The following is a 576716-nucleotide window of genomic DNA, read 5'->3' as shown; positions in this document are numbered from 1 at the left end:
ATTGTCACACTTTTCCTCAATTTTCCTACCACTGGATCATTTTTCCTTCTGAACAGTAAGTGTAGGTAATTTGCTGTCACTTTCAAAATCAATTAAAACAAGAAGTTTAGCTTTGGCCAGCCTGCAAACACTGTTTTCCATGAGGGAAGTCATGGAAGAGCCTCATGTGAGGGAGCTCAGCTGCTGCAATGAGCAGTGCTGCCAGCATCAGATGTGGCAAATGTCTGCCAGCCAGCTGGAAACCCCCAGAATGGTGTAAGGATTACAAGATGTAAAAATAACAGCTCTGAGGGTTTGGCCTTCTCTTTTTGGAGCTTTGGGCTGCTCAGTCAAATCATGAAAGCAGCAGCAGTGGGCATGGGGCTGGGAGGGGAGGGAGGAGCTTTTCCATGCGCACTTTCAAACTTTCTTTGTGGATGGAACTTCAGCCAAAGCTGAATGAAAGCAGAAGGTAGGGAGTACCTGATTAAAGACAGGGCGCATAATTTTTGGTTGGTGAGGTTTTACATTTAAACACATCTGCTTTGAGCAAGCAGCACAGCTTGGCATGTGCTCTGGCTGTCCCTTGAGGCAGTGTGGGCACCATCTGAGAGCTGAAGTGGATGGTAAAACGGCAAAATTCCCAATTTCAACAGACTAATTCAGCTGTTGCAGTGTGTGGTGAGGTAAGATGTTTGCCAGCTCAGTTTTGGCACGTACACTTGGGATTCAGAGAGGCCAAGGCTGGCCCAGGCCAGTGGTCACGGCCGCATTGTGCCTCTCTGCAGGCCCGGCTCCAGGCCCTGCCACGCTGGCTCCTTTCATCCCTGGCCAGGCAGCTGCCTGAGCAGCCTGTGGGAGACAGGAGGGGTTAAAAAGTCTTCACACAGACTGAGGGACACAAAGAGAGGAAATAAATGCTGGGTGAGAAGGAGAAAGCCCAAAGGACTGAGGCAGGTGTGCCATTCAGAGCTCAGGAGGGAGTCTGCTCCTTGAATTATCTTTGGTATTTCAGGCTTGGGATGCTGTGTGTGGGTGTCATCCAGCTTTCAGCTTGATTATCCACCAAAGCAAAAACTGAAAAGGGCTGGAAGAAAGGGTCTCTAAAAACCACCTCATTCACTATTGCTTTCCTTTTCCAGTTTCTGTTTATAACCCATTTTCAAACAAAGGCACAATGTTTTCTGTGCCCCATAAGGGAATAGGGAGTTGAAAATAGAGAAGGATAGTTTTGAGGTTTTGCAAATAAAAACCACTGTGTGTTTTTTGGTGAGAGTCAGTGGGTTGAATTCTTTGTTGTTCATTCATATCTGGCCGACCAGAGGGCATTCTCTGAACATGCCTTCAAATATAGGATTTGTATCTAGGTACCTATTTATCTTCACTGCATGCCAGACTGCCCGCTGTCTGTGCCACAGGTTGTTTTGTCTGTGAACAATAAGGTCTAAGTGAGCCAGTAAGCTAATAAATAAGTTATCAGCATGTAGATGGTAGTTTCTGATTTTTTTGTGACTTGTTCTGCACCATAGATTTTTTTACAGCGGCCACTTTTATAAATTTGTAAAAGTTGTTTCAGTCTCCTTCCAGGATGCCCCAGAGCTGGAGGGTCTGAGGTTCTGGGGAGGTCAGGAGTTCTGCTCTAGACTGTGGAATACCTGCTGCAGGCTTGAATGGGACACATGAAAGGCACTTTTGCCTCAGCCTTCAGTTCAGCTTAGTGCTGGGATTGCTGCTCAGTGACTTCCTTCCTTCTGTGCATCCTGACTCTTTCCAGGGCCACCAACCTTCCTTCTCTGCCATTCCCTCCCCTGAGTTCACAGACAATGGGGTCTTTTAGAGTCAGGGGACCATCAATTCAAACTTCCAGATTAAGGGACAGATTTTAATAACGGCCTGGAGGCACTAAGAAGCTCTAATGAATTAAATGTTGGAAGATAGCAGCAGCAGGAAAATGCTTGATTCAGAGATAAAGTGACCTAATGCTAATTACATCTGTTAAGCAATCCAAAATCATGTCACAAATTGGAAAGGACCTTTCCCAATTAGGAAAGAGTTCATTAAAAAAAGACTAAAAGCTAGCAGGAGATAGAAAGAGCTTGAACCACGTATATATTTTAACTGGACTTGAAAGGAGAAATGTTCTTATATCTTAAGGTGTTTGCTGATTCTAAAATCTTCTGTGTCTAATTCTGAACAACTGAGGTAAGTATTGGAAGCACAGAATATCCCGAGTTGGAAGGGACCCACAAGGATCAGAGCTCTGCACAAGGCACCCCAACAATCCCAAATGTGCCTGAGAGTCCAAATTCAGACAGGCTCAAGTCTGTGATCACTTCCCTGGGAGCCTCTTACAGTGCCCAACCTTCCTCTGTGTGAAGAACTTATGCCTGATCCATTGACAGCTGCAAGAATGATGAACCTGTCTGCTGTTCTTTATTCATTTTCTATTCCTGCTTAGGGGTACCTTTCTTTCTTGAGGAAGGGCTACTTCCTTTGCATGATAATGAAAAAAAAAAGTTGTTTAAGGCTTACAAGCATACCAAGTCTCAAGAAAAAGTGAATGGACATGCCAATTATTGTTTCTAATAGAAAAAGTTCTTTTTCAAAATTCTGTCCAACCCATGACTAAAACGACAGAATGGGCCTGGGGAGTTTAGATGTCTGTTTCAGAGGAAATATTTATCAGCACAGGGTGTAGACTACAAGGATTCTGTGAATCCCCTTGCGAGAAGAAGCTCTCCCTTTGGAAATGTCATCCTGTCTCGCTGCTGAGAGAGCTCACACAAGGAGGGCTCAAGGGTTTGCAGGAATGTTTAGCTCATGAATCTTTATATAACTCTCCCATCCCATGTCTCTGACAAGTGTCTTTTTTGTACTGTCCACTGGGTAACTTTAGTTGCCTTTAGCACCAAGGAACTGCTCCAACAGTGAGCCAGACCATGCTGCCAGTGACTAGACACAGCTGGGTTTTAATAATGCCAAAACCTCCATGTTTTCATGGCTTCCCAAAGAGTTTGTGGTCTCTGCTGTTCCCTGCAGTATTTGCACATGCAAGGTGGGCTCACAATGCCAACAAGTAAGACAGACACAAAATTTCATACATTTATTGTGCACATGAGCAACCACAAGATGTGCAGGCGTGACAGGAGTCAATGTGTGTGTCTGCAGCAGGCTTCAGAGCTGGGATCCTGAGAGCTGCCAGAGCACAGATCAGTGGAAATGATTGTGCTTAACTAAGGGGTGACGAAATAGAAGAAATCCAGCTCTTTGTGTTTCACTCTTTGATTAAAAAAGACATGCTGCAGCTGCATGGTAATATAAGGTGTAATTCTGCAGTCTTATGGTGTAAGACTCAGACATGAATTCCAAGTCCCTAAGCGCCCCTAGTTTTCTAGGGCAAGCAGTGGAAGCAGCAAGTTCTCAGCCCTTCTGCAAACTGGGGTCCATGAGCTTGGCTATAAATGTAGCCTGAATGGTGGCTTTAAAATCACACCTTTTCACTGTTATCTCCCAGAGTTCAGCAACCTCACCTGATATAAAAACATTAACTGGCACATCTGTGGGCCTGTAGATAAATTCACTTCAGCTTCTGGAATGCACTTGCTATGTTTAACTCCTACTGCTCTTTTCTATAATGGGACACCTTAAAAAAAATACCCAGATAATCTTGTGATGTTTTCTGATGTGCAGGGTCAGCTTACAGATAGTCTCTATATTATTAATGTGTTTTATATTTTGAAACCTTTCAAATTGCAGTGTTTGATCTCAGTAATATTTGTCTTTACACATTTTAAATGAATAATGTATCTGAAAGTGTGGCTGTCAGCTGGGCTGGTAAGTATATTTCTTGCTGTTATGTCAAAATCAAATATGGAAAGGTTATGTATCTCACCCAGTATCCAAAGGGAAAATGGAGCTCTGGGATTTCCATGTCTTCCTTTCATATTGGAGCTTCTGTCTAAATGTCTTTGTACTAATATTCTGCTCCTGGTGCTGGTGGTATAAAAAATTAGCAGCTTCATGTCTAGACACAGTCATCCTCCAAATACAGGTATTTCATTTGTTGATTGCACTTGAACAGAAATCAGAGATCAAAATAATACATTTTGATCAAGCAACATTTTGCCTTCAAACATGAGTGTTCCCAAATTAAATTAATTCAATTTTGGGCAAATCAATTCATGCTTAGCCTGTGGAGTTCTGTTGAGTTTAGATTCTCAAAAATCAGCTGGAAAGGATGAAGGCTGAGTAATTATTTTTACGACTGGCTGCCCATTCAATTTCTGTTTCTCTAATGGGATTGTTCAGTGAGTATTCCACCAAAAGCGCGGAAATTGGCTCAGCTAATTCCCCTCCACAAAAAAAAAAAAAAAGAGATGAAAACCATAACATTGTATTTAGCTCCTTGCTTCTTCTACAGGTTCTGCCCAAGCTCTCTGACTGTATTTTAATCTGTGTCACTTGGTTGAGATATCTCTGACAGAGGAGCTCAGCTCTGGCTCTCCACTGAGCCGCGTTTGCTGCAGCACAACTCCCACACACCATCCTCATTGCCTGCCATGGATGAGCTTCAAGCTAAAGATAAACTGTTGCTCAAAGCTCTCCTTGCTTTTGGCATTAAAGGGGGCAGTTATTAACTTGTTTCACGCTGTTATTGCTTCATTGACCTGCAGCGAGTAGCAGGGATTTATAGCAAGTAGGGATCTGGATGAATAGTTACCATGGGGAAAGGGAGGAGGTATTTAGCTGGAATCACAAACCTGCCAAGGAACTCTGGCAATCTAAAATATAAATATCAATCTATAATATAGAAAATAAAAACTAAAAGAAAAAACAAAAAAATCCCCCCCCCAAAAAAAAAACCAAAAAGAAAAACCCAAAAAAACCTTGAAAACAAACCAAAACAAAGAAAATCAAAATCAAAAACAAAACACAAAGCCCCCAAAACCATCAAAACCCAAAAATCAGGTTAAAAAACCCCAAAAACCTAAGCAGGCAAGTTCAGAGCAGACTTACTGTAGGTTTACTGTAGGGCAATAAAAAAGGGTTGCCAGAATAAAAACCTTATCTCAAATATTAGAGGGGAAAATTGTTGATATTAACTGCTTGAAGTAAAGGGGAGGCTAATGAAATGGCTCTGGGTTGAGGAGGGATGTACAGGGATGAAGGTGGACACAACTTCCCTCATAGGAACAAATCATCTCCATTGCTGCCTGACTCCCCACCTGGCACATGCTGATCATGGCAACAGCACTGCTCCCCATTTCCAGCACAGATTAATGTTATTTTAGTTCCTTTATTAGTAGGAAGAAAGCTGTAGAGCAGATTTATAAAGCTACAGAAGTGCTTAAATCCTGTTGTTAACAAAATGCCTCTGAAAGCCAGCTATTGTGTTCTAACCATTTAATTTCTCTGATTATAACTTGAAATAAGTTACTCCCTACTTAAAATAACCAGTCAAGTCATAAATAGGACAAGTATTTCCTTACTGAATTTTAAGTCTTCTTTAATTATAGGCTCTCACTGGCTTTTGAATGTAGGATCTGTGGAGAGTTCAGCACATTTTGAGATAAACCTCCTGAACAAAAGGAGGAACGAAGCATGTCCTGTCAGAACAACAATAAATAAGTCTTAATCTTAAAACACAAGTCCTGGCTCAATCTTTATGTCACTCCTACTTCACAGGCCAAATTCTGCTGTGATTGGAGTAGATGGATCTCTTGCCCACCAGGGAAGAGGTGAAATAGAGAGAATGCTCATAATCCATGAAGAAGAACAAATCACAACCTGCAAACTCCAGGATGTGTCACATTCTACATAAATTATGAGAATCCTCGGGAATGAAGAGTTATCTCCATGAAAAAGTTAGGCCTGTGAGGATTCTGATATTCCCTGTGGTTTATCATTCCTTTGGGGCTGTAGGGACAGGGTTTTGCCAGCCACAGATATTTTTTCATATTGGGAAGGTTTGCAGTGCCTGGGCTGTAGGAGGTTGTGTGTTCTTTGTCTGCAATAAAATACAAGAGCAAGTGCTAGAACTGCTATTTCCTTAATTACCAGCTACATCCAGTTAGACTAAATCCCCTAAAAATAGAATTAATTTTATTTAAGTTAACATAATAGCTTAATTTAATCTAGAGCCCATATGAGCAGAGCTTATTTAAAAGCTGACCAATCTTTTTAATTAGCCATTGTTCTTCAGTTACTTTGTCATGTGGGTGGAAAAACACATGAAGGTTTTTTTCTTAAAGTGGATAAATCCATATTCATCTTTATCTTGGTTTTCCCATTGCTTGCGAGGGCAGTAGTGAGTTTAAACTGTGTCAGCATTTGGCTATGAGTGAATTGTAGAAAATTATTTTAATTGATTTTTATGTTTGGAATAATATGTTAACAGGCAATCATTGAATTTTGCGTATGCACATAAACAAACAAAACTCATGGGAACATGTAATGTCAAATCAGATGTTTTACATTTAGGCTCAAGTCTATCTAATAACTTCTAAATCCACTTTTGTGCAGATGCTCATGCAAATTTCCACTCAAAGGCAGTGCCAGGGACTGCAGGGATGGCCTATGAGAATATTTTAGGACACTTCTCTATCAAGTCTGATTTCTTAGACCCAAATTTCATTTTAAAGCAGAAATAAGTCCCTGGAAGTCAGTGGAATTACAGAGGTCCAAAATTCCTCTCACCCCAAGAGACGGGCAGAAGGAAAGCCTGGACTCAGGCTCCCTTTACCTGCTGGGTCTCTGGTTTGGACAGTTTAATTCTTTGTCCCAGGGTCCTTGTGGCTCCCAGGAGATGGAGCAAACCCAGAGCAGGGTGGGGTTTGGCACAGCCCACATCACTGCAGGCTGTCCAGTGCTCTGCACCCACAGCAGGAGCCCCTGGGCTGATAATTCATGACATTTTTATCCCCTTTCCATGGCCCAGGTCCTGTTAAGTGTCATTGATGTGAGGAGGGCTCAGCACTCTGAGCTGCAGGCTTCACACGTGATCTGTACTAGAATCACACACAATGTAAATACTACAGGAAAATTCAAGGAAAGATAAATTCCCTGCTGGAAAGGAACGTTTAAAAGCTATTAATTTAAAGAATCACCAGGGAGGAAAAGATCAGCTTCACTGGAAATGGAAGATATAAAAGATAAACTCTTTCTGTCACTGCAGTTCAGCAGCATGCAGGACTTTGAGGCAGATGCTGTGTGATTTATTATTTTTCTGTCTAGATAGTTCATATATGGTCTTTGTAACACGCCGTAAGTTTGGAAAACACATTTGTGCCTTTCATTTTTTTTTCTATTTTGCCCCTTATATAAATTAATTTTCTCTGCATTCAATGATTAGGACATTAAATTTTTTTCCAGAAAGAGACAGATATTATGCAATACCCCTTGACTCTATTGTGAATCTCTGTTGGGAAAACAGCTGTTAGATGTCTGCTAAGTAGGGAATATCAATCATGTAATAAGAAAATATTAAATTTATTATTGAAGCATGATGTAGCTGCTCAGAAGCACTGGCTCTGTTTCCTGCGTTGCCACTCTTGCTTTAAAACTCTTGGTAAATTGCTCCAAGATTCTGGGTATCTATATTTGATTTCTATCCCATTTAGGGCTTCTCTACTTAAACTATTCATCAGAGTAAAGACTTTTTCTGTGGCTTCCTGTGCTTTTTTTTTTTTATTTTTTGGGGGCTTTAAAACCCTGATCTAAATTTGGGATCCAGGCACTGCTGCAGTGACAGATAACAGTAGCAATGTCAGGATTGAAAAAGGCAGTTCCTCTGGCATTTGGCATGTAATGGAATGTCAATATGCTGAAAGATTTTAAGAAAGCATTCTGAATCATGCTGCTGTCATTCCTCAAATTTCTGTGCCAACACAAATTGAGAGCGGCATGCATGGCTAGTACTTGGATAAAGAACATCAAGCAAAATTGAGTAAGTTTCACTAGAGCCTGCATTAGACTTACAACCTTCATAGGCATAATATCAGCTCTTGGCAGAAATTGTTCAATCAATGGGAAGGACAGAGTCTGGGGGATTTACAAGGACAACATTTGACACGACTGACATATTTCATCAGTGGCCTCTGAAGAGTGTCTTTAAGCACCACTGTCATAAAGCTGATTGCAATGTGAAAAGAGTGAGACAGCAGGATGCAAAAATGCTCAATTCATCACCACATTACAGCTCTTACAGACCAGCAATCCTGGGCTCAGAGGGAATTGTAACTCTGGAGCTCAGTAAGAAAGATACAGACTGAGTCAATGCAGGAAGAATTGTTCTTTTCCAGACAAGACCTGGAGAGTTAATCATCAGCAAAGACACCAAGAAAGTTCCTGTGAGGTTACAGATGAAGGATTCTGACACCTCAGGAAGCTGAGCATGCCCACCATACACCAAAGCACTGTTTGACTCAAACACAGTGCAAAGGCAGGCAGGGCATCACCAGCACCTTCTGGGAAGATGGGACTTTGCAAGAAACCACCCAGAAAAATTTTGGGAAGCACAGCAGCTTCCAGTAGGTCTCAATTGATCACTCCTTTGATGAACTGGTATTTTTCAACAGAAAGATAATTAGAACAATTTTATCATCTCTAATACTGAGCTGGTCCTGATTTTTCACTGCAGAAGACTGCAGTAAGTTAGGGCTATTCACATGTTGAGAAAAAACACTAAAATCTCTTATTTACATCCTGTATTATTCAGCCATTTGCTCTTGAGAAAAATCTCCAAAATCAACATCATAAAGTTTAATTTTCAAATTTTGAAAATCATGGGTTTGCTCCCTTCTGCACTGCAAGTTTGAAATCTTTCTACAAGGCTGCATTTACTCTAAATGGAATCACAGCTGTTGGAGATGGTAACATCCTACTGAGCCCCCCAGTTCAATCCCTCTGATGGGGTTTAATTTAAAAGTAAATAATGCAGGGCTTTTACTTGAGGATGCTCCTGATTCAAATGCTAACAAGGTTGGGTGGCCCAGGATTTTGAATTCCCTTAAATAGTTTCACCCTAGAGGGAGCAGTATCACTTCTGCTAATGATAGAAAATGGGGTTGGCCATGTAGCCTGGCATGATTTATGGCGGAGTGCAGCAGGCTATGAAGTTCTTTAGCCTTTAATTCCACCAAGACTTACAATCTCTACAACCAGAATTCCCTAAAATTAATGAATGTAGCAGATGAATAAGGGTGAAAAGGATGCACAAATTATTTCCTAATGACTTAGTTAGAATATTTGTTTTAACCTCCACAAGGGATCTTGCTTTTCAAAATTAAGGTTCCTTATGGAGAAACCAGCTGTGGAATGGGATTGGTTAAAATAAGAAATTAGTTTTTACATTCTTACAGAATGATGAAGACTTAGAGGAACAGGTTTAACCTTCTCTTACTTTGCAGAAGGAATACAATTTGAACTTTATCTAAATGTGCTTTTCCCCAGCCAATTGTGGGTACACTGCAGCATTTAGGGGTTGCCAGTGAACCTGGCTCAGATTTCTTCATCATTTTGTAGGTAACAGCAATGCTGCAGGCCAGACAGTGTCACTTCTGATACCTTTGGAATTATTTATTGCCAATGAAAAACAAATGGCCTAAATCCAGGAAGAAAATCTGGTGGAAAAGCAGAAATTGGAACAGCATTCAACTCCTCATCCTTCAGCTGTGGCTCTTCGGTAAAACTTTGGTTGTTTGAGTAGCACAAACAAGGTGTGGTCTGGAAATGTAGCAGTAAGAAATCTTTGGTGCACAAAGTTAATATTCTTGAATATCTAATTGTAAAATAGAAAGGCATTAATTTATGTGGGTGACTTCTAAGTATGAGAGTGCTTAGTGATATATCCAACAAGCTTGTGAAAAGGCTGGGGCTGCATTGGTGTGTCTGGAAATACACAAGGGAGGGTTGAACAGGCAGAGCCACACTCTTCTGAAAATGTTGCCAAATTCTTGGCTTTTAGAGGAGTTCTCCCCTAAATTACTGTCTCCAAGTACCCTTAAATCCTTATCCTCCACATAAAAGAAGTGCAGGAAGCAGGACATGTGCAGCCCTGTTGGCTGGACACTGCAATCTGCTGTCACAAGAAGCCAGGGCTGAGAGGGACAGTTATGAAATGATCAGGTAGAATGGATCCTCTTTGCTTTTTCTGTCAAGGATTGAAAGGGCCAGAGACGAATAGGAATGTAGTCCATTTTTATGGCCTGAATATTCCTCATTATGAGAGAGTACTACCTCTTTCTTGTTAAAATGGTGCTGAGTCAGGCAAGTCTATGCACTGTGACACAAAAATATATGAATGTTGTTTAAGAAGGAGAAATATCCCATTTCCAGTCCAAGTCATGCTTCATGGAAGGATCCCGAAGGAGCCAGTCCCTACAGGAGTGAGCAGCGGGTTACCACAGTTCTGCTGCTGCAGAATTCCATCCTTTACAAAGAGCAGTCAGGGAAAAATCCAGAATCTCTTTTTTACCTTCCCCAGCCCAGGTTTGCTGCCCTGGATGCAGGAGAGGAATAAGCCCTGCCTCTGTCCTGTCCCAGTGGGGCAGCCAGGCTTTGTGCTAATCCTGTCCATTATCCACTTATCTCTACCTCTGCAGGTTCCTATTCTCAGGGCAGAGCTGTGTTTTTCCTACACCAGTGCCCAGTTCCATGCCAGTTTTGTCAGTCTTGCTTTCAAGCTGTGTGGGAATCCTAATGGAAGCACTAAATCATTTTTCTGTGGGAAGTGAGTCTGCTTTGTCTATTAGCTGTGATTAGCATTCACTTTCCTGCTTCAAATGAGCACTGTGCTCTGGGATCCCCCTCTACACACAACATTTTGCTCATTTTAGGTCTTGCTTCCCTTTCTAGTAAATGGGTACCTTGAGAACTCCTCAGCTACCATTGATGTAGCTCATCATTTCTTAAGACTGGGAGTTTATGATGAATTTGCACAATATCTATATAAACAATGGCTAACACAGTTGTGCAAATTATTTCCCTTTGTACTAAAGAGTGGATCATTAGCATGAACTGAAAATCTGTTAGTTTATGGTTTACACATTGAATTATAATTTATGTATATGAGATATGACTGTAAAAGCCTTCCAGTGATATTCCCTTTGCCTTGTGCAGTTCCAGAGATCAGTTTATGAAACATGTGAAAATAAAACCCATTGAGACAGATAATGACCCATTCCAGGGTCATTCATTAGTCCCATTCTAGGGACTAAATTTACCAAAATCCTGGGAATGTCTTGTTGGCAAATGGGCCCTCAAGGTGGGAGAGTGACAAAGTGGCAGCACATTACTGGCTGCCTTCTGCCTGCTGTCCTTGGAGCACGGTCTGGGAAATGCCCTCAGCCCCAGCACATCCTTTTGTGCAAGAATATCCCTCTGGGGCTGTGCCAGCCCATGATGCACCAGAGCAGCCTCTATTAGATGGCTCTGTGCCATGAAACCAAGCCAATCTCCAGCTGAAGACAAGAGAGAGAGCAGAAGATTTAAGGTCACTTTTCCTTACCCAAAGCTGTGCCTGCTCAGGGCAGTTTGGAGCAGGGAGCTGCCACAGGAACAGCAGCCATGAATTGGTTTTGTTATGGGACTGAAAATGCCATTTGGACACAGTCATGTACACGAGAAACGGTAACTGAGCTGATGGGATGTTGCAATTAATCCCTTCTGGGAGAATCCACTGAAATGGATTCAGAAAAGGAAGGGTCAAAAGGAAGAATAAAAGTTTGAGGAGGAAAGGAACACTTTCTCTTTTAGTTTTTTTTTAATATATGTTTTCTCTTCAGTGATTGAAGGCAAAATAATTGGAGAATTGTAAAGTGAAGAAGAGGTTTGGACAGGAAAAGAAAGGCAGTGTAGGATATCCAGGCCAGGAGCAGTGGGCAGCTGTGCAGGGGTGCCCTGTGACAGCCCAGGGAACACGAGATGGCAGAGCAGCAAGGCTTGGGCTGGGGTTTGTAGAGTAACTCCTCTGTTTTGCACTGGAGCAGACAAGCAGTGCTCATCTGACCCATTTTGTTATTGCACTGCAGTGGAGTCCATCTGAAGGTGACTTCCTTACAGCCTGGAGCAGTAGTGAAGCACAGAGGGAGCTTCTCTGTGCTGGGAGAAGCTCAGAGCCCCGAGTGATCACTGCTTCAGGAACACTGTCCAGGACACATCTCTGTCCCATCTCTGCCACATCTCTGTCACCTGCCCTTCATGGTACCCATGCCCATCTCACTGAGCTGTGACCTCTGCAGTAAAAGCTGCAGCTGGGACCCAGGGAAGGCAGCAGTTTGGTCAGCACCAAACAGGCCCGATTTGGGTTAAATATTTACCAAAGTGTTTGCAGACAAAGGGACTGAAGAGCTGTCTGCTCCATCCCCTGCTGTTTGCACAGTAAATAACCCAGGCATGCAGCTGTCCCCTACACACACAGGTGCTTTCAGTGCAGGAAAGTATAAAGCCTGGGTTTCTGAGACACAGAGAAGTGAACTGATTGAGGAAATATTTAGATGTCTAAGGAAAATTCCATCCTTCATTGCTCACGTCACGTTCAGAGGGACATTTCTTCCACAGAACTCTTGGTTTTGGAGGAGGAAAGTAATTTCTGAATGCCCAAATGCTTTGGTAGGCTAAACATCAAGGTAGACTTACATTGAAACAGTTATCATGTAGGAAAAATGATGTAATTGCCAGGTTGTATGGAAAGAAATACAGGGCTTGTGAGTCTCACTGCTTTTCCTTTTTAAACTGAAAGCACACGAGGATGAACAGCCAAAACTCTCTGGTTTTGCCCATGGCCCCAGTCCCACAAGCTCAAACAGTGCAGCCTTTTCCCACAGTGGCTCTCTGCCAGGGTGATGGGCTACTGCCATGGCAAGCAGTGAAGCAGAAACAGCAGAACCCCTCAGATAACTCACTCAGCACTTGAACTGCTGTTTAAAAACATGCCCTCAATCCTTAAGTATATAGCAAGCTCAGACAAATCTATCCACAGCCAAAATTTTGTTCTGAAATCACTGTTTGGACTCAGCTGAGGGTGGCAGGAGAAGGTACCAAATATTTATTTGGGGATTCTGATGATGCTGAGCATTATTTTTTTCCTTGTGGAAGCTCCTATCCCAGTGACCATAAATGAAGAACAGGACTTGGATGGCACAGATGGTTCAGCAGATGGTGACTTGCTCCTTTTTTAACCAGGCTTTTGTGTAAAGGGAGTGTGGCATGGATCTCTGTATGCTTTTTGACTTTGAGAGTGTGTATGTGTGCTTTTGGTCTTTAATAAGTGTTTAGTTATGAAACCATGTATCATGAGGATGATATGGGTTTTACTGGATTTTTAAAGACTCAGGAAGTTCTTGAAAATGTGGGTTGTTTCACTGATTTATGAAACCAACACTGTCTTTGCCAAAGAGGTGGTTTGCTTCTGATTTTTAATTAAATGAGAGTAGCTACAATCCTTGACTGGAATTGTGGGACTGGGCAAAGCAAGATTTTATAACAGCCTTGAATTTTTTTTTATCTTTTCTCTGTTTGGTTCTTCACCATTTGGCTTAATTTTCCTTATTGCCCAGAGCATTAAGGTTGCAATGAACCTGAAAGAGGTAACTGAGGAAGGCTGAGGTGTGAGGTTCACTCTGCAAACAGCTCTCTCAAGCTGTCAAAAGTTCTACAGTCCCCAGCACCTACTTACCATTCCTGTGCTGGAGGTAGCAGCCCCCTCAAACATGCCAGCAGCACTGTCTCCCTAACCCATTTTATTCAAAATTTAGATGGGTTAGTGAAAACATGTACTGTTGAACCATTTCAACTAATGTGTCTTTTTTTAGACTGATAAAGGTTAAGCAAAAGTCACCTAAGCAGCCTGAGCATCAGCAGATCTGAGGCAGTATAATTTCTACCACAGGGAATCTGAGGATTTGTCGTGAGGATTAGGCTGAGAGTGGCAGGATATTGCAGTGGCACAGCTGGGACAGAAGAGCATGTCCTTTTCCTGCCTAGGAGTGGTTAAACCCATACAGAGTCTTCTCTGTTCTTAAAACTCATTTTCCTATAACACACCTGTACATTTACTCCTAATTTAACATTATTTCTTAAGGCCACAGAGTGGTCTTCCAGCATGCAGCTTTTTAAGTTAATGTAATTGAAGATGGTCGTGCTGCCTCTCTTTCATGTAAATTTTTCTTTCTTTTAACATGAGGTGTTTGTTCTTTTGCTCTTTGCTGTCCCAGGTAGGAGGTTGTGGAGGCAGAGTGGTGTTTCTGCTGCCAGAGCTCACAGGGTTTCAGTCTGTTTGAAACTTCACTGAAATATATTTTGGGTTCCAAGACAAAAGACAAGCTACTTGCAGAATTGTCCAGCTTTACTTTGTCTCCTGCTTGAAGGGCTTCTAAGCTGAATATAATGAAGATCTATTCTAAGAATTCCTAAGGGATCTCTTTACACTGGATCTGGAACTGCTCCATGGGTTTCAACACTTTAACCAATGCACCGTCTAATATTGATTTCCTCCAGAACTCAAAGCAATTTGTTTTTCTTCCCTGGAGACTTTGGGTTTCTACCTTTGGCTGCAGTCCTTGAATTAATATGGAAATGGAGAACATCACTTAGGACTAGTCTCACATGCAGGCACAACGTGCAGTCCCACGGAGCCAGGTGCTCATTTGGGCACTCAGGGTTCCTCAGGCTCCTCTGGCAGCTGCACAACTCACACAGCTCTTTCCTCACCCCACTCTGAGCTCCTGTCACAGCAGCAGAACACTAAGTGACTTGTTTCTGATCTCTTTTTACTTCCCCCCTTTCTTTTGATCACTGGAGAAAAGGCCAGCACAGTTCTCTGGAAATTTTCTTGGGCTGGTGAGGTAATAAGGAGCTGATTACAAGCCAGAAGACAGCTCCATGGAAAGCAGCCATCTCTCCCATCATTAATCCATAGTCACCCACAGGTAACTGTCTAGCAAGCCAAAAGTTTCAGATTTACAGCTGATACCCAATACCTCTCTGCTAATCAGAATTTCCAGGCTGCCAGTGAGTGTGATCATTGCCTGTGGGAGGCTTCCTTCCACCCTTGGCAGGCCCAGGGCAGAGTGGCTCTCACCTGCTTTGCACCACAGAGACCTGGAGGTGAAATCCTGGGGAATCTGATGCCCCATGAGGGTGCTCCATGCTGGAACTCCTGCTGTAAGCCTCAGTATGACAGAGGCCTGAGTGTCACAGACACATTTTATGGAAAATCCTTTCCTTAGGATTTTTTCTCCTGAGAAGCCGGGAGGCCTCAGGAACAAAATGTAAACAATGGTTATCTGCTGCTGTGGAATGCAACAGGTGCATCTGGGATTGGTGTCATGTGGTTGTTTCTAATTAATGGCCAATCACAGTCAGCCACAAGCCTTTGTAATCATTCATTCTTTTTCTATTCTTAGCTAGCCTTCTGATGCAATCCTTTCTTCTATTCTTTTCGTATAGTTTTCATGTAATATATATCATAAAATAATAAATCAGCCTTCTGAAACATGGAGTCAGGTCCTCATCTCTTCCCTCATCCTGGGACCCCTGTGAACCTCATCACAGCTGAGGAGCTGGTGCTGTGCACGTGTGGATTGAAAGGAGCACAAAGGGACACAGGGCACCACGAGAGCAGGGGCATTGCAGCAGTACAGGTCAGCAAAGCCCTCCTTTTAAATGACATGTGATATTGTGAATTTGCCACAGTGCCAGGGGAGCTGAAACAATTCCTCTGGGACACAAAGAGACGAGTGCAGGCAGGATGTAACCTGTTAGGATCATATCCAGCCTCATTGGAAAGGAAAGGCTCTTGTTGGTGTTAAATGACAATCTGCTCTGAATTTATCCTGCCCATATGTCATCAGTAACAACCTACAAAACACACCTCTCCTTTTAGATCCAAGTTTGCATCTGTTCCAAGCAAAACATGTGCCATCTCCCTGATATTCCTAGCAAGTCTATATTAGACAACACAGGAGTAAGCTGAAACAGGAAAAATTCCTTTTGGTGTTATGGGAAAATTAATCACAAGTCACTGTCATTTTGACCTGGCTTGGCATGAATATAAAATCTCAGAGGAGAAAACATCAAAAATATTTGCCCATGGTTTCATGACATGTGCAGGGCTATTGTAGCTCTGGTACTGTCCCTTAGCAGAAACACTCTGATGCTTCAGCTGTGATTTGTCCATCTGTGTTTGGTTGCTGCATCACACAGGTAAAGAGCATCTTTAAAATAAGAATCCCAGTTGTGAGCAATCTATCCTTGGATACTGAGGTGCCAATAGCTGATAAGGTTTATGAGAGGTTACAGCTTCAAAGGAATTGATTTATAATTGTTTTCTATTTTTAAATACGTGGCTGGATGTCCAGTATGATCTACAGAAGCATCTGACAGGCTTGCAGGCTTAATTTACATTGAGTGAAACCAATGTTTAGGTGCTTCTATGAATATCCCTGGCCATTTGTCTTCATCTCTAGGCAAGCAAGTGCTTTGGAAAGCTGAAAAAAACATTTAAGGCCTGATTTTCAAAATCTCACATCTCATGTGACATCAATGGCCAGAAATTTAAAATGTCCTTTTCTCAGCATCTTGAACTCTTGCAAATTCTACCCATTTGCTGTCATAATTTGACAACTACTTTTTCACAAATTTTGAACTTGTAATCTGAAAGAAGTCAAGCCATATTGCATAGAAATCTGCAATCTCAGAATATAAACATTCTAACACCAGTATTTACAATTAAATGAGGATTTTTTTACTGCTACAGTGATGCAGGAAAAAACCCTTTAAAGTGAAATTCTGCTCTAAATAGATCTTGTTGGTGCTTTGTTTGCTTAGCCTACTAATTTTCTATATGAAATACACTCTCTTTACATTTTAAAATATCTTTTATGAAGACAGAATTGTCAGGGAAAAAAAAATCAAACACCTTTTCATGTGTTATTGTCAAGAACAAAACTTTTGAAGGTTGGACTCTTCAGACTTCAAGACCTATGCCACCCCTGTGCCTTCAGGGAGACCCTCAAAGGGAGGCAATGAAAATGTAGTTATTCTTCTGTTGTACAAAGCAGCAATATAAACAAATTTTCATCCTTCTAGATGCATCAGTTCCAGGAGGAATGGGAGAGCAAAAGTTTACTCGCAGCATCTTAGTGAGCAGCAATGTCAGACAGCAGCCTTGTTGAATGAACAAGGAGGTGCCATGAGAGCTCATCAGAACAAGCCTGTTTTAAAGAGTGGAAAAAACTGTGTTTTATTCAATATTCAGAAGAGATTTGAATTTCCAAATATTTTTCTAAGAGATCTTTCTGCTGAGCTGGCACTGAAATTCCAAGTTGCAGAACCGAGGAAGTGTTTTAAGATCCAATTACAATGAAAAAAGAAAGCTAATTATGTCCTACAGAAATGCTGACACCAGCACAAACCCAGCCATGTTCCCAAGTGCTGCCTTTCTTAATAATGTTCCTTTTTACACTTTTTGAGGTCATGCATGACGAATTTTTTGCTGCCATGAATATTAATGTCTTTTAGAGTTCCTTCTCTTTTCCCATCATCCCCTCTTCCTGTTAGCATGTCAATATGAATCAAAATTAGGCCAAAATGATTTTGATGCTAAAACCTGAGCTGTGTCACAATTAAAATGATATTGCTGAACTGTGCCGCGCTTTGATACATTCTGCCAGCCTACTGAGAGTGGCTGAAATGTGCTGCACCATTTCACCCATCTGCTTCCCAAAGCACAAGGCTCCCTGGTAGGAGAGATGGAGAGACACTACCAGCTCCTCGTTGTTTCACAGGGCTATAGTTAGGGCTGCAAGCTCCTATTTTTGGACATTTCAGCGACTACTGTGAGAGTTTGTGTGATAAGGAAGGGAAAATTCTCATCTTCCCAAATTAGCAGCCTCCATGCACCCATTTTCCTGCTCTTTGTCCCATTTTGCACCAGACCAGCTGCCCCTGCCAGGGTACAAAGAGGGTGGCAGCTGAGTGCAGCCAGTGTGACACGGGTGTGACATGTTGTAAATGGCTCCTCACAAGAGCTTCAAGGTGTCTTAAGAGCACATTTAAGGTTATAGTCTGGCCTGCAATTTATTTTGTCTATTTTGCCAAAATTTCATTGGTTCTCTGATGTTTCTCTAAAACTAAGATCAATACTTTTAAACCAGACAGTACAGTCAGAAATATTTTTGGAACAACTTCATAATTCAATAGAAAGTAAGGAAACACTCAGGAAGTTTAAAAATCCCTATTTTCATATATTCAAACTCCAAGTTTAGATTTTAATTTCACAGCAATTTGGTTTCATTTTCATGGAATTCCAGGATATTTTAAAAATCAGCAAGGACCTAGAAATGGCTTCTTATTAGATGATAAGCACATATTAATGTGACTTGATAGAGTATAAGATTTCCTAATTCAAAATAACCCAAACGCAATTTAAGCTCAATTATACATGAAAATGACTCAAGGAATGTAGATTTTAAATTTTTTCAATAAATTATGTATAACATGGAGCCATTCCACCACGTTGTTGTCACAAACTCAACATGTCAAGGACACCACATTAAGAAAAATTGTGCATGAATATAGAAAACACAAAGTATAATTAATTCCAACTGCTTTTAGACTCACTTTTTTTTTTTTGCCTGATTAAAATTTAACTGAAATAAATTAAAAATACTGGGAAAAAAATTGTCCAGCAATCTGAAACCTCTTCCTAAGCTTTGTGGACTGGCTGAAGTTTTCTTCCTGTAGTTGTGTTGACTTCAAATAGATCAGAGCTGTAAGTTTTCCAGCAGATAAATGTTAGATATGGAATTTTATAATGGCAGAAAAATGGAATTTTTGTAAAGCTACGAGTAGGAAAAGGTGGAGAATATAGACAGAGATTTTGTGCTCCTGGTAAAGCACCAAACACTCGGGGGGATGCCCAGGCAGGAATGATGATGGGCTGGAAGGAGCAGTGTCAGTCCAGCTCCTCCTGCAGCAGCCCAGGTTGTCCCCAGCCCTGCTCACACTCTCCAGGACACCTTCCCCCCCAGCCCAGCCTCTTGCAGTGAGATTTAGCTCTTGGTAATCCAAAATCAACACTGGTGAGACCCCTTTCAATAGATGGGCCCTTCCTTCCTTCCTTCCTTCCTTCCTTCCTTCCTTCCTTCCTTCCTTCCTTCCTTCCTTCCTTCCTTCCTTCCTTCCTTCCTTCCTTCCTTCCTTCCTTCCTTCCTTCCTTCCTTCCTTCCTTCCTTCCATCCATCCATCCATCCATCCATCCATCCAGCAGGAGCATTCCAGGGGTTTGTGGTGCTCACTCCACCTGAGAGGAGGAAAGAGCTTTGTGGCAGAAACAAAACCACCTGCAGTGAGGATGAGCGGCAGCCTAATTAAACTTAACTGTCCCCAGGTGCTTTCTTGAGAATAGTTGCTCAAAATTACCTAAACTAATCCACATTCTTAAAACCCCCTGAGGTTTTGTTTTTCCTCTCGTTTATTAGGATTCTTCTACCTTTCTCCCTCCCATGATTGTGATAATGTTGCCTTTGATTTATGCCGAGGAGCCAGCAAGCAAAATGTGGCCACTCAGCATTAAGGCTGAAATGCTCATCTTCAGACAGCTCTCAGCCTGAGGAATTTTCATCTCTTGCCCACTAAGACAATCACAGAGGTCTCCATCTGATAGCACAAGGAAATTGCAAGCTGAACTCCCTATTAGGAGTTTCTGAGAATAACCAGAGTTAGGCAGTGAAAACAAAACTTCCCACTGACTGTTACAGTAGATTCAAAGACCCAGAAAGAAAATGAAAAAACTTTCTTGTTAATGAGAAAATATAATTGTCTATTTATATAACTCTTTTTTTATTCTAGAGAAACTCATCAGTTTGGGCTTGACCTTCTCTTTCTCCCTATTTGTTCATCACTTAGACATTTTCTGTGCCATGTCTCACAATTAAGGGGACTGCAAAAGCAGAATTAGACAATTTCTAAGTGAGTAGCAATCTAACTATAAATGAGTAATAATCTAGCACTTAGAAAAAGCCTTTAAGAGGGCAAAAGATCACCGTAGTGTTGTATAATGACTGTCACAGCTGAGCTCAGGACAAGAGGAGGAGATCCCAAATGGAAAAGGGAGAATTTAGGGGAACAGATAAAGTGAAATAAGAAAAATGTTGGCTGTGCTGACATTTAAATATCAGCACGTCATAAGAGCTCATTGAAAATTCTCAGGAAGAATTTGTTTCCTTTGGAAAATGCTGATAATGTCAACATCAAAAACTTTGGCTGGACTGTGTTCTGTGGCACTGCCCTCCCCAGAAATGAGACAAGCAGGGAGCTCTGCCACATCCTGCATTGCCCAGCCCAGAGCTCACCCCTTGCCTAGCTGTGCCTTTTTCCCTGAATTTCAGGCATAGAAAAAAGATCCATTCTGTATGCCAGAACACAGAATTATTCACACCTCCCTTTATTAGGCCACTGTTAAAAAGCCAGCTTGGATACTCCCATTCCCCATCTCACCCCATCACCACGTTATCCTGTGCCATGTGGGAGCACCCACATGATTCCCCACCCTGCCCCATGTGCTCCAAGGAGTTCTGTGTTCTTGGGAACAAACAGAGTTGGCCTGACCTTGAAGAGCTGCTGGCCTAGAGAGTTTCATAGAGATGGGCCAAAAAGCTGCTTCTCAGTTAGTGAGAAGTTGAAGAGAATTTTCTCCCAATTTAGTACTAATAATATTAATATTTACCTTCACAGGAAATGTTGAAATGTATATTTCCACTAAGAATTAGTCGTCTGCTTGTTTGTTTGTTTGTTTAAAAAAAATAAATTATTATTTTCTTCAAGATTTATTTCTTTGGTCTAATACCACAAAATTGAGCCTCTGTTTCTCTAACAATCAAGTCTTCAGAATTTTAGTCTTTCCAGAAATTCAGGGGCCTTGACCACGTGTGTGTTTTATTCAGCTTCAGGAGCAGATTATGGGTTTTATGAAGCCTGATTGATGCAGATACTTGGCCCTTGCCCTCATGTTTAATTTCATTAGTATTCCATTCATTTTCCCATGGCTTTAATGAACATATCATTTATGGCCCTATTTTTATCGCAGAATTGCACTGGTCTAATTTAATAATGAGTTTCTTCTAAGATGGTTGAACCATTGCAGAAAAACTCAGGTTTTCTTTTAGTACAATTTGAGTGGTTTATTTTGTTTCATTTTATTTGAAATTGTTAGAAGTATTTTAATCTAGTTGACAACAAGCTACTCTTCTCAGTAAATAATAGGGTATTAAATCTTTTGCTTTGCTGTAATTACACTGGTTGGGAATCTGTTTATCTTATATGAATGCTGCTTTCTCATATAATCATCCTTTGTACTCCAAAATTGTAAAGAAACTTATAGATTCTCTTGCTTCGAATGATCCATTTGAGAACACTTGGCAATGGAAAATAAAACAGCTGTAAAAAATCTATTTCATCTGCTTGGCTGCCAATTTTCTGTTAAGGTGAACCTGAGCAGTCATGTAAAGGATGGTTTGTTCAATTTCAAATATATACAGCAGTGGCCTTCTGGACCTTTTCCTAAATAATACAAGATGTGTTCTGAGGCATTGTATTCTGCCCTTGAAATGTGTGTTTATACAGAGAGGGAACACTTCTGCTCACAAAAGCAAAGCCTGGCACCACCTGTATTAGCAGCCACTCTCCAGCCTTTGCTGTGGACCTCTAATGCAGCTCCTCCTTGTGCTCCTGCAGCCTCAATTTGGCAATTGAGAACATGCAGGAGAAGTAAAGTGGGAGCAGTTGTGGTTTATGGACACCCCTGAACCCGTCCAGTTTGCTCAGACAGAATGAACACTTTGTAGGAAAAATGGAGATGAGAGACAGAAAGACGATAAACACAGCCTTATACATACGATGAGCTAGAGGAGATTATTTTCCTATTTCTCAGCTGAATAGAGCTGAATCCCACTAAATTCAGTTTCTGCTTAGTGGGAATCTCTGTGTGCTTTGATCAAAACCACAGGAAACCTCCAAAAAGAATACAACTCTTTCCCAGCACCCCCTGATATTTTGATTGTTTTGATCTCTGAGGCAGCTGTTACATGAAAACTTTAAGAAATAGATATGTAGTTTATAGCAAGGGAGCCAAAACTGTGAAACTCTGAAGATGTAAGAAAGAATTTTTGATAACAAAAAGGACTATAACTTCATCTCCTCAAGACAAACACTAATATTTACCAGTTTTATATAACATACCTGGCACATTAGGTTCTACCTAGTTCAGGAGGATAAACTTCTGTGGCAATGCCAGATGCTCATTTTGGGAACCTGAACTCCATTTTTAGGCTATGAATTGATCTGAAGATCAGTAATTTTTTTTTTTAATTCTTCAATACGTCAAGATGATGCAAAGTTTTGAAATCTGCTCTTTTCACTGATATTTCTGATCTACTGCAGGGTTTTAGGCAAGTGATTTCACCTCTGTGTACCTTAATTTCCTTATCTAGATATTAAGGATCATCATACTTCTGTATATTACTTTGAGACCTAAAGATTGCAGGTGCTGTACAAAGACAGTACTATTTTTATAAGTAATATTTTTATTTTTCTACAACACCTCCACCTTGTTAATTAAAACAGCTTGGTTTTATTTCAAAGTGATAAGAGACTTAAACAGAACAGGGCAGTTTGTGGGTTCGCATTTTTGTGATGTAATTATTTTTTTGTATGGATTTATACATCTCTTTGTGGATTTACTGTATAGAAAATCTTACTGAAAAGTTCAGGGCTCTAACCTCCCTTAGGCTGTAATATTTTTTTATTTCTCTGTGCGGCGGGTTGGACCTTGGGCATCTAATAGCATTCTTAGAAGCCTGTTTTAATATTTTCAGTGTTGATGATGTTTCTAATATTTTAAAGATGCAAACTATCAAAAAGTCAGATATTAAAGTACCTAAAGAAAAAATAAATTCTATTTCTCCAGCAGACAATTCGAGCTCTGAGTCAGGTAAAATTTCCTCTGTTTCTCTTCAGTCAATAGAGAGGAAGATTTTGCCTGCAATTAGATCCGAGGAGCTGGACTCCTGTAAAGAGTTTGCTCATCATCAAGAGATGTGAGCTCTTGTTGTTGGCATCTTTGCTCTTCCCAGCTGGGGCCCAGTACTAACAAGATGTTGTGGAGGTGAGCAGTGCCCTGGTGACATGAGAGGAGCGGGAGCAGCCACAGGGGTGTCCCAGGTACCCCTGATCAATCAGCCAGCACCTGGGAGCCCGCAGCCAGGAGAGTTTGCCTCTTCATCCCTCTCTGATGATCTCCTCTCTGCCTCAGGGCTGGCAAGTTTTAGTTTTGGCCTCATTAGATACGTGACTCAAAGCACTGAAGCGTTGGAGCCCAGGCATACAAGAAATTAATATCAGATTTACAAATGTCACCGGCTGGTGGCCTCATTGTTGTGGCACACAAAAGGCTATTCTGAACTCTGGATTCCTTAAGGCATAAAATCAATGAGTAAAATGGCTTAAAAAATATGAGCCCATAGAGCTTTATGTCCCTGTGGTTCTTGTCAGAGTGAAATGCATTAGTTCCCTGGGGAACTGTGGGAATCACACTAATTTTCTCAAGAAAAGAAAATTTGAAAGCCCTCAGTGAGAACTCAGGAAATAGCACTTTGCATTTGATGCTTGGCCAAAATAAAAATATTTATTCAATGGAAGAACTGGAAGAGAACATTTTAAGAGCTTTTCTTTTTCATTTTTTCACCCAAACTTATGTCAAACAGAGGCCTGTCAACCACCTGAAATACACATTACAAAAGCATGTCCAGAAAGCACAAGGAAACAATACTTTGAGACACAGGAATCTTCTGGGTTGGATTTTTTTTTTCTGTTTCCATTGTGAGATTTGGAAGTTCAGGTATGCCATTAATGGTTTGTGAGGGTGAACTGGTCAGTGACTGACAAGTGGCTCCTGAATTTGCTGCTCCAGGAAACAGCAGGCAAAGGGAAGCAGCAGAGTCTGTCAAGAGCTCAGCTGTTTGATCTGCTGCCTGGTAAAATCTCCAGGCTCTATGCCCTGCTCTAACCCGTTTCTTATTACATGTAGTTGAAGCTATTCTTGAGTCAGTCAGCAATCAAATATTGGGCTGCTTTCTACAGATCTAATTAAAATAATACTGGTACAGGATCAAGTTATGTTTTTTCTTTGGAAAAGTATTTGCCTGAGATGGAACAGGGGTATGTGGAGGCCACAGTGTGGTACATTTCACCCTAGTTTGTCACCCAATACCAGACTCCTGAGATTAGCTTTTCTCAAATGATTATTTTGCTCTAAGCCACAGGCCTCAAATTCAGCAATGAGCTGAAATGGGTGCTGGCTGAATAATTTATAACTGATACAGATATCCACTGAAACTGGATTTTAGAGAGCACATTCAATTTATACAGAAAGGAACACCAAATTACACCTTGTTAGTCATGGGAGCAGTTTCATGTCAATGTTTTGAAATAAATATGATTGTGAGCTAACGCATTTGGGCTGAAATCACTGCTGTCCCAAGTGCTGTGAATTCAGCAGTGTTTGCTATCATCAGATTCTGACCTTCCTATATCAGTACTATCAGAAAAGTTGTGGAAATTCATGTAATTTTTGGAATCCGTGGGGATTTCAGCATATTTTGAGGAGGTCACAGAACACTGCAAAACACGTTCAGAGAAAGATCACAGGAGAATGCAGAGGCCATTCCTTAACAAAACATCCTGTTCAACATCACTTCAACATATCCTTCATCCAGAGGCTTACAGATTACATTACCATATGTCCTGATCTCTCCTGATTTCTTTTGTTGTGTGTGTGATGGATTCTGTGAGTTCTGTTGTTACATCTGATACAGAAGAGAGTCCCAGCCAGGAATGACCTTCCCATGCCCAGGTGTCATGATGGGCACATCTACACCCCAGGAAGAAATGGAGGGCAGTGAAACTTCTCTAACACAATATTCCTGAACTAATGAGCCTGCCTGGGAAGCTGGGGCTCTTCATTAGCTCAGAAGAACCACCAAAGAGGTTTGGTGCTGTCAATGTCTCAGTGCTGTGTGCACTGAGTGTCCAGTGCTGGTCACGGGGATGGGTGCTGCTCACACAGCTTCAGCTGCCACTGAGAGCTGCCTGCAGGATTAGTGGGTAAAAACCATACCAAAATTGAAAGAAATATTCTAGATAAGACTGTGTATTGAAGGGAGGACCCTGAATTGTGTCACAGCCCACACAGAGCCATGGGGCAGGTGTTCCAGGGGTTGGGTGACAGGAACCAGCCACAGGTGTCACCCAGCGTGGTCGCAGTGCAGCTCTGTGCCCCAGCTCTGTGTGAGCTGTGAGCTGGGATTGCTGTGCTGCATCACCTGGAGGCACAGCACAGGAGATCACCACTCATTTTTCTTCCCCAGTGTTTGGCAAAAGCAAATAATAGCTGGAAATAAAATGGTTAGCACAGGTTTATTACCTTTGAGGGAAACAAATCACAAAAGGGTAAATTGAAATTAACTGGGTTGAACACAAGGTAAATCAATAGGATTATACTAGCTTCACAAAAAAGGGAGGACTTTCTTCTATTCTGTGACCTTTTGTGAGGACAAGTTGGAGGAAAAACACAGGAATGAAGAGAAGAGATTCTGAGCTCTAGATAAATAGCACTAACCAGATGATTTCAGCAGGTGCTGTAAGCCCTAAACAGTGGGATTTTGCTACATGGGGCCTGATTTGTCTAAATCCAAGAAAGGACTTAGACCAAGGCCAGATGGGTGCAGGTGGCCATGGGCACTGCTTCCAAAGCTCAGTGGCATCTCAGTTGCTCTGCTGGGAATATGGAAGGAAAATTTCTTCTCAGCAGACAGCTCATCTAAAAATAACTCCCTTCAACAGATTTTCAGGCTTATTTTGTATGTCGATATTAAGCGGAAGTGGTTTGTGACTACTGAGGCAGATTTTTTTAATGGGAATTTGCATTTAAGGTTGAATTAAACTGGGAAAAAACCCCTCTGAATTATTTTTAATTCTCATTTTGAATTTTAACTTCTTGATTTCAGGTCACCATCCAGGGCAGTTTATGTTATGGCTTCACAGTGCATTGTAGTATTGACTACAGCTCCCAGACCTATTGCTGCAAGCAGCAGTTGCTGCAGTATCCACTCTATAACTAAAACCTGATTGAAATATGAACTATGAAATGATGACTATGAAACATAAACTTGTCATCTGTGCAGTGAATCATACTAATTTTCATAAATACATCTGTTCATACGTACACCAAAATTGCAGATGTTTCCATTCCTGAAATAAGACTCAAACTCCTATGATACCTTTTAATGTTGCCAAACAGTTGTTTGTTTCCTGAAGCTAATGGTGAGTCAAGATCAAGATGCAGTTTGGTAAATGGTGAATGCTGGGTTAGAATAAGGTGATTACTTGCACAGCAGAGATCACTTGTAGCTCCTGGGAAAATACAGTCACTAAGAGCAAAGAAAAAGAAGTAAATCCCATGTTAATAAAATCTCCCACATGTGCTTTGGATGCACTCTGGATGAGTTAGGGGAAAAGTATAGAAAGAAACTAGGAAGCAAAGAGTGTCTTTCTTGGAGGTCTTAGAATCTTGATGAACTACAAAAAAAAAATTGAACTCAACCTGGAAAAATGCCAATTCATCTCAAGGAAAAACTTTCCTATTGTACATACTGTGATGGGCACGTCTGGGAAGGGGTAACATGAAGCACTGAGAAATTGGATGGAATTTGGCCTCTGCCCATGCAGCATGAAAAAGGAGGCATTGTTCATCTCCATTTAACACTGGCAGAAGAGTACATGTGTTTATAGGTAGCTCATTACAACAAACAAATTGAAGGTTATTTAGTATAGGGCAGAAATAAGTACAGAGGGACTTTTGTATAGACAAAAAGGCAGGATTGGAATGGATCAATATTTATAGGCTGGTGAAAAGAAGGTTAAGTGGCTGAGAACAAAGAACTTGCCAACAGTCTACAAATGGGATAAGCAGCAAGAAATAAGAGGAATTCTTTAGACTACTGTAAGGCAGAAAGGATGAAGAATTAAAATTTAAGCTGAACACCAAGATAAGAACTCTGATACAGAAATGAACTTGTAAAAATCTCATAGGGAAGTATTTGAACCTCATTGCTTGAAGACTTGGACACAGTCTAGACTAAATATATTTCTGGGAATAATTCATTTCCGTTAGTATCAGGACATGACCTTCTCACCAACTCCTATTAATCTACATTGTGTAAGTGCCTCATGAGGCAGCAGCAGGGACTGGGCTGGCTGTTAATGCTTGGCTGGGGACAATAAACTCCAAACAAATGCAGCTCAGACCCATGGCAGGGCCTGGGACCAGTCCCACCTCCCAGATGAGTCCATATAGATCTACACTAAGTGAGTATCCCCCAAAGACTTTGAAACTCATAAGTCAGTTGTATTAGAATAGGATCTACAGTAATTAACTTCTTTATCTATGATAACTCCAAAGTGAAATGAGATTTAAAAAATAATGTCTGTCTTTCTTGTTCAGGAGTTTGCAGATCTTGGCTTTCCTTCTGGATTGACTTTTTGATAACTCAGTGACTTTCTGTTCTGGTCCTTAGGGATTTTCCTCATGGGAGCACCAAGTGCCTCACTGTCTTTTCCTGGGCTTCAGACAAAGCTCCTGACTGTCATTTTCTCACTCCTCTTTTGCCATGTGTGCCAGTGGAACCATCTTCACCAAACAGGCTCAGTTGCTTCCTTGGGAAGGAGCAGTCTCCCTGTGGGCTAGATGGGTCTGTTGAACTTGGACACTCTTTTAAGGAATATTCTCAGACTGAAAAGGCCCAAATCAAACATTTACTGTTCGTTGCAACCTCCCATAGTACTCATATCCCACCTGTAGCTCAGGCAGGTTCAGATAAAATTAAAAGCCTCCAGACTGGTATCGTATATGAAAGTAGCTGTGACCTCAAATCACAGATAATGCAGACAAAAAATACTAAAAGCTGCACCTGGCGCGGACAACTCTGTTGGAAGTCACAGTTAGGTGTGTCACCTAAAGATGAATCAAATACAGATTTTCCACAGGAACCTCTGCAACATAGGAAAAAACATAATGCATGTGGGGGGAGGTTTTTGATGTTTGTGTTCATATGCCAAGACTACATTGCATGTTCACATCCACATTATTATTAAATTCAGTAAATAAAAGTCTATGCAATTATATTCAAAATCATTTGGGATGAGTAGCACAGAGCTGCACAAAAAGAGCACCACCTTTTTGGTGGTTTTGTGTTCTAGGACAGTGGAAGAAACCATTTTCATACACAGCATCTTTTTAGTTTTCCAGTATGTTTTGCCCTGCAGAAATACCCTCTGGTGTGTTTTGTTGGGGATTTTTTTAATGTCAGTGTGGGGGTACAGTGTGTGCCTGGGAGAAAATAATGACTCCTAAGATGATTAACATGTTATTAAACTCTGGGATAATCGCTGTCCTGTCAAGTGTCAGCTCGTGCATTTCATCAGCCCCATGTGACAGTGCTGGACTGCTCATTGCTTTCTTTGATCTAATGAGAGTATTTTCGTGATCAGCTGCTGAATGTGACCCCTGTGGAACTGCAAACAGCACAAAGAAAACAAAAGTGGGTAAACAATGCTAAGTCACCCCAAAAAATAATACTGTTTTTGTACCAGTCCAAGTAAGCCTAAGCTGACTCCTCAGCACATATCGGTGGGACTGGTACCAGTGAACAGCTGGGGCATAACAAAGTGTAAACTTAGCAAGAAATACAGATAATTCTGCTTTTCAGACTGGCTGATGAGTCACATACAAGTACTTGCATGATGAAAAGGACCTGTGCCATCTGCTCCAAGTACTTTTGCATTGGCCAGAGAGGTAAGCCTGAGTTTATGCCAGGGCCTAATTCATGTTCTAATGGAGTTGAGTTGGATGAGTTAATGGGCTGAGCTCGAGATCAGCTTCTTCTCTGCCAAGAACTACTATGAAGAAAACTAGAAGTGAGGGCCTGCCCCTGCTCTCCCTAGGTACTTGCTGTTACGTTGAGGGTTTAATATAATTTTCCCCATGTTACTCTGCAGCCCTGTTGCAGTTGTGTCTGCAGTGAGCTCTGACCTCCAGAATTGAGCCTAGACCCAAACCCACGGGCTGCTTGTCCAGCTGGAGCTGTCTCATCGCTGAGGCAACCTCTGGGCTGTGCCTGACCCTGATCCCTGCTCCCAGCCCTGATCCTGACACTCCTGTCCTGCTCACCTTCCTCTCACAGGTGGCCTTTACTGCTCCTGCTTTGTCACTGCTCTGGTTTTATGCATCTGAGTCACTGGGTTGACTCTGCTTGGTTTGGAGCCTCCAAATAAAACAAGTGAAGGGATGTAATAATTGCTTTCCAAGGTCCATCATGTAGCATGGTCAACATCTGAAATCAAACTTGTAAGTGATGGTGCATTTTACCCCAACAGAGGAGTGAGACCAAAAGCAGATAAAGATACCCTGTGAAGAGGTACATTCAAACTACAGCTCACCTGCTGAGTGACTTTGATTTCTACCACCCTGCTGCTGCCTCTTTTCGGCTGTGAGAGCCACTGTACTAAAGAACAGTAGCTTTCTCCACTGAAAAATTCATTTGTTTTGTTTTTTGGGTTTTGCCAGGGAGCCAGCATTTAATCACTAAGATGTGTCATGCTGCTAAGCTGTGTGACAGCTTGATGCACCGAGGGATGCTCCCCACTGAAAATGTAAACAATTTGTGCTGTGTATTTTTCCACCTAAAGAATCTACAGATTTTTGCCAATAATGGTTTTCCCTTTTTTTCAGTTACAAAGCAGTGTCTGCATTATTTGCAATTACAGAAAAAGTTTCTGTATTTCCATTCTGGTATCAGTGAAGCTAAACAACTCTTGTACTCTTATCTTGCTTTACAATATAATTTATTTTTCCAGTGATCATTATTTTAAATTACAAAGCAATAATATGTTTACTTTGAGGGGGAAAAAAAGGATTGGTATATCAGAATAGCCAGGCTGCTGCTTTCTCCTGCTCTTTCTGGCTTCTAACACAGCTATTAGAGACCAAAATGACTGTTTCATCTCTCAGCTGTGTGAGTGCAATTTCTGAAGCTGAATGCAGAGGCTTATGGTCCATTTTAGGTACCAGCAGGAACTATTGCTCAGAGCCTGCCATTACATCTCAAAGTTCCACAGCAGCTCTTGTTATGTTTGGATACATTAATTTGGTCTTACTGAAAATATTGTGTATCCCACTCTTCTTTCCCTATCCTTTCCCTGTCATGTATCCTCCCTTGACATGCTGCTGGTGGAGTGGGGTTTTTTTTGACAGCACTTTGCCATGACTGGTCTGTCAAAGACTCTCTGTAGTTTCTGACCACCTGAGCCAGTAAAATATCCTTACAAGAAGGCACTTGTAGCTCTAGGTAGGGAAGGCTTTTCCTTTTATCTTGGCACTCAATGCCAAAATAACCCTCACAGTCTGGGGAAAATCCCCTCCCCCTTTTGAAATTTCCAAACCTCTTCTGGATTGCAGGAGCCACAACTCTCTTTGGATGCTGAAATTCATTTAAATTCAGCAGTTTTGAAGAAAAACTGTTCTTCATATTTTTCAGATGTACTTTGTGATCGCTCCTAACACAAGGCAGGTTTTTCCATCTTTAAAGAAGTGAAGACCTAAATTTACATTATGAGATTACAAACCAGGTTAGAGAGGTGAAAAAAAAATAGCAGGCTGCATTGAGGACCTGACAATTATCAGTTTTCCTGGCTGCCACTAGAATTTCTCAGAGGCACATTCTGGTGTGGGCAACCAGGCACTTCAGCCACCTCAGCCTGAAGCGTTACTTTTCAGGACCAACCTTTTCCTGGGCTATTAACCTTCTGTTTAAACTTTAAATTGCACGCATGCTATCTGGCACTACCCAAGCTTTACAGCATTTTTGAAAGCTCTACATCATTTCCTCGCAGCTTCTCAACTGAAGAAACATTGTATTGGAGCTTTCATTAACCCTCACTGCCAGTGAAGATAACAGATTATAACTCGAGTAGCCTGAATTGTGCTTACAAGGGTTTTGTTGATGCCTTTTCATAGAGAGTATGTTGACATTTTGTACAGATGGAAAAATCTGGATTTCTTTCTCCTACTTACTGCTCTCCTACGCACGTACACACAGTCTCCCATGTATATATTTACCAGCTGTAGGAGGATCAGATCATCACAATTACAAGAGGGGAGTTTTAGACACCAGTGGTTTAGATTTGCATGTTTATTTCTCACTCCCAATCAAATCAGCACAGAGCTACTTCTGTAATTAGTTGCGACAGAAAACAATTCCATTTGCATATGTAAAAACTTAATTTGTGCTATACTAATTATCATTCATTCTTAGGCCAGAAGCACAAAGGTATTTAGATGCCCAGCTTATGGTTTTTTTGACTTCTTCTTAGGTACATTCCTTGCTTTTAGTTGCCAATATCTTTAAAAACACAATTTGGTATCAGTGTTGTAAAATGTGCTACAAAAGGGAGATGCATGGAATGCATAATTGTATTTCATTTGTCTCTGCATTTGATCTGGGGCGCAGTATTGAAGGTTGGGTTTTTGGTTTGGTTTGGGGTTTTTTGTAAGAGCGCAGTTCTGGCCTTTGCTGTACTTTTGGCAGAGGTCCCTTTCTCCTGCTCTAAGTCACGGTCATTACCTGCACACATACACATCTTTATTTCACTGTATTTCTTTTTTTCGTATTTCAAGCTACCTCCTCCCGTTTCTGCTTTAGATTTTCATCTGATTCAGAGCCTCTATTCCCTGTGATTATGTATTTTGTTCAACTGCCTTCATAAGACAAGAATCAAGAGGAAATTAACACCTGTATATTTCCTATATGCCAGAAGCTCCAGCCAAACCATGTCTGGACTTTGACACTTGATTGCTCTGATTAAATCATAATTATAGACAGCAGGGAAAGCAAAGAAAGTTTAGTTACCAATTTCTGTCTTTCATGCTTAACCTGAAACCTGCTGAAGTCAGTGGGAGTCCACAAAGTCTCCTTCCAAAATCCCTCAGAGGCACAAAACTGCCCATTAAACCAGGGGCAGTTGTTTTTGCCTCAGCCTTTGTAGTTTCTTCACTGGGCCAAAAGGCAGACTGGAATACCAGGCAACAGGTTTTACTTACAATTTTAAAAAGTTTTATGATAGAAACAGGAGGCTTCTAATAATAAATTACAAACCTAAAGATAATTATTAAATTCAGAGAAGATATTTTTTTTCCATGTCTTGTTAATTTACTTGCAAATAAGTTCAGCTTTCTGGATTTAACACTGTGAGGAATTCACCAAATGTTTAAACAAACAAATATCATATCCATGCATCAGTTTGGCATTCCACTGTTCCATCTGGCCTCTGCTTTTGGTTGATAGGAAAAACAAACCTGATTTGTTGAGAGACTAATGAATATCTACTTATGGCTGTTACTTACTGGAATTATATCAAACAGATAATTCTGTAATTAACTTCTCTTTCTGTTTCTAAAAGTATTCCTTAATCACTGTATCTCCAAAAAATTCTTATTGAGATAAAAATTAATTGGAAATCATATCACACCAATTCAGCTTATCTTTTTTAATGAGAGATACACCTGCTAAAGACAAAAATAATTTTGGTACATTTTATTTGTTTTCAAGGTATGCTCATGCATTAAATTGGAGCAAACATTAAGATAATTAATCTGTATTGTGAATTTATATTGCCAACTGTTTAGCTCTTCATAAGTCAATTAAAGCAGTTTCAACTTTCTAGTTTTAGTGTAGTTTAAATAGTGACAAATTTAAAAGAAGTTAGGAGGCTGCTAATTAGTTTGTGACCATGGTTACATGCCTGGTTCATTGCAAGTCATTGAGAAAATAACGTCTGATTTTTGTAGATTGCTATTTAGGCAGTATTTATTGCACATGTTGCATAAATTGAATGTTAGAGCAACTGACCATGAGATACATAAATAAGTAGCTTGTTTTACCAGAAATAGAAGAACTCCAACTGGTTTAGATCTTCAAAATATTTTTAGAGACTCCTTTGAACAACTTTTGAGAGTGCATGCATGTTATATGACAGTTATAAAAATGCAAATTTCTGGAAAAAGAATTTTATACTGAGAACGTGAATATTGCTCTACTACAAATGAGAGGCTCAATAACTGAGAGAAGCTGCATGCTTAAAGATCTCCTTGCAGTGCTTGCAGCCTTGAGGTCAAACATCCACACTGTATTTTGCTACACCCTGGATATGTAATGTTGAGCTCTAAGTAGTGATCTACTCTGCTGACAGGAAAGTTTTGATGCTGCTTTAAGGTGCAATCACTCTAAAACTGGAAAACCAGGATGATTCCCCCTTGCTATAAAGCTGGAGATACTGCCAGTCTGTGGAGTTAGAAGCTGGAAAATCCATGAAAACCTCACAAAACCTGTCTGCTCAGCATACCTGCTGCTGAGCCCCCATGTACCACAGGGATTTGCTCTGCAGGCAGGATTTCTAGTTGTATTGCAAGCTGTACAGGTGGGTGTGTACATATTGTCTGTGTCATGATTGCTGCTAAGTTGCCTGACTGGGGTTCCTGCCAAATAAGCAAACTTTCATTCAGCACAGTCTGGTTTTCAATTTAGGGTAAAAAAATGTCAAAGGCAATGTTTCCTGCAGTAACCTTTTCAGTTTCACCTGGAACCTCTAAGCTCTTGTCACTGCTGTGCAGGCACAGAACGCTGCACTGGTGCACAAGCCGAACTCCCAATGCACAAAGGTTCAGCAGTGGCACTGCCTGCAGCCTGACAGAAACCCACAGCACTCCCAGGGGGGTCTCCACTGACATTTCTGAACCATTATTCCCGTTGGACTCCAGCAGGAATAATGTTGAATAATCCAGACTGTCGATTCAGAGCCCAGGCAGTTCCCACAGTCTGTCTTTGTATATTTATAACACGCAACTGACTATTCTTTGTCTACATCTTTCTAGAAATCTGAGAAGTGCAAAGGTCCTTGACACCAAAAACAGGTGCTGAGCACACTCCAGGTAAGTCTACACCACTGAAAGTGTACTCTCTTACAGACCATGCCAAAGCTGGACTGAACAATGAACTCATTACAAAGGGAAATGCTTGAATGGCCATGGCTTGGGTTGCTCCATCACTCAGAGTTTGGGGTTGTCTCCACATTTCCTCCATCATATTTATGATTATATCTGCAGATATAATCTTGTTTTCCTCACAGTAGGGCTATTAACTGGCTAGCAGTTAATCTGTGCTGAAAGTCCCTTCATTGGTCTTGAGCTAAAATAATATCTTGGATATTGGACAGTCTCTTTGCTGCTTCATAAATTAGCAAGTCTAGGGAGCAGGGCTGCTTTTGGCAGAATTTTCCATAAGTATAACACAGCTGGAAGTACAACTCTTCATGTTCCTTCTCATTACTGCTATTAGCTTGCTCTTTCTTAGCCCAAAGGACATATTTAGTTGAATATTTCACTCCTCTTTGCAACAGGCTAAAATTTATCTTCAAAGATGCCCAAAATTTACAGAGAATAATACTTTGACATGTATGATCTTGGAGAATCTAATCTTTTAGTCAGTGATAAAATGTGGCTTTGAGCTCTGGGCGCAAAATTCATTCCTGCAATGAGATTTTCTTGTAAGCTTCACCAGTGATATTGGATACTTGGAAACATTTGAGAAGCAGCTTGACTTTGTTGCATTCAAGCTGTGCTCACTGGATTTGGATGAAAATCTGCTCAGTATTTCATATACCCCCTTTGAAGTTCTATCAGGGCTGTTTGGGGTTGTTCAGGGGCAATATCACTGCGAGTTTGACCCTGGGTCCAAAGCCATTGAGGTGTAAATTCATCATCTTTTTACTGTGGGAGCTAAGGGCTGCAGGATGGATTTTGTGAGCTGCCTTTCAGCATGCACCGACCTGAGCTGTCAGAAATCTACACCAAGCGTGCTCAGACACGTCTGGTTTCAAAGTATCCGGAGTGTTCCTCCTCCAGCAGGGTGAGACGTTGACTTGCATTGCTTTCTCCTGCAGGATCAGGACACTCCTGCCCACCCCGTGTTTACTCAGCAGATGGGATCAGGCACTACTCATGCAGGCAGTTCCTAAATCAATGGAACAGAGGATTAACAGCATATGGAGCATGCCCCATCCTCAGGCCTGGCATCTCCTGAGCAGTGTGTATAGCCCTGGCTTTATTCCAAACTCTCCCATTTATCATTATTCCTGTCTGAACTGTGGTGGCTGCTATTCTCTTTTATCAAAAGCATTTCCTATTGGGCAGCTGAAGCAAAGCAAGCAAAGAATGAAAAGAAAAGCAGAAAACTTCCACCACTGAAAAGCTGGAGAGAGGTTTTTAAAATCAGAGTGAAGCTCCAGGAAGTATCCTATGAGAGAAAAGGATGCAAAAGCTTCTGTGTGCTCTGGATGAGATGGAACAACATACAGTCTTACATTACTTCTCAGTTCATTCCTATAACCTGAAAAATAGGAACAAAAATTACAAGTTCAAGCATATACTCTGCTCTGGCAAAGCTGTTTCTGAAGCTGGAATTATTTGGGGTAATTTAGTTTGCTTGATTAAGACAATTTTGGGATATGTTTGGCCCAGATAAAGAATGGATTACTTTGAAAATGAAGTTAGCCGTCGTGTTTAGGGGCAACTAATCTACCTTCTGTGTATTAATGTGCTATAAATTACTGAATTTCCTGAAATGCAATTGATTTTATACAACAAAGAAAATGTCTGTAAGAAGAATCTGCTGTTGTAGGTGGGTGTGCTTTCACAGTGATTTTTGGCTCCTGTTTTAAGTCCAGAAGTTGTAACACACTGGAAGTCTACTCATAATGCCTAATTTCTTGTACACTGTGTGTGTGTGTGTGTGTGTATCTGCATATGAGGCTGGGGAAACGCTTACACAAGCAGAGTTCATGCTTCAAACAACTTTTTTTTAGCTCTTGTATTTGCTAAGCAACACCAATTAACTCTTACTCAAAATACCATTGCCTCAAATAAAACTGCCACTATTTGCAGTTGTGCCACCCTGCTCAGGACACTGCTCTTGCCATGAAACTCATCCAGGAAAGGCTCCTGTTTGCACTGCATCCATGCAGGTGCATATTCCATGTCAACCTGTGTCTAATCACTCTTAATATCTAGAAATTTCCATCTGGTGTTAATGGTGTTTCCCCACCATGGTAACCAGCAATCTAAGAGCACACCTGGTCTCACACAGATCAGGAAGACTCTAAATCAAAATCTTGGCAGCTGTTTGGTACATAGTAAGTGTTGTGCCTCCTTTATCTTCCTTTATATTAAAACAGGGGGACGTGAAATGAAACTAAAATATAAATTTGCCCTTCCAGTGTCTTCCCCAAGTCTGCTACACCAGTGATATCCCTACTGGCTTTGAAGTGAGCTTCTGAGACCAGAGTCTTTGATATGATCCTTGCCCTCTCAGTCATGCTGCTTCCTAGAGGAGTCCGTGTCCCTGGTCTGCTGACAGCCAGATTGCTATTTTTTCTCCAGCCCTGTACTGAGGGAAAAAGTGACATTATGCTGTTTGCAGTGGGTTTTCTCCCACACCCACCTCCCCTTTTAAAATTAATTATTAAACGCGATGCCAGGGACAAATTATTCTTGGGAGCTGAAAAACTGCGATCCTTCTAATAGGCTTGGATTATTTCCAGCTGGTTTTAAGCACCTTTCTCCATTAGCTGGAGAGGTGATTACCATGAAGAGCCTCCTGAGTGAAATGTCTTTTTAGCATCCAAAGTTAGCTCTGGGGAGCAGGGCGGCTGCCCTGGCGCCAGGCCCGCAGCAGCAGCTTGGCTGTGCCCTCAGCCCATCACCTTCTGCCGAAGAAATTGCTCGTATTCCCTGTCTCAGGAGAGCCAGGATGAGGGAATTGCTCGTATTCCCTGTCTCAGGAGAGCCAGGATGAGGGAATCACTCGTATTCCCTGTTTCAGTAAAGCCAGGACAAGGGAATCGCCCGTATTTCCCTTTTTCAGTAAAGCCAGGATGTGTCACCTGTAGGCTGTGCCAGGGGACCCTGGCCAGGGACAGCGCAAGGAACGGGGATTAGGAACACTGTGGAGCTGAGCCTCAGCCCTGCACTGCTGTGCTGGCTCACGCTCTCTCCTTTAGTCACAGAATCATGGAACCAACTGGGCTGGAAAGGATTTCTGAGATTATCGAGTCCAACCTGTGGCCCAACACCAGCCTGTCAATTAGACCATGGATCCAAATGCCACGTCCAATCAGGAATGGCGCCTCCAGCACCTCCCTGGACAGCTCGTTCCGACGTCTCATCACCCTTTGAATTAATAAATTCTGCCAAGTGTCCAACCTACACCTCCCCTGGAGTAGTTTGAGGCCGTTCCCCCTTGTCCCGTGGCTGGTTCCCGGGGAGCAGAGCCTGACCGCGCCTGGCTGCACCCTCCTGTCAGGGAGCTGCAGAGTGACAATGTCCCCCCCGAACCTCCTTTCCTCCAGCGGAGCTCTCCCAGATCCCTCAGCAGCTCCCTCAGCAGCTCCTCACTGTGCCCCAGCCCCTTCCCCAGCTCCGCTGGCTTTCCCTGCGCTCCACAGCCGTAACTCGGGGCCGACACGGCAGCGCCGGCCGAGCCCCGACCGAGACCCGCCCGTGCTGCTCCAGAGCCGCTCCCGAGGAAGCGAACGCGCTCCCGGCAGCGCCCAGAGAACGCGGCGGTGCCGCGACACCCCCGGTTCGGGCCGTGACACCTCCGGTTCGGATACATGACACCGCCGGTTCGGATATGTGACACCGCCGGTTCGGATATGTGACACCGCCGGTGTCACCCGCTCTGGGCGCTCCGGGCCGGGGCCGGCGGGGGCGCAGCGCCCCCTCCCGGCAGCACCGCGTCTGTCGCTGCCTGCACCGTCCGCCGCTGCCGAACCGGGCAGGATTCCCGTGGGGAAAATCTGTGTAATTTGCGCCGTGTGTTTTTTACTGTTCTCTCTTTCATTCTTGTCTGTTTATAAACTAGAGACGGGCCCGCCAGCAGGGCGGGCAGCGCCGCCGCTGCTCAGCGCGGTCCTCCCGCCCGCCGGGGGCGCTGCGGCCGCCCGGTCCCGCCCCGTCGCCGTTGCCCGTGCGGCGGTTCCCGTTCCGGGCGAGGCGGCGGCGGCGGCGTTGGCGCCGGGATGGATCGGGAGCTGCTCCGGCAGGCGCTGAACTACCACGGCCCGGCACTGCTGTCGCTGCTCCGCGCCGAGCAGCACGACAACCCCGACTTCCGCGGGCTGCTGCCGCCGCCCGGGGCCGCCCCGGAGCCGCCTCGCGGGGCCCCGCCGGCCGCCTGGTGAGGGGCGCCGGGGCAGCGGCCGGGCGGGCCGTGAGGGGCCGCGGGGCGCGACTCACCGCGTTCTCCTTCCCCCAGGAAAGAGAGGGCGAGCATCGACACCGAGATAAAGCGCTTCATCGCCAAGAAGGCGGATCTGCTGTTCGCGCACTCGTGGAAACCCAACGGGCCGATCGAGGACAGCATCGAGGAGAATGAGGGTGTGTGAGTTGGGGGCGGTCACACTGTAAGGACAGCACTTCAATTTGCCCTATCTTTAAAAAGAGGCTTAAAATTTCCCCTGTTGATTTTTATAGGCTATGCGTGAGCTTCCTGTTAGCCCAGGAAATCGTATTTTCACGTGTTTTGCTGTCGTTAAATGTTTTGTGATGTCGGGGTGCAGCTTGGCCAATTGTAACTGGCTGTGCCCTGTTGCAGAGTGTTACGCTGTCATGCCGCCCCTGGAGAGGTTCCTGGAGGTGCCCAGGGAGGAGAGGAGAGAGCTGTTCTTCCGTGACATCGAGCGGGGCGATATCGTCATTGGGAGGATTACATCTATCCGTGAATTTGGCTTTTTCATGGTGTTGATTTGTCTGGGAAGTGGTGTCATACGGGAAATTGCAGATTTGGAAATCACTGTAAGATACAGCTTTGGTCAATAGTTCATGTTTGACATTTATTTGTTGCCTCTTGTATCTCTTAGTGGAGTGGAATGTGTAAAGGTGAAACAGCTTTGGGATGATGGGTAGTGCCTGATTTTGTGGGCAGTTTGTGATACTTTGCTCAGCCAGTGAACATGTCTTTCACAGCAGTGACCCACATATTGGGTTGAAAAGTTCATCATTTGTGGATGCATGAGTTTTTACTTGAGCCAAGCTGTATTTTAAGAATTGCAGTTCTGATGTGCATTAAGCTTAAAGTAATCTTTTTTGGTATGCTCTTGGGGAGAAAAAGAACCCCAACCCTATGTCTTCATTTATGACATTCCTTCTCTGTTCTGTTGCAGGCCCTGTGTCCTGTGAGGGATGTGCCTCCTCAAAGCAACCATGGAGATCCTCTGTCGTATTATCAAACTGGAGACCTTATCCGAGGTGAGTGGCTGCAGAAGCTGTCAGGAATGGGTTTGCCTGGGGTTTGAGCCATTTCTGTGAATTCATCCCTCCCTGAATTATCTCTGCAGCTGCGCTCAAGGACGTTGACCGCTACCACAAGAAGCTGGCAGTGTCACTTTACAGCTCAGCCCTTCCACCCAAGCTTTCCAGCACAAAGCTGGGTGTGATCACCTCTGATGACTTCCCACTGCATTATAAGTAAGGATGTGCTGTTTGGCTGCACTTGCTGGGTGCAGTCAGGGTGTCTGAAGAGCATCTCTGACAGGCTGGCTGTCCCTTAAACTCCTCATAGGGCTTTCTGATTTAATGGGCTGGTCACATCCTCCTTGTTGTCCCTCTCTTTAGCATACTTGTGTCTGGATATGTAGGTGTGGTTGCCTTTTTAGCTTCTTTCCAAAAATATAAGGAAACTAAAAGACAGGGTGGGATAGTTGTTGCTTTTGGACTGTGTTAACAAATGAATACAAAAACCCCAAAGCCTTGGGAGACTGGAATGTTAATTCTTAGCATTTTAAAATTCCCCCTAGAAGATGGGGACACAGCTGTCTGTGATATTTTTTTATGTCCTGGCAATAGGGGATGGGTGCCCAAATAGTTTTCTGAGGCTCGTTTGGGGTAAAGGACACAAGGGTCAGTAAATAGCAGGAAGATATGTGCCTGTAGAAGAGAGCAGTTTGTGAGCAGTAATACAGGTACCATGTGGGCATTTTTATTCTAAACATAAGTGATGAAATAGGGCACAGAGCCTGAGGTCTCATTTGTGTGCATTGGTGCTTTTTTGAAGGCGAAGCCTGGAAGTTGCCAACACAGGAGAGACATTTGAAGAGGTTTTGCATCGTTCCCCAGGATTTGCTAATCCATCATTAGTTGAATATTTAGCAGAAAAACTGGGACTAAGTGAGTCAAATCCACCGTCTTTGCTGAGAAGTCTTCAAATGTAAGTGATTTTTGCATTGTTCCTCTCCTGTAGCTCTGTGGAGATTATTCTAATCCATTGAATTAGACTTGTGAGTGGGAGTCCTAGACCACTTAAACCTTTTACAGTTTGACTTGCATGACTGCAGCGTACACATCCTTAAATATTTAAGAGCAAACTCCTCTAGAGTAAGAAATTTGCATTTGAAATCCTGTTGCTCTGAATAAGCAAGACACCTTACCACACACAATGTTTGATATCAGATACTTACAGAATGTATTGTGTAGCTGCTGTCAGCATCTGTGGATTGAAGTGTGGGCTGTTTAGGTTCTAATGTCTTCTTGTTTATTTTACTAATAGATTTGACCCCTTTTGTAAAATAAGAGTCAAATATATGCAATGATGGATGCTGTGACCCCTATGTATATTAGGCTCAAACCAGGTGTGGACTTTGTTTTTATTAAATGTACTGCAGTTGTACTGGTTCAGTTCAGCACTTCTAGAATGGTTTGGGAAAAACTGGTTTCAAAAATATGAAAGAACAGACCTGACTGAGGGAGAACAGCAAGGCATGGACAAATAATATTTTAGCTTATTTCAACTCTACTGCATACTGTAAGCTTAACTTTGAAGACTCAGACAGCCAGTTTGATGTTTTTATTTGTTTGTTCCTTGAAGTAAAAATTTCAGTGAAGAAGATTTTGCCCCTGCATTGAGGAAAAAGCAGTCTGCATCTTGGGCTTTGAAATGGTACGTGATATTTCTTTTCAAAGCTTGTTTTAGTTTGGGTTGCAGATTATATTTCTGCAAAGAAAACACACATTGAAACAGTTTTTCCACTGAAGTATGGCAATGTAACCAGGATCTTATTGAAAATAAATCTGTCTGCCAAGTGGGAGTATGACAGATAAAAGTCCTGAGATTCAATTCCAAAATGTGTGTCAGGTTTAAGGGAGTTGTTCTTAGAATATTTTTAATATCCTGACCCATTCTGGAGCTGAGAGCAAGATTTGTGATAACAGCAAGCACACAATCTTCTGGTTTATAATTGAGTGTTGAATGACCTCATACTTGTCAAGTCATTTAAGTCTCAGACTGTAGATGTAACAAGTGCACTTGCTGTCTTTGGAAAGTTTAATGGAGCAGCAGCCCTGGATATTTACTTTTGCTTTTACACTGTGCTGTGCACTTGCAATGTTAATTGCAGAAAAGATTGCATATAATGTTAAATTAAATTTTATTTTAATTTTTAAGAAAAATCTGTAATGAATTGTTTTAAATCAATTTATATAAATTCTCTTCTAATAAGTTAATCTCTTGGAAAATGTGCAAGAAATGTTCAGGGAATATGAAATGTAAAGCCTGAGGATATTTGTGTGAGGTGAGCTGGTTTGAGCATGTACCATCTGCCCATGCCACCTTGTGCCATTGCTCTAATGGGGATTTTTAGCTTTGGATATAATTAAGCCTGTTCAAGGTTAATGATGGTAGGTCACACATAGTTTTGTGCAGAAAATTGCTTAAACAATAATTCCATAAATAAAAAACAGTGTAATATAGTAGCACTGTCTGCAGAAATGCTCTTGAATGCCTTAAGATATTGGATTAAAGACAATACATTTTTGTGGAATTAGGTCAGTATCAGCTAACTGAAATTCCAGTGTAAAGTACACAATAACAAGGTCAGGTTTTAACCTGTCTCTTGTTTGGAATCATAATTTGCAAGTAACAGAACAATCTGCATAGACTAATTGTACCTACTGTTTTCTGTTTTTTCTCCAGTGTAAAGGCTGGGGTGGATTATTTTAAGGTCGGGCGCCACGTGGAAGCCATGAATGAGTACAACAAGGCTCTGGAAATTGATCCCCAAAATGTTGAAGCTTTGGTAGCACGTGGAGCTCTGTAAGTCTGCTTGTTTCACTTTTTACCCCTTTTGTGAAAGAGAAGCATCACTGTTTCATATGCAACTTTGTTGTTCTAGGTATGCAACCAAAGGAAGTCTGAACAAAGCCATTGGGGATTTTGAAGTTGCTTTAGAAAATTGTCCTACCCATAGAAATGCAAGGAAGTATCTGTGTCAGACCCTTGTGGAAAGAGGCGGGCAGTAAGTGTTGGGGTTATGAGTTTGGTTGGTTGTTAACAAGTTTTCTCATAATATTTTTTTTAATACCATTCTAGTGAGGACACAAAATGACATCTTTCCTTCCTGGCTATGTGTTTAAAGAAAAATAAAAGTCCTTGGAAATATCTGTCCTTGTGTAATTGGTTTACACTCTGTCCTCTGTCCCAGTTAAAATCCTGGCAAAATATTTGAGTTTAATCCTCGATATCCTTTTAAATCCTTGATACCCTTTCACTGGTAGGATACCAGGCTAGCATAAAGTCCTCTGAATTGGTTGAATATATTCCAGAAGGTTGAGGATTGTTTGGTTATTTTTAAAAAAAAAAGTTTTGTAACAAAATTACATTCTGTTACTCTGATGAAATATTGGTGACCCACTCGAATGCAAAATTTTAGTTTTGAATATTCAGGGAATAGGTTTCTTTTAAGCCCTGTTATAAGAAGAGTATTTTTAAAACTGGAATTTGTACTTTAAAGAATAGTGTTACAGGTCAGAATTAGGAGATGATAAGGTCAGAAATACTGTATTGTGTTGTTAGTAAGGTGAGCTGAGATGGTAGAGGGGGTCTGAGAGGGATGCAGTGATAGTGTCAGAGTGATAATAAGAAATACTTGTAAATAAGAAAGCCCTAAAATAAGAAATAGCTGTCAAAATCTGTGTCCTAACTGTATATGAATCATCACTTGAATTTTAGGTTGGAAGAGGAAGAGAAACTGCTAAATGCTGAGACTTATTATAAAAAAGCCTTGAGCTTGGATGAGACTTTTCAGGAAGCAGAAGAGGCCTTAACAAAGCTCCGTAAGCACATGCAGGTGATTCTTTACTTTCTTTTCATACGGTGCTCTCAGTGGCAATAAATGAACATCAAAAATCCTATTAAATCCTTTGAACAAGGAGGGGTTAAATTGATGGTTTGTCTTATTCCCTGCTTCCCTACTCCAGAGTAAATGTTTTCTAGTGAGCATTATGGCTGTACCTACCAGAAGAAAGGTACCTCTTGGTGACCCCACTGTTTTGGGATGGTAAAGAAAGGCCAGACAGTCGAGACAGGGAAAGAGCAAAGCAGGGATAAGAATATCCCATCACACAGGGTGATTAATGAGGTTAATTTAAAATGTTCTCTGAATACAAATATTGAAATTGTAAAACATTTCCACAAACCAAATAAACATTGTTACTAAAGTCTGGCCAGACACTTGGTCCGTGGGTAGGTAGAGTAACACCTGGCAAAGCTGAGGCACAGGGAGCTCACATGAGGGGAAATTAAAAGGTAATTTAAAGGAAAACAGCAGGAGGTGGAGGGTGGGTGGGCAGACAGTTTGAATATCTCAGCTTTCTCCTCTGTTGTCTGGTGGGTTTTTTCTCTCTTCCCTTGCACGCAGCATGTTTCCCAGGTGAGCCTGCTGGGTCTCTGTGCTAATCTGAGTTGTCATCTTTTCCCTTTTATTTCCTCCTTTGCTTGTGTCGTCTTCCAGAGTGGGTCAAAGAGTAAAATAGAGCACTGAGGAACAGGCTTGTGTTGTTCTGTGCTTCTGCATGTGAGGATGTACACAGGCTGGGGTAGATGGCCTTAGTCAGCAGTTCTTCAGTTGGTGGAGCCATAATGCTGACAGGATGTGTGGAAACAAGGGGGAAGAGGAGATAGGACAATCTGATAAAACTGAGCTACACCAGAGATAAAGAGGTGTAATTTGAACAGTACCTGCATTTGGCTGCTTTAGAAAGAGGTGTCAGTTAAATGATGAAGAATATTCTCAGCAAGTAGAAGATAAATGTTACTCCTTAGACATTCTCCTGGGGTCACTGATGCGGCAGATAAAGAATATGACAGCTGTTATTTGTTGCTATGCATGGCCTTGGCTGCAGTGAAGGGTTTCCTTTATTATAGCTGTTAAGACAGTTGCTGAGCTTTGAAAACTATAAATCAGACTTCCTGCTCAACCTGAACAGAGTGACTCTGTAGGGCTGTAAGTGACAGAAGTCTGATCTCTTATGGACTTAAGTAGTTTAAGAATTATTTATCTACTTAGATGCCCTCCTGCATTTACCTGTAACTTAGTACATAAGTCTGATACTGTCCCGTGTAGAATGGCTGAAATAACTGCAGTGTGTTTTCCTGTAATTCTGATTATGTGTTTTTCTCCAATGCATTTCCCTCTGAACGGAACTGCTGTTGCTGTGCCTGCGTCTGGTGCTGCTCATCACCACCCAACCCCTGGAACTTGATTTCTTACGTAAACTCTGCATCAAACTGCTCTGTGAAATTGTTACCTCACGGTTTGTATTCAAACATGGCCAACTTGAATTCATCTCCAACTGGGTTCTGCCGTATTCCTCTTGTAAACTACAATAATGATGACACTTTCCCTCAAACTCTTCTCTCTCTTTTGGTTGTTGGGGGGTTTTGTCCATATTTTTCTACATGTTGGTAAAAAATATTTTTGCATATTCTATCTATAACTTTTGGGCTCTATGCTTCCTGGTGTGCTGGATCATGGGTACCACTGCAATGACTGGTCAAATATATTTTTAATGGAATAAAAACTGCAATATGGTCCTTAAATATAAACCTGTCACAATGGCCAATACCAAATTCCTGAACAATATTCATTTTTGGTCTGGGAATCCTGGTAAAACATTCCTGGTGTATACATTTGGATGGGGTTGAATGGGGGTTAATACCTGTGTTAACACTACTAATGTAATCTTTTTTATGATGCTTGGGTTCAAAAAAGAAATCTTTGGAAATGAGGGAGAAACAAGCTGCCAAAGAAGAGAAACAGAAAGCAAAGAAAATAGAAACAAGTGCAGAAAAATTGCGTAAGCTCTTAAAAGAAGAAAAGAGGTAACTGTTCCATTCAGTGTGCTGGTTATGTGGCAGTGAGTGCAGATGAGACTGTGAGCAATCCATCTCAGCAAACAGCAGGCTGGGGAGAACTTCTCCCTGGGTAAGCTGCTTTTCCCTCAGAATGTTTCTGTGGATAGTGTCCTTTAGTGCACAGAACCTTTAATGGAGATGTGTGTGGAGAATTTGTTTAAGGAATACTTTGCAATGTAACATATTTGCAAAGCATAATGCCACGTGAAATTGGGAAGAGGTCTTTTATAACAAAATGTTCAGTGGATTTAATTTGTTGATGAAGAAATTATTTAAAATTGTCATATCAGGCTCAGTTTCTGTTCCCACCTCACAGTTCAAGCTGGGGTATGCAGATTTGCTTTCTATGTGTAGTTTTTGCCTGACACTGAAGGTTATCTCACAGATTAATTATTTTTTTTAGGTTGAAGAAGAAAAGGAAAGTATCAACCTCCTCCTCCTCCTCTTCTTCTTCATCCTCCTCCTCCTCATCATCAACCGATTCATCATCAGATGTATCAGCTTCTTCCTCCTCCTCTTCCTCTGTTCACAAGAAATGTAGGAAAAAGCGTCGGCATAGATCTGAGTCTGCTCGCAGCTCCAAAAAAAGCTCATCTAGAGCTTCTTCCCATTACAAAGATCAGAATAGGAAAGAGGAGTGGTATTCCCCTCCAGCTGATACCTCTGCTTCCTTTCTTAACCAAAGTTTTGAAGTGGAAAAGCTGCTGGAAAGGCAGGACAGCGTAGCGTGCCCAAAAATGGAGGGAAAAGAGAAAGACAGACACTGTTCTTTTTCGAGGACTTCAGGTGATGATGAAGACACTTTTGGAGGTAGGTCTGAAGATTCAAGAGATTCTTACAGTAGCTCCAGAAGTCAGCCAAGTCATAGCAAAACTGAAAAATACAGTAAACCAGAGAGATTTTTCTCCAGTTGGAGGGGTCCTTCAGGTTCGTATCATAAATCAGATTATAAACCCAGGATGCATTATCACAGGAGATTTGAAAGGGATGGAGAGTGGAGAAGGGAGCAGTTTAAGAGACATGGCTCAGGTCAAGACAGGTATTACATGTCCCCAGGGTCTGACTATTATGGCAGGTCAGGGGGGAAGTACAGGTCATATTCTAGCAGCTGCTCACATGAAGGTGACAAAGGTTATGATAGTGACAGGCAGCATAAAAATGAAAGTGAGTCTAAGAATAGAAAAATAAGTTATGAAGAGACTGATAAAACAAAGGAACCAGATGAAGAAGTGTCATTAAATGGTACAGAAGAAGCAGAAAGTGGTGTTAAAAGAAACCTGCCCCAGAACTTAGTTAACATTTTTAATCAGATAGCTGAGTTTGAGAGGGAAAAAGGAAGTAAGCAGAAGAAACAGTGAAGTACCTGAGAATACACTACTTGGATGAGTGTAGTTGTGTCAACTTTTAACTTAGTATCTTGTGAGGAAACACACACAAAGTGAGAGAAAGGCAGAATTTTTTCTGCATTTCAGAGTGTCAAAGAATTCTAAAAGATCATATGGTGGAAAGAGATGGAAGAATATCTTACATAAAATATCAGTTATTTAAAATACAAGTTTCCTGTGCTCTTAATTTGAGGTGTTCCTGTACAACATTCTGTCTGATGGGCTGAAATCCCTTGATACCCCTGGGTGTAGTTAGCTGTGCTCACATCACATATGCACTTTAACAACAGCTGGGCTTGGTTTTCCTTGTCCCTGGGGTACTATTGACTGTTGATATTCTTCTATCAAACTTCAGTTCCAGCTATAGAAAAGGGATAACAGAATGAAGTCATGTGCCATCAATGTATATAGCCCATTTGATCATTAAATTTTCTTAATTTTTTAAAATTTTTTGTGTCTGGGTGTTTGTGAATGTTGCTGGGATGTTTTATCCCAGCGAACCTTTACATTAGCTGTCTACTCCATGGAATGGTGCTGTGTCTGTGAAGGCAAGTGTATTGCATGTTCTCTGAGAGTAATGTAAAAAAACCCAAAACCCAACTTGAAGCAGAAGAGCAAGTTTTGCAACACCATTTATTGTCTAGGTAAGCTCAAGCATGAACCCTTGGTTTGGGCTGTGAGGGGGATTTGTTTACAAGCGCTTGGAGGCAGCAGCTGTGTTGCTGAAGAAAAGGTTTTACATGGTTTCCAGGGAGATCTGCAGAGGTGAGTGGCAGAACCACACAATGACAATTGTACTTCAGCTGCAAGTCTTCCAGGTAACTCCATGGATAAAAGCTTGTTGCAGAAAGTAAGAAATCTCAACTACAGTGGCCTGTAAAAAATGACTTAACTCTTCTTGCGTTCAGACATCCCAGAGATGCTGCCCCTGCTGGCTGGCTGTGAGTCAAGAGCTGCTGCTTCCTCAGGGGTGGGGATGGGCAGGGTCAGCTCCACCACGTTGGGTGGTGAAACCTCAGTAGAGGCTGAAGTTCTTCTAGTAGGAGCTCTGAAAGACAAAAATTTACTAATTAGGATACAGAAATCCCTGCATCTAAAGCAGTGCTGCCAAGGGTGGCTCACAATGAAGCCACCCAGTAGCCATGTTCATTCCAGAAATTCCCTAAAAGATTTCTGTAGCACTAAATGGCTTCAGTAACCCCTGAGAATGTTGGATAATAACTGGGTCAGCATGACACAGGTTCTATTTGAGCATACACTGAACAGGGGAAAAAGTACCAGTAAAAGCATCAGTATCTTCTCTATTTAATTAGGAAGGGGTGTTCACACTACCAAGTGTAAAATGTGGCTCAAGATTGTCCTTTTATAATATCAAACCACTTTTTTTTTAGTTAGAGCACAGTAAACAAAAGTAAATGCAATTCTGTATTTAGATAACCCAGTTATCTAAACTGATGGATGTTGAAGTAAACTTCCTCATGTGCTAGAAGATTATAGTAAACTTTAAGGACAGAGTAAGGAAACAGTTTTTACAGAGTCTTCAGCAAAAAGAAAACTGAGATGACCTTCAAGAGTAAAGAGTTCTTTCAGTTATGGACTAATTTTGCTGGTTTAAACTTGATCTTAGAAAAACCCAAAAGAAACCCAAGAGTGTTAGAACTTACCTGGTAGAAGGTAGTGAGGTCTGTAGGGACATAGAAGTCTGACTACCACTGGGAGAAAGAGCCACAGGAAGCTCTAAATTGTACTAGAAAATTTGGAAAGAAAAAACAAGTTGACCTGTTGGTTGTATAACAGGATTGGGACATCAGGAGCTTTTATAGTGCTTGGCATTTGCAGAGATGTTGGAAGCAGGTGAACTCTTCCCTGCTTTCCCATATTGTGAGTTGTCCTTGAAAGACACTCAGTACTAGGCTGGAGCGCTCACTCAAGATTTTGGTGGCAGTTAAGTGGAAAGCTCACCTTGTCAAAGTACATTTGAAAGGCTGCAATTAAATCAGGATTTGCTTCTAGAACATCAGCTATCACTTGGTTGACAGTTTTGCTGAAGGCTTTCAGCTCCCGAAGATGAATGTCTCTCTCTTCCAGTGTTTCTGTTCCATCTTCCCTCTGAGACTCAATTTCTCTAGATAGTTTGGAACACTTAACACAAATATTTTAAAGCATTATTCTTATGAAAATACAACACTTTTTCAGAAACCTGCTAAGTTAAAATCACAGAGTTTAACCCACACTAGTGTATAAAGTTAAAAGCTCTCATCAATAAACACACAAACCTGTTTTAGAACCCTGTTTAGTTTTGGCTTCTGTTCTTCAATGTCTTTCTTCAGCTGGAAAATAAGAGCTTCTTTTTCCTTCTTTTGCTCTTTGAGGAGAGCCTGCTGCATCTGTATTACATCAAAGTGTTGTTGCATGCTCTGCAAATTCATTTGAACAGTAATATTAGTTTATAAAGCAGGTTTGGTATTCTTTCACTTTTTGTATTTGTGAAAGGGTCTGCTGTCATTACTACTTGTTTCTAAATGTAGCTCAAGCAATTAGTGCTAATGTTAACTCAAAACTTTCTGCCAGTCCACCTGTTTGGTGGATACAGACCTGGACAAAGAAACTCCCAGGTAATTTACATCTCTCTTAAAGGCACTGGTAATGAAGTTACAGGTATGTCTTTTCAGATATATCTCATAGTGGCCAAAAACTAATTACTTGGCACCCTACCAATTTACCAGTGCAAGCTATCCTGAAAAAAACCCCAACATTGTTTCCTGTAGGAGAAGAGGGATACCTTTGACTGGAATGAATAAAATCAGTTCCAGAAGGGCAACTGGGTTTTTTAATAAATAAATAAAAGGAACATAAAAAAATTAAAAGGCAGGAATGGGTTTGCTGTAACACCTCATTATATACCAGGACTGATACTCCCTGATGAAGATCTGTGTCCCTTTTCTTTACCTTAAGAAATAACATCTCTGAAATAAGAGCTGTGTCCTGTGGTGGTAGAATAAGCAATGGGAATGATTATTGACTGCAGGCAGTGACTCAGGGCTTAGAACTATCTTGTGGAGTATGACCATGTGCCTTTGCTTTTTCTGCCTAATAAAAGTATAACTGAAATGTCACACACTAGAATTAAGTGTTGCTCTTTCCTAAGGTCCAAGTGGCTTTTTGATAACCAGGGGAACCACGAGTGATTCCTTGCTATGGAGCCTGAGACCACATGCTCTTGTTTGCCCGCATTCAGTGCTCAGCCTACTAAATTGCATGTCAGCTAATTTAATCCTGTTTAACTGAGGCACCCTCAGTGCTGATAAAACTGAACCTGTTCCAGAAAAATCCTGGGGTGTAGATGCCAGAGTCCCAGGCTGTGTGGAATTTTCTCTGTGGTGCTGGGCAGGATGGTACCATGGTGCTGTGTGCTGCACATGTGGCTGCTTTAGTGGCTGCCAGAACAGCAGCTGTCAGTGTGGGATTCTGAAACTTCTAGCTGGATGTGACTAAACCCCTGAAGTTTTGGTGTGATTCAAGAAAATTCAAATAATCACTTTTTGAAAGGGGATATAGAACCTTTTAAAAATCATATCTTAATAAAAGAGCAGAAAAAAAATTGTTCCACAATGTCTTATTCTTCCTCTAGGATGACTTGCATGGATTTAGCTACATGCTGCAGTCTTGTCTGACTGAACTTTACTTGTATTTACCTGGATATTTTCTTGAAGTTCCTTGATCTTTCTTTTTTTGTATTTGTATTTTTCCTCAGCATCCTTTTTGTCCTTTTCTAGTTTCAATTTTTCCTCAATATCCTCACCTGTGATCCCAAACAATGGAGCAGCATTATTGCTGTGTATACAACTCAATTTTCATTTGAAAATAACTGCATCTCAGAATATTACTATATTGGTGTTGGCTGTATTTCAGTGCCTCTAGGTTGAGGGGTTTTTAAGTACTCTCCCACTAATTCCAAATCACTGTGAAAAAGTAACTGACTTCATGAGGGAGAATGATTTTAGAGCTACTGGTTCCAGAGCCAGCAGAGGGCACAAAAGTTAAATAATAAGTATTATTTAGAATTAAGTTATCTTTTCTATCTAATTTCTATTTCACATACTTGTCTCAGGGACTGCCTTTAGAGAGTTTTTGTAGTGTCTGTTCCAGTTTTTAAGTACACACAAACTGTTTTCCATAGCCATGATTTCTTTTTCAGCTTTGCAGATCTTTGCATCCAAATCATCACCTTCTTGCTGAAGTGCTTCCTTTTCCTGTGCAGCCTGAAAGCAAACCCACTATTTTAGGTGACTGCAGACATACCAAAAATATTAAGATAATTATACAGAAAATATTTATTATACAGCAATATTTAGGGGTTAAAACCACTTGAACTGAGATTGGGTACCTAGGGAACTGGAAGGAGGAGTTATTTAGGGGTTATATTTAGAGGTTAAAACCACTTGAACTGAGATTTGGGTGCCTAGGGAACTGGAAGGAGGAGTTATTTACAGTATTGAAGTTCTTTGAGGTGTTTCATTATGGATACCAGCCTCTCTGCCTGAGCTCACTTAGTCCTGCCAGCAGCATCTGTATTTTGTGGGGATCAAAATAAATAGATTCTTATTCAAGAACCAGGGTACTACATTTTGGATAAAGACAGATTTTCTCTTTTTTCCAGTGAAAAGCTGAAGTATACATAGGTGGTTGGTAAGTGAAAGGGGAAAGTGGACATTCTTCAAGGTATAAACCCCATATAGTAAAATGAAAGGTAGAAAGAACTTAAGGTCCCGTGAGATTTCAATAAAGTTCTTTCCAGTTCAAAGTGGATTATAACTTGACCACTAATTCTTCTGTATTTGTAAATTAATGAGCACTGAAGTTTTCAAAGTGCTCAGAATTAAAGCTCCACATAAATTCTTGTGAAATTACTGTAGCATTTAAATAACCAGTGGTGTCAGATAAAACAATTAGACTCCAAGTAGGCAGTAGGCATGGAGGTTGTCTAAGAACCTGGGGAAATCTATAGCTTAAATAATTGAATTATAATGAATGATGTTGATAAAATACCTTAATTGCATAGTAGGCCTGACTTTTCATCTCCTCTCCTTCAGGTGGCATCATGGAAAGAGTAAAAATTTCGTATTTGCGTTTCAGTTTATCAATTTTCCATAGGCGATCTTGAAATTCAGCACTGATTTGTTTGGGGAGAAAGTAAAAGGGTTGAGAAAATGTTTGTCTGGTAGTGTTTTGTGGGCAATTCTTGCTGCAGCAGTTTAAAGTCCAGGTGTCATTCCAGCAGCCTGTACCAGGAATTGTGCTGCTACAGGTCTTGGTGGTTTTCTGTGCTCTCCCAGCCACAAACATCCCTTGTTCTGGTTACCTATGTGCCTTTTGAAGACCTAAACTGAGTCAAATCTGCTTCCACATCCCAGATCACTGCATCCCAGGAGGCTGTGCCAAATTTACAGGTTTGGCAATGCACTCCCAGAGCTGCCCCAGCTGATGGTACCTTAACATTCCCATGGCAGGATGAGTGTGAGAACAGCCAGGAACAAGCCCAGATCTGACTCTGGGAGTATTCAACAGCTGGGTGACACCAAAGGGTCACAGTCTGTGCTCTCAGTCACACTAAATCACTCTCATCCCCATTGGGAGGGGTGTGGGCAGCAGGGCAGCTCAGCTGCTGAGTGTTTATTTTTGGCTGAATCTAGATACTGGGATTTCAGGGCTAAAGCCATCCCAGATACTTTGGGCTGATTATTACAGGAGGGAAATGTTATTTCTATGTCATTGCTTTATAAGAGGGTTTATATGTAATTAATAAGATTTAATTTGTTATATAGCACACACAATGGAAACTATTAGTTAAAAAGAAGAAAAAGTTCAACCAAATGAAATACACCACAAAGCAAACCAGTCTTACTGTTTGAATCAAAGAAATTGCAGTTTTATCAAGCAGGTAGGAGTAAACCATCTCTAAAAGCAACTTTTCTGTCTCATATATTTTGGCATACCTCCACATACATGGTTTCACACGTCCAGATTATTTTGAAAAAGGCAGAGTCACACACACAGTGTTTACTGTAAAAAGATATCTGTGACTGAGGTTTCCTCTCACTTCTGCTGAGGCTCCTCACTCACACACAGCAAGGCCACTGATCTCCTGTTCACCAAGGGGTCAAAGCTGCAGCCTGGGGGGTCACACATGGGGTCTCTTGATGGCCTCAGCTGTCTTGAAATCTTTGAGCAAGATTTATTTAATTTGAAGATGAATTTAATCTTCAATTTCCCTAATGGTGAAGCTGGGTAAAATGCTTCTCTTTTTAGTAAGCCCCCATAAAAAATGCACTTGGTCAAAGCTACAAATTGAATTTTTGTAAGAACAGTTACCTCAGCTGGTGCCGTTCCTGATCCAGCAGCCTTATCTGGGAATCCAGCATTGACTTCTGGATCCTGATTTCCTCAGTTCTTTCTGCTATGACTTTCTTTAACTCCAATTGTTGTTTTTCCAGTGTTAGAACTTTCTCTGCTTTATTACACAGAGTATTTCGAAGGCGCTTCAGTTCTAGTTTTAAGAGATTGTCTTCCACCATCATCTCCTAATCAGTGCCAAATGGTATCAAAATAAGAAATATTGTTTTAATTGAGATTATTTGTAATTTAGTAAGTTAATATTTATTCATAATTTTACCTTTAATATATACACAACTGTAAAACTCAAAAAAGTTCCATGTTTAGGGGAAGAGCTTTCATTGATGAGGGAGTGCACCAGTGAAGTCAAAGGCAAAACTCTTTCCCCTGCTACTTTGCTTTTTGCTACTATGTCAGTGCTTCCTTTAGGAAGCCTACTGCAGAAAAAAAATTGTGCAGTAAGAGGAGGAGTGAGAATTGTATTCTTCTGCTTGTCAAAACGTGAGGAAAGGATTTACACAGTGTTTCTAATTCCTTAAACTGGAATACAAACTGATTCAAATAATCTGTTAGAAAAAACCTGCTTACAATTTAATAGCAATACTGTGCCAAACTTATTAGTAGGCATCACATCACAGCAACACTCCCTAACCTGGTGGATGTTGTAGTATAACTAATGTGGGATTAAATTGATATTTCATCAAACTTCCTGCTGTGGAGGGAGGAGAAGCAACACTTTGCCTAGTAAGATGATAGTGATGAAGATGACTCCAAATCTGGTAAAGAAGTGTAAATTAGAAAACTACAGAAGGTGTACTAATGTTTGTAAGGATGTAACACTGTGGAAGGCAGATGACACCCCAAACAATCAGCAGTGTCCTGTATTAGTAAAGTTTCAAAGTAATACTGTACCTGCTTAATGTGTTTTGCTTTTTTTAACTCCTGAAGTGATCTCTCATTGAAAAGTGTAAGTTCTTCTATCTTCTCTATCAAACCACTTGTTTCCTCTCTTGTCTTATCAATTGTTCTCTTGGTGATTTGGATATCACTCTGTTTCAAAATAGGTTAAATTGAGCTTATTTCAGTGAATGTAAATTGCAACAAAAGCTACCAGGTAATTTTAAATTACATGAGATGTTTTTAAGTCCTGGAATCAGAACCATCACCATGATGTGTCCAATATGCTGCTCTGCAAACTGCATGGCATGACCTCATGCAGAGTGCTACACGGGGAATTTGGACAACTTTAAATGCAACTGTACTTAAGAATTTATGAAAACTATAAAAGTAATAGCGTTACAAAACAGCATTCTCCTATTTCTGCATGGGCCTAATGATAAACTCAGACATTTGCAAGGCGTCAGTCACACATTGATGAAAGCTCAGCTTGTCTTTCCAACATTCAATGCTTGTCTTCATGCTAAGGTGTCTCACTTGGGCAGTAATAATCTCTTTTTTTGGAAGTTATTGGGAATTTATAAAATTTTCCACATGGGTTACACAAAGTTCTGATACCCTTTAGCCTACTACCAACTTCTTCATTACTAAGATGCAATCTACTTAATTTGCTGAGGGTTCTAAATAAAACACAGTCAAATATGTTCTAAGGCAGTTACCTGAAGTTTCCTGTACAGTGACTGTAGAGCATCATATGCCTTTTTCTTTTCTTCTAAAGTTTTCTTAAGTTCAGCAACTTTTCCTTCCAAAGCTTCTTTTTCATCTGAATTAATCTCCCCTTCTAACCGTGACAGCCGTCTCTGTATTTGCTGAATATAAAAATCCTGTTAAAATAAATTTGAAGAGAATTAATAGTCTGAGATAAGCAATAAACTTGGATCTAAATGTTGGCTTTAAGACAGTCACCCAATTAAGCTATTGTTTTCTGGCTTTTAGACCTCATTAGCAAAATATCTCAGATAACTGATGAGCAGTGATGGTTTGGGGTAATCTTCTAGAAGAGTAACAAAGCACACTCAGCACAGCTGCTGTAGGGAAGCTTACAGTGGAGTTGCCATCTTGTTGCTACCAGTGGATGCTGATATAAAAGCAAATTTTCAAAGTGGTGCATAGGAAATATGCACATAATCCAATTAGTAAATAACAGGATTTTGGCATGTACCTCTTGTGTTACTTTAAAAATATACCCTGAGGTGTCTGTGGTTCAGGGGGATCAAAGTAAAGAACAGATTTTAGGAATTAGTTGTAAAAGCAGCAGATCCAAAAAATAATGAAACACACAAGTGCAAAATGTAGGTGATATACTTTGTCAAGTTTCGGTAATTTCAATTTTATCTGTACATCTAGAAACAGAAATAAATGCAGCCTTCAAATGATACTGCATAACATTTCTAAAATGGAAAACTGCTCAAGATTACAGAATTCAAGCAATGTGCTGTTAGTAGACTCAAGAAACAATCATAGTATGAAAATACATTATTATTTTACCTGGTTGTATATTAATTCTTGTTGTTTTAACAGATCTGAGTCAAGTTTGCACAGTCGACTCTTGAGACTTTTAAGTGTTTTTTGACCTCCCTCAATTTCTGCCAGAATAATCTTCTCCTTTTCAGTCTGCGCTTTTAACTCCCGAGTCTTCTTGAAAAGTAGATCCTTTAACTGCCTCATTTCATTTTCTTTTTCCTGGTGACAAATTGATCATTAAGTAGAAGAAATAAGTAATTCATCACATAAATTCATTTCTGAGAAATTGTTTTTATTAATCATAGAGAGAAATATATTATTACAATATCCATTAACATGAACGTGGAATTTTGTAAGTCTTCAAAATGGTTGGCAAAAAAATCTATTTGACTTAAAGAGGAAGTAATATTTTTTAGTCATTTTTAAAAATCTAATCCTACCCTACAATTACATGACTTTTTTTCCCAGTTATAGGAGTGTTCTTCTTTTCAGCCTTTCAAATATCTAAATTCCTGTCACTCTTTTCAAAAAAAATCTCCTTACTGCCTCCAGCATCTGTGAATATTTCAGGAATATAATACAAAGCTTTTCAATGGTTTATTAAATTTTGTAACACTGTGTGTGCACAAATATGTACATGTGTGTTAATCTAAGATGGAATAATTTTGAAAAATAACACTTTCTAAAATCATTCAGAGGTAACTTGGCATTAACACAGAGCAGGAAATGAAGTTTTAGCAGGATAAAAAATAGTGCTGAACATTTCAGATAACCTGAAATGGACTGAAAACAATGAAAATTGAGATTATTTTCTTTTTATAACCCTAATAGGGAAAACAATTTTATTCTTTCCCTCCCTCCTTCCACCTCTCCCACATAAGTAGCCAAAGCCCTTCCAAAGCTCAGGCCATTGAGCATACCAGTTTCACATCCTACAACAAGTGATGTGTTTTCACCTTCCTGTTCCAAAGGACTCATTTACATTCAACTCAAGTCTGGTACAGAATTTGAAGATGTACATTTAAATTAATATGCAAAACACCTGAGAAATCACTTCTCTACATTGAGTAACAATGTGTTTATTCTGGATTTAATATGTATGTAACCATCTTGCTGGCTTAAATAATGGTAAAAGATAATTTAATACCTTCTCTAAGGGTTTGTAATCACATTGCCCATTCTACCCAACAGATTTTTTTTGTAGTTGAACTTGCTGTAAGTGCAATTCCAAATTCAAAACTCCAGATGTAAAAGGCAAGTGTAAGTTTAATATGAAATTATTATGGACTGTAGGACATGTCAGTAGGCTTTGCATCATGCTTGAACAAAGGAATTTTCTTCTGGAAGCAAACTGATTTTTAAGCAAGTGCCAAATGCTGAGCTGCATTTCTGATGCTAATAACAATTATAAATTCATCCACTGACACTAGATCATAATTTGACCTTCACTTCGTGGTCCTTATTGCATATCTGAATTAGTTTTTTGAACAGAAATTGTTGCTCTCCCTTTAAGTGAAGTTGTTAAAAGAGATAAGACATTCAATGAGCCTCACCGTTCAACAGTTTTTTGCCACAAATTGAGCAGGGAGAAGTACCACAGAACTAGAGAGCAAAACAGTGACATTTCATCCACATTGTTCCTGTAAATATCTCTTCACAGCAAATTAACAGATGCAGCAAATAGCCATGTGTGTCTAATGGTGATGGAAGGGAGGCTTCTGACTAATACATTACAGACATTGTTCAAGAACAGTTCATCCTAGCTAAAATATTCCCCTGCAGCTGTGGAGCTGCCAGGCTCAATGTCATCTTAGGTTATCTGCCACAGACATGGGTAAAGAAACCCTGCTAAGGCTTTTGCCACCCTGGAAACTGTCTGAAGGGGAAGAAAAGAAGGTTTTCATTTTAATGAAATGCTACATCATTACTTGTTTTCAAATTATCTGAAAAGCCAAAACAGCAAGGCCTGTAATTTAAGAAACTCTCTATAAAGGAAAGACATCCCATCTCTAGTTTCTGAAAGTGTATTTAAAATGTGTGATTAATGCCTGTGGAGTTAAAAAGTTTGAAAAATGACATTCACTCTACTGCAAGGCATCATTTCACATGCATGCTCTAGGAAATACAAAATGGAGAAGAAAAAAGAGAGCATACAGTGGTATGAGAGAGCATGCAGAGGTACAGCTTTGTTGTCAGTCATGTGGGACACCTGCTGCCACATTAATTTAACCTGGTCATTCTGGAGCAATGAAAGCTTCAGAATATCCAATGCTCAGTTTTCCAGCAAAATGTAAAAGAATATTTCTGTCATGTTCAGTCAGAAGCTAAGTACTGAAAATACTTTAAGAGAATTAGTAGCAAAATGACAAAACAGTATAAGGATTTCCTGAAACGCAGGAAAGTTCAGAAGATTGCATTACAACACTGCATTTATTCAAAAGCACTTTACAGCTAAGCAGATGATACAGAATTTTTTTCCCTATACTTAATTTGCAGCCTAAGAAGTGAGCTTTCAGTTTTAGAAAGGTATTATTAGGCATGTTAAAAAAAAGTCACCTTATTATAGCTTGTATATGTCACTTCCCAGACCAAAATCTTTATTCACAAAAATGAATCTAAAGTGAGCCAGTAATTATTTAACAGTCCACAAGTTGGATGTGTCAGAGTATCATGTAGTAGAATTAAAATAATGAAGAGCAGACCAGGCCAGCCAAATCTGATAAAAAGATTTCTAAATATTTTTTAAACTGTTTGCCTGCAGCTCTTTGCAGGTTTATAAATGTTGGTGGTGTTTTACTAGAGCCAAGAAGTTTTTGGTGGCAGTGATACTGAAAAGTCATCCTGACAAGATTCTCACTCTTTAAAAAATCTATTGATGGGTATCAGTATCCTGAACTAATATAGTTGGAATTATTAGGATCATTTATTTTCTTTCAGAGCTTTCTCAGCACAGACGTATTTACATGCACACTTCAATATTTGATGAAATAGCTACATGTCCTATCAATACTTTAATTTCATTTTAATAGAATTTTTTTTAATTAAAGAGATAATTTTAAAATATAAAGCTTGCAAATACGAACAACTCCTCATTTCTAGAAACCACCAAAAACATTTTACCTCAACACTTTTTTCTTCTTCTTTCAATATTTCTTCCAACTTCAAAGCTTTCTCTTCTGCTGTGAGTGTCTCCTCAATTGCAAGCTTCAGTTTATCAGAAAGATTTGCATTTTTTTCATTAAGAAGTTTTAAGCTAAACAAAATAACAGAGGTTAAATGTAGGTTATGTAGGTTCCCTAGACAATGCTGCCAAAAGGAAGCAGCAAATCTGACTGAGCCTCAGTCTAAACTTCAATCTGTGATAAGCAAGGCCCTGATTGTTTTTCCCCCACCCTTTAAAAACAAGGATTACCAAGAGCATTTTGCCTAAATTGCCCAGTGCCAAATCTATGCATGAATAACCAGAAAGTTGGAGGTTTCGGTCATCCACATTATTTAAGGTTCTTTTCTATCTCAAGTATTTGGTTGTATTATTAATCCTTACAAATGTTATCTTTAAATGTCTGTTTCTTACCTGGCTTGTTTTCCCTGAATTTCTTTCTTCAGATTGGTAATTTGTGTTCTCAAAGACTCTAGATCAGAAGCAGTTCTGTTCACAACAGATTTCAAATTCTGCAGCTAATAAATGACAAAATTGAGCAAGAAAGCTCTTATTTACTTTGGTACATGTTAAGACACTTAAAATTATATTTCCTATTTATTGGAAAGTATTCCATTGCTTTTAAACAGTGCTCTCCAAATGAGGAGTGCTGCAAATTCTGAGGTACTGTAAATTGGCCCAGCTAGTAAATTCAATAGACTAATTACACAGTATGAGTACTGGTGAAAATAATAATAATTAAGAATTATGAATTATGGAGGTGCTATGGACTGCAATTCTTGTCCAACAGCATCTGTGTAAGTGGAACCATGGTTTTATATTGCACAGTTGACTTGGCTGAGGTTCTTTGTGAACATGGATAGCCTTATATATCTAATAAACATTTCTGTGTCAAACTTTGCTGGATACATAAAATTATTTTGATTAAGAAATCACTGTGACAAAAATACACAGATATTTAATTTGGTAAAAAATACATGACAGCATACACTTATTAAATAGGATAGGAATACAATCAGTAGCTCTTTAATCTTCACAGTATCACTTAGCAGCATAAGTTTAATTGTTTTCACTTTCACAGATGAAGAAAACTGATCAGGAGCTTGTATAGCAGGTTTCTTAGAGGTCACAAGTTGTTGGCTGAACTGTCTCCTTCCCTCCTTGTTTCTCACATGCATCCCACAGATATTCTAATAAGGGGAGACTGTTCTACTATCTCATCATGGAGTATTAATTGTGAAAAACTTCAAGCAAGAATCTCACAGCTTGAGATGAAAACCGACCAATTCTACAAACCCTCAAGCTTGCATAAATTACAGGGTAATCTAATAGCCTACATCTTGTTTGAGCTACCTACAGTTTAATTAGGAGATCAGTCTATAAACCACCTGCTACAGAAAAGCTATCCCAAAGTTAAGGCAACAGCAGATGCAGGGTTTTTCAAAAATCACCAAGCTTGCTGAGTACCCCAGTGTTACCATTTTCTTGTTAAGAAAAAACTTACTCAGGTAATACAAGTGTATCCCTTCTCAGCAGAGCCATGAAACTTGAATTACTTCTTAGAAATACTTCTACAGGCATTTAAGTAATTAAGCAGTGCAGCTCATTCCCAAGTTTAAGTTCAAATTCAGTACGGACAGCATCAAGCATGGCTTGTTCACAGGGCAGCCCTGTCCTTTTTGATTAGAAATCCATGTGAAAGCAGTGGGTGTTCTCCCCAGGAATTGTAACCACACTACCAGGCCATCAGCTCACACCCCTGAGAGCACAGGACAGGAATTGTTTGGAATCTGGAAGAGATTTCTCTCATCTTTATCCAATACTGCAGTCTATGTCTGCTAAAGGAAAGAAGCCTCCTGAGGCATCTAACAGTGTTAGACCATTTAAGAGAGAATTTATCCATTTTACACCCATACAACAGAGAATACATTCCAATCTTTTCACCACTCTCAATGACTGGATTAAGTTGAGGGCTCAGATCCCAATAAACAGGACTTGGCTGAGAAAAGCAACATTTTGCTGAATTATTAAGAGCCTAGTATAAAACCAGAGAAAAGGAGATGCTATTCCTGTATTTCCTCCATCTGGTGCTCAGTTCTAGTTTCAGTCTGTTTTCCTGAACTGTTTGATCCCCTTACCTCATCCTGCAGCTGAGTCCTTCGAGCATCCTGAGCCTGGAACTCCTTTCGGAGGTTGTTTGCTTCCCGCTCAGCAGTGAGGATTTTCTTTTCATACTCCATGTTATTAACAGTTTCATTTACCAAAAAGGCAGTTTTCTCTCTCAGCAAAATTTCCTTGTTTCGGATCTCCTGTTTTATCTCTGCAATTAGCTGTCAGGATAAAAACTTTTTAGATTTGCTTGCATGAGTTGTGTTAGATTAATAAAGGGTACAACCAGAAGATCAATTCCTATTATGATTACTATTTTCCTGAGACAGCCCAGTTATCATTCTTAAAATTACTTTATTCCATGGATATATCACACCAAACACTACAGTGGTTTTGGACAGGAAACTTCCAAAATATTCCAATAATTTAAAAACAAAAAGACAGTGTAAACTCTTATGAAAATAAAATAATTCTTTATTGATTGAATTGGGAAAAAAAGAAGCTAAGCAGAACTTCAGGTAGACTTGAAACAGATGAAATTAAACAGGAATATTACCAGCATTAATGATGCTTACTACCTGACAGATTTATAGCTATGGAGTGAAAACTGTGCATTTTGAAAGGTTAAGTAAAACATTAGCTACCCAGAAAATTATACTGGAGTTTTGATTTTAAATAAAAAACAAAAAAAAAATCCCAAATCAAACCCAAACCCCAGAAATGGATCAGTTACAGCAGTTTTACCAAAGCACATTGATCTATCTCCTGATCTCTTTTCTGCATCTGATGAATTGCATTCTCCCACTGCCTGATGACTTCTTGCCTTTCTTGATGAACCCTGCGAAAATCCTCAGCTGCTCTGTCAAGCTCCATCTGTTTAAAAGAAAGCACCTCCATGATTTCTGAAGTTTAAAATGCCACATATAAACAAGGGATCTTTGAGAACCTTAAGCACAAACCTGGGCTGTGATGGTTTCTGTAAGCTCATTGTCCAGAGCTCTGCGCTTCTGGTTTGCTTCCATGGTCAACTTTTCTATCTGAAGGTTTAATGCCTAAAATGAAAGGATATGGAAATATTTGAAAATTAAGTATTTGAAAATAGATCACATTTTATAAATTCTTAAAGCCCTGCTAAAATCAGGGCTTAAATTATTGAGGCATCAATTTTATTGTGTTTTAGAAAACAAAACATTGACAGTGTAGCCTCCCAAATTTTCAGTCAATACTGGCCATGAGAACCAAACTTCAGCAAGACCAAAGTAACCCTCAACTGTGTTTAAATGTGTGTGTGGTGTCCTTGGCATACAGCAGTGAGAGTGATTGTGTAAACCAAAGTTTTTGGGTTAAGTATTTAATGAGTAAAAATCAAATTTCTCCTTACTCTATTTAATGAAAAATTTAAAATAATAATATTAATAAAGAAAGAAAAAAGAATATTTAAAAAGAGTAATAACCAGGGTTACTTACCTCTTTATTAATAATATACTTCGGAACTCACCCTTATAAACTCTGAACTTTTGATTGGAATTCCTCTTTATACAGACATATATGTTTATGTCTTCCATTATCCCAGATAGCTTTACTGAAGCATCTGTAATTTGTTCTCAGCAATATTAATAAATGCAACAGCAATAGTAATAAATTCAGTTCTAAAGGGAAATCCTACACTATTCACTCATACTTGGGTGAATTTTTGAACTAACTTATTTTAATTCAGTGGCCCTGTTTTCTAGACTTCATTATCTATTTGTGCATCCTCTCAAAAAAATTTAAACTTAAATCTTATGCAGATGAATAAGCAAATTAATGTCTTCAATTGTGTCTCTCATTATTGTAAAACCTGCTCTCTCAACTTCAAAATGAGTCTCATATGGAATTGCACTGTTGTGCCAAATGGAAACCAGGTTCAAAGCAGTGTTGTACAAAATCTTGTCTTCATTTTATCTGACTTGATAAAACGATTCTTCCTTTGGTTTCTGAAAATTGCTGTCATTTCTACTTACTCCTAGTTTCCCTTCATCTTGCAGTGCATACTTCTGGATTGCACTGGCGTCATTATCTGTGCGGTTTAATTCCTTTAGCCAGCTCTCCAGAAGTTCCTCATCCCAGTCCATCTGTTGTTTTAAGTTTTCCAGCTTCTTAGTGTGCTTTATTATAGTATTCTAATAAAAGAAGAGAAAATGAAAGGTTCAATATCAAGTATCTAATATCCATTGAATAGTAATTGAAGCAACCAGTTCAAGCTACTGCTAACAAGTCTGCCCACATCTTGTCCACAAAACTGATAGTTTTCTTTTTTATTAATTATACTTGAGGAATGCTATTGGACATCCTGGTCTTAAAGAAGAAACAAGCCAGTAGGTTGCCACAAATTTAAAATGCAAATAATTTTAAACATAAAAGTCAACCTCTGGCAAGATATACCCATCTGCAGCGTATTTGTTCCATACAATAAACTGATCTGAGGCATCCAAAGGGAAAGTTTCTCCCTCACTCACTGAGGCCCAGTTGTTAGACCTTATGTAGGACCCTTATCCTACATATCAATTTTCAAATGTGACCTCTTCACATGACTGTGAAGAGACATCCTGACACAAAAATGAGAGAATCCAGATCCAGACGAACAGTGTGAATATCTTCATCCTGCTACCCATTCTGAGAGACCGGAGTTACAAACAGACTTCAGAAGAAAAAGAGCAAATCTAAAAAAATAGTTAAATAATGTATAGAAAGAAAAAGAGACAGTTTCAAACCCAGAAGACCACCTGTAACTGAGTAGCATTAGATTACTTTGTAACTTAAACCAAATCTTTCATCTTGAAATCATGACCCAAGTTTATTTTATGCAGAGATGATTTGCCACCAACCATTTGATTTTTAAACCATTGAGAAAATACCTGTGAGAATTAGAAACACAGTGAGATGGATGCATGGCTGTGTATCTGGCATTAAGAACAGAATTCTTTCAATATCTAATTAATATTTGCTAAGTCTTGACCAGTCTATGCAATAACATCCTCAGTGTCATTTTACTTGCCTGCACAGGGAAAAGCCCATCCAGATCACCTACTACAGTTTATAAGCTTTGTTATAATTAACTATTAATGGCATACTACCATGTGCAAGTGAGGACAAGCCATAAAATTTTGCAATAAAGGTGCTCCCTTCCAAACATTTCAAACCTTACTTCTTGAGTGTTTCTCTTTTCTCTCAAGGAAGCTATCTCATCTTTCAGTCGTTTAATGTCGTTTTTGAGACGTCCATATTCTCTCTCAGCAAGGGCTTTAAAGTGATGTTCAGTTTCAATTTCACTCTCTTTGGCTTTGTAAAGAGACTGCAGAATAATAAAGTTCAGTATTTTACAATAAACAAAAGGCACACATCAGCAATCTTTTCTTTCATATATAATTGAATCCCAAGTCAGAGATGGTTTCACCATGTAAATGAAGGAATTTTCAGAGAAAATTTATTGATTTTAGTATCTTAAATACACATATTGTTATTTATACATATGTACACATTGTATCAAGTATCCACAGATTGTAGCCCTTTTGTAGCCCTAAAAACTCAATTCTAAGATTTTTCACCCAAGATTTAGAATCTTAACATTTCAGCACCAAAATCTTGATGCTCTTGATCACCAGTGGCATTACTGGTGATCAGATCCAGGAGGCACAGCATAAAAATTATTCTATCATTCTGTGCTGAGAGAGATCTCCCCTGCTATAACAGTACCTGGATATTGCTTAACCTTTCTTTCCATTAATTCAAATTAATGCTTGAACCTGGCCAAAAAAACCCAAGAAGTTGCTCAGCTGCAGAGAAATTCCTTAAGACTTTTTCACCAGGATATTTTATCTGAAAGGTGTAAATCTTGGTCTCAAGACTCTTTAGAAGTCTAAACCAGCCCTTTTGGTCAGTTAATTCAGAATGTAGGTAAAGACTTAGATCTTGACCATCTCAATTCATTTTTCAGGTCTGTGAATTAAGTCTTCACCAGCATTTCACAACTAATTCTTCACCATTATAAAGATTATAATTTTTTTCCCTTACACTGGTGTTTCCTTGACCATTTTTTTTTCTATTAATATCTACAGAAGTCCCCATTCAGGAAGAAATCTAAAATGCACCCGTCCTGCCTTTTTCCTAGGTACAGTACTTTGAATTTGGGTGGTCTTAATGACGATCAAATAATATCTCTGAGGTACGTAGCTTAACTTTTGTTTCCTGTGGAAATTCTGGAATAAAGGCCTAACAGATCTCTAACAAAGCTGGCAAAATAGATAGGGACACCAGGCACAGAGAGATACTCAGGTTACAGGTCTGTCTGTCTAAACGGACCTGCTGCAGGGGGTGGGTGTTTTACCTGAGAGAAGTTTATCTCTTGTCTCACGTTTTTCAAATGAGACGTCATTGCCTCTATGCGCTCCTCACAGTTGGTCAGCTCATTCTGCAGGTCCTCTTTTTCCTTTTGCAACTTGTGCAGCTGTTTAAGAGTCAGAATCGACAAGTTACTGTTTGTGGTCAAGTGTTTATTACCTGCAATTACCTAAATACAGTCACTGCACGTATTAATGAGAAAATAACGTAAGAAAACTGTGCATGTTTCTGCTACATCCCTCCAAAGCAGTGAAATGAGGCATTTCAGGAGAAAACCCGGAGTTTGCCGAGGGAAAGGACAACTCGCACCGCTGCTCCTGCAGGGCTCGGGGGATGCGGGCATCGCCCTCCCGATCCCCAGGCAGCTCCGCGGAACCCGAGAGGTTTCCATCCATCCATCCATGCATCCATGCATCCATGCATCCATCGATGCATCCATCCATCCATCCATCCATCCATCCATCCATCCATCCATCCATCCATCCATCCATCCATCCATCCATCCATCCATCCCTCCCTCCCTCCCTCCCCGGCCCGGGGGAAGGCCGGGCTCCTCTCTCCGCACTCACTTCTTCCTCCAGCGCCTTGTTCTCGGCGTTGGCCACAGGCAGAGCATAGCCGGGATCCCACTGCAGGTCGGCCAGCACCGAGGCGGCCGTGGGGTTCTCCATGGTCGCGGAGGGGCCCGCAAGGGCCGGGGCTGCGGCAGGGCCGGGGCTGAGGCGGCTCCGGGCGCTTGGCAACGGCGACAACGGCGGCTCCGGCCGGGAGGGGCCTCGGGCGGCGCCGCCCCCGCTGCGCCCGCGGGCCGGGCCGAGCCGAGCCGAGCCGGGCCGAGCCGAGCCGAGCCGAGCCGAGCCGAGCCGAGCCGGGCCCGTTGAGGATGGACGCGGCTCGTTGGGGCACAGCGGGCCGGGCACGGGCTCTGCCGTTCGTGGCTGTGCTGCAGGGGAGGGTGTCAGCCCCAGAGCCGCCGGCAGCCCCTCAGAGCCCCCCGCTCCTCTGCCTGAGCCAGATGCACCGAGCCTGGGCCGGCAGAGGGGCGGCTCATCTGCCGCTGGGGACACCAAAGAGGTCTGGGGCTGGCAGCACCTGCCCTGGGGACACTACAGAGGTCTGGGGCTGGCAGCACCTGCACTGGGGACACCAAAGAGGTCTGGGGCTGACAGCACCTGCCCTGGGGACACCGCCTGACAGGGGTCTGCGAGGGTACACTGTGCGTGTCCTGTTTGTGAGCAGGCCTTTGGCATTGTCTCCACAATCAGCAGGTGGGTTTCCCGAGCCACGCTGCGCTCAGGTGACCATAAACACTAATGTCAGTCCTTGTGAACTTGCCTGTCACCTTGTGAAGCCATCTGTGCTTCAGGGTGTAAATTACCCTGTGCCCCTGAGTTCCACCATTCGCAGACCAAGGCAGACACAGCACTCTTGGCAGGAATCACTGAGCCGTAGAATGGTTTGGGTTGAAAGGGACATTAAAGCTCATCTGATTCCAGCCCTGCCGTGGGCAGGGACACCTTCCACTCCCCCAGGTTGCTCCAAGCCCCATCAAACCTGGCCTTGAACAATTCCAGGGATGGGGCAGCCACAGCAGCTCTGAACAACATGGGCCAGGGCCTCACCACCCTCACAGAAAAGAACTTTCTCCTAATAACTGATCTAAACCTACGCTCTCTTAGTTTGGGTCCATTCCTCCTTGTCCTGTCACTACATGATCTTGTAAAAAGTCTCTAAAAAAAGGAAGGGTAGCCTTGATGCAGAAGCCCTCCATCGGTGATAATTGTCTGGCTAAAGCATCTGAAAAGACATTAAAGGAAGTATTCAAAGCATGATTCAAAGGTGAGCCAAACAGCAATAAGTGCTGACAAATTTTTGGGAGGTGGTTTGGAGGAGCAAGGAGTTTTCAGTGAGATTTCTAACAAATATGGGCCCATGGCAGCCTACCAACACAGACCACAGAAGACAATGGTCTTGCTACATATCTAAAAATGTATTATGGGATATTTTTAGAGAAGAAAAGTTTGCTGCAGGACAGTGAAAGTCAGGCGTGATGAGGATGCACCAAAAACGTGACTTGAAGTATTGTGCAGATTATTGCACTGATCATCCCCTGAGAACAGTCCTGCATTATTCTTAAAGTATTGAAGAAAAAAGGAACAACAATGTATGGGGGCAACAGTTTCTTAAAAATAAACAAATAGTACAGGGTTCAGTGCCTCAAGCTACCTGCGAAAAAAATACAGATGTCATGAGGAAGATCTTTTTTGCCTCTTGTCCTACCTGGCATGGTTGGCTGTGGATGCTTGTAACAAGCACTGAATTTTATTTTTGAAGCATCAAGGATAACACAGTGTCTTGAGACAATAATTGGCAGCAAGGAGCCCCCTTCCTGCTTACCCTCTGGGATGTATGAAGTTGTGATGGCCAGTGACCTGTGTTTTGATTTTGCTGTATGTACACTTTCCCAGTCTGCAGCTCACTGATGATGTGACTGATTGTGAGAATGACGTGCTGAGTACAGTTAGTGTCTTCCTGAGGAACATGGGATGATGGGACCTTCATTACCAATGTGGGCAAGACAAAGATGCAGATAATGGAGAAAGATAGCTGGGATATATGGCCATTAACAAGAAGGGAAACTTCTATAGGCAGAAAATTCACACTTGACATATACATACATATATATATATATATATATATATATATATATATATATATATATATATATATATTCCTGATTCTAGCATACATGAAGGAGACTTCTAGAAGCTGATCATGTGTAGCCAGGTGTCTTTTCAAAACAAAATCATCTTAGGACCAGCAGCTCGCAGCACAGTGTCAGAAATGGGGATTAGCACAAAGGGATCCGTGCAGAGGTGATGCAGGGCTGTGATGACAAGGAGGGAGCCTCAGCTGAGCCTCAGCTGCTTGGACAGTGTTGGGTGAGTGCCTGCAGAGGACTGAGCCTTTTGACCCCCTCAAGGGCTGTGTGCCAAGAGCCACCAATTGCAGAGTGCAGGGAGGTGACCTGGCTCAATGGGAAGGTGCAATTCTAAAGACACTACAAGCTACTAGAGAGACAGCAGAGACTACAGTGGCACATCCCTGTGTGCATATAAGGGCCCCTTCCTTTCCTACCCTAAGTGAGAAGCTCCTTTTACTCACTATGTGAGAAGAAAAAATGCAACTTGCCTTGCAGGGGTTTTAAACTGACACCTGTAATTCATTGTGGCTTTGCAGTGATGAGCACCTCATAATCCTGTGTTCTCCAAGCTGAGCTTTTGTGTGAAAGAACATGAGACCATATAGTGCCTGAGAAGAAGAAAGCAAATTATTGGAAAACTGTTATTAGGTGAGCAATCAGTCCTGTTCACTAAGCAAGTGAAAAAATGGTAATTTATAAACACGTGCCTTAATGCATGTATGAAGGAAATCAAATTAAATAAATCTTGGAGCAGTTAGTTAAATTGCATATCAAATTTTTGAATTTTTGTCATCATAAGTGTACTGTTCACATATTTTTGAGTCCAGATTTATACATAGTGTCTGAAAAGTATAAAGTGTTATATGAGTAAAGAGTATTATTTCACAATTTTCATGGAAATTCCACCCTCCTCACTTTCTCTTGCCTGATGCTGACTAAACAAATCTCCATGAGATGCTTTTGTTTGCATGGTTTCTCTCTTCTCCTGCCTGTGGAAATGTGTTCAGTAAATGCAGGAAATGCAGAACTGTTTGCCAGACCTGCTAATCCACCAGATGGTGCTGCGTGTCTGTGGATTCAGGGGGGTTTTGTTGGTGTCTCTTTTTAAAATAGCACCAGTCAGTTATCGACTCTTCAGGTAAAGGGAATATAAAATTCCTGTTCTTATATATATATATATATACACACACACAGAAAGTTGTTTTGTTTCATTTTATTTTTTAAATTATATTTCTTAAAGGTATAGAGGAACAGGAGTACTTGTAACTGTTTTTCTGTTAGTATTCATTTTGGGCTGACTTTTCACTCATGTAGACCACTGTGCCCATTTGTTCAAAAAACTTAAATCTAAAAACCACTGTTTCTGGCCTTCAAAAGAATTAAAGATCCTCTGGTACCTGTTAAAAACAATCATTTTTGTTTATGCCCAATCTCTTTAAACAGTTATCTGTGTGAAAATAAAGATTTCAGTCATGGATTTCTTTCTAATACATAATATTTTACTATATAAAATATGGGAAAATATTTTTTCCTGACTGAACATCTAAGCCACCCTCTGAAAAAAGACTCATTTAAGGTTTTGCTGGATTATTTATAACTAACCCAGTGTAGCCAGTTGGTGTCAGTTAATCATTGTTGATAATCAATTTCCCACGTGAACCTGCAAGTGGCAGGGTGTTTGATGATGGGATGTAATGGCCCACACTGTATCTTCTCTTTCAGATGGGTGCACTAAGGCTGCTGCAAAATGGAAGAAGCAAAAACAGGAAGAGAGATTGAGGGGACCACACAAGTGAGTGTGAGATCAGCACATGCAGGAAGTCTGAAGGATGGAGGATCTGGCATGATAATGACTGAAGTATTGACCAAAAGCCCAATGTGTTTATTGAAACTTGGACCTCCTGACTTGTGGAGCAGAAGCACAACTACATGAAAAAGGAGAATTGCTCATAAGGCCCAATGTCTTTATTGAAACCTGGACCTCCTGACTTGGGTAGGAGAAGCACAACGGCACGAAAAGGGAGAATTGCTCATAATTCAGGTCTGATGTGTTACCAGTTATGTTTATCACTAACCAGTGATTTATATAAATTAACAGGAATTTAATATATTGATCTTGGGGGGAAAAAAGGACAAATATGAGCCAAAATCAAATTCTTTTGAAGTCTGAGGAAGCTTAAATTTATTCTCTTTATCCTGTTCTACACTTTTTGCACAGTTGTGCTGGCAAAGGCTGCAATATTGCTGGTACGGTGCGGCGGCTTTTGTGTGCCGGAGATGGGTGAGGAGGACAAAATCCCCATCCTTTTGCTGCAATATTCAATTGAAAAGTTACCACAGGACAGTGTGCCGTAGGGTAACTCGTGTTCCTAGCAGGTGCCGGGAGGGCAGCAGCGAGAGCAGCGCCCTCGGCGGGGCAGGAGCGGTTGCGGAGGGCAGAGCAGCCCCTGCGCCCCGCCCGGCAAAGGCGCTGCCCGGGTGTGCCTGCTCCCCGCGCTGCTCGGAAAGCGTTCGTGTAAAACCATTACCAGGTTTTATTTAATAACCTCCTAACCCTCTCTCTCTCTCCTCCTCCTCCCCTCTGTTCCTCTAATGCCTTTTACAGCTCTTGCTGCACAGCGTGAAGCCTCAGAGCTGTATTCATCAATGACTCACACCCTTGCTTAGGGGCCAATTTTCATGGAAGCTATACAGGAAAATTTTGAAATGCACCTATCTCATGCAGGGCACAAGATGATTTCTCTATTCATTACTATTCCAAAAGGACTTGTTGTCCTTTGGAAATGTTCACATATTACTTACATTTGTGTGTGGGTGCATACATGTGCAGAGCTAACTTGCCTTTAGATTTGAGTGGTCGAAAAATAAAAATGTATTGTTATTATCATTTACACCAGTCAGCTGAAGGGTAACTGAGGACCTGCTTGTACTCAGTGAAAGCAGACAAATGCAAAGGAAAATGCAGCATCGTGCATTAGGGGAGCAAATTCTACAGACTCAAGCTCAAAACTTGTTAAAAATCACCCTTTTGTTTGATGCTATAAGTAGCAGCTTTCTGAGGAATTTGGAAGTAAAGCTAAGGACTTACTCTGAGAAACAAAACTGCAGCTCTGAAAGATTTCTGTGTTGATCAAGGTTTTACCTTTCGAAAACTCTCCAAGAAAACACGTTCATTTCCCTTAAGACACCGCAAGTTAACTCAAGTTTTAACTTTGAAGGGAAAGAGAGATAAAATCATAGAAATTATTACCCAAAATGACCTTTCAATTTAAAACCCATTTGACAGAAGGAGAATCATTACTGCAGAATTGCCAGGCATAGACTAATTGCATTCTCAGGGGTTGCTAATTATATCCAAAATTACTTTAAACAATTTTGGGGAAGAGTCTGAGACTCAGTGCTTAGCATAAAGCAGTTTATTTACGCATGTACAAAGTAGCTTACATCCCTAAAGGATTAAAGCAATTTCAATATTTTACTGTAAGTTGTTGTAAAAATTGTGTCATGCAATGATGAATCAGAAGTGGTATGAAAAAAAGAGGGCAAAATATACTTTTGCTTTTCCTAATTTTTCCAACAGGCATTTCAAATTGTAATTCTAAAAATAGCTTTTTCCTTCACTTTGTTTCTTAAACAAAATGGAAAAATCTCTTTCTGCAAGTCAGGCCCATCCACTGACATTAATTTCTACCTTCTGTCTGTGCAGGTAAGTTCCTCAACAATGTGTTAAAGATCAGATTTGGGTTTTCCTTATTTGTTGTTGTTTTGCTGAATTTATTTTGCTAACAAAACTTTCTGCTTAACAGATGAGCTTTTTCTATGGCCTAACAAGAGAGAATTCTCTTACAGGAATGCACAGAATTTCCAAGCTCCACATGTATGTTACATAGATCAGAAAAATTCACGGCTCATTCAGACCCAAAAAATAGCAATGAGTCCTGTGAAGGCAGTAGTGTGATCCTTGTTTTAGAGATGACAAAACAGAGGCATGAAGAGGTTAAGTAAATTCCCCCATTTTGCCCAGAATACCAAGTAGGAAATTGGAATTGTTTTATTTGTAATTATTTTTTATTTATTTTTTATTTATTTTTTATTTATTTTATTTTACTTCCAGGCACAGCTTTAGCACCTCTGGGGAAGTAATGGCTGTTTTGTTTACAATGGGCAGCCTGAATCCAGTTCTTCCTTCCCAAAGTGCATTTGTGCTGCAGAGAATATGTAGGGATTGTGAATGTACTCCTAAGTAGCATTCCACAGTTGAACTAATTGCCAGGCCAAGCGAGGGACCACAGTAAATGGGTGAATAATTTGATGCAAGATGGATTTGTACTCTACCAACACAGCCTGAAATCTTCTAATGCTTTTGGATTTGACTGTGAGCTGTTCATTGTTGTTTGAGCCTGTTCTTTTCTATTACCATATTTTCTCTGGATATCATTTCTGTGTACCTTATCTTTGTATAAAAGGCCACATCTTTACCATATTTCCAGGGAGTAGTCAGTAGAGGCATACAAAATTTACTGCTGTAGACCAAAATATGACAGATAAAGGTAGTGCATTTCAAAGTTCTTGCCCTCAATCATGCAGAAGGCTCTCTATGCCTCTGTGAGCAGTGGCACAAGTGTGGCTGCACTGTAATGGGAGAAGGGTTAACAGCAAACCAAGACATTTTCTGCAGCAAAAAGAGATGGAATCTTCTCTAAGCAATTACCTTTTATATAATAAACAATGTCGGTGGTCAATAGAGGGAGTTTTCTTACTCTAATCCCCTTTCATTTAGCTTAAAATAGAAGTGCTATTAGTTTGACTAGCAGGTTGGTGTATCACGAAGCCTGGTCATACCTGCTTGCATGTTAAATTTAACTGCTAGCAGAAACGTTCCTCCAGTAGCTTTTGTCTATGCTTTCCTTGAATAAAATACAATAATACATGCTGGAGCTTCAGTGGTGTTAGATGCTTTTGTCAGATGTGTCTATTGATATGCTGCAGCCTTTTGGAATACAGAGTGCATTGCTTTTTTATTACAGATTTCATTGGCATCATAAAGTTGTGAGTAGCTTTTCCTGTACTTTTAGCTTGTATTGGCTCTGAAAATACAGCTCTAATTACTAATGGATACTTTCAAAAATCATTTATTTCTGGTAAAGGATGCACATAATCTGTTATCATTAGATATCTGCTGGCAGTAGATACAGCACAGCTTGTGCTTTGGCTAACCCTTGAAGGAGGGGAAGGTTTGATAAATGAGAAAAGCCGAAAGCTTTTGTGCTTATATGTGCTTAAGGTAATGAGGAATTTAAAGATTACAACAGCATATCTGTCCTTCAATGGATGTGATGTTCCTCAAGGATGCAGTGAGATGTGACAGAATGGTCACACAGCTGAGTAGCCCTCAGCTCAGTTACAGGACACACCAAACCAGAGCCTCAAGGCACCATGTTTCCTTTGTGTTACATACATCACCTCTGTCTGCTGTCCTTTCTAGTGGAGTGCAGCTACTGTGATCTCTTTCCTGACCATCAGTTTTCTTGTATCTTCTTTTTTGCTTCAAAAATATGTTTATTTGAAGGAGAGTTGAAGTAAAAAATAAAAATGCAGCTCAAAATTAGAAATAAAGGAAGTTAGTTCTACTTAATATTATGAAAGGTTATACACAAAAGCAGTGAAAACTGCAAAGCTTTTAAAATTTCTTTTAGTGTTGTTTTAATTTTGTATTCGTTCTTGTTTTTATTATCTTCTTTACAAAGAGTGTCATGGTACAGCAAGGGTGGTGCCTTGGAAGGCCAGAGGTCTTGCAGTTAGAGAAGGGTGATCAAAGAGAAGAGCCTGAGCCTGACCTCAGCCACAGCCATTCCCAGCTCTTTGCTGAAATCTCGAGCAACTGCAATTTCTTCTGTTCCCTACTTGTGTTTGTGAATTCTCAGTGCTTGAATCCCACTGCTTCTGGCTTGTAAAATTCTGTGTTTGTAGCAAGTTTCTTCATTTGCTTTCTGGTTTTGTCACTACTGAAGGAATCAGAACACTTTTAGTTGTTTATTCCTTAGCAGTTCTGTATTTTGTGGAGGGAAATTGGCCTTCCTCCTGCCAGCATCCATGGAACCAGAGAACACCCCAGAGTTGTCAAGGCAACAGATTCTGCTTGGGGAGCTGCAGAAGAGAAAGGGACAGGAACATCCTCAGGGCTTTTGTTGCAGGCCACAGAAACAGGTGTGGTCCTTCACTGCAAACACCATCTATGGGTGGCTCAGGGAACTCAGAAGTTAAAGTGACATAGTGAGGCGGAGCTTCTGAGAGCAGCATCCTGATGTGCACTCTGGTCTGGAATCACAGGCACACTCTGGGCTTCTCTTCAGTGTGTTTGTTCTGCTGGGCAAGGCCCTACTGAAATAGTGGCATAAATCAAGTGGGTTTAGGCTTTTGGATGGGAAAGGGAGCTTGGTTCTCTTTACTACCAAAAATTTTTAGCAAGCAAAGCTTTCTATTTAAAAATTTTATCACTATTCAGTGCTCTAGAAGGGTGCTTATTGGTCTAATTACTAACTGGATTCCTGTGGTGGTCTTGCTTGCCTCTGCTGAGAGATTTGCTTCTCATGCTGGCCAAACCTTACAGTGAACAAGATCCTTAGCTAGAATAAGGCACAGGGCTCACCTGAACCAACAGACCTGTGCTAAAATTTACCTGGTGCACACTGTGAGCTGCATGATTCCAACACAGAAAACACCATTGCAAAAGCCTAGAATGCACAGAACCTAGCAGAAGTTCCTTCATTCTGTCCCAAGGACAGGATCCAAGGATTCTGTCTGCATTGTGGTAGTCCTGGTGTTTCTTCTGCTCCAACAGCCAGCAGTTAGAAAATCTTACACCTGTATATTATATTGGAACACTCAATGCATATTTCTATGGAGGCATGAAAAATTATGCATTTCCCATTAAACATACAATGAAGCTATCAAGGGTTTCACAGAGTATTTTGTGTGGGGAGATCAGATGGCCCCAAGACTTGTTGCTGTGCTTGGTATTTGGCATGCAGTGTCACCCCCTTCATGCAGTAGCTGCTTGAAACCTCTGAAGTGCATATTTGCTGTCATGTAACTGCTATGTGCATAGTAAAATGCTATATAGGACAGAGCATAATCTTGTTTGATATTATGATCCTGTAATTTACTTTAAAAAGATTAATCTTGTAAATACTTTAAAGTTATATTAGTAGTTGCAGTAAGCTGTTTAAGATGTGTGAAGCAGCATTATTTATATTTATAGCCAGTGACCTTGATACCTTCTACTCAGAGTTGAGATATTTTTATGACTTTGTTTCTTTATTTTCTTGGTCTTCGTTAAAAAAGAAAAGCACTCCCAAAAATTAAACAAAAATACTGTTAGATTTTTGATTTTCAAAAGATCTCCCAAACTTTTATAAACTATGATCCATTGAGGTTTTGGAGGTTATTTGAACACTTATTGCCATTTCATGTAGTCATTTAAGTCATTAGGGTGTGAGTAATGTACACTTAGAGAGACAGGACATTATCTATGTATTAGCCTCTTTGAAGTGCATTTTATTTTTGTATCAGTAATTTCAGGAAAAGGTTCTGAGCCTAAGAGCACAGATGAAAATATATACAATCCTTTTAAAATGTGGAATATTTGAATTTAGCTTGCAACATAGTTGCATGAAATTATCACTCCTGTCATGTCAGCTGAAATATCAGAAATCCTATTTCTAATCCCTTCCATGCAATGTGGCACAGGGACACAGATACATATCAGCCACAAAGGGAGCCAGCACAGCCTTTCCAACAGACTCTGCAGGCTGCCTACAATTCAATTCCCCTTCTCCAGCCTCCCCACCCACTGGTTGAGCCTCTTGTTGCCCTTCCAACACCTAATGCACTCCTGACACAATGGAGGGAGGGCAGGAGCAGTGTGGTGAAAAATCAGACACTGCAGACAAAAACTTGACAGACTGTCTTCCTCCCAGTGCCACAATATGAACTGGCCAAGTGAAAAGTGATGGCCATTATCCTGTCTCACTGAATGGCTTAAGTGACTTACAGCCACATGCAGAGAAAGTTCTTTGGACTATTTCCATGGGGGTTTTTAATTTAATTTGCGTGATTAGATGTACAAGGTAGGTTTTACAGTTTGAGGCAGCTTCATTTCCCTCTGACTCCTATGTAAAGTAAGGATAATTTCACTGAAGCCATTGGAGTAACTTCATTATCAAATGGATGTTGGGAGAGCACTTTCACAGTCCTTAGGCAGCTTTCCAGTCATTGCTCCTCAATACTCACCACAAGCTCCTGTTTACATCTTCTCTGAGGCTGGGGGTTCTGGGCAGGCTGGGCTCTCACCCAGCACTGCACATCTCAGGTAAGATGGCTCCTGATGGATTGCTCCATCAGGACATAACCTGAGTCAACAGCCAGGAGTCTCATGCACCCAAACAACTTCTGCATTGACAACAATCCTGAAAATGAAGGTGTTCTGTAAGCACAGCGTTGGATTTACAACTGTACAAATGCTGCCTCAGGTTCACTTGAATGCTTTGTCTTTGACATTCCAGGCTGGTACCTCTATCCTGGGATGCTGGACATGCATCTCTTTCCTTTTTTTTTGTCACAAATACTGACTTGAGATACTTTCCTCTCTGAAAGTTTTGCTAAAATGAATAAACTCCAGGGAAAAGTTTCAATTCAGAGAACTGATTTCTTGAAGGATTCCCAGCAAGTTCTTAACAAAAGCTCTGATAAAAGCAACTTCTCCCTGCCTCCCTGTCCAGTGACTCCTGCTAACTCAAAAGCATATCCATGGCCTTGAGAGGAGCAGCTGTAAGAGCAGAAGCAGCCAGAGGCTAAATGTAAGCAGAGGGAAATGGACCAAGATCCGTGTACTTCTGTAATTGCTGTATCACATGAGAACTTGGGGCACCAAGCCTGGCTGTTCCCTGGTGTGTGCTACACCTTCTGGAGCCTGGCCTGACCAGTAAATCCTTTAATTATTTACAATTGGGCCATGCTTTTATTCATGTCCAAAAGCAGGAGAAGGCTGCTTGGACCCACTCACCAATGCTGTCAGTGTGTAGAGCTGTTAGAAAGCACACATGGAGCAGCCAGGAAGTGTGATTTGAGAGGCAACAAAAGATGCTGCTTGTCTTGTATTTATCCCTAAAGTACATAAGATACTGTAAATAATGGCAAGCCAAAAAAAAAAAGAAATCAGATTGTTGCAAGTGCAACATACTAGAAACGGCTTTTTTCCCTTTGCAGAGGAAATGCATTTAGCAATCTCTTCCCATTTATTATTTCTGATGGAAGCAAAATCTTACCACATAATAAGACAATATTTCATATACCTGAATCCATGTTCATCCTCCCACCAGCATCATCCTCCATCTTTTCTCCCTTCCTTTTCTTTTTTTTGGAATTTGTGGTTAGGCAGTACTTGTAGTAAAATAATAATATTTTATGATTACTTGCAGAAAATTAAATAATAATGGGTACTATTTTTAATTTTTTCACCTTTGTTCTGATGTGCTAAAATCATGATTTTGGCAGTTGAGCACTCTGTTGATAAAACCTGAAATACATGACAATATGAGTGAAATTCATTATCAAGCAAAGAGTGTAGTGAACTTTGCAGCAAATCATCACAAAGTAATCTTGCTTTTCTCTCTGGTCTAACTCTAAATGTGATTTGCACTCTTATGGAAAGGACTTTGTACTAGTTTTGATGTTACATACAAATAGTCTTGCTTTGTAAAATTCCCATTATGCCTGTTTACATTGAGCAGCAGTGCCATTGATTCAAGCTGTACTGATTGGAAAGCAGAAGTCGTTAACACTAAACCCCTTCAAAGTTTTTCATAAATTTGTGGCATTTTTCCAGCGTTGCTCACAAAACAGCATAGAGCTGCTGGAAAGAAATGCTCCAGCTGCAGGGATAAGAGGAGCCAAAAAGTAACATCCAAATAGAAATTATCCAGTTCGTGATTTCACTTTGATCACCAGATGTTTGCCATGTGACTGAGAACACAAGAGAGGAGAATGTGATGCTGTGGTACTTAGCTTAAATCTAACACAAAGGCTCATAGCTCAGCAATAGATATACACAAACAGTTATTGGCTTTTTCCATCTTTTGAGAAATTCCTTGCTTTTAATATTGATTACAGAAAACTATGTCCTCATGCCAAGTTCTGGTTTGGTTTTTCAATTCTTTAAGTTCTGAAAGACTGTGGAGACTCACTCCAGATTAATGGTACAGTTTACTCTGGTTTGGTTGGTAATTTGTCTCTATGAAGACTGGCTAGCGATGTCAGCAAATCATAAAGAGCATTATTCCCCACCTCTAAGGGTTTCACATTTGGATTTGAATCATTTTCCTGGTTTTAACACTAGCAATCATTTGATTTAGCTGCCACCAATACAATGTACTTCTGGTTTAGCTTGCTCTGGAGCTACAGCCTCAATTCTAGATTGAAAAAGTATAACAATTCTTTCTTTCCTAACATTTTGAATGATAATTCTTCCTTTTCCAACATTTTAACCAAATTCTCTTTTTAGATTTTAAGTTCTGCAGATCAAAGGCTGTCTTTTAGTGACTTGCACTGTGACAACCACAGTGGATCCCCACATTTAGATATCAAGACAGTGCAGGTACAAAACCACCACAGAGCCTTTTTGATTGTTAACCTTCTACCTCCCCTTTTTGTGTTGTGCTTCAAATGTATCCAGCTTCACTGAAAACAGATTAAATTCTCTGTCATTTGCTTCCAGCCCAATATTTATCATTATATACAATATAATGTGAATTTTTAATTAAGCCAGCTTTATTTCTCATTTGTGCAACAGCATAGATTTCATTAACTATATAAATTCTCACTTTTCATTACAGGAAAGTTTCTTAGTTGTGAACTTCCTTGACCTACTTGGCAGTCCTAACAGTGAATAGCATTGATTTTCTTTATCTATTAACCTCTGAAATGTGTGATATTGACTTACAACATAGGTTTTAATGTAAGATGAAATAATGCCACTTATTATTTTAGAATCTGGGGAAAAAATAATTTTATAATAGGTTCTTTTATGTGAAACAAAGTGTTCTTAGCATTTTTAGCAATTTCTGAATGTACTGTCTCCACCCTTCACTACAGTGTTTTGCATACGTCTGGGATTTCTGGGTCTGTTTCTCACAGCAGTGTTGAGAAAATTTCATGCTTTCACATTTTTTAGCTGTAATACTATTTACTTTGAAGAGAACTGAATATCCTCTAGTATTCTGCCAGGTCCCTCTCCACACTGACTTCCACACTGAGGTAGTTTTATTTGATCCTTTTATGTGAAAGATTAAATTTGCTTGTGTTGTATGGTGAGATACCATTGCTTATTTTCAGGGAATTATCTCATGGAATGTTCTGTGTTCTAAATTATTTGCACCCAAGTCCAAAATTCCAGAAGCCTTTGTTTCAGTAGCAGATTCGCTCTTGCAGTTCCAGGGAAGTTCCAGTTCCATTCCCCAATATTTACTCCATCTTCCATTAAGGAGTTAATGCCTTAATTCTTACTTAGAAAAAAACCCAAGTAATTATAGTTATTAGTATTCCAAAGATAGATGGATAAACTTTAAACTTACATTGAGTCAATTGCTGGGAGGGAATTGACTGAAAAATTTTGGGTGTTCATTGGTTTTCAGGTATATGAGCTTAAACTGAACTCAGGGGCATTTATTCCAAAACTTTATGCAATTTTGTAATTCTTGACTTTCTGAAATGTTCATTTAATTTACTGTATAAATGCCATAGGTATTTCAGAGCCTGAGCACACTTTCTATGTTCAGACAAATATCCACTGTCTCCAATGAGGAATTTTACATTGTGATAGGAGTTTTGACTGAGGAGAGGAAGCTGGATCAGTCCCACATGTTGTAGAGACTTAAAATCAGGAATTAATATGCAGCAGAGCTATGACAGTGGCTTTAATTCTACTCACATTAATTTTCACTGTTATTATTAATTAAACCCTGAAAATCAGGGATTTAATGGAAACTCTGACAGACCTTTAATTATAGCATTTCAACAGACTTATAGTATAGGATGTCCTCTACTAGCTCACAGGACATTCTGTACTTGAGAGGGTATAAAAAGAAGTCATAGTTTTTGGTGTACTTTATGTTCAAAACATTTTTTAATTCTTGATAGGCTTTTACTCATTGCTGTCTGCTGCATCTGGCTAAGTTACACAGAGTGAATACTTTAACTGTTGTGTTCAAGAACAGTTTGGAAACAGAATTTTTAAATGCTTTTAATGCAATTGCTCATTATTGTTCAACGCCATCTGTCATTGTGTTAGCAGAATGGGTTTCTCACCAGCTATTTGTGTAGCAGAGTGCATTATGCTCATGAATACGTCTGCAACTTAAATTATTTGGATTGCAAATTTCTGACAGGAAAAACAACCTTTTTTCTCCCCTGTTTGTGTGGCATCTACCATAGTGGGGTCCAGACCAGAATTCCTATGTGCACCCCTAATATAAGCCATAAATTCCAGTCATTCATCCCACATGATTTGTACCAGCATGTCTCAAATCTTTGCATTGTGTGTCCCACTGAGGCCTCATGATGAGCCTTGGCTGTGCAGGGTGAGTTCCAGCAAAGTCATTCACAGGTATGGAATTGCCAGGAGGGAGAGGAAACTGTCACATACTGTGGGCAGCAGTGTTCTGCAATGTTTCCTACATCACATTGCAATTTGTCCAAGCATACAGCCATATAATGAGCATTTTTGTGTGTGAAAAACAGTATTATACCCTACTAGCTAATTTTTACAATTTTACCATGAATTTTGCAACGTATACTTTCTGACAAAAGAATGTTCCTGGATTCACAGGGATCCGTGATAATTGAAAATGTCATTGAAGAGTGGAGAGAAATAGATGTAAAGCTCTAACACTGGAAGAGGTACAGTCTAAAAATGAAGGAGGTGCAGTCTAAAAATCTCAGTATCAGAGACAGATTTTAAGCATTTGTAGATATTTGCAATAATTATAGATAAAACAACGAATTATTTTGAAGAAGCTGAGTAATGAGTTTTCAAATATTTTTGATATTGATAAAAACTGGTGTTTAATCAATTAGCCACCTGTTCTCTTGATTAGATAGCCAAACTATAAGAAACAAGTAAAAAAAATGTGTATGTTCTAAAATTAATAGGGAAAGGAGTTTGAGGAAGTTCCATAATAGAAAGGATTTCAACTTTTTTTTTACTAATTCTGATTAGTGCACTTTTATAGATCTACATATGAAGGAATGTGAGTCACTGAATAAAACCAGTGCTTTACTCTGCATTGAAAACCACTGCTGAGAGGAAATGCTCCTAAGAACTAAAAACTTCTGGATTACCTCAGGGGTGATAAACACATGAGTGTCTGTGATCAGAGGTTGTTCTCTGACATCCCAGTCCCATGCACTCTGGTTGGCTTTTCTCACGATTGCCCTGAGTGAGGCAAATGTTACTGATGTGAATAAAGCCTAAATAGACACATGAAGGCACACATGCCTGTTCTCTTCTCCACAGGCATTGGAGAAGTGGCTTAAAACTCACCTGAAATTCTTGAGTGCTGGCCCAGGGGCTCCCATCAGCAGATTGGGATTGCCAGGTCCAGAAACCCAAGAGGGATCACAGCACTCTGTGCCACCTGCCTGAGGGAGAACCCAGTGCTGAGCACCTCCTGCTGTCCTGTGTTCACATCAAATTTAGAACCAGAATCCAAATTTACACAAACAAACTATTCATTTGATTCTTTTTTTCTCTCTTCAGCTTTGTAATGAACCCAGCAGAGTTTCAGAGCTCTGCAGTTTGTTTGCAATCTATGACTATTTTTACCCCCACTGATGGTTTTTCATTCTGCTGTCTATCCATAGCCTTTTTTTTAAATGAATGTACATTTAAAATACCTCATTGCAAAACAATTTGTTCTTGACTGAAAGCCACACGATCTCTCTGCTTTTATTATTTCACTCTGGCATTTATTCAGCCATCTTCTCAATCAGATAAGGAACCTCAGTTCTCAGAAAACTAACCTTACCAAAAGAGGATGGTTTTCTCTGGGTGAACTGAAATATGGAGGTAGAGGAAGAGCAGGAGGGCTCCCCATGGTGGCAGGGAGCTGTTGGGTTTTCAATGCTGTAGTGTGAAACAACAGCATGAGATCTGGCCAGCATTGTGTGTCTCTAGTCCCTTCTGAGAAGGCAGTGTGAAATAAAATAATGCCTATGGCAGAAAACAAATAAATATGCATTTTATGTAAATTTAGGGGAAGAAAGTCCTCCAAAATAATTGTTTTGAGTAATTAGGAAAGCTGCTTTCATGTAAGGACTACAGAGACTTCTTCTTAGCAGGACCACAACATTGCCTTCCTGGGTTTAGCCAAGCACTGGGGGTGTCAGCTCTGGCCTGAGCTGTTGTTAGCATTGGGAAATTGCCTGCTGTGTGGATGGGCTTAATGCACTATTATACGGTGTGGATGCAAATTTAATGGGCTTGAAAATAGAGAAATTGAGCCTGAAACCTGTGGGGCATGTCCTTGGCCCAAACTAACCCACACCACTTCTGAGCAGAGTCAGTCTAGCCAGAGAAGTGGAAGGTATTAAACCAGAGGCTGATTAGAATCAGGACCCGTTACTTAAACAGGAGTTTTGGCTGGGCAGGTGACCACAATGGCTTTTTGATTTTTTTTTTTTCATATTTGTATTTTTTTCAAAAGCAGAGCAGCCATCCATTTAAATTCACACGAAATACAAAGCCAAAGTGTTAAAATTACATTTAGAAATAGCATAAGAGTGCAGACAATGTTAAAAGAATGCAATTTGAGAAGGTGTCCTTCCTCACACAGTAATGGGATTTCCACTGTTGCTCAGCACATCACAAGAAAGTTTTATCTTAAAAGAGCAAAATAATATCATTAACAGAAAATTAAACTTAAAGTCACCATGAACTATGGACTTAAAAGACCCTCAAGAAATGAAAACCAATTGTCTGTTGGAAAACCAGGAGGTCAAGTAGTCATTGACCAACCAAAAGCTGCACCGATTGCTGAAACGTACAGTACTTTCAAATCCAATTAACTGTTTCAAGCAGACAGTCCTCATTTTCTCTTTCATCAGGAAGGGAAATTTGCAATCATATATTCCAATGAAAGTTAAGTTGTTTTGATCTGATAATTGTCGGATGTATTTATCTTAATTTGTAAGTTTTTAATGCTAAAGCTCCAAGCTGTTCAGATATAACAGAAGTACTGGGAAATGAGGTACAAAATGCTGGAATTCAAATTAACCAATAAATATATTTTAATATATATCAGCAGGACTCTAGAGGATTCCATTAATGTTGAAAAATAGAAAGGATTTAGGTTAATTTGGTAAGAAGGCAGGTCAGAACGTTTACAACAGTGGCATAGAATTGTATAGAGATGCAAAATTTTTCAAGAGAGCAGAATTTTTTCAAAAACGCTGACTCTAGCTGTCACAGCCCTGCCTTGGTTAAATCCAGTGGAGAGATATGAGGACTTTCTAATTTGCTTTCCCTCTATTTTAATAATAGCTGTGCATAAGTAATTTATGAAAGGCCAACCAGGCAGTGGGCAACAGAAAATTAAACTCATTTTATCTGAAAGCAGGTGGATTTCTATATATCATTAGCATGCATAGAATTCTCACAATGTTATTTCTCATACTGATGGAATGTAACCAAATAATATATGAGTTTTTTGCTTATGCACGAGTGAAATTTTTAGATAAAAGTGCCAGCCCCAATGGCAATTTTCTGCAAAACGAAAACTAATTCTGCGAAGCTTCTTATTACTGGGAAGACTCATTTGGCTTGCATTAGAGACTGACATAAGTGACTTTAGGATTTTACTAACAGATTAGATGAGATGCGCTATATGCAGTAATATCATTAGAGAATGTAGCAGCAGAAGCAGAAGAGTTTGTGGCACTTAAGGACACTGGCACAAGTAAATTGTTTTCATTTATGACAAGCTTTTAAATGATTTTTTTTCTCCTGATGAGAATATGTTTTAGTTTTAGGTTTCCCTCACCCTTCCCTAAGACTGAAAAAAAAGCTTCTGCCTGAATTACTGCTCATGTTATTTCAACCCCTGATACCAAATCTATTGTATGTGCCTGCCTTATCACCTGTATCACCTTGAGAGGGGCTAGATTTTTGTGAAGAAAACAATACTAAAACTAAATAAATGTATTGCAGTGTTATTATAGTCTAAATAAGGAGAGAGAAGCAAACCACGTATTTCTCTACTTGCTGTGTTTTCACTATTTGTTAAAAGAAATGTGTTTGGAATCTCTCCACATACCATTCCAAGTATTTTAAAACAGCAACAGATATACTGCAATCATTTGACTTAAACAAATGCAGCTTTCCTTTTCTTACCTTGTAAAAGTCTGTTAGGACTTTGGTTGCTTTTAATTATGGTACCCAAAGGTACATCCTGCATAAGAGTTTTTTCACTCTTATATCTTGTTTAACAGAAAAGGGCATCGGCCAAGCAGTATTTTTCTCTGGGGCAAGAAGCAGAAAAAGACCATGCTAATTCCTATCCCATATAATTTCATTTTTTATGATGCGGATGAAGGCAAAACTTTCAATTTTATTTTTTTTTTAAATTCAAGAAGCAATAGTAGCAGCTACTGGGTGTTAGCAGTAACTACTCTTCAATGGTTGTATTGGCTTGTACTGCCAACTTTGTAGTTTGCAATATATTTTGTTCACATTTGAATTTCAAAAAGGAGGGAAGATATGACTGTGTTGTTGGAGCCAATAGCACTGGCCCAAGTCGTGTGACACAGATAGTCCTTTGTAACCCTGGCCCATGTGAGGTGACTGTGTCCAGCTGTTCTTAAGCTGTTTATTCAATTTCTTCTATCAGCACTCATGTATGTCACACTTACATGACTTTTTTATATTACATGACTATTTTATTGGTTGACTTAGATAGCAAGGTTTATATTGTCCTCCACGGTCAGTATTTTTTACAGAGCTATCTTCACTACCAAAGGCCCTGAGGAACAGGAAAATAAAATCCTGAGGTAAACTGCATAGGTGAAAATGTAGAATGACTGTGTTTACCTCAGTGAAGCTAATCTGGGTATGTAGTGCTCTGCTAAAAAAACTGAGTTTGACCTAATGGAACCAATATTGACAACAGATTTGATACTAAAGAGAACCATAAGTTCTTTTCTCAGGGGAAATGCTGATGTTGGCCATGGTGAGGCAGCCACAAAATGTTTCTGCTGGAGTCCAGGGATTTCCTTGAGACATTGCTCAGCACAAACAGGGACAGAGCTTAGCTCTGCTGAGCCATGGACTCAGCCAGAGTATTCAGTCATGAGGATTAGAATTCCAGTGGTAACATCCAAATGGATCCATTGCAAGGCTCTTCACATATTCTGGTTCATAATGTCCCTCCCTGTTGCACTTGCCACAAATATGTAAAAGAGAGAGAGGAAATAAGTGAAGAAATAAAAACACATTGGAACTTCTGTAGGGAGGTGCATGGACACCTTGCCAGCATGTGCTGAGGTCTGGCTCCTGCTGGCATGGGAGAGCTGAAACACAGGGACAGGAGTATGTCCTTATTCCAGTTCAGTCCTTCCCCATTCAGTGCCACGCCTCCTAACAAATAAACTGACCAGTGGTATTTTTTATGTGTTTCTTGTAGGAAGTTCAAGATGTGCCACATAGTTCTGACCAGAAATGTATGAAATTCCATCTTAAAGCAAGTCAGGTTCCCTGCCCCCACATTCTTGACTAGAAAGCTGATCCAAAACATCCTTCCATGACAAATTTTGACCAACCAAATATAGCATCAAGTTTGTTCCAGTGCTGTCTCTTTCCTTTTTCAGCTTTGCTCTAAGTCAATTTTTATAGAAGACCAGCACAGTGGATCTTCAGCTCGGCCCTGCTGTTCCATAGACTGCCCAGACACTTCCTGAGTCTTCTGGCACTATCCAATTGTACATTCGAACAAGTCTCTTAGAAAGTCCTGTTCAGCTCCTTCAGTGCTAGGAAATGCTTTTCCCCTCATGATATTTCCATTTTCGAACAGCCTTCTGATAAATACAGAGAGCCTAAAGACAGTCAGAGAGGGAATTTTGACAAGAATATTATGAAGTTATAGGACAAGGGGGAATGACTGCAAATTGACAGAGGGCAGATTTGGATTGGATGTTAGGAAGAAATTGTTGACTGTGAGGGTGGTGAGACCCTGGCACAGACTGCCCAGAGCAGCTGTGGCTGCCCCATCCCTGGAATTGCTCAAGGCTGGGTTGGATGAAACCTGCTCTGATGAAAGGTGTCCCTGCCCATGGAAGGGGTTGGAATGAGCTGACCTTTAAAGCCCCTTCCACCCCAAAATGTGCTGTCATTCTGTGATTTACCTGTGGTGCTTTACAGCTTTGTGTAGTGAGGGCTTCAGCACTTATGGCCTTAACTGTGAAACTTCTGTAGAGTATCTAACTTTAACAGTTATCAGAGAATCAGATAACAGTTATCAGATAACAGTTATCAGAGAATCAACAAAAGACAGAAGTGAGAGCAGAGTAAGTATATAATATGGTGGAAGAGCATCAGAATCATTTTCCACTGCAAATAGACTAAAAGAAGGTGTACATTTTTCTCAGTTTGCATCTTCTTTTTTATCATCATATTTTATTCTCTACGTAGAACATCAAAGTCAAAACAAACATATGGATATGTCTTTATTTCTCCCATTTTCATTTAATATACAATATTTGAGGGCCTTCAACTTTCTGCTTTTTATTTGCAGCCAGCAATCAAAAAGTATTTTCACTGTATTATTAAAAATGGAAAAATAAATACTATATTTTTAATCTTAAGCGTTTTAAAAATGGAAGGAGATACCAGTGAGTGTCAGTAAGTCTAGCTCTAAGTTGCTTGTGTTGACATACTGCTGAAGGCTAAAAACAGCTTATACAGATTTTATTTGTTTATAGGGCAAATTATAAAATGTTCCACTGAAATAAGTAATGACAATTTTTGTCTACATAAATGTGCATGTAAATGTAATGATGTTTGTTGTCATTTCAACATGACTGCCATTATTGAAATAGAAGAGCCAGTACTAATTCTTGCTGTCATATTTCTTAAAAAATGAAAATAAGGCATTTAAAGAAGCGTCAAGGTTTTCACTGTAGATCATTCATCTCCTGCATGCTCTTAGAATAACACCCTCAGCAAAACAGACAGACAAAAGCTAACTAGAGTTCTGCTCTCTAATCTTTTTAAGAAACATTCATTTGAAGATATTTTCCAACTTCAGAGTGTTCTGGAACTCAGCAAGACCTTAATGAACAAGATGTGAAGTTCTGTCATTGTCTTAAAGGTTGTGTAACCTGGGCAACAGGGTAAAAACCTGCAAAAGTCTGCCTTTGATCTCATCAGCCAAAAGAAACCCTTGTCTTTTTTAGCTGAATGCTTGGATGTGCCATGCTGAGCTCTCATGGTGCCCACCCTCCAATGGGACTCTACAGAATAATAATTGACAGCAACATGCAGGCCAAACCCCCTAAACACTGAGCTTCTGTGGGATTTGAACATAACACTGTTTTTACAAACTCCTTGGAATTTGTTCCTTTTTTCCCCTTCCCTCATCAATCTTGCCCGTGGCCAGTTGGCTTCAGCATGATCAGGAACAGAACTGAAAAGTATCATTACTAGATGGTAATGACTATTTTGATTAGGTTATATGGCTGAGTAGATTTAAGAGTTGAGAAATCTTGAATTTTAATCTTGCCTCTCCCGCCAAAGTGGCACATGACCCCAGGCAGGTGTGGCAGGGAGGGTGGTGTCACCTGTTTTTTGAAGCAATATCTTAATTTTTTGAGCCTAAGTAGCCATGACTTTAAAGGGGCTGAGTATGCACACAGCTTGAAAACAATTTCAGCTTAAAACTGCAAGCATGCAAAGTCTTTGAAATGAGATGCCTCACGTGTTCCAGAAATGAAAAGCTGAGTTTGAAGCATTTCCTTTTCTCCGTGCCTCAGTTTCCCCCAGGTTCCATCAGAATGAGACAGAACCTATGACACGAGGCTGAGAGGGATACTAATTTGTTAATATCTGTGAGAGGCTGTGAATATGTGAATGATATTAACTATTACCTGTGCTTTTCCATTCCAAGGGCTCAAAGTGTTGTGCAGTGGGGAAGGCAGCAGTCCCTGCACCCCACTAGAACACATTCAATGACAATTTCTGCAAGGTAGGGTCTCCCTCTGTCCAGTGACTTTCTGGAGCAGCAGAGCACAGTCAAGGCTGTTTCCCTCCCAGAGTAGAAAGCTGGAAGATGAATCTGTAGGTTTATCTGAACCCAGGAATTCTGTGCTGTGTTCTGTCTAGGTTAATCCAACACAGCTTTTGCTAACTATAAAACACATCTCTAAGAGCCAAAAAAACACAAAACTAGCAGTCTACACAAAGTTATGAGTCTTATTTTGGGGAAACAGTTCTGATAGAGGTTCTAGGCATAGCTCTGATCATAAAACTCAAGAAAAATATTGGGAAAGTTTTCTTCTACCCTTTTAAATTGATTGAGTCCCCAGCCACTGCTTTAATTATTCATGCAGATGATGCGGTGCTTTGTGCAGCAGTTTCTGGGAATGCAGCACCAGGGAGTGCTCCCTGATTGTTACTGTCATCACAAACTGCCCACCAGCCTTCGTCTTATGGAAATTTAATTCCAAACACACCACTTCATGCTTTATTATCTCACAACAGCAATTGCATTTGGCCCTTTGATTCATCTGTGGAGAATGCATTATGAAGCAAAGCATAAATATCATAAAATGGTTAGTTCATGGGGCTTCTAATTTCAGGAACATCACAAAATGCTAATTCATAGACTTCATACTAGCACAAAAAGTATATTTCAGAGGATGTCGTGAGGGTAAATCCCTGCTTTCGTCCTTCACTTGGAAAATGCTGCAGCTTAAAGAAACTTAAAAGCTCCAATAAAACTTAGAGCAAACAAACTTACTGGAGTGTTCAGCTACACTTCAGTGTATTCTGAGTTTAAAAAAAAATGTAAAGAGGCTTCAGAATAGTCTAAAAGGGAACTAAAATAAAGAACAGGTTGCATTTTCTTCTCTTTTGCCTGTCATATATTATGAGGTGCAGTTGTTTCCCTGTTGGTGCAGTTCTTCTTAACAAGTGGTGAAACTGCTCCTGCCCAGTCATTTGCTAATTGCAATGGTACTGAACCACAAAAAATCAACTCAATTTTACCAAGTGTTGTTCAAGAAAGAGAAAAGGCAGAGCCTTTAGGCAGAAGCCAGTGGCAGCTGTGTGCATTTCCAAGTGGGGACTGTGTGGCCAAAGCAGAAAATCTGGGCTGGGAGAAGAGGGTCTATTGAAGAAAAAATATGAAGTACACTGCTTACAAACAGCACTCTTGTTCAGTGCTTTTTCACTTTACAATGTATGTGTGTATGTGTGCAAACTTCATCCACAGATGTTGCTCCATCAGTTTGTCCCTGTTTTCAAGAATAATCCATTTGGAAGATGCATGCAGATGATACATAGGCTTATTTTGGCCTGAATGTAACACCATAAGTAGCAGAAAAAGTTTAGGCAAAATTTCCCAGCTGTTAGAGGTGAGTGTGGGCAGTGCCTGTGTGAAGGAACAAGGGATTGGGGTGGGCTGGGCTGGCTCTGGGCCAGCACTTACACAGCCCATCAATAGGTGTTAGTGCCTTGTTAGGATTTATGAAGTGATCTTTGCAGAAGATCATTTCCTTTTCAGCAGTTACCAGGATGCTGAATGCTACTTTTTCATTTTCTGGCTCATTTAGACTTAATTCCTCTTTTTCTGCATTTTGACAAATATGTTGTGATATTTAGTGTGGTTTGTACCTTCCAACTACAACCAAAGGTCATTTCTGTGACGATGAAAAGCCCTGTCCATATTGAACAGCTCAGTGTGAGCTAAGTGAATTCAGTTCACTGGAGAAAGCCACTGTCCCTGGGATTCCTGCCTGCTGCTCTGAAGGAGCAACCTTTAGATCATCCCCAAGCACGTCCCACTCCTCATGTCCCCTTTGGTCCCTCACCTGCCCTGTGAGGTTCCATTTTAGTCCTGTGGGCCATCCATCTCTATCGATGGTGGGCAATCTGCAGCCTAAGATCCTTCACAAACAGCAAAGGACTTGTTAGCTTCTGCTTTTCTTGTCCATTAATTATAAATCTTTTCTAAAATCAGAATTAACTCATTTTGTTACACAACAAAAATTTGTCAAGTGTTTTTGTGTCACTTTCCATATCTGGTAACTAGCACAGCAAGTTCAGCCTGTGGATGTGTGTATAAACATGGTTCTTTCAGAAAAAAAATTGCAAATTTACCTAATTTGTTCATATTTCTGGAAGTGTAAATCTGAAGTAGTCTGCTCTTGATCATAACTTTAACATTAAACCCAACATTGTTTTCTAGCCCATGCTCAGAATTACTTGAAAATTAATTAAGTTAGATTATTGGCTGGTGCAGACTGCACCTCCTTTTGCTGGGGTGCAGAAAGATCTATTGATTTGTCCTAGTGAGGATATAGTTCATTGTCTCTCAAGACTGTTTATGAAGCAGGGCCATTGCATTCCTCAGTAGGAACTCTGATAAAAGCACCTCCACTCCTGCTCTCCTGCAGTCAGTTGTATTTATATATGTAAGTAGGAAACCACTAATTAATCCAATTATTTTTTTAAGTGGAGATGACAGTAACTGCAATAGGGAATAAATGGGATCCTGCACCTAGCACAGGCAGCACTATTTTTTTTAGATTTTGGATCCTGCTTGCTTAGGATCAGAACATTTCTTTGTGTAATGTGACAACCTTGACTTTTGTAATGGCTATCAAAACTGTTGAGTTTGTCATTTTAGTCTCTACAAATCGTCATCATTATTTGCTCTTAGATGAATAATTTAGATATGTTACTTTTACAAAGACTGGAAGGAAAATTGAGTCTGTATCTCCAACACCAGCAGAGAGTTTGTAAATTGTATTAGGATGGAGTTTCTGAAATCCGGTCAGTGCTGTAGATTATTTCATATATGAATGGGGAAAGGTGAAGTATATTTATTGCAAGGTGCATTTAAATTTTCAAACCTGTAGGTAAACTTTAACTTCTTAATATTAATAACATTGCATTGGTAGGAAAACACACTTGCTCACCTTGTGTTTTTATATTTTCTTTAATTTTAGATATTGCAAACAACATAGGCATGGAAAGCCATAATAGCCCATGATTTCTAATATTGGGTAAAGCACAAATATAAAATATACTTGAAGCTCAGCTCTAAGTAGATTATAAACATTTAATATAGAATGTTATCATAATATTCAGAGCACCAAATTGCAGACTTCTGTCACCCACTTTCAGGCATGCTTCTGAAGATCATAGTTAATTCTGCTGATTTATGGTAATGCTGTAGCACTATCATATGCAGCATCAGAAACCACTAACAAGCTTAGTATAAGCTTGGACTGAAATGGTTTGAGGTTTAAATTTCTGTAACGATTATAAACTAGAGGGAGTGAAATCCCACTTCAGCAAAAAAATAAAAGTGTCTTGTTACAATTCAATATTGCATCCTCTCTCTCTCCCCCTCTCATTCCAACCCCCCTTACTTTCTCTTCTCTCTTTAGCTTCTCTGAGGAGCCATATTTGAGAAAAGTAATTTTAAATTGTGACTGGCATTTTTAAATTTAAAAATAATCCTTTTTGTATGGTAATGCGCTTTATAATTAGGAGACACAATGCTAGCATTTATTAGAAGTAGAAAAAAAGCTCAGCTGAAAAGTATTAAAATCAACTAGATTTTTTTGCCCATTTCATTTGAAATGATAGCTATTTATAAAACAAATCTGATGAGTTTGCCAACCCTTTCCATAAACATTTTAATAACGTGTCATATTTGACTGTCTCAGGGATACTGTGGACTGCAATTACCATAAATCTGTTTCAAAACTCTCTTTCAGCATAGGGTTAATAGGAAGGTGTGAACAGAGAAAACATTATAAACCAAAGAACTTTAGAAACCATTATAGAACTTTAAAGAATGTAAATCACAGAGCTGTTGCTCCAAAATCCAGCCAAAGGAGCTGCATTAACTTGGAGCTGTTGGGAATCTCCCTTTGGTTGTTCTCTGCCCTCCCTGGGCCCCTCTCTCCTGTGCCTTTGTGCTCAGCAGCCATTTCTGCCAAAGGGCTGATGCTCTACAGCGAATACAGAACTTCAGGAACCTTGTCACTGGTTTAGACAATACACTGCCATTTTCAGATTCTAGATTCCCCACTCCCATCAGGCAAGATTGCTTTCTGTCTCTCTAGCTATATGAAAATGTAAAAATTGCCCAAGCTTTTGAAAGGATTTGAAATGTTTATGTTGTGGACATCGAATTTGATAGCAACAATCAAATCATGCTTTCTGAGTACCAAATCTTAAAGAAGGATGGGTTTAAGTTATCTTAGTTTGGGCAGGTAAAAAATATTACAAACCACCACTGCCAACCTTCCCATCCCCCAGTGCAGCCATTCATCAAAATTAAGGTCAAGTAAAACATTGCAAGGAAAATCAGCTACATTTCTCCTTTTTTTTTGTGATGTTTGTACTGAACTGATTGTTCTACCTTGGTGCAACCTATTTGATTTTGTAGAGTTCTCTTAATTGTTTCTTATCTCTTAGAAAAGAAATCATTAGGAAACAGCAGCAGTAAGTTCATTATATTGGGTCAAATTCAGGCATAGCTCTTGAGGTCAGTGGGAAATTTATGAAGGCAAGGAAAAAATCATTATCAGTTCTTTGTAATTTTTGGAAGCTGAGTCATATCTTGTTTCCAGTAATCCTAATTGTACCTCCATATTGCCTTTTTCATTCCAAATGCTAAAAAAAAAGATATCATGAGTTAAGAAAAACCTCCCAATCATTTGCACGATCACCTTTTTCCAAATAAATTGTAGAATTTTTATCTGAATCCAACAGTAGCTGGCTGTATGGCAATGAGTTTTGCCCTCATCATGGGGGAATTGGTGCAGGCACCAAAATTATCATATGTTCAGAGTCCACAAGAATCATGGGATCACACAGTTCAGCACACCTCCTGTTTAAAGAGGGACATGGAATCCACTGCCTGTCTGTTGAACAGCTGAGAAAGGGAATCAGCTCTTCTGGGATCTCAGCCTGTGTCTCCAAGGTGTTCAGTTGGCACCTCCTGCCAGGGCTTCTAATGCATCCAATGGTCAAAGATTTTACTATAAAAACAGATCTAATGGGTCTAACCTAACCAGTCTCATTAGTCAGATCTAATGTTTCATTTTCTCCATCAGCCCAGCAGAGATGTGAGAAGGAAGCCACCAGGTTCTGTAAGATTTGGGAGGGCTCATCATCCGGTGCTGAAATACTGACTCCACATGCTACAGCTTTCTTTTCAGGATGTCACTCTCCCGCCTCCACACTCACCACCAAACAAACATAGAAATCTACTACTGTTCTCCCCATGCACTCCATTTTCTTCCAATCTGAGAGCCATTTGTGTGTATAATTGAAAATTAGCAGTGCAGCTGTTTGAAGAGAGTAATTTATCACAGCACATTGTTCGCTCCTGACACTTTAGACCTGGCTCTAACAAGGCAGTGGTTGCTGGGGGTTGAGCTGCAGAAAGTGATTCGGCTGTAATGCCGCGTTTCCCCTGCTTTGTTGCTAATTGTAGCCTCTTTTTCCCCATTGAATTGGGAGTTGAGTAAAAGAGCTTGTTTGCTCTGTGCAACGAGGCTGCCAGGGCCGCTTGGGCTATTATCACAAGATACTCTTGATCTTTTGAAAAGCAGGAAATAGAATTTTTCTCCAACAGGGAAAGTAATTTGCGATGCGTCCATTAGTTCTTCATTAAAGCAAGATTAAATTGCACGGCAAATCACATCTGTGTTTGGATGATTAAAGGGTGGCATTTTAGAGGCCAAAACTAATTACTAGCCAAAATGAATGGGAGTGAAAAAACAGTCATGTTTTTACATTAGATAGTGTGGCTTGTAATTAGATTCAAGCTAATTCCACTATTTCTTCTCATTTAATGAGATGAGCCTGTCCTCATCTTTTTCTAGGCCATGCTAACAGCCCCAAATGTATAATTTTGATAATACTGAGAGTTTACTTTATTGAAATTTCTTAGCTACCTGCCACAAGTGACTGTTCTGTCTAGTGGTGCTTCATTATACATCAACACAAGCTACTGTGCATGATGGCCCAAGCAATATCTCAGGCAATCTCTGTACATTTATATACGTGCACATTTACACAGCTATAAGTTTGTGTGTCTGTATATGCACACACATATAAATAAAATGCCCATGATATGTGCATGTAGCCTTCTTAGATGATTACAGAATTGTTTGAGAGTATGGAAGAAAGGAAGGGAGCTCTTTCTGTATGCAGAAAGTACAAATCTCCACATAAAATTCCTTTAATCATGGAGGTTGTGGAGGTAGTTTTTCTTTAGGCATGAGAAGAAGGAGGTAAATAGGGGCATCAAGTGGTGAATGATTGAAATAACACAGTTATTTCCTATATTTAAAACAAAATGAGGTTTTGCTTGTTTTTACAATAATAACTCTCAGTAGATCATTGGAACTGATAGTTAATTCTAAGTGGCTAAGAAATTCATTGACATTAGGATATATTAGGTTTCTAAGGTCAACATTTCTTTTTTCTCATAAAGACATACTGCCAATGAAATGTGGTGCTATTTCTTCTCTTTTTGGATTCCTGTATTGAGAAGGAAGGAGGTGTAAAGGGCCACATATTGGATGACCATGACGCCCAGAGTACAGAAATTGTCCCTTGATTATTCTTCTTGGGGATTCTCTTGAAAACAATCAATTTTTAACAGGAGTTTTTAAAAATAGTTACCTATTCCACAAAATTTCACTGCAGTTACTTCCTGAGAGAGAGCCAGGCATGGCCAAGTGTCTGTTCATAGACCTCAGGTAAACTCACTGCTGGGGTGTGTTGAGAGGTAGCTGGAGCAGGGCAGAGAAGGAGGAAAAGTTCAAAGACTAATTGATCGTAGGCCTGTTCTACAAAATCTTCTGGCTGTTGGTTTATTTTTGTGAGCTAATTATGGGTATGTTACTACCTTTAGTGTAAGTGTGTAATCAGTCAATTGCAGGGAATTAAGTACCCTCTTTTGGGCATACATTTGATGAATAAGTGGAGTGTGTATTTCCTTTTTATTCCAGTTCCCAAACTGGTTTTTTTTTTTAGATATCACCAATGTAATTCTAAAGGGAATTTGCCTTTGTCTGTCCTTACTATTCCCTGAACCTTTGCTGTTGACCACAGCCAGGAGACAGAACTACAGAAGAGACCTTTCATTCAGTCCAGGCTGGCAATTCTTATGTTCTTGGTACTATCTGGTGGATTAGTCACTGCAGGATGCCCCAAATATGGGGCTGGTGTAAAGGCTACAAACTAATTTATAATGTAGAGGTGTACTTTGATAAAGTACTCACTTGAACAATATCAAAGAGTTCCCACTACCTTCAAAATTCTTTTCATCCTCACTAATATGTTAGGACATTTTTTCCTAATTTTTCTTTCCATGCCTTACTATCTCCTGTGAAACTTAGAAAAGGTCAGTTGTGGTCCATTTGTTGTCTGCATTATTTTCACTGGATCATTGATTTATATTCCCTATATCAGATTTCCATTAAAGTTGATACTTCAAAATAAGAGCCATGAAACTGCCTCCTGGCACAATACCACAGAGGTCATTAAGATCACTTCTAATTAATTTTTAGAGACTTGGGGTTTCTTCTAGAGAAACAATGATGTATTCCAGGATTGGCAGTTTCATCTGAATTTATTATGGACATTATGCAAAACAAATTGTGGAAGTAATGCAGAAGGTCCAGCAAAGGAGAAGGTGAAATTCAAATTGAAACTGCAAATTTAAAATACAGTTACAGAGAAGTCATCCCCCTTGACCATGGAGTCCTTTCCTTCTTCTCACTGAGGATAAGGAAAGTTCCAACAACGAAGCCAAAGGGATTGGCTTCATTGTGTTTCCCCCATGACAGTTCTTTTCAGAGATTACTTGTAGTTGCATCCCCAGTCTGCCTCCTGAAATTTCCATGAACATGAATTTGGGTTATTTTCTTAATTTTTTTCTTCTTTGTTTGTTTGATTGATTTTAGTCTGATTAGAATGAGATTTTAGTGACTCAGTTCTCCACTATGTATAGTTTCTGTTTCCCTGGAGATTGGTTTCATATTCTCAACTAATGAACATGAGACTCATGGCTTAATTTTAAAGATTATTTAATATCAATGTAATAATCAGGAGTTGCATTTGGCAGAATATTAACCAACATATTAAAGTTATAGTACTATTTTATTACATGCATAATATAATATGCACATTAGATCTTTCTACTGCAATCCCCATCGCTCAACAACACAGATGAAAAGCTTTGTATTTTGAGTGTTTCGTCTAAAATACTTTTCTCTATTCTTTATAAATTTTAGGGAACCATGCCATTGCACCTGCATTTGAATTCTCCTGATTATAGGGAACCTTGCTTGCTAAAACAATGAGAGAAATGTGTTCATTTATCATTGCTTGTACCCAGAAGAACTATGACTGACATTCCTGCAGGTATTCTGGCAAGCTAAAAGGTTTCTTACAGCTAATAGGAGGGAATAAAATTTATTTGAAGACAGAACGGTTCTATTTTGCTCTAAAGGCAACTTATATTTTCTAAATTGGGGATTGCAGATTTCAAAACTTTTCTAAGCCCTCTGCTGACCTTGAATACTTCCTGCAATAATGGAACCAAAGTCTGCAATGACAAGCCTTACATACTGCTTCAAAATCACTTACATATTCTGTACTTTTGGTTTCCTAACCTATTCCTTTAAACTGTGCATGCAGCTGTGGTGGTTTAACCCCAAACAGCAACTCAGCCCCACACAGGCACTCACTCACTCACTCACTCACTCACTCACTCACTCACTCACTCACTCACTCACTCACTCACTCACTCACTCACTCACTCACTCACTCCCCTGCAGTGTGATGGGGGACAGAATCAGAGGGTAAAGGTGACATAAACCCATGGGTTGAGATAAAGACAATTTAAAAGCTAAAGCAAAAGCTGCATTCTAAAGCAAAGCAAAACAAGAATTAATTCCCCACTTCCCATGGGCAGCTGTTCAGCCATCCCCAGGAGAGCAGGGCTCTATCAGCTGTGACCCAGGGAGACAAATGCCATCACACTGATCATCCCCTGTTCCTTCTCCTCCCCCAGCTTTATATGATGAGGGGAGGATATGATGATGCCACATGGCCTGGGGTATCCCTTGGCTCACTGGGGATCAGCTGTCCCAGCTTTGTCCCTTCCCAATCTCTTCTGCCCCCCCAGCCCCTGGCTGTTGGGATGGGGTGAGGAGCAGGAAGGAACTTGGCTCTGTGCAAAGGTAAAATATCCCTGCATTACCAGCACAAACCTCAAACACAGCCCCATGCAAACCCTACATTTTGCTTATCAATCACCCAAATGTATGAATGCAAATAATTGTCCTACCTCAGCCTACAGAGGCTGAAAAGCTAAAGAGAGTATGAAATACAAGAAATATTTTTTTTGTCCATAAACATAGGATCCATAAAAGGTTGCAATTAAAACAAATAATAGTAAAAGGCCAGATTATCTTGCTTCTCCATAAATAAAGCTCAATCATCCAAAGTCCCCAGTGTTTCTCATTGTTTTCCAGGGAAAGAATAACTGCTGAGATGTTAACACCACAACATATTACTGTGTGTGTACACATATAATTATAGAAATCATTGTATATGAAGACTTTACAGTCTAAGGGAAGATAAATATATGAAAGACTACTAGATCACTCGATTTATTCAAAAGATTATAAAATCACACAAAGTTACCACATTTCTGATGGGAGGAATAATATAATCATAGAATATACTAATTTGGAAGGGAGATAGCCAACAGAGGAATTGGTAACCATGACTTCTTAATCTTCTTCATTGTCATAAGTATTTGTGTGATTGTGTCTGTAGAATGGTGAGAAGTTTGGTCATAGCCCAAGAAATAAAATACTGTGAGTTGTAAGGGGAAGCTGTAAGAAAAGAGGTTTTATGGCCTGCAGCAGAAGGAAAGGATCTCTGGGCAAAGGCAACAGGAGTGGTAGGAGGAGGTAGAAGAGATGGTGAGGATGCAGCTTTAGCAAGACAGAGACAAGATTTAGCTGGAAGCAAGGAGGGGGAGCCAGCACCATGTGACTCTCCAGCCAGTGTTTGCTGCTGCCACTGGTATTGCAAAAGAAATCTCAGGAATAAAATTCTATTTGAGGCAGAATAATATATCTAAGCCATGATCTTGGCATTTGGTGGAGATACTATAATTATAAAAACTTGATCAGATCTTCCAGTAAGAAATCCTGCACGATGACAAGTAATATTCAGGTCACACTTCTCCTTTGAAGTTTTAATGGCCACTACAATTTTATGTTAGTCACTCACTCATGTTTGAAGTAGGCGTGCAAAGCCTTGGCTGGCTCCATTTGTCTATAACTACTTTAGAAGCTTCTGAAGGCACTGAACTCATAAAACTGCAGGCTTCAAAGAGCTTATTCAAAGATTCCATTCTGCTGCTGCCATTTATCAAAGAGACACTTTTAAAATATATAGCTCTTTATAATAAAATATTTTTTAAAATATAAACCTGACAATGGGGATGATTAAAACAAAATCTCTGTTGGCTTCAATGGCAGCAGAACTGAGTTCCATAGCTTTAAATGTAATATTTATATTTCTACAAATAATGTTATAGTCAAGCAAGTTCCTAATATAATGAAGCACAGTTCATTTTCCCCTCTTTTTATTTCCCCTCCCCCCAATAATTTTTTGGAACTTCACTGTGTGAATAACCTTGAACTTTAAATCAAATTTAAAATTTAACCCCCCACTAAAAGGATTGTCTCTCCTAAAGAAAATAGAAACTCACTGTTTCTAAGTAGAATTAATTCCATTTTTTGATGCAAACCTGAAGGGTCAGTAGAATGCTGTGGTTAGATTATCATTAATTTTTTAAAGAAATCCTAATATATTTTATTTTATCCTGTCATTTATCAATTCCATGATAGATCTTTCTGAGTTCTAGTACATGATTCTAGATAAATCACATGACAGTGAGTTATTTTTTATCCCATTTAGACCAGAATAACAATACTTACCTACAGGACATGGTCTCCTGTCCAATCCTGCTCCCCAAAACACAGCAGGAGACTTTCCATTGACTTTGTTAGATCAGTCCTTTAACTCCTCATCTCCTGTAAAGAATCATGGCCTGTGGGGAAGGTGGTAGTTGATGTCTATGGGATGGGTTTGGTATCAGCTAAAAATGATTTTAGAAGTGCATCTTTAGGGTTATAAAGTGCTGCTACTCCTTCCTTAGGCCTGCTCAGTTGCTTGTTTTGTTTGCTCCAGGAGAGGACATCATAACATCACATCTGTTGCCATGGGAATGGCTGTGAGTTTGCACATTCAGCTTCGTGTCTTCATGGAATCAGGCAGAACAAAAGAAATGGGCAATAGGGGGAAAGCTGCTGTTCAGGAACAAGGGCAATTTGATTCCAAATTCAGGCCTAAACCCTCTGTCTTTCCTGGGGTAACTCCCCATCAAGCATCTTTAGAAGTTACTCCTTTTCTGCTGTTTCCTACAAGGTTTCCCTGGTTGCTTTGGGAAAGGAATTCCACATCCAGTCTGCTTGAGCACAGCCTGTGGAGTGGCCTGATTTGAGTCTCTGGACTCAAGTAAACAAACATAAAATGCTGATAATGATATTGTAAACACAGGTAATAGCACTTCGCCTTTCCCACTCTGGAGTAATTCCCCATCTTTCCAATTACAAATTACTTTATTCTGAAATAATTTCTCTGGTTTGGATAACAATCATTTTTCTAAAATAAAATTATTACTATTTTAGACTAAAATTCCCTATGACAGAAAATAAACTGGAATATCTAAATGACAAATATCTGGTAGATGCTCTGTTTACACAAAATTCAGAATCTGGACTTCTTAAATAGGTGTATTTTTTTTCTTTTGCAGTAGCATCGTTGCTTTATCTAATTTAACAGAGGAAGAAATTTGAGGATTGCACTACATCTACTAGTCTTTGTTTCCAAAGTGTTGGTTTGAATTCCTGGCTATTCCTGGAATACACATGGAAAACCATGACTCTGTTAATGGCCTGCTTTAGAAGTAACACAATTGACAATCAATAAAAATTGGCATAGATGATATTTGGGAAATACAGACAATTCATGGTCTCCATAGTGCAGTTCTGAAATATCAGGGTAAATTATGGACTTTCTTGGAGTGTTGTACCAATTTCTGTTTCATCTTTGCAGAACCATTTAGGAAGGTCAAAATAATTATATCTTCCTGCACCTAATGTTTTTGACTGGACTTGTGCATCAGTTAAAGAGTTTATCTCTCTCTTGAGATGGATTTTTTTTTCCTGGATAGAGAAAACAAAATTCCCTGAGACTCTTGCTTTCAAAATCATTTTTACAAACTAATGGAACTCTAGGCCTTTTTCCTACACACTCTTCTTTCCTTTTATAGTAAACTTGAGGTATTTATTTGAAAATCCAAAGTTTTGAGTTCTGTAATAAGCCATGAAAGGCCCTCTCTGGGGGACTGACAGAATTGTGAATGCTGAGTGCCCTCCCCTACTTCCCCTTCTCCACATGTAAAACCAAAAATGTGCAAGTTTGGTAAACTCTGGGGTACAAGCTCTTGTTACTTTGATGAAAAATCTGAGATGGAATATATAATTTATTTCTTAGAGAAATTGATGAAAAGGGGGCTTTTTTTTAAAGTGTGGCTCTCCCAAATTTCCTCAGATGTCCTCAGGTGCTCCCTGCAGTTGCAGTGTGATGCTGGAGATGTGGATGTGCCATAGCTGTGCACAATTTCACATTTTCCAAGTTCCTGCCTGAAGATCAGCCTCTGCATTGTGCTGCCTTGGGGGAGCCCAGAGGGCACAGGGGCTGATTCCTTCTCTGCTGCAGTTTAGACCTTTATGGAGTCAGAGAAAGAACAAGACTGTAATTTTTATGTTCATTTCCAGCCTTTGCTGCCAACAATGTCTTCTTCAACTGTTGAATAAGAGCATTGATTCTTATGGTTTGAACCTAATGAATTTGTGTAACATGAGGTTGGTCAGACCAAATATTTATGAACAGAATAATGAGACCAGAGCAATTGTTGCAATAAATTGACCAAATATTTTGAGAGCTACTGAAGAATTCTTCTGTACAAAAGATGGTATTAGCAAACAGGTACAGACTTGAACTGCAATCTTGATAAATGTACACCTTGGCACAACTGCAGAAAACAAAAAAAGGTAAAAAGAAGGACAAATAGGTTTTCAAAACTATGGAGCAACTTGAAAATATTTCAAAACAGCTTCATGAAAGGAGGTGCAATAGTGTGTCTAGCTAAGCTGGCATAATTGTCTCAAAACTCAGCTTCAGTTTTTCTGTTTATTTCAAGCCCAAAACCACTATAAAGCTGGTTTTTCCCATTTACAACATTTTTTATTGTAAATTGTACCACCTTTCCTCACTTTATATTATTTACTTATATAATGCAAACGTGCCCCACACAGGAAAAATTGTTGAGGTATAAGAGCAAAGGCACCTCTGAACAAACAGCTTGAAGACAAAGCTGTGATGACATGGGAGCAGTGCTCACTGAGGCTCTGAATACATTTTCAAAGCAGGATTTTGTACCTGATTTAGTTACTGTTTTAAATTTCCAAATAAATATTGGTGTTCAGTGAAAGATAATTACTAAAGGCATTATGAGTCTGAACACAGTGTCCAAAGCAAAGGGTGTGATTGTTTAATAATGTGAACAGAATGGGAACCCTTACGTCTGAAACACTTTGAATCACATCATAAGGAGATGAAAATAGCACTTGAAATGATACAACAGGGATCCAGTGTGAATCTGGGTGGAATCTCTGATGCAGAATCAAACTATCAGCTCTGTGCATTGGGTAAACCTTCTCTGCTGATCAGGATTTGAATGCTTTTCTTAAATCTCATAAGCACTCTCTAAAGTTCTTTGTGTGTTTTTAGCAAAAGATAGCACATTGACATAAATTCCATTGTGCTGAACTGTTAACACCAAGAGAAAGCTAAGCTGTCAAAATCAAACGTACTGAATAAGTTCAGACTTCTCCTAAGGTAAAAATATCTCACTGTTGAAAAAAAAAAAAAAAAATGAAGACACAAAGACACAAAGATAGTGGCAGATACACTGAGAGCATTTTGAAAAGCAGAAATGTTATTTAACCAATAAAAAAAAAAAAAAGGCATTACTCTGAGTAGAACCAACTTAGAAGTGTTACATCCATTCTTAGTAGATATTTTTTTCCATTTTTCTCTTTGGCCTTAAACAAGCCCAACTGTCAAAAACCATCAAGATGCCCTGATCTGAATATTAGAAGAAATTACTATCTCTGGACTGCTTCTGTGAAGTAAAACTTGTCAGTCTCATAGTTTGAGAGACAGCCTGTACTACACATCTCAGGGACCAGGAAAGGATTAACAAACTACACAGAGGTTGTATTCACTGGAAAATATATCAGAGCACCAAAAGGCAGCTGCAGAGGGTGAGCCTTTAAAAAGAACCATTCCATGCTGAGGTACCTGGGCAGCTGCTGCTTTCACACTCCCATCAGGCTGAAGCTTAGGGACAGGACAACTGGCATGGGAAAAAACCTGTTGGAAGTTACAGAAACAAATTGTTGGGAATGCCCAAGGCTCCCCTTTCCTCCATTGTGTCAGACACTATGGATCTCCTCCCAATGCCCGGACATGCCCAGCTCTGATTTCTTCCTTGCAGCCCCGCAGGGACTCTTTCCATGCCCACATCACTCACTCTTCATACTTTATACATGTTGGACCTTTATGGCTTCTTCCCTCCACACTCCTTTCACACCATTATGAATTCTATTTCTACAATGGGAGCACAAGCAGAGATGAGATATTTTGTTGTCACACTGCATGCTGCTAATAGCTTTGATCTGTGGGCAATTACAGATCCTTTTGTAGCCTCTGGGTCGGCCAGCTCAATATCTGAGCTTCATATATTCCCTGTTTAGCTTTTTTTCTCACTTGATTCTGCTTAAATCTGTAAATACCTATGAATTTATGCCCAGGACATTCTTTGAGAAATGGTGGAGCTGATTGGATGTTTTATTCAAAAGTTTCCATGTTCCAGTCTAAAAGCCAAACGACACCAACGTGAGAATAAAACCCTGCTCCATTTGGCTCCCTGTTATCTGCAGCAGCTTTCCTGGGGTGAGCTATTTGGAGCATGTACAGAAGCATGTGGCACTTTCATGTTGCTATTAAGGTGAGGCCATTGTGCCAAGAGCTGTGAGGAGTTTTCATATAGTTTGAAAAGACAAAACCAGGACACTGGCTTTGCTTCACATGTGGGTGAAAGAAGGCAAGGGGCACAGCCAGAGGAACTAGGAACCAAGAACAGCCAGCCAGAGAAAGTTCTGTGATCAAAGTCCAAGAAAAGGTTTTTTTTTTTCATGAAATTTGCCATTAGAGATATTGAGGAGGCCTATGTATTAAATTCCTGAGTTTTGAGGCACTGTAATAGAGCTGTCAAACAAAGATATAGAAAGTGCCACTGTTTCCACGAGACATGACAAGCTAAGGATTCCCAACAAAGTCAGGCCACCTGAGGAGGGATAATGAAAGTGATTACATCAGCAAAGAGGAAGGAACAATCCAGGTAAAGAGTTGGTGGATGTTTGATCTTGGAGGGTTGCTGTTACCTCCAGTGCAGTCATCCAAAGCTGTCTAAAAATTAAATAGGCTAAAAGAACAAGAATGCCTAGGATTTCTTCCAGGAATTTCTGTAGTTACCTACTAGGCATCAAAGGAGGCTTCTTTTGAACCTTCAAATATACAAGGAGGTCACATGCATTAGTGACTGCAGATTTGGTAACCTATTATTCATTATTTTCTTTTTTTGATTGTTTTACAGTCCCCAAGGCTTGTCTGTTGCTTTCTGTGCCACAAAAAAAAAAAAAAAACAACAACAACAACAAAAAAACCCAGTAAAATCTTGAGCTTTTTTTTACTAAAAAACAAGCAGCTGTCTCTCCTTGGTAATGACAATAGCAGAATATTTTTTGCCTATTAATTCTAATTAGGAGGTCTCATATGAATGTTAAGTCAAATTTTTATAATGGATGACACCATGTAACTGGAAAAAAAACAGATAGATTGACCTAAGATAATTTCTTATATAAAGATGACCTTTTAAAATGTAAAATTACAATAAATTAATTACTTGGCTTAATCACTTTGTTAATTTTTTTTAAAGAAAATATGATGCCATGCCATACTCGGATTATGCTGGCATCCAGGACAAAGAGACAAGACAAAGCAATGATAAAATTGTGGAAAAGTAAGGTATCACCCAGAGATATAAATAGCCACTAATTACACAGATGCAGTTAGAAAAATAATCTACTTGTTTTATAACTCTAGGTGGCAGCAGTGGAACAAAATGGAGAAAAGTGTATGATTATGATTATACTTGCTCCCTGTTAATACAAAATCCATTAATTAAATACTGCTTATGCTATTGCATGGCACAGTGTTACTTTTACACTCTAGATGGCAGCAGCATCACAAAATATAGAAAAAAAAAGATTAATTGTATTCATCCTGTGTCTGAGAATGCAACCCCTTCAAGTTTTTGGAGGTTAAAGTTGGAGAGGTTGAAATGCAGATTTCCTATAGGCATTTCCCACCACAAAAGAAGAAAAAAAATCCCTAACAGTGATTGTTAAATATCATGTACAATTACAGTTAAATCCCTTCTGAAGCAAAGTGAGGTTTTGCCATTCTGGGTTTTCCCAGTGGAGAACAGATGTGAAGAAAACATAAATGACAGCACCTCTGCAGGTGTGTGGAGTACAGTGATCCTAAAAAATCTGTGCATGTGCATACCTGTCCTGCCTTTGTGAATTAGGGGAGTTACAGCTTTTGCCAGAGAAGGCACCAACAGCAACCATAGCATGCATTCAGTCTTTCCAGTGTAGGTTTGTGCACACATCAGTTGACAAGGGCTTCATGTGCATAAGGCTGGGTCAAAAGACTTTGAGGTGAAAAGAAGACATTTGCTTTAGAAGACACAGAGTTTTGGTAAAACCCATTTTGAGTATTGCTTGACTGACTATAAAGCATTGTAGGTGCCAGCTCAGCAGAAGGCAGCAGGAGGGCCTGGAGATGGAGCCACAAAACCTCATCTCTCCTGATGGAAAGAAGGTCCCAGCTGGATGAAAAGCTCCATCAGTCCCATAATACCTTCATATTCAAACCATTACCAGCCAGGGGAGGTTATACAGAATTCTACAGAGCATTATTTAAGTATCTGACTCTGTTTTTCAGGTTGCTGTGCGTACTTCCCCTGTGTCATTATGCTGAGCTATGGCCAAAAATGCAGGTACCCAGCAGAGACTGTGACCAGCAAGGTAAGGCACCACCAGCTCTGAACATGGGATATCAATGGAGATCCAGGGTATCAAGAGATTCTTTTGGGGAACTCACTTTGTCCAGCTGGCTGCTGCATTATCCTCAGAGGCCTGTGGAGGGTGGAGAAGGTTATCTCCTGCTCCAGTTGTCCTGCCAGGGTCACACCATGGGGGTGGTTCCCTTGCCATATTTGGGGAATGTGCCTTGTCCAAAGGCACAAATCTGTGCTGAGATATCTCACTGGGATCTGTTAGTGTGATCCAAGTGTAGGACTAACTGGGGACCCATTGAGTTTTTCCTTTGTTCTTTGATCACTTAACATTCACTCAATATGGAAAAGTTCTTGCTCTGTGATGCTTAATTTAATAATGGATTTTTAATTAACTGATTGTTTTGTTTTAAAAATTGTTATATCTGTCTAGGAAAAAAATATGAAAGTGGGAAACTAAAATTGGGCTGGTATCATCAGTATTAAGCTAAAGCAAAAGTTAAGACAGTCCACTTACTGAGAGAATACAAACCTGAAGAATTTTTTTATCTAAATATATTTATAAGCTATTGGTAAATCAGGTCTGAATTAAATTATCAGATCATCAGTTCCAAAGACTGACTACAAACTTTAAATAGTTTATTATGAACTCTTTGATTATAAATCCTAAAGAATTTCATCCTGTGAATCTGTAACTCAGAAGTTACATTAATATTTTGATAGGGAACTGAAAAAAACCTTTAGTACCTGAACAAAACTCTGAGAAAGAGATTGAGTTCTCTTTTCAGTTCCTCTGCAGTGGCTAACACCTTCCTTTTCTCAAAAGTAAGCCTAGCCAACTATTGTTTCAGGCTACTTAAAACTTATTGCAAAGCTTTCTGGCACTTTTCCCAGCTGAACTCCAGTAGCTTTTAATAAACAGGCCTGACTGCATTTTCAAATCCTAAAATTAAATTTAAAATATTTTGGATGTCTCTCACCAAGGAAAGCAAAGTACAGGAAAAATCAGATACTGAAGACTGCAAAAAATTTTCAACTCTCTCCTCTGGTCCTGTATTCTCTTGGAAGAAGAAGTGAAGCAACCAAGTGATGCTGCTGGTACTGTGCCCCTCACTCGGGGCCTTTTCCACAGCCCAGAAAGGAGCCCATGCACGGGAGTGCTCAGGCTGCTCTGGAGCTCTGCCAGTAGATGTGCTGAATTTCTATTTTCTGGTGAATTCCAGGTGCCACCTGCACTGTGAGGCGTGGGACAAGCTCCCTGTCCTTGGCAGCCCTGCATAACTCCATGGTCACAAGCCAGTGATGTGTTTGAGATCTCAGTTTTCTCAGGATTAGGCACAGCTTAGCCCCTGTGCTGTAGGGAGAAGTGCCTGCTGGGAGGCTGTTTCAGGAGAAATAGTTCCATGGAAATAGTAGTTTTTTCCTGTTAGAGTCCTGTTGAACTTAGCACAGTGGCATTAATTTGGCCAGATGTGTATCTGCTCTAGCCAGATTCCCAGACAAAGCTGTTCCACGGTGGGATGAGAAGGCACAGTGAAACAGAGGGGTGTATCTATCTGTCACCTGGGCTAAAGCTCTCTGTCCCTTCTCTGCTTTGAGTAGATTCTTTCAAGGCTTGGACAACTCTTGATAGCAGAGGTCCCATTAGATGGTGCCAGCTAATTTGTTGGTGGGATAAGGGCAAAGACAGCTGCTGCCTTCTCCTTAGTGTTAATAATACATGCAGTAATAGTAGTAGTGTTATTTTCTGCCCACCATTAATTTGTCAGGTGAATAGCAGCTACATACTGCAGGAGACCAATCTGCAGGGTTCTTTGTTTTATTTCCTCATTATTGCAATGACTTTGAATATTTCTTTAGAAGGAAGTTCCTGTGCTTGAGGCCATAATGCACATACCTGCTGTCTGACCCTCTGTGCAGTTGCACAGAGGAAGGACCAAAGACATGTTCTAGAAACAATGCCTTGGAGTGGAGCAATGCAGGAGGAGGAATGACACAAGGAGGCTATAGAATGTGTGTTTTCTCTGGAGAGGAAAATGCATTAGGACACAAACATTTGCTGCATGAGCACGAGTGCCTGTCTCAGTGACACAAAGCCACTTCACTGAAGTGCTCTCTCAGCCTGGGAGGCACCAGCGTCAGGCACAGACCTAAACTACCTCTTGCTTTGTGAGCTCCTGCAATGATCAGGCGTGGAGGTGTCGGAATTTACTGAAATGAGACAATGGCTGAATATGCTGGAAAGCACTGCTGAGATTGTCACAGAAGCCTTGCAGCAGAACCTGGTTTCTTTGAAATATTCTCCACCATTTAGGTTATTTTTTCCTATACTTTGTAGATCATTCCTGTGGTTTCTAGCACACAGTCCCTCCTCCAGTGCATACTCTCACCGTGTAGGCTACACCATAAATCCTAAAGAAAGTGATTCACCAGCTCCTTGGATTGCCTCTGACAGACTTTCTCTAAAATTAGTGCCTTGGAAATACCACTAAGAGCAGGGAAATTCTCCAGCTAATATTTGAATTAAAAAGAGACCTTTGCTTAATAGCATGTGAAGGTTATGTAGTGAGGAGCACCTTTCTGCAGGTAATATAAACTGATCCGCAGTGTAAATGATCATGGCGAGATCCTTCATTAGAAGTCCATAAAATAAAGATAACTCAGATAAAATTGTATCAGGAAGATAACGTTCCATTTGGGTGAAAGCACTGTGCTGAAACAAATAATCTGTCCTATTGATCAGCATAATGTTTCTGACAGAACTGTTCTGCTCATTTGAAATCACCTTCGCCTGCTTTTTGCTGTTGTGGGATAATGCAGAGCTGGGCTGCGAGGAGCTGTGAGCTGCATCTGCTTTACAAAGCCCTGTCACACATCCCCCTCCTCCTGTCCAGCTGCAGGCTGTCCCCTCTCCCAGCAAGCAGCTCCATCCTCTTTCACACAGCACTCAAACCTCACCTGGCACAGCTCTCCTGCCCTGCCTACCCTGCCTGAGCAGCCTCCAACCTTTTCCCTTCCACCTGCAGCAGCTCCTTGCTCATCTGCTGAGAGTTCCTCATCACCTCCTCGTGTGAGCAGCCAGACTGTCCCCATGGCTGAGCAGGCAGCTCCATTCCCCCAAAAGGCCCTGCTCTGCTACAGATCCCATTTTCTGTATCCATAGGGAGCTGCAAAGTGTGTGGGCAGGGTGGGCAGGGAAGGTGAATGGCAGGAGCTATGGTGGGAACACCTTATGGATTGATATCATAGGAGCTAGTGCTGGGCTGCAATGGACTGAGTGTTCTCACACGTGGAAAATGAAGTTGGCCTTCTCCAACTGCAGGTCAGATGTAACCTGACTGAGATGATAATCTTTAGCCCATGTAAACATCAAAAACTTCATGCTTTGAACTGAAGAGCTCAAACCTAGGAGAAGAAAAACGTCTCAGCATTTCATACTGAAATCAACTGTTATCTTTGCACCATGAACAAGCTGCACCAATAACACTCTCAGCTGAACACGCAGATTCTTAGCTGGGTTTTGCTGATAACTAAAAATTAACAATTCAACATAAGTCTAAATTCAGGCATGTGTCTGTCTGGCACGTGCAAGACTTTCCTCCAGTACTTCCTCTTTCTTAATGTTACAAAAATCAGTAACACCAATGACTGATTCAGCAGCAAATACCTTGAGCTTTGGAAGAGAGACTTGGCACCTGAGCCCTACACAGCTTCAAAAGGACAGTACTCCCTTGGAGCTTACCAAGTCTTCTCTCAAAGGTTACATGTCAAAATGTCGCCAGAGCCTTCAGAAAGAGTATGATCAATCACAGTACGATTAATGTTTTTGTTTATGATATTTCTACTCTGGTAAGGGGACAGGCAGATTAAGATTTTTCATTAAAAAGTTAACCCTTTATGTTCAGCCTTATCTGTGGCATTTAAATTGGATTTTACTTCAGCTATTTTTTCCAGACTCAAATAGGTGAGTGAGAGACCATTTTTTTCACCTTTTTTGTCTTGTCAAACTAGAACTACATACTACATTTAATGTAAACAATACATGTATACAAATTTATTTAATGAAACTGGGTAGATGATACAAGCTGAAATTTGAAACAGAGAAGTCTTGACTAACTGGAAGTAAATGCATAAAATATGTATGCACATGATGGAACACTGGAAACACAAGTTCTAACTACAGTTTCAGCTCCAAGGTTATGGTGTCAGGTCTTGGGTTGCAGGTTTTCCAAGCCCAGTGGCACAAAAAATATGTTCTTTGCTTTTTTTTTTGTGTGCAGAATCATTGACAGACAGCAGCAATACATCTACTCTATACAGAAGAATATGTAGAAAATCAAGTATGAAGTGTAATCTCATTATCAAAGAGAAGACAAAGCTTTGATGTCATCAGGAGTCCTTCTGTAGACTTTGATATAGAATTAATTTCAGTAATCTTAATGATTTTGCCCCAGTCTTAATATCTTTATTGCACCATGAAATTGTGTTTTTCTAAGAGAGAGCAAACAGTTTGGGGATTTTCTTTTCTTTCTTATTCAATTTTGTTTTGGTTTCAGAGGGAGTATTTGGTGTTGGTTGAGTTGCTGACAAAGAAGTCCTGAGGGACAGGAGAGGATGCGTGTGTCTTGGAATGTAGATGTAGGTGGCATCTTGGCCTTATGATGGATGCAGAGAATTGAGGAGTGATAATTCACCCAAAATCCCCACTTGTAATATTTTGATGTATTATGACAATATAATCTTGTGTATTAATAGCAGATTATAATATGTATATTTATGGGGTAGCCAGATGAGATTTGCTTATGTAAATTGTGCTACCTGTGTTTGAAACTGATAGTGGCTGCAATTTAATGGTGCTCCAGAAAGCACATTGTAGCTTCAGGCTTAGGTGGGACTGTGTGTTTGGAGAAGTCTCTCAATGTTTATTTGTTTCCTCCCTATTCTCTCTTCAGGATTTTTAGAAAAATGTATTTCCTCCAAGAACTCTGGTCTTCTAATTCATGGTATAAATTTCATTTAGTTGTGTGTCCTGTTATGCAGTCTTGATTTAATGTGTCATTTTCTTCTGCCTCACAGAACAGGGATGAGTGAGCAAGAACCAAAACTTTTCTGAAAACAGCAAGAAAGGCTTTATTATATAAAGCTTAAACAGAAAAGCAAGAGTGACAGGATTTTCATACAACTGAAAGATTATCTTCTTTAAATGTGTAACTCATGTTTGCCCTTTATGGGCAGATTGTTAGACTGTATGTTCAGCTCTCTTGTGAGGCATTTAGGACTTCAAATGCAATAATAAATTAGTTTGCAAGATAGAGACAATAACTAGAGATTCGATTTCAAACCAGAGACGTGAAATTTTGTGGAATTCCCAAACACTAAAAAGCATAAATTACAGCTTTATTTACTTGTGTAAATGAGCCCACCAAGGAGGTAAAACACAAGATCAGCAGTGTTAGGAAGAGCAGCTCCTTTTTCCATCTCCAGAGAGATGTGCCTTACATCAGTGTTATTCCAGCTTTCCTCCACATCACCTGGCTGCCCCAGTGCCCTGAGAGGCCAAGGCAGCAAAGCAGGGGCAGAGGAGAGCCCTGGTGTGTGCAGGCTGCCTCCTCCTGAGATAACCCAGGGCACTCCTGGACACGAGCAGGGGCAGCTGACACCCATCAGCTCAGAAAGGAAACCATTCGTTGACTCAGAGGCCAACACAAAGCCACCAGATGGGAACAGTTTTCTGTCACTGTCTCTCAAGGCTGGAGCACAGCTCTCCAGCCTTCTGTGACATCAATTTTATGCTGAGAGCACAGCAGTCTCAAAAAACACTGAAGAGCCATTTACTTGTGATGTATAAGAAACATCTGTCAGAGGCTAAAAGTGTTAAAGAAATGCTTAACTGTACATTGAGTTGGCAGAATCTTAGGCTCAGACTACAGGAAAAAACATTAGCAGTGAAAGTCCACAAGATTTATCCTAATTTATCAGATTACTTCCTCAGAAAGTCTCCTTTTGAACCGCTCTTCAACAGAAGAACAAATGTGTAGACTTCAATGCTTAATAAAGCTAAAAGCTTCTCCCTGGGGTAATTGAAATTTTTCTATCAAAGGGTAGATAGACCTGGTTGCAGCTGCAACAAAGAAGAAACATATAAAGCCAAGTGGAAAGCAGTTAGACAGCATTGGTGGTGTAGGACCATTGAACATGGTCTTGCTAATTGGAATCTATAGCACAGGACATTCAACTACATGCTGGGCAAATGACCCTGAAAGTTTCAAGTCTATCTAGTATAAAAAAAAAAAGTTCAGATGTAAAAATAATCATAGGAATGATGGATTCTGTATCCTTGAATGGGCATAACCAACCAGAGATCTGGGTAACTGGCAAATTTCTTTTTTAAATAAGGCCCTTTGAGTCCCATATATGCATCTACTTTCACAAGCATTTCAAAACCCGTCTTCTAATAATTTCACACAGAGCTTTCAGAGCAGCAATGTTCAAAAGAATGAAAGTAATGAAACACAGCAAAGTTTTACATTTTTATTTCTGTACTTTGGGAAAATTCCTATTGAAGACAGAAGGCAGTTCAAATTGGAATTGCTTTACTGCCAACAAAAATGTGTGACTCTTGATCTAATGAAAAATTAGAGAGATTGAAAAGCAGAAGTAGACTTAGGAAAGATTTCAGTTACAGCAGGATGCAGCCCTTATTGCATTTGTAGTTCAAACTGTGATCTCTAAGGAGATCTAAATTGCTCTGGAGTGTGGAATTTAGGGTATTTGAGACTTTATTTTCTCAGAGGAACAAGTATGGGTAGTTAAGACATCAGGTTTTATTGTCACACATTTAGATAACATATGTCACTTTAATTTAAAATAAAATGTCATTTAATGATGAAAATGTTACATTCTCAAAACCCTTGTCACGTGAATATAAAGTTGCTCAAAATGGTTTCAAGAAGTGGATATTTTTAAATTTTTTTGAAGCTTCCATTCCAGTAAACTGATTTGGATTAGCATACTTTTATTTTATACTGGAAGAAATGTTGTATTTGTGAGTTGTGATTATTAGTATGTAACAACTTCTAAATAGTTTTGTCACCTGCTCTGTACCTTTGTGAGCACTGAAGTATTTCTGGGAAGTGAAACAGGTTCAACAGCAAAAGCTGTTATTACACTTCACAGTAACACACAAGGATGCCAAACACTGTGTCTGTGCTTAGGTGCCCCTCAGGGGTGAAAGACCCAGATGCAAGGTGGAGAATCTTACCTAAATAAAAAAAGACAGACAATAAACTCAAAATACAGCCTTAAAAATGATATTATTGGGCTGGGCTTCTTCCCATGCAAGCACCACTTCATTCCAGTTTATTGCAGTGCCTTGATGGGATGTGGCATTGACTGGGAGCTCCAGACACGGGCACACAGTTCAGAGAGTGAAAGAACTGCAAGCCAATTCCTGCCCCAGGGCAGCAAAAAGTAGATTTTAACTTGGATGTTCAAAATACCAGTTACTATTATGCTGGATATGAAATCATCTTATGGGTCTCTATTGTTGATGTTTGCAACCATCTCTTCTACCATTATTTTTTAGGGAGAAAAGCATGTGAATATCACAAGTGACCATTGTGTATTTTCATGTGTTCCCCAGAATTGTTCCTTTTCTTTATTTCCCTCACCTATCACTCATTTTAACTAGCCTCCTCTCTTACCTCATGTTTTTTATTCATCAAACTCTTTTTCATGAAATCCTGAATTTGGAACTTTGCTTCCACTGCTGTTTTAACTTTTCTTTCTTCTGTTGTTCTTTTCCCTCTATTCTTGATTTTTTAAATCATTTTTCTCCTTGTTTCTTTTCATGCATACTTCATCCATTTGCACTAATCCTCCTCAGCCCCTCCCTTTGACAGATCTAATGTAGTTGCAATAAGCCACTTTTTTTCCATTGTCTAAAGCAGCATTTTAAATGTTGAACAGAGGAATTCCCTTCCAAAATCCAGCAGGAAAATCCAGGGCTGGACACGTCACTCCACTGAGACAGAACAGAACAAGCAGGCACATACAGCTGTGGTAAGAGCAGGTCAAAGCAACCTCAGCTCTCCAGGCTCAGCTGATGAGCCAGTGGCAACAAATCACTGGTGAAATCACGTGCTGCAGTGTCTAATACGCCAGACAGCCAACAGCATTTGGCATCAGGGGATCAAACAACTGAAAAAAGGATGTGGAAGCATGCCAAAGGCATGAAATCCTGAGCACCCATGCAATAATTTTACTGATTAGATCAAAAGAATGGTCAGTTTGGCTGTATTTATCAGAACTGTCTGTTTTATCACCAAAGAAGCTTAACGAGTTCCCTTTTTCATCTCAACAGACAGGCAGTCTGGGAAAACACTATGCTATTAATAGAATGGTATTTTTAGAAAGATGGAAAAAAGCAAAAGGCAAGAGTCCAGATTTTATCCCACCCTCTTCAATGGCATCTGTGATACAGCTGCAGCACACGTTCCAGAGGAAGGTCACCTCAGTTAAAAGAGCATTTACAGAAGCCACAGGAAACATTTGAACTTCTTGATAACTCCCTTCACTGAGCTGCTCTCTGTTCCCCACTGCCTCACCCTGTCTATCTGCCAGCACAGATGGGCTTGAGGGAACCTAGATTTGTATGATGTGAGTTACCAGCTACTTCTTGCAATCACAAAATGTGCATGTTTAATCCCTTACTCTGAGTGTTAGTATTTAATTTCTTAAATCAGTGCCTATGACTAAAGTGATAGAAAAAGTTCCTCTATTTTTTTGAGGGAGCTGAATGCAATCCATATTGGAGAAAAACTGATGCTGAGATCCCAACACATTCTAGTACTTTGTTTGTAAAATGCTTATCTTTGCTCCTGGAGGACCCAGGCTCGGTATTTACCAACAGTTTCTTAACATATGCCCATAATGACAAGCATACAACAAACACATACATATGTCATTTATATGTATATGTATAATATATACCTGTTGCTCTGCAGATGGGACTTTTCAGAGAAACCAGAAAATACATATACACAGAATGCTTGACATTATTGTTGGGCCAACACATTTGAAGAAAACTTTCTTCTCAACTCCTTCCTTTCCAGAAGAACACAGATTAAGGCAACTATTAAGTCATCCTTATATCCCTTCCATTTGGATGCTAAATAAACACCTGTCTAAGTACTTTGCTGTATCAAAGCCTTCAAAAAGTAGAGTGTGTCAAGTCAGAAACCTGCTTCCAGAACTCTCAACAGCAGAGTGCCTTGAGCTAACAACTGATCTCCTTTTGAAATGAATAATTTTATGCTTTAGATTATATCAGGTAATCCTCTAGGAAAATACATAGGTTTTTCAGTTTGTTTGCTGAGTTTCACACAGATACATTGCTAACTTCTTCCTACCTCTAAGTTCTCTCTCTTCCAAAACTGCATTTCTTCATTGGGATTGATTTGTGTCCCCTTGCTGCTTCAGGTACACCTTTGTTTAAGTGCTAATGTTTCATGTTTCCATGCCCTGCAGCACTAAATTTCTGTACCTCAGATCATGTATTTATGGTAGCAACATGCCCACTGTCCACCCTCTCTCACAAATTTTGCTCAGGGCTTCATTGCCTCTTTTTTAAAGCAGGCCCTGAATTTAAGAAATGAAATACAAATACTGAGAACCAGGGGTTAAATATGCACATTTTGGTGATTGCAACTCATAACACATAAACCTACATTACCTGAAACCCTGCTCTGGGTCCAGTCCCACACTAGAAATGCAAATATCTCTTTACATGACACTGACACTAAAACTTGGCCCAGGTGTCAAGTCAAAACAAAGGTAGTCTGGACTCGCCTGAGAACCAAACAATGACCAAAAGTGGATCAGTTATAAAGAAAAACATTGCTTTCCTCTCCTGGTTTCCACTGAAAGTATTCAGAAGACAGAAATTCTTTGGGTTTTTGTGGGTGGTAAGAGTGATAGGAAGGATACAACTCCTAACACTTGTAGACAAGAATTCTGTGCTTGGACACCTGAAGTTAATTCTATGGCAGGTTTTCCCACACCATTACATCACCATGACTGCAGAGGAGTACCAAGGTCCCTCTGGAGCTCTCTGCATTTACTTCCTGGCTTGGAACAAAATCAGGCACAAGGTTAGTTTGGACCACCTGCATCCACACCAGCATCCAGAAGAGGCAGATGCAAAGTGATAATGAAAATTAGCAAACCAAGCCAACCCTATGAAAAGTTGGATTATGAGTGGATGAGCTCCCACTCCTTGCACAAAGTCCATTAAAGAGCAGTGTTCTCACTGGAGTTCATTAAAATTTCAGTGAAATGATTCTGCAGTTTCTTTGCACAGTGCCAGGATGAATATTGAGTTTACAGCAAGCATTGTCTAGTGCTTCTTGTTGCTTTTAGAATGACATCAAACTTTAATTTTATTTTCCTTACTTTCCTGTGCTGCTACTGACAAAAAAGGGAGGACCAGTAAAGCAATGGTAAGGCAGAAGTTCACCAGTGTGAAAAAGCAAGGTTCATATGTTGTCATTCAGAGTGAAATGACTTTCACATAATAGTCTGTTGCCTGGATGTATATATTTTTCTTTTGCTGAAAATGCACATTATCTTGTGGACTTTGAACAAATGGGACCTGAATGATATTGCTCATCATTACTTCAGCATAAAAACAGACTGTAATCAAAACCATTTTAAATATTGGTTCCTGATCCCTTCTTTATATAACTTAATTAGCTCAGTGACTTTTTCTCTTTTAGACTGCAGTAACAGGAAGTAGAATACAATAGCAAATACCTATTGCATTCTGTGGATTCTTAACACCTTTTGTCCTTCTAAACACAGATTTTTAACCCTACATGTGCAAATCATTTTAAGTTCATTTGGTCCACACAGATAAATGTGAGTGCCATCAGCTATAATACACAAAAATAAATTGGCTTCAGAGGTTTTTTCCTTTAAAGGGAGGTGTAAATGACTTGCAAAAGTTCATTTACAATAATAGAAACACCTATGATTTATTCTTTCTCCAATTTCCATACCAGACAGAGGGCTTAAAACTGAACTGCACAAAAATGTTTTTACATACACTCACTTAGCAACACCTTTTGTGGGTCCTATTTTCAGAAGTGGTGTCTGCTTACAGCACTTGCAGATGTGGCTGGACATGGATGGGGGGTTCAGCAAACCCCCAGACAAAAATTCATTCACTGGAAAAGGTCAGGAATGCAGTTGTGAAAGGCTGATGAGAAATGGTAGCAACTCTTCTTCAGCTCAATATTATAATGGGGCAAAATTTACAGTGAAACATAAAACAAAACAAATCCAAACAAACCACAAGCTTTTCTAAAGGAGTCTTCTACAACTGCAGGCCTTTATTGAGCCCAACAGGATGATCTGTACCGAGGCCATATGTCTTTATACCAGTGTCCTAGCACAAGATATCAGATCCTCTCTTCTACTTGCACAGGTTTACTGGAAGTAATTTTACTTCTTTCTGCCACCCAAGTACATTTCATAGAACAAAGAAAAGATACACATAAATGAGCAAACTTGGAAGCAGGTAATTTTTCAAAAGAACTCCTCCACGATTTTGCTGAGTTGGAATGTGGTTTTGTCATTTGTTATTGTCATGAGGCCAATATGATCTTATATATTTCAAATATCTACCTATGTTTTTTGTCACCACTAAGAATTAATGATGCATAATTTACAGAGTGTGCTCCCTGTTTCCTAAGCTTCTGCTAAGGTTGGAAGTCTGTGGATGGATGCCTCTCACAGTCATCAGCCTTCTGCCAAAATTTCAGAATGAGCAATGGAACCAAAACGGTTTTTACCCACTTAAAGGCGAAGCTAGATTAATTTTTTATCATTATTTTGATTTTTATGGCATGAGTTGCTAAGTGTCAGCACTTCCCTTCACTGAATGGAATGTAAGACCCAGGTTGTTATATTGTAGGAGCATAAGTCTGAATTTAGTTGAGCTTGAGTTTTGCCTATTTATTTTAACAAAATATGCTAAGAAAGGATGGGTCTGGGTTTTTATTTTACTGAAAGGTAGAAAATGTGCTCAGAAAAACAGAGAAATTACCCTTGTTCGGTATCAGAAGAGGCACTCAAGCTATCTGGCAGCAAAATAACTGATAGCTTAAAACTACAACATTTTTTTCAAACTAATTTTCATGCTAGTATTGTCATAAGAGGAATATCAATGTGTCCATTTTTTTCACAACTAAAATTACTTTAAGAGATCACTATTCTAAACAGTTATATTGTTGATTTCAGTTGTCTCACTCTTGTCCAAGTCTTTGAAAATAGCTAAAATTTTTCTGCTTTTGGCTGAGGTAAACATTAACAGTCTTATGTCAGAAGGTCCCTGAATGACAGTGTGACCTTCAGTTACACAGATTATTCCATTAATTCATGAATGAACTAGAGCATAGTAAATATTGATTTTAAAATTGATAGTGACAGGGATCTAAAAAGGCCTGTATATCTTTCCTACCTGGAAACAGCAGATTTTGGACAAAAAGTCACTATTTCAAAGTATGAAAACTCTGCTATGATAGTTTCACTGTGAGTTACATTTTCAGTGGTTTCATGGCTTTTTCCTGGACCCTCTCTAATATTCCACATAATTCCTGAATTTTAAAAAATGGCATTTGGAAGGATAGGAGTGTGGGTTGGTTGTTTACTTGTTGAAATCAATGCTTGCAAAGTTTTCTCTCTTGAAAATTTGGTTTATATTGCTCATGCTATAGCACCATCACAAATGCTTTTTCCATCCTAAATAAAGTAGGCAGGAGTTACTAACTTTCATTAATTCATTCTGAAATGCTGTTCCTGGAAGTTTTTCAACCTCCCATTGTAAACTTCTTTCCAGACTAAGTCGATTAATGGTCAGTCTATACATTTTGGGGAGTCCTTTTGGTGTTTCTTTTACAGCCTCAGTCTCTCATGGATCATTATCCCCTCTGTGTGCCTTGACATATTTGAAGACAACATCCTAATCCTTTGGTGTTTAATCTTCACCCTTCATTTTGCTCACTCAAATTAGGGAACCCTTTCTCTGCTCTTTCCAACCAAGGTCCCCACGATACAGGATCCTGCAACTTCTGCCTGAGTGTCCTTCTGGTGCAGCCGGCTCTGCCTCCTGAGCTGTGGAGGTTTCAGAGAGGACAGAGAATGGTTCAACCTCATTTACCCAAAGTATGTCCTGGAGCACGTCAGCTCTAGGAAATGAAAGTGGCAGTTTCACTGCGGGTGTTGCAAAATGAAACCAAAAAGTGAAACGAAAATGAAACCTTACAAAGTCTCATGAAACAAAAATATTAAGTAGCTATTATCAGAGGAATTACTGAGTTCTTGAATCTGGATCCAACCTTTTCTTGTTTCAGTAAATGTTTAAAGCAATTTAATTTAGTAGTTACTCATAATTTACATTCAGTGAAAACTAAACTTAGAACAGATTCATCATCTGGCTGATGTGCTGCAAATTATTATGGCCCTCAACCAGCTAAAGCCTTTTTCTACCCGCATTTAACCCAGGCACAGCAGTCTGCCTCAAAATTAACACGTAAACAACCCTGTCCCTTTAACCCCTATCATCCTCACACTTCCAGAAAAACAAACTTTATCAGGCAAATTCAGTTGCAGATTGCATTTGCTCAAGCCAGTCCTCATTATCACTAAAGCCCAGAACTGCCCCCCAGTTCTGCAAATGTGGACACCCAGGCACCTCACACAGTTCTGGAGTAATTTTTTTTAATCTACGTCCTGGTTTTTTATTTCTAAGGTCAGCACCTCATGCACAGTTTATTTGTGGTTTGGTTTTTTTAACCCCAGACACCATTTCTTAGCAGCTGACATTGAGTCTCTGTGTCTTGGAAGCCAAATAAATGAACCTGTCTATGCAATCTTGGAGTGATGAAAACTTTAGAATTTTTGTAGCACAACTGTTTGCTTTATATTATCTGGTTCCCTTATCCTGGAAAATACTGAGTGGACTCTGCCAGCAGGAAAGGAGGTACCTTTCTTCAAGAAGTGCTCTCTTGCCCATGTGTGGTTTTGGCACCATGAGCAGAATAAATTGTGGGTAATTTATAAAGATTAAAACAAAATTTAGAATAAAAGGTACCCGCCAAAATTCATGTGGAATATTATTCAAGACTGGGAATATTCATGCACACAGCATGGGTAAAAACATTCATAAACTGTTGAACTCATATCTTTCCCTCAGTTATGGCACATCAGGACCACAGAACCATAGAAATGCTGAGCTTGAAAAAGACCTCCAAGATCATCAGGTCCAGCCGTCAACCCAGCACTGCCTTGTTCAGCACCAAACCATGTCCCCAAATGCCACTGCCATGCATTCTTTGACTATTTTGAGCATTTGCACCTCCGTACCCAGTAGCCAGATTTCTCAACAGTCTTTGGCCTTTATTGTCCAAAATCCTCATCCATCTGACAGACATGGCAGAAAAGCAAGATTAACATGAAGAAACTAAAAACGAAAATATCTGATTGGTAAAATATCACCATGGAGTCCTGGCCATTTGGGTCTGATGCCCAATGGGAAAGATCAGCTGAAAGAGCATTTGAAAGCATTGCTATTGAAATGGCCTTAGGCTGAGATGAGAGATTCAGATTAGATATCAAAAAAAAAAAAGTCACAGTTAGGATAGTCAGGCATTGGAGTACTGGCCCAAGGAGGTGATGCTCACTATCCCTGGGGGTGTTAAAGAGGTATTTGGATCTGGCACTGGGTGATGTGGTTTAGGGGTCACAATCCTAGTGCTGGGTTCATGGTTGAATTTCATTATTTTAAAGGCCTTTTCCAACCCGAATGATTCAATGGCTCTGTATTTAAAGCTATTGCAAAAACACACGGATTTGGCACAGGTACAGGCCGTTCATCAGGCTCTGCGTGACTAAGCTTATGTGAGCATCCACCTCGCAGCACAATTTGCTCCCCAGTGTGTTGTGAGCGCCAGCACATCCCAGGCAGTTTTTATTTTTTACTGTTTCTGTCGGCAGCAGCACACGGGGACGGGAGGCAGGGCAGGGCAGCCCCGGCGGGGTGTGAGCAGGGCGGGGCAGGGCGGCCGCCCCGGGGCCGGCGCTCCGTGAGGGACAAAGCCGATCCGGGCGCTGGGTGCCGGGCACCGGGTGCCGGGCACCATCTTTATCCCCCCGGGCGGCGGCTCGGGAGCCGAAGGTGCCCCCTCGGGCGCGGCCTTTGAGCGGCGTCCATCGCCCAGCGCGGCCCGCCCCGCACCGTGCCCGCACCGCATTGTCTCCGCACGCAGCGCCCGCCGCCCCCCTCACGCGGCCGCACCCGCGCCCCGCGCTCCCCCCTCAGCCCCGCGCCGGCGGGCGGGGAGGTAACGGCGGGGAGTCCTTCCCGGGAGCGTTTCCCGCAGGGCCCGCCCCGCCCCGCCCCGCTCCGCTCCGCTCCGCTCCTCTCCGCTCCGCTCGGCGGTGCCAGCCCGCCCGGAGGAGCAGGAGGGGCCGGAGGCGCGGCCCGGCGGGCGGGGGGCGGAGGAGGCGGGCGCGGCGCGCTCCCCCCGCGGTGACAGTTTCTAGAAGCTCGTCCCGGCGTCCTTTGCGGCCCCAACATGGAGGAGCTGACGGTGGAAGTGCGCGGCTCCAACGGGGCCTTCTACAAGGTACCGGCGGCGGGGGCGGCGCGGGCGGCTCCGCGCCCGGCGGGGCCGGGGCCGAAGGGCGGCGGGGGAGGGGACGGTGAGCGGGGAAGGTGCGGGGGGAGCGGGGCCGGGGCCGCGGGGATGGAGCGGAGCGGGGCGGCGGCGGCGGGGGGCGGCGGTGACGAGGCTGCTGAGGGCTGCGCGCAGGGGAGGTTCGTGTGGGGGGAAGGCAGAGCGCCCCGGGGCCGATGCGCGGAGCGGGGATTCCCTGAGCCTTCGCTTCGGGAAGGGTGGGTGGGCGTGTGGGGGGATTGGTGCTGGAAGATGCAGGGGCTTTTGGGTGGGATGGGGTGAGCCGGGGTGATGATAATGATTTTAAAAGATTTAAAATATTTTTTTTTAAGATTTCGAGTTTATTTATGCCTTCAGAAATTTTCCTTCACCATCACCCTCCCTGGAATGTCAGGATGATACAGGATCAATGCAGAATACTCTCAGCTGTTGCCTGTCAGTCATTTTCCCCTAAGCCTGGCTTCAGATGTTTAAGAATCCCAGCTCTTTTTATGGCAGTAGGCTCCTGTCTTCCTCTCCAGAGGGGCTGATTCCAGCCAGTATTGTGAGCACGCAGCCTGGCTGTGTTCTGGGAGGATTTAATCTCGGGACTCTGTTTAGCTATTGTGCCTAAGCACATGCACGGTGTGGCATTGCCCAGGCAGTGCTGCCCTCGGTGTGGGGCTGGCCCTTTCCATGCCCCCTCCCCCCTCCAGAATTGCCTGTGTGCAGCTGTGGATTTGGCTTGGCAATCATGTGGTGACTGTACAGTATGCAGAGGCACTTGGGTGTAAGGGATTGTAACCAGCTGACTTCAGGAGTTAGGTCTTTCAACTGGCCAAGACAGATGGGAGATACCCTTATGAGGAAAGAATGCTGGGGGATAAACTGCATCCCTAGTAGGGATCTCTCTGAAATTACTACCAAAAGGAGTAGATAATAAATTTTATGCAGTGGATAATTTTTTTGTTGAACCTGAAGTATCACACAGCAACCCACATCAGAGTCATTTGCGTCCAGAACAGGATGCTCCTAAATAGAATTGATTTTCTTTCCCCCTGAGCATTAAGAAACCCAGCATTTGGAAACACTTTTCTTAGCTTTCCATTTTATACCTTGTGATCTTGGACAACTTTCCAAATGATGAATCAGTTGCTCTTCTGCTTTAGGGGAATGTCAGACACATGGGAGTATGAGGTGTGATGAATTTTTGGACTGAAGGGATCTGTCTGCACAGAATTTGGTACAATGAGCCTGATTTAAAATCTGCAAGGATGACATCTCCTAAATCAGTGAGAATTATCAGCCTTGGATTAGCACCATCATGTGTTTTAGCCCTGTGAACAGTGACTTAAAAAGGCAAAAGTTTTAATTAACAATGGCATAATGGCTTTGAGATCATTGAAGTGGGGATTATGTCCAGTGATGAAGAGGTGGATGAAGGCAGGTTAGAATGATTGGATGCCCAATGATCAAAGCCCCAACTCAGAGTAATCCACTGTTAATGTGGAGGGGAAAAAAACCACACAACCCCCTTAAATAAGGACCCAAACCAAATCATTCAAACAAACACAACTTCAAAGATTTTTCTTGTGAGCTAAATGCAGTGAAGTGTGTGTGTCAGTGACTCCATTTTGTGAGTCTTACTCTTGAGGAAGGCAGAGGTTTTGCATTTATTTTGGAACTAGGTAACACTCCTAGGTCACTTGCTGTTTAAAGTGACCTAAAGCAAAGAGGTGTGTCAGTCTCTTTTAGGAAATTTCCTATTTTGGGCACCAGTAGCATTGATCATTGCAAGATAATGACAAGAGGCTCATCTTTTCTAACCTGTGTGACACTCCATTTAAGGTGGCAAAAGTTTTCAGAGGAGAAAAAGCAGAATTTCTAAGAGGGAATAAGATTTGAGGTTTGCCTTTAGAACAGTCTGAATTTGGATTAATTAGCAGAGCATAACCCCAGGTAAATGAGATCAGAAAGATCCTGCTATGTCAACAGAGAGAAAAACCAAAATAATTATGTAAACAGAAACTTGAGAGATTTTCTTTCAAGGAGTTGTTACTATGATCTGCAACTTAAGTGCAGTAGAACAAATGTAGTGGTTCAGTGTGTTGGAGCATTCTGGTGGGCTTTCTAGAGGTATGACCATGGTAAATGAAACTCTTTATTGTAAAGTTTCTTTAGTTCCTCTTCAGTTTTAACGAAGAATTCTTCCTAAGTGCAGGAAGACCATACATGATATATATATATACACTGTGGTTGCAATAAATTAGTATGGAAAATTAATATTCTCTATTACAACTCTTGCATCATGAAAAGCATTTTGAGTTTTCCTGTAGCAGTGAGCAGTTAAGGTAAATCCCAAGGTAATTTAAAAAAATTATAAGAGCATATTATAATCTAATTTTAAACTTGTGTACCTGAGTCACCAAACTAATTTGTGGTTTCTTTTTTTTCCCATTTGCTTTAAAGAAGTAATATAATCTGGAGAACAGGACAGCATTTACTGTATATTTTATGCAAGGTTCTCAACCATTACACAGCAGAGCCGGTGTTTAGCCACTTCCTGCAGCTGAGGAGACTTTGCATAGATCATAATTTTGAGCACCCATTGTCTTTGGAGAAGAGATGGCACTGATGGGACTTGAAATGGTTGTGGGCTTCTGAAAAATGGGGAGGGTTGTGCTGTGGAACAGGGGAGAACAGACAGGCTTGCTGAAGACCACTGGTTATGGGTTTGCATATATTAAATGTGCTGTGAGGGCTGCCTGAGAGTAGAAAAGTTAAGGCTTTCTAGGTGAGGACTAGGTGGCAGGAAGGTTTTTGTCTTTGGGACATTAGAATAGACTTTTTTTAATATATGGGATGGTCAAAAATACCTGGATTTCTTTGGTTTCTGAATGTGTTGAAGAGAGTGAAAGCTGTGTGCTCTCAGCCTTGTCTTGGCCTGCCTGCAGTGTTTTCAGGATGAGGGTTCACTGTCATTCAGGTGATGAAGTCATTGGCAGAATCACAGGTGCCTGAGGCTGGCAGAGACTCTGGGGGTTCACCTGCTCCACACCTGGCTCAGGTGGGGCTGCCTAGAGCCAGGTGCCCATGTCCAGATGGCTTTTGAGTATCTCTGAGGGTGGAAACTCCACAGCCTCACAAACAGCCTGTGCTTCTGCTTAGTCACTCTCACAGTAGAAAAAAAGATTTCTGACATTCATACAGGAATTTCCATATTTCCATTGTGCCATTTCCTCTGCACCTGGCAGTTGTGGAGGGTCCTGGAAGAACAAGACAAACCCTTCATTTTCACTCAGTATCTCCATCAGCTCACTTGTATGTGCTCACTTGTATGCAGATTGAGAGCCCTGCTGATGCACATTATTCATGATTCCCCATGGCAGCTTCCCTGAAATAGATTGGGCCTTACAGTAAGACCAAGGTGCATAAATTGAATACCAGATCAATTCCCCTGACTGAGCCTTTCAGTGGCATTTGAAGAACTCTGGAAGATCCATTGTGCTCTTCCTTGTAGGGCCTTAGCTGTGCTGGAAAATGGGCTCTGGTGTGCTGCAGGCCCTTGTGTTCTTTGCTGTTTATGCAATGGTGAAAAAACCCTGTATATTAAAATGGAGCTCAACCCTTAATTGGCAGGTTCTGGAGTGTTTCCTTGTTCTGTTCCTCTTTCAAGAGGTGCAGTTGTTCTGCTCACAGGGCTAAGCACAATGCTGGTAGCAGGAGTTGGCATTGGCCTCAAGGCAGGCACAAGCCAAAATATTACTGAGGGGAAAAAATGATGAATGACAAGTACACACCATTTCTTCACTTGTAGAGCCAAAGCTTGATGAGCAACTCTGTGGGAGTGAAGGTTTATGCACCAATGAAAATACAATTATTTTTTAAATTTTTCTTACAATTTTTAATTAGTGGCTTTGGAAACAACTTGAGTTGCTCTGAGTGGTTTTCAGCTTGATGGTTATTAAAGTAGGAAATTGTCATTAGGAGTGTAGCTTACACACTGTTCATACCCAATTACTACTCCAGGAAACTAACTGGAATGACCTTTGGTTTTTTTCTTTAAAGATCTTAACTGTGTTGTGATTGTCAGCATTTTTTTATTACATCTAGCCCTACATCTGTATGGGTGGGGAATTTTAGACATTCTAAAGTTGTTCCTGATGAGTTGAAGGTTGTGAAGTCCTGCAAGAAGTAGCTGTTGGTGAGCTGTTTGCTTGAGCCTTTTAGGCTGATGGAAGGGAGAAGCCAGAGGGAGTGGTTATTGATTTTTGAGGTACATGGTCAGTGGAGGGTGTCTTCCAGAAGTTTTGCCCTTTTGGAGGATGCATATGAAGAACCCAGTGTAAGAAATGAGTCATTGAGACTAACTCAGTGCTGAGGCTCTTGTACAACTGTCAGAACAACCCTTGAATTTACATGTAATTGTGATTGTGGATGGAAATAAGCAGTAATGTCATAAATTAAACTGTGCTTGCTAAAACTGATGTGATACTTCAGAATACTTCTCTTTCCTGATACCTGCTTATAGTGTTTGTGCTTTGCAGTGAGCCACAGCTGCTTGCTTCTATCAGTTCCTTGTATAAACAGGTGCAGCTGATCACTTATAATGAAAGTAATACCAAGTTCAGTCTTTCTTGTCAAGTGGTTTGTGTATTTACAAGTTTCTTTTGTTTGCTTTATCTCCTTTCTTTTTTTTTTTTGAGGAGGGGGGGTTCAGCATGAGAGACATCTTTAGCAATAATTATTTCATGTGTTTGTTACATGAAGCAGTTGTGTTTCAGTGTTTGTTAGAAATACCAAGGGTTCTAGCATCTGAAAAGGAGTGAAAGGCTTGGTAATTGGATATGGGCTGCTTGACCTTTCTGTCAGTGCTTCAGGAGCAGTTTGTGGTACCAGATGCCGAGGTGTTTGCTGTTAGGAGTTGGCTCAGCAGTGGGTAAGGTGATATTAATGCAGTTTTAGTGTGCAGGTATGTGTGACCCAAAGGCCAACACAGTGGCTGTCCCTGGAAACAAAGTTTGCAGCACCTCATTTTTACCTTGGATCACCCTACTTGGAGGTCAGATAAACTTACTGGAAGTAGGATATGGAGGGAACTTGGATTGCATCTACCTGCTTTCCAGATTTTGTGACTTTGCCTGGAATTGGATTTTAAAAAGTGTGTGTGCATATACACACAGACATACAGTTCACTGTAAGGGCACTTCAGTAAGTCTTGATCCGTTTATGTTATCAGCAGATCCTAATCCTAAATCCATGAGCAAAACCCAGGTAAAAGGGAGAGAGTGTGTGTGGGTGTCTGTTATGAAATGAGGAGGTCTCGGCTGCAGTGATTCTGGTGCAGGTGATGGGTTGGGAGTTTCCTGCCCCGTTGTTCACCCTGCAGCCCTGCCCCGCCCAGGCTGGATCCCCTGTGCAGGTGCTGGAGCCGAGGGAGAGGCAGAGCCCGGTCTGAGCCTGGGCAGTGCAGGACAGGAATAGCTGTAGTACAGTACAGGGCAGGGCTGCTCCACCAGGGCATACATGGCCTGCTGGGATCCTCAGGGAGTGACTGACACCCGGCTCTGCTCTGCCTGAATCAGGCTCGGGCAAGATGAAGTCATGGCAATTTTGCTTCCCCTCTTGCCCTCTGTGATTAGTGTGTGGTATAAAACACACATAAAGGTTATGTGTAAGCTCACTTGCTGATACTGCAATTCCTCACTCTTTTTGATGCCACTGTGTTTATTGATGACATGTTTGGTGGTCTCCTGTTAGCTCTGCCTTGTCACCCAAGGTACATGCAATGATATGTTAGGAACTTAAAACTCTTCAAACTTAGAAACTGGCATTATGTGTCTTAGGCAACACTTCTAAATTAAATTTCAGTAACAGGGTACATTGTTCATGAGAGCAAAAGTTAAGGTGATGGATCATTACTTAATTTAGTAGAGAATGTTTTTGACACAGTATCAGGCATGACTAGTGCAAATCTATTTATATAGGTTACCTCACAAAGAGCTCCTTCAAAACTCCCTAATTGAAAACCAGGCTATTTAGTTTTCTGGTTTATGTTCATCACGTCACCTCTGGAAAAATCCTTTTGAATTTATAGCATTTACTATAAAGTCCTTTTTGAATTGTGAAATACTGAACTACCCTAATGCCCCAAGTTTTGTTGTAAAACCTTTATTTTTAAATTTAATTATCATAGGCACTATGAAGACTTCTTTAAAAGCTACACTAAATCTCATCCTGACATGCATGAAATCTCTTTCTGTTTTATCTGGAAGTTGTAAGTGACAGCTGATGATATGTATAGGCAGGGTTGAATGCCATACCAGAGTCATGCTCAGGAAGTTTTGCTTTTAGAAAATGTTCTAATGGTACTTTTGACATCCTTCTTGATGGTAATGAAATAATTTCTTAAAAAACTATTTGAAAGCCATACCAAATTCTCATTATTTCTAGTTTTATTACAAATGGACCATACAGTCCATAATACCTCATAGACTGCTGTACTTCAGTTGCTGTAAATGTGATCTCATCCCACAACTGTAGAGAAATTGATAATAATCAGAAGTAAATGTATACAGTTAGACTCTAATTGGAATTTTTTCAGGCCTCACAACAATAAAATTATTTAATACTTATATAATTTCATTTGATATTTTACATATGTGCCTTTGTGACCCAAAGTGCATACTGGATAGGTATTGTGCTTGGTTATAGTAGGGAGTGCAAGTTTGGGAATGGCAGGAGGGAAAGCTGTGCAGGTGATTCCGAGGCAGTGGCTGCCTACGTGTCTGCCAGCAGCGAGTCTGCATCACATTCTGCTGTGGGAGGGAACTGCAGTGTGCACACTTTGAACTGAGAGACTTCCTTCCATGAAGGAGTTCCTGAAACCCACATGGTGTTGTAAAATGTACAGGCTCTTTGTTGGAATTTGTACTTTGGATTTTATTAAAAATTGTCTCTGTGCAGCTGATGTTTGTGCAGTGTCAGCTGTTGGTCTGCTGAGAGCTGTGGCTCTGCAGTACTGCTCCACTTCAGCTTTGGCATTCTTCAGTGGGCCTGAGCTTGACAATTGGTTGTGACTCTTAAACTAACTGTACCTTGCACAGAAACCCACACTTCACCTGGTCATGGGCTAATTGTCTTTAAATCCTCAAAAGGCAGTGCAGTTGGATTCCTTTTTTGTTCTTCTTTTGTCCCATTAATGAAATTCTAGGCAGTGGATTCATGACTTTCTTAACTCTACAGAGCATTGAGTTCTGAATGTTAATCAGATGTTTTAGGATACCTGAATTGGAATCTCTCTTGATTCTGAAGAACTTCAGTTCTTACTTTCAGCAAAGGAAAGAACTGAATTCAGTTCTGCAGAATAAATTTTTAGCTACCATAGGCTTAGCTTAAAAACACATTGAGTACTGTGAGAGCACAACAGGAATAGAAGACCAGGTTCATCTATGAAATAAAGTAGCATAAGGAGGCAGAGACTGGCATTGGATCACAGACTCTGGGAATGCAGATAAATGGCTGTCTCTAGTAGGGAGTTCATCTCTCCCTGGAAATACTCCTGTCTGTTGATAAGTTGTCATGTAGCAGAATGCTGGACTGCATGGAGCTGGTTCTAAGTGCTATGACTTCAGTGCTTTGTTCCTGTGTAGAATTTGGATAAATTGTAGTAGAGAAACTCCTATTTCCTGCACTGTGTGCCATGTTCATTTGTCCCTGTGCCGGGTGGAGTACATTTGAAGGGAACTGCTGGTAGCATAAATTTGGTAGAAGTTCTCCTTTATCTCTGTTGCTGGCTTACACATGCTTTAGACACTAAAATTTTATATGCTCTTTGCATCTTTAAACAGACATAACTTTATACTCCCATCCAGTTTCCTTGAAACTGCAAGTCCCTGATTCTGGATGTATTTTACTTTCAACTGTTTCACTTGCTTATCTTTCAAAGGAGGAGATTTGCCTGCCTTCCCTTGCAGTGGCAGGATGGCCTCTGAGAGGGTTTATTTTATTAGGAGCACACTAGGTGGTTCAACAAGGTGATTTCTGGTGACCTGCTTTGTTGAGGGCTACCAGGGTGCTTTCTGCTAGAACCAGTCTTTTGTGTTGCTGACAGATGGGTTTGAGGGGAGCTCAGGGAGCAGAAAAGCAGGTTTGGAGCAAATTCTTTCAGAGCATTGGCCTAGTATGAGCTCAGGTAAAAGGAGATTGGTTTTTGTAGGCCCTTTGCAGGCAGCTGTCAGAGTGGGCTCCTTTACTGTCTGTCATGACATGGAGGGATCGACTGTGTCAAAATTTATCTTTCCCTGAGCTGACACATAATACCTCAGTGGTGCTTGCACAGCTGCCGTGTTCTTCATCCTCCTCAGTTGTCAGTTTCTTAAATGGATATAATCCATTCAGCAGATTTCCTGGAACTTCTTTCTCTGGACATAGCTGTGCAGCTTTCTTACTCCTTTAGAGCTGCAGGGTCCTCCTTGACCACCTCTGCTTGGGAAAACACCAGGCTGGAGCAAAGGCAGGAATAGTGGGTTTATATTTTAATTTTTTTCTTCAGCATATCTGTCCTCCTTAATCAAGAAATGTAGCAGCTTAATTTCTGCATGGATACTTGAGTATAACTCTGTGAGATTGATCTTTGTCTTTAAGTTTTTGGTATAATGAATGCCCCCTAAATGTAAGCACAGAAAAATCCATGAAATGCTGTATTCTCTTTGTTTTCCTGGGAGGTCCAGCAGGCTTTTGGCCTCATCCAGTCCCCAATTTAGTACCTGAAAGATGATACCATAACTGGCTGTGTGGCAGCCTCTGCTGCCAAATGTGATCAAACTGACTGCTGGGGGGAGGGCAGTTGTTTGGGATTCAGTTTGTGTTGGGAGGAACACCAGTGAAGCACACAGTGCTGTGCACAGCTCTTGGAGTAACTGTCCTGGCCTGGATCTCTCTCATTCTGTTCCTGTAAATCACCTGTGCACACCTGTGGGTAGAGTAGAAGCTCTTGGTAGTGAGTTCAGTTGTAAATGAGCTGGTCAGATGTGAGCAGTCATGGGGAGCAGTCCCTGTGCTCTGCATGTCTTGGAATAGCCAGCTAAGAATATCAGCAACCTCCTGCAAAGAGTGGGAGTGTGTTTGGGAGCTTTCTGAAAATGGAACCTTGGTGTTAGTGATAGTCTTAGCTCAGGTTCAGGCTGTATTGAAATTGCTGCCTTTTTGATTTCACATGCATTCTTGTAACAAAAATATTTTTGTTCTAGGGATTTATCAAAGATGTTCATGAGGACTCCCTCACAGTTGCATTTGAAAACAAGTAAGTATTTTATTGTTAAAAATAATTATTTTAATATTAGGTTATTTCAGTTTAGAGCTTTTGCTGTTTTTTTTTCCTTTTGCCTTTAGGATGAAGCAGATTTCATTAGATACAGTTCTAGAAGTACAGGCTCACTATTGTGTTCAGCTTCCATGAACTGCCTTCTTGAATCTGCATCAGACTTCAGTTCTTCAGTTACATAGTCCTGTACATTCTTTGGTGATGCCCATAGGTGTGACAGCCAAATTTAATTAACATAGGAATCAGTGACACAGGCTTGATTCTCTTACAGAAAAACAGGAAATTATGGAGAATACCAAAGTACTCAAATGAGCAATTCTGTGTCTGCTGTCTGGAATGCTGACAGTATTCTCAACCAGAGAAAAGTAAAAATATCCTGATGGTTTTTTTCTTTTAACTATTAGGACGATAAATATATATCCAGTCAAAAGACCTGTTGTTTTTGAGAGGAAAAGAGTGCAAATCTGTTAGCAAATCTTGAAAAAGAATTATCCATGAGGTCCATTTCATTTAATATATAAACACAGCAGTGCTGCTGGGAACTTGTAGTGGCAAGCCAAGGATAATCCATGGGCTGGTAAAGTACAAATGAGTACCTGTTGTTCAGTGTCTGACTGATAACACTGTGGATTACCTGGGAGATTTCAGTGCTAATTCCAAATACTCTGTGAGCTGCATCCTCTTTCCTGTTTCTCTCCCAGTTACTAGGTGGAGATCCTATAAAATGTCACCTTTGATGTGAAAATTGTTATTACTTTTGCCAGCCCTAACCTGTAGATTAGTCTTTGAGCCTTTCTTGAAGAGAGATTGCTGGGTAATGAAGGTAATGCTAGGGAGTGTGGAAGTGTCTTCATAAACAGAATTTATAATCCTGTGACATAATCCCAGGTGTGTATGTGTGTGTACGTATATACATGTGTGTGTGAAAAGAAATCCTTAGAGGGGAGCATAAGTAATCCTGGGGTTTACCTGCAAAACCCAGTGTTTGTTTCTTTCTGACCTATGCTTTCTAGTCCTTCTTTTATGAAGACAGTTAGAAGATGAGGTGGCAACCATAATTTATAGTAACACTGAGGTGGTTATGGAACCTGTTACTGTCTCCTAGGTTTTCATATCCTCACCCCAAAACCCAACAAACACCAAAAAAAATTAAAATCCTTCATTCTGTCCATGGTCTAAGAACATGTGACAAATCATGAGTCTCATCTTCAGCATCTGTATTACTTTCTAAAGAAAAGTAATTGCTTCTCTTTGCATTTAAAAGACGTGCTTTGATGTCAGAAGCTAAGCAAGCTAAAGAAGTGCCAGGGGCTCACAGCAGGAGTTGGATTGTTGGCAAATCATTTCTAGTGTTTAGTATCCATATCATCCATGTGTTCTACAGAAAGTCTGGCAGCAGCAGCCATGTTTCAAAAAGGATGGGCTGCAGCATATGTAGAGTGTTCTGTTGACTAAAAATAGATCTGATCAGGAAGTGTGTACACAGTCAGATTGTTCTGTGACGTAAATCTGATCAATTGGGATGCTTTTTACAGAGTTAAATTCATGAGGGCTTTAGTGGAACCAAAATTGGCAAGAGTGTCCTGTGCTGAGAGCATCAGTGTTGTGATAGTGATAATCACTAACAAATACACACATCTACCCCACAATAGGCAGTCTAAGCTGTCACTTTGCATTTTCTGCTATTGTTAGCCAATCTTTATCTGCAGCTATTGTAAGGTTCCCAAAGTTAAGTGTACCAGCACAGACTGCTAGTGATGATTTTGTGGCCATAGCAACACTCAGTCTCTGGGCAGGTAGCCTGAACTCTTCTAAGAGACATTTTCTGAGGGTAAGGAGGCAAGGAATGAATGCAGAAGCTTCAGGACCTGGAAACTTTTATTACTGTTAGATGGAAAATGGGATCTTGAGGTGCAGTTTCATGGAGGCTCATTGCGGCTTGAAGCAGCTGTATTGCAGGAGAGGCTTCTGTGTTATAAGCAAGAACCTCCTTTTCTTGTGATTTGTGCTCTGTAGCTTAGGCATCAATTCTGTCTGATTGTCTTTGTAGGTACTTTGTATCCCAAGTAATTTCTTAAAACACCTTGGTTTGCATTTCACCAGTGAGGTGCTCCAATTCTGGACTTAGAAAGTTTTGCCACCAAAACTTGGACTCATATTCTGAGAGTGGAGCCTTCTGTGCACTTTCCACTGTGTGCTTCCTCCACTGGCAGGGAGGGGAAGGAAAAAACCAAACCATGAGATTAGTAACTGTTATATTTGCAACAAGGACATTTTAATTGCAACTGAATTTTTTTTCCAGCCCCCTTCACCATTTCTCAGAAATAGAATGTGATTTAATTAACATTTTGTGGCCGAAATACCTTCCAACCTAAACAAAAGCTATCCATGTTCTAGAATCCTCAAGGCTGGAAATGCTGACACTTGATCCTCTGAGATCAAGTCCAGCTGTTGGCCCTGCACCACGGTGTTCACCACTATGGAAATGCCACATCCATGTGCCCTTGGAACACCTCTGGGAATGGAGATTCCACCACCTCTCTGGGCAGCTCATGCTGATGTCTAACCACCCGTTTAGTGAAGAATTTTTTCTATTTTTTACTATCAGTCTAAACCTCCCTAGGACAGCTTGACACTGTTTCTTCTCAGCTCCCTCGGAGCGGAGCGTCCTTTTCTCCAGGCCAAGTTCCCCCCAGCTCCCTCAGCTGCTCCTCGTAAGGTCTATGCTCCAGACTCTTCACCTTGTCCTTCTCTGAATGTGTTCAGCACCTCAGCAATAATCTTCATGCATTTTTGTTGTTTTTCAAACTATAACTAAAAGAAAAAGTTTATTATAATGTCCAGATTAAAACTATATGATACATAACATCTTTATTAAGTGAGGTACTTGAGTGTAAGCTGTGGTTTCAGAGCAAACATGGAAATGTATGGAAATTGGAAATGTATCCATCTTCTCATCTGGGAAGTTGCAGAAGTGCCCTTTGCTCCTTATGCTCAGCCTTGTTCTGCTAACCCAGGCTGCTCTTTCTGCAGGATATTAAAAGTCAGCAAAGCAAATGGCTTGCAGTAATCCTGACTCTTACAAGGGTTTGTTCTGATTCTCTTGGTGTTTAATGTGAATCAGATGGGCAGAAGGGATGGATGTTGCAGTGTTTTGACAGATACCATTAAAAGTCCCTCAGATATTCTAAATTAATGTGGGTTTTTGGAAGGGTCTTTCCCCGGTTTTATTTCAACCTTGGTAGAGTCTTTGGTTGCATTTCTGATTAAGAGTGAGGAACAGCTGATGGCATTCTGTGACATATCCTTCACAGACTAGAAGGAGAAAGAATTTCAGGAGAACACAGTGGATTTGATTGCTCCAGTAATCTTCATAAAATGCACTGGAAACATACACTTCTACAAATAAAATACTTTTGTACAGCCAACTATAGTAAACAAATAGTCTTGGTGTATAAGGAAGTAAACCTTAATTTTGTATGCCTAGAAATAGTTGGTATTGAGAAGCAGATATAAAGATACATTTTGATCTGAATCTGTTACTGGGGAACATCAGGAAGTTTTCAGGTGGAAAGGTTTGTTAAATATGGGAGTCACACTTTCCTGAAATGCATAAAACTTGGGTAAGCAGTTGAAGTGTTAAATATGAGGTGGAGAAATGGATGAACCCCATGGTGGACTGCAAAGTTGAATTTAAATCTGTGTAACAGCTCTATGACTTGAGCAGTAGGAGTGTTAGCTACATCATAGAATATCTTTCAGTAATAAAATCCATTAGTTAATTTTTTCAGTTAATTTAAAAATTTTGTTTTTAAATATCTTCCCAGCTACTAATTTTGCTTTGCCATGATTATGTTGCTACTCTGCTTACAAGATTTGTTTTCCAGCAATAAGAAAACAGACCTCATTATATGGAAAGAAAGAATTTTAATGAAATAGAATACTAAATTAAAGAAAACAGTAGGAAAATTTGAGAATTAATGTGTAATGCTTCTTCAACTTGCAGTTGGCAACCAGAGCGCCAGGTGCCCTTCAATGAAGTCAGATTACCACCACCCCCTGATATCAAGAAAGAAATTGGTGAAGGAGATGAGGTGGAGGTGAGTGAATGCTCATGAGTTGTGCTGGTCTGGAGCTCATTGTCCATTGCAGGCAGTGGTGAGGGGTGTAAGGGCATTCCCAAGGTAGAGGTTTGAAATGGAGCATATCTCCATAGAAAAGTTGTGTGCTTCTTTCTTCATTATACATGCACATAAGTGAATTATGCTTGTATGTGCTTTCAGTGGTTCTTTCTACTTTCATTTCCAGGTTTACTCTAGGGCAAATGACCAAGAACCTTGTGGCTGGTGGCTGGCAAAAGTTCGAATGATGAAAGGAGAGGTAAATGATTTTAAAACTTACTGATTTCATGCTTACATGTTATATACAGTAAATAGAAGTTCTTTGTCATGAAAAAGCTCTGAATAAAGTACTACAAACATGACAAAAGTGGCTTATAAATTGTGACCATTTTGGATTGGCCTTTGCTGCATTGCACAGCAGAGGGTCATGCCCTCTGAGCTGAGCAAGTGACTTCCATTATCTGCAGTTTAATTGCTTGAAGGACTGAAAGCATGCACAAGGACAGGATTTCTGACAAACCTGTTTTGTGGATTGAACTCGGTGCTGAAAATGAAGTGAAGCACCTGTGGTTAAAAGCTGTTTGTCATCTGTAAATTAGGCCAAGCTATTACTGTGGGTTGGTTTTTGTGTGTATGTTTTTACTGAGTGTAGTGGAAGGACACTGCTTGTTTTGTTTTTACATGTGTCAAGTTTTTATTTTACCATAAATAAATGGTTGTTTGCAGCTGCCAATTAACTTGCAGATTCAGACACTTGAATGTGTAGAGGTGTGGCAGTGTTTGACCCAGTCTCATTAAAGCTTTATTTTGTGGAATGACAGCAAGAGAATTTAACTTCTAGGGGAAAGAGTCCTGTGTTTTGATGCTTTGCTCTATCAGATTCCTAAAATCAAAGGAAACAGTATTAAAAAAAATAGTTGTCCAGTTTCTAGTATTGTTTAAAAACTGTCAACAAATACCAATTTTGTTGAGCTCTGTAAGGGCAAGGTGGTAGTAAAGACCTACCAGAGGAACAATCTGTGTATTGACCCATGTGAATAAACAGCTCATTAAGAAATCAAGATAAAAGGAGGCAAACTGGTTTGAATGATAGTTTGTCATTTGTAGCTAATAGGCTTTTCTTAAATGCCATAGAAATTTGAAATTTTGGTATTAGTTAGCTTGCTGTGCTGCTTATTTTCATAAAAAGTCATGGAAGTAAAATTTTTTATTCCAATTTTTAATGTCCAATTTCTTCTTCTGATTTTTAATTTCCTAGTTTTTACAAGAAAAATAAGCTTTTCACCCTCTGTGTACAGTGTAGGATTGTCAAATCAGTTATTTTAGGGAATTGTTCCTGGAAAGCACCTCACAGTTCATGTTGGCTTCTTTGTACAGTCATTAATGCGGTTCTAGATTTAGATTTTTTCTGTAGAGTTAATATTGAATTCACAAACAACCCATGTGTCCAAGAATTTGTTGCTTTGTGATTGTTCTGATATCCAGAGTTACCTTTAACTATAGAAGTTACGTTTTTAGAGCATGTAGTGGTAGATCTCTTAAATTTAGTTGTAGTTTAGTGTTTATTGTTCTTTACTATTACTTGAGGTAACAATGACACATTGATACATTTCAAAGCAGCTTTGTATAATTTGGATGATACTTAAAACTTGTAATTAGAAAAAAGTGTGTCATTACAAGAGTGATTTTGCTTAATATCCTTTTTATGGAGATTAAGCAAATTGTGTTGAGATAAACAGTTTTGAAGGAGGAAGAGGTGAATGAACTGCTGCACCCCTAAATTGCAGCTAGGTGGAAGGGAGGAGAGGAGCAGGCTGCAGGGGTGCTGTGCACACAGGCTCCTTTAAACTTGCATCTGTTGGGTGGAAGCGTAGGAGTAGATTATTGGTAACTTAAATCTTCTTAGTTCTCTTGCCCTCCTAAATTTGGCAGTGTGTGTCAAAAAGCTGGAGTTTCTGTATTGATACTGATCTTGCATGATTCCCAGGTAGTTTGCCCATTGAATCAGTGGATTCACCTTGTTTGTTTTGGTGTTGCAGAGTAGATATTTCTGGGAAGAAGTGTTCTCTGTTTGATACATTTTAGAATTAAAGCCCCAGTAAACATTTTGGGTTTTGGAACTTGAACTGAACTAATGAAAATGTTTGAAAGAGATGGGCATGAGAAAAATCAATCCAAGATGCTGTTGTGGGGGACTGAGACTATGCTGATTACAATGCCCTGATTTCAGTGAGGGAGCACAGGGATGCTGAAATATATCCAGGCTCATTTGTTTAGAAATGTCTCATTGTTTTAGGTTTTTGTATATATTCATATTTTGTGGTTCCTTGCTGGTGCTGGTAATGTTACTATGTCTTTGTTGTTCCTTACTGAAGTTGTTATTTTAAAAAAACTCTCCCAGTTTTACGTCATTGAATACGCTGCTTGTGATGCCACTTACAATGAAATTGTCACTTACGAGCGGCTGCGACCTGTGAACCAGAACAAAACTGTCAAAAAGAACACCTTCTTCAAGTGCACCGTGGATGTTCCTGAGGACCTGAGAGATGCGTGAGTAGCTCTGACAACTCAAGAGGCTTTTGCTGTGTGGAAAGGGGAGAAGAGCCCACCTGGCTTCTGTTTTAGAGGCTGATTGACAGGGCCATGAGGAGTCTTAAGGGTGGTTAGGGCTGCACAAGCTCATTTAGAAACTGCTGACTGGGACCCCTGCTGAGCTGCCAGGGGTGGGACAGAAGGCCAGGTCTCAGCTGGGGACTTAGTGTCTGTACAGGTGATTCACTGCACAGTGGACCTGTTACTGAGGCTTTCCAGATAACCCTGGTGCCATAGAATCCACAGGGAAACTGGAACCATGTGGAGGAGAATGGAAACTTCCCTGTTTCTGAACAGTCCCTGCCATAAACTACTGAATGTTCTTGGGTCTGATCATCTTATTACGTGTTTGGTTTTGCTGCAGCTTGTTGAAATAACAATCATTTTGTCTCCTTAGGTGTGCTAATGAAAATGCACATAAAGATTTCAAGAAAGCTGTTGGAGCATGTCGAATTTTTTATCATGCTGAAACTGCTCAACTAATAATACTGGTAAGTAATTGCTTCTGTGTAAATGTTCTGTGAATTCCCAGTATATTATTTACAGGAAATACATAGCCAGCTGTGTGCATATATGGAAAATGGTTTAACTTGTCAAGCTATGTAAATTGTGAGAGATTTATTATAAGTAGATGCATTTAATCTTTGGGGGCAAGGCCTCCAATGCATAAATTTAGGAGGAGCTTTGAGTCTCATTGTTTGTCATTCTCAGCTGAGTTCTGTTTCACTGATTTTAGCCGGTGGCTCAGAGGTCAGTCATCTCCCTCCACTCTGGAGCAGTAGCTTTCCCCTCATGCCTGTATTACACTGTGCAGTTTGACCCACAGCTGCATTTCCCTGCAGAGAACTGCACCAGCTCAGTGTAGCCATTAAGGAATTGTTCATTTAGATGCCTCTGTGGTGGCTTTCGTACTGCATAGGGTTGTCCTAGCTTTAGTTTTTCTTCCTTACTCCATTTACTCAGTATTATTCACTTTAACCTCACTCTGCAGGATTGTGTTGTCCTTGATTATTTCCTTAGCTGTCTTATTCACACACACACAATGACAAGTATGTATATGGTAGAAAGATTTGTTTGGGCACCCTCAAGGGGAAAGGGTTACTGTTGCAGTGTGTTGCAATTTCCTGTTTTACTTCCCAGTCCCTTCCCAGGTGTGGCAGTACTCCTCTCCCTTCCCCCTCGCCCCCTTGCTGGGTGAGTTCTGTCAATCAGGCTTAGCATTCCAGCAAGGCCTCATGTGGTTGGTCAAGTTCAAAGGATGCTCTTCAGGCCTGGGGGTCATTGGCCTATCTGGGTGTCATTGTCCCCTGAGACCCTGCCCCTCCCACCTGGTTGGTGGCTCCCCTGTCCCTTCCCTCCCCCTCCCCCCGGAGCTTAAAAAGCCACTCGGGCCATGCGGCCGGGATTCTGTTGGAGCTGTTACTAAGATTCAGACCTCTGTGACCATGGAATAAACTCTGGATAGAAACCCTCCGGCAGAATCCATCTCCTTTTCCTCCTCACCCATCGCCTGAAGCCTTTCCACCAGAGGTAAACTGAGTTTCTAACCTTGCCTGGACTTGTTCCAGTGCCTGCTGCCACATCCAGCCAGCCAAAAGTGTCTCTGGGGTGAAATACCACAGTTGCCGCCTTTGGCCTCGCAGCAAGGGTCAGACGAGCCCAGGCACAATCTCTCTGGTAATATTGGGATCTTATTCCAATAGGTTACTGTGTAATTCAGCAGCAGTGTCTTTAATATAAAACATGCTGTGAGTGAGAACCAATAGTTGTTGGTGGTGATGAATTTCTCATGCTTTGTTTTGAGGAAAAACAATGTTCATGCAACTTCTGGAAATTGAGATCATGTTTATGACTTAGTTTCAATAGGTTCCTGATTTATCCTTAGAATGTATATTTGCTTACAAAGCCAAAACTTAGGTTCCCTCTCTCCTGTAGTCTGCCAGTGAAGCCACAGTGAAGAGAGTGAACATCCTCAGTGACATGCACCTGCGCAGCATTCGCACCAAGCTCATGCTGATGTCGAGAAATGAGGAAGCTACAAAACACTTGGAGGTAAAGCCACAGCTTGTGGCTCTTGTTGCTTGAAACTGAGCTCAGAGCAGTGCATTGCAGTGAGTGCACGTGGATGAGTCTGCCTTTGTTTTCCCTTCAGTGCACAAAGCAGCTTGCTGCAGCATTTCATGAGGAGTTTGTAGTCAGAGAAGATTTAATGGGACTTGCTATTGGAACGCATGGCAGCAACATCCAACAGGCCAGAAAGGTTCCAGGAGTTACAACCATTGAGCTTGAGGAGGACACCGGTACTTTCAGAATCTATGGAGAGGTAAGGGGGAACTTTGTGTGAATCCTTGGAGCATTTCACTCTGTATCTGCTTTTAGAGTGGTGAGGGCTGTACCCAGAATTAAGAACAGAAAACACCTCCTGAGGTTTTTAGTGCATGTTGTTGTGTGTGTTGACTCTGTGGCAGCTTCTGCTGCATTTATTTGAAGTACAAGCCTTTGTTGCAACCATAAGGTGTGTTCTGTCCTAATCACTCAGTTTTGCTGTATATCCTGGGTCAACCTGAGAGAGGTATCATTTCCTGCTATTTTACTTGATCCTGGGTTTAGTTGGGTTTCTCTTCTCCCTCAGAACCTTATTGGTTCTTCTCCTCCTCCTTTCCCACCCCCCCCCAACTTCATGTGTGTTTTATTGTGTGGTGTCTGCTTCTCTCACCTATCCAGGTGTGTTAAAGGCTCTATCTGTTGCTTCTAACTCTTACATTTTGGCAATTTAATGCTGGCTTTGGCAGAATAATGATTTGCTTCAGGTTGATTCCATTTGTGTTACTCTTCTGAATCTCACAACTGCCTTGAAATATAGTTGGTCCTTGGGCCAAAACAAGGATCCATTCAAGAAGCAGGAGGCTAGTGACAAAAATGCCACTGTCACCAGGGCTCTGTCAGAAAATATGTTGAGGGTTTTTATCTCTTGTCCCTAACTCTGCAGGTGTGACTGAGTTTTTTATGTTAACAGTTCTGAAAATCTGTGGTTGTCTCCTGTTTCAGGAATCTGAGGTCTTGAATTCTGCTCCATCTATGTCAGGAGTAGCACCCGGTTGTGATCAAAGGTTCAGATGAAGTTGATCCTGTGGAGAGGAGGTCAAACTTTTGTACTTTGCAGTATCTCTGAAATTGTCCTTTTTTTGGAAACCTTAAATGCTTCCAGGGTATCAGGTTGGCAGCAGATCCTTCTTTCATCTACTACTGCCAGTAAATTGCATCTCAATTCCTGAGGAAGAATGGGACAAGTTTAAATGCAGTGGAATGTCCAGTGTATTCCAGTTTTGATCTCCTGCATGTGAATGATGTGATGCTGGAACTTGTGCAAAGGTTATGACTGTCACCAGCCTCTTACAGAGGGTCACAGCAATGATTATAAATACCAGATGCCCCCTAAATAAAAATGCCTTTAAGCACATCCAGCCTTGTCCTTCATGGAAGTGATAAGTGCTTCTAAAAATGCCAGGCAGCTTAACTATTCCACTTGATAAGGTTTTCAGCATCTGGCTACACTTTCCTATTCTTTTTGCCTCTCTCAGCTGCAGTGGGCAACCAGCCAGGCCCTGATGGCTGAATGCACAGGCAGACAATTTCAGGCTGAGATGTGTGGGTGTAGTGAGCCAGTGTTGTTGACATAGCAGTCATGGTCTGAAGGTTTCCCGTGGCTGATGTTTTGCATACAAATAAAAGTTCAGTGCTCAGGCCCAGGCTATCTGAGGGAAGAAACGTGAAGATAAGTTTTAAAGACTATTGGAAACCTTTGTGGATAGAATGAATCTAAACTGTATGGCATGCTGTTTGTGCATTTGTCCCTGTCTGCTCAAGGCCATTTTGGTTTCAAGAGCCTTTCCTGGTTGCCTGAACTTCTGATTGTGATGCCTGTACAGATCACAGGCCTGTGAACTTGTTTGGACAGTGCAGCTTGGACTATTATGGAAGCTTGTGCTTCCCAGAGAGGGAGAGCTGTGTCAGAAATAGAAAAGTTCCTCGTAGACCTTTATTACTGTCAAAATGAAATTGCAGTCAATTCTTGCAATTCTTAACACTGGTAGGGATAATGCTGTATTTAGAATATCCTGCATTTAATTTTTCTGTTACACTCTTTGGTAGCACGGACATGTATTGGTTGTTTGGGCTGCTGTGTGAAGTACTGAGAGCATCAGTGGTTGTGTAGGCTGTAAATCAGAGTTAGCAAAGGTAGTTGCTAGTGACTGGAATCCTGTGAGGTCTTTAATCCATGTTCTCCTACAAGGAACTGAGAATACCTTGTCTGAGTCAGCTTTATGTGCTCACTCATGTTGGGGTGTGAGTTACACAGGTTGTACTCGTGTAAAAGTCCTGAGTGCCCATGACAAGTGTAGAGAGCCTTATGGGTGCACTGGAGAGCTGCAGCTCTGGCAGTTGTGTATTTTCTTGTCCTGACTCTGCTTCTGTAAATGCATTCATGATTCCTTTGTCTTTTTGGGGGAAAGAATTGATAAACATACCTGAGGCAGAAACTTTTTGCAGAATTCATTGAGGATGAAGAATTGGCCATTGTGTGTTAAGTTTGTACCATTTGAGCAGTTGCCCTGCAAATGCAGCATAACCTCTGCTCCTCACAGTGGCTTCCTGTTCATCTGTTTCTTGTGCTTTATCAATGCTTTCATTATCTTGAAATCCCATTTGGCCATGTTTCTTTTGCCATCATTTTGACCTCTGCCAGAAGTCGAGGTTTATACATCTTCTAGGATTTGCCTGATTTGATTAAAAGGTGCAGGAGCTGGTGGTACTCATTTCACATATTGCCTAAAAATGACAGATGAAAGGGCTGAGGCATTAGTGTAAAATGGAAATTGTGCTCTTAAGCTGTTGTTTCTGGCTAGATGCTGATATTTTTCCTTAATTCTACACTTCTGCTGTTGCTAATTTGAAGCCTTGTTTCTTGTTTCAGCATCTCAATTAACTCTCAATTAAATGATTTTCATCATTTAATAATAAAGCTGCCAGAGAGCATTTACAGGAGTTCTCCCCAGTAACCAGAGCCACTGTCCTGTCTTGGTAGCATTGTGGATGAACTGTGGCCAGAAACCAGCATGCTGGAAAGAGAGTGCCCTGGTTGTAAAATCACGTGCAGTGTTTGCTCCAAGACCCATCCAGCCTGGCCTTTGAACTCTTCCAAGGATGGGGGATCCATTTTGATATCTAAAAATGTCTTGAATAACATGAAAAAAAAAGTTTTATTCCTTACTGATGCTTTGCTTTTTTACTGAATTTTGTCTCAGGGCATTTCACTCAATTATTCCTTTATTATTTAGCTCAAAACTAGCTTAATTATGTCTTCATTCTTTTCTTTCTGCAAATAAGTTTGTTTGGAAGACTGGCAGCTGTTGCTACAAGGTTTTGTTCTTAACAGTCTGTATTCACAAATAAATTCCATTGTTTTAAATTTATTTCCAGACTGCTGATGCAGTAAAAAAGGCCAGAAGTTACTTGGAATTTGTGGAGGATTTTATTCAAGTTCCCAGAAATCTTGTGGGTATGTAATACTGCTGAAACTTGAAAAGTTGGGAAAAGGGAGCCTAATCATAACTTGGCAGAGAGGATTGAGGTGCCAGTACAATATTTGATTCTCCATTTAAGTAGAAAGTGATTAATCTTTTAAAACTGTATGTATATGAATTATTATGAAATTGGATATATTTATGCTTCATAATACTTTCTCAGGGTTTTAGTACTTAAACTGACTTGATTACAGACTTGTACCACCTTATTTAATGGTAATATTTGAAGTTCAGATTCTTGTGAAAAAACACACTACTAAATTGGCTTCTTAAAAGTGCTGAAGCTAAGTTACAAAGTTCAATCTGGGAATACTCAGCTGAGTTGCAAGAATGACACAAGACAGTTCTCTGTACTGCTCCCTCCTGGGTTGGGGTTTTTCTCAGGTGGTGGTTGGATGCTGGTGAGCTCCTGTATAAATCAGCAGTGCTGATAGGTCTCAGCGTCAGTCTCAAAATAGACATTTTTCCATGTTGCAGCTTTATGAGGGTGTAACAGAATCTGGTAGGTTCTGTACTGAAAACCACCTGAAGGTGTGAGGTTAATTGTGTTCCACTTGAAGTCACAAACATCTTCCCTTAGTCTGGTCTTCACAGGGAACTTTTTTCCTCTTCCCTCCTCCTTTTTACTCAAGTCTGGCAGCTCCCTGCTCTCCATGCCCAGCTTGTGGGCAGTGTGGGCATGGAGGCAGTGTTAAAGTTGGAGGTGTTGTACCTGATTGAACAGCTTGGATTATCCAGAGGAGAAGTTAAAACCCAGGCTTGAACCTGCTGTGGTTTGGGGCTTGGAGCCTGCAAATTATAAATAATGTCATTTAAATAATTCATGTGCAAACTCTCATAACTTAGACTTTCAAGGTTTTAGAACTTGACCAGAAACTCTTGTGCCATTTTACTCTTGGTTTGGTTCTATTGGAAGCCTGTGTGCAGTGGTGATCTTCATCACTGCTTGTCATTCTGCATATAGGGAGAGTTTAATTTTAAAAGTTTTCACCTGTTTTAATGACATAGCGTGGGATATTCTTTGGGGATTTTATGTATAAAATACCAATAAACATGTTGAAATACTTTGACTATGAGTGCAAAATTAACTATTCTTGCCCTCTGAAGGAAAAGTTATTGGAAAAAATGGAAAAGTGATTCAGGAGATCGTAGACAAGTCTGGAGTCGTCAGGGTGAGAATTGAAGGAGACAATGAAAATAAGCTGCCCCGTGAAGATGTAAGTGCTTCATTCTTTCCTGCTGTGACTAGGTTTATTTTCAAACCCAGTTTTATTCAAAACCTGTGGATATAGAGAGCATTAGTTCTAAACTGGCATCTTGTAGTAGATTGTATATAAAGTAATTCAAGGAAGGTTTTTGCTGCTGAAGTAAGAGGTTGTGGGTTTTTTTGCTCTCTCTCCTACATGTACTTGGGCTATATGACTAATTTGGGATTGCTAGTGTTAAAAGTGTCACATACTTTAAATAGACAAGAACAAAAGGGAAAAGGTTGTAAAGGTGCTTGGTCTTCTAAAGTCAGTTTAATGAACCATCTTCTTGGCAAACTGTGGATGTGTCTATACCCCTGTTGTGCCAAACACACCAGCATGTGTTGCATGAATATGAACATGGGATGTGAGGTTACCTCAGCTCCAGAACAGGTTCTTGGGAAAGTTTGACAGTCTGAAGCCATTGCTGTCACCCCAGCCTGAGCTATTTCTAGATGTCTTTGCAACCAAAGGCTCAGTTGTTGCCTTTGTTTAGCTCACTTTGGTAATTTAAAACAGATTTCTTTATATAATTTAAGCAGAAATTATTTCATTGATTTCATTGATAATGTTCTCCCTGATAAAAAGCTTTGATGCTTTGTTCCTGTAGGGAATGGTACCATTTGTATTTGTTGGTACTAAAGAAAGCATTGGGAATGTCCAAGTTCTGTTGGAATATCACATCGCATATCTAAAGGTGAGTGAGTGTGTTTTGGGAGAGACAATCTGTAGAGGAAACTTGGGTTTAAGTACTTATGAGCAACTTGGGTGGGATTTGCAGTTGTCAAACTGTTCCTCTGTATATCAGGATTTAAAACTTGGTGCCTTGAGCCCACCCTTGCCCATGGGTATCATGGGCCTGTTAATACCTTGTCATGGTTACTTAGTGCTGTTGGGGTTCAAAGAATCAGACTGTAAAGAGCTGGGCTTTAAGGGACATTGGGGAACACAAAAGTTTTTGTCTGTGTTCTGCTCTTCTCAGGTTAACGTTCCTTTGGGGAAGGATGGAATTTCTAATAGAACACAGTAATACAGTATGGTATTAGAACAATTACCTGTTTACATTGGGTTGCTTTGTGATGTTAACAGAGTTTGAATTTAAATTGTGTTTCCTCATCAGTTTGCTTATTTTTTTCCTAAATTTTACTGGAAAAATTTGCTGAACTGTAATTAAGAAAGGTAGTAATAGTCTTAAAGCCAAGTTTTTTGCATAGTGGTGAAAGTTTCCAAAACTCAAGAGATAACTCATCTTCAGTTTCATTATTTGTAGTCACCTCCCAGGTGGTATTGATTCTCCTGCAGGAATGATTATTTTCAGTATGACTGGCTGGGGATGATGTTTTGTGAGGGACATTTGTCAGCACTGGTTTCTGTTTTGTTGTACGTAGGAGGTAGAACAACTAAGACTGGAAAGGCTCCAGATCGATGAGCAGCTGCGGCAGATCGGGATGGGCTTCAGGCCCTCCTCTACCCGGGTTCCCGAGAAGGAGAAGGGCTACACCACTGACGAGAGCACCCTGTCCTCTGTGCAGGGCTCCAGGTCCTACAGCGGCCGGGGCCGGGGCCGCCGGGGCCCCAACTACACCTCTGGCTACGGTGAGTGCCCTTGGGCAGTGCCTCAGGATACCTCGGAACCCAGAGCTGTCTCTGGATTTCTTTGTGTTCAGTGTACTTGGGTGAAGATAGGGTTGGAAATGCAGAATTTTTTGTTCATAGCTCAAAACACATCCTTAGATTTGCAGTCTTGAAGTTAAGTTTAAAACTGAAGAAATTAACAAACTGAGCGCTGGAAACATCTTGTCCTTCTGTGCTAGTTACTTAGTAAGTGACATCACAAAAGCTGGGAAGAGAGCTAGAGATGTTTTTCAGGAGACACAAATTTTTAAAAATCTGAAATGAGCATTAATCTGTTTTGATTGAGAAGGAGAAAAATTGCATGGCCACCTTAGCAGCATATTGCATATGGTTCACTTACACAGAGCAAAGTGAACCAAAATGATGTAAAATGGAGACAGGACAAAATCCTGTAGTATGGTCAGGAACTAATTGGATTTCTTTTAAAGTGAGGTATTCTGATGCATTTCTCAATTAAAAAACACTGTTCAGTTCCTGATAGGTGTGCACATCCCCAGCTTGTCCAAGTGAGACACTGCATTTCTATATAGACATGTTTCACAAAGAACAATGTTGTTTTTTCAGTGCAATAAATTACTCTGGATATCTGCATGTAGCTCATTTCTGTTAAAAAATCAGACACCTTTTGGGTTTTACAGTCTTTCCCTGGCTATATCTTCCTGGACCATGCCAGGTATTAGTTGTGTTGATTCTGATGATGATGTTTGTAACTTCATTTTTTATTATTTCCCAGTGAGCTGACTGAACTATAAGGAAACTTGTTCACTTTGCTTATATATACACACATTGTGATTTAGAAAACTTAAAGTATTTTTTTTTTTTCTCCCGAAATGGCAAGAATCACATTTAAGCCACATGGGTCTAAAACTTTATATTCCAGACTGGGTAGTAGGGGGGGGTTTCTGGATACCTAAAATGAAGAGTAAGTGTTGGGTTTTCAGGTAGTAAAAATCTGGTTGGGTTTGGGTACTTGGAGATGGCCAGGTCTTACAGATGCTGTTTGATATAAACAGCAAAATTGTTCAAGCAGCATTACAGCATCCAGAAGGGGTTGCTTAGCAACAGCCATCGGCTATAAGGTGGTAAAGTTGTCCTTGGGAATTTCAGAGAAGTTGCCTAGAAACTGCACCAAATGCCTGCAGTGTGTAGACAAAGAGAGGAAACACTGCTAAATCCTTGGTTTATCTGTGTACAGAAATTACAGATTTGGTGATCTTTCAGCCATTATTTCACATGTTAGTACAAGCAAACTTAAATTGAGAATCTCACTTAAGTAACTTCTGATCTATATTTTATGTGTTCATATATTTTTATAAATGAGTGTATATATAAATACTAAAATATATCTATGATTGTATGCCTGTGTCTGTATTCATATTTTAATATATATATGTATTTATGCATTATATTCTTTGTTAAAATAACATACATATATAACCAGCCATGCTGGCTTGGAATAACTCTGTGAGGATATAAAACCAGAATATAATCCCCAAATTCATATTAATTTCCTGTTTTCTTTTCCTTCTCATACAAGGTACAAACTCTGAGCTCTCTAATCCCTCTGAAACAGAATCTGAGAGAAAAGATGAACTTAGTGACTGGTCCTTGGCAGGAGAGGATGACAGGGAGAGCAGGCACCAGCGTGACAACAGGCGACGTCCTGGGGGACGAGGCCGTAGCATGTCTGGAGGTCGTGGGCGTGGGGGACCTCGTGGTGGAAAGTCATCCATTAGCTCTGGTACTGTGTTCCAAATGGGTTTGGAGATTTTCTTCCTGGCAATCTTCTGTATAACCTCATACCCTTTTAAAATACTCCATTCTTACATTATGATCTTAATACCTTGGGATTTCAATGCACTTGTGTGGTAGCTGTATCATACAGAGTGTTTTAGATTTTTGTTTAGGTTCTGTTCACAGTGATCCTCATTTCCTTCCTTTACTGCTCACACATAATAATGTCATTAGCAAGCTTGGTAAATCTTTGGCATGTTGCCTATTGCTGCCTTCTGAGGTTTAGATACAGAATGAAAGAAGAAATCATTGATTGGAAGTTAGGTTTTATCAGAATCTGTGCTGATACAACACTGTAAGTGTCAGAAGTACCACACAACCACAAAGTGTAAGGTGTGTTTTATACACTTAGTAGTTTTGAGTGAAAGGTCTCTAAATGTCACCTTGGAAAACTTTGTAGTTAAATAGTGCAAGGGCAGATTGGGCTGTTGTGGTGCCCCAAACTGTTACTGCTGGGTTAGAGTCAGAGGATCCAGTTGGAGATCAAATACTTCAGCTCTGTGTGTTACACCTTGCCTTAAGATTGCTTTGCAGTTTGAAACTTTCAGCCACAGCTGTAATTCAGCCTGGAAATGGTTACAGATCTCTACAATATCTTAGGTGGACACTTTCTGTTTGTTTAGTGCTTAAGGACCCGGACAGCAACCCCTACAGCCTGCTGGATAACACGGAGTCAGACCAGACCGTGGACACGGACGCCAGCGAGTCCCACCACAGCAGCAACCGCCGCAGGAGGTCCCGCCGGCGAAGGACTGATGAAGATGCTGTTCTTATGGATGGGATGACAGAGTCTGATACAGCTTCTGTTAATGAGAATGGTTTAGGTATGTAAATGGTTGGATGGTAGTCCCAGAGCAAGCTAAGAAATAAATGTGTTGTCCCTGTAAGTGTAGTGAAGCCCTTGTTTGTTTCTGTAAGTGACAAGTCGATGTTATGTTCAAGGTTGCTGTCTGATTAAAGAAAGACTCCCTCCGTGGCAGTGCCATGGAATCTTCTGTTTACTGAACTCCTCTAGCCTTTTCATGTGCCTTTTTTTGTAAAAATTGTCTGATGGAGACGCCAAAGACTTGACTTGTTGTTTCCCATTGCACTGCTGCTTTGATAGAAACAGTACTGTCAGATCAACGTTCTGTTTTGTCCTTGGTAACCTCAGTCTTGGTGTGGGAAAGCTCCTTAAGTAGCTGTTAATTTGTTCCTACCCAGCTTCTACTTAAGAACTTTCCTTCAGTAAATTCTCTCGATACTCACTGGGATGAGAATACAATTGTTGCCTAATGTAGAAAAAAAAAAAATCTGGGTTATGTTGCTAAAATTTGACGTATGGTTACTTAATAAATGAAATCTGAGGTCATTAAGCACGTGCCTAAATGTTTTAATGAACCAAGAACAAAAAGTAAAATCTAGCTTTTGTGTTACTGTGTATGCTTTCAGTATAAAATTTTCTTTTAGCTTTTCTGTCTTACTTAGTCTCTGTCTTTAACAGAAGCCATTTTAATTGCCCCATGCTGAAACTGCTGAAGAATTTATTTATTTGATGATCAGAAATAGTTCATTATAAACTTTGCAATTGCAGATGATAGTGACAAAAAACCCCAGCGACGCAATCGTAGCCGCAGGCGTCGCTTCAGGGGTCAGGCAGAAGATAGACAGCCAGGTAATTCGAGTGGAGCTGTGGGTAATCTCAGGTCAAAAGCATGAGAGAATGTTGTGTCTGCTGTTTTACATAGAGCTGCATAATATCAAAAGGTTACTCAATAACTAATAAGACTACTAGATAAAGATGAAAGACATTTCTTCTACTAGGAAAACTTCTAAAATCTGTCTAATGACACTAATTGATGTCTAACTTTTTGCTTGGACATACAAGTTATGCTTCTGATCCAGTTCTCACTGAAGTCAATGGCCAAAGGGCTGTTGAGTTCTGTGGTCCAGGATCATGACAAACATGAAGGTTCATGGTCTGCACTCACTGCATCTGTGCGCTTGCACTGACTGGGACACAACCTTTTCAGCACTGGCTGAGCAGCAGTGATGGAGGGGCAGGATGTGGGTCCTGGCAGAGCTCAGTGAGGGAACTCAAGTGGGCTTTGCCAGCCCCACACCTGCATCACACTGCTGCTCTCAGTCCTTGGCTGTTGGGAATAGTTTAAGTTATCTGCAAATTGAGGGTGGGAAGGAGGAGGAATTTAAGTGAAATTGCATGTTTCCAATTTTTTGTTGTTGTGGCTTGTTGCATTTCTTTTGTGTGTACTAACACTTGAAATGTTAAAGGTGAACTGGCTAATTATCAATACAATGCCCTGTTTAGAAAATGCTTGTACATACACGGCACAGGGTAGTAACAGAAGGTCTTCTAGATTGACAGGTTCAAAATTTCACCCATATTTGTCTTCCTTGTATCTGTGGTGCTCATGCAACATTTGATTAAGAAGAAAAAAGTGGTTTATTGTGCTAAAATTTGGGGGAAGGAAAAAATCAAACACCCCACCCTCCTAAAAACCTCAAACCTACACATTTCTTTTCAACATTCCAGTTTTCATAGCAGTGATTTGTAAAGGGGCAGAAAAAGTGAAAAGGATTTCAGCTTTTACTTCCAGGAAACTTAGCCAGCAATGTAAAGGAATGTTAGTCATTTCTAGAAAACCATAGGAATTCTTTTAAATCTTAAGTATTCTAAGAACATAACAAAACTTACAATTATCTTTGGTAAAATACTGTAATGATTTAAAGTTTTCATAAATACCTAGTAAGTGTGAGTGAAATTAAGACAGAAGGAACTTTTCCCTTCCCCCCCTCACAATGCCAGCTACTGTATTTCAGTCACTTAGCTGTATCATTTAATTTACATTACAGTATGTTATGGTGCCTTATTCAGAGGAATATTAAGAATGCACTTTGTGCATGAAACATGCTTCCTGTTTACTAATATTAGAGGCATTGGGTTCTAAACCTCACTTTAAAGAAAAAATACTTGTGCAGAAACTCCTTTGGCCTTCACAGTTGAGGAAGGACCCAGTTGTAAGTCCAGTTACTGTAACAGAAAATTTATATATTGTAGTTCCCAGTCTGATTTGGATTTCATGCACAGTCATTCCTAAATCCAGGAAAATAGCTCACCTAAATACCTTATACATTAAATACAAATGACTGTGCAGTTCAATAGGTAATGCTTGCCAACCCTAAAGTGCTGTAGCTGTCAGAGATAAAACTGTTAATTTAAAGTTGCAGTACTCTGCATTCTTAGGGTAGAACTGAGTCTTGATGTAGTTGCAGGAGGGATCAGACAAAGCCAGGCTACAGAACACGTATTGAGGTGGTGAGGAGAGGTCAGAGAAGCCCTGGCTGTCCCCAGTGAGTGCAGCTGTACTGGCACAGACACAGCTGTGCTGCCCCTGGGCTGGGCTGGCTCTGGCAGCACTGCCTGTGTCCACCCTGAGCCAGGGCACAGTGCTGGTGGCACTGTCAGTACCTCAAGGAGGGCAAGTTCCCTCCTCAGTCTCTTTGTGATGTACCAAAGATTTGATGCCACACCGTCCTAAGTGATTCCAGGTTCTGACCCACCCCAGTTCTGGGCACTGTTTAAGTGTCTTCATTTCATTTCATTAGTGAAGTTTTTCACTACTCAGCTAATGAAACCCCAGTGACACACACACAGTCTGTAGTTCAAAGAGCTGCAGCCAAATCTCTTCAAACTTAGTACAGAAAGCCCTTCTCCAAAAAATTCTGCAATTGGACCAAAATTGGTTTTATTAAGAGTCCACCTTCAGATCATTGTTACCACCGATTTTAGTGAAAATTGTTTTTAACAACAGAAACAAATTGATCTTTGCTGTATGGTTGATAACCTGTAAGTGTGAAGGCCTTTTGTGAGATGTCTCCCAGTTAGAGCATAACTTGTGCAGAAAAGACATGAAGGTTCATGCTGAATTGACTGCTGATGTGAGCATCACTGTGATTTTTTTCCTTGAACAGTAACAGTAGCTGATTATATATCACGAGCTGAATCTCAAAGTAGACAGAGAAACCCTCCAAAGGAGACAGTAGCCAAAACCAAGAAAGAAACGGTAAGATTTTTTTAATGTGCATTTCCTCTTTTCTCCTGCCTTTCAGCAGAACAGTAAAGGCATGAAAGCTTCAGTTAGCTCACCCTCATTTGACTACAAGTGCATTTGATTTTAAGAACAAATCATTAAAAGCAGAAAGGGCCCAGAGGAAACGGAAATGACAATGGTTTGTTGTCTGTTTTTGCAGATTTTAGGGACCAAATTAAGTCTGTACACATTTTTAAAATATTGTATTTAGTAATGTTGCATTATGTAATAAAATGTGAAAATTGCCCATGGTAAGTCTTGAGAACTATTCCTTAAAACACTTTAGGGATAGAGGACACTATGTGGCATTTTAAGTGACTTGTATAAACTATTTTAGAAGGAATTAATTTCACAAAGATTGTATGGTTTTGATCCTTTTCCCTTAAAGGATCAGAGTGGCATTACATTATCCTGAAAAGTAATCAGAACTTAATAAAACAGAATTTCTTTACTTCTGAAGTGCCAATGCATTGCCACAAGTTATGTACGAAAGATCCATTAGCAAAATGTCATCTTGCTACAGTAGACTTCAAAAGGGGTGTAAAGCTCAGCTTTTCAGTAAACTCCTTCATGGGCTTAGACAAATAGAAATAAATAAGCATTCTGGGTGTGCAGTGCTGGGGTTACATTGACATGTTTCCCTCAAAGCGGCAGATACAGAAATGCACCATAAACTACGAGGTAAGTGATCAGATGCTTTAAGTGACAGGATACAGGCACAGACAGACAAGAGATGTTCCCTCTTGCAAAGCTGCTGTGTGAGCCAGAGGGAAACTGAGCTTTCACTCTGTTATGTTTTTAATACTCCCCTCTTGTTGTTTTTGCAAGGCAAAAGATGCGATTGACGAGAACAGCCCTTCTGAAAAGGCAGTGAATGGTCCTGCCACCACCTCTGGGGATGAGCCTTCTAAACTACAGCACAGCCCTGATGAAAAGAAAGTCACTGTTCAGGAGGATGGAAATAATCAGGAAGAAGCAGTGCTGAATGGTGTTTCATAAACTGAAGTTCCTAGTTTACAGTTCTTTTACATTACATTTAAAATAGTGCTTGTATAAGCTTGCCAAAGATAGAATATGGATCGCCAGTCTTGACACCGCACTTTCAGTTCCTCCATTTTGGAATACAGAAAGGGGAGGGATCCTGGAGAAATCATATGTTAAACATACTTTGACACCTACTGTGTTATAAATATATCATCAGATGTGCCTTGAGATAGTATATGTAACATTTAAATAAACAAAATTGCTGGCTATAGGAAATGTTATTTTGTTTTCAAAATACGGCAAAGATGTGAGGGGGATCCCTAACATAATACTCTTTATGAAAGCATTAGCTGCTTTTGTTACATTTTTAATAATATGCAACCACTTCTTCACCTGAGGAATACTAGAAAGAAATGCAGTCTAAAATATTTTGCACTGAAATGTAATTTCTCCATTAGTTTAGTCTGGAAACTGGTCTGTTTTAATACATGTTTTTTAAATGCTGTATGTAGAGGAAAAATCTGCAGACCACTGGAATGCATTTGTTAAATTCTCATAATCTGCAGGGATACTGGGTGACATTGGCAGTGACTGTTCTACATTGAGGCTTTGTTTGGTTTATTTATTAAACTGTACAGTATTTAAAAATCAAACATAGCTTTAGTTAACACTAAGCTGAATTAGTCATGTCCATTAAGACATAACCTGAACTACTGAAAAGATCAATTTCCAGAAAGTTTATTCTGTATAAACTACATATGTTAGTCCTTAGTAGAGTATTTTTATTTTTGTTTTTGGTTGTTTGATGTGCAATATGTTTTTTTTGTATGCTGGTAGTAAAAGAAAATAAACTTTGATCTTCCATCTGTTGACTGTTTTTATCAGAAATTTAAATTACTATTGACTTTAAGGTTTTCAAGCTGTTAACTAACAATAGAAACCTACCTGTGAGGCAGCTTGAACCTTGAACTCTTTTTCATAAGAGTTTCTAACATGCTGATCTTCCTTTTGTTAAGGCAGTGGTGTCAAACACCAATTAACAAGCCTAAAATCAGACTCCTTACCTTGGAGAATTGCATAACCTGACTAACATATATAGCTGTTAATGCAGATGTAGTTTGATCAGTTGAAGCACGCACACCCCCACATCTTTTAGGTACATGAGCCGGAGCGAGGAAGCACAAAACAGCAACAGCTGTGGAAAAGCATCTGGGTAGCAAGGAGGAGTAAGAAGTGAGAGCAAAGGGCAGTGTTTAAGTTGTACTGACTCAATGAAAAAATTGTCATGCCTGATTTTGTCAGAAGGACAAAACTAAGAGTTGTAAACCAGCTGCTCTACCTGACAGAGCTACAGCCAAGCTGTCCCAAGCAGTGACCTGTGTGTGCACTTTGTCATAGACTCCAGGGTTGGACACTCAGCAACAGCATTCCCTCTGGGCCAACAGACCCTGTTAAAAGCTGTAACTGAAGTGTGCACAAGTATCTCACTGATGGGGCAGGCACAGGAGTGGAGAAAAAGATAAAAACAGAGTTATATAATAAATCAGTAGCGTTTGGCTGGAAAATACTTAAGTACAGGAACATTCTGCATATGGCTTGGCCTGTGCTGGCTCCAGAGATCCAGCTGTCCTTCACCCTGCTTTAAATGCTGTAGCAGAGCAAAATCACTGCCTTTCTGGGGAGGTTGTAATGTTAAGGATTACTGTGGTAATCCTTCCTGAACAGCCCAGAACTCCTCCACAGCAATGCTGTGGCACAGCAGGCAGCACTCAGGATGAGATACTTCCAGCAGCACTCCCTAGTCCAGGTTCTGGCATGGAAACTTCCAGCCCACTGTATTTATGCCCAGCTGGGCATTAACTCCCAGAGCTGCTGTGCAGAGTTTTGCTGTAGTGGCAGAAGCACTGGGAAGATTCTTGGAGTATGACAGAGCTCCCTGGCCCCAGCTGAGATCCTCACGAGCTGCTGGGTGTGAAAAGCTCCAGAGCACAAATCCAGCTCAGGTATCAGCAACTGATGTAAAGAGTTCCTGTTTCCTAATCATCATAAATTACAAACCTCCATGTGAGCTCTATTGTAGTGTACAATAATGTATAAAACTACAGGACTCCTATTACAAATATGGAATTTATTAAATGCTATTAAAACCTGTCAAAACTAAAAGCTACTAAAAAAATCTGGGGTGTTCCAGATCCATCAGTAACACTTAACCAACCTTGTTTTTCACAAGGCAAGGACAAGGGAGTACATTGTTTCCTGCACTTTATTTCTCAGGCAGAGACAACCACAGATCTCTCCCAGTTCCTCCTGTCCAATAAATGCTCTTGGTTTTTCCACCCCCTTCCCAAACAGGTTCAGTGTGCTAATTTTAGCAGATGGAAGAGCAGCAGCGTGAACTTTAAGCAGGGCCAGTTCAACAGAAATTAGCTGACAGCACATGAGTCTACCTGTGCCTGGTAACACACACTGGCCACACCAAGTTACTGCTCTCAAGCACTGACAACATTTGAGTGGCAGATTTTTGCTGTTTAATAAAGAACAGCTATGAAAAAAACCTTTAAACTTCGCTCCCCTCACATATTTCCAACAAAAAGTGACCAAGTGGGGAGTACCTCCCTGGATTTGTATTTCCAGCTTCATGTATATTAAGTCAAAGATTGACATTAGAACCTTTCTTAAGCCATTTATCAAAAATAATAATTTGCAGGGACAAACCCTCTGAATGAGTGATTTTCTTTCTCATTCATTTTTTAGCTTGGTCTTCTAGTAGATCCTTAGCTTCATTGATTTTGGCTGCTACATATGGAGATCCACCTAGAAGAAAAAGAACCTCAGATTAAAAATCTCCAACATTTGTCTCCTATGTTGATAATAATGCCATAGGATACAGGAAGAAAGAGTGTGGTCTTTCTGCCAGTTGTAGAACAAGCTGGAGATGACTGAAGGCACCTGAGTTCAGTGTCACACCACTCACTCCTGTTAGGCTGCTTTTATTTTCCTGGAGTGTTTTTCCCCTCTGGTTTTATCAGTCATAAATGAATTGGTCACCACTGACTTGGCACAGCTGTGAGTACAGAGGCACAGAACAGATCTGCAGATAACCCTGCCCAGCCAAAGTGCTGCTGTACCAAGGGACCAGTTCAGTTTTCAAACAAGGCAAAAAATTACTCAGGGAGTCTGAGACAGAACCCACAGTGAAATCCAACACTGTAAAGCCATGAGGGACAATGACTGTGTTGGTAGCATATATACCATTAATTGCACTGTAATGTTTTACTTCAAGATTAATTTGACATGTTTAGGTACAATACAAAATGCTGTTGTTAGCTCCTGCATATGTTCAGTAAGGTTAATTTCTGAGGTAACTTTCACTTGATAATACCTATGAAAGGCATATCCCCATGGATTATTTTGGTCCACAGAAATAAGGAATTCATCAGTTACTTTAAAGGAAGCCATTTTACATTTTAAGCAATGATTAAGAAGTTAAATGTCAAACACCAACACATGATTCTGACTCACTGAACAGAATTTAGAATAGGTATAGATGCCCTGAGTTACTAACTTTAAGCATAGCTAGATTCTGAGCCTTCAGAGTACTAAGAGGAATATTTCATAATTTAATGTCTCTAGCAGCTGTGGAAGGCTCAGTATTTGCCATTTATGGAGAACTCCTGAGGCATTCCCATGAACTCAAACTTTCAAGTGGCATATAAAACACACAAGGGTACTCTTGAGTTTCATCTAAATTAAGGTGATTTTAAGTCACATTTTAACAAACAACATTCTACTGTGGTATTCACAGAAGATAGAGCAGCTGACAAACTGACCAGCTCAACCTGTCTGCTTGGCTTTAGAACATCCACACATATGCTCTAGACTCGTGTGGATTAATGCACCCTAAGATTTGTTTTCACTCAGTTTTCTGTGAGTTTTTTAGTAGCTGAGGTGGTTATGTATCACTGACTTCCTCCCTACACAGTTCTATTCATCTGTGTTAAAAACATGTATTAACTCAAAGTGGCTTAATTTCCTTACCTTTATCTGGATGATTCAGAAGCATGATCCGTCTATGAGCCTCTCTAATTTTATTTCTGTTAGCTGTAGGGCTTTGAAAGAGAGAGAAAAACTGACTTAAGGGATCCTCATGAAATTCCCCAGATCATCAAAAGGTGTCTGAGAACAAGTGAGCACTCTGTCTTACCCACAAATTCTCTAGCTAACATGTATGTTTATCTTTTCCTACTACTGATCTGTAGTGTCTAAATCCTGGAGAGGCTTTCTAGGGCTTCTCCAAAACACTGTTTGCTGACAAAGACATGCTACAGCAATCTAATGGGTGGGGGTCATCCACACAGATAAAAAGAAACAGAATTATGCTGTAACTTTTTTTTTTTTTTTGAAAACTTCTTAAAGGCTGTAAGACAAAAAAAAAGTTGCTAGATTTATTAAGGTAAAAAAAACCTTCAGAATCCCCCAAAAAATTACAGTTGTAAGTTCTTATTTGATTAATTTGTGTATTTGGCCTTAAGTGCTTTGGCAGGGATTGCCACCATGGTCAGATCTACAATGTTCCAGAAGTGATGAATTTATTCCAGACCCAAGAATTTGGGTTTGCAGCACCTTCACACTGCATTCACCTGGAACTCCTCAGCGCTGACAGGAACCACAAGGCAACATCAGAATTATGATCCTCACACCAAGTGAACCCCAAGGCTCCCTGAAATGGCTTATTTGGACCATGTGTGGCTTTGGAATGCTGTTCACCTTTCACTTCTCATCAATTTCCTTTACCTCACTCCTAGTATTAAAGCTGCTTCTCGTTTAGTCATTTTGGGTTCAAATCCACCTCTGTAATAACCACCACTGAAGGCCTGAAAGAGAAAACTTATTAGTTTAAAACACGCTAATTTCTAAGTATCAGTTAAAACAACTCATTATTGCTTTAGTAGCTGCTGAGCTTCTAGTCTGTAAAAATGGCAAAACTTCACTTGTCATAGGAAATTCAGTTGAAGTAGAGCATCACTATTTAAATTACTTAACCTTGCCCAAACAAGTTCTCTATTAGCCAGTCACCACATTAACTGCTGCACTTAATTGTTGTTACTGACAAAACACAGGAGAAAATACAGCAATGCTATCCAGAGACAACAGTCTAGTTATTTCATCAAGTAAAGTTTTAAACAAAAGAACTTACACCCTTGGGTAGGTTGTGAAGGGCTTGTTTTACTTGTGGCTCCATGTGCTTCAAAGCTTTTACTGCGTAGCGACCTTAAAGACACCAGCATTGACTGAGGTTAAATACAGCTCCTTGAACAAACATTCACCAATTCAGTGCAACTGGTAATTAGTGGAGTGGAGGGTGGAATAAACATTTTTGGGACATGCAATACGAAGAACTTTGATCTTTTGTTTCATTACAGCCACTAACACAGGCTCTCCCAAAGGAACAGCTATTAAACCACCTCGATAGCAGCCCTGGGGCCCGGCTGGGTACCCCGCGCTGGGTGCTCGGTGCCCGCCCGCGCCCCACACACCTGCGAATCCGGCTGCCGCTATGGCCAGGCCGACCGCCACCATCGTGCTGGCCTGCATGGGAACGAACACAAACACACACACACACACACAGAGCGTCTGTTTACCGGAGGGCAGGGCAGCAGCCCCGGCACAGCGGGGCGGACACGCCGCCGCCAGCCCGGCACGGCCCGGCGGGCGGGACACGCCCAGCTGCGGGCACGGCGCCCTCAGGGACACGGCGAGGGCAGCGGGGCGAGACCCCCGAGCTGTGCGGGATGAGGGGATCCCGGCCCGGCGGCGCCGCGGTCACCGCGGGGCCGACAGCGGAGCCAGCGGGCTCTGCGGGGCCCTCGCTCCGCGGCCGACCGAGCCGAGCCCGCGGGATCCCCGGGAGCCGCCGGGCCGGGCACGGACAGCCCTCACTCACCATGTCCACCCCGAGCGCGGCCCGGCCCGGCCCGCACCGACCGCCCGCCGCAAACCGCGGCCGCTGCCGTAAAGCGCGGGGCGGGAACGGCGCCGGGAACCGCCCCGGTAAGGGGAGGGGCCTGAGGGAACGGGGCGGGGACACGGGCTGAGGGGCGGTGACACGGGCTGAGGGGCGGGGACACGGGCTGAGGGGCGGGGATACGGGCTGAGGGGCGGGGACACGGGCTGAGGGGCGGGGACACGGGCTGAGGGGCGGGGACACGGGCTGAGGGGCGGGGACAGAGCCTGAGGGGCGGGGATACGGGCTGAGGGGCGGGGACAGGGACAGAGGATGGGGACCTGGACTTGATGATGTTATAGGTCTCTTCCTGCCTTGAACTTCTGTGATTCTGTGTGTGACAAGCACGCACGGGCAGGACAGGGACAACGACAGAGGATGGGGACAGGGTGGGGACAGGTCTGCACAGAGCTCAGAGTTACAGCGTTGTAAAAGTGATAGTACAGACCTTACTGTTAATGAAATCAAGCGATTTCGACCCTAATCCAGAGACTTCTTGCATGCCAGATTCGCTTTTTTGCTTTTTCTTGAACCAAAAGTAGTTTTTCAGTCCCTCCTGAGGTGAATATTGGTGTCCAGTTCTGGGCTCCTTGGTACAAGAAAGACAAGGAGTTATTGGAGAGGGTCCAGTGGAGGCACAAAGGTGGTTTGGGGTCTGGAGCATCTCTTGTGAGGAGAGACTGCGGGAGCTGGGTGTGGTCAGTTTGGAGAAGACTGACAGGGGATCTCATAAATTCATTAAATTTTTCCAAGAGGATGGTGCCAGGCTCTTTTTGGTGTTTCCCAGCAATGGCAATAAGCTCAAACACAAGGAGTTTCACCTCAACATGAGGTAAAGCTGGCACGGGCTGCCAGCTGGCACGGGCTGGCACACTGCGGGTGGCAGAGCGCTGGCACGGGCTGCCCTGGGAGGTCATGGCACCCTCTCACCTGGACATGTTCCCGTACCACCTGCTCCAGGTGACCCTGCCTTGTTGGAGGGGTTGGACTGGATTATCTCCAGAGGCAATTCTGTGATTCTCTCATTTTTCCACGTTTTTTACACCGGGGATGACCACCCCGTGTCCCCGTTCCTCCCCGCTGCGCTGCCCGCGGTGCCCGGCCCGGCCTGCTCGGCTCCTCAAGGGCGGGCACGGGGCTGGGATTGCTGAGGATTGCTGTGGAACGATTGACAATCGCAGGCATGGCACTGGTGTTTGAATGTTATTAATAACATAGCGCCGTCTGTTAATAGCACAGTGTCACACACGGCACAGCAGTCGAGTGTCCGTGTGTCTGTCCCTGGCTCTGGTTTGAAGGTTTTGGGAACTGAGTAACTCAGCAGAGAGACCATGCCAGCCTCTGGCCCCTGACCCCTAGTGAAAGCTTTTCTGCCATCCCCTGTGTTTGTAGAACTTGTCACTGACCTCGGGGACGGCCAGAGGACCCAGTGGCCAAAGCCAGCTGCCTTTTGGCTGCTTTACGTCCAGGATTCACAAGCCCTCACATAAGCAGTTTGGTGTCACAGCTGACCATTGGCTAAGAAACTTGTAATTTTGCTGGCTCTTGAACTGGAAGGCAGAATTTTCCTTCCTTGGTGTTTATTTTTCTGTGAGTAATGAGTTCGCTTTGAACGTGTCCTAATTTTACTTTGCACTTGAATTGTTTTTCTCACTAAAACTTCAAGTGCCTGATTTTATATCTCCTAAGGTAATGTTTGCAGGTGCCTCCTGCCTCTTTCCTTCCCAGTCATTCTAGTAACACTGCAAGGAAATAACCTGCTTTAAAACTGATGGAAGAAAGGTTTTGGTCAAGGTACTTGTCCTGTTGTACAAGTGTTTCCTGAGGTGGAAGTAAAAGGAAACTTTTATATTTGAAAACTTATTTGAATCCATTCATGGCAGAGCACTAGGGCCATGACAGCCTGTAAGACATGTTCAAATATGGAAAGGGGAGCCAAGAAGAAGAAAACAACTAGATGATTTACTGGGGGAAAAAAAAAGTTCCCTCCATTAAAGTAAAGGTGTATAGGGCTAATATATAGAAGAGGATTTGGTTTTAAGATGGTTTCTTCTTTGTGCCTTTTCTAACAAGAAAGGCCATTCAAAAAACCCCAAAACCACCAGAATGAAAAAAGAGAGTAATGAGTTTACTAAGGCATGGCTAGGATTTAATTTTTCATATCTTCTGAACAAATAAGGTTTTTGCATGAGGTTTAATTCTTTTATCTTGAAAGAACCTTCTAGATCCAAATCTTGATGACCTTCAGGAGCAAATTATCTGAAAGGGAATTTTATTTCCTTTCTCTTTTCCCAGTCCCTGCTGCTCTACTGGTAAAGGGGCTTTTGAAAATTTATACTTAGATGTTCTTTCTGTAGTGAAATTTCTCATTTTTAGAGGGAAAGGACAAATGTAATGAAATGTGCAAACCGGGCTGGGAATGGGGTTGATAATGTACCTTATTCTTCTCCTGTAAAAGCCCTTTAAAAAATCCAGAAAGGGAGATCTTGGGATATTCAGCAAGCCTGTGCTTGCTTAAGAGATTTCATCTTTATTAAGGAGAAAGGAAAATTAGTGGGAAGAGCTGGCAAGAGTGGAGGTGGGATGGAGGAATTTGCATTATTGGTACATGTAATATACCAGCAACTGGACAAGACTGAGCCTAGGGGTGGAATAATTTGAGATTTATTATTAGGTGAAACAATATAAGGTATCAAGATGAAATGCCATAATTCCTTTAAAGCATGCTGTATTTATTTTTACACTTAGACAACTGAAGCTTTGTTTCTTCCCTCAGTTGTGCCTCCCTCTCAGAGCTAAAGGAGAACTAGATGTGTCCCAGCTTGGACATCATGGAGAGTGAAATCAAAGTTCTGTTTGCTTTGCCTGGTGAGTTCATTTTACAGCACTTTATTCCTCTGCATCTTCTATTGCTCAGCCTTGTGGTGGGGTGGGTAAGGTCATTCCCAGGGGAAAATTAATAAGTTCTAATGGGCTCAAGTGAAGCAGGCGCACTACAGTTCTTATCCACTCTGAAGAATGTCTGTATTTGAAATCAGGAGGGAGGCAGAATTATTCAGTGTTTGAGAAATACACTCTCAGTTGGAGTATACAGCCTTTTATTTTGCCTGTGTTCCTAAACTGTTCCCTTTCTATTAGCCAGAGAAACCCTGAAGCTCTTGCAGTTTCTTCTGTTAAGTGTTTTACTGTACTGCTTTCTTCAGGTTTTCACTCTGGGGCTAAAATGCCTCATGGCAGAAGATTGTTATTGGAAGCTTTATCTTATAGGATGATCCAAAGCAGCTGGTACATGATATATAGAGAAACTTTACTGTTTAACAGACTCCTTCTGCAGAAATCTGGCTGAACTTCCTCTTAGCTGTGTCTTCCACAAACTGAACAGAAGGTGAAATAGATATCTGTGCTCTCAGAAGGTTTGTGGTGTAGCTGTCAAATGCCTTCAAGGCTGTTAAACATTTGTTTAAGTCAAAATCCGAGTTCTGTGTTGGCAAATGCACAACTGGCCAGAGCTTACACTGCTTGTTCCTCTATGTGCAGTGACTGGACTACCAAGCTGTTAAAGGCATGCAGAACTTCTACTTGGGGCACCAATTTTTAACACATTTTAAAATATATTTTAAGATACTTATAATAAAAATTTAATTTAGACAGAATATCTTGGGGATTTCTTTTTCCCTGTGAAATTTGTTCCTGGTTTTTTCCCCCTACTCCACCTTTGGCTATGCCAGTCTGCCATTTATAATTTTCTTATCTCTTTTCTTTTTCTTTTCATTCATCCCTTTTAAATTCTGCTCTCTATTTGTGTGCCCAGCATCTGTACCAGAGTACAATGCCACACTCTCTTACCTGTGGCTAAATGACCTTGGTATATACAGCATCACTCTGTCATTACACTGGTAATCATAACTATTAGAGCATAGTGTGGATGACACTAATTATAAAGTGAGATTCTCTCACTTGGTAAGAATGGTTGTGGATTTTCTAATCAAACAAAGCAAGCTCTCAGTGTACCTTGACAGCAGGTGTGAAGTATGTGTGACTGGCAGGTAGCATATCCATGTTCATGGTACTCAAACAAGAGCTGACACCAGAGAATGTGACTTACAGGGGGCATTATTTGACTCCCTGGCTGAGCGATAAAACAGGTAAGATTGCTGGAAAGTGGTGGAGGGGCGAGGTTTGTTATTGTGAGTAAATCAGCAACAAAACTCCCTGAAGCTGAGCTGAGGAATACAGAATCTAGGTGTGAATATGTTTTCTTGCAGGAACTTTTAAAGTCAAGTTTGATACTTACTTTTTTTACCTGTATTGTTCTGGGTTTTCTTCATATTGAGGGCCCAGTGAGGACCATGAGAGAGCTTGAGATTAACAGGGAATCTTTCTAATGACTACAACACTGAAATTGTGCATAACAAGTGGTCTGGAAAATTGCAGTTCCTGCTGGAGTGACACTGAGCTGGCACAGGGCACTGACATGCAGCCCCTCCAGTTTCAGTGGCTTTTACCAGGGACCTGTTTGTGAAACAAAAAAGCCACAAAAGTTTTGGATTTACCTAGACTTGGCTTCTGTTGCACCCTGAAGTGTTTCTTCAGATCATGACTGTGGCATCCCTTCTGAGAATCCCCCAGTTTCCATCTGAGGCAGGCATATGCACTTTAAACATTTGCAGCTACAGTAGGAGAACCTTTGTCCTCCTTTTTGCACCTCTAAACCAGTGTTTGCTGCCCTCACACTGTGAAAAACAAGGTGTAGTTTGGCATAAATTACAGGAATATTTTATTATAGAGCATGTTTGTAAGTTCTGGTCTCCCTTCTCTTTAGGAAAATGGGATGGAGGAAGGGGGCACAGGTATCACTGATGGTATTGCATGTCCTAAATTCAGGGTTCTCCAGCTTTCCAATTCTGTCCACTCTGCACACCTTTTTGATTTGTACACAACCCCTAGTTTGCTGTTGATGCATCTCTCTTTGATGCATTAACAGACTGTGAAATGTGCAGAATGTGCAGCGTTGTTGCCCCCACAGAAAAAAGAAACCTCAAAAACTTCCATGACTTGCTCCTTTGAATTCCTACAGCAATTTGATGGATTTTCCTGCTAATTATGCCATTCATCTGCTAGGAGATGTGTTCTTGTTCAGTCTATATTGTTAAACTCATCCAATACATGCCTGAAATCTCCATATGCATCAATGTACTTGTGTGGAAAGTGCACTGACAAGTGTGAACAACTTAAACACATTGTCAATTAAATTTGCAGTGTCATTTGCTTTAAGTCTAGCTTAAATGTACAACCCTGATTTTTCTGTAAGTCCTTGTTCTGCTTCTTAATTCAGAGATCTTTTCATTGTATATATAAATTGCTTATTTACAATAAATTTAATTTCACATGCACAAAACCTTTCCATTATACAGAACAGAAAAAAATAAAGTCTAATATTCCCCTGCATGAGGATGATTAGGGTCATTTGTCCTGCTTTGTAATACCAGGCCAACACTTCTCCAAAGACATAAAGTGTGAGAGGAAATACTGTCAAGCCAGGACGTTTTCCCCCAGTTCACATACTCCTAAATGTCCATTCTTGTGTCTGAGGCCCCATTCCATTCCCTGGTGCTAACTGAAATATTTTATGAGCTTCTCAAATAGTGTTCTGTGATGGTGTTCTTTCAAATAAGGAATACCACTGTGAAATTTGTATCAGTTGGGTTGTGGAAATGGGATCAGCTGTGTAGTAATGGTTCATGTCATCATGGCCTGATCCCTTCAGGAGATCACCATTGCTGCCAATGCTCTTCACATGAAAAGGGTGGTGGGATTCAGTCAGCAGCTTACCCAGAAGGGCTCTGCTACCAGAGGTACTGATTCCCATGAGCAGGAATCCCAGTTGCTTAAGTTCCACTGCACTTAGGAGTGCTTCATTTCAGGAAAACAAACCTGGGATGGGTAAACCAAAGCTCAGCCTCTAAATTATATTGTAGAGCCTTTTATTTTAAGCCAGCTGGTGCTGAAGTGTGCTTTCCCCAGAAAGGCTGAGTTCCTGCTCATTGGTGTGACCATTCAACCACTGAAGGGGCAGAATCTCTTCATTAAATTATGGCAAATAATGAGCCACAGGATAAGAGAGCACAGCAACTGTGTAGCTGCTTGTGAGTCTTTCAGAAATAATGATACTTCTTCACCTAAAATGTCCAATTAATACCAAGTCATGTCTGAAAATGTAACACTAACAAAATAATATTTTCTTGGTGGATGCATATGGTTTTCCTAACTACTGTTTATATGCTCCTATCAAACTTGCTGGCACTTGTTCACACCCTCAACTATTTGTGCAGTTATTAAATAGCTGACAAAAGTGTAAAACTATTAGCTATTAGCTAAATAAAACTACGTAAAAGTAATAGTTACATTAATACATTTTTAATGAACATTTTTTCCTAAAGCAGAATAACAAAACCCAAAATTGCTGTATGGCTCCTGCACCTAGGAAAAAGTCAAGTTTAATGATAAATCTGGCCTTAGAGAACCAGCCAGAATGGATAGAGTTTGAATAGGATTTAAAAACCCAACTGTGTGCAGAAATTAGAGTTTTGCCCCTGAATCATATGGAATTACAGTGCTGGATGCGTGTGCCATGCCTACACAATAAAGCCCAGAGGAAGCAGCTATTTCTGTTGGTTTTATTAAACCAACCAAGCAATTTAATTCTTTTGTTCAGGAGAGTTCTACTTCATTGATTAACAAAAGCAGGGATATAATTTTTTCAGCCTTTTTGAAAAGCCTGAAATGTCAAGCCTTTTAAAGCAGATTATTCTGCCTCTGTGCAGTGAATACAGCCAGAGTAACCTTTTGTCTACAATTAAATATTCTAGCATAAATATAAAAGAAAATCAGAGATGGGAAAGATTGACTCACGAGAGATTGGAGAGGTAGATTCGCACGGTGATAGTGCAAGCAGCTTGCTTCTAATTAAATATGCGACTGAGTCTCAAAGCATTCGCTCTCAGCCGCAGAGAGAAGAAGCTGCCCAAGAATGGAAAGGAAGAAATATATCACATCATCTGTCTGTCCACAGCCTTTCCTCTGGGCTTATGGAGGTATTTTAGAATTTTTTGTATGGGCGTTTTTCATGGGAGATAGAGGTGAACCCTCGAGGGCAGTAAGGCAACAATCTTGAAAGTTTGGGCTTCCTTGTTTGTAGACTAATCTGACTTTAATAGTTCTTTTTATTCCATAAGGGCTGTTAATACCAAATAGGGGGTTTTTAACATTTTGATGGCTGGGGTGGTGATATGGGGGTCTTGTGTCACGATTTTAGTGACCTTTATCTGTTATTGCCACGGTTTGTCATTGAGATATTTACTGATTTTTTTTTTCTGTCCTGCTTCATTTTGTGTAATTCTTTAATGCATATTTTTTATTTATACATTATAAACTGAGAACTCAGAAGGTAAAATTCGAGAATCTTTAGCCATTTCTAATAAAATGTATTTTAGAAAATGATAAGGTTTGCAGTTGGAGTCAGCTTTATTTATATTCATAAGCCTTTCATCTTTATACATACTCATGGTATTTTCAGTGAAGTACTTAAATGTGGCACTTATAAAATGCTGATGACATAAAATATGGTTGATCCTCTTATGGTTTGCTGCTTACACTGAAAATGTTAGAAAATAATAGGAAGAGAAATTTCTTTAGTTATAAACTCTACCTTGCTGTTTCAGATTCTAATGTTTATTGAAATCATTCAAAGTACTTTTCATAACTTTGTTTTGTGGTCTTCTGTCTCAGTCTAAACTTTTCTCATTTGCGGGGAGGATTAATGTACTGTGAATTAAAAATTAATATTTGGAAGAAATAAAAGCTTTGCTGGGCTTTAGTTGGTAATTAACAATGTTTGAACCTGCTTATGTTCTCTTATGCATATTTCTAGTGGAATATTTTGTTTGGAATCTTGCCACTACGACAGTAATCTGTATCTAGATTCATTTTTTTGTAAGTTAAATAGTAATATTTAGAAATAGCATTTTTGAATACTTAAAGAAAGAAAAGAAAAATGAAAAATGTATCTGTTGATGTCAGTGTGGAGCTTAAATTTACACTATAATAACTTTGGTTCTTTGTTTAAAAATGTAGCTTTTAGCATATCGCAGTTAGCTTTGCACTGATTAATAAAAAAGGAAAGTTTTTTAATGTGGGGAGAAAACACCTGCTTTTGTCCAGCTACACAGATGGATGAAAACAGATCACTGAGGTACAAGAATGCAACAAACATTTGTATTGTTTCAGAGTTGTATAGAATACTTCCATATTTTAATTCCACATTCTGATTTCACTTTAGAAATATTTTAAATGCATCTCTATTAACACTAATTAAACTAATAAAAGTGCTGATTTTTACATGAATTAGAAAGTTAGGGAAAATGAAGATGGAAGGTTTATGATCAGAAGCGGAACTTTAATAGACGTGTGCATCCACAGATGACATGTCACCGAGTCATCATTGTATTTTAATTGCTCTATTTCCTCACAGAGGAAAAATGCACATTGAAGTTCTGGTATCTTTAGACTGATAAAACCAGAACTTCTCCTTTTTTATTAGAATTACAGACATTAAAATAGAGTCATAGTTTTGGAGGATATTGAAATGATATTATTTTTTAATGCTCTACCTCTACCTCTTAGCATATCACAATTTATTCCAGGTACTCCACCAACATTGCTGTAAACCTCTCAAGCTTAGAGGTGATAAAACAGGTTTTTGTCAGTGCACACAGGAGTACACACACATAGGCATATTTGGGGGCCACAAATATTTTTGCAATCACACTAAAGCTAGAATAACTGTAGGATAATTTTGTTTGTTTTGTTTATTGATTGAGGAGGGCAGAAGTATACTCTTTATTAGGTTAAACAATAGGAACGACCTGTTTTCTCTTCTGGCTAGAATTATACTCTGATACTCTGTTGCTTCTTGCATTTTTTAAATTTCTGTTTGTTATAAACATGATGGGAATATGCAGGTGTACAGATGGCTTTTTTTATTTTTTCTCTTTTTTCTTCTTTCTTTTTTTCTTTTAAATTGTTGTGCAACCAAATTTTTTCTTCATTTAAAGTGCAAAATCCAAGGAAAGTAAGAGCTGATTCAGCTACAGGTAGGCTAACTGGGCAGGCATTTTAATAGAAGTTAGTGAAAGAAAGTACATGCAAATAATATGAGATAGAAAACATTAAATGTGCTGGCTGAGTTGGGTTTAGAGAGTCTGATCTCCAGGTCTGTATTTCCCATTGTCCTTTACAGAGCTGGACATACACTGATTGCATGTTGCTGTTTCAGGAATGAGTAACCCCCCTCTTACATATTAATTTCTGTAAATCATATACCAAAAAAATTAATTTAGCATATTTTTGCATTCAAACTTTCTGGCTCTGCATTTTCAGGAGAAGCACTGACGTTATGTGCATCACCAGCACTCGTGTTCAACAGAGGAGCCAGTTCATAGCATGCTAAAGGGATTGTTTGTCAGACAGATGATTCTGTATGAACTGTAACAGCCTATTAATGGTGTGCTGGGGTTTGGACTGGTCTGTTAAGGGTTTGCAGTCCAAAAATAAGCACGATTGACTGGAAACTCTGAGGCTCTGTATACTTCTCAATATTTGCTTTTAATCTATGCTGTGCCATCAATACCATCTTTATAGTCCAAACCAGTCTATGTTAGATACAGACATAGAGGTAGGATGTGGTGGGAATTTTTTTTGTTTGAAAATGAAGAAATATCACAAATGAAAGATTTTGAAGCTATCTTGAGTAATTAAATTCTTAGACCTACATAATCTAATCTCTGTAACACTTCATTTTTATGTTTTTGAGGAATTAAAACGTGTGCGTCCTTTGTAACATTGTTTTATGCAGTGTATTCAAAGAAACAGGTGCTTTAAACTTTTGGCCATTGTAACTGGGGAAATAATTTTCTGTGTTTCATATGTCAGTAAGTATGGAATACATTTTGTTGTCAGTATTTGATGCTAAATACACCCACACTTAATAAGTGCATCATAGTAAGTGCAGCATCAATGAACCGACAGGTTGATATCATCACTGCAGAGCTGGAGAAACACCAGCTGTAAATTTAGAGGACCCTCAGTGACATCAGTACAACTGAGAAAATAATTTGTTGCTCTGACACATTCTATCCCTGGCTGTAGCTGCTCAGCACCACACTGAATACAGAGGTCAGTTATTTATTTACCTTCAGCCCAGTGCATTTTCAGTAAATTTTGTTCTCCTAGCAATCACTTACCAAATTATTTTTCTTCTTTTCACTCCTTTTGCTTGAAGAAGATTGCAGTCTGTCCTGTCTGTTATCACTTTCCAACTCTGAACCTGAGATGGGAGAGGGAGAGAAGGAGCAGCACACTCATAATATTTGTTGTTGAGCTGATTTTGCATTACCTCCCACTGAGCAAAGCGTGAGCAGCATCAGTGGTGCCTTGTCTGCTCATCACTTTGGGGACAGGAAAATTCCTCAGCAGCAGACTGTGCTGTGGATGTCAGGAAGCTAAAAATATGCCATGCTTCTATTTCTGATGATATTTTACAGTAACCAACCAGGATCAGACTGTCCATCAAATGGCAGCTAGAAATTCCTCTCGCTGCAACTCTACTGAAAACCTTATCAAACATGCAAAAATGCACACTGGTGTGCAGCAGGGAGAGGTGCTTGCTTTTGCTTCTGCAGTTCATGAGGAAACCTGCTGGATTGTCTGCATTATGGCAATAGAGGCACTGCAGATAATTTTTACAGATGTCTCACAACAATCTGACTGAATACCAGAGTGAAAAATGGGAGATGTGCAAATGAAAAAAAAATGCTTTGCAAAATTTTGTTCAGGACTAGCAGGTGTTGAAATTTCTAGATTAGATCACTGAAGGAATTGTATTCATTGCCAAATTCTTACTATTTTCAGATGCAATCGATTTGGGAAATATAAATGCATTTTTATCTTCAGTGTGTTTCCTAATATTGTAATGACTTAGAATGCAACTCTCCAGTATATTTGAAGCTCAGAGAAGAGGCAGCATCATTAGATGCCATGGACTAAACAAACCTTGTAGGGATATAACTGGATGCAGTATAAAATAAAACAAGGGACTGTGCTTGAAATGAACTCATGGGAACATGACAATTCCTTCCTTCCTTCCTTCCTTCCTTCCTTCCTTCCTTCCTTCCTTCCTTCCTTCCTTCCTTCCTTCCTTCCTTCCTTCCTTCCTTCCTTCCTTCCTTCCTTCCTTCCTTCCTTCCTTCCTTCCTTCCTTCCTTCCTTCCTTCCTTCCTTCCTCTCTCTTCATTAAAGGAAAGAACCAGATGATGAAATGTGTACCCAATATGCATTTATGCTTTCATGCACATAAAATTAATTACAGAGCTAGTCAACTCTTGTGTATGCAAGTCTGCCAAATCCCTGAAACTTGGCACACTCCAGATGGAAACATAGGTGCAGTCAGGGTTAAGGTTTCCCATAGAGGCTTTGAAAAGAAAAAATTTCTGTTATGTGAAAGCATTGCATTGAAGTCTTAGCTGAAAATGAATAGAAGTTACTGAAATGTTTTAGAGTAACATGAACAGGGAAAAGCACAGTAAAATATACTTAAATTGTTTACTAGGAAACTCATGTAGATTTTTGATGATCTTGTGTATTCATAAGAGATAATATTATTGAATATAGTACTGTATATATCCTTGTACTTAGTGACTAATTGTTCACTGTGATTATAGAGAGTTACGCAATTCTGCTTTATGGTTTTTTTTTTAATCTAAAATACCACTCATGTCTACTTCATGTCTTCAAACTTCTTAGAGCAGTCTTAAAAGCAAAACAAAACAAAGCTACAAACCATAATTGTCTTTATGTAAAAGCAACACCACAACTATGTTATGAAAAGAAGATAAAAGGGAAAATAGGACAACAGTGTTACTATATGGTCAGAGAGAATTGTTTGGGTTTGTCTTTAATTAATTATGAACATCAGTATATTCAGAAGCCTCAGTTATTTCTGTTTATTTCTTAGTGTAACTTACCCACATTTCTGTTGTGAATATTTTCTTGTAATTCTATTTTACTCCAAGTTCTTGAACCTTAATGATGAATTTTGAGTAAGACTGTAGTATAGTGAAGTGCTATTTGTTTATTACTAGCTGTAGTATTTAAAATCAAACAGTTTTAGGAATACAAACCCTGTTGAGGTCTAGTGGAGACTTGTGGTCTTAAGTACCTTAATGCTTCCCTACAACTCCCAGTGATTCCCCTGTAATCTTGCTCTTTTGTCAGCAATCCCCATAATTTACACATCCCATTTGTGAATACACAGCACACATTGGTCTTCACAGCCTTTTTTAACATACTGGGTTTCCAAACATAGTATAAGTAAAACAGGAAAGAGAGCTGTGCAGAATGGTCAGCAAAATAATCTTCTCGCTAGAAAAGCTGAGAAAAATATTAGAAAGTATAAGAAATATTTTCAGATCAGATTTGTAATTATGGAGCCAGTGAAGCAGAGGTACAAGCAAGTAGCTTGAAAAGGAAGAAGGTGCAAAGAAGGCATCTGAGTCATAGAAGACTTCATAAAGATTCTGTAAAAGTGGGAGGGATAATTTGGGATCAGCTGATTATGTGAGTGGAAAAAAGTAAATGAAGAGCTTTGAAAATGAGATGTAATTCTCATCTATTGGTGCTGTCATTTTAATAATCATTCATTAACAAGAATATCAGCTGCATTTTGTGTTTCTGTGATCAGAATTGAAGATAGGATACATTTGGGGTTGGACTGTTAATGGTCACTTACAGAGTGACTGTCAGGAGCTCAGAGGAAGAGTGTGGAAAGTGCTGGTACCCTAATCTTTCACCTCAATCACTGCAAGAATCTCTGATATACAGATATAGAGCATGGTTACATCCTCAGATGTTTTCTGATGTAAGTGTTGATGTGGATGACCATAACATCTGAGTTTTCTGACTATTCAGAAGTCATATGATAAACCTTCAGCTGATGGAAATGACAAGTTAAGAGAGGATGGCTGTCTCTTTTCTCTTTGAAGTAATAGTTGAAGTTCCTATATATATGTGTGTGTATGTATATATATATATTTATAGGTTGTGTCTTTGTTTAAAATAATACATAAAATTGTTCCCATGTACATCTCAGGAGTCACCCATATTGCTCTTACAGTGTGTACCTCTGATACTGCTGCTCTGATTGCTGTTTCCCAACTGCCATCCTTGGAATGTCAGCACATACAATCAACTGCTTTCTTTTCCTCTAGACTTTCAGATTTAGTGGGCATTTTTCCCCCCTTCCCCCTCCTCTGCTTGGATTTCTTTCCAGTGGTTCCCCTCCCCCTCTTCTTTAGTTTACAGACTTCTTCAATGCTTTTTTCCTGTGCTGATTGCAGGAACACCCACCTTTCTGTGGTTTTAGTGGAGCCTTTCATGCTCTTTTCTCTGTACCAGCCCTCTAACCAGATATTTAGGCCAATTATTCTGTTCAGTTTCATTATTCTGCTTCCACAACTACAGTAATAGCCCACTTGAAAGATCACTTGGCTTCTTTCACTGTTGAGGCTGCTTGCTAGTTCCCAGAATGGCATCTTCACATCCTGTGATCTTCTGTTGCTTCTTTTTCCCCCAGAGTTTTATTTAAATTAAAAAAGGGTGGGGGTTAAAAGGAAAACCACACACATATAAATGAGCAAGGGGACAAAAAGAAGGCCAGATATCAAATACATGCTTCAAGGAAGGGAAATTCCAACACTATCAGTTTGCAGGAGACACTGAATATCAAATACCATTATTCAGTACATTTTCCACAACAGAACTGACTAAAATTCCCATTGAGATTTCCTAGAACCAGCTTTGCCTGCTCTTTGTTTTGCAGTCACAGAGTATGAATTTCACCTACAGCTAAGAAATGGCACCCAGAAAACCTTTACTTGGGTTTTGGCCTTGCCCATCTATATTAAAAAATGTCACTTCAAAAGTCTCTAAGTGCAGGTTTTTAAAGGGTGTGTAGGCACTTCACATGATAAATTTAGAATCACAGTGTTTGTGTCTCCCAGATTATACACATCATTTAAATTTAACTTAGGGTTTTAAAAAATCAAACTTTTCTGCCTCCTTTTCTCTTGCTTCTTGTTTCCTTTTCATCTCCTAATTTTATCACTTATGTGTGAAATTATTTGCCTTCTTCACCCTTATCTCTTGTGAATTAGAAGACTGAAGATATGCAGAAATATTTCATGCTTATTTCTTGTGTCATGGTTACCATCAGATGAGAATTTTAAGACTGGATCCCAATTGTTTTGTCTTGATAAACCTCCCTTATGGTAAATATAGATTCTGTTGTTCTTAATACTGAAATTGTTTTTCTAAGGTAAGAACTGTGCATTGTTGTTGAACAAGAGTAATCTTTTCATCAAATTTATATGTAATTTGTTTGTATCTGTTCCAGCCTGTTTTTCTCCTTCCATAATTAATACCTTTTTAATTGGGCAGCAAAACAAAGGTGACTTGGGGTAGAGATTTTTTCCTCCAAATATTGTATCAAACACCAGAATGGTACCTTATATTATTTCTGAAAGGGAAAACAAATCCAAATGTCCCATACCTTAAAAATAACAAGAAAAAAAATTTCATCTGTGAAGAACATATCTCATTGCCTCTTATGCAGACAGTGTGAAAGTACAGCACGCTTGAATGATCAGGAATTTCTTGCAGAAAGTTCTTTAATTACCTTAACTTTTAGAGGTTTTTGCTTTCTGTCCAATAAGAGAAAAGGTGAGCCTGCAGCTGTAGCAAATGTTGCCTTGCTGACAGTGCTGGGGGACAGGGAGGGTCAGCCCCACACAGGAACCCTTCCCACGCGAGCCCAGGGATGAAATGGGCGCTTCTCAGGGTCAGGGATAAATTACATTCCTGGCAAGGTGCAAACAAAAACTCCATTGCTATTCTCTCAGAAGAGCTGTCACTCCAGCACCTTTCACAGCCCATCAGCCCATCTAAAGAAAACACTGAGAATTCAGAATTTCCATAATTGTTCTTATACACACAGTAACGTGGTGAAAAGGTTTTCTGTAAGGAGGGGGCTGGTATAAATCACATACAACAAACTGTTTCCAAATTCAGAAGGCAGAACTTTTGGCCCTTTATTTTTAGTGACATGCCGAACTAGAAAATAAGATGCAGGTCATAATCATACCTCATAATGGTAACAAATGCTTATTTCTTTTTTAGGAATATATTTAGATAAAAGATAAATCCCTCTATCTCTCTATATTTCAGAAACTTGGGATTCTAATCTCATTTCAAATCCCAGATATGGTAACCAAAGAGTTGTGTACGTAAAATAATTTTGTGGATCTATATTATTCTTATCTGAGGCAAGAAGGGATTTATGGAGAGAAGTGTGGGTAGGGCTCAGGCCAAGGAATTCTGTGTATTCACTGGACCCTGCTGATTAAGTGTACTGGCATCTTCTTAAATTTTATAATTAAAAGCAGTTCAAATGATTTATTGAAGCTTCCCATGTGTTCAACAAATAACATTTGAATATTTTTTCCTATTAAATCCAATTTGTTCCTAGTATATCTCCAAACTACAGTGCCTAAACTTCTAGCTAGATAATGAAATACATATTCTTGAGGTTATGTTTTTGCATAGATAAAAAAACCCCATATTTGCTGTGATCATTTATTATGCAAGGTGTGTAATGCCATTTATAACATAGTTTTGTCCAAATACTAATTGCCCCAACTATATCTACACATTAAAGGGAGCCATGCTTGAGTGGGACATACATTTTTCTGATTTCTTCCCATTTGTCAGCAATGGTCCTGCTATTTTTCCTGACCTGTCCTCACTTGCTGTGCTGAACCATTCTGAGATCTGTTTTTTAAGGCAATGCTGTGTACTGAGGGTTCATCCATCAATTCCTGTACCTGGTGCATGTGAGACTGCCAGGTTCTGTTGCTGTGTTCCTTTTTAAAGAATCTCAAGTGACTCCCAACACAGTGAGCAAAAGGACCTTTCCCTTCCCTCTGTGATTTCAGAACAGGAGCACACTCTCTGCAGGCAGCATCCCAAGGCACTGGGATTGCCTATTGCTATTTTCAGCCTTTTGGGAGGCTATATATATATATATATACTTATTCTGTGTTTCTAGGCTTAAGTAGAAGAGATAAATGCCCTGGCAAGCTGTCTTTGTACTCTTCCACACTGTTCTTTTGTGGAATTTACTTCAGACCATAATCTACTAGCTCTCTATGTTGTAAAATCTTGTCTCAGAGTAGTGGAGAAGGATGGCAGAAAATAAAGGACCTTGATTTTTAGCAGCAGCTAAAGATAGATATTAAATTTTTCTTTTCAAGGCTTCTGAGGTACATCCAGGGAATATCCAGCAGTCTGGTGTTCTTAGTGGGCTGTGTGGCCCACGGAGGGTGTGTTCTGGACCTAATTTACCCTGGAGAGCTGCAGCCCCCATGAAGAGCTGTCCTGGGAGGGCTGCAGTGTGGGGAAGGACCCAGGCTGGGGCAGGGAGAGCTGTGGGGAGGGAAGGAGCAGCAGAGTGGAGCTGTCAGGAAGGGACCACAGCCCCCCTTCCCCACCAGGAATCCAATGGTGCCAAGTTTTCTTGGCAACCCTGATTTAATACGTTTGCCAAATGCAATTTTACCTGAGTAGTTTCCCATCCAAGACACCTTTTTGACAGCACAGTAAAATTACCAGAGGTCTCTGACAAGCACATTGTAATTCCCAGTGAATATCAACTCTTACAAATGATTGATCGGGAGCTGGCTAAATTATCTGTTGTGACATCAAGCTATCTGGTGGTTTTGTCACTGACAGAAAATGGCAAAAACCTTTGAATTTATTATCCCATTAAAACTGTCCAAAGGTACAGCCTGACCCTGCCTGGGAATGCTGTTTAGGTACTATGTGTGGGTGTCTGATCCCATGTCATCTGCAAGGGGACAACCCTGTGTCCCCAGGGTGGCAAAGGAGTCCCACAGCACTGCTTCCTCCTCAGTTATCACTGACATGTCCACTGGCAGGGCTGTTTCTCTACCTTTTCTCCCTCAGTGGTGGGAGGAAAACCTCTCCAGGCAGTGTTCTGCCTGTTCTTCAATGCATTTTTGGGACTGGTTGTCGCTGGTGGGAACCAGCAGTGCCCAGGCAGCCCCTGCTGTTCTCACCACCCAAACTCTGTACAGGTGGTGCTGCTCTCTCCTTCCCTAAACTGAAAAGGAATTGTTTCTCTAATGTAATGCTTATTTTGAAAGCTGGGATACAGAGGGATGAGGTATGGCCTTGGAATTATGATTATAGCTGATGATGGCAGGAGGTATCATCATGGTGATACTGAAAGGAGGCCAGGAAAAAAAAATTCCCAATGTCTTTGACAGAGCTGAAGCTGCATGAGGAGTGGCTGAGTGCACTTGGTCTGTTCAGCCTGGAGAGGAGACTGAGCTCAGATCTCATCAGGCTCTGAAGCTTCCTCACAAGGGGAGTGGAGGAGCAGGTACCAGTCTCCTCTCTGGTGTCAGGACTTGTGGAAATGGCATGGAGTTAAGTTAAGGGGAGGTTTAGGTTGGACACAAGGAAAAGGTTCTTAAAATGCTCTTCACCCAGAGAGTGGGCATTGGATTTGATTCCTGCCCACCTAGTGGTGGGCATTGGAACAGTATCCCCAGGAGAGTGGTCACAGCCCTGAGCCTGACAGGGCTCCAGGAGCACAGGTTCTGATTTTTAGGGTGTCTGTGCAGGGCCAGGAATTGGAGTCACTGATCCTTGTGTGTCCCTTCCCACTCAGCATATTCTATCATCTATGATTTTATTTTCTCTGTCTCTATGCTTGAGATAGTGACACCATGCCTATAATTATAAATAGGCATGCTACGTCCAAGTACCTTAAAAGTTTTAAATACTTGAAAAAATTTAAAACAAACTTGTGTGTAAGATCTTCAGATCAAACATTTCTTTGCCTGTTCTTAACCCTTGAATTCTTCATGCAAGGAAAACAGGCCTCTTTTATGGTGCACAAATCTACTGGAGATCAAAACCTTTCTCTTGAAAAGATAATAACAGAAATAGCTGAAGCTTTATAGATTATGGGATAAGAACAGACATTACCTCAGGTGCCCAGGGGATGTAAAATTTGGCATGGTAATCAGAAAGATGGTTAAATTCATTATTCTGATGTCAAACTGCTGTTCCAGTCACAACTTATAAAAAAGCAAAATCTTTTGAATTCATTAATGTTCATTAATGATGAAATTGTTCAAAGAAACGTCTTTGTGGAGGAATTAGAGCTGAATGATAATGACTGAAACTCTGCTATAAATACAACCATCCCAATATGTGTTATTTCTTTAATACATGCTGTGAAAATGTTTGGAAGATGCTGAAGATCCACAGGAATACTAAGGATAGAAGTTCTGTTCTGAATTTATTTTTTAAAATATTAATAATAAAAAACACTATAAAAAAAAAGGAAAGCAAACCTTGCAATTTCTTTTGCAGACCCTCTTGCCATTCTTTGGCTGGTGCCAGTAGGAAGGAAAAAAAGTGTTTTCATGTGTGATGTGGTTCAACACTGGAAGGAGTCTGCAAGCTTAATGGAATTATTTTCTGGGTTTTTCTCTGTTTTGGGTTTTGTTTTGTTTATTTGTTTGTTCTGTTTTCTTTTTTCTTCATAAGGATTATGTTTGCTTTGGTAATCTAAGAAATTTCCAAAGGATTTGTAAACTGTTAAACCTATAGTTACAGAAAGCTTTTAAATGTTATTTTCATCATACTTCCCAAGAAATACACCCTTTAGCTAAATTAACTTTGGGAATTTTAAAACTAAGAATTCCTGTTTACAATTACCCATGTTAGCCATTACATACAGGTGAAAAAACCTAAAGCTTTAAGTACGTTGTATTAAAACTGCTTGATAATTATCTTAGCCTTACCCATGGCAGAAACATGTAAGACTGAGACCTTGTTGTCTATTATTTCACCTCAACTTTATCAGAAGGTTTGAACAATATTACAGCTTTTGGAATGCTAATTTGTTTGTTTTGTTTAAAATATTTGATAATTATCTTGCTTCTTTGCTTGCAAATCTACTGGTTCTGTTTTGGCATTTGCAAACTTTTTTTAATGCTCCCTTTTTTCTTAGTCCTTTAACAACTTGATTTGTGATCTGAATATTTTGCCTGGTCAAATGGTGTTACCTACCAAATTTGGTGAATATGGCATCTTAATATTGAGATGTTTGGGTTTATACAGCCAAGTTAGAACAGAAATGCTTCTGTTCCTGCTTACCACATGAAGGAAAAATGCACTTTGTTCCCAAAGTCTGCACATCTTTCTTGTGCTCCAAGGCTACATGTTGAGAGACCCCCTGCCTTGGTGGTGAAGGGATTGGTTTCAGTTTTTAGGAGGCTTGGAGGGATCCCCTTGAAGATCTTCCACAGAATCTCCTATGGGTTGTGGGGAATTGTGTGGGCTTAGAGTGGGTTAAACAGTCTGTGGTGACATGCACGGTCCCAGAGGCACTCTCAGTGAATTCCCTGTCTCTCTGCTCTCTCTTGTATCATGAAAGACACTTGTTTAGTCTCAGCAAGACTAGATGAAGTCTATTTTAAGTCATTACTCTCAGAAATAACTTCCCTCTTTCTTACCCTAGCTCACTCTGTCTCTTTGGTTCTTATCTCTGATAAAATCTTGCTCCCATTAAAGGTCCAGGAGAGTATTGTCATTCATTTAAATGAACTCAGAATGTCCTGTCTTCTTTTCTCCCCCAGTGGAAGTGTGTGTTTAATGTTTTCATACCTGTGTGAGATTTTCTTTTCTGTATCATTTTCTGAAGGGCATTCAAACACCTTCATTCTATTCATCTGAATAAGTAAGGCATATGAATACTCTTATCCATTTAATAAAGTGCTGCTCTTTGAAATCAGTGAGGAGAGTGCTATTTCCTATTTCTGGTTCAGGTTTGTCACCTGCTCCAGCTCCTTTGGGACAACAGTTTGGGAAAGCAGGAATGCCAAAGCTGCTGCTACGCACTGGTGAGCTTTCAATGTCACCAAAAACATTCTGGTCTGATTTTGGGAGCAGTGGCCAAATTCCATGTGCTGACAATCCAGAGCTTGTAAAGGTGAAAGGCTCTGTGCCCTGGGAAAAGGTGTGTGCTTGTTCAATGGAAAACAGTCAGTGCCCAGTCCTATCCTCCTGAAGCCATAACTCCATTTTACTTTGACATTTTACAGCAAAAAGTATTTTTTTCCTGCATTGCAAAACACTGTGTCAGTGAGGAGCACTGCACTGATACAAGGTGATGAATTGGGCTGATTTCTCAGAAGTGCAGTAATAAACTCTGCTCCCTGCTCAAGAGCTGGAACTAATGCCCAGCTTAGCTGCCAACTTCAGTGTCCTGTTTAATTCGTTTGGTGACTTCAGCCCTCCAAAGGTATCTTTTATTACATCAGAAGTCACCACAGCTGATTATAGCTGATAACTGCAATATTTGTTGATAACACCACAGGGATAAAAAAAATAGCACTAAATGGGCACACAGATTGAAATTAGAATTATTCACAACTGTTTTGAAATATCTTACAGGGAACAGAGATGAATAAGCTATGATAATAAAGGAAAGAATGGGGATTTCTCTTAAAAAGAGTGTCCTAAAAATAAATCTTTAACTAGAAGACACAATTCTTTAAGCTTATTAAGCCTATACAGGAAAGCTATATTACAAAAACAGATTTTAAAGTACTTGTAATTGTCATTGCATAAGTTTTTTAATCAACTTATTTCTTTTGATATCAAATTCCTGGATGAAACCATTTACATAAATCATTCTTTAGCAACCTGGAAGTAGTTTTAATTATATGAAATCTCTATTCAAAATCTGAACTGCATAGAAAAGTTTTTTTGTTAACTTCTTGAGGTTTTTCTCATGGAATAGGATAAAATGAAGTTTGAGGCAACCTCGTTGTCAAACTTATGTTTTGTTGAATTCAAATAAATTTAATTCACTGTTTTGCTGACTGTAAAAATACATTTAAAAGACCTGCACTGCAGTCAGGGTGTGTGTTTGTCCAGCATGCAGGTAACACACACAAAGTTCTCTGGATGCTTTCTGCTCCTCCACATTGGCTTTCAAGGCATGTGTATAATTATGCGTTCGTGTTGTCATGGTAATTGAACCTGCAGTTGTCAGGATGTGGAAATCACTTGTGTTAGGCTGGAACAGAGAATTCCAATTAAAGATAACCATGAGATCATACTGTTGGTTTAAGTTTGACATGGACAGAGGTTATTCAGAGAGGGATCTTTATTTCATTTGCTTAAGTGGTATCTAATACTTGTCAAGAATTAGGATTGCTCCACATTGTATCTTCATGTGTTGGAATAACTCCTTCAGGCTATTGGTGCAGATTTTTATGATGTATGGGGATTTTTGACCTGATGCAGTAATCCTTTATGAGGAGGTTAATTCTCACTCCATGAGTTCAAAGGCACATGCAATGGAGTTTCATGTTTGGTTGATGGAGCTGAAAGTTCAGAAGGGAAAGAGGAAGGTTTAGGAAGAGAGCTAAACAAGTGCTGCTACCCCTTTGAGTAAAATTGGGACAGGGACATAACTGAGCCTGGCTTAGACAGTCTTCTGCTTTATAACATTGTGAGAAACAGTTAGTTTAAATCTTGACATATTTAATAGGCTTCACAGGATTTGATGAAATTATATTTTCAGCTAGTTTTGGGGTTTATGTTTACCATAAGATAAAATAATAAGTGGAGGAGAGTCTGGGAAAAAATTCAAGAAATTGTCTTAAATACAGAATCTATTATAACTAAACCATTCCTGGCAGACATTTTTCTAACTGGTTTTCAAAGCTATGCAGGATTTTTTTATTTTCCTTGCACATTTGTCTTTACCTCTGCAAAGTTTTTTTTTAATGTTTAACTCAAAGCTCTACTTTTAGAATAGAAGGGCATATTTGTGTTCTATAATGCTGTTTTGAAGTCTTTTTTAGAATAAGGTCTAATATTTCAGTCTTGCAGATTGTTTTCTAGACTGCTGCTCTTTCTAATTAACTGCATCTTTTAATCTGCAAGCATTGTGCACAACTAAACAGTAATCCATCAAAAGCAAGTAAAGCAAAAAGATCATTTCAGATGGCATTCAATGCCTGCTTTATTCTGGCTATGAGGCTTCCAGTATGATACCTGCTTTTATTGGCAATAGCTTTGTGGATACAGGTTTAGCGTCTGATCCAGACCCTTTAGTGCAGAACTGTTGTGCTGTTTCCAGCTTACATTTCTGCAGTTCATTATTTCTGAGAGTAAGAATAATGCAGCTACCCTTGAGTCAAACTTCATCTTTTGCAAACCACTTCTATTGAGAGTTTTTGGACTCTAATTGTGTCTCCCAGTGTGCCTGAAGGTGTTCCCAGCTTAGACTCATCTTCAAATGCTGCCAGGCACGTGGTGGGATTTCTGGGATTGTCCTGGGCAGTGCCAGGAATGGGACTCCATGATCCTTGTGGGTCCCTCCCAGCTCAGTCATTCTGTGATTCCATGGAGGGTTATGGAGCAGTCCCTCCTCTGCTATCAGGATTAAATATGAAAATACAGAATGGTGCTGGATTCAGTGCTGGCCAAGAATTCCATTAGCTGCCTTTTTCTTGTAGGCACTGGTAGCTATAGCACAGCTTTTTTCTATGCTACTTACCCTGTAGTATCACTGTTTACTTGATGTTTCTTGGTTTTCTTGGATAATGTCCTGTGCAAGGATGCTGAAAGTATTTTTAAAATCATGAAATGTGCCATCAATTATTTCTCAAGGCTTGTTACCTTGTTGTGCCTTGTTTTTGACAAATCCATACTCACCTACTCATTTCCTGGTTTCCTTTTAGGCTGAAATAGTAAAGAAAATTAAAATAACTAGGCTGTCTTCTTACCTCCCCCTTCTACAGCTGGCATCATTTTTGCTCTTGTGAGAGTTTTTGTACTCATCTCCATCCATCATGTCCTTTCTAAAATAATTCTGATAATAACTTTGAAGCAGTTACAGCTCTGATATTCGTCCACTCTTCCAAGACTTTGGGCAAATATAATATGGCACAGGTAACTTTGAATTGTTTGACTTACATATTTTCATAATACTTTCCCTATTCTGTGCTGGCACTGTAAAAGCTGCTTTAAGATACATCAATTCTGGTTATTTACAGGGGCTTGCTATTTGACAATTATCAAATATTAAGCCATCCTTTGTATCAACCATGCTTTGCAGTCTCAAAAAAAAAAAAAATCAAAAATATTACTGCTACTATCTCCTTATGCCACTTACTGGATCTTCTACCCAGAAGCAGGTGTACAGCAGTATCTGAACTTATATTATAGAATAGTCTTTTAACATAAAGAGTAAGTGTTCTGTGGCTCAAGTCTGCCTGTGTCTTAGTGGCAGTGCTTGCCTAATGATTCCCTTTGAAAATGACACATATCTATGTGATTTTTTTGGTATGTTGCCTTGCTCCTGCCTTTTAATCTGGAGTACTCATACTATGTTGATGCTATCACAAAATGTGTTTTCTGCCTGGTCTTTATTTTTTTTCAAATAGCTCTTAATATTCAGTTTGTCTTTCTCACTGTCACTGAGCACAGAGGCAATACTTTCAGGGTGTTATCTGCAATGATTACAAGAGCTCTTTCCTCTGTAACTACTCAGTACAGCCCCTCACAGAGGATAGAAAGTTGGGATTAATTGCTAATCATTTAGTAATCATCAGTAGATCTCTGGAATAATGGAAAGATATCATTGCCACTAGGGCTTCATCACTGATCTCATGTATCTGAGCTGCTTGGGGGTGTGTGTGCTCTGTCACTGATTCTGGTTTTTGTGCTGGCAGCCAAAACTTAACACACACTGCTGCTAGCTTGCTTGTCTTCATCTTGTCTCTGCTTCCAGAGAGTGTTTACAAGTAACTATTTTATATTTCTCTGTGCTAATGGAAGTTTGTTTTCAGTAGGACTCAGTAATTCTGTGGAGGGATAGAATGTAAGAAAATAGTGCAGGAGGTAGTTTCACACCTGAGGAGTTGCAGCTGTACTAATCACCCAAGATTAGGAACAGCCCCGCCCTTAATGGGCCACAGGTGTGTCCAATAAGACAAGTGCTACAACACGGTGGGTTAGGTGGGTAAGGACAGATTTGCGGTTTGTTGGTTGCTTTGTGAAGAAGAAGGAGTCAGTGCTGGGAGGAGCTGCACATGAGAAATCACTGAGAAGGTATGGAACTTTTGCAATAAGATGATAACATAATTCAACAATCCATTGGCTCTGCAGCAAAGTTGTGGGTCAGAAGTTCCTCCCCTGCACCCAGTTCACCAGCCTCCCATGTGTTCTGTCTGGCTCTTCCTGAATCTTAGCTCGCTGAAATGTGCTCCTTTTTAGCCTGAATTATTTAAGTGTCTTTGCATAAATACTGCTGTGCTGATAGGTGGGTCTGTGGCAAAGGGCCATGACTCAGTGACTAGCTTTATTTGTGAAACTGCAGTATCACTGCAGTGGTAGAGCTAAAAGGAGAAACTCCTAAATATCTCTGAAAACTTGGCACACACACACACCAGCTTCTTGGGGCTTATGTAGCTGAAGCTTGAAACCAAATTCTATACCCCTGTCCTCTCCCATGGAGTGCTGCAGGTAGAGTGTGGGTGCCATTTACACCTGAGCTGTTATTACGCTGAAAGGGGGATTCTCAGCTGCTTTAGCTCATGTTTTGACTTTCAAATACAAGTATTTGCATGCTTCTGCAGTTTTGCCCTATTTAGCAAATTTAATTTTAACAGCTTGTGGGAAATTCCTACAGAGTCATGATGTATCTACAGCCATAGTTTCATGCATAAAAGTTTTCTGGGTAGTTGAGTTTCTACCTGTACAACAAACTGGAGGGAATGTTGATCCTGGCAGAGATCAGAGAATATTTTGCTTCAGGGGGGTGAAGGTTTCACCCTTTGTATCTCTTGCTGAAGGGTCTCCATCTCCTAGAGAGTAGGGCAAAAAATTCAAATCATTGGCTCACTCATAAGGGTACCTAAATATATTATGAACATTTTAAAGGCAGTTTTGCACTCTCTATAAAATTGTATGACATCTTAGGGAAAGAGAAATATGTCAAGACTTTCAAACTCTGTGAGGTGTTGTTGCTACATAGCTCAGATGTCCAAGTTTCCCATAATTAGCAAGGTTTTGTATAAAAGGATAGCAACCCAAAGGTTCCTAGCTATTCCTGTACTTTGGCTCTAAGCGTAATGCCTGTGTAACACCTTCCTGCCTGTGATGTTGTGTGTAATCCTGTGTGCAGCTACAGCTCTGGGAAGTTCATATTAAACTCGGTGCTGTGGTTACTCGTGAATGAAATCGCTGGAAGAGTCTTGGGCGAAAAAGTACATGGAAGGATTTAAGGCAGAACATGGCAAAAGCAAAGGCTGCAATTATCTGCAGCTGAAAACAAGTAGCTTTTAATATGTCCATTCACCTAAGAAGGGAGGGAGAATTACAGACCCACGTGCTCTTTCTCTCCCTTTTTCTATCATTTCTCTTCTTCTTTTTCCTTTATACAGTTTATCACCCATAATTTCAGGATGTGTTTTGTTTCTTTAAGCTGTTTTATCTAGAGGCTTATGAGGTCAGTCATGTGTGAATTCTTTTGTTAGTCACCTCACCTTTTGCCTTGATGATAGAAAATTGATCAGGCCTAAAGTACAAGTTCAATAGACAACCCCCTTGGTCCTTTGTCTAGGAGAATAGCTACCATTGAAGGCCATGAGCAGGTTGCTATTAATATGACAGCCTGCTCTATCTCCCACTGTAATTTATAATGAAATACCTAATCTCCATTATTTTGATCCAAGCAGGCGATCCCATGAAAAAGTCTTTTCATCCAGTTCCCAATGGCAGTTACATGAGAAATGGCAAACCAATAATTTTTGTCAAGTTTTTTAAGCCAACAGAAATGCTTTTCCACTGCTACAGTTTCAAAAGGCACAGATAAAGCTCATTCACTGAGATGAATGAAAAAGCCATCTGGGGTTTTTCTTTTTGACTTCCTTTCCTTTTCTCCATCCTTGTAATCAAATTTGAGCAAAATCAAATGGGGCTTTCTATGAAAGTACCTTTTGTTGATCTGAACGAGCTGGTAATTTACAAAATACCCTTCCTTTGTGAGGAAGGCTAAAGAAAAAAAGAATCAGTAGCTTTTAAAGCTGGGCCTTGGTGGGACTCTAAATGCAGTGAAAGCAGTCTGTGTTGAGAGATTGAAATGCATTTCAAAGCCAGGCCTGAGTCAGGGTACAGGGAAGAAAAAACCTATGTGCATTTTATAAGAAGAAAAACCTGAATGGGAAGGGGAAAAGAGAGAGGGAGAGAGGAAAAAATCTGGATAATACATTAATCATTATTTTGGAAATTGTCTTCCTTACTGACACATACTGCGTAACTAGTGATTGAGAACTTGGATTTTTGTTCTATTATAGGCATCTCAACATTTGTCTGTGCTGCTTTAAAGTTTGAGAGGCAAGGATCCTTGAACACTGCTGGACGATGTTTTAAATGTGTATATATGTTTTTTCAACTTTGCTTTTTGTGGTTCTTTTTCCTTTTTTTTTTAACCTTGCCTGTGAAGTATTATGAGGAAAAATACTTGCAGGAAAGCTGAATTTATTCTTTTTGGCATTCTAATGTTTATTTTTATTGTATTTCTGCTTACCAGATTTCCTAGGGGTAATTATTTCCCACTGACTGAGACCACAGGACAGTGTGAGCACCCAACAAATAGTAAGTTTATGCCTTGTTTTTATTATTTGTATTTTATGATTAATATGAAAAAGCTGAGAATGATTAATTGCAAATTCAGTATTTTAAGAATGCTATACAGCTGTATAAATCTATGAATGTGAAATATTGATGTGATTTAATGCTTATCATCTCTGTTACTTACTATAACTGTTTAGTGAGATAGAGATAAGTGTATTGTCCTGTGCTGAAGATAAAATAGCTTGAGAAATAAAAATTAATTAGCATATTGTAGGCAATGATGTGAGCAAGCCTAGCCCATTTTTAATATTTTCTTATTTACAGGCTTGCTTAGAATGCAAAATGTTTCTCCCTTTTCAATTCTGTTTTGATTCAGGATATTAATGCATTTAAAAACAGCTTTCTGGCTGCACAATATAAAATATAACCGACAGTTTACAGAAATGTTGACACTCATAGTAGAAACTCTGGGGTTAATTTTTATTTTTAAGAAAGCTTCTCATGTTATTTTTACCTTGACTTGTGCTGTATTATAATAGGAAGAGAGAGGTATGAATGTTACTGATTTAAATCTGATTATTGTTGCTAATGAAGCACTGGTAAAACAACAGAGGATTTTTGGTTCTTCTTTGAAAGGCAAAGCTTGTAAATAATGTAGAACTCTGAAATTTCTGTTATAAGCTCTTTGTTTTAAATGAGATGAGACATGATTTATTTTGTGTTGCTTATGCATATGTGTGGACAATGTTGGGATATACACTTAAAAAGCAGAATATAGGAAAGCAGGCTGGGTGAAGTCTTTTGCTTTTTAACGTTACCAAACCCCCAAGTCAACCTTGTAAAGTTGGAGTGTGATTTCCATTAATTAGATGCCAAATTATTTAGCAAGTAGGTTACAAATTATTTTCTTCCACATACCCTGACATCTGATTGAAGTGGAAAATGTCAAAAAGCTACTTTTGTGGCTGAATTAATTTCCCATGTCTAGTTCTTACTGTCCTATTCACTTTCAATTTCCTTCAGGATTTGCTTTCTCACATGGTTTTGAGCCATTTGCTGCCTCCTAATGACTGACTTATAAAACAGCAAACATGGAAAATTTCCAAAAAACTTTCTGGAGCTGTCACTGCTGTATATTTTGTAATCATCTACCATTTTTCCTTGTATTTATTATTGATGAAGAAATTTGTGAATTTTTAATGATTCTGCTCTGGGATATTTTTAGCAGAACATCCAACTCTCCACCCTGAGAAATGCAGGATAAATAAATGCCTTAACAGGAAACTTTCCTAGGGCTGTGGGGAAACAAGACACAAGTGGTTGTTTTTGTTTTGTTTGGATCATGTAATTTAGATAATTTAAGAATCTCTGCTTTCCCAGGCTGGCATTCCATTATCATAGGGCACTTATCTTGGTTAAATAATTGTCTCCTTCCCCTCTCTGTTTAAAAATCATAATTTTTGTTTAGTTTTCTGTTCTTTCTCCTTTATACCCTCTTAAACTTTAAGACATAGTCTTCAGCAAAGTCTTTGTCAAACCTATTGGGGTTTAATTGATTATTTAACAAATGAAGCAATAACAAAGCAAGATAAGGTCTCTCATGGTCTTATCTGTGTATCAAGGCTTGTGTTCTTACCCCAGTGCAGCACCAGCCTGCTCAGGAGATTTTGTGACCTGTCAAAATTCGTGTTCAGAATTATATGGGACACAGGGAAGATAGATTTTTCTTGATGTAATCTTTTTCCTCTCATGAGCTCTGTAAGTCATAAAAATGGCTTGAATTGGGCTGAGAGGGCTGAATGGAGCTCTGACTTTGCCCCCTGTTATTTATGTTTATTTGTGGATACTCTCTAAACTTTTCCTTACATGGAGTTGCACTCGGTGACAGCACTGCATTTGTGGCTGAATGTTTGTAAACCTCTGCAAGGCTCTTAGACATGGGTTGGATTTTACAGGAGAATCTTCAGCTGTGCCTGATTTTGAGCTGCCAAATTTTATATTTGAACTTTTCAAGCTCAAGCACGTTTTGCATTAGAGAATGAGGAATTAGCATAATAGATTACTTGCAGGAATTTTTTGTTATTAAAATGAAGAAGACATTTATTAATCTGTTGGGGAGGCTTTGTTGCAGAAAAGACTCAGAACAACAAATAAATGCTGCTTTTTTTTTTTGAGAATGTATATAAATGTATACTCAGTTGGTATGTGTAATTTTTATAGTCTTTGATTTCAATACTTGAGGGGAGTTTACAGTAATGACACAATAAAATGGGGGACTGAAGTTATTTAATGAGTTAACAAGTACCTCCTCTGTTAAAGAGCATAATCCAGTGCAGCAGAAACTGAACAAGGAAATGTACACTGTGACAGGTTAGCAGCACCATGGGTGAACTGCTGTGTCTGTTGAAAACAATCAATAAATTCTACTGCCCATACCTAAGGTGATTAATCAGATGGTTTGGGTGTTTAGTCAGACTGAGTTGGATGGGGATTGGAAAAGATTTTCAATGAACTTTTCAGCGGCATTTTTTTTATCATCTTAAACAGTGAGAGGTGGGAACAAAGGACAATAGTTCCTGGGTCTCATGTGCCCACTAAGGTTCTGCATTGCCTGCAAGAAACACTTTTCTTTCCAGATAAATTTTTGTCACTGAACATTAAAAGTCAACTCATCCTTAGTGAATATACATAGCAGCTTATGAAAACTCTATTCTCATAAAGATTGTAAGAAAATGCAGATTTAGGCAGTGTCACATCTGAAGGGAGTCCCTTGAAGGAGAGATAAAGGGAAAAAAGGCTACAGAAATATGTGGGGATTGGAATGAGTATAGAGTGTTAAAGAAGAGATAAGAGAAATTCTAAGAGTGGTGGATGTAGTTGAGGTAAGGAAAGGTCATTAACCCTTCCATGTCCCTGTGCCCAGGTCTTCTCCTCAGGGTCCTGACCACCTTTAGATTGACTGTCCCAGGGCTGAGTGCTGCATTCAGTAGAAATTGATGTCTCTGTTCCCATTGTCCTAAAGAGGGCAATTTTTAAATTTTTCTCACCGTTGTTACCACACAGTGTGGTGAACCTAAAAGGAATCTAAGCTTCTCCTCTGAAGGGCTGCAGTGAGATTTCCCCTCAGGCCCTGCTGAGCAAACCAGGCTCTGCCTGCAGTGCTGCTGGACAATCCTGGTTCCATTTCTCTGCTGGCAATGCTCAGTGACCCAGCTGGGGAGCTGTGGCTGTGCTGAGCTCTGAAGAGTAAAGTGACATGCACAGTGTTCCCTTTTAGTCCATGGAGTCCACCCCTAAATATCTCAGGATGCTTCCCAGATTCTGATGGTCATTTAGGGCTGGGACAGCAGGATCAATGCATTTAAGTACAGGTATGGATGCTGTTGTGGTCACTTAGCACTGTTGTACTAATGGCATCTCCAATACATTGGGAGTTTGGTGTGGTCAGGTCTGTAACAAATACAAGATTTGCTGTTCAGCATGAGCTGTGTGATAAAGTGTGTTTAGGAGTGTTTTGTTTTTTTGTGGGGGTTTTTAAACAGCTTATTCCTTGTGGTTTTGTAGAACACCTGCAAAATACCTCAGAAAATTCTTGATGTTATTTTGAGCACTTAGAAGGACGTTCCCTTTAGTCAGATCTGAATGTGGGCAGCAAGCATTTCAAGTTATATGAAGGGTGATACAGAAAGAGGTGCTCTTGGAGAGCATTTCTCTCTACAAAATACTCCAATAAATTAATTCATGTAACCCATTGTAATCCAGCCAGGGATGAAGAATGTTCAAGACAAGAGATAAAAAGATAGTTTTCAAGACTAGTCTGATGAAAACTTTTTATTTACAATTTTCTTGTCGGATATGTTGCCATTTTGTAGAGTAGTGAGGTTTGGATAACTGCTTTAAAATACTCTCAGCCAGTTTTATCCTTTGGTTTTAGTGGAGTAAAATCAGTGAGGGCAGAGCACTGGAATTTGTTGTAGAGAGTAAGTGTAGTATCATGGCCATTGCCCCCAAGAGCAGTGCCTGGCTTAATATTTTGTCTTCTCTTCCTGCCAGGTGGGGGAAGAAAAGGTTCCAATGCTCTTCTTGTAGTTTTGTTGCATAGGGAACACATTTTTAAACCATTTGCCATTTAGCTGTTATTTTTTTATTCAAAGGTCATAAAATCTGTTGCACAGTGGGACTAAGGATTGTAGACTTTTTATTTCTCTGGTTAATAAAGCAGACCCGGGAGACACACAGATGAGTATTTGTGGCTTTAATTTCTTCAAGGACTCTGTTTTTAAGGGCATACCAGCAGCAACATGAGACTGTTCTCTACTTGCAATTTGTCCTCAGACTTAGAAAGCTGGAAGAGCAGAATAGGAGAAAGGTGTTTTGTAACCACCCTCTGAAAAAACTTGTTCTGAAATAGAGTTCAAATATAAAATTACTATTTGATTCAAGGCTTTCACTCTGCTGAACTGCTTTTCACCTCAGATCTCCACTGTGATCCCTTCTAACTGATTCAGGGAGTGAAGGATGTGCACTCATTGTAATGCTGAGGCATGGCCATTTCAGTATCAAGTGCTTGTAGCCCTGAAGATATTTCTGATTCTAACTGGAGAGCGTCCCTTCCACCTGACTTAGAGACATAACTCTGTGACTGTAACAAAACTATTTTGCATTCTGTAAAAGGTGGGATATTTAGAATACAGGGCACTGTGTTTTGTTGGATATCATTCATTCTTCCAGTGAGTATCCTGCTCACAGAGATACCTAAGACTCCAGACAGTCATTCCCTGTGCCATGATGTGCAGAAAAACCACAATGCCATCCCATCTTTTCAGTCCAATTCAACCTGAAGAATTATGAAAAAATATTTTCACATGCTTGCTCTACCTGTTTGGAAAGAAAGTGGTTTAAATCAATTATCCTGAGTTGAGCTGTGGTTAATTTTGGTTGGTAGTGAATTGCATGCAGAAAGATTCCAAATGCTGTTGCTTTCTCACATCCATGTCACTAGGACAGTCTGTAGCAGATTGCAATACCTGTTTCTGGTGAGAATGGCAGGAGTTTTTTGTGATGTAAATTACTTGTAGCTGTTGTTCCTTGGCACTGTGTGAACAACAGGAGCCAGGGGCTTTGGGAGGCAGCAGGGGGAGTCCTGCAGTGGCAGCATCTTCCTGGAGCTCCAGCAGCCTCCGAATCCACCTCCTTAGCTGTGCATAGACAGTGGAGCCCCTTGGTTTGAAACAGAGAGCACCTGGTGCTGAATTGCTGCCTTCATGCATGAGGTGGGACAGCTAGGGCTGAATTTCACTAATTCTGCAAGCAGTTTCAGCTAGTCAAAGAAAGGACATTTTTTTAAGCCTGGGACAAACATTATCTGTTAAAGTAAAGGGCAATCACAAACTGGTGGTGTGAAGTCCTTGCCCTGTTTCTGTGTCACAACCCCCATAACTAATTTTGAGATCATGGCATGTCATGCTCATTTTGCATTTTATGCACATTATATATTTGATATATATAACTGCATTTTCAATTCCCTTTTGCAATATTCTTTTTTTTATATATTAGGGGGTAGAATTTATTGAAAGCATCAAAGTTCTAGACCAGGAGTTTTTAGGGATGTTTCCTGTTCCTTTTATTTCAAACTGAAGAATGTTATGATCTACCAAGAATATCTCTTTTAGGTTTTTTTAACTTTTTCATTTTTTTACATCCCTTTTCTACACTGTCTTGTCTTTCTTTACTGCTGTGTAATTCTGGGAGCTTTCTAGGCCACTTACTGATGGCTTTGGTGTCTGTTTATATACTCAGTAACAGACCCAGTTTTTGACTGGCAATTCTAGGTGCTTCTGTGCCTTTTATCTGTGAAAGCAGAACAGTAATTTTTATACTGGCCTTGTATATGTGTATAGAAATAATTGTACCAGGATAATAATATCTGACTGGCAACCTTACAATCAGAGGTTCTATTTCACTTTAGGAGATTAGGGCAAGGTAGATTCATGGGCAATAACAAATTAAAGAATTTTTATCAGGCTAATGCAAGTCCTGAGTGTTGTGGAAATGTGCTAATTATTAACACAGCACAATTTTCCTCACTTAACCTTGCAGATCTGTGAACTTAATCCTGTACTGCCAGTAAAATACTTCTGAATCTAAGGGGAGGTGGGGCCGCTGTGTGAAGAACTTGGGAAATATTTGTCCCCTTCTAGGATTGTATTTGTCCATTTCTGGGGTGTTTGTTTGCTGTGTGAGGTGATTGTTGTTGCCCATTCTGTGGCTCACAAGATGTGTGATAAGAATTCTCATAATTCTTTGTTGCAAAAGTGAAAAGTCATGGACTGAGAATATGAGTTTAAGTTCCATCATAATTGCACTGTTGATAGACCTGACAGTGTGTGCTGGTGCCTCCTGAGTCAGAAACCTGGAGGTGGGTGAAATTCATCGATTTATGCCCTCAGAAAGCACAAACCCTGTCCTTGTGCAAAAAATGCCCAGTTACAGTTCAAGGAAGCGAATCCTTGTGAGAGCTCTGCCTGTTCCACCAGCTCTTGTGCTCCAATGCCTCCTGTTTCCTCTGCTTGAGCATCTCCGGGGCTTTTCTCATGGAAGCTTTGCAGTGCAGCCTCTCTGCTGTCCCTCAGGCCAGGTAGGTGTGAATTTTCTGGTGCTTGCTGCTTTCAGTGCAAGTCAGTTAGAAGCAGCAAAGGTGAGGGCAGCAAAGGGAAATTTAGAAGCTATTTTGTAGAACAGGTATGCAGATTACTGACTAAATAATGTCTGGGAAGTGTTGTGGTGTATGAAGCAGGGAAAAATTAAAATAAACGACAGAAACTGTCATCTGGATTTTTTTTCCCCCTGTTAAATGCACATGGCGAGGGGCTGAGGTGTCATTTTGGTTTTGTATAAGTTTTTTGAAGAATTTCAGCTTAAAAACGTTGCAACACAAAAGTTCTTTTTGAGTGTTTTTTTCCAGTCAAGTATATTTGTCTCTGTTTATGGAAAAAGCAGAGCCTCCATATGCAAGAGAATGTATGGGGGGATTGGTAGCACACAAAAGCAGATATAGGAAATTGTTGAGTCAGTGTAAACCCTGAATGGATTTGCAGCAGAGAGCCAAGTTAAAATGAATTTGATTTAAAACAGAATGCGCAACATCTTTTTTCGCTTGCTTTCAGGAATTTGCCGTGTAAATTCAGCCTATTACAGATAAATGAAAGAGGAGTTTTAAAATGAAAAGTAGCTGTAATGCACAGATTGAATGTTTGGGTGGGAGTGAAAGTAGGAGTTACTGGGTTGGAACAGCTTCCTTAAGACCTGTCACATCATACCATTAAAATAAAGAGCTAGACATAGTAATTTTAAAGGGATATTGTGTAAAAGTTGGGAGATATTAATGCAGTAAAATACATTGATGGATTCCAAACTTAGGGTCTGTTATGTGTATTACACTGACACAGTCACTGTAGATGGCAAATACTTGCTGTGGGTGCTGCATTGCTTGGGAAAGGGAGGATTACAGTGTGTTGGGAAAGTTTGATTCCATCAGCTCCCTCTGTGTGTGTGCTTGCAGTTTCATGAGGTTATTCCTGTAGCGTTTTTTATGAAGTTCTCTGATTATATTAAAAATTTGATTGAAGTCCTGTATTCTTTCAGTTTTTTCATTCTTAGCAGCTGCAGTCCTCATGTGAGAAGGCCAAAAGAGGCAGAAATTGTTTCAATTTATTTTGCTCTGCCTCAGAAATTTTAATGGCATTGGAAAAGTCACTTCTATCTGTTCTTCACTGATATCTTGTCTCATTCTGGTAGTATTTTGATGATAAATAAATTCACAAATATTTAAAACCTATGGATAATAGTGTTGTATAAATAATCAAGACTTTAGCTACAGAAGAATAGAAACACAACAGTACTTTTCCACGGCCAGGCACTTTATTTGTTCCTACCTGGTTCCTCACCCTGTCTCACCTGGGCACCTCACTGTCTGTGCTTGCTGTGCCCCATCTTCCCATCTTATTGTGGGGCCCTTGGATGTGGAAACCAGGGGATTTTCTTTAGTTAATCACAAAAAATCTGAGGAGAGGGGTGAATTCAACTCAGTCTCCCAGCACTAAATTCTGATCCAGTCTTCTCTCTTCCATGGAGAGCCCATCTCAGGCTCCCTGTGAGTTACTGGAAAGCTTTTGCATGTCACAAGAACACAAAGAACTAGGAAGAAACGTGAAGCCTGGATTTTCTGCAGTGCAGGATTGCACCTGGTGTATCATTAAGGTGGTGCAATATGCATCTAAAATGATATATAAAATATCTGAATTTTAAAGCAATATTTATTGCTTGTTCTTCCATTTCTTCAATGTTTTACAAATTGTATCAAGGAACAAAACCGCTTTTAAAATACCTTTTTTTAAGGAAAGAAGAGAGACATTTTTTAAATGACTGTGAAGGTTATGATACATATTTAACAAAGCCTGGGAACTTGGAAGTGTAGACAGCCATTGTCTTGTCTTAACCCAACCATGTGAGTAAAGGATACAGTGTCAGATGTAACTTTGAATTTTCCTGGCTTCTGTCACTTCACATCACAACCTTAGTATTAGTAATATACATTTTTTTGTTGAGGAACAAAAGCAAAAAATGTATTTTGACTAGTAAAATTAAGAAGATGTCATGTAAATCATAGAAGTTCACTGTGCAACAGTAATGTGTGTCATTTTTTAAAATGCAAGTGTAATTCTGAGTACATGGTAACTACTATCTATAGCTACAGAAATATCACCACCTCCTGCCTTTTGGCAAGAAACTGTATTTTAAGTTTTATATATAGATTACACAATGACAGAGGATAAAAACTTTTAGCTGAGCGTTATACTTTAGTACAGAGCAAGAACTAAATATAGTCTGTGTCATCACAGCAAGGTTGCTTTGTGGCACAAACACAAAAAACAAACCAGCAGAGATGTCCATTACTGCTGTTCCACGGTCATTAGGGGCCGATGGAATTGGCCATAGAAGCAGCTGATTACAGGAGATCCTATCATGAGTGACAACAATTGAACCTGAGCAATGGCATTTCAGCCACTGGCACCTGTTCTGTTAAATCCCAATTTCTTCTCATTGATCTGCTTTGGACAGAGCTTGCAGACGTCAGACTGGGGGAGAAATGCACCCTTTAATGAGCCAAAGGAGCACTTTTGGCTACTTATTCCTTGAGTGTAGCAGCCCTTCAGGCTGTGGGCAAGACTCCTGTGCTTCCCCTAAGGAAGCAGGAGTTGAACCCATTTGCAAAGCAAGTAGAGAACAGAAGAAACCTGGATAGCTCAGGATGGCTGCCCCTTTCTTCAGCTCTGAGCTGGTCCCTGTCCTTTCTGTCTTCTCTCTCCCCCTCTCTCCTCTTCAGCATCAAGAGGAGGAAAGGGTTCAAGGATTGAAACTGCAGTTTTCATCCTGATCCAACTGTGGGAAAAATTATATTGTTCCAAGGGCTGGGTGAAGGTGGGTAATTGGGAAAGGGAAAAGCTGGCCTGTTTGTGGCCAGGAAAATGAGCAGACATTAATGAATATAGGATTTACAGTGGGTTTCTGAACTCCAAGCCCAAAGTAGTCTGCAAGTCAAGGTCTGTTAGGAGCTTGTGCAAAGCTCTGTTGAATCAAGACAATTGGATAGTGCCAATGATGTGATTTTCTTTATATAAGCAGAGCTGCTTGGCAAAAACAAGAATAGACCATTCTAACCTGCATTTTTGTTTTAATTGAGTTTTTTTGAATTTGTGGGCTTGTTGAGCTATGATATAGAACAACTGAGTCAAGTGCTGGGAGTCAGTTCTGAGCTGTTCCTGTTGCATTCAGCCAGTGTGTAAACTCTAATTTGAGGTTTCAGGACCTGATCTGCCCCTCCCATACCAGGCCTTTCCCCCTTCCATGAGAACATTTTTCATTTGCTGAATCGTGATAAATTTGCAAAATAGAGCAATTTAAGTTTAAATGGGTGGTACTGCCAGCTAGGCAATTACCAGGTGATTCTAGACCCTTCATCTGGGATAGGAAAGTGTAAAACTCCTCAAATGACGACCACTTAGACAAAATCTGAATTTCTCATGGGGAAAATTCAGCATTAAAAGGAGCATTATCACCTCTAGCACCATCTTGTGTTTTCTCTTTAAGGGGAAGAGGGTGTCTCGAGCTCCATCGGAAAGTACAGAGACTGAGCTGTAGGTGTGTTAGTCACTCTGAACATGCCACTGACAAGCAGGGAGACTTGACCACAGAGTTATTTAGGCAGGAGCCTAATTAAGCCTGCTGAAGAATAAGCAAAGTTCTGCCCTGATTTGATTTGTAATAAATGAGGGATGATTTGCCAAGCTTGGGACAAACATGCTGGCAATTCTTTTGCAGGTTTTAGTTGTATGGCTTTTAAATTACATATAAACCCTCTCAGAGATTTGGTTCTTTTGTGCATCTGGACCATAGTACCTGCTTGTGGTGTGGTTTACTTTGGGGTTTTATTGATGTTGTTTGGTTTTCTTCACTGAGACTCAAATTCACAATGACGTATGCCTGCTTAATTGTCATTTTCCTAAAAATATAATTAACTTTGGAGATCTGGTCCTAAGAACCTGATCCTGTAGGAATCATGACACATGCTAGTCATGATGTTGGAGCCAGTGGAGTCTCACTTCGTGTGTGGAGCAGAATAAGGTCACACACAATGTAGGTTCTCTGTCCTGTGTGTGAGATCAGGAATCACCATGGTTACTTATCCGCTATTTTCTGTGCTCTCTCTCATGCTTGTTCTCTCTCTCTATTTATTTATTTAATTACATTTTTTTGTGCTGTGTGGAAGAGAGGTCCTAAACCTACAGTGTAAAACCATTTTCTTTATGAAACATTGGCCTTTTGAATGTTCATTGCTTTGCAGCAGTGATGTGTCCATAAGGGTCAGGAAGCAGCTGGGTGCTGGCGCTGCTGCTGGTCACCCTGAGCGTGGCTCTTGACCTCAACATCCCTGCCTGTAAAATGGCAATTGTTTGCTTTATTAATATAAAATAGTTATTGTTTGCATCACCATTTCCATCTTATTATGGGATTGTACATTTCCAAAGATAGTGGCAGCCTATTACCTGTTAGCTGGATGTTAAGTTTTGCATAACTTAAATGAGGAGTTTCTGTTTAGTACTGAGGGGAAAGACTTTCAGACTGGAGTGACTTGGTGGTCCCATTTATGATGTAGCTGTCACTTAGCAATTCAGTGTTTAGTGCCTGCTGAATGCTAAATATTACCAGTGCCATCGAACTCCAAATATATTTTTATAGATAATTTTAAGACAAAACATTGAAGAATCACACAAGATTTTTTTTCAAGTAAAATAAATATTGTTGTGCATCAAGTATACTCTTCTGCTTCTTGATCATGTGACAGTGGCAATAAGGGGAGGGCAAACAGCCACGTGAGCCTGTCATTGTGTAAAGTGGATTTCTCAGCAATCAAGTTATTGGTGGATAAAGTTCAGTAGGAATATTTTAGTTTCTAATTTCTCTTTAAGCACCACAGCACTCATGTGAATCTGTGGAAAGTTAAGCACCAAATTAAGTGTTGAACTGCCTTTGTGTGTATGGAAAATGGAGCTGTTTCAAGTATTTCTGAGGGTGTAGGTGATAAATGTTTCTTTTTTTGGTGGCATCTGAACTTAGTTTGGTGATATGTGGTTGTTTTTAACAACCTGTGGGAATGTAGGTGACCTTGATTTCCTTGCTATAGCCTTGAGGGACAGACTGATACTGTGGTGTGTTTGGAGAATTATTCCTCCCTGCTTGCAAACAAATATAGTAGTGCTGCTGTGCTGTTTTGGTCTTATCTTACTTGCTGCACTTAAGCCATTGGGTTTACACTACTGCATTTATAATGTAGGCTTACCAGTTAAAAAAAGAAAAAGAAAAAAAAAAAAACCCAAAGGAAGCCAAGATATTGTAACAAGCTAAAGGGAAAGTTAATGGGAGGAAAAATTGTTCAGCTGAAAAATAAAAACAGTTTGTTTCCCTGATGCTTTAGAGCAGATTTTGAGCAGTGTGTGTTTGGGAAAGAGGGCAGTCATGGAAAATAGAAGGTAGGATTTTGAAAAAGGAAAGTAATGATGGAAAACAACCAATAGGAATATGGACAGGTAAAGAATAATTAGAGATCATCTTTAAATAGCACAAGAGTGAGAATTTTTTGCTCTGTTCATATCATTCTGTGTTGTGCCTTTTGCTGGGATTTTACACATTAAGATTGCCACGTATTGCTTAGTATTGTTAATACTCAAAATCCTGGCAAAAGGTTGACATTGTAATGGCTCTAAAGGACCCATTTCAATGTAAATCCTAAGGGTCTATCAATGTGCAGGGGATTTATGTGGGTGAGTCCCATTAATGGTAATGGGACTTATGTGCGTAAATCTCTTCTGCATTGATGGGAAAATAGACTCCTTAGTATGCAAAGTCTCATTTGAAATCAAAGAGCATTTGCATAAGATCCATACGTAGCATGGAACTCTGTGTGTTAAAAACAGTATGAAAAGAAGATAATACACCTTAACTACTTTAGTGGATAAATACTAGTGTAAAAAGAGTGTTCGTGGTAGCATGTTTTTTATTTTAAAAATTGTGACAATATTTATGCAATTATCTTCATCTACTATAAACCTGAATAATTACATTTTTATTACTGTGGATGGCTGCTTTTTACACGAGTTCAGTTGAGGAAAATAATTATGTGCAGTTGCAGAAATTTTGCACTGAGCTCACGTCCCAACTTTCTGCACGGAACCTTTCATTTTGAACAACTTGGAGCGCAAGCAAGAACCAAGAGAGCTTCGCAGCCGCAGTCCTGCTGCATTCGCAGAGCCTTTATCTCATAAATACTCTCAGGTAACATCGTGTTCGCTCTGACCTGAGGCACCAAACACGGCAGAATTCCCGGTGCCGCCGTTTGCTCCCGGGATTTCCTTGGGAAGGAGGGAATGTCCGGCTGGCCCAGCGCGGCCACCAGGTGGCGCTGTTGGCAAGTGTAACATTGGCGGGCACCGGGGATTTGGGGAAAAGCTGAAACTTCGCTTTTTCATCGTTCTCCTCCTGGCTGCACCCGGTGTTTGCTTTGTTGAACTGCTCCGCGCCTGATGCTTGCCTCTGGGGACTCCAGGGGATGTGGAGATGTTGCAACAAAGTGATAGCGTGGCTTGGGAATGTCTGCAATATTAGTGAGCTGCTTTGCTCTTGGCTGTCTGGCATCCAGGCTGGCCGTGTTGTTTTAAAAGCTAAGCACGAGCAGAAACAGTTTGAGAATTCTGATGTTGCTGTGGTTTTGGAGTGGGTGAAGGAGAGAGTAACTTATTTAGCTGATGCAGATAAAAAGTGGAATGGTCATTCTTTTCAATGGGAAGAGGAACCTGGATGCAGGGGGCAGTTTAAGGAGGGAGTTTTGAATACGTGTGACTCTGCAAGGTTTCATCTGCCTGCAGGAGGAAAACCTAATTTATGTCTCGTGTAGTACCTCACCTCAGGAATTGGTATCAACTCTTCCAAGAGATTTCTCTCATACTCAGGGGCCCTCTAAGGAGTAATAGCAGAGTTGAATGTACTTTAATATTAAGGATATCTGGATTTTTGTGTTCAGGATAAGTTCATTATTTGATAAACTCATTTGATATTGATGTGAAATTGTTGAATTTGTTTTCCTTTATTGTTTATGCTAAAAGTATTGATCTTGCCAACCTTATGACACAAGCCAGTGCATACTGAAGCATTAAGAATTGCTCTAGGAATGCAGCTTTAAATAATCTTTAACAAGCATTACTGACTATAATAAACCTCTCCAAAACTCCCTTTTACTTATTGGACAAAACAAAAGTGGTTTATGGTTTATATCAGAACCATATTTTTAGATGCAGAACTTCTGTATATTTATAGAAGGTGGTGTGTGAATGGCACGGGTGAAAGCAATTTGTCCAGTTTTTCAATCAGTTGGTATTTCTGTGTGGATTGACTTCTGTCTGTCGTCTCTTGTGCAGCACAGAACATGAATTTATCCATCCTGATTGTGGAGTTCCTAGAGGAACTCTAGGTGGTGGACCAAGTACTTATTTAGAATGATGACAGCTATAATGACATAAAGCCAGATTACCTTTATTTACTTTTTATTTAAGTTTTATACTGAATAATGTCTCACTACTTTTCTTAAAACATTACTGGGAAGCCTGAATCCAATGACAACAAAGACCCTGGCTCATACCCCTGATATAAATACATCACGCTTGGTATAGTCTCATTAAAAATGAATTTCTATTCCTGGCTGTCCTCACAAGAAAACTTCCCTGTGCTTGTTTTTCTGACCAGGTGATGTAAATGGGAGATGTTAGGTGGAATGGGAAGCAGGATGTTTGATTGCAGCACCATGCAGCATTTCAACTTGATGATGAGGAGAGGAAGTGGCAGAAATGCTGGTGCTCTAACCCAGAATCAATTATTGCAAACAGTCTATGGAGATGGCCAAATACTTCTTTTAAAAACGAGCAAAAAAAAAAAACCAACTAAAACCAACTTTATATAAATGCAGCTTTTAATTAAATTCTATATCTTCCTAGCTTCTAGACTTTTGGAAAATCAAGTAATTTTTTTCTTCTTAAAATAGTGCAAACTGCTAGCAAATTTTAATATTCATTGTTCAAAGACTGTTAAAACCCACTTGAAATAATGTGCAAATCACATCTTTCCAGTAATAGTAGTTTGTTAATTAGCAGAGCTGCCCAAATACTGAGATTGTGGTTAAAATGGCTGAGTAGGAGGTGGTAATGATGCCTGCTTTACAGCACATTATAGGCAGCGCTCATTAATTCTGGCGATGAGAAGAATCTCAGATATGTGCTTTAAAAAAAGGCAGTGGTGAGAAGAATCACCTTGAATTTAACCAAGTCCTGAAATCCTTAAATTGTGAATATTGAGAAATGAAATGAAGCACAAAGTAGCTACCACATTTGGGTATTGGTTAGTGCAGACACTGAGAGTAACTTTGCTCATGGCAGTGAACACTGAGGTGCCCACCTTGGGTGGTTCCATGAACTGCAGAGTTTGGTGAAGAAAAAAACCACTTTTGCTGTAGAAAAAATTACCATTCCATTTCTGCCGTTGCAAAAAAAAAAAAAAATCATGCACAAATATTTTCTGTCCTGAAGAGCTGTGAGGGGTTTTGTTGTTTGGGTTTTTCCTTTCCTTGGGGAGTTTGAGATGTGTGTTTTAAGAGAGCTTATAGGAATAAGACAGAAATTAACAGAGACTTCTTTAAAACTGGATATACCCTTCCATTCATAAAAAGAGAGATCTTTTTATTCTTTCTGTTTCCTTTCAGAGCACAGGTACTTGATGAGATCCAGTGGACTTGATCTTGGGCCCAAGTCAAATCTGTAGAGAAACACAAAAATTTCTTAATCTCTTGTCCCGTGGCCTCAACACTATCATCTGTACTAAACTGGAGGACTTTTTTGGGGCTCAGTTTTTGGTGGTCTCCTGGTAGTTTAGGAGTTGTCTGAGGAGCTCTGGTAGTTCTGGGAACGTGAGTCTTGAGTTTCATGGCTGAGAATTGAATGGGATACTCCACTGTTTTAGAAGATGTCAAATTTGTCTTCACTGGATAACCAGTGAAGATATCATGGTCTAGAAAGAGATCAAATAATTTTGATCTGAATTTTAATGTGAATAACTGAAAGTAAGGCTTTATTTTTGTCGTGGTGAATAGTCCAATTTTAGGCTAATGGAAGGAGTGACTAGTGTTGTTCTATCCATCTTTTTTAAGGTCTAAGTAACACTAAAACAACAAAGGTTTTTGCATTTTATTTTCCAGACATTACCTTGGAAATTGTTAGAAAATACAACTTTGCCTCTATCCAGATTAAGATGAGTGAGAGAAAAAAATTGAAGTGCCATTGTAAGGAACACCTAAATAACTGTTATCTCATAAAAGCAAGTTTACTATGTGAAAAGTAAGCAGCAGATTGAACAACTACTGCTTCTTTTTAGGGAACGTGAGAACCCTGTGTGTTTTTCCAAGAATATTATCCAATCTCTCGTGTGCATTGGGGTGGGAATAGGAAATACCCATGGGAATTAGGGAATAAGATCTCATACAAATTAGAGGCACATGGTGAGCTGGTGCAGTACTTGCACCTTGAAGCAAATAACAAGCAAATAAATTGAGCAGACCCTTCTGGTATTTGAACCTCAGGTTTTATGGATATTTTTTCTTTTTTTTTCTTCTAAATGCCTAAGAGATTTTGAATTAATCTTCTCAAAGCTTCATGTGAGTAATTTTGAAGTGGTGTTCAGTTTCTTTGTTTTGTTTCTGTAAGTTAGTGAGTTTGATTTATTTTAAGAAAGTGTTTGCAGTCATAATTAAGGGAGATATTAAGCTTAGTGTTAATTACACAAATTGATGTGAATATCTGATTGAGTCCTGAGAGGGTTAGATTTTTCCCAGCTGTGAGAGATGACATTAAAAGATGGATAATTTGTAATTTAACTGCAGGAGTTAAAGGAATTTGCAATAAAAACATGAATGTCTTTGTTTCTAAACTTGAATAGCAAAATGTTTTATCATCTTGGGTGGCTTTAATACACTGGTAGTCTGATGGAGAAACCAAATTGTAAATCTATGGTGGACAGAGGGCTGGACCTTCCTCTTTTGTGAAAAATACTGATTTTTTTTGAAGTGTGAAGAAGGTTTGACTATTTAACTCTGTTATGTAAAATCCCAGAAAATCACCCTTCCTTTCAGAGCTTTTTTTGTCATTTTTTGCAGAAGATCAAGAAGGAAGGGGATACATGTAGTAACTCTGAGACATGAAAGGTTGATTCATTACTTATTTTCAACTGACACTCACTATGAATTTTCTAATTTTTTTTAATTTGCGGAATAATTTTCCCCATTTTCTGTTGGCATTTTCAGTGAGATTCAATTCAAGACCTAGTTTGAAGTTGACCTTGCTTTGGGGAGTGTAAGGGTTGGGTCTGCTAACTTCCCAAGGTTTACTGAAACAAATTTATTCTGTGATTACTGTTGGCTCTCTGTTTAGTTTTATTATTTTAAGAAAGTACAGGATTTGCACATGCTGATGTGATTTCAGAAAACAAAGAATAATGAGGGGTTTTCCTGATTTCCTTCTGACAGTTGAAATGTATGACTGTAGAAAACTTTGTGAATGGGAAACTGAAATATTTTTACAGGGTTTGGACTTACATAATTTTGTACCAATGGATTTCAGAGACTTCACTGAATTGTCATCTTCTCTCTCCTGAGTGCTAAACCTGGAATTGTGGTAACTGCCCCAAATTTGGCTTCTATTGCAAGATTTCTCTCCCACTGTGGCTGATGCTCTCTCTGGAGTGGATTGAGCACTAATGGTGCCTGTCCCAATGACATCTGGCCAGATGTTGAGTTCCCAGCATGTGGCTTGTAGGGAATGTGAAGGATCCCCATGCTGAAGAAAATAAACTCAGGGTGATCAGGAATCAATAATTTGTAAATGCAAAAATGCAAAAAGTGGTGGTGTGGTTTGGTTGGTCTCATTGTAAGGGTTTCATTTATTTATTTACTTGTTCATTTATTTATTCTTACCTGTTTTCTTTATCATAGACAGAGTTTTCTGCCTAGAAAGGCAGTTGTCTCCCAGGAGTTTTCTGTCAGGAAGGCTCTTGTGCCTGCACAGCAGCTGTACCCTGCAGCCTCTCAAGTTACCACCAGACATTACTGCTCTGAAAAACTCCCTGAGTCTGATATTGCAGTGCATCTTAGTTTTCAGCTCATTGAAAACTCAGGTTTTCTGATACCTCCGGTTTTAAATAATTTCTTTTCCTTTCCTTCTCCCTTGGATATTTATGAAGAAAAACTACTAAAGTAATACCAGTTATTCTGTTAGAGGAAGGTGGTTTTCAAGTGCCATTAAGTTGCTTGGAAATTTCTAGAACTCTAATTTTGAAAATCTAGAGATAAAGGAAAAAAATATCCTTCCTTCATATGACAGTGTCTTCATTTTTTTATTAATTGCTTTCTCTAGTAATTCCTCTGTTGCTCCATTAGCCAGTGTCCTATTAATTGTGAGTCAGACAGGTAAACAATAAAGAATGTTAAAAGACTTGAATATGTCAGAAAGGTCTTGGAGTATAATGAATTCTATGGCAAGAAATCTCCTGTATATTACCTACCATATATTGTCAATAAGGCCAGTGTTGATGCTGCTTATAAGTGCCTGAATCAAATATGTTATAATGTATATTCTTGGCTTTATAAAAATTGAAATTCAAATGGTACAACAGTAAATCTGTTTGGAGAAGAACCTAAGAAGAACCAAAGTACTACAATGAAAATATCCAGTATTTCAGTTAATTCAAAATAAATGGGGAAATTAAATTTAAATATTTTTAAAGAGTCCTTGAATGGTTTGTTGATTAGAAACTAATGTAACTCCTTGTCTAAGATAAAACACCAAACAGGCAGCAGCTGCTGGTAATTGGTGCAAGTAATTGTAGAGCCAATAAGTTGAAGAAGTGCTTATTAAAAGAAACTGCCTTCCTATCTGCTCGTAAGTTCAATTGAGTAATGCACTCTACATGTGGTCTGACGGTACGTAAATTATACACCTGATTTAAAACCACTCCATCCATAAGAGCTCCTGTTTTGCTCATCCATAAAAATTTTACTTTCTTTATTACTAACTACTTGCAGCAGCATATGGCATAATATCTATCAAATTAGGCTTTGAGGACATCTTAGACTGGCACCCTGCTGGCTTGGAACATGTGCTTAATGCATATTGCAGCGGGTTTAACCCCTTGAGTGCCCTGGGGAAGGCTCCTGCTCTCCTGCAGGAATGCCCCTGTGGCCTCCTGGGCACAGCCTGGCATCCTGCTGATCCCCTGGCATTCCTCAGCAGGGATGCAGGGGCTGCAAGTGGCTGCTGCACAGGGACAGTTTCAATGGATTGATTCTCATTCCAAAGAAACATCAAGGCTACAACTTCTTTGTTTGGACCTAATGAGAAAATAAATGATCTGAAAAGAAGAGTTGTAATTCAAAATCACAAATTAATTTAAGTTTTAATTTGACATTAAGCAATTTTTAAAAATTGCTTAAAGTTAAGCAATATTTTTTAAATTTTAAGTTTGCAAAATTAAGCAGTAATTAATTGAAATTAAGCTCTTTCAGCGTGTTTGTTTGCATACAGATTTTTCTGGAAAAAAAAATCCATTGACATGATGCAATTATCTTCTAGTAAAAATTGAGGTGTTGTTTTACATCCATTGCACGGGAGTTTCTGTTCACATGGATAATAACTCTTTTGGCCTGCTCCTAAAACAACAAGAAAACTATGTCCTCCCAAATCCAAATTTTGTCTTCAACTTAAAGGAAAATATTTACACTCATCTTTGTCTTTAAAGAATCTCTAAGAAATCCTGTTGTCCACAGGCCTGAAAACATTTTGGTGTACCTTTTACAAGTCATATACCTTGAGTAAAATCTGAGAAAAAATTGCTGTAGATGTCTACTAAACCAATAATTAAATATTGGGGGAGATGGGGAATAAAAGCATCTGGTTCAACAGTCACAGAAAAATAATTTCAGTGATGTTATTGTGGGTTTTGTGCAAGCTTTCAGGGCATTATTTGGAAACAGTTTCAAGTCTGAATCCTGCTTTCCCTTGCTCCTTGTCAGTAATTTTTAATGGAAGATTTTCATTGGCACTGATTTAGAAGTTTTAGTTTCAAACTGAAGTAAACTTCCACTGAGTTACTGCTTCAGCCCCAAGGCTAACCGGGCAATGCAATTTCCTCTAGTCTCTCTACCAGCAGTGGTTTTCTTGAGTCCATTTGAACAAGATTTGTGCTGCAAAGTTTTGCTGCGGAGTCTGGGCTGCAGTCTGAGACCATGGCTGCTGCTGGGCTTGCCTCAGGGAAAAGGTTCCTCTGCTGATGTTTTTCCAGGAAGCAGCTGAATCCAGGAGCTGCTCTGTTGTTGTTGTAGATTCACCTCTGCCACAGGGCTTCACTCACCAGCCTTGCTGCTCTGCCCAGGCTGCAGGTCCAGGGTAGCACCCGCTTAAAAGTGCACAGAAAACTGAGATGGCAAACAGTAAACTAAAGAAATCGGAGGATGTTAATAAGTAATATTGATATCTGTCAGTAATAGTAAAAGCATGGGTAATTCTTACCTGCAGGGGCAGGAATTTAGTTGAAATGTGGACTTAAAGGGAGACACAAGCATTTCTTGCTTTGAACCCAACTCCTTTTGGCATGGTTTGATGTCCTAAGTTGCAGACAAACACTAAGACTACATCCTCTCATATTCTGGTGCCTTGCATATCAACCCATAACCTGACATGGACTGAAAGCTGCTGAATATAGAGAAAGCTGAAGTATTTCCTTTTGTTCTTTAATTTCACGTGGGAGGAAACAGACTGCCTACCTGGCACTTGGCTTATGCCTGAATCTCAGCTTTCTTGGTTGCAGAGGAAAAAAGTGAATGTTAAAGGATCAAAACAAGCATTCTAATTATTATCCTTGAAAAAGAATCACTATGGTATTCGTTTCTGAGGAAGTGGCAAAGAAAGCCAACTTAGCTTATAAAACAATCTCACACTTTTGAGGTTTCACAACCTGTTGCTAGCATGTTGCAAAAGAGATGTTGAACCATGGACAAGGACAAGACAGCCTTTCCAACAGGTCTAATAACTATTGTATTTACAAATAATTTTAAGTAGTTAATGTTAAATATGGACTAATCCCTGCCCATTTGAATTGGAAAACCAATGGGTTGCCTGTGTTCTGTTCTGTGTTTTTCTTGTTGACTGTTTGGGGGTTTGTTTCACTGAGAGAAAGGAAGGATCATGTTTTCTATTAGACTTAGGTAAATGTATTCTCCTGTTGCCTATCCAGAATTCATCACAGCCCTTGCCTCCAAATTACTGTCTGGGAACTGGAGGTGGAAGCTAAGGCAGTGTACTGCAGAAAGTAGGAAAATTATGGGAAAAAATGCGGCTCAAGGAAGAATAAACTTTTCTGATGTCAGTTTGTGTCTAAGATACCTTTAGAAACTAAAGATTAATTAGAAAATGAAAATAATCATTGGGGACAAAATATAATAAGCCAATTAAACAAGTTTTTTTTTAAATTATTAACATCAGCTTATCTTTTTGTTGGTGTGCAGCCCTGTTGTGAGGCCTGAGGCCTGCTCTGGGGCTGTGGGGTCAGGCTGCCATCAGGTGGCTGCAATCGATTCACTCCAACAGGTTCTGCGCAGGCAGAGTGTGAGCTGCACCTATTTTGGCAGAATGTGCAATTGGGCAGTGAAGGAAACAGCTGCCAGTAGAATCTAAATTAATCTGTTCAAAGGTTAAGCACTGATCATTGAATTAAACAAGGAATTGCTGGAAGGGAAACCCATTATCTATTTTAATGGTCTGTTACCAGTAAAATTTTCAATCTTGAATTTCAGGTTTACTTGTGAAAATGTTTCTGGTGTAAGTCTGATGATGTGTAAAGAGTATCACAAAGGAATGCATATTTAAATGTGAATATGTGAATGCAGCACACTCAGTGATAGTGAAATTATACTGTAATCTCCCTCTGAATGATAAGCATTTATAACATTAAGAACTAAAGCAGTAAGGGACAGGGTGGAAGACCTTAGCTGGCTTTATTATATTCATATAAGTTGGACAGGAAATTAAAGTGTTGTTAATTATTCTGAAAACAAAAAAAAAATTACTTTCAGATAGCTTTTTTAATTTGCATGTTATTATTCTCCAGAACTAGCTTAATTGACTCTTACTTCAGCTACTTTAAATCCTTTTAAAGTGTTGTGTTCAAAACCAATGCTTTAAAGTGCTTCTTCTCCTTCAGTAAGGAGTTGCTTTAAGAGAAAAAATAAAAACCTGAACTACATATTGAATTTTCCAGACTGTGTTTCTGCACAGCAATCTTCTGAAAAAGTGCAATTATTTTTTTTTCCACTCAAGCATGCGTTTGAGAGGAATGAGTAGATCAGATAAAGAGCAGAGATTCAATTCAACTCAACCTTGAGTCACTCTCTGACTCTGTCTCTTTAAAAAGGAAAAAAAAAACCAAACCCAAGGTGGCAAAATCAATACAAACCAATAATAACTTCACATTTGTGGAAGCAACATGAATGGCTCTCCAAAATATTGAGACACATCCAAGTACATTTTAGCAGAGCTGATATTTATCAGAAGTCATTTGCCCTCAAGCAGATGCTCTCTTTCATTGTGCTCCTGTCACAAATGACTAAGATTTATGACAGACAATTACAGCATCTGCAGTTAGCAGCCTTATAATCAGCACCATTATTTAACGATTGGTGCAATAAACTGACTCCTGTTACTGTTTATCAGATATCAGTCAGTTCTGGCTATTTTCTTCAGCTCCCCAAATCACAGTATGGTGCAACCACTGCCTTTTAATGGCTAGTCAGAAGCAGGCACATTTTCACGTTTTGTACAGACTGCCGAGGAAAAAGAAAAGGCAACCAATTACATGTATGTATGGTGCCCCCTCATTTGAGATGCCTGTGTATGTAACTATCTCTATACAGCCTAAAACCTCTTGAAAAAAAAAATAACAGCTTTTACTATTGAAGATAAGAGCTTCTATTTAGGCTTCTGCATGGGGAAAAACGTCTTCTGTTTAAATATTCATGTTTTAAAGAGTGAAGAAAATGTTGATATACTGTAGTAGTCATACTCTCTTGCAGCAGGAATTCTGTGTGTATTTGAGAAAGGGATGACATTGATTCAGCTCTCAGTCTCCTGAATGTTAGTCAAATAAGGGAATTGCATTTTAAACTTAGTAATATTCTTATCAAAATTAAAAGCTTGAGAAATGTCTTAGTTGAGCCTATTAATGAATGCATGTGATGTATTTTAAGAGTTCTATTTGGTCTGCATTTTTCCCTGGAAGCCTTGTGAGAGGGAGCTAAAACATGTTTGAGCTGCAAGTTCAGCTGAAAAGTATATTAAGCCTTGCTTGTGTTCCAAAAGCAAAGATGTAATTTCAGTGCCACATTCTGGCATTACTTAGGCCAGTGATCATCATGAGTCTTGTTCCCTTAAATAAATGCTGTTGTAAGCAAATGCTTTGTGTAACTGAGAGCAGACTCTGACCACTGTAGCCTGAACACTGAATTTCCAAAGATTTTTTTATTGCAATGCTTGCATCTTGCCTGCCTGAGTTCATGTCAGAGTATAGAAGATTATGTATTTATTGACAAATTCTTTTGTTTTAGCTGCTAAGTGAGACTGACTTATCCCTAAAGTTTTCAAGGAAAAGATTGACTGCTTTAAGTGACTATGGAAATTAAGTCAGATCAGATATTGTTTCTGCCAGTAGAAAGTGAAGATAAATAGTGTTTTTCTACTCTTTGTAGAGGTGAGTCATCTGGTCAACAAGCAGAATTTAAACTGAAACTGCTTGGTACAGACACTTCCTGATGTGTGAAGTATATTCTAAGGTATTCTAAGACCATGTTTGTTGGCTTGTTTATTAATAAACTAAGAACTCACAGGGCAGATTGTGTTTCTTGGTTCAACAAGTACCTAACCTGTTGTTTTCTTTCTCTGGGATAAATGATCACATGTATTTCTGAGGTATTTCAGCAACAATTTAAAAGATAAAAGCTTTTCCATACTCTTTTGGTTAAAATGTCACCTCTTTTGATATTTTAATAGATTTTTCACTGTGCATATTCACTTGATATTTTAGAGTGTACATGTGAGCAGTTATAATCTTAACAGTTCTTCAAATTTAGTGGTTTGATTTCAAGGCTCTTTTCTCTGTAGAGCAGTCACCGTTAAAATTTATTATATTTTCAGTAGATAATAAATATAATAATTTTAGATGAATTCTGCACTGATAAAGACAGTTATTGAGTCTACTAAAACTGAGTGTATGAGATACCATTTCTTGTCCAGTTTTACCTGTATAATGCTGTAATACACTTGAGAGGGTTTGTCTTAAGAAAACAAATAAACAAACCCAGGGAAAAAAACAGTAGAAAATTTGACTTCTGAAAATTGATTTTGATTTCTGAGTCATTTGTGAACATAGAATATCATCAGTGTGCAGCCATGGAGCAGTTTTCTTGTGCTAATGAGTACCTGCCAGGGACTAGATTGAGGCATCTGAATTAATTTCATTTTCAGCTGATGTAGATGTTAGATGATATTTAATATGATTAATGGTAGAGGATACCAATGGTAGGAGCTACTTAGTGATGGAATTACACTAATATTTGAATCAATAGAATTTAGTCTTCTAACTCACAGAGCCTTTTTTTAACAATTTCTGAAGTACAAAACCACCTTAGCCACGCTTTGAATGTTGTTCAAATGCTATAAATAAGAGATTCCTTAGATAAATTAAAGCCAAGTACAAGACTTGGACACATATTAATACACTAAGTTCATACTGATGGGCTGACTCTGCCAAAGAAGAATATTTGGTAGCTGACCAGGAACTCTGGGGTGGGTGGTTAATGGCTGTAATAATGCTGCACTAAGCTCATGTAAGGAGTAAAACCTTTCAGCTCAATTATAACAGGCTTTGAGAGTTTGGCAAAGGAGGTTGTGGGACAGAATAATGCAAACTGTGCAAAGTAGATACAACAACATTTTGAAATGGAAATCCTGACTTTTGCTTTCAACTAAAATTAGAGGCCCTTGTATATCACTTGTGTCATACTTGGTGTCCCTGGAGATGTTTAGGACCTAGGTTGTGTGAAGAGCTCACTTGATAACTCCACCTGATACTGCACATGCTTTAGCTGGAGGAAAATATTTTCCTTTAATAGCTGTTGAACCCATCCAAGTGCTGGTTACTAATTAATTGTTATAGTTTTAGGAAAAGATAAAATGACTGGTTGTGTTGGAGCATCAGGATGCTGTAGTGTGATTTGATGTTAGGGACTTGAGAAACCTCCCGAGTAGTTTATTTCTGTATTTTTTTCTTCTAATGGAATATTTAAAGTTTCTCTTCTCTTGTCACCTTTTTCTTCAATTAGTAAAAATTGTCATAATCTTGATCTAATAAGTGAATTTGGAAACCTCTTTTGCTAGAGCAAACCATTGTCCTTGTTAAGGAGCTGTCCAGGGTGAGAGGAACAGGGAGAGCAGGAAGTGCCAAGTTCTTGTGCCACACCTCTGGCTTTCATTGGGGTTAATTCAAACGAACCTCTGCTCCTTTGTTCATCGAGCATTGTCCTTGAAGATGATGTACCTGTTCTGGCAGTAGTTTATGCACTTGTTCTTCCTCCTCTGGTAGGCAAAAGTAATTCATTGTTAACCCAGAAATACAGAGAACAATCTGCAGATTAAAGCATTTTCAGAAGTTTCTAAATTGGGACCAAAATTTTCTCCTTGTGCAGGGAATCATTGTGAGACAGTACACCACTGCTATCTCAAGACAGTGATTTCTCTGGGCCAGAAATTAAGTTGTGGGGCTGTATCCCTGGAAGCATTTCTTCCGAAAAGACTTGAAATTAATATTAAATAAGCAGCAAAACATGGTCTCCTAGTGTAATGCAGAGGCAAGCATATCAAGAATAACCTTTGGATATATCAGCAGGCAAACAGTGCTGGCATTAAAGAATGATTAATGCATTTATTTCATGATCTTAGACTTTTACTGTAGTGCTCTATACAGTTGTGTTTGTGGAGTTTTTGGGTGAGTTTTGTAAGCTTATTTTGTAAGGTTTTTGTTTTTTTCTTTTTTAAACTTGGCTCACAATATGAGGGTTTTTTTAAAGTCTCATCTGTCTCATCTTTTAATTTATCCTTCTCCTACCTCCAAAAGTCAAGCTGTTACTTAAGATGTAGTAGCTGCATGGGAGAAGGCTTCTGACAATCAAGAGTTACTGTTGATAAAGGATGATGATCAAACACAGGCTATTGTTGTAACTCAGCTGAAATTCAGGCTATAATCAAAATATGCTTTCAATTGTGATTTTTACACCCATAATTTCAAGCCTTACCTCAAAACAGCTTTTGTAAGAGCATGCTCCTTATCATTCTGGATCTGTAAGTTCCTAATTCTGGAACTGCAAATTGAAAACTTTACTTTGTTTCGTCCAAGAACTTGAACTGCTTGAGCTGCAAAACTCTTCTGAGTAGCTGGGCAGTAAAACACAGTCACAATAGACAGTAATCACCTCCCTGCAAGGTTTGCTCTTCCACAGAGGTAGAACATGCCTGAGCTATTTCCAGGTAGATAAGGTATACAATCATTAAAATCTTGCACCAGTAACACTCGTATGATTGGCTCATTCAGTAATTCACAGAATTATGAATGCCTGGGAAGAAACATGATTTCAGTGTAGGACCAGTTTGCACAGGTTCTGCATTTTGTCCTAATAAAGGATGAGAAGTGGTGGTCCCTACTGCCTGCTCTCTATGGCTCACTATACTCAATGACTACTGACTTTTGCTGGTAAACTAAGACATGAAAATTACTTTGGTCTTCTTTTAGTGAAAACAGATGACAGATTCAATCAGTCACTAGATGTCTTGTAATTAGAAACACCTCCTTTTGCACAAGAGTAAGAACAGGAAAAAATATTGTTCACTTCACTCAAATAACATTTGCCCCTTAACGCCCTTGCCATCAGCACATGATCTTCTGTCAAAATTTCTAGATTTTTAATTTAATAAGATGCAAATGTGCCTTCTGTGGAAGGTGAGAAGTTTCTTCTAGAGCAGAAGAGCGAGAACAGTGATGAGTGTAAAATGTGTCTGTGCTATTTGATATGACTGTGTGAAGGGTATTTGCAGCTTGGGAAGAGTACTGATAGTAGCATTATAGTATTCAAGAAGTTTTCAAAAGAATCCAAAGTACTTTCTAATGGAAATACACTATAGGGGCCATGGAAACATGTTATCCAGGGAAACCCTTAAGAGATCCAGTTTCCTTCTCTCATAGCTATTGATTCATATTTGTGGATGAAATACTGTATTATTTCTTGAATATTCCCAGCATCTCACTCTGTCATGTCAGATTTGTTTCTGGACAACACAGATTAGGTTAAAGCTAATTTTCATTAGATTTTAAGGGTCACATTTTGAGATACAAGTTATTATTCACATCGGAGTTGAAGATGGGTTTATACAGAAATCAACCTGGTAAAATGTTGCTTCCAAGCCAGAAGCAGCACCTGCTGCACAACCATTTGTACCCCTGTTCCCACTGATGTTTCTGTCATCACCATTCTGGGATGGCCAAGCCAGACCAGGCCCCATGGATCTCAGTCTGGGGCCTTCTCACCCTTTCCCTTTTATTGTTTTAATAACAATCTTTGAAAGCCACGTCCAGGAGGTTGGACTGGAGGTTTAACTGGAAGTACAAATTACAAATTATGTGCAGGGCAGCTCATCCCCTGGTGGGGGATGGAGTAAGGGAGAAAATAGATCATGAGTAAAGGAGGCAAAAGAAGAGCTAGTAGGATGAAATTGGTTTTTTTTAAGATAAATATTGGTGCTTACCTTAATCAGATTTTTTTAGTACTAGAATTCCTTGTTTTAAAAGAATGCACTTTTGTCAAATACCCAAGTCTGGAAAATTTATTCTCTAAAACCTGGTAGTATGGACATTTAATACTATAACATAAACATATAGCAAAAAACCCAAATATAATTGAGTATACTAATGGAAGAGGCCAAACAAATGAACAGAATTTTTGAGGACCCTAGGGTTCTTTCTGACTTGCTCTACTTGCAATTATATATTTAATTTCTAAATTTTTCCTTCATATAATTAATTTAACTGCAGTCACACAGAAGGTTTGCATGATATTTGACTTCTTGGAGTGAATAAACAGATCTCTGTTTGAACAAGAGACCTTTGGTGTTTATTGGAACCTGTTTTCAACAAAAGTCATTGTTTTCAGATATAGCAGATTCACATAGTATCAAATCACTGTGCTCATTCTTTTCCAGCATCTGTAATTCAGTGTCTGGCATCTGCCTTTGTGGGTCCTTTAGCAGTTCATAAGTAGTTTTGCCTTTTTGTAGGAAGCTCTTTGACACCTGTGGAGTTGGCATGGATGGGGCAGTTGGGTTTTGAAGTCCGTGCAGTTGCGCATCGTTTTGCAGCCATGTACATTTGTCTGTTCTTGGTTTTGAAAGCTGTGACTGAGTGGGCAATTTTCACCATAATGCTTGAAAGGAATCAATAATTAAAGTCATCATTTACCAGATCAAGATTTTTATTTTTTTTTTTTTTATTTTTAGGCATGAGATTTTCCTGCTATCAGAGTAAACTGATTAGAGTCTTTAAAATTGAAAGATTTGCAGTTTTATTTTTGAAGACTAAAACTTATAGGCACATAAAAAGTAAAACCAGAATATATTCCTTCTACTCTTAGCAAAAATTTCTGTATAATTGGTGAGTATCAGTACAAAAAAAATGTAATAGTTATGCATTCAGTGTAGTAGCATTCCTTATTTATGCTATTGTTAAATTAATAATATAATGGCCAACATTATAGAGGTGGATCTGCACCTCTATATGATGATGTGTGGTACTAGGAGGAAAAGCAGAGTTATTTTAGGTTGGTTTTCAGGTGATTGATTTGGGGTTTTGATGCTTGGGGTTTTTTTTCTCCTGCATACATTGAAGCAGACTATTTAATAATAACAAAGATATACTGAAAAGTAAGTAAGAGTAATTGTAATTTATTTCCATGGTTTTTATTATTTAATATTCCATGGTATATTGTGTGACTTCTGTGTTAGTGCTATCATATAGAAATGTTTTGTTTGTCAGCTGGAGATGTTTATAAGGCTGTTTTTGAAAGAATCTTTTTAGAAGGTTCAACTTAGAGATAATTGTGTGTACAATGTAGAGATCTGGCTCCCCCTAGCGTAGTGAAAAATCCCCCAAAGATTAAATCAAGTATTTAATGAATTAATAAAACTGGAAAATTAATTTTTGCAAGACACATAAAAAACAAACTTGCTCCATTGGAAAAAAATATCACCACAGTTCTTGGAAATGAACCAAAAAAAATTTTTTTTCTGAGTAATTTTTACAGCAGTTTTTTGAGTGAAATGAAGTATGTCATGTTTATAAAATAAATTTTTCAGAAATTTGTTGGTAGGAAATAAAGCTTCTGATACATTTCTCCAAGCACTAGAATGCGCTACTGAATTCTGGAAATGACTGCAAATTTGCCAACTTCCTGTCCTCTTGGGAGAAGATTTGTGTGAAACAGAAATGTTTAGAGCAGCTCTTTCTAAAATGAAAGTGTTTGGTGAAATCCTCGTTCTTTTTGTAGCTGTTACACTCTATGCATCTAATGAAATCATAAACGGAAAATTATAGCTTCATTCGAGGGAATGTGAAGCCTTACTCCAACAGATGGCATCAAAACACCGGGCTGAACTCTATGATTGCTGATTGTTAATTGCTTCTGTAAAACAATCCTTTTAAACAGAGTAATGCATTTTATCATACAGATTATAGTTCTACGCATTTTGGTTTTTCAATATGTGTTAACATTTTCTCCTCCAGTGTAAGATTTAGTGTTTGCATAATTATCGGATTAAACAACAGTGACTCATTTTTTTTTTAAGAAATGAGGACAAGATAGAGAATTATGAATCACAATTTCTGTTTATTCAGAAATGCTAAATTACTGTACAAGTATGAGCTTTTATTATGCACAAAACAAACGGAGCAGGATGCCCTGAACTGCAGAACCAGTTACCTAGTCCGGCATTCTTCACTCGAGAAACTCCCCGTGACGTTACTGGGAGCCTTGGCTGTGCAAGGAAAGCAGAGTGCAAAAAGATACTGTACAATATCCATTAATCATTATGAAATCAATACCCCTGATTATCCATTTGCATTGTTCTTGCACCATAAGGGCTGGATGTTTTACGCCAAGCTACACGAATGGGGGAATTCTCTGAGGTGGCTTGGTTAGTCCATCAGTAATGATGTGAGGAATTACACCAGAGTTTGTTTCGTGGAGTTTTTCTCTTGTTTCTAATGTAGTCAGCCCGAGAGTGTTGCAGAGATAGCAGGCTCAGGTTTGAGGAGTCTGGAGGCTTGCACCTCCCTGGTGCTGTCTGCCCTCGAGCCGGGGGAAGAGTTGTGTGGTTCTGCTGGAGGATTTTACCCCAGGTGTGATCCAGGCTGGGGTGCTCTGTTTGCTCACACGGGACTCTTGTGACCTCATCTGGGTGAGTGTTGCTTTTTCCCTCAGTGTAATGGAGGTAGCTAAAATGAGAAAAAAATCAGGCTTGGAAAATAAATTAAGAAATAGCTGTGCATACTTTCAGGACTTGTACTCCAGACTGTCTTTTGTTGCAATATTATGTTATTATATGTTCTACAATGCCTATTATATATAGAATGTGTAATTATATTAATGTCATAACTATATTGTAATCAGCATGCAGCTGGATGCTAAATGGAATATCAGGCCTGCAATAACGTGCCATTAATTGGCCTTCGTGACAACCTGTGACAAAAAGGGGCGTGTGATGATTGCAGGACACAATCTGCTTTAGCTCAGGGGATCAAGAGGGGCTGTGGCAGAAAGAAACACTCTTACGTCAAAGTGCTACTGGTTTGTTTCTGCTTTGGGTGCAAAAGAAGTGAAAAATTTTTCCTCTTCTGCAGTGAAGTTGTCTATGGGCAGCAAATTCGTGATCTAAATGGTTCTAGAAAGGTGGGAAAATGCAAATCTGTCCATTGGCCTTCATCCTTTGCTAGCACATCGTAATGATCTTTGCACAGACCAATAAATGGACAAAAGGCAATTCCTATCCGTAGCAGTCTACAGATAATTTGTCTGAACAGCTCAGGGACTGCCTGGCATGGAGTGCTGAGTGACATGGGTGTGCCAGGGACATGGCTCAGCCAACTCCTCCTTCCTTCCCGAGGTTACTCCTGAAATGGCACAGGAAATTGAAGCCACTTGAGGAGTGAATAAGCTGGAAGCAATAAGTTTGTCTAGACCAATTTAGGAAGTCCTTTATCTGTTCCTGGAGTATGTTTGAGTACTCTACAAAAGCTTTTTCCATAATACTAGAAGAGAACAATAAAAAAGAGGGAATTCTTCAATGCACTCTTGTGGTAAAATGCATCTATATTTGACTATAAGGCAGTGGGTAAACTGAGGCAAGGGTTAATGGCTTGGCTCTCAAGAGGATTTAATTCCTGCTTCTTTCCTTGAAATGGGATTGCTCAGTGACAAAAGTGCAATATGTAGCTGTGTGGATATGAGAATATAGCAGTACCTAGTCTGAGTCTTGTGCTTTTATATTAGTGCCATAATTCATTTCTCTAAGAATTTTACTTACAAACCTTTCATTCTACCATGTAATGCAGCATAAATCCTTGTAAAGGATTTGCAGCTTTCCAGGTAGTGTGGAATGGGCCACAATCAGCTTCATGCCAATGAAGGGAACTGGATTAGCCAGTGCAGCATTCCATTATGGAAGCTGTTGTTTTTGGAGTTGTCTGGTGCATCAATAAGAATGTGCATGGAGTCAAATGTCTGAATCTTTTATAAGAAATCTGGTGTTTGAAAGGTTGAAGAATGAGTAGATACTAAGCATTTTCTAAGTATATACTGTGGTGAAAGACCAAGGATTTTGCAGTCAAAGCTAAAAATGGTGGGAAATAAAAAAAAAAAAATCCAAATTAATCTGCATTCTGTTTTCACAATCTAAAGATGAGAAACAATTTACTTATTCCAGCATGGGACCTGTTGTAGACTGACACTGACTGTGTTTATATATTGCATATATATTCAATTGTAGGGCCATCTGCTGTCACATCCATGGTACCTGTGTGTACTGACCTGGTGGAGATTTAGTTAAGCTGATGTTGGCTGAATTGTCAAAATTTAGAAAAAACCATTTTAAAAACCTCAACAACCCTACAAAGAAATGAATGACTTGCCCCTGGTGTTGCTTATGCTGGTAAAAGAGATGATAGCACAAGTGAAGGCTCTTTTATATTTTTTACACTTTTTTAAGCAAATTAATTATTTCATATGTAAAATCACAAAACTGTCATATTAAACAAGGTGTTACTAAATAATTTTGGATGCTCATTCAAAGTGGAATAATCTATTAGCATTGCAGAAAGGATTCATAATTAACAAGGCTGTAGAGGTAGGCCTGCCTGCTGGGCTGTAAGGAATTGTGGAAATAGGCTGTTCCACTGATTGTCATGAAAAGTGATTTTCCCAAGAAATGCACTATAAAATCAGAACTGTGGAAAATATGTATTGAAACTAGATAATATTTATAAAAGGAGTGAGATTTATTTCTTTTCCTGACTTTGATTAATTCAGAGCAGGTCTTTTCTGTACATCATGTTCCTGTGTTATGTTCTATGCATTATGTACTGACAGTTTAAATCTGTCTTCAGTCTGGTGAGACTTCTCTAATTTAGGATCTTCAGTAAAATCTGTTTAATTTTTGCCTTTGAAGCTGAGATCACTGAGAAATTGGAAGAGGGCAGAACGGAGGCTGAGAACTGGTGTGTGGGGACCCAGGGAAGCTCCTTTTTCCTTCACTGAACAAGTCCTTGTGCACTTCATGATGTGGCCAAGATGAGTGGTCTTCTCTTAGGAAATTAAAGACCAATATTATTTTTATTAATAATTCTAACAATAATGACAGCAACTATATTCTACACTATTTTTATTCAGGAGGTCTCCAGTGTTAGGCTGTGTTTCATTATGAAATTATTTTTAAGTCACTTTTTTTTGTCTCTAATCTTTAGGGATTTGGGGGTATCTTTTGTTTATTTTTAAAAAGCTGCCTTAATGAGGTTGTTTTATAGCATAATTTTCAGCTTTTCTTAAATAGCGTTAGCTAGACTATTCTTTTCCAATTTCCTATCTGTTAATGCAGCTTTTTTTTTCTTTTACCAAATTTTAACAGGACTCCATAGCACTGTTATTAGGATGTCACACACACACACACAAAAAATAAATGCCAGTGATGTTTTGAGCGTGGGTTTTTCATTGTGTTTATTTTTAAATACATTTCATGAGGCTCCCTGGACAGAATCAAATAAATGCATCCTGCAAACATCTTCATTATGGTGTAGCCAGAAAAGAAAGGAAGCTGAATTAGGGCTGTATTCTTAGCATAGTTCATAATAAGCGTTATCTTTATGACAAGCTTAAAGAACATAAATTGCTGAATTCCTAACAAAAAGCATTTGAAACAATTGGCTAATTAGGAAGGGGGGGGGGAGAAAGAGCAATATTTGTTTTCCTTTGCAGTCTGGATAAATAACGCTTAACATGAATACATAACTTATTTTGAATGATCTGTTGTGTCAGTATCTGGCACGTCTTTTTCAGTGACAACAATTAAGGATACGTGTAAATGGAAATGCAGACTATCTGTCATTGTCCATTTCCTGGTAGTGAAGCATGCAGTCTGCCTCCCAGCAAGATCATTTTGCCAGGATGTGAGTGAGCTGGTCACAAAATGCATAGTTGATTATCTCATCGAAACACACTAATCCTGGCAAAGCTGCCCACTGTAGAAGACCCATTGTTTGTAATAGGTCAGTTGTTACATGGCTTTCAAACCTGACTTTGGATATACAGTTTATATATTTACTTACTGAAGCAAAATGATATGTCACAATGAAATCCAAACTTGAGAGAAGGAGATATATTAATCAGGATATTGCTGGAAAAGAAAGGAAAATACACTGTCTCCAGAAAGGGGAGCTGAGGCAGTAACAAACACATTATTTGGCTCAGTACAGGAACAACTGAAATTATATGGCCCAGACTATAGAAGAAATCAGACTGGCTGATCTTAACAATGTCTTAGAATATTTAATTGAAGACAGAGTTCAGCGCAGAATGCCTTTGAAGAACACTAATAAACATCTGTTACATAGTAATAATGGAATTAGATGGTAGACAAAATATCAGAATTCTATATTTCTTAAACCGAAAAAGCAGTGTTAGAAATTCAGCAGTTTCCTCAATGCTGCTCTACTGGCAACAAAGTAAAGGTTTCTGGTGGAATATTAAAAGCAATATGCATGTAATGACTGCTATAATTTTTCTATCATAGTTTCAAAAAACCTGCATAAACCAAATAGTTTCAAAATTAATTATAACTTAAAACTTTGTTTTCTATGTAGCTGTTAGATAAATGCAGAGGAAAAAAATCTTTGTCAATTACAGCATGAAAAAATATCAGCTATAAGTTAGAGAAGACTGGAAATAGCTGTTAAATTTTGGGTTCACTGTGAAGTTGTTTTGTATTATCCTTCCAGTACTTTCCAATTTGTAGTAGTTCTCTTCCAAGGATTCTTGAAAATTGTAACTATTTCCTAACTAAATATTTATTATGTGTTCTCATAATTTGGGTTTGTGGTGAGTAGATGATACTCACAAATACCTTTCTGAATAATAGAAAAATATAAAAATGTTAGATTATGTGAAAAATATGTAGAGGGATGAAGAGAAGAAACATGGCAAGAGAAAGTTTTGTGAAGTTCAAACAATAGTCTTTAAATGTACATATTTTCACATAGCAAAAATCAGAAATCTGTGGGTTTTTCCTGTTGTTCATGAAGCTCCAATAATCCTCACAGGGAGAAGCCAGTTTGTCCTCATGGTGTGCAACTTGTCTGAGGAGATAATAACAAACTCAAACCTGACCAGGGAGCTTCAGTCCCAAATGGCCTCACTCACACATCTCCTGAGCTTTCTCTGGAGGCTTTTCCTCTGGCCTGTCTTGTACCTTTGCCCAAGATCCTTTTCCCTCATGGTTTATTCCAGCTGCCTGTGCTGTGCCAGCAGCATCTGAAATCTTGCCTAAATTCCACGTGGCCACACCTTATGCAAACCAATGAAATTTTCTAAGGTCTAAAATTAAAGCAAAGCTTGTCCTTATTAACACATATGAAATCAAGACCCTTCAGAGAAATTGGTTCTAGACAATGGCTGCTTCTTAGGAGAACATGTGGTTTTTTACTGGCGCTTTTAAATCTTTTGAAACAGTAAGAAGCATGCAATACACTCCATGAATATCCTGCGTGTCCTCAGCCCCCAGCCTGCTGTCAGGCCTGAATGGCACCTGTCCTCTGATGGGGAAAAAGTCATTGTGCATGTCACCTCACCTGGGTGTAACTGCTGGGCACAGCTCTGCACAGGGGCTGGAAATCCCAGCTTCAGGCTCATAAAGGGTGCCTTCACTGCCTGGCTTGTTTATGTGTGCTCTGGTTTGAATAAGAACAGACTGATAAACATGCTTATTACTTCCACAGCACCTTCTTTCTCAGGGTCTCTCCACACTTTATAAATTCAAATGAATAACCTTCACATTATAAAGAACAAAGTAAGAAGCTGATTCCAGATGTCTTGATGTGAACCTCTTAGGAAACTGTAGCTTGGTTTCTGTTGTGTTGTGATGCTGCCTCCTCACATCTTCATGTCCTTTGACACTTGTTGGCTTAACTCAGTCAGATTTGAAAGCAGTGTAGCAGTATAAAATACATGTATTCCTGGAAGTTTTGTGAAAGTTGGTAGCAGAGCAAATAAGTTCAAAGTGATTTAAAATCTGGGCAGATTGCAATCTTTCACAGCCTTTTGGGCAGTAGGTGGACATGCTCTGCTTTCTAGCTGTAACCATGGCACATGCTCTTTTGTGCCTCCTGGGAATGCCCTTCAAGAGCCTGAGGGAGCTTGGATGGCCCTAATGGAATCCATCTATAACCAAAATAAAAAATGAAGTCTTAAGGAAAAAGAATAAGTTGCTCCATGTGCAAGGAAAGTACATAAATTACAGTGTACATGTTGATGAGGTGCTGAATACAACAAAATACCTGCCCTTTTCAGGAATGCTGGTGTTCTACTATGTACTTCCAGTGTAATTGACAATGCCACTTCTTTACATGCTTAAGTTTTAATCAATGTAAATTTAAAATTTCTAGTTAAAATCCATTTTGCAGTAGCCCAGTTTTCAACAGGGATTAAAAAGGAAGAGACTTATTATTGTAGTAAAATCTTTCTGCCTGAAGTGCCCTTAGAGAGTAAGATACTATCTTGTGAATAGGAAACAGTTTTCTTCAGAATGTTTTCAGAGTAACAATTTCTAAAGAAAAATGTTTTCATTTTTGCAGTTTCATGCTATGTCTTCATGTTGCTTTATATTTTTAAATCAGTTTTTTCATAAAATTACCAATAAAAAAAAAAAAAGAAACTCCATATCCCTGATCTTGCTGTCATGATGGAGACCATGAAGACTTTATTAGGTTGACCTGGGGAGTCAGCAGGGAATATATGGAAAGTAAAGAGAAGTATCTTGTTAATGCTGTTGCAGTAATGAGATGAGTTCAAGCTATAAAGTTTACATGTGGATTTTCAGAAGTGCACGGGTCTGACTTTACTTGAAACTGGATGTATCCAATGTGTTCTCAGGGTATGTGCATTTAGTATGATCACAACTGCCTGGTGTTCTAGTGGTTTGATGGGAGTGGAATTAAGCTAAAAATCCCTGGTTATGTATCTGATAAAATAGTTTCAAAAAGAAAATTCATCAGAAGGGAATTATGGCTGTTATTGAGAAATAACATTTAGAACTGGTGTCAATCCACATCTCCCAGTCCATCATGACTTTTAGGGAAGACCTTTCATTATCTTCTTGTGAGTTATTTATATAAATTTTGGGGACATGTGAGGCTGTCTTTTAGATGACCTTAACATTATTTAATTTGTCTGGAAAATTTAAATGAAAAATGAACCAACATATTGAGAAACGGACTTAAAACTAAAAATCTTAAGATTGCATGGAGTGCAAAGCATAGGACTAAAGGTGAAGAAAACTTGAGGCTGTTAAATCAAGCAACTTCAATTCAGGTAATTATTTGTGGTATCACATATGGAAAAGTCCTACTGAACTTGATAGAAAAGTAAAAAGTAATTTTGAAAAAAAGACTAATTATAGGCAAACATTAAAGGCTTATCATACTTTATAAATACAGGATAATTTTAAGTCAATCTGTAATCATGACAAGATTTTTATGTGACCTGTTCTTTTCAAATTGAAGTATAGGAAGTCAGTAATGCCATGATATAGCAAGACATTTGTTATGCAAAATGAGAAAAAGAAGCAGTAGACTCTTTTTAACAATCCATGTAGATTTGAATATAAAATTATATTTTATTTGGTCATGCCTAATTTTCTCATTCTTAATGGTAACTATGAGTACTTCAGAAGAGAGACCTCCTAGCAGCTGTAGGTACTTTATTTTCTGTGACCAGAGAAAAGATGGTTTCAGTGGAAGCTGGATTAGGCCAGCAGAATGTGCTGGCAGGTATTTTTTGCTCCAGGCTGGAAGTCTGTTACATAATACCCAATTCCTGTGTTTGAACAGTCTCAGCAGTAATTTCTGCGTTCCTCACCCAGTTGTTCTTCATATAGATTTACAGTAGTAACTTTAGATAATGTCACATGCTGTGTAAATGCAACAAAATATTACTGTACAAGCAAGGGCTCATAAGCATAAGAACTGTGACAGTAACAGCATTATACTCTTTGCTAATAGAAAAGATTGTGGGTTTGCAGATTTCCCCTAGAGCAGAAGCATTCTGAGTTCCCTGGGTTGTTATTATGCAGTATGATGCATTTTCCAGTCAACTTCGTGATTAAAGATGTCAAAAAGTATGTGTAGAGAAGCAGGCTATTTTTAAAAGGTGAGCTGATTCCTCTTTTCCTGATTATGGAATGTTTACTGGCTCTAAAACATATCTGGGCAGACCTGCAAAACCCAAATTAGTTAAAGGAGAATGGAAATAATGCTGATTTCTGGAGAAGACCCTTCTCACCCCCCAGTTTGTCATGTAGTTCTTTAAGATCTTAGAGTCATACAGTCATTTAGGTTGGAAAAGCCTCTGTTAAAATAACACCTTCATGGAGGTTATTCTTAGTATGAAATTATTTCCAGCAAAAAAACTTTCTGGCCAGCTGTCAGCACAAAACCTATTTCAGAATAAGTATTAGAGCTCTCCAAAATTTTCTGCATTTTTCTCTGTCATCTGTGTAATAGTCACTTACAGTTAGTTGGAGGGGTGTTGTAAAAGCAGTTCTTATCTCTTTAATTGAAATCAAGTTCAGTTCACAAATTAGTGAAAACAGAATTTATTTTGATAAATTGCTATTTGAAATAAACACAGCTAAACAGATTTATGTTTTATAGTCTTGTAGGAAAGGAAACAGAACCACATTCACATCCAAGATCCTAAAGCCTTTATGCTGATAGTTACAGTGATGTTCAGTCTTCATGACTTTGCAGCCAATGTATTAGTTGGATCCTAAAGATCAGGAGCAAATTTGTCACGGCAAAAGTTCTGCAGAATGTCCTCTCCTGGAGCAGAAGTTTCTGACTGGGCATTGATCCACAGTACCTATAGCCCTGGTACTAGGCTGCAATGCTCTGCAGCAGGAATTAATCTCTGGAAGGTCTGAATGCACGATCTTTATATGAAGAAATGTTCCTATTTTTTGGTTTTTTTGTGTTTTTTTTCTTCACTGTGTGAAGCATGTTGTTGATAGAATGACAATCCTGCATCTGTTTCTGGGAATTGCTAGGACTAAACCACAGTGTGTGTGTTTAGGGCCACGTTGTGGCACAGTAGCTTTTATGGGAGATCAATGAGGCTAAAAGCTGTTCCCATGAGAAACATTATCTCCTTTGCTGCTTATGCTGGATGTGAGACACCAGCTTGTTCTGGCTGCAGCAGCACCAGTAAATGCTTTCTGGCTGTCTGCTGCTTGAACATCTGGTCTAACCTGTGAATTACAGTGCTTGGCCAAGCTCTGTGTTAGCTAACCCCTGGGGCACTAATTCCCCGTGTCTCCCGAGGAAGATGATGTATTTCATGAGACCAGGGGCAGTGGCAGTAGATCACTGCAGTAATGAGAAAAGGCAGGTCACTGAGCAGTGCCTTTCCAGCTGCTCTGAAGCAACAGGAGCTATCTGTGTGATGCAGTCCATGCACATTGACTGGAGCCATGAAAGTTCAAATTGGAAGCTAAGAATTGACAGTTATGCCATTGAATTTGCAATATGTTTCTTGTTCTACTAAATACAGTTATTGCTGTTAACTGTACACTGAGTGCATGGTAGCTGTATGCTGCCTTTTGTAATTGGTGGGGGTTACTGATAGCCTGAAAAGAGAACAGATTTTTTTTTAAAAAATTCTAAACTGTTTTGTCAGAAAGCTGCTTTTGAAAGATTCATGAGGCTTGGTGGCTTCTTCAGAAGGGTTTGAGATAATGCAGGATATACCAATATCATAAGTAGAAGCTTCATATATGACATCAACTAACTAACAACAGCTCAGATCTGAATAGAAATTAATTGTGCTTAGAGCATGGGTAAATATGAGATAGAAATTCTACTTCACTCTGCTGATGAGGGAGAGGAAAATTGCAGATACGCTGAGGTAAAAAGAAAGGGGAGACTGAGACTTGCTTGGGGCTCCCTCCTGTAACCCAAAGGATCCTAAAAGCCTTTCACCAAGATGGGACCCACCATGCACAAAGGCACATGGGAAAGCTGGGGAAGAGACTTAATGTGCTCATGCCAGCTGTCTGCTGCCCTGAGTTTGTCTGACAGTAGCTGCACAGACAAAAAAGAGAATACTGGGACCTTTTTTGGCAGTAATGATCTTGCAATGGCATTGATAGTGAATGTTCCAGCAACATGCTGTAAATCCAGCATTTCTGGTGTTCAGACTCATGTCCCAGGTCAAAGTTCTCATGAGCCTGATTTCAATGTTATTTGGCATTAAGCTTCTTTCGCATCTATTTTTTCTACATAATTAAATAATTGGGTATGTATTCTGTAAATTAAAAAATTCTTCAAATCTTTAGGTGCCTGCATCTGTATCAGTGTGTGTATATCAGAGACTGTTTCATGGGTCTATAATTGAATCTGAGTAGTAAGAGACTTTTTAAAAATATTTCCTGGTGTTTCTATACTAATGGGATAAATGTCATATTTTAACTATTGCTCCGTATCAAATCTATTATGCACAGTATTCAATAATTCCCCAAATCTTGATTTACCCAATTGAAAGTGACCCTGGGCATAAATTCTAAGCAGAGGAAGGCTCTGATTCCTTGATCTTTGGCACTCTTTTGTTGAAACAGAACATGGTGTCTTAAATCAGCAGAATAATTTAGGAATGGTAGATACTGAAACAACTAATTTTTCTTTCCTGTAATCTGCATAGACTTCAAAATGCCTACAAAGCACAAAGTGCCAGTTCATATAATTTGTTGGCAAGGATAAAAAGAAGAAAGGAAATGATTTCCTAAGCGTGTGAATCAGCCCAGCTTTAACAGATATTTTTCTGTCATGTGCAGCCTGAGGGCTTATGCCTATCTGAGCTTTATTTGACAATTACCACTTGCCAGCATAATTAAATGATAATTTATAAATACTGAGAGAGCATTATGGGGAAGAGCAAATAGGTGCTTATCAGGACATTGAATAAACTTGATCTGCCTCACTGGCAATTTTCATCTCTTATCTAGGTTGTTAACTGGTCTCCTTTTTTTTTTTTCCTCCCTGTTTTGTTTTGTTTAGGCTTGATAGCTGCTAGATTGATTGTATCTACCTGCCTATATTTTTTTTTTAAATTCCTGGCATTATTTTTTCTCCTACTGCTTTTGCCATCAATATTTTGTAAAACAGCAAATAGTAAAGTGCACGTCATGAGTATGTGTGCTAGTGTGAGAATGAAAAGAAAATCTGCATAATACATATTTTTTGAGTTTTCATGATGTTCCTGATGTAAATCTCCTGCTGTTGTTTATTTATTTGTGCATGTGTAATGACTTTTGAGTAAGAGGAGGGCTCTAATATTGCAGTCAGTGGTGGATGATAGTCAATTGTGGGAAAAGCTTCTCCATGACCCTGCTTAGATAAAAATAAAACTAAATAGGCATCACCAAAATTCTGTCACTCTCATACTGGATATAAAAAAAGCCCATACCAAGCAAAGATTTCTAAAGGTTCAAGGTCTTTTGTGCCATCAATGTTTCATTTTTAGGTCCTTGAGCTGTTGTGAGGAGTGGTGCCATTTCACACAGAACTGTGCTGGAATATGGGTAGAAACACAGATTGGTGCTGGGCCATCTAGATAAGGAAGTGCAAGAAAAATCCTCTATTTGAATGGAAACAAATCAGTTGAATGGCAAAAAATTGAATTTCCATGCCTTTTGAAAAGCATGTACAAGCAAGAGAAGGGGGCGGGGAAAGCAAGACACATTAGTGGGTCACCAGGAGATTGAGTTTTTGAGCTATCATGAAATTATTTAATTTCAGGAACTTCTGATTGGAGTTACAGTCATTTGAGTGAACGGTTAAGCCACCCTTGTACCAGAGAATGAACAAGTAAAGGGCTTCTCTGTTTAAGGTTGTCAATTTCTTAAATTATTCAGCATTTACTGCTTATAAATAGTAATTATTTGCTTTTTCCCCTCCAGAGCTGAAAATTATCTTTCATATTCAAATATTTAAATATACTGTGCTGTAGTTGGGGCACAAAAATTCCTAATGTCAGAACAGATTTTTTGTACAAGGAATAATTTGAAAGTGGGGGATTAGTTTCCACCTTTTGAAACACAGTGCTTTCCGTAATCTTCAAACATTATTTAGGATAATGGAAGCCATCATCCTGGTTCTCAAATGTTAGCACTTCCATTAGAATTTGCTGCTACCTCTTATTTTTTTATATTAAAATACAAGGCTTAAAAGGTATTATCTTACTAAAGGAGGGCAATTGTAGAGATGATTTGATTGAATAAAGGAAGAAGCTGTACAGGCCTTTTAAGATCAAGGATGTATTGATGGAAAGCTATCATTAGAGACAATTAATGTTCTCCAAGGGAAGAAATTGATTATGGACAGAGATGGACCCTAAGGAGCAGATATGTCTTAATGCTCCAGGGCCTTAAGGATTATACATTCCATTCACAGCATCTGTATTTTAACCCTTTCTGAGGGCTGCACTAGGAGCTAACACTTAAGAAAACTCTCAGAGCTTAATGAGGTGAGTCTGTGTGTTTGGTGCCTGGCTGACACAGGCTATTCCTTTAAGCTTTTTTATTATTGATTTTTAAATTTTTTTTTTGTAGGTATCATTTTGCCTAATAGAGTGTCAGACTTCATATATGCAGTATGTAGGTTTGGATCATTTTAAGCTGGAGGAACAGAGTCCTGGCGTAGAAGGAAACCAGGCTTGAAGTAAAAATTTTCAGCATTACAGTGCTATGGAAAGTGTATTGTGTGAGCAAGAAGACTTTTTACTGTCTGGGAGTCACTCTTATCAAGATTCTTTTTAATTAATTCTTTAAGAAATTTTGTTTAAATTGTATTCCAGTATGGACTTGAGTTAGAGTTCTAAGTCTGGATTCAGATGCTAAGTATTGCCATTCTGAGTCTGAGGTTAAGTACTGATAAAGCAGCCCCAGAACTGTTGCTCTGAATTGCAGAGGCAATTCACAGATGGGCTGTTTTCTCATGTTGGTTTTCTTTGGCTTACTTCTCAATGAAGGCAAATATTTGGCATATTTGCTCACGTTTGTTGTTTAACTGGCTAAAACAGGAATGCCTGGAACTGAGCAGCACAATATTTTCCCAGCACCTCTGAAAGCTCAGCCCAAGTGCAGCATATTGCAGCAGTGCTGTGCCAAAATGATTCCTGCCACATCCTCTCCTTACCAGGGCTGGGGGCATTTGTGGTTCCCTTCCTGGGCAGGCAGGTTCCTGCCCGTGCTGTTCCACACTGCAGCAGAGCCATGGGGAGAGAAATTAACAGTGGTTTGGGTTGGCTTCAATGCTGCAAACTCATTGGCCTTCCCTTCAGTTTGGTGGGGGTTTTTTTGTTTGTTTGTTTTTGTTTGTTTGTTTGTTTGTTTTTTTGTTATCCCCAAATAAGGAAGTCTAATCTTATAAGTTTGAAATTTTGCAGAGGAAGCAAGGAAATGCGTGGCAGATACCTCCTGCATCATATTTGTAACACAGGCTAAGAAATAATTTTTTTGTATAGCACTGATTTTTTTATATTATATTTTTGTGTAGTACTTTGATCACTCATAAAATAGTATTACTTGCTTTCAATACACTCCATCACATCTTTTTTAATATGCAGTTAATCAGACTTAGTTTTTAGAGAGATTTCTAATTGATTTTATGATATAGCTTTATTTCAGCTGACCAAAGTAATTCTGGCATATTGTACTGGACATTTATATAAAAAAATGACTTGATTTTCTGTAATTCTGGCATATTGTACTGGACATTTAAATAAAAAAATGACTTGATAAATTTTACTGAAACACACCCTTTTTCCCCTGAAAATATATGTGTAGTTTGTTAGTGTGCTGTCCTGAGGAGCAGTGTATAGGTTTCAATGAGTAATGGTGTGATGCCTTAAACAGCCAATAATAATGATACTATAATTAATAGGGCAAGTCCTACTTTTATTCAGATAAATAGGTGAGTCCTATTGCATGACAGAATGTATAGGAACCACTCCTTTGGAGACCAAGTGTATCATGCTTGGCAGGACTAAGGAGATTAAAATAAGAGACAGAAATAAACAAAAAGAGAGCTCAGAGATACAAGTGAAGAGACCTGGGGGTAAAGGGTGATTCCAGAGAGAATCAAAACTTATTCTGCATGATGATATTTTAAAAAAATTGTTGATATCACATTTAAATAACTACTATTTGCAAGATAGAATCCTTTCTCTCCCCCTTCCACCCCCATGCTTTTCTTTCTATGCATCATTAGGGAAATACCCAAATCACGAGACAAAATGAGGATGTGAGTGAATGTTAAATACATTGGGCAGAATCAGCTTTCACCTGTTTTGTTTTATTTTTTCTTCCCCAAGCTGTGAGCCCTCTTTAATTACAAGGTTAAAAAAATCCCACACATTTAAGACTGGTAACATATGTTGTTGTCAGCATGCATTTAGCACCTGCAGAAATGAACATGGGAAATGTGACAGCCCATAGGTAGAACACCCGCTGCGCTGGCTGGGGGGACTGTCAACAAATTTTACTTTGTTAATTTTTTCTTATTTTCAAAAAAATCTAAGGAAAAAAGCTTAATAGCACAGGTGTTCTGAGCACCATAGGAGGATGTAATGGGGAAGAGGCAATAACCCTTGTTAATGAAAGCCTTTGCCCACACTAGTACGATTGAAAAACGTTGCCTTTTTTTATTACAAATTAAAATCGCAAGGCCAAATCCTACAATTATTTATTAGTAAATTTTTCAAGAGTGCTGCCACTGTGGCCCTGCTTATATTCCTCTTTCCTTCTGCATGTCTTTCCTCTTTCCAACCCCTTTTTCCTCTTTGTTTCTATTTCTCATTTTAATCTTCTTGCACAATCCAAGCACATTATCGAGATTACCCAGTGAGGAGGCAGGCACTGGGGGGAGGCTTTGTGGGATCGGGTCCCTGGTGATTATGATCCTATTGCTTCTCCAGAGAAGTGCAGCTCCTGCGAGGGACACGGATGTTTCTCCTGTGTGGATTTGCCAGCAGGTGTTGCTGTGTAACTTGTCACCCACCCTGCTCAGATGGTGAAAGCTCATTCTCCCAAGCTATGATACCAGCTGTCCTGTAACCTCCTGGACTAGTCTTCTAAAAAAGTCCCCAAATATAAACTGTAGATGCACCATGTGGTGGAGAAAAACTGTAGGCTTTTTTTTTGAACTTTAATTTTTGATTTATCCACAGAGCAGGGCTATCTCTATTCGGGCTAAAGTTGAACATGGTTTTGCTGGAGATGAAGCAATAAAAAGAATTGTTGAAATAATGTTGGACAGTTTTTCAGTTTTTATGCTATTTCTACTGATAATTGGTTTATATGTGTTACAGCAGCATTCAGAGATTGTGGTCTGTCCACTGATTTGATGCCCTTTCTATCAGGTTATCTATTTCTGGATTGGGAACGAGGTTCTCCAGTCTAAATGCTTGCAGTTAATGCAGTCTTGCACCAAGTCAAATGGACACACCTTTTCTTAGAAGTACTGGGCTGAACTGATGATATCAAAAAATTCTCTTTGAAAATACCTTCAATTGCGCAATTGCTGTGCAAACAGCTGTGTAACCTGTGGGATCTACCTAAGCTTTGTGTGAGTGGGACCATCTGTCCAAACAGCACAGCTTGTTCAGCCTTCCTGCCTGGTCTCTGCCTGGACGCCAAAAAGGAATTCACTTGTGTTCACTGGTCATTTTTGGTGGATATTTGTCCACTAGACTGGGACTGAGAACATCAATTTAGGTTGTTGAGCAATCACCACAATTTCTTGCATTTTAGTTTAAGTGTTTAGTCAGTATTTAGAAATAAACCAAACAAACCATACTGTTTCTGTGACTCTGCATAGGGGTTTTCTGCCAGTATCTGTTTTGGAAATGTTGGTTTTGACTTACTAAAATGTCTTGCACTCATGTTAGTGCAGACATGGGGAAAATAGATAGTTATTATCTATAGTTAGATAGAGGCAAAGAGAAACCTTTTCCTCCTTTGTGTAGGAGGTGGAGTCAGAGCCTGCAGGTGTTTCCTGGATCTGGTGCTTTTCCAGAGAGCCAAGGGTTTTTCCTGTCCCCTTCACAGTGTGGACTTTGCTTGTACACCTCAGTCATAGTGGATATCTGAGTCTTACTGACTCTTGAGACTCAGTCTGGTACTTGGTGTGTTTCTGAAAGATCTTGGGAGCAGCTGGAGTCTCCTCAGGGTCTCACATGAAGGAAGCTCTGAGCTGTGTCACGGGGCTGTGTGGTGCCTGGACTGAGCTTGTGCCTGGCCCAAGGAAGGTGATGAAGGTGATGCTGTGACCTCCAGGATGGAAGCTGAGATGCCAGCAGCTGATGGGAATGTGCTGTCTCTGATACAAACCCAGCTGGACAGGAGTGAGGAAACCTCTTGGTGTTTCATTTGATAAGTTGTCCAACTGTTCTGTGCAAGCTATAGGTGAGGGAGAGAACTGAAATTTGTCAGCTTTTCTCTTTTCTCTTTCTCAGACCAGTTCTTCATCTTTAATTTCAAGTGCATATCCTACTTAAAGAAGTTAATTGCTTTGGAGAAGGGCCTCCAGCTGGAGAGATAAATTGGACTTTTTTTTCTTCCTGTGTTAGCAGTGTAATGTACCAAATTCAGGACAAAAGAGAAGCTTTGGAAACTCTGATGGGTTCCTCTAGAAGAAAAGTAGAGACTTAAAAATTTGAATTAAACTTACAGTGCTGAAAATACACTGCAGTAGTGAATCCATAAAAGCTGTGTGTTGCCTATTGGTGTTGAGCCAAGTTAATATTTTGGGTAATACAAAGCCAATGTGTAAGGCATTACTTTAAAGAGAAACTCAAGCAAGTTGATAGAAGCTTTTTGCTGTGGTGTTAGCTGTGACTCCAGTCTGACTCATACCTATTCAGGAAGTGCAGAAAACGTTACTAATGAATATGGAATACATAAGGTCATATTTCATATATTCAAAATAGTCTGCGAGCGCACAGAGTGTTTTGCTGCCACGGGAGTAGACAGGATGGCTGAAGCTACCCCAGGGACGGCTGCGCTCCCCAAGCCAGAGGTGTGACAGCTTCAACTCCGTAATAAAGGAAAATACATTTAGCAGTCTACCACAAGCAGTGGAAAACGTAACGAACTGCAGCCTGTCCCTGCCCTGGGGAGCAGCTGCGGGTGTGGCGCTGCAGCCCAGAGGAGCCAGGGGCTGTGTTCGGGGGAGGCCGGCGCGCCCTCGCCCCGGGAACGCGCGGTTGGCACCTGGGAGCCGGGGTCAGGCTGAGCTTGCCGGGCTCCCACAGGGGCTATCAGGGTAACGAGGAGCTGTTTGCGGTAATCGGTGGCAGCGTTGACAGAATGTTCCCAACCATCTGCTCGAGGGGATGGCGTTAACTCTATCAAATCCTCGTGTTTTAAGAACGCTGATCTCCGGACCCAGGAGGATTGGTGACAGGGAGTTCTTGCCAGGCCTGCATTAGGCTGCCTTCATCTCATCACCAAATACACTAATGCCCTCTAGACAAGATGCTAAATATGTGTGAAATTAGAGAAGCAGAATTATGGAATGGAGGAATAAAACACAGAAATTTTCCTTCTTTCCTACTTTCTGTTGCTGTTTTTTAAGTTAAAATATGTACGTGTTCTTCATCGCACAAACGTTATTTTGAACAAATTGATCATCATTCACTACAGAAACAAAGAGAACACTGTGCTTTACCTCTCCTGATAAAGTGACTGAAATATATATACAGGCCTTTTAGTAACCCTGTTACATCTCTGAGCTTAAAAAGAAGTTGCTGGAATTGAGAAAACAATCTCATTTTTAGCAAATACTGAGCTGGTTAGCAGCTTTACACAGGATATGCTAATAGTTTTAACAGCACATTAAGGAAGAGATGATATTTTGCCCTGAGTGTTTAGGGCACAGAACATTACCTTGAAAATGAAAGAAATTAATCAGTGCAAGGTTTCAGGAGATATGCGAAGTATTTTAATCGTTATAGAGAAAGGATCTTGCGTACAGGGTTACTCCCAAGGATTAGGGTTAGAGTAGCGGTACTAGCATGCCTTGACTTCTTGTGTTGCCAGTGAGGAGGGGGTGAGAGGCTCCTCCAGGACATCTCTAGAAGAGCACATCTTCCTTTGCCCAGAGCAAGTGTGTGTAGGAGATCGGCCTTTGTGAATACTTTCCTCCTCTTCTGCATGTGAGTCATCCCCCTGACATCTCTTGAAGTATTCCTGTGATCTTTGTGGTATTGGGAGGCACAGGCTGTGTTTGGTTTACATGGCGAGGGGGTGCAGCCTCTGGGGGCACGGGTCAGGACCTTGCACTTCAGAATGGACTCATGGCAGGTCAGGATCTGTTTGGGGTACTGGGGTGCCTCAGTGCAAACACACCTAAGAACAGGTAACAAGCTGCCCAAGAGTAAAGAGGGGAGGAGCACAGACAGCTGAGGTTACCCAGGTATTAACATATTTCTGAACATGCTGGGTCAGAATATGGTCCTGCTCCACCCCATCAGCATCGTGTGCCCACTGGCACTTGGCAGCATTTGGGTGGAGAATGTATGAATAGGTGAGGTATATGTGGCCTTTTCCATGATCACCTTTGAGTAACAAGGGGTTCAGGCACCATATCCAGACTGTTGTATATAATAGCAAACACTTCTCAGGATTGCATCAAGTCACTTTTCTCTTTTGAAAATCAAATCTTATTTGAGGAGATCAGTTGTATTATTTGATTAGTTAGACAGGTAACACATTCTTTGTGTGTTCACAAGCTGCTGCTTGATATTTTCATAAAAAGTGCACTTGCATTTTTGTGTTGACAGAAACAGTGACTAATAGAGCCCTCCTCCCCAGGGTTTGTGACCATACTGATCTCAGTGAGGCCAAGATGCTCCAGACAGAAGGTGCTTTATATGTTGGCTCATCTGTTCTCCACCCTGTGAAGGGTGGTCAAGACGTGGTACATGTTAGCTTCACGTGGTAGCAGAATTATATTTTTTCATGTTCATTTGCTAGTGATTACTAATATTATTTGCCTTTTTACTGGTACGTGAGCTCTGAATTGAAACCCAGAGTACAATTCAGTAATTTCATGTTTCAGTTTCTTTGGAGCTCTTGGTTGAACTCTATCATTCTAGAAACTTGCTACATGTCACTTCAGCAGTTTGTTCAAAATTCCTTCTTCCAATACTGTTTCTGACTTTAAGCAGGAAAACAACTAATACTGGGGTTGGTATTGGCTTAACAGACATGTCTTCCAGAGGGAGTAGTTTCTCTTTTTTATAGGCTCTGATTACTGGAAAACAATGTTCTCATTTTTGTTTTCTGAGAATGTAACAGTTTCATTCATAGGTTTCTCCAGTAGTGATAAAATCAGAAATTTGAAATGGCTACTGTTGTAAGTTCTGAAAATATTTTGGAGAATTTAAAAATTATTTTAGCTTCATTTTCTTTAATTTTCTAAGATTCTGCCCTAAGTTATAGCTCTATGGCAGCTGCAGAATTTCAGGTTTGAAGGTGAAAAGCCCAAGTACCAGTAAATGTCCAAATTCATGTAGTGATGATGTGAGGGAGAAGCTTCACAATTTGTTTCAATTGCTCATTGGGTGCCACAATGCCTTTATAGGTATTTGGCATCTTGAAAGCTATTTTAGCAGCTCTGAGCACTGTGGGATATTTCAGAGTACCGTATGCAAAAAAAAAAAAAAAAAAAAAAAAAAAAAAAAAAAAAAAAAAAAAGACAGCAATATGCAAAATTAATAAATAACTAAAATTTTCTTCTTGGCCCCACTGTAGGTAAATTTGGGTTCCTTTGGGGTTTAAGTCTCTGAGACTTGTCAGTTTCATTTGTTATCATGGCCTGGTATAGATCTAAGAAAATACTGGTGTCCCTTTTTTCCCGTTCTTGTGAGAATGGTTCATCTAAAATGTTCTATCATTACTGGAGGATGTGGACTCTATGTAGCAGGTCCTTCATCTTCTTAGAGACAAGCATAGGGGAGGTGCTGACACACAGAAAAAAAATAGGTGAACTTGTGGGTTGTACTATCTGAATTCAGTGATACTGATGTGCTAAACATCTCTTGTGGCGTGCAAATTGTCATTCCAGCATGTTGCGATCAAGTATGTCAGAATAAGACTTGTTATTATCTTTGAACGTGTTTTTTTCTCCTGATCTGAAAAAAAAAAACCCAATAGTGACAAGTAGGAAATTCAATGTCATTTATTTTGTTGGGATTTTCTTATTTGGGAGAAGACATTAAAAGGGAGGGAGATTTTTGTGTTTTAGTGAGGGAAGTGCTTGAGGGCTTTTGCTTGTCTCTTTAGTGCATCTCATCTCCTGCCCTTGGAGATCATTTTTTCAGCTGCTTCAATGAGCACACACATTGTATTTCATCTCCTGTGACTGCTTCACTGAGTTACCTCTTGTGTTCATCCTCCATCCTGCTCTGCCCACCCCTCCAGCTCACCAATGTACAGAGGAAGGGATCCTCACAGCTATGAATGACACTTCTTCAGTGAAATATTTGATATTTGCACTTGTTAATTATTATTTCACTTTGCTTTTATATTAAAGGTAAATGTAGGTGTTTTTCTACTATCCAGTTGAGCACCCTACCCATTCAGCTAAAATTTCACTCTCTCCTCACCTCTGTGAGAAAATTGGGAAAACTTAAAGTTAGAAATACTTGGACTGGAGGCTATCTTTTTAGCTTTTGCTAATTTTTAAATTTTTTTTAATGGAAATACATACAATGGAAAAAGCAATTACATGCACAGCATGTCAAGTAACTACTATTACAGATGTGGATAGTTGAGACAGTACTTGAAAGAATTCTGGTAGTAAATGGTGTTCTGAAATTTAAGTAATCATCTTTTGCTGTTTTGTTTTTCAGTATTAAACACTGTCTGCTATAGTAAAATGCATACCAATTAACAGTTCTGATTGCATATTAGTGAATACTTGAACTAATTTCAACGAATATCTGCTTTGACTTAATTTCTGTGCTTCTCACGTTAACAAATTTTTCCCCAATTCCTTGAAAGAATATGGAATTTAAATTTTTTTGAATTAGATGTCTAGAGGAAAACTCACATGTTCACACTGAAAACTTCTTTGTGAAGGGGACAAGGACAAACTGACCATCAAAAGCACATATTTTTCAAATTTTAGATATAGAAAACAGAAGAAAAGTTTCTCTATGAAAATTGTGTTCTAGCAGGGTAAGAAGACATCAAAGCATTAAAGGAATTGATCACTTGGTTTTGTTTATTATGATACAAATGTAAGGATTTTAATCTGACTCAAATATGTTTGAAGAAGTTACTACTTGAAGTCGTGCATTAAAAATACTGCCTTAGTTACCTTATAAATTTACATGTACTTTGTATTTTAATTATGTGAAATGTTAAACTTGAGGCCCTTTTTGCTTTGTCATCTTAATTCCTGTAGTTTGTCAAACTTGTGAAAATATGCGAATAATTTTGCTGTATAAAAATCCTGCTTTCATATCCCATTCCATTTGAAATTTCTAAATTCTCTTTTTTTTTTTTTAATGCTGTTTGTGAAAAGAATTCCACAAATCTAAAATTCCCCCCCTAGATTTAAGGGCCTTAAGTTAAACTTTAAATACTCACCAGATTAACCAAGATAAATGTTGATGTCCCTTGTGAAATGTGTTGAATTTAGTTCTGATTCTGTTGATAATTGGATATTGGGCAAAACCGTGGTGGGAACAGAGAACCAAAATGATTAATAGCACAAGTCCCTCAGGGTTTGGATAAAATTGGTCACAGTAAAAATTGTCACTCTCTAAAAGTATGTTAAAGTTTTAAGTACTCTAGAACTATTGTGTAATGGCTTCCTATTTGTAAATTATTTTTTAAGACTTATTTATGTTTTCAGTGCAAGGAGACCTATATTTTCTTGGGAGGATTTTTAGATAGGTGTGATTTCTTTGAATTAGTTGCAATGATGATTTTGAGAAGCAGATTATTTATAGAGCCAACACATTGACACACTATCAACCATTTTAAAAAAAGACTAATAAGGTTAATTGTCATATGAACCCTCCTCTGTAGTCTGAAATCTGTAGGCTTTGATTGTTTCTCTGGGGGAAACTCTGCCCAGATGGCATTTTCCTCAAGGCCCTGACCCACAAGAGGCCTGTGGAGATGGAGAACAAGGTGCATCTCCACAGACTAATTAATTTACTATTATAGCACCTGTTCCAGAATAGATAGGGCTGGAAAGGAAAACAGTCCCTGGGCACAGTGGTAGGCTCACTGGTAAATGGATTTGAGCTGATTATATTAAGCTGATGCTTTGATCATCTAAAGGCGTTAAAATGGAAATATGTTTTTGCTGGCTGTTGGCCTCCATGTGAGTGCAGTTTGTATTATAAGTAAGCAGTAAGGAAAAAGCTGGTTTGAACTCAAATATCTTTTTTAAAGTGCACTTCCCTACCTTTCAATTCAGGAATATTAGCACACAAGTATTGTGAGCATTTCCTTAGATATTTCAGTATTTGTTTGTATTCCAAGCCATCAATATGAAACCCTAGAATCCCACCCATTTTCTGTCATTCATAGGGAGCCAGTGCATATTCTTACCCCTGATTAAAACATTTTTGGGGTCTTCAAGGAGTTAAATTATATTTGTGGGAAATAGAAGTAGCCTCTTCAGTAAAATCTTGGCAAACTGTGCAATTGAATTTTGATCAAATGGTAACAGGCAATGGCAAATCCTTGTGTAAACATTTCTGGGTAGTAAGTGGATTTACAATGTGTTAATCTGTACTCACTTTCACTTTATTGCCATTTGGATTCCCAGAAGGATTAGCTGTAATTTTATTGGCCCTATGAGGCTATATTGCCATTTCCCTTTTCAAATCAACTCGGTGATTTTTTCATTTTATTTGTGTAACAAGCATGGATCCTATAAGCTGTAGGGTAAAATTAATTGACCCTTGCCATTATAAGGTTAAAAGTGTGTTTAATTAAGGTTCTCTTAAATAATGCATTCCTTAAAGTAGCAGCAAATTTGTAACAAGCTGCATCAAAACTAACCATCATCTATAGTATGAATGCACAAGGCAAAAGCCCTTCCAAATTATAGAAATATTTCCAAATGCACACATTATTTTTAAAAATAAATTTACAAAATGATTGTGTAATCAGTAAATTTATCTATGTTAGTATAAAAATGATAACATTTTCAAGCAATTCAATGGCTAAGGAGCAGTACACAAACAGGACTCTAGATTCTTGTGGGATTTCTTTTAATAGCAATGTGGCATTCCAATCCCTCATGGAACAATAAAATTCAGTGCAAATTTTGGTGCGTGACTTCTTTAAGAAAAGTTTTCTCCTCAGACAGTTGACATTGTACCAAATAGCAGAAAGAAAGTGGAGAATCATAACACAATAGATTGATTTAGAATGATGGATAGTTTACAGTGACATTTTTCTCAAGCAAGATTAAAGCTATTTCCCATATGGTTTCATTTTGCAATACTTTTTTGCACCTTTGGGCATCAAGGTACAGAAAGAGAAAAATATAGTAGCTTCAAATAGGGATACAAAAATGCCTAATTGCGGGCAAAGAAAGCATCTGTTAAATTTGAAGATTGATTTCTGAGCTAAAATTGCTCCCAAAGATCAACAAAAGACGACAAAATTGCTTCCCTTACCTGTTGATGTGATTAGCTCTCTACAGATGGAACCCTAGCAAATGTATGGATTTCTAAATTCATTTTTTAACTACCTAAAACCTTGTTCCATTCCTTTGCTTTCCTCCTCCCTCAATTTTTAAATCTGCTTTTAAATACATTGCATTTCTTCAGAAAAATAGTGTCTCTTCTCCATCTGTTTCATCAGATACTCTAAAAAAGGGAGAGGTTGATCCATACTTACTTTCTCTTTGCTGCAGAAGGCTTCCAAGCCCCCTTCCACTTCAGTTTTTGGCATGTGGTTTCTGCTGTTGGCTGTTGCCTCATTTCTTCTTTTTGCTGATCAGCAGAGTCTTCTGAGCAGCTCCTCAATGGGCAGAGGAACAGGGATGTCCCTGTCAGTGTGAAACATTTGCACTACTCTTCTGGGCTCCTAAAAATAGCAGGCGATTAAGCTGCTTTTTTAAAACCCAGAAGTAGGCTCTTGAGATCATCAATCATCCAAAGAAACATGGAGGTTTTATCAGGTACATGAAGCTTGGAACAGGCCACTTGAGAGACTGCCAGAACATTAAACCACAGAAAACTAGAAATAGGCACAAACTCCAGACTAGAGGCTTTCCTCTGTTACGATGAAAACTATTTACAGAAAAATTGAAGGTTCTCTTTGCACAAAGAGAAGGAATTTTTTAATCTGAAGTCTGCATAGCTACAAGTATACCTAGAAAAAACAGTTTAGGAAAGGGGAAAAAAATGAAGAGAACGCCCAAGGCAGAAATTACTGTAAAAGACTTGGCAAATAAAGAAACATCTGGTGAGTGCCAGGCATCTGTTTGTAGGCTGGGTTTTTCCAAGCCAATTATTAACTGTTACAGTTGTGAAATCAGCAGGTATTAGGTTGTTAGTGCTCTTTTTTTCTTTTCTAATTTCTGCTTCTGCCATTTGATTAAAACAAGTGACAAGTGACTGAGAGCAGAGCACTTGTTATGAAGATTTCCAGTGGATTGTTCTAAAGGTGCTGAAGCTAAATGTCAGTTAAATTTACTCACAACTTTCTGTGATGTTCACAGCTTTTGGTGTCATTATGTATGAAGCAAGAAAGTACTTTCAAAACCATCCAATAATATTCATAAATAGCATTTTTCATTTCATATGGTGTGATGCAGCCTTAGTACAGATGAAGCAATTTTTCTGAAAATGGTGAGGAGCTAGGAAGCTGGGCAGATGGAATATAGTTAATCTATCAGGATTTTTTAAAGAAACCTGGCTGTTATTTGTTTTAGTTACATGTGCACTGTGCAAGAATAATGCAGAGGAACAGCATTTGTAGCCACTGCATCTCTCCACCAATAAACTTAGTGCTTGTTTGTTTATTAAAGTGGGTGACTCTCATTTCAGATTGATTTTTGGAAGGTTGTTTGCAGCTTCCTATTAAGATAAATGTACTGATTAGCAAACTCTGTTAAAAATGGGTTGTTATTCATCCATTCTATCACACACACCATTTAAAATGTGCAACAATTTCTGGCATTGTTGGTTTGTTTTTTTCCTGTACCAGATGAGTAGTAGTATGAGAAGGTACTGTAACTGGTGTTACTCTGGTTTGATGTTTCACATCATTACCATAATTTTGGCTGATTAAAAGCACTACTCAAACTTTTTTAAAAGCAGGAATTTATTGTTTTATTTTATTTTTTAAAATATGAACTTGATGGTGTAGAAGGGCCAGCTTATTTGAAGATTGGGATTTGTGGTCAGAAACAGACATGGTCACCAAGCAAAGGCAGCGTGGATTGCAAGCCCAGCAATTATATTTCCTTAATAGAAGGAAAAGATCCATCTATTGTCTGAAGTTCAGTTTGCTGACTTGGAATGTGGATTGCTACCAAGTGAATTAAAAGACTGAATTTGCCCATAACAGCTTTGGGTACCATTGTGAAAAGCTGAAAAATCATGGGAAAGCTACTTAGAAAAATATTTTTGTGAGTATTAGAATGGAAGAAAGGAGCTGGACAAGCAGGGGTGTAACACACATCTGTCTGCAGCAATGCAGGGATACCAACCAGACTGCCCTGAGGAGCCGGTGAACATGGGAGAAATTTCACACTCCCACTCACACTGATGGCACAGAAAGCAAGCTGCATTATCTGGGTGTTGTTGTACACAGATGTAGCACCTATGAAATGCTACCACTAATAAGTTCCGTTGTTAAGCCAGGAGTAAATTGTTGGAGTCTCTCCAGTTCTGCTTAATGAGAATTGCATAAAAGTTTATTTCATTCCCTGAAACGGAGAGAACCAAGGCAGTTGAGTTTTGTACAGTTCTATTAATCATATGTTGAAACATAAAATATCTTCCGAGGAGTATGAGCTAAGGGAATTACATTAATCTCCTGAACTGGAGCTGTGGAGGCTTAGGAAGCTTAAATCAAGGGCATCCAAATTTTGCCCAACTGAGGGCTGTGTTGGCATCTAGTCTGGAGCTTGAGGGTTGAATCTCATTGATTATTGCCGAGCTCCTCTTTAACACAGAGCTGCAGCTCATGCAGATAAGCTCAGAATTGGAGAGTAAAACATTCCTGGTACCTGCACCAGAGTTTGGGGAGGGGGCTGGGTTATATTATAATAATTATGAATACATTGGAAAGCACTGCTTCTCTTTGTTTCACCCCTCAGTAATTCTTGTTCACTGATTTCAGGACAAGCTAGCTTGAAATGTAAAATTCAAACTGGTTTCTTTCTGTTTAGTGTGTCAACAACAGTAATAGTCTCTGTATACAAAATGAGGTGATCTGACCTAACCCGTGTCTGTCACTTCACTTACAGAGCCCACTTCAAATTGTGAAGATCTGGTTCCTTCTGGTCAACTCTGACAATGCATAAAGGAGCAGATAAAAAGTAACCAATAACAAATTAACAAAAAAAAAATTGCTTTCATTTTAGACATTGCATACATTTCTTTCCTTTTTTCCCTTCTTGGTGGCCACCTGTAACAGTAATATACAATCTCATCTTGCAGTTGCAGGATACTAGTGCTGATATTGAACTTTGCTCCAGAACTTCTGTATTGAACCTGAAAGTTCACAAAGAAATGTTAATTTAAACAGAAGTGTAATTTTCTTCATGGCTCTTTTAATGAGGTTTTTCCTGCTGTTCCACATTCATCTACTGAGGGCTGTAAAGCCACGCTTTGAAGAGCATCCAAAAGTGTTCCATATTCAAATCAAAACAGCTAGAGTAGCAGATTCAGACTGTAGGACCACAGGAAGAGGATTTATGTTTCCCATCTCTCATATCATTATCTCTATCATAAATTAGAAAAAAAACTTGCCAAGGTTAGGGATGATTTTCTGTCTATAAAGCTTTTAGAGCTTCTGGTAATTTGTTTGTTTTGATGCACACGTTTCACTTGTGGTGCTTATACCAGTGCACACCTTGTCTCAGGTTACACCTGTTGAACACATTAGTAAATAATTTTCATTTGTTTAGAGCAGCAGTTCAGATTTTCAGGGTTCCAGGAAGAATTCTATTGCAGATAATTACAAAGCATAGTCTGGTCAAATATTAAAACATGGGTATATGGGTGTTTGATGAATTTATAACTATGTCTCTTGAATTTGTTACTGGTTATTTTCAGTAATAAACCTGAAGTGTTTTACCTTTTATGTGAAATGAAAAATATATTTACGATAAATATACTACTGAGGCTTAGAATCTAAATAGATGGGTATTCACTGAAGTGTTCCCATGGACAATAAGTTTTTATTTCTCCAAGATTTTCCTCTTTCATTTAGGTAGGTGTAAAGACAAGGAGGTGCATATCAAACAGCCATGTAAGATAAAGGATGATTTGAACAGAGAGGTTGGAAAACATGGATTTTATTTCAAATAGGAGAAAGTGTAGCTTTATGTGCAGGTGGATTGCAGAAGGGTTCCCTCTTCTGAAGCCCATCTGGGAAGTTAGTTTAGCTCTATTGATGTTTGAGACTCTTTCTTTCATCACAACCACATGCCAAGACAATAAGTAATTGAACTGCGTGTTTTGCCTCTTTAAAAAGGTGTAATCTCCTTCTGAAGTGTGGAGAGATGTTTTGCAGGATTTTTCTCATTTATCTCTCCCTGCACCATGCAGGCGGGGTTTTGAGCCTAGGCTGCAGAATCTCTTTACCATCTCTTTGATGAACACCTGCTTCTGATGTACAAATGTGGATCTGCCGAGATGCAAAATTGAAATAATTTTAACAGTATAAGAATAATTAGGAATATTTTTTAAAGGTCCACCTGTTCAAAATACTGGTTTGTTTATTTCTACATTGCATAACGTAAGCAGAAGTTTAGTAATTATGATTTTGAAGGCATTGTTTTTCTGTATTTTAACTTAAAAATGAAATTATTTGTAATTACAAAGAAATCACAAGTTAGATTCCAATTTGTATATTCTCTGAAAACTTTTAAAAGAATAAATACTGTATTTTGCAATGAGAGGTCTTTTCCATTTTTCAAAATTTAGAAAGTGGAAACAGGTACAAGTGTAACTTTTATTACTTTTTTTGAGCTATAGCCACTTAGTTCACAAAATCAGCAAGCATCTCTTTCATAAATATTACTCATAAAACAAGTGAATATTATAGAGTTTTGGAATTATTTGATGCAATGCATGGTCTACCTTAAAAACAGAAACAATAACTGGAAGCTTTAAACATTAGATTTTAAATATGGATCATTCATTAATTAACCTATTGCTTAGAATGTAAATAATTGCATTTTGATAATGACTGATCAGAAATTCTAATAATTTGTTTCTGATTTACTATATTGCTTATTAAAGAAAAATTAAAGAAGTCTTAAATTTAAATTTAAAAAATATTCATATGTAGATGTAAAAATACACCCCTTAGTTCTGAAGTTAAGTCACCTTATTATAGACTTGTATCTCTTCATCGGTGGGAGACATTTTGCAGTCTGGTTAAAGACTGTAATGAGTGATTTATTTGCCTTAAGATGGAGGGAATATTTACAATTACAGAGTAATTCTTAAAGTCAGTTACCTGTTGATATGCCCTAATTTAATTTCAAAGTGAGAACTGAAGTATGTCTAAAGTAGAAAAGCAACCATTTTTCACTAAATACAACCCCTTTTAAAATACACCAAGTAAACAAAATGTGATAAATGAAAGGAAGAGGGCAAATCTCAAATATTTAGGTTTATTCTCACTGGTACTGCTTCTAATTAATTGAACTTATTGGAGAGCAACATTCACAGACAAGTGGGGACTAGTTGTTGATTCTTAAATAAATTCTATATCTTTCATATTTTAGTGACATTATCTGACTTAGCTGAAGAAATTTACCACTAATTTCTACTGCTATTTCAAATCCTTTCACTGCTGTTGATTTCATATAACCCTTTACAGAAGGTTATTCCATTCTTTAGCAGAACAATGGAATAAAACTCACTCTTAACTCTAATGAACTCTGTAAATGATAGTTAAGAATTCAGGGTTTGCAAGTTGCTTTTGTGGCACCTTGCTTTCATCTCCTTCAAGCTTGCAAAACTTCAGCTATTTAAGAAATATCACTCAACTGGTTTCTGCTTGCAGATAAAATGTTTTATGGTTTATTTGAATGTTGAAATAAAAAAATCTTTCAGGACATTTTGTAGAGGAAGGAAATAAACACAAAATAGTTTTTGACTTTTTTCTGTATGAAGGGAAATAGAATATCAAGAATTGGATTTGTTTCAGTTATAAAGGAGGAGGCTGAAGCACAAGCACAATCACCTGTGAATGGACCCTTTGACTTGGGGAAATAAATATTTTCCTTATTTAATTCATAAAGATTAGTGGGTTTTATATTGTAAGGTTTTTGTAGAGCTTTATTAAGGACTTTGAAATTTAAAACAACATTCTCCTCATGTGCAGCACTAAACCCTTTCTTATTTTGACACGTATTTTTCACCCGTGTGTCCTTCAGTTTCATTACTAATTTTTTTCCTGAAAATGTCTGGTTATGAAAGTTATTTATGTCAAATTAATGAGCCGTACTTAAACTGACTGCACTCTGAGTCACACCTGACACATTTGTCACTCAGGGTGCCACAGCAAGCTGAGAGTTCCAGAACCAGAGTGAACGTGTGCCAATGGCAAAGAGACTTGGTGGACATGGAGGCTGTAACAGGACCTTTGCTGATGTAAAGAAAATTTATTGTCTCCACTGCCATGCCTTGAACCCCTTCTCGCTGTTTGCTGTGCCACAAGAGCATTAAAATAGGAAATATAGTGCAGGCATTGCCCTGAAAGGAGAAGTACCAAACTGAGAGAGATGAGTTAAAATTGAAAAAAGGGCAGCAGTTTCAGTGAAACTTAGATATTTTTTGATTAATTTGTTTATTATTAAATTGTTTACTTGTTTCTTGATTCTATTTCATTAAGGTATTTTAAAAATGCATACTAAAATATTTATTATTTTTTACTTGAGTTACTGCATTATCTCTTAACTTTGATTAAACCTAGTTTAGGAATCTCAGATTTGAAGCAAAATTTATGATATTCAGTCAAATATTAACATTTCATTTTTCATAATAATGTAAACATAGTGAAAAAAAGAAAGCTGGAAAATAAGTTATTCCTCCAGGTCTTGAAATGAGTATTGAAGAGAGGATGAAAATTACTGAACTGCTGGAAACAAATTTGGATATACTTATAATGTTCTACAGAAACCTGGGGAAAATCAAGATAATTTTTAAAAAATGTCTGTATTCCTTAGCTAATGCTATTCTACATGTTTTTAGCTTTGATTTTAGAGAGAATTTCGGTTTTTTTCCCCTGTGGCAGTGATACAGATGTCACAGTGCAGACAGACACCCTGTCATGTTGAATTTAGTCTTGCGGAAAGGTGTCCCCAGACAAACAATAACAGCAGCAGAAGTGGGACTGCCATGTTCCTACATCACCTCCTCCACAATGAGCACTTCACAGTCTACTTGCAGCCATTTACAGTCAAACCTAATTAAACACAAGCACGTTTTTCTTCCTGCTAAAAGCAAACAACCCATGTATAATGGTTATATTGTTAACTTCAATAAAAAGCTACAAACTGTGAAGGATGAGATTCCAACAGCAAGGTTAAGTCACTGATGTATGTACACAGAGTTTTGGATTCAGTATGTTGTTTAACAGTTCAGTTAGAAAATAGGAAAAATGTTTACTTTCTTGTCTTGTCTTTTTTTTTTTTTTGCACCTTTCTCCATCATCATTTTCCTATTTTTATACTCAAGTGATGCCATGAATGATATGTTCTTTCCTTAGAAAACCCAACTTACTGGTTAAAACTGAGTATATGTGTGCTCCATAACATGGAGCACATGGGTGAGTATAAAGAATTTAGTGGGAAGAATTTGAGAGAACATTGAAATGTATTGAAACATTGAATTATGTTTTTTCCTGAACATATGAAGAGAAATTTTAAAAAACTTGGAAGTGATGCATAACTTCAAACAGTTGAGGGGGATAGGAGGGGAGGGCTGAACACTTGGAGTTGAAAAATTTGTGTAGTAAGTATAAACACAAAGCAAACTTGATCATGAATAGTGAGGAGACTTTGATTTGGTGCTTATCAATCATTTGTTACTTGTGTGAGGCTGCATGAAATAAATACTGGATGAAGATGAGGTTTTAACTGAACACAAGTCTCACTCAGCAGGGTTAAAATGCCAAGAGAACGTTGCCTGGTTGTTTTTAGGGCCTTCCCTTCCATAATGTGTTCTGTACCTTCTCTCCACTTAGTTCTGCTCATTAAGCAGCATCATGTATTCTATTGGGTGTTCAGTCTAGGATGGATTTTGCTTCCTTCTGGTTTTTTTCCAGATTGCTGAAAAGCAACTCATAAATTGATGCATGGAGAAATGCCAATTCAGGGTTGTTTTAGGTGTAGGAGTCTCTCTCTTTGCTCTGGTTCTGTGTGAAGAATTTCCCACAATACTTTTCTCATGAAAGATTTATGAAAATCATTAAAATAAGGGATTATTTACATCTAACAAACATTTCCTTTCTTACTTCTAGACCACTTTCAGTTTGGAACAGGGATTGACTAGTGAAAGCAATTTTCCATTTAAGTGAGCTTTTATATGTATTTTGCTGTACACAATATCCTATTTATTTTTTACATGAAGGCCGTGGAAATTCACTTTTTTAACCTTTCTAAATCTCTGAACAGCATCACCATCCCATTTTGTTTCTAGTTCAAGCATATAGCAGAATGTGCCAGTCCTCAATGACGTGTTATTCCAGGTGTACAAGTTAGTGATTCCTCTAAACAGCAGAATGACTGCCTGTATTTCTGTCTTCCTTTTCTCTAACCCTGCCACCCTGTCTCATCATCACACACACCTATAAAATAGACACTAATTTACCAAACCAGGTAATCTTCACTTTCTAACCCATGAGAAAAATGCAAGTCCCAGCTTCACTAACACTTTCTGTTAGGCTGTAGTCTCTCTAAATAGATGTTTTTGGGACAGTGGTGAGAAGTGTCAGGGTGATCAGAAAGCTCACAATGGCTACTCAAAGCTAAAACTTTGTCATCAGGAACCTGAAAACTGCTACAAGAATTATTAGTATTTTTATTATATCAGTGTCTGAAGCTCTAGCTATTAGTCCAGACCCTTTTTATTATAATGGACAAATAGAGAATAAAAAGATAGACCCTGACCTGAAGAACTTATAGTCAAAGTAGAATCATGAACAGAGAGAGAATGAGGGTGTCAGAAGTCTTTCATTAGAGTGATTGAGAAAAATGATGCATTTGGGGAGGTGTCAAAGGGGAGGCATTAAGAGATATTAGAGATACCAGTTGGAGTTAGAAGAATGGTTTAAAGTAGGGAGAAAAAGGCAACCTTGAACTTATTTCTGAGAAAAGCTTTTATAGTAAACCTTTGAGTACTGTGAAATTCAGTGGACACCAAGTCTATGCAGTTGAACTAAGGACACTGTCTTTCAAAGGAGTCATCTGCTCATTATTCTTTGCAGAGTTGTTTTTGAGAAGAACAAGGTTTCAAAGTAGATAAAAATTCTGGATTTTTTCACTAACAACAAAATATGATTATGTATTTATATATGGAAGATCTCTATGCTTTCAGTTAGCTCAGATATTCTGTTTGGAATTTTATACATGCTATAGGTACCTCATGCAAATGCTAGGGAATCCTGAATTGCATTTTTGGTTTTTATATTGATTTGTGGCAAAGCCTTGTAGGGCATCATTTATAACCCTCTGGGCTTCATTGTTTCAGTGCTTTTAATGATACTGAAGAGATGTTCAGGTGAAAAGGGATAGATTCTGTCTGTGGGTGATTGAAAGGAGCCCAATTGCTTTTTTGTGTTATAAAATTCCCATCCATCAAGAAAACATGTGAATCTTAAAAGGAAATCTACTTGTTCATAAACCTTTAGGAAACTGTTACACTGTTAATTATCACATGTTATCAAAGATGGTCATATTGTCAGTTGTCTCTCAGTTTTGGTAATTGCCAGTGGCTTAATGACAGTACTTCTGACATCTGTGTCTGTCGTGTGGGAGATTGGAGGAGCCTCCAGGAGGCTCTCCTGAACTTTTGTCTGCTCTTCCTGATTCTCTGAATTTTCTCTTACTGGCTCCCAGCCCTTACTTCACCTGGACTTCTTATGCTATTTGTTTCTTACAGTGAATAAGGCTGGCAAGGGAAATAGTAGGGGAAAAAAATCCCTGAAAATAAAATAGAATATTTTATTTATTGTCTCCTGTTGGTGATCAGAACCTAAGTTAACAAAATATTTTGCCCAAATGCTTTTTATGGGTCTTGTTTTTATATATACCTTTGTAAAGCTGTGTTTAACTGAGGGTTTGCTTCTTTACCTGCTTCTAACAGAAAAGAAAGATAAGGAATATCAAAACCTAGTAATACATTTTCTTTAAGCATTTTGTTGCTCAGTGGACCTTTGGCTGTCTTCCACATAGTCTTTTCTCTGGGGACTGAAAGAAGAGGTTGCAATTGGTTTTCCCTATCTGGGTTCAAGCAACCTTGTTTTATGGGTCACAGATTTGTTAATCTCAGTGTGACAGGTCAAAAGGAACAAAGAGGTGTTCAGCCTGGGACTTCAGCAGGCTACCTGTTTTAAGCTTAAAAAAAAAACCCATTAGGTACTCTGGTAAACTTTATTTCTGCATCTATTTTAAAAAGAAAAGAGTGGAAAAAGAACAGATAATTATTATAGGTTATAAATTTTATGGGACAATACCTACTTGATTTCTCCCTAACCTGCCCAAACAGAAAATTGGACTCTGGCCAAAGTAAAATATACTGCAGAAAATATCAAATTTCTAGAAAAATTGTTTTAAAGCTGTCATTTATTTTCTTTTATCAGTTTTTCAGTTAAAATTTCCTTTTCTTTTTCCCCAGAAGCATGAGGAAAATAATTGTCTACTCTACACTTGCATGTTTTGTAATAGTGGGAAAAGATGGGCAGCAGAGAGAAGCAGAATAGGACAATAGTTCATGCTGTGAAGGACAATTAGGGAGGAACCTGTGCCAGATGCATAATCAGTGACTGAGTGAGGTGAAAGGCCAGGAGATCTCCAGCAGAGAGGCCACCAGTGGTATGAGGGAGTCCAAAAGAAGTCCTCCTTGCATAGAGATGGGTTGCATGTCTTGAGATAGTATGTCAGAAATCCATCACAGATGAAGATATGCCCAAGAAGTGACCTTAAAAGGAGAGAGGAGATGCAGAAAAGCACCTTAAATATTATCCCCTTTCTGCAGTGGAATGGAGAGGGGCATTCCCAGCACCTGGCAGCTCCAGGCTGCTTTGATTTTGTGAGTCAGGAGAAAGTGAGAGTAGGCTCAGCCAGAACAGTGCCTGCAAGTGCACAGGGAGTAGAAGATGGTGTGACAGACTGTTACTGACTTGATTCCTCTGAATACCATCTTGTTTGTGACCAAACCATCTGTTACTTGAGCAATGATAGTGAAAGATCTTGACTTAAGACTGAGTATTTACTGAATAAAATCTGGTGACTTGGCTCTGTACTAGCAGAAAAAATGGAGTAAAGCAGGGAATTAACCTGCTTAGGTTGATCTTATTTCTGATATAGTCACTGCAGTTTGTATTAAGTCTCAGCAGGATCAAAAAGCATTTTGTAACTGAGGCTGTAAAGAAAAAAATTCCAGCTATGAAAACTTGCTTGACTGAACAAGTTAAGATTATTCAGTATGTGAGTTTCTATCTGTAAGATACTGACAGGTATCTTTATTACTGGAACAGGCAAAATGTTTTCTATGAGTTGGAAGTATGAAAACTACCCAGATTTTTGGTAAATACTGTCAGAAAATAATTACACATCACATTGTGTGGTAAAGTAGTTAAACTCTTCTGTTTGCTGGGATCACATTCCCAATTATTTGAAAGATTAAATCTAATTTTTAAAACTTTCTAGAATAAAATGTGTTGAGGAAGCACTCCTGCTTTGGGATTGCAGATGATGAGTGAACTATTTATTCAGTTCCATTTTTTCCAAGTGCCCAGTAAAACTGTGAATTTTTCTTATACTGATTATTTGAACACAGATAAGCCAAAGCAGCCCATTGGTTGGGCTGCCTTGTCTTGTCTATGTCTAACTTTTTCTTTCAAACCTCTGTTGCCTGAAAATAGTAGGTCAAATTACAGAATCTATGTCTAAACATATCCAAAGCTGAAATGCAGATCTAGGACTACTTGAATTGTCATTGGATTCCTTCTGGCTTTTTACACATTACACACCTTGGGTAGAGCACATGGTCTATGCGTGAGTGAACTTTCTGGAATCCCAGAATAATCTGTGCTATTATACTGCTGTGCTTGGAACAGTGCATCTCTGGGGGCTGTTGAGACTTAAATATTAACAATACTGATATTTTGCAGCCTGAGTAGCTGGAGCTCATCTGGAGGTGTAAGCTGAAACAAGGTCAGAAGGATCCAAAGACGCAGTAGGATATGGCAGATTTTGGTGGCAGTGTTGTGGGAAACGATTCCAGTTTAAACAAAACAAAGCAAAACAAATCCTCTATAGCTAGAGAAATAATCATTAACTCCTTTGTGATAAAGGATTTCTTTGGTTCAGAAGATATCTTCTTCTATTTCCCTCGCCTTAGGTTTTCAAGAGGGCACAAATACACATGGTACTTGCTCTGCCACCTTAAACTTTGACTGAGGGAGGCAAGGGAAATGCTTAGAGCAGAGTCATGGGGAGGGCAAGGTTTTAAATAAAAATTGCATTGCAACACAATGCAACTCTTCAGGAGTATGTATCCTGTACAATACAATCCCTGTCCCTGAAATCTTCAAGGTGACCTCCCACTTGTGCTGAAAAAAAGTCTTTGGGAGGGACCACCCGGATAGGAACTGGAGCTCTAAGTTTTGCCTTGTAGGTCTAGTAGAGTTCAGGAATGTCCCTGTTTAAATTGCTTTGTATTTTTTGTTTTAATTGTTCTCTCAGCTCTGAATGAAAAAATGAACAATAATAGAGCTGTGTGAGATTGAAATATATGAATCCTTAATAATTTCCCTCGGCTTTCAAGAAAAGCTAAAGAGTAAATATCAAACCGCTCAGAATTAGTGATCTCTCAGTCTTCTGTCTCTTCTGACCCTTTTTAATTCTAGTCATACATCGTAGATGCCACATTGCTACAAAGCAGCATTTAAAGTGATCTGAGAGCTATTGTGGTGTTTTTGGGTCATCAACTCGAGAGAGCTACTTTTAGGCCAGCAATTGTTCATTCTCCCTTTCTGTCTCCTAATTTGCTTTCATTTTTTCACTTGTTTTGGTGTCTTTTGTACAGTAAGTTTGCTCAAGATTTATAACTAGTTATCTTCTTCTTTGTTCTCATTATTTCAAATAAATAAAAATTAAGAATGCAACACTAAAAGAAAATAAACCAATTCTGTTGTGAAAGTAACCCAGAAAAACTTCTTTTGCTTGTTCCGGTTATACTAGATATTATCATTTTAATCCCATTAATGATAAATCTACTATAGTGCCTTATGGTAATTTTTGTGCGGATGCAAAAACTAAAAACAGCAGTGAACAAATTACATTTCAACCTTTTCTGCAGTCACACTAAACACAGTCTTCCTGTTACAGTTCATGGCATTTTCTGAGCAAACAGACTAAAGGCAAATGTGCCTGTTGAAATCTAAGCTCTTCTGAAAATGTGTTAGCGTTGGCATCTCCTCAGTTTAAATATTGTGCATTCTGCTCTACTTTCTGCATTTCAAGAAAGTCAGATTCTCTTCCCCCCTGCCTTCAATGCAGTCTCTTTAATTTTTTTCCAATAATGTTGCAGTACTCAGTACTCATTTTAAAGATAGATTTTTTTTTCTCATAAAGAACAACATTGTGGGGTAAAAAAAACCTGCTGGATGTGATTTCAAAAAATGTCAAAATATGTCAAACGCAGAAACCACTCAAGGGTTTCATTAACTGAAGCTTTGGTGATAAGTGTCATCTTGTCAGAGACCCACCCATCTCTCCCAATACATTACCAAATGTACTAATTTCCTTGCTGAGCTTGATGTTTATTGTATAGCTGAAATTGAAAATGGTCGGTAATGGAGTGAGCTTCAATCCAAGACCAATTCTGAATCTAAATTACTTGCTTCATTCAATAGCATTGACAGAGGAGAGCTTTGTGCACCTTGTACCTAATCAACCCTTACTGTGACCCTAAATTCAGCAGTCTTCAGAGATTAATAATAAAATCCTCAGTTCAAACAAGTATTTGCCCTGAACAAGTTGCCCATTTCTTATGCTGAAAATGAAAGAATGTGACATTTTTTAAAGCTCTGCATATTGTGGACCATCACTAATTTTTGATCTTTGGCCTAAGGAGACAAATTTAAGAATAGAAATCCCATATAGACCTGGGATATGTGTTCTTAAAGAAAACATCTTTTTTGAAGGAATTTATTTTAATTTGTTTCTGTTGTAAAATAGAAGTGAAATAACATCTATTTACACATGTGAAACAAGTGCCAGAAGGTATTTTTGTCCAAACTCAAGTTTACTTCTGTAGATAAATAATTAATAAAACTAATACTTTATGAAAAGTACATGTACCTTCATTTTTACTGTTTTATTATTTACAAATAATTTTTAAGCTATTGTTTTTACCCAGAGTCAAAAGTTTTCACAAGTTGCAGAAGCATGAAGACTGTTGCATTTTGGACTTTGCTTTATCTATCTCACAGCTGGTGCAGTAGTGTAGAGAGTACTTGGTTGCTAATTTGGAATCTGAATTGAAGTATTTTGAGATAAAAGGGGAAAGTTGACTCCACTGGCATAACAGGAAAATGTCCTGACCGGAAAAGGAAAACGGTGATCCAAACTGATGGGGCAGAAATTTCCTTTTGTTTAGCAACATCCAATTTTGGTGCAGGAGACCATGACATGGTCTTTAGGAGCTGGAAAATGCAGGCTGCGGGCAGCGCAGGAAGCAGAGTTTTCTGCCTGCTGTAGGTGAAATTCCAGAGTTTGAGGAGAGGAAGAGCCCAGGTGATGCTGGAGTTACCACCCTGCTCTCCTTCAGCAGAGGGCAGGAGCGAGGTGTGTGACACAGCCATGGGTTTTGGCTGCTGACTCGGTAGAGGAAAGGTAAATGAAATTTGAGAGTTTCACTGCTCCAGATGTATCCATTTGCTTGCAGCAGCTGGTGGACCTGTCAGTGACGCTGTAGAGAAGGGCATGGTTCAGCTTGCCTTTTGCTGAATCCTTTCTGTTTCCAGCAGGTGTTTCCCAGCCATGGGTTTGTTGGTGGACCTTGGCCACAATGTCCATCCTGTGGCCACAGGCCCTGCCCATCTCCTTGGAGTGGTGGGCTGAGTTATGACCCACAGTCCCAACTGCTTTGGAAATCAGAAAGAGCTACTTGCAGTGAAACCATGTGTCCTGAGCCCAGTGAACAATATTTAATGGGTTAATAAAGATAATAAAAGCTATAATAATATATTGTAGCTGAGGCTAGTTAGCATGCTCGGGATGTGTTAAAATTCCTTCACACTACAGCTGATGAGAGGGAATTTTGTAAATGTTTTGGGTAAGCAAATGTATGTGAATACAGTTCCTCTAATAATCCGCGGTAATTTCTGAGAAAGCATCAACTCTTGCATCATTTCTGCTTAGGCTTATGTGCATAACAAATGTGGTTATTGATTTAGGATACTAAACAGCACTTTATCCTGGAAGTTTATTGGCTGAAAAAAGGGGATGTGTAATTTTATCCTCTCCTAGATTCTAATAGAAAATCACATTCTTTCTATACTTGTAGGGCTGTTGGTTGAGTATTTAGTGAATTTCTTTTTGAAGAAATTATAACTAATCTACCTTATCTTGTCATGTGCTGGAATCCCCTGGCCTTTCAGATTTTATATTTTTTTCTCCAGGATTATTGTTGCCTCTTTCATTTCCTTCATTCCTGTGCGCTTTTGAGTATAAGAACCTATAAGCTGATGACACAGCTGAACTCATCTTGTAATAAATCTCCCACATATTTTATCCATATTTTAATCAGATATTACTTCTTTATTAATATCTTCCTGTGTTGCTGGCCATAACTCAAGTACCATGTGATTATTACTTGCTTGCTTAGTAACAAATGACTTTATCTGACAAACACTTCAAGTGCTTTGCTGGCCTGTGTTTGGTGGAAAGGCAGTTGGCTGTGGGCTTTTCCTCTTATCTAAGCCAGATATGATTTGAAGCTTAATTCAGCATCTATCCAGCACTTTGAGAATTTGTAATTCCAGCTAATCTGTGTATGTGTATTTGGACATAGATGATGGGGTTTTGTTCATCTCAGCAGTAGCTGTAGGGTGAGTTCACAGCTTCAAAGTCACTTCCTGTGGGAACCACGAATGTGGGCATGGACATAAATGTGCATCCTCTTCTTCTGTGGTACCTGCCTGAACTGAGATTTGCTTTTTTGTGAGCCACTCCTTTGTGCTTATTCCTTACATTCCTTTCACTCTTGGGGCAAGTTCTTTGAAGGTGTTTCCCTAAGTAAACTTTTCCCTCTACTTCAGTTTGTTTTGGAAAAAGTCATTGCTGTTTTCATTAGCTTGGAATGAGAGCATCTTTTAAACTGGGCCCTAAATGTCATTTCCAATATTACTGCATCCATTTAGCTTTTGGATTTTCCCAGCTATTTGGTTTCATTCACTGATGATGGTTGTAGGTGAAGATGCATCTTATGAAAGCAGGATCTCTGATGGCTGTTGGACATGTCCCTGTGAAGTCTGAGGCATGCAGAATGCATTTCAGGCATTCTTCTCACAGGTGGAGGGCTTCACAGCTGGCTGTTCACAAAATGCTCTGCAATAAAGGAAAAATAGTTGTAAGATCTTCAGGACTGTTGATTCTTATACCAGTTTCACTGATGAGAATTGATTTTCCAACCATGATATGTTAGCAAATAGCCCAAGGACTGACAAAGACAGTGCTGAAGATTTTGAATTGTCTTTTTGATACCAGGATTAATTTCTTTTCTGTGGACACCAGCCTAAACTTCCAGTCTTTCTACTCTGACAGTGGTCTGGCTCTAGGATTTATGTTAGATGTATTCCTTGTCTCTGGAGCAGTTTGTAAAACTCTGACTTGGTTTGATTGATTCTCACCCCAGTGTAATTATTGATCCTGTTATGGCTCTGTGTATCCAAAGTGTTGGTGCTTATTGAGCCCTGGCTGGTATGGGGCCAAGGAAGGGTCAGGTCTTGCTCTACTCAGGAGTGCAGTTACTCTGCACTCTGATCATTGGTTTAGTTCTGCTTTTTCAGCAGTTGGCAGGCTCCTTACATGCATCTTAACATTTGCACTTCATGGCTCCAGTATTGGAAACTTTCCAGAAATAGTCCATGAGTATTTTATTCTGGTCAGACAAGTCTACTCCATCATAGGAGTCAAGGAATCCTATAGCTGGGCATGCTGAATGCTTTTCTCTCTTGAAGAATTTTCCCATTATTGAGACATTTTGCTAGAAGTGGAGAATGAAAAATTTTTCTTCTGAAACAGATTTTCACCTCTTTCAGTATTTTATTAAAAGATGCTTCTTTTTTCCATATGGTTTCCCTGAGGGTTTTATTGAACCCAAATGTGATCTTTGATCCCAGGTGGAGATCTGCTCTTCTGTGGGAACTTAGGCTTTTTGAGGATTAGAATTTTGCCAGGAGGATAGGTCAGACCCTTAAGGATAATTCTTTTATGCACATATTTTCCTAATGAACCCAGCCTTTACCCAGGTCTCTGAATTCTGTGTAAGACACTTGTAGGATAAATAAGCCACATATACACAACCCTAAACCTTCCATTGAAGTGTTCTATATATCATTTTACAGGCTGTAAGATGTGGCAGTAATAGAACTAATTTTCCTGCTGTCTAACCAGCAAACTAACAGATTTTGCTATCCAATAATTGATCATGCAATCAATTATTCATCTGAGCTGAAGATTTAGCTGGCTAATAGATGTCAAAGTCAATTTTCCAGCATTAAGCTGATAACAAAAATGGTTATCTGCTAACATACATTAGGAAACACAGGAGCTGAACTCGATACATCAAACTCCTAACAAATTTAAGGAGACTGAAAAATTTGCAAGATTTACTAATGTTTCTTTCCCATGAGTATTGTGGGATTATGGAAGTATATTTGGGCTAATAATGCCTAGATGTTTTAATGATTTACCCTTAACTTTTAGCTTCATGGACTGGAGGATTTATCATTTGGGCATTTTAGCTGTATATTTCAAGAGGTGGGCAATGCTACTGCTATGGTGGGCAGGTGTGATGAGTCTGTATAAAGGCTTTAAGAAAACCTGAAATTTGGAAAAAAATTCTGTATTTGGTGAACCTTGTTTTGACTTTTCTGGGGTTTTTTTTGTGTTTGTCTGGGTGTTTTTATTTGGGTTGTTTTGTTTTGGTTTTGTTTTTGAAGTGAACTGGTTTTAATTCTTAAAACTTTTACATATATTTCAGGTTTTAGTTGGTATTTTTTTATCCCATGCTATTATACCAAAAAGTGAAGTAGAAGGGAATGAACACACAACAAGTATTTATCTCTAAAGTTCTGAGTTTAGCTGGAAGTTCTGTGTACTCCTTATCCACTGCAACAAGCAGTGAGTCATCCTGGAGTTTCTGCCTGGTGGTAAAGCCCAGTGGTTATCAGTGGTTATCCCAGCTTATCAGTTTGGGTAAATGGTTCACTTCCAACCTTAAATCTCCCTGCCTATGGATTCCAGTTCAGTCTTGACAGCAGCAAAATAATTAAGCTGTTGGAAGATAAGAGGTGCAGGCAGAGGTAAAAAGCAACTAAATCAGAGCAGACCTTGAGGTACACTTGCAAACTACAGAGGGGTGATGGGAGGGTTAAAGGCCTAGAAAGCTGTTTTTATTACAGAAATGTTGATGTCTAAACTGTGGTTGGAGCCCAGTAAGGCTGTCCCTGGCATAAACAGAGATGTTCCCACGCTCAAAGAATTTGTACTGCCAACAGGCACTCACATAAAAGAAAGAGAGCAGAGGTGGGAATTCGCCAAAATCACTCTGGAGGTCAGTGACAGAGTTGGGATGACACTGGGAATCACAATACAAAGATTATTCTGTAATCAATATTCTTTTTCTTGACTGATCCGATGACTATAATAAAATTAATCAGCTGTACACCTTGACATGTCTGTGCTCCCTCTGAGCATTATCTGGAACACCAGATAGATAATGCTGGCAATGCCAAAGTGCTGTTGCCCTATAGCTAAAGGTGCTTCTTAAGGAGATGGCTACTCAGTTCCCTTAAACTTTGTCATTTTCAGATTAATTAAAAATAACTTCATTAGATTCTAGAGGTGGTTTTGGATCTTACCCTAAAGTAAATTGACACAAAGTTACAAGTCACTATGTTACTGGAGGTAATATTATTTATTCTTCCAGGCAGGAAGACACAAAGGGTAACCTGTGCCTGGGAGTTTTCTTGCCTTTTGTTTCCCCGCTCTGTTGGACCCCTAGTAGTGATTGAACACATTTATTTCTGAGGCTCAAAATGAAAATTTCTGGAATAAATAGAAACAGCAGCAGCTATGTTTTGTGGCATTTATGGATATTTACAGCTGTTTGGCTAATAGTAGTGTTTGCAGGTACTGTCAGACACTTTTCTTACTAGAAAGCCTGAATACTTAAACCAAATTCCACAAAATAGGAAGTAAATTGGAATATGCTCTTGGGGGAGCTTCTGTGTGGAATCTTGTGACAATTCAGTGGGGAATGATGCAGACAGAGTGATGCATTTAAGAATCTAGATTGTAATGTTTTGTTAATATGGTTGTTAATCTATCACAGAAAATAATTTGCAAAATTTGTGGGGTACTGGATGTTGGGTCTGCCCTTGGCACATTAAAGTGCGGTTTGCCCTAGATATTAATTGCCAAATGTCAGAGAGAAAGTGCTGCATAAGGGAGGTGAGTCAGATGCTTCACGTGCAGGGAATATCCTGGAGCTCTATTGACAAGAATTTATCTTTATTCCAGCAGACATTATTACCTAATATATATCTAATATCATCATCATAAGAGAGAAAATTGGCTTCTGATGTTTCATGACCTTATTTACTCTCACTGAGATTTGATAATTTAATGTGCTCATCTTATTAGGACCTCTCCTTCAGCCAGAGTGAAATCCAAACCTCCTGCACCCAGAGATGATGATGGGAAATAGGTTCATTCCCTGAATTTGGTTTTCAGTGTGCTCTGGAAAGGCCTGGTGAAAGAGAGATTGCTGATAGATGGGAGGATGAGTGAGACTTGGCTGACCAGGGATATGCTGATTAAATTCTCCCAGCCTCTAGCAGAAATGTCAGATCTTCATCCAGTCCCTTTATTAATTAATCTGATAAAATCAATCAGAAAAAATTTTCAATTCAGGAGAAATAGAACATGTCAGGATAAAGTCTGGCAATCTATGCTTGATGAATTCCCAAAAGCAAAATGCTAAATAATTGTAGGAGTCTATAATGGACTTTATATAAAATCAGTGTTCTGTCTGTGATTTCCAGACTCAATTCATAGTAAACAAAGTATATTTTCATGGCACAAGTATTGAAAAATCTTACAAAATTAAGTAAATAAGGTCAGAATTTTGAAAGTCAGTTTTCTTATATGTTTTGCAAATAATTAGATTACAGCAAAGTTGGTTAGACTCTGCAGAAAATTGTAAATTAATATTTCTCTTCTGTTTCAGCATCACAGCACATATCACAGGGCAGAAGTGATTTATATGGTGTGATCTAGACTCATTCTTACTGAATTCTCTCCAAGATTTGAACATTGCTCTCACATTGACAAAACACTAGCACGTAGTACTTCATTCAGCTGCTCAATTTGGCAAACCAGAACTCTGCTTGCTGATTCAATAGCGTGCCATTGTCAGTTTGCTTAGATGAGAAACTATCATGGAATGCTTTCACACTGTTTCATAAGTAGGACTGCTTAGAAGCCATTCAGAGAAGGAATCATATTACTTACCTATAACTAATTTTTTTCCCCAAAATGATTCTACATGTTCATACTCCCTATCAATCTTCCTTTCTTCAAATTCTGAATTTCATTCTTGTACCTGGGCAGGCAGCATGATTTAAATTGGTGAGTATCACCACCCCTATATGTTCTTCCATTCAAAACACCCAGGGAGGAAGAGAAGGGCAGAATTCCAAGGCATTGATGCTGCTGTGGGAAGAAGCCAATGTCAGAGAATCAACTGGCATGGATCCCACAAATGCTTTTGTGTGGAGTGATGAATCTTAATTTTATTCTGCAAAAATGGGGCTTGTTAATTTCCAGTGTGTTTTAAGTAAACTTTTACTGGTTTTAGGCTATCCTTTGATTTAGCAAGTTTTAGTCTGGTTCTGGACTATTAGGGACTCAGGTTCTGTGGTACTGTGTGGAATAGAGTGTGTTTGTTCAAACTTGATTAATATGTTCTGAGCAAGTTTATATTGGAGATTGATAGGTGGTTGCCTGGTTTTTAAAGTACTATTTCATAGCAGTGCAAAGTTGCACAGCAACTAAAGAGCTGTGTAAAGAATATATTAGAATGCACAATGCATTTAACATGAACATGATAACCTTATTGTAATTGGAGCTACTGATTAATTCTCCCATCAGGAAAATATTGATATACAGCTGCCTGTTCATTTTACTCAGCTATCGTTGTACCATTTATCAGTCTCCATGTCAAAAGCCACTCAAGGAATTTGGCAAGAGGGTGAAGAACCCCTAAAATCTGCATTTACACTGCAGCAAGTTAAAAACTGTGGGACCTGTGTCATTCTGTACTGTAATTTAGACAGCTCCATCTGCAGTACATCACTATGTCACATTGCCCTATAAAGGTGCAGAGTGGAAACAGAGAATCTGAGTAACAATATAAGTCCATAAAATGCAAGTGCCTTAAGGCACACTGTGGTGCTACTCCAGTCTTATAACCACTGCATGCCTGCCTGCTGTCTTAAAACAATTTTGACCTGCTTTTATTTAATGGTTCAGAAGGGCTCAAATTTATCCCAGGGATATCCATCCTTGGGGGAATGTTGTGGACGTGCTCCTTTTTATCAACTCACTTTACACAGCCAACTGGCAAGAGGGAGGATGTCTGGTATTACTTTGATTTAATTCCACAAGCCTTATGCTGCAGGAGATTATAGTTATACCAACCTTACACTCCTGGGAATAGATGTGTCTCAGCGCAAAGCTGCAGTGAGTCAGGTGTGCTTTGCAGAGTGCTCGTGATCAAGGACAAGCTGTGCAGGTGACAGAATATGTCCTAATGCTCACAGCCACCCTAAACGGTGCCTTGTGCTCCCAGTGAGTGTGCTGAACACACTTCTTGCTGGTTTTGAACTGTTTGGTTTTGGTTGTACAGCTGTAAAATCAAAACACTTATCAAGGACTTAAGTACTGAATCTTTTAAATTTTGGATATGGTAATGAAAGTTTTGGAGTAGCTGATTAAGCTTTAGTTTTGTAAAACTCTTACCACTAGACCTTGAACATGTGCAAACTACTACAGTTCTTTGACTTTAGTGAAACTAAGCTGATGTGCCTCAGCTATCAATGAGCTATTATTCCAGTGAGTAAATAATTTTTCCATGTTTAAAATCTATAGAATCTCTTAAAATATTCTGCTTAAATAATCCAAACTACAACAAATACCACTGTTTGAATGAGAAAGTTCCCTGTTTATTTCTATGTATTGTTTCAATAACATGATCTCAATTGGGAAGAAATGAAAAAAAATGAAAATAAAACCCCAACAGTCATGGTGAATATAGTATGCACATAGAATATGCATATTTTTAAGTACTGCTTTTGTAAACATTGCTGGTTGGGAATTAATTTTATGCTGCTTAGTGCTAGTCCTCACTGTTTCAGTTCTAACAACACATTGAATGAGATTTTTATGAAAAAAAAAGAAGGAAGCTTTGCCTAGTTAATATCTTGGAGGTTACAGTATATAAACAGATATATTTTCTTTTAGTCTAACCTTGTCTGGAAGATATAGGAAAACTAATTTGCCTTATTTACATATGGCACAATCTATCCAGTATTCAAGGGTTTGTCAGAAACAGGAACATTGTGCATTTCCATGGTAACAGATGGCATGCTGACAGTATCTGGCTCGTTGCAGCTTCGTCTAGGCAGGCCAGCAATTAATCAGCCATCTACATGCACAAAATTCTTTGTGAGTGAATGGCACTGCTCCTCTGTAGTGCTGCCTGTGCTTTTACAATTTCTGTATTCCTGCAGGGCGAAGTACTTTTTTGTCTCTTATGCTCATTTTCTGTAGCTTCCAAAAAAAAAACCCTGGTAAAGAATATGAAAATTGAAACAAGTCTGCACATAATTTAGAAAAGACATTATTTCTTTAGCATGTAAGATGAGTGGGGATCTTGATTTTATTCCATTGCTTTCCTTGTTTCCTCTCCCTCTCTACTTTTCATAAGCTTTCTGTGCCACGTGTTTCCTTCAACCTCTTTGACATAGGAGGCTTTTACAAACAGATAACTCTCCAAAGGTGTTCAGAAAGGGACTTGTCATCTGCATGGCTGGCCCAGGGCTTTTATGCCAACAGGAGTGCTGTGGTTCAAGCCAGCCTGTAGCAACATCCTAAAAGCCCCTCATTGCCTGTTTAAAGGACATTTTATATCTCACTGCTTTTACCCACTGGCAGCTGCATTGCCCCATCAAGGCTGGGGAATTCACTGTGTTCTTACATCAGGTGACCAATCTTACTGATAATTAATGCAAGGCTTAATTTGTCAGAGATCTTTTTCTGTGCTGCTGTTTGAATGTGCTGTGGGAGAAAATAAGCTCCTTAGGATGTTTTCTCATTCCTCATGTATCTGCCAAAGGCAAAGCCGGGTGAGGGCTTTGCTGCTGATGTTCAGAGTTGTAGTTACTATTGACAGCCCTTCAGATCCAGCAGCACAAGCAGATCCTTCACCCTTCATCTTCTGGAGAGATCATTCATGGATTTTGCCTCTTGGGGTGGTTATTTTCACCACTGCTGCTTTACCAAACTCAAAGCAGAGAATCAGCATTTGATTTCAAAGCATGGATGTGAGAGACTTCAAGAGGTTCTGTTGTCTTGATGAACCTGGGATCTGGTGGGCCATGGGAGGTCAAAATATTTGCAGTACAACTGGAGTTTCAATTTCCTTTATTTTTAAATAAAGTCTCTGATCCCTGCCAAAGACTAATTTCCAAATAGAACCTGTGTGTTGAGTAGGATTTAACTTTCTTTTTGAGTTTGCCTCAAATTTTGTCTTTGTTAGAGGATTCATTTATTGAGCTATGGCAGTGTTAAGAAGAAATTTGTTTCTCAAGTATTCAGTTCACAGGAAAGCTGGATCTCTTCTTGCCATTGAGACAAGCTACACAGAGCAAGAATCTTGGCCTAGGTTAAACAAAACCAGCTTATTCAACCTAAGATAACTCAGAAGAAGACCTAAGACTAATCTTCCCTGGTTTGCCTCAAATGCATCATTTTGGGGAAATTATAATCCAGCCTCTATCCTAAAGAAGTTGTGGAATGCACTTTTTCTTTGGCAAAGTTGTGTTTGAGAGTCAACTTTTTTTGTCTTTGTTTAGTCTTTTGTACCAGTTTGTATTGTCAAAGGTGTTTTATGCTTTTTATGGGTTTTGTACCTGCCCATTTCCCTCCATGCTCATTAGTCTCTGTAGACTCCTGAAGAATCCACAGGAAAACCTTGAGATGTAGTTCTCAAGGATTAGTGAACATTTGATCCTACAAGCTTTTCACTTGAAACTTGCAACTGTGATTTCTACCTTGGAGACTGCACCAGGACCTTGTGATGGTTTTGGCTGGGATAGATTTAATTTTCCTCATGGCAGATGGTATGGCATTGAGCTTTGGATCGTGCTGGAAGCAGTGTTGATGATACAGGAGTGTTTCAGTTATGGCTGGGCAGGGTGTGCTCAGAGCCAAGGCTTTTCCTGCTCCTCTCCCCATCCCACCAGTGAGCAGGCTTGGGGTGCCCAAGAGTTTGGGAGGTAACACAGCCAGGACAGCTGATCCCAACTGACCCAAGGGATGCCCCAGCCCGTGGGGCATCGTGCTCAGCAGTGAAGCTGGATGGGAGGTTGGCAGGGGGCTGCTGCTCGGTGACAAACTGGGCATCAATCACATGGTGGTGACCAATTGTTTCTCTTTTCATCACTTGGTGTTTTGGGGTTTTATTTTTCTTTCTCTTTGTTCCCCACCCTTTTCATTTTTTTTATTAATAAAACTATATTATGGTGGATGATGATCATGATTTTTTCCCTGTTTTTGTAGTTTATTAAACTGCTTTTATCTCAACTCATAAGTCTTCTCACTTCCAATTATCTCCTCCATCCCTCCAGGAAACAGGGAATGAGTGCTTGTGTGGTGCTCAGCTACTGTGTGGGGTTAAACTGCAACAGCAAGAGAGCACAAACTCATTATACCCAAATAATTAACTGGTGGTACAGCAAATCCAAAGTGTGGTGAGAAAGAAATACTTTAAGTGCAGTCCAGCAGATGAATTCCATATTGATTTATATTTTGACTGTGTGTGCTTTGCTCCCTATCCAACGTGGCCAGCCTGCAGCTGGAGACACTTTGTGGCTGACCACCACTTGTCCCAGAGCTGCAGCAAAACACTTCTGGGGAATTCTGCAGAAAGGATTCCTGAAGGACTGGAGATGACCTGCTGGATGATGCTATGATCCCACCAAACTTCCAGTGCGTGTCCAGTGCTTATGATACCAGACAAGGGAGGTCTGAAATGTTAATGAGCATATTAATTTATAATTAAAATGTATCTCTTTATTAGTGCAGCTATGTATTAGAAAATAAGCTGTCATGTAGTTTATACGCTTTTAGTGTATTTGTTTCATTCAGTTACACAAGTAGCTGGCTGGAGGTGTTGTACAATATAATTGTGCAGCAATGGACTCTGTTGGTTGACAGTAGTTCTCAGAAGGCTAATTACTGTATTAATTAAAGTTGTCTTTATATTAGGATGGGTATATACAGCTGTATATATGTATATGCAGGTAAATACCCCTATTAACATTCTGGTCCATTTTGCTTTAGCAAACGGTCTATTTGTCCAATCCATTTTTATATAATTCAGTTTAACACAGAAATCAATCAGCAAATGCCTCCTCCATAGGGGTTAAAGTGCTTTCCTTGCTTTCCTGTTTGCATTGAAAGTGTTCACCAGAATGTTGATATTGCAGTGGTGCTTTGAGCTCCCCCATGCTCTCAGTTCCTGTGCAATGGTGGAATTGTCAGCACAATGAAAATGTGCATCTTTGTGAAAATTTCTAGTTTATAAACCATGTCATAACTCTTCAATAATTTGCTTGATATTTTGATGGAGAGTGTGTGTGATTTCATCAGCAATAGATTCAGTGATTGCTTTGAGGATAATTTAAGCCAGAGTGGCATGATTTGCTGTTTGGCAGATAGTCCATATTGCCTTTTGGAAGCCCCAGTCATTGTACATCTGAGGGACAGTCACTTATTGCAGTTTGTAGAATTTAAGATGCTACTTTAGGAAAATTGTGTCATTTGGCTTGTAAACTTTTAGCTTCGCAAACAAAGTGTTTATAGCAGGTTTCTGTATTTTTGTCTGTGTGATGTTTGGGTATTTTTTGTGGTGGTTTTTTTAAGGTTACTGTAATATGAGTATATTTTTCATCTGAACAAGTTTTGAGCCACCTAATGGAATTGTTCAGAAAAATTTAAGTCACTTTAGTGTAATTCATTTTTCTTCTTTCTTATTTTTCAGATTTTACTTTCTCTCCTTCTTGATGCCTTAAATGTTTTTCTTTGTATTTCCTGGAATTTAGTTGAAATTTTAATTTTCCTGAAATCAGTCTGACAGGAAAGGCAATTTTACTATGTTTTTCTTTTTGCTACTCAGGTGTTTATATTTACTTTTGGTTTATATACACATAAACTATAAATGGTGCGGGGTTCAAAACATTTTTTTACTAAACTTTATAGCTAGTTACATTGGAAAGAATAATTAAGAACTTAAATAGTACAGAATTGTAAGGATCATGATGTTGGTTTTCTTGGAATTACAGGTGACAACATAATGTCCTTGCCACAAAAATTCTCATCATCAAAATAAAGCTGGTTTCTCCTGTGAGGACCCTGAGTAAGGATGGGATGACACAGAATCTTAAATTTAACAGTGATAAATTTAACTGAGGTCTGGATGGGATAAGTTTCTTCCATGTGGAAGTTAACCACAGCACCCTACTCAAGCTCCATGGAATCAACGCATGGAGCTGATGTCTAAGAGGATAAGGATTATTTAAACACCTTGGATCTCTATATTATTAAAAGGGAAAGTATGTATTTAAAGAAACAAATAAGTATTTACTGAAATGCATGGTGATATCATTAAATATTTTACTCACTAATGCGTTACAATTTTTAAACATCAATACTTAAAAATAACATCGAACATTTGGAATAATTAACACTTAAAAATTAACACCAAATGCCGTTAACTCATTGTAAAATATCTTTAAGGATAAATTTTAAGGTCATCTTTAGGGTTCCTTACAATTTACTTTTAAAATTTCCAAACCTCCAGCTCCTCCTGCTTCAGACATCATTTATCCCAGTAGGAAGACAGGGCTTCCTCAGCAGTCGCCTTGGCTAGGGGAAGACATGGGGGTTGATTTTGCTGTATGTGGCCAATTATGTTGACCTTTTTGATGGCAAGCCTGGAATCTTGAGTTTTTCTCCTATTTAGGACTCCTTCACAGCAGCATAATACGTTGCTGCCATGTCAGTTTGTGGTCTAATATTTTTACAGCCCAGCAATGCACATTTGGAGACTGTGATTAGCATCCTTAATTCCCAGGGGGAAAAAAAAATTAAAAAGCCTTGTTAGAACTAGAAAGCTGAAGTCTAAAATAGTCCACCTGCTGTTCTAAAGAGTATTATTTTAGTGCCCTGGGGACATGCAAAGTTGTAACCTACTGATGTCAGGGTTAGATTTTATAGGGCTTTTTCATGTAAGTGGTTTTGATAATTTGGCAAAGCATTTTCTGTTGTTCGTTTCTGTTCGATGCTTCTTAAAAACAGCAGTCCAAGATCCACAGAGACAGTAGATTGTAAAATGGATGGATTCCCATTTCTTTTTCATCATATTTACTTCATAAGACATTTAGATGATTGCCAGCTAATGTCAAGAGAAAATTTTTCCTAGAATTATTGTTTTAAGTTGAATTTTATTCATTTTATAATTCTGTGGTCACTGAATGTAACAGATTTAATTTTCTTATTGTATGACTAACTTTTCATGGTGACAGTAACAGTAATAACATCAACACACAAAAATAATATAAATATACAAAAATTTGTTTCCCATAATGGGGGTGTTTATTCTCCTTATTTTGGTGTGCCTGACTGACAGCAGGGAGGCAGAGATGTTTGTTTTGTCTTCATTAGCCCTTACATTCACAACTGCTGCAATAAAACCCCTCCATCATTCTGAGATGAATCAGTATTCAGGTAAGATCTTTTAAAATGTGTGCTTTCCCTGTGTAGGATTTTGGTTTTGGGAGCTGCAGGAGGTATCAGTGCCTCCTGTGGAGGGAGTAGGAGCCATCAGTCACAGCCCTACTGATGGTGGGCTCCCTGCATCCCCAGCTTCAGGGGGAATTTTAATCTGAACTTGGAATTTTCTGGAAAAGAAGTTTAGATTATGGTTTTTTTTCTGAAGGGGAGGATCAAAGTTGCTCAGGGCAGAAGGGTTCATGATTAGATACAGGTGATTGCTGCCAGGAAGATCTAAAATTTAAGACAATACCTCTCTGTACGGACTATTTTCATTTCCATATTAGAGAAGTCTGTTTTGTAATTGTAAACATACTTAGCTCCCCAGATTACAATCTGGAAAAGGTTTGAGAGCTATTTTAAACTTTTTCCATAAAGACTATAGTGTTTATAGTGGCTGGTTTACTCGTTATCACCCTTTTCATGTACCTTTAATTGCAAGGAGCCTATGAGTTTCTGAAATCTATTGGATCAATTCTGTGAATAATTTCTGCAATTAATTTTCAGCTTGCTGTGCTTGCACACTGTCCTGTACATTGTACTTCTTGAAGAATTTATCTGTTTTGCTATTTTGGTGGCTATTTTATGCTCTCTGCCTGTTTGTATATTCATATGCATTGATATGGAGAGCACTCCTTCCTGTTAGAGATGTCAAGTGGAGAATTGCTGGAAGGTTTTCGTGGAAACAGCACTGCAGGTGTTATCTAGGGCACCTAAGCTCCCTGGGTACCCTCAGAGAGAATACAAAGTTGGATAAGCTTTTACCTGAGTCACAGCAGAGAGTGTGGAGCAGATCCAATACTTGTCTTTTCCTCTCATAAAGCCACTGCATTTTAAAAGCCTTTCCTTCTTCCTTTTTGCCTCAAGGATATTGTCCTTTATCTGCTGGGCTCTTTGTCCTGTGGTTGATCTTGGTCAATTCACTTGTGCCTGACTGCAGTAAAATCCATCCTGTGCAGTTTGCTCACTGGGGGCGTGCAAAGGCAGGTTCTGGTGGAGGTTTGCATGTGGAGGAACTCCATGGCTTAGGAAGGGTTTTTGTGTGAAGTCCTTGCTGAGCCCCACCTGTGCAGACGGGGCAGAACCTGCTGCAGCACAAGGAGGGTGTGTGCTGTCCTCCTGTGGCCCACCTGCTGCCCCTCCATCCAGCTCTCCAAAAACCAGCTTGGAACAAAGGAGAAAACTTCCTGTGGGAGCTTTTAGGCAAAAGTGGGATGCTTAGAGGATGTGTTTAAACCTTTGAGCTTATGGCTTTGAATTGTTTTCTAATTGAAAACCACAGTGATGGTGGCATCTTCATGTGGTTGAAATTCTTACCTTTGTTATTCAGGTGAACATGTCCCTTTTTGTGCCTTCTAGAAGTAGTTGCAGAAAACAAATCCCAGGTGTTGAATCCTGTTGCTAAACCAAATTTGAGCAACAGTCGTAAACCTCAGCATATGTCTGGTTCAGCTTATTTTTCCCTCTTTCCTCATGCAAAACAGGTAGTAAAATAATATATGGTCCTAAAGAAGAGTCTCAGTGATTCCAATTTATCAGAGTGCTTAATTGAGTCTGTGAATTTGGCCTGTTGACTGATGATGATGAAGCTTCTCAGGGGGCCCCTATTAACACTAAAATTATTTAATATTTTATTAATCAATTACTACTCTTTTAGGCAGATAATACTGTCATGGATGGTCCATTAATAAAATGTGTACTAAATCCATGGAACAATTTTCTAAATGTTGAAAAATGACTGATTAATAGCAGACTCCTACTAAATGTTAAGAAAACAAAATGTACCATTTTTTGGCACTAAAAGAAAATTACAGGTAACTCCAGATGAAATGATAATTAGAACAGCAAGTGGCACAGTGATGGAGCAAATTAAATCCTTTAGGTATCTTGTGGTTATTTTGGATGAATCTCTACTTTCTCTAATCACTTGGATTATATTGTTCAGACAGTCAATTTGTGATTGGGGGATTAATGCACATATAATTTGACTCTGGATGCCAAGAGAATTGTAGCTCCCAATGGTAAATATTGTCAATTACTTATTCTGGTTGTATAATTTACGATGCAGCTTCCTGATATATTCTGATTCTAATCCTATCAATATATGGTAGTTTTTTGAGTCTATTTGTTCAGCTTGGTATGAAATATCATTGTATGTTGTATGAGAAAAAGAAAAAGGGGAGCAGGGGTCCCCAGTTACCTGCTGTTCAGCTCATCACTACTACGGACTGCCCTTGGAGCCTTTTAGGGCTCCTGCCTAATCTCTGTGGTGCTATATCCTTTCTCAACCCTCTTTACAACAGTGAAGAAAAATTAGATTTTTCCATCACAGGGATCACAACCACCTGCAAAGGCTTAAGAGCCTGCACCAATGGTGCCTAATACAGCCTCTTGTATCTGTCACTAGACAAGGAGGTGAGAAAACCAGTGGTCAGTGAAATACCTATCTTTGTTTTCCTCTAAGGCAGGATACTTAAGGATGAGTCTGGCTTTAGATATATGATTAATCCCATTTTAATCAGTGTGATTTAAGACAGATACGTTCTGAAGTACCTTGTTGAATATCACTGTGGAGAATGATACATGGATTTTGAGATACAGATATATAAAATAGATCTGTCTGTGGTTTGGGTGTAGGTGGTGTGTTGTTTTTTGGGGTTTTTTTTCCTTCTCTATTGCCTTAAGCAGAAAAGATACTTGAGATAACGAAAAGCTGAAACCTGATTATTACAAGTCAAATTTAGAGATATACTAAACACATTCAAATCTGTCAAATAAATTTGAGGACATTTTGGTGCCATTTTAAGTAGTTCAGTTAATTTTTTGCAATGATTATTTCATAGAAAAATATAAAGATTTAAAATGGGCTAAAAATAGTTGCACAATGGGCAAGGCCTTATTGAATACCTCTCTAAATTCTGGGACAGTGATAATGGATCAGGTAATGCTGACTAAATACAAACTAAATGATGACTCAGTAAGGGAAACACTGAAAACATGTTGGAATAAACACTGAAGCAAAACAAAAACTTGGGGTCCCCAGTCTGAAAGATGTTATGTGGCTTGCAGCTGTTAACAAGTAACAGCTCTAAGGACTACAAGGACTGACTTCAACAAGAAATTTCCTTTGCATCTTTGCCACAAATTTCTGTTAGTGATCAATAGTTCTAAGGCATTCAGATTATTCCAGATGTGGTGTTTGAAGGGCTTTACTTTTTTTTTTTTTCTCCTGTTAAAGAAAGTAGATGAATTCACTGAACATCTATACAGTTCTGTATTTTTCCTAAATTAATCCAAATTTGGGCTTGCAAGGATTGGGATTTGTGTTTGTTTATGCATATTATCAATTCTTAGATAAAATGACACTTATTCAGTCTACCACCAACACCATGGCTTAAGGGGGAAGGAAAAGAACCCCCAGGACATATAAGGAATATATGAAAATCTGAATCACATAGATTTTTTTTTTTTTATTTACAACTGTAATTTGTTTTCTATTTAAAGACAAATTAAATAGGAAGAGAAAGAGAACACAATACATCCCTTGTTGAGCCAGAAAATGGTAATTAAACCACTGAATATCTGCCTGATGGGGTATTTTTTAAAGGAACTATTCCTTGATTGTTACACATTTTGACTTTTAAAGAAGTGTGAGGAATCTAGGACCTCAGCAACCACTGAGTCTGTGTAAGTGCAGGATGCCAAACTGCCCCTTTTGCCTTTCAACAAATTATCTCTGTCTCTTCCTTGTGTCCTGTACTTTTGCTGTCTCTGTTCAAGGAATCCAAACTCCTTAGCAGGAAAGTGAAGGATGTACAAGTTTTTGACCATCATATCAAAGAGCTGTCAGGGTGTACTGACCTTAAAAAAATATTTTGCTGTGTGACCAAGTGCTTTGTGGCACACACAGGTTTTTGTTTCTGCACAAAATCTGGTTTTGTGTGATTAATGACTTCTGTCTGCACTGTATGCACAGTAGCACAACCGGGCAGTGCACTGTGAGAGGCCCATCATTCCCTGAAGGCATTTCATCACAATGAAATGCATTTTCAGTTATTATGCAGCTTTTTTATGTTCTGTTTGAGTAGGAACATGCAAATATTTATTGCTTTTGTGCAGGTATCCCTCACCATTCTAGCTCTCAAGCACGTGGGTAAATCTGTAGTCCCAGTGAAACTGAAGTTGAACACTGAATCAGTAAGAGTAATGCACTCTGATAACATGATGTATGCAAGCATTCTAAATTTTCTAAGAGGGAATTGTTATCTGTGGAAGCTAAAATATGCCAAATTCACTTTTTGTATCATTATTTTGAAATTTAGGATTTGTGTGTGTAGGGGAGGATAGTTTTGCAGAAGGCAACTATTATCAAGGTGCTGAAATTAATTGGCTGCTTTAATTGAGGTAGATTACTAGCTAATGCTTTCTTGAATACAGTAATTCTCCTATTAAATTATCTTTGAATAATTACCTGAAATTTCTCAGCTGCAGGGACTGATGGCTATTTAATTGCACAGTGATGTTGCTATATAATTACTTAACAAGGTGTCCTTTAATAGTTTAATTCCCCTTTCCAAGGGAAAAAAAAACCTGTAAGCGTGACTTCTAGTTTTTAAGTGCTGCAATTTTTTTTTTTTTTTTTTTACAGATAACTTTGTATCTGAAAGAGTAAAAAAAAAAAGCTGTTTGTTGACTTGCTTTAAAAAGTAAGTCTTTTGACTGTTCAAGAATAGATTTGGATTCAGAGGAGTTTTGGAAACAAAAATTAATTGGTTAGGCATTTGTTTAACTTTTTTACATATACTTTGTGGTTTGCTATTTATTTTACAGTGTACTTTGAATGAGACATTAGTCAGGTCTGATATGCAAAAACATAATTATGTGTGTGTTGATTTTTGCAGAGCTGTCTGGGTAATGGGACCTCTTGTGCTGAGGCAAGGCAGAGTGACCAGGGATTTAAAACCTGTATTTATTCCTCCTGGGAATGGGATGGGGGGGCAGGAGGAAGATTGTCTGCTTGCTGTGGGTTCTTATCAGCTGGAAAGAGTGAGCAGGGAAAACAGCTGCTTCATGAAGGTGGTGAAACAAAAGCACAGATCAAAAGAAAAAGTGCTCAGGATCATGCCACAGGGTATCAGTTTCCTTGCTAGTTCAAGGATAGACTGGGTTTTTCACTGACAAGAAATACTCTACATTGAACAATGCAAAACTTAACAGCTGTAAAGGAGGCTTCTGATAAGTCACAACCAGGCTGGAACTGTGAAGCTGGATAGAGCATTCTGGAAAATTGAAGAGAGGAATGGTAGGATCATTTTACCTCTTTAGTTACATAAACATTTTAATCTATATCTGCTGAACATACACCTTACCCAAAACATTCTATTCTGACCTTTGAATAGAATCGCAGAATAGTTAGGGTTGGAAGGGATGTGATCCTTCTAAAATGTGAGGGCTTTTAAATTTCCTTTTTAAAACAGAATTATAGGGCTTACTGATCAGTTTGAGTTTCACACTGCTTCCATGCTGATCCACTGAAGGTGTGATCTATGAGCACCTCCACCTGCGAGCCTGGCTCTGTTCTCCAGAGGCCTGGCCCTTTGATCTCTAACATGCCAAGCTCCAGCCTGAATAGCTTGAACATGCATGGCAGTCTCATACAATGGGCCTGGTGCAGAGCACGGACAAAATCAAAATGTGTGTCACTAACACACATTTCTGAACCTCTTTGAGGAAGAGTTCCAAACCCCCTATTTGTCTATGCCTCTTTAAAACCAGAAGGGAATGATCAATCCAGTATTACAGAAATCATCTCTGTCCACAGGGATATGTTTTAGACAAATCTCCAAAGGATAAAGCAGAAGAATGGCTGCACTGGATCAGAGCAAAGACACACATAGCTCAAGCTGTCAGGAATGAAGGCATCAGTACTACATGTTGTTATTTCATGAACATACAATCCTTGATTCATGCCATCTCCACTTTTATCAAAGTGGAATAAGAAAGGGTTTTTTTTTTAATGTGCATTGATCTTGCAAGCCTGATAAGAGACATTCATTGCCCGATATTCGGAGGCATTCAGCTTCACAAGAGGGCCAGAAAATCAGGCATTAAATTTAGGTTTTTAATTAGAATAAAATGTAGGGCTGTTGACTGCATGGGCTTTTTGTCAATTTGCATAAATAAGGCTGAAAACTAGGCCTGACACTCTTATAATACTTTCCTTAATGCTTCAGTCAAGGAGTGGCAAACCAATAATAGAAAAAAATGGCTTGGTCCTTATGTTTTCTCTGATCGCAAATCCACCCTTTTTCCTCCTCTAATTTCTTAGAAGGTTATATCAGCAAGACAGGTTTTTCCTTAGATATGGGGATGCTTGGGCCTTTGTTTCATTTGATCTAAGAAACAAACACAAATACTGTAATCTTTGCAGCTTGCCTCCAGTAATTTCCATCCAAGAAGAGTGGTCCCGGCTGCATCTGGGACTGGAAAACTTCAGAGAGGAGTTGAATGTGAGCAGAGCTGTTGGTCACTGCTCTCTTACAAATATCACTGGTCCTCCTTCACCCAGAGCACTCAGGCTGGACTGCTCATACTTCCATTAAATGTTTGCAATTATAGGGGAATTATAAATATTGTATATTTGTACTTTACTGTATGCAGAGACCTGAAATTATGAGTGGAGCTCAGCTGTGCTAGGTCCTGTCCAGGGATTTTTTGGTTTTTTTTATTACAATCCCAGAGGCAAAATACTCCCATCCTGAAGCTCCTTGAGCCTGCTGGGGGTAGGTGGTGTGAAGGGTACATGGTGTGATGTGTAACAGAAAGACTTAGGGACATTTGAGTCATTTCTCCAGGACATTTCCAAGTCTCCCAGAAGTTTGTAAGGCTAGTCTCTGTTCCTCTTGCTTTCGTTTTAGATTTTTTTTTTCTGTTTTCATTCTTCTATGCTTTGACCTCTGCTTGTTCTTCATCTCTTTCTCCCCCGATGCAAACCCTCCCTTTTCATTCCTGACTCTCTCCTTCACTCCTCCCCTCACTCATTCTCTTCAGCACTGCAGCAATGGTAGTCAAAAGAAGAAAGGCACAGAATTATCTGTTACTAAATGGGTGGTGCTGATGGAAAATTAGGGAGGAGGAAAAGAGGAATTAATTATCCATAATGTAAGGGTTAAGAAATAAGATTTTCCCAACTAACACTAATATCTGAAGAAATCCTAAATTTGTGAGAAACGTTCCTTCTTCCTTCATCAGAGGGCTCTGCAGCTGTACTCTTAGAAAAGGAGAGAGGGTCAAACCTTATGTTTTATCCCTGCTTCCTGTAAGTAACCTGCAAAGAGATTTTTTTTCTCAAGGTTGCAGAGCATCTGCTGCTCCAATTTCTCTGCTTCTTAGGAAGGATGAGGTGTAATTGTAATCTGTTGCTTTGAAATCCTTCTATGAAAGACATGAAAAACGTACAAGGTGTTATTGCTAGAAGGCAGTGTATGTAACCAGTCAGTAACTAGAAGATCCCCCATTAATTTTTGTTTTGATTGTTTTTAAAAAGATATGAGGCTGATATGGAGAATATGCCAAGTCAGCTGGGTGAGTCAGCACAGGCAGCACAATGTGAGTTTGGTTTTTTAAAAAGAAAAATAGTCACATTCCAACTCAGTTTATCACAATATTACCTGCGATTTAAAAGCCAGAATAGTGTTACTAACATTTTCTTAAGTCTCTATTAGAAATGTGTCCTCATGTGCACCTAGTGGAGGAGCAGACAGTTAAGCTACTCTATGAAAAACAACTTACCCTAAAAAAATAAAATAAAAAACCAGCCTCTACATGATATTTTTTTCAGTGCTGTCCTTGAGCAAAAACTAATAATGTGTATTTGCATTACAGAGTATTTGCCCGCTGATTTTTCTTATGAAAACTTCACAGCAGTGATAACCAAAAGCACTTCCCCTTGTAAATACATTTTTCAAATCTGTCTGCATTGGCCTGAAGTCTTGCTAACCACTCAACAGTACAAATAACATTTTTGAAAACCAATTCTTCTCTGGAGTGGAAGCACATCAGACATTGTGTCATATAAGCAGACATTTTTCTGGGCACTTTGGCTTTATATTTATGAAATAGGCAGAATACTGATTATGTCCAAATATCCTACTATAAAATACAAAAGGTAAATCCAGTTGCAGAGTCATTTTACTTGAAGGGACATGTAGATGATAAGTTAGACCTTCTCTAACCCTATGCAATGCTTGGGACTGGAGAGTGATTTTCTGAAATTTGAGAGGAGAATTAACATGCCATTAAGTTGGTGTCAGTGGGGTAATATTGAGCACCTTTGCATTGTTTCATATACAAAAGTAACCAGAGGAAAGGATCGTGGTTTTCCTTCTGGTGTTTTGCTGCTACGAATGTGAGATTTGTTCAAGTACAGAATTAAATAGCAAAGTTTGGGTTCTGTTGAGTGCGTTTTTTTTAGGACTGTGGATAATGAATCACCCTGAGGCTGCTCTGAACCATGGAGTATCAGGGAGGGAATGAATTTGACTGGTTTGGAATTGTGTCCCCAGTGGATGAATTGAAGAAAGAGTAATGTTTGTGTATTTTTGTTTGTTTTGGTTGTTTTTCACAATTTTCATCTTTCTCTATGCCTCAGAAGTGAGCAGAGGAAATAAGTTACTTTACATTTAGTGATGGTAACAAAAGTTGCATGTCAATGTGGATATCTAATATTTTTTCTATTGTTTCTATTCTGTGATGAAAATTTACATCAGGCAACTGAAGATAGACACTGAAGTTCTCAGATCTCAATTTTGCAGCAGAGATCTCCACATTTCTCTGTCTCATTACGTGAGAGGTGACATGGAATGGTGTGACAGGTCCCTTCTGCGTGTCTGTCTCTCTGGCAGGGGTGTCCCCAGTTGTGTGCTGCTCATGCAGTGCTGCCTGCTGGGTCTGGGCTCTCCTGGGTGGCTCCTTGGAAAAAAGGTCTCTGCTGACACCCTCAGAGCTTTCCCCTGCCCAGGCAGCCCCATGGCAGCCTGGTGGTTAATGGGGATAAACCCCACTGGTGGTCAATGGGGATAAACCAACTCCAGCACCTGGGATGCTGAAGGAGGGGATGATCCTCACCCCAGACTATGACAAAATGTAAAACTCCATTTGTGATGCTGTGTTAAGCAGAGACAAATCAATAAGTTCAGTCCATGCGATTCAGCAAGTCTGAAAGGGTTTCTGTCCAAAGGATGTGTTCATTTCTGTTTCTTGTCTAAATTAACACAAAAATAGGGAAAGATACCGAGACATGAGGTCACTAGGTGAAGAAGTTTTTCAGTTTACCATAAAGCATTAAAAGTACCATTATTAATAAAAATTAAAATATCTTACCCTGAAGTAAGGCAGCCTGTATCCTCTTCAGCCCCTTTTCTTGTCACTCCATGGATTTTGACCAGCTGAGTTGTATATCCAGTTCCTTTTTATGTCTGGTTCCTTGAATGATCAAGACCTAGGAGATAGTTTCTGTAATGTTATACTTGGTATATTGAAGAATTTTACACTTGGTATATAGACTATGCTTTTGCAATGGATGCATTAATCCAGCAACTTTAGTATTTATTGACAAGGATTTTTATTTGATACTTCGTTTATAAGATACAGTTTTGGATATGTGTTAGATAAGACAACCACTCTTTTTGTGTGGAAAGATTGTCTTTTTCTTTCCTGCTCTTAGTGGAGAGCTAATACTTGTTTCTCTGGTACTTCTTGGGATGATGGGAAGCCAAATTTTGGACATCAGAAAGGTTCAAAATTAAACATCTTCTAGTACTATTCTTGCAGACAGAGTGTGCAGACATTGTAGCAATTACATCTAATGTCAAATCTGAAGGTCTGCAAATATTCTTTATTGCTAAAAGCAATGTTAGCAAGATTGCCCTACCTTTAGATCAGGACTTTAGAACTAGGATAGATCTTGTAATAAATTAGAGTTACAAATTATATCATTTGGTTCAAGCATCCTGAGTTGAAATCAAGTGCTTTGGATAACATGTTGAACTAGCTCTTCTTTAATTGTAATAAAAATCAGTTTTACATATATGTGTCAAAATAGCTCCATTTAATTATATTAAAATCGGTTTTGCTAGATTTGTATACAAACTTATCTCATTAATATTGTGTGTCTGGAATAATGCAGAAGTTATGTTGCCATGAATGTGGCTTCTGGTTCACAGAAGGAATTCACATCATTCACAGAAGAATTGGCTCTGTAGGTCCTGAAAGTCTATAAGCTTACAGCAATAACTAGACATGACAATTTTTTAACTTTGAATAAGACTTTTAGCACATTGGGCAGTTGATTATTTGTGTACAGCAAGTATGGGCTCAGCTGTCTGTGTAATTTCCTTGAATAGCAGGTTGCACTCATAAGTGCACCATTAATTAGCTGCTTGTGCTATTAACTGCCATGGAGGTACAGCTACACCAGTTTGCTTTTTTTATGAACTTCTGTGAGAAATTTTTAGTGCTTGTCAAATACATGGGTAGAAAAAGAATAAACAAAAAATGTGGCACTTTATAGATGTGATCCATACAAAGCTGTCTTCATAAGCCAGTAGGTGCTATTTCAAAACTGCTACCTAATCGCAAATTGTCCAAGAGTCATTTTTATTCAGCTTCATGCTGACCTGTAAATCCAGACAATGCTGTCATTTGCAGCTTCAACTCAGGTGTTTGAACCCCAGTAGTGGATTTCTGTACAGCTCTGCATCACCAGCTTGGTCACACGGTTCTTGGGTTTTAAATGTGAAGGAGAGCAGAGCCCAAGAGCTGAAGTCAGTGTGAGTTTCTTCCCTGCCCTCTTTGGATCAGACTCATCAAACCCTGCAGAGGGGCAGGTTATTTGCACAACAGTTGTAGAGGCTCTTCCCTATGAATGAATAAACCATTTAGAATTGTATTTTGTAAAGTGCACAGTCGCCATAAATGGGATGAGAATTTTTTTTCCTCCTGAATTGGGCTCTTTGTAGTGAAATGTGTAGCTAGCACAAATATTCATCCTCCTCTGCTGTACAAGCTGAAAGGGCCCAGAGGAAGCTTGGAAGTGCAAGTCACACTGACATTTCACTCATCAGTCCTTTGCCCTGATATTGTAACATCGCTGCTCCTCGGCAAAGGCAAAGTGGGGAACACATCCAGCTATTAGGAGGAAAGTTTAACTCTTCATGAGTGGTAAAATTCAGGGCTGAAACCGTGATGTTATATTAATTAAATTCCGTGTTTCATTTTATAATTGTGAGGCTCAGGAGCAGGAACCTCACACAGTTCTGAAGCAGAAAAGATGTGTGTAGACTGCTTATTTGTTGAAAACCTACAGTGAGTGCTACAGTACTTAAAAGGGAACCATAATTGCTCTAAGCTTTTCCTCTTCTGGGGTGTATAGTACTCTGATCTTCATAATCCTGGGTATTGAGAAACTGAATAACAGTCGTCTTGTTTAAAGTGAAAAACATCAATTGCATCTCTCCTCCCTGACTCTTCCCTGGCAGTATTGCCTTGAAAAGCAATTTTCCTCCAGAAGCACCAAACATTTGTGTCCTTAAAAATTAAGATGTTACATTAGTTCTCCAGATTCTGAAAGCAAATCATCATCAATACTCTTTATTTGAATATCTTATATGAACATAACAAATAAAAGGATGCATAAAAGAATAAGGTTTGTATATTTTGTATAAATAGATGTACTTTTCATATGTGACATTTTTGGTGGAATGCTGCTCTGATCAGAACAGCTTCACCATTAAGATAGCTGTAATAATAATCATCTCCATGAAAATATGCATACTCCTTATAAGTAATACTTCTATTTTTCTAGCCAGGATCTCACTAAGTATTTTATTTTAATATATTGGTATTTTCCTTCAGAGTCACATTAGAAATAACTAACAGACAAATTACTCATACACATGCTTTAGAGCACCAGAAACAAACAAATAAAGCCCCCCAAGTAATTGTCAGCCCATGTCAGCAATTCAGTTATTAGGATCACATAAACCCATGTCTTATATATTCCACCCAGAATTGTTTTAAGGTCCTTGTATGCATAGAATTTTGAAATATATTATTTGAATATAAAAGTAGATTATGTATTTCCCCTGTGGCTGGCCAAATGTCTTTCCAACAAAGGGTAAAATAAGAAGGCTATTTTTTTGTGTAAAAGAGTGATCTTTTTAGTCATGCTTGATTGCTTTTTCAGGACTGTCTCCATTTATAATGAGATATTCTTGGACTCATTTGAACCAGAAAGTTTAGTAAAATTGTTACGTTTTTTACATAAAATACCTTGAATTATTTAAACTGTCTCAAACTCAGTATTTTTGAAATACGTGATATGTATTGGATTTTTTGCTTCGCAGGCTGAACACGACAAAAAATGGAAATATATTTAGCATATTTACAAGAAATATTTGTTTTAATCTTTCATACTTGTCAGCACTTCACACTAATTTAGTCTTATCTGCTGCTAAGGAGTTACACAGTAAGGGATGCACTTGTTATTCAAATCCCTATTAATGTTTCATATCATAGTTTGGCAAGAAAGCTGTGACTCTATTGGGCTATGATACAGGAAGTTTTAATTATCTGTACTTTTCAGAAAACTTGGCCTAGGATGTCTGTGCTGAGAACAATAATGTGAATTTATTTTTATCAGGAGTTTAAAATTACATTATAAAATGTGTTCTGTGATACTGTTCTTATAAGATCTGATGTGCAATGAAATGTGCAGAGCTTGAGGAAAAAATGCCTTTTTATTATAATCACAGTGCCCTGATAAAATTGTAAGTGTGCAATGCTTTAGGAATATTTATTTGCAGGTAAAGATAAATTTCACATTACCTAAGTTTGTTTTTTATATTGGAAACTACACAATCATCGTTCCATGATTAGCTTGAGTCTAGTACTTGCATTGCTCTATATTTAGTCTTTTCAGTGAATTTTGTAAAATATTTCATTGTAATGTTAACAGAGTTTACTTAGCAGTTCTGTATTTTGCAGGCAAAAAAAAAAAATATCAGTTGTAGATCAAGTAGAAAAACCCTGCAACAATTCCTTTTCAAAGGAGCAAGTTGTAGTTCAAAATTTTATTTTACAGTACTTTTATCTTTAGGCACTACGAGAAGCAGCTCTTTTACTTCTGAACCCACAGCAAAAGCCCGTGTCTCGTCTTTCCTGTAATTGTCCATTCTTTTTATAAGATTTATTTTTGCCTGTGGTGCTGAACTGAGAAAGTCACCCAGCTAAAATGTAGTTACTTCATTTCCAAGTAAAAACAATGGCGTTTTCATGTCCACACTTATTATTATTCTGAGAATGTACTAATTTGTTACATCCAAGATGACGGTTAGCCTGGCCCGCGAGAGGGGCACGGTGCCAGCTCCTGCAGCTCCTCAAAGGGCTCCTTTCATGGGAGCGCAGGCACGGAGAGTGGCCCGCAGTGCCCGTGGGCCCGGCAGGCAGCTTGCCAGCCGAGTCACCCTGGTCCTGGGCTTCGCTCTGAATGAAGCTCAGACTATGATTTCACTAAATGTCGGCGTGGGCAGCCAAATTTTCGAGCCACCAGTGCTCTAAGGAGCAACTGATAAATGTTTTATCCCTGCGGGCTGCGGTTGATGTTGCACAAGGATTTTGCATGTGCTCAATGCATTATCGTTCTTGGCGTTAAGCTTAGATAATTGTCTACTTATATTGAGCCTGTAATAGCAAAATACAAGTGAAGAGGCATGTTTTACAAAGTAAAACTATGAAATAGGTTTAGCTATATTACTATGGATTTTTTTTTGTTCTATCCTACTAAATTTGAATGAGAATGAAGTATGATTCTATACCTTAATGCTGCTCAAACCAGGGTGGTCTCATAATTTTGTTTTACATGCATGACATTGCTTAAGGTCATTAGTTGTAAATCTTAGTATAAAAAGACTGAAAATATATTCAGTACTTTGTAGTTACCGAATACATATTTAAAAGCCTCTATGAAAAGTCGGGACCTACATGGCAGATTTTCAGTAGCTGAATGGTCAATTTAATGATGTAGATTAGCTGTATCTAAACAGTAAATGGAGATAGGCTGTTGCAAGGCTTTGATGAATATCTCTGATGCATATCCCAGTTGATCAATTTTCTAATTTTAGGGATTAGTATTCTGCTTTTCAATCCTAATATACCCTCTGGTTACGTTCTATTTGAAATTTAACTTAGATCAGGTATAGCTTCATTTACTTTTTGCTGTAGTTTAACTGTCTAACAAGCACAAATTAAATTTTAATTTGCTTTTTATCTTTGCAGTGACTGTGATGTAATAGTCTCATTTTTCACTCATTTTTTTCTTAGCACTACCTGACTTCTAATTGGTTATTTAAATCACTGTTTTATACTAAAAGACGACCTTCAGTATTGCTTTAAATGTTTTAAAAAGTAGCTTGCATTCAAAAATTTTATTCAGCCCAGTTAAATTCAACCATTAAGTTTAGCAGCTAAAACTAATAGAGAAAAATTACTTGTTTATCAGATAGATAATTACTGCAATAACTATATATATTATTGTAATAGTTGTGCATAGTATGATCAACTTTTTAATGTACATAAATTGTTTATGCAGTATCTACTGAAAACAGGCAGCTTTTTGTGCAAATATGAAGAAATATTTAAATAATTTATTTCAAGAAAATCTGATTTTGTTTTTATTGCTCATGTTCCTGGAGCTAAAGTAGTTCATGTGAAAGTGTGAGTTGATTTTTTTTAATGTTTTCAACACAAAGGCTCCTAGTGTCAATCCATTTGATAGAATACTCTCTTAAAAACATGCAAATCCAAACAGATTATGACTACTAATTTTGTCTTTGCAAATTCTGGATCTTTAACATACAGACTAATTAAATATTTGTAATAAAACAGTTAACTCCAGTGGGTTATTGCTGTGGTTTGCAAAACTGCATTGAAGTGCTTTCTTTTCATTTCATTGATGGTGGAACAAACATTTCTTTAATAAGGATACAGCACATTCTAATTTTGTAGCAGAAGCTTAGATAAGGATCAGGCCCCTCTGAATCACTGCTTTGACCTATGACATGGCAAGTGCTGAAGCTCTTTGGCAAAAGAAGAGTTAGTCATTCATTATTATGCACAGGACTTCCCAGTTCTAAAGGGGCTCTGTGCTTTCTCTCAGATAGACTTTGTTTGTTGGAAATGAGAACTGTATTTTGGCAGTAAAGGACAAGAACTGAAGCAACTCTGCAGGCAGACTCATTATGACATAATCCTTCATTAATCCTTATTCTCTATTAATAGATCATGACAGAAGTTTTGCTTTGGGTGACCATCTTCACCAGAAAGCCATGAGAGAGCAGTAACAGACAAAACCCCAAATAATAGACCCAAGCTCTTCTTTTCGGGCTAACATTTTATTTACAGCCTTAAGGAAGTACGTAGGTGTTACCTTGGAGAAGTTAGTGTGCTAAGTGATCTATTTTCTTCAAGTGCAACCTGGCTTTGTATCTGAGAAATGTGATTCATCTGTTGGAAAATGGATTACTTACGTGACTTACCTGGCAGATAAACACACTGAAAAATTAGGTGTTGATTGCAGACCTGCTGCAGGAAAAATATAGGGATGCAAGACCCCATTAGAGTGGAAGTGGCAGTTAAAAGGGGAAGGACTGAAGGCTGGCATTTTAAGTGCCGTGTGAAATGAATGTGACAAAATTTGGCCAAGAGAAGGAAATTTTGAGAGCTTTTTGTTTCCAAGAAAGTTCAAGAGAAAAACCCACATAACTGTGGAGTGTTCGGAAATGTATTTTTGTAAAAGTTACAAAACCTATTGTTTTACTTGTCATAAGAAAATACACATTTGTCAAGAATAATGAGGTTAATATTTGCCTGATATAGCAACATACAGTCCTTGGCCACTCTCAAACTGCCAGAGACAGGCAGTGAAACAAAAAGTGCCGAGGAAAAACAGTACATTAAATATTTTTCAGGGATTGTTAACCATTGATCAAGGTGTCCCTGGTTCTTGTTAGAGATCCATTTGCTTGCATTGGGTCTTGACTGTGCCATGGTGCACAGAACTTCTAAGTGAGTTTGCTTATCTGCAGAAGTGCTCCTGTCGGAACTGATGCTGCTGATGATGACAGAGCAGGCTTGTGGGTTTTGTTATACAAATTAGGCTTTGTAACATCTATTAATTTTGTCAAATATAATTTGAATATAAGCCAAAATTTGATTTCTGAAGCAACTGTCTGTATCCTACAAAAGCATTTATTCATTTAAACTGCAGTCCATTTAAACTGTAATGTGATATTTAAGATGTTTAAGAGGGTAGACTGGACTACCTCCATTAGCTTCTGTGAAGCTATACTGATTTACATCCACTGTGAATAAGATCACTAATTTTATTACTTCTACTTTTATTGCTGCCTCTTTGTTATGATATGTGTTGTAATGTCAGTTTGAGAAAAAAGGTGCAGAAAATCCCACTGTTTGACAAACTGAGTGGAAAAGATTTGTATTTGTGCTGGGTCTTTGAGGCACTTCCAGGATCCAATGCCTAGAAACACAGGTGAGAGAAACATGTGCATCCAAAAATATAATAATTACTAAGATAAAATGTTGTTTGCTTCTAGCAGGACAGTATTTTATACCTGAAAATCTCAATATATTATTTCTTTTGTGTAGTTTCTTAGCATCCTCTCCATTCTATTCAGAAAGATATAAAATATGAATAGATTGTTAAATTTTTCCATAGGGAAGGTTTGCCATTCATATAGGAGAGATAATGCAATGGGGTTTACAATTTATAATTTTTATTTTCACTTAGTGTAATACTTTACACAAACAAAAGCCTTACAATTTCTACATACTGTGAGAAATTGTCAGCAAATGTGGTTTTCCCTCTGCAAGTAGCATTTGTCACTTCAACTTTTCTGCTGAGAAGTTTGAATCTCATTTAGACATAATGTGACCATTCCGATACAGGGTTAGAGAAGGAATGGGAAAACATAATTCAGAATTTCTAAACCATTTATGTGGCACTCTTGTTTTGCACTTCTTTGGGAGCATGCACAATAAAACTGACTTGTGGGTGTAGTTTCACTCCTCTTGCTGCTCAACACGTACACGGGTAAAGCACTGATAGCTTTGGCAGTAGGTGTGGCTACAAAAATGCATTTGAGTGTTCAGGTCCTGAGTAGAGCTCGGTGCTTCAGCACATCTGGATTTAATTGTTGCTTTCTGAAGAAGAGATTTCTGATAGTAAGCAGCCCTTTAATCTAGCAGACAAAAGGCATAACAGGATTCATTGGATGGATGCTGACATGCCAAATTCAGTCTGGAAATGAGATTCCAATTTTTAACATAAGGACTAATTAGCCATCAGGGTGACTTAATGAGAAATAGGCTGGACCTTGTCCCATACTGAACTTTGAAACTGAAATATCTTGTATTCAAATAAATTTTATGTCTTGAATGTAAGTAACATGTTAGAAGAAATATGTGACTTTCCCCTCTAGTCTGTTATATGTGGCTTTAATATAAATGATTGTATTTTTCTGAAGTTCAATTATCATTCATTATGTACTGTTATACTACTTGATATCACTGTGATTACTGAAGGTTCTGTGTTAAACCAAGAGCAAAAGAAATACATTGTGTTTTCAGCTGTTCAGAACCAGTGGCACTGTGCTGGCTTGTGGCACTTCTGTTCATATCCTCAACAGCTCTTAGTGACTATAATAGTAATTCTATACTGTCTTTTGCATTTGATATCCTTCTTTTGCACAAAAATCATGGTTTTGGGAAGTTTCTCATTTGTTCCCATCTCCCTATCAGTCTCAGAAAATAATTGGGGTCAACACATCCAATGAACCATTTTCCTCTTATGTCACATCTTAGTATTCAGCATTTCTGTGGTGACCATGGCTGGATCCAGGATGTTAAATAGGCATTGATGTAACAGGGCTTTAAATATTTTTTTTTTTAAGTTAGACAGAAGTTTTTCAGCAAATGAGGTCGTGGGTGTGATGGCTTGCAGACTGAATGATATCATGCTGTTGTGAGAAAAACAGCATGAAGGACTGTATTCAGAAAGTGGTGAAATAATTGTTCTGTGCTGCTTGTCACTGAAAAAAAACCAAAAATAAGAAATCATGAACTACAGCAAGAAAGTTTCTTAGCAGAAGAAGGTTGGAAAGAAAGAGCATCTTTCTAGCAGTTAGGATGAAAAGTCACTGAAATAGTTTACCTAGAGATTTATCAAGTCACCATTACAATCTGCCTCACATGTTGGGCCAACATCTGTCAGTAGGGACCTACTCCCACAGGATCCTGCTCTTGTCCTGGGCCCTGAGGTTAGCAGCAGGAGGGTGAAGAGTTTGTGAAGGCCAGACCAGTATTTAAGGTTTCTGGCAGCCATCCTCTCCTTGAACAAGACAATGACTTCTTCAGATAACCCACAATATCCAGAGATTCCAGATCTTCTGTGGGCTGTCTCTCTGGATAAGCCAAAGAATCAGCACAGGCCATGGGGGACCTTCTCTATTCTGCTTCCAGGGAAGGTGACAGAGAGAAATCAGTTATGGACACACTTTTAGGACTTGTAATTGGTCTGATGAAGATGGCCATCACCTAAATGGGATGATGAGAAGCACCAAAAGCACTGGCATCTGCCTGATCCTGGTCTTTCTAGCAGTAACTAGAAAAGATAAGCAAACCTGACAGGGTAAAAGAAGAAAAAAAAAACTGTAAAGCTTGTATTGTTCAAAAAGCTCATAGTTTGGGATGACCAGTTATCAATTCTGTGGGAAGGTCATCACCCTCACAGACAAGGTGTCACCTACAGAGATGGGGAATTCCCTTTCCCAGTCCCAGCCCAGTCTGCACTCTTGGAAGCAGCTGGTGCTGCTCTCCCTGACACATCAGCAGCCATGCAGTTCTTGTTTCACCTGCAACCACTCACATTTACCAGGAAATGGAAAATGGCCCTCTGGAGGGGCCTAGACTGCAGAGTGTTGGAGTGAGAGGATTGATGTTTCATCTCAGTCAAGAAAGAGGGGCTTTTTCCAAATTCTGGAGAGAATAGAGCATGGCCACAAAGCCTGGATTTCATGAAATACAGTTTGGTCACCTGGAAGGTATTCAAGATGGCAAAGATGATTACAAATATCACCTGGAATTTAAGTGTCTTTTTCTGCCTCTTAGAAGGCAGATGCTGTAGAAGTTCAACCTTATGTTGTAGAAGTTCAGAATTGCTGCTAGTTCCTATAGATAGTCACAGCAGAGCTATGTATTTTGGGAAAACCAGTGTAAAAACACATTTATAAATGACCTTTTGATTTTATTTTATTTCTGTACGTGTCAACAATCATGAAGGATCCCTTATTACTTGATAGGGAAGCTTAATGCTCATGTGTTCAGTGAAAGAAATAGAAATGCATGATAACAGACTGGAACCAATGGGTGATTTGCAGATCCCATAAATCTTCAATTAAGCAAATCTTAGGAGATCTGATACAAAATATTACATACCAGTTTCTATTCCAGAGTACCTGTGGCCTCATCCTTCAGAAGAGCTAGACAGTTATTTAAGGACACTGTAAGTGGGGAACCATCACAAAATGGCCTTTTAGATTACAGTGACTGGAAAATTTCTGCAACTCAAACTGAAAAAAAATTCTGAGGGGATTTTTTAAAATTATTTTTCCTTTTTCTATGTATATTTTATATGTCAGCTAACAGCTGGACTGAAAATGTCTGTTTAGTCACTTCTTGGCATGTCTGTACTTTCTGATTCCTTGAAAAGCCAGGGAAATACTTGTCACATCTTACTTTGGATTCTTTGTGCCTAAGGTAGTTTTGGTTCCCAGGGGTGCTGTGTGTTTCAGGCTGTCATTCTGAATTTTTGTTTTTTATTCTGAGGTATTAGACACTGTGTCTAAGCTCTGGCTTTAATAATATGCTCAATAAAAAAAACAATCAATTGGATTAACTGTTGCTTTGGGATCCTCATACATATGTGCATTCAATAGATCAGTAAACTGTGAAAAATAAGTTTTTTATTCTGCAATACCTGAAGTGTAGGGCACAAAGAATTCCATAGCCTGTCCTTTTAGTTTTGGTTTGGGGGTTTTAGTTTGGTTTGGTTTTCTTTTAATTTATCATGTCTGTAGCTTCATGACTGAAGGCAAACTCAGGCATGACAGACAGAATATATCTTTTCTATGCCATTGTAGAAAATGTGTGTACTGACAGTGTTTGCTGTGTTAATATTGCCAGGCAGAGTGACCTCTGGCACATGACAGAGTATGTATATGAACTCTGGAGCTCGGGGTAGTTACTGTAAATAGCTTCTCTCCAGCTTCACAGGACAGGGGATTCCCCAGCCTCTTCTTCTGATTGTGTTTCTGTGCACTCCTCTTTTGTCAGCTGTAGATGGCAGATCCTTGTTGTACGTATCAAAGCAGTTTCCTACACAATGCCAGCCAGGACCCTGCACTCTCATGTAGCAGGCTCCTTAAAAAAATGCACTGGGAGATGTGGCAGCCAGGCTGTTAATTACCATATAAAGCATCACTTTATCCAAGTGTGAGTCTTCCACAGTGTCTTCACTTTTTGGCTTGGCTTTTCTGCTTGTAGCAATGTGTAGAATTAAAGCTGTGATTGGACAGCTGATAAGTGAGCTAGTAGTTAATAGTCTGATGGCAGAAAGTGGAGGTGTTACGTGTAGGAAGAGGTCTTTTATTTGTTGCTAAAAGGAGTGATTCTGACTCATTTTAGGCTCTGGAGTAGTGTGGGTGAGCCAACACATGGAATATGGTGAATCTAGGTATTTGAAGGAAAATGAATGGAAATTGTCATTTTTTGTGACAGGAGAATGTGTTTGGTACGGTGCCAAGTGAAAACAAGTATGTGCAGATTTGTTCGAAACACAGAAACTTCTCATGTCCCTGGGATGAATTTCAGATTCTGAAAGGAAACAAACAGCCAGAAAAACAGAAAAGAACAAAATTAATGAAAACATGTGATCCCAGGTCTTGTGCACAGATGTAATTAAGACCTCTACCTTCCAGTGCCTTTGCCAAACAGTATTTGTAAACCTTAGGCAAAATATGTTGGCTACTTCACATTTGGAGACACAGGCATTGATTTCCATGGTACAGAGGCAATCCTTTTGTTCAGAACTATGTTACTTCAAACAAGCATTTCACGAGGGTGAATATTTATGTAAATTTTGGATATGCTCTGTGTACTGGAAAAACTCTTCCCGAAAATGTGTCGCATCAGTAATGAGTTGTTGTTGGTTTTTTTCCCACTGCCTTGTACCGTTCTCAGAGATGTAAAGCAACACATCTTACGTTTCCTCCCCTTTCTGCATGCAGAATAGAAATTACAGCGACAGCTTAGCTTGTTTTGCCTGTGGATCAATGCCAGAAAGCAGTTTTGAAGGTGTTTTAAAATGAAGACATCTGGCAGCTGGCGTACTTACAATTCATTTGCCAAAGACAAGTTGCATGCTGTTGGAATTTTCAATTGAAGGTCACGCACCAGGTAAAAATCAGTCAGGTGGAGCTCGTGTGTGGTCAACCCCAGACACTTGAAGAATTGTTGGCCCAGGGATGTGTGGGTGGGCTAAATTGTGAAGGATGTTTGTCTAATTTTCCCCCTTTAAATTGTGAAACCCAAAGCTAAAAAAAGGTCAGTAAATCTGAGGAGAAATCACAAGGCTATGATATTTCAGTGGAACCACCATCAATTAGTTTGAGCAGAGAGTGCCAAAAAAAAAAGAAAAAGGAAAGATGAATAAGAATCTGACATAATGTTGGACAAACACTCTACTGTCAACTGAGTGGTCACACACTTTTTGCTCTCATTTTTTTTCAGTAAGAAATAGCCTGGAGGATTATTTGTATACAGCTTTGTGCTGACAGTGAATTAGTAACACTGTGTCATTGTGCATTCAGTGGTTCAGTGACAGCTCTGAGACTAAGCTGTTTACATTAATTGATGTTTAATGGTGTTAATGCAGTATGTTTTACCATTATAAACTTTCTCTTCATCAGTATGGCTACTTAACAAGATACTAATATTTCTAAATCAGGGGGTCTGCACCCACAATGGCTTTACATGTGTCTACATGGAAAATAATGTCCTGTTTGTGTGATGTGGGGAAATGCTATTCAGTATAACTGCTGCAAGAATAAGAACATGAGACCTGAATTCTTCTCTCACTTTAGCATGGTTTATGTAAAAGAAGCTTCTTTTGTATTAATAGATATAGACATTTTCATTACTTGAATATACATAGAAAGAGGGAAATCAGGTCTGGGACCTGTGTATGTTGCAATATTTAAAAGTTCAATTTAGCAGATTTATCTGTGTTCTGCTAGATAAAAGATTTAATGTGACATTTTAGAATGTTTTTCATCCAGAACTTGGTTAGATATATATAAACCTAAAAGTGACCTAATTCCTTGTGAAAAAATTTTTGAACAATTTGAGTTTTCTGAAGTATAAGCATAAGACAAACAGTCTTCCCTACTGTTTCTGAGAAGGGAAGTTCAGAAATTAATTGAGCAGCATTATTCACTTGGTAAGGTCAGTACTTATCCTTGTCAATGGAGATTATGGGTTGATTCTTCTGCTCTGTAAGTACATAAAAACATACTTTTGTCATATTTTACCCAAAGCTCTTAGGCAGAGAATCCAGAGATACCAACTATCCCCATAGAGCTCTCTTCTGAAGCCTAGCTCCCCAGGCTGACTGGAAAGGTAACTTTGTTTAGACTATGAGCTTTCTGCCCAGGGAATGGGAGAAATAAGGGATGCCTGATACTGGTGTTCAGTGCAGGTCCTTGGGCTTCTCTGCCTTTAAGGGAATTGTTTGTAAATTATTGCACTGCAGTATGGACTCATGGCTAAAACACTGTGGAGCCAGAATCCCACAGATACCAATAGATTGCTATTTATTTTTTTTAAAAATGCACTTCTTGAAGCAATATTTTTTATCAACAGAAAGTAAACAATATGGGGGGGGGGGAAGGAATACTTATTTAAAACTGTTTTCTTACTAGGAAAAGTTCAAGGTGTACCCCTTTCACTTTCTCCCATTAAACTGTAAGCTGCCCCTCTGCTGCTCAGGTTTTGGACAGCTGGACTTCACAACAATTCCTGCCAGTTCTCCTGTCCTGTCATTGTGCAGCTTCAGGTCAAAGGTAGCATAATCTGCCTGAAGCCTTAAGCACTACTGTGAAATAAACCATTGATAACTGCTAGTATAAATTACTTTGAACCAAAGACTCTGGTGTCAGATTCAGGTGTACAAAAAGAGTTGAAACTTTTTCACTTCTTGAGGATAGATGTGATTTAAATTGTGTAGATGTAACATAGTGTAAAATACTGGATGATTTTTTTGCTTCCTGTAAGAGGGAATGCAGAGTCTAAAGATGAAATATGAAACTGCTTTGAGATGAGGATCTAGAGAAAATGCTGATGATTTGTCACAACTGTTCATCATTGTACTAAACCTGTTTTGTTTTCCTGCTCAAATTCCTGACAGATAATGGCAATCTGACATTCTTACTGTTTTCATTTTACTGCAAAAAAGATCCACAGAGAAGGGGCTGAAACCAAGTAGTGTTATTACATTGCAAGGCTCTTAGTCTCTTAAGATTGATTTCTTGAGTAACACAAGCTGTTTCTACTGCAGTCATGTGAATATTTTGAAGTTGCTCTTGCTTAATGTGAAATTCCATTGCTGGTTGAAAGGGGTCCATGGTTACCCTGCTTAACTGTCTCCAAGCACATGAAATTGTGCACTTTGCCCCCTGCAGATGAGCCCAGGGCAATTATAAATATTTTGAGGGACATCTTCAAAATAATGTGCCTAAGAAAGTGTTCTGATCTATAATCAAAGATTTTCTTACTTCACCTTGGGCTGTCAGTTGACTGTGGGAAAGAAAATTCTCTTAATTTTTGTGTCCAAAATTTATGATCCTTGCCAGCCTCATGCCCCAGTGTGGCAAGAGCCTTTTGCACCCTTTTGCTCTGCTACGGTGTTTTGTGTTTTCTCTTGGAACCTGAGCCCCTGGCAGCAGGGAATAACTGAGGTCTCAGGGAATTTTACAGACTTTACAACACTGCTCCAAAGGTTTCCAGGAGAAGCTGCTTGAGCCTGGCATTGATTTTGTTTAGCAGCAGACTTGGTTCACTCTGTGGCCATGTCCCAGCTCTGGTTTGGTTGTGTTTTTCCTCTTTGTCATGGAAGCAGATGGCCTCACATACTCTATGAGAGTTGTTTTGCTGACAAATTATCAGTATGAAAACTCTTGATTCTGAGGGTCACTTCATCTTGGGCGCCATTGGATCCAAAGTTAAACCTCCCAGAGGATCTTTAAAAGCTCAGTGTAGCAGAGATTCTGCTTCAAGTGGTATATCCATAAGGAAATGTTGTCATTAATGATTTCTGAAGCCCTGGGGGTGAGGATACTGCCCTCATGTCTGCGTTCTAATTATGCTGAAATGTTTAATATAAATTCAGTGTTTTTATTGAAGCCTTTCCTTGGCATAATGATGTATTTGGTTTAGTTATTGTTTCTGTTAATTCTAATGCCCCCTGCTGCTGAGGAAATGGCATGTGCTCTATAAATGGAATTGTAAATATGTTAAAGGATACAAATTGGAGTGCTTTAAGAGTATAAGTGGATATTTGGGAAGCAAGAAGTGATGCTATATTAGAGTGCAATAACATCTTCTGGGCAAAATAAATCCAAACACATACTGAAAATATAGTAAGGGATAACTACAACACAACTACTGTAGGAATGTTTATAAACATCTGAGTGTGTGTATATATGTGAACCACTTTTTGCACGTTTCTGGTAGAAGGGAAGGAGTAGGATAAGTAAATTTTAGAAAACGGTAAACAGCCATCGCTGGGAAAGATGGTGAAAGGTGAAAACTGCTGAACATTCTGAGACTTTTCATATTTTTCTTTTTTAATTGATTTGCTTTATCTGAATGCCCTTTTCTATTTTTGTGGGTTTGGGGTTTTTTTTTTTGTTTGGTTGGTTTTGTTTCTTTTTTTCTTGTGTGTGCATATTTTTTTCTCCCTTCTTTGAGACAAAGCCCATTCAGCTTTGGTAAAGATATGCTGCTTTAACAGGAATAAAATGTTGTAGTTACAGACTTGATGGGTGACACAAGTTTTTATGCATGGAATTTTTCCATTACAGCATTTGCTCTTCAGAATTTAATAATCCAGAAAATTTAATATGGTTTGAAAATTACTTGAAACAGATTATTAGTCAGCATTATCATAAGGAAACAGGGAGTAAAGACTGTTTGAACAAGATGGAATTTGCTTTACGACCCTGAAGAAGTACTTCAGTGTTATTTGAAGATGAGGTAAAAATTCAATAATATTGTGAAAGAAAATTAAGACTATCATGACAAGGTAGAATGAACCATTAGAATGCAGTAGATAAATATGCTGTAGATCTAAATAAATCTCAAGAAGAATAGAATTTTGCTGAAAAAGGTATTATTTTAAATATAGCAAGAAAGATGATTCATAAATGAATATTCATTGTGAGAGACAACCTTGGAAATGAAGCCAGGGAAAATCGAGTGAATAGCAAAGAAAAATAATGGTCTGCAATGAGTGTTTGATAGGATAGTGCAGTACTCATACAGTGGTCATCAGCAGAAATCTCCTTCACTTGGTGTTGGTAAGGCTGTACCATGTAAAACTCCCAAAAATACAAAGCAAAAAGTAACACATCTGAGCCTTTTAAACATTTTTAGCTCATCTATATTTTATGTCTATTTTAACATAAAATCCTTTTTATATCACTGGCATTTCTCCATGAACTGCATTACTTGAAGTGATTTTGTCTTGCTCCATTGCTCATCAGAGATATCCATCTGCAATATCTTCTCTCCTATGGGGTGCAGAGAGAGGAACCCATTACCCAAGGATCAACCCAGAACTGACACGAGAGCTCTAGTAGGGCCAGCATTGTTCCCATCATTCTTATGTGTGTAAAAAACACCAACTTTGTAACTCTTGGTCATTTAGTGAATGATTTTCAAGCATTCAAAATCTTCCTGTTTAAATTCTTCATATTTTGAATCTTTCTCATAGTCCTATTCATAAGAAAGTAATATATGTACTATATGCACAATGGATGGCTTGAAAGAGAAGTTGTCTTCACTGACAGGAGAGATCAAGTAAAGTTATTTATTTTTTAATTATAACATATATTACACTGAAAAGTCGTATTGTAAGGTGAGTAGGGGAATAGGTTGCTATAAAGTCTGAACTTGAGTGAAGGAAACAAAATTGTACTGTAGCTTTTAATAATTCATATGCTTTGCCATTAACTCATCCCTTTTTTATTTTTTGGCAATAAAATATTGCCAAAACATTTTATTTTGGCAATAAGATAAAGGGGGCACAGGAGAAAAAACAATCTCTTCTGTGATCAAAGTGCTCTCTTTCAAAGAGGCAGGGAGAGTGTTCTTTTCTAATCCAAATGGCCACTCCATGGCATGGAGTAAAGGACAGCCATGAGACATGGGCTGCCCCCTTGCCTGGAAACAGGCACAGGCTCACAGCCCACCTCAGACACAGAGAACTGTGAGGAATTCAGACCTGCACCTGTGGAGGCACCCAATTAAGAGCTAAGAGCCCTCTGAAAAACCAAAGTTTCCTAGTTAATGAAACAGTTATGTGTTTGACTTATTTTTTGGAAATGCACAGTATGCATTTCCTGAGTTACATAAATTCACAAATAAAAGAATTTTCCTTAATCTCCTCTAATCTCTTACAATCCTATGAAATATCAGTTCCCTTCCTTCTGTTGCCTGTTTGTAAATAAACTCCACTGAGCCTGATAACATCAGAGCATTCATAGTTTATCACATTTGGAAATGGTGGTTTGTTCTCTCACAGGCTGCTCCAAGGGATCACTCAGTCCATCTCCAGGGAATAATCAGCATTTTTAGCAGGAGCTGGGCCAGTCCAGCATTGGTACCTGTGCCCTCCTGGACCAAGCCTGTTGGCACCATCGGCTTCACAGGAATTCTTGGCAGTGTGGAACCAACTTCTACTTTCACACTCAGCACTTACTCATACATAGAAGACTTTCAAGGACACGCCTGAGGGCAGATCTGGCTCTGTGTGATTAACACACACACTCAATTCACAGTACATATTGGAAAATTTTCATAATCAGTAACAGAAAGTTTGGATAAGTGTATACTCTGCAGTATCTTTACCACAGAAATTTTCTGTTGCAAGCTGCCATGCTCAAGTATGCATTTCTTTTATGAATGAAGGTCTTTTGTGCATCAAGATTAAAATCCTCTGCCTCTCTGCTATGAAGGGGGAAAAAAAAATCTCTTTTAGAGTGCAGTTCATGTAAACCATTTCTTTAAAAACAGAGCCCTTAAATAGCTCCAAGTACATTTCTGTGTATGACACATAAATGTCCACTAATTGCATGTAAGGAGAACTGAGATTCCAATAGCAAATTCTGTAAAAAGTAGATATACAAAGAAAAGTGGAAGCATCTGTTTAATATATACGACATTAGAATTTAATTTTACCTCTGTGATGCTTTTGTGTAGCTGCAGTGTTACAGAGGAGCACATAAGCATAGTAGTGCAGTGTCAGCAGGTGCATGCCACCAAATTACTGCTTTTAATTTGCATATTCATCTGCTAAGAAGCATGTCATTATCATATCAAAGGGATACTAAGCAACATCTAGCTTCGAGAGATGTGGCATAGTTTCAATACGAGCAATTAATGCAAGATGAGGACTCTCTTTTTGTCATGTCTCCCAGGGCTAGCTGTAATCGGGCTTATTATTGGATACCAATAAGGCTGAGGTACCAGTTGGCAGAGAATGAGAGAAGTACAGAAAAACAGAGCTGTATGAGGTGTCTTAACTACACACTTGATAGAAAACCAATTCTCTGGTCACTTTTTGAAAACAAAAGCTGCTGCTATCTGCTGAATAAGTCTGATCAAAGATAAACATTATATGTAGCATATCTTTAAAGGGAGACGACAGAAAAAGTTAAACCAAAATAGGATATATTTTCCATGAAATGAATAAGTAAAGCTGACTAATGAAACACAGAATCGAGGCTCTTAGAATTCCATGCTCTTAGAGAAATGGATTTATAAGTAAGCTTTTATTTCAAAGATCCTTGTTGCAATAGGCCACTACTGCATGGGACAAAGGAGGTAGATGTAGATCATAATCCAAGAAGGATGGCAGGTCTCCTGCCCCTGTTCTGTGCAAGGCATTGTACTTTGTCAGTGGTCACAAATAGGAAAGTAGATGGAGTCTTAACATGTTGAACAAATCAGTATTCAAAAGTAGTTTCCTATGGTAAAGGTCACTCTGATGGACTGTTTTGAGAAGATATGCCAGGAAAAAAACAAATGCTCCTCATGCATGAAGAGATGTACCTAAGGATATGTTGGGTCAGCCTGAGACCTGCTGTGCTCAGCCTGCTGTGCTCAAGATATAGACAGAAATAGAGGAGGAAGGCAAGAGTGGAAGGACATTACTGACAGAGGACATCCTCTGAGATGTTAGGCAGGGTCCTCCTAAAACTGATTTAACATTTGTGTTCAACAGCTGTGGGTAAACTTTGGGCAACAGTTTGGACTTTGGCAAAGACAAGTGGAGCCGAAAATGTGATTGATGGCAGACTCCTCAGACCAGTATTCAAAGGGACAACCAGCCATGAACTGGTTAACTACATTTCAGATTTTGTTCATCATTTCTCTCCTGTGGTTTAGCTCTTTTGAAAAACCTAAGCTCTACAGCCATCAAACACGGCCAGTTTTGTCTCCACCTCCTGAGGATCTGATCCATAATGTAGTTTAGTACTGCTTGGGTAAAAAGAATCTTGAACTACACTGACCAACTTAATTTTTTCAAAGACAAGGAAACTTTTCCCTTTTTTGTCACTGGGCCATCATCTTTTGACACACAGTAGGTGTTTAGGAAGTCCTCCTTTGCATCTTTAGTACTTTTAACTATTTCTTGCCACTGAGACTAATTTCCCTGATTCATTTCTAATAATTTCAATAAGATTAGGACTTTACCCTCTTTGGGCACTGTTGAATTGGATTCATGGCTGTAGCTGCCCCAGCCTCATGATAATGATCAGTTGTTAGTGGCAGTTAGTCATTATACTGTGGGAATGAGAAAGCAGCTGTAATGTTTAAATATCATGATTATAAGGTTAGTAGTAGTTTATCAGGATTTCTGCAATTATGTATAGGTGCAATGACATGTGCTTCATGTCAGAAATATGAGTGCAGATAAACAAAATAGATGTGCTATTTACAGGACACAGTGGCTTTTTCAGCTTTTCTAAACAACTTTTTTTGTATTTCATTCAGGTGCTAATAGTCAGCATTCTACAACATGTCCTGGTACACTTAGTAGAAGATAATGTCATAGTCTTTTATTGTTTCACTGGATTAACTGGATAATCTTAACATTGGCATTTCCCTACATTTTGTACTCTTGGGAACCAGCTGTTAAAAAAGTTTTCTGCCTGTCATATCTATAGTAGTGATTGTCACATTATGATTCACATAATAGCTGACAATAGGAAATTAAATGAACTTAAAATTTGTATTAATAACCCCTGTGAGATCTTGTATACTCTTTCAGCGTTTCAATGATTTCAAAATATCAGTTAGAGTTGGGACAAAAAATTTCAAAGGTACTTGCAGTGATGAAATATTTTTAACACAATACCATTTACCATTATGGTGGGGTAAAATAAAAACTAAAGGCTTATAAATTTTAAACAATCATAATATTTGTACTTTATATAAAAAAAGGAGAAAGGGAAATTTCAAGGTCTCCACTAGAGTTCACCAAGAACATTTTGCTTTCTTTTCACAAACAAATCCCTACAGGTTCTCTAGTGGGGGAAAAAAAGAAACAACAACAAATTTGTCTTATTATAAATTCTTATAGTCTAATTTTTTCCATAAGTGATAAAAATCTTTTTTAAATGAAAAATTAATGTTGCCCCCATGAAGATTTATGAATTTTCACAAAGGGTTAAAGTTTGTTAAGATTTTAGAGATGTGAATTATTTGCTGTAGTCTTAATCCAGCTGTTTTCATTCCAGCAAAACTTTTAGTTTTGAGAGAAGGAAATTATATTGGTGGGGGAAAAAAGACAATTAGGTTTTCTCATTAAAATTTGCAGCCAAAATTGTAATTTAGAAGAAGGATATGTTAGTGATATACTAGATCATTACTTTTCAGACCAGTTAAGGATTTACAGATTAATACTGAACACTTTATGCTCCTTCAAGGTTCAGTTTCCTCATCAGTACATTTTTTATATTCACCACTTCTGTGAAGTGTTATGAAATATTATTTACTAAAATCATAAGTCACATATATTTGAGCAAGTTGCTACACTTTTATTGATATAACCTGTATGAAAATTAGGCAACACTAAGTGATATTTTGTCTTCAAGATGTGGCTCAAGAAAGGACTCTAGATTATGTGGAACTATTGGTTTTGGTAGCATTGAAAGAAGTGTATTGAAATAGTGAGGAAGACTTTTTGAGAAACTATTGCTTATTTAATTTTAGATGTTTAACACAATACATATCAAGATATAGTAAATTATTGCAAGATAAAAGAGATAGTGAAGCAAAATGAAAGTGATAGGGGTTTTACTTGATAAATTACAGTATATAATTTTTAATTCTGCTTATAATTTGGTATGCTATTTTTATCATGCCAAACCTCACAGGTAAATAACAACTCTTTATACTCACAAACTCTCAGAGTATTTCATAAAACTGATTGAAACTGTATTGCCTTAAACTTAGAAAATATATACTATTAAAATAAATATATTCAAATTATTATAGAGAAAACTGGATAACCTCCTGCAGGTTCCTACCCTAAGTTATATTTGCCTGCATTCGGTTCTGCCTCTCAAGTAATTTTTTAATTGGATGTAAAGAAACTGGTGTAGTTTACTTTAGATAAGCATTATTAATTAGGTGAGATAGTAGCACATTTTCAAGTTTCTCAGTTGGAGGTTTGTCATTTCTAATGTCAGTATTGTGAACAATAACACACATTAATTTCATTCCAAAAATTAATTGGAATAATGATATTGGTCATGCCTTCAGCAGCATTTTTTTTCTTCAAGACTGAAGACATGGTGCAGAACATATATTTAATTTTAGCATAGTGTGTTTTTACTGAAACTTTAGTATAAAATATCAAAGTAATCAAATATCAAGTAGTATCAAAGTCCAGTTAAAGGCTGTGGCGGAGGCAGTGTTGTGGTGTTGTTCTTCCTGTTCGCTGGGGAAGGGGAACAGATCATAAAATGCGTCTGTGAATTGTAAGAGATGATTTGTGCACGTTTTTCTGCTGCATTCTCTGATAGAAGGGCTAAGCTGAAGCAGCTAAACTCATTTTTCCAATGCCATTTTAGACTCTGGGGTTGAAGGAGAAGAGCCCTGAGTTATGAGGCTAGAACTGTATTGCCATGATGACAGTAAAATAAGCAGTGACAGAGACAGCTTGAATTTTCCTGTAACAAATGTTCCCCAGTCGTGGAGCATTTTCCACACAGTCCCAGACCCCTGGATCTCTCTGCTCCCACTGTTTGGTGATGGTTGGCTCAGGCCAGTCCTTGCCCACACGGGGCTCTGCTCTCTTGGGGTCCAGGCCTGCCTGGCCATGAGTACCCTCAGCTCCCTGTGATGGTTTCTGTGGGATTGGAGGACCTCACAGGAGGGTGCTTGATGCCTTACAGGATCAGACACTAATAATTGAATCTCACAAGACAGAGGTGCAAGAAAATTGTTTTCTTTCCAATTTCACTCTGCTGAAGTCAGGCTGACTTTCCACAGCATGTTTGTAAGTGCCCAGGGCCAGATCCTACAAGATTTTTGCAGTTGTCATTTCCTCCATTAAGAAGTGAGGACACTCAGATGATCACTGGATTGGACCTGTTTTATTGTACTTCATTATTTCTAAACCATGATCAAAGCTGTTATTTTTCTCCAAATCTATTAAAGCTATTGCAGATCATCTTCAGATTATGAGAAATGAACAGAAATGACACTGCAGACTATGTTGTATCAGTTATTATTATTCATAAATAAAGTTTACTGTGTATTTATAAAGTAGCAGGATTTAAGCAAATTATAACCCCAAATTTTTTTTCAGATTTATTTAAAATAGAAGGATGATAAATGCTTTGAAATAATAATTTGCTGGTTAAAATGAAAAGGTTGATGTAAGAGTGAATTAAAGCACATCATTTTAAACATGATCTTGCTAATACAAATGGAATTGCTATAAATATACTCTGGTTTTATTGTTGAGTAATGTGTTCAGTTATGGCAGACTAATAACTCCTCAGCCATGTACAAATCTACATTGTTTTAATGGCAGTAAATGTTCTAATCGGCTCAGCTGTAGCTCGTGGTCATAACACAGTGGCTGATGATGAAAAGTACATTTTGACTTACCACTTTTCATTTAATGTTCACATTTTTATCCTCTACATAACAGTGCTTCTAATAACTTTCTTTCCTGTAACAGATCTTTGCTAATTCTGCATGGTAGAAGCATCTGATTTTCCAGTGTCAAATGTTTTTTGCTTAGTCTTTGATGTATGAACTTGTCAGTTAACAGCTGAGAACTTGGTGATGATGAATAAGGTTGCATATCTTCAGTCTTCTCCCTCATTGTCTTTTCTCTCTAACCAAGACTCAGCAGGTGAGACTTCACTCCACCAATGCAGGGCTCTTTTTCCCAAAGAATTATCTTCATGCCAGCTGTGCCCTGCTTTCAAAAGAGATGTGAAGCCATTCTGGAACTTGAGACATGAGGGATTCCAAGGAGAAGAAACCAGAAACTACCTCTGCTTGTGATCATTACAAATCACTCATGAATGAATGCTCAGAGATACTTAACCCCTATATGACTTCATCTGTTGTTCAAGCATTAATTCTGCTCCTGCACTGATGACTTTATTCACAGTTTGCAGAGAGCATACTGAAGCTCTCAGCTGAAGTGATTTAGCCAAGCCAATCCCATGCCAGGGATACTGTCAGATCCCAGGACTTCCTGATTCTTACACATAGACCTATATAGTAGTAGAAAAAATGACTAATGACTGAACAGACACTTGGAAGACTTGCAGTCCTCTAGGAGAGTTAGCAGACTATAATGTAATGTGCACCATTTTGAGTTAATGTTGAGTAGAACAGTTATGCAACAAGATTTTTTTCCCTGTTGGCACTGTAAATGCCAAAGCTGTAGGCTTTAGTATTAATTCCTGGTATTAATTTATCTGCTGGCATCAGGTGCAGTAAATCTTGTAAAGAAAAGCCAATTCCAGCTCAAAAGCATTTTGCTTGGTTTTTTTCCTGAGAGGGCCAGGACTCTGCTTGCCTCATAAACTGGAGTTTGGAGGCTTCTGGAAGAGAGGGAGGAAGGAAGGAATTGTAAACAAAAATATTCAAATGCATGCCCTCATCTCTAGACGGAGATGGCATTTTCTTTACAACCCTTTTTTCACCTTTTCCATTTTTATTCTGTCCAAGATACAATTTTATTTATAGTATAATATATTTGGGCTTCTTTTTATTTGCAGAAAGGAGTGTATCATATTTTTAGGTATTGAAAATCAATGCCAGTACTAGTGCTATAGTGGTGTAAAATTTTCAGCGCTGCTCTGATGTGTGGCTGCTCTGTACACACCTGAAGGAAGGAAGCAGCTCTGGTGGAGAACCTTGGCAATTCTCTCCCTCTCCATGGAAGTGCTGTCTGTGTCTACACATGGTTTCTTTGTCACCACCTTCCTGAAATAACACAGAAACTATCATTATCAGGCTCAGTAAGGAAAAATACCTTTGGAAATGTTCTTTTGGCATTAACAGTTGCATTTACTCACCTGCCAATGCTCAGATGAGCTGCTTCCTACCATAACCTGTGCAGGGCAGGGAATTGGACTCCATGATCCTGCTGGGTCCCTTCCAATTCCACTTATTCTGTGATACTTATTTATCTACATCTAATCAACAGAGAATCATCATAAGCAATTCTCTTTCTGGGGTCTTTATAACTTCTCGAAAGACAAGCTGAACTATTCCAAGCACAGAATAATGTGCTATTGTTCACTGTATAATGTCTGTACTTGGCGTTCATCTGATTTTATGTTTTGCACTAACCAAGGGCTTTTCATAGTAGAAACATCTTTGAGTTATTTGCATCCTTGGCTTTGAGTCCAAGTAGAATCCAGCTGGCAGTATTTGTGTTTCCTGTTTATTTGACTTAGTTGAGATTACTGAAAGGAGAAACTTGAGTTTGTACCACTGCGAGATATGTGTTGTGGAATTGAAAGTGAAGTCATAAACATGGTAGATGGTAGTTTCAAATGCTGCTGCTCTTGGGATTGAATTAGTACTTTGAAATTGGGGGTTAGGGTCTGGAATTTTTTTTTTTTTTTTTTTTTTTTTTTTTTTTTTTGCATTTACAAGTGAAAGAGTAGTCTTCCTTTATGTACATATTCTTTCATCATGTAGTCATGGACAGGCAGAGAATGTGAGCTGCTTGGCCTTTTAGCAAAAGATGTCTCTTCTAGTTTGAAGGGCTTTGGGTTTTATTTAGTTCTTTTCCCTGATCACTTGGAGCAGGATCCCATGCAAATTTCTTACAATGTCGATGTGACGAAGATCTAGAGTGAACGTGGTTACATACGGAAAAGCCTCTGAATGTGTGGGTGTGGATGAGCAGACTCTGAAACCTCCAGCACCCATGGACTGGGGCTCATTTGTGCTCCCTGTGGACCAGAAGTAAAGATCTACAGTCCATCTGCCAGCAAACAAAAGCATTCCTTCTTTGGTGCTGACATGGTTTCTCTGATAATAGGTCTCTTAATAGCGGGAATTTGTAAATCAAAACTACAGTAAATATATCAACGGTACAATACTTTCCATGTCTAAATAAACAGGTTTTTTTTGCTTTCACTTTTATCTTCAGGATGTCAAGCAAGAGATTAGAAGGCAATTTTGAAACTGAAGGGGGGGGGAGGGGATCCATGATGTTATTCTGTAGAAGTTATTTGATTGCTCTTCATAGTCTTTTCATTACAATTGGCATTTAGAAACTCAACCACACATGCCGCTCCACACCTTTCTACATGATACTGTTTCTTCCTGTTCTCCTTATCTGTAACTGTGATGATGCACAGCTTTCTCCTATTTCTTTCTTGTGGGTTTGTGCAGTTTCTTGATGTTTGTGACAGGCCACGATAGGGGAAGCTTTTATCACTGTGGGGTTTGGAGGCCTCAGTAAATTGAAAATTGCAAATGAAATCCACTGGGCTTGAATTCATCAGCTATTATGTCAGATGACCTTTGGCAGCTGCTGATAAAAATGAGAGAATGTTAGCTCTGATCCAATTTTCAGCACTAACCATTCCTTTTCAAATCCATTCACAGTCAGGCAGCAGACACATGGGAAGTGAAAATGATAGGGTTTCAAGAGAGCTGCATTGTGTTGCAGATTAAGATTTTCTCCCCCTATTTCTAGAGGTCGGCCCCCAGGCCCCTGTCTGGTATCTACCTATTGTCCAATCAGTTTCAATATCTGCTTTAGAGGACATGTTAGCCATCCTTACAGATAAGTGCTTACAGGAGAAAATGTTGGACTTAATAGTTTTGCTTAGGAGGCGTCAAGGGTCACAGTGTACCAATATTGACTGGCACATGTTAGTTTAATCTGACATTCTTAGGAATGCGACACTAGATTCTTTTGGAGTTGTTGATCTCTGAGATTTTTGTTCCCAGGTCTAGGTTTCATAAATTTTATTTTTCTGTAACTGTTTATATTCATGAGCCACTGATATTCATAAAAAAGGCTGCCATGGCTGGACCCAGGCAGCCCTTACCTTCTACCCCTGTCTTAGGGGTTGAATAAATTATGTTGCATGATGGTACTGTGCTCTTTCTCCTTAGGGAAACTGGGAAGATGCAGGCATTTTGTCAGCACTTGTGAACTGTGCCCTATGGAAAATTAAATAATCAGCCTTTCAAACCAAAATTAATATAATAAATATAACTTTTAACTGGGTTAAGTGTAAATTTTGCCTTCAAAGGTCTTGAAGCCCCTCCCTCTGCCTTTGGCTTCCTGAAGCATGAGGAGTGCACTCAGCACCTCCAGGAGCTGCTCATGGGATCAAGGGCTGCACCTGAGTTCAGAATAACCTTTTAAACCAACATCATGTTCATGTATGTGCCCCACTCCCTATCAGCTTTTCTCTTGCTAGTTTAAGAAGGAAAATAATGAAACTGTGGACCCTGTTCCCTCAAAAAAATAATGTATATCATTAAAATTTAAAAGTTTTAGAATAGCACCTTGTACTGCTTAGTTCTTCAGTTTTTAGAGACATAGCTCCCATTGAATTCTCTTTTTAGAAGGCAATAATGATATGTAGATTGGACTTGTTTGGACAAGAATTCAAAAATCAGATTCTTTGACTGATCACACTGTCACTCTTCAAAACATCACTGTTAGGTCTTCATTGGAAAAGATATTCCTAACATTCTTACCAAAATGTTTCAGAAGTACAATGCCATCTTAAAATTGCATATGTTTTATATTTAACATTTTTACTGATTTCCTTAGCTAGACCATGAATAAATATTCTGTGGCTCAGCTTAAGAAATAAATAATTTTAATTTAATTTATATAATAGGGTAAAAAAATGAATATTAATAAAATCTAAGTACTAATTTTTAAAATAAGTAAAATTTTCTGTACTTGCAGCTATTGCTGGTCTAAGCTTTGGAGAATGAGAAACAAACCCACTGGTTAATCAGGAATATGCACATGCACTGATTGCATGTTTATCAAATTAAAGCTAAAACTAAAGCTTATAAAGTTACATTTTATTTATTTCTCTAAATCACATACAAAACTATTTCAGATATAAGGGTAGCTATATCCTATTATTGTGGGCAAGTTGTATAATTGACTCAAAGTAATCACCTATTTTGCATTATTATGATGTCATATTTTCCAAATCTTAATTTTAAGATATAAAATTTGCAGGGCAATCATTGTTATCCTTAGATCTGTTATATGTGAATCATTGAGGAGCCTAACTGCAGATCTAAACTGTTCCTCCCTTCTCTATCTCTCCAGATAAAAGAAAAAAAATTTCTTTCTCAGTTTTATTCCCTGATCATATGAATTTCTGATCTTTGCAATGGTATCTCTTAGCATTTTATAATTTTCCTATCACAAGTAAGGAATTCTCAGGAAATTTCAACAAATCTGAAGCATCTATCTATTAAATGTATTCTTATATAAAACTGTGAGATTGATGCAAAGTGAACTAGAATAAGATTTTTTAAATAAAATTCCCTTCCTGGAAGCAGAGATTTATGCAGCCAGCAAGCAGAACTGGATGGAGCTTGCCATGAAGGCCAAGGCCAGGCTGGGGATGTGTGGGGGACTGGAGAAGGATTTCCCTGGAGTTTGTCCCTGTTCCAGGCACTCCACGACTGTGGCTGTTCAGTGTCCCAGGAGATTGACTTTCCTTCTAGGAGGTCTGGAGTACAAGGAGCTGCTGCTGCTCATTTCTTTGCTTTTAAGCATCCTTATAAACTTCCTGTGACTGTGTTCTTTCATGGGGAAGACCTGGAATTTTTCTGGATAAAGTAAAATACTGGTACAAGTGATTTGGCTGACTTCTTATGTATCCCTCAGCTGAATGTTTTTACTCACATCTTAGGTCTTGAAAAAGTCAATGACTTGAAAATTGAAAACCATTACATGGAATTATCATCAGAAAAGACAACTTTAGGTCATGTTCACAAAGCATATATTGGTTAAACTTGATTAATATATCTATGTCTACTTTCAAATCCAATACTCAATTTTGAACTCTATTAAACAGTGGTCTAACAAAATATAGCATGATTCTTTCCAAGGTATTCCAGAAAATAGCGAATGCAAAAGTGAAGGCAGATTTTCTTTTTTTAATGGCGGTTTTAGTTCTCATTTTTGGATCTATATTTTCCATTAAGCATTCCAGGATTTCTTCAAGTATTTAATAAGTTGTTAAATTATGACACTGTAATTGCTGTATTCTGGTACTTGAAATGAGTGGTTTTTTCTACCAAAGTTTTGCAGATGATATTTTTCTAGGGAAAGTCTGCATAGACACGAACTTTCCTTTAAATCCTGTAAACCTGTTCTAGTCGTATGTTTAAAATGTGGTATTAATGGTTGTGGCAAGCTTAAAAAGAGTTCTCATGAAAATGAAAACCATTCACATTAAGCACCCAGTGAAATGCAGCCCAAAATATATTTTAATCTACTGTTTCTGAAACCCAAAGGGTACTTGGAGGATTTAAGTGCCTCGAGTGACAGAAGAAATGGATTTCTCTTTGATAAGCAATGATTTCTGTTCCGAAGTTTTCTAACATTTTCTTCTGTCTCCTGTTTGCCCAGAGCAGGGCAAGGGCTGGCCCAGGGACGACCTTCCCTGCTCTGTCCATTTCTTTGTGTGTCCTCTTGGCCTCCTTGTGTTCCTCTACAGGTGGACACAATTTGGCTCCAATGTTTACAAAGCTTTATAATTCCTAATCCTAAAACCTTGTATCCATCAAAGCATGCATCAGAATCTAACTTCCTAGTTTCTATATATTAGTCACTTTTAAACAAGTGTTCAGCTAAGTCTAATTATAATCCAAGTAAGATTGATTTGCTTGTTGGTTGACATGCATCCCTTTTATAGTGTGATTGCAAATGGGGTTAAAGTCTGATGCTGGACCTATATCAGGTAAACTGTGTAAATAATGCATCCATATTCTTACATTATTATACAACAAAGTTTTGAGGAATCCTTGCTCAAAATGAAGTCCAAGTACACTTATTCAAGAAATGTGTAATTAGAATAGAACATTTATCCTGCACAGCTCACAGTTTAATTAAGCAGAAAAAAAGAATTAGTGGCAGAGTGTTCATGGAGAGGGGAGAGCAGGCATGTAAATGTGTAGGCAAACACAGAAATTTTTTCATTATTTTTCTGTGTTTAAATGTTGTCATTTGAAGAAGGTGCTATGGTCAAGGAATAGGTGAGGAGCATGCTTGCAAAGAGCAAAAAGCTGTATTTTTGCCTGATGCATCTTACTGGTTTGTTAGGGGACCTTTTCTGAATTTTCAACTTGATTTAGTCTTGTTTTTATGTGTCATCTCCTAAATATAGACCCCAACTGTATGTCAGATAAGTAGTATTTTATTTTGGCTATCTCAGCTTCCATCAATTCGTATACTGCTTTTCATAAAAGAGGCAGCAGGATCAATATTTGTAATGGCTAAGTTAGTTTTTCAAAGCCGTTAATCATTCTCCCAGATGACTTTTTCCTTCAGTGTTCAACATGACTCACATCTGGAAAAAAACCCTTTTTATAAACAATGTTTTCCTCATCCTGGTATTGCAAAAAAAATGTGTGAAGAATTTTGAAGTAAAACTAAAGTATCATTTGGGGAGGGTTTTTCATATGGAGGTTGATATTTGTCTCTTGGGCTGTTTGCTGCTCAGGAGAACACCAAGTGTATGCATGAAAGTCCAGAATGACTTCATGGGGTCAGTGACTTTATTCCAGTGCATGCTGGGGTAACTGAGATTGGATTTTGGTCACTTACTGTGTCCTGTATTTTCCCCAGCGTGAGACATGCAGTTACCATTTCAGCAATCCTGCAAGGAGTCACCAGGAATTTTAGCAGTGCCATGTCAGGAAAGCCCCGTCTGCTGTGCTGTTCCTCTTGTGTTTCACTGCTGACTCCATCCGTGAGCATTTCATATCTGCAGGTGTTTTTTTGAATGATGCCTCAATGATGACACACTGAAGCTATAGAGCAATTAATGCTGCTGTTAAAGAAGATATACTTGCTTCTATTTAATAAGGACATCTGGGGTAAATGCTGTTAAAAATCTTTGAGTGTTCAACTTTGAAGGGTTATAGGGAACATATGTGCAAATGGAAAATCAAGGAAAAATACTAAAATATGCTAAAATCTGATTCCATCTTAGGAATGACCACTCATTCAAAATTAGATGATAGATTGGACTTAATCTCTTAACTCAGTTAAGAGTCCTTAAGTTGAACACTAATGTATGTGGAATCATACTTTCATATGGAAAAATCACAAATAGAAAAAAAAAAGCTATATAGCTGCCTAGATTTTTATTCATTGCAGAAAGAATATTACTCTCAAGATGAAAAATATTAAGTTGTTCAAGAAGTTTAAGATGCTCTAAGGTCCTGTGGAAGAAGTAGGCAGCCATTTCAAAATTCAGATTTTTGGCCAAGTTTCTGCCCCAGAGGTATTCCCACAACTATCTTTCCATGGTGGCATCAAGTATTCCTGAAATGTTTACTTGCTGTGTAGCGTGAGTGTATCTACTCATTCAGGTTTTCTGCAGAGAGAAAGGTGTGACCATAGACTTGAAAGGTTGCCACCAATAATGAAGGGGATCAGTGGGATCCCACCTGCAGAGGGTTCATCCCATAAAGAGCATCAGTAAAGTCTTGCAAACAGGGGATCCTGTACCAAAAATGCTGGATATTCTTCCCTGTGCAGCTCTACACTACAGACACCACTACAGAGCAGCTCTGTGTGATTTTCTAAACTAAAAGACATAGTTTTCAGCAAGCTGTCTTGCTGAAATTATCAAAATTGTTGGATGGTCTGTAATTACAATTTTCTATCTTCATCAGGTGAATTGCGTATTTTTTTCTTCCTTTAGAGGATGCAGATGCTTTGCAAATGACTTCTGAAAAGGAGTTGTACAAAGAAATCAAGTTAATATCTTGGAAGTCTTGTGTGGATGTGATGCTGAGATGCTGGTGAAATTACATAGTTAACAGTGTAGGATGAAGCACAAAAAGCCAAGATGTCCCAGAATACAGTTCAACAATCATTAATTTTTATTTCATTTTTGAAGTGGTAAAGGCATGAACAAAAGAGAATGAGAGCTATGCTGGTTCATACTGTTCTGATTTTATGCTGGTTGTCCTTGCTCTGTTGAGCTAGAAATAGCTACAGAAAACAAGTAATATTTCTGATTGATTTCTAAGATTTGTGACACCTGCATTCTCTGGCAAATGTTTTTCTTCACATTTGGGAATGAATGAAAGGAGAACTTTGCAAATACTGTAGATCTGGGTCAAAATCTCCTGTAACTTTGGGGGGTTGCTCTTTGTTGCTATTGTGTGATTATAAAATATAAAGGATTTGCTTTTGAATTCAGTATTTTTGCTTCAGATACACATTCCTGTGCACATGAAATTTGATACTATGTTCTGTGGGTCAGTGAATAATCTAAAACTCTCTTATGAAATTTGATACTCTAAAAATTTTGGTGAACTGTTGCTAAACAAAGGGATATCTGTCTTGAAGCCTATTTATGATTGATTCATAGCCTGAACAGTATGAGTGACAGTGATATTGAATTGTAATCCCAAATTAATTTTACTTAAATTGAGTCTGATAGTTCATAATGGCTGCTTTCCTGGTGAAACTTGCTTAGGTTTTTGGTTTTTTTTTTTTTGACTTGTTCTATTTTAAAGAATAGATGAGAATCACTTGCTAAATAAGATTTGCAACATATTAAGTGAAGAGAAATAACAAGGTTTGTAATTTTCAGGGGAATGAGTAATTTCTTTTCTCCTGAGGCCTGATTAATTTGCTATGCCATTGTCTTTTGATAGTTTCAATTTTTCTTTTTTTTTTTTTAATATATTTTTCAAATAGCAAGTTGTTCCAAAGCACAGCAAATTCGAGCAAATTGATCTCTTCACTTGGGTTTTATATCCACCCTTCATTTTAAAGACTAAACTTAGCATATACTCTGTATATGGAACAGGTAATGGATTCAGTGTCATAAAATATAGTATTGGCAGACACAACATCATGTTAAAAAGTTGTTAAATTTAGCATTAATTTTGGGACTCTCATTTGCTCTCTTTGGCTCCATAAAGTGATAATGGAATTTCCTGATAGTAATTGCTTGCAGAAAAATATTTAAGATATTTTTGTTTATTATTGCTAGATTTTTTTTTTAATACTCAGTGGAATTGTTGCTGGGTGTTATTATGATTTATCAGCAGAGAGCTTTGCTGGGTCTCGTGCAGTCAGATGCTGCAGCAAAGCCGGGTGAGGCTGGCAGCTGGGAGCATTGATGCCCACACAGTGTCTCTCTATCAGCGGCATCTGGATGTGGGCTTGGCCTCCTTCCGAGCCTGTTGGCTCACAGCACTGCTGCCTATTCAGATGTATCTGTACTAAAGCATAACAAATTTACATATGTTTTGCATAAAGCTTTCAAGCTATTGCCTCTATGTTTCAGGTTGCTATACTGGAGATTAATCAGAAAACAAAAGTATTATACCTAGCAAAATATTATCCGCAAAATGTATTTTCATCTCTCTGAATTTTTTTTTGTAAGTGGGTTGCTTCGGATTTTTATATTTCTGGTGCAGGAATAAATGGAAATGGGGAATTGAAGGACACACATTGGTAAATAATAGATATTATATTTTCTCTAAGAGCAGACTGGATGTTATTTCCACCTTCCATTATTTAAAGGACGTATATTAGATATATTTAGACTATTATTCAGTTCTTGGGGCTTGTGGAAATAGTACTCATGTTCTTTTCTCTTTAAGTTCCTCTGCTGTCCTCACTTCAACTGTAAAAGAATGATGGGGAAGTTCATGGGAAGTTTTTTCATGCAGGGAGGTTCTCAGGTGACATTAATGTCACCCTTTTATGAAACCCTTCCCCACAGTTGTCTGCATCTGAAAGAAGAGTTTGTGTGATAGTTCCTGCCTGAAAGCAGGTTGGTAATCAGTTAGACCAAGGAATGAAAGCTTTCCTTTCTGCTGTTGTTAGAACACATGGAAAAAAAGTCCAGTTGGTTGTTCTGGATGCACACCTGTGAGTCTGAGAGGAGAAGCAACAGCCCAGCTCCATGTGTTCAGGGTTTTCCATTAAAGATTCAAAGGACTGGAATGTTTTGTGCTCCAGGAAAGGATATATATTATTATTTCTCTTCAGGAAATCATATAAGCAGTAATTTTTTTGCCTTTTACTCCTTTCCATGTCTCCTAATATGCTATATGATACCGGTAAATCTTGGCAGGTAGGATAACTTTAATGACATTTATTTAATTACTTCTGGCTATGACAAAAAGTTGTTCTGAGGAAAGTGCTGAGCTTTATCTGAGCTTTATTTTTCTAACAGACCAAATATGTAACAGAGCTGAGCTGCCACATGGACAGAGTATGTATTAGATATATCTGACCAACAATTAGTTTCTTTCACTCACATGGGTGAAACTCTGAAATCATGACTTGTGATTTGTTCTTTTTTTTTCTGGCCCAGTAAAGACTTGGTAGAGGAAGACACTGTTGTTATATCACGTTTAGAGTTTGATAATGACATTGGATTGCTGGCAAAATCTGCAGTTACTGGTTTCTCTGTGTTCATGTCTTTTCAGTTTCTAATACATGCCTTTTTGCACAAGAATATATATTTTACCTAATCAGTATATCTGTAACCATGCACAAAGATGAAAAATGTGGTTTATGCTATCCGAAGAGTATCCTGATATAGCTCTAGTTGTATCTAGGAATTGATTAAATGCTGCTGAGCTGAGCGTGAATGGATAACTTTCATGCCCCACTGTAAAGGGAATTTTCTAAGTCTAAATTAATGAGAATGAAATTGACCTTCAGAAGAAATTCATCCATCTTTGATGGTAAAATAAAAGAAATACTGATTTTCTGCAGCAGTCATGTATGTCATAACCACTGACATAAGAAACAAAAGAGTTGACTCTTAGAATTACAGGCTTTGAAAATGTAGCTCCAAAAATTAATACAGTTATACAATATTTATTTTTTAAATGTCTGTAGGCTTATATATTGGTAAATTTAAGTTCCTTGAAAGAATATTTGGGAGTGTTGCCATGAGCTGGACATGGAACAAAGTATTTGTGACTATTCTCAATTTGTCCATGGCTGTGAACTGTGCAAGGTCATATTGTCAAAGCATCATTTTGAACTCTGAAATAAAGAGAAACAAACATACTGGATTAAAACACACTTCGAGTGTTGCCAGATAATTACCAAAAAGAAAGTGCCTATACTGGAAATATCAATAACTGTAATGTGTGAGATTTGTTAAAACACACAAACTCGCTCTCCACTGACTGTCACTAATATTTATTCGTCCGGTGACTGTTAATCACACCAAGTTTACAGTCCCGTGTAGCACCTGTCACAGGTGTTGATCATTAATCAGCTATTACAGCAGTTTATTCTGCTGCTGACAACTTGCAATTTTCTACTGATTCAGCTAGTTTGTCAGGTGGGAATTATGGCATAGCACATGTGACAAAACACATCACACATTTCTCTCTCTCTCTCTCTCCTCTCTCTCTCCCCCCTTCTTTTTTTTTCCCTTTTTTTTTTTTTTTTTAATTTTCAGGCTTCTCTCTCTTCCTCTCTCTCCCCCTTTTTAGACAAACAATATCTGGGAACTCAGAAGTAATAAGGCGGAATGTATAATTAATTACCCAGCTTGCTCTAATTAGGGATGAATAAGTTGTGTCCCTCTCATCATCACAAATGTGGTGATGGGTAATACCAGTTTATGCTGTATTAACTGCAAATATGCAATCCTTCTGAGAGCACTTTTGTTGATGAATTTGATGAATGTGACAATAATTAGCAGAGACAGATGAGAGCTAAATTACTACTGACAATGTAATGCTATCCCGCTCGAGGGTCTGAGAACGTGGCAGGCTAACATGGCAGGGACCAGGGCCTCGTTTCTAATTAATAGTCGTCTTTTTTTTTTTTCCTTTTTTTTTCCTTCTCTTTTTTTGCCAGTGGGGAAAAAAAAAAAAAAAAGGAGGAACGGTAATTGTTTTCGTCAAAGGCTGCAGGGAGTTATCAGGGTAATAAAGTTAATTAGCAGAACAAACATCCTTTCACTGCCTTACCAGATTGAGGAAAAGAGGGTAATTCAAACTGCAGAAAGATATGACTAGATGAGATGATAAGGAGAAAAATTTTACACAGGAGGCTAACAGAGAAGAATCAATTTTTTTCTTCATTTCTTTTGGCTTAGTCCAAGGAAAGGAATTATACATTCTCTTCTTTCAGCTCATGAAGTTGCTTATGTAGAAAACTTTATTGTTATGCTTTCTGCAATGGATGGGAAATGAAGTTAAGAAATATCATATTACATTGTTCCATTTCTTCAGGGGCTTCCAAATAGCAATTGTTTTGTTACATTATGTGCAATTTCCTTTTTATTAAAGTGACTTTTCCTAATATCCACAGCACTATATTGATCCCGTAATGTTCTTCAAAAAGAAAACTGTTTTTACTTCGTCTCCAGGTCTTCAATGGACCCATTGAGTGTGGCCATTGTACAAGGTTCTGAAGTAGCTAGCTTAGAGTTTGAATTAGTTGATGGATTTCTTTGAGCAGCATTTCTTTTACCATCCTCTAGTGTAAGTATGAAAAGAAAGTCCTTGTTCCTGCCAGCGTTAATGCATGTGACCAGCTTTATGCATGAGTAGTCCTATTACATTTGCCTCCATTCACTTACTTGTACACATAGGCAGGGCCAAGGTCCAAAAGGAGAGAGCCTTTCAAAAGTAGTAACATTGAGGGGTTTAGGTTACTTAGGATGGCAGTTCCTATTCTCATATATTTTCAGTGATGTTACCATCTCTCTTGCAAGATTTTTGGCCTACGTGCATGATAAGGCTGACACTCCACTGCACTCTGTTTTCACATCCTATCTGGACAGGGGCTTGCAGAAGTCCAGAAGGTTTTGTAAACCCGGAGGGATCTGTCAAGGTAAAAATGTTTTTACATGATGGAGTATTGGGAAAAATACTGGAGATACCAAGTCAGGGTGTGCCAGCTGTTTTGAGATGTCTGACCACATCACAGGCTTTACTATCCAGGATGAATATGAGGTCAGGAAAGGTGGTCTCCTGTCCAAGGAAACAAAAGCAATCTGCCTTGCTTTTACTGCAAAAGAAAAATGAAAGGGTTAGTAGTGACTAACCCTTAGTCAGTATGAAGCCCAGTCTCCAATATCCTGTCAGTTTACACCCAGGGTCACCCACAGTGTTCTGTGCCCTTGGTTAAAGCTCCTGCCTTGTCCTCTGGAGCCACTGGGAAATCTGCTTGGGCAGAGAGGGTTGGTCTCCTCCTGGCTCAGGTGGGTGGTCCATGGAGGGACTCTGGGCTGCAGGGAGCTGCACAGCTCTCTCTTCCAAAGAGGAGATTCTGCTGTCTGAGACCACACAGCACTGAAACAGGACCCCAGACTGAGGGGTGGTCCGGGGCCGCTATTTTAGTACATGTGATGGCCGCACTATATGCAATGCAATGAGAGCTCTGTGCTTCCACTGCTGAGCAGCCTCTTCCTTCAACAAAGCTGAGTGACCCAGAGATTAGGGAAACTCCTGGTGAAATTCAGTTCTTTGAGTATTTCTGTGTGGCTGCACCTAAATTCCTTAGGTTGAACTCTGAAGAAACTGTTCCATGAAATTCTCTTAAAACTGAAGACTCAACTTCTACAATCAGTTCCTGTCTCTCCTATGCCACTTCCTGTCTCTCAGGCTGACCTGAGCCAAACTCTCCTCAATCATTACAGTCCTTGCCCTTCTACTTCTCTGTGCTCATTTCTCTCCTATTTTAATTTCCTTTTTTTTATTCTGGCAGCTCCCAGGCAGTAACCTGTGCCATGTTGTTCGCAAATGCAGTTATTGTCATTAGAAGAGCAAATCAGTTCCATTTTCAATCATATTGGTAACACTTCCTATATTTGTTAAAAGAATGTCTAAAGAGGAGATAAAACACAGAAGAGATAGTTGATAGTATTTTTTCATGGTTTGTTAAGCATGTGTTGGGCACTGCAAAGGGCTGAATATTTAAGTAGCTGCAAGACTGGAATACTGGGACTCTTGTCAGAGTGGATGAGGCAGAAAGTATGGATCTGCCCAGGATCAGATGCTTTTTCACAGTCCTGTTCTTCTTTTACAGTCTGGGCAGAGAGAACTCCCCATCAGGAGGTAAATGTAACAAGCTGTGAGCAAAGTATAACCAAACTATTAACAAAGAACTCTGCATTAATCTCCTTAAATAATTCCTCACTGTAAACATAATTAATTTATTAATATAAAGCTCTAGACTTGTTTATTCCATATGTTTCCTTTCTGTCTTCAAACCACAAATGGCCAGTGGAGAAAAATCTAGAACCCTAGTATGGCCAGAGTATTTTATGGTGCCACAGCTCAAGGCTGACTTTGACACTATCTAAGCAATTTAAAATATTCTCTTTGCAGAAGACTTTCTCCTTCTGTCACTACAGGATCAATGCAAAATGCACTATTGAGAATAAATACTCAAATATTTATTGAACAAAATACTGTAGTGAGCAGTATGTTCATTTTTAGCTTCTTTCTCAGTGGAGCTTCCTAGGCACATCAGCACTTAACCTGAAGTCTTACCTGGCTGTACAAATCCATTTTTGAGGTCATCCAGCTGTTGTGCCTGTCTTAGAAACCCTCCACAGCTTTGTCCCATAGCACCCTGAAGCCTTCTGTCCATGTGCTGAGCCCTGTATGACTGAGCCCTGCCCTTTTTACCTGCTGTTGCCCAATCAAACCCAGCTTTCCCTCCACAGCCCCGTAATCAGCCTCTCCTGTGCAGAGCACAGTTCCTCCTCCCCAGTCTCTACCTGCTATGATATTTTCCTGACACCATGTGAAAAGTCCCTTCCTCCTCTGCTCTGGTGCTTCTTCCTTCGAAGATTAGAGAAAACAGAAGGAATATGGGTTTAATGTAACATGATTATCCAAATAGTCAGCCGCCACCTCAAGCACTCAGTGTATACCATCTCTTTCTTTTCAATATTCCCACATCTCTCCATTATAATGACCTGGAGAAAGGAACCGTGTGCTTTTCTTATTGAAAAGTGCCCAGAGAGCGCCGCTGTGTGAGCCAGCAGGTCAGCAATAACTGAGGGAATATTTTAGCTCAGTGGAATTTTTCATTTGAGAGTGGGAAAATGCCCTGTTATTTCATTCCTGTTTTTCTTTTCTGGCTCCTACACTTGACACTAACTGATTTTCTGCATGGAAAGGGATAAAAGGAACCATCCTGTCTAAATCAGCTTGGCATTATGGAGTTCAGTGGTTACCATATCTTTACCTTTTTCACCTGGCTCATGAAGGGAGCATCTTATCATATTTATTGATCAGGATGCTTTGTAGCCATGGATAAACTGAGTTTTCACTTTTATAATCAGGTACATATTTAAAATGTGAGGAAGCTGAAAGTGTCTCAAAATATAATAATCCATTATTTCTCAATAGAGTATTGAATTAGAAAAGAGGCCTTAGAAATTGGCTAAATGTACTTTAATTATGAACCTTACCTTTGTTAGTGGTTTTGGAGGTATATTTACCACCACTAAAATTCTGTTTGCTGGATTGTTGACTGCTTACTCCAGTGAATAGGGTTTGTCCACGGGGTGTAGAGGATTACTGTGAATCTTAACTCAGATGAACATAAGATTGTAGTCAAACAAACCTGAGGGACTCAAATATATTTTTAGTGATAACATTATTTAAATGTTCTTTTGTTCAACGGAGGTTTTGCAGTGCTGTCTAATGAAATTGTGGTGCTGCCTAAAATAATTTAAAATTGCATGCAAACAAATATTTGTACACAAGGTGGTGATGTTAGCAACCAGCTTCTTGTTATTGACAGCCCACAATAAATAACAACATATTGTTTAGGCTCTGAGTATCTTCAGCTAACTTTGGATACTTGTACAAGGACAGATCTGATATATCAGCAAAGGTACTGTGAATTGGTCTCGAGGTAACAATGAAAAAAGTAAGTATGGAGCTTAAAGTGTCTTCATATCTTACAGGGTTTCTCATTTTCTTATGACATAATTGCACCATGAGAATCATATAAAACTTCAAATATAATGATGGTAAAAGCAACATGTATCAGAAAAGGTAGCTAGTGCAACCTTTTATTAAAGGCATCTCTCATATTTTAAATATTTCTCATTCTACAACTAACTGGTTTAAAAATAGCAGCAGTTAAGGCTGGCTGGGAAGAAAGTAAAGTCTCTTTTTAAACAGACATAGGACAAGGATAGAGCTAAAACCAAGGAAAGCGGTAATAAATAATGACAACAGATGTTTGTAAACCTTTTGCTCCTGTGTTCACTGTTTCCCTGTGTTTTCTTGTCTTGATGTGCTGTCAGCCTCCTCTCACCTGGGACTGGTGATATCTTATCAAAGCCTAAGCAGTTCCTCTTCACAACAGGCAGATAATAGTGCCTTTCAATTTATCATACGAGAAGTCTAAAAGAACCATGGGAACGATTGGTCAGGTGACAGTTTGATGGACAGTTTGACAGCCCTTAAAGCATCATGGGAAATGGTTGTCACCTGATTTTTCAGAGCAACTGGGGAGATAACCTTCAGCATGACAGGAAAAACAAAATTCTGAATATTTGTGTACGGTTTGCTAACAGCCGTAATGCTCACTTAAGTGATAATGGGGATGAATTTAGATTACTTGAAATGGAGTTATCTGTGCTGGGATCTGTTTAGCCTGTAAATGTTTTTGACATCTTTAGCTGCCTTTCAACACTTTTACTGAATGTAATTCTTCAAAGAGAGGTAATGTAAGGATGGATTATTTGGTTTGTACTTGGTCAGACTCTCTACAGAACACATGTATTGTCTCCTAAATGAAATTGGAAGAACAGATCTAACATTTTTTTCTTCTTGCTTTGTACCTTATTGTCCTGACTACCCAAAAATTATTCCTTGCTCACTATGAAATACACTCTGTTAGTGTGAACCAGGCAGATGTTTGCACCAGGAATCACCCTCATAATGGCCACTTCTGTGGACTTCTGCTGAGATTCACAGACAGGTCAAATATTGACCTGATGAACACCACATCCTACTCTTAGGCCAAGACTGAGGCTTCTGAAAATGCTGTCATTGCTGCCACCCCCATTTTACTGCTGGGGGTAAATTCAAGATGCAGTTTTCTTGGTAGTGTAGTTCTGGTACTTGTCAGAAACACTGAAAATAAAAAACAAATCTTAAAAAACAAGATCACAACTGTATGTTTTGAAGGAGAAACTGGGTGGCAAAAATGGTCAAGCATTTTTTCTTTAGCACCAAAACCTGGATGCATGTTGTGTGGTACATTAAACCAATGCAGAGATCTCACCTCCCAGAGGAGCAGAGGAGGTTGGCATGAAGGGTGGAAGAAGCCCTGCAAATAAACGGATTGGTGCAGTCAGGAGGACATGCACTGGAAGCCATTCCTATCCTTAGTTTGAAACTTCTCAGCATATTTGAGCAAGCCATGAAGGTCTCTCAGATTTTTCTGTTTCTGGTTCTTCTTTTATCAATCTAACCAAGATGCCATCATATCCTCTCACTCCTTCTGTATCAGTGATGTCCATTCCACCTTCAACCAATCCTGTGTTTGCAATCTTGTGTTTCCCTGCTGTCAACATCTTTTGGTTTTGAGGTTCTGAGCTCTTCTTGCAGCTTTTTTTTTTCTCCTGATTTTTATCTCCATTTTCTCTGTTGCATGTTGTATAACAAACACAACCCCTGACTGCAGAGCCCTGTTCTATTAAATTTCTAACATCATATCCTGCCTTCTTTCCCCTTCAGAGTCCCTCTTTTGAAACATGCTTCAATGCTTTCTGTAATGAAGTTTGTAAACCATATATTTCTTCTACAAGAAGTTGTAGTGGCAATACTGTTGTTTTCTCTCCCCTGCTGAGGGACAAACTGTATAGACACATATTTATGATCACTGGCTGTACAGAATAACACAGAAATTAAGTAAATAAGAGAGCCCTTTTTTCAGTGTAAAATTGATATTCTCTCCTTGTCTTTCCAGAGACAAATTTTAATGTATCATTAAAAGTTTCAACAAGCTGCAGACACTGTCACAGTTCTGCTGTCAGAAACTTCAACATTGCACTGCTAGCATATTTAGTATTTATGATGTTATATAGAATATATTCTTATTTATTTTATCCTTTAGACAATGTTGACCAGATAATTTTGTATATTTTCTATCATCACTATCAGTAGCATTTATGTATTCCATGATCTGAAGCCTGTTGATTTTTCACACTGCAGTTTAAAAATAATAATAACTTGGAGAGTGACTGTGTGCAAGCATGCACAATATGTCTCCACACACGTCCCCCTCTACACTGAATATCAGCAGAGTGAGGTACAAGTTAATTGCAGGCTGGTTGTGCCTCTGGATGTCCACAGCACCAAGGACACAGTGTCTCTGGGCAGGCCATGGCAGATGGCGTGTTTGGATGTGGGTTTTTCCAGATGAAGGTAGAGAAATCTCTCTTTAGGCTTTCACAGCTTGCCATGTAAATACTATTGTTCTGGTCAGCTCTGATTTATATCCAAGGCTATGGTAAGATAAAAAAGGGCCCTTACCCTTCTGTCACAAACTCCTCTTTGTTGAAGTTTCTTTTGTCAAGTAGCTCATACTCTGAGTCATCTTTTTCAATACTGTGCTTAGTTTCAGAACTCAGTATTGTTTTACTCAAAATACACTTTAATTGCACACTTAGTATTTCCTGAGTAAAATTTGCAAGTTTACTATCTGCTTTAGATTTAGTATTGTAACAGATTTTATAACATTTTTGCACAGCGATACTGAAAGAATCATCTATGTTGAGGTTTTCTACATTGTTTTTTTTAATAATGGTAAAATCTCCTACTGCAAATGAGTTTAACAAAATATTTCTGAGTGTATCCACTGCTTCTACAGAATGCAAGTTGCAAGTGAAGGTTTTTCTGCCTGTATTTTTGCAAGCAAACAATGTGGTTGTCAGAGAACCTAATCAGTATTTGAGCTGACAAACAACCAAACAAAAAAGGTATTTAGCAGGGCCTCTGATTTCCCTAATGACAGAATATACCCATCAAGGAAACTCAGTAGCAGCTGCTCCATTGTGTTAAAGATTTGAAGATGTCTTCGTTTTGAAAAAGTTTGGAGGGTTTTCTTTACTTTCACCAGAGAATATGTAAAGAGGCATTTTTATTTCTTTTTGGTGTGGGAAGACAGAAATCAGCTGATTAACCAACTTAATACTGCTTTCTGTGGCTGTGTAGTGGGTTCTTCAGTTTCAAGACTAAATCTTGTGTGTCAGTTGTGATCAGATAATTGCTGATAACAAACACAAGTCACTCACTGGGCTCTCACATAGCATCCATCTGGAAAAACACCAACATGCACCACATGGAAAAGAGGAGGATCCTCATCTGCTCGTGGATGACTGTTTATTTCTTATACTGTTAACTCACATCCTCTTTGAATATTAATTATTTTGTTCTAACTGCTTGTTTAATTTAAGTTCATAGCATCCACTGCCATAGTGTGATGAGGCTTCCAGACAGTTCTAATGAAATAAGTACAGTATTTGCATGGTTGGGTGAATGTTTATATCTGTTTTTCCCTTGAGGTGGAAAATTGATCTTTTGCTAAACAAGATAGATATTGATAAGAACACTGATATTGAGTCCTTCTGAAATCAATGTTTTCTCATAACTGATTACTGAATTCTTGGAGTAACATCAAAAGGAATTCAGTAATTAAAGTGTGAAGGCTTGAATCATCTGGGAAAAGAGAAAGAGTGAATTGTAAAATCAGAGTGAATGACTTAAACAAGAGAGGTAATCCAGGATAAGGCAAAAGTAGTCAATAAAACTGCAATAGGGGAAGCAGGAGTGACAAGGAGAATGAAACAACAGATGAGAATGACTTCAGTGAAGAGCAGCTGGGTTGGAAGCAATAAGAATAAAAATCTGGTAGTTTGACAGGGGCAGAAGAGCATTCCTGGCTGTCACAGCCTTCATCCTAGAATTTCATACAGTATTCTAATTGCCTTTTACTGCATCCATGTATTATGGAGACATGGACAGAGCCTTGTGAGAGGTCCTTTTATGCCTATTTCAAATTGGTAGAAGTATCTCATATCCAGGAGAATCACAATCTCCAGAGAAATGTGGGGAGATGATGCCTGCAATGGCAGCAGCACTTTAACGAGACAGTGAAAGACAACAGGGTTTCTGTGTTACATCACTGCATCACAAGGCACAATTTTCAAATTGTGAAATCTGTAATTCATTGGCAGAATTAGATATCCTTATATTCAACTGCTGATGGCAGCTTGCTATATTCTGAATTTCTCTGGAATGCAAGGGTGGATTCTTAGTTATAATCCTTGCAGCAAGGATGCCTGCAGCATTGGGGGCACTTATGAATATTTGGAGGAGAAACGGGAGTGCTGTTCACCAAACAAGGTACTTGACCACTTAGTCAGAAGTGCTGACGGTTCCTTATGACACTTTTACCCGTCAAGAAGAATGTAAGTAGGATTCATGCATCTTGGATGTGTAGCATTTAGAATATTTCACACTTTGTGAGTGTTCTGAGCTTTAGAGAGAAGAAAAGAAGCAGCATTTGTTTGCTGGCATAGGATGCATCTTCACAAGAGGAGCTTTGTGAGTGTACGTGTCTACATGTTCTTTTTGAAGTACTTCACTGCTGCTTTTCAGCGTTTGGTGTTTCGCTGGTGACCTGCAGGCACTTAGCTCCTCCATGAAGCATTGTCTACCACAGACAGCTCAAAGGGCTCAAATTCATAGTTTCAGTAAGAGTTCAGCTATGAAACAATAAGGCTCAGGCACAGACATGTCAAAGCAGGTGGCTTCCTCACCATTTCACTCTTCCTGAATTCCTGTTGTTGCTCTCAGTGCCCCTGCTTCTCTCTCTTCATCTGGAATATATTCCAAGAAAGCAATCTATACAAGTGTATGTATGTATTACATAGGTATACAAGGCCCCTAGAGAGTTACTATAAAAAATATTTCGTATTTATAATAGAAATCCTCAGGACTGAACTGAGTTCACAAGTTTGCTGGAGTGATAGCAAATTCACAGTGATCATAATGAGGTCATTGTTTCCCTAAAACAACGTAAAACAGACAGACAACTCCGTTGTCAAGTCTTGTTTGTTTACACCTTGTTTGTTGACATCTTTGTCATAAAGTCAGGGTCAACATTTAAATGAATCTACAGGTCCACTCACATCTGCTTTTTCAAATCTGAGCAAAATGGTTGAAGTAATACATTTGGGAAGTTTTACAGCTTTTGATTTATCAACATCCCCATCAGTAAGAAAGTGTGAGCTCATTTATGAACTCATTATTGTACCCTGAAGTGGACACACAATCTATTTCAACTTACTTCTAGAATGCTGAATCTAAATTAATTTGTCTTAATTGAGACACTTTTTTGCATTTGATATTTGAAGATAGGATTAATTCACAGCCATCTGTTATCTTATCTTGCCTTGGTTAATGATAGGCCCAGCAGTTTGGGGAAATGAAATGAACAGGCACAGGGGTCACTGTCATTATCTGGATCATTTCATGTGATGCAAATTAAATCAGGTACATCACAGCAGCTAAAACTGCATGCAGTTCATTTAGTGAAGGCTCTCACATTGATCAGTTTTGATTTTAGCTCAAAAAGTTCATATTTCTGTCTTCGAGGCACTGTCTTTGGTACAAGTCATGTGCAAAGGGTAAACAGGAGGTGTGGTAGCCACTTCCTTTTGTCCCTTCTTGATTCTTTAGGCAGTTCTTGCATGCTGGGGTTTGGTAGGAAAAGAAGCATATGGATGGTGGGTGTTCTGAAGGGAAGCAACTTTCCCCAGCTACACAAATATTGTTATAAGCTGCTATTGTGCAATCTGTTCACGTCTATAACTGGAATTGATATCCAGGAAGGTGATTTAATTTTGAAGAGGGAGCAGGAGTGCTGGAAGCACAGCAACATAGGGATGACACTAAGGATGTTAAATATATTGAGTTCAGAAACTGACAATTACAATGCAAATTTCACTTGTGAACCTGCAAACGCTCCAGTTACCCTGAGATGTTTATTTTCCATTTGTTGTCATCTTTAGAGGCATTTCTCACTTGTTTAGCCTCTAATGTATAGATTTTCTTACCAAAAGAACTAAACATAAGATTTTGACTTTCAGCACCCTGGTGATGAAAACAAATCCCAGAGCTAGCACAAAGCACTGCCAGAGCTGATAAATACTCTTCAACAGTGATGAAAATTAGGCACTGACATGATTCTGGCACAGGCAGAAACTTTCAAACAATGTTGCTGTTATTATTTTGCTCGTGAGGAGAAGCTTTTACTCTAAGACTAAATCACTTATCTGACATTTAATTAAAACTTTAGTGCTTTTCATGTTAAAACCTTCTCAACAGAAATGGGGGCTGGGAAGTGAAGTGACTTGACCAGTGCCCTGTAGTGAGTGTTCAGCTGTTCTTGGACTTGCATGCAGGAATCCTGCTTTCCAGTCTCATCTGGTTCACATCTTCCAGCTCAGACACACTGCAGTTACAGCAGTTGCACCAGCATTATCCCTGGTTTGCACCTGTGTTTTCCAGGATCAGTTTCATTAGTGTATTCACATTTTATTGCCTTTCTCTGCAAAAGGCCTGTGCAAGAGTTTTAATGTTCGCTTTCCTTGACTTAATAGTTTAAGGCTACACCAAGTTTATTAATTTTGTTATTATTATTATTATTTTGCTAATGCACTGTCTTGTGTATTTGGTAGTAAGCAGTTTCCCATCTGTGGCTGAATGATAGAAGCTAAAGCTGATATGGATTTTCTATTTTCCATCACTCCATATCATTTGTAAACTCTTTAGTTCTGTAAAAGATCTGCTTTAAATAAATAAATGTATCCTGACTAATCCTCTTTGAATAAGTGGAAAGCATTTAATCCCATGATTCTGTAAATCCAGGGTAGCTGTCAAATTGTGTGTTCATTTTTCTGCATTATCTAAATCGGTTTGTATCAGATCTTTCATTGACAACAACAGTTTGTTATTTGGATTAAATACCTCTCGTGCTCTATAACCTTTCATTTAAGAGTCATTTGCATCCCTTTTTTGGCTGCTACTTCAATCATCTGTATTTTAACAGTTCTTTAGGAATATTTGCTGCTAAATATTCACACTGCTTTTAAAACTGCCTTTTTTTCCCAAATTCCTAACACTTCTTCAAGATCTGAAATTCAAACTATTTTTGTTTGTGTCACCAAGAGGCTGGATTCATTTATCAGTTTTCAATATAAGAAAATAAAAATAGATGACTAGTGAACTTCGTTTCAAAATTTTAAAAAGTGGTTCATTAATTGAACAGCAGCTGGGGGGAAAAACTAATCAGCTCATTTCAACTGCACTAGCTCATTATCATTTTGTCTGATGAAATCTTTGGTGGCTGGTTTCATGGGAAATGGGTCCTTCATACAGTCGCCCCTGAACTGTCTGGAAAAAGGTCACTTGTCCCCATACAGTAATTAAAACTCATGTCAGGAAATGCACTTCCATTTTTTAATTGCTAGGGATAGAAGCCCTCTTGTGGTTTTTTGACATGAAGGAAATGTTTGGGCTCTTCCTGTTCTTCAGAAGAATTTCAATGGCTTGTGCTGATGGATAGTGATTTCTGAAAACAGAGTAAATGTGACACAGAAATTCATGTCCAAGGAGCTGTAACGTTTCTTTCCACTGTAAATCTCTTATCAGTGCCCACAGGGATATGGAGGATTGCATCTCTATTCTAGTTTGCACTATCCTGAGTTGGGCATGACTTTAATTTGGGAACCATAGAAGTTTTGGAGATATTACATAGAATTTAGGGGTCTATGTTACTCCTGAACTTTTTAATGCTAACACCATTGCTGTAGGACAGACCTTCTTTTTAAATGTGTTTCCCAATAAATTAATGTAGATTCATAAAAGTAAAGAAAAGGAGAGCCAAGACTGCCAGATTCTCTTCCCTGTTCTTGATGGTTTTGGGGCAAACTTTTGTCTCATTTTGAGATGGTTAAAATTCAACTTTCCTCTAATGAGGAAACTCATTTTTTAAAAGTGCTTTGAAACAGCTACCTTAAATGTATGAGAGATGTGTATAAATTTAACAGCCATTATTTAAGTATTTGATTTCTAATGATTTTACCAGTGATGAACATTGCTGTAGAGTAATAGAACTATAACTTTTAGAAATAAAGTTTTTAATGATAAAATATCCAAGCATACTTTTAAATATTTCTACTCAATGAAGAAAAATCTTATTATTCAACTGTAGCTGTTGCCACTTAATAATAGCATATTTATAAATAGAAAAGTTAAGTCCTTTTTTTTATCTTGTATGCTAAATAAGTTTATAAAACAAGATATAAGTGATTGGTTCCATGGTTTCTCAAGTCTGTTATATATTTGTGCAGTTCTTGTTCAATCTGTGCACACCAGCATAGCATTATTTAGGTCATGGATAAGTGACAGAAATTCAAAACCCCCTACACACTACTTAGACATGCTACTTAGCTAAGTACTCATTTTTGTGAGTTAAATTCATTGTGCATCTGCTGCAAAATAATTGAGGAAAGACTTCATATAAATTTTGTAATTAAAAATTGCGAGCACTGACAGTACTGGGAAGTACTGAAAACCAAATGTTTTGTTTGCACTTCCACACTGGGACACATTTTCAATAAGAAAACTGACTGGCTGTAAAAATAAATTCTAGTTAAGTTTATGAACTCCAGTTAGGATTTGAAAATAACTTCCAAGTTTTTTTCACAACAAATACTGTATTTCTTGCAAAAGAAAATATGTATTTAGATTAAAAGCATTGCTTGCAAGTGAAAAACTTTCTTCAGGAAAATTTATGTAAAAGCAATTCCTTTCTAACTTTACTTTTACACCGGGCAGGGGATGTGGTGGAATATCTGCTTACATAACCATACTGCTTACGTCTTCTGTATATGAAAGTTCGTGGTAAAGCCGGCGCAAGGGGAAAAACTTGGAAAAGTTCCTTATGGTTCTCAAAAATTGTAATTTAAATTTAATAACAAAATTAAATTTTCACACTAACTTTTTGCCTTGTCCAATGGGTTGTATTTTCTAGTTTCTCTCTGCCACCATGAGGGCAAAAATTTACTTTCCCTGGACAAGTTGCTAACTTAACCTCACCAAAGAGCTGAAAAGTTGTCAGGATTGTTGCCCTTCATAAAGAGATGGTAAAACTCTGAGCTGCATGGTTAAATCAAAAACCTCTGGTGATGGTTTTCAGCCTGGTTTCCATCTGGATTCTCAGTGCTTGAGAGGAAAATAAAGACTCTTAAATCTTCTGTTGGAAGCATCTCATAGGAAGAATGAGATGGTTCATCCTGTGCAAACAGTCCCCATGAACTCAGCCCCAAAGAGGGCAGTGCACATTGTTCATATTGCAGATCCCATCTCCTCTGTGGTAGATACACACTATGGAGCACAGCATCTGGGAGCTATTTAAGTCTCTGTGTACACACAGATATGTGTGCCTGATATAATGTGGGGTTTGGCCTCTTGTGCTGCTTAGCCAGACTCGCCAGGTTAGAGAGGCATTTTTGCAGACATTTGGTAATGAATGACCTGCTATGGTTTTGAAGAGATGTGGTCTTCTCCTACAAATACCTATGAGTTGTGTGTGTTCACCACAGGAAGAAAATTGTAGACGAACTAGAACTCAGAGGTGCTGCACAATAAATCTTTACCCTTATAGTAAATGAATTGTCATGTGTACTATGAGTTTAGGTAATTTGTTGCCATTGATGCACAGTTTCACTGTTGCTCTTCTTGGTAGTGAAGAACCTTTCCCACCTTCCTCTTTAAAACTCTAATTTTAGAGTTAATAACTCTGCCCTTCTTTTGCAGCTCTGGAGCTGTGTCTGGTTTACTTTAACTGTGCTCTTCAAAAAGCAGCTTTGTGCTTTGAGCTTTTTCTAATAATTATATTTTGTACTAATACTGCTGATATGAAAAACAAGCTTGAAAAGAGCATATAATGGTATATGAGTAAACAAGAGTTTTTCAGTGACTTTCTTGGCATAGTCTGTCAGGGAGTTTAATGTAAATTTAGTTCTCTCCTAGTAATTACCTTAATGGTGGACAACTCCTGGCTGGGAAAGACACACTAGAATCAATTTCATACTTTGATACAAGCAAGTTTTATGGGTACAATTACTAAATAGAGAAAAGATCATATTTCAAAACCTTCAAGAAAGCCTTGTATCCCCTGCCACTGTTTCTGCAACTAAAAGCCACTGGAATTGATCTCTTTTGCACACCGTAATGTGGCTAACCTAGTCAATTTTTTTTATTGCAAATTCAGTGAAAATGAGAAGGTGTATTCAACTACTGTGCTTTTCCTGATATAGTTAAATATAACTTTTTCAAAATTTCAGAATGTATTTAGTACAGGCATTATATATTTTGTTCTATTGCCTTGGGAGCCCTAAGTAACAAATTGGTAATGGTCACAGGAAGAGTGAAGTGGCTTAAAGTGTTCTGCTTATTCTGTAAATATGTATGAATTCAGTAAAGATTTCTGAAAATACTGTAAACTTCTTTGAAGTTTTTATTTTTGCTACCCATGGTTTAAAACACTTATTCTTTCTTAAATGCATGCCAAATTTCCAGAGTAAGGTGTCTGTAATGGCTATTTATAAAGATTGCAGCTTCTTCTACATCAAATGCCATCATGAATCACTCCACCAGTGGGGGCCTCTTTATTTCAAGCAGGAGAGGTGTTCATCTAAATGCTGCTGAGGTCGCCTGAAGGGAAGCATCTGATGAAATTATGTCAGTGTGCCCAAAATCTGTCTCATGGAATTCCTGAGCAGGCCAAACACGAACTTTTGTGTGTTTAAATTAGTGTAACATTCTAGTTTTGCTTTCACATGGCTGTGTTCTTCAGTAAGATGCTTTCAGCATTGCATTCACCTAGCGCATGAGCGCAGTCAGTGTGGCTGGTGCTCCAGCCTCAACTCCTTGCTGTTGGCACCCATTCCTGGGGACTGGCCCTGAACGTGACCCTGCAGACCCCCGGGTGTGGCCTTTGCCAGTGCCACCACAGGCCCACTGTGCCCATGGCACACCTGCACTCTGCATCTGAGGGGCACAAATGACAGTGGCAAACGTGGAGCAGCGACTCGGTGCAGTCTGGCAGCTCCGCTGGGTAGAACCACCTGGAAGGGAAGGGCAGTTTTGTCCTGGGGAAGGTGCTTAGGAAAGATCTCTGGGCTTAAGTTGCATCCCTGTTTTCCACTAATCCATTTGCTTTGCTGGGGATTTGTGCTATGATACCTTCTTCCCCTGCCTCTGAGCTCATGGCCGTGGCAGCAGCAGTGTGAGAGTTGTGTCAGAGTTAAACCTGGCACAGGGACTCCCCTGTGTCACACACAACCCAGGGGTCTGGGCTGAATTCCCAAGGAAAACCTGTGATAGAAATGATTCCATGGATGCAAAACACACAATCCCCAACTACCACTCACGCCTGGTTAAGTAGATAACTGTGAGTTTTAAGGAAGTTTACGTGCCCAATGCACTCTGAATTTAAGTGTTGCTTTAATTTTTATCGGCAGCCTTTGGTGGCCAAATCCATCCCACACAGCCATCAAATGCATATTTTGGGCCAAATTGGCATTTTGTGAAATTCTTCTAGTGATGATAGACAGGAAAGATACACTACATAAGCCAGCTCCAAGTAGCTTCACCAAGCACTGTGTTGAATTAATGTCTCTCACTCTTCTCAGTTTGGTTTACCAAATAAAATTAGAAACTGTGCTTTTTAAATTGGAAATTCCTACATCCAGTCCTTAGATTGGATGTACCGTCCAGTACAGATGAAATTTTGCCAAATCAAAGGAAGACTATAAATTTCTATATTTTAAATAAAAAAATTCAGTGAATATTATTGTGATAACAGATGAATGCCCTACACTCTCTCCAAAAAGCTAAAACTTTAACAAGTTGGAAGTAAAAAAATATATATATAATTGATAATTGTTATTCTGGGGAGGGAGGGGAGGAAGAACAGCAAGATTTAGAATTAAAGAAAACATTCAATCTTTATCAGGTATCATAATAATGAAAAATTGATATTTTATGAAGAAAAATCCTCATGCTGTTAAGTTCAGTAGGGAATTAAATTTTGCTTGATATTTATGTGGGGTTTTTTTCTTGCCATATACTTTTTCATTGTTTTATTTTAAATTACATTAAAAGAATCTAGGCTTTTACATTGAAATAAAAGTCATAATTAATAATCTAAATAAATATTTTGTTTTCAATTCTGAGAATTACACTCTGATCATCCCCTTTAATGAATTAGAACCCTTTGAGGATGGAGCTTGTCATTAACACACATCATCAGCTGATGCATTTTAATAATACATAGAGTTGGAAAAGAGAGGAAGTGTGAGCTACTGAAGCTTGCAAAACCAATCCCCTAAAGCTTTCATGTTTTATTTGAGCATATGTTTTGGAAGTGGTCGTGTTGACACTGGTGGCACTAATCTCCTCTTTATCTTGTTTTGATTAAAAGGATATTTGAATATTATTTTTGGCAAACTTTTATCTAGCATCAAAGGGGTTCCCTTGTAGCAGCTAGAGAGAAATGGCTATAATAAACACATTCTATGATACACTTACATCACACATTATAGCCACTGCTGCTGTACTCCAAGAATGCAAAATACTCCTGAAAAAAACAAATGAGCTTCCTTTCAATGCCAAGCATGTGAAAATGTCAAATTATGCTCTTTTTTGTTTGTTTGTTTTACATACCAAGCTTGACTTGCTTCAGCTGTCTGAAGGAAACTGTGCATTAGATTATTCAATAATTTAGTGATATATGTGGTTCAGAGACAAAATGTTACAGCAGTTTTATGACAGATATTTTTATCTTTTATAAAAGCCCACATCCCCTTTTCTTTACATCTCCTTTACCACCTATCAGATGACTGGGTTACCATTGAATTGGGATGTTATTTATTTGCACCTTATGTGGTATTAGCTGTATAAAACTTAATTTTCAAAACACAGAAAAAAATAATTTTTATCATTTTGCTTTAGAGAATGTGCAGTTGTGTTGTCCCATGGATTGTAAGCACAGTGCAGTCCCTCACATCCTCAGTCACTGCAGGACAGCTTACAGGGAAATGGTTCATAGTTTTGATAAAATATCACAGACCCCTGTGTTCTGCTGTCATTTGCAATTTTGTGACTCCAAAGAAGAGATCAAGGAGTGCACAGGAGATCAACTTGTCTCTGTATTTGTGATTCCTGAGGTGCTGGATCAAACCTCAGATCTCCATTTCAACATTCGGCACTATTAGCATATTACTTCTCTTTCTCATTTCTGTGGATGTGTTTATAAATCACATTGAGTGGTTTAAGAGCTTGCTTTTCACAGACCCCATGCTGCTTATTTGGTTTTAAATATGGATTAAAGTGTCTAATTTTAGGTTTTAAATTGCATATGCACTTTTAATTGAGAGAAATGGAATTCATAGTTGGTCAGTAAAACTAGATCACTTTTCTGTGCAATTAATTTCAAATAAGCCATTTTAACTGTCCAGAGCAGAAACACATCCCCACCTAAAGCCTGCAGTACGGATTTGTTAATACTGGGCCTCATTGCTCAAGGAAAGAATAGAATCACACAGTGTAATATGGTGAAATTATTGGTTGCAAATTATTTTATTTTCCATCCTATCACCATTATACTTCTGTGATTTTTCAAATAATTTGTATATCATCAGAATTACTTACTATTTTTTATTTCTTCTTCAAAAGCTGCAAATGACTCTCCTGTTGGTCATCTGGTTTTTCACAGAGGGTATCTTCTTTCTGTTCTTTAACCATTCAGGAGTCACAGAGGGTGATTCTGTGATTCCACTGGCTGACACTCCTCTGCATTTGGCACTTCCATAAAGCACTTCTTTATTGAGAAATTCAAAGTTTGTGTGATCTTGTTCTGGTTGTTCTGGTTTTTGTTCTTTTTGGAAATTTCTGTCTTGGCAATGAGTGCTGGTTAGATTCAGATATTCAGGTCACCGTTGTGTACACAATGGTCAGGCAACTTCTCTTTGCAGAATGTTGCCTCCAACTCTCCAGCTTTTGACCTTACTGCTCTGTGTCCTGGATTAATCCCCCTGGCAGAATATTCAGTTGTTCTGGTTCCCTGCATTGTTCTGTCTTGTTTGTTATGTTGCTGTAGTTGTGCTCCTCCTCAACGTGAATGTCCCCAGAGTCAGAGCTCACATGAGTTTGCTCTGGACTTTCAGAGATTAGAGGAACGTGGTCAAGTTTCCTGCTTCTGTACATTTCTGTTCCTCTTCCTTTGGTACGTCAGAGAATTCCCGTTCCCCATCAAAAAGTACATTCTGAGACTCTGGACATGTTGTTCTGCTCCTGATTGTTCAGGGGTTTTTTTAACAGATTGTTCTGAAGAACAAACCCACCAAGTGTTCAGGTCAGCTTTGGTGTTTAGGTTGTTTCTGTTCAGCGCTGGTTTTTCATGGTCTGCTTTGTAAGGAGCAGTGTCAGTGCTCACTACCTTCTGCTGCTTCTAGTGGGATTTTTATAATAATGTCACTCAAAACCAAAGAATTTAGAATTGCTGGTCCCAAAAACTAGTGTTCTCTTATGGTGGGAGGGCAGTGGCACATTCCAAACTGATGTTCAGAAGGAATTCGGAATGCCTGGTAGTTGCAAATACTTTTTTCTGCTCCTCTAATCCAGGTCTCTACATCTTAACAAGTAATGTCTTGGAGCACACTGAGCTCCAGTCGCTAACTAAGTGGTCCCTGACTTCATCATCTGTATGGCAAAGACCATGTCAGTCTTTAAGAACCTGTATCAAGTCATGAGACCCAACATGGACTCTCATGTTAAATATCAACAGTGTTACCTGCCCTGAAAGCAGCAAACCCAGTGGCTGGTGAAATTTCCAGACTAGCTGCAGGCCTGAAGAAATTCCTTTATTGACTTTGTCACTGGTAACTCCTTGCTTCACATGCTGCCTTTGCTCAGACTCTCAAACACAGAGAAGGAGCAGAATAAACACACTTGGTTTGATGGAGATGGTGACACAGAGAAGAGAGTTTAAGGATATGTTAATTTTCAAGTACTTTACTATGATTAAAAATTAGTTCACATTAAAACAAGAGCTATGACTACTGTCTGAACTTCATAGGGCTTTATAGGAGATTATATTGAGAGCCTTTTCACTAGTCTCTGTCATATTGGTTGAGTTGATGCCTATAAAGCATTCAAAAATCATATTGATGAGTGTTAGAAAAAGGGTTTATTTAGATTGATAGAATCCCTTATAATAGCATTCATAACAAAATCCTTGGTATTTGCAGAGTGATGCCTTGATTTCTCAAAGCTTCTTTATAGAAAGCTCTGGTTTTGGGTAGTTATCCTTTTGACATGAAAGGGTTTGCTGGTGTCCCTCTAGGAGCAGTCATTTTACAACTTTATCTACTCCACAAAGATGCAGTTAAAATATTTGCTATTCCTGCAACACTTCTCTTCACAAGTAATGGTCATCTTGGAAATGACCAGATCCTTGAATTGTCTAAGTGAATCCCAACCCAAATTTTGGCCTAATAAAGCTTTTTCTTTATTTTTCCCCTTTTGGTTGATATACATGAGTTAGGTGTTTTGTAGAACATGTATTTGGTTTAGATCAGTGGTAAAACCCAGTGAAGCAACCTGGAAGAAAACAGAAGTGATAGATGGTTTTCTGGCTTCCATTCAAAACTCTTGCTATGTTGTGGAGTACTTACTATGAATGCTTGGCAACAAAAAGGCAGAGATCCTATGTTATACAAATACTTAAAAGCTTGTGCCCAGAGACAAGAGAATGAAAAAAGAGGGGGTTTTATACACGTAGTCCCTCTCCTTCACCTCTCCTGGGAAGTAGTTATGACATAATAGGATTTGAAGGTTACTCTTCAAATTTCCTTTCACCTTCGAGTGAGTAACCCATGTCAGGCATCACAGAAAAGCTGTGCTCTTGACACTTAGGGATGCAAAAATGGCTTGAAAGGAGTCTTTCTGTTAGAAAGAATTGGAAATCAGACTTGCAAAAGTAAAAACTTAATTCTATTCTTCTTTTTCTTGTTTAAATTGTCAAGCCATCATGCAGGTTAAGAAAAAGCTGAGTTTAAATACATGTGTATAACAGCACACAATGGCTTTCAAGGCCTCTAGTTTAAAGTTTGCTTGGGTGAAAACCAGTTGTGTCTTTCCTTCCTTGCATCATTAAGTTGTTTTCTTGCTGGGAAGCAAGAATATTTTATTGTTTCAAAAATATTAACATTTAATCTCATAGGTTAAATGGCTCAATTAATATCACAAGTAAATATTTGGGGGAAGGGGTTGTCTTATAATTGCTTATCAGAGCCTTTTTCAGAGTCTTTGAAAAGATAATTGGGCTGGGAAATATGACTGCTTGAAATATTTAAGAACAAATGTCTAGGTGGACAAAGGTGTTTCCTAGAAAGCATTATTAATTTCATAAAATGTATTTTAAAACAGTTGTAGCTGATTTTTGGTACAGTTCTTTCCAGCACAAATTTGTATTATAATTGCAGTTAACTGTTTAAAATGCAATTTTAAATTAACTAAAGATGAACCTGATTTATTTCCTTTTTATTCTCTATTGTCCCTTTTCAAATCATATTTATGTACATTAATAGCAGCCATCCTCCTTTCATCTAGTTAGCACAGCAGTACACTAACTCTGTTATTTACTGATTTTAATACCAGCTATTTCTCTCTGGATATTGGTACATGGGCATAGAATTCTTTGGAAAAGTAACAATAATGAAAGAAATGAACAATATGAATTTTACATAAAGAATTCCCTCGCTAGTCCTCTAATAGTAGTAAAACAACTGCAATGCATTATCTGCTGTAATTTCTCATACCTTTCTTCCCCTCACAATAAAGGGTCCTTTACACTCAGAATTCTTTTCAGTAACAGGTAATTGCAGACCATGGTTAGTCTCCTTTTGGTTGAGCTTTGGTCTTTTGTTGGAGCATGGGAATTTCAGATCAAATCTCTCCTGATTCTTGTTTGCCCCTCTCTTTTGGAAACCAGTAGAGGGTAGAGATATCCAGAACTAATATTGCTGATAGACTCAGAGGGGATAAAAGAGCTGAAAAGAATGTTTGAGAAGCATTTCATCCACTCTGTATGTCTTATTTAGATCTGGAGTGAATCCTCCATCATGGCCCCACCTCTCAGGAAGGATCCAAGGTAGCACAACACAAATTCCAGAACCCCTTTCCTGAATAAATTAGTGAAGGGGACTTCAAGACTACCCAGTCCTGATATTTGCTGATAACGCAAACACAGGAAAGCCTATAGTTAAAAGCTGGTGATAGTGCTGGCCTGAAGTGAGAAAAACTCATAGAGATTATCAGCCTGCAGAAAGTTGTAGAAACTTCTAAAGGCTGTAACTTGAACAGAACGGGATCTGTGAGCAGTTGTATCTTTTATTGCAAAGTAAACAGGGTTTTATATTTATTACAAAATCTTTTGGCCACCCCAAAACAGAGTTACATTTCTCCTTTAGTGTTTATTTAAATAATGAGCCATAATGAGGCTATTTTAGTTTCAATTTTAGAGTCCTTTCCAAGAAGGAACACAACCCAATAAATAATTATCAGTCCTTCCCAGTGTTATATTTAATGCTCTGAAAACCGCCCTTAATTGTACAGCAATCAAAAGTTTTCACTATATTTCCATGCAGGAGCTAAAAATTCTGACAAAATTAAGAGGGGTGTTTGGTTTTAGATAGAATTGCATCTCTCTTCCATCTCAACATCACTAAAACCAGTGATGGGAATGGAGCCAAATTCTTACCAATACATCTGAACTATTGCAAAAATCCAAGGACAAATTTATTTTATTTTGCAGTGGCATATACTTTCTCCTAATTTTGTGGGAGTGTTTTTTCTCCCTACAAGGAATAAATTTCACATTCTGGAAATAAGTTAGTCATTCAGAAATTCAGAATTCATGAAGCTGTTCCAGCAGAGAATGGATACGGAATTGCAGCAAAATCTCAAGGTCACTGGGAATATTCTTTGGGGTATTCTTATGTGGCTTATCTGTGCTCACATGCCTAATTTTTTTTTCAGTGCAAAGAATAGCCACTTGCAGAGAATGGAAGCCTTAGCCCGGCCCTGTGCCATCCCTTATTCAAGTTCTTTTATACTCCTCTTTTTAAAGAAGCTGTCAAGTTCTTTTCTGAAGCTGACAGGAAAGGCCAAATCTGCAGTACAGGAAGAGAGGCAAAAAAGAAACTTTTTGTGTTGATGTTTTACTAAGTGAGCTAAGGAGAATTTTAGAATCATGTAATTTACTCTGGAGGCATTTACTGTACATAGCTATAGTGATGGTAATTTCTTTCATTGTGGAAGTGAAAAGATAACCATCAATCAGTTGTCAATTGGTCAATTGCAGAAGTGATGAAAAGAAACTGGTAGGAACAATCACTTCTGTGGCTACCTAGACTATTTGGGGTTTTAAGGAAAATATGGGAACTGGAGTCTGAGGAAAAGGAGTGAGGTTGAAACATAAAAATAATCGGTGCAGGGGTAAATGGATCTCCTAGAACTATTTTCTTTTCTGCACTGTGTAAATGCTGCAAAAACAACGTGGAGTTTACACTGAACTGAGTGTGGTGAAAGCTGGAGATGTGATGTGGTGCAAGTACAGGGACTGGTTAAATGGAGGTTTGAAAATTGAAGAATTTTTTGTTAAAAATTAGCAGGCAGCTGAATTATTTCAAATATTCTTATATGCCCAGCAGGAACTGCATTTATAAGTTTATGTGTGAAGGAAAATGTGATTTGTGTTGTTACAGAGATAGAGAGGCATCATTATGTATAAGTTGCGAAGTGTAAGGAATACCATGAGGGCAGGTATAGGTCTGTTTTTATGTATATAACATGGAAGCTGTTTTTAAAACGAGCCTCATGGCACAGGCTGGCATGAACGCTGTGCATTTAACAGTTATTTAAGCAGTGTGAAAGGCAAGTGTTTCATTATGTATGCATATTGCAGGGGGGGGTGAGCTTAGGACAGAACTAGGAAAAAGATTAAATTCATTTATTTATGAAAAGAGTTCAAACATTATCAATACGGGGTGGTTTATGCTGTGGTGTTTTGTTTCAGATTTTCTTCCCCCCTTCTGTGGTAGGTAATAAAAAGGTTTACAGGCCCTCCAGAAGGATGAGATATCATCAGTTTGTAATCCAGCCCATGGTTTCCTAGATACCGTATTGTCTATTCTGTTCCGCTATGTGAAAAATGTTGAATATCAACAATGGGTTTCAGTGCTGTATTGTTGAGTTTTGTATGAACTAATCTAGCTTCACTAAAAAAAAAAAAAAAAAAAAAAAAAAAAAAAAAAAAAAAAAAACCTACAGCTTTGGACAAAAGTCTATAGCCAGTGCATTCGTAACTCCCCATGCACAAGAGCTGACTGTGGCTCTGGGAAGACATTTTACTCATTTGATTTCTTTTTTCTTGTAGTCTTCTTGTCCAGTTCTCAGGTGTTTGCCACCTATTAGAATTTCACCTGTATGGGTCCTGTGCTTGAGAAAGTCCCAGGACTTGTCAGCTGCATAGGCCTCATAAAAGACAGCTCTGTTCAGGGTTTGAAAGGTAAGATTTTGCTGAAGTCCTCTGCTGTCTGTGCTGAAAGGTGCTAACTTTATTGGCCTAGTTCTGAAACTTTGCAGCTTATCACTCATTTGGAGCTGGTGGAGAGGGGAGCAGGTTTCAGCTTAGCAGGAAAAATAACCATTTCTGGAGTGATAGGTGATGGGGCTGGAGGGGAGGTGGAATTGAATGGAATTTCCTCTTATAGAAACTGAATTGTAACTAACTGCTGAAAGTGAGGAGTGTGTACCTGCACAGTGAGGTGTGAGAGAGCAGGTACTCTGCAAATAACTATCCTTCAAAGACAGGGGAACAGTGCAGGGGAAAGTGTTTGACTTGTGGCTAGGATATTTCCAGGGCATGGGTAGCACAGGGAATCGTGTGGTTTGGAACTGCTTTGCCACGAGCACTAAATTGTTTTTTCCTTTTTTTCTTTCTTTCTTTCCTCTTTCATTCTTTTTCACTTTGGTCTCAGAACTGTCTTAATGTTTTTGGAAATGCTATTGGGGGTGCTGTTTGCTTAAAATAAAGTGGGTGGAGAACAATTGAGGGTAAATAAGATTCATGATCAGAAATATTCTGTCATTAGTCAAATTTCTGAAAGAATTTGGGGTTTTTCCTCTTCTAATAAGTTTTTCCTGGGTTTATTAAAGCAATTCAGCGGTAAGCAAAAGAGCCTACAACAATAAGAATTTACAGATGTATGAGCTGTGGTGAACTAGATTAGATGTACAGTAAATATTTATTTGTGAACTTAAAAGTGTCCTGTTAAATGTTAACTATATGCATTTTATGTTAAAATATTTCTACCTTTTTCAATGCAAATTATTTTCTATATATGTATTTATATTTGGAAAAGAATTTGTGAATTATTTTATTTTCTTGGAGAAACAACTTTATGGACAAATACTTTTACTGTAACGTGGGAAGAGTTTTTTTCAGTGGAGAAATGGAATTTTGGAACTGCTTTGTTTATTTTAATACGAGTAACGCGCTGCTATTGCGGTTAGTGACCAACTCTTAAAAATCGTCCAGGCATTTTCTTGTCTCTGTGGAGGATTCTTGAGGAAGCTATGCCAGCTTTTAAAATGTTCTCTTTGCCCTGCTGCAGTGAGGATGTTTTTCCCATCCCCCTTTTAACCTAGGCATTAGAAGAAAGTACAGATGATGCTTGCTTAACCCTGCATTTAGTGCCAAGCAGTGATGTGCTCCCTATGAAACCATTTCTGACCCTCTGCTTGCAGTGGTGAGCCTGAATTTTTCCCCTTCCTTGCCCATCATTGTCGGTCAATTATGGGATGGAACTGAACCAGAAAATCTGGTACAGTCTGGCAATTAGTACAAAGGGTTTCCAGTCTAGTGTGAAGGCAGAGATGCAAGAGCCCCAGCAGCTAGAGAAATAGTTTTGATTGGCCATGGACATTGCCTTTTAGTGCTGCTTGGTTACTTTCTAAAGATACTGGCTCTTCTACCCTACAGGTCTTCTCCTTAAAGTACTGCATTACGGGCCTACTTTTTATAAGTCTTTTGGGAAGTGGGGGGGGTCTTCTTTTTTTAGCTCTAGCTTCTCCCATTTGCAGACTGTCATTTTAACCCATCAAACAGACACATTTTGACTTGTACAACAAAGAACCAAGTTATCAACATTCACAGAAACTGACATTTTTAATTCAGGCTTCATTATGTCTTCGGTGTATGACAGTGAGCTACAAAGACATTTAAAGGGTTTTTTTTTCGTTTTTTCATTTTAAATTCAGCACTGGGATGTTTATCTTTCTTTTAATGCTCATATTTCCCTTTCTACCTTTATTCTTTAGTAATATATAATTAGCATTATCAAAACCATCAGCTATTATCCACTATGACTTTTGACCTTTGTTTTTATCTACCTAGCATTTTCCAAAATAAATTGCTACACAAATTCTGTTTATGTTACAGTAAAATTGAATTTGTGAAGCTCTGTAATACAGTCATCATAAAAATAATATCTTTTGAAATTACTAAGATTTAATGAATGATTACATATACATAAACTTTTAAAATATCTGGTATTGTAAGATAAGAATTAATAATAAAACAAAAATTTTAATTCAAAAATAACACACAGAAGTCAGGCCTTTCAAAGGCTACCAGTGAGTCTGCAGCGGATATTTTCTGCTATCCTAAGAGCAAGCAAAAATCTTGTATAAGTTGGGTTGAAGTTAGAAGAGCCAGTTATGCCAAATAAAAATTATAGACTATTATTTCCAGGAAATCTGGTATCTTTGCCAAGTATATGAAGACAGGATTCATTCAAACCTTGTTCAAAACCAAAATGCAGTATAATTAGATAGCACTGCAAGCAGTTGACAAAGTAATAGGAACATCGAGCATTCAACCATAACCACAGTGTTTTGTTTGTGAGAGTTGTTGTTTCCCTACGAGTCAGCAGTTTCTGCTTTATGCTTGGATAACTGTGTATTTAGGATGTTGTCTTTTGTGGCTGGAAAAAAGTAAATGTGTGACCTAATCTTTGTGTGCGCATGTGAAATATTACAAATACAGGTCCCAAGTTTCTGTTGTCATTTTTTCTTCATTCTGTCAGCCTCTGCACAGTGGTGCTCTGGGAATCCCTGAAGGTGGCTTTAGGCACATGGTGGCAGAATATTCCATTCAGCACTTAAATACTCCCTGGCTGTATTAATGGCAAGAAATACAGGATATTAATGGCAAGAAATACAGGAGCAGGGACTGTAAATATGATGACAAGATTAACACACTGCCCACTTCCATCGGGTGCCTCTTGTTTTTGTATTTATCACTCATCTTTCCCAGCTGACTGATGGCTGTCACTCAACAGCTTTCTTTGGCTGCAAAGAGAAGGAGCTTTCTTTAAAGATGTCAGCAGAGTGTTGAATTCCATAACAGGTCATTTGCACGGGAGGTCTACATAGAACAACAAATTAGTGGCTTCTCTTGTAGATCTTTTGATAGCATATATGGGAAATGATGTGATAGTGTTGTTTATTGCACCAGGAAGATGATAGCACAGTGTAGGTCACAATCTAATTTGATTACCCAGGGGCACCTTCCCAAAGGATGCACTGATGATGCTTTAGACAGGAACTGTGTAGAATAATTATCCAGATACCAATATCTGCCAATTTCGTTCATTTACCAGAGGAACAAACAAAATAGTAACTTAGATTCAAGTGCAGGCAAAAAGAAAACTATTATTGGTTTTGACTTGGTCTAAAGAATTGGTGCAAAAAGGCACCAGAGCAATTTAAAATTTTTAACACTTGTGGTTTAAGAGATTCCCAGAAATTACTCTGAATGGTACACACCCCAAATCCACTTAATTTTTTTTTTCATTTTTTTATTTCCTTTTGTCTTCAGTGACCAAGAAAATTTGACACTGAATGGCGACTACCCCATCTTAATCTGTAACTCTTGAGTTACACATTATGGCCTCCAGGTAGTACTTCAAGTACTCACACAAACATGGTTGAGCTGGGAGGTTTGACAGTGGATCAGTGTCAGAAAGTTTAATTGTGAAGTGATTTTCAAGGAGATAAAAATCTGTCCCTAGCTTTCAACACTTTTCTACCAAGGAAAATTTTAGTTCTATGCAAGGGTTCTCCTCTCTCCCTCCAAATGTGTTTTCCAAATGCTGCTTTGCCTATTAAGTATTTACCTATAATTAAAGTTTCAAAGTGCCATTTTTCATATGAAAAAAATGAGGAAGAGAAGGGCTGAGTTTAGGACAACATTACCTCTAGGTGTGGGTTGCTGCTTTGGCAGTGTGTTTGGAATTTATTGAAGATCTCCCCTGTCAATGCATAGCAACAGTTTTTTTAGTGGTGACTCTCATAACTGCATTCTGGATTTCATGGCCACTTTAGATTGCCCTTCACCTCATAATAACAGCTGTCTTCACAAAATTAATTTTGGATAAACTCTCCACTGCAGGGTCTGTTCTTACTGCCATTATTATTCCAGTTCTGTGATTTCAGTAGAATGGTGATTAGAACTCAATGCTTCACCCCTACAGGACTCCAGCCCTTGGGCTCTGTTGGTTGATGTTCTGTCACTCTAATGAAGAAGTTTGGCTCAGTTGTTGGTTTTACTGCTCTTCTAGAAAATCAAGCCACATGTTAGTGGCTCTCAGGTGGAAGGTAACTCTGCGCTGTAAATAAAGTCATGGGAATAACATGCAAGTACCATAGTTCATATAGAAGTATTAAATAATATCTACAGCATCAGGAACCATCTGTTCTTGACATCTGTTTTCTGAGGCAATCTGGTTTTCTGTTTTCTGTCTTGGGGGGAAAAAAACCATAAAACCAAATAAATAGTAAAAAAAAAAGGCAAACCCGCCATCATCATAAAGGTCAGGAGTGGGTGGCTGTGGTGCAGATTGACTCTGCCAGCTTTTGCACTGCACTCAGGAGCCAGTCTCTGCTCTGACATGCTGAGGATCTCCTGGTCTCCATTTTTTCAGCTGTACTCTTGGGCATATTGCTTTTGTTTTTGCTCAGTGGTTAAAGGTATCTGGGAACAGACTGGATCTGTTGAGCTGGGAAATGACTTGGACTAAGGGCACTAATAGAAATTTACAGAAATTTTGTAATACAGAAGAGAAATGAGGTCAAGCCCATTGCCTGAGCCATGATCTACCAGCTTGCCTGCTCCTGGAAATGTTTCCTTTGCATGACAGGTCCTCCTCAGCATTTCTACTCACCCTCTTCCTCAGGGTGGGAAAAGCAGCTGAAAAACCTCACTGTAAGAGATTTTTAGACATATTACAGGGTTTTATGCTCCCAGTTCCCATTGATTTTCAATTCAATTTTCACTCAGATGAAATTCAATAGGAATAAAATACCTAATTCCTTTATGCCATTGAGAGCCTTCTGTCCTGGGTCTTATGGTAGGCTGTGGAACGAGTGAGCATTGGCTGTTAGTGGGATGTGACAAGCATTAAGAAGTAAGAGATTGGATCAGTGTATTTCATGGGACTTTATACAAATCTGAGCAATTGGCATTTCATATAAAGGAGAAGGGGAAAAATTACTAGTAAAGACACGGTGATAGCAGTTTCTCAAAGAACAGATCCCAAAGGCACAAGCAGAAACTGTGCCATTGCAGGGGATGACAGGCTGTGTACTGAGACATCTTTTGTTAGCACATGAGCCTCAGCCAAAGACTCAAAAAGGAATCAGATTTTTAATGAGAAGCCTAAGGGACTATGATGAGCCTACAGAGACAGAATTGAAGTAATCAAGACACAAAAATGAGATATGACCAGAAAGTTGCATGAAACTGCACTAAATGAGCTTTCAAAGCAGTAGCAAAACCAAGCTACAGGCTTGCTGTCAGCAGAAGATGGTGAGGGCAGTGCAAATGAGGTTGAAGATGGAGAGGTACCTAATACCTGCAACATATAGTATTTTACTTTTAAAGAACTCAGCTGTAAGGAGATGGCTACCATAAATAATATAAATTACAACAAGATATAGAAGATTTGCAATTTTTTGTAAGTCATCTTCTGGTATCTCACATATTTCATGTACCCTCAGCTAATCCACTGATCACAGGCTGAGAAATAATAAACAGCATGACCACCCAGAGTCCCTGGCAGACCTTTTCTTTGTCTGTGATGAGTTATTTCATGGGGATGTGGATGGTAGAGGTGGCCTCTTCCTCACTCCCACTTCATCTCTTCCTGGAGTAATTATTAAAATTTTTCTTTACTGTGTTAGTTGCTCAGCTCATTGTTATTTCTTTTTGTTTCTTTCTGTAGTTATCTTCTCAGTTTAGTCCTATAGATTTTCTCTTTCCAAATTGTGTAGTTCTTCAGCTTCCTCAGTGTAATACTCCTGGCTGCTAGCCATCCCTTCTTCATTGGAAATTTCCTCCTGACAGTTTCTGAATCAGCGAGAGAGCTAAAAGGTGGTGCTGGTTTGTGTGATGTTGGCACTGACTAGAGGAAACACAAAGTAACCCCAGGCTTCTGCAAGGTTCTGTGTATCTGTAAAAGTAAATATACTGATGAGGACCAAAGAGAGAATTCATTCCTGATCTATTCTGCCAGTGACCTTAAAGGCAGACATGGGTATTTCAGCAAAACAGCACTTTTTATATTTTCAATTTGTCTTTCATACTTTTTAATGGAAAAAAAATCTCAAAGATGCTATTATTTCCATTATTAAAATTCCATTTTCAAGCACTTTTTTTTCTAAAAATGTTCAGTAAGTTGTTTTTAAAATTTCAGAAACATTGTGCTGGAAGTGAAACTTTTGAGTTCCAAACTTACCAAAGCATTTCAAAATTTCCTTTTTCTTTCTTTTAAAAAATATTTAATTTATCAACTATAAATGCCAGGAGAGGTGTTAACTTTTGTGTGTTAAAACCCTAATTAGATTAAGTTGGATTGTACTTTGCATGTTCTCTCAAGCTAATTCCCATGATCACCACGCTTTAAAACCTTTATTAGGGGGTTTTGTTAGAGATGCATCACTTTACTGTTGTTATTCATCTGACAAGAAGAGTGGATTCAAATGTACCCTTCTTTGAAAGCTGTGTTTGTCACTGACCTCAGATGTTGAACTGCACAGAGAATTGGTTTCTAAGCACTGTACTGTGTGTGCAGTGCCAAGAAAACTAGAGAGTTCTGACTGGCATCCTTCTAAGAGAGGTGATGTGAGAACCTTTTTGTCTAGTGTGTTACATCCATCAGAGCCCAAAATACTTGGGTGTTGTTAAAAGAAACAGAGATTCAAAACTGGCTATTGTCTCTCTGGTGAGGAGTTGTCAAGATGAAATGAAGGAGGCAGCACTGTGGAGAAAGAAATATTGGGATCTCATTTTGAAAGAGGAGGTTATGCCTAGAGATGAGGAAACTTCCTTCCTTGATTCATGAGGAAAGTGAAAAGAGGATGACTGGTTAGGTGGCAGTCTGTTGATGATGCCAGATTTTCAGGACAATAGAATTGAGGACACTTAGCAGGAGCAGCTGAAGGATCTTATGAAACTCAATGAGTACTCCTTAACTATCCCATGAAATTCAGCTGAGATAAGTGTTCAAGTGATGCATCTGGGAATAATCAAAACTTTGCAAATAAAATTATGGGCTTTCAGCCATCTTACCACCAAGGAATGAGGTCTTGGGATGATAAAAGAGAGGGCCATGAAAGAATCTGTTTGGTCGTTAGTGATGTTCATTGAATATTAGGAATAAATAGGAAGGGGATAGAAGATAAGTACAGAATATTTATGCCAGCATATAAATACATGACACACCCACATCTTGCATATTGTCTGCCCCTACCTTTTCAAAAGCTTCACAAAAGGGCAACAAGGATGATCACAGGAAGAGATTTCCATTAAAAAGACACTAAGCAAAGTAGACCCTTTGTATGCCTAGAAAAAGAGACTGATGGGAGAGATGATGAAGGTATCTGGACTAAAGCACCATACACAAAGAGGTTCCCTCACGCGGTTTGTGCACAGGCTTTGCCAGGACAAGAAATGAAGGCAGGATGACAGATGTGGCAGCTGGAAAAGAAGCAAAAGCAGATCTTTAAACATAACATAATTAAGTAGCCACAGGGTACTGTCAGAGTTTAACGTTTCTATGGGTTCAAGGGGAGCTTGAACAAGTTCCCAAAAGGGAAATCCAGAGAGGTTAACAATACACATGAACCTCATCTGGCTGGAGTAGTCTTTGAGACTCAGATTGGTGGAAGCTGGAAGAACTTTTGGGGGAAATGTTATTACTTTCCCCTTCTGTCCTCCTCCAGGCACTCACTTCTGGCTGCTGAATGAGACAGTGCCTGGCCAGAGGGATGCTTGGTCTCACCCAGCACAGCCATTTTCTGTTCTCACAGTAGCAGGCATTTATGTCCTGAGCTCACACTTTCTTTCCATATCTGAATGAAGGACAGGTCAGAAACTGAAGCAGAAGTAGCCTGGGCAAATAGTTTGAATGCGTAAATCTTCCTCTAGCTGAACTAGGAATGGCTTTGTCTACCAGAGTGTTCCTACCAGGCAATCAGAGGGAAATACTGACAATCAGAGGAATGTTTTTAAACCACCTGAGTTCAGATTAATACGATTTTTTAAAATGTAGGGAAATCCATGAAAAATTTATCAGTGTATAATAGCTGAACAATCTCTCCAGGAGACTTTAATTTCTGCTTCTAATCTTTTCATCTCAATCTGCTGGGTCAGCTTTGCACTTCTCCTTGTGTGCACAATGGGGAACAATGTTTAGCAGATGACAGAAATGCAGGATGGGGATTAAGTACCCCCCAAGCTTTCTGTATTTTAGTAACGGTGTTGAACATTCCCCAGTCCCTGGTTTTTCTCCCCTCCTACTCTTCCAATAAATTAACTTGTAAATCTGAAAATCAAGACATAGCTTCACTGGGCAGGGAAAATACACCCTGCAAATTTTCCTAAATACCCCTTTAGAAAAGGCTTAACTTTGATTATTGTAATTGATTATCTTAAGCCCCTGAGTGTCAGAATTCTGCATTACACTCAGCATGTAGTTTGATGAGGAGAGGGATTTGGCAACAGTCTTAGGTGTCCTCACCTCACCACTGCCACCCACCCACTCATTTCTGATCCATGGCCCAGGATTACTCCCTAGATAGAGCTTCAAAATCAAGTTAATCCAAATATTCTTTGGTGTTAAAATACCAGTTACACCACGAGTTCTATCTCTGTATTCCCTTCTCCCTGCAATAGCACAAGTGTGGTGGGACTGTGTGGTTGGAGAAAGGTGAGAAGTTGCCTACAATGGCCAGTTTTCAGCCTGATCAACTCACAGTATAGCTGAGCATTGGTGCCAGCATGTGACAACAGAAGGTGGCCTTCTGCTAGATGGTAACTCAGACCTGAGACAGTTCAAGCCTACCATGAAGTTGCACCTCCTGTGGTGTGTTGCTTTTAGGGCTGCATGGTAAGCCAGAGCCTCAAGTCAATCTAGATAACAAGTAATTCAACAAGCAATGCTCAAAAGAAGTTGAAAATCAACTTAAGGAATAAAAAGTAATAATATCCTTTATCTTCAAACACATCAGGAGCATGATTACTGACAGAAAATCTCTAAGATGCTCGAGGCATGAAAGGCACATTCAAAAAATATGAAGCCACAGCAGAAAAGCTGTGATTTTTTCGCACCTGTGCTTACCAATGGGGGAGGCTGGTGAGAATGCCATCCCAGAATCCTAATTTATTGAATACATTTTAGGATTTGCTTCAAATGGAAGCGTCCATAAATAGTTTACAGAGTAAATGAACAAAACAACCTAAAAAAACTCATCAGGAGTAGAGACTTTCACTTGGAAATTTTAAAGAAATTCAGGAGAGAAACAGGTGATTGTGGTGTGCAGCTTCTTAGCTCAAATAATTTTGAGCCAGAGGACTGAAATCTGACTAATAAAGCAACAGATTTTAGAACGATATTCAGGCAAATCCAGGAAGCTGCATCCCAGTAAGCCTGACATCTGTGCTGGGAAAATGAGTAGAAATTATAAAAAATAATGGAAATCGTGTAATCTGAATAATTGTGTCATATTGTGAAGTTTTGTGTGTAAGTTTTAAAAGAGTAGTCCTGGCCTAATTGTGTATTCAAATTCTCTGAAGGAATCTACAAGTAGGAGAGCCAGGAGACCCAGCTGAGATCACCTGCTTAGGTGTTCAAAAGGGGTTTAACAAGGTTCATTCCCAAAAGCCTTTAAGAAAATAAAATATTCTGGAACAAAAAGGAAGATGCTCACATCAATAAATAACTAGTTGGCATAGAGAGCAGAGTACAGAAATAAATGGTCAGTGCTCACAGTAGAGGTAGGTCATCACTTAAAACCCTGTGGAGATCTGTGCTATTCAACATATTTATAAGTGGTCTGAAAATATAAAAGTGAATAGTGAGGGAACAAAATCTGCTGATGGTACCAAGTTACTCAGAAAAGTTAAGAGAAAAGCCAGATATGGTATGTTGAGAAAGATCTTATAATGCTGGCAATAATGGGAAGAAAAAAAAGAGATTCAGTGCAGACAAATGCACACAGGAAAAAAAGTCTATCTTTACATATAAAGTGATGGGTTGAGAACTAACCATCACTTCTCAGAAATGAGATCTTGAAGTAAATGGATAGCTCTGCAAAACTGTCACGTCAAGAACAGCCAAACCAAAATTTTAAGCAGAGAACAAAATGAAAGCCATCATTACGAGAGTATATAAATCCATAGTACACCTACAGCTTGAATATTCTGTGCAGTGCCAGCCTTCTCAGCTGAGAAAGAAGAGAAAAGGTTGAAAGACAGATGGCAAGAATGGTCACCATGACAGAATAGGTTCAAGGGGTACAACCTGCGAAAACAGCTGAGAACGTTGGGGCTGGTCAGCCTGGAGAAAATTGTGTGGAGACATCACGGCACCTTCCAGTATCTGCAGGGGCTACAGGGAAGCCAGAGGGGGACTCTTCATCAGGACCTGTAGTGACAGGACAAGAAGTAATGGATGCAAATTGAAAGAGGGGAAATTTTGGCTGAATGTTAGGAAAAGAATTTTATTGTGAGAGTGGTGAGACATAGGAACAGGTTGCTCAGGGAGGTTGTGGATGCCCCAGGCCTGGCATGTGTTTAAAGATGGATTGGAAAAGGCCTTGAGCAACCTGATCTAGTGGGAGGTGTCCCTGTCCATGGCAGGGGGTGTGGGAGTAGATGATCTTTAAAGTCCATCCAAACCCCTTAATATTCTGTGTATGACCCAATGATGAGGACCAGCAGGGTGGAAAGGATATGACCAGTGCAGGCTGAGACAGCTCTAGATCCTGAGCAGTTCCAAAGCTTGTTTCACAATATCAAAACAGATACATTAGCACAGCTGAGAAGATGCTGAGCTTCCAGCATGCAAACAGAAATGGCAATGAAAAACACTGAATTTAGAGAAATTAGTCTGGTTTTACAATTGAGAAAGTAAATTAACCCGTATGTGATTTACTGAAGAATAAATAACTTGTTACCAGAGTTTTAGATCTTTTTTTCCTGACTGATATTGCACATCTTGATTGTAACTTGCTCGTTTTTTGTATCTGAAGGAGAGGAACATGCTCTAATGAAAAAAAAATCTTTCTTGGCAATGCATTAACATCTGTGATGGCTTATTTGAGTATCAAAGAATTCTGTTTATAGTTCTTCGAATTATAATCACATTGTTTCAGTACCTGTTTTAAAGTAGCTGAAAATTATTATGTAAAATTCACGCATGGTGTCTTTGTAATAAACAACAACAAAAATCATTCAAATAAATAAAGCAATTGGCTCAGAACACTTGAATTTTCTTTAAAAAAAGTTAAGGTAGTCTTAACTCACAGATTTTGAAGACACTATAATAAAGAATTATTGGAGGAAATATTGCTTTTACTGTTTTCAGTTAATGCTTAATGTTGTTGCAAATTATAAAATTTAATTAGCTATATAAATGCCAGAGGAACAAATAATGTGCTATTGTCTTGATATCTTTCCAGAAATTAGTCTTTTAAAACAAATTTGCCATATTAATCATCTAAAAATATTTTTGATCACTGAATTAATAGTTTGCAGCCTGTTTTCAGGTATTCATTGCCATAGGTGATTGCCTCTTAATTACTACATGGGCGCTTTCTATTCACTCTTATTAATTCATGTTTTCTGGCACAGTCCCAAAAGGCAGCCTTGCCCTATATCTTCTAATTACTTCTATAATTGAATTTGCCCACTTTTTCTAACCTATTTTTTAAACTGACTGTGTTTGTTCATGGTTTATTGTGTCTTTTTTGTGTCAGTTCTCTGCAAGCAGAATGTACATTGATTCTTTCCTCGTTTCTCATTAATTTTCAAGAGCTTTGCTGCATGTCTGTTTTTTCAGCCTGTCAGACCTATTGCTAGACCAAAAAAAGATTCTTATTATTAAAGGTTAGGTAAAATAGACTGAAGTTAATTAATTCATTAGTAACTCTGAGCCAATTACTGAAGCCTTCTCTTATTTATATACTTGTTAACAAGACAGAGATGAGAAAGGCCTATTATAGGCACATGTCCTTCAGAAGTTGGGCAAACCCTCTGGAGCATATGCATTTAGTTCCACCAAAGAAAAAGAATTGATTCCAAAGTGAGAAGATCTAACTGGCAAAGTCTTCATAAGCTGGTGGACCTTCTTGTGGCCATCCAAATGTCGGTTTGGATTCTACCTTTTGATCACAAGGAAAACATTTTAGGGATCTGCTTTACAAGGTGCACACATAACGTTTTAATATAAATACATTGACTTGCCAACTTCCCCAGAATTGTTTCTTGGGGTGTTTGAATAGTTGAACAAAAAGAAATTACCCATGCATATCTATGCAATTAAGAGGGGAGTTGCTGATTTTGACATCAGACAATATCCTTGTATTGATAAAGGTAATGAGATATGTAGTTGGGAAGGAACCCCATTAATTTTTGCTAAATGCTCTGCAGGTTATGAACTGTAGATGAGAGCTGAAGTCATGCACAAGCTACAGACCTATAAATAAAATAGGGATGGTACCCAATGGATCACTAATCAATGTTAAATGTTTACATTAATGACATCAATGCATATTTAAGCATAATACTCAAAACCTGACCTTATATTTCTTGAGGCTGAACCATGACAAAATACCATTCTCTCTCTCTGAATTCAACATTGACACAAGTGTTTTTTAAAAGGGTTACTCATACTTTATTGTGGGGGAGAAAACCTTTGGGGTTTTGTTTCCTCATAACTCAACAATTTGATCAGAGATCATTAGAATTAGAAATCAATTCTTTGTCAAGTGTCTTGCAAGCCTGGTGTGATATCTAGATTTGGAGGGAAATGATGCTAAGATTGTATGAGCTTTTTAAGCAAATAGACAAAGCATGGATTTAGAAGCATCTTTCACCTGGTTTATAAAAAATAAATTAAAACAGGAAGAAAAAGGTGTTGGAATCACTGGGGAGCAGAAAGCTTGGCCTAGCCCAGTCATTTATGCTTTTAAGGAAAATCAGTCTGTAGCTCTAGGTTTAAAATCCTAAAGAAGGGTAGTTACTAAATTCTCTGGAAGTTTTACTCCCATGCCAGCAGCAACCATAGATTAAAATCTTCAGTTACCACCTTAGGAATTATTCTCCAATCCATAGTAATTTCTAACTTGAGAGATAATAGGAAGAAGAAAAATGAAAGAATAGAGCACCAAAAAGCAAATGATCTCCAGGTGAGCCTGGTCACTGGGAGAAGGTCTGGGTACCATCATGGTGCTGTGCCAAAATATCTTCTTGCCTCTGCATCCTCCTGGAACACACACACACACACACACAGACACACACACACACACAGACACACACACACAGACACACACACAGAGCTTCCTCACTCCTCCTTGCATGCCATACTGCAGAATTGGAGTATTTATTATTCAATCTTGCTCATTCACTCCCTTCCCAAAATTAGTTAGGAAATAACTGGCTGATTGAAACTGCTGATATCTTGATCAGATCATTATTATTTCTGGTAGGAAATAAATAAGTAATTGATTATGCAAGTGCCTGCGCTGCTCTGTAGTTCAAATAGCTTTGAGATTTGCACTTAAAACAGGCATTTGCTGCTTGATTTTGTGTGAATTACATGATATGGGCTTGCCAAATTTATGTCATTCATTTTTTGAATGGAAAGTTACTGGTTTTGAGAACTTTTAAAGAATATATTTTATTATATTTTAGTTAGTGGCAGTTACCTTTAAGATTGTGTGTGAATGAGAGATTTCAGATACTTGGATCTGTCCAGTAGAAACAATGCAAACAGGTTTTTGATAATTTAATAAAAATAGAGTGGTACATTTAGACAGTTTAGAAGTGCAGTGAAATGAAAGAAAAGGGTTTCCCTTAGCACTTCATTTTATAACTAATGAACTCATCAGAATGAGTCCTGTTATATGTAATAATATTGAAATAACTTTTGTTAGTGTAAAGTGCATGCTATGATGAATCAGTCACTCAGCTGCCCCCCATGATAACAATATTTTCAGTTTTGGCAGATCTGAAAGCTTCTGTCACCTCCATTTGGACAGACCCTCTAATATTTAGAAAGGTTTTAAGGAAATGAGAGATGTGCTTCTGTGTCATCCCTTGTGTTATCAGAGCTGGGGTAACCTGGACATGCTGAATTTCAGGCTGTTCATCACAGTAAGTTACAGGCCCTGTGAGAGTGTGGATTGACAGTGACAATACCATCAAACCAAAATAGCAGAGATTGTGGTGGTTACTCCACAGGACAGTAACACCTTTTGCATTTCTCACAGGGCAAGGCAACATAAGTCTAAAATGATAAGAGCAGCAGTAAAAAAAAAAAAAAAAAAAAAAAGAAAAAAAGGTTTTCTGTCTGAAAATTTCCTCATTTATCACTTTTGCAGTTCTTGCATGTTTTATAAATTTATTTCCATCCTTTACTTCTGTACATGTTATGCTGCGTTTGACTCTACTCCTGTCATATACACTGAATTGAAAAAGTCACTGTTAGCTATTTCCTTTCATAGTTATTCTTGCTCTTCTTTCCTCTGAGTACCTTCTAGCATGTCTTGAAAATATTCCTGTGCCTGCCATCCTTATCTCCCTTCATGTGAATGCATTTCAGCTTCTGCACCAGCCACTGTAGTGCTTTTCAGTTAATTCTGTATCCTTTCAGTAACTTCAGGTAGTCATCAAGGAACTTGTAAAGAGTGTATTGACTTGTAGAAACATGCTTGTTTCTTCAGGCTCTTCCTTTAATTCATTATTGGTTCTACTTTGTAGGACAGGCTGTGACCACAGGGAATGAATGGGCTCTGCTGGAGCTGTAAATCAGAACCATCATTTACACACAGGGCAGCTGAGATTCCATGACTTTCCATCTGTGACAAGGGAGGAGTGTGGCAGAGAGAGCAGCACAGCACCTATGGACTGCTCTGTAATCCTGGGGTTTTGCTGTTGGTCCTTTCAGCCCTTTCTAGTGTACATTTAATGTGGAGATATTAAAACACATGCATATTGTTGTAGTGAGTAAAATCTTGTAGCTGTCAGTGGACTTTTAAAACCTTTCCTAGAGGAAACGCTTTAAAGTCTTTTCTGTTACTTTATTAAATTAGAACTTAAATAACATTGTTTAGTATCTCAGATATTAGAACTTTTCCTGTATATCAGAGGCTTACCTGAAAATGAGTCACGTGATTGAGTAAAAGACTGAATGTGAGCAACATTGATCAACCACATTCCAGCTGAAAATCATTAGATCTCCCCTCCTCCAGCACTTGAAGCACAGCTTTAGAGAAACTTATTTCCTAGTTGTTCCCACATCAGAAGCAAGTTCAAGCATTGAGGCTTGCAAAACAGGGAGCAGTTTCTCTATTAAGATGTATTCCATAAGCTGTTTCTTGGATACTTCATTATCTTCCTAAGTAAGCCTCAAATGTTTTAAGAAATATGTTTCCTCTTACTTTGATCCAGAAGAGGAGAAAGGCTGAGGAGCACTTTTCTTTTACTTCTAGTCTTAATGCTAGTTCCCAAAATGTAGTTTGAAACAAGACAAGATGCTACATAGAATTTACTGATCTCTTAAATCAGGTCTTCCTGGTTAGTTTGTAGGAAAAGATAAGATATAAATTAATAATAAAGATAGAAATATATATTTTATAATCTTATTCTGAACATGAAGTTTTAGTCAGAAGCATCAGCCCAGCACTGATCACATGCCCTTCAGGGGGACAGGATCACTCCTTGTGCTCGTGGCATCTGTTTCAGGACACCTGGAGAAGGAGTCGTGCTCCTTATGGGTATCCAGACTGCTCACACAAAACAAAAATGAGTGGTTATTGTCTGCATGTTGGCATTATGTATTTTACATCTCCAGTAAGTGCCACCACTCAAATGCCCAACCTGTGCTAAACACTGTGCCAAAAGGGCTCCTGGCTGATAAACCTTGACAGTACATTGTTCTCTTGTCAAGGGGCATTATCCTAGCAATTCAGCAAAAATTTTTCTTCATTTGGACAGTGCATCTTTCAGACATTCCCTTCTTCTATTGATTTGTTTTCTCCTGTCCCTTTCTCCTTCTTTTGTTTTCTTATCATAGCTTCAGGTTATTAAGTGCAAAGTATTGATGGGAATGGGTGGTTTTGGTCGATGGAGAGCTAATGCATCCCTAATCCCACCATTGTTATAGAGTTATGCTTTACTCTGGTTCCTGATGGGGGAAAAGGTGCAAAGCTCTTGATCCTAGTTTTATTTGTCACAAACCCATCCATCAATCAAGCACAAGCATGTCTGAATGCTGAATGACATGTGGGTCTCAGCTGAAAAAATTCGATAACACTGTATTGTCAGGTTGCTCACTCCTTTTTTTTTCGATAAGAAATACATTTGACTGAAATAGATAAGCATACAACTACTAAAGACTTGAAGAGAGAGAGTGACATACATGACACCAAAGGTTTTCGATCTTTGGTATTAATGATACTTATGAGTAAATAAAATGGAAAAAAAGCTCTAGACATGCAACATGCTTAAATCCTGTAGGGTTTTTTATTAAGTTGGGGTTTCAAGTTTTTAATCTGGACATATATTGTAGCCTGCCACCTAGCTCCAGGTGCTGATAGAATCTGTGACTGAATTTATGTTTTTAAAAAATTTTATTGGTTAATATAGCAAATGTTCATGAATAGAATATTATTTTAATATACACTGAAAACCTGTGGATTTATTATTTCTGAATAAGGATGAAGACACATATATATATGTATGTGTAAGTATTATCCTTTTATGATTTGACAACATTTTAAATTACATACTATAGTACATATACATAGATATTTTATACTATGCAAATAATTATGCACATCATTTTTTTAAATGTCCCTTTAAAATGTATTTGTATTCTCACATATGATTTTGGAATCTCTTTATACCAGCTATTGTGTGAAGTACACTAATACATTGCTGAAAGCTTATCCCCTTATTTATATACAATTTTCTTTTCATACTCAGTTAAATAATTGCATTTAGAAACAGTTAATATGTTGCAATTTTCCATTTGTACACTGTAACTCTGAGAAAAGTAATCAACAGATCAGAACAATTTAGAAAATGCATTTTATTTTCTTGCCATAGAAGTAGACTCTTTAGAAAGGAGAACACATTAAATGACCTAAAAATCCATCAACAAAGGTAACAAAAAGACAACCCAAATCAGAGGCTCTAAGACAAACATGATGTAGCCTCAAGTACTGGCACACTCTATGAGTAAGCCATTTTTTCTTTGCTCTGTGACTAGGGGCTACAAAACTGCAAAAATCAATGTGGGAGTGCTTTATGTTTGTTGGGTAAATTACATGTGCTTGGCTGCTCTATTGTATCTGGCCCATATTCTACACCAGATACTTTTAGATGGAACTGTCACATAATACATATACTCAATATTGATTTTTGTAGATTTAACAGAGCTTGAACTGAACTCCGTGGTAAGCAAAGAAAAACTTAAGAAGTGCAGCTCCTCAAAATTGGGATGAACATGTAAATATAGAAATTCTCTTGAATGTCTGTGTTTGGGAATCTCCTGGCCCAGTTTTAACTTGGTATGGGCAAAGTCAGTACTGAGTAGTTGAAAGCTGCTGGCATTAAATATTTGTTGGTTTATCTTCAAATTATTTCTTTCTGTGTATTTTTTGATGTTTGCACCAAGACCAAGTGAACATGGAAAGTTATAAAAATTTTTAAATTACATTCTATAGTTTGAATATCAGGTGGTGCCAGATGAAATCAGAACACATCTGCTAGTACCAAAGAGCACTTTAAGGTCTCTGTGCATCTCACAAAGAAATTATTTTAGATGAAATTCTGTGCATGCAGTGAAGTCCATGACTCTCGGATGCAGGACACCTAAGTCTCTATTTAGACATAGGAATAGGTGATCTCATTTCGATTTGCATATAACTTCAAATAAAAAAATTAAAAATGCACTAATTCAAATGTCTAAATATGAAACATGGGAAATTTGTCTGCCTTTGAAAATCTCCATATTAGTTATCAAATAGGAGGTAATCACGTGAGAATAGTTTGCCAGATTTAGGTCCCAAGCTGGTGTGACAGGACTGGTAACACTCCAGTTAAGTGGAGACCAAAGAATAATAAGACCAAAGAAAGCTAATATTTTCTCAGGAGAAAGAGGGGAAAGAAAAGACATTTGTAACTTTCAAAAGGAAATTAAAACTGCAAACATTAGTTTATTTCCATTATATTTGTGAACAGTGTACTACTGATATCTGTTTAAAGTAATCCCATTTTTAAATACCAGTCTCCAGAGTAATTAGTAATCCAACAATAGTTGCTGTAGCCCATAAAGAAACATAATTTAACTGCTTGAGAAATGGATCCTTCTGGTTTCACACCCACCCACCCAGCAGCAGCACCACTGAAGCCCAGCCTGTGTCTACCAGCACTGCTCACCCACAGCCTGTGGGTCCTGTGGTGAGGGACCCTTGGTCACAGTTCCGCGAGGGATGCTGGAATTGTACTCCAAGGAAGGAGAGAAAACAGGCCTTGGGTTTCCAGGGAATGCTTTACATTTTCAGCACTGCTCCTGGGGCGTGATCCTCATGGGGCAGCAGCTGCAGGGGCTGAGACACTGGAGCTGCTCTGCTTGGTTTGGGCTCAGGGTGGGCAGTGGGTGGCCCCTGGCTCACCTGCACCTGACAGGCAGCCAGTGGGAGCCATCTGCACCTCAGAACCCTGCCTTCAAACTTTATCAATCTCTTGGTGGTTTTTCTGTATTTAAAAAATTGTAGGACATGTTTTCAGCAGGTATTAATTGCCATAATTCCAGTAATGTTCTTGCTAGGACAGCAGTTTCCACTAATGAATATCCAGCATTGTATCTCTGCCAGCAGTCAGATGTGGTAATCAGAGCAGCCAGCCTGAGAGTAAAGCAGAGCCTTGTCAGGGGGCCTCCACTTTAAAACTTTGTCTCTTGGTCTGTCAGTGCTTGATTTTATTATTCTAAGGGCATTTTGATAACCCCTCTGTGTTTAGGTCTTCATGGTGTGAAGGTCTGACTAAATAATGAGGATACTTTCTCTTTTATCTTTAGAGGGAGGATTTAGTTATTACTGCCAATAATATGGGTCAGATTTTCAAAGGTGTTTTAACTTCACCTCCATGTTTTACTGCATAAACACTTGCAATTGCTTTTGTATCCAGTCATTTCTACAGATGAGCATTTACCATTATTTTGCTATGCAAGTGATGCTTGTGTGTGTGTTCTTAGGTCTCATTTCTATAGATAAACATACACAGGGTGTCGTGCTTTTATGTGACATTTTACTGTGCTGAGTATTAAGTGGACAGGACACTAACACCATTTTAATTCTCAGGATATATGATGGGCTTGTTTTGTACACTGAGGAGAAAAAAGAAAAGATTGTGAATTCAACCTGTTCCTTTTGCCATTCATTTTGTGCTCTGTCTATGTGACAAGAGGCCATGAAGGATCTATGACCACGTGTGATATTCCAAATAAATGAAAAGCCTCTCTATATTCTAACAGTATCTGCTATACTACCTCTCCATTTCATGAAACACAAATTACTCATATAAAAAGGGACTTTAACTTCATAAAACCCATGTGGCTCTGTTCCTTAGACAATAAAAAGAGGCTTACAGAAACAGTGGTTACTTACCTCCTTTTGAAAGAAAAATGAATCTGAGCAGGGTTTCATCAATGGGAAGGGCACTTTACGTTTCAGAGTTCAATCCTACTTATGTAGTTTTGGCCATTTAGCACCGTGGCTCCTGACTGCTGTCTGTCTGGGAACTGGATGCCAGGGAGGCAAAGGCTCAGGCATACCTTGGTAGCAGCTGTGCTGCATTTTCAGTTTACTCTTAGGTGCCATAATAGAGTCCCTGATGTTATGCTTAGATGCAAATCAGCTCCTGAAGTGAATGGCAGTAACACTGTTGACATCCAGTATATATTAGAAGTCAGCACAAGTATCATGTTGGTCTGTCTAGTGGACGTCCAGGACCACTCAAGAGGTTAAGGACATTGTTCATCAACTGGGAATGCAACTTGAGAAATGTAAAGCCAACAGAATTAGAAAGAAAGGGCAAAACACCATATGATTTGTCTGTTTAAGTGCCATATGGCATCTCTTTAAAATGTATAGTACTAAAGAAGAAAAGAGATTAGTGCAAAATGTAAGAGCTGCTTCATAAGGCCCTAAGGACCAGCAGTTCAAAATGCTGGAGTATCCAGACAGCCTCTCCTGCATCTTAAAGAATAAATGATGTCAAGTTGCAGAAAATGATGGATGCAGAGCTTCTTGTTAGCCTGCCACACGTCCCAGGGAGGAATGAACAGCACAGTGCTGTGGCAGGGTTGCTCTGTGTGTGTGTGGCTGTGCAGCCACAGCTGCTGCACAACTGCACAGCTCTGCTGGGTGAGCAGGTGTCAGCCCCCAGTGCAGCCCACAGCCCAGGTGACAAGCTGCAGCCTCCCTCCAGTGGCTGCTTACAAAGAAGGGTTACAGAGATCCATTACTGCTCTCTTAGGCTGCATAAAGCTGAGTTCCAGCTATCATAGGTATGTGTTGCTGCTTCACATCTTCATTCCAGCTCATTGGGAATTTATTTGTAATGAGAGTAATTGCTGCTCCGTTCCATCTAGTGCCATCTCTGCTCTCTGGACAGAGAAAATTCACCTGCAATTGGGTTCTACTCTCTTGATCTCACATGCAGGGGCACAGGACAGTCCTTGCTCTGGGTGTCTCAAGAGTAGCAGGATTTCTCTTGAATAATCCCTTGTCTGACACCTTCCTTGTGAGTTGGGATAGCATGGCTGAAACATTTCTGACTGTTCTGAGACAAGTTCTTCAAATTCCATTTCATCTTTATATCTTAATTTAGGAATATCTTAGTAGAGCAAGGAAACAGAGGTTTGGTATTTTGCAAAGTCATGCAGATTGGTTTTATTCTTGAGAACACAGTCAAGCCACTGCCAGTCAGCATTTCTTCAACTGAGTCTGGTTTGAGCAACATAAATAAATGCTATTATATATTCTTATGTATATGCTCAAATATATATTTTATAGGTTGGTTTCATCTGAACCAACTGAACTGATTCAACTGAATTTACATCCATATGAATATAACAAAACAAATAGCAGGTCCTGATAATAAAGTGTGTTTCCAAAGCAATAACTGTGAGAAAAGGATTCTCGGAGAAGACTCTTGCTTAATTTCCACACCTCAGTTAAATTACTTTTTGAAAACAGGAGGAGAATCATTGACTGGTCTAGAGTTTTTCAAACATATCCAAAGTATTACATTATGAATTTTCTTGTAGTAATCAAAGAGTTGTTTCTTCACTTATCATATACAAAATTGTAGAGCTCCATTTATTAAATATGAAAATATATTTATATATTTTAGAAAGCTACAAATAAAAAATAAAATGCCAATGAGAAATTGTTAGTTTTTCTTAGCTTGTTTTGGATTTGATTCTGTGCCATTTATTTTTGCTAATTTGAAAATGTTCCTGCAAAAGAAAACTCAGAAGGGGATCTTCAAATGAGTCCCTACAGCTGTAAAACTTCTGATATGAGATAAAAACTCATGGAGTGTTGTAAAGCATTAACAGAAGAGATGAAATTGTTCCATCAACCTGAAGCCTCTGAAAGCGATTCATTTTCCACTCTTTATTCTCATATAAGTCCTGGTAATGTCAATGAGAGCAACTTGCACTCTCAAAGCAAAAATCCACCCAAAGCCAACAACTCATAATGAAAGGGAGGAAAAAAAAAAAAGAACAGGAACAAAAATTTTCCATCTTGAATTACAAAACCCTCAACTTCCCCACATATGTTTGATTCAAACAATATTTTGTTGGCTGTAAATTGTTTGCAATTGGAATGTTATATTTTTGGAGGAAATAATCGAGAAAAGCACTCCACCAAACTCATGGTAATTTGATTGCACAGTCCATATTTGGAGCATATTAGCACATTCACTCCTGTGTACAAATATATAAGCTGCCATCTCCCAAGCAGTGAGAAGAAAAGCAACAGAGGAGGTTCAGAAGGGGAGAAGGGAAGGAGTTGCCAATAAGGCCCAAGGCTTGCCAAAATCCTGTAAGTGAAGGAAACGACACAGAATGCAGAGAATAGACAAGGAGAATAAGTGGCTAATTACTGTACATCCCACTCAACTAAAAATGAAACACAGGCACAAGACATCAGAGAGGCGCATATTGCATAGGCACATCCTGACAGCAATGACAAAACAGTGTAATCACAAACAGAAAACTAGGAACCTTTCCCTCTTTGTTGGCACTGCTGGTTGAATGTATTCTAGCAGAGAGGCTGTTATTCTCCTGTCACTGCCAGTACTTTTTCTTCCCCATGTGGAAAGAAATGGCTCAGGGAAAGCGTGACTCCACATCCTGCAGTTCCTTGTGCCTGCAGGGTCCAATTTATTTCCCGTGTGGGGCGGTGCTGCCCCTGGCTCTGCTCAGCTCAGGGGACAGGTGTGGTGTGTGCTCACTCTGGGATGGGTGTAGGTTAAGTCTTGATACAAATTACCTGATAGAAATTTGGGGCTGCTGAGAGATCCCTACCTCTTGTTGTGGTTTGCTGTCACTGTGAGCAGGTGGCATCCCTTGGTGCTGAAGTTTATTGTGATTTTAAGGTGTACAGCCACTGTGGGCTTTGTTGATTGTCTCAGAACCCTGTATAAAAGGCACAATACTTGGTCAAAGGCTTGTGATTTTTCCAAAATTTAGCTGATGGTTACCATACATTCCTGTAATTCACCAGACTGATTTATTGCTTCATGTTGCAGTGAATATTAACTGGTTAAGTGACTGGATACTTTATTATTTTAATCTAATTAAACTAGACATGGGCAAATGAGAGTATTCTGAAAGATATGACTGTAACTCAAAGCTAGGGAACCTGAAAGCTGCAGAAAATTACTGAAGCCCTTTTCTATGGGCTCATGTCCCTTCTCTGGGCACTTGGCTTGTGGCTAGGGAAGTGCACAAAATGGAACGTCCTCTCTGTATGGGGTTTTTTTCTCACCTTTGGCTTATCGTCACAAAAATTGGCAATAAAAAGCAAAAAATTCCAAGCAGAGTACATTTGATGAAGGAAGGAAAGGAACTGCATTTTATTTCTCAACAAATTCATAAGGGATGCATGTTGCCAACTGCAACAGAAAGCGGGCACAGCTGGAGGCAATTACCAGCTAGTTGGATATGTAGAGCTGGGAAGAGCTGCAAAACTCTCTGCAGATTGCTGCAGTCCCTGCCTGCTCCTGTCAGCTCCTTGGGTGGCTGCAGCAGCTCTGTGAGGACAGGGAGCAGCCTCACCCAGCCTGCCCTAGCAGCAGGTGGTTGGTGTGAGCACAGCAGCTGCATCAAGATAATGAAGGCACTTCCTGAGGAACCTCTGTCTTCTCTTTAAGTGCCTTGAGGGTGATGTGAGAGTGAAGCAAGAATCACTCGCCTTAGCAAGTGAATGTTTTAGCTGTCATCCTTTTTACAAAACACTGGTTAGAAACTGAATAAAGACAGACCTCTCCATACTTGACCTTTTTCCCTGGGTGAAACCAGGGAAAGTTCTCAGTTCTCTTTGCATTGGGTGAAAACCAGCCCTCCACTTCTGAGGCTCACTCACTTCCAAGGAGAGCCTTATGCTGTGCTCCAGGAACAGCCCTTGTCTCCCTCAGGGGTCTGTCTGCAAGGTTCATTGCATTGGAGTGTGGTTTGCAGGAGCAAGCACAGCTTGGTGGCCCTCCACTGTTGGAGAGCTTCCACAGCAGCGTTGTTGAGGTGCCCAGTGGTGGTTTTACATCAGTGGGCAATGGCAGTCCTAAAGCAAAGTAGGCTTGGGAAACTGGACAGGTACAGGTACTCACAACATCATCCTTTTAGTTGTGAGTCCCCCAAGCACAACCACCATTTCACCTGCAGTTTTTGTTGCTCACAGTTTATGTATATGGCTTATTTATCTCATTGCTGTGCCTGTGTCTGCGTGAGATGAGGTGTTCTTCAGAATATTTTGGGGTGTTCTATTGAAAAATTACGCCACATTATTTCTGCTTAAGGACACTAGGACTCACATTTAGGGAAACTATGCTCTGCAGCTAAAAGAAGTGACTGCAAAATGTAATTAATGTTATACAGGGCATTTTTTCAGCGCTGATTTGCACTCAGTATTCTGTAGTGCTTCTAGGCTGAGGGACCTGTTACAGAGCTAAACTGTGTCTGCATTTAGGATGGAGGTGCCATCCCTTGTGGAGAAGGGTGTGTGTGATTGCAGTAGCATTGCTGTCAGGCTGCACTGGGTGAATAATCTGCAATTTGAGGTTATTTACGGGGGAAATGCTTGTGAATAAAGCTTTCTATCATCTTTATCTGGGTACAGCTGAGTATGCCTTGATTCCCAGTTGTATTGCCTTGCTTCCCAGCTGTATTGCAATGCAGCATGTGCAGGCATGAGTGTGGAGAAAATTGCTTTAAATGTTCCCTCAGGAGTATTGGTTACTGACAGCCTTAGGTCTTGTTCACCAAATGCAGGCTGTCCCAGAGAATCAGGTGAAAATTCTTAGTCCCCATGTCCATGTTTCTCAATGATCTGAGAACAAAATAACTGAGAGGAAAATCTCTTGAAAATCTAAGAAAATGTTGAGTATTAATAACCTCACAACTCACAGAAACTACCATGGGAAGAGAAAAGCTAGGCCACACAGAATGGATTCTTCCCAAGGATTAGTCTATCATGTAAACATTTCCAAGGATCTCACTTAATAGTACCCACCTTTTCAATTTAAAGGATAATTTTTTTAACAGTGAGGATATAAATCAGTAAAAGTTGCAGAAGTTTAGAATATGTTCTATATAAAAAAGTTTCTTCAAAATTATTGGAAAATCACTTTATGAAGAAATATTACAAGTATATGTAGTTATGCTCGAAACATACATTGTGTTTGGATCAAAGATCAAAAATAACTATGGGACTTAGCTGCATTCTAATATCATTAAATTCCTAATTGTATCTCCAAACTGAGGAAAACAAATCTCTTTAATGAAACAATGTTTTAATTTAGGAGATTTATGAAAACCAAAAAATAATTTTCAAATTTCACATATTAAGTAGGAATGATTTTTCATTTTGATTTTGATACAATTTCAAACAACAGTGTTAGTCATAAAAATGAGATGTTAGCAAGACTGAAATCTATTTAAAAAACCTGAAACAGCAGCATTGAGTTTTTTGTTTTTACAAATTTGAATACAGAGCTCTGGGAAAAGGGAGCCTAGAAAAAGTAATGCAACACCAAACCTGATTCCTTGGCTGGATGGACTTTGGTTGGCTTCTGACGTGACATGGGGTTGGGAAAAAAGGCAGGGACTGTGAAGCTGCCCTTCAGTTCTGCCAGGCTGCAAGACTCCAAACTTCCCTGGCAATCAGCTGCCACTGGAGGAAAGTGTCTTGGCCAACTCTTCTCATTTTTAATTTCTGCTGCCTGGTGCTGGGAAAAGGACAAATGAGCTTTCACTCTGCTGCCAGCACAGCCCTGCTGTCCTTGTGCAGGAAGGGAATCTTCCCAGCTTCCTGCACTTTATACTGCTGCAGCAGCCACTGAATCACCCCTGTATGTGCACAATTTCCATCAAGTGAACAACAGTAGCTAATTAAAGCAATCAAATTATTGTTAAACATAGCAAAAAAAGCACCTTTATACTCCCTTTCTCTTGCAGGCTCCTTATATTTTGCCTGTGAAAAAGCCCAGGGTGTTTAGTCAGGTATTTAGGGAAGCTCTGGCGCAGGGGAGGTGCTGCTGCAGTGCTGGGGCCAGTGACACACCTGCTGCTCTGTGGGCTCACTGCCTGAACAAAAACAAGATTTATTAGAAAAGAAACTAACTGAATGGGACAGGGATACAGACAAAGAAAAGCCAGTTTATTCTGAATAAAATTTATTTTGCAGGAATTTATTTACTTGAACGAATGCAAACTAAATTTGAGTACGCCCTTTTCCTTAATATGGCTTATATTGTCCAAATGCCTCAAGGTACACACAGCTAACTTTTTATTCAAAATTTGTAAAAATAAATGTCCTAGTATTGTTTTCAACTGACAGATCATCTCAGTTCAGAATCATTTATGTTCCAGCAGATGCTGGCAGGAGGAACAGCAACTCACAAGATGAAACATGAGAGTAAGAAGAAAAAGACAAAGTACTTTCTGAGGAAAGACTTGAGAAAATGTTGCTAAATCAGTCAGTGCCTTTGCCATTCCAACAAGTAAAAGGGTTTTTGTGTTACTTGAGTATCAGATGTCTGTCCCAATCTTTATAAAATACTCACTTACTGACAAATTATAAATCCTGCAACATCTTCTCATCTGAAAACTCAAATGATTAAATGAATGCCAGCCACAAATAGAAGTGAAATGCAAGCCAGACACTGTTACCCAGAAATGAAAATAATTCTCCCACACTGTTCCCAAAAGTTTGAATAGATGATGAACCAAAGATGGATAATACAACATACCCAAAGGCTTGGCAAGCTTTGGATAATTTGGAACAAGGATCTGACAGTTTTCAGAGCAGCCCCTGCAATACTCTATGCCCTGGGCAAAGAACTTTCTGTGACGTCCTCAGAGTTAGGAATGTCAAGTCCACTGATGGGAACATTGAGTTCTCTGCTAAGTCCAGTGGAAACTACTCTGTCTAACAGCTGAAATAAATGCTGCTGTTCCTCTGTTTCAATTTTTGATAGAAAAACAGGAAGATGTCTGGATGGTGTTGTTACCTGAAGCATAATTGCAGACAGGCAGTTGGGATTCCATAGGGTATTTCTGTCACCTTGTTTATTGTAAGCAAACAAAGCCTTCCTTTCCAATGGCAAGTAAACTATTATTTATTAACATTTTAGGCCAGGAAGTAACTGCAGCCTGTGGAGATAATTCTGAAGTAAAATCCTCATATTGAAAAAGAGAAAAAAAAAATACCAAAAAAAAGATAGGTAACTCAAAATCATTTAAAAATAGCAAAAGCAGAGGCCAGGATAGGTAAGCAGTTTCCATTAACTTGTAAAAGGCTGTGGAGGAAGAGTCACATCACAACCCTCCTGCCAGGCTAGGACCAGGTTTGCCATGCTCTTTCCAATCAGCAAACTGCAGAGAACCACTCACAGACTCCTTTTTCCATCCCAGTGGGTTTCCATACAAATTTCCACTTGTTGGCATGGCAGACATAAAGCCATGACACCATGGTGACACTGTGACTCCTGAAGCCTGGGGAGCATTCATGTGAATTCATGCTAAGAATATGTTGTGATCTGGTTGAAAAGTTACCAACCACTCCTTGTCCCTGTTACTTGTCCCTTCTTGTCCTTCCCTATAATCATTTAAGGCAGCTGGACACTTGCTGGCAGAACTGTATGTGTTCTGTCAGCAAACAATGAATGTGATGAAACAAAAATGTAATTAAAGCAAACAATCAAAGGAAAAATTAATCAAAAATGAAACAAGCAATAAAAATTGCTTATGAACATTTCAAAGATGAACCAGATAATTTTAATGGAGCCTGTTCACAGATTGAGTATATGTGCAGGTTTGTTGGAATGGGAACTTCCATTGGGAAGTAGCTGAGAAACGATAGTGACAGTAATCTCCTAAGCAGAATCAGCAAAAGCCAGAGCAAGGAATGAGGGCAGCAAAGAAAATTATTAGAAACAGGATTAAAAACAAACTGAGAAGTGGTGTTTCCACATTGTCCATAATTCATCTGTGAAACTCACTGCCATGGAATTTTGGTAATGCTTACATGATTATGAATATTTTTTTAAAAGGAAACAAATAAAGGAATGAAAAAAAATTCAAAATCCTATTAAAACATATCTTAGAAAGTTCCTGATCTTCGTGTGGCTGGACATAGGGTGAATATGGCAATATTTCTGCTCACCCCGTCCTGCAGCTCTACTGGACACTTGCATTGACCTTTGCTGTGGAAGGAGGATGCAGGACTGGATGCAGCCATGGTGCCACCACTCTTCTGGTATCAGATTTCACGTAATCAGGTCTTGTGCTATTTTAATCTGCAATCACACAAAATAAAGCTATGAAAGTCCATGGAAGGTACTGGAAAAGTCTGGTTACCATCCCGAAAGTGCTGAACTGGCTTATACACACAGGAAATAAATTGTTATTCACTCTCCCAATAGAGCACCCCCATTTCTGTGCCATTTTAAAGCAGGAAGTGATAGTAAATTAGCTCATATGAGAGTTTCTGTGATTTGGCCATTTAAGTGGCTTTTTCCAATCTATGTGTGTGCATGTATCATTTTGTTTATAATTTGAGTCCTTAATTACATGGAATGCTTAGAATAAAAAAAAAAATGCTCTTTCTTACTTTCCTTAAATAAAAGTAATGTGTTACTTAATCTGCAAAAAAATGTCCTGATTAAAAGAAATGTGAAACTTCTGCTTTCTTAGTAGGACTAAATTTAGTCATTCTGAAATGTAGAATAGCTGCTGCATCTATTAAATATTATAATCTTGGTTATCATCCACTGAAGTACATCCTTTTCCAGAGTTCTAATGGAAATATAACAAGATACCAGAAAAAAGAGTGTGAGGAAAAGAAAATTATGCTTGGTACTCTGAAAATTGAACATTTTAATGGCAATAGGATGAGGAGATGATGTGTATTGCAAAGGACTTTTCACTTGGATTATTTTTTTTTCCATAATTGGAGCATCTTAAATGATATCATGATATTTAGTATGAGTAAAGCATGAGTAAATGTAGAAAAAGAACACAAAAAGACAAATTTCAAGCATTTGGCACTGGAGGAGCAGTACTAAGAAAATTAATTGACTCACCAAGGCTGCAGTCCAGCAGTTACCAATGGGCTGAAGTTCATCAGTGATTTTTTTTCTAGTGGAACTATTTATAAATATTAGGCTGGACAGGATCCTGGGATCTTATAATAACAGGACTAAATTAGTCTACAGGATTCTGGGTTTCTAGTTTAACTTTTATCACTACCTGGGTAGTGCTGCCTCAAGTATTTAAAGGAATCTCAATTAAAAATTAGAATTAGCAGCAGAGTTCCTTTTTGCTTCCATGGATGCTAAGCAGTGTCCTGGACATTGTCACTGTGCACCCAGCAGCAGTGAGGGACAACAACAGCTCCACATTGTCCATGGGCATTACAAAGGAAGGATAAAATCAAAGGTAGAGAAGTCGTGTCACTGTCATTTGATGATCAGCCAGCATTATTTCAATCTTATCCAGAGATCTTTGGTCATTTAACTCTGTTCTGTGTCCCTGTCCCCACAAGGTGGAACATTTAAAAGGATAAATCAGATACTTGAGAGATGTAGGCTCGTGTGGATGAATGTATTGAGGAGCCTAAGGCTCTTTGATTTCCCAGTGCCTTTGAGGGTCTGGATTGTAATGTTGACTGTCATCAGCTTATTGAAAATAGCAGAGAACATACCTCTTCACTAACTATTTTATTATCCCTAAATGCCTACTGTGGAGAAGAAAAGACAAGATAGATCCCCACAGGACTCGCCATGGAAACACTGATCCTGGGGGGAAAAAGCCACTCAAGATCAGTGCTGTCCACTCTGTGCAAGTACAGAAATATTCTGGTGCATTGTATGAAAAAATGTTTGTAGGCCTAAGAATTATGAGCACAAGTATCTGATCATCAGGCACTGACAGGGTGAGTGTAGCCATTAACTAATTAGCAACAGAATTTGCATAACCTGCAATCCTCAAATATTTTTTATGAATAAATTGATGGTCATCCAAATAGTTGCAAATGAATTAATTAGAAGAGATGATAGGATTATAGAGATAACCAAATTAAACTAAACATTTTTAGTAATTAAAATATTTTACCCTTATGATTACTCATCTGATTCTACTAGTGAAATTATTTTTGTCCAGTTCGGTAGAAAAAAACATGACCTGTTACTATATTTTTTTTCTGGTTTTTACCTTTTCTTTTATTGCTTGACTGTGCTGGAACAGCCAATGAATTTTTAAAAAGCAAATTAATACATTAGCTTGTTAGTGGTTATCTTCTTAGGCAGGACTTGTGAAAATTTAGAGCATTTAAAATGCTCCAGCTGGCTGCTACTGTCTATTTTGACTGCTACAAAATTCACTCATACACACAAAATATTTCTCTTGTCCTTTGGTAATTAATAAGTTAGAAGTGCCAAAAAGAAAAGAAAAAAAAAAAAAAAAAAAAAAAGGAAAAAAAAAATCCTGTTGCTTTGGCACTATTATAACAGGAACTATGAGCCTCTAAAAAGTATGAAATACCTTATTCTATGTTTAGAGCTGATTGTGGTATTTGTTAGTTGTGGCCTTGAAGTATTTTGATTTAATCTTAGAAAACAGGGCTGATCTGGATGAATTCCAGCTGAAGCTACAGGAATTGAAGAATTAAGCTACAGAACATAATGAAATGATTCAGTCCCATGCAAACTGATGAGCATCACTGTGTGTAATGGGATGTGTGTGTGGTTGTATCTGAAGCTGGTTGTATGCCATTGATTACAAAAGTACCTTTTACACATAGTGTAAGATAATTACTTTGTATGAAAAGCAGACTATTTTAAAGCATTTATTTTAATAAATACATTTAGCACTAGTTTTCTGTATGTGGGTATATTGTTAGTGAGTAGTATTCAAGGCTAAAGCCCTCACCTTTGTGCTGATGCTGAAAACTATCAATTATAAAGCACCTAACAATGTTCTACCAATGAGCACTCTCTTTTAGTGCACGTTCCTATTCCTCTCTTTAAAAGACAGATATTGCTGTGTGCAGGAGCACCAAGACTAGGGTACCATTGTTAAGGCTGATTAAGGGGAGGAGGAACTGTTCAAATTTTAGGGTTCTTTTCTTATCAGACATCTATTGAACTGAATAGCATTTTGTTTTATATCACACTTTTTATGGCCTAGGTATCTCAAAGCTCTTTACAAAACAGTCTGTTTCAATAATAAATATTACTAGAATAGTGAATGTGTAGGCATCTATTATGTGATCTGCAATAGCTCACATACTCTTTGACATTTCAACAGTGCATTTAGGGAGCAGGATGATGGGAATATGTAAGATAGCTTTATTTGCAAGTGTTAAAATAAATGTTTGAGAATCTTAACACTGAAACCAAAAGTAGAAGGAAAATGTTTATCCTGCACCTTATAATTTGGTAAAACCTGCCTGGCATCCACCTGGATGCAGTGATACAGTTGGGAAGAAAAGCCAGAGCAGTAATTTTTCAGTGGAGGGATGGAGCTCTTGAAAGAAATAGTCTCAGCCCACAAATATCTCATAAGTGGTTTAAGACCACAGTGGAAGCAATCCTCACCACTGAATTGTCCTTGTTAGAGTGGTGGACCTCAGACTACACAGAACAGATCCACAGTTTCAGATAATTTTGACTGTGCACAAGAAGAAAATAGGAGGAGGCATGTAATAAATGCTGAGGAGGCAGTAAGAGACAGAGAAGGGGGAAATAAGAATGATGGACAGTAAGGGATGTGTGCATCTCCTTCCAAAGCTGCTGGATCAGCCACAAACCATACTGGCGCAGAGTTGTCCTCTGTGTGCTCAGTACAATTCCTGCACTGCTAGCAGAGACTGTACAAAAATATGTTCATCTGCAGCTCAGCCACCACAGCTCACAGTCCAGCAGAGTGGAAATTAGGGGAAATGGTAGAACTGGTAAAATCCTGGATTGTCCCCAGCTGGATGGCTTGTGGTGAGCTGAGGTCTTTCCTTATAGGCTCAATGTACAGCTGTGTGCATGGCTTCCTCTGACTGACTGTGCACCCCACGTGCATTTTATCTTTCTTTTCTCCAGATTTCTGGCTATCTGTGCCCTGGCTGTCCTTTCCTCTAGTCAAGGTCTCTCTCTTTCTCAACTTCCATGTACTCTCATCTCCCTTTCAGCTCTTCTCTTCCCCCCACCCCTCCTTCAGCCTGGACAACACTGCACCTCTTTTCAAAGCCTTTATTTTTAGAAGAAAATAAAATATATGAAATCTGAATGACTTCAAAACCATATTCTGGTGCTTTCTCTTGCTTCTCACTCCACTATTGTTGTTCAGACAGTGTATAGAGCACTATATCAAGTAATTGGGTATTATATTTTGGACTGTAGTTCGGGCACTAAAAATAGCATATTGGTGATCACTTTGTTCCATATGCCTCCTTTATAAAAGGAGCTAACGGCACTTTTTCAGGTTTTCCATGTTGGAACATTAACCTTCTAGCAGAAGTGCTATTCTTTTTGTGGTGAAAGCAAAATGAGTGTGAGCTGGGGATGATCATTGCTTCCATGAAATTTTGTGAAACTCATTGCCACGTGATTATTTTCTATCACCAGGTTCATACTTGCAGGTTCAGGCTGACATGTTGCCACTGCTGTTGTTAGACAGTTGCTTTGTTGTTCTACCATTTTTTTTTTATCCTGTGCTCTAAAAGGCAGCAAAAGGCACTCACAAAATCACTTTCATTAAGACAACCACCAAGTCAGACACTGTTATCAAAGGCTGATGATCTTGGTCTTCAGCTAGAAACATCTCACAGGAGCCTGATTATCACAAATGATAAGAAACTGCCTTCTGCCAGTCATGCTCTTACAAAGTGTATCACCTGGACCTCCAAAACTCAAACCAAAAGGAACCCAAAGTACCTGGTCACTTTTTGCAACCTTCTCTGTGCTCCCACACTCACGTAGATCATCCTCAGGACCGGGCAGTGGTTTCTGTCTCTCCATGGGGTAACTGAACGTGGTCTTGAGAAGCTGGCTTGGAGATCTCTTTGTTTGGAGCATCTCTTCCTGTGCACCCCTTCCTGCTTGGTTTCAGGGCACCCCCGGCACGTGCCTCTGCTTCTGGAGGTGCTGTGGGTTCTTTCCCTGCTCACTTCAGCCTCCCCTGGTGAGGTGGAGCTCCTGTGCTCTGCTCCAAGGTGATCTCTCACTTTCTCACTGCTGAAAAAGGATGACCAGCTGACAGTAAAACTGCTTGGTGCTGATGAGCCCTTGGCTTTGTTGCTGTGGTAAAACATACATCATTTGACAGCTGCTTGTGCATGGAAAAAAACATAGATGATTAACGGTTTCCTATCTTTCCTTGCTACTGATCTTCTTTGCTTATGACAGATGAGACTTAGATGTCTTTTTTTAAGAGACAGAGAGAGAAAAGGAGAATATTTAAACTTGTTCTCACCTAAGTCTTTTATGTTATCCTAAGGACCTTATTTGTAGTAGAGATTTTTGTCTGAATTTCAGCTCTCCTAAAATGAGGAGATCTGTCATTCAGCTTTAAAAGGGAATGTGAATTCTTCCCTGGATGGATGATTTTTTTTTTTTTTTTTTTTTTTTTTTTTTTGCAAAAGGGTATAATGCTAATTTTACTTATTCAGAAATTAAAATAGCAAACAGTTTATATGAGGTGTTGATAATTACCTATATTACTGTAATGCTGTGACAGATGTTGGCAAAAAGAGGCAGAAAATGCCTACAGCTGTGCACTCCATGACATCCAGTTTATACTCAGACAGAAGGCTAACAGATGTTCTGAACTGTCACTTTGCCTAAATGTTTTTAAAGTCTAAGGACCTGCTTTATAATTCACTAGGGCCTCATTTGGTTTCACAGAGGTTCTCAGAATTCCCATCTGTGACAATTAATGTCGAAGACTTTTATAAATCAACCCCTGTCCTTATTAGCCCTCTGCAAATAAATATTGTGTATCTGTACACTCCCAAGGCTTCTAATTTTTGTGACCTAGTTATTAATTTCTATTAGTTGTATATAGCATAACAGATTTGGGTGACATGAATACAGCTTGAGCACCAGAGTCAAAAGATTGCTGCTATAATTTAGAGTGACTTCAAAATACCTATGTTAAAATATTTTTTATTTTCTTGATGAATGTTATGGTCATTTCTAAGGTGGTTGTAAAATGGTAGCGACTTCAAGCTACTTGTTTTCCCAAAGGAAAATATGAATCTTGGTGGTATCAAAATAGAGAACTCAAACAAGAATGTTCAGCTGCCAGAGATATTCCTATTCCTAGAGAATATTTTTGCTCAGAAATAGTTAAAACATTCAAGGGGCACTTTTAAAAAGAAAGAAAGGCTCATACATTAAATTATGCTCTTTAAATTAAAAAGAAAGATCTTATAAAAGTGATATATAGGTAATGTATGCATGTAGAAAAACATTTAAAATTGTCATCTCAAGCTCCACCCAAATTTGCCAGCATACCTTCAGACAGGTAAAAAATGTCTCTAGAGTAAAACAACACTTTATTGATAGTTGCCATTTCTTTTTAAAAGCTGAATTCCTGTTGTACAGTATTTTAATAGTTTAAATATTGTGCTAACATAATCAGTGTTTGTCTTCTGTTCCCCAATCCTGTATAGAAGCAGAACTCCAAATTGTACATCTTTCTGGGTTTGTTTCTAAATTACTCCCCACACTTAATTACGAGGATGAGAGGGATGCCTTATTCCTCTTTGTTATAGGCTAAGCTCTCAGTAATCCCAAACAAAAGAGCCAGTTCTGGAAGATATAGGATTTGCTAGCAGGATTATGGTCTCATAGATAATGATGTGCAGTCAGCAGAAGCGAAGCTTTATTTTAATTCAAATAAGCTAGTAAACAAACCACTGACAAGTCTGCTGGTGAGAGTAACTGGCTTCTGTTGCCACATTGGCAGCTAAATTATAGAAAATCTATTATACCCTGTTCACCATATGTTTAATTTAATACAGATACAAATTAAACTATCCACAGTGCCTATTAAAATGACAATACATATTTTTTAAATATATTAATGTTTTAAGATACATTCCCCTGACCTTAAGAAGGGCAGTGCTGATTTGGGAGACTACAGCAAAACACATGCTAGTCAACAGATTCTCTTCTACAACAACAACAGTGATTTGAAAAAACACAGAATATTAATAGTACAGTTTTGTAACAGATAATGAGGTTAATTGGGGTGTTTTACCTTCTAAGCATCTGTTCTTACACACTTCACTCCCCCTAGGTTCCTGGGCCTCGCATTCGATAGAAGTGGTTGATATCTAATCCTCTGTATACTTTTTAATTCAGTGCCAGCTGCAGTATGAGGGTTTTGCCCTTTTCCTGCTGCAAATAACTATATTCCCCATTTCTGCATATTCTCATTTATTAATGTTCTTTCAAATAACCTGGATTTCCTGACCTGTCAGGAACCTTGGAATTGCTACTGTAATACTGTAGAGGGTTTCAAATTCTGAGCAGGGATTCCTGCCTAGGGCCTGTGTTGTTCAGAGGAAGAAGGGTTGAGTACCATTTGTTGTGGCCCATTATGGGCCCTGATTGACCTGAGTTCTGTGGTGGTTGCAGTGAAAGCAGATCTTGGAGAAAAAAATAAAATAACAGCCGGCAAATATTGTGAGAGTCTAACTAAGTGTGGATGTTTCCAAATAAACTGAATTTACCTTATAAAGTCAGTAAGAAACTTCAAGTTATGGGGATCAGCAGATGTTACTGTCGAAAGAGTTTCAAGGGCTACTTAAAACTTTATTGAAAGCACAGAGAAAGAAATTAACTTCCCCAAATTCATTCCTTATATCTTAAATGAATGATGATGAAAAAAGTGCCAGTCAAAATATTCCAAGTGAAGAGCTCTCTGGACTTCCCTGAGGTCCTCCTGCCAAGATTGGAGCTCTCCTTTCCAGCTCCAGTATGCTCACAGCAGCAGTAGGGATGCAATGAAAATGTAACTTTTGTGAAATGAACTTCCTTGCAGGTAGTGAATTGTCACTTTACTCCACGGTAATATAGTCAAAATTCAGTATTCAAAATTGTTTCCCACAGTGTTTAAGATGTAAAGAGCACATGCAAATGTCATGTGAACATGTGGAAGTGTGTGTGAAGGGAGTTCCTGGCTCCTATAAATGTGCAGCATTACACACCAGGCCCAGATTGTATTTTATCATATGTACAATGTACAGCATGTGCATGGGCACGAGGTGTGCAGGGCAAAGTGTGTCTATACTGTGTGCACATGGATGCTCATTGTATGTTTATTTTCATTTCATTTGCCACAACACATTCAGAATCAATAAATATTTGTAATGTAGACATAATATACACAGGAACTTATTGCAAACAAGTGTCACTTCTTTGATAATTAATTTTTAGTATGTAAAAGAATGTCTAGTTCCAAAGAAAATTGACATCCAAGGAGTTGAATGTATTAAAGTATCAAGTCCAAGAGATATTTGAACAAAATACAGAATATTGCTGGTGCTGTACTTTCTGCTCTTCTTCCTAGGACAAATTTATCTTATACCAAGTGTTCATCTTTGACTAAAGGCATATTTAGCACCACAACTACCCATAGCAAAATTATTACAATAAGTGTTGAGGTAATAAATGAGCAGGCTCTTTCATGAAAAAAAAAAATGAAAAAAAGAAAAGCTACGCAGAAGAAAACTCTGTGATTTTAGGTGGTGCATACAAAGTTCCTCCATAGATTTCCGTGCAGCAAAAGGCCTGCCAGCCCCGCAAACCTTCTGCTCCTCGAGAGCCACTCTTGTGCACTACAGCCTCCTTGCTTTTGGGTAAATGGATTTTCTCCCTTCCCGTCCCTGCGGGCTGGGGGCAGCAGCCCAGCTGCGGCTCCCGGCGTGTCCCGAGCGCTCCGCTGGGGCCGCAGAGCGTGCCCAGCCTTGCCGGGCGCGCTTCCCTGGGGCCCGCTCGGGCACCACACCCCGGCTGCCGCCCGCAGCTCTTCGCTTAGTAAAGCTTGAAGGTTGCTAAAGTGAAACGAGAGGCTGAGAACTTCTGGGACCAGATTGGGAAGCCACTTTCCTTCAGGAAAGGCGTCCCGAGGACACGCTGGGTGGCGGCGCCGAGCGAGCGCTGCCGGGGGCGCGGGGGATCCGCGCTCCGCTCCCGTGGGCTCTGCCGCGGGGCTCGGTGTTAAACTTTAACCCTCTTGGCAGCGATCCGGGATGCGAAAGAAGGGCTCGTCCCGTGTGGTGTGACCCTCAGCTCCTCCGGGGAAGATTAACCCGGGAGCCCCGGCGCGGGGAGCCTTGCACGGGCTGGGGCTGAGCGGGGGCACTGCGGCCACGGCAGGGGCAGAAACATTGGCTGGGGTGAGAAATACCAGCAGCAGCCTCTCTTCCCACTCCGCTTTGAAACAGCTTCGGTGCTTTGTCCTGTGTTGGAACTCCAAAATTCTGAAACTATTTTTCTTTCTGGACACAGTGTTGGGTCAGGCACTCGGCCCCTCTACGGGAGACCGTGTCTGGCAAACACCTTACTGGTCTGTTGGAATATGCAGCCTAGAGATAAATCTATATATAGCCAATTTGGAGTAATTTAACTATGCACCTGGATGCAGGTGATCTGGGTTTGGGTGTTTTCTTTTGCTGGGGGTTATTTCCCCAAGCCTAAAATGAATTTTGAAAGTCAAAATCTAGGACGCTCATTTTCCCAGCCCGTGGGATCGGTCTCGGCATAGAGACTTAAGGGTACCAATGTTCGTGTGGGAGCCCAGCCCTTCTCAGACCAAGGGCGAAAATGCATGTGGATATGCGAATTTCTCTCAGAGCCCTTCCAATATGCGGATCACTTTTTTTACTGTTGTTTGTTTGTTTTTCTTTCCCTCCAGAAAGTCTTAGAAATTGCTGCAAAGCGTTATAAAGTTGTAGCTACCCGGTCCACACACGGGTGATTTCGTTTCTGGTTATCTGCAAAATGAGCTTTAAGCCAATTTCGTGCTTCAGGCTAAAGAGAGGGATTCGTATTTCCCTCCTAGATGCGTGGCATTCCTGGAATCTCTTTGTCAGCTTGCCGTAGGATGCTGCTGTAATTTGCTTGGAAACTCTACCAAAATTTGTATACAGCACTTAAGAGCAACATAAGATTTCTGAGCCATCGGGCTGTTCTCTCTGGAAAGAAAAAAAAAAATCATCTTTCATTGATAAATCAGTATTAAACTATTCAGAGCCTGGTTCCCATTTATCCCAAAGAACCACCGTAGGTTCAAAATATGCATTTCCTACCAATCTATTTCCTTCCCTGCTCTAAGAAATAAAGTAGTCTTTCAGGAGAAGCGGTACTTTCTTGGAGAATCCTAAAAAAGTTCTTGCACGATTTCCTGAACTTTGACACGCTTGGCTCTTTTATGCCACTTCCCCCCCCCCGCCTCCTGAGCATGTAAAGGCTCCTGCAAAACGACGGGAGGCTGCCTGAACTCAGCGGCCGGGGACGAGCTCTGGCACCCTCCGTACGAGCGCCCTGTCGGCGCTGGGGCCGGCGGGCAGCGCTCCCCGGCCGCGGCAGCGCCGCCCTGCGCGGAGCCGTGCGGAGCTGCTGGGGCCGCGGCCGCCCCGCGGAGGCTCCCGCACCCTCCCCGCCCCGGCGGAGCGAGCTGGGGAGAAGATGTTTATCCTGAGATGCAAAATGGGTTGTTGAAAAACAAGCCATGTGCAAATAGTTTAATTTTCCGTTTTGATGCTTATCTTTGTCTTCCGAATTTCATCGGAGAGGCTTTAATTGGCGTGTGGGTAATAGTTCCTAAATAATCCCTTATTAGATGACTTCAGACGAGTTGCGAACCAATAACGTCTTAGTCCCAAAAGTGAAAGTAGAATTTGAAGGCTCAGGTCAGTTTTTGTCAAAGGGCTCATTTGAACATCTTTTAGTTTGCTGAAAAAGCTAATTAAAGAACGTTTGAAGGTTAAAGTCATTATTCCGTGCTGTTGTCGTGCTACAAGTGAGCCGAGTTTTGTGAAAACACAAAGGGCAGAAGTCACAGAGGTGGATTACTGTCAGTCCAGGCTACAGAGGCACAGAGAACTGTGGCATTAATTCCTATAGAAAGGTAGACAAACACAGTCACTGACTAACAACTTTCCCGCAGAGCCCTATTGTCTAAGCACTTTCTACCGCTTTGGGGCTCTCTTCGAGTTGCTACAGTCGTAACCAGATCCCAAACTAGGTAACGGGGCGACTTTCGGGCGCAGAATTACTGTCCTGTGAAACAATTTCCACGACAAAAATCGCTGCGGGTCTTGGCGGCTCGCTCCAACATTTATTTCCCCCTTCAGCGGCGCTAATTTATTCATTACTTGGCAGAAAGTTAGCAGCGCGGCAGAACTCTGCCGGAGCCCGCAGCACCCTCGCACCCGCCGCTGCCCGGGACAGATCCGCGGCCCCTCTTGCGGGACAGATCCGCGGCCGCTCGGGAACTTTGCGGGCGGCGCCGGCGCGCAAGAGCCGCGCAAGAGCCGCGCAAGAGCCGCGCTGCGCGGGGGCTGCGCGGGAGCTGCGCGCCGCGGAGGCGGCCGGAGCGCAGGGACAGGCAGCGCGTCCGCGGGCAGGAAAATGCCGTGGGCTAATCCCGGGGCTGCCAGCTGCAGTTCGCGCCTTTGTGTGTGCGTGTGCGTGGACAGCAGATTGCAAAGCCGGGCACACAAAGATAGGCGCGCACAGGCACGGCCGGGGCTGCTCTGCTTCGCCTCCCCAGCGCCCGCTGCCTTCGCGCTGAGCCGCTGAGCCCCACTCGCTCTCAAAGTCTAGATTTTTTTAGGTCTGGGAACGACTGTAGATCTCCCCAAATTCAAAGAAACAGATGTTTGGGCTGATTATGGATGGGGGGAGGGGAGGAGGGATCCCTGCAGCTGCAACTCAAAGAAATATATTGATAAAATATTTCAGTGGTAATAAATACGCAGAGATCAGCTCGACCTTGCGAGGTCTTTATTTTAATTTTTTTTCCCCATATACAAAAATCTTTATCAAACCTCTATTCTATGGCTTCAATAAACAGAACCCATTACCTCACGGCAGCTTTTGTTGGCCTGTATACAAGCGAGAACAAAATGGTTATTCAGGAGAACGCTTTCGATTTTTATTGTGTGTAGTATGCACAAAGAGCAGTGTTATTGTATTAAAAAGAACCATCTGTAGCAGAAACAATGGCATCAAATTATCTTTGAATACCCACTGCAAAAATATAAAGCTTTTTTATTATTCTTCTGCTGTACGGTGGGGGACAGAGAAGTGACTTTTTTGTTGTTGTGGGTGCATTCTTATAACACACACACAAAATCAGCCACTGGGATTTTTTTTAAAGCCATAAACGATTTTTTCCCCTCTTGTTCCAGGGACTGCAGTTAAGAGCTAGGGCTAGGACTTGGAGGATGTGTAGGCAAACGGAAAGAGAGCCGGGGGAAGAAAAACCGAAATGGATTCATTCTCTGTCCTGGATGGAGGAGGAGAGGAGAAGAGAAGGGGACGTGCGAGCTTCCTTCAACTGCCTCTGTCCGGTGAAAAGTGCTCAGACCCCCGGGGCTGCGCCGGACTCCGGAGCCCGCGCGGACTCTCGCGTTGAGCTGCCAATCAAACGGCTCGCAGCCACCACCCTGCTCTGGCACCGACATGTAAGTAGCTGCAGCACAACTTTGACATTCACAGTTTTTCCCCCTCCTCCCCCGTGACCTTTAAAACGATCTGGAAATGTAGCTCCCACCTACGACCCGCCGCTCCGAGCTCCACCGCGTTAAGCTCGGGGACTCGGTACGCGTTTGGGCTCGGCGGAAATTGCGCGGCCGCGCATGACGAGCGAAGCGCTGGGCAGAGGCGCTGCCGGTCCGCGGCTGCCTGTGCGCTGTGTGCTCCTCTCCCGCGGAGCTCACGGCCCGCGGGGAGCGCTCGGGCTGCGGCAGAGCCGGGACTCTCCCCCGCGGCCCCGGGGCGTTCCAGCGCTATTTTGGCGCGGAGAGGCGCGCAGCCCCACCCGCGCACCGCACCGGCGGCAGGGCTCGCGGGGATGCTCCGCGGGTCCGCGGGCCGGGAGGAGCCCCGGGCCGGGCGCTCCACGGGCGCGGCCGGGGCGGTGCGCGGGGCGCGGAGCGGCCGCCGGGCGGGCGGGGGCTCCCGGGCGCGCCGCTCTCTGCCGCCCCCTGTGGGCGCTGCGCTGCGCTGCGCTCCTCCCGCGGCGCTGCGCGGCCGCCCCCGGCCCAATCCCGGCACGGGGGGCCGGCCCGCGCCGCTCCCGCACGCCCAAAGCGGGGCCACACCGCGGGCGGAGCCGGCGCATCCCGGCCCCGGCTCCGGCTGCGCGGGGTCCGCGGCCGGGCGAGCCGATAATAAATCATCAATACCTTTTTAACTGCCCGCCGCTGCCTTCCGATGCGCTTGGGGCTCGGAAAGGCCCGAATTTGACATGTTGGCTCATTATAATAGCGTTTAAAGGGAAACTCTTTTTAGTTACAGTTAGCAAAGTTGAGGTTGGATTTCCCCCTCTTCGCCCCCCCTCCCTTTTTTTTTTTATTCTTGGTAAGAATTTGGTAGATAAAGGTTAATCTTGGGCTGAATGATAGAGCTGTGATTGACAAGAGAAAAGGTGTTGAGGGCAGGTCGAGCTGTCTTATTTACAGCCCACTACTTGCTATAGAGCCTTTGTTAGGACTGGAAAGCTAATTTAGTGCTGATCAAAAGCACCACAGAGTTAAAGGACTGGTAATGACTGCTAATTTCATTTCAGCCTCATACATCCCCAACTGCTGTAATTAAAGACGTGCTATTTAAATACAGGTGAAGGGGTTTTGTATTAGGGGGAAAGTGGGTAGCCGGTTACAATTTTATTTATGGTTCATATGGTAAAAGTCCAACATTCGATTTATGAATTTAGCGATTTGCTTTTTTGCACTCTTGTGCCCCTGCAGCGCAGGGCTGGACGGCAGGGTCGGCCGTGCAGGGGCAGGGCGAGGACAGCGCGCCGCAAGCGATGGATGCGAGCCCCCAGCTAGCGTGGGGTTATCTTATTTTTAATTATTCCCATCAAACGGCAGTCAGGAAACATCGGGAGCTCAAGGGAGAGGGGAGATGGAGGGGCACGTGTCAGCTTTTAAGTGCCTCTGCGGAAGCTCGGGTCCTCATATTATTATTATTTTTAATTAAATTATTTTAGCACTCCACGGCTGGTTCGCTGGCTCTGAGACGATGTAATTTCACAACCGATATAACAGTTTCTTTCTGGGAAACATCAAAGGATGAAAGCTCTACATTTCCGTAGTTGGTTAAAATTGACCAAAAAAAAAAAAAAAAGAGAGAGAGAGAGAAAGAAAAAAAAAAAAAAAAAAGAAAGAAAGAAAAAGAATTTAGCCTTTAATCTCTTTTTATCCACGACGACTAAAGATCTGTACTCGACCCCGCTCGGCTCCGGGCTCCCCGGGCTCCCCGGGCTCCCCCCGCTGCCGCGGCCGCTCCGCGCGGGGGGCGGCGCCCCCTGTCGGCCGCGCCGGGGGTGCCCGTGGGGATCCCGCGGGACGGGCGCGCCCGCGGGGCAGCGCCGGCAGCGGCACCGGCAGCGGCACCGGCAGCAGCAGCACCGGCACCGGGCGGGCGAGGAGACGCAGCCTGGGACCGCCTGGCAGCCGCTGCAGGGGTTAAAGGGAGCGCGGTGAGGCAGGGACGGGCAAGGTGAGCACAGAGCCCGGCACACGAGCTACAGGCAGGGAAGCCACGTCCAGCTTGCGCCGTTTGCTCTCGGGAGATATGAACGTGGGCGGAAAATAAGTGAAGTGCCACCGACTTGTTTCTAAGCAGAGCTTTCCGTAAAGCTGATAAGTGATGCTCTCCCACAGCTAGGCAGAGCAGGGGAGCTGCGGCGGGACATCCCCGGCAGACCAACTTCTTTATTGGCAGCCTTAGGCACAAAAAGTCAGGATTAATTTTTCATCGTTCCCAACTTCGGTGTTCCAGTGCTGTCAGCAAATGCCAGCCTTTCAGATGCTCGTGCTTGTGTTTTCCTCCCAACGTGTCTTAAATAAGTCAGTGTTGACAGGTGTTGCTTGTAAGCAGCGTTGAACAGTTCCTTTTCATTAAGGAAACATTTTCTCAAATGGCATATGTTTAAACCCGAAGCAATAAAGTCACCTCAATCCCTCTCAAAAAAAAAAAAAAAAAAAAAGAAAAAAAAAAGAAAAAAAAAAAAAGAAAATAAAAAGACCAAAATAAACACCCCCTCCCCAACTCCTGGAAAAGGAAGAAGCGTTATCTTAAGTGAATGCCTGGAGTGCGATTTTATTTCCTCACTGTGCAGATGACAGATTTAAAAGAAACCTGGTGATATAAAACGATTAGCCAAAATATGTGACGTGCTGCATTGCCACCAACTTTTTAGATGAATTCTCCGTTTATTTTATAGCATGCACGTAGCTCAGTGCAGTGCTTCTAACGGTGGTATTTGCTAGATGCGGTAATACCCAGCACGGTTTATGCGTCTTGAGTGCAAAGAGAAAGACTAATGGAAACCAAATTATTTCTGTTAAATTGGGGTTATTTTGTATCTCCTGTTGACAGCCTGGATGAAAGTCATAACGCCGCAGTTCTTCTATTAAATGAACCCCATGGCTGTTGGTCTCACAATAAACTTTTCACTTTAGAAATCATATTCGGATAGGTTTTTATGAAATATTATTGTTTGTCGCGCTGAGCATACTTTCTCCATTCTTTCAGTTTGATCTCCGCTCGAGACTCCCTAATAAGGCAATTCTGTAGTAAGAGCGCCCAAAATAAAGACATGGCATTTTCTATAAATAATAGCAAGAGCCCTGCACAGATTTCCTGCACAACGGAATTCCCAGATTTCCTTTACTGTTTCTTTAGTTAGCACGCGTTCGGTATATATAACTCCGAAATTAAGCAAAAATATACATCTGTATAGATCTGTCAAGCCAGTTATAAACAGAGGCATTATATGTCAATTACCACAGGAAACGGAAAAAATACAGAGCGCTTGTACACACGGTTTAGCGTCAGGAGGCACTTTACAAAAATTTAGTGACTCCTGCCGAAAGGTGAATGATTAACCCGGTTCCAGGAGAGGAGTTGTTAGAAACAGCAGTTGTGAGGGGGCTGTAAAGGGGTCATAAACTGCCCCCTCCCTGGGGCAGGAGTTGGCACATAAAATCAAGGGTCCCGAGTGATCAGTTTAACCAAAATGCGCTTTTCCTGGGCTCGGTTCGTAACTCAGTTGCCGGGTTTTATTCGGCGGACGTTACTCAAGGGAGCAAATGCTGTAAATCTGGGATCGGGTCCCAGGCTTGGCAGACAGCTGGCAGCAAGGGGGGGTCAGCTCTGTGCTCAGCTGGCAGCAAGGGGGGGGTTAGCTCTGTGCTCGGTCCCGTTCATCTCCACTTGGAAGAAAAGTGCATTTTTAGTTTATTTATGTCTTATGGAAGGGGCTGTTTCTGGATGCCGGCTTTTCCTACATCTCTCTGTTGAGCGGTAGAAGGGGAGACTTGAGGAAACAAACAGAAAAACACCCTCAAAGGCCAATTTCGCACTTCACCTTTTCTTGCTTCCCCCTGAGCCCGTCCCTGGCACCTGCTGCCCTGAGCACCCGCAGCATCGCCCCTCCTGTCCCAGCCCGTGGGCACCCCCGGGGCCTTTCCCCTCACACCCACCCGCTCCCGCCGGGAGGGCTCCCACAGGGGCCGGCGGGGTGCTCGGAGAAGCCCCGTTGTGCGGTGATTTCCACGGGAAAAGGGCTGTGACACCCCGCCGACAGCACCCCGCGCCCAAACCCACGCAGATCGCTGTGTGCCCAAAGCGCTTCTCCTGCCCCGCCTGTCGCACACACCTGCGGGGCCAGGGCCGCTGGGGGTGGCGGGGAGGTTCTCGCCATCTCTCTTGAGGCTTCTATTTTATTTCCCTCTTTACTTCCCCACGGGCTCCCCTCTGCTCCTGGAGGAGCCCCAGGCCCCCTCGCCTCTCTGCGCTGCGCCCGGGCCTCCTCCGCAAAGGCTCGTTCGGATCTTCGGGTGGAGGACAGTGGATAGACACATGGCAAGTGTTGTTGTTATTATTTATAGCACCATCTTTCTGCTCCGATTAAGCGCCGTCTAAATATGAATTCACTGTATAGACAGCTAGTCTATAATTTGAATTAAAATCTTTCCAACGAGCCCGTCGCTGGAGAATTCTGAAATCACAAGCCTAAGTTGACACAATGAGCCCATGGTGTCAATAAACCATGGGCGAGATGGAGAGATTGTCACTCCAGACCATAACAGTTCTGAAAGTGTCATTACCGTCTGTCCTGTCAATGAGCTCCAAATTAAGGACTATGAGGAACAGCGAGATAAAAGTCACCGTCTTGGCTCCATTATGGGCGATCTTGTCAGTGATCTGAGAATCACTGGAAAGGGCTTTTTTTTTTTTTTTTTTGCCTTTTTTTTTTTTTTTTTGCTTTTTTTTTTTTGCTTTTTGCTTTTTTTGCCCTTTTTTTTTAATGTACTTTTCAAACCATGCCTCGGGATGCCAGGGTTTGAGGTGCGCTGAGAGAAGCAACCTTGAAGCACCCCAGGCTGTGCCTCAGGCGTTCCCATTGAAACTGCCACAGCTTCTTTGGGAAACGGTGTGAATTCAATGGAAGAGCCGGAATAATTCCATCAAAACTGTGCTGGGGCCAAAGAGGACTTCATTTGATTTGGGCGACACGTGTGATCCCATGAACAGACACTTTTTTTTGACCATTATTTTCTTAAGTCAACACAAAGATGGTGAAGGGGAAAGAGGGAAATAAAATAGAAGCCTCAACTTTAGGAGAAGACAATACATTTGAGATAGCCCCTTCCAGGCATTAAGACTTTCAGAGAATGTCCCCAGTCTCTCTCCTGCGAGCCTGAGAGAGTTAAGGGGACTTATTCAGGAACTGGAAACCTTCAATTCTGGATTTTTGTGCTTTTGTGGGTTTAAGCAAAGCAGTTAGCGTTCTTCAGGAGGGGTTTTGTGTTTAATATACATGAGTTCATTCAACTACAATGGGAAAAGAAAACTCATTTGTTCTTATAAAACTAGGAAGGAAAGATAACTTTAAATAGACTGCCAAAAAGGATCCCGCTCGAGGGGGTTGCTTTCCTGCTAAAGAGCCAACATTCAACTGTAATTTCACCCCGTTACGTTGTACAGTAATTCCTAAGATTATCTTCGCCACTGATCTTGATTTTCTGATTTATTTTAAAGATCACATAAGAAAAAGAGTACGAGCTTCACTTATATTTCCCTTTGGGTAAGAAATCCCGTGAGTGTGATTTTAGACGCAGAACAAAAATCGCGGACAGTTTGAAGAAGATGTTGGCTATTTATGAAGAGTCATGGAAGCCTGTTTGGACAATCGGCTTCTCCTTTTATTGAGAAGCCTTTTGAAAGCGACTTCGAGAGGTGGTGTGAGCGATTCGGCTTTTCTGCTGCTTATTGTGTGTACATTAAACTCCTTCCAGGATCCGAGTTTCAATTTTTCTTTAAATTTCCCTTCTTGCAGCACTGGGAAAAAAAAAAAAAAAAAAACAAAAAAAAAAAAAAAAAAAAAAAACGGAGCTGCTTCTTTTTTTTTTTTTTTTTTTTTTTTTTTGTTTTGTTTTGTTTTGTTTTGTTTTGTTTCTGCCCACCTTTTTTTTTTTTTTTTTTTTTTTAATTTTTTTTTTCTTAACCTTTTGGGCTATTTCTTTTTGCCGCCCCAGCCCCGCAGCACCGGTGCGGTGGCGGCCGGGAGGGGAGGCGGTCGTGGGGCCGCTCCGGGGGCACAGCGGGACCTGCGGCGCGGGCGGCCCGGGGGGAGCCCCGCAATCCCCGCAGCCCTTCCCGGTTCCCGCGGCCCTTCCCGCTTCCCGCAGCCCCGCTCGGGCCCGGGCCGTGCGCTGCCCGCCCGGCCGCACGTGTGCTCGCCCCGCACTTCCATTCGGGAGAAGAGGGATGAAAGGAGAGGCCGGGAGCAGCGCGGGGCTCCCTCCGTATTCCCCGGCTTTCAAGGGTCCTTAGAGCCCTTGAATGAAATTATTGGGCGAAATGGGGTCTGGCGGGACCGGCCGCGGCTCGCCCCCTCCTTGGTTTGTACGTGTAATGCCACTTCTGAGAGCGACAATCGGGCTGCTTGCTGGACAGGGAGGGACAAAAAGGAGATTAAACCGTTTTAAATAATAATAAAAAACATCCCAAACGCAAGCAGAGTGGATTACACTTGCCGCGGCGCCCCGGCTCCCCCCAGGTTCCCCGAAGAGCCGCCCTCGGGCCTCGCAGGCAGAGCGGCCCCGGCCCCAGCCCAGCTCGGCCCCGCCAAACTCGCCGAGCCCCCGGGAGCCCCTGGAGCGCCCGCAGGGTCCCCCCGGCTCCCCGTGCCAGACCCTTCCTCGGCCCAGCGCATCCTGCACCTGCAGCAGCTCGGGACCTGCCGGGGCCGGGGAAGGCTCCCCCGGCCCATTCCCACTCCGAATGTGGCCTTTATTTATTCCAGGGCATTTCAGACTCTATCGCCCCGAGTTTTCCTCGGGATACCCCTGCAAACCCACCATGTGATGACTGAAATTCCCCAGAGACTGGGTATAGTTAGTTCATTAAAACTTCCCGCACTAACTTGAGCGCTGGGCTGCTACAGCATAAGAGGGGCAAGGGGAAATTTATCTGTACTTTTTCGTCTTTGCCTATTTTTTTTTTTAACGTAATGAAATTAAAACTTTTGGAGCTCACAGTTGACATTTTGCAGAAAATTGAGTTATCAAGGCAGTAATTATTTCACGGGGAGATAAAACTCTCATAGCCCTAACTGTCAAATAGGGGCCTTTTCAGATTTTAATTACAAAATAAAATTAGTCTGCTCTTCCTCGGAAGGGTTTGTGAGTGGCTAAACAGAGCTTTCCCCAATACTGGTGGTCGTCAAACTCTGCTAATTAGCAATGCTGAGAAATTCCAGTTAACAAGGACATTCTCTAAGTCTCTGCAGGTTCCCTGCCGTTCGCCTTCATTTCCATAAGAAGATTAAGAGTGGAGGGGAACACACTCAAATGCAGATGCAGAAAAGAAGCGTTTTTAACAAGCATCATAATAGTAAGATGCTTGGCTAGTTCTCACCTAATTACTGCAAGTTAAACCTCTATTTGCAGCTAAGGACAAAAAATGGAGCTGCAATCTCCCATCTCCACAAGTCTGCTTAATAGTTTGCTTTAGATTGGTTACTAGTAGGTTCAGGAAAAAAATAATATGAAAATGTGTATATTCTTTCCGATACAGTTAACACGATAGGTTGTATCCGTAGGGCTTTTACAAAAATCGGCGAGCATTAGAACAATAAATACATAAAATCCAAGTAGTTAACATTCATTTTCTTTTTAAGAGACTCATAACCTGGAAATAAGAGTGCGTGTGCCGCAGAGCCCATCACTGAGAACATTTGCAGACTATTTGTTTAATGTAAGCACTTTTCATTTCCATAAATTATACCAAAGGCAACGATTTTTTAAATCCACTCAGATTAAACCGTCCCTCTGCAGGCCTCCCTTCCCTGGCTGTATTCTTAGAGAGCAGTGGCGTTATTGTCATTAATATAGAAAATCAGGGACCATTTCATCTTTTTTTTTTTTTTTTTTTTTTTTTTTTTTTTTTTTTATTTTGTAGCCAGCTTCCCGGTCTGCCTCTGCTTCCGCCCACCCGTGTGTGTATTCCCAACCAGGCAAACCTCCATACCCAGAGGAAAGGCACAAAATATCCCAAAAGAGCCATCGCCCTCACCTTATTTCCTGTATTGCACTATTATGTATATACGCCAGTTTATTGCATCGATAATTAAAAGTGTTAATTAAAATAGAGCCGTAAATACTCCCGATAGCACAATTGTTAGGCATTTCCCATCCTTTATTCGTATGATAAATGCAATTAGGAGAGGACCAGGCCCCGAAAGGCTCTCGGTGAGCACAGGGCAGCCCACGGAGCCTGGTCCTGCGTGGGGCTCTGGGCCGTGCACCCCACGCACCTCCCGCAGCTACAGCCAGAGCAAAAATAACCCCTTGCCTGCGCACCGCCAGCCCTCGCTTATCGGTTTAGCACAATGAGCAAGCACCTACACCGCCCACCCACCCCCTTTAAAAAAAAAATTAAAAATCATTATCCCGAAAATTATTTTTTAATAACTTTATCAACTGGATACCAAGGGGAGAACAATAAGACAGTTAACAGCCGCCATGCAGTCAGGAGTGTCTGGACAATCCCAATCCTGTTATACCCCACATCTCATAATTTGCACTTATGTTTCGACGGTTTAACCCATCACTTATCTAGGGGTTATATATACATTTACAAATTAAACGCATTGGACCCGATAGGATTTATTTGCATAATCTACGTGGAGGGGAAAAAAAAAGAGATGCGTCCCTGTTTGCCGGTCGGCTTTTATTATTATTATTATTATTAGTTGTTGTTATTATTGCTATTATTTTTATTATTGTTATTCCGCCGGCTGTCATTTCCCGCTCCCTTCCCCCCGGCCCTCGCGCGGCTCCCGGCGGCGCCTCCCGCCCGGGGCGCGGCCGGGCCGGCAGGGGGCGCCGCAGCGCCGCGGCTGAGGGGCTGAGGGGCTGAGGCCGTCGGGGCGCCCCGCGCTGCCCCGGCCCCCGCCCTGGCCGCGCTGCGGCCCCTGCGGCTCCCCCGCCGCCCCGCACCCCCTCCGGCTCCACGCCGTGAGCGCCATCGCACCGAAAGGCGGAGCAACCCCGCCGAGGCAGGGGAGGCGCGGAGCGGCGCGGGGGAGCGCGGCCAGGGCGGCGAGCGGCTCCCCCCGCTCCCGCTCCGCGTCCTCTCTCCCCTCCTTCCTTTGTCGTCAAGTGCGGTTTAGCAACAAAGATCCCAACAAGAGAGTGGAAGTAAACTTAGCCGGGGCTTTGTGCAGCCCGTGTAGTGACAACAAGGGAAACAAAACTACGTATTTGTAGCGCCCGGCCGTTTCCCCGGCCCCGCGCTGCGCCCACCCGGCGCCGCCCGCGGCCCGCAATGGGCGCGGGGTGACGGTGCCGCCGGGCCCAGCGGCGCACGGAGCGCGGCCCGGACCCCTCCCCAGCGCCTGCAGTGGGGTCCCGGCCCCGCTTTGTGTTCGCGGGGATGGCATGTGGGAAACCGGTGTTTGCACTGGACATGCCCCTCCTGCGAGGCCGGAGGGAAGGGCTTGGCGCGCTGTGGCGCGGAGCAGGGCCCGGGGGATGGCCGGGAGATGGGCACAGCCCTGCCCGGGCGGCGCGCCGCGGGCTCGGCAGCAGCGGCAGCAGGGCCCGGCCTGGGGCTCCGCCTCACGGGGACTGCACGGCCTGGACGGGGCGAGCGAGGCGCACGCAGGGCCGGGCGGCCCCTCTGTCCCGAGGGGCACCGGCACAGGGCTGGGGGAAGCCGTCCCCGCTCCGCTCCCCCCATGGCTTCTCCTAGCCCCAAGCCAACATCAACTTAAAGGGAAAAAAAAAAAAAAAAAAAAAAAAAAAAGAAAAGAAAAGAAAGAAAAAAAAAACCACCACGTAGCAACAATGCTGTTTACCCACTTCCTCCAAAAGGCGTGTGTGACCTGTTGCTGGAAGGGGAGATACAAAGGCTCCCAGTGGCCGCCCGGGCCGCCCCCGGGCCCGCCTCCCCGCCGAGCCGTCCCGGCGCGCCCAGCCCCCGCCCCGTTTCATGCAAAACCAGGGGAAGAGACTTGTCCTCAGTGGCGGAGCCGCCGAGCGCTGATTGGCCGGAGCGAACGCATTTATTGCCTGACAAGCCCCCATCACATGGATGGTTGTCTATTAACTTGTTCAAAAAAGTATCAGGAGTTGTCAAGGCAGAGAGAGAGAGTGTGTGTGTTTGCAAAAGGGGGTAAAGTAGTTTGCTGGCTCTTTAAGACCGAGGTGGAGAGAGAGAGAGAGAGGGGGAGAGAGAGAGAGAGAGAGCGGCAGGCAGAGAAAAGGGAAAAAGGAGGAAGAAGTTTTTTAAAATCAAGACTCCGGCGGTAATAATAGCAGTTTTTAGCATTATTAATCCATCAGCGAAGAAGAAGATCCTGATCTTGATCCAAGTGTGGTTTTGGGGAGTCCCCCTCCCCCCTTTCCTACCCCTCCCTAGGAAAAAAAAAAAAAAAAAGTCCGGCTTGGGACTCCGCTGCGGCTGCTCCTCGTTTCTCTGCTCAAGGCTGGTTCCAGCAAAAGTAGTTTGAATGTACAACATGATGGAAACCGAGCTGAAACCTCCCGCCCCCCAGCAAACTTCGGGGGGAGGCACAGGCAACTCCAACTCGGCCGCCAACAACCAGAAGAACAGCCCGGACCGGGTCAAGCGCCCGATGAACGCGTTCATGGTGTGGTCCCGCGGGCAGCGGCGGAAAATGGCCCAGGAGAACCCGAAGATGCACAACTCCGAGATCAGCAAGCGGCTCGGGGCGGAGTGGAAACTTTTATCCGAGGCGGAAAAGAGACCCTTCATTGATGAAGCCAAGCGGCTCAGAGCTCTGCACATGAAGGAGCACCCGGATTATAAATACCGACCCCGGAGGAAAACCAAGACCCTCATGAAGAAGGATAAGTACACGTTGCCGGGGGGCTTACTGGCACCGGGCACCAATACCATGACGACTGGGGTCGGGGTTGGGGCCACCTTGGGAGCTGGGGTGAACCAGAGGATGGACAGTTACGCGCACATGAACGGCTGGACCAACGGAGGCTATGGGATGATGCAAGAGCAGCTCGGCTACCCGCAGCACCCGGGCTTGAACGCGCACAACGCGGCGCAGATGCAGCCCATGCACCGCTACGACGTGAGCGCCCTGCAGTACAACTCCATGACCAGCTCGCAGACTTACATGAACGGATCGCCCACCTACAGCATGTCCTACTCCCAGCAAGGGACCCCGGGCATGGCCCTGGGCTCCATGGGCTCGGTGGTCAAGACGGAATCCAGCTCCAGTCCCCCCGTAGTCACTTCCTCGTCTCATTCAAGGGCTCCTTGCCAAGCTGGGGACCTTCGGGACATGATCAGCATGTATCTACCAGGTGCTGAAGTACCAGAACCAGCTGCCCCAAGCAGACTTCATATGTCCCAACACTACCAGAGTGCACCTGTTCCTGGCACAGCCATTAATGGCACACTCCCTCTATCACATATGTAAGACAAAGGGGCCGGGGGGGTGGGAGGGGAGGGAAAGGAAAACTAAACAAAACAAACAACAAAAAAACTTTTATTAGAAATTCTGGACTTTTTTTTTTTTTTGGACTATTTTTGTACAGAGAAAACTCCGGAAGGGGGGTGGGGGTGGGGTTTGGGGTGGGGGGGGTCAGAAATTAAACCGACAAGGAACTTGTATAGATCTCGGAGGGGAAGCAACTACACAAAACTTTTAAAAAGTTCTAGTTAAAACGGTAGGAACTTTGCAGAAAGTTTGCAAAAGTCTTTACCAATAATATTTAGAACTAGACTCAAAGAGCGAAGAGGAAGATGTTTTAATATTTGCAGGCAACTTTTGTACAGTATTTATCAAAAGACACATGGCAATCAGAATGTCCACTGGCAATAGAGAGAGAAGAAAAAAACACAAGCTCGAGAATTTGCCAATTATTTTTAAAAATTAGAGTCTTCTTGGACCATTGTGGTTGTGGCAGCTGAATTTATAGCAGCTGCGAGAGGAGAGGAAATTATTTTACGGCATTTGGACATTTAAATTGTTTTAGAAATTGTACAAAAGATAAAAAGAGGTAGGATGAGTACTTGCGAACCATGGGCTTGGTTTGCTGGATAAGAGCAAACGTTTAGATTGTACTAAATTTTTTCTTTTTCTTTTTTTTTTTTTTTACTTCTTGTTAAAAAGCAAAAATTGCCATGCAGGTTCACACGCCGTTTGTTAATTTATAATAACTTTTTGTTTCCAGACTTCATCCTGTTCAAAGGAAAAAAAAAAAAAAAAAAAAAAAGGAAAATTACCAACCTGAAATTACTGTGTTTGAAATATTTTCTTATGGTTTGTAATATTTCTGTAAATTTATTGTGATGATATTTTAAGTTCTTTTTTTTTCTCCTCATTTTCCGTAGTTGTATTTTAAAGATTCGGCTCTGTATTATTTGAAATCAGTCTGCCGACAGTCCATGTATATATTTGAACTAATACCATCCTTATAACAGGTACATATTCAAGTTAAGTTTTTACTCCATTATGCACAGTTTGAGATAAATAAATTTTTGACATATGGACACTGAAGTTCCGCTTGAGTCTTGGATTTATTTTTGTAACGCAAGATGTTTTTTGAATAATTTATGCAGTAGAAGGTATCATCGTAGCCAACCGAATACGATAAATAATGCATTAATATATAACTATATATATATATATAACGCATGAATATTTTTATAGGTATGTATGTAGAGAGAGAAAGTACGATAGCTTTAATGGAATAACTGCCTGTGCCTCCTTCGGGAGGACGGGAACGCGGGGTGAGAGGCTGTTTCCCAGTTCCCTGCCGAGGGCGCGGGGTGCTCCGGGCTCGGGGGTTCTGTCGCCGCTGCCTTTGGCCACTTGTTGCCCCGGAGGGGCCGAGCTGGGGCTGGCGGGGCCGGCGGCAGCGGCGGGCGGGCCCGGGCACTGCCGCGGCCTCCCGGCTCCGCAGGCGGGTAACGCTCTCCTCTCTCTGCCCTTTCCTCCGCTCTCTGCCCTTTCCCAGCCGAGCCTTCCTCCGCCGGGCCGGCAGCAGGGGAGCCGGCTCCCCACGGCCGGGAACCCGAGCGCGCCCGGCCGGGCCGGCTCAGCCCTCGCCGCTCCCTTTGTCCGCCGCTTCCCAAACTTTCCTCTCCCGGCTCCTGGGCCGCGCAGGAGGAGGTGAGAGGTGGGGGCGGGCGTAGGGTTGGCCGGGCAGAGGTAAGAAACAACAAAAAACCGAACAAACAAACAAAAACAGTCGAATGCCAGAGACTTTTCACGTTTTATCACAGCTCTTTCTTGAATCCTATTTCTTAAATTGCCAGCGCGGTGTAGCCCCGTTTCGGACACTCTCTGCAGCCGGTCACAGCCCCAAAGAGAAGCGGTGGCGCCCGCCATATAGAAGGAGAGATCCACCGTCCGTGCCAGGTAGAGTTTTACTTTGTACAGTCGTTCCCGCAGTTGCCGAGGACGGGGCTCCGCGCTGCCCCGCGCCGCTCCGCGCTGGCGGCCCCGGCCGGCGCCAGGCCCCGCGGCTGGGCAGGGCAGGGCAGGGCGATGGGCAGCGCAGCCGGGCAGTGCCTGGGCAGCCCCACAGGGTGTTTGGGCCTGCTGCCCTTAGGGGAAATGCGTGAGAGGGAGAGGTTAATAATAATAATAATAATAATAATAATAATAATAATAATAATAATAATAATAATAATAATAATAATAATAATAATAATAATAATAAAAAGGTACGAATTTTGGGATTTGAAGTGCTGTGATTGCAAACTGGTCGTGTGTTCTGCTAATGGCATGTGGTACGTGGCAAGGAAAGCATGTGATGTTTGGCTTAGGCAAGGCACAAAGTGGGCACTCTGGCACGGGGCAAGCGTTGCTGAGCTTTTCTCTCCAGTGTTTCTTGTCAGCCACTGGATTTGGCTTTAGATCGGGGGGAAAGAAGGCTGGGTGAAATGCACACACGCACACACACACACACATGCACACACAAAATTACCTGGCTGGTTGTGGCTTTTATTTGGTATTGCTATTTCCTAGGCTCAGTTCTGTCAGTTCTGGCCTCCATCCTTGAAGCCTGGTGTCCAGATGAAAACTAGCACTGCCAGACTAGGAGACGTGGAGATTTGCTCACTGCCTGGTTTTGTAGTTTAGCTCCCTTTGTCTCTTTTATTTCTGCACCGTCGCGGTACTTGGGCCGGACAAAAAATTTTTGCAGATTCTCAACCTTTTCTGTGTGTTTTACACTAATACAACGAGTAAAACATTCTTTTTCAGAGCTGTGAGCGCTTGCAATGCATTTGGGGATTATTCACGTGGTAACGAGCCCACATCCCCGCTCCCGCTTGCCTCGCTGAGAAAAGAGAACCAGGAATAAAAGCCCAATCGATATCACGATTCCATTTTTAAAAGCGAATCTTAGCCAATTAACAGCAATAAAACCTGGCCCCTTTTTGAAGTGCTAACTAAAATATTCGAGGGGGGTATTTGGAAATGTTGGTCCTTTTACAATTCGCATAGAGAAGGCGAGCTAATACCCCTAAACAAAAGGCACTAAGCCACATATTCAGGCTTAGTGAATTCAGCAACTTTTTATAAGGGCAATTTGTTTAAGCTTAGATTTCGGAGTACGATTTGGAATATATGTGGTTGAAACCTGATATCCCTTGGACAGATTCCTTCCATCCATCCATCCATCCATCCATCCATCCATCCATCCATCCATCCATCCATCCATCCATCCATCCATCCATTTATCCGTTTAGGGAGGATAACCCAAAGCATTTTACATGTACAGCTGAACAGTTTTATTTTTAAAGTGCTATTTGGAGGAACGCCATTGTCCACTGCTCATTTTAAATTCAACACATTCAATAACGCCATTTACACCTAAGCCATTATCCTGGGCTTTCGTTTATGGCAGCTGAAATGTGTAGCAGAGCTCGTGGGTATGTTTTTATTTTGGTTATTGAAGACCTTTGGGGCTCTCTGTGCTTTCCCTCTCGTGAATTGTTGTGTATTTTATAGCCAGAGTGATGCTCGGCCCAAGAGCGCCAGTGTAATGTTTCCCTAACCTTCCACACAGCCGAAGTGAACCCAAGGATAAGATTATAGTTTCCCCTGTGATTTTTTACGGCTTTTTAAGTACCGGGGTGTTAAAATATTTTGCGGAACTGGAGAGGTAGATTAGCAGGGTTTCTTGCCAAAGCTGGGAAGCTGGTATTACAGACTGTCCCAGGGGGAAATCGCTCACATTAACCACTAAATGAATATTTGACAAGGGCTCATTCGGGGGTATTATTACTACAAACGGGTCCCTACTGGACTTTCCAAGGGTCAAAGAGCAATGGTTCAATTAATTATTTAGACTGTTAGTAGATTTGGTTGTAATAGCTGTACTTATTTCTGCAACCGACAGCTTCTTGCGGTGGGGGATCTGGGGAGAGGCTCTGCCTCGCAGCCCCGGCTCCAGCCCGTGGCTCTCGCTCGCCGACAGGCATTTCTTGGCCGAAACCACGTTTTGATTCCTTGAGATGCCCACTGGTGCCGGGTGGGACATCAGGGGTGACGCTGATCCCCACAGCAGAGTGTTTTCTCTCGATATTAATTCCTCCTCGTCCCCAACGGGCAGCAGAGCTGGATATCTGCCTCCGAATAGGAGGTAGATAGCCCAGCAATTTAAGTAGTATATAATGTAAGTCCCGCTGAAGGAAAGAGGCCCATTACTGATAGGTGTGATTAGATACACTTCAGTCATTTAAATCCCGATCTAACTCAAATACTAAAATGTGAAACCTGCTTCGGTGGTTGTGAGATTTCCGAGGATATATGCAAAATGCTGACATTCTGATGGCAGAAGAGCTTCGTCTTTGCTTTTTTTAACGCCAGTCAGCCTCGCCTGACACTGTCGCTTCAACATTTCTCTTGGTGAGGAGGGGAGAGAGAAGGGAGGATTATTTTGTTTAATTTCTACAACAAACATGTCCGTAGTAGTAGATACCAAAAAAAAAAAAAAAAAAAAAAAAAAAAAAAGGGAAAAAACCCCAAAATAACGTTGGGAGTGTGCGATTAGGTGACAATAATGTATGTTGAATGAATAAGAGATAAGCTGCAAGGGGGGAGAGGGAAGCAGTAATTACAAACCCAATTCATTCAGCTTTTCAGGACTTTTGTTGTGGGAGCTCCATTGACGGGCTTCGAGCTGCCAGTTTTCTCACATTAAAAAGAACTGATCAGCGCCTCAGGGGGACAAGCAACACCGCTTAACTGCATAGTGATGGGGTCCTCATTTAGAGCCATTACAACAAGAAAATTAAACAGAGCCTTTGTGTGCACCAGGTTTACTTTTCAATTGCTGACAGTTTATAGCTAACTGCTCAGAGATTTAAGTTTGATTGCGGTTTGATCGCCTGCTAGTTAGCACCGCCGCTATTTCAGTTTTGGTAATTAAAACCAGTTTTTCTGACGATGGCACGGGGAATTGCGAGAGTTTGGTACTATTTTGCTTTTGAGGAATCAATTCACTTGGCGAGGACGCACAGCGCTACAGTGAGTGTGGGGGCTGCTTCGCTCGCGAATTGGAAAGGAAAGGAGCCCGGGGTGGAATGGAAATCCCCGGAGCTGCGCGTTCGGCTGTGCCGGAGCGGGAGGCGAGCTCGGTGCTGCGGGCCGGCCCTGCCCGGGCACCGCGGCCGGCAGGTGCGGGCGGAGCGGCGGGGGGAACAAAGCGAAAGCCCGAACCTCGCAGGATGCTTTTGGAGCCTTGTTTTGGAGTTCGCAGAGGGTTTGCTGTGGCTGAGCCGCGTGTGAGAGCGCGTGTGTGAGTGTGCCTGTGTGTGCCTGCGTGTGCGTGTGTTCGTATCCGTGTGCGCCTGTGCGTACAGGGGGAGGGGGCGCGCCGAAACAAGCTGCGATTTTTCATTGCGATTTAGCAATGCTGGGGAGAGCGCGGGCGGCCCTTCGCGAGCAGTGTGGTGCGGGTGCGGGCCCGGCTGTCCCCGGGAGAGGCCCGGGCCGCTGCAGCCCTGCCGGCAGGAGCGGGGGGAGCCCGGGGGCGGGGGGTCCTCGCTGAGAGCGCCCGCGGGGAGCGGAGCAGGGCCGGGCCGGAGAAGTTTCTGCAGGAGTTTGTCCCCGGCTCATCCCCTGGCGTAGCTTGCTGCCTCGCAGGACCTCTGCCATGTGGGCGACAGCTTGTGCAGAGTGGCTTTATGTTTTGAGGTTTTTTGTTTTTGTGTTTTGGGTTTTTTTATTTAATTTGTCCCTTTTAAATTTAATTCTTTTAGGATTTCTCTGTGTTTTGTCTGTGTCTTGCGCCCGTCCCTACCCGTTCCCCCGACCCCCTGATAAAAGCGCCTCTCCCTCCCTCCTTCCCTCCAAATGTGTTTCAGACTCGATTCACCGAGCGGTTTTTCCAAGGCATTGCCTTCTTCAGAGGAGCGAGGTGGCCGCAGCTCGGGAGGGTCCCCGAGGGGCACCCCAGGGGCGGGGAACTGTCGGGCCGCGTCCGCGGGGCCCGGCCGAGCTCGGTGGGGCCCAAGCGGCGGTGCCGCCGGTTCCTGCAAGCTCGGGGGCAGTGGGAGGCCGGGGGAGCGCCGTCAGCCCCGGGGCACGGAGCTGGGCTGTGTCTGCCGGCTCCCCCCAGCGCGTCTCCCTGTCCCGAGCCCAGCGGCGGGCACAGCGCTGCTCCGGTCCCCGGGATGTGCCCCCGCTCCCGGACAGTGGCCGCTGCCCCAGGGCACGGGAGGGGAGGCCCGGCCCCCGCGGGCTCCCCCGCCCGGGTCCTCGGTGACCCCATCATCCCCGCACCAGTTAGGGCTGATGACGTAATGTGGGCGCTTTTTTTTTTTCCTTTTTTTTTTTTTTTTTTTTTTCGCCAGAAAATCGTGATTAACGGCAGGGGATGGGGATGGGGAGGGGTAGAGGGGGGAATGCCACCGGGTGCTGGAAAGACACGGGCCTCTGCAGAGGCTTTCCCGCGGGAAGGCTCCGCAGCGGTGTCTTGGCACTCCAGCTCACACTCACTCCCGCACACTCACAACTCACACGCGTTCCAAGCCGAGGGCCTGATCCCTGATCCTGCAAGTCCCCCTCCCATCCCGCGGGGCGGCCGGGCCGGGCCAGCCGAGCTGACTCTGGCCAGCAGGGACGGCCAGGCCCGAGGCGGCTCCGCTGGAGCCAAGTCCCGCAGCGCTCCCCGGGCTCCGGCAGCGGGGCCGGGGCGCATCCCGCGCTGCCCCCCGAGCTCTCCAACGTGTCCTCCTGGCAGCGCCGCGAATGATGGCCCCTTTAAGCTCTTACAAATTGCAGAAGTAGAGGAAGACAGAGAAATAATTAATGTATTAAAACAAGCAGCGAATTCCTCAGGAGGCACCTTATCAACTCCAGCCACACTGGCTTCATCCCTCCTCGTATGCTAATACCCCGTGACGTCATTGGCGCCAGATTGAATGTGAATCAGTTATGAAATTATTAGTTTTAGCTTAAAAAGCAATCTGGCTCTCCCGTGAGTGGGCTTCGCGTTGCTGCGGATTCTCGCTCCGTGTCCTCCCCGTGTTATGCACACACAGTAGTTGCGACTTTCCTGTCGCGATGAATGAATCAATATTTCCAAAGCACACGTCCTAACAGGGGGTGATGTAAAGAAACCCATAGATTAATTGGGTCCCGTTTCTGAGTCGGCTGTGTCTTCCTTATCGATACACACTTTACACCCGAAAGCAGACAGTCGGATTTCCTCCTACTCTTCAGGTAGGCAAGAGCTCCTTGTGATTTATTTCTGTTAAGATCCCACAGAGGGGGTGTTATTCTTTGCCAGCGTCTGCGAAAAAAATACTCAGGAATTTGCTTTTGATTTTGCTTGTGATGGAGGAAAATGGGCCAGAAAAGGGGGAAATACAGAAATTGTGTGGTTGGTCGTTTCAAACAGAAGTATTTTTATTTACAATTTTGAAAAGGAGAGCATCCCAGCGGTGGAGGGCCAAGGGATCTGAGCGGGGAACAATGGGAATTAACACCATTTCAATCGCTGAGGCCACTCTAATTAGATGTCTGGGTCCGGCGAGATCAAATACCTGAATCTAAACCCCTCGGCTCGGGTTCTTTCGCTTGCAAATGCTTCTGAAAAACGGTTCCTCAAGAAACCAAGCTAGCCCCAAATTCCCCGGAGTCCCTTTCGAGAAGTTTGGCCGACAACAACTTTCTCCATGGGTTGGGGGGCCGGCGCGTCCCCTCCCCGGCCCGGCACCCCCGGTGACACCCCCGGTGACAGCCCCGGTGACAGCCCCGGTGACACCCCCGCACCCCGCTCCCCCCGCAGATCCTGCGGGGCACCTCGGGCTCCTCGGGCCCTTCTTCCCCCCCGTCTCCGGAGAGCTGCGCTGCTCCCATGAATTATGAATAAACTCTCTCCTTGGGAGCCCCGGATGGGCCCATCTCCGCTCCCGGGCAGGGCAGTGGCACCGGCCCCGCTCCCAAGCCCCCTAAGCAAGGAGGGGAAGGAGGAAAAGGAAAGAAAGAAGGACGGAAAGAGAAAGAAAGAGAGAGAAAAAGAAAAGAGAGAGAGAAAAAGGAGAAAGGAAAGAGAAAAAGAAAGAAAGAAAGAAAGAAAGAAAGAAAGAAAGAAAGAAAGAAAGAAAGAAAGAAAGAAAGAAAGAAAGAAAGAAAGAAAGAAAGAAAGAAAGAAAGAAAGAAAGAAAGAAAGAAAGAAAGAAAGAAAGAAAGAAAGAAAGAAAAGAAAGAGGGAGAAAGAAAGAAAAGTTGTAACTGGCTGAGAAGTGAGTTTTCTGACTAATGAAATCCAAAATGAGCGGCGAATATAAAGTATTGTAAGATTTCTTCCCTGCACCCCAGGCACTGATTGGCAATACTTTTTTTTTTTTTTTTTTTTTTTTTTTTTTTTTTTTTTTTTTTTTGTGCGTTGGTTTGAAAAGCAGGAAGAAATGTAATGAATTGAGTGCTGTCAGAGATGTCTTCTCTGTTGATGTGGTGAATGGCAGTAGCTCCCTGATCCAGTGCAGGTGCAGTAGAGCTGGGGAATAAAAGAGGGGGGCTCTCTGTTCAGTGGAAAAAGCACATTCCCTACAATAGACCACACACTGCCAGCCAGCACGGCATCAGCTCACACTCTCAGACTTTTTTTCGCCTCTTTCTACAGTCCTGAGCTCACAAAATGGCTATACATTAGCACTAGTTAGGGTTTGCTTTTAATGAACAGTTGTGACTCCTTTTGACCAACATTTAAATCTGCTGTGCTCTCTCTGAAGACAGGTCTGTTTTGATCACAGGTTTTAAAAAATGGCCCGTTTCCTAACAAGGCGGCTTATTCAGGGCCATCAGTTGCATTTGATTGCAAGAAAAAAAAAAAGGCTCTCGATTAATAAAACGCATTTCCCAAGTGCTTCTAACGGAGAAAGTTTTTTGCCTTTTTTTTTTTTAATATATAATAAAGTGTTGTGGGGAGGAGGAGAGACACTGTTTTTATATGGATGAGATGGTCTAATCCTATACACGAACGCATTTTAATCCTGTTTAGAGATAACCTGTCTCCTTTTTGGCTTAATATATTATCCTTATACATGGATACAAACTTTGCACTCTTATTAATTCAGTCCAGATTGTTTTATTGGCTTATTTCCATAATATTTTTTAAACTTTTTTTTTTACCCTCTCGACGATCTGCTCAGAGTAAGCTGGGTTACACTTGGTTACACAAGTTTTATTCGAAATTATTTCCAGGGCGAGGGCTCACTCCTCAGCCAAGGGGAATGATTGATTCTGTCCCTCTCCGCCTCGATTTGATGTGCCTCGTCCTATCGCGGCCAAGCCAATGAGCCGGGATTTTCATGGCATCCCGGAGCAGCCCTTGCTGATTTCTCTCGCACCTAACCTGCAAGAAGTAGATTAAGCTCTTTTGGATATACTTGCTGATGCATTGCGCTGAGGAAAATTGCTCGGCGTTTGCTTATAGAAACCCATGTTACTGTGAATGTTCTTTTTTTCCCCTAATCGTGGTAACAAATAGCATCAGCTCCTGGAACAGTTTGGCAAAGCCATTCTTGCCTGAGTAGCGCTAAACGGGAGAAGCTGACAGCGACCCGGTTATTACCTGAGCCCCGAGGAGCCCCAGCCGATAACACAACGTGCTGGCAATAAATGACATTGGAGGCACGGCCAGGTGCCGCTGGGCGCTCGGAGCACATTTCCAGGGGCAGATCCCGTCATCCTGCCCACAAAGAATGGACCTTGTCCAAACAGGGGACAAGAGATCGATGCTGCTGTTATCGTTCCGTCATATCATATCGTATCGTATCGTATCACATCGATAATCCCGTATGAAAAACGTCTCGTTTCCACTTTGTTCGGGACGTTTCAAACGCGCCGGAGCATCATCACCTGACAGCGCCTTATTTACTGCCAACAAGTTGCAGCTCCCCAGCCCCAGCCCTGGCCCCCGGCAGCTCAGGAACAATCGCGGGGGAGTTTTCCGGGGGTGCCGGGGCCGGGGGAGCCCAGCCCAGCCCCGCTCCCCGCGCCACCGGACAGCCTTTGTGTCCTCCTGCTGCACACACCCATAATTAATCCTCCTTCTTACCGCTTACATCCCGGACCCAAGGGGCAACTCAAACCTATTTAGATCGCCTTGGTTGGTTGCACAAATTTAAGTGGCAAATGAGTTATAAACCTAATAACTGCTTTAATAAAAATAATTATTTGATTATGGCAGAGGAAATTTGCTGGAGTGCGGGGATGCGGCTGGATTTGAGTTTTGGTGGTGGTGAGGTTCGTCTTTGCTTGGAACTCAGACGCCTTTAGAAAACGTTACTCTGAGGGAAAAAAATCCCAAACTCAAAACAAAATGAAAAACAAACAAAAACCACCACAACATCAAAATCCTAAAAGACTTTACATTTTCAAAAATCGCCCTGGTTCTCGGAGTACCGTGAAACATTTCCCGTGATATTCGAAAGAATTAATTTGTAAACAGAAAAATCAATATGAGATTTGGGTGGCTTTGAATTAATTGAAAACAGTCGACACAGAGGACCATTAATCACAAACGCTGGTACCTCTTTCGCTTTTTCCCCGTTAAGGATGAAGTTTCTGCGCCTCTTTCAAGTGTATTTATGCTTCTGGTTTTACAAGAAAAAGTGAGGATGCAACAAGACCAGTCGCGTTGTCCTCTCTATACTTTTAACGCTAGCATATTGTTTGATTACTAATTCGAGTTAATATGATCTTTATGGCAACATAACAGTGGATAATTGGCCCTTTTTCTGAACAACAATGTAAATCACAATCGCTTTATTATTTAATAACGTCAAACGCTTCGTTGGATTGGCCCCGACAGAGAAGACCTTTTCTTTCTAGGCAGTGTTGTTGAGAAAGAACAATGCAGATCTAATTGTGGAGATTTCAGAAGTTGGCTCCTGTAAATGAACAGCTTAGATATGGAAGTTCCAGCAGATGTCTGCACTTTTCCCTGTGACAAACCTTGTAACCCCCCTTCCTCCCCCTCTGCCCCGTCCTCCCCCCTCCCCGACTTATTGAAGATTTTTTGTTCTCACATCCTAGCAACAACCTAAATCTTCCAGTGGCGAATACACCCCTTTCCCCTGGTTGCTACCCAGCCCTCAGATGGCCGCCTCAAGCGTACACACCGAATTAGCGCTCGGCCAAGGCGCGCTCGCCCCTCGCTCGCCCCGGGCCCCCCATCAGCTGCGGCCGGGGGTGTCGGGCCGGCGGGGGCAGCCGGGGGGCTCGGGGCTCCCGGCGGTGCCGCCGCCTTCTCGCCAGCCCTGCCAACGTACCGGGGATTTGTTTTGCAACACTTCAGAGGCGGCCGCAAGTTGCGCTCGCCGTTATGTGAGGAGAGGTGCCCGGGCCTGCCAGCGCCGGGGGTGCGGGACGGGCCCCCCCCGATGTGCCACCCTCAGCGCTGGGGTGCCCCTGCCTCGGGCCCCTCCGCCCCGGCAGCAGCAGGAGCCTGTCCCGGCGGCGGGGCCGGGGCTCCGAGGCACAAGTTGAGCGATTTCTGGCGGAGGGGGGCGCACCCCGGTGCGGATCCGCTCCCGCAGCTGCGCGGGTTTTCCCTGGCGCTGGAGCCGCCCTGCCTGGGATGGGCCGCTCGGGGCAGGGTCCCGCTCCCCTCCGAGGACAATTCCAGGAGAGGAGCTGACTTGGCAAACTTTGCGGTGGGCGCTGGCAGCGCTGCTGGCCCCGGCCCGTCCCAGCTCCCCCGGCCCCAACAATGCGCGCTTTGCTGCCGAGAGAGCCCCGTCATGGGCGGGGGACGCGGCAGGGCCATGGGTGCCGGCCCTCCGCGCTGCCAGGGCTGTCTAGAGGTGAGGCAGGTACACCAAACCCGAGATATTGTCCCTTACGTTAGTGCGTTAGTTGATTTTTGACATCCACCCAAATCCTCTTGTGCCTCCAGCGCGGCGCAGCCCCTTTCTGCTCCCTCCGGTGCGCCGCTCCCCCAGCTGCCCGCGGCAGGAGCCCCCAGGGACAGCGCTGCTGCCTCGGGGGTGCCCGGGGCCGGGCCCTCAGCGGGGCACCGCAGCCTCACACCTGCCACGAGTGATGTTTTTGTTCGTTTGCGAGAACCCACTCGAGGGAAGCACTTAAAACACAGACCCGATCACTAAAATTACCCGAAAAAGAAATCCAGGTTTATTGTATCGCCCTGCCTGCAGCCATGGGAAGCAGTTGATGAATCCCTGTTGACTTTTGAGCTTTTTCGCCTCGAGTGGGTAGAAAAATCTTGATTTTTTTTTTCCCCCTCCTAGCTTTCCCGGCTTGTTTGTTTGTCTTACAACTTTACTTTTCCCCGCTGACATCAGCTGGCGGGGGGAGCGCCGAGCCCGCCGAGCGCTGCCCGTGGGAGTGCGGGAGCAGAGGGGGCGCAGCGGGGAGCGGGGGTCGCCAGCGCTCTCCCGACCGGCAGCCAAGGGTTAACTGTGCCAGGGATAAAACTGCGCGGCTTCCCCCGAACGCCCTGGAGGGGACAGCGAGTCCATCAGCCCCGGGAGCAGCGGGCCGGGCCGGGCCGGGCCGGGGCGGCCCAGGCGGCCGCCACTCCCCCGCAATGAGCTCATTTCCATGTCTGCGCCTCCCGCAACTGTGAGAAAATCCGCCGGGACATCCCGCGTGCCGATGCTGCCTGCGCTGCCCCGGTCGCCTTGGTGACAGAGCCCGGGGGGAGCTACACACATAAAATAAAGCGAAACTGTTCCCGGGGCCGGCGCACGGCAGGGACAGGGGGATAACCCCACGCCCACGCGTGTCGTTCGTGGGGCCGGGCCCGAACGCCCGCCCGGAGCCGCGGGGAGGGGCTGGTGCAAAAGTGCCCGGGGACAGGCCGGGAGGGGGAAGGGAGCGCTGAACAGCCCCACACTTATCAATAACAAGATGTATAAATATCAAAGTGAAGGAGCCCGAGTAAGTCTTTCTAGAAGCGCGGAGGAAGCTTAAGGAGCTTTCTTTAATGGTGATTTGTAGCTCTGTAAGGGGCACGGATAGCAAATACCCTGCAGGTGCATGTTGTAACACTGCCATCCGGACTTTAATGTAGATTACTCTCCAACTCGTTTGATCGGTCCTTTGAAACCCTTTACAATTGCCTGTGACGAACCGCCAGTCTCAGGTTTTTTTTCTTTGAATAATGCCTTAAGGGTAAGTCCTCGGGGCTTTTAAAGATCTCCAGCACATTAAAAAAAAAAAAAAAAAAAAAAAAAAAAAAAAAAAAAAACACGTTAGGTTTTTACTTTAGAGCGTGGGTCCATGTCTCTCAACTTGGGGCTGTTAACAGGCATCTTTTAAATCATTAATCATCTAATAACCATCAACTTTGGAAGGGAGATACGGGCATCTTCTAAAGACCTCCAAAGGTTTTTGTGGCATTTGGGAACACACTGGTTAAAATTTGGGAGGCACACAGCCCATCCCTCCTGCTGAAGCCTTGGAGCTGGTGGGTCTCGGGTGTTTATGGGCTCTCAGCTGGGTAAATCTGTGCTGAAGGCCTTTTCCCTGGACATCGAGAACCTGCCGGAGTGGGTTTGGAGAGCAAATCCGAAGGGTGATGCAGGGGACAAGCCCGGCCTTGGGCCTCCCTGAACATCCCGCATCCCGGCCCTCTGGGACCCTCACCCTGCTGTGTTGGTGCCTTCTAGCAAAGAGTGAGCGGTTTTTGAGGGGGTTAAAGAAAAAAAAAAAAAAAGAGTCGAAGACACAATAAATCCCTCAGATGTTTCCACTCTCACAGCAAATAACGTTTAACCTTTAATATTTATTCGTTGCTATTAATTCAAAAAAATAATTACTGAACTTTTGGCCCTACAACTTCCACAAGCGGCGCTTTGTTTCTCTAAAATAAACTTGGGAGAAGCGATCCCTCCGTATCAAACTAGGGATTTGAATTAAAGGCCCATTTGGGACACTTGAGACTACAAAGGGTTACACATAAATAAATGCCACATTTGCCTATTGCAAAAGTTTTCTCTGTCCTTTCTCAGTCACAACGGGGGAGGAAAAAGCCGTCGTTTATTATCTAGTGCTGGGCAGGAGCAGCCCCTCCAGAATGTGCTCTTAGATTTGGCCGGCAGAAGAGGGACTCTTCCCCCCCCACCCCCCCAGCAGCAGCTCCTTTTGTTCTCCAGATCTCTTTCCCAATTTCAAGCTTCACTTGCAGATCCTAAGTTTGTTTGTTAATGACGCTATTACCATCTGGCTCGTCCTACTTTCCAAAAGATATAAATCTCCCCAGTTTCATTGCCTACATTATCATCTAAGTGCCACCATAGCTGGAAGAAAAATATGCTTTCAAGGTTGCAAATTCTCTTGCACGGAGCGAGTTCCCCGGGCGCGGGGCTGCCGCCCGCCCCGCCGGCAGGGACGCGGCCAAATGGATTTCACCTTGCAGCGACGCTGGCAGAGGGAGAGACGGCCGCATTTAAGTTTTCCACCAGAAACTTAAGCGAATCTTCCCCCCATCCCCCGCCCCCCGTCCCTCTCGGCCCCTTTTGTGGCTGTTTAATGCATCTGGCTACTTTGCACCGTTATGTTCCGCGGGGACAGGGCAGGATGGGTCCCGCTCCCGGCAGGCTCCTGCTTGCCCTCACCCAGCGTGAACCCCCGGCTCTGCGACACAAGTACATATTCCATCCGTGGGGATAAACCTTTCCCACAGGCGCTGGACAGTAAAGGGAAGAAAACTTTGGGCTCCTCTTGGTGCAAAGCGGCCGCAGATTTGTGTGCGTTTAAGCATAAAGGGACGGGGGGAGGGAGAGAAGGGGTGGGGGAGGGAGTTGGGTCGGTTTGTGTATGGGCTCCACAATGACTCTATTTATTCGCTGCAACCAGCCTGGGCAGATTGAATAGGCGAGAGAGAGACACTCAGCCTTCCCAACGCGTGGGCTTTGTGGGATCCAGTCCCCACTAGCAGATTTCGACTGCTAATTTCCCATTCTCAGGGGTCTCCTGCGAGGAGACACGGCCGTGCCCATCAACTGCGGCTCCCCCAAACACTGTCCGTGTTTCTGATCCTTAACCTCTCTGCGTGCAAGTTTGGCGTCAGGAGAAGTTTAATCATTTAGTGTTTCTTTGCTGGATCTCCGGCAATGTTTCTGTGGATTAAAAAAAAGGCAAAAAAAAAAAAAATCCAGATATTCTATTTGACTATATGTGTATGCACACACACACACGTATACACACACTATTGTCAAGCGAGGGAAAAGATACTCCTTGAATATTGGAAAGAAACCCAGGGATTTTTTTTTTCCCGAGTGATCTGATTGTTATAAATAATTACGGATGAAAAGAAAACTCACTTATTATGCACTTCTAATACTGTGACTGCACAAGAGAGAAAAGGGGCCAAACCAGTGATTAATTAATATCGTACTGGCGTAGCTATTTTCTCGCGAAAGGCCTTTCCCCCCTCGCTGCTACTGAGTTATCATTCCAGCTCGAGTCATGTGTAGCTGGGAAGGGATCTTGTTTATAAATTTATATGACGACCTTTTCTTTGTGTGCGCTCTAAAGTTGATATGGACAAATTGCAGAGGTATACAATTTAAGTAGATGCACTTTTAATCACCGATCATTAAAATGGTTATGTTAAATATACTCAATTACATGCATGACTTCACCCTAACAGTACTTTCTATTCTCCCAGCTGCTCACGTATTCCTTAACTATAGTCAGCAGAAGAAACTCGATTATGCTGAATCCATACATTTCTATGGATTTCATCAGCCTAATTAATGCTTCAGTGTGGTCCATGTGTCTGAATGGTCCCTTTGCTATTACTTGGGTAAGGAGGCAGTGCTGGAATGCAGAGGGTCTTTCTTTCAAAGATACCCATGGGGGTCACTCTAGGACTCTAATGGCAAAGGTAGCAAGTGTTAAATAGCAGAAACATGCAGAGAAAGGGAAGGCAGCGATGTAAAGGGGACATTGATACTGTAGGTATGCCCAACAGGTCAGTGATGATAATTAAAACGCTTAAAGAAGAAAAGGTAAATGGAAAGCTTCCACAATTCGCAGCATGCCTGGTTAAAAGCAAACCGGCGCAAAGAAACGCGCCTCGGTGATCCTGACGAGGAAAAAAAAAAAAAAAAAAAAAAGTTGACAGCAGATTTTTAGACTAAATAACTACTAGGGCAGCCTCTTCTGTGAGCACCGCGTTTGGATGCCCCGTCCCTTCCCTAATTTTGTCGTTGTCGAAATGCAGCGTGTCAGGAGGGAGAGGATGCCCGGCCGGGCAGAGCGGGCGCTCCCACGCTGCCGCTCCTGGCATCCCCGGGGCTTCCTGCAGTCCCCTGTCACCGCAGGTGCTCGGGGAGCCGGGGGAAGGAGCTCTCCCCCTCCTCTCCGCGGCTTTCTTCCGAAACCAAGAAGCGATTAAAATGAAGGGGATGTTGCAGCCTTTGGGGAAACAGCCAATGGCGGCTTTTTATAACACATCTTCCCATCTTAGCATTTAGCGGGATATAAAAGGCACGCGTCCTGCTATTCCAGCAACATTTTAATCGACGAGAAATGCATCGAGATTTTTTTTTTCTTTTTTTTTTTTTTTTCCTCCCACCTGTTGTCGTAGAAGACCATCTGATCACACCTTTCTCTGGCGGCTGGGAGACGTGAGAGAAAATCAGAACTCTTTCTTGTCACCCAGTGCTCTGCCAAAAAGGTGGTGTTGGAGCCCGCATCTCTTCCCTGTTTCTCCACCAAACAATCGACAGCTCAATTGTCCTAACTTCGAGTCGGTGCCTCGCTTCAGCCTTCATCCTTCAAGTGGAGAGAGAAAGCAGGGAAGATTTCAGATCTATAACCAAATTATAACCTAGGAACTTTATGCTTGTCATGCTAATTTAATGACTTTTATAGTAAGTGTAGACTTTCTGTCTTTTGAAATTAGCTCTTCAAAACGCTTTGTGTAATGACAGGCACTAGACATAAGAGACAAATGCACAAGCAATAGTGGGATAATAATCTGGCAAACACTGCACCATTTAATATTAAAATGGAGAACAAAGTGCGTTAAATTTCGGCGTAGAGGTGCATCATTGTCTGATGCCCCCGGTGCACACCTGGGCTCCAGAGTGACCCGAGGAGGGGGTGCCCTGCGACAGCCGCCGTGCCTGGGTTCACCTGGAAAATGAGCAAATACCAGATGTGCAGCACAAAATAGTCCTTCACCTAATGCCTTCTGGTCCCTTCGCTTTCTGGTGGCGTTCACACGTGTGTGTGTTCTGTGAACATCCTGATTTCCACAGGCTGGTTCTGCTGGGCCCGGCCTCCCGCGGGAGGGTGACGGCGCCGCGCTCGCACTGCAGGGCTCGGAACGTTCACATCCACGTCCCTCCCTCCTTCAGAGCGTCTCTGTGCTCACATGCCATGAGTGGTCCAGAAATCTGTCCGAGAGATGGTGTCGATAACAAAGGGAGGAGTAAACCCAAAGCTATAGGTGTATTACAATCTGGGCGACTCACTCGTTGCCTATAATTGTAAATAAGGTAAGTTCACACGACGATCGAGTAACGAGGGAACAAGAGCCCCATTTTAATCAGGTGGTTATCTTTCCTTGGTGGAGATCAGAGCTCCATTGCTCCTGGCCTTCCATTGTGCCCCCCTGCTGGAAATGACAGCTCCTTCAGAAATAACCAACTTGGTCCCTGGATGGGATTTCAGCTCTTTTGCACTACACATGTACCAATTGTCATTTTACAGCTACTGCGAAACCCCTAAATTATATAAGTGTATAAACTCGGCCTCATTAAATCCCCTCCTTTTGGATAGCCTCAAGGTTGGAGAGCATATTACTGTAAGCCAGAGAAGACTTAAATTATATCCGAGTGGGGATTGAAACACAGTGGCACTTAGGCACACTTCTTGTCTCAGCTACAGAGGTTTCATTTTCCCCCTTCGGAGTCTTATAATATTACAAATGCAAAGTTTCCTTATGCCAAATCAAACTATCTGAAATCCTGTTTCTTGACTGAGCCTCCGGGGCTCTTTTTGGTGAGGACAAAACCACAAAGATATGATTAAACACCATAGCCTGACCAGAGCGGAGTTTATCGTTCATCTGAGAGAGCTTCCTAATTTGAAACCAAAGCCGTCCCCTTCCAGAAAGCATCTGAACGTGCTGTGTGAGTTGTTTTCCTGCGCATGTGTGGGGCAAATCGGAGTGTGCAGCAGGGACAGGGCACGGAGGGCAGTGTTTACCCCGCGGCTTAGAGCACACCCTGCCCGCGGGTTGGTGTTTCACCCAAGGCTGTGATATAAAAAGAACCATTTCGGAGGAGCCCCGTGCCCACGGGAGCTGCCGCTGCCGCCCGGGGCCATGGCCGGGCCGGGGGCTCTGCCGGGACCCTCCCCGTCCGTGCCTCGTCCCCCCGTGGGGCTCCCCGGAACATCCGCGCTGAATTCCCTTTGGGGAGAGACACGGGAGAGGGGCACGGCCCTGCGGAGCCCCCCAAAGCCGCGTTTGTTGGGAGGAGGCCGCCTTCCCCCCTTCTCCAGCCCTCGCAAGAGGGTCAGTGGTTTAACCAGGCGTCACCAGGACTTCGTTTTATCCCCGGTCCAGTGAAGCGTGTGGCTTTTAGTGACTGATGGCCGCTGTGGCTGTACGAGGCACAGTTGCTCTCACGGTGCGTGCTCCAGATGGGCACGTCCCGCAGGCTCGGGGCGGGGGGAGCACGGCCGCTTTGGAAAGGCCACCGAGACACTGAGATTTGTTCTGGGTCAACCCTCCCCTAACGCCAAAGTTGGGAAACAACTTTCGCAGCGTGTGTCGGGAAGGGAGGGAGCGGCAGCGGGTGCCGCGGTGCGGGGCGCCGGCTCTCGGGGCTGCCGGGGCCACCGTGGCTGGGGGCTGTCCCCCCGCCCGCCCGAGCATCGCCCCCGTCCCTCTTCCTCGCCCAGCCCCGGACGCGCAGACAGCACGTTTCCAAACTTTGAAATGCCAAATCACGTTATTGCTGTGGCAGGAGGCTGCTTTCGTATCTGTGACAGCTGAGTTTTCCCCATCGATTATGTGACACTGCAGTTCATTTACACAGCTCAAAAGCTTAAAGACACTGGAGGAGCCCCCGGTTTAACCCGAAATCCTAACAGAAAGTGAATCAACTTTCTGGCCAGTGTTTAAACTGATAGATCAAAACTTAATTTGGAGAGACAGAAAGGGAGAGAAACGACAGCACGGATTTATCTTGCCCGGCGTCCTTCTCTGAAACTTTAGAAACTGTGGCGTGGAAAATCCAGGGCCGAGATGCTAATGAGAAGGAGCGCGTTGGGTGTTCAGGGATGTTATAGATTTCAGAACGCAGATCACAGCGCCTGATTTTTTGTGCGGGTGCGTGCCGTAGGTGCGTGGCCCGGGGCTGCCGGGTGGCACCGGGTTCCGGGGCGTCCCTGCCCGCGGCTCGGGCAGAGCTTCCCGGCCGGGCTGGAGCCTCCCGGGCTAGCCCATCCCGAGCGCCCCGGCCCCGGGCGGCGGGGAGGGCTTGGGGAGAGGGGGCGCTGGGAGGGTGGCATTTTCCTGTCCCCCACGGAGACGGGATCGTCCCCCTCATCCTGCCGGCTTCTTCCCTGGGTTTCTTTTAGCGGGGGCTTTCCAAGAGCCAGCCCAGCGCCCGGTCCCTGCCGGTCCCTCCCCCGTCCTCGCCGAGGTTTCATTACTTGCTGTTAGTGCCTGGAAACAATAAAGGATGTGGGACTGGGCTTTTATTGATTATTTGTCACCCTGTATTTGTCAGTTTCAATAACTTTTCCTGAAGTTTTACTTACGGGCACTTGAGCTTTCGGATTAGGCCAGCTCTGCGGATTGCAGTGAGGGGTAATTATCCGCTGGCCTGCTTCCCTGCAGCCGGAGAGAAAAGAGCATTAACGTATAGAATGGGCAGGATCCGGCCTGAGCCCCCCCTAAAGCGCTGCCCGGGCGAGAGGCGGGAGCGGCCGCGGCCCCGCCAGCTGCCCCGGCCCCCCCGCCGCCCGCAGCCCCGGGGCGCAGCGAGCCCGCGCTCTGCCTCCGGGGGCCCGGGCCGGGGGGCTCCCCCAGGCCGCCGGAGCCCCCCCTTGCCTCGGTTTGGAGGCGAGAGATCAGCCCTCGAGAGACGGTCCCGCTCTCGGGAGGGGGGACCCTCGGCGCTGGGGCCCGAACCGGGGCTCTCGGCTGCGGCCAAATCCCCGGGATTCAATTAAAAAGCTGGCTCGCGCCGCTGGCGGGGAGGCGAAGCCGGGGGATTTGTATTATGAAGATCGACTCTTCAAAACTGCCCGCCTGGCAGCCCGGCCGCGCTGCCGCCGGCCGAGGGGACCCGGCTGCCCCGGCCCGAGCCCCGGGAGCGGCAGCGGAGCCGCGCCGGGGCCGCGGGCACCTGCGGAAAGCGGGAGCGCCAGCGGCCCCCGCCTCTCCCGCAGCGTGTTCAGAGAGGGGGTGAAACCTTCCTCGAGGGAAAGGACCCTGTCCCTGGCCATCCTGCTCCTCTCATGTTTCCTACGTCTCCCGAGCGCTGCCCGCTGCTCCAGCCGTAGCCACTGTAAGCACGCTGAAGGCGAGCATCATCGCTCCGCGGGCTGGCAGGGTGCCTATCGTGGCGAGGATAGCGTTTGATGTGCTGTATCTCATGCCACTGCAAGCTAAGAGACAAGCGAACACAGAGTGCCCAGTTACACGGGATTTAATTACAGCGGAATGCATTCTCCATGCTGATTAGGAGCAAAATCAATCGGGGGCTTATTTGCCACAATGAACCAATAAAAACCCAATTTATTAAAGCAATAATCTCAGCCCCAAATGGTCTAAATATTATTGTTTCAATGGCATTGAGGGAATTTGGAGTGAAAGTGTTACACAGAAAAGATCAGGGAGTTCTACTCCATGAATTCAGTAGGAGTTTCTAACCCCATTCCAGGAGCTCACTTTCTGGCTCAGAGATCTCGAAAGAAGGAGGCAAAGTTCTCCTATTTCAGGTCCAGGTGTCTGTGTTGCAGTGGTATCTACAAGGCAAGATGCTCTGTGGTCTGCAGCTGTCTGTGCTGAGGCAAACATGGTAAACAGCTTCCTACCAGGACTTAGGGATTTCCTGCTTTCCAGTGATTTATATGAGAAATTCCTGGAGAAGGGTAGGCCACACAGAGATCCCCAAGCTATAGGCTGACATAAAAACCTTGTGATACTGAAAAACACCACACAGCATGCCAAAAAAATCTCTGGTAGGGATGAGCAAGAAAGGGATTCCCTGAGGAGGGTGCTGAGCACCAGGCTGGGGCACGTGGTGAGAGCGGGGGAGCGCAGTGCCCTCTGCTCCCCTCTCCCACAGGAAAGCAGCCCCATGGCACGGCAGCCCAGTGTGCAGCCCTCAGTGCTCCCCTGGGCTGCCAGGGCTGTGGGAGAGGCAGCGCTGGTGGCCAGGTCGCCCTGGGAACTGTGGGGCCCACCAGAGCTTAAAGCCTGTGACTCAGGAGATGCTGATTTTGCTTTGCAGCTTTCTGTAGCTCCAGTCATCTCTGTCCCGAACCGGAGAGGACCTCATTTCCTGCCCAGCGCTGTGCCAACCACAAGGTCTTTTCATAAGGCTGCCAGGGGTGCCTGGCTGCGGGAAGGACAGTCAGTGTTTGTCACCAGGGAATGAGCTGGCATCATAGCTCTAATCTGAGTCAACAACCTGGCTAGCCCTGAGCATGACTTCATAAATCATGGTATCTAATTGAAAGGCACATGCTTATATATACAGTGTTGTTCAAAAAGAAAGAGAAGAAATAGAATTTAGCAGACATTTTTGTCTTCCCACCAGCCCATTGATCAGCCACCTGATTGTTTCAATTTACATTATTTCATGCAGAGAAGAAAAGAAAGTATAAAAACATCTTGTATAGCCATAACAAAAGCACAAATGAAAAAATCCATCTCCTAATGAGAGGGTTAGCCTTTTTCTAACACATCCTTAATAACAGGGAAACAATCTTTAAGTGTTTTTAATTTAAATTGTTTTCATGTTTAATTCACTATTGCTAAATAATATTATTAAGTGTCTATGTTTCTATTTAGCCTTGAGGCATGTGATATTTCAAAGCAATTGAACCAGTTTTGAAAGGAGAAAGGGTCCTGTACCGTGCCCTCATTCACTTTTTTTAATGTTCGTTAACACACGTACGCTGGACTGCCTTTTTCTCATCCTTCCAGCAGAAATGAAAAGTAAGCCTGGAGCAAAAGATCAGCTCTGTGCTTTTTGCTTCTCACACCCAAACCTCCTGCTTTATTTTTGTGTCCATAGGGTCTGTGTGATGTCCTCCCCTGAGAGGCGACTCAGCAGCTCGGTCCTGCTGCCATCCCAGCACTGCCACTGGAGAAGCCCAGGAGGAGCAGAGCAGTGGCTGAGCAGCAATTTGAATATCCATATTTAACTCTTCAAACAACAGAAGATACTTCAGAACCATGTGTGAGACAAAATGCCATTAAAGTTTCAATCATTAAACCTCTGTTTAGCTGTACTCCAGAAATGAGCAGTTCATAACAAGCGGGGAATACTGATTGACAGTTTGCCATCAGGAGCCCTTAAGTAGGATTTTTCCAGCTATAATGCAGTGTACTCTTCACTGCTCCCTTTTGCAAGATGCTATTTCAAGTAGAGGAGCATGAGGAAAATTTACATAAAAGCTTTGTATGTAATATGTGATTGCTCTGAAATTAAGAAGCACCAGTTTTCCCCTTCTTTTTTCAGAAATGAAGGGTGCACTTTGTTTTCTTGTTTACCTAGGGTGCTCTGTGATTCCTTGATGTGTTTCAAGTGTTTTCTGTCAGCATCACTAGACCTTGCTTACCTGCTAAATTTTATGTGTGAAGTGATTAGTGTTCAAAGTGCCTGAAAAAACCAGCACTAACGATGTCTGACAACTTTTGGGGTTTTTTTTTGCTTTTTCCTCTTAAATAATATTTCATGGTACATTAAATAGGTTATGCAGTCTCTTCTGAGAGACCAAAGCAAGGTACTGCTGCATACTTAATGTTTCACCCAGCAGATAGTTTTTAAAAGGAAAAAAAACCAGAAGGCAGCATAGAATCGTTTCCCTGAGCCTTGTCTCAGGTTCTTTTCAATTCAATGAGAAATGGTAGCAATTTGGAGAAAGATACAGAAAGAAAAATAAACATTATTTCACAATAAACCTCTTAGCGTGTCACTTGTGATCACCAGCAGATACTAGAAATGCTTCTTGTTAAATCCACTGAGCATTATTTCTTCACAAGTTGAAATGCTTTCAGCCAAACTGTTTTCTCAATGTTCCCATCGGATGTACCACTTAGAGCCAGAGCAGCCCAAGAGAGAAGCAAACAATTAAAACTTTTATGTGTTTGATTCCTGACAGACATCCCTACGAGGTAGGTTTTAACGTTTTTTTTTTTTCTTCTTAATTTTTCGTCTTTTTTTTTTTCTTTTTTTTTTTTTTTTTTTTTTTTCAGTAAGAAGGATAAGCTTGGAGTGCCCAGTCACCGTGGTAACTGCCAGAAAAATTCTCCTGAAGTTTGAAGAGGTCAGCTAACGGGGTCAACAACTCTGGCCTCTCTCTGAGCCGGGCCTGGCAGGCTCCATCCTGCGGTTGGGGTGTTAACGCAGGCTGAGCCCTGGGAGGTGGGCCATTCCAGCTCTGATATAAATTTTTTGAGTCAGTTCACGGCCTGGACTCTCCAGGTGGCCTCCAAAATCGATTGTGACCTTGTGACCCTGTCTAACGGAGGCATAGCATCCAACCTAAGTAAGGATTTAGCCAGGAACGACAGCTTTCCACTGAGTGTTATTGGGGACAGTACAAACAGTTTGGGAAGCAAGGAGGTAGGTATGAGGAGTAGAGGTCATTAAAAACATATTAAAAAACAATTTTAAAAATCCTTTTTAGTTGAAAGTTTTTATTTGCAGTAACCATTCCTTAAATAAACCCTTCTGGCAACTATTTTTTCCTTCCATAATAACATTGCATCAAGTGCTTCAGTGCATTAATACACAAAAAATTGGCACTTTGCATATTCCAAACCACACTAATATTTTATCTACCTCTGGATTTTGAACTTGCAAATGAAGCTGGCTGACATGTGTTAAACTAGATGCCTGTGAAGTGTTTTTTTTCTAAATATCATACAAACTAGGAGACTGCTTATTAAAGTAGGCTATTTACTTTAGGTAGCAATTTCTCTAATATGTGCATTCTTTTTAGATTCAAAAGTCTCTTAATCCCTGTAATCTATTTTTAAACTGTGAAATTAGGTAACATTAAGAATAGTGTGAAATGAAAGTGTGAGAGTTTCACAGAGTTTTCCTTTACTGGTTTGCAGGACAAGTAGAAAAGCTACAAAACTGATTATGTATTTTTGTAGGAAAAAAATTGATCATGCTATGATGGTATTCACAGAGAACATGATATTTTTTTTCCTTTAAGATTTTAAGCAACAAACTATGTGGGGGAGGGAGTGGCTGTTGCAGACTTCTGATTTTGTTATTGAATTTAGAAACTTGCCCCTCTGAGCAAGTGGATTGGCTCTTGTGTTTTATCCCCCTGCTACAGAACCTCGTGCATTGCTCACACGAGTAATTCTCGTGTAGCTGTCAGATGAGTAAGTGGAACTACACTGAGGAGCAAAGTCCAGTTTCCAGCTGGAAAGTGCTATCAGACTTTAAGTGACTTTAAAACTGCTCTGAAGGAAGAAAATAGCTTTAATATTTGTTCCCAGTCTTAGAAAAATTGTGCAGTGAGACCCTTGCCCAAACACTTCGTGTGCTTGGCAGGGCCGGGCTGTGACATTTTTCTTCCCAGTCCCTTCCCAGCTGAGCAGTTCCCCCGAGGCTGGAGGAGCTGCAGAGACAGGGCCATAAAATACAGTTCAGGAAGAGCATCTGGGCTGTGCTGAGCATCACTGTACCGCTCAGAAGTCCCACAGGTTGCAACAGCAAGAATATCTAACTTTTACTTGCAGTAATGCCTTACTCTGCAAAAAGCCCCCCAAATCCATGGATTTTTGGCCAAGGTCCTGACTCTTATAGGGTCATCATAATCTGCTCTGGTGGGAGCAGGTTTGAAGACCAGGAGTAAGAAACGGGGCTGAATTTTGCTATAAAATAATTTAAGGAATGCACCTGCACATTCAGAAATTCATGGTGGCACTATTTAATTCTTCCCTGAATACTAAAAATAGTTGGCTTTTGGTGGTCATTTTTAACAGACCTCTGCTGAAAAGAATTTTTTTCCCATTAGGAAGCATGTTGATTCAGGGCTTCTGTGATTGAGCTTGGGAAGATGAAACTTACAGCCCTTGGTGAGAATCAGAATATTTGCTTGTTTTTCAGAAAATTAAAAATAGGACTATAAATAGCTGGATGGTGAATCTTCAATATTTTCAAAAGCATCTGTGTATTTTTCAACATTTTTTTCAAAATATGTACTTACATCTGCTTTGTATTGCCATCACTCAAGGACCAAGTTTTACTGACAGGGGATCATTTCTGAAAATAGATAGAACTATTCCACTGGAACTTTTGGACCAGAATTGCCCCAGATTTGCTCTAAACAATGAGGAATTGTTGACAGAGACAACAACAAGGAGATCTCAGGAACTTTAAGTTGCTTCAAATTCTTTAGCATTGACTTCTGAAGATCCCATTGAATTTATAATCAGCTGCAAATCTACAAATATGACTCACAAAAGGTCCTGGTCTTGCATGTTTTGTACCTCTTCACATTGCTGGGTTCATGCACACCCATTTGGAGTGCCTAGAGGTGCCTCTTAGCAGCAGCTGCAGTGGACAATTCTTCTTCCCCATCAGTGCAGTGAAGTACTCACACAGCTTCATTTGACCTTTTGGAAAACTCTCTGAAGTGCAGGCTCTTTGAGTTTCACCAGAGGGATGTATGTGAATGGTCTTAGTGCCGTGTTGGAGATAAACCAGCAGATCCACCAAAGCCTGTGGTGGTTCCCAGCCCCTGTCCTATGGACACTGATAACCCCTGAGGCCTTTGAAAGTTTGCTGTGGCTATTACTATTTAATACAATGGAATTGTATTAAATAGTAATGTTCATAGTCTTCAATTTAAATTTGTATTAGTGGAGTATGTGGCAGTCTGCAAGAGAATCTGAGGTCTGAGGGTAATCAGCTACCTGAAAGCTCAGAGGATGTTTGCTGTACAGGAATATATCTCAGGTCATGGGCCATGAGGTGGTGGGAGGTATCTTGTTAATGTTTTCAAATTAAACATATGCTCAGTTAAATGAATGTTTTTTATTACTCATGCAAACAAACAAAACCACAAAATCCCCACTTCAAAATGAAACAAAGAAAATCAAAGTGATAAATGGACACTGAAGCTTCAGCCTAGTTTGTGTTTGCTTGTGTCCAAAGCCTGCACTGCCAGTGCTCTGCAGACAGAGAAGCTCAGCTTTAGAGAGCAGCACGTTGCCATGGCCTGGATCAGGGCTGGCAGAGGTCTCTGGGCTCTGGAGGAAGCAGGGAGGGCAAATGAGCACTGGGACTTACAGGTGTGCTGGCAAAAGGTCCTAAACAAGTGCTGAGCTTCCGTCTGCTTTTACTTCTTCCTCTCTGCCTTGAGAGTGTGTGGCTGGTGTCCAGAGGAAAAGTCAAACTAATTCTGATGCTTTTTCCTATTCTGGGTGGACTAATTCAGAGAAAGCACTTAAGGCAGCCTTTGTGGAAGGGTTACAATATAGGTTGATACTTTAGGAACTATAGGAAGTTCTTAATCCTTCCCTGCCTACGGGGCTGTCATTTATAGACCCGCTATTGTCTCATCTTTTATAAGGATGTTTCCTTACATTAAGGTTCCAAGAGCAACCAGACTTTGCCATTGTTCCCAGCTATTTCTGTTTGTGCCTTAATGCACATCTAGTATTCTGTTTATGCTTTCACTGCTCTCCTACGCAGCAGACTGTACCTACACACCAGCTTAGGTGACATCACTCTCCAAGCATTCATTTCTGTGTTTCTTTTTTTTCCTCCTAATTTGTCTGTGCATCTCGATTTTGCATTAGCCTAGTTTATTATAGATAACGTGATAAAGTACATGGAACTTTATGCATTTAGTTGTCATTTTATCTTCATTTCTTGTTTGATAAACTTGCTTATAAAAAAGGTTTTAGGTGTGTTTTTTATAACAACAAAACCCCTCTTACTATGTAAGAAGAATGAATTCAGCCATGAGCAGAAAAAATTGAAGCATAGATAATTTTGAATGTATAAAATTTAGCTTGATGTTAATGGTGGTTTAATTACTGGATTTTTTTTTAGTATGGCTATTCATAAAGACATCCATTGTTTTCTGCCTTGATTTATGTCCAGATTAGCCCCCTTTAGAACCTCATTTCTGGCAATCTCAGCAACACGTGAGGGCCTGGCAGCTTGTGCAGACATTGCCATCTTCCCTCACTGCTCCTTCTCCTGAGCTGTTCCACCAGCCCCACAGCCTGCCATTCCTCAGGAGCCCTTAATGGTGCCTTTCCTCCATCATCTGCTCTGTGCCTTCCAGAACCAGGTCCTTTTGTCCAAGTTTTCAAACCAATTTAGAAACAGATACTGAAATAAAGGCAGGTGACGTGGTGGTGGGGTGACATGGTGTCATTGCCTCTCTGTCCTGCATGGGAAGATTACAGACTTTCTCCAGAGCTCAGCTCTATGGCCATGCAATGAGAATGATAAAAACAACATCTTTGCAAAGTGCTTATATATCTGAAAAATTTGATGCAAATTAAAAGCTACCTAGGTTTTGTCAAACCTAACTCTACCCAGCACTTCACTTTCTCCACTGCCCTCTCAGCTGCTCAAGATTTGACAATAAACCTTTTAGAGTTTTTGCATCATGCCTTGCAAAATGTGACATTTGGGCTTTTAAACTACCTACCCTTGTGTTATAACATACACAGCAGAACTAATATATCCTTTTTCCACATGCATCCTCACTTTGCTGAAAAAAAAATCCCAGCGCTGAACAAACTACAAACAGCCTGATGATGCAGGGTGAGGAGTGCCCACAACCTCTGTGTGCTCAAGGCACAGCTTTATCCCAGCCCTCAGTGGGACAGTGCACATGGAAATGTGGGATCCGTTCCTTCCCAAGCCCCAGTGATGCCTTGTTTTGCAGTTCCTCTCGCTGGTGAGTCGCTCTTGTAATTTCCAGTTATGTAACCCATCTCATTTTGTGAATATGTGAATTTAACAGCTGTCAGTGTCAGCAGCGCCTGCGAGGGGTGTGTGTCTTTTTTTTTTTTTTTTTTGGCAAGCTGGCATTACTCATCAGTCTCATGGTAGTTTTGTTTGAAAAATGCTTGTGTTAGAAAAAGTGGATTTATCAGCTCAGCACTGTATGGTGCTAGCATGCAGCTCAACAAAAGACAAGTGCTCATTTCAGTAACGCTTGCAGCATTTCATGGGGCCCCCAAATAGGCTGAACAAGGCTTCTCTGGCAACTAACCCCAAGTACAGTGGGAAACTATTAAAGTGGCAGTGTCACTGCTTGGAAAAGGGATTTGGTTTTCTTCCATCATTTATTGCTGCAGGTTTTGTGGGTTTTTTTGTTTTTTTTTTTTTTTTTTTTTTTTTTTTTTTAATTAAAGATTATGAACTGCATTAGGAATTTCCCTGAATATTGGAGAAAAAAAAAAGAGGCCTTACTGAAAATTTGTGCTCCTAGAAGTGATTTTTTTTCTCTCATGGTTTCCTGGAAGGTAGATCAAACTGTCAGTCTGCCCTTCCCAAAGTGGATCTGTTTTATGGGGAAAAATAAGATACTTGCAGCTTTTTCAAGTAATACTACAAAGCCAGTGGTGCTGCAGCCTTTCAGGGAGAACTCATTCTCTGTTCAAATCAGTTTATTTTCAGAATGATTTGCTGCTCTTACACTTTCTTTTGTAGCTGCTCTTCCAGAATGCAAATACAACCTGGAGAGTTTTCTGTATTTAATTGAATGTGTCAGGTGGTTGAAATCATGTTTTAAAACCAGCATTACATACTGCAAATGTGTCAAACCCTTTGTTCACATTTATTTAAAACAAATGTATATTTCAGTATTTATTTATTTATTCTCTCTGTTTACACTTCACACAGATGGAAAAGCTACACCAGTGGGTTTAATTTTTGCTGAAATATTGCCTTTTACATTTTTAGGTTCTCATATCCTGGCAAGATGCTACAAACCCCACGTGACAAAGATCAGAAGGAAATACTTATTTGAAGAAAGCTCTGTCATTAGCTGTGCTGTAAGTTTTTTAAAAGGCTCTATTTCATAAAATGCAAATTCTGGACTAATTGTTCCTCTGCAAGCCTTAATGGTCTCTGAGCTGCATAGTTAATCTACTACCTGCCTCTACTCACACAGCCAACAGGATTTAGAGCTGGGTAAACACGCCTTCACACATCAGTTACATCTATTTTAACTTTTCTTCTGACAAGTTCTACTGATTGTTTACTGTAACTTGCACCCAGACAAATGGATTTGGACTTGCACACTCCTAAAGCTGCACAACAGACAAGCACAGCCCCCTGGGGACACCCACCCACAAAAATGTTCTCATGGGTTCAGCTCCCGTGTGTGGGTGAGCTCCAGAGGCTGGGGGGAGGAATGGGTGGATGGGATTCCTGAGTCATCTTCTGTTCCCTCTTGGAGAGAGGTGGCTGCAGGGAACTGTCTGCTCTCTGCAGGGACACAGGGCTGTGGTTATCAGCTCCCCAGAGCTGTGGAGGCCACAAACATGAATGCATTGTTGTGCTGCACACACACCATGCACCCCTGCACCTGCAGTGTCCTGCAGCCACCTCTGGGTACCAGCAGCTCACTGTGGTCAGCCCTCTGGCTTTCCAACACAGGTGAGGACAGCACTGAGGCAGCAGGTCAGATCCTTGTATTCAGCTTGGTACTCAGAAAACTGGGTACTTGCTGCAGTGTTTCTGGGGTGTGGGCAAAGCAGAGACCCTGGGTCTTTAGTCAGACCAGGCACAGGTCAGGGACTGAAATATTTGTCCCACATCTACCGCAGCAAAGTTGTGGTTGCTGACTTGAGTGACAGGGGAATATAGGACTGGGATGTCTCAGCCCAAAGTCCCTTAAGCCTTGGCTTCATGGGTGAGATCCTGAACACAGCCAGAGCCTACGACATTAAAGGCTTTATAAAAGCAACAGTGCCAGTTTAAAATCAACCTCCCACATTACCAGCAGCCCCAGCAGGTGTAATGTGATCCAGGTAGCCCAAGCCAGTGAGTAAACAAACTGCTGCTTTCTGAATGAGCTGCACCAGAGAAATGCTTCTAACTGGGAATTCCAGTGGCTATTTGCACTAAGTGAGCTGTGCAAATGAACAGGCTCCTATGATTAATTCTGTGAAAATGAGTGGGCTCCTATGATTCTAACTCTTATTCCACACAGGTTGTTCCCTCTACACCCAAAATGAAGCAGGGAAAATGTTGCAGGGAAAAATTTCCCTGATAAGCCTGAAAAGTTTAGTGGTATTGGGCCTGATCTAGCTGCTTGAACTTCAGTGGGGTCTGTTGCTGGGTTTCCTTAAGCTAGAGAAAACAATCCTGCTGCTTCCAAACTGCCAAGTCAGTCAGAGGAATTTAATATTGTCCCTAAAGAAGCTGCTTTGCTGCTCTTCTGTTGGGTTCCCAGTTCCATTTCCAATAAGCAGTATTAACTTAGGGATTTTATACTTGGCTATAACGTTGCCCTTTTTTTCCCTTCACCTCCAGCTCTGAAACCATCATAGAGCCTTGCTGTGTAGATCAGCTGAACCTGAATGCTGCATTTTAGATCCTCTTGGTGTTACTGCCCGGCTCCCTAACTGGAGAAGTGCATAAAAGCAAAGAAGGTGGATGTGTCCAAGTAGAGCATGGGCCTTGACAAGTCCCATGGGCTTGGCAGACTCTGACTCACTGTGGAGTCCTTGGAATGTGCAGACTGGGGGTACACCACACTGAGGACCCAGCAGCCCAGCTCTGTTCCATGGTTTCTGCCTCCCAGTCTGGGTCCCATCCTGCCCCAGAGAGCCTCTCCCCCCTCCCCAGCCCACGCTCCACTTATTCATGAGTTATGATAACATATAAGCAGCTTAGAGAATTCTTATCGGAATAAGTTGAACACAATGCAGCATTTAACTCTTAATGACAGCCACCTCTGACTGTGAGTGACATGTTATAAATTATGTTTGAACTGGATTTTTTTTTTTTCTTCAGAGGCAGATATTCCCTCTGCCACCCAGTCAGCCCTGTAACGTTGCACTTGTGGCCTTAATCCCACTTGGATGTGTGCCCTGCTGCCTCCACTTTCCGTCACTTGGGTACTTTAGTATTCTTGAACAAGTGAACAATCTTTGTTTCTGTACCTTATTAGGCCAAAGACCATAGCAGCGAGTGATGGCATCAGCAGGCCCTGCAGGCAGGATTCTCTGCAGACACAGCCAACCTCCAACAAACCCCTTTTTATCCTCCTGTTTCTAGGAAGAATTATGATGGTGGTGCCCTGCTGTTGATCAGTCAAATCTGTGGTAGGCCTAGAGATAAGTCCTGTAAGTGTGGTGTACTGTAAAACAGCGGCTCCCATTCATTAGTAGCTTGTGTGTAATAAACCACCCAAAGGAGGGGGGTGGGGAGGGAGAGGGACGAGCAGCTGCAGTGTGCAGGAACAAACAACACAACTCATTCTTGGGAGCCAAAACTTTCTAATTTGCTGCTGGGCTGCTGGGAGCACTCAAATTCTTTCTGATAATACGCTCGTGCCCTCAGTGTCTCTCCTGGAGTTTCCCAAGTCCTGCACTCTCGGGGTCCCTGATTCTGGGATAGTTTCACTTTGAACCCAAAACACAGAGGGGAGCTGAGTGGGAAGGAGGGGAAAACACCAGTGCCCAGTGTTTGCAGACTCAGGCATAAGAAAGCCGTGGACTCCCAATCATTCTGCTGGGAATGGCTGGTGCATGGATCTGCTTGTGCAGTGGGTAAGCAAAGCATCACATGGGCTGCAGAGCAAGCAGGAGGCAGGGAGCAAACCCAGGGCTATCAGGGCATGCAGGAGGACAGACTGTCTCAGATGTGTCACTGACTTAGAGCACACTGGAATATTTAGGAACCTCTATCTTCCAAGAGGTAAAATCTTCAAACAAACCTCAAATGATTAATAGCTGAAAAATTATTTGGCTTAATCTGTTCTAGTTTTTTTTCACAAGTTCTGGTAAATCTTTACAGCTTGCAGGCAGGTGAATTTAAGTGGAGTCTGCTAAATATAATGTAAGATGTTGCATGTGTTGAGACATCACTAGGGCCTAATATTTGCATAGCTGTGAATACGTTGGTGCTTTTGGATCTCAGCCTTGGACCTTCCAACTGCCTGTGGAACATTTCAGACCAGGATGTGAAATTATTGAGTGTTGCACAACTGCTCTCATAGACCAGGCCTTTGTGCTGATGTTTGTATTATCACAGGAAAATGAACTTATTTTCAGATAGCTGCTGCTCTGGAGGAGTGCTGTACCCTCACAGGAGATGACAGTGACTGCTTTTTCCAGGGATGTACCAGGCTGTGATGGTGCCTGGGCTGTCTCCTAACATTTCTATAGACAAGGGCTACTTCAATGGCAAATTCAGGCAAAATGCAAGCACTCTTTATGTAGACAAGGCAAAATCGCAGATTTGAGGTTTTCCACTCTCCTGGAGAAGATCCATCTCCCTCCTCTCTGGGAGGAGCTGTGCTGTGAATTTTAAGCTCTGAAATGAGAGGGGATTCTGCTAGACTGCTGCTTGGTAAAGTTACTCAGTGGGCTGAGATGAAAACACCCTGAAGAGCATCCACAAAACACTGTTAACTAAACCTGGGCATAAAGTAGGTTTTTTATCTTCTGAAACCTCAGGTAGTACAGCTTAGGTAGTTCTCATTGTGGCATTCTGGCATTTTGAACAAAGTCAAAAAAACTTGACATTTTGGTTTTCCTTCCCCAGGTTTAGGTAGGTAGGTGAGTTTATAACCAAAATTGGCTGCTCACTGCCCATTCCCAGCATAGAGCCCGACTTCTCTATGCTGTTTCCAGGATTTTCAACTAGAATTGCAACAAGGGGCTTTTTATGGGAATCTCTCCATGACTTTTCAAAGAAAATTGCAAAGGTAACACCTCTGGTAATTGCTGCACTGTGTAAGTAGATGAGAGAACCACCAATTGGAAAACTCCAGCACTGGTCAGACTGCCCTGCCCCCTGACAGCACACAGCAGGTACCTACCTGTGGTCCTGTTGTCAGCAGGTTTGAAGTTATAGATGAGACCAGCAAATTGAGTGAATGTTCTGGGTAGCTATGAAATCAGGGGGTGGAGGGTTTGGTTTTTGGTTGGTTTTTTTTTGTTTTTTTTTTTTTTGGGAGGGTTTGAGCCCCATCCCCAGCACAAGCAAAGCCATGTAATCCTTTCTTTTGCAATTAGAGCTGAAAAATAGCCCCGGGCCAGAGCACTTGCACAAGGAGCAATTAGACAAGCTAGACACTGGGAAAAGCTAAAAATAGTAAATAATCTTCCTCCACAAAAATACCTTGAACCATTAGAAAAGAACATTTTATGAATTTCCTGGGAATCATTTAGTACTTTAATATGCTCACAGTGTTCTGCCTGGAGGGACTATATTCCAGCTGCTGTTTGGCAGAGGTAAACATGAGTAACATGACTCTCTTCTTACACTTGAGACACTGAAAAAACCTGAGTAAGTCCTGAGATTTTCATGCCTAGCCAATTGAAATTGGGGTAATGAGTGGATTCATATTGAACTGACAAAAAATATGCTCTAGTGCTCTTTAAGAGACAATGTCCAAGAGGTTGGGGGTAAAAATGACTTATTTTTGGTTATTTAATGTCTCAGCCTAGTCGCCTTTGAAAAATAAAGTAATCTATGATATTTATCCATTAGCTGAATCCAAACTATTATAAAAAATTTCCCTTTAGAAACTATATTATTTGAAAAAGAGGATGACAACTGCTGACTTTTTTTGCAGCACTCCTGAGCTGGATGAAATGTATAAACAAAAAAAACCTAACCACAGCAGAATATTTTTAGTCCTTTGCAGGGACTACATATGATGCTATTTAACTAAGAATGCCTCAAAAAGGATGATTTGACTGTTTCTGGTTAAGCTTCTGATGCAGGCTTTAAAAATGCAACAAAACTCAGACCTGAGGTTTGCAGGCAACAAACCAGAATTAGCGGTTTGCAAATACATGTGAGAAAGGGGTTGAAGGTTGCTACAACATTTTTGGGTTTTTTTTTGCTGGTTACTTGTGTAATACTGTTTGAAAAATGTTGTGAGTATTAAATCACATTTTGTTCTGTCTTCTTTATTTACAGGAGATACTTCAAGAGGAAAAAAAGCTATAAATTGAAACAACAAATTGTGAGCATCTGTGTGCACATCCCTGTGCCTCCTGGTACCACTGCTGGCACACGGCTCTCAGGAGGAGTTCAGTGATGGTGACAACGCAAATTTCAGTTCCTGTCCCTCTGTTTCTGAGTGGGGTCTGATGTTTGTTCCCAGAGCTGCTGGTCCCCATCCCAGCACAAGGCGCTGCCCGCAGGGATGTGACGCTGGAATTGCCGGAGCTCTGTCCCCAGCGCTGACTCGGAGCAGCGATGCTGGCGGCGGAGGGGCAGCGTGGGGCCGGCCGGGTGCCGGGACGGAGCAGCGCTGGCCCTGGGGCTCTGCGGGCGCTGGGCACCCCCGGGGGCTCCGCAGGGTTAACCCGTTCTGTGCCGTGCATCCACACACACTGTTTGCTCCCACTGCCGAGATCCAGCCCATCCCCCGGCCCGTGTGAAACTGCACAAAGACTCTCCTAAACGTGAATTTAAAACGCTTTCAAATTGACAACCTCCTTTTAAATAAAAACATTTATGTTAAGCGAAAGGCATGTTTGCCTCTACAAATAAATGGAATTATGGTTCTAAGACCTGACTTAATCCTGAAGTTCTTAGACTGCACAGTAAGTAGAAAAGAAAGAGGATTGTTTGGAGGAGCAGAGGTTAGCGGGATCAGGCTCCATCTTACATCTTCCTGCTCATTTTCCTTCTCGCATTCAATATACCTTTCTCAGAACTACCTCTGTTTATAACAATGCCAAAGTAACTTCATGTCTATTACCTAACTGAAAATAACGAGGGACGGTACACAGTGTGCCCATCCAGCTTTCCTGATGGAAAAATTTGAGGATTGCTAAACAAACAAAAGATGCTCTTCCTCCAAATGTATTCTTATGCTAAAGTCATGTCCTTTTGAAATTAATTTCAGGATTTCTCTCAAATGTGTTGTAATTCTTTGTTCTTTTTCTACACTGTTTTCTTTGTGAAAATGTATTTTAAAATCTGCGTGGAGGTTTGAAAGGGTTTGAGAGAAGATGTTTACAGAGTAATATTGCCATTTGTATGTGTTATATTTCTGAAAATGGAGTTTCTAATCAGACAACATTAAAATACTTTTGTATTATTTTTTGTGTGGTTTCATGACATTTGCATGTTTCCAGCTCTGATTTTGGTACCCATGTAGCCAGGCTAATTAGGAAAGCAGGATCCTAAGTTTTATTGTTACTCCATCCAAGTCAATCTGTTCTATAACCCCACCTCTGGTCTTGGTACTGTCTGAATTCAGTGATTTTGGTGTATTTTTTTGTTTTTCTGTGGAAGCCCTGAAGTACCTCTATTCCAAGTTGGGAGATTTCATATTCAGGACAGTTAAAGCTGAAAGAAGCCTGGGCAAGAGGAGAGATTTGTTTAGTAGATGTGTTCAAATGAGTTTCTGCCAAAGACTAAAATGAAGACTGAATAAAATTTATTGTGGCAAACTTTCCTGCGTGGACTGCAGAAAAGCATCTACACAGAACTGGACCTGCAACTCCCTGTCCCTCCCAGCACCTTCCTGTGGTTCCCTCTGTCCCACAGAACAGGGAATGGCTTTCTGCCAGCTCAGCAGGGACCTGGCTGGGGCTGCCACCTGCTGCAGCCCATGGAGACCCCAGGACACCCCCAGGGCTGCTGGGCTGACCCAGCTGGTGAGACCCTCATTGCCATGGAGACTGGGTGGGCAGTGCTGCCCTGCAGCAGCCCACATCCTGCCTGCTCCTTCCTGCCCACTCGCCTAGGGTGAGCTTGGGTACACATCACTTGTTTGAAACAAATTTATTGGCTGTGGTGCCTGGTTTTTGTGCACAAGGACAAATTGAGCCAGAAATCCAGGGGATTTCCAAGCTGAAACTCCACCCCGTTGCAGGATCTGGCTCTTGCTGTAACTCTGAAGTGAAAGAAACTGTCTGTTGTCACAAAATAAAGCAGTGTTTTAATGTTTTGCCACTGAAAATTTTCAAAAGCAATGTTTGAATTAAAAAAAAAAAAAGTGGGTTTTTTTTTTTCCTCATGAACATGCAGCATGGAACATTTTAGCCAGTTCCAGGTTGAACCCAGCTCACTTTATCTTTTTAGATTCAAATTTAAACTAGTTTCTATTCAAAGTTTTTAAAGGGACACACACAACGTCATTCTTCAGCGTGACATTTGAGTCTCACCCCCTGCCAGGAGGGATACCTTAACCTCCCTGTTACTGAAAAGACCAGAGACAGAAAAATAGCTTGGTGTTTTTTTGTACATCCCTTCACATGGCCACTTGCTACTACTTGGAGTAAAGTGAGTTCATTGTAACTCCTCTCTTTTGTGTTTCACCTTCGGTTTGTATGGGACTTTCTGTAGCTGTACAGACATGGACATAGGAAAAAGGAAACAGCAATTTCTGTCTGCCCTCAGGATAATCACTACGTGGATTATGGAGCAGCATGGACTAGACCAAGGCAGACTAAGTGAAAAAAAAGATTTTTTTTTTAGGTGATTTTGGGGACCATCAGTTTATTTATGTCTCCCCAAAGAGAAACATTAAAAAGTCAGGTTAAACCATCCCTATGTGTCAGTGGAGCTGTACTACAGACTGTTTTTGCAGAAAATGCTCCAAACTAGCTCTGAAATTGATGTGGATAAATCTGAAGATATTTTTCACGTAAGTTTTTGAAAGCAGAAATCAAGGAAGAGCTTTTATTTGTTTGTTTGTTTTGTGACAGGGAAACAGACCACAGGTATGCAAAACAAATACATTATTAAAGTGCTCCCTACATATCTCCCTATCTTTCTCAAGCCATTCCAACCAAAAGCTTTTGTAAGCATGTGGGGGCAGCACTGACCTTTTAATTCTGTTTACATGATGGCTAGAAAAAAGAAATCCCTGGTCGAGGAGGGTCTGAACTCGTGGGAGCTGCCTCAAGACGTTTCAAGCAGCTCTACCTCAAGGTGTTTCTGCAGCAGCAGCGCTGGCACGGCACCTGCAGGGCTGTCCTGGGCCGGGGGAGACACAGGGACACTGACGCTTGTCCCAGGAGAGGGACAGTGCTCTGTCCCGTGCCTGAGCAGGACCTCAGGGCTTAAAGCTGCCTCAGATTGTGGCAGCTGGAGCCCAGCACCGGGGCTGGTGGTTGGGCTGCGGTTCCTGGGGTGCTGTCAGCAGGCTGACGAGTGTGGGGGTGCTCGCTGCATCCAGAGTGACCTGTGGGGCTGCCCTAAGCTCAGGCAGTGGCTCTAGGCTGGGAGCACCGAGGTCTGCAGGACGGATGTTTTGGAAGCAGCCTGTGCTGCACCAGGCACCCTCTTTCCACCAGTCATACCCGGTGCCCGGTGCCCAGAGGAGAATCCTTGTACCCCCTGGCAGGGACAGGCCCGGTGCCCAGAGGAGAATCCCGGTGCCCCCTGGCAGGGACAGGCCCGGTGCCCGCGGGCTCAGCGCTGGGGTGGGCGCTCTGTGGCCTGGCTGCTCTCCGGCTCCCCTCACGCCAGGGCAGCCCCACAGCCCCGGCTGGAGTTGGAGCTCGCTTCCTGATGGTTTTGCTCCCCAAAGCAGATTGTGTGGGAACCTCTGCCCCAAGCGACATCTGCAGCTGTGCTGGAAACCCAGGTCCAGGGAGGGTGAAGCAGAGGTAATATCCAACAGCAAAGGAAAAAGAGAGAAAGACAACGTTGCACTTGTGAGGTGAGTGATTGCAAGGCAGTCGTTGGCAGGCAGGAGTGGGGCCATGTTGGTCTCTGTCCTGTGGGTCTAACAGTAGCTTTCAACACATACATGCTTTTTCATCCTTTATTTTTTCTCTTTTATTTTTAATTTTGTGCATTTAATTTCCTTGTTTTGCTGAGGCGCTTGTTCCTACATCAGTGGACAAAGATAGGGAGACGCAACCCCTCCCCAGGGATGTGATCCTGTGTGGGGCTGAGGCACTGGGCCGAGCCAGCCAGTGCCCACTGTTGCCATCGCTGCCGGGGGAATTAAGGGCATTTCACAGCTTTCAGGCACAGAAACAAATTGTAAACTGCAGTGTTGCATCCATGTGTGAACACACACATACACAGAGACACACAGAATGCCGCCAGCAGCTGATGCTTCACACTAATCACTCTTATAAATGCCTCTAATTAGACTTATAAATACTTCTAACTTTCCAACAGGGAACAAAAATGCCCAACGGGCTTCATGTAAACTGAGGAGGAAAAAAAAAAAGAGTTAAAAAGATGAGTAAAAGCTGTTTTTAAAGGTGGCAAATCCTACACCAGCACTTCAGGCCCCGGACCCCCCCAGGCCGCGGGAGGAGGGGAGCGCAGCCGGGCAGAGCGGGGGCAGCGCCGGGAGGGGCCGCAGCCCCCGGCCTTTGTAGCCGGAGGGGGAACATCGGGACCCTGCCGAGAGGGAACACAGAAACCCTCCCGGCGGCGAGAAATGGGCCCGGACAAAAGCCCGTTACATGGCTGCAAATCACCCCGCTGCTGTTATTTTATTTACCGCTGCCCGCGGGAGGATTGTTTGCTCCTGCAAAATTTTAAGCTTCCCCTCGCCCGCCTCCCCTTTTCCTTCCTTTGCCCCTCAGCGCTCCCTGGTCCCACAGTGCCGCGCACAGACCGAACCCACCTGCGCTCCCGGCCGGGGGGGCTGCGGCTGAGCCTCCCACCATTCCCGTTTAGATGGAAAAATAAACCCTTTCCCCAGGAAACAGCCCATGAAAGGCTTATTTTGATGTCGGGGTGAGGAGCACAGCCCAGCCAAGCCACCCTGAGTGTTTGTTGCTGACGGGCAGAGGCTCTCGCTCCCCCACGGCGTTCCCTGCTGCGACAGGAAAAACTTCCAGTGGTTATCAGAAAACTTTTTTCATTTATCTTTTTTTCAAAGGATCTCTGGGTTTTTTTTTTTTTTTTTTTTTTTTTTTTTTTTTTTTTTTTTTGAGGGTGCAAGACAGCAGAATAAAAGCCTCTGGAGCGCCACATTTATTCCTTGGATATTTGTTTGGAAGATAAATTTCCCTTTCAGTGACTGCAGGCCCAGGGAGCCCCAGTCACCTTTCCCATCCTATTCAGGCTTTGGACTTCGGGATTTTAACAACCACGGTGAATGCCAGTCCTCGGTAAAAACAACCTGTAGACTTTTATGTTTTGCAAAAGTACTAATATGGACAGGGATTTGTGGTGGTTCCCCCACCTTCCGCTTTGGGGTCTGTGAAACGCTTTTTACATGTCAGGTGCTGTGAGGAAGGAAGGAAGGAAGGAGCCGTAGTTGTTATTTGTGGTGATGCCTTTGCCGTGGGGGGCACAGGGGGAGCCCCAGCGAGCTCCTGCTGCCCCAGTCCCCTCTCAGCCGGGAGCTGAGCTCTCCCTCCTCTGACAGGTATTTACAAGGGGGTCGAACAGGTAATTAGCGCCCAATCCTGGCTGCGGGAAACCCTCCTGGTCATCCCGCCCAGCACGGGCAGTGACGGAGCGCTGATTTTCGACGGCTGATTGAGCCTGAACAAAGGCCCCAAACAGCCCCGAGTGCCCGACTCGGGGATGGTAACTTTAGAGCCAATGGGCTCCTTTCCCATCAGTTTAAAGCAGTGTTATTTTTTTCCAAGCTGATAACATTTTAAACATATTGCAAGACGGAATTTTCCTGGGAAGCAGGGAAACCCTTGAATTTGCTATAAAAGAAACTCCTGTGGATAAGGAAACCCGTTCTGTGAATTCACCTGTTGCCAGCCAAGGAGAAATGTTTGGTGTTTTATTTCAATCAAGAATTTGCTGTGTATCTGGTGCTTTATCTAACCTCACTCTCTGAAAGATTTGATGTTATGCTTGGCAGAGCTCTCAGGCTCTAGCTGCTTTATTATGCTGTGCTCTACAAGTTTTAACGTTTTAGACTGACGGCAGTGAGGGAATAAAAATACAGCCTGAAATCTTCACAGAATGGGTAAGGTGCTTTTCATATGGCCCGAATGGATCTTGAATTTTTTAATCCGGTGTTTATACAAGCACGTGATGTCATTGAAAAAACTAAACCCCACCACTTTTCTTCTATAAGCAAAGTCTCAGAAGTGAGCACACCTGTGGCTATCAGGAGATCATTTCTGGCCATGACCAGCAACTACATCACCTGCATGTCTGCAGGTGCAGAAACTCAACAAATCCTGTGTTAGCAGTCTCCAGCTGAGGAAATATGACATGGTGCTGTTAGTATAAAACTTTTTCATATCCTCAGTGTTGGTTTACACTCTGTCAGTTCAGTGCAGTTCTCCTGAAGTTTGAGCAATCCAGCTAACTTAAGTGAAACACCAGAATGGACAATGTCACGCAGAGCAGAGCCTTTTTCCTCATCCCCCATTTTATCAAGCCTTGTCTCCCAGCCTTTATTTTTAACTTTATACAGAGATGTCCTGTAGCAGAAGAATTTGATGGGGAGTCTCAGCTCCTCAGTATCTGTTTAATGCCATTATCTACATGGATCAGCACCTGCAGTCTTGGCCACTTTTTCAGCCCCACTGCATTTGAGGAGGTCACTCCCAGGTGGGGTGAGGTGGGTGTTGAAACACGTGCCAGTGCTTTGGCCATTTATTCAGTGGTTTTTCACAAATATGAGGTGTTGAACTGCACCATTTGGGGCTACCCTTTGCCTCAGGTGGTGGCAGCTGCCAAGGAAGGTGCAACACCAGCTGGCTCTGGAGAAAACCTCTGGCATTATCCCAGCTGGAGCCACTCCTGCTGTGTCTGTCGTAGCACTGGGGCTGCCCATACACAAAACAAATTAGCAGTAGTGCAATTCACTGGTCAGCGATGCACATAGCCCAGTTAGAACCTCTAACTCTGTGTCATTACATCTTGAGCACAGGGGGCAGGATTTTATTCTTAGGGTGTTGAATGTTTGGGCCTGACAACAATCATCACCTGAGAGCATCAGCTAAGGCTGCAAGAAGGAATAATTTCTGCAGTGAAGACCCTAATCTAATGCAATAGATCCCAGCTGTGATTGTTATTGAGAATATTCATAACACCTGCTTGCTTACAGTCACTCTCTCTGCCTCTGGTGGGAATGCAATACTTGCTCTGTCTTATAAAAAGCATTTGACTCACAAGAAGGTTTTAAATATCTTGCTGAAAGCTCCTGGATGTGGGCTCCCAGATCTCTCTCTGCAGAGCACACTTTAGCTTTGGATGTACCTTTAAAGACTTTAAACAGCTTGAGACTTGTAGCTTGCCGCAGGAGCTTAGAGAAAATTCCTGTTTCTACGTTTTAAAGCCTGAGCTGGAGTACAAGAGCCCTCCTCAGAAAGGTAAGGAAAGGTGTAACAAGGTCATTTTGAACCACATACATTCGGGTTGTACTTTCAAAGTCAATTCTAAATTTAATTGAAAGCTGAGGGCAGGGGAGGAAGGGTAGCACTGATGTGCTGGCTTATTTTGAGGTGTGTGAGGAGCTGTGCTGTTGAACACTCCATGAGCTGCAGTCTTGATAAAATGGCACTGGGCAAGTTGGCAGGGAGAGGGGCTGGGTGAGCTGAAGGAGGAATTTTATGGTGGTGCCTGGTGAGGTCCATCTGTGCAGGCTTTCCCTGGGGTCTGGTGTTTTCTCAAGCTGATGGCAGCACTTGGTCATGTGAATGATGTTGATGAAGTTGCCTGTTTGACCAAAATCTCTAAAATAATTTTGTGGTGAAGTTGTTGTGCTGGCAAAGTGACGAATGCACAGAACAACCAGATGTGGCTGTTTGAAAATGGAACTGGAAAAGGGAATAATTTCACTGAATTTTTGTGCAGCTTAATAAAACTTCTCCCATCCATTTCTGAGATGCTCAAAAGATGCACTGGACACAAAGATGTGACAAGGCTTCACCCTTGTTATAGATGGAGGTGCTGAGGAGTGCAGTGCTGTGCCTCACATCATCCACAGGCCAGGGGCACCCTGGAAAAGTTCTCCTGCTCAGGATTTTTTAGCAATAATAGCTGATACTGATCTGACAGAAAAGCATCTAATAAGGGAATTATGGTTCTTGGTAGTGTCAGCAAGTATTCCCTCTCCTAGCTGTTTTATACCAGAATAATAATAATCTCTCGGCTAAGTTTACCTTCCTGTGCCAAAGGAGCTGCTCAGGCAGTGCTTGTGTTCATTCCAGCCGGGTGCATCCAGACTGATCCCCCTGAGCTACTCTGCTCCAGTCATGCCGTGCTTAAGGTGGAGGTGTAACCAAAAGGAGCTTTTCCTCTTCTCTGGAACTGTGTCTTTCCCCCCTTAGTCTCACTCTTTGAAAGAGGGAAGTAATGTTACCCATGGTGGCTTTATTGGCTGACAAAAACTTGCATTGTGTTGCTGTAGAAAAGATGAATATTGTGGTTTTTGTGCATGAGTTTGTGTTGCTTCAGCTGCCTCTCTGGGCTAATCCATGGCTGAGCAGTGGGCCACAATATAAAGCCTTGCTCTACTGGAAAATGAAGGAGAAATTGCTTAGAAGTCTGCTGGATAAGAACTGAAACCCTGAAGAGAAATATATCTTATAGTACATGGCTGTCACTTTAAATTCTTGATATTTACAGCTGTCAGATGTTACATTTTTAAAGTTGCTTAGGGTCTAGGAAATAATGTACTTAGGAGTGTGGTGATATCAATTTTTTTTTACTGTGATTTTACCAGCAAGTTTCCTGTTCTCTCTGTTATTTAAAAATGAGAAATAAGTGGAATTGATAAAGGTTGCTTTCTAAGTCATAAGGTAGATATTTTTAATCTGTGCACCACAGACATGCAGCTACTCTCCATTTGAGTGCAGTCTTTGATTTTTTATTTCAGAAATGCTCTGAACAGCCACCACCACCCATCCCAAAAGTAGAGTGCAGCTGCCTCCTCTAGTTTAAAGTTTCTGAAAACTGTTTCCCAAGCCAATCTCATTATTTATGAAAGATAATTAGCCCTTTCACCTGCATTACATATTAATTCCTCAGCCTCTTTAACAGGAGATTTCTATGAGCTGTTAGTTGTGTGTTGACTTCTTGCGCCATGTCTAGACCCAAATCAAGGGGAATTAGCTGAAATGCATCAGTCTTTTAAAGCACAGGTTTTTACACCAGAAATGAAATTGCACTGAGCACAAAGATTTTGTGCTGGATGTTCCTAAACTTTGATAAAAAGGGATAGGAGTATGATCTCTCCTGTCATAATTCCTGCAACACTTGGCATCTTCTTGCAAAAGTTTTGCTTGTATATTTTTTCTTTTGGAGTTTAACCCCAGTTCCTCCATTAACATTCTTAGTGCAGGGGTTTTTTTCCCTTTATTTCCTTACCTGTATTGCTTTGTAGAGGGACACAGTATGGATAAATGAAGGCAATGTAAAATGAAATCTTATCCCCCAAAGAGTTGCAGCTGGACCCTACTACTAAAGATTAGGAGCAGGCCGGATGATAACAGGCAGCACCTGTAACCAATAAGAACAAGTGGTACAAAAGAGGAGTGAGAGCAGTCAGAGGAGTCAGATGGCTGCTGCAAGCACCAGGAGCAGTCAGTGCTCAGAGGAGATGCCCATGAGAAACATGGAGGAGGTATGAAACTCTGGTGCTATGGAACCCTTGCACCACAATGATAAAAGAGCCCTTGGTATATAAGGCAACATATAATGATAATAGAACTGTTGTAATATATAAGACAACGTTGCTTCCCCAATATATATGCAAAACAAAGCCCTACTATTCTAATTTAGCAATATAAAAAATTGCACTAGATAGGTATTTGGGACTGACCTTTTTGGGCAGCTCTTGGTGTTATCTCTCCAAAATGAAAAATGCAGTTGAAATAAGTATTCTGACTTGTCTGTTATTGATCCAGCTGCTCTAATAACTTTGCCCTGGGAAAGGTCACAATATTTGGGTTTTTTATGGTTTTCTTCTACCAGTAATTTGGCTTTATCTGTTTTCCACACCCTTCAAATTATTTACAATTATATCATCTCAGGATAATGTCATGGGGCTTGTCCCTGTGGCACTACAGTCACTGGAAGCCAAAAGTGTGTCTGCAGTTATCCCACAGCCAAAAAGGCACCCAAATGTGTAGACAACCATGCTCATCTTTGTGGAATTCATCTTGCTGTTATCAGTCTTGAAAATCAAATTAGTCCAATTCTGCACTTTCTGAGCATATTCCTGTGAACTTCTGATTAATGAAGTATATTGTTATCCTGGAAACAGAGGGGAATGTTTCTGTTCTTACTGAGGTATTTAAATGCAGGTATGAATGTTTTGGAAAAATTGAAGACGGCTTAGACTATGACTTCTTTTTCCATAAACCATAAATCATTATAACAAGATTAGCCTTTTACTACCTCTCTCCCAATTTCTCCTTAGGCAGGTTTTATTGTCACTTTTGGGCAGAGCTGTCATGTAAAATCCTCTGCTCTTCATCTTGCTAATGTATATGCTTAATCATCTGTATTTGAAGTTTGGGGAATGAATTAAGGGAATATTTAAATCTGTTGAATAAGTGGAGTTACCCAGTGGTACCACTGATGTAACATTTCCTTTCTGTTCATCCTTTTTTTCTTTTCTTGTGATTCAATACTGCTTAAATCAGAATAAATTAATTTGTGTAATGCCTTAATTAATATGTTTTTCAGTGACTAAATATGCAATTCTTCAGGGTCCTGGGATCTAACCAGGAAAAAGTGTTTTCTGTATCTTGAGAAAATGCCTAGGAGATTCTACATTCTACCAATTAAATAAAATAATCTAGCATGTTGATTTGAAAAATATCTTCAGTAAATAAGTTTTGGCAGTGTTCTTGGCAATAGTTAAGTATATGCTTAAAGCTGTAGTACTACTTGAGCTAGAAAATAGCTGGACTGAGCAGAGGATCAAGGGAGCTGTGAACAAAACTTTCCACTGGCATGGTTGTGTGGTTGGTATTTTTGGAGGGGGGAGGTTAATGGAGGGTGGGAACCAGGTTTCATTGTCTTCTAAAACACCTGAAACCCATAAATGATTTAGCCCCAAATTCAAGTTGGTTTCTGCAGTTCAGAGGAACTGATCCAGGTTGTATCTGGCTGATGATTTGGCCCTTGCCAGCTAGCACGGGTAAAAAATACTGTCTGAAGGAAAACTATTTTTGTGTCCTGTGGGTGTTGCAGCCTGACAGAATGTGACAATTGTGCTCTGTGGTTGTGAGGAGCAGGGAAGGTGGCCCTGCCCACAGAGAGCTGAGCCAAGCCAGGAACTTGCATCTGTGCTAGTGCCTTGATGCTTCACAATCACCTACAGGCAAGTTTGAGGGGTTTGAATTTTAGATTAATAAATCAGGTTTTCAGGATTCCTTGCTTTTATGATGCACAGTGGGGGAAATCCTGAAGAGATTTCTTTCAATTCTTTTCATATGCTGTGGGTACCACCACGTCACCTCAGTTTATTTTATGTGGTGAAGTGGTCCAACAACAAGGAAGTAAAAACTGAAAGCTGTGATATGAACCAAGAGCTATTCCATGCACACTCCTCATCCAGCAAAGGATCAAGGATTGTTTCTCCATTTGGAAAATATCAGCCTGACTAATTGCGTTAATTCTACGAGTAAGAATTTTGGGTTTGCCAATTAATAAAGTACTACCAATTAAAGTAATACCATCTAGTGTTGCCTACCTATGGTTTGTAGGGCATCTGTATCCCTTCATTACTTGTGGAATTTTCTTTTTTTTGGTAGTAAGTGCTGTGATCTTTTCTTTGGTTTTCTTGTCTCTGATACTGCCAAGCTAATTAATATTTGTGGTGTTCTTTAACTATCAAATGGGGTTGCAATCATAAGCACATTCTTAAACCTCTTAGTGCTGAAAGGAAGACCTAAATAACTTTTAAATCTGTGAGACAATGTCAAGAAATGTACTTGCTTAAATTTAATCCATCACTCTGTGCCAGCAACGCATATAGCTGAAAGGTCAGAGAATCATTGAGAGGGAGAAAAACAATTAATTTGGTATCAAAAAGGTAATAGGATAAGGCCTTGCCAACCCTCTGCTATTGTTCTGCTGCATTAACTTCGGCAGGTCAGATGCCACTGGTTGTTGACCTCAGGCTAAACAGGGTCAGCCCAGGCTGATTACAAAAGACATGTGTTTGCACTTATCCAAGTGTCTCCTGGAAAACCTGAAGCCACATCTGTGTTATTCCTGGGGAGGAACACGCAGAGGGTAAACATTTTTCAATGCAAATATCATTTAGAGAATCTTCTGCATGAAGAATGGTGTCCCCAACATGGCATGGCTCCTGTGTATGAGTCCTTCCTTCCACTGGGACAGGTTGTGGCCCCAGACCTGTGGGTGTGTGCCAGAGAACTGGTGAGGCACTGGGAAAACCTGCCATGAAAGGAAGCAGAGGAAAACAGTTGTATTTTTTATTCTCAGCTCTGCTGCACTTGCTGTTTCAGTAGAAGGTCTGTTCTAAGAGGAGCTGCTGATGATAATAAAACAGAAGGTACCAGTGAGTTTAGCTAACTCTTCTGGAGAGGGGGGGGAAAAGGTCCCAAAATATTTTATGCCTAGAAAATGTTTTTATGCAAGTATTCAATAAACCTCATGAATATAGTGGGTGAGAACTAGGCCTCATCATATCTTTTAAATTCACCTGTCTATGCCCTTGGGATCTGCTCTGTGCTCCTCCTGGTGTCGGTGGTGCTCAAGTCATCCCACTTCTTTTAGGCGCTTAAGGGGGAATGACTTCTTGTTGGTGCTGCATTGGCTTTGTCAGTGCTGTGTTGACCACAAGTTGGCTGTTCAAGCCCAGGTGAGGATACCTCCAGTCTGTCTTTCCTTTCAGCAGGTTCTGATGCTTTTGGTTGACTTCAGCCAAAACCAACTGTCTGGTAAAGAGCTGCAAGTTTCTACTTATGGCTGCAAACTATGAGTAGGGCAGAGAGACTCTGGAAGTTTCCTTAATCAGGGGTGGTAAAAGGTGGCACTGTCACTTCCCTTTTGTGGTGAAGTAACTTGGGGGGGGTGGTGCAGAGAGAAACTGTGGCTGAGAGATCCTGATTAAATGCAATTGCCTTGTTTCTGTACCTTATGGCAGACTGCCCCATCCAGCTCGTAGCTCTGCAGTTCAGATAATTTTAATAAGTATGAAGCTCTAAGTATTCCAGCTGACAGATATGAACTGGAGTATCACTGCGTTGTAAAAACTTTTGAGACTCTAGCTCTAGGCTAGAGACAGTTAATTTAAAAAAAACAACCCTCCCTCTTACATATGCTATCTACCTGCTAAAATTTTTATGGGGTTGCTCCCCTAAATGCACTCATCTAATCTATGGGTGAGACCTTTTGGAAACATTTGTATTACCTTTATTGCTGGGCTCGATTCTGTGAAGTGCTGGGCCTTCCCCACCTTTGCTGGGGAGGTTTGATTTTGAGCGCCAGTGTTTCTCATAGAGATACTGAAGACTCCTAATTCTGCAACTTTTTCTAGGAAAGTGATTACTGCTAATAAATATATAATATTTAGTAAAGATTGAGTGCAGTGAAAGGAGCAATCAAACTCATTTAAACAGAAACCATTTACCTCTTTAAAAATATTTAACTGCAAGAATGCTCTTTTGCTTGGGATCATGCTGGCAAAAAGCATTAATTGTACAGGTTTCTCATTTACTCTAGAGGGTTGCTGAGCTTTATTTTGTGTTGACCAAGAGCTCTCTGTGCTGCTCCCACATTTAAAGCCTTCCCTCATGCAGTGCTTCCACATTTGAACATTGACTGGTCAAGAAGATAATGTTGTAATTGTCCCAGGGCTGTGCCAGTGGGGCTGTCCCACTGCGCTGGGGGCACCCAGCTATGGGCATTTCTTCATGAGGAGAGAGCAAAGCACACATGTGTGCATAGGCTCTGCTCAGATGGCTCAGGAAACAAAAAAGGCAAAGGGTGGGAAATTAAAGTGCTGAATGAAAAATATGTTAGATAAGTGGAAAAGTAAAGGAGGATTTTGCCAAGCTGAGACTGTCCTGTGGTGTCTGTCACTTAGAAACCCAATTGCACGGTCAACTGCAATAGCATGAAAGCCCATCAGGCCAGTAATCTCCAGCTTGTAATTGATTCTGTTTCTACAAATGTTAGCTAAAGCAAAAATCTGCATTAAGGTAAGTGCTAAACATCCATCAGCCTGACTGATTAGCCAAAGCAGGAATTGCTGAAGAAATGCATGTTATTTGCCATCAGATTAAGTGAAGTTTTGCTTTCCACAGTTGGAGAGCAGATAATTTGCTTGTGATGGGATCAGTTCAGTTTTCAGCTCCACTTGCTGTACAAACCTCAGTATTTAAGGGCCCATCTTCAGCCAGATAGGCAAAATAAAAAATAATTTCTGATTAAATAGATACAAAAAGAACAGTCTCCTTTCTTGAAGAAAAGCTTGAGTTGTAAAGATTGAACAACTAAACTTGACAATGAACAGGCTAAACTCTTTACATAAAAAGGCTAAAATTGATTTATTAATGGATTGTCTAACTCTTCTTTCATATTACTTCTTTTGTCCTGTATCTGTTGTTCTCTGCTGTTTTCTTGAAGCTTGATCACCTGGTGTTATTTTCCATCAATTCATTAAGGTAGCCATGCTTTTGTGAAGTGAGCAACTACATTCCATAACTAAGAATGCAACCAGGGTCTATATGCCTTTACAATATAATAATTATAGTGACTTAGCAGGGAGATAATACTGAGCTTGAAACTCTTATTTTTTTTTTAAGCATTCTGTAATGATTGTGTGTCCATATGAAAATTATTCCTGGTCTGGGCAAAATCCGTCATTTGCTGATGCTGAGCAATTACATGGCAGATGGTATTAGTTTCCTTTCTAGCTTATGTAACTCCACCAGACATCATGAATTATGAGTTTTATAATATTCTGTTCATACTTTAATTGAACATTTTGGTACTTAAACTCAAAATTCACTTATAAAAATGTTCTTTACTAATCACAGTACTCTAAAGCTTAGCAAAAATTAATGCAAAAGCGTTATAAAGAGATTAAAACTTGGTTTCCTTTGTATTCAAGCAAGTACTTGTGAATAATTTTTCCTCTATTTGCTTGTCTCAGAGGTAAGCATCTTGCAAGTACCTCACCAAGAAATCCCACACAGAGCAAGTTTTTAGTTCAGCAGAGATCCCTTCCCTTGGAAAAGTGCTCTGGGATTGCTAATGGCTGCTGGTGGCCAGACTCTGCTTTTGTCACCATCAGTGGCCATTGCTGGGTGTGCCAGGCTGGCAGGTGGGATGGAAACAGAGCACACTTCGCAGTTACCTGTATCAGTGGTTTGAGGCGCCTTCCTTAAAATACCCAATGCTTAATCACCTTGGAAAGCCCTTTTGCTTCCAGGTTCTCAGAAAACATCCTCCCCCCACCTACTGATGGTTGGCCAGGTGATCCCTGAGAGCTGTGCTATTTATCAGCAGAATGGGGGAACTGGACTGGCTGTGATCCCAAGGGCCAAGTCATGGTGATGCTGAGATCCTAATAAATGTCTGAAGATATTTATTGATTTGCCAGGTATTGCCCCAGATGCATCATGACTTGGCAGGCTCAAGGTCCAGGGAAATCAATGAAGCAAAAAGAGCATCCCCACAAGCAGAAAGAATCTTGAAGAGATCTGCCTGCCTTGGTGGGACTCCCATGGGAGCCTCAGCTCTGTCAGAACCCTTCTTTCGGGCAGTTTCAGCTCTTTGCTGAGCAGGCCCTGAGTGAGTTCCTCCTGCTTGTTTGTGACCTCTTGCACAACTGGCAGTGCTGTTTCATTTCAGACTTGCAAACCAATTCTCTCTGCCAGGGCTTTCCCTTCCCTTATGTGTAATTTGCATCTCGTGTGTGGCTGGGCATGCCAAATGGGAGCAGGGAAATGCAGTGGCAGGAATTGTGTTTGTGATGGTTCTGTCTGCACCAGAAAGGGAAAGAGCTGTATCCTCTGTAGGGTAGCTCTCTTTGGTGAGAATTATAGCTGATTTTTCTGGCCCAAAAAGGTTGATGAGACTTTGTGTAAGTACCTAAACATTTGCATACATGTGAAATAAATAAAGCCGCCAAACCACGTGCAGTTTATTTGAGGTTACAATAGCTTAATTTCTTAAGCATCCTTATTAAAAAATGAGGAACAATTCAGCCTTTAATACAATGTGGAGCTGTGATTCATAGTTGGTGGTAGGAGAAAGCAGTGGACTAATTGCTTGGGTCTGGTCAGCAGAGAGTGAAGCAGCTCCCTTGTCTGTGATACCATGCCCCTTCCCTTTCTGATTATTCTCCAGCAAACATCCTACAGCCCCATTCATAAAGTCCAGTAATGACACAAGAAATGTCAGGAGTATCTACTGAAGGAGTGGGAGGCTGACAGAGCAGCACATTGTGAGCCTGCAGAGCAGCTCTGCGTTTCCTCTGGGGTTGTTTTCAGTTCTTTTGTCAGCTGATTACATGGTCTTTTATAATTTCTAATCTACAGAATAGAGCTATTTGCTTGTGGATTATGGGAGAGTTGCAGGCTTATGCAAAAGAAAAACAAAATAATCTGAATGCGGATTCTCTTGGCAAAAGTTAAGCTTAATTTAGGTGTTTTTTATCTAAAGGGGAGTTTAATCTAAGTGTGCAGGAAAAACCCCAAACTTCTGTCAGTCTGAAATTTCAGCTTTGTGATGTTAGTTCACAAGCGCCCTCATGGAGGAGACTTAAATTACTTGTCTCTATTCAGCAAAATTTATTTTGTGCTTAAAGTGGTGCAAAATGTAAATGTGCTTAAAGTTGTGTTGGTTTTTATCCGTTTTGATGAATCAGAATAGTGTTAAATAGTACTAAAGTGCTTGTAGAAGCCCCAAATCATGGTGCAAGGTTGTTACATTTACTGTCTCCTTTATTTGTTAATGCGAATGGCACATACATATCTGGATTTTTTAAAATGTCAATCTGTGGAAGTGGGCACTGAGTCTGCAGAAAGAAGGAATTGGGAGATTGGGATATAAACAATGTGAGCTGTGAGATGTCTTTATATTGGTCCCCAAAATTGTCCAGATAGATTTGCATTTGCTGTCTCAAGAGGGAAGTCTTGATAGAAAGTGTGTGTATAAATACAGACGAGGATGTGGTGAAATAAGATGAAAATGATGATAAGAAGGAACAGAGGTTTTTGTGGGTCTCAAGGTTGAAAGAAGGACCTTGAGATGGGACCTAGTGGAGAGAAACGAGGTTTTTGACAAGGGTAAGAGCTGAACTAGCATGAGGGATCTGAAATTCCAGCATGGATGGAGGAGGGCAGGGTTTGCTCAGCTGTATGTAAAACCTCCCTGAGCTGCCTGCAGATGTGACGAGGTGTGTGCAGATGGCTGCTGTGATACACTCACAATTTATCAATATGAACTTTGGAAGCTGGCTTAAATCCCTCTCCTTAGCACCTGCAGCTGGCCCCCTGCTATCTGCTGTGCAAAGTGGGCAGATGTATTTCCAAGAGGCACACTTTATTTTTCTTGGGTCAACATTTCACATGGAGTTGTAGCAGGGTAGTTTTGTTTGGTTTTCATTGAGCCCCTTATTATTAGCACACTTCTGTTGGGGGGTGAATAGTAATGCCAGAATAATGGGATCTGAGGGCTGGGACCACAGAGTTTGGCCTCCCAATAAACCATTCTTGTGCTCCTGCAAGGGCAATGTCAGAACAGAATAAACCCGACCAGAAAAAAAGCAAGTGAGTTCGTGATGTGTCAGTGTAAAAGCAAGTGGTCTTAGGGATAGAATTTGCATCTGTAACTAGAGTGAATGGATCCCAACCCCAAATATTCTGATAGCTTGTTTTTCTGTAAAAGCTCTAAAAGTTAGGGAGGGAGTCTTGTAGGCTTTGGTAACTCTGAATGAGGTGTCTCAAAAGACATCTCTGCTTGTTGAATTGATATGTTGGGACGCATTAAAGAAACTTCTGCATGGCAAAACTTAAATTGCACAGAAGATTCTCAATTCTGGTTTAAGATTTTATGATTTGGATAGGAGTCAAGTTTGTAAGGTTTGTGCTTCTTGTTACAAAAGAGTACTGTCTACTTAATATCCATTTTGTCTGTAGATTATCCAGAATAAACTCTCTCATGTCACTAAAATATGTATTTGATAGTTCTCTGAATACTTCTGTTACTCTGGAACTAGAGGAGCTGCCCAAGCCATCTAGATGCCTGTCCTACTTGTGCATTAATCCAGCATTCCAACAAGAATGTGACTCAACATAAAGAAATACTCACCTTGTACAAACATTGTACAACACATCTTCCTGACTGCACTTGGGGGCAAAAAAAGGATCTGCTTGCTTGGGGATGCACATAACTTCTTTCACCCAGTTAGAATGGGTTGTTTCACTTCTAAAGGCGCAAAAAAAAAAAAAATCTGTTGTGTATGTTCTGCTTGCACTTCATTTTAAATGCTTCTCTGAGTTTACCACTTATGTTTAATAGCAGGTTCTTGTCTCCAGGATTACTAAGTGGTTTACAGACTGTTTATGTAGGGATTACTGTATTTATTTCGGAGTTGATTCTCAGAATTTGACAACTGTGTTCCACAGTAATGCATAACAGTTTTTGCTAAAAATTAAGCTGTGTTATGAGGATCTGGTTCGTAAATCCAGACTTGCTCATGGTGTTTACATGAAGTCAGATATAGGTAGGAGCTTAGACTTGAGCCTGGAGCAGAGAAGTCTATGCATGTTTTGTCCCAAGAAGTAGCTTATTAAACTGTGGGCTGTTGGACTTTGTTTTTTTTTTTTCTTTTTGGGGGTGGGGTTGTTTGTTTGTTTGGTTTTTTTTTTTTTTAATTTCCTCCTGCTCTTCATTCTTTCCCCTCTCCCCTTAACAGTGGGTCTGGACAAGGTGTACCTGTGTAAGACCAGATGCACCCTGCTCTCTGACAGACACTTTGGCCCTGATTTCTGCCTTAGTGCTCTGTAGATCCTGAGTCTGACTGGCAGCCAGACACGTGGTTGGGAAATGCACTGTCCAGGAGACTCAGTTTTTGTCAGTTTCTGAGTGTAGGCAGTTTTTCTAATTGTCTATCTGCAAGATAAGAAATCCACATTTTATTCTTAGCTTAAAGATGGATCATAAGTAACAATGCACCATTGCAACCAACCCTGGAAATTTGGAAGTGAGTTGAAAAGTAGGAGAAACTTCAGATCTTTTTGTGCCTGTGACCTTACTGGCTTTGCTTCTGGTGTCTGTCTCATATGGTGTGACTTGCATCTTAATGTTTATACAGAGCTAAACTAAACCAGAAGAACAAGAGAGTTAAGGATTTACCTTGTTGGTCCTCAAGATGCTCATATTGCCATGTCTTGTTACTTTATACTGAATTATTGTGGCGAGGAAGATCAGCAGTCAGACCTTTAATGGCAAGCTAATTGGATATAAAAATTATTAAATATTATTATTGATATAAAAATTTTAGAGCTTAAAAATATCAGCATATTTATATACACATACTTAAATATACACTTAGTGTTATTTTTCTTCCTCAGTTACCACACCAGGTTATTTTTTCTGCTTAAGGCTGGTTGCTTTGCCAGACTGTCCCTGTACAGCCCTTGTTTTCTGTCCTGCCAGTCAGCTCTGTCTCTTCACTGGTCACATCTGTGGGAGCCTGTTTTGTTCAAAAAACCTCCCTTCATCTGAGAGAGGAAAAGTTTGCCCTGCTTAGCAGAAGCTGCTCTGCCCCTGCTTTCGTTTGGACTTGTCCTCTAAGTCCAAGAGACATCAAAGGTTTCCCCCATGTGATGGAGGCTCCCTGGCCTGCTCTGAAATGAAACAATGGCTCCCCTATATTCTGGGCTCTGTGCTCCCAAAGCATCTGTCTGCCTGGCTAATGGGGCTCGGCAGTTTCTGCCATAAAGGACTGCCTGTCTTTTGCATAACGGGCTGGGATGGATATTCTGGGAGGGCACACCCTGACATACAGGGTAAGGCAAGAGAGTGCTCACTGCAGCTGTGAATGTTTTGTTTATGAGATTAAAATCACACACAGTATTTGAAGGAAAAAAAAAGGGAACAGGAATGAGCTGTATGGTGACAGTATTGGTTACAGACAGTGTTTTCTCTAGCACCCAAGGGTGATGCACAAGTGTGAGTGTACAGCATTTGCTGAGCCAATTTTAGCTAGAGCATGTAGCAAAAGCTTGAAGAACAGATTTCTTTCAAAAGTGGGTTGACCACCTGAATCAAATCAGTGGATCCAGGTGATCTTGAAATTGATAGTTTTTAAAACAGAATAAGCAGGAATGCTGTAGCTTCAATGCTCTCTGAACTTGGAATATATAGAGGGAGCTTGTTTGCAGACATTCTGCTGGGCACTGTTCTCTGCTCCATTTTTAGAAATCATGCAAGTCCTATTTTTAAAAAGGAAACCTACTTTTGAAAACCTAATTTTGTATCTCTGGAGCCTGATAGATTGTGCTGATGGAAAGTTCTGTTGTAAGCATACCCATCTCAGTATCACATACTGCTGTTGTCTGACTTCCACCACTTGAGCACAAGCATGATCTACAGAAATGTGGGGATCACTTGAATGGGAAGTGCAAAACTAATCTGATGACAAAGATGTCTTTTGCTTTTTTGTAATTACTTTTGGAGGTTTTGTTAGGACATCTGGAGTTTTGCAGATAAGGGGCTTGTGGGGTATTTTGTGTGCAAAGATCAATTTTACAGAGCAAACTAATATTATTTTGCAAGTTTTCCAGCTTAAAATTAAAATAATTTGTCTGAAATGGAATAAAGTTAAATCTGAAGTGAGAAAGTAAGAGAATAAAATTGGGAAGGATAGTATATCTTCTTTTTGAGAAAGGACTTTATAATGTGTGTGTCTTATACATATTCCATCAAAAAGGGATGCTTTCAGCTGAGACTGATGCCTAGATACAGGCAGATTTGCATCGAGATCTGGTGTTAGATCACTAAATATCCTCTTTGTGCGAAGCTTTTGTTGCCTTTTTTGTTGCTTCTGTACCTGAGGATTTCTATTAAACTGCGAAGTCATTGTTTCCTCTGTAGCCTGGATTCCTTCCCACAAGCAGAGATGCGCTGACTGTGGGTGCCCATGGAGCCATGGCCGTGTCAGCTGGGGCACAATAGCTCACATCATCACGTACATTCAGAGCCAGAACATTCCTGCTTGGCCGACTCTGCCTTTGACAACCTTTGTTCTTTTTGTGTGTGCAGGGTAGTGTCACAGGTAAATAAGGAAAAATTGCTTTTTAATAATAACTGTATGAATTGGAATGAAATATTGTCCTAATTCTGTTTCAGTCACCCTGAAAAAACAATCCCTCCTGTCAGGATAGTGACAACACACTCAACTAATGAAATACAAGATGCAAGGGTTGCATCATGAAAATGTTCCTCAACACCTAAATAACCCCAGGGCAAGCCAGAGATACATAGCTGCTTTTAGGAGCTCCTCAACTTTCTGCTGGTGTCATTTAGGCTGTTATATCCTGGAAAAATATTTGTTTCCTATCATTCAGTGTCTTTTTTTCAGATCACTTTCTGATGACTGCTTGTTTGCTGAATCCAGCTCTACCTATGAAGGTTCATATTGCTTCCACAGGATGGAGATAAATTGTTTCTCTCACCTCTTTATATCTTTCATGGGGAGCACTATCTGAAGTTATTCTGAGTTGTCATAATTCACAAGAGAAATGTGTGTTAGCTTTGAGGTGTTCTGCCTGAGCACATGAGGGAATGTAAATGGCCTGGGTGAAAATGTTTTCTGCAGCAGAGCAATTCTATAATACCTTTAACTGCTTTGATTGCTGCTTCTTGGATACAGTGATGGCAGCTATTCTGGAAAACTAAGTTGGAAAGGCAAAAATCAATGAAGGCCCTTCCCATGTTAAAAACAGTTTCTTAAATATTTCTGAGGCATTTGATAATGCTTCCTTGTTTCTTGTGTAGGCTTTAAATCAAATCTGTGTTAGGTGCCACAGCCTTCTGCAGAACAGCTCTGGTTTTTTGTTTGCTTGTCAGTGCTAGTCAGAGGGGAAGAAAAATAATTTATTGATGTGCTACAGAAGTGGTTGATTGTTGCTGTAGGCAACTGGTCTGTTCTTACCTCTCACTATAAATGCTGTGAACACCTCCCTGGTCCTGCCTTGGTCCAGTAAGCAATATTGTGCTAAATGGCAAATCACCAATGCTCTCTTGCCTTTGTGGTCTAGAGGACACCAGATCATTATGGGTCTCTCCTGCCTTAGCATATTGTCATCAATGGCTGATGTCCAAAGGGACAATCCAAGCTATCACTTTTAGGTTTTTTCATCTAATCTCCTCTCTTAAAATATTTTGTGACTATAAAGAGGTAGAGGAGACCAATTGTCCCCAAACAGACTGGACAATGTTAAGGTAGGGAATTAGGATTTGGGATGGTGTGCTGCTGGAGTGTAAAACAGATGTTCTTCTCTACCCACACTGCTTATTAACTGCTTTGCAGAACACAGGCTTGAAGTCTGCCAGCTCAGCATTGTTCTCATTTCCCTGAACTTGGCTCAGGAACAGGATGTGGAATACAGGCTCCTTCAGTTTAGCCACCCAAAAACTAGGCCTGCAGTTTCAGGGAGCTGGGTGTGCTCCCCTGGCAGTTGGTGGTCAGGACTGACCTCCTCTAGAGAACCTGCAGCAGCCAAAATGAGGTGAGTCCCACCCTGATCCTGCCTTTCTCCAAAGGGTTTGTGTCCCCCATTACTGCCCCCAGGGCTCTGCTTGTTGCTTGGAGGTAGGAAGTGGCTGAAGCCATGTTTATGGACTGTGTAGGCAAAAGCCACACTGAGCTCGGGAGACAGCACATCTAAGGGATTGGTTGTTTGATTTTGTGAAATTGGTCCTAGGATAAAATTTTTTGCCTTTGGAAAAAACAATGTCTGATCTGAGCTTTTATCATCTGCTAGTGTAAACTTCTACAATCCTAAAGAATGGCTCCATAACAGCTTTGGCTTCATGAAACTGTTTCTTTTACTCTCCTTTCTCCATCCTTCTGCCCCTTTGCTCTGGCATAAATGCTTGTCTTTGAACCAACTTGCCACAGCCCCAGAGCTCATCTGGCTGAAAACCAGCCTGCCCCAGGAAGGTGGAGGGAGGGCTGTGTGGAAGCTTTGGGAATGTGGGGTTTGAGAATGGAATCCTTGTCCTCCTGAATTCACTCGTGAAAAAAGCCCTGAGGGGAGACTGTTGGGATCTGCACGGGTTTAGTTGCCGGTACAACTGCTTCTGTTGCAAGGAGCAGAAGTTTGCATCCTGCCTGCCTGGACAAAGGAGCCCTTCAGGTGATGGTAACAGGTGTCACCAACAACCTGCACAGTGGCCATCAGCCACCTTGGTCTGGTGTCTTGTGTTGCTCAGTCTCTGACGTCAAAGTGGAGGCAGAATAAAATGGCCACTGTTTTCTGAGGCAAGGAAGCCAAAAGTCTCCACAGGTGATGCTCCCTCCCCTTCTGGCTAACCAGTGGGTTGTGTTTATAGGCATGTTTTTCTTCTACTGCTTGATGATGATTCTAGCGCGGTGTTGGAGTGGTGCCCCCTGGTCAATGCTGAGGGGTGAGGAGGGATGGAGATGTGAGGCACTGGTCACTCACTGGCCTTGGGCAAGCCACCCTGCAGGCTTCCTTAAATGCAAGCTGTTTGCTGAATTCTGTTGTAGCTTTTTGTAGTCTGGTCTAGCCAAGAGGTGTTTTGTCCCAAGGAGGAGGGAAAAATGCATCTGCAAAGTCTGCAGGAACTGTTATGGAGGCCTCGACTTCAGATCTGCCTCTACCTGTCACAGGGTAAACAAAGCGCCCGGGGAGGACTCGGGGTTAGCTGAACACCTTGGTCACACACTAAGCAAACTATCCCCCAGGTGTGCTTGCAGAACAGACTCTCCATCAGCGTCCTGTCATGCACAAAATGTTTATCCAATTTGTCAAGATAATCTTTCTTCAAATAAGCTCAGGTCCTAGGCCTCCAAATAGCCCAATTTCAAGCAGTATAAAGTAACTATTTTTTTTTCCCCTCCTTTGCTTGCGCTCCCCCCCTCCTTTTAATCACTGTGTCAACTTTTCCTGGGCTTTAAGCAAACTGAAAGTAATTATATCATTCTCAAGTGAGTTATTTTTTGACTGAGTTAGATGATTTGTGAGTTACTTCAAAATGCTCCCAAGTTGGGGTATCCCTTTCCAAACACACGTTCTCAGACACCTCATGAAGTTGAGCTCATCAATGACCCAACAATATGTTTATACTGGCACATGTAATTGATAACTAATGATAACTAATTCAGGCTATTTGTAAAGAAGTATAATTTGGCTTTCCCTCCCCTCTCCCCTTAATGGTAGCTTCACCTGTGGTTCTAGATTTCCCTTAGGAGTTTAAAAGAGCCTGTACATTGTCATTTTCTGCTTGAAGATGTAAATACATTTTAAGTCTATTCTGAAGTATGGATTAATAATAGATTAGGTGTTGCTGCCTAAGACAATTCACTCTCTCTTTTGACAGACAACAGACTTTCTTAGTTTTGCTGCATACCAAATATTACTTCTGTGATCGTTCAGAACTGTCAGGCAGCAAGTAATTTGTGGGGTTTTTCCCCCAGCTCCCACAAAGAACTTGCTGTATGTCCAAAAATAGAAACATAAATCATCTTTTTTTCTTTTCCTCCCCCACAATATGTTTCATTCACTGATTTCCTTCCCCCCCTTCTCAGGTAAGACGCCAGAACCCATCATTTCCTTTTTGCTTAAATTCAGATGGAAGTGAACTTTATCTATTTCCTTACAGTTCTTTGCAGGTAGTATCCTTAATGTACTTGCTGTTTAATTTTTAAGTTTAGTGGATAAAATACTGATGTGGAGCCAATGGCAGTGTTCCTGCGGGCCAGATGTAGTCGATGTGTTCTTGGGGACAATCTCAGAAGGAGTTGAGTAGGAGCCGTGGATGTTCTTGTCTTTTGTCTCACCCCAGGTCAGGGCACGCAGAACAGCTGGTTTTGAGCTTTGTATTAGAAAGGTTTAAAACCTGACTTTTAAAGGGTGTTAAGCGGCACCAATCATTATGATAATGATGCTTATTGTTTTGAGAAAAAAATGCTGTGTTTAAGCAGACTGGTGATATCCTATTTATTGTTTGTGAAGGGGAAACGGTAAAATTTGCCTTTAAGGCAGATTGTGAATTGGAAGAGGAAAAAAACAAACTTCGTTCTTCATAACAGCCATATCCCTTTGTTCCCTTTTCATGGATTCTTGCTGCTTTTAATTGGTCAAGCTTTGACGAGCAGTGGCCCTCCTATACACCTCTGACAGAGCCAAAGGGATACGATGGGTAAACAGATTTGGAGTTTTGATACAGTGCTCTCTTTCTCCCCCATCAGTCACCCCTATATGTTCGTAAAAATACTTGGACTACAATATGGCAAAAAATAAGGTTAAAAAATATCTAGAGCTGCTATAAATATAAATATTGCTATATTTACAGAAGTGAGGGTTGCGATACCCAATAAATACAACTTTATTAATGAAGATTGCCATTATGCAACTGAGGACCTTGAAGTGTCTAACAATTCATTAAAGCCTCACAACCTGTACCCTTCTGCATTATCAATAAATGTTATGATTATAAACCTATTCTAAAGTAGGTAAATGGAGACCCTGTACACTTGACTGAATCTTTTTTCCTCAAGGTCACATAATGACTTGGTGATAGAATTCAGCGATCTTTACATTACCACCTGAGACTGCTCCTTAGAAAATTCATTTTTGGCAAAGAGAGGGGGGAAAAAAGGGCATTCATGCTGGTGTCAATACAGCTCTTCTGTCTGAGGAGGCATTGTCTTTGGTTCCTGTAGAGTACATGTTGGATGTGCTGCTCAGGGCTTTTTTTGAATGGTAAATTCATCTTTTCTTGCATTGCTAGTCAACTAATTGCTGTCTGTGCAGCCTCACAACTGTTCTGAGTTTGTTCTGCATAATTTTATTTCTGCTCATGCTCTCTTATGCTTTTGTTTGTGTAAGTTGGTTTGCACATTATACAGCACTTGTCAGACTTGCAGGGAAATAACTGGAGAATTGTGCTGCATAATATTTTGAGTGAGAAGAAGTCAGTCTTCAGCTGGTTGATTTGATAGTCCCAGGAATCACTTTGCTTGTTGCCAAAGAGTGAAATCCAGCCTGTAAAAGGGTGTGGGCAGGCACAGGCTCGACAGCCTGAGCAAAATTGAAAGAGCAGCATGTCAGAACTAAATTTGGATTTTGCAGAGGTAAGTTGCATATTGCCTGAGTCATCAAAGGTAGCAGGAACCTATTGCTTTTGGGTAGAGCAGAGGCAGCATCCTCCTTCCCAGGTACCTCTAAAGCTCTCTATAAAAGGCTGCCTTTCTGGGTGGCAGCATGGCAAGGATCATGCTACTTTCTGACAGACTCCTTTGTTGGCCTCATGCAAAGAATCTGTTCCACTGCCCTGTGAAAATAATGATCAAGTCTTCCCAGAAATCATTAGCTGGGAACTATTTCTGGCAAAAGAGAAGTGTTGCCTGAGTCTCTCCTTAGGCAAAAAAATTTGTCAAATACACATGGCCAACCCCAAATATTTATGATTTATGAGTCAGATCTTTCAAAACAATGGAAAGAGATTAAAGATATTACTTTGTTCACATCTGTGAGAATTGAAAATATGTGCCTTGTAAATAAAACAGATTATTAAATAATGCAAATATTCTGGAAACTGGTGTGCTTATGAAAATTTTGTGGGTTTTTATCAGGTTATCAAAAATACTAAAATAAAATTCTAAGCTTTGGCAACAATCATGTTGCTTTGTGACTACTTAAAAACCCCCCAACTTTCAGGCCAATCAAGTCTTATACATTTGAGGCCTTTTTCAAAAGCAAGAGTCTACTTCTTTTTCTTCTTTTGCAAAGACCAAATTGTGCTTTTTTCTCATGTGTAAAGAAATACTTCCCCCCTGCAATATTTCCAGGTTATTTTTATTGGAAATGTAGCCTTTCAGTTTTCTGCAGTTTTAGAATAATAAGGACACTTTCATTTCCTGAATTTTCCTTGCTAGCCTGGATAGAATGTGCTGCTATTGACCTGTTCCAATTAAGGCTTCACAGTACGAACATCAGCATTTTATAGTCATGGCAAAAACAAAGCTCAATTCTGCCATGTGCAAACAAGCCATACAGTTGCCAATCGTGCTGAAGAAAAATCTGTGACCTGTTGGCTCAATCAGGGTTTGAACAGTTATGAATTAGTCTTGCTCTAATCGTATATGGTAAAATTGCTAGCAGTGCTCATTGGACAGCTCTGGACAAAACATCACAGTACAGACATTGAGCTTTGACTCTGACCCATATTTTGTGTGAAATTAAACTAAAGAAGCTGTGGTTTCTATGAAGCGTTATGACAGGAGAGTGTTCAGACTTTCCACTTGCATATTCATTTTCTAGAGCAGTTGGGCTCTGTCATTTAAGTCTGAACTCTGCTTAGATGGAAGGTAGTTGTATGCTGTTAGAATATAAGAAAATGCCCAAACTTTTCATTCTTGCTTTCTCCTTCTTCAGTTAAAGTGATTTTCATACTAGTATCTAGTCATGTTTGAGGAAAATCAATATTTCAGATTTTTCCCCTTTTACTGAATGTGTATCACATGAGGAACGCAATCAGACAGCAGTGGTTTTCTGGGAAAAGATGAACCTCATTTTGCAGTCTCAAGAAGTTCAAATAATTCCAACAGCATGCAAATGTTGGTGCTTAACCAGGAATTGTCTCTGAACCTTTATGTTCATTGCTGCTTCTTGATTGAGCATTCACGTTGTTGTATGGTAGAAGAAAAGGTTGCAAGATAATTCCTTACCACTCTGCCAAGCTGTGATCTGGGATGTAGAGGGAATCATCTCCCTTATTTTGTCAGTGTTACTCCTTTGAACTCCTGGCTAAAAAACTATAATAAAGATCTGTCTCAAAAGGAAGGTCATCAGCCAAGTACAGAGACTTCAGGAAGTCTTAAGCAAACCTATGGAGTCTTTTTGCCATTCAATTGCTCCACCCTGAGCCGGGCTCTTCCTTACTGGTGTATTCTGTAATGAAAATGCCAGAGCTGTTCTAATTCCTGCTGCTCCAATGTGCCTCTCCCTGGCCCTTGCACTGAATGCGGATTACTCCCTCAGCTGTGGTGCCTTATGCTGTGAGGAGTCCTGGAGAAGCAATGGTCACAAAGTCTGAAGGAAAACGTAGCTCAGACAAATCCTGAAGGCAGTTAGATGCTGGATGGGAAATTTATGTTGGGGAAGATGAAAATGTAGCAGCTCAGTTTGGCCACATGCTTCAAACCCAGATGTTTGACAGCTTTGATATGGATCCTCCCCCTTTGTAAAATAGCACTTTCTGATACTTCTGGTTTATTTACCTGGCTGTTGCTACTGGGAGCCTGTTACAAGGACCATAGGGCACAAGGGTATTGCTCTTTGCTGAACTCCACAACAGAGGATGCATTAAAAATGGCTGGTGTAGAATGAGAGAGAGAACTGTGTGGAAGTTTAAGTGAAAGTGTTCCTAGAAGTCTTTCTCATTAATTGTCTCAAGGGCTCCAGCTGCTTGAAAGATGTGTCCCAAGGGCAAACTTATTCTCTAAGAAGACAACAGACTTCAGATCTTGGCAGGTTAATGTGCAAACTCTTTAGTATCTGCATTAACTCTCTAGGTGCTAAGATGAATGTTTTCTTCTTAATTGTTAATGCTATCTTTGGAAGAAGCTGACATAGAAATTAAAGTTACTCAGGGAGTTTGGTTGGGAAGTTCAGGTGCACAAGGTGAAATCTTAGAACTGATTGCATAAAGCTAAAGCATAATCCTTCTGGGTGAGAGAATTTTGGCTGTTGTGTTCTCCAGCCAGTGCAAACACACGAACTATAAAGAGCAACTTTTTGATCACGTGTTGTTTTTGTAAATTGCCCATTGGCTTAATGGTTTTCCAGGAACTCTTTTTGGTTTTTTGTTCTTTTCATGAGTTGTTGGACAGGATCTGTGCTCCTGAGGCAGTGAAAGGCTGGACTTCAAGTGAAAATATTCAGATTTGATTTCCACCCCTGCCCTGTATTGTTAAAGATTTGAGGAGTTATCCAGCTTTCTTAAGCTTTCAGAGCTCAGTATTCTCTGTTCTGTGAGTTTCTTAGAGGTCTGTGGTGCTTCTGAGGTGTTTTATTTTTTTTTTTTTTGAGCATCTGTTGTGTCAGTTACAATTATTGCAGTATCAACAGGGGCCCATAATCATTATAGGTGGTTATTACCTCTTGAGGAGTGGTCCTCAAATGACCTAAGAAAAGCAATTTGGAATAATAACTGTTTCCGTTTCACTGACAGAAGTTTTAGTCTTGCAGAAACAGAAACAAATATCTGGTTTGGCATCAGTAGGTAGAGTTCTGCCCATAGAGGAAGCAGTAATGTGGCCTCAACAAGAAAAGAAACCATGCAGTTTTAAGCAGATTAGATAATTGAGATTAGCCCTCTGTGATCTTGCTGTGTTTTCATTTATTTCAAAACAGTCTAACACAGAGCATGTTGAGCAATCAGTTGAAAATCACGTGCAAACACTGCCTAAGTACCGATAAGGATCGTGGAGGTAAACAATGAATTCCTACTAATGGCTAAGTCACCAAGGTAAGATCAAGTCTAAATACACACCCTTAGTTAAATATAATTTCATTAACTCAGGTTACATGGCTTTAGTAAAGGGTTTTCTCCTCTCCCTGCTTTCCACTTTCTGGTGCTTGTCAAATGAATTGCATGCAACCAATCCATCATTTTCAACTTTTTTTTGTCTGTACCAGAGATGTGTTTTGAGCTGAGCAATAATCCAGTGTACTTCTGTAAATCTCACAGCAAATCAACCCTAGATGCACATGGCAATGCTGGTTAGGCAAGAACTATTTCAATGCATTTTGTGTATGACATTTCTATATCTGAATTCTATTAAAAACTAGTGTATTCTAATTTTAAAAAATGGTATGCTGTATTATAAATACCAAGATTCCCATTATTTCCCATTTATAAGGCATGCAGGTTTTGCTATCTTGTTCTGATTGCAGGGGTTAAAGAGTTTCTAATCCCCAGTTAATATTATGCAGTGTGTGCTGTGTTCTTTATGCCATTCACTCATCCCTTTTCACCATCTCACTTTCCAGAATGCTAGAGAGATGTGTTGGGATTTTTGTTTATGTGGGCCTTGGTGTTTGGTTGGCTCTACCCCCCTCAGTACTTGACAAGCAAGTTCAGGTATTTCAAGTATTAGCAATTTATCCTTGATTTAACATTTTTGTGGAAAATCCTAACTTGAGGTGTTCAACTGGTATTTATATCTCAGAATTTAGCTCTCTGTGTAAGACTTGCTCTTCCTTTTTGTGATATCTCATGTTCTTTCCTTTTTTCTTTCCGTGCAGTCATTTCTTTAGATCAGTTATCTTTGGTTTTCTAGCCAACATTCTTTCTGAAATATTTAGATTCCCTTTTGTGAAATAGTCTTCATTTAAGCTTCTAATCAGCAATGCAGCAGGTAAAAAGAGGCAAACAATGTGAGGACTCTTTTCCATAGGGAGTTTTTGCTTACATGTGAAATGTTTCTATTTTAATATTCCTCTCATCCTTCCTATTAAGTTCCACAGGACCAGTTTTCTCTTTTTAGCACAACAGAAGACTTTTCACCCCGATCAGCACTGCCAACTGGTCCAGCCCCAAGGAGACAGTTAACACATAGCAGATGACAATAAATAATAGTAATAATTGAAGCATCCATGGCAGTGGTTTTAGAATTTATTGGCTCATTTATCAGCCTATATAAAACAGGTTTCCTTGCTGCCATAGCAGTAGCCTGACAAGGGCCAGTAATAGATTCTTCAGAGGGCATACAATAAAACCCATAGTGAGAACATATGGGCTCCCCTGACTCAAAAGAGAATGGGAAAAAAGAGCTGTTAATAATGATGATGCATGATTTGTTTTATTTCCTGAAATTATGGAAGTTCTATATGCCAATGGTATTTGTGATGATGAGTACTCTAAGTGCTTGTTCTTTGTCCAAGGGCTGGACCTCTTTGTGTTAAGCAAACACAGAAAACAAAAAGTGAATTGCTGCCTCAAAAAGCTTACAACCTTGGAGGAGAAGATGGATAGGAAAAAGTGGAAGAATGTTATGAGATTTTATTGAACAACACAAAAAGTAGTGATGAGGCAATGTGAGTTATCAGAGCATCATCTGTGATTTTTGGTGAGGTGTTTGGGAAAGGACATGAAGATGTTAACAGGCTTGCAGGAGCTTGCAAGGAAGCCCCACTGAATGCAGATGTGGTGTGGTTAAAATCATGAAGGTGTGTATTTTTTTTGGTCGGTCTGTCACCGTAGCAAATGTTTTTCAGGCTGATGTATTGGAATGGTGGTGAAGCAGAAGATGGGGTAAGGTGTGAAACACCTTGACAAGCAAGATAAGCTTATGTTTGATATAACAGAAAAGATGGTGGTATGGTCAAGAGTGAGGAAAGGACAAAACTGTGAAGGGAGAGAATTTAATCCATCTGCTTTGGATGTGGTGTGGCTATTTTAAAAAATAACTATCCTTCACAGGTATCCTAGCAATAGGAAAGGATTCAGTTTGGAACAGCGGGGAGATCTGGAGTAAAGGTGTGGATTTTTTAGGACCATGAAGAAATGATGAATTAGTGAATAAGACCTTCTGTGTAACAGGAAGGCAAGGTAGGATAAAACCTTCCCATCTCCCAACGTGTCACCATGAAAGCCGAGGGGGGACTAAGGACAGACTTTTCCATAGCAGGCAGCAAACTATGCATTTAAACGCGTATTGTTTAGGTACACTGCCTTTTAACTTCACTGATCATCTCCCTGCTCTTGTATTGCAGGAGATGTTGTGTGAAGTACCCAGTTTAATCCTTTACAGTTCATTATGTCTTAGTTTTCATTTGCTTTGCTCTAATCTAAAGAGCAATCATCTCAAGATGGCAAAGTAAGAAAAGCAATTGTGAGCACTGTGATACATAAGCAGCGCATAGGAAGGGGCTGAAGGCATCCATTATTGCTGGTAGTCTGATTTGTTTCTTTAATCTCTTTCATCTCTTTGCACTCAGTGCCCTTTCCTTGCTTGGGAAGCTGACAGTTTACTTTCTAGATCTATGTTATAACAGCTATGTTATAACTGCTGGATGTTTTCTGTTCAGAATTCTGGCATGAGATATTAAGATTTCTGGGTGTGTTGCTATTGCTGTCCAGAGAACATTCTAAACCCACAGCAATTCCTGTATTCCTGTGAAGTGTGATTGGAAAACACAGCTTAGTTTTTGCTTGTATTTCTGTTTGCAGCCTTTAGTCGGTCACTGAATCTTACCATTTGTGTTGACACTTTCTGTGATGCCTTTTACTTTTTTTTTTAACCTTCCTGGCAGGAATAGGGAAATGGTCCCTTGCTAACTCTGTGGCTGTTAATTATGTTAAAAAAACCCATTGGGAATGGATCTCCTTAGGGATCTGGCACAGTATCTCCAGGGAGTGCAGTCTCTGACCAGCTCTGCTGAACAGCAATGATTAAATAAATGCATGGAATGTTAGCAGAGCTCTGCCTCACTGTGACAGAAAGGATGCAACCAGTCCCCTGTCCTTTGTCTGGAGCTGTGTTGTTCCACCTGTAAGAGCAGAGCAATACAAATAAATCACTTACCTCTTTTAAGGCATCTTGGTTTGCTTAGGTGCCTCTCTGCTGAGTTAGCCTCTCTCTGGGTTGAGATCCAAGTCTGCTATTCCAGGTATTACTGCTTCTTTCCTTTTCCAAAACCAGAGGCAGGATTAGCACAAAAAATAACATTGGGTTTGATTACAAATCGTGGGAAGTCTCCTAGGAAAGTAAGAGAGGGCATTTAAAAACACTTTATTTTCAGATGAAATTAAAATTTATTCTGTTTGTATGGAAATAAGGAGAAAAATACCTCTTTTTAAAAAATCTGTCCAGGGGTCTAAATCTGATCATGAATCCCAGCTGTTGACTCCACAGCTCAGGCTCAAGAGGAGGCAGCATAGTATAGGAAGACTTTGAGTGACAAAAGTGTGTCTGGGGAGGGACGGAGCTGCACGTTGCCAAGTGTTGGCTCCCTAATACCGTGCAGGAAAATACCATCAGTGTGTACTAAAAGCAGTGTGAGGGTCATGTGATGTTATATGCCAAACTGCACTTCATGAAATCATGGAACAGGTTTGTTGTACCAACAAGCTGGTGGCAGCTGTGTCTGCTCCAGGGGCAGGGTGAGGCTCTGACCTGCTCACAGGGTTGGGCTGGTTTGGGATTTGTATCTGAGGTGAGAGGCAGTGGTGTGGTGCCTCATGAAGTTTGGCCCTCAAGTTTTCTGTAGAAAGTGTGGCTGATCTTATGTGATGGTTTTCAAAGAAGGCTTATTTTAGTGGCATTTTTTGTATTTTTTGGATGGAATTGGTAAAGGATCAATTTGCAATTAAATCCAACCCACCAGGACAACCAAAAGACCTGAGGTTCTCTTTCAGTGGTTAATCTCATCTGATGTCAGATTCCCTAATCCTCTTTATAAATTACACCTGCCCAACAGCACACAGTTGTTGTACAGCTGTAAAATTCAGCTGTATTGCTCAGCTGTATTGCTCGACATTGGGAAAGGGGGACAAGTTAAATAATCAGGAATTTTGGAGCCAGTTTTAGATCTGTCCAGGATGAGATGGAAGATGAGTTGGAAAATGATGGTATTGTAGAGCAGCTCAAAGCTTGGCATTTGAGAAATGATGGCCAAGTCACTTATGGTACTTGCCACCACTGGCCAAGTCAGAATATTATTGTATCCATGAGCAACTCTGCAGATATGCCTGGGTCTTGTGAATCTGAGGCTGTGGGAGCAGGAAAGGAAAGTTAAACACCAAAGAGCAGCCAGGTGCTGTCCTTAGCAAATGTTTCCCCAACAATTAGATCACCCTGTAGTGGGGATGGTGGAGCCAGATGGTGCAAGAGAGAGTTCACATTGTTAAAAACTGGGAGGCAATGCACTTTTACAATAAATTTCACTTTCCATGTCTCATAACTACAAGGTTTTTTTCCTCTCTTTTGGTGTTATCTTTTGGCAATGCTGACAGTTTTCTTTTATTCTTTTGGAAGTATTTTCAACATTGCATAGCTGTTTATTTAATATGTCTCTAGTGGCTCAGCAGATAATAGTAAGTCAGAGTGAATATTTACCTTCTTTCTGAAGCACTATTCCATTCAGCACTTCTAGCACTCTGGCAGTTTGAAGTGAGGAGTGTAGCATTTTAATTTTTCTTTACTTTGGACATTGTCACTCTAGAACAAGACTATTGCTCATGATCTTTCTCCCGTTATTTTTTATTTCTCAACCAGTTATAAATATCTTTATTACTCCTTCCCACCAATTTCAGATTTTTGACAGGTTGCAGTGACACAATGGAAATTTCCCCTTGCCCTCCCCAGAAGGCTGCAGAGTGTCACAAAAGTACCTCTGGGTTTTGTTATGACACTTCTAGTCCTGCCACCAGCAGTACCAATTAGTTGAAAAGAGGACAGCAAAGTCTATTAACATGAAGAAAAAGGAACCCCAAATACTACTTCCCTGCTGTGAGAAAACTAAGCTGTGTTTATTCCACCACTCATTGAGGTGTTTGTTTAGGGGTGGATTCCCAAAACTTCTTGGCACTGCTTCCGCCAGCGTCATAAATCTAATAAACTTCTAGTGAGTGCTGAGCACTGAAACTCTGCTATGGAGGCAGTGGGGAAGGCTGTTCACAGCTTACTTAGTGCTTGTGCAAACTAAGTCTCTCTGAAGAGATTAAGAAATACTTTCCTTACTTTTCAGATGCAAAATTTAGCCCCAGCTGAAGCCACGGTGTTAGGGTGTTTGTTAAATGTCAGACTTGTTCACAGAATAGTACTTCAGACCTTAAATATGATCATAAGAATCTCTTCTGGCCCAAACAAGTAGTTTTATTTTGTATCTAAGCATCCCTTCATTTGAACCAGATCAGGAATTCACTGTATCTTGGGAGAAGAGGTAGTAAGGGAAACATTCTTCAGATGGCAAGGGTTATTTTTGTACTTGGATAGTGCACATTACATCAACCAGAGCATTTCTGTAAAGGTCTGCCAAGTCCTAAATTTTCAATAATCCCACTTCCTTCTCTTAAAATTGAAAAGGTAGTGACTCCCCTGGGAATGCATGTCGTTTCAGCATTCCCGTTGGCTGTGTATTCTGAAATGCTGCAGTCTGTTTGCTTAGTAATCCCCTTGTCTGTGTAAGTTGTTAGGGGTAACCAAAGGCAGCTGATTACTTAATTGTATAAGGCAGGAAATGGGGTTCTTTCATTAGTTCCCATAATGTTCTTGAGAGCAACCAGTATTCTGCCTGAGTGAGTTTTCGATCCTTTAATTCAAAAGATATACTTTCCCTTGGCACACTCAGTGACCCTTTATCCTGATAGGCTATTTACTGAATAAATGGAATATTTCAGTTAAAAAAAAAAGCCTAAACTTTCTAAATAAAATAAAACATTATCTTTTATTCTAAGACAAAATATGTTTCAACAAGAGAAGAAATACAACATGTAAGATCTTCATCTCACTTTGCATTTTTGTGAGATCATTGTGGTGTGTTGGTGTTTTGTTTTGGTGGTGTTGCTTGCACTTATGGGACCCAAATAGCAAAAGAAATATTACTATCAACTTGTCACAGCTTTAAAGATCTGCTTTTATTCAATGTCTCATACTAATGACTTGCTTTCTTTTGCTGAAATTACAGTAGAGAGCTTGGAACCAAATTCTGCTGTTTGTGTCCACTGGCAAACAGTTGTCAGAGTTGACAGTTCCCAAGCCTGTGCTTTGCCATGTGTTTGGGGTATGTACACAATTCTGGGCAGCACTGGTGGGGGCTGTGGCTCAGGTGTGTTCCCTTCTCCCTTGCCAAGCACACTCAGTGAGTGGGAGCGTGGAGCTGGCGCAGGGTATGTGCCCTTGCCACCCTTGTGACTGTGAACAGCCAGGGAAGGGAGGTACAACTGCAACCTGATCTTTAGGAATACCTACTTATCTCATTAAGAAAGAAACAGCAGGACTTCTTAGTTTGTAAGTGTGGGTTCTTTTTCCTTTGCTCTAACTTGAGTTTCCCACAGTCACACACGTGTATTAGTGATTTCTGTAACCTTTCAATAAAAATGTGGTAAATCTGGAAAGGAAGCTCTTATTGCTTTGGATGAGAAGGAAGGCACAGTTATCTTCATTATTAGCTTTCCAAAGAATTTCAATGACATTTTTTCCAGTGCCTTGTTGCAAATTCATTCTTTTCAATACATTTGTATGTCCTGTGTTAGATGGTGGAGAACAGAAACAGCAGTTGTCCTCACCTACTATTCCCCAGGTGTAAATGGTGTTCCTGTATGTCTTTCTGGTTCAAATAGAAAAGCAATGGGGAAATCTGGGAGCTATCCACGTGGCTGTGAGCTATCCACGTGGCTGTGGATAATTCAATCCTAAGTGGCCCATGGTTTACACTGTTCAGCAGTGAGTTGCTTTGGAAAAAAACTCCAAACCCTTTCTGCCCCAGATCCCTGCTCCACCCCTTTGCCTTTCCCTATTAGCCAGTGCAGGGGCTTGTCCAAACCAGATTGCAGTACTGTGTGTCTGCACTGGTGCTTGATGTGACATAAGACATTTTGGGCATAGGTTCAGGAAGGACCAGTGTTTCCTCCTCCTGTCACGCATCACTCATTATACCTTTCGTCATTGAAGGGATATGTTGTATTCATAAATTTGCAGACTTTTAAAGCATGAAAAACAAACACACTCTAATAAAATGTCCACTGACTCTGTAGGCATAAATGTCTCTTGTAAGATATTTTTTAACCTTTTGGACAGTTGGCCTGCTACATCAAAACCATGCAGGTGGGTGAGTGTTGGAAGGTCATTTCAGGTAGAGATGAACCGCACAGAGGAGCCTTAATCACTGAGCAAAGGTGTTCTCCAAGGTTGGACTGATGTGGGAACAATCGTGTCTGTGTGCTGTGTGTCTCAGTGGATGTGGAAAAGGTGAAATGAACTGTGAAAGTGTTTGCAAAACACGCAAAATTTCAGTGGACTGTGGTGGTAATTCCCTTCTATTGAGTCTGTGTTATTTTCCCTGGATTTGTAAGAGGACACTTTTGCTGGTCTTTGGCCCATACTGACAGAATATAGAAGACAGATCTGTAATGAGGTGTTTACTTTGGATCTGATTTAAGGCTCATGCCAGTTGATGAAAATCATCAGGTGTCTTTAATATCCTTTATATAAATACAACAACCATTTTTTTCTTATAGAAAATGTAGGCATGTCTAAAGGAGTAGACACTGTAGAACCATGTGAACACATTTAATTTGAGTCTAATAATTTCAAACAAATATGAGACTCCAAATTAATTGGAGGTTTCTGCTTCTAACTATAACATTTCTTATCGTGTAAAGCATTAAGGCAGCATAACATATACAAGACAAATATTAAACAAAGGTATTATAGATGGGAAATTCCTAATCTAGCTCACTATGTTGGTACAGTGGAAGTTTCTTAATCCAATATCTGATGGAGGAACAAGGAGAGAATTAATTTACTGCACACTAATTACTGAGGAGTATGCACTGTATATACAGTGAAAGGCGCTGAAATGAATACTTGATAAACAATATCTGGCAAATTAAAAATCTGAAATGTTAAATGAAATGCAAATTAAAAATCTGGACCGTTAAATTAATTGAATGCAAAAAAACCCTGACATTAACTATCATCAAGGGTCGAAGTTATATCAGCAAAAGCAAAGCTATTCAGAGTTAAATCCTGCTTCTCTCTGTGATTTACTTGTTGTGAATGGGTGGGCACTAGAGGAGCCCCAAAGACAGGGATGAATTTGCATACGTGAGGAGCAGTGCTTTCTGCCTGCTGTGCAAAATGCTGTCCTAGGAAATGATGGGGATGCTTTGCACCTGAAAGAAGGTCTGCTGAAAGGAACGGGTCTCTTGGGTGCATGGAATTCCTCATGGTGAACAAGTTTTAGTTCAGAAGAGATTTGATTTTTGTCCCTTGCGTTATGTTTTAAACCTAGATCTTTCTCTCTGTCCTTCCCCTCCCTTTCCCCCCTGCCCACATTTTGGTGAAATGGAGAAAGAAAAACTGCAGTATGAAAATGTAAGATGTTTTAATAATTAAATTACAGGAAGTTTACTAGTACTCAAATTAATATATGTGTGTGGTTATATTATGTTTTTCTCTAAAATATGCCCATGAAGGATCTAATGCTACACTTGCCAATTCAGTTGAAACAGATTGAAATCTGTTTTAAGGATCCACACTACTTAAATCAACTGGATTAACAAGAGACTGGAAAAACATGGAAAATTTAGTATTTATCTTAAAATTCTGGGACATGCCACAGGCTGGATTAACATGGGGTGCTTTTTAAAAATTGGTATAATATTTTGTTTTCCTTCATTTTCACATATATTCTTGATTATTTGTGTAAAGTGTAACCTTATATAAAGCACCGAGTGTGAGAACAGTTCTTAGCAGGAGCCATTCATGCAGGTCTACCTGGCTGAGGGGTGGGCAGGAGGCTGCAAGGAGCATCTGGAAACCTTGGGAAAAGTATGGTTTTGGTCAACCCTGGTAAAGTTAGGGTACCTTCCAAGCACAGAGACAGACATGAACACCAGCCCATACAAAACATAAGGGAGGTAACAACACTCCTCACTTTAAATATGTCATAGAGATATAAAAATACTGCATAGGGGGATCTGATGTTTCAGGCTTTCTTTTGCGGGAAAAATGCATCTTTAAGAGCTCTGAGACAAGTTGTTTAGGGCACAGGTGGAGAGTGAGGCTCACAGCAGGTGCTTGCTGGTGTGATGGGGTTGTGAAGTGAGATGTGCTGGTGTCAGACCTGAGCATGTCTCTGGAGAAGCAAGGCAGTGTGTGTGTTCTGCATCTTTGCACCAGTTTCTTCAAGTGCTGGGTGTTCTTCCATCTGAAGAGCCTGCCAGTGATGAGGGGGATTGATTTCACTGTTTGAAGAGAAGGCCCTCAGAATGGCAGTTTCCATTGATTAAAAGAGGGCACTTTTCAGAGGGAAAGTGATTGCAGTAAATTCCAGGTTAAACTGATATTAGCATTTGAATTATAGGCAAGTATCAGAATTGCAAAGCATTAGGAATTTATATTAAGATTGATCTGGAAGAGAGTACTGCTAGTAAAAAAAGATCTATATATTACCCTTGCAATGTAATGTCATGACCCAATTGCAGTGTACTACCACTTCAAGGCTGGAAAGAATGCACTGCAATTAGTTTAACATTTCACAAATCTGAACTATCTAGCGCTATCTTTTTATTAATCTTTGCTTGTTCAAATGTGTTTTAATAGATTTAGATATATAGTAGCAGATCTATTGCAATTAAAAAATCAAAGTTCTTGTGTACCAGTAGTGTTTCCCTGGAGGTCTAGTCAGTCTCCACAGTAATGAAGATGTAATTATACTGATGTAAATCGCTGCGCCATAACTAGGAGGGATTGGCCTTTCCCCTCCCTTAATTCATGGAAAGATTTTATCTTTGACAGGTACTGTCAAACAGGGTGATGGGCTAGAAGGCAGAATGCTTTTTCTCGTAACTAATTTGCTTCGGAAGAAAATGTGGTTGTTTTAGTGGGTTTGTTTTGTTGCTTTGGTGCTTTTTTTTTTCCTTCTTTTTTAAGATTACTTGAATACTGAGATGATTCTCAAGTCTTGCATCTCCTGTTCTGGGTAGCAGCAATTCCTCTAGGCTTCGTAATAAAGCACAGACTTTCTGCTCTGACTGTGCTGTTCTCATCCTGAGCATAGGAAAACATGTCTGAAGGCAGCTTGTGTGTGCATATAATAAATAAAATGTATATTTAAAAAATCCTCAAACCTTAACCAAAATCAAGATCAGGTCAGGGTGATCTCTTATAAAAATCTTTCCTTCAGGTGGCAGTTTAACGTATCCATTTTTTTCTGTTGTTATATTGGACTGAAACAGCACTTAGTTTTCCCCATGTCCATTATCTAGCAAACATCTCTTGTTTTCTTTCCCTCAAGCATCTCCTTGGACATGCACACGTGTTCTATCACATTTTGTGTGTACTGTTGAAGCCCACAACCAAAACACTAAATTAAGCCCAACCAGAAGATCAACTCCTTGTTTTATTGAATGTCTGGGACATGATGTCTGAGACATGTCATCACTGCAATAAGAGAATGTTCTGCACTAAGCCCTGAGTGGTTGCATTTTTCAAACACTATCTTGATGGTCTGATAACAAGGCAGGACACAGAAATTAGCTAGCTGTACCAAAGACAGGAGGGCTACCAGAGAGGATGTTCAACATGCCATCATGATCCTGCTTCAAGCCAACTAATGGCAGTGGTTCATGTTCTTTGTCATATTGGTTACCAAAGATTTTGTAGGACTACATCAGGGCTCTACCAACCTCTGACTTCTTGGGCAATGTGGGTTTCTAAGGACAAGTGAGAATTTCCCCTAGGAAAGATGTTATGGGCTCACTTCAGACAAGTTCTCACAAGACAGAATTCCCCCTCATCAGTGTTAACAGTCAGGCTTAGGACTAAGGCAGAAGTGATGGAAGGTTACTGCTATACTACCAGGAAAAAATGCTACTTTTTTCCCCTACCATTTTTCATGGGTATATAGTCTGAGATTTTTCACATCTGTTTCTCATCTCTGGCAGTCAGCAGCTGACACCTTTCTCTGTAATAGAAATGGGCCTTAGGGACGTGGCAGAAGCCACAAAATGTCCAGGCCTGTGGATGAGTGGGTGCTACTGATCCTGAGGGTCTCTTTCCAGGGGCAAGCACCTCTGTAGTGTGCCACATCTGTGGCATTGCTGTCTGAGCTATAAATGCTCTTCGGCTTCAGTGCAGAGAGGAGAGTCTGGAATTGCTGAAATTCACTAAGGAGAAGATAGAAAAATAAAATAAATGTCTCAGTTTTATTTTCCATTGAACTGACATTTCTTTAGAATTGGCTGTTCCACATGTTACTCACCTTGCTGGCAAAAGCATTGGTGATCAATGAGGACAAAGTGATTCTGACTGTCAGCTTGCCACGTACATCCAGAGCAAACGAACACATCAGAAGCTGATTTTGTGCAGGGCCTGCTTTTGATTTGTGCATTTTTCTGGCAGACTTGGGCTATGCCCTATTACTTTCTTACAATAAAAGGGAACGTTTCTTCTACTGGAGCTTGCAGCATGCAGCTGCAATAATCATAGGGGAGCCCCAGGTGGTCTGATTTATGGTGTTTAATGTGAACCCCTGAGGTTCTGTCAGGAGAGATTATATAAGGTATAAAACATTTTTCAGAATTGTTTTGCCACACTTCAGTTCTAACTTGCAGTGGGCCTCCTTCATTTATCTCCCTGCTCCAAGACAGCTTATTTAAATGCATGTTTATTAAAGAGCCCCCTAAACCTTGTTAAAGTTGCTTCTGAAAATATTCTGACTAATGGTGATGTTGTGGAGGGTGAGTCATCCCTGAGAACATTGTGCTCATCAGGACAGTTTCTCAGCTGATGGGGTTTGGCAGATTGCCATGCAACTTCATGGCACTTTTCTGTGGATTGATGCTGGGCAAGGACTGATGTGCTGAGCAGGTGTTGACTTACAGAAACTCTGATGGAGCTCTGTGGATTTGTATTGGTCTAAAGCCTGTAGTTCATGAAAGGAAGCCCTGAACTTAAATCAAATATTTTATTGTGCAGTCTTCATACAGGGAATATTATTTATTAAATGCAAATATGCTTCTGTGAGGATGTATCTGCAAGCTAGGCAAGGCATAAGGAGCTATTAATTTAACTTTGCTGCTGGTATCAGGGTTCTGACTACAGGTTTCATTGTTGTCCTTCTGAAAAACAAGCTGGAACAAGTTGGGCTGGTGCTACCCCCACGCTGGAAGGCTGCAGTGGGAGCGGTGCAGGAGGTGCACTGGCTGCACCCATCCATGCAACTGCACTGGCACCAGAGGCAGGGAGTGACTGCCTCAGCAGGCTAAAGGGATGTGGCCGGGGCTTTGGCTGACTTTGCTCAAACAATAGCTTGTCCAGGGAAGGAGACGGATTTCCACCCCGGTACAGCCCATGACTCAGAGTCTGTGCTGGAGCTCTTCTCCTCAGTGTGCTCTCTGTAAGCAGGATTGCAACACACCCTGACAGACCCAGATCTCATCTTTCTGTGCCAGCCAGGAAAACTTAGACTTCAGGCTTAAATGCAAGTTCCTTTGTACCTAGAAATTATTTAGTTGCATAGTATGACAAGCACAAGATAGTCCTGAAGGTGGAATTCATGTCCTGAAGTGTTTAGTGAAATAGAATAGGACAGTAGCTGAGGAAAGAAGATACTTGCTATAAGTTGATGCTTGCTTGATGAGGAAGTGAAGGAATGAAATCAGAGTCAGCTCTCTGGATGGGTACAATGACTAAACTTGTACTGGATCAACTACAGGGGATTGGTTTTCTTTTATTAACCCTGTGCCACCTAAAGTGAAACATCCTAATATTTTTTTTTTGGCAGAGGACAGATGATGTTTGTTGATACAGCACTTAGTTTCAGCTAATGACAAGTAGACACAATCTGTAATCTCGTCTATTACCTGTCCTGTATCACACCCTTTCATTTACTACATTGAAGTACCAGTAAAAAGCATTCCAAGAGATACAATGGAGGACCACAGCAGCCCCAACACAGTTGAAGGTGCATATTATATTACAAAATGACTATTTTTTGGTGGGAAAGGGGGAAGATGATGTGCCAGTTTACAGGAAGGTTGGGCAAAAGGTCAGGGAAAGTGCGGCATTATTATCGGCTCTGCTGGGGCCACACCTGTGTGAAATGTTTAATGCTGACACAAGAATGAACTTGAAGCATGTTTGGAACGTACAAGCAGAAAAGAAAATTAGAGAACTTAAACTGGAATTGTTAACTGCATGACATTTGCTATAGGATGGAGAGACCAAAAGCAGCCCATTGAGACCCAAAGGTGTAGCTGAGGCCATTCTAATCTCTAAGGACATGGAATACATGGAGGTTACAGAGCTTGGCATGAAAATGGTCCCTCAGGAGTAGTCTTGGCCAAAAAGAGCTCTGTTTTAGTTTGAAGGGAAAATACCCTGCTTATAAGTAGGACAGACTGTGACGGTGGTGGGACTACTGAATTTGCAGCCTGTAAGCTGTGATTGGCTTTCACTCTTGCACTCATTCTAATGAGAAGCAGGAGCTGGTTTCCGCATTGCTGCAAACCTGCTTACCTTTGCTGCCATTGGTCTGTCACTGTCTATACCAGTTCAGACTTAATGCCAGTTGCAGCTTGCTCACCACTGCTGCCTGGAATAGAACTCAGACCTTCTGTGTTTATGCTTAACCACAATACCCTCCTTCGTTGTCTCCTCTGAAAATCTTGCACTGTAGATATTGAACCCTAAAGGAGAAGTGACTCTCAGCAGACATAATTTTGTAAGAGTAATTGACTTTTAAATCTTGGCTATATTCCATCTTCCTTGTGACTAATGGTACCCAAAGAGAACATAATTATATAATCGTTTTCCAATTGCTTAACAACTAATTTTCCTTGTTTGTAAGATGCTAGTCTTTAGCATTTCAGAGATGCGAGGACCTGCATGTGGTAATGAGTGACAGACAGTTGTTTATTTCTCAGAAATAATGCCATTAAGGAAACCTTTCTACACTTAGAGCCCTGACAGCTGGCCAGACCCTGATATTCTGACTCATCTAAACCCAGTGAAAGGCTTGCTGGCAGGAAATTATTCCACAGTTTCACGTTGTGCTGCCTTTGGTGGCAGCCGTCACCTGGGGAGTCCCAACCCCACCACTTCTGCCTGCTCATTGACACCTAAAAACCAGCACAACACAAAGCCTTGGGGCTGCACTGTGGATGGAAATGCTGCAGCCTGACAAATATTTCTCTTGGTGGAAAGGCCATGAAGGAATGTCTAGGAGATGAAATGTCTCAAGCTGGGTTTTCTGCTGGAGTGGGAGGAATATCTTCTGTAGCTGGGAAAGGCTTGCTCAGTCATAGGATGTAATGTTGTTTCCAACTGCTGGACCAGTGAAGTTGAAGAAACTTATTCAGGTAGGAAAGGGCAGGTAGAAGAGGAGGAGGAGCAAAGAGGTGAGCCATAACTGGTTTAGTAGGAAACATGTGAAGGGTGCATAAACCCCAGAAATTTCCTAAAGACTGATCTAGATACAGAAAATACCTTTAAAGAGGGGGAACCAGTGCAGGAAAATAGACTGCATGGATGCCATAGATGTCTTATGCTCTTTTAAATAGAGCAGATGTCTAGGGTAATGTCACTGTGTTGAACTCTTGAAGAGATGAACAAAAGTTTGGGTTTGTTTTTTTTTTTTTCCTTCCCAAGACTGAATGCTTGAGCCTTAGAAGTTGGTGCTGATGTTTAGGGGTAGAAAGAGAAGCCCTTTTTTGGTGGGTAATAAACTTCTATTCTTTCAAAGAGGTGTAACAAGCAATGTTGTCCAAGATACCTTGCTAAGAACAGCAAGTGCCACAACCTACTGAAATAAAATAAATTTAAAGCACATGGATTCAGATAGAATGGGACTAAAATACAAATGCCATTGATTGTCAAGGGCTGTGTTATTCCAGCTAGGACCAAAAATGAGGTAATTTTATACTTTAGTTACATAAGTGCCCAAACCTCTGCTGCTCTTGGTGGTTCAATATCAAGTCTTGATATGGCTGATGTGAATTGATGGAGAGTTTTCTCACTAGTGTCTCATCTTAGATTTCTAGAAATTAACAAAGAGAAATTTCTTCACAATATTCTGGAATGTGATGAACCTGAAAACAGAGCTCAGACCAGGTGATGTTTCTGGGCATTGTGACTGAGGAGAGAAAGGTCCATGTGCATCTGAATAGCAAAAGCAATAACAAAGCAAGGCTCAGTTCTGGAAAATAAAGTCACCATCTTCAGAGCTGCCCAAAGTCTACATTTAGAAGTAGAAAAATGTGTTAAAGAGAAGAGGGATTGGAATTTTCAGGAAAGGCACGCTTGAAACTCTTTTGCATCTGTCAATGGGTTCTTAGAGGTTGCCTCAGTTGATGTAGATGATGACAGTGCAAAGTGAGAGGATAACAGAACTGTTGGGAAAAATCAATACTCAATTCTTAATCGTACCAGAATAAGGCTTCTCAGCCTCCAGATAACTGCCAAGATGAGCAAAGTACAAACTCAGCAGTTTGAATCTGTCTTCTCTTCCACAGAGTAGCTGTACTGTTGATTTTTGTCCATGTGATGGTTTTTTTGGTGGTGTGGGTTTGGGTTTTTTTTCTTCCCCTAGATATTAAAATATCTCAATCATATCTTAGAAACCTCAGTTCCTTCATGCATGGAGGCTTCTGCAGATAGTCCTAGTGCAGGATCAGTGCCTTGGTTTTGTTTCCCCTTGGAAATAATTTTTTAGCTATAATTTTTTTTTTTTATTGTCAAAACATGCTATAGCAGGCTGTGTTCTCTTACAACCCTCTCCATGTTGAAATGTAAACCCATTGCAACACAGCCTGTCTGGCATATGTTGTCATAGCTTTTAAAAAAGTTGCCCTGCTTCTCTGTTGGCGTTGAGAATTTTATTAAATAAGAGTATTTAGTTTTCCAAATTCCCCTTGGGCAAAAGCAGGTAGAAAACAGATACCTATGCCTAATTATAACCTTATATTTCACATTAATCTCTCTTAATTTTCTTTCATTCCACCTCCAGCATGCATTCTCTCATTCATAATTACCACTAGATAATTTGAAGTCATTTGCTTACTCAGGGCTTTATGCCATACACTCATGGATGGTGGCAGATGAATCCTTCACAGACAAATAAGATGAGAAGCTCATTCTTGCTGTTCAGGTAGGTCTCTCCCTCCCTGTCCCAAAGTTACTGAGCAAATTGTTGCTATTAATTTTAAAATTAGTGTACTTGTTGCTCAGGGAAAAGCAAAGTGTTCAGGTGAATTTAGCAGTAGACTCAAGGCTGACTTTGTCTCTTCAGGAGAGATGTTCCATGCTATGTGTTGGTTGCCAAAATATCTGGTGTGTGGTTACTCCTTGGCTGCTGTTGTGGGAATTTTGTTGTTCCCAAGGAACATAATTTTTAAGGGAGAAAGGATTGCTCAGCCAGCACAGTCTTGGACCATGAGGGATTTTGGACTCAAGGAACTCTTGACTCCCCTATGGATGCTGTAGCTGATCTAAGTGATGAGTACAAGGGTGTTGCTTTTCCACTTCCTCCTCTCTAATCAGTGTTGCTTTTTTCTGCTTTGTGATGCACTGCTTAATTATCTTAAGGATTTTGGGTTATTTGCTGTATTTGGAAGTATTACTGCTTTTTGAACCACAGGAGAAAAAAAAAATCCTAAACCAGAAACTCTGGGATCGTTTAGAGTGAATGGAAAAACCTCTCAAGTTTCCTGGTATGGTACATGAGCTCCAACTTCTATTTCATTAATGTATGTCTTGATCACAAGAGATTATTAGTGGCAGTTATCCTAAAAGAGATACAATTATTTTTCTAGCTAACTGTCCTGTTTCTATCTCCCTTGAATCTGTCTGTCTTTTTCTACACAGTTAAGTCACAGAAATCCTTCAGTTCATTAGATATGAACAAGCAAAAGGAGAAATATACTTTCAGTTCTTAAACCAGCCCTGTCTTGGGAAAGGCCTGCCCCAGTTTCCAAGCAGATTGAAGTCCTTGTGTAGTTTTTTCCTTTGTCTTTCTTTAGCCCCACAGCCCACTGAATTGGGCAGAGAATTGCTCTTATTGTCAAAGTAATGTGTTTTAAAAAAAGGGAAGTGCCAGCAAGGCCTCTCATGCCTCAAGAGGAAATATTTCCATTGCCTTCTCTCTTGAAGTCTGACCAGTAGGTCAACCTCAGTTTACCTTTCTTTGCATTAGGTAACAAGTTCAGGGTTTTACTTATCCTTAATCATTTAAGTCCCAGTTAGAAAACTTGTTTTGGTGACCCACTCTCCTTTTGGTTTCAGTGAGAAATAAACCCCTTACTACCACAGAGGGAAAAGTTCTACACAGCATCAGGATCTGTCTGAGATGTTATATCCTGTATTTTTTACAAGGCAAATGTCATCCCACTGGGTTAAGCTGTCGTGGACACATTGATCTCTTAGTTTGGATTACTACCTTGGGTCAAGAAATATGCAAAACCTTGGTCTCCTACGCTGGGTAATGTTTTCTGCTATCCATGCTTCTTTCAATCCATTTTATGCAGTCTTTTTTTTTTTTTTTTTTTTTTTTTTTTGGTCAGAGTCTTTCATATTCCCAGTCATTTATCTTATAAAACAGCTACTTAGTTGCAACTTCAGTGTTAAGAATTTACAGCCTGATAGGGCTGGGGAGGGGGTGGCTGAAAATCAAACATTATCGAGCAAAAGCACATGCCATTTCTTGTGTATCTTATTCTGCAATTCTTTGAAGTTTAATCTTTTCAAAAGAAAAGCCTTTCAGCTACTTTGTGGCAACAACTTGGGCTTGTAACTTTTGACTGCACAGTGCTCCTAGTTCATAAACTGATCTCATCCTTTTCTGACAATTTATACTAAAGTGAATTTAAATTGGATCTCCTCCTGCCACCGCATCAGCTGTCTAGAACAGTTTGCCTACCTTGGTCTCCCACACTAATTCTCTCTGTACCTTTTCAAAATGCTGCTAAAAATCCTGACCTCCTTTAAGGCTCTAACAGCCAGCAAGCTGTGAACCAGTTTCTTTCCACGTGTGGATTTGGCTGCACATCCTCTTTGCAGAGCTGTAGAGAGCTACAGAAGAGACAGGATGGCTGAGTGCTGGGCAGAGATCAGGATATCAGCTTAGCAGTGCCATAAGCCTTTCAAGCCACCTCTCACCTCATGCTTCAGCTGCACGAAGATGCAGCCCAGATCAGGGAGCAGCACAGCCTCACATATACCCTGGGAGAAGCTTGGCATGGCCTTGTGCTTCTGCTCTCCTGCTGTGCAGAGCTGTGAGCCCATCACTGCATCCCTGTGGACTGTGTGAACATCCACAAACCAACACACAGAGATGTTCTTGTCATTATAGAGAGGGCCAGAAAAAGAAGAGCTTTTGCATCCTTTTCATGCAAAGAAGAAGCATTCACAGGCCGGCTCTCAAAGCTCCTGTTTATCTGAAAAGCCCTATCTTGATTGCTGGGTTAGAAGTTGAAATATTTTTATAGTGTGATAAGATTTTTTTTATAAACGTGGGCTGGTAAACAGTGAGTATAATGTCACATTGTCTTGCGGTTTGTTCTGCGGTCAAAGGAATAATTATATGAGTGTGTCTTAATCTTATTTTTTCCCCCCTTTAGCTCCAGTTGTATAGTAGTTCTTCTAGCACTGCATTATAATAGAATTATGTTTATACCAAGACCTCTGGGACAATCTGTGTACAGAAACTCAGAATTATGACAAAGAACTTATTGAATGTGACAACATTTCCCATAGCAGGTTATACATTACAGAGCATTCTGCATCCTACTTTCAAAAGCTCAGTACTCACAGCTGAGGCCAAATTTTCAAAAGGGAACATTTTGATGTAGAACTTGAAATAAGGGACAGTGATGAAATGTGGTCACTACCTATCACTTGGAAAACCTCTGAACTTGTTTTTGTTGTCTTAACAGTACCTTTGCTTAAAGATCTATATTCATAAAGACATCTTGACCTCTGTGAACTGACTGTAAATGTTTCCTAAGGACATTACTAAACTCATACATGCCACTGGCATAATTGTTTCCATGGAAACAATTTTCATTTTTAAGGAAAAAAATAAAAAACCCAACAGAGGACACATGAGAACAAAAAAAAAGCCATAGCAGGTTGGAGCAAAGGTCTACTGAGATGTGTGTCCTGTATCCAGGTGTGGTCAATGGAAGGTGCATCAGAACAATACAAGCATATGGCAATGCTGCTCCAGAAATTCTTTCTGCTTAGCAGTTTTGGACTCAAAGATTGCCTGAGCCAAAGGTGCCAGCCTTACATGCAACATAATTTTTTTTTGCTACCATGAAAAGCCTTGTACAGCACAATGAAATGTTCTTTACGATCAGGCTCTTGCAGCAATGCCATTTCATAGTGAACACAGGAGTACTTTGACTGTCTTTAGCTAATTCAGTCATTCTTCTAGGAAAATGCCTCCTAGTTTGCTTCCTTAAATGTTTCAAGACTGTCTAGAATTCATCATGGAAATATTTTTTTGGGGGAAGAACTGGTGTCATAAGCTTTCCCTCAGAATGACAACTGGAAGACAGCAGTCCCCTTTATAGCATGATGCTTTTATCCTAACAGCTAATAATGTGTCCAATTCTTTTAACAGCACATCTCTAATATAAACTTGTTCACTTACCTGCCCTTTGTCCCTGCCCCTGTCCATCTCTAGCAGGACACCCCTTGGCAAACAGCTGGTTAAAGCAATGTGCTGGCTGCTTTAAGGAGAATTGCACACCTTCACCTGAGTTTGAAGTTAGGCTTTAAGGAAGTGTGGTTTCCAGCTGTGCAAGTAAAATGTTTTCTATATGCATTTCTCAGTGCTGAAACTTGGAGTGCCATCTCTGTGCATGCTAAATTGCATGAGTGAACAGCCTGCATTGTAGTTGGTGACAAAGCAACAGATCTGTCTGTGTGCTCACATGCAAAGTGCTTAATCCCAGGTGGTGTCTGTAATCCTAATATTCCACAAATCTGATTAGTTGACAGTGGTTTGATCATGCTCTGTTGCAAATCTTCAAATTTCCAGAGCATGTACTGTGTGTTTGCCTATGTGGGCTACTGAAATATTATGCTGGGAAAAGTCCCTGATTTATTCAGCTTTTTGTTTAAAGTCCATTTTGGGTGTTAATTGGAATCTAAATTCAGGTGTTAACCTCTTTGATTGAAAATACATGCTGAGCAATTACAGGAAAGAGGCCAATTTCAGGCACAGCAGTAATTACTGAATTAGTAGAAAAGTTCAAGAGGAGCTTCAAATTTCATATCATTGCTAAGGTTTCTGAAGCACAGCTAATCCTGAAGTGACTGGGCTCCTCACACCTGTGTATGTTTGAGGTAACTCCACTTAAATTTCAAAGAAATCTCTGCATGAACAATTCCAGAACCAGATGTCAACATTTCTTAAAATGCTACTTTATTTTCAGATGCAGAAAATTGTCTAGCAGCCTGAAATTTGTGATTATGAAATGGGATTTTTTTGTCAGGTAGTGTTTCTTTTTATTGTTTTCAAACTTAGCAGTCTCCTGCTTCATTCATTTAGGAGGAATCCTGTAGTGTAACATCCTGCCTGAAGTGGTGTGCCTCATGTCTTCTGCTCTCCAAATTTTCCTTTCTCAAAGAAAGTCTCCACAATATTTAATTGGCCACATCAGTTTTAAAATTTTTATTTTAAAAAAAAGTGTATCCAATATATAATATCATGCCCTGCAGGATGTTAATATTGTTCATACTACATATCTTGCACACATTAATAATAAAAAGAGAGTTGTAGGGCAATTAAAGGCTCTGCTCAGAATGAATGATCCAAACGTTATGTTGAAGTGTTTTGAATGGATTTGGTAAAGTTTCAGGTGCATCTATCCAACTTTGTGCAGCCAGTATTTGCAATGGTGGCAATAGGAGATGATGACTGTGAAGTTTGTTTATCAATTAATATACACAGTTTTTAAACTGTTGTTACATTTTCCTTATCTTATACAGTATATCAGGCTTTGAAATGAAATAGCAAAATGGAACTGAGGGGAAAAAAGAAACAGGACATTACAAGTTGGTGCTTACTCCCAACATCCACAGGTGTCTTCCTGAGAAGTCCAGGGTCAGAAAGAGGATTCTAACACTTGATGTGCAGAATGGTGAAGTTTGTTGGGATTAAGTGGTACCATCATTTAGAAGTGGCAACACCCTTGGTCACGTTGGTGTCTGTGCTGTGGGACCTGGCTGCCAGTGTCAGAATGATCATGGGCAGGGCCTGCAGTGGGATGGTGCTGAACAGTCTGTTCTGCTCAGGGATGGCTGGAGCATGGCTCAAAGTCACTGAAACCAGGGAGATGGTAGCAGGGTCTGTACAAGGCAGTGTGACTGAAGCTCTGAAGCTGTTCCTTTTCATGGGCTTTCCAGGGAGCCAGTCTGCTTTGCACTGGTGAGGTCTCCAGATGCTGTTGTGGGTGGTCTCTTGGCAAGCCCCAGTTGGCTCTGAGGCTTCTGTAAAGATTTAGTCCAACTGCACTGATTCTCACTGTGTTCCCAGACTTGCTGATCATTCATGTTTTTCTGGTTCTGTGCTAGAAAAAAAAAAAGGCGATGGAAAAGGGGAAAATCCATAGGATAATTAAGGACAATAACTCTATGCCTGTTTATTTTATCCCATCTTAAACCTTTCTGACATGTACTGATGTCTGTAATGTAAGTGCCCTAAAGGTGTGTGGGCTGTCATATTCTTTGGTGGTGTTTGCTTTAGGAACGTAGCTGTCTGAAAGTTTTGATATCTCAGAGGAGTGCCACGTTCTGGCATGATGCAGCTTGCAGGCTTCACAGGGAAAAACAAGCCCAGCAATGCAGGCACTAGTCCCCTTTTAAGCTGGTTCAGGTAAAAGCATGGAAGTTCAGGCACTTAGATGTCCATACTGAATGTAAAGAGATAAGTGATTGTATTTGTAAGACCTCATTCAACCAATTAATGAACCCCTGTCCTGAGCATAAAGCAAAACCTGTTTGGAAAGGTTAATGGCAGGCTCCCAGACAGCTCACTTAGTTACCCTTTTGCACTCTGCAGGAGCTCCCTGAGAATCTTGTCATAAAATCTGCTAAGTGAAGCAGGTAAAATAATGCAATAATAATGCTCTGTATCTTGTAAAATTCCATCAGAGGCTCTTCAAACACTTGGGACAAATTAGCAAAGTCAGCTCAGCTCTCTTCTTTGCTGGGTAGACAAGGGCTATGTTCTTTAGCAAGAAGGGTTTTTTTCCTGTTTAAAAAAGCCTACTTTTCTCCTTTTAACAAAAAATAAATTAAAATGTCCTTGAATGCATTTATTTTCTTAATGGTTGCAATGCAAAATATTCTCAGGCTACAGCAGAGAAAATGGCAATAAAAGAGTTTAAGGCAGAAACTGGTTCAGAGGCGTGCAAGAGTTGAAGTCAAAAGTGCTAAAAATTCTGAACAGGATATAGTCTGTCCTTTTTATTTAGCTGAGGCTAAAGAAGTTTCTCAGGATAAGTCCCACCCCAGCTGACACCAGTTGATGGCCATTGGGATATTTCCATTTATTTCAGTGAAGACAATTTTGTCACAACTATAGGTTTCACTGAGAACAAACTTAGTTCTTGAGGATGAGGAAGAACAATGGAGGGGCTACTTCTGTGTGTTTGTTTCTCATGAAACTTTCTCTATTCACTCCTTCCCACGCCCTTTCTAAAGATTATTTTCATTTTGATTTTTCCTATCAATGGAACTGTAGTTTCAGAATCTCCCACAGCTCTAAGCAGAGGTGTGGGCCTTGTAAATAATAAATACTCTTGTTGTGAAAGTAATTATTATTTTTTTTTTAAATCTGGCATGATCAAGTTAAGGTTAAAAGAACACTGAGTAGTCAAGGAAACTCACTCCCACATCTTTATGGTTATGATATTTGTTTTCAGAAGGCTTTAAATGGAATGAACCCTCTTCTTCCATACCTTAGAATAACTTTAATTGGTTTAACAGTTGGATAAAAAGCAAATTATTCCCAGAAATACTTTCAAAGGAAGAATTTGGACATAGTAAATATTCAGCTGTGAAACAGTCATCTGTCATCACAGTTCAGGCAGCTAGTCCCCCTAAGCAGAAATGTGTGGCTGTATTTGAGCATCCTAAATATTTTTCAGTACAAAGTAAAAAGTGTCACTGTTTCAGCTGAATGGCTGTTAGTAGTTTGTGACTCTGGTAACTCTTTGACTACCATGTGCATCTACATATTACATATGAAAAGGTGTCTTCCTTAGTAACTAATGGGCCAGAGCAAGATCCAGTTTCTGGAAGTAGTCAGAATCAGTCAAATCTCCCTTAATTTGAGAGCTGTAAAGGTATTGAACCAAAGGACGTCTCTTACCAAGGAACAAGAAGAACGCTACCATGTGCCTTGTCCAACTTGCAATCCATTTAAAGCCAAGGAAAACACTGCAGTGGGTGTAATGAGTAGGAATTTTTGAATTGGTGATGTTTTTCTAGAAGATGCATTATCTGCATGAGTTTGATTTCTTGTTTGTCAAGGGAAATTTGTCAAATGGTGTTTTTAATAAAATGGTTAACTATGGGCTGTAAAGGTTGAGAACTGCTTCAGCTCTCCCAGTTGCTGGTACCAGAGTGATCTACACCAGTGCAGATACAGCTGTCTGCCCTCACCCAGGGAACCCAGGGAGCAGAAAGCTTTCCACACAAGCAATGGTTTGGTTTGCACTGAGTCCCAGGCTTGGCTTAATTCTGCTGTGACTCCATGTGCCTGAGGACATGTGAGAAAAGGTGAGCAATAAAAGTGTCTCAGATTGAAAGTAAGAGGCCCATTTTGACCGTAACAATAAATACATGAAAAAAGATCACAGAATTCTCTTTCTGCCTATAAATCTGGCCCTGAGGCTCGAGGCTCATAGGTTTCACTCATTCTCTTTATGGTCTGGAACAAATCCAATGTCAATCAAGGCTAAGAAGGGGGGAATCCTCTTCTGGGGAAGTGGCTGAACAAGAGCCCCTCTTCCTGGGGCTCTCCTGCTTCAGCAGCAAATTGAGGTACTCCCAATTGGTGTCAGTGCCATGAGGAGGAAGGTGAGGGGCTGGGAAGGTGTCTCAGGAGCCCTCAGCTGCCTGCTGCACTCCCTGTCTCTGACAAGAAACCTCTGGGTTGTGGGTCAGTCCTGATTGGTTTTGCAGTATAAGGGGGTTTGTTGTGAGAAAGCTCTCTTGGGACCAGGGCAGAAATCCTCCCTGAGGGTGAGAAAGGCTCATCCTCAGCCAGCTGCATCTCCCTGCAGGAGGGAGGCAACGGGGCTTTGGGTGAGGTTCAGAGCCTCAGTCCCCAGCTCATCCTCAGAATGATGAAATCCCCACATCTCACAGCCTGCTGTGGATTTTTCTGCCTGGGGAGTAAGTGGTCCTTGTTCCCACAGTTCTGCCTCTGGTACAGCTAACCTGCTGTGGCACGGCACTGATGTGTCTGGTCTCTTGTGAGAAGAGACCATTCATTCTCATTCATCATTCTCATCATGCTTGTCCTTACAGGATTTATGTGAGCTATGAGTCTCATTAAATTAATAGCCTTCATCTTTTCAGCATAGGATATGTTTAAAAAGGTCTGGTCCTAAATGCTGGGTATCATTATCCAGAAATGAGATGACAGGGCTGTGAACCTCCTTTTTCAGCCCTGAAGCAAGTAACAAAAATGTCAAGCCCCATGGTCCCCTTCATTCAAAAGTGCTGCTCCTTAGGGTGCCTCAAAAATTACCTTTTCCTGGGTGTGCAGCCATTTCCCACAGCTGAACATGGGGAGTGTGTCAGGACAATCTGTTTCTGACCAAAGCTTGATGGCACCCTCAGAACCTGAGGCCTTGAAAAGCAGCTGGACATGAGCACAGAGCTGCCCCTTCTCCGGCCTGCCCACACCCTCAAAAAGGTATAACCAGAGTGAAACACTCCAGCACAGAACTATCCCCTGCTCCTCTCAGAGAAGGCTGTCTCTGTCAGCCCTTACTCAGAAGCATTTGCTGTTGGCTTTGTGGTTCACACCATGCAGGAGAGTTAGTTGCTCAATTGTATTGTGTGGGAGAAAAAAATGTACCTGAGCTATGAGGGTATGCTGCTGACGGAAGTTGAAAAGTGAGCTATCTAATACTGATTTGAGAGCTAAGTTAGGAGATTACTTGAAAATAAGACATTTAAATGTATGCTAATAAGGGCATTAGGAGTCTGGCTAGATGAGATGATGTTTGCCAAGAAACTTTTTCCTGATATGTAAGTTAAGAAAATGAAAAGGTAATCCCAGGAACAAAATAAAATCAACTTATTGCTCGTTTGAATTTCTTCCCACTGCAGTTACTTGAATTTTGTATTTTGTTTTCATTTAATGGTTATGGGTAAAAAAACTTATACTCAAGACCTTTGTCAAGGTTTTCTAATGTTTTGGGATTTCAGGTTTCATGGAAACACTCCTGTTGTTTGAATCTAAAAGAATTTAAATTACAGGAGCTGACAGTTAATTTTACACATGATGCTGTTTGAGTTGTGTGCAACACTGTGTGTGTATTTGAGTGTGATCTTGTAACTTTTCCTGGAAATTATAGTAAATGTTTACTACATTAAGATTTTTGAATTGAGCCCAGATATTTTAGCTGCCGGACATGCTGTGTGATACTGAGCTGGAATTGGAAGGAAACATTATAATGTTCACAACACAATCTTCTGTCTTTGAAATTACTGACACTGCACTTGGTTTCCTTCTTAAAAAGACTTCTATCACCTCCAAAAAAGCTTTAGTCCAGAGTTCAGATGCAGAGTTCTAGATAATTTTCTGTGGGAGCACCAGTGAAAGATGTCTGGGAAGTAGACTGAAACTGCTTAAACATTCCCTTCACATTCTGTGGTGGTGTTTTCTTTGCGGTGAGCTTGGTTTTAGCTCAGAAGAGGGAGTGTGTGTAGATGTATCTGAGGTCATCTATGATTCACCTGCAGCTGGAGTGATCTCTGTGGAGAACGTCTCTATTAGCTTTTGCTTTAACTCCTAAGTAATGCACTTTTTATGTGGCTGTGTAAACTGTGGCTGCTGTCCTATGTGCTCCCCCAGAGCGTCAAAATTCAGCTCCTATGAAAGGTCTGCCTGTGATATGAGTAGTGGGGAATGGCAGGAAGAGAGGGATTCTGGAATTACCTCTTTAGGGTTTTATTTACTGTCTTAGTGACTTTAAAGAATGAGTAAATTTCCCTCTGAATTTTCTCTTCATTTTTTTTCTTCCTCTAGTCTCTGACAGGAAAATGTCAACACCAAATATCTGGTGCAGGTGTGGTCAAGTGGGTTTGAAATATGCAAACAAGATCACCCAGGCTTGGACCCTAACACTGTCCAAACTCTCTTATCTGTCTGTGTTGTATGATTTACTTTTGTGATTGAGGTCCCTGGAGCAAATGGAGCCTCTGACCCAGATAACCACTACTGTATCAAGTTCGTGTAATGTAGCCCATTAAAATAACATTAAACAGTTAGATGGGATGGTCCTTTTACAGTCTTCTTAACAAGAAAGAAACTGATGCCTAAGGCACTGAGCACTGCCTGCAAGTTGGACAGAGCCCTAAATCATTGCTTTCCATGTGCATCTAAATTCTGAGCAGCTCAGTGTCTTGCAAGGAGGGGCCCCTAACAGAGCTGTTAAATGGACTCAGCTACAAGGGTTGGTGCAAGTGTGCACCTGTCTGGTGACAACAAGTTAAAAGATAAGTGCTTGAATAAATCAGTCAGCAGGTTTTATGAAAGACTTGGGAGGAGAGAGAGGACAGCAGAAAGTAGCTGTTTGTAGTGCTAATCAGGAATGAAAGATGTTCTAAAAATCATGTGAGAACAGGCCAATATTAGCAGGTGCTGTAAATGTCCAGGCTTAGACCAGGGTCTGAGCCATGCTGGGTAAACCACTTTCTCTTGGGTTAAACTGCCCTGAAGATGTTAGTTCAGCCACAGAGCCTTGGTGAAGGAAATAATAATTTAGGGATGGATGACATATCACAGGCTCTACTTGATTTCTTTAATACAGATTCTTCCCAGGTCTGCCCTGGACTCCCCACACTACTTAGACTACATAACATACTTGAGTGTTCCCTCTTCAGACAGTTAATTTTTGGGGCAAAATCCTGATCTTTCATCACCTTTCCCAGCACCTAGACTAATCTAAGTTTCTTCAGTGACTGTTTCTATTGTATTTCAGACCATCAGGAGTGGTTTCCAAGGAGACTACCTCCTTGTGGGTTGAATCTTCAGCAGGTGCATATTAGCTCATTTCCAGTGAAGTCTGCAGGGTGAGTTGTTCTAGTTTATTTATGGGATTAAGTTTAGTAATCAAACTGTTAGCTGTACCCAAAAAAAGAGAAAAAAGTGCATCTGTTTTAATCTTCTCTGACTATTCTTGAGGGCATCATTGATGATCAGTCTGTGGTTTCAAAATAAACAAGCTTATTTTAGCTACAGAAAGTAAAGTCCATTTGCGAACTATTTTCCAGCATGGGGTTGAGATTTTTAAGAAAGCAGCAAGTTCTGAGAAACAATATGTTCACACGTGATTTCCATAAGTCTTAATTTTCAGAGCATTAGGAGACCAGCCTGCAGCTCTTCTGGTTGCTTTGTGTAAAATCAGGAACATCAGGATTCTGATGAGGTTTTGCAGCTTCTTTTTCCTCCTTTGGCTCTTCACTCTGTGATCATGTTACAGGTGGCAACTGTGAAGTAAAGCAGACTTAATTTTTCCACTGAAAGCTGAAAGTTAACATTTGCTACAGGTGATTGTTTGTCTCCCTCAGCAAGTCTCATACTGGAACCAGTTGAGTTCCTGTTTGGATTGTGTGTTCTTGGGGGAGGTATATGCAGTTTTTGCTTTAATTATCAGTACACTAGGCTGGACTTGCCTGTGTATAACATTAGAAATAGAAGAAATGCTGTAGGCAGTTTATGTCACATTAATTTATGGCTTGGATAGGTCCTGGATAACCATATGAATTACTTTACCAGTGGACTTGACCTTTACATGTGGTGGCAAATTGTGTGAAAGCGAGAACAGCAACAATGTATTTAAAGAGGGGTGGAATTTGAATCTGAATGGTCTTAATTTTGTAATAAATCAGCTGCAGAATAAACATGTCTCTTCCCTCATTCTCCCACATATGGAACAGTGATTAGAACCAGGACATCAAAAAGGTCACAGGAGTAAACAGATCTACTTATGACACTTTTTTTGAGTATGTTTAAAACACTGACTATGTATTTGTAATCTCTTTCAATCCACATAAATCAACTATATATTTTAATGGTAAAAATTATATTCTTCATAATGGTAAAAATACATTTTTCATAAATATATTGTGGGCTGCTTCTTGAATATTTGTGACACTTAATGAAAGGTATAACACTGCATATGCCTGTCAGAGTTTGTGTTTCTAAGGATACTGTTCATGCATTTCTGTCCTGGGAGGTCTGCTCTTACTTTTGTTCAGCAGTACAGTAGTGGTAAAAATTACAGTAGTAATTCAATATTCTTTTATTATTATTAATGCAAGGATTTAGCACCTTTTCCCTTTCTGTGCTCCTCAGTCTTTTAGTGCTTCTTGGATCAGGAGAACTTTAGCATAATCTGTAGCTTTGTTGAGTTGGGTTGCTTGAAAAATGGCTTTGCAGCTAACTCAGACACATCACTGCTGTTGTTTTCATATGCAGATTATTGCAGCATCAAATTTTCCAGGAAAGCTGTATAAGGAAAGGTGATCAAAAAAAAAAAAAGCAAAGAGGAAAAAGCAATAACCTAGTAGGAAGTAAGTAATTGTTTCTTATAGGATAACAGATGAATTCTCGCTTATGAGGTTTGATTTTTGGGCTGAATTGTTACAAAGACATCTGTGGTATTCTGAGTTGCTTGTGCAAATTTCTAGTTCAGGATAGATTCATGGGAGCAGATCTAATAACACTTCAGAACAAGTTGCTGGATGGGAGAAGAGAGCTACGAGACAATGTGAATCATCTTCTAATTACTATTTAAAATGTAAGACTAGCATCTCAGAAGGATGACTGTTTCTCATTAAAAGTCTTACCATACAGTACTAGAGATTAAACTTCCTGATTTTTGTACAAACCAGCACCAAAAATCATAAGGACTCAACTGAAGCCTTAAAATTTTTTAAAGCAAATTTGGCTTTAACTCATGTGACATGTAAATCTTTCAGGTGTCTAAGCCACTCAGTGCTCTGATTCATAGGGTTTGGTATTGAACTGTACATGTAAGTGGATTCTTGTGCATTAGCATGGCTTTTCCCTCCCCCATGCTATTAACTAACTGTTGAGCATCACTGCAAATACATATTATGGTATGACGATTTCCTACTGTATTTGGGTAAATGTTGTAGAAAACATAATGCTGTAACTCTGTTTAGTCAGGCTCTGTACAGATGTAAGGTTAGTCATGGATCAGACCTCGTTTTCATCTCTCCTTCTGCTTCATTGCCCACATATGGGGTTTTGAGCATGAATTATTAATAATTGAATCATTTTAAATGCTGGAGATGCACCAATTGTTGTCAGATTTTAAATTTGTTCCTTTTAATTACATAGTTACTATTTAATGCACAACATGTGTCTGTGGAGTTCTAATTGTTAAAGAATATTTTTCACCTCTCTTGATTGGTATGAGGTAGATTAAGGGTATGGAAAAAGCTCTTCATCAAATGCACAGGATTTTCTTGTCAGTGTTAAATTGACACAATATGAAAGTAAGAAATGACCAAGAATAAACATTTTAGAGGATGTATGCTTTTTAATCTGTGCATTCCTGTACAGTTAATAATGCTGGGTGACTGAAGTTTCCAATTCTTTTATATATATATATATATATCCAAGCTGATAACTGTAAATAGTATAGGTAAGATAATAGAACAAACACATAAACACATGCAGACATACACAAAGTACGGATTAATTACTTCATATGGATGAAAATCTGAAGTCACCCTGGAGATGCTATTGCATCTGTTATCACTTTGCTTTCAGCGGTTGGTGCCAATGGTAATGCTCCATCAAGGGCCCTGGAAAAATTTGCATGCTAAATACTTGAGGCTTGGCTTAATAAAATGGATTTTTGAATATGCTAATCATGCTTATTTTGATCCTGCTTTTCCCAGCAGTTGATTGGGACCTCTTGCCACCTAGATCTTAGATCAAGGAGGTTCAGTTTGGAGACCATTCCCCTGAGATTTTCCACTAGAAATTAATCCAGAACTCATCCAGGATTTAAGGTCACCTGCAGAACAAGTTAGTTGCAAAGTGAAGTTCAAATTCAGCAGCTACAAGTACTCCCATGAATTGGAAATACACACATTTCTTTCCCTGTTTTTTCTCAGAGTTTGAACATTTATTTTTCTGATCTATTTGTGGGTATTCCCATGAAATAGCCTAAGGACAGGTGAAAAAATAAGTTTTGTGAGATTCTAAAAGAACTCTAAAAAAATATAGGTGTGTGATGAGCTGTGCTATAAATAGCTAGGGAGTTTTCTTTTTTCCTAGGTTTACCCACTATAGGAAGAGTCATCCCTATCCTTACTGTGCTCTACAGCCAGCTTCTCATTGAGATTGTAAATAAAAAGTGGAGGAAAACCAGCGTCTGGGAAATCTAATACGTTTAATTTGTAAGGGACATTGAGAATTCTCAATTCTCAAATCTCAATTCTTTTTGTTGAGAATTAGGCATTTGGGAAAAAAAATGGACTTAGTTTGGGTTCACTCAACAGTAAATGTGTAATCTGGGATGTGTTTTCCTACCTAGGTTGTGATAGCTCTTCACAAAGATCTCATAGCTAGAAAGCCATTATTAACAACTGGTAGAGCTTTAAAATTAACTGCTTGTATCATTGATGTGAAATATTTATTCACTGAGTTCAAATGAAAGCGCTGCACAGGGAAATGGCCTCTTACAGCTCTGTCATTATAATGTAACTTACAGCATGGAAGACACTGCATGATGGCACTGAGGTTCAAGGATGGGACTCTGTTCTTCAAGAATGTTATTACATTACAGTTAAACTTTCAAAAGACTTAGAATCAAAATATTTTTTTCTTTTGTGGGAAACAAAGTGTGTTAACAAAGGACATTACTGGTTTATTTATCTTAGGCTTATGACTAGAAACTTATCCAAACAACCCAGTTTTGAAAAGAATTATTCCTGAGGTGAGAAATCTATATGTATGGATGAGAGAATTGAGTGGAACATCCTTTGGTATGAACAGTCTTGCTCCAGTGTACTGAGACAGACTCTGTAGAATCACATCAGGTTTTGCTCTCAGAACAAAGCTGATACCTCATAGGAATTTTTATCTCTTCCTCCTCCTTTTTTTTTCCTATCTTTTTCTGATGATTTGTTGAAACTGGAGGAGTCATTTTAGCTTTACATAGTATGAATTCCAAGTCTGTTCTACTGGGACCTCTTGTGGGTATAACATAATTAAACTATTTCAATACTGCAAATGATCTCACTTTTCTTTCACTTTGCCCCAGTATAATATTAACTTCTCATCATTTACATAGCTAAAATAAGATTTTGAATACCAAAGAAGTCAGAGAGTGTATTATGAAATCTTCTCTTGCACTTTCTCCTGGAGTTGTTTCTCAAAAGTTGTACAAAATCTTCTCTAATTTTAATCTTATAATGCCATTTAAATATCAAAATAATAACATCTAAAGTCACACTAGTGTGAGATAAGAATCTAGTTCCATGATTTCAGCTCTGAGCCTAGCATCATTGAAGTTAAAATTCTCCAGGCTTACAAGATACAAGATGTGGTTGGGATCAGGCCCTCTGGAATTAGAACAACTGGTCACACACAAAAGGACTGTCAGTGTAGGTAAGGGTTTTCAGGCCTGGGTGTGAATTCTGTTTAGTCTTCCTTATAGCCTATTTATCATTTTAGTAAGAAAACATTTTTTTGCAACTTTTGATGCTTAACCAATTTCCCCATCCAGTCTGAAATCTGGTAAACTTTGCAACCTGTTGCAGCTTTGAGATCTTCTTGCTGCTTTCATTCACCATATGGTCTCCTATTCACAAACTCTGCCCTAATGAGAATTACTCTTGCAGGTAATTTTCTAATGATTATCTTGGGATAAACAAATTTTTCATACTTGTTTTGCTAATGTATTCAAGTAGGTTCACAGGGGAAAAGATTAATCATCTAAAAAGCAAGCCGGTGTTTTTCATTATGCTAAAGGATCCAAAGATGATCAGAGCAAAGCCACTGGTTGCTATGACAGCAGATACCTTTTTCTCTCTTTGTGAGGTAAATGGCAGCTCCCAAGCTGATTGGCTAAAATGAGCTTATCCTGGTGACCAACCATAGGGAGTTAATTTCATCAGAAAGAGAAAATGGTGGGAAATCCTGCCGTGATCATACAAAGGAATTTTCATTAGAAGCCAACAGAGTCAGGGGCTCTCTTTCATTATAATTAATATGTTCCATCTAATAAAATAATTTAGGAGAGGCAGACAATGGAATTAGCCTATCTATTATTTTGTATATCCACATAAGCTTTAATCTGTTTTCTGCTAAGACCTACACTCAAAGTAAAGCAACCCTTATTTTCCCCATAATACCTCTATTACCAACGACTGTCATCATGTACCTGTTTATATAATTGGAGATAAGCTAATTGCAGGCAATACAAAAGGGCTGGCATTCTTACAGGCATTTGCTGGAAACAGTCATGCTCTATGGAAATAATAGATGCAATAAACTTTAAATAGGAACATTCCACTTCAGTTTATGGTGGTAAATCACATCATATTTCTCACTTTCTCCACGGAGGAGACATTTACTTGGGGCAGATTGAGGACAGAGGTTCCAAGTCAGTTCACAGGTGAAAAGAAGAGATTGTAATTAGGGTTTACAGTTCAGTAACAAGGAAAGGAACTACACTACCTTGCATGAGTCTCATGTCCTGTGACATTTCAGCTGTGTCCATCTCCTCCAGTCTTAGGTAGGACTTCCCCTGAAGGGGTTGGTTCTGTGCAGCTGGCAGCCCATTCCACATCACAGTAATTGAGTGATTGTCAAAACAGAAGTGTTAAGAGCTGCAAATTACACACTAATGATCGTGTATAAGTCACTGTAGAACAGGATATAAATTGTGCTGTTTTACCTACTGTAGAAATCCTGCTTTTCTTTTTACTCTGTTTTTAACTGACATTGGGTTAAGTTTAACTGTGGGACTTTTGCTTTTGCAAGGGCCAAAGAAAGTAAATCCTATCTCAGAGAAGACTTCCACTCTCTGAACCTGAGCCTCTGTTTATGGTTGCTTTGCAGCTGATTTATTAGGTCCTAAAAGGATTTAGAGCTGTTGTGTTATTGTTATAGTTCTAAGAAAATCATGTAAATGGATGAAGTAACCAAGCTCATTGAATATGTAGTAGATGACAACTTCCTTTTTGCTTGTTACTAAATGTTGATAAAATATCTATCACCACAGGAGATGGCAATATCTCCATTATATCAAACTAATGTAACAGGAAAACTTTGCCCTGATAAACTAATTTGTAATGTGAAATGATCTTAAAATTTCATTGTCTTAGTCACTGAAATCATTAATTTTAGTTGGTTTTATGTAGTGCCTACACTGATGGATTCATAAATCTGTCATATCCTCTGCAGCTATCATTGTATATCTGTAGGATGAAAGAAGAAATCTAGGATCAAGTAATGTAATAAATTTCCTGTTCTTGGTACTTTAAACTGCAAAGAGCAGGCAGTAAAGTACTAGCTCTTATCTTTATTTACCCTTCTCATACATAAAGGGAAAAATACTGGGCTGTATCTAACACAAGTAGAAAACCAAGACAGTGGAAAGTTTAATTACTTGCCTAAACCCACAGTGATTCAGTTGCACAGATGAGATTACAACCCAGGAGCTCCTGGCCCTCTGCCCAGCCTCTCTGTGCTGTGGAGCTCTTACCTTACATGTTGTTTTATCAGGACATTTTCAAGCCCCAGTTTTCTGCCCTGTGTTTGTGTACACATGCAAAAACATGTGTGGGTAAAACTTACATGTGTCTTTCTATTTAATCCTGCTAAATGCACATGCAAATCTTCTGACAGGCAGTTTCCCTTCTTCATGTGCAGTTGTGGCAACTTGGCAAGTAAATTGGCCATGCAACTGTAACCCACCTTTTTGCATCTGCAAATCTGGAATCCTATTTGATTTGGACCTCAGGTTGGCGTAGTGAGCGAATTTACCCAATTTTTAAGCAGTGATATAGTATCTGAAGTAAGTCCAGCCAAACACTGTCCTGCTCTCTATATGTTTATCTGTTAATAGGGGAACAAGACTCAGGCTCAGCAATGTCTTCATCTGAGATATTAAATCTTAATTGCAAGTTCATGGAAGGCATATAAGCAACTGATTGATTGGATCCCCTGATGTGGCCACAACTGACAGCCAAAAAAAGAATATTAAAAGGCAGGTGCAGTCTCTCCTAGATGATTAAATCTTCATCCTTTGGGATGTGTTTGTCTGTCTGCAGTCCTAACAGTCTGCCTGTATTGAGGTGGATCTCTATGGGAATCTGAAGATGTCAAAAATGTCTCACAAGGAGTCAATGCAATGCACATTTCCAAAGACCATTTTTAAAGGTAACGTGAGGATATGTGCTCAGTGGGATCCTGGGACAAAGGTGTGTTGTTATAGGGCTGTGCCATAGGCTTCTAGGACTTGACTTTTGTGGGAAGTCTCCTAATATAAGAGCTGAGTGAGTAAGCTCCTTTGAAAGTGGTTTTGTGACTCCAACCCTGAGACTCTCCAGAGACTTCAATGCAGTTAACTTTACAAAAAGGGCTGTTACATCAAATCCATCTACTTCTTTAGTTCTGGCATGTTTTCTTGTTTCCTTCTGTAAAAGGTGCTGTTCTCAGGTGTGTTAAACCCTGCTGAAAGTGGCAAGTTTAACCACTGCCCTTAACTTCCATTAACAGTAAAGAGAGTTAATCGCTTGTTTCCACTCTAAACAAAGGCAAATGTGCAGGAATTCCAGCCCTTTCCCAAAGAGGCCCCAGTGGGAGTTGTTGCTTGGGGAAGGATTGGTGTGCACAGTGGGAGAAAGGCTGAAGGAGCTCCTAGGCACAGGTGTAGGTCTTGGTGGGGAATCCCGATTAAATTCCACCCACGAGGCTGCTGCAGGAAACAGGGTGGCAAAGTGTGACAGGGGGACAGGAGTGAGAATGGGTGGGAGATGAAGGGAGGGCGTTTCCTTGATTAAATTTTCTGTGGCTGTGGCCACACAATTACACACTCCTTCCCTTTCCAACAGGAAATTTAACTTGGAGCCACTTGCTTAGAAAACTCTGGAGTTTAGGTATCTGTTCAAGTGTAAACTTATTTCTCATAAAAATGAAGTCAAAGGAAAACAAAAAAAGATGGTTGTCTCTATGTCAGCTCATAACAAACTTTTTTTTTTGTAAATGGTTTCAAAATATACAGTTCTTTGGGTCTGAGGCTTTGGTTTGGTCCACAAGGATAAGTACCTGACCACAAAGTATGGATCAGAAACTTGGATTAAAATTTATAGAAACTCAATAAAAATTTATATAATTTGTGTTGGAGCCGTCTTGAGTGAAGGTAGAAATTTATTTAGTAAAAAAATATTTTTAACTTCTTATATACCTTTGATTTTCATTTTCAGAATCTTCAGTAAAAAAAACCAAAACTGCAATGGTAGAGTAATTATCTCAGAATGAGTTGGGGATTTTTTCCAGAAAAGTTCAGACCATAGTTTCTGAGGTGAGCTGCAACTTAGAAAATTCTTTAATCAATAACAAAATACTCGTTTCAACTCTCTCTTGTCTGTAACTTTCAGATGGGAAAGGTATTTAAACATACACCTACAAATGAGCTGGCTTTGAATGTTTTCTCATAAAATGCACTTATGTGATGCAAATGCTGCAATGGAGCTGATGTTGTTTTGCTCTTTGTAATAGTCCTATTAAACTACTGCATGGTTAAAATGGTAGGACCTGGCTTAAGAATTCCAGTGCTAGTCTCAACACTGTGCTTTTCAATGCTTTTGAATTGTGTCAGAATGTGAAGATAAAATGTACTATTGTGGAAACAGAATCCATTTACAGTCTGTGCTGTCAAAACCTGAGTGATGACTCCCCTCCTAAAGGTGGTGCTGATTATGTATGTTCTGACACAAAACAATTTCTATTTCTGACTTTTAAATTCTATCGTTGCATATCTGTTCAGTGCCCTTTGATTTGTATTCAATCTCATTGTACTGTGCAGCTGTAATTCTGTCACAAGGTACACTTGGAGCTTTCTTGTAACTGTTCTGACATACTCATAACAGGTACAGTCTTTCTTTGACAGTGCTGTTTTTATCAGCATGTGGGCTGCTGCCAGTGATTTACAATCAAATGTTAATGAAATTTGTCTGTTCCCTGTACTGTTTGTTTAAGCAGCTACTCTGAGTCTTTTCATGAGTTGCTCCAAATAAGATCAAAGGGTTCAGAAAAATGTTTGTCAACCTGAGAAGTTACAGCGATGGTGTTCTTGTAAATACAGAAACCTAAAAATTCATAGCAGTAAAGTGCTCTGCACACATGATTAATGACTTAATGGTAGATGACAAGATAGAATACTTTTTGGTAAAGTTTCACTTTAAAAACAAAGAGTAATCTGTTTCAAGCTTGGGGGGTGGGGGGTGGAGGAGCCAGTGTCAGGCTAGATTTCCCCTATAGATACCACCAGAGCTTCTGTCCCTGCCATTGAACACAACAGCTGGTAAGCAGCAAGCAACTGGAGAAAAAGACCTGCCTTTAATCCAGTACAATGTTTTCTTGTGCCCATTTTACTGTAAGTCTCAGTGGCAAGGGGACAAAGGCTGTTGACTGATCTATGCAATTACCTCCTCTAATATTGCTTTCAACTGTCTGCCCAGAGTGACAAGAGTGGATGAGGTTTAGTTAAAGTCTGGGAAAAATGTCCTTTTAATAAATAAATAATTAAAGAAGTATCCCTCTCTTTTATCAAGCTACCCGTTTAGATCTTTGAATTTGTTTTGGAAGAGTACAGGTGACGTGATTGAAAATTACAGTGAATCTGAACTCAAATAACAGCGATGCAATCAGAGTTTCTTACCAAATACCCCTAGTGTTGTGTGCAGTTTGCACTAGGAAAGAAAAGGTTTCTTTCCTCATTTTTCCTTTTCCTTTTAATTTCCTTTGTGGTACATGTGTATGTGGGAAGTGGTATCTTTCTTTTACACAGTGTGACTCAGAAGCACACATATTTAAAATTAATTGTCTGGAGTGCTTTTTGTTTGTAGGTTTTATCTGTCCTTGATGGCAAAAAATGTGATCCTTGAAAAATAAATAAACAAAGATAATCCAAGCTGCTGTTCATTTCTAATGTGGAAGACATTGCAAAGTTAAGATTGTGTTTAATGAACTGTAGATGGAAGCCTTTTCCTTTTATCTGAGGAAATAGCATGAGGTGGCACTGCACATGCTTTTATTCTCTGAATCAGGGCAATGGAGCCTGATACAGAGGCCCTTTCTGTGACACAGGTGACTGTAAGAACTTGTGCATCTTGGGCTGTAGAGGGAAAATACTTCGCTCTTTCCCTCTTATGAATCCAGGGAATCCAGAAAAAAACATCCATAACTGAATAGCTTCAGAATTGAGCTGGATGGGGCTCGTTTTGCTTGGAATATGAAGGTGCAGCATTTGGAATGCAGCAGATTTCACTCTGTGTCTCTGCACAGCATTGATCACCTGCTTGCAAATTTCCTACCTAATGATACTGCAAATTCTTGTCTTTATTGAGTTATTTTTATCAGCAGACCAGAGACCATCAATTGTCTCCTAAAATGGCTAAGAGGAAATGCTAGTGGGAAGTTTATTTAGATTTCATTGTATGGCCCTTCTGGTTGTAGCAGCAGGGTAGGAATTGGGGTGAGACCACCAAATCCTTGCAGATATAGCATCGAATATCTTCATTGTTCAGTTCATACCAGCATCTATTGAATAATGCTTGTATATTATGTGATCACTCTATTTTTTCCACTAATATTTAGTCTCCTGTTCAGTATGTTCCAACCATGTCTGATTGACATTCACTTTGATATATTGCATACCATTTTCAATCTTCATTTTTTCTGCTTAAATCTCCTCAAAATAAAGAATATTTAATTTAAATTTGCTCTCCTCTTTCAGTAAAACCTCTGAGATCATTACATAGAAATTCCTGAATTAAAGCCTTCATTTTTTTATGGTGGTTTAATGTGTCACTAAAAATTGGCAGTGACCATTGGTTTGAGCATGGTCTGGAAAGATGACCTTGGCATAAACGTTCTGCTGTGCTGCCGCCTCTGATCCTGGGTAGGAAATATTTGTACCACTTAGTGAGTGTTCTCAGTTAAGGACTAAGTTTCCATAAGGTAGTACTTTGCACAAGAGTTCTGCTCTTGTTTCTGCAGTGAACAGAAACCCATGTTCATTCCATCCCTACTTCAAAGTCTCCAATTTTTTAGTCACCCTTGCTTTGGTGCCTTTTAATTCTGGGCTTTGTTGACCATTGCAGTGTCCAGGAGTTTTGAGGATGTGGCTTGCCTGGATCAATCCACACTTTGGAAATCATGCCAGTTGAAATGACTGTAGAACACTGATATTATAACTCTGGACTGTGAGACAGCTGTGTAGAACAGTGGCAAGAGAAAGAACCTACTTGTGATGACTTCATGTTCCATTATCTCTCCAGTCTATTTGTTCTGTAAAACTAACAGAAGCAAAAGCCAGCACTATGCATTTCTACCTATTGTTTTAGATGTAACTGTATCTTAATGCTAATTTTAAAACTTGATTTAAAAGCCCTCAAGTTTTTACTGCCTAAAAATAGGAAAGGAAGCAGAATTTATGGTTTTATTTTCCTTTTGTGTTTCCTTAACAGTGATTCAAGAGGATTAATCTGTGTAGAAATAAAATAAGTAAATAAAATAAGAAATAGCTGGTAGGCTTCCTGCTGTTTTTTCTTTTTTGCCTAGCCTGTTTGAGTTACCAGATTTGCCCCAGACCTTTATTTGGGTTTCATTTGCATGGACAAAATGTGCCAATGGCTTCCTTTATGCCTTCAGTATGAAGAGGCTCAAGTAAATGCAGCACTGTTTATTTTAGCATCCCGCTGCATCATCAAGTGTGTTGCTGCTGTGTCAAGCAGCATTTGGATATCAATCCCATTTTGAAGTCTTTTCCCATCTTGATTCCACCTTTCAGTCAGTTTGGGTTTCCCTTCTGCTGTTCCTGTTAGAAGATGGCACCAAAGCTGCTGCAGCCCTGACCTCCGAGAGCCTAGCTGCCCCCGCTGTCTGCCTGGAGTCGCACAGCCCTGGGCAGGTGCCAGTCCCGCTCTGTTTGTGTCCATGTTTCTTCACCCCAGAGCTGGGCTAGACAGGAGTTACCAGACTGCATGTGGATTCTCTCTATGGATTGTGGGAGAATTATTTTTATTGAATTTCTATTATTTATAGAGAGGGAGAAAGTATAATAACCAAAACACAGCCTCCTCTTCCTTCTCCGATCAATCATGTTCCCGTTGGGGTTGTCCTGGAAATTTCTAAAAATAAGATGCCTGAATTACAAGTTTGAATAGTGTATTCCACTGGCAGAAATCCTAGAGTGTGGTAAATTTTTACAAGACAGAGACTTTTAATAATAAAAAGGCATTCCTTTGAAGTGTTAGATGAGGAGAGGAGACAAATCTCAGAAAGCCAACTCAACCAATGCATTCAGTTGGGTTTAAAAGGTTCATTATTTGTGGAATGCTAATGAATTTTTATACTAGAAAGTTATGAAAGGGTGACTGAAGTTATCCTTTATATTCTACCCATTCCCACTTCTCTGCAAAATAAATAAATAATAAAAAAAGCAAACTTACATTAGTGTGCTCTAAGACTAACACACAGGTGGGCCCTACTAATGCTTCTGTACTTTCTCATATCTGATCCTTTCTGAGGAAAGGAATCTCTTTGCTGTCACTGCTTAAGCACCTCATGTTGCATAGGTGTGGTGAAATTAAGCCTCTTAATCTTTTTTGGGCTCTGTTGGGTTTTTTAATTTTTTTACATATCTGTTGGTTATTATAAATTTCTGTTAGAATTGGACAAAGCATTCATATAAAACACATTCTCAGATTCCGAGAGATGGTGGTAAACAGCTGCACTAAAACGGAGGATATAGGTTAAGGAAAAAGTTTAGCTCCAAGCATGGTGCAGTCTTTTCTTTGTGATGGGTTTTTTTTCCCCCCTCAAGGGATATAGATCCAGTTGTATATAGTGGTTTAAAACCCAATATATCCGGTCCTGAATTTCCTTCGCAATTTCCTTTTTATTGGCTTAAAAGAAAGTGCATGGCTTTCATTTTTGTTAACAAAACTCAAGACATCCTTGATTGAAGATGATGTTGATCTTGTTTTTTATACCCGCATGTCCTTTCTAAGACTGGGGATCATGAAAGAGGTGATGATGATTCATGATGTTTGGCATTCCCCTGATTTGGAAATCTTCAAGTGTCAATATATTAGAAAAGAACACATTAAAACTTTGGCAGCACTAAATAAACTAAATTTTGTCTGAGGCTGTTTACAGCTATTTGACTAGTCAAAAAGGAAAATTTTAAAAATGCCATCAGTAAGTTGAAAACTGAGCAAAATTCCTGGGTTTCCAGTGGGAGACCATCTGAAGATGCATGGACTGGTGCTTCTGTAGAAGGCTGAGATGGAATGGCTATTGTAATTTCCATAGGCCTGGCCTTGATATCCTTTTCTGTCCTTCCAGTCATCTAATAACATTCTATGTCCATTTCCCCATTTTGTGAATGGGTTTAATACTTGTAAAGCAGAGGAACATAGGACCAAAAGCAGTAGGTCTCCTTCTTCCTTTCAAATATTATGTTCCCCAAATAAAAGTCAGTGCTTATTAACAGAGGCTATGTGCCCTGTAGAAACAATCTTTCAAAGGCACAAATGGGTGATTTCATTTTTTTCTGGGCCTGTAATGAAAAAAAGGCTTCATGAAGTTCACTACTTATTCCTGGTTCTCAAACCAGAGAAATAACAGGAAGTTTCCATTCTACATTAATCATTTGTAAGTGAATGTTGACTGTATTCGTTTGACTTTAAGAGTAAATAGGGAGTTCTTGGTAGGGTTTTTTTGGTTTGTGGTTTTATTTATTTATTTTTTTAAAGACCTGTCAGGTCTGTTTGACCTTGATCCATCAGCTCCATTCATTATTCTTCTGCAAGGTGTTGGTTCATTTCCTACATCATGGGGATAAGTAGAAAGAGACTAGATAGCAGAGGGTTACTCCTCGCTTCCTGTTAGCTGGTCAGATGTCAAGCTAGGCTTTCTGTTCTCTAGCTTGATTGATAAGCTTGAAGGAGTCCACAGCAGGTATGCAGGTCAGGGGGATAACAGCTGGAAAATATGCACCCAGCAGAGAGACCACACAGAGAGAGACCAAATTCTTTCTCACTTATCTCTGAACAATTTCAGGATAACTTGGTGGTTAACACGACATGATTTGACACAGTGTGTAATCTCTGGATGTAGCCATATAATTATGCTCTGCATTCTACTCAGCTGATAAAATACTCTCTTACAAAGTGGGATGATGCTAATTGTTTCTTACTTTGATTTTAGCTGCAAAATAATATCCAAGACTCAGCAATGACTGTCAATATGCTGCTGGATATTCAGAGATTTTACATGTAATTATGAAACAGATACATCCAAAGGGTTTGACAATTTCTGCTCTTTACTTGTCATAGAAAGAAGAGCTGCTAAGTACAGGAAAAGTTTGGATAAAGTTGTCCTTGCTCAGAGGTAGGGAAGTGTCAACAAACGTGTACTTGGATTGGAGCCATTCCAGTCTGGAATCACTGTTAGTGGAATGCTCCTGATAAGAGAGGAAAGAGCCCTTGGCAGTGTTAGAGAGAGCAGTGTGATGCAGTCTATCCAAAGGAACCATGGTGTTGAATTATCTTTGAATTCCTCATGCCTTCCTTCCATGGGTACCCTGTTGCTGGGAGGTCTTGGGTGGACACAGGATGCACACAGACCTGGCCAGTTGCTCTGTGTTTCCACTGTAGCATCCTCACCTTGACACATCCTGTCTCTCTCTCTGGTAGATAAATGTTGAGGTGCTTCTTGCAAATATTTTGGATGCTGCAGCCATGCTAATGTTGCTACAAGGATAAATGCCATGGCTGGAGCAAAATAAGCCTGTTTAGTCTGGAGGTACAGAGTGCCCTGGAGAGTGCCCATGATCTGCCCTGCAGCAGCTCAAGGTCACAGTGCTGTCTGTCCCTTTACAAAGCAAGATGATGATGTCTTCTCTTTCCTGTATCAACATTAGGTTTCTGCACTTTCTGCAGTAGTTAGAAACAAGAAGTAACTTTAGAGAATAATTGATCCTGGGGCTCAGTGCTGCCTGCAGAGGGACAGATTATTGCCAACACCTCTCTAAGTGTTGCCTTTAAACTTCAGTTCATAAGCTGGAGCTAAAACTGGTTTGAGGTGACATCCTTAGCTTTGATGATGGATCAGAAGCAAACAACATCAGCTGAGGCTTGAGTTTTGTCAGTTTCTAGAACAAGACTTAATATTAATATTGAGATGAGACCTCTTTTTACAAAGAATTAATCTGAAGTGAATTTTAATACAGGGAATTGACAGGAGCAAACACCTGCTTCTGACATTCTCTTCTACATGATTTTTTTTTTTTTATTTTATATATATACAATTTTGTTCTTCTCAAATGATGAATCTATGCTGGGCCATGTACTACACAGGTAGTATCACACTTGTGATACTTGTAATACTCTCTCAGGAACACTGTTATGCACATTTGTACTTTGAGACAGCAGTAATCACTCACAGTTTGGGGTTTGTGTGCTCTTTTGTTAAAACTAAAGCATAAACACACCCTACAGATCATGTTTAGTTATGGATGGTTTAGGGTGCTCTCTGTGTTCAGTAGGCAATTGTCCAGCACAGGCATAATCCAGCTATAGGAGAATGTCAGAGATTCATGTTCTCATTTCACAGATATAATGGAAAAAAAGGAAAATCAGTTAGCTTCACTTATTCAGGGTGCATCTGTGACAAAGCAATACTTTAGTATTTCACCAGTCTTTCTGTACGTTTTGATAATGGAGATTTGGTGGCAAATTTAATTCAGATTTCCAAAACAGTACCTATTAGGAGACCTGAACTCTTGTTTTGAAACCAGAAGATTGATTTCTACCAATGGGACCTACTCCACTGAGTATTAAACAAGCAAACAACTTCACTGGGAGTTGCATAGGAGTGCTGGTTTCACAGTCAGGTGTTTGTTATGTGCCTGTGGGTAGCAGGTAATTCTCCTCCCCTTCAAAACATCAGCCTGGTCTCTTAATTGTGTAATTCCACCTCTTCCCTTCCTCCCTGTCCCCTGTCCTTCCTGCTGCAGCCCCTTTGCAGGTGTCTGGTGTGACCCATCAGGTGGGTCTCTGTTTGCCTGTCAGCCCGGAGCTGATGGCCTTACGGAGGCACGGCTGATTGCACAGAGCGGAACGGAGCCGCTCTGAGCTGCAGGTGTGAGCAATCGCCAGAGATCTCTGCTAATCCTGGCAGAGGGGAGCACCCTGGGCTGCAGCAGGCGTGGGCAGAAAGGGCTAAATGAAGTGCAAAGGGGAAAAACAGAAAAAGTTAAATGCCGAGGTTTCCTGCTCCCAGATGGTTTGAATTATTTAGTGCTTGTAAAATGAGTTGCTCTTTTTTGGCAGCCCATGAGCATGGAGTTTTGGAGCATGGCTGGAGAGTTGTTTATATACACACACACATACACTATATAACTATATATATATATACATATCTTTATTGGGAAGTAATTTTCTAAGGACTTTCTGAGTCAATGGAAATTCCTACCCGCTTTAAGAATTTTGGGTTTGAACAAAAATTGAATCTCATTTACACTTTGTTTTCCTTGGCACCTGTGGAGGTCAGGTAGCTGAAAGCATGATTCAGTTTTAGGGTTTGTCATACTTGGTGCACGAGAGCTCTGCTGGGTGTGAAATGCATTTGACAGGCCTGGGAACAAAGAGGAATGGATCCACTGGGAGATTGTCTGCTTTGGCATCTGAAGTGCTGTGCAGGGGAAATGCTTGGGGTAGTGGGGTACAGCAGGCAGGGGACATGAGACACATACAACAAAATGTAATAGGGTGAAAATGGAGGTACTGGAGTAGGGAGAAAGGGGGACAGTAGAAACATGTGGAGATGCTGTATCCCTTGTGGACTGGATGCTTTTGATCTGCTCAATAAATATTGCTTTGTGTTATGAGGTTTTACATTCCCCTCAGACTTCATCTTCAGTACTCTCCTGAAATCTTGAGAGTTACAAGTTCATATTTTTAGTTTTTATACTGAACTTGATTCCAGATGCTCAGATGCTGCAATTAAAAAAAATTAAAAATCTATATATCTAGAGTCTACTATCACAACAGCATCTCATATATTCATAACATTAATTTGCTGTTCTTTAATACTAACAATCAATAAATCTAACAATCACTGAAGGTTAAGCTTTCTTATAATAGGGAAAAAATTTCGTGTAAAAATAATATACTGCAGTTTAAGGTCCAAATTATGCCATTTAGGGAAAGGACTGCAGGACACAACCCTTTATTTGCAAACAGGGAAGGGCAATTGCAGTAAGTAAAGCATGCCTTCAAAAACCAACAAGAAATTGGAGAGGTAGAGAGAAGATTAAAGTATTCCTCAGCAGAGGAGGTTAATCCAATTTCTCAGCACCAATTTTTCTGCACTTAAAAAGAGATTGTATTCTGCATTCCTGATCCATCAGGTGTAAGTTAATTTAATGCAGCAGTCACCTGTTGCTTGATATTTATTTGTCTCTAGGTGCATATTTTGCAGAGGGTAGTGTGATACAGGGATACAACTTCTGTTCTTCCCCTCCTTTGCCACACACAAAGTCCAACTGAGTCTATAGCTTGTGTTCTCTGAGACCCAAGAGACTTTGCTTCAACTTTTATTACCCCCTTTGCTGTCCTGGTATAATGTCACTTTGTCACACTTAGTGTGCTTGTAGTATAACCTCTCCTTTGCACTGTGGAAACACTCCTAAAACACAGATGCATAGTCATGTCCCTACCTCTACAAGTGTAAACTGAGAGGACAAAAACAGACACAGAATAAAATAAAGGTCTGTAACATGTGAGTAAAGTGACCAGAACAATGACTGGATTGTAGCTTATTGTTTGGTTTTCAAGTTAAAATCCCCAAGAAAATCCCTCCTGTCAATTAAACTGGAAGGAGGGGGGGGATGCCTCTCTCACTTTCTTCCTACTTGCAGCTCTCTCTCTCCAGTCTAGAAGCACAGCCTGCAGAGGAGGTGGTGTTGAAATCAAGGAAAACTTGTGTATTGACCCCAGGATGCCTGGGTTGGGCCTGTCACTGCCCATTTTCAAAGGATCTGCTGAAGTAGGTCTTAGGGAAGGGTGAATGATGTTTGAGGACAGAGCCAGCCAAAGAGCAGCATTAATGCTCAGCTATCTTTAAAGAGAATTTTTTTTCTCCTTTTCCTCTTCCCCTTTATCTAATTCCTCAATGTGAAATGGATGCAGATGTGTGGAATGAATTCATCCGGGATTTAGAAACACTGTTTTGTGTGTGTACCCACCCACATAATTGCTCTCCTTTCACATTCTGCACTCCTGTGCACACCTGTGGGATGTTGGCAAGACCTCCTGGATATTAGATCTACTGAACATATGACCCATATAGTTTTCACAGTATGGTAAAATTACAGAATTACACCTGGGTAGCCTTGCTGGGCTATGTTCTGCATCCTGCTTTCACCTTCTGTATTCTTTTGCCTGTAACAAGGTGGTGTGATGGGGATCAGGACTAGTGTGTCCCTTGTGATTTGAAACTTTGTATTTTTATTTATTCATACTGTAAGATTCAGGAGTAGTCAGAACATTCCCGTTGCTGGGATTCACTTATTTCTACAGAGAGTTCTAGGACTTTATTATTCTCTCTGTGAGTAAGTGCACTCATGAATAAAGTAGGGACAATCCCTACCTACTTGTTGATTTTCCCGTGAAGATCAAGTACTGTTGAGAGGCCCTAGGACAGGGCAGCCAGGTTTCTTGCAGGACATTGCAGAGAATTCCCTCGTGTTGGGGCAGGTGGAGGCCAGGCAGGAGACAGCACGAGGCACCTCAGGCTGCGTGCTGTGGCATGTGTGTTATACCTGCACATTTGTAGCTGTAACAGTGTTGCTCCCCTTGACTCCTGTTCCTAATTCTCTGAAGAGCTCTAGTCCAAAGAAAAAGGGCACTGTAAGATCTTTAGAGGTTGCCAAGTGTGTAGGATCCAGGACTTGTGTTATTTGTTTCTAGGAACATCAGCTCTGCAGAAGGGCACTGCGCTGCTTTGAGGTTGTCCTGTTCCTGATTTACAGGAAGAGCGTCACTTACTGATATACGAGCACCAGTTTCTTAAGTGCTTAACATTTTCCTTGGAAAGTCCTTCATTGAAATTCTGATAACTTCTAATCTTACTTAGCTTTCATGGGTGCTGGTGGAACCACAGTTCAAAATATGTGTTGGTAGCACATTATCAAAATGCTGTATAGTTATTTTGCAAAATGACTAAATATCCCATTTGTGGGGTGTTTCCATCTATCTCCCTGTCATTTTAACTTCCCCAAACATTCACTTCAAGGAAGGAAACATTCTTTAACCTGTGTATGTTTTAGAGATTTGGGCTATTAGCAAAAAACAATCAAAAGAGATAGCTAATTTCCCAGAATTGTGCAACTCACAATCTGTAAAGCACTTTCACGCCAATTTTCAAGGGTAGAAAATGCTGGTAGCTCCACAGCATGGGATTCCTGGGACATGGGCTAAAATGCTAACTATTTTTCTTCTGGTTCTCTCTTCATTTGGGAGCTTAGAGCTTGATTCTTCCTCCCAAAGTCAATGACCATGTATAGAAAAAAGATAGACTTCGCCAGGGAGCATATGAAAGGAAATAAAACAATTTGCTTGCAAATGGGAGGTAATTGGTATGTTAATTAAAGTCAACTTTACCTCTCTTAATGTTAACCTCCTGATTTTCTCCAGTGTTTCAGGTAGGGGAAAAGAATTTATTCTTTAGTATTTTCAAGAATGAGATTGGATAATAGACACAAATGAAGTCCAAACCTAGTACAAAAAAACATGAGAGGATATGTCTCCCGGCTGCTCTCCTAATACAGCACAAGGAGGGCGAGATAGTTATCTGAGCAGTCACTCCACAGCTCAGACTTCAAATTATAGTAATTATGACAATTTGTGCCAATAGCCATGAGGTGGGTTTTTTTGATGTGGTTAAAAATAACATCTGTAAAAATCCAATAAAAAAAATTACATTTTGCTAATTTTCTGATAAGATAATGTTTAACTGTACTGTGTGCCTTCTACTGCCGTTTTCAATTAGAGTATTTCCTTCTGGGCTTTTACCAGCTTGTCTCATGGATCCGATTCCATCCTGAGCAGTTCATTTGTTTTAACTTTCTTAATTAATTGTTTTGTGTAGGTTTTGCCTTTCAAACTGATATCAATCTTCCAGACTTATTAACGTGCTGATTGCTAATGTGTGATACAAAGCACAACTCAGTTAAATTGTTCTTTCTGTCATATTAAACAGAGTTCCCATATTAGCCTGCTAAACAAAATAATTGTAGATAATTTAGAGGGTAACAAATGACAAGAGTCTCGTACCTGGGAGAGTGAAAAAAAGTTCTGTTTGCCGTTTCTTTGTGCTGGCTTAGGGTACAATTTGGAGCCTACATGCACAGGTAGAGTAAGACAAAATAATTAGCTCCTAAGGAATTGTTGGAGAGCTGGTGGAAAATGCTTTTCCCACATAGTGAAGTTTTTTACCTTGAAGAATATGGGTGACAAGAAGTAGGATATCAGACACAGCTGATAACTTCCCTTCTGAATTTTCAGGGGATTTTCCCTTTTGTGTGAAATAGTTCAATTTTACCATTCCACATTAAATAGTGCAGATAATGGAATTTTGAGGGAGCATGGCATTTTGTCCTTTCTACCATCCTCACATACATCTACTCCATTTGGCTTTTCTGAAAGGACAATTTGGAGTCATGGTTGCACATTCTGATGTTTAACTGGTGTATAACACAAAACACTCTTCTCTGGGCATAAGGACTGTCCTTGAAGCTCTACAAGTGGCCTGGTACAAGTTCAGCATGTGGCAATGCAGGAGAATTGTTACTCAGAAAAGCCACTGATCCTCAGACTATTTGAATTCACTTGGCTTTATAACCAGAGCCTACAGAACAGGAAATTTATTGTTGCTGCTATGGTATCACTACTCTTCCTGGCCAAACTGAAGTCTCATGCTGTATTTTGCACAAATGATTTCTGGATGTGCTCCATGATTGCAGAACACTGCTGGAGATGTTACGGCTGATGTTGGTGAGAGCAGGCAGGTGCTTGAGTCCTCTGGGCAAATTCTCATTCATAAACACTACATTAATGATAGTGTAAAGAATAAAAGAGATGCATAACATCAGGTATGTCCCCTTAAGACTTTAAAAGACAGGTAAGGGCTAAGAGGACTCTTTCAGCAATCATTGTCTGCAAGCTGCACTTTAGATAGGAGTCTCTGAAGCATGCATTTCAGTATTTAAACAAAGATAAGTTTGTGCATTACAGGGAAAATAAGATAGTTTACCTTATTAAGCTTAGAGTACTCAGCAAAATTTATATTTACCTGGGATTTGGAGGCATGTTTTGCTTTAAATTTCTTAGGTACAGGTGTCAGTGATAAAACTTGGGTGTTGTGAATGATGCCTAGAATGGCTGATCTGGAACAGAGACTAGACAGAGCTAAATGGACTAAATAGGTATTTATTGAAAGGCCTTAAAAGGATGCAGCATGGACAGTACAAGAGCCTGGCCAGGGCTACACCCAGATTGAATCCAAAATGGATCCCAGTCATGAGTTTTACACTTTTATAAGTTTTGGTTCATTTACATATTGGGTTCAATTGTCCAGTTGCAGCTCCAGGTCATGAAGTCTCAACCCCCTGGCTTATCCCCTTCTTGTCACAGTTGTTTATGCTTTTTGGGTAAGGATGCCCTTGATTCTCTAGCTGAGAAAGGATTGTTTTGTTGAACTACCCTGTGAAGAGAACTTGCTAACATCTAATATGAAATCTCAGAGTTACATACCAGGCAGCAGAAAATCTGAAAAATATAAAAACTAAAACCCATGGCATCATGAAATGGCAAATCTGTAATCAATGAAGAACAGTGATCTGACACTTTGCAATTTGTTCTTTTGTATTTGTTGATGTTCCCTAATGCTTTTGATATGTGTTCCCAACTTTTCCTTCAGGCTCTGCAGAATTTTGCCTGCACTGGACCTTCTGTCTTTTTTTTAAACTAGGGAAACTTCATCTGCTCTGCTATTTGTAGCCTCCCTTTCCCACCCATGCTGGTTTTCTCTTGGTACATGTGCTGTACATGTGTAGGGTATATGCTTAAGCACATTTTACTGTTCTTGAAGCGGGATACCACAAGGCCAATATTGCTTTAAAGGAATTGCCTTTTAATTCACTATCCCTAGTAGGTGTGTTGCAAGTTAATGTGACATACTCGTGACAATTTATATTTTTTCTGGAGCTTTTGTCTGCTGGAGTTGGTGCAGCCTCTGCCAGGGACTTCAGGGCAGCACTTGTACTGAGCACTGTTGTGTGTGGTGGCTGTACAGGTGTTTGCTCTCTTCTCACTTGTTGAGAACTTGGCCAACTCCAGTGCACACAACCTCTAAGCTGCACCAGACCTCAGTTGCTGAAGGGAGCTCACAAGATGGTACATGTTGTCAATTTGACCACAGCCTGCACTGGCTCTGACTCAGGTAGCAAACTTTTCTGTTTTAGGGTAGTTCCCTCCCATTCCTTGCTGTAAGGGTTTTCTCCGTGTTTGAAGCAGAAGCCAGAGATTGGCCTCACCAAAAAGTAGATAATTTCCAGATTTCTCCTGGCAAAAGAAGTCTTCGTGCAGTTTCTGTAGCACTGTAGCCCTCTCCTTTTGGAGTGGGGTCAGATTTGCAAGATAGGAATGAGCATCTTGGAGCATCTTTATGCACAGACAAAGCTGGGCCATTGTCAGCTCAGAGCTTCCTCACTTTTTTATACAGGAGCCTACATGTGCTACCAGAGATTTCTCATCTCTGGTGCTAAGTTGCTAACAGAGTAAGAATAGAAAAATGCTAAGCATTTTCCTTGATTTAAATTTTGCAGAAAACCAAAGTGGAATGAACTTTGGCTCCTGTTCAGCTGCAATCTAGACATGAATTAACAGTCGCTTCAGACTTAAATTAGACGAGTCAACCATTGAATGTCATTCAGCAGCACACCAAAATAAATCCAGATGACATTTATGACATATTTCATTGTTTCTATAATCTAAGTAATACAAAAGGTGTAAGTCACAGCACAATACTTTATTGCGTTTCTTTTTGAAACACTGTCCATGAATAAATTTAGACTGGAAATTGGAAGATTTTCTACTGTCAAAGTGAGAGGTGTATGATGTAGTTGCTGTGATTGCACTGCATTGCAGCTGCCCATATTAGACTGGAGCTCGTGATCCAGTTGTACTCTAGGCTGGTGACCCGTGGTACACAACACTGAGTTCTTTAAAAACATATGTCAGCATCAAATGTTTTTGGCTTCCTCATGTACCATTTTTATTCTGGAGTCATCAGAGTGTATAAAAAGTAGAACATTTGCAGGATTTAAAAACTAGTTTTTAAAATTTCATTTGTGGTCTAAGAAAATGAGTATTTGTGATAGAATCCTTGACTTGAGTATTTCTTCTATGTGTCAAATATATTTAAAACCCCAGACAACTGTCTCAAAAAAAAAAAATAAAAATAGAGGAATTGGGATATTCCCTAGTGTAGTCCACAGCTGAAAGATGAAATATACAATGCATTTACTAATTAGAGTGCACATTTTCTCTGGCCTTTCAACTGAAACAAATATATTATGCATTTATTCATGTAGTGCCCACAGCAAATCTAGTGAAGGACTGGTGGTGTGGTGCCATTGGGCAAACTGCTTTCTACTGCCCCCCTCAGTTGGAGGCTGTTTGGGAATTGAGCTGTAAAGTGGACAGAACATGTAGTGGTGAACAGGATTGGGCCATGAGCTCAGTATCCATTCTGCTCCTTGTGGGAAGGCATTTCACACAGCTCATAGCCCCAAGGTAACAGTAGCCCTAGATATATGCACTATCACTGACCAGCAGGACCAGGAAAGGAAGGGACAGTTCAGGGAGCCATCCATATCAAAACACATGAAAATCAAGCTAAAAACACAGGAAAAAGAAGTACGTTTAAATATGGTGGACTACAGGAAACATATATGCAACAGATAAAATAACATCTCAATGACTGATGGTTTTACAGAGTAATTTTAAGGCTGAACTGTTCCTAAACAATTTTTCCAGTGTATTAAGCACTAAGAGCATCAGGCATGCATGTCTTGTTCCACTCCTTTTTTTTTTTCTTGAACAAACAAGTTGAATGTGACCACTACAAGAAAAGAGCCCACTCCCCACTTATGTGTGCTCGTTCCTTTGTCCTCTTTCCAATATCCCCCAGTAATGATGGAGCACAGGATCGTGTTCTGCTCTAATGTCTTTCTTGTAAGATTCGGAGGGTAGTGCCGTCGTGACCTTCGGGAGCAGTTTTTTCCATTTGGAAGGAGGCGGGGGAGAGAGCATTGAATTTGAGATTGATTTTCCTCCTTTTAGCATGTGGAAATTCAAAGGAAGCTCCTTGATTCACCAACAATGACTGCATCTCCAGCCTTAGAGAATGCAAAGGCATCAGTGGGAGCAGACTGATGAAGTTAATACCCTCAGACTGCATTGTGAATGTGACCAGAGTCCACTATGTTGTATGCTATAGAAAAATCTTGGTGTTCTTCCTTGCAGTGACTGGTCACAGTTTAAAAACAGAGAATTTTTATCTGAGGATTAAAGAAATGGGGAGTTCCAGCAGTTTTAGATATAACAGTGTGTCCACAGTTTCTTATTAAGGCAATTATGACTTCTACTTTTGTGGTGTGTGTTTCAGAGGCTTCCAAGGAATGCATCCAGTTAAGGCCAAAATGCAAATTTTTATTATCTATGGAGGTTTGAAAGATGAGAGTTTTCCCTACTACCCTTCCTGCAAAGGGCTGGTCTATTCACCTGAAGTTCTAGGACATGTTGGGGGTGAACAATTATCTGGTGTGAATTTGATTTTCAGTAAAGAGCAGATTGAGTATATGTGTAAAAAGTCTTTTGGAGTGTTTCCATCCTTCAATAGGAAATTCTGGCAAACTGCACTGGATGCAGGCCAGTAAATCCTTGAATGTTCCTTACAAGCACCTTTGACTCTGAGTTGGCCAATCCCTTCTACCTGGGCTTCAAATTTATCTTTGCTGATCAGGAGAAAGAGCTGTCCAGCTAAAATTTCAGCAAGACTTGACACTTCCTGTTTTTTTTTTCAAGTTTTGGAGAAACAACTGAGTGCGCCCCTCATTTTTTAGAGGTGAAATTTCTGCTTCAAGATGCAGCAGCACGTGCACCATCAAGGGAGGATAAGGTTGTGTTCCTGATCATGCTTCCACTTGACAAAATGGTGCTTTCACCATGACATTTTTGTGATGAGAAAGGTTTCTCCATGGTACGACTGCTACAAATTGAGCTTTTGGCTCTGAAGGAGCACATAAATATTGTGGTATATGTTAATTATAAAACATGCATTCCTAGCTGAAGAGGTGATGTCCTGTATTGTGAAAGGTTTTGGTCCTTCAGAACACTAAATGCTGAAGTTTGTACTTAGGAATAAATATACAGCCATATTTCCACCATGTTTTCTGTTGTAAGGCTGTTGTACTGTGAATATAAAAGACTGAAAGCTTCCAGTTGTTCCCCCCATTACTTTTGTGCTACTGGTTGGGTGGAGCTCGTTGTCGGTACTGTAGGAACAAACTCAGACATTAGTGAGGGCACAAGTAGATGGTACTTTGAACCAGTGGACATTTCAAAGTATTAATTTACTTCTAAAACTGACAGAGGAAAATACATGAGAACCCATCAAAATTTGTGTTTAAAAGGCATTAATTTAAGTGTACTTGAGAATAAATGAAGTTGTCCCTGTTTGAATCACTGGTTTGAGTACAGTCCTGAGAATTTGTGGATGTTTGTGAATTAGAACAGATTGCATCCAGAGAACACCTACAGCTGGGTGAGCATGAGTTAATGGTGTGGTGGAACTCAGGTTGCTGGTAGAAGGAATTATTTTATCAATAAGGGCCATCTTTATTACAGTTGCCATTGATGAAACTCAAAATGCAATTTAGCACCTCATGTTGCAGTATCCATTCTACTACAAAATTACTTTCTCTTGCTCTCAGTAAATTACAACTATTTGAGTTTAGCCACAGAAAGGCTCCTTTATTGTGCTTCTTACTGCTTATGAAATCTCTTTCAGCTGTGTTGTTTACTTGTTGGACAGAGGATCTGAACCTATGCCAAGTTATTTTAACCTAAAGAACAGATTTGTTACTTGCATTCCTCCCTTATATCTATCTACCTGCAGAGGGAAAGGAATGCATGTTGCTGTGTGTCTGCATAAAAATAGATGAAGAATTCTTCTCAAGAATATATTAGCTCATACCTATTTGTTCATCAGCTTTGATACTAGAAGTTTAAACTGAAAATGGAGCATGTTGCAGTATTTCCAAGTATGTTCTTGCAGTCATCTTCTATTGGCTGGTTAATATTGTATGCAAGAGATGAAAAGAAAACATTTGCAGAAGACTCTCCAGATGCTTTGTGCTGTCATCATAAAAAGCAGATCTTGAGCTTCTTGATGAGTTGAAGTTATTTGTAACATAAATTGAAATATTTCCTTTGCTTAGCAATTAATTTTAGGAGAGTCTTTACCAGGACTCAGGTGATATTACTTAGGCATATAATCAGCACAAAGCTTCTGGGTTATCTGGTTTTATTTCCATTGAATATTAGGCCATGTAAATGTTAATTCTCTCAATCAAGAACATGGTGTGTATGTATTATACATGAATGTGCTGGGGTTCAGAATTATCCTTCATATGGATAATCTTCTTCTGAAATGATGATAATTTAATAAGTAGTTCGCATATAAAATAACTAGCCTTACTTCAAAGCATTGTGCAAGATCAGTGAAACTGGAAAGAATTCAAACAATGCAGTGAAGGAGTGTTTTTCATGTTTGTGAGTCTGCATTTGAGAATTTGGAGACTTGTGTGCCTAGAAATAAAGGGCAATGTGAGTACCTTATGAGGTTTTGGATGAGTTAGGATTCACAAACTGTCTGTGTGATCTTCATCTTTAATCTGTACTGAAAAACTTCTATTGCTCCCTGCATGTTGAAAGAGAATGTGGGTTTGGAATGTTTAGAACACTGAAAAAGTATTAGTATGCTTTTCAAATTCTTCCACCTGCAGAATCATGTGCCTGGCTTGCTGTAGCCTAAGTGAGGAAGTCTCAGGATTCATTTGTTTAAGCTATCTGTAAGCAGCTTAGAATAGCTATTGTAGAGGTGAAAATATTGCTGCTTTAAATCTCAGCTTCCCACAACCTGCCAGCACTAGGAGCCAAGTCTGTGGTTCCACTGAAAGAGTGAATCTCCCATTTCTGGTAGCATATTGTTCCAATTTCTCACCCTTTAGTAATATTCAGTAACAAGAAATTGTTTCTGAAATGGGGACTAAGGGTTGCCAGAAAAGCTGCTGAAGCTGGATATAATTCTCATAGAAAATGCGATGTTTGGAAGGAACCCTTTCTCTCACTACTGCCACCATTTCTGGAGCAATTTTTTTGGTTTTTTTAGCATCACTCTGTTAGGGAAGGTGTTCAGGACATTGACATGCTAATAGTAGTCTTAGGGGACATAAATCAGTGAACACAGGACCCAAAAATAGAGATGTATCATCGTGGTTCCACAAAATGTCATATAAATCTGCAGCTTAACTGAGATGTATTGTCTTATTTGTACCAGGTATTTACAGTATCAATGTTCTAATTCTGTGCTGCTATATAGTTAGTTCCTGCTGTTAAAGTTGTTATTCTTCTTGTCATGCTTATTGCACTTAATGCCACATGTCAAGCTGTGCACATCTTAAAATCAAATGGCAAGTCCCTGCATACAAATCACCCAGGAAGATGTCTGCATTTTGGGCAGCAGATGCACAAACTCTCTCCAAGCTCGCTGTTATCCTGAAACACACACAATCCTTGCTCTTCCTTTAGCACGCTGAGGTTTGACTAACTTCTTCTATGTCAACTTTTTGCTTTGAAAAGTCAGAATTTTTGAAAATTAAATTTTTCTTTTTAAGTTCAGATGTCAGGTTCTAGGACTTCAGTGTTTTGAATCTTTTGACTCATGGAAAGATTTAGATCATAACTATGGTGATCTTATTTTCTTTATTTATAAATCTATTTCTTTATTAAGTGAAGCCTTATTGAGTGTGAATTAAAAAAAAAACACTAGATAAGGTTAGGCTACTCATTTTGTTTTCAAATGTGAGCTTTAAGAAAATAAAGTTATATAATTGTTATTAAAAAAATATGTAATTTGGATTATTTGATCTTTTAGTCATTTGTAGCCACACTGTGATGTCCTAGTGTGGTCAGCATTAGCCAAATTCTGCTCTGACTGAAGTTAGTGAGTGCTTTCTTTGGGTGAAATACTAGGTGTTTTTAAAAATGTTATCCTTTAATCTTCTTTTTTTCCTTAGCTTTTAATATACGCTTTTGTTTCTCATAAAGGCTTGTTTCTGAGGGCAAATGTCAGGTAGCATGAGGATTACCTTGTTTTGCTTTGCTGGAATGTACTCAGAAAGCTCAAGTTATCAGATTAGTGATTGCTGTTGCAATTAATATTGTGTGGTGCATCTATCATCAGCCTGTAGAAAGCCTGGTGCTGTGGACAGAGATCCTTTTCCACGTCTGGGAAGAAAAGAGCTTTTCACCTGCAACTGCTCCTCCCTCTGGCAGGAGCTGTGGGCTGATTCTGTACATCATCCTTAAGGTATTTCCTCCAGACTGAGCTGGGTTGTTGGGGACAGGTCCAGCAGATCCCTGCTTGTCTGAAGATTGCCCTGAGTGGGGAGTGCTCCTCGAGTGCTCCTGGGCACTGCAGCCCTGCTTGGGCTGGAGGGATGGCAGACACCTGGAGGCAAGCAGGTCACTGAAAATCTCCACAGTTACTGCTTTTGGCGGAGCCCTCAGCTGTCTATACCTGGAGATGTTTTCTTTCCATGAAGTCTGATGAAGAATTAACACTAGCTTTTCTGAAGTTTGCTGAAAACGCTCACTGAAGAGCTGGAAATATGTTCATTTATCCCCAAAACTGAATTTACATTCTTAGTGCTAACTATAACCAAAGTGGCCTCTTTCACCTTTAAGAAAAACAAAGTGTTTCTCTTTGGAAGGACTTCCTTCTTCTGTTTCATCCCCAGCCTTTTCCATGTGGCACAAAAAGCAGCCATCAGGCCCCACGGCAGCTGGTACCGCGTAGCTGGTGTGGCTGTGTCACGCAAAGACTGAAGAGGTATGGAACTGAGTCAACAAACCCTGATTTGTTGGTTCAACTGAGTACAAACTAAGGAAAAACCAAGTTGGGAATGGAGAGCAAATATATGTGAGAGGCAAGCCACAACTTGCAGTAAAGAAAATGTTTGCAGAAAACACCAGCATTACAGGTTTATCTAAGGTGTGGTCTAGCTTAAGCTGCAGTAATTACCCAAGGTACCATAGCTGTGGCTGGAAAATGAAGTGCTTTATAAACTTAACCCATTCATGTCTCCTGAGACCAACCACAGTGTTATACCTAGGCCAAGCCAGGGCATTTCCACTGCAATTGAAAATTCCTAAGATCTCATTCTCATTCACTTACCTGCCAAGACAGCTTTGTGGCTCTGCATTCTCAGAGCATTTCAGTGTTACAAAACAGCAAACAACACAAGCTCTTTTATTTTACTTTTTGAAGATCTTTATGATTCTATCAACTGTAACCAAAGCAGTAAAATGAGAGGAAACCCTTAAAAATACAGAAGAATTAGGGGAAAAACTTTGCTGGGTAGTTATACATGGGAATGGAAATACCTTTGTAGAAATAATGCTGTGTAGTAAGGGACAAAAGAAATCAAACTGGCTATGTGTTGAATGGAAGTATCTATGTTGAACTATCAGTGGTAGAAATACTGCTATCTTGAAGAGAACTACAGAGAGTTTGGCTGGTTTATTCTGTTCTGAAGAAACAGAAAATTATTCAGGAGGACTGCAAAATATTTAAGCAAATTTGAAGCAGTGCCTTAAAACATGGCATAGATCTGAAGGGCTTTGTTTATGAGGAAAGAACTTGAAACCCCTGAGTAGGTGAAGTTTGGCCAAAAAGGACTTTCATGCATTTGAACATTTAAACTGTGAGTAAAATAGATTGTCTCTTATGGATGAATTCCCAGGAACTGACTGAAAAGGAGGACACTAAAATTTATGTTCCAAAGCCTTTCATTCATGGATGTGCAGAGAAATGGCTTTCAAAGAAGAGATCAAGAGTTCACCTAATTTAATATCCTCTATAAATGCTTCCAAAGGATCTGATTTGGGACCAATAACTTCTCTTTTAGTCAAAACATTGTGTGTGATGTTTTGACCTGTAAAATCAGAGATGAGTCTTCTGCTTCCCTTGCTGACATGTTCCAACATTTAATCTTCTTGAATAGCTCCTGTGGGTGGCTACTCTGACCATGGTTAATCTTCCCTGGCTAGAGCTGGTATCTTTAGACAAATTCAGATTTGTCTGGTTTCACATTCAGGGAATTAATCTGGATCTGTTAGTTGGGGTTGGGAAGGGAAGAACAGTTTTTTCTTGCTTACCAAACACTATAATTTTTAGTGAGTTTTCTGGTTGGCCAGAACAAAGCACAACTACCCACTAGCCCTTGCATCTTATGTTCTTGGAGGATCTTTGTTGTGAAGGAGGCTGTTCTGGCATGTTTTCATGTGAGTTAAATTTATTTTAGAAATGTTTTCCAAAGAGGCTTGGCAACAAAGTTGAGACTGTCATTACTGTGAAGAACGGGGAAGTAGAAGAACAGCTGGTATGTTTGGTGTCCTGGGATCCGTCACTCTTAGGATTCCCCCCTCTAAAAGTAAAATCACACTATGTATTTGTTCAACTTTCATCATGCATAATAAATTACAAGAAGCTGAGAAAAAAACCAAGCCATATCCTGCAAAAAATCAGTTTAAAGCTGACAAATGCCCACTGGCTAAGTACATTCCAAGTAATATGGGAAAGGAAAGAAAGTGGTAGGGCAATCTTCATTAAGTTTATTACCCAAAATTACTTAGGTCCTTGTTCTTAGTTTGCATAGGCTGTTGTTGTTGCCCTCACTGAGAGGTGCAAAACATCCAGCCCAGGAGCACTACATCAGCCTCAGGGCAGGCTGATGGCAGGCAGCAGTATCAAAAATAAGTGTTAAAGCTAGGAGCAGTGGAAGCTGGTCAGGCATTTCAGCTGGGCTAACTGGTCCTGAGGAGGAAAAGTGTAAGGATCTGGACTAAGCTTCATGTGTTGCCTTGTGTAACATGGATTGACCTTCCCTCCCTGCCAATGGGAGGGCTCTGTTTCTTTGCTGGCTTTCCTGATTCCCTCCCTCAGGCTGTGTCACTTGCTCCCTATGGCCTTTCTCTGAATGGTCTTTGTTTATCTATTTATTTACTTCAGAAAATGCTCTGTATGTTCTCATTTCATTTTTTTAGTCTTGATAAAATATCTTTCTAGGTGTGTTCTTCACATCCCTGTGTTTTCCTGTGTAGAGAGCTATAGAGGGAGAGGTTTGCCTAGGAAAGGGCTGCAGAACCACAGTGTCCACACTAAGCCCAGTCAGTACGAATCTCTCCCTGACATTGATGGACATACATGCAATCACACGTGCATGTCTTATTTTTATAAATAAAAAGTAGAATTGTGAATTCTATGAACCCCTCTACAGAACTGTGAGTTCTGCTTCCTTTGAGTCCACTTTCTAGATGATAAGATCCCTGTCATCTCTAGTGATGTTTCATAGAGAAAGCGTTTATTGTGGTGCTTATTAAAGCTATTTGGAAGTATTTCCTTGTGCTAATTGATTTGTTGATTTGATTTGTGACTTTTTATGAAGAGTTATGTGAAAGCAATTTGAAAATCCTGTGTTTAAGAAAAATATATCACTTGAGGGAATGACCAGTTTTTACTTTGTCGACCAAAATATGGGTATGGCTATTCTTGGCAGAGTTTTCCGTGTAGAAAAAAAATCCACCTGCACTCATTTGTCTTGTCTCTCTGCCTCCATATCTGTCTTGAACTTGCTTTTCTAACATTTTTATTTGTTGTTCAAATATTTGCCGTCCTTAGAAGAGCAGAGGAACTTCAAGCATTTTGAAAACATAGAAGGGCTCCTTAAACTCAAAGAAAATTACCGAGATGTTGCTTTAAAGTGCCCTGCTTAAATAAATTAGAGAGTTCTACAACTCTTAAATGCCCAATAGAGATGCAAGAGGCACCTAAAATAATAGACTTGGTCACACTTAAATGAATCTCTCTTGAGGAATGTAAGGGGAATAAGATAAACTGGCTGCACTAAACCACAAAAGCACAGATAATAATAATAATGATGATACAATACAGCTCCCCTAAATGAATGTCTGTTAAAGGAAGTGACCAGGCGACAAGACTAGAAGAAGAAAAGGGAAAAAAAATTAAATTATTTTAGTTGTTGAAAGAATCAATTTTGCTGAGTATTAGAGCAAAATATTGCCAGCTTTACAGATAGTTCTTCAGAAGCAGAAAGGCTTTTTAAAGCGTTTCTTTTCATATAGAAGCATTTTGTAAACTAAATAAAAATATTAATATGAATTTACATGCTGCAGGTAGGAAGTAATAAAGTGCTGGTATAGACTGCAGTTTTTTTTCTTTTCCTGTAACCTCTAAATCCAGGGTTTAACCCCAGACAGTGTCAGAATATTGTTGCAATCAGATTTTTGTCAACAGGCCCTGCACAAATTGTTTGGTGGGTTCGTCAAGGTTATGTAACAGCAAACATTTGGAAAAATTGGGCACAGTTGTCAGCCTTTGCTCTGAAAGGGCACAGGATTAAATGAGCATAAAAATTTAATTGTCCTCCCACCCTGAATAAGGCTGAGGCTTTCCATATTAGGGTCGGGCTGGCTAGTTGAGCAGCAATTTTTATCTGGCCCCTGGATAAATAGATGCATTCAGCCTTCTCGGTCCTTCAACCTTCATTAACACAGAAATTAATCACATAAATTAAACATATATATTTTGCTGGAAAAAGTCTTAACAAGCTGCATCCTCTACTGGACAAGAGAAAAGAATCAGGCATGTGTACATATTTAGCCTGACAATGCCAAGATTTCCAGAATACGTTTAGGTTTCTGTCCTTAATTTTCAGGGAGCAGATTGGCAGCTGGTGTAAATTGTCTACACTAATCACAGTGGAGTTAGGCCAATATATACCATGAGGGAGTGGGGTTTCAGTTTGCTTGGAGCTCTCAAATTCCCATTCTCAGCATGTTTTCTGTTTTAAACTTCGTTGGTGCTTTGCTGTAATTCTGTTGCTTTCAGTGAAGGTTTGTTGGTGTGTAATTGGAATAACTGAGCAAAGAATTGGTCCTTCAGATCTTAGGAGGACAAGTGTATTCCTGAATACACTTGTCTTCATGAGTGAGCCATAATGCATGTAAAGATGCCAAATTTGAGATACATATTGCATTTAAATGCTCTCTTTCATTCTTTATAATCCCATGGACATTTACAAGTATTGTAACTGCAGCAAACTGCGTCTGATTTTCTTCCACTGGAGCAGTTGATCAGTAAAATAAATTGTGTTAAATAGCAGAATAAAGACTGATAACCTGGGTGCTTACCAGAGTTGCAGGGGGAGTTGTTCTCCTCAGCCTCCCTCTGTAAATGACAGTGTGTTATGTGATAATGTTGACCATAAGCCATTAAAATAAGGCAGGATTTGCTTAAAAGCAAATGCTTTGTATTTAAGGTTTATTTTTCTCATGTTTAAAATATGAAATTTCAGAGTAAAAGGAAGTGGTAAAACCTCATACTTCAAAGCCACGGGAATGTATCCGCTTGTTCACACATGCTCCATAGTTATTGAAAGTGTGATTCTCATTTTACCAGCTAATCCAACACTTGGATGTGTTTGGAGGACAGCTTAGTCCTACCCCAGTGTTTTGATTTCCAGGTAATTATAAAGAAAAATGTACCACATCATTCCTACCTTTTATTTGTGTTGAATAAAATATTAGAAGTGAATTACAGGTAGTCTAAGCTGTGTGTGGGACACAGAGCTCCTTTAGATAACTTGAGTGCCTCTTGTGAAAGATGCGTATGGAATTTGGTGGGTCTGTCTTGTGCACCTGGGTCTGTGGGATGTGCTGATGCACAAGCTGACTTCAGTGAGAGTGAATTGTTTCCTGTCATGGCTACCAGATCCTTCCACTTCCTTGGCTTGCTCTGCTCTCCCACCCCACTTGTTAGCTCTGGGATGTGCAGTCGGATGGAATGGGGAGCAGAGGGATTCAGGGAGCTCTGGGCCTCCATTGTTTTACAGAGCAGGAGATGCTGCACAGCCCTCTGAAATGCCTCTGGAACTGCTGAATTTCACATATTGTCTGCATTTCCTAAATCTGGCACTCAACTGCAGAAGAGCTGGCAGCTTTCTACCTTCAACTGGCTGGGAATTAGACATCTTTTCCTATGGAAAAATAGGGAAGGTTTTAAAATAGCTTAAATGATGAATCAGAATGAAACATTTGGGGGGAAAACAGCCTCTAACATGTGTACTTGCGTATGTGAGTGGATGGAGCTTCTTAAAGAGTCCAGATTTTAGAAGAGCAAACAATAGAGCTTGTTTATGGGATCTTAGCTGGATGTCTGGAAATCCCTGTCCCATTTTGAATTTTACAAAGCTGGAGAGGGGAGACAGGCAAGGAAGCAGAAAGATAAGGGCCCCTGGAATATTAAATATGAACAGGGAATATAAACTGTGAAAATTGGTATCAGAAAATATTTGATAAAAGATTTAAGTAGCAGAATGAGACTTTTAAAAAAAATAGCTCATGTGTTCCTACTGTACTTGTACCTCCATTTATCCTTTCTGTTTAATCGTTGTTAGAATTTAGCTTCAAGAATCTTAAATGGTAACTACTTTGATTAAAGCTATTAAGTTTGTTATTAAACTTTAATGTTGCTTCTTGGTACATTATGCTTGCCAAAATCCAGTTGCCATGTGAGTTGATTTAGGAGGTTTTTCTTTCCCTTAAAAATGGCAGGAAGAAGAGGGTTATCCATAAAGCAATATTTTGTATCTTAGAAGGGAAAGTTGGGGAAGGGAAAAGACAGTTGCCATCTCTCAGACCTAAAGGATTTCAAAGGCTGCAGACGTAACAGAAATTCTTTTAATTTCCTGCCACCCATCTTGTTTTCATGGTGACCCATGAAAATTGACACAAGACAGTCGTACGCCAGCATTTCTTAAAGGAAAATCAGCTTATTACTAGAGCTTTGAGAACTCTGAGAAAAGCCATAGGAGCAAGCTTTATTTCTGTCTTTTAGCCAGCTGAAAGTTCCCCAGGTTTGATCTTAAAGCAGAGAAAGATCTGTGTGGTGCAGAGCACACTGAGAGATGGCTGGACCCAAGGCATTCACTGCCCTGTTTTGGGGTAGTTCATGACCAGGCCAGGCTCAGTACCAGCAGAAATCCATTGCATTTGTATTGGCTGTGCTTTTCCCCTGCCTGCTCTCTTCCCTCCCTCGATTTACTTAGAGTGAAACAAGTAATATGTGATGTTGGATTGTGCTGTGCCTGTTCCAAGTCACACTTTCTTTATTTCACTTGAGTGTGTGTGTATATATATATATTCAAGTGAAATTATATATATGTAATATCTATTAAAAATTGTATATATTAAATATATATATATTATAAATGCATATATTTTATATATATATATTAAAATTATATATAGATTTTTTTTAAAAGGAAAGCCAGTAACTTCCTGGCTAATGGGAAGAAGGGATAGATGGAAGAAATAGTGACGCTTTTCCACCACATTCTTATAGCATCCCAGCCTGCTCTGGGCCCTCACCTTGTCTGTCCAGGCTGTTTCTTGTATGTATTCCTGCAAAGACTTTAGGGCAGACCCTCAAACCAGGAGTTCATTTGAGACTTAATGCTGCTTAGGGTGCAGCTCATCCTGGATAGAAAACAACAAGGACTCACTTTTATCAGTTTGTTCCTGTGCAAATCCACCTGAAACTTTTGCTAGACTGGTATTGCTAAGTACAGAAATCTGTATTGCAAGTACAGAAATCTCCAGTGGAAACAACTCACAGGTCTCTCTTCTTGAGGTAGCAGGCACTCTGAACTGAGGGACTGGTTTTGCTATGTGTGGAATGCAAGAATTTTCTAGCAGCTTACAGCAGTGCAAGGGGACAAGCAATGCTTAATGCTGAATGCCTCCACTTTTCCATCCCATCCGCAGTAATAGAGGGTGCTCAGGAGCACTCTGCACTGCAAAGGATCAAGTCTGTCATCTCTTCTGGTGTTTTCAGAGAGAAAAAAAATCACCATTGAGAGCGTCTGAAAGCCTCTAGTTTTTAATGATCTATCTGTACCTTTCCATTGTGTTCTGCTAGAAAAGACATTTAATTTATTTTAAAGGATCTGGGGGGTTCACTGAGCCCAGTTTGCACTTTTTTGTGACATATCCAGCATTCCCAGCAAGGACAACTTCTTAGCGTGGCAGACTACAGAACAATGCAGCTTTTTCACTTTGCCCCTCTTTCTCCCAAGGAATATAGGTCTTCCAGAGAAGAGAACATATCTCATTATATAAAAAAATAAGTGTGTCAGGTTGTGTGTATCATATAGGTGGGAAATACGAACTTTTGTAGAAATGAGCCCTTCTAGACCTGGGTGCTGTAAGTCTAATGACAAAATTGATTGTCTTCATAGCTGAAAATGCATGAAGGAAACAAGTGTTTCAAGCTGAAAATGAGTGTGTTCAATTTAAACTGTAGAGAAATTGCAGCTTTTACACTTTAGGGACAGGAGATGGCTTGTTGTGAGGTGTGTGAACCATGCTTTTATGCACTGGTGCCTTACTCCCTGGCACAAGCTTGTTAGTGCTGCTGCAATAGAAGAAATAACAAAATCCTCTTTGTCTCAAGTTGGTATCTACAAATTCTCACAGGGAGAAACAAAACAAAACAACACAAAACCCCCAACAGTCCGACATGTCAAACCCTCTGCTACTTTCGCATGTGAAAATCCCCTGAGAGAAATATTGTGTATCGCTACTGTAGATAGAGTACATGTACTCAAGAACAAAGAGGGCTTAAGAAGAAGACATGGTGAATATATAATAACTCTGAATAAATACCGTAAGTCCTCTCTTGTTTCTTTGCAAGTGCTTTTCAAGAAGTGAATAATAGTAAAGCTCTCCAAGTCACTTAGGGTCTGAGCCTGCAAATATCTACTCATATGAGTACTTCTTACTCATGTAAGTAGTCCCATTGAAGTCTGTAAACCTGCTCATGTGAGTAACGCTAAACAAGTTCAGGGTCTAAAACACTATGGGGGAGACAAAAGCATATACAAGTACAGCCCTAAGACTCTTCAGACATGGAGCAGCAAAAGATTTATCTGAGGCTTCCAATGTAAAGCCTTGTAAATTAGTACGAAGATCTAAAAAATCAGGCCGCCGCTGCATTGGGAAGCAATGGAGCTCTCTTAATATGGGGATATAGGGGTAATGTGATGGAAAGACTTAGATGCAGCATGTAGTCTAGCAGTTGTATTCTGTACTCCTCGCAACCAGAGCAGTGGCTGGAAGTCTAGCAGGCAAATAATTGTAGTAATCAAGTCAGGATGAAACAAAGGAGAGGCTATTATTCCAGCAACTAGCCAAGGGAACAAAAGGTTGCCTGGCTGGATTCCTGAAGGAGAGTGGGGTTTGCTACGTAACGTGAGATATGAACTTTGATGTATTTAAATTGTTTTACAGACTTGTTTGCTTTTACTTTTTAAATAACTATTGACCAAAAATAAACTAATAGTTGGCTATCTATCTAGCTGATTAAATCTTGGGCAGCAATAAATGAAAATCTGCTAAAAGTCAGGGCTTGATTGTCTTCTATACTTGCCAGTATACAAGCAATCTGTGATGAAATCCTTTTGCCCTGTACTTAGTCTTAGTCTTGAAGCAAGGAATACTGTTCTTCCCATTCTAAAGCTATAACTGTAGAAGTACCACAGTTTTCTCTCATGGACTTTTTTGGGTGGTACAACCCTGGCTCTGTCTTTGTGATCTGCAGCTGAGAGCAGGGTGAAGTGTGAAGAATGCACATTGCAGTCACGTGAACCACAGTCTGTGTGTGTGTTGCAGTCCCTTGCAGTTAGTGAGGCTTTATCCATCACAAAAAAAGCTTGGCCAGTCCTGCCTAACTTATGCTGAATATGTGATGCAGCCTCAATATATTTTGAGATAAATAATTCACCTTGTCTGTTTTGCATGTAGGATGAGTTTGGACATGTGAATATAAGATGGACATGAGGATGGTCCAAGGGTCAGTTCTCTTCCAATTGGTAAACTTGTGTCTTAATCTCCATTTTGCAGGAAAGGAAAGTGAAGCTTAGAGAAATGAAAGTTCAATGTAATGAAAATCAATGGTGAATAAATGGAAGATGGGGGGGGGGGGGGGAGTGGAATCTGCTCCCAGAAATTTCCTCAGGCTAAAAAATGAAGTTTCTCTGAAAGATGGAAGCCCATGACACCTCCTGATGGAGATCCACATCTTGTTTTGTTCTTTACTTAGGGTTTTGCTTAGCTTTGAGTGGACTTGCTCCTGCTTAGTGAGCTGCTCTTGAACAAAGGTCTGTTAATATTTCAACATCGGTGGAAATGTTGGGAAGTATTAGTGGCCCTTTGCCTTTACTACTATGTTATTTTTAACTTGCATAAATTTAAAAACTCTTTAAGTAAGGCTGAGGGAGTCTTATGCTTTAGCTGAAAGTGCCAAATTACTTATTGCCTTATTGCTTCCATCACTATTCTGCTGGCTGTGTTCAAGGTTGCTTTCTCCTGGTCAGTCAAATTGTCCTGAATTTCCTCTTTCAAAAGGAAAGTTCTTATGAAATAACCTGGATTTTTCTGTGAACTGTGACTGGGCTTGAAATTCTGTGATATATTTGGATCCAATCCCAGTACCTTAAGTACTGAGGAACAACTAGCAGAGACACTTCTTGCAAAAAATGAGGGGTAATAAAATTACTGTATCCACACTTTTCCTAGGAATCTAAATAAGTTTGGCTGCCTGATCTCTAATGCTGTAGATTGGACCTTTGAGACTTTGATTTGGCCATTTTAAAACCAGTAATGTTCATACGTAGCTAATGGAGTTTCTACCAGTGCAAAATTTGTCCTCTACTTTTCAGCTTTACAGAGAGATTTCATCTTTGTGCCTTTTTTTTTCCTCTGGAGAAAAAAAACCCAACCCCATTTAAGGAGGGGAAAATAGAGATAAGAAAGCCCATGAAGAAATACTATCTCTAAGTAATGTACTTTTTTCAATGACAGCTTAGTATTTTTGTTAAACTGCACCACTTTCAGCTTTCAAAAAGGTTTAGGCAACAGTGCTTGCACTGCTTTCGACAAGGCAAACCTTGCCCACCTGTTATAACCTTTAGGTCATTCCAATCATGTTATTTCTCCCATAATGCCAGAAGTAATGGAGTAGGCAGGAAGTGAAAGTAGAAGTTATACAGCACTGCTCTCCTGCCTTTTGTTTGCTTGTCTATAACTACCTTAAACTACTTCCTTCTCATCATTATAACAATGGGATGAAATGGTTCTTTATAAATGGCCATGAAGTAAAGGCAGGCTGCAAAGGCTTCTGTAACCTATTATTATGACCTTTCTCTCATCAGTAATTGTTTAGCAATTTGTACCTGAAAAATCCAAGCTGTCTGTAATGTGCCACACAAGGTGTGGTGAAAGGGCTTTGGAGACAGCTGGAATAATTATTAAATACTGATGTGGTACAAGGCAGCAAGCCTAAGCAGCATGAAAAGGCATTGGACCAGTTGAATAATGAACTCACCTTAAAATGCATTAGGCCCTGGATTGTTTTGGTGAAATGAATGTGTGTGATTTAACACAGAGGGTGTTGATGCTGTGCTTAGATTCACTTCATTAAGAAAAAAACCAGAACAACAAAACAAAACCTGAAAGAAACCTGGTGTAATTCTGCCATAAGTATCTGTAACAGATACCAGACTCCATAAAATCTTGGTGTCTCACAGAACTGGCAGGAGAATGATAAAGTCCTGAAATACCCTCATACTTTACTCATGAGCTACAGGGTCTCTTGTAAGCACCATTTTGGTATTGCAGTCCACCTATTTGTTTAGATTACAGCAGCCTGACCTTCTCCAAACTCCTTCAATTGATCTCTGGGGCAGAAGCTTTATTGGTATTTTTTCACTAACTTTTGAACATGGCAAGTAATAGAGTTGTCCTTGTGACTAGGGATGACTCAGAGCCAGACCCTGTAGGGATGGGTGAGTGTAATGCAAGATGAATATCAGTGAGTGTCTGTGGGCTACGAGGGATGCTGGGGCTGTGGGAGTGCAGTGATTGCAGTGAGATTTTTGCTAATGCTTTGGAATTGAAAAATAAAACTTTCAAAGTATCCAGTGTTTGCCTTGAGCCAGATTGTTTGTGGTATTTTGCCCAACCATTCCTTGTCCTAAGTCTGGCCACCCACTATTTTGTGTAGTTTGTCTTTTGCTGGCCCTTTTCCCAAACCCGTTAGTGTTTGCCCAGCGAGTGCCAAAGCTTTCATTCTTCCTTCCCTGAATGGCTCCAAATTTGCATCTCCTGCAAACAGCCCAGCTGTTAGAGTCACACTCACAGTAAATGGCTGACACACTATTTATACACACTTCTTCTTGGGTAGCAACTTGCTCTGTGTTTAGGTGGAGAATATAATATTGCTTGACTTTATTTTTCACACTCCTGTTTTTAAAATTCTCCCTCTTACAATATTTTGACAGGCTTTCCTAGTTTAGTGGCTTTGGCAACAGCAGATATTGGCTTATCTTTTAGTCTTTTCTTTTTCCATTATGATTTTGAGCACAGTCTGGATGGCTCACAAGGGACATCAGCACACAGACACAGCCATGAAGATGGGAAGAATAAGTGGCTGCCAAGCAAGCAGTGTCGCAGGGAACTGCCTTGTGTGCCCTCTCCTGGCTGGAAGCAGCCGGCTCAGGCCGGCACGCCATGCTCTCGGGCTGCTGGCTGCTCCAGCAGGTCAAGCAGCAAGAGATAATATAGGGATTTATGCCACAAAAAAGACTGGGCTCTTCCTCTGTAACCTCAGCTATTGTCACTGCGTGTTCCTCAGGAATGCTTGAGACTTCCTGCCCCCCGGGCACGTCTTTTCCAACCTGCTTCCTTCAGCTCTGTCCCTCTGAGTTTGGCAAGAAGCTGCTAAGGCAGCTGATGGGGGTGCATGAGGTCGTCTCAGCGCTGAGCTGTGGTTCATGGGATCCTGCTGCCCTGTGGGTGCTGACATCCTCCCACCCGGGACAGGAGGTTCTGGGCTCTGCCTTGTTCCTCCTAAACTGGGATCGCTGTACTTGGATACATGGTGGGCTTGCCACCTCTCACCTCATTCTCAGCGGCTCTGCAGATCTTCCCCTGGGCTCTTTATGTGCCTCTTCCGGCTTGCTTATCCTCTTGCTTCTCTGGGATGACATGTCCTTAAGACCTTGTTGTTCAATGGCTACACTGTGGTCATGTGCATCAATAAATGGACTGTCACTCTGTTTTATTCTTTGTTTGCTGGTGACTGTCAGATCTCAGGGTTCTGGATACAGCTCTGTCCCTTGAGCTGAGATGCCAGACCTGCTGTTGCAGGTCCCCATGTAAGGACTTTTTGCTATTCATTTTACTACCACAGTTGCTGTGATGTTTGTATATTTGTTTAGTTCCTTGGAGAAAGCAAGCTGGTTTTTTGTACACTAGCATATTGTGTAGTTATGTAACCTAGTCTGCCCAATGTTGTGTTGCATTTGGCAAGGGAGGAGCCAGATAAATGTGCAAGCTGAGCATATACAGATGTGAGTAGAGCAAACCTCTACTTTCTTTCCCTATTACCTTGTTTATAAACCTTTTACACGGATTTTTTTTCTGTTTTTAAATCCTAAAAGAATGATGATGGTGAAGGATTTTCTGCTAAAGAGAAACTGAGGCCCTGATTCTGCAATTTTTTTTCCTTGGGCTTTAATTTAAAATGAAGAATGTTTATCAATATTAGCAAGAATGTTTATCAATCTTAGCAAGATCAGAGGACAATTTATCATTTGGATGAGTACATGAAACCACTTTTCAGTAAGATAGCAGTTTTCTTTCCTGCACAGATGCTGGAAGAGCTGTCCATTTAGCTGCGTTGTTGTTTGACCTGTTTTAGTTTGTTTCCTGTTCATAAGTGGAAATGGTCCCCCTATTAAATTTTAAAGTTGTGTAGGAATTTTGATGAATTCCTTGAAATTCAGCAGAAAGCTTAGTTTTTAAGTTAGGCATTATGAGCATCAAATTAAGCTGTCAGCATATGAAGTGATACAGAAGAAGATGTGTACAAGTACGAGCACAAGAACATGAACACACACAAGCATCTCTTTCCTCTCTGTGCTGACTGGGAAGTCTGAACAGCAGAACTAGAGGCTGGGAATTACATTTTAGTAATTCTTTTCTAGTTATGTCAGATTTCTAGCATGCTATTAGAGACATATGTGTCATCCTCACCATCACCCAACATATCATTGCTGTTTCAAACTGTTACCAGAGCTGTTGACACAGAATATTGTGTCTGTCGACAGCTCCAATTAGTTGGCGTGTCTGACTACTGACAGCACAGTCTACTTTTGTTTATGAAGACGGTGTGAGCTGTATCTCACTCTCACAACCTCCAGTGGCAGACAGATGGATAGAACTATATAATCATCAACGGAAGCGGGTGATATTCTGTCTTCACAAATCATCATGTGGAGCAGAACCAACGGCCTTTTGTCTGCTTTCAGAAATGACTGCAAGATTCCTCCCATCTGTCAAGTTATGAGGATGAATATGTATAAAATACATCAGATATATATGCAGGGTTTTGTATTGTGGGGATTTTTTTGTTTGATTGGGGGGTGAGGGGGGGAAGGGGGGAAAACTGCTTCTTAATTTTCACCAGATGTTAGCTATGAGACATGGAACAGTAGAGGGAGAAGCACAATCATTTTCTCTCTTTCTAAACTTTCTTGAGTTTATTTTTTTATTAGTTTTTTTAAAGGAATGGACCCAACCCCTCATCATTTGCAAGTGTGGAACCCCATTGATTTCCTAAGGTCGTACAATTGCAACTGAGCACAGAATTTAGTCTAATGCACTCTTTACAAGTATTTAATCCTCTCTATTGTGTGATTATAAAATCTTAGCAGCTGCCCAACCAGCGATGTACTGATTTTCATTTAATAGCAGTTACAGATACAAACTATTTTCAAATACACAGCTCCAAGTTGCCGAGTGGCTCCTCAAGCACAGTGTGCACTGAGTTCAGGGAGTATTTGTTCTGAGAATAGACACCCATCCCAAGTAGGTAAGTAGTAGAGATTAGACTCATTCATTCAACTAAAATACTTTAGTATTTCTAAAAGTTTAGTATTTCTTAAAAGACCTAAAAATTAAGTGTGACATTTGTTTTCTTAAGACTGTTAAGATTAATTGCTATATGCAGATTTTTGTCTTTAAAGAAACAAGGCTTTCTTTTCCTTAGCATGTCAGAGCATCAAGATTTTCAATAGAACTTTTGTTGTAGCTAGCAAATTCTCATAAAGCAAACAAATGTGCACTTGAAAGTGAAGGGGAAATCAGAATATGAATTGTATTTGTGCATATATTTCTCTGCCTAGTTTTCTGCTCTGTGATGTATAATATTTTTCAGCTTTCCTCTGTTGTAACACATGATTTAATATTTTAGTGCTGGTCCTGACTGCTTAAAGTTAATTACTGTTTATTGCTTACTGAAGTGGAAGCAGAACTGGAGTTTTATGCAGGAATTAAAGAATAGAGATTCACTTATTTGCTGTATTTCATATAGCAAAAGAATAAATGCCATTTTCTTACCCTTATAAGAAATGAATTATAATCTTGGAAAAATGTTCAAACTTTCCTTGCAAAATGAGCAGGATCTACTGTATAAAATGTAGCATGTATTTAAAGAACTAGACAAGAAAACTGGCAGAAAACCCTTTTAATTTTGTATTTTACTTCAGGATCAGATTCCTACCAAGACAATTGGAACAAATCTAGTGATAGCCAGGTTAGTTTTGATTACTCCTCACTTCTTTTTCTTTTCCCCTGCTCTGTATACTTTGCAAAAATAGTTACCAATGAGTAAAATTTAGTTGGATGCATGAAACTGCCCATTAGATTCTATGAATCTTCAGAGTAATCTGTTGGAGCTGAAAGGAAAACATAAATGTTTCATTCTGACTGATTTCACATCCCTATTAATTCCATAGACCTTTTCACCATTAGTAAAAAGAACTTAAAACTGTGAAGGAATGTTACTGGGCTGTTGGGATACAGCCCAGTTTCCAGTGTGTTCAATGCAATAATTATAATAGGTAAATCAGTAATATAAGAACATTGTATTTTGTTTAGAAGTTAAATTTTTTTCAAAGATGTGTGGTTTTGAGTTTTGCAAACACTCAAGCAATAGGACTGTATGTGTTAAAATATGTTTGGCTTGGAATTTTTTAGCAAATGAATTTAAAATTTACATGAATTCACAGTAGCATTCTAGTATCTTTCAGTTGTGAATGAGCAATGATATAATGAGATTAGGCTGCACACTGAAATTCAACTGAAATTTTGAAAATTGCTGAGCAGGCCACAGAATAAACATATTGAAACATTTGCTGAACTCCTTGAGTTCCAAGGAAATTCATCATGAGTTCCTGGCTAATGTAAGAACAAAGGAACCACCTGTGTTAGGTAAATAAATAATTAATTTTTGATTCTTCACTCAACGGTTCTAATTCCTACGACCCAGTTCTGAAACAGCCAGGGATCCCAGTGAAAGACACTGTGGTTTTCAAGCACTTGTTCAAATGAAAACCCAATATTTAGATCACAGAAAACATGTGGGTTACAATAAGAGATACAACCTGTTGACTGAGTCTCGAGCCCCTGATCTTTCTGTTTCAAGGCTGTAAGGATAGAACTATTCAGAGCAAAGATGGGCTGGAGTAGCATCAGTTGTGTAGCCCCTGGCTCTGGGACTTCATGGACACAGAGCTGCTGCAGAGCAGAAGTGATTTAGTGGGGAAGTTCTTTACTCCTGCCAGGATCTGCAAGCTCTTCCCTCCTTCCCTGGCATGCACAGCAGCAGTAAAGCACATCTGGCTCAGAGTGAGCCCCTTCTGGGATTCAGATGCTGGAGAGGTTCATGGATGATTTCACCCAGCTACAAAAAGTTGACTTTATCTCAGATATCACATTCACAAGACTATCACTAGGAGAAATGCTCAGTCTTCTGGGACATTCTTCCCCTCTTCAATCACAACTCCTATTCTCACAATTTTTCCATCTTCTTGTCCCTAGTACCATCTTTTGCAGATTGTTAGATTGCCAGTCCCAAGGCTAGTTTTGTTATTTTACTGATTATGCTATGTTATTCTTAATTTATTTTACCTTAAAAAAATAAATAGTACCAGTACTTGGAAGAACAAATGATGCCTCTGTGTACTGAAATAGGAACAGAGTTACTCGAGTAGTGGTTGTTATTTGTGCCCTTGAACTGAAATGGAATTTGACTGGTAGCTGAGGACCCCATTAACACTTGGGTAGCCATTGCCCAGAGGAGGCATGGCCAGATACAGCCCCTGTTGCCAAGGAGAATAGGCAAACCAGATAAAAGAATGGCTTTAACCCATTTTAACATGTAAAAATTGAAGCATTTGGATATTGGGTTACTTATTCAAGTCTATGGTATGAAATAAGATTTTACCTCCTGTATTCCTGTATGTGCCTTAACCACAAATTATCCCTCAGGCAAATTTACCTGTCATTTTGGTAGTTAAATTAGATTTTCTCTTGTGGTAACTTCTACAAGTTTAAACTTGTTCTGAAAACGTTTCAGAAAGGACAAGTTGTTGCAGATCCACTGTTAAAGAATGGGGGTACCTAGGACCACCAGCTCCTACAGATTTTTGCTTCAAAAAAACGTGTTTCTTTTATTTAGACCAGTATGGTTGCATAGGAGATATTTCTTCTAGAAGCAAATTCTGTATTCCACAAATTGTTTATGTTAAGAAAATGCCTTGGTTTGAATAGAGTTTAAATTCAAAATAGAATTTTACTTCAATTCCTTTCAAATGTGGAACCAAATCCTGGCTGCTGTAGTTGGCTTGTAAACAGTGCGGTTTCAGCCAGAAAGAATTATTGCTCATGTCTAATGAAAAACACCCCTTGTAGTTAGGTAAATGAAAAGGAATATCCCCATTTTGTAGGAGGAAACAGAGATATATTTTTTACAGTGCTGCACCCAAGGCTCTGCATGTTCAGAGGGCCAAGCTCCTTTAAAGCGAGTTAAAAGACAATTTTGTACTGAGACCGGGAGCCTGTGCCACTGTTTATATGGCAAAAAACCCCCAGCAATGTACAACAAGTGGCTTTTTTGTCTTATTTTGCTTGGCTTGCTGTTTTGCCAGGTGCTAATCCTACAACCTACCTTAAGTCTCATAGTCCTTCTCCTATTTTTCATTACAGGATAACAAGTATCTTGACTGTAATCTATTAATTGAATTGAATAAACTTGTTTCCCTAGCAGTGAGAGCATATTGTTTGCACACAGTGTCATCCCAGGCCCTCCAGCTATCGAAAGATTGCCAGATATGTTTATTAAACCCCCTGAGCTTGGAAAGAACACAGAAAACTGTCATCTAGAGCAATACGAAAGTGCCTATCTCAGCTGGGGATCTGGCTGTTATGAATAAAGGAAGAGTTTGTGGTAGAGTTTTGAGATGTAAAGAGAAAAGGCTTCCCTATGGTGCAAATGTGTTGGAACCCTCAGGCGAGAAAAAAAAATAGAATTGTTGCTGGCAGTACAATGTAATTATTGAGTTAGGCTGCAGCAAGGCCTGCGAGCTTCTGAGGTAAAGGCCTGGTGACTTTATTTTTTATTTTCTCTTCCTCCTCCCCCAGATGAGGACAATTAAAATTTTGCAATTCCAACTTTTTTCTTTTCTTCTTCTTACTAGTAACTGGATCACAAATATCTATGAAATTTCCAATGATTTTGTGGGATGATAGATTTCAAGGTTCTTATTTTTTATCTGCTTCCTTTCCTGTTTTGTTTTGAGTGCAATGCAAACTAGTCAATAATGAAAAGATGTAGGGAACAGTAAAACCTCTAAACTATGCATTACTGCAGCTGGACTCTCAGCTAAGCTACACCTGGGCTTTACTGAGCTTTTCGCTGTTGACATCAGAATTTAACCTACGTGCAACAGAATCAGAGCTAAATCTAGATTAAATTGTCTCTGAAGAATGTTTCTTTCTATTAACATGAAATCTCATATACCTGAGGCGTATTAGATGAAAATATTTCTATATCAGCAACTGCTAAACTTTTTTCATGCTACTTAGGGGTTGATAATTTACTGCAAACTTAAAATTGAAACTTAAATAATATTATAAAAAGGGAGATAATTTCTGTTGGTCTGATGACTCCACTTGAAATTGTCATGTGTCTTTGGGAGCTGTTGATGTTTCACGGTATTGTTGGTGCCTTATACTTATTTTCCTCAATCCCCTCCATCTTTAGAAAGTCCTTGCTGGCCATCTTGGAAAAGAGACTTCTGTTTCATATTAATTACACTTACAACTTTTATTGTTCACATGTACAATTGTCTTATTTTACTGCTTAAATAATAATATTAATATTATTATTGTGTATTTAATATTATCATTATTGATTTTTTAAAAAGGAAACAAAAGTCTTACAGTTGCTGATTTTGCAAGCCTGAGGTGCATAGAGTATACTCCTTTAATATTTTATGGTGAGAAAACATGGAAAATGTGTTGTGGTAAATAACAAGTGGTGAGGTAGAACTCAAACAAGGGCTGATGCTTACCTCTGGTTCCCATCAATTGCCCCAGGCAATGGGGATCTTTCCACTGACTTTGGTGAGCTGTGGATGAGGTTTCACATGTCTATATCCAAAAGAGGTTGTCATTGATTATTTATGTTGTTGTCATACCCCAAGGCTCCAGTCCAGATCTCTGATCCCGTTGTGCTGGATCATTATGGGAGCACCCAGCTAATGCTGCTCCTGAAGCGCTTTCAGCCTAAAGAGAATGGCTGTTTCATGAAACTGTCCTTTTCTGGAAAGAGTCATTTGATTCATATAATGATACATGAGAGTGACCTGCCTGTGGTTTTGGCTACCCTGATTCTATGTTACAATCCCTGCTGCTGTTGTCAGTAAGCCAAAACTAGATATAGTTGGGTTTTTTCATTCCTGAAACTTAAGGAAGGAGTTTATGTTTACAGTCATGTACCCCTTTACTTTCTGTTGTAGTGTAATCATATTTTCCTGACTTTTCTAAGGGGAATGCAATTCGTGTGAAATTGCTGATGTGTTTGCTGTTATCCATGAGGTTTACATAAAATATTTTCACTTGTTGTTATCCAAGGAGAAGTATCATAATGTACCTGTGTTCTGTTCTCTTTCTTGTATCTTTTAGCAGAGGCAGGCTTATTTCTTCACATCACTAATTGAGAACTCAGATTCTTGAGATTTTAAGATTCAGGTTTTCACTGCTAACTTTGTAGATTAGCAGTGTAGGAGAGAAAAGATTCTAAAAAGATTCTAAAAAGATTATGGATGAGGACCATAGCTTTAGTCATGTTTAGTCATGCAGAACTCAGAGCTTACGCTGTCTAAGGCAGAGCAAAAAGTTACAGCTGCAAGATCTCTCATGAGCACAATATACCCTTCACATCCCTCACTATGAGCTCCTTAGGTAGGAGGAAAACTACTAAGCTTTTGTATGCAGTGTTTTTGCTCTGTTTGTTGTGCTTCCTGAACATGGGTTCTGGGACAGCCGCGTGTCTGGCTACCAGGAGGCATAAAACAGGAACAGGTCTCCCTACAGCAAGGAACTAACTCTGTGATAGCATTTTTTGGTAGATAGGAGCTGTGAGGATGTGTTGTTACTCAGAAGTAACAACATGAGTAGAAGATGAAGTCCACCTATTTGCAACTTGACCTGTGCCTCATTCATTGTTGCCAAATTTACGTGTTTATCCACTTCGTCTTGCGAGATTCTTTGCTGATATTGAAGCCTAATGGAAAGGATTAAGTGGATGATTTTCTTCAGCGTTGACTCACAAGGGAGATAGTAGCTGTTTGGTTTCAGCAGAACCTCAGAAAAGTCCCGTTAGCCCACCAATCTTCACCACCCAGGTTTAACCTCACCTCCTTCAAAGCCCTCACAGTGCCTTTTGTAAAATAATGCTGGATTCTGCAGGTTTTCTGTAAACCGCACAGACTTTCTCCTGCGCCCTTGAACAGATGGGAACATGCAGGCCCTTATTATGCTTTTCAGGTGATACCACTAGGAATGTGTTACCTTGGAGCTAAAGCTGTTTTGTTCCATTTGTGATCTGTTTGCTGGAGTTTCCCCAGTTTGGAAAATCCCACCAGTTTCCTCCTTTTCTGCTAGTAACTACCTGCTTTCTTGTAATTTACATGTCACAGTCTTTAACTATTTCTCTGTACTCTCCACCAATAAAGGGGATACTCAGCTAGGAGATCCAGGTGTTGTTCTCAGCTGGATTGCTGGCCTGATATTGAAGGCTAAACAAATGCCCACAACTTTGTGCCTCATTGGTTTGTTTTCCCCCATGCCCTCTGTGACCTGTGCTTACACACATGGAGAAGTCTCTTCTGAAACATCAGCTCTGCAGTACAAGATGCATTTCCTCTGAATGCTTGCTCACTCAACTCCTTTCATAGTTGACTTCAGATGTGTGATTCAGGCTTTGTCATTTAATAAACATTGTGCTCTAAAGTAAGTTGTGGTTAAAATCAAGCAGTAGATTACTAAAGGTGCTTTAATTATGTTTTTACAGTAGCATGAGCTCTGAAAATACTAGGACACAGCTTTCACTAGGAAAGATAATAGTCCTTGTAACTCTTGAATATCTGAGAAGCATTTTTATTTCTCTGCTGGGGAACTGAGGAGAAATTATGTAGCAACATCTGTAGCTCAGGGTTTTGCTTGCAAATATAGATGCATATTACAGCATAAAGCAATTTTCAGTTTACATAGATGTCATCTTGAACATTTCAAGTGATCTTTATATAAATAAAAGCTTCAACAATGGTTTGGACAATGCTCTTGAGCACATAGTGTGACTCTGGAGGTTGTCCTGTGCATGGCCAGGAGTTGGACTCGATGATTCTGATGGGTCATTTCCAACTCAGCATATTCCATGATTCTGTGACATGCATATGTATAAATGTTGCTCATCTGAAGCTGGTGGCACAACTCCCAGAGGTTTCAGTGGGTCAGAGCCTTTTCTGGTGTCCCTCTTTCACCGGGGATTTTGAGATTTCAGTTTGGCTTTTGACGATGAATTGCCCAGTTTAAAACTCCTGATGAAAGAACATTGTAGGAAAAACATTTTTCAATTAAAGCTTTTTTCTTTGATGTTTTAAAGTAAACAAAACAGATAAAATGCTTTATTCTGAAAATAAAAATAAAGTTTTCCCACTGTCAAAAGAAAAGGAAAAAATCTGTAACAATAATGAAATTGCTGTGAAATTGATCCAATTTTTTTAGGTCTTATTGTAGAATGAAGATGTAGGACTGTCAAAATATTTGTTACCAGCTCTAGATTTCATTCCAGAAATTACATTAGTTTTGCTTCACAGGGTTTTTCAGTTTTACTTTCAGATCTTGGAAAATGAAATATACCACAATAAGTCTTTGTTAATGCAAAGATCCCTGCATAATACCTGAAAAATGTTGAAATATTTTAGGTCACAAAAAGCCAAGTGATTGCTTCTTATTCTTTAAAATATTTAACTTTCCTTCCAGAAAATCTTACACTATTTTAGGTATTTTGCTCTTTCTGTATGACTTATCTTGCTGGGGGAGGAAGGATAAACCAAATGAGTTGGATGACTTTATAGTAAAGTAATTTTTTCACAGGTCTTTTACCCAGAATGACAGACTGTGTTCCCTATTACCCCTTTACACAGTTTTCAGTTGTTATGATATTGTATATATGCATTAACAAATAAAAGAATGCATCCACAACAATTATGTTCCTCTTCTGCTTGATTTAGTTGTCAGCAGGCATTCATGGCTCTGTAAGGTATCTCCTTCACAGTCTTGTCAGACATACCTTTTTCTCCCCATAATGTCAACTTAGTACAGCAGGCAGGCCAGGTGAGCTTGGCTCACTTTCAGGTTTTGTCTGTCTCTTTATCTGAAATTTTTAAAGGGGGATGTCAGAAGAGGTAATTGCCATAAATTACACACTGTCTGTTGTAAATTGTGATGAGAACATAATTGAAAATTGAGCTGAGAGGCACTTCCTGGATTGGAGCCGTGTGAGAGCCAGAGGACAGCCCCAGCAATTTGCGGTGGGCCTGCAAAGTCATTTCTTCCACCCCTCTCTCCAAAAGTGTAATTGATTCCTGTGCTGTACGATTACCCTCCTGTGTCAAGGGTTGGCCTGAGGGTCCTGGAGAGGGTTATGGAGATGATTCTGTGGGGCTCACACAAATAATTGACTTGTTTCATTTGAGTACTGAGTGAGGGGAATACCAGCTTTTTCCAACAGGAGAAGTGGAGCTTGACTACTTGTGCAGAGATGTCACCGCTCAGAAAGGGACATTGTTCAAGGTTCCCAGGCATTGTTTATGTCTCTGGTATATTTGTGCCTCTCTCAGGCACTGCTCAGGTGGAGATAAGTAGTAGAGTTGGGGGAGGGGGAATAGTTAATTTTACACTTTTCCACCCACTTATCCCTTCTCTTTTCTTCTCAGCTAAATAAAAGCGTGAAACGCTAAAGAACAAATCAACTTAAGTAGGAATTATTGTTCACAGCAGAGACTCACTGCTAGAAGAGTTGTGACTGAAATTATAGATACAGAAATCCCTACAAGGAGAGAAACAAGTTGAAATTTTCTTTGGTCACTAAACCTTGCTGATGCTGGCCCAGTTCAGCATCTTTTCCTTGCTTTCCAGGGTCATCCTAGCTGGCAAGAGAAGAGCTCATGGATCTGAATTCCAATGTGAGGAGGAATTCAGTGTAGCAACCTTGGCAGGGAACTGACCCACCCAGAGTTCACTAGAAAACACAAGTACTTTGTTCATGACAAATCCCAGCCCAGTTCCAAGCTATGAATTTGAGTTTGGCCCCATTTAATGGAAGCACTACAGTCTTGCACAAACTTAAACTTTTAGGTACATTTGCATTCTTTCAGATGTCTTTATATATACTATCAACCCAGAACAACTAAATCTGTGAAAAACAAATCATCCTCCTGTGTGGGAATGTTAATTGTCATATTGCAGAAAATAACTGTGATAAAATGGATTTACTAGAGTCTCTCAGCAGATGGAATTATGAAAAGCTGATGGTACTTCTTTCATACTTGTGGCCTTTATGAAAATAAATGTGTAGGCATGTGCACTGAAACAGGAATATTTGCCTTGTAGCCGGTGGTTTTCAGCCTCTTTCTCTGAGGAGATTTAAATAAAAATTTTCATTGCTTTGGGGAGAAAACCCTCAAGCTCTGAATCCAACTCGTATTTTGAGTACTTCTCACCCCACTGAAACATCGATAATGCTACACCAGCCTTTTGTAGATATAATTTGTTGATGGTATTTCCCAAGAGGGATGACCTTTTTTGTAAAAGCCTCAGGAACTCTTGGATAGGGAATAAGCAGTAGCAAAGATAAAAACCCTCTGTGCCTGGAATCCTTGGTCCCATACCCCTGGGATAATTTTTACCTAACTTAGATTCTTAGAGAATTCCCCTGGAAGCTGACTTGGGAGAAGAGTGAGGCAGAGGGGCAAAGCTCAGCATGAGTAGATACAGTTTTGGACCTGTACACTCCTAGTCCTTTCTTTCATTTCCTGGAGAACTAGAATTTCAGAGACATGCTGTCTCATGAGCAGTCAGGAAATATGTGTCTTAGACCTCTCTATAAATTGAAATGAGTTGTTTTGCATATTTGGAAACAGTGCATTTAAAATATTCCGTTCCATGGCAAAGTTAAATTTATGATGGAGAAGGGACAGCTTTACCAGGCTTATTCCTCAAACAAAACAGGCAGCAGGACTCTGCTGGGCTAAGGGGAGTGGGTACTCTGAGACAGCAAATATGAAAAGATTTTAGGTCGCTGTAGTTCCTGGTGATTCTCCAAAATCCTTGTTGGCTACTGCACAGATGCAAGAAGTGCTGCTGGTGGGTTACATTACAGACCTGAGAAAATTATTGCCTTGGCTGAAAAATGCTGTTTGCAGGAGAGCTGGGGAACAGACTGAGTAAAAAAGCAAAAACAGAAGCAATTTTAGTGTGACTTTTTTTTAAGCTGGGATTTTTTTTTTCTATTTTTGACCTTTACATCTAATTCCAAAATGAACAAAAAGTACCTGGCACATACTTTGATGGCTTTATGTGGACTGTTGCAGAGGGGGCATGGCCTTGGCCAGCAATGGGGAGAGCAGCATTCCATGCTTGTTAGATCTGATGATATCAGAATTTGTTCATCCTGCATATTCTATGGGGTTTTTTGCAGTTGTTGGGTTTTGTCATTAATTAAAATATAGCCCTCCAGGAAAACCACCAAGGCACAGGTTTCAGTCCTTGAAAAATTGTTGAGATGTCAGGGAGGTGTGTCTTTGGCTCTCCAAGGACACAATTTTCTTATTGTTGTGGTTTTGAGACGTGTCCCAGAAGTACTACAGAACTATTCAAGTTTTTTACAAATAACTGTCACAAATCTGGTAAACCTTCAGTTCTCTCTCTGGAGACTGAAAACATCATGTGAATAATTCTGATACTGAGGTACAAACAGGAAAACAGCACTGTCTTATCCTCAGAAGGTTAAATTCTGGAGAATGATTGCACTGATGGGTAATTGATGAACTATTTTGGGTCAAAGGCTTAACAAAGGAGATTTTATGGTTTAAATAGTGGTCAGCATGGTATCTTTTCTGCAGAGTTTCTCTGGATTTAAGCACTGGTGACATAAGTGACTTGGTCTATATTTTATGTCACTGCAGGTCTGACTAGTTGTTTCATTTAATTTGATTGGACTCATATAGTTAAACAGACAAAGGAGGAGTTAAACTGCCGTACTGGAAAATGTGGAAATTACAGTCTTTTGTTTCAGTAAACCAATTGGTTTTCTGAACAGAAAAACCCAGACATCATGTCTTGAAAGCAATACAAAGCAGATTGTATTGTGAAGAAACCTTCATGTCAAATAACCTGTAAAGAAAAAAAATCTTCCAAGGGCAACTAGAAAATACTCAAGAGTTTTCTTTTACTTTAAATGAGAGTCAACAAAAATACACAAAGAAAATATATTTAATCATGTTTTATTTGAATGCATGGATTGCAGTAACATTTAGACAAAAAAGTCTTCTAAGAAGCTGAGGTTGATGGCAGGGGACACAGCAGTTTTCTCTTTATCCACTACTCTTACTGATGCTGGAATGCTGAGTAAATTAATCATTTCAATACTGAGGATACAACAAATAGATACAAGCAGAATAGATATAAAGACTAAAAAAAAAAGTGTAAGTTAAAGAAGGCGTGCAGTTTCCCTCTAATCAACTGGTTATGAATAAAGTGATAAAGCTCTTCTACTAAGACAGGAAAAATTGCCACCAAAAATTCCCTGGTCTCAGGATGCCATCTATTTAGCTTATTAGGAAGAAGACTGGGATGTGATTGGATGTGTAGTCATCTTCTTGGAGGGAGAACTGCATTTTGGAGCTTGGCTGAAAGAATTTCTCTGCTAAACCCCACTTGGAGTGGGGTAAATTTCTGAGGCTTTGTCATGTGTAGGTCATACAAGAAGTGTGTGTAGCAGCAGACCTTTGTTTGTAGTCCAGGTAATTGTTAATGTTCTGGGAGCGTTTCAGATTTGGATTATTTAGCAAAGAACATTACAAGAGTCAACAGAAAAAAGCTGTAGTGGGACAGATACACAAACTTTGTCAGGAGCAAGGTTTGTGGTTTTTAGTATAATGGACAGTTAACTGTTAACATAAACTCCCAAGACAGAGCTTGCATTTTTCATCTGGGGAAAATGTGCAATCCAGAGATTTGTTGGCTCAGTAGGGGATTAACTGGTTACAATTCCTTAGTCTTGGCTGTACTTTTCCCCCAAAACATGGTATCTTTTGGCCTTCAAGAGATTTGATTCTTCTCAAAACTGGGCTTAAAACCTCAGGTAGCATGATACACGCTCTATATTGCTATCGATTATCCCAGCTGTAACAATACAATCTGGTTATTAAACCAGCTGTAGGAAGAGCTGCTCTGTCTGGCCCTTCTTTCAGGTTACTTTAGCTGATGGTTTAGGTTCCATTTTGCCTTTCAGACCACATAAATAATATGGAGTTATAGTTTCAGCTCCAACAAAATATAACCAGAGCATCTAAGATATATGGTTTGGTTTATTTTTGACACAGGATTTTAGAGCAACTTTTAAATCCTTTAGCTCCAAAAGCAGGAGGCTTCCTTGCCTTTTTGAACAGCACTGTTAATAGCACTGAGTGAAGTGGTCCTGACTTTTGACAGAGGACAGTGGCAACACTTCACATGGATCAATCTGTGTGGCCATTCTGTTGTGATCGTGGTGCCTTTTCCCATAATGCTCTAAAAGCCTTTTTAGTTTTTGGCTAAGCTTGTGGCACACAGTGTTCACCTCATTGTCTAACTCGGCATGGCAATTGTTCTCGTTATTCAGGAAGTTTTCCTCTTCAATGATGGGAGGAGTAGTAATGGGTAACAGGTGAAAATAAATGCACAGTTAGCACAGTCAGACTCAGGGTGTGTTGGTGCTGACTACTCCTTAATCAGTTGCAATTAACACCGGATGAGTGTTTACTCTCAGTTCTCTCAGTACTCATGTAATTGACCACAATAACAAACATATGTCTATATGGGTGCTGAGGGATTTTTTGCTACCCAAAAGATCACTGAGATTTATAGAATATTTTGTGTCTTGTGCAGATATGTCAAGTAATTAAGCATGAAATAAAATGTAGTAGCTTCAGTACAGGCAGAAAGCAGGTATTTAAAAACCAATGCATTTGGTGTGTAAACAGCTTGACAGTCAAATACCTAAGGCCTGTGGCGGAAATTAGGTCTGAAAACTACAAGTTGCATAGGTTAGAATGGTTGCTAATTGTGGATATTTGGACTGAATTCCTGCTTTGTCACCAAATGTTGTATGAACTTTGGTCATGTGAGTTTGTCTTTGTGTCTGTTTCTTTTCTGTTAAAAAAAGAAAGTAATGGGGGAATAGTGCACTATCCTGTTTCGCATGAAAAGAGATGTATGCTAAACACAGAAGCAAGTTGAGACCCTATGGACACAGTAGCAGTGAAAGTGGGTAGTACAAGATGAAAAGGGGGATTAAAGACACAGACACAACGTTCAAACTCCCCTCTACCCCAGGTTAATTGTTGTGGTTTATTTGCAATTTTCCTATTTGAGTTAATTGCTTAAAAAAGCTTGTAGGTATGATTGTAAAGTGAGAATTCGTAAAGAAGATTAAAAATAAAGTGCTTGGTTTCCTTCATAACAATGGGCAAATTTTCAGCACATTTGCCTTCTTTCCTGTCTCCATGCTGAGGGGCAATTGTAGCTCCCTTGTTCTAAGGGGATTCTCAAGTGCCTGGGTAGCACTTTTGGAACTGTAAACTCCAGGTGTTAAAAGTTGTATCTACAAAAGGAATATGAGAGTGTTTGGTGCTGGGGACCTCACATTCACACTGTGTGTTTTGGACTTTGTTTGAAACTCCCTCTAGCCTGGCCATGTTTATCTGAATGTTCATGAACAGTGTGATAAATCTGGATAAAGAATTAAAAATTGAATTGGGAATAATCATGAACTACCTCTTCTAGTTCAGTCTCATGTGAAAGAAAGTTTGTATGCACTAAGGAAGGTCAGCATGTTGTAAAGCACAGCAAATGAGGGCATCAGGAGTTTTGCTTCCTAAACACACTCTTGACCTGAAATGCTAATGTAGATACTGCCACATAACTAGTTAGGCTGGAAAAAAGTGATAATACTCTGACAGTTAAGGTACTCCTCTCAAGGTTATTTTTTTTTCAATATAAACATTGAAACCAGTATATTTAAATGTACTGAAGGACAAAGAAATATCAGACCACTTTGTGCCGGACACTACAATGATATTTAGAGAGGGCCTGCCCCAAAGGCTTTCCAATTTGAGAGCCTGAAGGGGCTGATTCAGTGGAAGGAAGTAAGTATTTACAATTCCTAGCCTTGAAAATTACCTTCCCTGCAGCTTTTAGTTCAGATCAATATTGATGTGTTTAAATGAAACATGAATAAAAGTTCAGCAGCAGAGCTTTACCGTCAAGTCTCTTAGCTTCTAGTCTTGTGAACTGTCTACAACACCACAGTGAAAAAATTTGGTTTTTTTTTTCTCTTTATGATCTATATTTGGTTTTTTTAGTCCTTGGGTTTTTATTTGATACCTGTAAATAAATGCATAAAAATGGTGTGCAGCAATGCTTTTAATATTTGGCGTTATCATCAGCAAGTAATGGATATCTGAATCTTGTCACTGTGTGTGTAAATGCCTACATTACCATCTGCATGCACTACAACAGCATTAAAGAAAGGTTTCAGCAAGGCAAATACAGCAATTCAGAGGGGAAATAGCAAACAAACACTACCCCTAAGAATTGCCAAGTATAATGCTGTTTATGCTGCATGGGAGCCCCAGGGGTCAGAAGCCAACTCCTTTTTGTGCATAGCATTCACAGAGGTGATCAGCAACTGCCATGGTTCAGGTGGAAATTGCAAATGTTGTCATCTGAAGAAGCAGCTTCAAGATTTTCTTGATCTTCCAGTGCAAAAATTCTGCTTGATAATTTATAAAGGGACCCTTTCTCAATTCTGCCAAGATGGCCTGTGTCCATAAAACACAGGGGAGAGCCTGGAAGTTCACTTCAGCAGAAAATCGGACCTTGTGTCCTCCAGAAACAGCTGCTTTAAAAGGACTGGGAAAGGGAATGACCACAGTGTACCTGGAATAGGAAGGGGCCATTATAAATGGGGATAATTACATGGCAGATTTTTAAATAGATGTTTCTTCTCTGCGTACACTGAAGACTTGGCACCTAAATATTCCAGCTCTCATTCCTCAGAAACTGCCACTATCCTAGTTGGGTTATTGGATATTTTGGCCTTTTACTTGTACCCAACAATGTTTCTTGTTGGGTGGTAGCAAACAGCCAAAATATCCAGCCTTGCTTTTGGGTGGGGATTGATAGACACAGCCCTCCAGAGCAGCTGTAGTACAGGACTGTTGTTCTGGCTCTACACATGGTACCAGATTTTCCCATCTACTTGTTTTATTATTTCAAATTTATTTGTAACCAAATGCACAAGCAGATTCATTACATTAGCTAATTATCCCTCTCTTTCAATTCAACAGTGTAATGAAAACAGCAGAAACTATTTTACCTTCCACACCAAAACATAAATCAAATATAGATGTATTTTTCAAATTAGTTAAATGTTCAATTTTAATAGACCCTTTGATACCTCTTCATGAAAGGCATTTGGGCCATGGAGCCTGGGGCATATTCTGTGGCCCTCTATTATTTGAGGAAGTGTGCATTAGTGGAAAATAACAGCAAAAGGCTGCCAGAAGACCTTTTGTTTGTACATATTGTCTTGTTTCTCATAAGAAGGGTTTCCACACACTTATTTTTTGAATGCATGCTTTGTCTATATAATAGGAGTGCATTCTTGTTTTGTTTGGTTTAAGAAATTAAATAGAATAAATTGCTTCTGCTTACATGTTTTCTTGACTTGAAAAGCACTTCAAGACCTACTACAAACTGTCAGAAGAACATTGCAGTTAAAATGAGGGTGGAAAAGAGGGTGTTTGGGCTTTGATTGACTTCTGAGTTTACCTGTTCTTTGTTATCCCTTTAAACACTTGGTGCTGATCCCTTCAGTGTGTGCACCCAGCTTTGCCTTTGGAATCACTGAATATGCAGAGTAGGAAGGGACCCATCAGGATCATTGATTCCAACTCCTGGCGCTGTGCAGGAGCTCTGTAGGAAATCAAGATATTTCTTTCAGCATGTGGCTTAGGGGATGGTTATGGTCTGCTGTGTGTGTCTACCCCACAACCAGAAATCACCTCCGTTCCCCCTCCTAGCTGTGGGTCATAGCTGCCTACAAGTGCAAGTGTAAAATATCCTTCAGTGGGATTCTGGATCTCTCTGATAGCTTAAAATAGTATATACTTCTAGTTTATGGTCTTTTTCTCTCTACTTGCATTATAATCTGTGGGTTCAACTGGGTCTTTAAGCTTTTCCTGGAAAACTTGACCCCATTTTAAAATGGAGGGTAAAATTGTTGTTTTTCATTAGTCATGGCTGTAGAAGAATTTCAGCCATTCAGAAACTGTGGTAAAATATAATGGCTTACTGATACTGAGAAGCTTAGGCAGGGTTACTTGTAAGCAAATTTTTATTTGGGGACAAGATGCTATGGGAATATGCAACAACAAATGACATAAAAAGTCCCATGGTGTAGCTGCGTGGGTTTCTTCCCTCTCATGCTCAGTTGTTCCTGTTCACCCAATAACCATGGCATTCCCAGGCAATTAAATATTGTAAGATAAACTCAGTGAACAGCAAAGTCAGGTCATGGGTGTGTCAGAATAACCGTACCATGTAAAACCAAAGATCCTCTAAGTCAGTACAAATTATCTGTCAATTCATAATCTGAGAGATATGAGAAGTTAGATCATATAGTGGATCCTGTCCTGGTGTGATGTCTCAATGTCTGTCAATCAGCAATTGAGGGATTTCCTCAGACATGGAAGACATTCTAGAATGATGAAATACAGATTATGTTCCTGTAGCACCCAGAAATCCTGGGTTGTGAATCAGAAAGCTATTGTGTTCAGTACTCTGTAACTGTGAAACAGAGAGCCTGTCCTGGTTGCAGTTTTGAATCTATTGGGCTCACCACAAAATATCATTTGTATGGTCTAATAGAAGCAGATACAGAGCTAGATTGTGATTTTGCAAGGCATGACCTGTACATTGAACTGCATTAGAGGGATTGGCCCTGCAGCTTTCACAGGTGCTCGTGGGCAGCTGCAGCCAGAGGGATGTCCCTGGGTTCCTCCAGGCTCTGAGCCTGCAGGAGGGCCCTGAGGACACAGGCACTGTGTCACCTCAGCTGTGCTCACTCTGAATCTATGCCCCTCACTCAATGTGAGCGCACCTTTGTAGCAGGGGAAACAAATTAATGTGAACACTTCTGGGAATACTTGAAAAAGCAGAGAAGGATAAGGCATTCTCCACTATATTTCTGTACAAGGGCTGGGGCTTAAATTTCAATATAAATTATTTATGAAAATGAAAAAAAGCCATTTCATAAATGTGTCTATTCAGCTGTTATTAAAATAATAGGTAAGACAACAAAGAAATATTTTTCCCCATATTTCTATCAGGATGCCATTAAAATATCAGTAATTAAAAATGGTTGTATTTCCATAATAGAAGTACATTGTTCTATGGATCATTCTTTGCACTTGAACTGTGTTGATTGAACTAGAGCTTTCCTTTTTTGCTTATTTTTTTTCCTTTTTTTTACCTCCCCTTCAGGAGACAGACAACTCTACTCTTATGAGACCTCTCTTGCCACTTGCTTCCTGATTTATTCTTTCTTGGATGCTACTTTCACTGCAGGAAAAAGGTAGGAAAACATTTCTTTAAGCAGCAGGTTGCCATTGTAAAATGTCACAAAAATAAACTAGAAACTTGATGTGATTTTAAAATTAATAGTCCCAGAGCTAAGCAGCTAAAAAGGTTGACCTTTTTACTTCCTCCATTTTTAAATTTTTATTTTTCTTTAATTTTTGCCTTTAAATGGCAGGAAGGTACCCTTTAAAATCTTACTCTTCAAAAGAAAATATTTTTCTTGCAAAGACACTGTACTATATAAGACTTATTTTTATATTGAATAAAAAATGTAGTCAAACAAGATAATTCTTGGTAGTACCTTGTAATCATTTAAATAGAAGTTATGTTGTTACAATACTGGCTGCAGCAGCAGTGCTGAGAATGATTAAAATGCATCAATATCTGTAAAAAATCACCTGTGTGACTTTCAGTGAAGGGGGCCTTTTGTACAGGATGAGGACAGGAGCTTTTGCACTGTGATGTGATTATTCAAACTGCCATGGCCATAACGCTGTGCAGATGACAGCGACCTTTTAGCCTTGACAACATCAGTAGCAGTCCTTCTTTTTTAGCTTCAAATCCTCTGTTGTTGTTTGGCTTGCAGAATAAAATGTGCAGAATCAATCTGCAAAAAATTCTGCCTGGCTTTTATCAAAAAGTATTTTGAGTGTTGATGATCATTGTATGTTTGCACACTAAGAATGGGGGATATTGTACCAGAAACATGTATGCCTGTGCTTTGCAATGAGTTTCTTCTTTCAAATCTAAAAACAATTCCCTGTCATGGAGGTGTTTGAATTTCTACAAAAGGTTCATAACTCTGTGATTCATTTAATTGTCTGCTATCTCCTTTATATTTGTTGTCATAAGAGCTGAGGCTTTGCAAATAAAACTAAAATCAGTACAGGGAGTCAAAACCAGCTTGTGCCTGGAAAAGACTTATTTTACTTTAAAGAAAAATATACTTTTGATCATGTAAATAATAACTGCTTTTTGTGAAACATTGCAAAGACTTACTTAAGCATGTGAATGCTTAATTTCATTCACACATTAAGCCCAGGGGAGTCCTTACAACAACTGCTATGCAGAGACTGGGACAGGCTAACAGGAGAGAGGTTATATGATTTAAGGTGAGGTGTGGATGCTGGGGTTTGATATCAGAGATTGTTTTGTCTGTCATGTTGTCAGGTGTGTCTGTGCAGCATTTGTGTGGTTTAGCAGTGATGAAAGTCTGTGGAATGAATAGGAAACAGCTGAGATTTAATTTATATATTGGGACTTCTGAACATTTATCCCTTGCTCACTTTTATAATTTGAGTTCAGAGCTGAACAGAATGACATAATAGAGGAAATTCAGATATTTTTTAAAGGGAAAAAAAAGAAAGGAAAAACAGCAATAAAGCAGGAGGAGAGAAAATACCTCTACAAATGCAACAGACCAGACATAAAAGTAAGTAAAGGAAAGTTAAAAATTACCATAGGGCAGGCAGGACACCTGCTAAAGAACCTTCTGCTGCCTCTCACAGCTGGAAAGAAAAATGAAAGAGATGCAAACAACTGTTCTGGAAGCATGAAATCTGCCTTTTGTCTTTTCACCCCTCCCTTTCTGAACAGTTACAGTATGCAAAATTTAGGGGAATCTCAAAGTCTGCAGAGGAAAAAAAATTCAGCAGGCTCTGCATATAAAAAGCTGAGCCATGGAAGTGTGCCTCTTTGAAAACAGGAGCATGTTTGGGAGCTTCCCGGTGCATTGAAGAAAGTGGTAATTAATGCATAGTGAATGACTTCGAATGGAGGTTGAATAGGGGCATAACAATGGGAAGTTTTTTAGGTTAAAGTGTTGGAAAAAGGAAAGCTGTTAAAAGATAGCTACTGTGAAGCTACAACTTCAATCCTTGTCTTCTCTGACTTTCCTTTATAGACTGTGGTGGGTTTTGTTTTGTATGGGTCTCCAAATACAATGAAGTTAATTTGCACCAATTTCATTTTGTGTATGCTTTGGGAATTTTTTTTTAAGTTTTTTTTTTTTTCCCCCTCTTTTTGGCAGGGTTTGGTTCTTTGATGGTGCTTTTGAGCAAATGGTTTGCCCAAAGTTCAGATGATGTTAGCTCCATCCTCTTTTTCATTTACAACATCAAGGGGATTACAGAGAATAACTTTGTTGCCCAACATCAAGGCTATATCTTCAGGCTACTAGAAAGGTAGTTCTCAGAAAGTGTGTCTTCTAATATTTTAGAACCTCCACAGGCTTCAGATAAAACAAGTATTAAATACAAAAAGCTCACAAGGATCCCAAGGAAGGTTAAACTCACACAACCTCCTTCATGTTGAACACCTGAAATGTATTTTTTAGACTGTTGGAGTGTTATCATAGTGAAGACAGCAGTGAAGTCTTATATAACTGAAGGCAGAAAGAATAAAAACCAGCACCTTGTTTAAAGACAGGCAATTTTTAATGGAGCCTAGGCTAAATATAATCTACTTTTGCTATCGAAAAGGGAATTTAGAGAGTGAGCAAGTCATTTTGGAGGGGTCCTGGGGTTTGATTTTTTTTATGGGAACATAAGCTAGTAGATCGGCAATTCTGCTGTGCTTGATCCAAGGCCAGAATTTATAAAGCTTGAGGACCGAAGGAATGAAATGTTTTGGAGAAGTAAAATAGGGAAGCTAGTGGGCTCAAAATAGTTTAAAATATTTTCTGTTGTTGGTAGCTCTTAACAGGACTTCTGGCATGGAGCATTTTAAACTCAGCATCTCAATTCCTATCACGTAAGTGTTTATTTTTTCCTAAGGAAGATATGAAACTAAAAATACTCTACAAAACTCCCCAAATAAGTTTTGTTTTCCAATTCTCTAGGGGCAGGCTGAGAAAACTTAGTATTTGCTGCATACAGCCTAGTAAAGGCCTTTCTCTCCCATCAGTTCATTTTTGACAGGAAGGTGGGTCATGCTGGTTAGAATACAAGAGTATGCAAATTTGATTGAAAAGTTATCTCCTTTTGCTGCTTCCACAGAGTTGTTGTCTGTCCTGGCCAGGTGCATATCCTTTCCCACTACTTAACTCCTGCAGGTGTCTTATTACCCTCCTCTCCTTAATGATTGTAAATGGCCTGGGAATTCTCAGGTTCTGTAACAGTGCTCTAAAATGACTATTGTCAAATATTACAGTGATAATAATGATGTTGTTTTAGCTGCATTTTTATTCTCTTTCCCTTGTACACACATGTAAATCAGAGTTTCTGACACTGAAGGAATATTTTATCATTCTTCTACTTTTCCTAAATTGAAAATGCTAATATAGTGTTAATTTTGGATGAATCTTCTGAAGTCAATGTCTGCGTTTCAACATATCTTCTACCTTGTTAAAACATACATGTATGGTATCAAAAACTTTATTGGGCAAGAAAAAAAAGAAAACCTCACCTTAAATCTGTCGTTTTTTTGCAACAGATTTTTCAGATTGACCAGGGATAAAGTTGCCAAGCCTAACTTGAGTCTCTTACTTGACCTGTGACATTCTGTTTAATTTAGGCCAAGTTACTGACTTTTTTTAATCCCTGCTTGCCTTTTCTGTCTCTCACTCTCTTGGGAAGCCCTTAGCAGCTTGACATAAATGAAAGGGGTCCAAAAAAGTCATGACCATCAGCCCTAGAGCAGGGCAAGGTGTGCAGGAGTCTGTGCAAGCTGCAGGGGAAGGCTGGAACTTGTCTCACCTTTCCCATCATATCGGAGACTTGGCACATTGTCCATTAGAGGAGCAGTAGCACCATGTGGCATGAAATGTGGGTTGGACTCCTCATCTCTCCTGTTCCTTTTTGGTAGATAGGTCAGTAAATTGCGAGTAAAACAAGGCAGATTTACTGGTGGAGCAGCAGAGATTGATGCTCTGTATTAATGTGGTGAAGGGATGGTTGTGCATGGATTGTCTCAGTGTCACAACAGCTTTTAGTCCTGGTAATCATCTGTGAGATTTGAGCAATGTTGAAAGGTTTGAGTATGCTAAACACAAAATATGAGCTGTTTGGTAATTTTACAAGTCTTTAATTTACAAAGCTGTGAGCTGATGTCATCCAAAGCAAGGTAATAAGATGAAGTTATTTAGGTTAATTCCAATGGTCAGAAGATGAAGGGTGCAGGATACTTGGCTGCTGAGCACTTTTTAATTGTTCCCCTTGTGAATCTAAAATAGATTTTAGTGATGTGATTCTGTACAAATAAGTTGCTCCTCTCCCTCATTGGGTGCTCATGCTGGATGTAAGAGCAACACAGGCATGAACGTGCAGCTGTAAATCTGGCACTTTCTGAGTTGAAAAGTCAATAAAGTTATCCTGCTTTTCTAGGCTTGTGTGTGTATGCTACACATCTTCTATAGGGGAAAGAAAATCTGTGTCAGAAAATGTCAGGAAAAGATGTAATGTAAGAACTCCCTCTGCTGTAAAAACTCCCAGCATATAAAATGTGCTGTAGCACTAACCATTGTGACCCAGAAATAAAATGTTTCCTGTGAATTAGAAGGATACAGACTTGAATTAACTGGATGACATTTCCCCATCTGTTTTTTATTTAATGTTGCCCTTTTCCATTCTCTGTAATTAGTGCATAGAAGTGACAATTGTCATATACCACACTTTGAGCTACAAGGATGTACCACCATTTTGAGCATTTTCCATTATTTTTTTTTCAGTGGCACTTAGAAAACTTGTAGCATCTTAACTCTGCTGAAGCCTATTATTTCTGTGAACTGAAGAGGCAATTTAAAGCACATTTTTTGTTTGCAAACAATTTTCAAATAGAACTTCACACTTTCTGAACTTTTCCCAAGGGCCCCATAAAATCAATAATTGTCCATTTTCCTCTAAGTGACTTTAAAATTGAAGGTCTCAGGATTTTAAATTCAGATCTGGATTTCAGGGTGCTCTCCATCAACACTGCTGCTTGCAGGTGCTCCAAGCAGAATCGGTTTTTTTGCAGTGAGAGGAGATGTTTGGAAACATAATGCATCCCAAGCTGCAGAGAACACAATTTTCCTTTGGAATTTTCTCTAACTTGAATTTAGAGATTATGTTGCCGGATATTCCCTGCCCATGACACAGGGTTGGAACCAGATGGTCCTTAAGACCCTCTACCTCCCCACCATTCTCTGACACTGTGATGATTCCATGTCCCTTCCAACCCAGACCACTCTGTGATTCTGTGGTGTCTCATAAAAACCAACGGTGCAGAAAGAGTCTGCACTTTATCAGTGATTCAAGTTTGACATGAGCATGAATTGTTTTATTTTAAAGGTGGGACATTAACAGAATCTTGCCACATGTAAATGTGCTTACAGAGAGTCCTGTTGTCCCCTGTTCTTAGGTAGGGTTTTTTCAGCAGGATTTTGTGACAGCTTGACAGTAAATCAGTTCTACTGCAGAGGGTGATGAGACACTGAGCTGGTGACCCTGCTAGCACTGAAGGTGAGTGACAGGAACTAGAGTACCAGACAGGTTATTCTGAGAGTATGAAAATAACATCTGCAGAGCAACCACTCCAAACCTGAAGCTATTTGTCCATAAGTAATGATTCTGTGTAAGGAAAATTGTTAAAACCTGTAGCAAACTTTATGTACAGCAAAAAAGGGAAGAATGTGATATAATTTCCACAAAGACATAAGAGCATGAGAAGTGTGGCTGAAAATTGAAGGTTCTTATAAAGTACAGGTACACTAGATAGTCCAAAAATCCATGACTCTACAGCCAAGAAAAAAGCCTAAAAGCCTTTTCTAGCTCAGTGTTGAAGTGAAAGCAGAGATTAGAAATAAAAAAGCAATTTATAATGAATAGGAAAAGGGGCACTAACAACAATTGATATAGTTCAGAAGTTATGAAGTGTAGAAAGTTGATAACAGCCACTAAAGCATCCAGGATAAAGCCAAGTGAAAGGACAATAATAAAGTTAAAAATGCATTTTTTATATGAAGAGCAACACTGTAGCATAGTTGTGTTACTGGACAGAGATGAAGAAAAAACATCTGTTGTGTGGTACACACAAAAGCAGTGGTATTTTTGTCTTTGTTCAGCATAAATGTGATCCCCAAAATAGGATATGCTTATATATGGGAATATTGACAGAGTTTTGGAAGTCAGGAAGATGGTTCATGTTCTGTCAATGCTCAGGATTATAGTGGTAAAAACAAGCTGATATATCCTGGGCGAAATAATGGAAGACTGGTGTTAGCTTGTATTTCTCTGAAGACAAAGCAAAAATTATTTTTTTATTAGGTATAATTTCTGATGTTTCTTCATCATTAAACTCTGCTATTCCCTCCTAGCTGTGAACCCTATGCAGTCGTCAGAGAGTGGGAACAATGAAATGCAGTGTGATAGAAAGGGGAATATATTTTTTAAAATGGCATATTGTGAATGGAAGTTGATTGTTTTTGCTCTAGGTACTGAATATTGGTTGGGCTGATGACAGGTTGGTACTTTCAGGGTTCTGCATCTTAAAAGATATTGAACATTGAGTAAAGAGCCTATGTTATTTAAGGCTGAATAAAATGCTGTGCTGTAGCTACCTTAAAGACCTCAATCAGCAAAGTGAAACAATTAGATTTTTTAAAATTAAGTATTTATATTTTGTTTCTGGTTGATATATCCAGTTTTGTGTAACTGTATGAAATATAATGGCACATGATAATTAGGAAGACAATCTTGGAGGCTCTTCCCATGCTGTTGTTTGCGTACTGGTACACGTCCTTCTCTACTGTGTTAAAACGCCTTTGGCTCATGACTTATCGACACGGTCTGGAGGTGGCACAGGAGCCATTACCAACAAGCACTTTGGCCATGGGCCTCCTGTTTCAGAGGGCAGGACAGTCAATAGTATGTAGAGGGGCTGCTCTTCCTTGCTTGGCCTCAGTGTTAAAGAATTTACTCACTCAGACATAGCCAATGGTCTAAGGTTCCCTTTAAACCTCAAGCTTTAGGAAATAGAAGTGATCAAATGGCACGTCCCAGTTGGTGTGCTCTGATCCTACCAGCTGTGCTCCTCCTAAAAAAGGGATGAAATGATTAAGATCTGATTTATGCTCTGTCGTGGTACTGCTCTAGCTGTCAGACTAACTGTGCCAAGGCAGTAGGATTTGTCTGCAAGTGAACTGGAGTTCATTCTTCTTTTACATATATTGGTGCCAAGTGTTCTCCAACTCAGAGTGTATTTTTCTGATTTCTTTACTGTTTCTTCAGGGTGGGACTGCTCTATATTTAGATTTTTACTTTTTATGGAGGCAGAACCCATTGAAATGCACAGCCACAAGGCCAGTGCAGTGGGCAATCAGCTGTTAAACCTAGAATATGCATAGTAGACAAAATTGTACAAAGAAATACAGAGGAAAGTTGTGATGTAGTCAGACACATAAATGCTTCAAGTTCCGCCCACACTTGCCATTTTACAGGAGTCTTACAGTGCTTTACAGTGATGAAGGCACTAAAGCTATGGAGACCCCACAAGAGTCTTGGAAACAGCTTTCAAGCACTTTTGCAGTTCATATAATCTAGAGCTGAAGAGTAGTACTGTGCCTTTTAGACCTCATTTTCCAGTAGAAGGAAGAGGATGACTAGAAAAAGATTGAGGACCTCTGTACGGTTAAAGATGAGTATTAGTCTTTGACTGCAACTAAATTTCCAAGTGAGGGATATTGCATTAGCAGGGATCTGTAAGAATAGTCTGGATAAATCAACATAATCTTGACTAGTATTTATGTCGAAGTAATCCAAGAATAACAATTCTTCTCTGTCTTTGTTTTTCGTAATATTCTTGTAGGTGTTGAAAACTTACAAGGAAACTTGAAGTGTAGCAGAGCCAGGAGAAAGGAAATTTTCACAACCAGTCTGAGGCTTCCCTTTAGCTCTACTAACAGGACATCCAGTCAGAGACTTGTTTTATTTGGGTTTTAGTGAGGAGTTGTGGTGCTTTTCTCGGCTGGGTTGGCACTTATGCTCATGGGTGCTTTTTCAAGTTTCATTAGTGTGAAACTACTGAGCTGCAAATCTCAGAAAAGTGTTTTTCTGTCTTTGTGAGGTTTCAAGCAGTGTCACTTCTGATCCCACTCAGAGCTGTTCACGAGACCAAGCTGGGGTTTGGCATTTCCAGGCCTGAATGGAAATTCGTTGGAATGAAAGGAAATAGTCAAGTCCAAATATTTAATGTTAAAAAGTACAGATATGCTATTTGTTCTGGGACCACGTGAAAGTGAGAGAACATCCCTCTGGTAAATAAACCTTACTTTGCCCATCCCTTTTGGCAGTGGGGTGAAATGCAGACTGATTGTCAGCAGGAATGCCTTTCAGGACATACAATGGGTCATTGGAGACCTACTGAGTACTTTAACAAGTGTGTCAACTGGCATCAAGTGTTCAAGCGTAAGTCCATATCCTGGGATGCAGTAATTTGTTTTGTGTGCTGCTGATATGATAGAGGTTGGAAACTGTGAGAGAAATAAGCAGTTCCCCAAAGTATCTTTAATATATTTGCTAATAAATTAACCATCCAAACACACTGAATGCCAGCTGGGACAAATGGAAAGTAACACATCTAGAAGTGATTATCTAGGGCAGAAGTGACTGGAGCCGCAGTTAGGGCAGTCAACTAGTTTAATGATTCCTTTTGTTTAGCTGATTTTCTTGAGAGTTTATCCTTCAGTGTCTGTTCAAATATGCAGTTCTGTTGAGCCACTACCTTCTTATACTTCTTGTTTCTCACCATACAGGTAAAATTAGCATTTTGACTAACTAAACAACAATTTTTGAACATTTGAAGGAAAAATAAAAAGCAAATTTTCAATAGTCATTTTCATTCCATCATAGTGACCTTGTGTTGTCCTTGTTTTTCATTCTCTTTTGCTACCTTTTAAAGTCTAAGCCAAAGATGTGGAGCTAAATTCAGCCCTGATGTAAAACAGCACAGTTTTTCTAAAGCTTTTACTGTGTTCTGCTTTGATCCTGGAAGACTCACTTTTAAAAGGTGGGTATGACACAGTTTCTCCTCTGTAAGGAGCTGAATTTTTTTCTCCTCTGATGCTTATCATAGCAGCAAGGAAAGCACAAAATTGCCCTGGGAAGATGTTTCAATAATCAAAAATCTTTCTTTTGTAAAATTATCACAACTAATATTTTACTTGACTTTTGCTTCCAGAAGGTCAGTGGGAGAAAACTTGCTTTGTTGTTTGGACCATTTTTTCAGAATATAGAGGAATTCTTATATTAAACACACTGGACTGATGATGAACTCAGGCAAGATGTCTGCATAATATCCTATACTCTTCTCAGGACACGAAGTGTAATATTTCAAAAAGTAGTAAAGTTTGTGCAACTGGTGTTTCAGAACTGATCACCAACAGAAAAAAATATGAGAAAAATTAAGGTCCATTGTCTTAAGCTGGTCCTTCCTTGTTTCTGTGACTTGTTAAACCAATGCTTCATTTTAAGGCAGATGAGGTTAGAATCTCTGTCTTCCATACAAATAAATTTTGAGTTGAGTGTAGATGCAAAAATCCTGTTGAGTTCCCTGGGGGATTCCATGAGAAACAATGACTGGCAACAACTCAGTTTTTGATGATGCTGAGAGAGGTGTGGTGGAAGAAGCTGCATAAATGTAAGAAGTGTTAATAGGTTGTTTAGATCTCATGTCACTGGAAAATGCTTAACCCTTTATCTCAAAGTTAGCATGAAGATAGTTTGTGATATTAATTGCTCCACTTGTTAATTGGATTACCTCCAAATCTTCATGTCATTCAACAAAGACAGCCAGAAGTGGAATGACAAACCAATTTATGAGTAGAAGGGTATTTGGCAAGACTGCTTTCAGTCAAAATGTCCCTTTAATGAAATGCCATGGGGAGTAGTTGGTTAAGAGAACAAAGTCAGGTTTGTGGCAGGGCTGTCAGTAATTTGAGAGGCTGCACATCTCTGGAGCAGAATCTTGCAGAAAGGGTAATTGCAGTAAGTGTCAATCTTACATATCAAAAAAAGACATTGTGACCAAATGCCAGTATCATGTTCTGTGAGGTATCACAGTTCAAGAAGTAGCCCTGAAGCATTATGGTGTGTCAGATATCTGGACCCTTTGATTGGGAAGTGCTAAAATTTCCAAGAGTTCCAAAAGATGTTGCCAAGAGTTCAACTTGTTTTAATCCTATTTGATAAAGATCTAGGAAAGATGAAGACCTTGCCAAAGGAAGGACTGCTGGCATTTATGAATTATGACTTGTATTGCCAATAGTGAAATAGTGACATTGTAAAGGAGTACAGCAAAAATCTTGGATCTTAAATTAGTGGGTTTTTTTCTTAGTAATGTCATGAGATGCCACATTCATGAACAAAATGGAGTACAGCATAAATTAATAGTCTGTTATGGGAATTGGCTTCTGTTGCTGACAGTGATTAATGGAAACTTTTAACTCATCTCATGTGAAATATTTTCAGGCTTATAGAGAGAGTGATACAACCACCAATCACACTAATGGGCTTCAGTATTCTTTGTAACCTACAACAGAATTCTTCATCAGAGTTATCTTCAGCATTTTTGTGATTACCTGGCTTAGCAGTACCACATTTCAGGGTCCTTTAAGACTTGGGAAAATCATGTGGAAAGAGTTTGGAAACTCTTTCCAAGACTAATGGTTGGAAAATATTTTTACTGCCCACTCACTTATTGATAAAAAAATTTATTTTCAGTTTAAATGTAAGAAATGTACCATGTACAATTTAGTTAGCATATACTGAAGGTATGTTTATGAAATAAGTAGAAGTTCTTAACCTCTGAATAGTGACAAATATGCCTAAAGATGAAGCTGCATTACATATTCAAGTACTAAGTGTGCTTTTTTCCTCTTGACATATCTTCAGGCTGGGAAGAGTAAAGTGCTGAAAATAGAAAGCATTAATATTGTTGACAAGTAAACAAAAAGGAAGATTATAGCCCCACAGCTCAGAAAATTGTAGCGAATGCAGCCCTCAAGTTACAGTGCAGATATAGTAGAAATGTATGTTTTCTACAGGAAAAGCTTAGAAAATGAGCATGACCTTTTAATGCACAATCACAATGTTTTTAATAATGGCACAGTATTAAGGTCCACTACTAAATTTGTTGTAAAGGAGGAAGGTGCACCATATGTAGGGATTTCTCTTGTCTGATACAGTAAGTGTTGAAATAAGCATTTCTGTCAAAGGAACTTAAGCAGTCACAGAGAGCATTTAAAAAAAAGTGTAGCAGAAGTAACATGATTTTGAATATGTCTCTAAACATTCTTTTCCTATTCATTCTGAGAAAAAATGTTTTAGTAATATGTTTAATTTTTTTCTTGCCCCTTTTTTTAATGGATTTTAGGGGAGGTGAGGATTATTTTTGGTATATTGTTTCTTACATTCCTAGGGATTTTATGGATCACAACATCTGTAAACTGGGTGGATAAATGGTATAGAAATTTGTCCAAACTGGTATTTCAGAACCAATTGCCAACATGAAATTGCCATTGACTTAAGGTGGTCCTTTCCTCTTTCTGTAACTTGTCCAACTGGTGCTTCAGACTGGTATGCTCAAGTGATAGCCCTTATTCAATGGATTTTCACAGTAAAAGTATTACTTCTACACTTAGATAATATTAATTCTCATTCTAGGCAACAGGCACTGTCTGCATGGAGATCAAAGGAAGTGTTTACTTTAATTGGAAATTCACTTGTATTTTTATTCTGAAAGTTGAAGGGAAAAATAAATACTTATTTTTTCAGACTTCTGTTGACCTGTGACCTACTCTAGCTACAAGGACTGAAGTAAAGGCAAGATAGTGCTGTTCTATGTCTTTGACATTACCAAGAAAGACAATTCTGGAATCTGTGAAACTTGAGAAACTGGCTGTTCCATAGCCAAAATCTCATCAGTTCTGCCATATTAAAAGGTTTTTAAGTGTCTTCCATTTCATAGGGGATGAATATTTGCATAAAATTTTATTTTATCACCTATACAGTAATTCAATTTTCATCTACAAATTAGATAATCCAAACCATGTCTCCAGTGGATTGAATTCCCTGCACTCACATGTGCTGTCATCTCCTGCTCATGGGTGGTGGAGAAAAACTCCTTGGAACTTAGTTGGCAATAAAGCAGTCATGGATTATTGTTACTTATGGGAGGAGCCAAATTGGTCAAGAGAAACCCTGTTGTCAGACCACAAATGGCATTTTTTCTGCTGGAAAAAAGCCAAAGCAAAAGGCTCCCAGCCAAATCCTTCTATTAACCAAAATCAGTTCCCCACCCAGTCCTCTCTGCCAAAATAAAACCCCACTGTCTGTTCTTACTATGATGCCACTGAAGCAGCAGCATGATTGCTAAATTTTATAACCAATAAGCAAACTTGGAAAAAAAAATCTTTTTGGATTGAGGAGAGACCTGACAGAACTGAAGTATGTGCCAAAGGTTTGAATAGGCCTCAGAAGAACTTTTTATATCCAGCTGTCATGACATTAGGGTTTTCCTGGTGAAAATGTTTCACTCTATCAGGCCAATGTTAAAAAATAGAATTGAAAAGAAAAAAGCCAACTCACACCTGGAAAATGAGAATATGGGTATTTGGGCCATGGACGTTATGGTGCATAGGCAGTTTCCAGGTTTTCCTATCTGGCATTGATGATTTTTACCCAATTTTTTCCCCTTTCTGTTGCATTTTCTTCCTGTGGGTAGCCCCATTTGGGTCATGATGCCTAATTTCAGAATTACTGTACTAAATGTTTGGATTTGGGTTTTTTTTTTTATTTTTACTGTCAGCACACCTGAGTAAACTGCAAATGTTTGAAAAGCAAATTGGGTAATTAAAACCCAACTTACTGTATGTTTAGAAAATTTTTGTCACTAGTAGATGGTAGCAATGGGAGGGAAGAAAATTATTGAGCAAGAAAGGGCTTGTCAAGGAGAGTAATGAGTTAGGAGATGGATAAACACAAGGCAAGTGATGAAAACAGTGACTGGTAAGAGTGTTGGCAAGAAATGAGCAATACATCAGCAAAAATGTTTCACACAGAGGGATGGACTGATTGCTCAAGTTTCTATGACTGTGTGACCTGTCACCCCAGGTATCTTCCAAACCACAGAAGATAGAATAAAGAGTTCTATTTTGTGTTTCATATGCTTTTTAAAAGCAAACATTTTTTTAGTTATTATTTGAATATTAAGGAAATGTATTTGATAATCATCTGTCACTTCATCTGAATAATTAAAAATGCTTCATGCTTGAGCTGTTGGTGTGTCATCACTTTTTCAAATGATATCAAGTATAAATAAATTATATTAGTTACAATAAGATGCAGTTTTTGTTTTGATGCAAAAGACTGAAATGAAAATTAAAGGGGTGTTGTTTGACTAAAAGAGTGGGGTGCATGTTAGTCTAGAGCAGGCACTAGACTTGAACAGAGAAAGTGATAGTGAAGCAGATCAATGGATGTTAATGCTCCCTTTGAGAGATTCCTCATAGAAAAGCACATCCCTTTTTTTCTTTTTCAAAAGTTTGTCATTTACGTATCATGTAATGAGCACCAACTTTTCAATATGTCTCATTCTACTCAACTAACACACAGCCATTTTGGAAATCTGTCTGTAAGAGTCATAGTAAAAGGTCTGGAAATCTGAGCCTTACTGTGGAGGCAGGATGGTGAAGAAATTCAGTATTTTACCTGGTATAAAAGTGTATATCACAAAATTTTTTTTCTTTTGAGGGCTTCTTTTCTTAAGTTGGGTAACATTTTCGTGGTAGTGATATACTTCAGCTCATCATTTTGCTGTACTATAGCTGGTACAGTGATTGTGTTGTAGCCTTTTTTTTCCTATTTTTTTCCCATTTATTGTTCTCTACCTCAACTTTCTGAACTCAGAGTATCTGCACTGCCAGTTCTGTACCTTTCAAACATTATTAATCAAGTTGTAGCTGACTTTGAATCTCAGCATCTTATTGTTGGTATAAGAAGAATTACATCATCTATTGTTGGGTAAATGCTTGAGCTGCGACTTGTTCTCAAGGAGGCAAAATAATCCAAGGGATTGGGGGTTTTTGTTTGTTTTTTGTACAAAAATCATAGTCACAGCTTACTGGCAAATGTCTTTCTCCTGGAAAGAGTTATTTTAAAACATGCCTTGCTAACATCAAAACATTTAAAGCAATTCAAAGCTTTGTATCTTGCTTCCCCTGAGACCCGGCTGGCTGCAACAGGTTGAATTTCTCCAGGTTAGCAGTGTGTCTTTGTGAGCCTGGGGAGACTCAGATGTGGTACCTGACAGAAAGCAATAGTGTGAATCCAAGGTGTGATGATGTTGAGTAGCAGAATTATTATGTTGAAGACATCTGGTTTGTCCATCAGCCTCAAAGGACACAAATGTGTTCACATTGTTCTTGGCTCTTGCCAATCCATACTCTCTGGAAGCCACGTGGTAAAGGAGGCTCCAAAGCAATCAGGTTTAGTACTTTGCTGGTCTCACCACATCAGGTTTTGTTCCCAAAGGCTTAAGGTGTCCCTTTCCTCATTGCAGCTGCTCTTGTTTCCTGGTAGGGCTGCCCGGTCATGGAGAGCAACCCATCCATTCCTGGTCTGCAGTAGCTTCAAAAGTGTTTCAAGGTGAACTTCTGTATCTGTTTCCTCTTCTGAAAAGCAACCTTGGTTCCACCTTTCCACATGTTTTTCAGATATCTGATAATATTTTATTGCTCTGAAATCAATAATCATCACGTTCTTGTGTATATACATTGAATTTTATGGCTAAAGAAAACCATGCATTCATTTTTGCTTTCTAGTCCAGGATGATGCAGTCTTCTGGAATGTTGTTTTTGGAAACCTCAGCTGCAGCAGACTTGTGCAATAGAGCTGAGTGACAAATGATGTGTGGGGAAAAGCAGTGGAAGGATGTCCTGTTGTTGTATCCCTGAGAAAATCCCCTTTTATGCACGGGCAGCTGCAGTGTCTTCCCTCTGCATGTCAGTTTGTAACCAGCACAACAATAGAAATCTGTCAGTGGCTCTAAGCACAGTAGGTCAGATACTTTGATAAGCATATATCTGCCTTGGCTAAGTAACAGCTACATCCTAAGCATTTAAATCCTGGTAACATCCACAGGAGGTGCCTTCTGGCAGCAGGGTAGAGGAATGAGGCCCTAACGCTGCCCCTGGTGTTCCAGAGCTGTTGTGGCTGCAATGGGACACTCAGCTGAGCCACCCTGGGGTGGTGAACAGGCTGCCCTGAATGACTCAGGCTCTAACGAGGGGACAGTGAGAAAAGGAAGATTACAAGACTACAGCTGAAGTGGTCTGCCTTGTCCTGGTTGTTGAGGAAGCAGACAAGAAAGTTGGAACTCTTGGTTCCCTGTGTATTATTCTTCTCAGATCACCAGCCTCTCTGTGCATGCAATTGCTCCCAGGTCCACTTATCCCCATATGAAACTAGTTAATAAAAATGTTTTGGGTTGATGGCTTTCTCTAACCCAGACTTTTGAGGCAGAGAGGCGCTGCAGGAGAGGAGCAGAGTGGTGGTTCCCAGGGCTGCAGCCTGGCCACAGCACCTAAACCACTCTGCTGACCCACCAAAGTGGAGAGCAAAGCCCAGCTTGCCTGTCCTAGTGCTCCTTTACTGATTGCTATTATGTTAAAGTGAGGGCAGAACTCTTTCCTCTACATTAAAAAAACCCCTTCCCCCTACATGCCGCTCTCCTATTTAATTTCTTTCTGTAAAAACCTCTGCAGTAAAATGAATGCAGCAGATGTCTACTCTTCTGAAAAAAGATTATGCTTTGAAGCCACACAGTAGCCTCACTTTTCACGGCATTAATGATGTGGACTAAGCTTTGGGAATTGTATTTAAAAAATACTCCAAATAGAAGAGGTCTTTTCAGCTGCTAAGCACACCCATATTTTTAATAGCTAACGTGAGTGTGTACACACATACAGAGAGTTCTTTTCAATCCTTCTTTTTCCTAGGTGTGAGTATAGATTTGAGCACAGGCCGATTTTTGTTCCTTTTTTTTTTTTCATTTTACGGCTCGAAATAACCAGAAAAATTTTTCTCGTTTGATATATGCAAGCAGTTTGCAGTGGTGGGACGTGCTGGGTGCTCCCTGGAGGATGTCCCTGTGGCAGGAAGGGTGCTGCTTTTGCTGGGAGCTGCCTGCTGCAGTCTCTCCTCAGGGACAAGGTGTTTACCAGCAGCACCACAGTGCCACCAGCATTGTCTTCACTAAACCTGCCCTCTTGTGACCTTTTTTCTAAGTAATTGTTTTTGTGGGATTTTAGTCTTTGATAATAAAAACTTGATATTTTCAGGCAGCATTTGGAAAGCAAACACTTCCCAAACAAATCATGTAGATGGGTCAGTGACTTGACTTGGAAACTTTTCCCAATGCTTGGACTCAGCTTGGAGGGTTTCCTTAACTTTTCTGTGTTTGGCAAGTGTCTTTGCTTCCTGGGAACCTGAGGGTCCTCTCTTGTGCTTTATTTGGTTTATTCCACAACATGGAAGTTGGTGCTTTTTCAATGTTGAGATGTGCTTCAGAGGGGGATGAAACCATCTCTGAAATCAGCCACTGTATCTTTGTGAAGGTGCTCTGGGGTCCCTGAGGCTCAAGGCAGCCCAGGGACCTCAGGGTCTTCTAAAGTGAACTGCAACAACTTTTTGACTTATGTTTGGAGAAAGGAAAAAAACCCCAAAAGAATAAAAAGCAACAATCCCAAACTGAAAAAATAACATTTGGAAAGCAAACCTAAAAGTTTTCTAGGGGGATAAAAGAGAGCCCAGTTACAAATGTGTGCTTCAGGAATGGCAGTTTCACTGTATCTCAGTGTCCTTGGTAAGAAGAGCCAGAGGAGACAAATTTGGTTTGTTCATAACTGCCATATGTAAGAGAAAAAGAAATGTAATAAAACCCACAGAAAATAGAATTTATCATCATATGAGTCCACTTATATGAAATAAAGGAAAGCCAAGCTTTTTTGTGCTGTAGTGTCTCTGTAATTCTGTAGCAATTGACCTAATTTTCATGCAGAGTAGATGAAGTTAAAATTAAATACAAATAATTTTCTTTTGTATTGGTTTTGTTTCTCTTTAGGAAGCAATGTTTTAATGCCCTAAAAACCTATTCTGTCTGAATGTTAATTTAGTATTTACAGGTTCTCTGGTCTTTTGGATTTGAGTCTTTCTTGGTTGCTTTTATTTTTTGTTTTTCCTTGTTGATAGTGCCTCTATAGATAAATCCCTCCCTCTTATTATTTACTTTTTTTTTCTTTAAATCTGACTCAGGCATGTGAGTAGATGGCCCTAAAATGTGAAAACTAAACTGTGAAGCTTTAATATATTAGATACAGACTACATAATCTCATTTCAAACAAACAAAAAATAGGAAACTAGAAAAAACATCTAAAGTTTATTCTTTCTACTAAATGAAAAAATCAGCCAGGCTGTGGACTTATGAAAGCTTTGGGTACAAGATTTTTATGTATTCATATTTTCTGTGTTTGATGATACATTTTGCTGTCCTGTTCTCAGAAGTTAACAGAATCACATAGGTTATTATGTTTTAATTTTAGAGGCAAAAATTTCATTTTTTAATGTAGGCTGAAATGAATACAGGAGAAAACTAATGAATAGTATAAATGAATAATAATTTTAATGACTGTTTTAAACCTATCATGATATTTTTGTGTGTTGTAGAATCCAGTGCTCTGCAAGTCATCAGTTATGTGGATGTTAAACTGGAGAATTTTGTCCCACATATTAATGTAGCTAAAACACTGATACAGCAGTGATATAGTGCAAAAGTGGGAGGTAGTATTAGTGGTTCAATAATTTTTTTAATTCTATAAGTTTTCAGCAGATGTATGTTGCATAAACTTTCAGTATCATTTTTCACAGTTGTGAACATTTCTGAATAGACTGAAGAAATTTGAAAAGTAAATGAAGCTCTAACAATTCACTAATTACTTCTAATCGATTTACTCTGTGGTGCATACAACATTTAGTGGCAGAGTTTTCTGGTTAATCAGAACTTTTACAAATTGGATTGTTTGTCTGTAGAAAGCTGGCGGTGTAACTGCAAGTTCTGCTGCTAAGACCATTTAAACCTCCTGCAAGGCACTTAGGGGTGACCTGAGAGCTTTTTAGGAAAGTAATTATGCAGGTCATCATTTTACTTCTTCAAAGCCAAATAATCTGAAGTGCTTTTGGGACAGAATTCAGGACAGAATTTGGGACAGAAGTTGTTAAAGGCGGTCAGAAGCTCCACTTGGATAAATAGTTTTGAGCAGTCTCTGAAATGCTGGGGAGCAGCATTTGCATGTAGCCTGTTATTACCTCCATTTGAAAGGGATGCACTTGTTTGTAAGAGCTGCTGGGCTCAGTTCTGCCAAGCTGAGTTCTAGGTAACCCACGGAGACTTCCCAGAAAGTTGAGAGTGTGTTTCTTTGTTCCAGGGCATTATGAAAGGGAATCAGCAAGGGCCTCTGGCTAAAAAATGTAAGCTGACCTGCAGTATGCAAGTGCAGGAGGTCAGCCATTTGATGTGGGATATATCTTCAGGCCATTCGAATAACTTCATAGCTGGGTCTCAAAATGTGACTTCCTGCGGCTGTGACCCATGGACCTTTCAAGTACAGTGGAAGTCTTGATAGATCAGTCATGCAGTTTCCAGGACTCTCAAAAATCATTTGCTTCTCAGCTGGTTTTCTGGTGTTTGAAACATTAAGACAATCATCTAGCACTTTTCCTTCTCTTGTGAAGTGCATTTTATTAAAATACATATTTTGTAAAAATTTAATAAAGCAGCTCATACTTTTTCAAGGCTAGACAATACTTTGAAAACGGGTTCCAAATCTCTGGCCTCAATATATGAATACTAATTGTATCTTATCTACTGTCGGTTATTGAAATCCCAACCAGTAGGAAAGCTAATCTGACATCTCCATTCACATACACCTTCTTTTGAGCCTCTTTACAATTCAGTCAGTGCTATCAATGATTAAATATCCCAGTCCCTACAGTTTCAACCTTTTTTTTTTATCCCTTAACTTTTCTTTTTTGGTTGTTACCTTCAGTTAGTGAACAGCTCATTTTTGAGCAAAGACATTGTGAAATTCACTTAAAATGACTGTTTGAAGATTTTATTAAAAATATATCTCTGTGGACAGACTCTGTCCTTCATTACAACAATAGAAATCCCCATTGTCTTCCGCACTATCGCTCCAAATTTGCAGGAAGTTTAGAATCCAAACTGAAAGATGTAAAATACTTTTGAATATGTGAGCCATCAGTTGAGAACAGCACAGGTGTTTGTTTTCACTGTGACTGATTTTCCTCACAGCTAACATATAATTACTGAGTCCATTCTTAGGCAGATGTGTACAATCCTTTAAGAGATCAAAGCAGATGGACTCAGGTCACTGAGATTAGAATTTGACCCTATTAGTACAATAATGGTTAAAATTATATGTAGTTTGTTTGCATTTTCCAGAGCTTGCATTTCAATGGGTTTATACAAGTTATTTCTAAATTGAATAATTCTTGCCTAATTTCACTTTCTGTGTTCAGCTTTAAGTGCATTTTACATCATAAATGCAAAGCCAAATTGTCCACAGGCCTCATCTTTTTACAGTCAAATCCAGATTCAGGCCTAGGACAATATCAAAGTATATGCTGTAAAGTTTCAAAAAATTACTATAGCCTTTGAACCTTTGACCCACTGGTGTGGACTTTGCAATGAAAAATGCAACCAGCTATATCTTTTCTGTTTATGTGACTTTTTTTGACTGTTTGTCCACCTGTATTTATATACTCATTTTCAAGCACCCCTATTTTTATATCACGCAGTAAAGAGAGGAATTAAGTTGAACAGAGACCTTTTTGCTGAGACCTTACAAAGGAGCAGGTACTTGACTCCTGCATAGGGAAGCAAGGTTTTCTGTTTCTTTGTGATGACTCACTGTGTGTCAGGTAATGGAATCCTATTAGTGCCACCACAGGAACATTAAGAAGGTTTGAGTGGGGAGAGGAAAAAATGAGGACAAAGAGTTGTTTTTTTTTTTTTAAAGAAAAATCCTTTTGAGGAATACTAGAGGAAGCCTTTGTTTTAAGTTAAAGTTAACAGTGAAGATGAAGGCTGGCAAATGGGTGAATTTGGACTCTGTCCACTCTGAGTGAACAGTTTGCTCGGAACATGGAAGAACCCCATTGCTTACAAGCAATTTGAAATGTGTTAACTTGCAGCAGTCCTGCTAATCTATAGGGGGTGGTTTGTTTAGTATTTTCACTTCTTAACCATGAAGCATCAAAGTCCGGGCTCCAACCCAGTGTTTTGGGAGTCAAGTTGAATGAGTTTGCTTTGTCTTTCATCACATATAACCCTGCTCTGTTTCTGCAGGATTTATATCATATATCTGCATGGGACTTGAGATGCATTTTTCCTGTACAAGTGCACCAGTGGGTGCACAGTCGCTGTCATCAGCTGTGGGTATTTGTCTCTCTGAGTTTACAGAATAACTCAATGTTTCTCCTCAAGTCATAACTTCTGGAGTCATGTGTTAACATGACAGTCTGAGCTTTCATTTAATGAAAGTGATGAATTTTTCACCATTTTAGTTTCCAAGCAGACATTAACCAAAGAGAATCTGTCATTGTAGCTCTTAGCAGTTGTAGGAAAATTTTGGTAGACCTAGGTCACGATATTTAAATTTCAAGGCAAGTGGTTCAGTGTAGAACAAACTGGTCACTCATAGTCAGAAGCCTTGGCTGGTATAAAGAAAGTATTGTAAATCCATGTAAGCTGTGCCAGTCGGGTGAAGAGGATCTAAATTTAGGATACCGAGAAGAGGATCCCGATTTGCATTTTGATTTTTGATACATGCATATACTATTAAACCGCAGTACACTACAAATATTTGCATTTTACTTGCATAAGATGCACATCTAAAGACAGGTTTCAGCAGCCCTATTTGAACTTAGACTCTCTCCGTGTTGGACAGGGAGCATGTGCATACTGCTTTTAAAAATCTTTTTATTTGACTGTGACTGCATATTCTGCTCTTTAAGTATAATGATCACTGCCACAAATTACAGGGCCAAGTCTAAGGAAAATGTTTTTAAATATTCCAAGACAATAAGGGAAAAATATGTTTATTTTAGAACAAATACCCATTTACAACGTTTTGTGGAAACTGATGATTTGAAAATGGCTGATCTTTACAAAATAAGAAAATTAAGATGATCCCTCTCCCCCCAAATGTATAGGAATTTTGCATTTAGTTGTGACTTGACACATGTTCCAAAGTGTGTAATTCAGACTCTGGCTGGAAACATCGCTGGAAGCAGACCTGGGTTGTCATGTTTCATTACAGCTATTGAACTGTCGCAGGCGTGCTATTATGCTGTAATGAAAGGGGTCTTCTCATTCTCTTTTCAACTTGCAAATCTAGGAAAGATACCATATGTCATTAGTCTTGGCACAGATTCTGCCAAAAGAAGTTTCCAAAGCACTAAAATATATGCAAGGACTTTTCCCTTGAAAAAGACAAAGGGATTGCATTTTTGTCCTGCTGAATCTCTGTGTTTCACTGAGGTACATAATGGTTACAGGTCAGGTAAAATATGATTTCAATCACATTGCACCTTTTGGAGGATGATCCAGGTTAAGGTTGTGTTGATCGATGAGGACAGGATTTGGCCCCACCTGCAGAACCAGTAATTCATATGCTGCCCAGCACCCTGTGAGTGTGCTGCTCCCTGCTGAGAATCTCTGGGCCAGGGGTGCCTAACAGTGGGAAAAACCTGGCTGGGATCTTAGGTAGAAAGTAAATTCTCTGGAATTTGAGTTTTGCTGGTGCTTTATTCATTGCTGTATGTGGGAAAAAAATAAACCTGTGCTTGTGAAAGTACCAAGTGAATCACAGCGGTGGCATTATTGGGCCTCTGAGAGTGAGGTCTAAACCAGCCTCCTTCCTTCAAACTCGCTGGCAATCCTACATTTGCTTCAACTTGCCAGGGTAATGCCTTCAGTAACAAATGTGAATCAGGCATTAAAATCTCTAATCTTCTTGAGAAATCATTCAAACAGATGGATATTGCAAGGTTGTTTAGAAAAGATTAATATGGCATTCATTTAATTGGTAAAATATGTATGAAATAGATCAAAAGTCCTTGCATTCAGCATGAAGTACTTTCAAAAACGTAGTTGTCTTATCAAGGATATTGATGTATTCATTCCTTCTCTTCTGTACTTCTGCAGTAGTACACTCCTTGACTAACTTTTCATGACAGCCATATCTTCCTGATGGAAAAGATTTAATGACATATTAATCTCTAAGTTTTTGGGTGAAGGGGGCAGTGCCTTCAAGTCTTTTGATGCCTTCTTTTGCTTTCAAAATTCTGCAATATACCAACCTACCTACCTAGAGAATGAGTAACATCTGATTCAGTTAAATAGGACTGCATCCTGAAGAAGCATCATGTTATTTCAGCCATTTGAAACCCAGCCAATCCAGATGGAATTTGGAAATGTACCATAAAAAACTCACTTTGGAATCTTAACTGATAATGAGATAATGAGAGATGATTTTGTGGCCGTGGCCAACGAGATTTTATACTGAGCTTGCTAGAAATATTGCTTCTATTGCTGATGGGCTGCAATTTCAGAAATGGGCAAACGCTGTGTTCTTCATGCAGGCTTTCTATTAAAAGCAAAAGAAAAAAAAGGCAAAAAAGGCTTTTGCAGGGTTACAGCCCTTTTATTTCTTGCTTTTTGATTTTGGTTGGGTTTTTTGTTGTTTTATTTGTTTGTTTTTTTTAACTGGAATTCAAGCCCCCATAGGCAGCAGCAGAATGTTGAGTCTATGCGTCTGTTTTGACAAAATGCTCACTTTCCCAGATAATTGCCTTCAGTAGGGGTGGCTAGTAGTAGACTTTTAGAGAAGCCACCTTCTGGAAGCCAAGGATTTAAAAAATTCCTGAGATGCATGTTGCCACTGATCCAGTCTGTCAGTCATACTTGACAGGCATTTCTTCACATAAATTTGTTTATTCAATGTTGGAGCCAACCAATGTTTTGGCCTCAAGAGCATTACATTGCCTTGCCACAACTGAGCTCTGCATATCAATGCATTGGCCGTATGGACCTGCCTTATTTGGTTCCAAATTCATAGGAAAAGATAAGGACAATTCATGGGCAGGAAGCAGAAATGTAGATGAAACAAATTTAGAGGAATAAACACTGACAAAATGGTGAATTTCTTATGCTCTAGATCACCAATCATCATCCTAAAGAATACTAAGGAGCAAGTTAAAGTTATTGCAAGGCAAAGACAGAATTCATTATTTGGCAATGATAGCCCAAAATGGGAGCAGGACCATTGGGCATCCTCATATTTCTTTAGGAGCTGGCTACTTTCAATGTTAATTAAAAAAAAAAAGAATAAAAAAACAGGAGGGGAAAGGAAGAGAGGCAATTTATCCTTGTTAGTAACACTTTGGTTAACAATGTCATGTCTGATATTCATTTTCAGAAACATTGGAGAATTCACAGCTACAGTACTATATCATGAGGATAGGTTTGACTCATGTGTTAGGATAAGAGGGAGTGCCTCTATTTGTATTAGCTGGAGGAGGATTGTGAACTATTATCTGACTTTGTTATCTGAGCTAGGAGTGTACAAGGAAGTTTCTTCTACTAATGGTTGAGCCGCTCTTCAGATAAAGCTCTCCACAGGATCCCTGTAGCCCTAATTAATCAGCTGTTAAAACAGTAGGTGATAGACAGGCTTGCTTTAAGTTTGAATTGCCTGCAATCAGAGATAACAGGTGAGTCCCATTTGGCAGTGAGATATGGAAGTAGAAGAGTGATCTGTTATCAAAATGAGTATGGCATTCAAATCAAAACTGAAGTTTGCAGAAGAAACTAGAGAAGTAAAATAAGAGAGAATCTTTGAAGGATCAAAATACCTTCACTTTAATGATGGCTTTAGACAGGTCTGAATCCAATTTGTAAATCTTTATACTAAGTGTGTGCATCATCAAAATAAATTCAGGCTGCTGGAGAGCACTCGTCATTCCAGTAATTGTTGGGATCATTGGCAGGTGCCACTAACAAGGCCCTGCAGCAGTTGCTGCTGCCACAGGACAGGCTCTGGCCAGCACACCCAGCCAGCCAGGAGCTGCAGGTTAAATGGCTGTGCTTGAGTCAGGAATTTAAGGTGTTTCTTTCTGTGTCACTGCCCTAACCGTCAGGCTGTAGAGTAACTTCTTTCCTTACTCTGTTCATATTTAAGAAATTATGCAGAACAGGAGGGTACCAGTGGTTAAGTGGGAATATCTTATCCCAGAAGTTGGGTCACTTTACACAGGTGTTATGGCAGCTTTAGGCTTGAGTCCTGCTCTGCTGGATTTACAGCCACAATGAATGACCCTTTCTCACTTTCAGTATTATAAAACAAATTGGAGGGATAATGGCAAACTCTTAGGGGAGTACGTACCTGGTTTATTTTAAAGCATTTTCTTTTTTACTTGTTTGTACTACACCAATGAGCAGAAGCATCTCTCAGGACTGGTGCCAGAGCTAGTTGCTCCACAAATAGTGACAAAATCCTTCCTAGTCTAGATTCAATTTACATTTTAAATTCTCTGGAGGTAACAAGAGGGTACCCACTTCAGAGAGGTGTTCAGAGTGCCTGAGAGATCGATCTCTGTAAAAATTACCAAATGTTTTTCAGCCTGGTCATTGTTTGATAGTCCCATGTTCACAGTGGGACAGAAATCACCCTAAACCAGAAATACTGTTTATTTTCTTTGACTCCTCTGTGTGCAGGTGAATATTCTTCCATGACCTCATTGTTTAGTCTTAAGACTGATGCCTATCAGCGCTTCAGGAGTTAAATTACCACTTGTCTCACACAGAGGAAAGCAAGTTGGTCACTGATCATGTAATAGTCACAAATAGGCCAGCATCATGGGCAATAACCTTTTCTTCAGCTCACATATCCTTTTGGGGTTTTTTTAACTGGGCTCCAGACCTCAGCAGATGTCTTAATTATCACTGGAAATCTCTGTAACCATAATCAGTGCATGCTCATTTGCATATTCTTTCTTGGATGTCTCTGTCACTGGGAGACAGAGTTCTGTTTTCCACCTTCCCTACGGGCATACGTTGTCTTTCTTTTGCCTTCCATGTTCTATGGTATGAAACCTTTATTTATTGGCCCTTACTTCTTCTAGCAAGTACACCCTTCTCCTGCCCTAGTACTTGTCATTGCTCTCCAAATCTGGGGGCTTGTTCAGCTGTCCTTTTTGTGTGGAGGCAGGTTTCCACTGGATAACACTTCTTTTTTCCTGTGAATCTTTACATGTGCATGCCACTGTTTTCAGCTATGACTATAAAATTTCTGCCCTCTTTTTTTCCCCACCCATAAGCCCTATTCCATCTGCAAAGTTTCATTCTGTTTTGGATGATGCTTCTCATCAAATACCTCTATCTGATGTTCCAGCGTTTTAGATGTTATTTTTGACACCTGAGTTTGACTTGCTCCTAATTCTTTTTCACTGATTAAATGGTAAGAAAAAAAAAGTTTTAACTTTCTGCTTTGCTTTTCATCCCTCAATGTTCAGCTCTCTGTACCGATTCAAGTCTCAGCTCTGCTGTGCCCTCAGGTGTACTTCTGAAAATCCAGCATCCTGGTGGCCATTCCTTTTGATGCAATGTGTTTGCTCTGTTTCAAGGTGCTGCTTGGCCCCTCAGATAATCATGCTTCTTTTCTTGTGGAGTCTCTTTTAGGTTGACTGCTTCCTGCATGTATCGCCTACCACCTGGTGGGTAATAATATGAGCGTACTTCATGTTTCTAAAATTAAATTCTCTTTTATTCAGAAAACTCTTTAGAGAGCTATTGCAATTCATTTGCTGCTGCTGTAGTAGCCATGTGCAGGTAAACCAGCTCTGCAGGGTACAGGCCCAGCTTTCTCCCAGGGGCAATCCAGGTTCCACACCGGTCACTACCCAAGGAGCCCACAGCCGCTCAGGGGCAGATCAGCAGAACACAGCCATTTCACAGATTTCCTCTCCACTTCAATGCACAGTGCTCCCAGGTGTCACTGACTAGATTTTCAATAGCCTTCCTCTGCCTGGGATGCAGTTGGAAGAAGAAGAGTGACTGTACAAAAGTCACCCTACCTTAATACACAGCAAAGTGCAGGAGGATGCAGACCTCACGCCTGTGAGCCCACAGGTGTGCGACTGATGTGATGTCCCTGTTCCTGCCAAGCATTCAGAGCAGGTTTACCCACTGCTGTCAAAATATCACACTTTCAGGACTTGTATTTTGCTTCCACTTTAGTTATACACCGTGGAATGAAACAGTAACACTTGGAAGTCTAATATTCCTATTTATACATTTAACCATTAACTAGACAGGCACATACATGTGTGTGCACACACACAGAGGCTATATTAAAGACATATTACAAGAAACATTTCCAGCACAGGGATTTAGCTGTGTGAATCCCATTAACAATAATGGGAGTTGTTCCCCTAAATCCCCATGTATCTCGTTAAAATATACCTATTAGGGACAGGCTGAAGCCTACAAAACCCAGCAGTTTCCAAGTTAAAACTGAAACTTCATCATTAACTTACCCTATTGTGCGTAAGTAATGCAACACCCTTAAACTTCTCAAATTCAAAGGTGTCTTTTCTCCATTGAACTTAAAACAAATCTTGTCTTGTTAATACAATAGGTTCTGCTATAGATAGTCCACTCTGTAACTCTTGATCATGTTGGAAATGTTTTCTCTCTCAAGAAATACTATCTATGAAGGGACAATGTTACCAAAATATCTTTAAATCATTTAGGAGAAGTAGAATATAAAATATAAATGGACTAATGCATTTGCTAATAGCAGATCCTAACATTGAAGTATGACAGTGATGAAATGTCAGAATCATTATTCTTGGCATTTTTTAAAATAAAGGACTCTCTATGTATAAAACACAAGTCACTCCAGATGAATGAATATCTAAGGAAACCAGATACGGAAGGAAATTTTATTTACAGTAAACTCATTTATCAATGTCATTATGACAGAAAGAAACCTTAAGCTGTGTGCTCCAGGCATTCCCCAGTGCAGTTACGTGCATTCTAGACAAGATGAGGTTGTGTCTGTGTGTGATTTAGGTCTGCACTGTCCATGGTGTAGAGCATTCTAGAGACGATGAAGTTAAGGGTAAATGAGCTGGCTTGACTGTCCTCTGTAGAGTTGCCTTTCCTGAGAGCTATTCCTGAGTTACTGGAGAGGGTGATTTAAAGTGGAGTAGCATGTGTGGAGGTCTGTACTAATGCTGTTGTTTCTGATATGTGAAATGAGCTCCCTTGCTGTTGGCTCAGGTAACTGCACTGCAGATGTAATAGAAGACCATGCTTTTTTACCTTTGATAATGGTATAACTTTCTCAGCTTTGATAGGAAGCTGAAATAAGGAGTGCCAGCAAAAACAGGATCTGCAGTGGTATATAGTGGTGAAATATTTGGAACATGCTTGCATTAAATATAATTTTTTCTGGGTTTAGCAGCAAAGATAAAGGGGTTACAGTGAACGTGAGTATCAGATCCACTAAGTCCTGCTTGTTTTGAGTTGAGCATGGCCCAAAAATAGACATCTATGCAGCTCCACTTCTGTTGCTTTCAATTTTCACTGCAGTGGAAACTGTCCTTTACCTCTGGGCTGGAAGCAGTGGGTGAAAATATCATCTTATGCAAGCAGAAAATACTGTAATTACACTGTATGTGTGTTTTTATTTCCCCCTTGCCTTCTCAAGCATAAATCTCTGGTTTGATATATTGCAAATAACTTTTCTGGCTCTAGGGCCCTCACTGGTCCTTGTTAACCTGTGACCAGAACTCCAGCTCTCAACAAAATGTGCTCCCTGCTAGAGCAGCACAGGAGTCTCTTGGGTCTGGAGGAGCTCCGGTAGGGCTTCTTCCAGTAGCTTAACCATTAACAATGAGCAGTGAAATGAGTCATCCATACTTTATTTTTAATTAGACCTGCAGCTTGAGCTCAAGCTTGAGATTGTTCTTGCCTGCAGAGCTCAGGAGCTGAAACCAGCAGCACTCCCCTGGTCTTGGCTGTGCAGGGATTTCTGTAGAGCAACATCCTCACATTGTTGTGGATACAAACAGTGGAGCAAAACCAACACAACACACAGATTAGCAGGAGCAAGTTAGCATAATTCCTGTTGGCTTAGTCTGGCTGGAGATGTTTTACTTGCTCTATTTCTGATTTCCCTCTTGCACACACATACCACCCCCATTCCATCCAGCATGCTGGCTCCCCCCTCCAAACAGAAGCCCAAATAATGAACACTGGATAAAGGGGAAAAATGATTCTTTATATTTGATAGTTGCTTGTTTTAAATATATTTAATTTATTATAATTTAGACAAGCTTAACAAGCTTAATATGAAGCTTTCAGGCCACAAGCTGGATGGAGAAATATCTCCACTGACTCCTGTAGTCAAATGATTTGTTTACATTTTAGCCACCTTTGGTATTTGTTTCACATGCAGCCCATGAAGCCTAAAACTTACTGTATTAAACAGAATTCTGATGAACAACCCCTGCTAGACCCTAAGACCCATTAAAAAATCACAAATGCATTTAAAAAGAGGAGTGAATTCAGTGCTCCCCTGAACTGCAGTGCCAGCCCTTGCCAAAGCAACACAGCTGTCAATCTGCTGAGTTCATACAGATTGTGGCTTTAAAGGAAGATATTTCTTGGAATGCATTGGAAAGCAGAGTTGAAAACACGGTCTTTTGCATTTTGTTACATCTTGGTGAACAAAAATCCTCAATAGAGAGCTAGTTTCATTTTTTATCTGGATTGCTGTTATCTGTAGAGGGAAATCCAACTTGTTAAGCCTGTGTGCTTTGTGATGTCGGTGCCAAGCAGTTGGGTGCTGGCTGTCAGAGCCCTGGACCCAGCTCTGGTGGCCTCTATCAGCTTGGCCACAGCAGCTGTTTGCTCTCCTTCTTCCTCTCCCCATGTTTTATTTTGTCTCTTGTTTTGGGAGTTTCTTGGGGGAGAAGATGTGAGATTTCTGAGATGGAATCCTTAATTTCAGCAAGCAGGACCACAGTGAAGGTCATGCTGCTTGTTATGTATATGTACTACACCATGTCCTACAACTGTTCTTTTCTACAAGTGCATTAGGCAGGTAACAATTTAAGCTTCTTCTTATGATGGGCACGTTCATTTTTAGCCTGACTTGCCCTGGGATTTCTTTTGCATCCCTGGTTAATAGGTGGGAGGACAGGTTGTGATGGAACAACCAGCGCTGTAATGTTGAAAGGGTAGGAAGCAAGCTGTGCTGGGCCAAGGACCCGGGCTCTGCAGAGCGCTTCAAAGCAGCACACAAAATACTAATCAAACAGTCAGGTGCTCCTTTCTGCACAGCCTCAAGGCAGAATAATCCCTTGTTCTGGTGCAGGCAGAGTCATACTCCTCATGAGGGTTCTGTGGCTCAGGTTTGGATGGCTCTGGCAGTACTTTTGCTTAGAGGGCAGAGACAGTCCTTGGTGAGAGGGGGAGCAGGGAAGAGCCCTGAACCCCAGCTGGTGCCTTGCTCCTTCTCATCCCTGCAGCCACTCCAGGTGTCCTGGGAGGGAAGCTGGGCTGGCACACAGGTTGTGCGTGGCCGGTGATGGTTCCATTCAGGCAGGAGAAGTGGTGTGCAGACCCACAGCAGGGAAGGGAATATGGACAAAGGTGAGAAGAAGCAGCTCACTCAGATGGGGTGGTATTTGGAAACCAAACTGTTGTCTGGACCCCTCATGGAAATGGTGCCCTGGAGTGCCAGTGGAGCACATCAACTGGCGACATGCATTTTTTGCTGGACTGTGCTAGTTTAGGCTGCAGAAAATTTGGTATTTCCCTCATGAAGCGTAGCCTTGATAAGACTTCAGTTTGTAGCATTTTTCACGCAAAGAGACACACTGTACTACACAATTACAGAGTGAAGTGCCAATAAGAGCAGATCAGGGTGAGGGGACATTAACTGACACAGAAACTGGACAAGAGCACAAGGATGGTTAAGACAAGGAGTTAGAGATGGAGATGTCACACCTGGTGGACAATACCTGAAAATGAGCACCCTTATGTTGTGTAATAGGACCATGAGGAGGACGGTAGAATTTGGGGAAAGAAGTGCAGGAGAAAAGTGAGGTGAGCTGGTTACAAGTCCAACAGTAATGTAGAATTTTAAAGCTAAGTGGCACAAAAGTTTTTACACTAAGAGGACTCCTGTCTTTGTGCAGGAACCAGACAATATCTGGTTCTGATATGGGATTACATCTTTCCTCACCTCTCTCTTTTTCCCCCTACCTCTCTATAAATATTGCAAGTTTTGGTAGTAAAATCCAAATTACTGAATGGCTAAAAAATTGTATTTGAGAGTATTTATATAGTGACTTATCATTACTGTAAATTTTCATGTCTTCATGTAGTTAATTTAACCTTTCTGGGAGAGAGTTGGATGGCAGCATTCAAAAAATCAGTTGGTTTTCTTCCTTCACTACTGGTTTGAATTGCTCTAATTGAAACCAGCATTATTTTGTTTGATCTTGTAATTAAACAATGTAATTTATATTAATCCATTGAATAATTTGGCTAATTGCTTTTACACTGATTTTATCTTAGCCTTTTTTCTTTTAAATTAATATTGGAACCAAGCAGTTATCTGCTGAAAACCAATAAGCCACAAGTGAAGAAAAGATCTCTTTTACTTGTGGGGATTTTATTTTTAGTTTCTTTGATAAATGCTGTGTTACAGTAGAGACACAAAAGCCCCGATTTAGCCAAATGTTTAAGGATACCATTCCAGTGTTGCTCTGTAAACTTAGGGGCTTTCTCGACTCACAGTCTAAATGATGAAAAACCAGACTCTTGTTGGAAATTAAACCTTTACATCTCAGGGAGGAAAAAGATGGTCTCATACTAGCAAAAGAAATTTTTTTTATTCCTGCTTCCATATCCTTGGCCTTCAGAGAACGACCTTGCTTAGTTGCTCATCCTAAGCCCTGTTTGCTCATTGTGCATGGCTGGGAACACTCACCACTTTCCAAGGAATGGCATGAGGCAGTAGCAGCTGTAAACTGTGCTCACAAGCATGGGGTTCAGGTGACTAATGAAGTACAACAAATAATGCAGAGCAAACAGTCAGCTTTGCAATCTCTCTTTAAGTTGAAATCTATTTATATGCATTGAGATAACATTCATTCATGGGAACGCATTTGCAGAGATCAGGTTGTGAACTGTTTGAGAACCTGAAAGGTTGGTTCTCTTGTGCTTTGAAAAATCTGTTCCCAGTTCTCATGCTTGGGTATAATTGGGCTTGCTGAGGTTAAGATCACTGTGTAGGAATACCCAGGATGTGCATGCCCTAGTGAGAAGTTCATCTGTTGAAGTGAATTCTTTCTTTTGTACTCGTGGTCCCTCGTTATTGCCTTGCCACATATAATTCAAACTGAAAACCTGCCTGACCATACAGGAAATGCACATATCAAAATAAGCAATGCTGAGCAATAAAATGGTTGAGAATGCATAAACTAATTCTTCAGAATAAAAGAATTTTCTTCTAGATATGACAGAGATCAGATTGTTTTAGGAAGCTCACCTCTACCACTTGTCAGCAGCAGGCCTGTCAGGTTAAAAATAGTGAAAAAGTGACAAGCAGAATATTTGACAAAGGTAGGAGCAAAGAGCAGATGACAGTGCCCATGATGATTGATTTGTGATGGTTATTTTCCTATCTCTGTTTTCTTTACCTCTGTTGTCATTTTGAACAACCACAGCCATGAGTTGGTTTTGTACATGAATTCTCTCCCAGGTGTTTGCTTGTTGTGTTACAGCTGGGCTGTGCCATGAGTGACATTTTGCAGCACATTCATTTTTCCTGTGCTGAGTAGGGGGGACATCTTGATGTTGGTGGAATAGATGCATGGTGCAACAGATTTGCATCTGAGAGAGATCCTTCAAAATGATGTTGTTCTGCATGTGTTCAAACTCCTTCTGAGGACAAACTTGATTGTTGTACATCCATCTCACTGATTAGCAGTCCCAGGTCCTGTGGGCCTGTTCATTGCTTTGCTCTGTTTCTGATCTTGTAATTTCTAAGGCCCATAACAGAAGGACTGCATGAGTTAAATTTTACCATGTATTTAATGGGTGTTTATTGCTGCTTTATGCACTGCCCTCTAATACCTCTGTGTTGGTGTTATAATAACATAGTTGAATCATACCTATTGCAATTTTCCCATCTGTCAATTTTGTTTTTCTCAAGCATTCTTTTTCTGTTGATCTGGGCGAGACAGACTTTCCCTAGCCATCCTTCTATCCATTAAAAAAATTCTGTAGTTTTAATTTTACTTCTTACAGTATTTCTGGTAAATTTTAGTTGGATTAGACTAATTTCTTATGGCCTCATTTTGTCTTTTTATTTCTGTATTCTAGCACTAATTACTAGTGATGTGATTAATGTGCCACATACCTGGTAACTTTGTTCTTTCTGGTTTTGAGATGATGTTAATTAATCCAACTTTGAAAAAATACTTGCAGTCCTGATCACGTGTCACATTTCTTATTCTTTCTGGAATCCAGAGGCTATATAAAAACTGAGTAATTAGAGATATATGTATGCAACTGTGCTTGCAGAAACTTTCAGTCTAGATATCACTGTCAGAAGTATGAACTGCATTTAAGAGGATGACCATGAGTAAGACTTTTAAACTTGTATTTTATAAAGGATAAAAGCAAAGGCTATATTATCATTCTGTTGTCTTTTCATAGGACTGTAGTGAGGGGTTGTTCAGTTCAAAGGAAAAAAACTCACACTGTAAACCACAAAAAACTCTGCTTTTAAAAAATGTCAGGTTCATTCAGACACATTTTTAAATGTCTAATAAAAACATGAAGTTGTTTGGGGATTTACTGTATTGGTAGCCCACTGTGTACAAGTATTAAGTTGCATTAAATTGCCATGGTTTTGTTGACTTTAGACAGGGTAAGATCATCACATAATAGCAATTTAGAAGAAAATAAAGAAACAAGTACACTGGATGCAATACATGTAGCCACATCCCTTACTATGCTGCTGGAAGGTGACTGGATATGACAAGGATGGAGTTGTTTGGGAACACTGAGAAGAAAGAATAGCTGTTACTTTCAGAACACTCTGGTCTATCTTGCAATGTCTGTTTTCTTTGCAGAATCATTAATGCTTACTGGACTTGTTAAAGTGACCTTTAAATTGCTTTACAGATATCGACTTGTGGATGCAATCTACCTTTGCACAATAGTCAGTTGTCCATCCCAACTTAAACAAAACAAAAAACCAGAGTACATTTCAAAGTATTTAAAGCAAACTCCTTCCAGGATTTTTAAGCATGTCCTTAGCTTTGCAATAATGTCACCCTTTAGACAAGGTTAGGAGTGATTTTTGCCTCAGAGAAGGGCTAAAACCTTGGAAGATAAAGGGCTTTCCCCCTCTCCCCTTCTAGATTATGGTAATACATGAGATAGCACACGATTTTTATTGAACTTCATATGTGTATATATCTCTACACACTTATGTAAATAAATGTATATTTCTAATATAAATACACAACACTTGGAATAGGGTCTAACAAGAATTTATGCAGTTGAGGGCAAATCTTTTTCTCTTTCATAATTCTGTTGCAGCAGCCATCTCTCCAGAGCTGGATGGGTATCTGCCCTCTCTCCTCTCCTCAGCTGTTGGTATGGCCTCTCCCAAACCCATCCAGTCAGGTTAGAAAAGTGACAGATGGCAGAGCTTTTGTCCCCAGGTCACATGAGGACAACCTTGGAGTGCCCAGCCAGCAGTGCAGCCAGCACATCTGTGGGATGTGTTCACTAACCTGTGTACCAAAAGTCATCACAGGGAACACATGGTGGACTTCTGGGGGATTATTGTCCCATTCATAATATTTCAGATTTACACACTTTATTTCCAGATTAAAATCTAACTAAAACTTCAGTGCTAATTATTCTGTAAATTAAGGTGGGAAAAGGCTTTCCTTACATTGGTGTGACGCTTTAAAAAATTTTGGCATGGAATATAATTTCAAGAGAAGAGGTCTGGGTGAATATGGCCTCATACATTTCTTACCTCCTATGCATTATTACAGCTCTGTATTTTTTGGCAGCAATATCTCACGTGCTATGGCTGATATTTCAATGTACTCTGACCCCTAGCCTACAGATATTAACCCAGATGAATGATTCTGATCAATCTTTCCCCAGCCTCAAGTTAGTTTCATTGTCTGTATCAGCAGAGCTGATGTTAAGATCCTGCAGTGGACTCTCAACACCACTTACAGTATGAGTTGTTAAAGCTGATGCTACTTGTTACAGAATGACTGTTGCTGTCATTCATATATAAATAATTATTATTTATACAGTGCTCCTGTTGTTTGTGAGGCTTTGAAGAAAATACAGATCCCTGACCTTGAGGGGCCTCAATGTTGCTGGTGGGAGAGCACAGGAGAGGTGTCAAACGAGAGCCTGAAGTGAGGGGAGGGTGATGTTTGTGGGGAGGATGAATGTGAGTGGGTAAAGCACCAAGGAACATTTGGTTGTATAGAGCTCATTTTGATAGGCCAGATTCTCAACCTTGTTCATTGAGATGAGCCTGAGGGCTCTGTGAGGGTTCCTCTGCACAGAGGAAACTTCTCCTGATGGGAAGCAGTGAGAGCCCAGCTGATCCCTCCTTTGGAGGGCACACAGGAGTGCTGACGGAGTGTGCTACCACCAGCCCTGCTGCTGAGATGGTCTCCTGGGATCCTCAGGGGGGCACACAAAGGTGATTGAGCTGCTGGCTGGCTCAACCACCCTCTCAAGATGTTTGGGACTACCTCAGCTCTCCTCAGTCTTGTCCTGAAGCAAGTCTAATGGGACAAAAAGCAGCCCCCAGAAGTTGCCCCATTCCATAGATAGATAGTGACATTCCAGCATCCCCTGAAGGCAAAGAGTAGAAAGTGCTTTCATGAGAGGAAAAAATATACTGAACCCAACTTATGAACTGCAAAGCACAGAGACTGGAAGCAGAAAAATAGACATTTGCTGTGAATATCCAAATATCATAAGTAGAGAATAATTTTCCTCGTATTCTACGGCAGAGACAAAATGCCTGGTGCAGGGAGGATTGGACCCTGTTTTTTGTGTTGGATCTTCAGTACTGGAGTCAGGTCCCTGGATGTCAATATAACAGCAGGCTTGCCCCTTGATCCACAGAAAATGCAGCATAATTTAACATTGTTTGGTCAAGACATAAGGGTAGAATTACCTGCAGTCTTACTTATATTTAGTAAATGCAAAATAGTTAATAATTAAAATGTCCTTGTACACTGAAAATGGAAATTTCTCTTAAGGCAAAAGGGCAGAATTAAGAGCTGGTATAAGTATATTGAATTCCACCTTTATAGTTCTGTTCACTCAGACCTGCTTTTGACCCTAAATTAATCATAAGGGACTAAATTTAACTGAATATAAATGTACTTGTGTATGCATGTATACATAAAAAGGCATAAAAAGGTGCAGTTAGCATAGAAAATAAAATGCAGCTAATTATTGCAGATCTTTTTAAAGTATGTTTGCAAGTGATGTGTTTTCAAAACAAGCTAAACAATAATTCATCAGCTTGTGTACCACATGCTGGCTGATGAATAAAGTCAGGAATCAGGAAGCAAATGTAAATATGGGGTCTAATTCCCAACTGCCAAATTAGAAGTATTTTGTGCCCACTTTGCACAGGTGCAAGTGAAAACATAAGTTAAAAAACAGCTGGGAATCTGGTCTAACAGTCTGTTGTACTGTTCAAATAATTGAATTCAAAGTGTGGTTACTGACTAACTAAAGCCTCTCCAACTGTATTGGTCCTCGTTTCCCAACTCCAGGCCTGAGACAAGACCAGGCCATTTGAGAAGAAGTCATTCAAGCTTATCCTTTCAATCAGAATCTGCAGGAAAAAAAAAAAAGCCAGTTTCTTTCACGGTGGCAGTTAATCTGTCAGGAGCAGATTCAAGTTTTGGCA

General features: G+C 40.2%; 5 protein-coding genes and 2 long non-coding RNA genes across 16 annotated transcripts; 4 read left to right on the top strand and 3 right to left on the bottom strand.

Annotated features, from left to right (window-relative positions):
• Nucleotides 1-38209: 38209 nt before the first annotated feature.
• TTC14 (tetratricopeptide repeat domain 14) lies at nt 38210-47221 on the top strand. The gene is made up of 12 exons (XM_063167236.1): nt 38210-38381; nt 38460-38581; nt 38799-38998; nt 39367-39451; nt 39541-39670; nt 40257-40409; nt 41067-41138; nt 42171-42290; nt 42370-42492; nt 43206-43323; nt 45247-45356; nt 45793-47221. The coding sequence occupies exons 1-12, from the start codon at nt 38224-38226 to the stop codon at nt 46745-46747; spliced, it is 2346 nt and encodes a 781-aa protein (XP_063023306.1). The 5' UTR covers nt 38210-38223; the 3' UTR covers nt 46748-47221.
• A 168-nt stretch (nt 47222-47389) lies between these two features.
• On the bottom strand, nt 47390-65996 carry CCDC39 (coiled-coil domain 39 molecular ruler complex subunit). Its single transcript, XM_063167235.1, has 20 exons — nt 65807-65996; nt 65224-65343; nt 64045-64191; nt 62861-63019; nt 61817-61909; nt 61602-61730; nt 60887-61078; nt 59163-59266; nt 58709-58841; nt 55613-55807; nt 54784-54948; nt 54080-54217; nt 53147-53355; nt 51824-51947; nt 50877-51036; nt 50470-50576; nt 49051-49191; nt 48737-48916; nt 48439-48521; nt 47390-47822 (listed from the first exon to the last, which is right to left on the bottom strand). The coding sequence occupies exons 1-20, from the start codon at nt 65906-65908 to the stop codon at nt 47663-47665; spliced, it is 2841 nt and encodes a 946-aa protein (XP_063023305.1). The 5' UTR covers nt 65909-65996; the 3' UTR covers nt 47390-47662.
• A 55155-nt stretch (nt 65997-121151) lies between these two features.
• On the top strand, nt 121152-153553 carry FXR1 (FMR1 autosomal homolog 1). 2 transcript variants are annotated; one of them, XM_063167238.1, is made up of 17 exons: nt 121152-121285; nt 130567-130619; nt 134647-134740; nt 134949-135020; nt 137163-137311; nt 137751-137844; nt 139289-139405; nt 139506-139676; nt 142835-142913; nt 144046-144155; nt 144796-144882; nt 145574-145781; nt 147358-147561; nt 148238-148438; nt 149188-149268; nt 151587-151678; nt 152534-153553. In XM_063167238.1, the coding sequence occupies exons 1-17, from the start codon at nt 121235-121237 to the stop codon at nt 152702-152704; spliced, it is 2034 nt and encodes a 677-aa protein (XP_063023308.1). In that variant the 5' UTR covers nt 121152-121234; the 3' UTR covers nt 152705-153553. The 2 variants fall into 2 exon arrangements, with proteins under 2 accessions (XP_063023308.1, XP_063023309.1); XM_063167239.1 differs by lacking the exon at nt 149188-149268.
• Nucleotides 153554-154797: 1244 nt separating this feature from the next.
• DNAJC19 (DnaJ heat shock protein family (Hsp40) member C19) lies at nt 154798-158695 on the bottom strand. Its single transcript, XM_063167240.1, has 6 exons — nt 158634-158695; nt 158227-158278; nt 157887-157960; nt 157484-157563; nt 156728-156798; nt 154798-155503 (listed from the first exon to the last, which is right to left on the bottom strand). The coding sequence occupies exons 1-6, from the start codon at nt 158634-158636 to the stop codon at nt 155433-155435; spliced, it is 351 nt and encodes a 116-aa protein (XP_063023310.1). The 5' UTR covers nt 158637-158695; the 3' UTR covers nt 154798-155432.
• Nucleotides 158696-165691: 6996 nt separating this feature from the next.
• LOC134423819 (uncharacterized) lies at nt 165692-423478 on the top strand. Of its 9 annotated transcripts, XR_010029202.1 has the most exons (7): nt 165692-165787; nt 185512-185576; nt 376173-376448; nt 410260-410424; nt 411444-416134; nt 417145-417236; nt 422347-423478. It is a non-coding gene; the product is annotated as an uncharacterized LOC134423819 (long non-coding RNA). The 9 variants fall into 9 exon arrangements; XR_010029203.1 differs by lacking the exons at nt 165692-165787; nt 185512-185576 and adding an exon at nt 215645-215809; XR_010029201.1 differs by lacking the exons at nt 165692-165787; nt 185512-185576 and adding an exon at nt 335713-335901.
• On the top strand, nt 386538-387978 carry SOX2 (SRY-box transcription factor 2). Its single transcript, XM_063167234.1, has one exon. The coding sequence runs from the start codon at nt 387020-387022 to the stop codon at nt 387965-387967; it is 948 nt and encodes a 315-aa protein (XP_063023304.1). The 5' UTR covers nt 386538-387019; the 3' UTR covers nt 387968-387978.
• On the bottom strand, nt 402149-407895 carry LOC134423466 (uncharacterized). Its single transcript, XR_010029130.1, has 3 exons — nt 407771-407895; nt 404568-404767; nt 402149-403104 (listed from the first exon to the last, which is right to left on the bottom strand). It is a non-coding gene; the product is annotated as an uncharacterized LOC134423466 (long non-coding RNA).
• Nucleotides 423479-576716: the final 153238 nt, after the last annotated feature.

The sequence above is a fragment of the Melospiza melodia genome, chromosome 12, assembly GCF_035770615.1.
Source record: "Melospiza melodia melodia isolate bMelMel2 chromosome 12, bMelMel2.pri, whole genome shotgun sequence".
NCBI lineage: Eukaryota > Metazoa > Chordata > Aves > Passeriformes > Passerellidae > Melospiza > Melospiza melodia.
This window is presented reverse-complemented; position numbering and strand designations above follow the sequence as displayed.

Excerpts from the sequence above, each read along its gene's own strand:
- TTC14 (XM_063167236.1), top strand. The coding sequence starts at position 38,224 with ATGGATCGGGAGCTGCTCCGGCAGGCGCTGAACTACCACGGCCCGGCA. Across the intron at positions 40,410-41,066 it reads TTGCTGAGAAGTCTTCAAAT|TAAAAATTTCAGTGAAGAAG; the intron begins GTAAGTGATTTT and ends TGTTCCTTGAAG. Across the intron at positions 43,324-45,246 it reads AGCTCCGTAAGCACATGCAG|AAATCTTTGGAAATGAGGGA; the intron begins GTGATTCTTTAC and ends GGTTCAAAAAAG.
- CCDC39 (XM_063167235.1), bottom strand. The coding sequence starts at position 65,908 with ATGGAGAACCCCACGGCCGCCTCGGTGCTGGCCGACCTGCAGTGGGAT. Across the intron at positions 63,020-64,044 it reads AAAAGAGAAACACTCAAGAA|AATACTATAATAAAGCACAC; the intron begins GTAAGGTTTGAA and ends TTCTTTTATTAG. Across the intron at positions 55,808-58,708 it reads AAGAAGAAAAAAGTGTTGAG|GAAAAAGAAAATGAAATGAG; the intron begins GTAAAATGTTTT and ends ATTTGTCACCAG.
- FXR1 (XM_063167238.1), top strand. The coding sequence starts at position 121,235 with ATGGAGGAGCTGACGGTGGAAGTGCGCGGCTCCAACGGGGCCTTCTAC. Across the intron at positions 130,620-134,646 it reads ACAGTTGCATTTGAAAACAA|TTGGCAACCAGAGCGCCAGG; the intron begins GTAAGTATTTTA and ends TTCAACTTGCAG. Across the intron at positions 147,562-148,237 it reads AAAGTCATCCATTAGCTCTG|TGCTTAAGGACCCGGACAGC; the intron begins GTACTGTGTTCC and ends CTGTTTGTTTAG.
- DNAJC19 (XM_063167240.1), bottom strand. Across the intron at positions 157,961-158,226 it reads AGCGGCAGCCGGATTCGCAG|GTCGCTACGCAGTAAAAGCT; the intron begins GTGTGTGGGGCG and ends GGTGTCTTTAAG. Across the intron at positions 155,504-156,727 it reads TCTGAATCATCCAGATAAAG|GTGGATCTCCATATGTAGCA; the intron begins GTAAGGAAATTA and ends TTTTTCTTCTAG.
- SOX2 (XM_063167234.1), top strand. The coding sequence starts at position 387,020 with ATGTACAACATGATGGAAACCGAGCTGAAACCTCCCGCCCCCCAGCAA.